At 40.9% G+C, this 512,720-nt stretch overlaps 2 protein-coding genes and 1 long non-coding RNA gene across 3 annotated transcripts; 2 read left to right on the forward strand and 1 right to left on the reverse strand.

Annotated features, from left to right (window-relative positions):
* Positions 1–39,460: 39,460 nt before the first annotated feature.
* ADGRV1 (adhesion G protein-coupled receptor V1) lies at positions 39,461–478,495 on the reverse strand. Its single transcript, XM_054032481.1, has 92 exons — positions 478,414–478,495; positions 464,544–464,728; positions 461,402–461,551; positions 460,105–460,200; positions 458,300–458,404; positions 456,133–456,246; positions 452,018–452,583; positions 449,957–450,227; positions 448,568–448,897; positions 442,932–443,108; positions 440,033–440,256; positions 431,074–431,106; positions 428,724–428,850; positions 428,455–428,640; positions 424,780–424,960; positions 423,892–424,055; positions 422,824–422,947; positions 422,079–422,345; positions 420,555–420,681; positions 417,624–417,841; positions 415,546–416,289; positions 413,023–413,396; positions 410,710–410,886; positions 400,744–400,924; positions 399,429–399,631; positions 397,855–397,984; positions 396,109–396,189; positions 392,880–393,019; positions 391,311–391,920; positions 390,111–390,326; positions 388,496–388,711; positions 386,868–387,112; positions 384,831–385,012; positions 383,254–384,065; positions 381,464–381,673; positions 376,526–376,656; positions 376,143–376,242; positions 375,088–375,267; positions 371,816–371,979; positions 370,982–371,075; positions 368,921–368,953; positions 366,041–366,119; positions 357,816–357,954; positions 353,569–353,710; positions 352,138–352,400; positions 349,182–349,357; positions 347,222–347,346; positions 346,039–346,205; positions 345,798–345,941; positions 345,240–345,347; positions 343,591–343,843; positions 342,749–342,871; positions 340,721–340,943; positions 339,281–339,485; positions 331,726–331,872; positions 327,264–327,519; positions 324,632–324,834; positions 323,819–323,995; positions 323,196–323,378; positions 321,499–321,678; positions 315,328–315,492; positions 313,778–313,895; positions 310,172–310,295; positions 308,843–308,981; positions 308,537–308,722; positions 307,919–308,151; positions 303,134–303,282; positions 301,500–301,701; positions 300,896–301,115; positions 298,798–299,037; positions 295,512–295,661; positions 293,883–294,356; positions 292,946–293,092; positions 291,441–291,612; positions 290,890–291,025; positions 287,068–287,915; positions 285,184–285,301; positions 284,124–284,295; positions 281,731–281,973; positions 277,790–278,197; positions 276,114–276,298; positions 274,886–275,135; positions 274,552–274,691; positions 272,391–272,551; positions 270,308–270,408; positions 168,026–168,142; positions 155,405–155,583; positions 112,577–112,734; positions 97,511–97,632; positions 49,101–49,292; positions 47,724–47,901; positions 39,461–40,188 (listed from the first exon to the last, which is right to left on the reverse strand). The coding sequence occupies exons 1-92, from the start codon at positions 478,493–478,495 to the stop codon at positions 40,070–40,072; spliced, it is 18,789 nt and encodes a 6,262-aa protein (XP_053888456.1). The 3' UTR covers positions 39,461–40,069.
* On the forward strand, positions 166,103–195,041 carry LOC128839454 (uncharacterized). Its single transcript, XR_008445433.1, has 2 exons — positions 166,103–166,499; positions 192,838–195,041. It is a non-coding gene; the product is annotated as an uncharacterized LOC128839454 (long non-coding RNA).
* A 24,638-nt stretch (positions 478,496–503,133) lies between the features above and the next one.
* On the forward strand, positions 503,134–510,761 carry LYSMD3 (LysM domain containing 3). Its single transcript, XM_054031338.1, has 3 exons — positions 503,134–503,227; positions 503,498–503,770; positions 506,436–510,761. The coding sequence occupies exons 1-3, from the start codon at positions 503,174–503,176 to the stop codon at positions 507,099–507,101; spliced, it is 993 nt and encodes a 330-aa protein (XP_053887313.1). The 5' UTR covers positions 503,134–503,173; the 3' UTR covers positions 507,102–510,761.
* Positions 510,762–512,720: the final 1,959 nt, after the last annotated feature.

Genomic DNA, 512,720 nt, shown 5'->3' on the forward strand with positions numbered 1-512,720 from the left:
GCAGTATATTGGGTACTTCTTCATATTAGTATGATGGGTAAATTGTCATAAAGCAGAGATATATATGCAGAAATGTATATGGAAGTCCTCCATTTGAGTGCCTGTGTAAGTTAATTGAATTTCAAGTGGGCAAATATGTAATTATTTTTTCACTTGTCCAGTTAATCAGGCTTTCAGATATCACAATGATTAACAGTATAAAAATTCAGATGATGGAAAAGCACACACAGTTGAAACTAGCTTTCGATTATAAGCCCAGTTTTCTACCCCCCTCATTAATTCTCCACTGGCATACAATTGACTGAACCTCAAAACTGATTGAAACTTAACTAAAAGTTATTCAGGAAACTTTAAATTGTTCGAATCACTTGCATGTGGATGTAGCGTGCAACAGAGACACATTACAATGGACAAGCCTGTTGTAAATTATGGGCTGTTTGTTTCCCACCACCTGCTGAAATAAAACTACCATTGGTTTGCCATTTTGCTGCATTTTATACTAGGCTAAAGAAAGTCCAGAGTCGGATTCCCAAATTCCCCACATATCAGGCCAGGATAGAGAAGCATTCTGCACAGAGCTGTAGGTGTCTGAAAGTATTAAGATGAAATATTATATTTCTTTTATCCTTTTTTCATGCCTTTTCCTGCTATGCATGTGTCATGGTTCACGGTGAGCTGTCCCTTTGACTCCTCACTTAGTCTCTCCATGGGCACCCCTTCCAAGTGACCACACCTGTACTTCTCTCAAGATGGAATCCTGCAATTTACTCCAATCTTAAACTTGATCTCCTGCTCACAGCACCCATGTGCTAACCATCTGTCTTTAGCAAGGTGAACTAACCCCTATTAGTGTCTTCCCTTCAGCAACCTGTGATCAGGATGAAAATGAGTGACACAGAACAACCTCTTTAAAACAAAGTATTTAAATTTACCACAGGACTGTAGCAGAGAGGGAAAGAGTTAAAACAAGAGAAGCCCTATGCACGTTATCTTACCTAAACTTTAGGCTTTCCTTGATAGTTTAGGTAGACCCCACTTGTACCAGCACACCCTTCCCTACCCCCAGCAATGGGTATGGGTGAGCCTGTCTGCAGCTTCTTTCTCAGTCAGTGTCTCCCCCTGAGTTCACAGCAGGCTTTTTATCCATTTTTTAGATTTCTTTGCCTGGACCTGAGACCCCTAAACTTGATCACTCCGGTTTATGTATGGCACCAACTGTATCGGAAGTAGACTTCCAGCAGTGAATTCACTGTACTGTCCATTGAGCATCGGTAATTGAGTTAGAGTCATCGCCTACCTTACTGGATATTTTTAAAACCATCCACAATTGAGTTAACTATTTACCCCCACATAGCAGACAGCATGATAATCATATAGATAGGGATACCTACAATATTTACAAAAAAACCCCAAATATCTAACATTGTTCACACCATGGCTAGAGCAAAATAGAGGTGATGCTGGTAGGCAGAAGAAAGTATTTTGAGGCGTTTGCAGCCAGGGTGCAGTCTTCTTTGGTTGAAAGTTCACTTCCACAATTGTTTAATTCAGTGCATAGGCTACGAGTACTCTTGGATTCCTCACTGACATTGAACTCTCACATCACAATGGCCATGTCCACAGACCACATCCAGGTTGCTAGGAGACTCTGTCCAATTCTGGTATATGAAGACGACTTGGAGCTTGGCTACACTTGCAGCTGTAGAGCGCTTTAAGTTAAACCAGCTTTCAGAGAGCGCACTAGGGAAAGCGCTCCAGTCTGTCCACACAGAGCTGAAAGCGCACTGGTGCAGCCACATTTGCAGCACTTGCAACTGCATTGGGAGCGGTGCATTATGGGCAGCTATCCCAGCATTCAAGTGGCTGCAATGTGCTTTTCAAATGGGGGGGGGGATGGGGTCTGGGTTTGCACGCTGTCTTGTAAGTTCAGACCCCCCCTCCCTCCCACTCACTCAAAACAAACATTAGCGGTTTGTTTTTTTCCTCGGAGCAGCCGGCACTCTGAAACGGAGCTTTGAAAGGGCACTTCCGCGTCCCGAGTTCACAACAAAGACAAGAGAGGCCACTTCAGTTAAGGGGATTATAGGACGTTTCCAGAGGTCAATTAGAGCGTTGTAACGCTACTTCTCGTTTACACTGGCACTGAAGCATCTCACCCAATATGCAACAGCTGTTAATCCTCTCTGGGAGGTGGAGAGTACCAGGAGCGCTCCAGCCAGGGAGTCAGAGCACTCTATGTGTCTTGCCAGTGTCTACAGGGAGTAAGGTAGAGCACTCCGAGAGGCTTTATTGCAGTATAACGTGCAAGTGTAGCTAAGGCCTTGGTATCAATTATTCATGTCTTTGTCCCCTCTCAGTTGGGCTATAGCAATGCAATATAACTGGGCATGAAGCCTTCAGCATTTAGGAAATTCCAAATGCTAGTACAAAATGCTGCAGTGCATCTCCTCAGCAACATAGGCTACCATGAGCACATCACACCTGTCCTTCACTCTCTACACTGGCTTCCCATAGAATTTCAAATATGTAAAAGATCATCTGAAGCTCTGGGACGAAGACTGTGGTCAGTGACTTTGCTCTGTTGTGCCAGAGGAGCAATCTAGAATAATAGTAACGCTACTTTGGGCAGGAGACAGAGCTTGCTCAAGGAGGGGGTGGTCAGAGATGGTGGAGTGAATTCCCACAGGACCATCACAAACCTCACCACTTTCTACTCCAAGTCCTAGGCACATTTCTTTTGACCTTGCCTTCTCGAATATATACACATAGCAACAGGTATAGTTTAAAAAATAAAAATAAAATAAATAAATTAAAAAAAAAAAAACACCCACCTTACCAAAACAAGTTACTCCACTGCAAATACTTCTCCCTCTGGGGAAAGGATAAGAGAACAAACAACATGTGACAAATGTTAGTCACATTGCTTAATGTATTCCTGGAAAGAGCTCAGATACTCTCATGATGAATGAGATATAAAAACCTATATAGAACAGAGGCCAGGCCACAAAGTAAATAGTCTTTCATCCAGCCATTTGTGGCTTCCATAAGACAGGCAGCTATGAATCACATGGATGTTGCAGCTCCATGGCCGCATCCCTTTCTATGGTCAGCTCCTTCCAGGGGCAGTGAGAGGGCCAGAATGCTGACTGAAGTTCTATACTACATTTAGACTTCCCAAAGGAAGCCACTTCAGTTACTTTAAACCTGCTTTGTGCCATCAGAGCAGCACCAAAATAGAGTCCAGAGTCCAGCCCGTCTCCTTGCTGCTCTGAATCTGTGATAATATACTCCTTAAGTTATTTTTAATGGAATAAAATAAGTGGTGGAAATCCTCTCATCCCAGTAGAAAGTTGTCAGGGAAGGATTGGTGTCCAGGAAACAATGACTGTTCCCCTCTCATCTCTCCCCTTCCCATGTAACTCAGACACATAGATCTTCCATGAGGAAGGGAAGATGCTGTCTTTTCTACCCACCATTCCTGGGAGAATGATCTCCCTCTCTTCAGAGTGGAGATTTAATTCTGAAAATGAAATCCTTGAAAACAAGAGGAATGTGTGTCATAGAAAAACTTTAATGCAACCAATTAAAATAAAATACAGGAAGAGTAATTTTTTCCTCAGTTCAGTCCCTCTTCATTCTATTGACTGTTTTCCAGCTGTGTTCATGTAGATTCAGTGTGAACACAGACTTTCCCTACTAATAATTTCTGCAAAGATTTCCACAAAGAATTTAATGGGCTGGTTTGGCCAAGAAGAAAACCAGCTTTTTTCATATAATAATAGTACATAGTTCTAATTGGGAATGCTACACTCTCATTTGCTGTTGAGTTGGACAAACTTTATCTATAAGCAGTACACGTAAAGCAAAACCTTTGCTAGCAGGAAGTGTCTTGAAGGTAACAAACTAAAGGAGGAGTGGGAAGATTGGTAAAAAAGGAGGCACCCCCCACTACAACTCAACAAAATAAACAGAAGTTCTCACAGCCATGTTGAGCATTCAAATTTCTTTAAAAAGAATGACTGAAATAAACAGTTTAAACAGCTGTTCGTAGAGATCAGAAGGGAATGAGGGGCAAGGAAGCACAGGGTGGCTCACAAATCTAAGGCAACTTTTTTCAGTTAAAAGATACCTGTGGTGACCCAAAAAGGGACACTTGGAGGATGGCATAGAATTTCATCACATCACCTGATTTTATTTATATTTGTAGAATAGTTCACAACCAACTTTTTGTAGGATGTCAGGAAAAATACATGGATTCTGCTCAACTAATGCAGCCAGTTAGCAAATAACTATTGTGTACCACAGCTAGAGATAAATAGCTCTATGTTATACTTTGTTTTCAGACTCCAGACACACCATCATGTTTTCAAAGTTACCATCGAGTCTTTGTTATGCAGGTTATGTTGAGTTGTTTGATATTTTGGTAACTACTCAGTATTATGAATCAGACATCTTCAAGACATGGAAATTTGAGTTTTTCCCTGCGCTACTCACTAAGTGTTCATTGACTTTCATGTGTCACAATCAGCACCCATTGAACCTGGGCAATCATTTCTCAGTTAAATTCTGCTCATTCTAATAGCATGAACTCCTCTCCCCACCCCCCACAAATAGAAATCTGTACTTTTCTACTGGTGAAAAGACTCCAGAAAACTCCTGTTTCTAGAACATCAAAAGCTAAAGAGAGCAGTTGACTATTTGGAGAACACAGGGGGCTGTTAGCATTGGTGAGCCATGCAACCTGCCATACTATGGCTCTGCTTTGTTCATTCAAGTCATATTTTTGGGAAACTTCTCTGGTAATAGTCTGAATAGGAGGAAGCGTTTGTTTCCATTCACTTGGACCACAGTATCCTCGGTCTGTCATCTCTATAGGGCCTGCTTAAGGCCCCGAACCTAGAACTTGTTGCACCTGGCAGCAGATCTCAGTGCCTGCATGGAGCGCCACTGACAAGGGTCTGCTCATGTGGAGATAACTGCAGGACTGGAGCCATAAAGATCAAAGTTTAATCACTAACACTGCTGCTAGACAGGCCTGTGTTAGGGAAGGTATGGAGTTGCACAACTCCAGAGAACCTCCAGAAAGGATGCCACAGGACTCAGTCTAACCCCAACCCATAGGAGTAATGTGCGCACTATCCCTTGGGACAAGCTAGATTGTGGGCCAATGCAGCTGAGGGATTTGGTGGGGGCTCTGTCTCCTTCCCATGCCCTTTGAGGGGTGCTTATGCACCTTTCAGCACAAGAAAGGAGCAATCCCTGAGCTTCCCAGAGTGCAGATACTATTATTGTGTCTATCCCTTATATAGGCCTTGCAGTAGTGGGAGTGGGACTTCTGACACAAACTGGCTCTTCACATTGTGAACTTACAAGATTGGTTTAAGGATTCCAGGTTCTCTTTTTGCCTCCCATTTCTAAAGAAATAAAGACAGACCAGGTTGGCAGAGAATTCAAACTTGAGGCCTTCATTGTGTATATGACAGAGGTTTATTGTATCATTATGTTTCATCCAGTGCTTTCAATACAAGTAAGTTACACATATAAAAAGTGGTTTGACTCTCATTCTTCTACAGGGATGGCTGCCAAGTCAACTCTTCCAAGAATAATCCCTGGCTGTGAATTGCAGGAATAGAACCTGTGTGATTTGTAAACAAGCTAAGGAAGTAAAAGATCTGCCAATCTAGGAGATGTCAGCTACACTAAGTTGAACACAAGCAAGCAGCAGTGCTGCAGCCTGCTTGTCTGCAGTTAATAGAGTTTGGGTGTCTGGTGGGGGCTTCCCTCTCTCCCAGGATATTCCATATTCTTACAAGCTCAAGGGAGGCAGGAGTTCCCCCAGGAATCACTGTAACACAGATCTATCCTAATATGAACAGAACCCCTGTGTCATTGCAAAGAAGCAAGCAGTGGGAAATTACATAAACCCCAGATGCCTGAAAGGAATTCTGTCTCCTCCTCTGCCCCTCCAGCCCTGGATCCTTAGGCCTGGTCTACACTGGGGGAGGGAAAAATCTAAGTTACACAACTTCAGCTACGTAAATAACGTAGCTGAAGTCGACGTACTTAGATCTACTCACCACGGTGTCTTCACTGTGGTGAGTCAACAACTGACACTCCCCCGTCGACTCTGCCTGCACCCCTCGCCCTGGTTGAGTACCTGAGTCAATGGGAGAGCGCTCAGGCGTCGATTTATCGCATCTAGTCTAGATGTGATAAAAATCAACCCCCGCTGGATCAATTGCTGCCCGCCAATCTAGTGGGTAGTATAGATATAACCTTAGTCCTCAATTAAGCCACCTCTTTCCTTTTGGCAGATTCTCACGTATGTGCAAGCTTATAAGGACACATGCTCAGGCTGCTCTCTGGGCCTGTTCCCCAGCCCCAAGCTCTGACTCTCTGCCTGCTGTAGCCCTCCTGTGGAACCAGGTGCCCTCTCCTTCCATATGTCTTGTCCCTTCTCCAATCGCAATTCTGTCCTTCAGTCAGAGGAGATACAGTAGCAGAACATGGGGCAGGATTTCCTGCCAAATCTCTAGCCAACAGAGGCTCTGTAGGGGTGAAAACTGAGGCCAGCTTTTCCATGCCCTAACCAATCAAAGCTCCAGGGCTAGAGCCAGCCCCAGATCACTGATCTGTGGCATGGGGGCTCCACAGATGTTAATAAATGAGAAAAATAATATACCTCAGGGGCATGGTAATGGGGAATAGAGCTTTTCATAGCTGTGTTGTGTATTAATGTGTGTATCTTTTTTTGAAAAAATTAAATCTAATTATTGTCTTCATCATCATTACTAGTTACCAGTTCAAGTAGCCAAATAAGATTGATGCAGAGAGTACATCCGGGCAAAATATTTGTAGCAATTTTTTTCCAGTCAAAATACGCTTTTTCCTCACAAGCCTAAAACATTTGCGAAACTGGAGCCATTTGACTGAGTCTTGATGAAATTCTGCACTTTATTATTAGATAACTTCTAAATTCTTTGCATTGCAGATCTGACATGCATTGGTTAGTTGTGCACTACTTGCTGCATAAGGAACATGGATATTGTTCAGGTCCCCTGGTTGGCTGAACAATGCCCCTGGTATCTGGAGAGTTAAAAGAAGCCGTTGCTCTAGGAGAGAGCAGCTTGTTTGCTTTATCTGAACCAGTCAGAAGAACAAAACAAAAACAAAACAAAAAACAGTCTGAAGGAGCAGCATGGTGGGCTCTGTACACCCTCTTTCAGTTTGTGGGATTCATTAGGGCACCAAAAAAACCCAATAGATTTCAGGTATAAGTGATGAAATAGGAAAGCAAGAGTGGAGCCCACTTTTGCTAAAGTTGTATACCCTCTTATTTCACAGTATATGGTGTTTAGTCTTAAATAAATACAATAGATTTACATGGGTGTTCCACTGTGTAGTGTTTCAGCTGTTAATTTTGTAAAGAGACATGGTAATTGAGCCAAGGGACCTCTTACCTTACTGAGGTCCTTTGGTTGAACAAGCTGGATTTCTTGCCCAACTATATGATAAATCACATCAGTTCTCATTCTTTAATGACTCTAATGGCAATTTAAAAAATAATTGCAAGGCTACACATCTTTGTTTGCTTGAAATTTGTTTAATGTTGCATGATTACAACAGACTCGTAGACTTAGCCTTTAGTATATTGATTTATCTTGTTAAGCTTTGTCCTTCAGAGTCAGCAAAACCTGGTTGCAAAACTCCAGAGCCTAAGTGAAAGGTGGGGAGTATACACAGTCTCCATTGACTTAAATGGGAGCTGAAAATGGACAACCCCTGTGGAAAACAAATTAGGCAACAGGTCCTCTTCAAGGTTCTAACAGACCATTTAAACTCCGTTCTGAAACATCAGTTGACATGACTGATCTTTTCAGTTCAACAAAACTACAGCTCTAACTTGAAATCCTCCAATATCTGGAGAGGGATTTCCTGCAAATGATTTGCAAATTACTAGGAAATGTGGGTAATGAACCTGACCACCTGAGATATAAGGGGGGGGGGTGGGTGTGGGTGTGTATTTTTTCTTCTTCATTTCTTTTTGTTTGGGTGAAGGTTACAGAAATTGGGTTTCATTATGCTGATTATTTCATGACAATATCTGAAGAGGAGTTTCTTTTTATATGACAAATCATGACTTATTGCAATATTAATGAATTCCTTATTAATATTGTATTCAATACTACAACCAGGAACATTTACTCATGCTAATTTGGATCATCCAAGCACGTGAATGGAACAATCTCAGATAAGTTTTAAAATCAGAATTACACTATAATTCAATATATACTGAAGGTATCATTTTATACTGTACCAAATATTTGGTCTTGAATATAATTTTTCATTTTTAAGCCCAAATCTATTGCTCAATTATAGTATTCAAGATAAATTGCAGTCTAGGCCTGATCCAAAGACCAGAGACCTCAATGGGCGTTTTCTCAATTATTTTGAAAACGTCTCACAGTATCCTGTTTACATGCAAGTCTGATTTTCCTTTGAATGATTTCTGGAGTTTGACAGTCAGTTTATGTACAAACAACCAATACAAGAGCTCTTTGAAGTAACTCAACTCTTCTCTGTGTCTTGGTTAGCTACACTGATTTCTAGAAAAGAAAACAGACACTGTCTGGACTCTGATAAGATACCTTAGTTCCAGTTTCTCCGTGATAGCTTGGATTAGTTTTTGGCCCTGTTTGGGGGGAAAATGGGTCCTTTCTTTGTCCCTCTACTTCCTGGCTGATATCCTGAATGTCTTCTCAATTCATGATGTATCAGTCTCTTTCATATTCTAGATCAGAATCATAGGCATCCAGCTGTCAAATAAGCTGGTAATGGGCCCATTTACATCAGCTGATAATCTGACCAATAATATATTGGTATGTTTACTGCAATAGAATTTTCTGTAGTTTCTAAACAAACACAAAGAGGATCTCTTCCAGTTTGAGGAGTTTTTAATGGGGGTCCGTAGATCGTGATGAGTCTGTTAATGTTACGTTGGTTTTCAAGACCATCTGCCATGACCAACGTTTCTAAATGCATCCACAGCTATGCAGTTGGCATGTGTACTTAAGTCTGTACACCCTAAATAGGTATGAGTATATTTGCATGTACCGTTTTAGTGGCCATTTGGAAAACCTGGCCAGAAGTATAAAACTTTCTCCCAATTCTGTTTTGTCTAATTTTAAATCTGACAGAGGCTACTGCCACCTCCACACAGCACTTTAGCAATAATTGCACTTGCCAAAGGCCCCAGTTCAGCAGGATGCTCAGGTATGTGCATAACTTTAACCACCTGAATACCACATTGATTTCAGTGGGACTGTGCATGTGACCAGGCACCTTACTGAATTGAGCCCCATGAGCCTTTATCTTAAGAGATTTATTAAACCTTCCAGCCTCTCTTTGAAATATTATCATACTGATTTTTTATGATGGGTAGACAAAGGTATAGAGAGGTTAAGACACTTGCTGAAAGTAAGTGACTGAGGCATGAACAAAATCCAGAAGGCTAGATCCTAGTCCTCTGCTCTAAACATCTTATCAGACACCCTCCCATTTTATATGCAGTCCTCTAGATTTAATGCAGTGTTTAATATAGTCTTTCCATGGGACTGAGTGCAAGATAGAGTCAGATGCCTGAGTTTTGGCAAGAAAAGAGTCACCATCTAAATGCAATCTTTCCCCCTTCTGGCAATTCTAGCAACATGTAGTAATATTCTTTTCCTTTTATCTAACAAATAAAAACAATAATACACTGATGTCTAGTAATCACCCACAAACTATGTTTTATAGTGTTACATTGCCAATACAGTTTCTGCTGGTCAACAACATTTTCTGACATAGTAGACTTCGAACAGTATGCCACTGACCTTCGCATTGGATTCCATGTTAAAAGGTTAATAACCTTCTTGGCTCAATCAAGCTGATCACAGGACATATGGGGACAAGCTCATGCTGTTATAGATGCCAACAATTGAAGGATATTAATCAAACATTTGTTGGGAGAAATAGGGCCACATTTTTATCTCCAAATGAAATACACTGGGTTAGATAGATATTTTGGCAGAACATGAAAAAAAGAAAAAGTTGTTTAATAGCCAAAATATGGACTGTCCAAGTTTGGTTATGCTACATTTTCTATTGCCTGTTCTTAACCATTCCATTCCTCTCTCCACTCCTCCCCATCCAAACATACACTGGGCACAATTTTAGCAAGCGTCCTGAAAATTAGATCATCCATTTTCTGAGCTCCTGGGACAGATTCTACTCTCGGTTACACTCATGTAAATACAGAGTGACTCAGCTGACTGCAATTCAGTTATTCCAGCTTTGCACCCACATAACTGAATAGAATTTTGCCCCTGCTGTTTTGCCTGTCAGAGAGGAGAATGTTTTGTGGATTTGTTTATGTGCTCTTATCACGTTTCATGAAAACTGAGGTTTGTTTCTAAAAGTTGTTCACAGAAGGGACAAATTATGCATGCAGCGCCCATAGAAAACAATGAGATCCTTGTGCAACTAATGGCAGAATTTGGCCCCAAATAATAGTACTGTATTACTTAACAGCGTGTTAGCTGGCAGTTAACCAAAGTGTTGCTGCTTTAATTAGTACCACATAAAAATACTTACGGTTCGATAGCTTATTCTAATTCAGCAAAAACAGATTAAGCTGTACTGGTCTAAAGTGCCTTACTCCAGTATAGCTGTGCCTACACTAGGCTTTTACTAACATAACTATGTTAGCAAAAGAATAATAAATTACACACATTTCTGACAGTTACACCAGTAAAAACTTAAGCCTAGACCAACCTTAGAGCACAACCCTGGAAGCCCCTAATCACAAACGGTCCCATGATTTCTATTTGTATACTCACATGAGTAAGGACTGCTCATTTTAAGAGGTTGCAGATCAAGCTCATAAAACGTAGAGTATATGGGACAGTGCCGTAAGCCAAAGTTCCTTCTATATTCCAGATTCCCCTGCCTCTGAACTGAGGGATGCATTCTGTCCTCTCACACAAGTCACATTTATCTTGTCTTAACGTGGGGAATCAGGGTTTGACAATACCATTAGAGCATGAAATTTTCATGGCAAAATTATTTTAATCCAAGAGTGTGGAGAAAATTCCCATTGCCAGTATGACAAACCCCACTCCTATCCTGCTCATTCATATCCCTCCTCAAGATTCACTTCTTCTACAAAGTGCCTACAAAACCTTGTCCACCCCAGCATTACACTAGAGGAGACAGTGAGCTGAACACACAAACATATAAGCTTGTACTCTTCTCTGGATTTGTCTGAGCACCTTGCCTTAACCATGTTTCTCTCCTAGATGGTAAGGGGGAAGTTTTCAAATCTGCTTGCTTAAAATTAAGCTCTCAAGTCTATTTAGGCACCTCAATAGAAAAGGGCTATTTTTCCAAATGTTCTGAGAAAATGCAGCTACCATTGACTTCAGTGGGTGGGCAAAGGTTCAATAGATGGGCAAATGGAATCTCAAAAATTTACTATTCATTGTATGTTCAGAATTGAACTTGTGCACAGTGATGTTCAGAACACAAATACAAAGACAGAACATTTCACCTCAAAGGAGATGTGTTAGTTCACTGGAATCTTATCAAAAACCCCATTGTCTGACACCTGGATAGTGGGACATGTATTTAAAGTCAGAAAATTTCCCTTAAAGCAGAAGTCATGAAAAAGAGTTTAATGTGTGGGTTCTGTCTATTCCTTCACAATAGTACTAGAAAGTCTCTCAGCAATCGACACAATGAAGTAAGAGGTGGGGAGAATGTGCAACTGTGGGCTCACCAGTAAGTTTTTAAACTGTGGGAGGCTCCAGTTAGCATCTTGAACAAAGTCTTGCTGTGCATTGACGTTTTTAAAGCACACGAGAACAAATTTCCAAAAATGGACATGGAATAAACACCTATTAGAGGAATGGTTCCAAAATATAGATAGTTAATTTGATTAGACTATCATGGCCTGTTGAGTGAAAACATAATGTAGGGTATAAACGTGTATGTAGGGAGCTTTAAAACATGGGTTAGTCCATTTGCTTTGATCAGTAGTCAGACCATTAAAGATTTGGGGAAGGAGGAGGAGTGGGCATTATTAGGGAACGTATATTTGTGTGTAGTCATGTATGTATGGAAATACAGTGGTTTCCATTAACAAGTCAATATTTACCTATCGTTAGCACATTAATAACAATACAGAATACAAAGTGTGCTAGACAGAAGATCACCACCTATTTTTAGACAATTATGTATCATGACTGTTGTAGTACTGGAGTTCTGTGTCATTTAACATTATAATGATAGTTCACTTTAACAATATATCACCAAAAAAAATATGAACTAGATTCTGACTCCTGCCCTAGGTCCTCTACACCATTCCAGCAGTCACTGAGATTTCACAGCCCCGGGGGGAAAATATCATGTAGTGCAGGAGCACCATATGGCCAGCATACACTATCCTGTGCACTCCTCCAGGTGCAGCCTCTGGTAGAGGAACATGCTGTGAGCAGCCCATAGGCAGACATTCAGAGATGCTGTAAGTTCAAGCAGCTTGTAGGGAGTGCTCTAATTTATGCCGGTTCCTGGAGCAGGCAGAATTTGGGAGGCTTAAAGCACCTTTCACATACCCACTCCTCCTCATAGGCCAGGCCTGTGTGCTGGGCCTCCTGAGAGTAACAGTACAAAATGTAGCCATATGGGACTAGAGGAACCATCTTAAGTCTCCAAAGAAAACTCTTAACATCAGTTGCTTGTGAGCAACTTTTACATGCATCTTATTTGAAGGTCTATTTTAAATTCCAGTTTTACTGTGATGATATGACACTGGATGACCGCATCCTGACATGATCTTAGACCAAAACATCATAATACGGTACTGCCAGCATAGCAGCACTCTAAACTCTTGAGGAGCAGATAACTGGCTGCTTTGCCGTAGCTGATCAAGAAGAGTCCTGAACTCTTGGCACACAAAAAGCTGGAAAGGGTCTGCTTTCTAAGAGAAGATTCCCTGTAGCTGGTCTACATTCCCTATAGCCTATGCTTCAGAGAAGAAATTCATTGCTAGCATAATCTGGCCCCATTCCATTGTAGACAATGAAACTGTGCTCGCTTATGGAGTGGAAAGTTTGGCCCCCCAAGAGCACAGGAGTCGCATAAGGTCCATTATTAGCTCATATGATCTCAGAATTCTAGGAATGCAGATTTCTGAAAAACTCTGTTTGCTTCCCAGCATCTGGCCCAGAGAATGTACATGCCATTGGAAGGAAAAGGTCAGCTACTTCTCTGCAGCGAACCCAGAAGAGTACAAGCTCTAGGATCCTGGTTTCAGAGGGGTGGCCAAATGCAAAAGCAGGCAGCCAATCTGATAGGCCACCTCTGGAGCACAAGAGGGAGGGGAGGGCCAACTGAGAAATACCAGGCAGGAAGAGTTCAGGTTCACGTTTGCCAAGTTTTGTCATCAACAGCAGAAGCCAAGTGTCCATAGGTTCACCCTCCGCTACAGAAAAAAGAGAAAGCAGTAATAAGAGCATGTAGTGGCTTGTGTTCCATCTGAGACACAGCCACACAAATACTCAACAGGATCTTGGAACTAATGTCTTGGCTAAGGATGCCAGAATGCCTAGGGGGCTGTTTCATGGCAATGCAGCTATAATGTCATGCAGCAACCACTTCTGTTAGCTCCAAGATCACAAAGAAAGGAACAGCCCACATAGTGTTCAATGTTACTGTATGCCCACGGATCAATGAAGGAATAAGTATCCCATAAAACCCAATGATCTGTCATTGAAAGTAAATCTGCTTTGATTGTGGACTGAATTACAGTAAAGATGTTTGTTCATTATGCTGCCCATGATGTTCTCTCAGGGGCAGTTTCTAATCTCAGACATGCACTGTACAAATACTTGTTTTAAAAACTCAAGTGCTGCACCTGTGCATAGATGTGCAATAACACTCACACAAACATTGTATAGACAGGCCCAAATCATCCCACAACATACATTTAGAGTTAGTTATCAATGCCATGACAGAGGTGGGTCTTTGGGAGTGTTTTGAATGAATGAAAGATAGCGGCTGTGTGGACAAGCTTAGGCAGGGCTTGCATTCATGGGGAGCATGGAAGAAGGTGCAGAGACATTTACTGGAAAAGCAAACAAAAGATGTGTTAATGCTGATATGGTTAGTGTGGTGAAATGGATAGGGAGGATGGACATGAAGAGAAACTTGAGAAAATAATTAGGGAAGGCCTGAGTTATGTAGGACTGTAGCAAAGCCATCTCACCAGCACAGCACCTCCTGCTGGTCATCCTGGGAATTAACTCTTTTCCAGCATCAGAGCACCCTGTTGGCCGGTGGCTCACCTGCCTCAGGCCCTGTGTCCCTCCCAGACCCTGGTGCCCTTTCCTCCAGGGGTGCTGCCCCAGCAGTACCCCCACACTCTGGGTCTCCCCTCCCAGGGGAACCCCCAACCCTAACCCCACCTTGCCTCAGTGGCTACTGCCCAGGGCCGGCTCCAGCATTTCTGCCGCCCCAAGCAAAAAAAGAAAAAAAAGCCGCGATCGGCGGCAGCAGTTCAGCAGCAGGTCCTTCACTCCTAGAGTGAGTGAGGGACCTATTGCCCCTGAATTGCTGCAAGTGCTGCCCCAAACACCTGCTTGTTAAGCTAGTGCCTGGAGCTGGCCTACTACTGACAGTCATCTAGCCCCCTTTCCCCAGGGAAGACTGCAGTCTCTAAGGGCCACTCATCAGCAAGGGGTTTAGACCAGCTGCCTCTGCCTAACCCCAGACTGCACCTCTACAGCCCCAATACTTTCTTTAGGCCTCGCACAAAGCCTGCAGAGTTACCAGGCTAGAGTACCCCAGCTCCTCTTGCCTTTCCCCAGCACTACTCTACCCCAGGTACCCTGGTCCTCTTCTTACTAGAGAGAAACTGACTCAGTTCCTGGTTCACAGCCCTTTTATAGGGCCACCTGTGGCCCGATTGGGGTGTGGCCCCAGCAGTGGCTGCTTCCCCAATCAGCCTAGCCTGGCTGCTTTTAACCCCTGTCTATGGGAGTGGGGCAGTTGCCCCACTACAATGACCTTGAAAGCAAAGTCAAGAAGCTTGAACCTCATGTGGTGAGGAACTAATGTAGGAATTTAAAGAGGAATCGCATGGTCAGAATTACAGGTAAGCTTCTTGTAAGCACTGAGAGGGGCAGCTTGGGTGTTAGGGGTATGTCTACACAGCAATTAAAAACCTGCATCTGGCCTGTTTCAGCTGACTTGGACTTGCAGGGCTTGGGCTGCAGCCTGAGCCCAAATGTCTACATCACAATTAAAACAGCTCCTTAGCTCGAGCCCAAGTCAGCTGGCACAGGCCAGCTGTGGGTGTCTAATTGCAGCATAGACATATCTTCTCTGGCCTCCTTGGGTAAGGTTGAAGTAATTCAAACAGATAAGGGCCTGAACAAGCATTTTAGCTATAGAAATAGAAAAGCAAAGATACCTTGGAACTGGTTTGCAGGAAGAAACAACTGGATGAAGAAGGTAAATGAAGACAGTAGTTGGTGAAATCAACAGCCTTTGAAGAGGTGAGAGCAGAGCTTTCATTTTTTTTAGGACACATTTATTAGAAATCCCATGCACAAAGTTAGTGTACAACATATCTAGTTCTTAAAGGAAACATGTACACAAAAAGTGTGTACATGTGTATCTCTGAGAACCTGGGAATGGAACAAATGCAGGGGAGTTATGATTTTGGTGGGTGAGGGATTACTCAAAGTGTATGCATTCCCTGCACAGTGGGAGGGAAGTGTGGGGATAAGCAGTGGGCATGCTAGAGAATCAAGTGCTATGCAGTGCCCCTGGTCTTCCCCTCTCCCCTGCAGGGGCCCATGTAAAGGGCAGAAGAGACTAGTCCAGGGATTAGCCCACAGAGAGTATCCATAACTGCTCCCTCCTCCAGTGTGTATTTGCTCAGGTCAACTGCTAGATCAGGATGACTTGCCCCTCAGTTAAGAGGGGTAACTGGCTCCTATGAAATATAGTCACTTTAGCCTATGGCCTACAGTGACATATTTCAAATTCAGATTCTGTTCTTTGCACAGGATAGTTTACTTAGATAGTTTAAAACGCCTCTAATACAGATCAGAGAGACTGACTCATGGGTCTTTATGGACCAGGACTCAAACTACAATGTTTCAAACACTGTTTAACGTGACTGAACAACTTGATTCAATTGCTTAACAGTAAGCCATGTGGGTCAAGCTTTTCTGCTCCTTTACAGTGTTCAAAGCCCAGTCTAGCACAGAGTAAAACAACAAACTGCAGTTTATTTTTGTAACCACATATTCTTAGTACTTTGAACCATTTTATATTGAGGCAATAAATGTTTTAGAACATTTTACAGCATACATTACGCACCTGCAATGCAAAGCAGAGAGAGATTCAGGGGTCTATACGGAACAAGGCTTAAAACTACAGTATTTGCCCCTATACTTCACCAATCCCAACCAGAACATTAGTGAGTGTCTAGAAATTACATCTGGGGAACAGTGGAGGGTTGTCCAGAAAGTTCAACACTGTGAAAACAGTTATCAATAACACTTCCTTTTGTGTATGGCTTACACTAGCATAATCTATTTCCATGGCCTTACAACAGCTTACTTTTCTATTGCAGCCAGTTTATCAAATTTTCCTTTGTTGGGTGAATAGCTTTTCTCTCCAGGTAACCAAAAGTCCACACCTTCCAGGGTAACAAGATTCCAAGACCCAACCTAACACGAGTTCCAACCCAGTCTAGTGCATGGACTCACAAGCTGTCATTTATCAATGAAACAACTCACCCTATCTCAGAATTCCTAACTTTCCCTACATGCCTCATAGGTCTCTTCTCCATCCGTCTAACAGTTCTTCCTACAGCCTCTCCTGTGCTCCTTTCCCAACGCTTTCCTCTGCTAAGAGCTTTATTATAGATCTTGCTCATGTACTTTCACACAGAGGAAAAAGAGGTTTCCTATAGGTTTGCTCCCTTTCCTCGTATGCCACATTGACAGGCTTACAGTTCCCATCAGCCCAAAGAGCTATGAGTCCCAGAACGCCTTGGAACATCAAACCCTGTAAACACACTGGGAAAAGACATTGAGACTGAGTTCCTGGAGATAAACCCAATTAACTCCTGGCAGGTTCACTACATATCTGCTAATTAGCAAGTTCGCAAGGCTGAATATGAGTACAAAGTAACAAGTCAAGTAGCCTATTAGACAATAATATTGATAATAATGTGTTTATATAATGAAAAAGGATATTGAATCATTCGGCATGGTTCCTTGGTACTTTATAAACTTTTTTGCAACAGGATACAGTTGATTGAACTGTTCATTGCAAATAATCATTGTGAATGTAGCCCTCTTTGTCTGGTAGTGAATTGTTTGCTAATTGATCCTTATGTCTACTCATGTTATTCAGAAGTATGCACCAAAAAGCTTATGTTAACAGATTTTAAAAGTTGTATATGAAGTCTTCACTTTGAGCTGTCACTATTTGTGGGTGTATAATTGGCTACCTAAAAATCACATGCTATGTATCTGTTCCCTAACTGGATGACTGCAATTTTTTAAATACAAGAACAAGAAATGAATGAATAAAAAACAAAAACAAAATAATGCACTATTAGGAATAATTTATAAGTAGTTAAACCTTTGAGTTTTGTAAATCTAAATAGGTCTTCCATCTAAATACATGAGTACAATTAATAATATGGCCCATACATACAACAGCAAGCTGAAGGTCATGTCTGTTTATCAGACAACAAATGAATCCCATTTTGTACTGTGACTAATTTTGCTGTTGAGTTTTTCTGGTGTCCTGCATTAAGTACAAGGCCTTGATTCTGATCTTTTTGAAGTCAGTGGGAAAAACTCCCACTGACTTCACTGGGAGTGGGATAAGGCCTTAAAATCCTGCACAGTTATATAATTTCTTTGTTTAGTAGACTGTAACTTTATGTGCTGCCTTCTGAGTATAATCAATGATGTTCTATTGCCTCCTAATCTCCTACCAAATAAGCAGGAACTAAACATGTGTGTAGTTAACCTTACAAATTAAGTTGTTTAATGTAGTTGGGGGTCATAGAACAAATGTGCCAGAAATAATAATACCAGGTGACTTCAATTTGTGCATTACCAGGCCCATGGCTGGCTCCAGCAACTGTGTCCTATTAGACTGTAAAGTCACTTTGTCACTGGGAATATTGGAAAATTTCTGGAAGATTTTATTTTGATTTCTCAATACTTCATAATAAATAGGAAGAAACAAATAAGATTTTTACTACAGCTACCCATGGAAAGATTTAAAGTCATGTTAGTCTCAGTACCTCAGTTTAAAGAAACACAACATTGGTGGTTATGAGTAAATTGTGTGTATAGCCAAGAGATCTGTCAAACTGTCGGTGAGCGAGAGAGGCGGCAAAGCAACCCCTATACACATCTTCATCACGTATGTCTTTTTATGTGTTCTCTTTGAAACATTCCCAGGATCATGTATTCAGTTACTTTAACAGAATCTGTGCATAGTGCTTTTAGATATAAGAGTTCTAAAACACACAACATACAGTTACCATCACTCTTAGCCCTGAGTGTCATGTTTGCATGTTAAGAATGGTTTAAAGATAGCCCTGAATTTTAGTCACTGTTCAGTCCTCTTGGAAACTCATTATTTGGATGTAAACTCTCTCTTGGGTATAGAGGGCAGCAATAGGGGCCAAGTTCAATAAGTCTTGGGGGCTGTTTCTGAAATGAATGGCTTAAGCCCCCCAACCTAGAGCCATTCTTCTATTTCCAGCTGTAGGAAAATTAATTTTAACCTCCCTGATCACCTCTCCAGGTGTTTCTTCCCTACTTACAAGCACATGGGAGTGTCCTCTATAATATTAAACCACCAACAACTTTTGTTTAGGAAAATACAGCATATACTTAGTGTTTAGGTTTTGCTAATTTTATTTCATGTATGTAGGGTGTGGTTAATTCCCCAGTCATCTACTTTGCTGGATCAAGGAACAAGAATCCATTTCCCCACCTATCTGAACCTCATTCATGAGGCTCTCCCTGCTTGTCTGCTGGACAGATTTCATTTGCTACTAGCTTCACTGGATTGGTCCTGCTCTACTTCACCACAACCAGTCTGGTCACACAGAGTTGAGTCTGTTCCATCAGTACCCATCTGGTCCTACAGAACCAACACTAGCCCAATCTGCAGAAAACACTCCTCACAGTGAAACCTAGAGCACAGCAGGATTCCAGATAGAGAACTTGCTCTCCAGGCAGAACCCATAACCCATTAGATAGACTCTTTTAGCTCTTGCTGCCTCCCTCAGTTTTGGGTGCTGAACTCATTAGCTTTAAGCGCAAAGTGACGTATTTTTCTTCAGGCTAAACCTCACACAATTCCACTTGCCTTACACAAATACACGTATATGCACCTTTTGAAGTAATTTCCAAAAACAGAATACAACCAAATAATACAATAAAAAGCAGCAGAAATGCTCTGAGGTGAATTACAATATGTATATTAAGCCTGCCAGAGCTGGCTTTTCTTCTTTCTACCATAGGGAGAAGTACAGAGTTACATCCCTTTAAGCCTTGTAGCTCTGTAGCTTACATGCATTTTCATTTCAAAAATAAGAATTTAGTGCTTGTGAACTGTGCATTGATTGAGACCTGTGGAAGCGCAAGTCATCTCTTTATCCAGAGAGCAATGATAGCATAGGCAGCGGCAGCTTCCTTTACATTTCCCACCAATGTGAGTTCCTCATAACCTGTTGTGATGGAGGAGGAAGAGAAGAATTCAGTTTCCCATTCCATTTCAGTAGGTGGATACTTGGGGTGGAGTTTGAGCACACCCATGGAGGTGGTGATGCAATATCATTGTTAGCCCCCATCCCGCCATCCTATATGGTCTAGCAGACCGACTGAATTGTGCATCGGCATGGAATCCCATTGACTTTAATGGTGTTCCGTGCAGGTACAGCAGTCCACCTGCATGCTACACAGCACAGGATTGGGGCTTAAATTTGGAATTATTAGACCCTCAAATAAGTTTAAGAAACAGCTGTTGCAGGGCAGCTACAAACTCTTCTATAGAGAAGTTGTCTCCCCCCTCCCCCCCGCAAAAGAGCACAGACTTAAGATAGCTTGTAGCCTCCAATCATCATTCTTAAAGTAGACTGTCATGGTGCACAATTCATATCATGCAAGACCACACAGAGAACCAGCACATAATACGCATGATACAGCTAGCCCCCCCCCCCCCCAGAAGTGTTCACACTTTTGGATGCTGCATTATTAAAAATAATGCGCTATCCATTAGTAAATATGGATGTTTTAATGGTCACCATCATGTGTGTATGTATATAGATAGATATTACACACATTTATGCTCCCACTAAATGTTTCCCCAATTATCCCCACTATCCACTCCTCCCCAAAACCTTCACTGGCTTCCTATCTGACCAAAGCTGTTCATATACACAACATAAAGCTTCCTACATACATATTTATAACCTAAAGCCTCAATGCTGCACCGGGAACTACACTGCACGTGGCCCATTGCACCCATAAAAGCTCCATTAACTTCAGTGGACAAGGAGACAGAATTGGCCCTGCAGGTATAGGGGCCTGCCAATGAGGCTGTGTAGCATGCAGGTGGACTGCTGTACCTGCACGGAACACCATTAAAGTCCAGCTTCAAGGTCTTATCAAAAGGATAAATAACTATGTAGAAAGTTTTAAAACTGTAGACTTACCTCTTTTCTCAGACAGGTAGCCAGACAATTAGGGTTCAATGAGGTTGTGGGTAGGTGCAGGGATCTGGCTGGCTGGGTCTCAGTGCAGGATTGAGGCCTAACTAAGTATGTTTTCCCTCAGACCACGTCAGTCTATAAAGTTAGCCAGCCATGTTTTGGCACCATTGTTCCAATAGCTGTTTACACAGGTCCAATTTTTGAAACTCCCTAGGTAAACTGAACTTTTGTTCTATCCTGCATGTGCTTTAAGAGCTTTATTGCACAGTGCAAGTTTGTTCACATGCCCAAGTGCCGTCTTTGACTATTCAAAATTTAATGGTGAACCCACAATTCATTTTATTTTCATTGTGAGGCTTAATGAGAAAATTTCTAATACCATTGTGAAGAAATAGATGGAAGCTCTACATGAAACCTTTAAATGACCTCTCCTTTAAGAGGAGGTTCAGGTATGTGTTGGCTTGTAGTTTCTAGATGTCAGATGGGAATTTTGATAAGGTTTATACTAGTTCGCTGGGTTGTTTTACTTGTTAATATGCAGTTGACAGCTGACCTTTTTCCTAATGTTTTTCTAGAATGAAATTCTAACCAGAAAAGCAGACCGTGTCCTGCAGCTATTACTGAAAGGAGGTACCCATGATTCAGTGAGAAAATAACTGTAATAAGCTACTCTTGACTCAGTGATCCAACAGAGAAAGTCATGAATAAAAATCTTATCCACTTTCAGGTTTGACATGCGAATTAATAGAGTTTCCTTTCTGTAAATCCCCCTTTTCCTCAGACTAATTTTCTCCCTTTTAATTTAATCTTTATTATGTACAATATATTTTAAAATGGAAGGTTGGTAATGAGGAGGGTTGGGAAAACACCAAAGCAGCCTATAAGCTGTAGTAGTTTTGTCCAGAAACGTTATTGGTCTCTCCCCTTGTCTAGGGCTTTAATTTTTTTCTTGATGTGTTTCTAAACACTCAAGTTAATAGAGGGTACTGGATTGATGGCCCTAGATGCGGATATCCTCTGTCTACTCAGAATGGTTAAAAGCAACAGAGGGTCCTGTGGCACCTTTGAGACTAACAGAAGTATTGGGAGCATAAGCTTTCGTGGGTAAGAACCTCACTTCTTCAGATGCAAGGTTCTTACCCACGAAAGCTTATGCTCCCAATACTTCTGTTAGTCTCAAAGGTGCCACAGGACCCTCTGTTGCTTTTTACAGATTCAGACTAACACGGCTACCCCTCTGATACTCAGAATGGTTAGTGCTGCATGGTAAGCGGCAAAGTAAGCATCTCCAGGATGCCTCAGTCCTGATGTGAAGGGATTATCCTTCTAGGTGACAGGGTAATTCAGCCTCATGCCCATTCCATCCTGGCCTGTTTAATCTGCCAACTAATACTACTGGCAACTGGACTGCCATTGATAGAAAGCCTGGACAAAGGGATACATCTTGTATTGCCCCATGAATGTGGCCCTGTCTAGAGTGGGGAGGGATCCTTGACATAGCCTCATCTCTGGAATTTGATCCAGCTGGAAATATGTCTGAGCGTTAGCAGGGCCATGTTCATGGGGCAATACAAGATGTATTCCTTTGTCCAGGCTTTCTATCAATGGCAGTCACTGGATTCTCATTTGCATTCCTCATCTTCTGGATGTTCTCTACTGGCTCAGAGCTCATCAAGGAGACAGATGCTCTTGTGGGCACTGGATTATGAGTTTCCTTCTCTTATGATTTGTTTCTTTTATCTGGTTTAACAGATACCTAAATATGGTGACAGGAGCCTCCAAAGTACTTGTAACAGAACAACCAACAACAACAACAACAGCAGCTAAATACTTTCCCCTTCCCATTGCTAGTAAAATGTGGTACAATAAAACAGCAATTGCCAGAAAGTTCTCAGAGTTCAAAGTTGAGGGGGAAAGCGGGGGTAGGAGGAATTGATCCAAACCACGACCTCTACTATTGAAAAGATAAACAATGGATAAGAATATCAATAATTATGGGTTCAGCAGGCAACACTCCTGGCTTGGAATCAGTTAGGACACATCTAGTTTAGGTGTAGTGGCTGAAATATGTAACACTTTAGCATGCATTGCCTGGTTTATTGGAATCCGAGAACTAATGCATCAGCAGGTTGAAACAATAGACAAAAATGTAAAAGTGAAGAGTGCTCTGTTTTAGCATCTTGTTAATGTTAACCTCATAATGAGATTCAGTGGGCCAAATTTATCCTGGATGTGATGCCACTGAAATCAAACTTACTTAAATCCCTCTGAAACTGTAGATGAATTATTATTGCCAACAAACCATTTAAAATTTTAAATTACTTAATTGTTTCTCAAAGTTCCTGAAGCATACATTCACCACTGTGATACTACTTTAAAGAGAAGGTCAAGGTACAGAGTGCAATTACGTTTTATTGATTTATACTGGTTATGGATATCAGTCTTCTTGGCAACACTTCATTTCTCTAGTGCCTTAAAACACTTATTATGCAATGACTAAGATTTGTATAGCCTTGATTTAACATGATTAAGTGGTTATATTGTACTTGGCAGTAGCTGGCACAGTTTTGAGAATCAAAGAACCACTTAATTATGTAGAGTCAAATAAAGTAAAAATCTTAAATAAATCAAGATGTACCATAGAATCTCTATGGATATATATTCCATTCTTGAATAAGAATATAGCAGACAAGATATACTACCAACCACCTGATTAGGAGGTGACAGTGATTGTAAAATGCGCAGGAATATCGAATCTACCAAGGCCTTAAAACATAATAGTAATGGGGGATTTCAACTATCCTCATAGTGACTGGGTATCTGTCACCTCAGGAAGGAATGCAGAGATAAAGTGTCTAGACACCAGAAGTGACTGCTTCTTGGAGTAGCTTGTTCTAGAACCCACAAGGAGAATGGCAATTCTTGATTTAATCCTCAATGGAGCACAGGTTCTGGCCCAAGAAGTGAATATAGCTGAGTTGCTCAGTAATAGCAACCATAATGTAATTAAAATTTAACAACCTTGTAGGGAGATTTAATTGTAGCATTTAATTTCAAAAGGGGGAACTACAGAAAATGAGGAAGCTAGTTAAACTGAAATTAAAAGGAACCGTCACATAGGTGAAATGCCTGCAAACTACATGGAGACTGTTTTAAAACACCATAACAGAGACTCAAACTAAATGCATACCCCCAAATAAATGTTTAAAAACAGAGTAAGAGGACTCCCCTCTCCACCCCCCCCCCCAAAAAAAAAAGCTACCATGGCTAAAGAGTAAAAGAGGCAGAGATAAAAAGGCATCCTTAATAACTGGAAGTCAAATCCTAGTGGGGAAAATAGGAAGGAGCATAAACTCTGTCAAGTCAACTGTAAAAGCATAGTAAGGCAGGCCAAAAGAGAATTTGAAGAGCAAGAAGCAAAAGACAAACTAAATGCAAGTTTTTAAGCACATCAGAAGCAGGAAGACAGACTAAGTATCAGTGGGTGATTGAGGTGCTAAAGGAGCACTCAATAAAGTGCTAATGAAGCACTCAGTGAAGACGAGACTGTTGTGGAGAAGCTAAATGAGTTCTTTGCATCAGTCTTCACTGCAGAAGATGAGGGGGAGAGCTCTACACATGCGCCATTCTTTTTATGGGATCAAATCTAAGGAACAGTCCCAGCTTGAGATGTCAGTAGAGGAAACTGATAAATTAAAAAGTAGTAAATCACCAGGCCAGATGGTATTCACTGAAGATTCTGAAGGCACTCAAATATGAAAGTGCAGAACTGTTGTCTGTGGTATGTAGCCTATTACTTAAAATCAGCCTCCATACCACTTGCTAGCAGATAGATAATGTAACATTAGTTTAAAAAAAAAAACAAAAAAAAAACCCGCACACACACCCCAGATGCGATCCTGGCAATTACAGGCCTGTATGTCCAACTACAGTACCAGGCATATTGGTTGAAACCGTAGGAAAAAAACAAAATAAATCAGACAGAGGAACACAATATGTTGGGGGAAGAAACAACATGACTTTTGTAAAGGAAAAATCATGCCTCACCAATCTGTTTGAATTCTTTGAGGGAAGGGTCAACAAACATGCGGACAAGGGTGAGCCAGTGGATATAATGTACTTGGCCTTTCAGGAAGCCTTTAACAAGGTCCTTCACTAAAGGCTCTTAAGCAAACTAGCAGTCATGGGATAAGACAGAAGGTCTTCTCACGGATCAGTAGCTGGTTAAAAGATAGGAAACAAAGGGTAGGAATAACTGGTCAGTTTTCACAGTGGTAAGAGTTAAACAGAGGTGTCCCACAAGGGTATGTACTGGGACCAGTGCTGTTCAACATGGTCATAAAGGATCTGGAAAAGGGATGAGTGGTGAGGTGGCAAAATTTACAGATAGACAATTCAAAATAGTTACGTCCAAAACTGACTATGAAGAATCACAAAGATCTCATTAAACTGGGTGACTGAGCAACAAAATGACAGATGACATTTAATGTTGATAAGCACAAAGTAATGCACATTGGAAAAAATAACCCCAACTATACATACAAAATGATGGGCTCTAACTTAGCTGTTACTACTCAAGAAAGATCTTGAAGTCATCGTGTAGAGTTCTCTGAGAACATCTGCTCCATGTGCAGCAGCAATCAAAAAAGCTAACAATGTTAGGAACTATTAGGAAAGGGTTAGATAATAAAATAGAAAATATTATAATGCCACTACATAAATCCATGATATGTCCACACCTTGAATACTGTGTACAGTTCTGGTAATCTCTCTCAAAAAAGGTTTATTAGAATTGGAAAAAGTGCAGAAAAGGGCAACAAAAATGATTAGGGGCATGGAACAGTTTCCATATGAGGAGCGATTAAAGAAACTGGGACTGTTCATCTTAGAAAAGAAATGACAAAGGAGTGGGAAGGATATGATAGAGGTCTATAAAATCATGAATGGTGTGGAGAAAGTGAATATGGAAGTGTTATTTACCCCATTGTTCAACACAAGAAGTAGGAGCCATGCGACAAAATTAATAGGCAGCAGGTTAAAACATCAGAAGTAGTATTTCTTCAAACAACTCAGTCAAGCTGTGGAATTCATTGCCAGGGGACGTTGTGAAGGCCAAGACTATAACTAGGTTCAAAAAAGAATTAGATAATTTCATGGATGATAGGTCCATCAATGGCTCTTAGCCAAGATAGTCAGGACAAAACCCCATGTCAGAAGCTGGGACAGGATGACAGGAAATGGATCACTCGATTGACCCAATCTGTTCATTCCCTAAAGCATCTGGCACTGGCCACTGTCAGAAGACAGGATACTGGGATACATGGATTATAAGTCTCCCCCAGCATAGCTGTTCTTATTACAATGATGGGTACTATGGAAAATCCTTAGATAGGAAATTTCACTAATTTTTGCTAGAGTCTGCGGCTATTAGTGGTGGAATGGTTCCATTTTCTCTCAGATTTGAAAAAGTCAGGGGTAATGCAGGTCCATATTTGATTGCTGAATATTGCAATCCAAAATGGAGTTCAAACCTGGTTTTGCTCACCATCTCAAATTAAGATGCATTTAGATTTCATACATTAATATTCCCATGCAATGTAGGCTGAAAACAGTATTATCCTGTATGGAAACTTCCCTCCTCCCCCTCCCCTCTTTCCACTGATGAAAAAAGTCTCCATGGAATCTTTGCAAAAAGGAGCTGTAACTTTAGGTGTTTTTACACCCCTGGGTCTCTTGAGTCTTATCATGGGAGAGTTGACGGTGACTATTGCAATTATCTGCCTACAATGTTAATGTATGTTTGAAGTCTCAGTAGAGATGTTAGTAGTGAAGGCTTCTACATTCCATTTCAATCACTTTATCTGGGTACTGTGCTTAAGTCATCATAGTATTTCTACAGGTTGTCCCGTCATATTGGGAAAACCTCTGGGGGGGTGGGGGCAGTGGTTTAAAATTTTCTAAATCTTGAAGGAACCACATTGCCCTAGGAAGCCACACCAAGATACTTGGTTATTGCACAGATAGCCCCTCTCTCTAGATGGCTAGCCTGAGATCTGTGTAGAGATTCAGGAGCCTCATGCATGATACCTTCCTATTGCTACATTGTCATAGTTCAATACTCGCATCCAGAACATTTCAAGTTCAAAGTGAAAAGTTTGCTAGTCAGATGGGAACTCAAGGGTACCTTCCTAGCAACTACATATCATTGATTTCCTGGCATATGTAGTTTAACTCTGATTAAATCCCACTAGATATACAGAGAAGCTGCAAGCCATGTTTTTTGGTGGGTTGTTTTGCAAATTATCGATAAAATATACAGACAATTTCCCAGGGGAAAAAATGTGCACTCTCAGCCTAATGCATGTGCCTGGATACCCTCCTCTTCCGTCCCATTCAGCCACTTGTACTGGAGTATCAAGTGATATGTTATACAATCTGTAATCAAAGTGTAACCTTTCCCCTCAGACCATGTGAAAATGTCTACAGCATTTGCTTAGGGTAAAATTCAGTTAGGTTAACACTTAAACTATAGTACATATATGAGATAAAACCCAGCATACAAAAAGAGGAACTCAGTACATTCTCTGGTAGAATAGGGGCACTTACTTTACCTTTCCCCTTAGGTTTGAAGGACACATTTTCCAACAGTTTCACATAGATATTTGGGTACACATTAGAACATGAATCAGCCCCAAAATGAACACTTGTCACAGCTAACTGTAGGAGTCAATTATATTCAAACTTTTGTATCTTAGTTTCTTTGCATCCAGCAGTAGCTCTTAGCAAACTTGGATATTTCAGTTCCCCATTTATTCAGAATCTCTCCAATTATTTTCCCTTTTGGGTTACCTGATATTTTGTACTGTCAGAAAAGCAACCAGAAGCCTTTTCCATCATGTTATTTTTGTGATGAGACAAACCTCAGCTTCTGTTTCCTTTGCAATACAAGATCATTTTCAGGAACACTCAAGTCTCATTTGCTGGTTTAGACAAGCAAGATGGTGTTGTTTTTCCATTTACTTTCTCCTTTGGAGCATGCTGCATTCAAAAACAAGGTCTGTATCCCTTGGGTGTGATGGCATAACAGTAACTGTGTATACTGGCTCAGAGGATTACTTGTCCATCTCCTGGGGGATTCTGTATAATTTTCTGATATTCAGAGGATTATCTTTAATATAAATCTCTGGAAGTTCTGCATTAGCTATTCTACTAAAAAAGTCAGTGGATCCTCTGGCAATTTATTAGCCTCCTCCATGCTACTTTCAAAGGTCTGAATTGATTTGATTTTCCAGCTACTCTGTCTACCAGCACTTTACCCTCCATACACAGATCCCTTCCTCATCTTTAGTCTGATTCCAACAGGGTACTCACCTCGGGTGCAACGACCGAGGCATTTAGGTTTTGATATAGCAATGTGCAGAGCACTTGAAGTTAAATACATGCATACTCCCAGTGGTTTAAGTATGTGCCTAAGGGCTAGATTCACAAAGCAACTTAGGTGTGTTGATACTGAGCATCACCATGCCTAACTTCTAGGTGCCTTTAAAGAAAAGAAAAAAAAAAAACAAAAAAACCCAACCACCACTGGGATTCACAAAGCCTGAGTTCAGCACCGAGGCTCCCTGTACAATGAATGGGAATAGATAGGCACCTGAGAATGGAATCCACAGAAGCCAGCATGGTAAGGTGACTCATCTCCTAAATTAGCCATTAGGAAATGCTGAGGAGAATGGTGTGTCCTAAGCCTCACCCCCTGTTCTTGGAATTCAGCACCTAAATCCAGGTTGGAGGAAGGTGCCTCCCTCTGCTTGGGATTCTCAGCTGCAAACCTATTAGCATTAGGTGCCTACCCTGTTTTTGTGGGTGGAGGCAGCAGCAGGAGGCAGAGCCCTCCCTCAGAACTTTTAGGCTTGTGATTAGGGTACTCACCTGGGATGCGCAGCTTCACAATTCAAAGCCCTCCTTCACCTGAGCACAGCTCTGCCTTCTCTCCAGTGAGGGCCCTAACCAATGGGCTACAATCTGATGCAGGGGCTCCCTTGCTCTCTCCTGCTGAAGCAATTTCACTGTGGCTAATTAGAGTCATTGGAGTGGGACTTAGGCCACACCATTCTCCTTAGCATTGCTTAATGGCTATTTTTAGGGAGCCCAACCATTTAGGGCTTTTCGGTGGCAGGAAAGGGCTCTTCTCAGCTTCAAGGTAGAGAATGCTGGGATTGTGGGCATAGCAAGAAGGTTGTGTGCTTGGATTGTGAGCAATGCTAGAATCACAGGCATGAGGAAGGGGGGAGAGTGGAGGGACAGCAGGTCAGGCAGGCAATACAGGTCAGTCAGCTAAGGTCTCTAGAATGGTGTAATTTTATATATCAAGTCTACCAGTGATACATGGTTTCCTGTTCCGTTTAGAAGCTTAGCACTAGCAAAATCTATTTATAATTAATATTCATATAATTCATTTGTGAGCATGTGATGACATGTTGAGCTGTCATTTCAGGTCCCCTTGAAGCAGGTGGAGTCTGAGCAATCCTTTTACATACCAGAGGGACAAATTTCATGTTACACAGTACAATGTAATAAGCACAGGGAATACAACTGAGCTGAGAGAAAGCATGCTGCACCTTTTTAATGACTGCTGTAGTTGCCCCTCCTGCCTGGGCTGTTCCAGTGACACTGGGGACATTCTGTGCGGCTCTTTGACCTGCCTTCAGCATTCTGTTAGAGGTTATGTTTGAATTAGAAAAGAATCTAAAATGAAGGATCCTTCACTCATTGAAGAAAACCCTCCCATGGGTGGAGTTGTAGTAATTACAAGGCTGGGTTAGGATTCTATTTACACACATTTCTGGCCCTGACAGTTGTCAGTCTAGATGAGGGTGGAAGAGAGATTGGTTTTAGATTGTTCAGAACCCTGGGTGTGTTTCATAACAAGTCCTGTGTGTTGTACCCAAAATCTAACTGCACTATTATTCACCAGCCTCCAAATCAGGCCTTGAGCTGATGGCCTGACTGAGTTCTAGTGCTTTAGTCCAGGACTTTAAAGCAGTGACTTACCAGAGAATGTTTAGTACTACTGTGTTTCATCGATAAACAGTCTAGCATGGTACACAACTCATGAATTTCTTACCCTCTGTGACAGAGCTTCTTCTCGGCCTCAGTGGGTCCTGCACTTCTGTATAGTGCTTCTTTCCCTCAGAGGTTTTTCCCCCCCCACACTCCTGGGCCTGCTGTCCACACTCTGCTGGAGCAGGGTTTCTCCCAGCCTCCTTGAAGGGAGCTCTCAGTCTTTGGTAACCCCTGCAGGTGCAGTGGCCACAGACCAGACACCTGGTTCAGACTCTCTCCTTGGGCAGGGTCTCTTCCCTCAGACCCTGCTTGGGCAGAGATTCACCCACCCTTCACTTCTGTATCTGCAGGGTTTCTTTCCTGGTTCTTGCTGGTATCAGCACCACCCACCTCTCCAGTAACATGCTTTCCTCTCCTAGCACATACTCATCTGGCTGGAGAAAAGGCTTTTAACAGGTTCTAGCAGGCCCTTGATTGGCCCCAGGTGTCCTAATTAACCAAAAGTAACCCTATTCAGCTACCAAGGAGAAAGGGACCTGCTCCTCCTGGCCCACATCCTGGCACTCAAAAGGACCACTCTCCTATAGCCATCTGGCCTGACCCCATCACACCTCCTATAAGTCTATAGGAGAATGGTGTTGGGAGTCCTTGTGAAGAATGTCCCTGCATTGTCCTTCCTGCAGATGCTGGGCACACACAGACTGTGACACTGATGCTACACCCCTTGGTGAAGTACAGCTCACTGTTCCCACCCATCCTGTGCAGCACAGAGGGGTTAAGCCAAGGGTCTGCCTTCCTCACTATCCCCTTTGGGGTACTGTGCGCCCTGAAGGCAGTAGGAGGGAGCTGTCTGCATGCTCCCTTATATGCATGAAGGGAAATTCTGTGTGGTCCTTGCACAGTGTGTAGGGAAACTCCTTCCACCCTCCTTGTCACTGTGCGGCCATCGAGGAAACACACAGCATTGCCCCCTGGAAGATGTAAATCAGTCAGGAGTTGGCACTACGGGGGTGTACTGCTATCATGACACAGGGCACTTGTTGAACAAGTATTGTTGGCAGAAAAAGCATCACGTTATTTTCTTGAAAAGAGATGACTATTTGTTCATACACTCGGTATCTGTAAAGCCATAGTGGCATGCTTTGTAGATGTATATATGGCCATCTATTAGTTAAGAGAAAAGACGTTGGAAGACACTGGAGGAAGAGTGGGGAAAGAACCACCCCCACACCTTTGGGGCACCTACTCCCACCTACAGTAGTGATAACTGTAAAGAGGCAGGGGAGAGAGAGACCAGAACACAAGAGAGGGAAAGGAGGACAGAGATGGAAGAATACACAGGAGCTCAACCCATATAAATCGGCCTAATACTAAAGGGTGCTATTGCTGATCACAAGTTTCCTAGCTCCAGATTTAGTGCCTAATTCTGCTCCCATGTACTAAAATACCCACTGAGTTCAATGGCAACAGATTCATAGTGTTTTGGCTGTGGTATGGGTGTTGAATTTGCTTTTGTTACTTAAAATTCACACATACCATAACTGTTTTGTTTTTGTGTCTGCATTGTAACATGTACTTGTCTCTCATCAGTACCTGGAGCTCATCACATGATATGCACCACATTTACTGTTTGTTTTACTCAAAGAGTGCAGTGGGGCCCCTTGATGATCGAGATACAAAAGGAGCGCTTAAAGACGATAAAGTCATTGCGGAGAATCTAAATGGTTCTTTGCTTCAGTCTTCACGGCTGAGGATGTTAGGGAGATTCCAAACCTGAGCTGGCTTTTGTAGGTGACAAATCTGAGGAACTGTCACGGATTGAAGTGTCGTGAGAGGAGGTTTTGGAATTAATTGATAAACTTAACATTAACAAGTCACCGGGACCAGATGGCATTTACCCAAGAGTTCTGAAAGAACTCAAATGTGAAGTTGTGGAACTGTTAACTAAGGTTTGTAACCTGTCCTTTAAATCGGCTTCTGTACCCAATAACTGGAAGTTAGCTAATGTAACGCCAATATTTAAAAAGGGCTCTAGAGGTGATCCCGGCAATTACAGACCGGTAAGTCTAACGTCTGTACTGAGCAAATTAGTTGAAACAATAGTTAAGAATAAAATTGTCCGACACATAGAAAAACAAACTGTTGAGCAATAGTCAACATGGTTTCTGTAAAGGGAAATCGTGTCTTACTAATCTATTAGAATTCTTTGAAGGGGTCAACAAACATGTGGACAAGGGGGATCCAGTGAACATAGTCTACTTAGATTTCCAGAAAGCCTTTGACAAGGTCCCTCACCAAAGGCTCTTATGTAAATTAAGCTGCCATGGGATAAAAGGGATGGTCCTTTCATGGATTGAGAACTGGTTAAAAGACAGGGAACAAAGGGTAGGAATTAATGGTAAATTCTCAGAATGGAGAGGGGTAACTAGTGGTGTTCCCCAAGGGTCAGTCCTCGGACCGATCCTATTCAACTTATTCATAAATGATCTGGAGAAAGGGGTAAACAGTGAGGTGGCAAAGTTTGCAGATGATACTAAACTGCTCAAGATAGTTAAGTCCAAAGCAGACTGTGAAGAACTTCAAAAAGATCTCACAAAACTGAGTGATTGGGCAACAAAATGGCAAATGAAATTTAATGTGGATAAATGTAAAGTAATGCACATTGGAAAAAATAACCCCAACTATACATACAATATGATGGGGGCTAATTTAGCTACAACAAGTCAGGAAAAAGATTTTGGAGTCATCGTGGATAGTTCTCTGAAAATGTCCACGCAGTGTGCAGAGGCGGTCAAAAAAGCAAACAGGATGTTAGGAATCATTAAAAAGGGGATAGAGAATAAGACTGAGAATATATTATTGTCCTTATATAAATCGATGGTACGCCCGCATCTTGAATACTGCGTACAGATGTAGTCTCCTCATCTCAAAAAAGATATACTGGCACTAGAAAAGGTTGAGAAAAGGGCAACTAAAATGATTAAGGGTTTGGAACGGGTCCCATATGAGGAGAGATTAAAGAGGCTAGGACTCTTCAGCTTGGAAAAGAGGAGACTAAGGGGGGATATGGTAGAGGTATATAAAATCATGAGTGATGTGGAGAAAGTAGATAAGGAAAAGTTATTTACTTATTCCCATAATACAAGAACTAGGGTCCACTAAATGAAATTAATGGGCAGCACGTTTAAAACAAATAAAAGGAAGTTCTTCTTCACACAGCGCACAGTCAACTTGTGGAACTCCTTACCTGAGGAGGTTGTGAAGGCTAGGACTATAATAGAGTTTAAAAGAGAACTGGATAAATTCATGGTGGTTAAGTCCATTAATGGCTATTAGCCAGGACGGGTAAGGAATGGTGTCCCTAGCCTCTGTCTGTCAGAGGGTGGAGATGGATGGCAGGAGAGAGATCACTTGATCATTGCCTGTTAGGTTCACTCCCTCTGGGGCACCTGGCATTGGCCACTATCAGTAGACAGGATACTGGGCTAGATAGACCTTCAGTCTGACCCGGTACGGCCTTTCTTATGTTCTTATATTGAAGGGCATGGCTTTTGGAAGTTGGAGGCTCTGGGGAGCATTTTTGAATACTCTGAACTGCGGTATCTACTTTCTCCACTTCATTGTCCTCATAGCTTAAAATGTTGAGCTGAAATCCATCCATCTTCTGGCAAAACCCTCCTTGGCACTTTTGACACCAAAGACTATTACAACACATTCATGGAGACCTTTCTAAGCTGCTACATTTCAGCCAGGAGTTGGGGTGAGTTGTTAAAGTCCCAGTCCCAACCTGGGTGCTGACAGTTCCCAGACTGCATTGTTCTCTTCTGGGTCTCTAGTCAGATCCCTCAGGCAGTCTTTAACAACAGACACTGACAAAATTATTCTATTAGCAACACCTTTCCCTATCAGTAAGACCAAGGCTTACTTCTAAAGTGTTCAGCCTTCCAGTCATTGCCAGATAGAAGGCAATAATTATGAAGATGCCTCACCAGTGGCTGTGTCTGCAGGGAGACCAGGGTAGAAGGCAGGGCCGCCTGGGGGGGGGGGGGGAAGGGCGAGTGGGGCAATTTGCCCTGGGCCCTGCAGGGGCCCCCACGAGAATGTTGGAGGCTCCCCCCCCACCTCCACCTTCCCACATCCCCCGGCACCTCAACCCGCTGCGTCCAGGAGCGGCCCAGGACAGAGCTAAAGTGGCAAGGCACCGCTGGGGCCTGAGCTCTTCCCACTTGAAGCTGCGTGGTAAGGGGGCGGGGCTGCGAGTTGCGGCTGAGTGGCGGGAGCTCAAGTCCCGTGGAGCCATGCTGCTTTAGCTCTGTCCAGGGCCGCTTCTGGATGCGGTGCGCTGAGGGTCCGGGAGAGGCGGGAGGAAGCAGCAAGGTAAGCCCCTCTGAGCCAGACATCCCCCTGACCCTCCGCTTCGAGCCCAGCCCCTCTGAGCCAGGCACCCTCCTGATCCCACCCGCCCACACAGCCCTGACCCCCAGCTCTGAGCCCAGCCCCTGTGAACCAGGCACCCACCGACCCAGAGCCCAGCTCCCCACCCAGAGCCCAGCTCCCCCCCCACCTGGGCAACAACAGCGCCACCCCCAGGCAGCAACAGCCCATTGGCTCCAACCATTACCATCACCCAGCGACAGCCCATTATATAATTGCAAATGTGTACATATCATTAAAGCATTTAATGTTTTTAAATAATATATTTTGTGTATTTTCAAATTATTAAAAATTAATTTTTGAATGTATTTCACTGGTTAGTATCATGTATTTGGAAATGTAAAAAATATAGTATTGAAACTTTTTTTTATGGAAGGGGCCCCCAAAATTGCTTTGTCCCAGGCTCCCTGAATCCTCTGGGTGGCCCTAGTAGAAGGTTGGTAGGTTACAATGTTTCCTGTCAAATGTACTTAATAGCTGTGTATTTGCATAAAGAAGATGCCTCTGTGTACAGTGAATGCATGTGTGTTTGTTAGAAAGCTTTCTTACCCAGAGGTTTTCAAGCTACCATGAAGATTGGGATACACATTTACTCCCTGATCTTCATAGAATAATAAGTCTCATTTAGTTGGTTCAATAACATTTGAAATGACGACTTATGTTTTGAGTATTAGAATGCAGATAGTTGCTTCAATATATTTAGTACACACATGATAAATCAACCATGAAATGACATATATACACTCTCTTAGTTCCCTACTGTGAAACCAAATAAAGAGGGAAACACATTGAGATTTGAAGATTAAACTTTTGGCTACAGCTAACTTGTACATGTGCATGCGCGCAAAACAATACCTTATAGTTAATTTAAGCAGCACAAGGGCAAATTCTGTTATGAGTAACATGGGTGTTGATTCAGAGTTGCTCCTAATTTATACCAGTGTTACTGAAAGCAAAATTTGCTGCAATAGCCCAACGTACACAACACTGATTATGATGGTTAAATCAATGGGAGCTACATGCATTATCTGATGGTAGAATCTGGCACTAAATCGACTCAGTCTTTCACTATAATCCCCGTTTATTGAATCAATTGTACAAAATTATGCTTTGTGTTAAGTCATTAGTAGACAGATGAGAAATGTCCAATACTCACCTTAAGTAACCCCATAAGAATACACTTTGGGGTAAAACTCTAGAATATGAAGTTTCTGGCTAAGAGTAACAGTTTGTAATACCAGCAATAATCCTCGAAGATCACATTTTTCAATGTGCAAATCTATGGACTTGCAGGATATAAGTCAGTGAAGAATCTGGTCCCAGGATGTTAGGGGGATCTAGGGCTTGTATGGCATGGACAGAATTTAACTAAGTTATCAATCTCTGAAAATTAAAAATAATATTCTGGACACTTTTAAATTGCTGTGGGAGAACATTCACTGAAATCAATGGAATTACTTTGGATTTACACCAGTGAAGGTGAGATCAGAATCTTGCTTAGTGACTTTCTTTAAGAAGTTTCCTAATAGGATTTTGTACCCTGTTTAGCAAAACAATAATACTTGCTTTATTTATTTACTTGTCTGCTCAGCAAGACTCTGATGCACCAGCCAATTCAAACATCCTTTAAAAAATATGAATACTCTATCAGGTCTATTATTATGCTCTTGATTCAACATGTAAATCACCATAAACGCCTAAAAAGCATCTATGCATTGTGTATGCTTATGTAGACTATGCCAATATATGGAAGCAGAATTTGGAGGAGGGATGAGATGCTTTTACATGAGTTAGCATGAAAATAGATGTTTTTCTTCCAGCTGCCTAGAAAATTTGTACCTGGGCATAAACTGCAGCTCCTCTTGCTCCTTCAAACCCAAAGGATAAGCTCCCAGGGGAACAACCAGGGGCTCTTTCTACATCTAAGAGAAGGGATGATCTAAACATGGGTCTCTCAGTTTTGTTCATGTACAACGATGGAGCAGATGGGTTGAAATCTAGTCCATTCATTTTACATGAGTAGCTGTCTAACTATGTATTCATTCATCTGGTAGAATCTAAGAGCTACTTATAGTCTGCATCAGGTTTTAAATACTGCCTGGGATCAGAGCGCCAGCAGAAGCAATGACTCTTGTCAATTTGAAGTCACTTCAGCTGTAAAGCTGCTCCTGTCAGAGTCTGGCTGTCTGACATATCTGAAGAGGAGCATGCAGCTGCAGTGCTTTGAGATGAATCTTCATTGTCTCTCGGGTACTCACCGAACAGCAGAAGTAAGCCAATAGAGTTTCATGCTATTAGAAAATAGGATTTCTCCCCGTTTGCATTTTCTCCCAAATCATTGAATGTGTGATGGCAAAATAGATTAGTCTTGTGACCATACACCCTACAAACATTGCCAGTGGCTACAAATCCAAATTATGCAACTAGCATCACCATACTAGCTTCTTCCAAAAATGCCGATGCATTTACAGTGAACTCATAACCAGGCCCATTGAGCAACATGTCAAAGTGACGCAAGATGTCAGCATTGATGGTCATGAGTCAAAAATCAAACAAGCATTCTTCTTTTATAAGCTTTCCACGTGTGTAGTAGCACGTACTGAAAGCCAGTAAAACATCTGTGACTGTACTAACTCCTTTGCAATTGAGCAATCCTTAGACAATAGTGTCACAATCATTCTCCAGAACTATATTTCAGGTTAAGGCATTAGTGGATAAATGCGAAATATCTGCATTGGCCAATACTCACCAAAAACTGACCCAGTAAGAACACAAAACTCCTTCAACTGCTGGTTTTCTTCCATAACAAAAAACATGTATATTATCATGGGGGGAAGAATAGGTCAGTGGTTTGAGCATTGGCCTGATAAACCCAGAGTTGTGAGCTCAATCCTTGAGGGGGCCACTTAGGGATCTGGGGCAAAAATCTGTCTAGGGATTAGTCCTGCTTTGAGTAGGGGATTGGACTAGATGACCTCCTGAGGTTCCTTCCAACCCTGATAGTCTATGATCATGACAAGCAAACTGTACACACTTGGTTATAATTGAATATGGGTGTATGAGAGTCTTAGTTTAATGGCATATTTAAGAGACACAAGCACATAGAATAGCAAGCTCCCCCCATTGGCAGTGTCTACATATATGCTAACAGTGAAGAAATATAAATCCCAAAATATGTATAGAGCATTCACTATTTTGTAGAGCATTATCCATTATGGCTGGTCTCCCAGCAAGTTGCCTGATGAATGTTTAGGTAGCATGCACCGAATTTTTAAAGACTGTCCCTACGGTACCTAATTTAGGAGCATGTGTTCAAGTCTCATTGACTTCAATAGCTCTTAATCAGGTGCTTAAGTTCTGTCCTAAATAAAGAGGCTTTCCTGAATTGGGGCCCAAATCCTAGAGGTTCAAATTCTCCATCTGCAGTATTGCCATTGACTTCAACAGTACCAGGATTTGGCCCTCAGTCAGTATTTGCTTTGCTGTGTGGAGAGCACAAGAGCAGTGGACAAAGGAACTGGTATCCAGAGAACTTAGGACATTGTTCAAGAAAATGCATGTTTAAATTTAGGCATGAGCTTAAATTCTATTAACTTCAGCTGAAGGGTTCACATTTGCTAGGCTGTATATTCACACTAAGGGCTTGTCTTCACTACCCGCCTGGATCGGTGGGTAGAAATCGATCTCTCAGGGATCAAATTATCGCGTCTCATTGGGACGCGACAATCGATCCCCGAATCGACGCGCATACTTCACCATAGCAGGTAGGAGTAAGCACCATCGATGGGGGAGCCGCGGCGGTCGATTTGCCGCCATCCTCACAGCGGGGTAAGTCGGCTCGGATACGTCGAATTCAGCTACACTATTCGCGTATATTTATATATAGCCTCTTCAGCTATTCGCGTAGCTGAATTTGCGTATCTTAAATCGATCCCGCCCCTGCCCCCCAGTGTAGACCTAGCCTAAGAGTAATTGGCTGCAGCAAAACAGGGAAACACACCTACTCCCTGCCCACGTACTACCAGATATGTGTGTCATTGATAAAGGACAGTATTTATATTTATTTAGTTATGAAAATCATAGAATAGATTCCTTTATTTCTGATCAATTGCAGAACCATAGTCAAGGTACACTTACTCTGGCCCTGTAATTACCTCTCTTCCACTCTGCTCACAGTCTCAGCCAGGGCTATTTCTCACATCTGAAAATTTGACTAAAAGTATGTATTTTTTCACTCTCACACTTCTCCAAGAATGATTGAGGTGATGGTACTCATACTTACCAAAATAATTTTCTTCTTGGAGGAGACCAAACATGCAAAAGTTCAGAAAGCAGAAGTTCAGAAAGTTTTAAGTGTATGCAAATATGGGATTATCATGGAAGCTGGACAACAATACCTGTTAACAACAGGATATACCAGACAAGCATTATAACAGCCAATTTATTTTTTTTATTTAGGAACAAACGATAAAGGTTACACTTTAGTAAAAGATCTCAGACAACTCTCTTAAAGACAGTTTGACTGGCAAGGTCTTTGATGTCACTCAGTTACATAAAATGCAATTATAAAATGCTCTATTTCAAATTAAAGTTCCCATAAGTGTTCTCATATTAAAGGTTTCTTTTAAAAAAAAGAGCGCTTGATGCTCAGAGCTTTCCCAATTTAAAGCCTTCAGGCAAGTCCCTACTATGTGAAAGCCTTGTTTAGAATTTACACTACTTCCACAATACACCATTTTAACAAAAAATGTTCTGTGGCGAACTACTTCAGCCTCCCTCTTTAATGTTTTTTTCAGCTTCTCTGTGCAGTAACACACAATTAATGATTCTTATAAGATTGTTCAGCTTCCCCTTCTGAATTCTCAGTTGCTTCCAGTGTGTCTTGTTCAGAGGAAAACACCAGCCGTCCCCCACTCCCCCGGCCACTTTTTTGTGTGCAGGTTTGTAATTCTAGATTACTTATGTGACCCTCTTGTAATGCAATTCTTAACCCTTAAACCAGCTAGAATATAGCCCTCTATACAGAGATGATTAGACAACTCCACTCATTGAAATCCCTCCTACAGATTTTCTGCTGGTGTATGAGAAGTAATTTAGTTTAAAAAAAAAAAAAAACTCCAACAACAGTGTAAGAGAACCATCAAGATATGTATACACCTACTGAGTGATCTTATAACTGTCCTCTATCTCTCCTTCCCTTCTATTTGTTTCTGACCCTCACATGTTGTCATGTCAGAATTTAAAGATCTTTGGAGCAAGCATTGTGTCTTTATTTGCTTCTGTGAATTCATAGTTGTTGGCTCTCAAACAACAAAGAACATGTTACAGGGAGGGACTGTGTTAATAAAATCCTCTCCTGCTCAACTATAATTGACCACCTCAACTTCCAGTTCCAGAAATATTATTTTTCACTTGGACAATGCTCAGACACAAATAATGACAGACGAGTTTATATCAAATGAACTCTATTGGGTTTATTAAATGGTCTTACACATACAGGTTAATTAAAAAAAATCTACACTTCATGGAATATGTGCATCCACTTAGAGGATACAAATCTGGGCCAACTTCCATTGAATCTGTTGATGGTCAGTCACTGTAAAAATGTACAGGTTATTTTCTGATATACAAAAAGAAAACCTACCATTCTTTGTTAATCATCCAGTACAGCTCACAGCACTCTACCACACAGCTGCATGTAGTGTTTTAGTGCAAAAGGAAATACAAATATAAAAATATGGAGATTTGAATTAAAAAAAAAACCCAATGGTGTTAGAGGTGAGTGTCTGCTATGGGTATTCTTCTAAGTTCTACAATCTGTGAGTTAGCCATGCTGCCTCCATCCTGGCTGCCATGGTAGGAATCATTATCACTGATATTGAGGCCTGCACCTGAAACACAAAGCCAAGAAAGCAATAATGAGAACTGAAGACTGAAACAGCAAGGATGAGATCATATCCTGTTAAACAGGGAAACCTGCCCTACTTCTCTATTCTTATTACAGCAGCTCTTCTCCTCCCCCACAAAAGTACAGCAGATTTTCTGATATGGTCTATAGCTTTGCACCCACAGACTGTAGGCTCATTTAACTGAGGACATATCTCTGCACCTACACTTGTTCATGCCTTTGCCTGCAACTTAGATCATTACAAACATTGAATCTATCTCCCCTTGTAAGTATTCTCACACTTCTTATCAAACTGTCTGTACTGGGCTATCTTGATTATCACGTCAAAAGTTTTTTTTCCTCTTACTTAATTGGCCTCTCAGAGTTGGTAAGACAACTCCCACCTGTTTATGCTCTCTGTATGTGTGTATATATATATCCTTAATATTTATTCCACTCTATATGCATCCGAAGAAGTGGGCTGTAGTCCACGAAAGCTTATGCTCTAATAAATTTGTTAGTCTCTAAGGTGCCACAAGTACTCCTGTTCTTTTTTTAAATGTCTCAGTACCTGATTTGATGGTGTGAACAGGTACTCAGATGTCTACCTGGCAGTCTGTTGTTTCCCTGACATCACATGCATAAATGGAAGCCTTGTTAAGGTTGCGCTCAAAATTTGACCCACAGGAGTTTCTTCTTAGGTGATTCATTTCTAGTGGTGGAATCTACCATATGATGCTAAAATGATAATTTCAGTTGTTTCAATAGGGTTCTACTTTCAACATGAGCAAAAGGGCAGGTTAAATATCCCTCCTTAACCCTCCCTGCTTAAATCTACAACTGGCATGGCTAATGCATTGTGCCTTTCTTCTAGTGCAAGATTACACTGTAGTAAACAAAGCATAAAAATGAACAGCTCTTATTTGGGCTTTTCGGGACTTGAGATTCAGATTTATTCAGAACTGCACATCAATGAAATTAAGTGTGGTAACTCCAAAACAGAATAACACCAGACATTACTTTCCAGTGAAATCAGTTACAAATAGCCAAGAGCTAAGGAAAATTATAGACTGGGCAAAATCCGGGGACTCCAGTGATTGCAAAGGAGTTACACCAGGAATGAAATTTGGCTCACTAGGTTCTGAAAATGTGCTCATGAAAGCCATAATTTCATTTTTTTCAGGCTAAAATACTTTAAGAAATATAAATCAGTTGTAAAGTTGACTTCTTGCTCTTCTCTCTCTAGCTGGCATCCTAGGCTTTAGAATGTTTAGGAATGGAAAGGTTGTGAGTCAATAGTTTTCCTTTTAAGTTTCAGAATGTGCCTCATATCTTTTTAGGTCACCAGATGCTCTCTCCTCTAGTAAGTTTCACCATGCACTTCCAAATAGGAAACTGGAGGGCAGGGGGAAATGGGGCACTGAATATAGGAAATGTGAAAGATCAGCTATAAGAGATCTGTGGCTGTGAGCTGGAGAAGGACTCAGAAGGAAGCAAAGTGACAGGTTAACTTCTGCAAGAAGGTATAACACTCTGGGTGTGTGATTCCTGAATGAATTCAGGTGAGAGATCACTATCAAGAGATCACTGATGGGGGCAAGATATACCATAATGCTAGCTGTGGAGGAGTTTAGACTCTGAATTAGCGAAATTCTTAAATTGAGGAGTAGGTCTATTGAAGCCAGTGTGCCTACTCTTACACTTAAAGTTAGACTTGCTTAATTACCTTAGTGATGAAACTGTTTTGAATTGGAAAAAGCACAACTATTTTTTTTCTTCTCTTAGACGGGGACTGTTTAGAAAGGAGACATACAACTTAACGAGTAATATAGAGAAGCTAGATCAGACACTCATTTTGGCCCTCTTGTTATGCAAGAACAAGATGGCATTCAATGAACTTGAAAGGCAACACATGTAAAATAAATGAAAATTATTTTTTTGCACAAAACAATTAGCCTGTGGAATTTATTGCCACAAGATATCTTTAAGACAAAGAGGTGAATGGCTTTCAAAAAGGATTAGACACTTAAATGGTTAATGAGGATTATTTTACAATATACATAAACCCTCATGCTTCAGGGCATTAGGTAACCACTAACTGATGGTGTTAGAAAGAAATTTCTCTTGCAGGCATATTATTCCAGCATTGTCCACTGTGGGGGTTTCTTGAAGCATCTGGCACTGGTCACTATCAGAGACAAGATACTGGACTACATTGACTAACCTGATATTGCAATACTTACATTCCTAAATGGAACATGGCTATGCAGCATCCTTTTAGGAAGGAGACAATAGTACCGTTGTGTTTAAAGTAGGTTAATTCCCTTTATAACAATCACTGTTCTGACAAAATGTTTAGGAATTGATCCTTTTTAGGAATTAGAGTTTCAATGCAACCAGGATACCAAACTACCAAACAGTTGGTCTACAGATTAGTAAGGCTAGGAGTGTTTACAAGACAAGGTTTGCAGAGTTCATTGAGCCAGCTTGTTCTCAGTTTAGGGCACATCTTGCTTCAGAAGAAGATGCAATAATTTCAGAGTGAGCATGTTTATCTTGCAAAACCAGCGAGGCCCCTTCAGTGACATCTACTGGTCAAAAGATTTATTCAGTGAATCCCAACACTCAACATACTTTAATAACTGTTCCATATGAAGGGCCCAAGTTTGATCTTACTTAGCTGCCTGCACACGTATCAAGCTTTCACTATAATGTTGATACAAAATGTTGGGTGTATTTTCAACTTGTTATTTTTATCTGTTGTACACATTTTCTAGGGGAATTTTTATCATATTATATACACATAGACTATATTCTGTATCCATCACACTTTTATAGTCAATGTGTGATATTAGACATTAAATATAAAAATCAGATGGTAGATATACACTTTACATCTTGTTTTATGGGATTGGCTGGCTATAGAGATTGGTAGAGTAATATGTCACTAATCGATATCCATACCTCTAGTGACAAATTTTAGGATTCAATGGAAATGAGTTCTTGGTCCTAGTGGAACCATGTCCCCCATCCACTATTTCAACTAGCACCTCTGTTGGCAGTGACAGAGGAGAAGCCAATTGAATGGGCAGGGAGATCACCTTCTCCCCCTTTTCTCACCTTTTGACTTGTTCCTTTCGACTGGATATGAGGTGCATTGGTGAGGCAAGGTGGGGGAGCTAACATTGCCATTGTCTGTACCATAGCTGTGGATAAAAAGGACTTTTCCCTACAAGGAGTTTATCCAGCACCTTTCAGAAATGCTAAACAACTGAACATTTCAGCCAATATTTTCAAAAGTGACTTCTAGTTTTGGGTTCCCAATCTGAGACATTGAGTCTCAAATTGAGCAAGCAAAATGACAGCAGCTAAAATTAGCAGACTCTTTTGAAAATGTTGACCTGGTCTATACTATACTCAACAAATTATCATGGGAAGCTTACATGCCATTATGTGTTGTATTTTAATAATAGATTTACTTTTCAAATTATTTTTGATTTTTGAGGTTTTTTTTTTAAATTATTAATGCAGAAGGGCCAAATTCAGGCTGGCAGTGAACAAAACTGCACTAAACATTGTAAATATGGATCATAAACCTCCCTACCGTGGTTCTGTCATCACTTGATAATCTCAGGTGTAGTGTGGTAGTGCTTATGAGCCAAAAGTATGGTCTGCTCTGACTTCTGAATGACCCCTATAAACAGCCCTGCTCCCCAAACAGCTTATTCATACCACAGGCAAGAGAAGGAGGAAGGAAGAAAACTGTGCATGAGGCCTGTTTTAGAGGCTTTTATGTTTTGAACCTTCATTGGGCCCAGAGGGAGTGACTTCAGTAGAATGTCTCCAAAAAGGAGGGATGGGAAAGTTTGTGATTGGTGGGAATACGGTTGGAACTGAAAGGTCAGTAAGGCTAGCATGCAGTTCCGGCATTAAAATTTATGCCTAAGGAGCAATGCTTAGGAGTAATTCCTAAGCTTGAGGCCAACATCCACTGATTTTTCCCTTCATCCTGTCCCTTTTTGACTACACTCCACCCTTACATAACATGTGGAGATCCAGCGGCTTACTGCTTTCTAGACAGGAGGACTGAAGTGTAGCTGTGCTTAAATGAGAGTCACTTTAAAATAGTTTTATTTCTTAATTACTCTAACCCCATGTATTAGAGTGAATCAGTCTGACAGAGGAGGGGCTCATTAAGCTGTCAAGATGAGCTTGAGCACTAAAAAAGGAATCAGAGGCAAAATGTGATCTAGCCCAAAATGAATGGGTATTATTAGATAATTAATGTAATTAGCAATAACTAATTATGGAATAATTATCCTTATTCAGTGGAAGCAGAGTCCTTTGATTTATTATGAGAGCCATAAAAGAAATGAAATAAAATAAACCATTTAAGCCAACCTAATTACTAGCAGGAAACAAACAAGGTTTTAGCATCAATCAACAGGCAGTACATTTTTTCATATTATTTTTCCTGGAGTAATCTTTCCTTAATCCCTTGCACAGAGCTGAAGCTCATGGAGTTATGCAAACTACATGATACTGTACCAAAATTTTCTGCTTCCCTGGCACAATGCTGCATTGGAGCCAGCTTAACTGGCCACTGGAGAATTCCCCGATAGTGGAATCCTTGGGTGACTTAGACTCACCATAGTGGCTCCTGTAATACAGGAGGCCTGGCTAATGGAAGGTGGATATAGCTGGGTTTTTTTATGTTCAGCAATTCCTGGCTGACAAACAACCCCTGAGCTCATTGGCAGCAAGCATAAATTAGAGAAACCCTCAGGTTGCCCTGAATTACTCTGGTATGAAGTACAGAGGTGTCAAAGACATCTTTGCACATTCTCATCTTGAGCAGTCGCTCAGGATCTGAGCCATTATTTCTAGCATGACTAGGGCTACCTGTAGAATTTTCTGGATTGACAATCTTGGGGAATGAAGTCTTCTACTTATCCTTAGACCAGGTAAAACAAAGGCAGCAGGAGTGCAAGCTTCCCCACCCCACTAAAATGCCTCAACCTTTTTCTAAAGGGGCTACCAGAATAGCACAGGGTAATATGAACACCATGTTCATGCAATCTTAGGTCATTCTCTTGAGTCTGCAGAAAGGTTGTCAGATAGAATTTAATAGGAACCAAATAGAAATGCTTTTCTTAATAACCTCAAATGTGCCATTTCTTAAGTCTCATTTGAAAATGTATCTTCTCCTTTGTCTGCATCTTTTAATTGCTCTCTCGTTGTTTATCCCCGTAATTGTATTATTTAACTCTGCCAAGGATTTTGGATTAAGTGTGATGGCCCACAGTCACAAAGTCTGGCTCCTCATTCAAACTCTTCTCTTCGGGGTTTTCCTTGGGTACATTAGACAGGTGGGGCCAGTTCAGATCTTGATTTGAATCTGGATCGGATTTATCTAGCTACTTTTATGATCTCCATTACTGGAGTTTTCTTAAAGCCTGGAACTGTTCAGAACCAAGGTCTTGGCTCAAACTCCCCTCTCATATAAAATAAAGTAGTGTTGAACTAAGGCAAACTATTCTTACTGCTGGTTAATAAACCACCATCACATTAAATCCCTGCTGGTCTCAAATTGGAACTGATGTTTTAAGACGCACTCCTGAACACTCTTTACTATTGAACATTGTGATTACTGCTGTGAATGGCCCCACTGACATCAATGCAGCTGCACAAAACAATAAGCACTATTATTGGTGGTAAGCATGTGCAACATCTAACCCATAATGATGAAAGACTCCATTATTATCAGGGATTGTAGTTTTCCGTGATAAAAAAAACAAAGTTCTCTGATTAAAAAAAAAAAAACATAAAATCCACAATTTTCCACAATTAAAATGAAATGCTTAACTTTAGTTTCCCTAGCCACAATATGTATAAGTATCAGTTGAACACGATGTTTTGTTGATATACAGTAGAACCCCATTTATTTGAGCCTCCGTTATCCAGCTCTCACTATTAACTGAACCACCAGCTGCCCGGAGTGGACAGTGACTGGGGCTTGGGCAGTCAACCCCAGGCGGCTGGGTAATGGAGGCTCAGATAAACATGGTTCTATTGTAGTTTTTACAATTTTGTGAAAAAATAAAAAAGATTCTCTGTAAAAATGCAAATTCCATGTTTTTCCATGGCAAATGGATTTCTAGGATCCTTGTTTATTACCAATCTTCTGTTTCATTCCGTTTCCCGTAAGATTATTTTAAAAGCATATAGAAGAAAAAAATAAAAGAAAAAAATAAAGGCCACACATTTTTTAAATGAATGCCTGAAGCCAGCGGGAGCTGCCAAGTGCTCAGAATTTTTGAAAATCAGGCAATTTATTTAGATGCCCAATTACAGATTTAGGAATCTAATTTCAGGCACCCAATTTTGAAAATCTTGGTCAAAAACTTTACTAAATGCAACAATAGTTAGCAGTAGACTGGGTGACAAAATAAAAATGTGCTGCAAAATGTCCAGTAGAAATTAACATGTTCAGGAAATGAACAGCAGAGTGGACAATGTAAAAAAATACCATTGAAAAATGCAAAGTTAGTGACAACTTATAAAAAAATAATTTGGTTGATTTGTGCCTAACCCCTAGAATCATCTTAGAATTCCCTTTTTCATAAAAAAAAATTGGTTTGCTACAGTTTTATAAAACAAAAACAAGTTAAGTGGCACCAGCAGACTGTATACCTTTGTGTATTTATTGTAACATTGGCTGTTTATTTGGAAGCTGTATTGAATTAAATGTGGAGGACTTTCTCAAGCACAGAGAGGAACATGAACACTTTTAAATGGTTAGCGTTTCACATACACAGGACTAAAGTAAAGGGTCCCCATTGTTGGGGTACACTTTTTAATTAAATCAGAAACGTGCAACTATTCAAGGGCAGTTCAGATTTAATGTACATATACTTTGAATATACTGCACCTAATATATTCCATATATTAGGAATTTAAATGAGAGAATACTATTTAAGCTTAACTTTTGAGGGATCAATCCAATCTACATTGACATTAATGAGAATCATTCCATAGAGTTTAATTGGAGTTGGATTGAGTCATAAGGCAGTATGAATATACTTAATAAAACAGATGAAACCATGAAGGGAGAGGGTCCCAGAGCCCCGCAAACCCAAGTCCATTGACTCCCTGCTGTGGGGTTTGTTTGTTTATTTATTTGGTTTTACTTTCCTATGTAGACTTACCCTAAAAGTACTTGGAGAAAAATGTTAAAAACTTTCAACCTTTCCTGGCTTCTGTTGGTTTGCATCACAAGCTTAATGTTATTCAAATGATGCTTTTGTAGGCCTATTTCCCTTTGTTATTTCAAATAATAAGGTCATTATTCTTAGTTCATAGAATAACAGTTCACACCAAAACAAAAATGTTGTTCTAGATTTGCACTGGCAATCAAGAATGTTTTAGCAGCAATTGGATCTTCCCTTTTAGTGGCTCCCTGGGAAACTGTTATGTTAGGACAAAGCATAGCACACAGGCTTCTAGAAACAAACAAACAAACAAAAAACTGCTACTCACCAGTTTTTAAAGCAAATATTAAGTCATCAAACTCCTGTGATTCCTCGTCAGCCACCAATGAGCCGTTACTAAATCCTCCAGAAGCGTTGAAGGCATTCCCATTTTGCGGGCTTTGCTTAAAAGCAGCACTGGCCTGACTAGCTGGCCTCAAGGATGCCCTCTCCCAGTCTGCTGGCACCTTAAATGAGTTAAAAAGTCTCAAAGCTGCAGTTATCATCAAAGCTATAGTACATGAATAGTTCTGTCTGTCTACATTCTTAATCAACCCCTCATCACCACAGTATCTGAATGGTTTGAACTCATGACTATGCAGGATCAGGGAAATTGTAAAGGGCTCTTTTGCGCCTCTTCCAGGGGAAAGTCTAGCTCAGAGTTTTTCTTTTTAAAATGACTAATTGATTACAAGTAATTTAGCTTTGTGTTCATTATGGATGGACTAGTTGGTTTAAAAAAGTAATCCAACGTTTCCCTATATCTGAACGGTCTCCTAAGATATAAAGAAGTTCCAGTTGAAGTACTCTAAAAATTCCATTCAAAATCTCTGTTTGTTCTTTCTTTGAATGTCAACATCGTTGCCATTCCCCGTCTCCTGAGACCCTCCAATACAGTCTGTCTTTCCTCTCCATACCATCGAAGATCCTCTATCTTTCCACTTCACACAGCCTTCATTGGCGCTCCACTCTTCCTCCCTCCCATCCCATGACAATCTTATTTATTTGTTTAAGTAATTCATCTTCACAATATTATGTGCCTTTGAAAATGCTGGGGCAGAGCTTAGTAGTACATCCCATCAGCCACCTAATTCAAAACTAGTGCTGGCCAGAAAACAGAATTTCTGTCCCAGAAAAAAAATTGAGTTGAATTGTTTTTGTTTTACATAACAACATGTAACAAATCCAATAGTGACATCCATAAAGATGAGAGGTGAAAACCTGGCCCTACTGAAGTCAACAGGAGTTTTGCCATGGACTTCAATGGGGCCAGGATTCACCCCAGAATTACAGTAACCTGGAAAGTATTTTATGTTGACTGTGACCTACTTTTCAAATACGCAATCCATGGCTTTATAACAAAGCTAACAAGCAATGTAAAAAAACAACAACAGGGAAGGTTGATCTATAGATCTGATGTTACCAGAGAGCTGTAATTCACAGGAGCACTACCATGCTTGAGAATAGCAACTTTTATTGTACAAGCTAATGTCATTATATATAATTATATAATTGAGACGAAGCATAAAAACAAAAATAATCCCACCCCGGCAATTCCCAGGTGGTCATTTCACATCTATGTATATCACTGTTTCCCCATTCAGCTATACAACTGGCCTCTTTACAGTAAGTATAATAATGATTATGAGGTATAGAATACAGGTACCTCTTCCATAGCACTGATCAGGTTCTGAGTAGACTTGCTGATCTCTCCTCCTGCTGGGGGCATCCCACTGCCATGTGTGAAAAAGGCAGAGCCTGGGCTTGTATGTCCATTCATATCTATGGTGTAACTTGCTTTCACGGGGCAACAAAGCTGGTTGTGTAGGATAAAATACACCACAAAAACATAAAGGCCCTAGGGAAAAATAAAGCAGCAGTGAAATGAAGCAATCCTAGATTGGGAACACAGAGTCATGACAAGATTCTACATGCCGTAGCAAATGCCTCCTATTACTCCAACAGCCAATGGTTCATATGATTGGGATATGATGCACTGAATCACAAGAGCAGGTGTCGTCGTAAAACACAGGTTTAGAAGTTAACAGTAAGTGTAATCTTATGTCCTGAGGCCTCCAGTAATGGGTCATTAAAAATGATTATCGGTTTAACCCACCCAGTTGTAAAGCCAAGATCACAGCAAAAAACAAGTATCAGGGGGTAGCTGAGTTAGTCTGTATCTACAAAAACAACAAGGAGTCTGGTGGCACCTTAAAGACTAACAGATTTATTTGGGCATGAGCTTTCGTGGGTAAAAACCTCACTTCTTCGGATGCTTATGCCCAAATAAATCTGTTAGTCTTTAAGGTGCCACCAGACTCCTTGTTGTTTTAGCAAAAAACAAGTTTCACAACCATCACAACTGTGAGAAATCAGGTTTAGGGACTGCTTTACAATAGAAATTGGTAACTGCTCACTGCTTATTTTATTCTGCCAGACACTATTTTTTGTTCTCTTATTGACCTGCTGGCTCCTTACATTCCTGCCCTAATATCAATCTCATGCAAACTGCATTGCTGCCATCATTGATATCAAGCTGCAGTTTTAAAAGAAATTCTCCAGTGGGTTTCATTTACGATTTTTACAAGAGCCCTTCTGTATGTCTCGGTGGCTCTTCTTTAAAACTTGCTAATTTTGACCTTTAAGTTGAGCCAACAAAAAGTGTTAAAACTGTGTCTTTTGTCTGCACAGAAATCATATCATTTAACTTTTGGGAATGAAATCTGACTCTCTCTTTCTGGTCTGATTGTTAAATTATATGAATACTGGGGGTGCAGGAGGGAACAACTTGTTAAATAAAGAAAAGATCTGCAGAAAGGAGAATTTAGGAAGGCTTCCTGGTATTGAATTTGCATTGTTTTAATGGCTCCTTCTGTCCTCAGGACTTATGAAAAAACTAAATAGGACAAGTCATTTGAAATGTACCCTGGAGGCATGATACTTGTAATTGAGATTATAAATAGTAAATGAGCTTTCATTTAGCCTCTTATTCTCAGGAATTTCTAACGTTTGCAACTTAAATATGAAATGAGACTAGGATCACCCAGTTTCTGCATGTATGCACACCCACATGACAGACTGATTGAAACCACACTTTATCAGAGTCACAGATTCATAGATTTGAAGGCCAGAAGAGATCCTTATGATTGTCAGGGCCATATTAAAGACTTTTGGAGCTCTATGCACTATGGAAATTTGGGGGTGGGGGTGGGGAAGGGGAGAGGCGCCACCTACCTTAGACTAGACAGAGAGGGTCCAAGCCTGTGGGGTTGCTGCCCTCCCCATAAGAATGGGGTAGGGGGACTCTATGCCCTGTATGCAGCCAGGGGCCTGCTCCCAGTCCCACCTATTCCTGAACTCAGGCTCTGTTGCCGGTAGTAATAGTATCCCCAGCCCTGCTTCTGCCTCTGGGCTCTTGTCTTGACTTGGGCCTGGAAGGGTCTGAGTCCAGCTGGGGTGGGCAAGTTGCTTCCTGCACTATTGATGGTGGTTGCAAAACCTAGTGGCATTATGACCCTGTGAGCCAGGTGACAACACCACTCCCTCACTCTAAAGTTTTGCATTGTTTTGTTTTGGGGTGCAGTTATGTAACAAAAACAAAAAATCTACATTTGTAAATTGCACTTTGACGATTAAGAGATTGCACTGTTTTTCTTTTATCATTTTTACAGTGCAAATATTTGTAATAAAAATAATACTATAAAGTGAGCAGTGTACACTTTGTATTCTGTGTAGCAATTGAAATCAATATATTTGAAAATACCGAAAAACATCCAAAAATACTTAATAAATTTCAATTGGTATACTACTGTTTAACAATGCAACTAAAACTGCGATTAATCGCGATTAATTTTATCATGATTAATTTTTTTAGTTAATCATGTGGGTTAACTGCGATTAATCAACAGCCTTAGTATAAAGCCTAAAAAGGTATGTTGAAGCAATTCTAAGAAGAACTGATGATAGTAAAATCATTGCACTCCAGAGTTCAGACAGTCTCTAGAAATTCAATCTCTAAGAACCCATTCATAAAAGTCACACATATATTTTATGTACTGTTTGCATTTTTCAAAAAGAATCTGCATATTGAAAATGACTCACGTGAAAACTGCGCACTTCCTTCCCATCGAATTGAAAGGATATAGGATTTTGCTGTGGAGGGCCAAATTCTGCCAGGCCCTGCCATGTGTCCTGCCAGTGAACACTCTGCCAGAAAAACCTGATATGATGCAGAGTGCCACTGAGGATCAGCAGTCAACTAGCGCTGCTGCAAAAGCAGACAGAGCTGGCCAATGCGGGGGCATGATTAGGTAACTAAAGCTGCATCCTATACAGAAATGTCAAGGGAAGACAGGTGGTGGCACTAGCCTGGGTAAATCATCTCAAATGAATTTGCTTGAAACATACTAGAGCAGGCAGGTGCAGAAAGGTGCCCTTTGCACTTCCTTCCCTCTTCCCTGTGCCAGCAAGAGTGAATCTGCCTTGAAACATTCTAAGCTTTCCCTGTGCACCTCAAAGGGAGTGTGCTCTTCCAACAAGAAAGGAAAGGTCAATTCAGAACAACTGCTATCCCTCAAGTAACTGGATGAATTAACTGGGGATCAGGGAGGCACAGGGAATCCCTGGTCACATCCCTGTTCTCCCATGCATGCTCCCATGCCAGCGTGGGATATGAGTTCTTGGAGTGGTTCCATACCACCAGAAGATTACCAATTTAGACTGGAATCTGCCAGTGATGAGAGATCAAGCTCAATTACCAAACCCAAGAATCTGGAACAGAGGTTGTCTCCCTGGGCAGTGCTGGTATATGGGAGGAAGGGTATCTTTAGAGGATTTAAGGCAGGAATACAGGCTGCAAACAGAAGGCAGTATGGTTGTTTTGTGCACAGAGCACTGCACTGCACAGCCCAATTCCAAAGGAGAGCAGTGACATAATTATGGGACTGTGGAACCCCAGAAGAGATTAAAGCCGCCCTCACCGATGTGGCAGGTGGTTGCTTGCTGCTCCTTGTCAGCCCAAGCTTTCAGCTCAACTTATTCCACTATATTAATTATATTTTTAAACACTTAAATTGCAGAAGTACCTGGAGGTCTTGATCTGGGATCAGCGCCCTGTTGTGCTAAGCACTGTATGAATGAATAGAACAAAGACAAGTCCCTTTTCCAGATATCTCATAGTTAAGGCTGGGTGCAACAGGTGGATGAACAAATAAATGGATGTGAAGGACAAGGCAAAAAGATGGGCATATATGCATAAGTAAGTAGGCTCAGTGGTCACAGTGGGACATTATCCTAACCAGATTAGTAGCTACTATGCAGGTCTAATTTTGAGTGTATTCCAAACACTTTTATCCAGAGGAACTGTTATTATATTAGTCGAGATTCACAGAGATTGAGAGACCAACCAGATTCATCTGTACAATTCAACTCTGAAAATAACCCTTCCTTGAGTTACACAGTAGTGGGGAACACACAGCGACAATTTACTAGCAGCAGCTAGGCTTCAACACCCCAGGCTTATGGCAACAAAGCATCATTATAGAAGATCCCCAGCTCTGCTACACTTAAGGTTAAGAATAACTGCTGTTGGCTGGATACATCTGCCTCATCTGCCTTTGTAAGTACACTCTTGGTCCAAAAGGGCTGATATTAATCATAAAATACTTTTAAGGTCAGTGACCTACAGTATGTATTCCCTAATTTAAAACAGTCAGTTATCTTGCAAGAGCAGACACAGAGACAAACAGCAGAGATACTTTTCTCAGGACCTGGAAGTCTCTCAGTGTTCTTATGAGAGCCACCAAGCAGCTGTTGCAATCATGATGGTTACTGTTGAAGGCTGGGATGGAATTTCATTATGTGAGGTTCAGAGCAGCTTCCACATTTTAATACACACTGGTGATGAAATTGCTCCTCTGTGTTTTTCCATAATGGGTACATAGACTACTCAGATAACCTTTCTGAGTCAAAGGGCAGAGTCAGGTATTAGAAACATGAATCCTGACTCTTAGGCCACTATCACTTATGTCAGCAAAACGTATGTTGCTCCGGGGTGTGAAAAAAACCCACCCGAGTAACATAAGTTTGGCCAGCATAAGTAGTAGTGTACACAGCACTATGCTGGTGGGAGAACTTCTCCTGTCAACATAGTTATGGCCACTCATTGGGAGTGGTTTAATTATGTCGACGACAGAGCTCTCTCCCATCAGCATAGAGCAGCTACACGAGGGATCTTACAGTGGCACAGCTGCCTTGGTACAGCTCTGCCGCTGTAAACTCACTAATGTAGACATAGCCTTAGTTCTCTCACCCCTGTGCTCTCACTATTACAACACTGCCATCCAAGCAGAAGCTCAGAAAGCAACTTAAATTATGACTAGGGGAAGCAACACTCCTTGCTATGCATCATTTACAAAAGCATTACTTTCAGAGACTCATATATTACAAGGCCAGAAAGGCCCATTGTGATCATAGGGTCTGAATAGGGTGACCAGATGTCCCGATTTTATAGGGACAGTCCCAATTTTTGGGTCTTTTTCTTATATAGGGGTCTTTTTCTCCTATTATCTCCCACCCCCGTCCCGATTTTTCACACTTGGTGTCTGGTCACCCTAAGTCTGAACTCCTGTATAACACAGGCCATAGAACTTTCCCAAAATAATTCCTAGAGCAGATTGTTTGGAAAAACATCCAATGTTGATTTAAAAATGGTCAGTGATGGAGAATCTACTCTGACTCTTGGTTGATCCTATGGCTAATTACCATATATACTTGTTCATAAGCTGAATATTTTTGGTAAAAAAGTGACGCATCAAAGAGCAGGGATCGGCTTATAAATGGGTCTACACCACTCCCCACAGCTCCCATTGGCTGGGAATGGCAAACCGCAGCCACAGGGAGCTGAGGCGCTCCATGCCTGTGAATGCTCCAGGTAAACAAAACGTCCCAACCCGCTAGCGGCTTATGCTGACGGGCCCGGAGCCAAAGTTTTCCAACCCCTGAAATATAGGGTCGGCTTATGAAAGGGTCATACAGTTTTTGCTATTTTTACCTATCCATTTGGTGGGGGGGGGCGTCTTATAAACGAACAGGCTAATGAACGAATATATACACTCTCACCATTAAAAATGTATGCTTTATTTTCATTCTGAAATTATCTAGTTTAAATTTCCAGCCCTTTGATTCCTAGCTTTTCTCTGCTAGATTGAAGAGTCCATTATTAAATATTTGTTCCCCATGTAGTGTGACAAAGTTCCTCCTCTATCTTGGTGGGTCCTGCGCTTATTGGCGGATTTTCTTGCCTCAGAGATTCACCATGTGGGTTGGGGAACAGCCCAGAGACCTTCCCCTCTGGAAGAGCCCACAGTCAGGTCAATTGAGAGGTTTGGGGGGAACCCGGGCCCGCCCTCTACTCCGGGTTCCAGCCCAGGGTCCTGTGAACTGCAGCTGTCTATAGTGCCTCCTGTAACAGCTGCATGACAGCTACAACTCCCTGGGCTACTTCCCCATGGCCTCCTCCAAACGCCTTCCTTATTCTCACCACAGGACCTTCCTCCTGGTGTCTGATAACGCTTGTGCTCCTCAGTCCTCCAGCAGCACACCCTCTCACTCTCAGCTTCTTGCGCCTCTTGCTCCCAGCTCCTCACACTCGCCCCACAAACTGAAGTGAGCTCCTTTTAAAACCCAGGTGCCCTGATTAGCCTGCCTTAATTGATTCTAGCAGCTTCTTCTTAGGTGCTAGAATCCTTAGGTGCTTTAAAACCCAGGTGTCCTAATTAGCCTGTCTGCCTTAACTGGTTCTAGCAGATTCCTGATTACTCTAGTGCAGTCCCTTCTCTGTTCACTCAGGGAACAGAAAACTACTCATCCAGTGACCAGTATATTTGCCCTCTACCAGACTCCTGTACCCCACTGGTCTGGGTCTGTTACAGTAGATACTTATATACTGCAATTCAGTCACCACTTAACCTTCTCTTTGTTAAGCTAGATCGAGCTCCTTGAGTCTATCACTATAGGGCATGCTTTCTAATCCTTTAATCATTCTTGTGGCTCTTCTCTGAACCCTCTCCAATTTACCAGCATCTTTCTTGAATTGTGGGCACCAGAACTGCACATGGTTCTGTACACTGGACCAGCAGTGGTCACATCACTGCCAAATATAGAGATAAAATAAACTCTCTCTAGTCCTACTCAAGATTCCCCTGTTTATCCATTCCAGGATAGCTCTTTTGGCCACAGCATTACACTGGGAGCTCATGTTCAGCTGATTATCCACCATAAGCCCCAAATCTTTTTCAGAGTCACTGCTTCCCAGGATAGAGTCCTCCATTCTGTAAGTATGGCCTATATTGGTTGTTCCCAGCTGTATACGTTTAGTCACATTAAAATGCCTATTGTTTGCTTGTGGCCAGTTTACTAAGCAATCTAAAAATTGCTCTGAATTAGTGACCTGTCCTCTTCATTATTTACCGCTCTCTCAATTTTTGGATCATCTGCAAACTTCATCAGTAATGATTTTAAGTTTTCTTCCAGATCATTCAGAGGTAACTAGTGTGTGTGTGGGAGGGGGGCATGGAGGGTCCAGTGGCCCTCCCAGCAGCCACCCAGGTGGAGAGAGGAAGGGGCGGGGACAGAGCCTTTCCGGCGGCTCAGCAGCAGCTGCCTGGGAGAGAGCCTGGCTGTGATGGTGGCTGGCTGCCCCCCACCCAGGCTTAGCTTCTGGGGACAGCAGCTGAGTGAGCCAGAGAGCCCCACCTGGGCACGTTTGGCCCATCTCCAGAAGCCGAGTCTGGGCAGGGAGCAGGCTGCTGCCCCTCCCCAGCCAGGCTCTCCCACAGGCAATTGGCTACGCTGCATGGAGCGGCGACCAGGAGTGGCTTTGTCCCACTCCTCACCTGGGTCTGGCTGCCAGGGAGGACAGCGGGCAGCCAAACATGCAAGGGGGAGCCAGAGCAGCAGCAGGTAATGTGCTGCGTGGGAGAGAGCCTGGGGGTCCCTGGCTGGGGGTGGGGTGGAAGGGAGACATGTGGGGAGGTCACGTATCCTCCGCTTTAGCTGGTGCCCCCCACTATGGGGAGGCACCAGTCATCTGGTCTTTGATAAAAAAGTTAAATAGCATAGGGCCAAGAACCAATCCATGTGGGACCCCAGTAGAAACAGACCCACTTGATGACAATTCCCCATTTTAAAACTTATTTTAAGACCTATTAATTATCTCATTTTAAACTATTTAAGGTGTGACATGTTAATTTTATATCAGTCTAGTTTTTTTAATCAAAATGTCCTGCGGTAATAAATCAAACCTTACAGAAGTCTAAGTACATTATGTCAACACTATTACCTTTATCAACCAAACTTGTAATCTTATAAAAAAAATCAATTTAGTCTGACAGAATCTATTTTCCATAATCCTATGTTGATTTGCATTAATTGTATTCTTCTTCTTTAGTTCTTTATCTTGCCGAAGATGGATGTCAGGCTGACAGGCCTATAATTACCCAGGTCATCCCGTTCACCCTTTTTATAAATTGGCACTACATTAGCTTTCTTCTAGTCTTCTGGAAATTCCCCAGTGCCCCAGGACTTATTGAAAATCAACATTAATGGTCCAGTAAGCTTCTCAGCCAGCTCTTTTAAAACTCTTGGAGGCAAGTTATCTGGACTTTTTGATTTAAAATGTCTAACTTAAGTAGCTTCTGTTAACATCCTCAAGAAATAATAGTGGAATGAAAAGAGCGATATCATCTCATCATATGTTGATAAAATCTGTTTTTTTCTCCATATATAAAACAAATATTTTTGAACACTTTTGTGGTTTTTTGAATTATTATTGACAATTCTTCCATTTCCATTTAGCAATGGACCAATACCATTATTAGGATTCTTTTTGTTCCTAATATATGTTTTAAAATTCCTTCTTATTGTCTTTAACTCTGTTGGCCAGAGATTTCGCTTTCTGCCCCTTGGCTTCCCTTATCAATTTTCTACAATTCCTATCTTTTGATATTCATTACTATCAACTTCCCCTTTCTTCCATTTGTTGTATTTTTTGTTTCATTCATTCATTCATTCATTTTATTTTTTACACTTTCCCTCTAAGCCAGTTTGCTTTTTCACCAGCATGGCCTTCTTCCGCAATTGTGGGATTATGGGTTTTGGGGCATCTAGCAGGGTGTTCCTAAATAATTCCCAGTTATCATTCAAAACTTTCTGATTAAATTCTTCCTTCCGGCTGATATGGCTCATATTTGTTTTCAGCTTTGTGAAACTTGCACTGTTAAAGCACCAAGTATATATATTACTGGTCTAGACTCTGTATCATAAATACGATCAATCCATGATCACTTGTATCTAAGCTACCTGTTTTTAATAGACAGAAGAGTCTTGCTAGCTGAAAAAAGGTGGATCCTTCTTTGACTCACTCCCCCAACTGACCCCAGTAAGTCTGGAGTATATGCACTACACAGATGAGTTGGCACAGTGATGCTATTTGCTCTCACTGGGGTTATGTATATATTCAAAGGGACCTTAAGTATTACCCTCACTACACTTATTGACTCTTGCAAAATCTAAGTGTACTCACTTTGCTTTTGTCAATCAGGTGGTTCTGAATATACAATGCTGAGTTCCAACAGCTGTGAAGACTGAAATGCACCAGAGAACATTGACCTATGCCTAATTTTAGCTATAAGTCAAATATTAGTAGCAGCTGATTGTTTGCTTTGATAGAGCATTAGAAAAGTGCACACACCAGTGTTGTGTGTAGTGGCAACTTTCACAGTGTTACGACTCTTTCTGAAAAACACTCCTCAATGACTATGTAAAGAAGGGGTAGCAAAGCAATGGATTTTGCTATTATGTTTGTTATTAATTGCTTTGACCAAGCTGGTACCATTCTCAGTGACAATGAAGTCAACTTCCAGAAGCCAGGTACCCACCTTCTAGCCGGATGCCTAGAATTTCTTGCATACTTTCAATCCAATATGTTTAGGGATATGTGGGGATATGGTCTTTGCTGAGGAGCTCACAGTGAACATGGAAAGGTTATGCTGCTGGCACTACCAGACCTGCAGCATGATGGGGAAGGAAGCAGCAAGTGAACCTGGTAACAAAAGCACAAGTTCAGTGAGGCCAGCCAACTACTTCAGTAGGGGATCAAAGATAAACACGCACAGGTAAACAAGGTATTTATGCTGCTCAGGTGTCAGCAGTGCACCTAATGCCATTTTTATCAGAAGTTTGAAAAAAATCTGTTAAATACAAGGCTGGCCTCACTGTTCTCGAGACCATTCTACATCTTGTGTTCAAAAAATCAGTAGTTGCCTAGAGCCAGTATCCTGTACAAACTTCAGAAATTCATGGCTGTGCCTCATAAGTTAGTTCTGTTATGTGTGGGGGTGAGGCTGAAACCACTTGAACTTAGAATGAAAAGATTACATGATGAGACTAGTACTAACACTGCTGCTCTGGGGTTGCTTTTTTCATACTGAGAGTGGCTGTGGCAGAGGAGAAGGGAGGACTAGAGGACAGAAGTGCTGGTGCTACTACTGGTACCTGAAACAGAAGAGCAGCACTACTACCAGCAGAAGAGTAAAATAATCTGAATGTGAGGAAGGACAGACAGTGTCAGCTGGCCTACTGCCACCACTTTTCTTCTGCATATATGGTGATTCACTGGAAATTGTGAGTGTGATATTGAACTCAGACTGCGCAGCCTGGGTTTTTTTTTTTTTTTTTTTGGCTCTATTGGAGCATACTCATCATACATTAAATAGAATGTTTCTTATTAAGATGAGGGTGGCCGTCCAATACAGGGGTGCCTGTCAGGTCTTGTGAATCTACCACAGCAACTACACTTGTACAACATGGGCCAGATCTTCATAGTCTTCCCACCTCAGCTGCTTTGCATTGCTTCAGCAGCTAAACAGCCAGAAACCCAGCAGATACAGCTACCTGAGGAATATTCAGGTGGCATAGAGATAGCATAGTCCATGGAAACCATTTCAACCCATGAACTTAGAATAGCTCTGAATCTGCTCTGAATTATGCCAGGGCCTGAACCTTCCTCCAGCAGCGTTATGAATCACAGATCTGCAAAAGTAACAAAAAAGTCACCCGTGTCCATTCTCTTGGGTCTTACACTGAGCACAACTCAGCTGGATAAGATGATCAGGGCCCATGTGCCAACATCTTGTGAATGTATGCAGCTGAAAATGCTACCTACTGGTGATGGATGCCCACAGTCATATGGAGGCATGCCTGCACTGCACCGGGCCTTTGTCTGTGTGCGTGTTGCTATGCTTGTCACTTTTCTCCTCAGTTTCTGCAATAGCCTACAGTTCCACAGTTTCCACTGAACAAGGGGTACCAATATTAACTTCTGGTTTTTGTCTTCTTGTTACTTCTGTTCTAGCAGCCAACAACTTCAGTACAGGCATTGCTTGGCTCTCAGCAGAAGCACAGAATACATGCGCATCCTCACACAAATGTATACAGATCTGGAGGGCTGACCCATTATATTGGTCTCCATTACACATCCAACACAAACTGGTTTTGTTTTCATGCCCTGAGACATTTGGTTCTGCTCTGTTCTGTGTCACTAGGTGGCTACTGCTATGAGCTCTGTTACAGTTGGGATTTAAGAAGAACTCTCAACTAATAACAATGTAAAGTAAGAGAACAGACCAGAATACAGATCAGCAACAACTCCCTTTTTTGCTGTTGTTTTTCCACAAACATAGCCCCAAGAAGGTTGCTCCCTTCCATAGTTTTAAGTTGGGCTTTTAAAGTGAACTATTGTTTTTATGGAAAGTGACACTTCCCACCATGACATTACAGCTTTCTTTAAGGCACACGTACAACACTACCGTCATATATACCACCATCCATAGCAGATATGCCCTGATATTTCAAAGCCTCTATTTATTTCCCAACAGTGAATTGGAAACAGGTGATGCCGGTTGAAAACTCTCCTTAGGCCTGAATTTCAAACCAGGTGATTTGTATTTGTATTTATAAAAGTAAAAGCAGTGGTGCAGAACTCCCATTTAAAAAAATATTACCTTAGCAAATCCTGGTCCTCATCCCCTTCCTGGATGTTAATCAGCTGCCACAAAAAAGCAACTCACCCTTCAGTGGCAGACCCTGGTCCATATTTTAATTGAACAGCACTCAGCTGCGTTACTACATCATTACACAAGTACAGATTTGCTAATGGACCTACTTTTAGTATTATAGATTTACAAGAAAGGGACCCATGCTCAGCAGCTGTCAATCTGTGCGGTCCCATTGAAGTCAATGGAGGCAGGCCCATTTACACCAGCTGGACTAGGAAAGTGTCATTCAGTTGTACTGACAATGCCATCACAATAGCTATGCCGTACGGATCTGTAGATAATTTTTTCCTGGGTATCTGCTGTATTGGGCAAATCTGCCCTTCCCACTGTGGCAGCAGAGGTCCTCAGATGTAGTGAAAGTGGTTTGTTTCTTCTGTACAGGGGAAGTGGACAGGATTTGGGGAGTTTATGCAGATTCTCCTTACACAGCAGGGTTTTGCAGCGATGAAGGAGCAGCCCAAGGGAGTGGGGATTGGCCTGATAAATGCACCACCACTGTGATAGTTTGGCCATTGCCTCCTGTCAGACAGGGGCGCAATGAGGCAATTGTAACTTCAGGACTTCAGTGTGACATTCATGCTAATACATTAAGTTCTGCTTCTTGACCCTAATATGAGCAAAAGAGTTTTGGCCATAGGGCTTTAAGCAGCTTCAACCCTCCACAGGGATTTAATTTGATTTGAGCAGTTTATTCAACATTGAGAGATTCAAAGGAATATGGCAGCATTCAATTATTGCAGAGGTCATGAGACCTAGATTAAGAACTGAAGAGTTTAGGGAGCCACAAGGTGAATACTTCCAGAGCAAGGAACTTGCAAGCCTAACTGCTACAGAAAGTACAGGTTCTGCAAGCCAAATAACTGGCAGATTCATGTTTGATCTGGATACAGAGGCACCCAGTACACACAGGTGACCAGGTAAATTGCCAAGCTGCATGAGTAAGCAAGGGGGGGGAAAACGCATCAGCAATAGGCAAATGTCAAAAAAAAATTAGAATTTGGAAAGCTCTAAAAAGTTGGATACTTATCAAAATGTGTTGAATTTGTAACACTGGGCTCTGATGAATTTTCTGGTACTTCTTGCTTCCAGTAAGGGCAAGAGAGTTAGGCAGTGCTCGGAGGCACTGGAAAGTTAAAATTATTAAAGATAAGCTTCAGTTCAAATTTCAGGCCAGTTGTTTTTCTCCTCCTGAACCAGCTCTCCCATCCCTAGTGGCAAATTCCTTCTTTATCTAGTGCACAAATTTGCCTTGGGCTGATTCTTCCTGTAGTGGAGCTGGTGGAACAACAAATAGTAGTAGTGTTTGTCGGCTGAGAACAGTGACCTGGCTTGGGAGGTTGGTCCGTTGGTAAGCAGCAAGAAGTCACAAAACAAAAAAGTCACCCCCAAACCCAGCAGCAGCTTGGACTGGATTTAGATCAGTTTCTTCATGTTAGCTGATGGAATTAGTACACCTCTACCCCAATATAATGCGATCCGATATAACACGAATTCGGATATAACACGGTAAAGTGCTCCAGGGGGTGGGGCTGCGCATTCCGGTGGATCAAGGCAAGTTCGATATAACGCGGTTTCACCTATAACACGGTAAGATTTTTTTTGGCTCCTGAGAACAGCGTTATATTGAGGTAGATATATTATTATATATATTAGCTTTATTAGTGTTAGGTTGCTAGTTTTATTTTTTAGAGGTTTGGGGGTGTATTGGTTAGTTTCATGTTTTTTCAGTTATTCCAATTTCAGATTCCATATAGCTTCTGGACACTGCTAGCTTGCCCTTGGCAGCCAGCCCTCTTCATTGCTTTGCTTGTCAGCCTCATGGTGGGTGTTTGTATTACTCACTGCTTACATTCAGGTGGTCTTTCTTCTCCGCTGCTTGTGGTTTCTTTGGTGGCTGTCTGTGGGCACATGTGCTGCTGCTGCTCTTCCTGGTGGTGTCTTCTCGGTTAATATACTTAGTGCCTTAGCTGACTCTTTTGTGAACTTCCCTGGGGATTTTCACTGATTTACTGCCAGTTCTCATGTTGCTGCCTTCTGCTTTCCCTGCAGTTTTCCATCACTGTCGGGCTACTGAAAGGCTGCTTTGGATAATCATTGCCTGTGTGTAGCAGGTACAGACTGCTCTTATGGCAATTACTATTCCAATGAAACCAGATCATTTGCATGTCTTACCATGTTCAGGAAGGTTGTAATCCACACAGGAACAAACAATCCACAATGAAAATGATAAAACTATTCAGAGAATCATCATCAGATGTAGTGTATAATGTTTTGATAATGATGTTTGATAATGACGTTTTGATAATGGATGTTGCTGGTTGAAAACTCTTTTTGAAAATATCAGCCATGAAACTGCACATACAAATGCACAACTACTCATGCTAATCAGCTATTTGTGCATACAGATGGATAGTCAGATGCACATCTGTCCAGTCAGCATGAATATTCAGGGTATCTGAAGGCACAACGTTTTTGGGCACAAATATTTTAACATCAGGGCCTTCACGCCCACTTTATTTTTCTGAAGATCTCTGAATCTTTCACTTTTTCTGTTTGCAAGGTGGTTGAGACTGAATAAAGATCCTGTAGAGGTGTAATCATGGCAAATGCAGGTAGGTTGCTATCACTTGTATTTCAGTCACATCATGTAACGATCCCACTCATGCTTCCACTGAAGTATTAACCTTTGAAATCTAAATCAGATCCTTCTATTTAAATACAGTTCTCTTCTTTAACATTCAGAGTCACTTTAATATATCCTTGAAAAGTGCAGTTTTGTTAATTGAGGATCTTAATTAATGGATTGACCTTGGATTTAGTTTACATCAAGACTTTGACGGTTTTGTCTTCATTAAGCAGCAGTTTTGGTCATGACCACTGCCTGAACATCTACACTGTTGGGGAGGGGGGGGAAGGATAGCTCAGTGCTAAACCCAGGGTTGTGAGTTCAATCCTTGAGGGCGGCCACTTAGGGAACTGGGGCGAAATCAGTACTTGGTCCTGCTAGTGAAGACAGGGGGCTGGACTTGATGACCTTTCAGGGTCCCTTCCAGTTCTAGGAGATATCCTATCTCCATATATTATTATTATTTTTAGCCCTGCATTGACCTGGGCTCTGAGACTGTTTTGTGAGCTTTTAAATGCAATATAGATGTGCCCTCCCTTGCTGACGCTGAGAGGGGGTAACAGAGTAACTCACAGTTCTGGGAACCTCAGCAGATGTTCATACAGCAACATGATTTGGAGGAAATATGGGACTAAGAGGGTATTGGGGCTACTGAAAAAGAAATTGGGAGCCAGGGTGTGGCCTGCATGCTGGTATGCTGGCTGTTGGTGTCAGGGCTGTGAGCCAGAGCAGCAGAGCATTTAAGGCGCCCACAGTTGCAGTGCAGGTGGTGACAAAACGCTTTGCTAGTCAAGGTTGAACCCCAAAACATCACACCATTGTAGCTGAACATTCTCTGTATGTTAGATTCAACCTTGTTGCTGAAGCAGTGTATGTTAGCAATGAGCCTCTATAACAGCACTGAGCATATCTGGCTGTAGTTAGTGCTGGATTTATATCTCACAACCTGACAAAGATCAGTTTTAATAAAATCATATTTCTCCTCATTAACATAAGAGAGTTTAATAGATTTTCACTTTTAGAGATTATTGTTCCACATCAGCTATTCAGAAGCTAGGTCCACTTTACAAATCTTCATCCTATTTTTTGAGATACATCTGCTTGAAACCAAGAGGATGTATTTCTACACCAGGAGAAATCCTGCCAAAATTAGCCTGCTTTCTTCCTGTTACCATAGTGCCATTGAGTTCATCAACCAGAACTATGCAAAATTCAGTAAATTCATTTTGCAAATTTGTTCATATAGGTTCAAATCCCCAGAATTTCACTTTGGGTTTTCAAGTTCGAACAAACCTGAAACTCAGTCAACACTGCCAAGTTTCTCTTTATGTTGTGTCAAACCATGCAAAACCATTCAACCTTGCATCGTTTCCACTCAAAATCATAAACTGCTCTCTGGCACCTAACACTGAGCTCAAATGAATTCAAAACTTGGCCAAGGCTTACTTGAAAGGTTCATAGACTTTGCCAAATCTTTAAGTAAATTTCTCCGAGGGTCAGATTTCATTATGAACATATGCATAGTTCTCCACATTGTCTCGTATTGACAACTGTCTCCATAGAACAGAATCTTTGTAGCTCTTGTGTTGCTATAGGAATTAGTTCAAAGGACTCTGAGGCACATCCAGGAAACAGAGGTGACAGATATACATGGCTGATCAGAATACAAAATCACTGTTTATGAAGGGCAATTAGTACAATAGAAGATCAGGTAAGTTCACAGGATGGGTGGTTATGCTAAAAGAGATCAATAATAATTGGGATCTACTGATGAAAAGGACTATATTAAAGAACATCAGTATAATCCCAATTTTATAGATAGGGAAACTGAGGCACAGGGAAGTGAAATGACTTGCCCATAACAACACATCAGCAGTCAGGACTAGAACCCATATCTCCTAAGTTCTATGCCAATGCCCTGTCCACTAAGACACAATGTCTCTTCTTAATATGACAAGGAGCCAAATAACAATAAACAAACCTGAACAGGTTCAGCAATCAATTTGGAGAAGTACAGAAAATCAAGATTTTTTTAAAAGACTTGTCAAATATGCAAAATTAGGCTATAAATCTTGTAATAACTGGAGCACTAATAAGATTTCTACTACTGCTCACTTCTGGTCATGTTGGAAACACAGAGAGACATCTTTTGGTGTTTCACCCTCCCTGGTTCCAGATAGAAATAAGTGGTGAGGCATATAGTATGGTACAGATGCTGGGATGTGAATGAGCTGCAGAGAGCAAAGTTCATGGGGATGATGTGCAAAAGTGGCTTAAAATTCACCTTTGCACACTCCTGATCTAGCAACTTTGCATAGGGCTAGTTGCCCTGCACTATATATAGCAGACTGAGGACTACTCTAACTCATGCCAATTGCAAATGGCCCTGGGGCTCAAACAGAACTGAGAGCTGGTGGAGCACAGTGAGTTCCCACCATGCCCCCTTTCCTCTGGCCACGAGCTCTTTTTTCTGTTCTGTTAGCAGGGAGCGACATAAAGGTCTCTACACCACTGGAGGATCATCTTTGCACTGGGTGATCCTCCTTCAGCTGCTTTTGCCATCATGAGGACCAGAATACAATGGTAGGGTGGCAGAAAGCAGCTAAACTGCCCATCAATGGAGAATCTGGCCCTATTTCTCTACTGGTCAGTCCTCAGAACATACTTTAAGAAAATATCAGACAGGCCCAAAGGCTGTTAGGTTATTTCCTAATACATATGTCAGCAATGTGTTTCTCTTATTTTTCCATTACTACACTGACTGCCTTTGTAGAGAGAAAAAATAATGGATTTCATGATTTTACACCTTGTATCCTATAAACATTCAGCAAAGCCTTACTCCTACCCTTACTTGCTGTAGGTAAACATTTATAACCCTATATTTCACATGATACCTTGCAATCCAAGGATGATGCTCTATTAACTTCTCCCTAATACAGATTGGAGACGACAGGTGCTAGAGCCATTGTCAGCTGTGCCTGCAGGCTAAGGAATTCCCTGACTAATAACAATAAATCAGTGAATTTTATAGCTATATTTGAAAGCAGGCTGAAAGCTGAAGTGAGCATCACACATTTATTTTTTTCTCAAGCAGTGCATTTGGATGCTTATCATCAAAAGTGCCTTTAAAAAGCAGATTGTATTGCACTATTGTAAAGGAAAGTACATGCCAAAGGGGCCTTCGAGCCAAACCACTCTAGGTTGGGTTCTCACACAACCCTATTCGTTCAGTGTAGAAACTCCCTACCATCCACAGAAACACTTCTCTCCCCATGCAACTGGTAAATTACAGCAACAACCTTGTGCAGCCACATGGCCAAGCAAAGATGATGCTCGAGAGTGGAGCCTTCCTGCTAGACCTTCAGATAGTTACTTTTGCTACAAACTGCAAAAACTACCTTCTGAGACCGTCCCAACCTGAGAAGGAACGTCAGATCAGCCTTTAACCATATCCCTAGTTTAAAAAGGCAAGAAAGAATACTAGATTATTCCCTTTTATGGAATGTTTTGTAGAAAGTATTTTCTCCTCCTGTATATTAATGACAACAATAAAAAAGGGCTAAAATTAAGAAATAGTGGCATGAAAAGCTTGTGTTGAAAGACAGAAAGCTTTTAAAGGGATAAAGTAAATTTGTGGTTAGGGTTGAAGTCTTTCTCGTTGTGATCGAGATAATCTTATAAAATTAAGAGCTATGTAACAGCTAAGAATCATTATTAGAATGGTGTGGACGTGAGGTTTCATCCTTAATTGTTTCCTTTTTTGTTAGTGTCCTTAAAAATTTTGATCACAAATCTCTCTTGCTCCACTTTACCTGTGTGTCACTTGTTATTCTGTGATACTGTAATAGCTGAGAATCTGGGTAGGCCATTGATTTAACAGCACTGCTTTGATCTGCCACAAAAGGAGCCAGATACTTGGCTACTTTGTGCTGTTTCCGTGGCACAATCCTTGGGGATAGTCAGGTGCAATTTAGAGCAGTCCTGAGGCTACTTTAAATTATACTGGGAATTGAATAAATCCTGGCCAGCTCCACAATACCATTAGCTACAGCTACTCCCATAAGGCATTAGTAAAGGGTGTAAGAAAGGCCCTGCCAATACTCTCAGGGTGAAGAGCAGGGTATAATATGTTAGGCTTTCTCATAATAGAGAGAAACTCTGCTCATAGGGCTTTATCTTGAGAGACATTGAGCATCTCCTCCTCCCATTGATTTTAATTGAAATTGTTGTGGGTGCTCGTTGCCTTTCTGCAGCATCAGAGGCAACAGAAGGCAAATCTTATGTATGAAGTAGGTGGCTCACACCTTCTTGGTTAGGAGTGTTCCCTTCAGTAGGTGATGTGTGGGCAAAAGGGGGACAAGGAACAGATGCCCTTCCATATCTGATGAGTAGGTGAATGTAAGCAGGTGGAGGTATAATATCATCTTTGGCTCCATCGCTGAAACCATAACTCTCTGGTTTGATGTGGTGAGCTGATCCCACAAATAAACAAAACCAAACACACACACACACAACCAACAGCAAAAGCAATGGAGCGCAGGATAAAAAAAGGAATAATCTAGGGAAAGGTTCGTGGAATTCTCTCATAGACAAGCTGTCACTCACAAACCTTGTTAAACATGAATATGACATCAAAGCCTTGTGTTAGAAAGTTTTTAGCTGGCTAGGTTAAACACCTGGAATTTTTAAAAGAAAATGCCATTTTAAGGCTCTCTAATTTTTTTCTTTCACAGTTTGCAACTTTTATTTTTTATTTCAAAATACATACATCAATGGCATCAAAAATTCACAACTTGCTTTTTTAAATACAAAACATAAGCATGTTTAAAGCCTGGTACCAGTAAACTCTAATGAGCCCAGCACCAGGAGATAAAGTGCTTATATACATTAAAAAGTGAATTAAACAAATATAATGATAATTCCATTGATTAACTCTAGACAGATGACCATGAATTGCTTCTGAGAGGATCAGAGCCCTTTTGTGCAATAACTGCCTTTTTGTACTTACATGTTTATCTGCTAAAAAAACCCTATAATATATACTGATGTAAGCAAGCACAAGCACAAATAAATATATTTCAAGGTTCAACAGTGGGAAAGTTTTGGTTTTAGTGCCTTGCTACACTCATTAAATTTACTGGAAATGCAGCTCACTCCAATGTCAACACCAGATACAGTAGGTCATGAAACACATATCAAACTGTTTGCTTGGTTTCTACTTGGAAAAACAGACAAAGTTACTTTTCTTCTTATTATTTTTCTCTGATGGATTAATGCCAAGAGTGACCTAAGAAATGCTTGCAGCATTGAACAGAAAAAGTCTAATATGATTTGTTCTGTGATCTGCTTCTGCCATCTGTGGAGCATTTCTTAGGGGAAGAAATCAATAGGAGATGTTCGAGAATGGATGGCTCTCATTTTAAAAAGCAAACAGCTTTTTATTGTGGTTCTTTCCCTTCTCTCCCTCCCCTCCCTCTCCCTCCCCCCCCCCCCCGTGCAATGAAACGGTGGCCTCTTGAGGTTTCACTCTTTGTGTGTGGGGCTGTGGATTGCTGTCCATTCTTTCCAGAAACGCTTGTCTGGCAATAACCCTTGGCTGGCTCTGCAGTATCATGCTTTCATATTACAAAACCACCCAAAGTGCTTGACAGAGCTGTCTTGGTTGCACAGTGAAGCCCAGTGTAAAGCAAATGCAGAGAGCTGCCAAGTCCCAGCCACAGAACGAGCTCGGCACGGTGGTGTGGAGAGATAGTACAAGCCAAGAAGCAGCGCTGCTTTGCTTTCTCCTTTTCAGAGCTGACCCTTATTCTCCCTGACCAGGTGCTGGTGTAGAATAGCAATTTGCCTACTTGTTCCTTTCTCTCAGTCAGACCAATCATCTGCCCTCCATGTTCTGCCTGAAAAGTTGGGCCAGTATGGGGAGCTGAGCAACACCAACCTGGGAGGTGCTCATGTTAACTAGAGCAAGAAACACTGCCCTGATTATGAGTGTACTCCTTTCTCTGGTCACATATTTCAGATGTGAGGGAGAAGAACAGACTGTTGAAGCAGAGCAGAATGGCCCAAGCATGCAATTGGGGGGCTGACACGATGTAAAAGAATCTGCCAAGAGAGCTGGAGTAAAGTCCCAAATGTGAGCTACCCCTCTTCTGGGCAGAAATGTTGGTAGGTCTACAGATGTTAAATTAATGTTAAACAAAATAACATTAGGGTTACAAGACCCAAATGCCCTGGGCAAGGTGGTTCCCATTCCTACACAGAAAATTACTTTCCTTGTGCCTTACTTTTCCTTGTGCCAGGGCTGGAGCCAGGGGTGAAAGTAACTTAAAGGACTTATTGGTAACCCGGACTCCTGAGCAGGGAGTGGGGCCTCAACCAGAAAGGGTGGGGCCTCAACAGGAAGAGGTGGGGCTTTTAAATCCCTGGGCCCTTTAAATCGCTACCCAAGCCCTGGGGCTCCCAGCGGCCGCTGCTACCCCAGGGCTCCAGCAGCGGGGCTCTGGCGGTGATTTAAAGGGCCTGCGGCTCCAGCCGCCGCTATCACAGTGGAGCCCCAGACCCTTTAAATCGCCAGCCTGGGGAAGCTGCCCCCTGCCAGTACAGTGGGCTGTGTACCGACTCTTGCCAGTACGCCGGACCGGACCAGCTTACTTTCACCTCCACTGAATGCAAAGACTCCCAGTGCTAGCCTGCAGTGCTAATTTCTCTGAGAGGATCCACTGGGGGAGTGGGTCCCTGCTCCAGACTGTAGCTTAAAGCCCCAATTTAGCCTTATATATAAATAAGTATAACAAAGCTGCTGAACTCGCTCATCTAGCCTTTTCCCTGAACATGAGCGCTGCCACGCCTCTCTCTTTAGGTATCTGCTTCTGCCCTGCTATATTTTTACTTCACTGGTAAACGAATTTGCCATTTTGGAAAGTACATCAAAAGCAAAAAAGCTGGCTTTTACATGAGGGGCTTAGCCAACTTTTCTTGAGCTGGTTTCATATTACTCTGGAATGTCTTAGAACTAATGTGCATTTTCTAGGTAACAAGCCTCAGCACATATTAGTTGGCAACATTCTGAGGAGTGTCTATCCTTAATATTTCCTATCAACACAATCACTAAATATCAGGAAAATCATCAGATAAGGCAACATTAACATCAAGAGCAACTTCCACTTTACACCAAACATCATAATTCCCAAACATACTCGGACACCTCAGATCCACAATCAACTATCCTTAAATTCAAACATAGAACCAACCAAAGCGCATGTATTTAGTTGCTTGTAATTCCACTTACAGTCTTAACTCAGTCTTTAGCTACAGTACAGTATCTTCCACTTAGTTATAATTTTAGTGGCAAGATTATAATATGTTCTTTCTCCATCAAGAGTAGAATTAAGGATGTACAGTATATTTGGTGAAGAGACAGAGCAATTGGATATGTGGACTGTAGGTCACATCTTTATTACCTGGTGTCAGAAATGAACTAAATCTTTTCAAAAACAGAGCAAATGGTTCCCTCAGTCTGGAAAAGAATTTAGCAGAGAACTGGCAGAGACAGTGGCAATGCTTCTGAACTTTCCTGGATGCAAGTGGAATAGAAGAGAAATCAGAGAAGGTGAAATCCGTCCAACTACTGTATGTGACAGGCACAAAGACATTACAGAGCTAAGACATGTCTACATGAGACAGTCACATTAATGTAACTTAACATGTTACTTTTTAAACCAATGAAAAGAGCTGTGGGGTCATTCTTATTTTGGTTTAAACCAGCCTTATTTCAGTTTAGTTTAAATCAAATCATAATCTACTTAAATTAAACTCAAATAAGAGTGTCTATACAGGGCTGTGCACCCATTTAACGAAATCAGTTTAAAGTCACACTTTAAGGTGAAACTGGTTCAACATCTGTATGCAGGCAAAGCCCAACAATAAAAATCCACTGTGAGGCTGAGGGGGACTGCAAACTGTTAGATAGATTCATTCAAAAATGCCTACAAGATTCCTGCAAGAATGTCACCTGGGAAAGGCAATTTCTGTTTTAAAGCAAAAGGTCACCTAGTAGGTAAGATCATTGACCATTATGTTACAAATCTATGTAACAAAGATGGCACATAAAAATGCCGGATTTTTTTTGCCATCTATCAGTTGATATGCTGACCTTAGCATTTTCATTATTCTTTACACTTATTATATGGTGTACTTAAGGTAAGTAGCCAGGGTATGTAATTTATTTTGATTACACTTTATGTTAAAGGTTCCATTTATAAATAGCTTATAAAGGGTTAATAAATTATTAAAAGGTATTACTCAAGCATGTTACAGATACGAGTAGTGTGTATTTTAGGTGGTTGTAAGCACATAAGTAGTGTTATAGATTATTGAAAGCAATAATTATAAACAACCTGCTGGATTCTAACAATCTATAATTGAGTAACCATTTATTAAAACGTCTACTAGTCATTTATTAAGTCTTAATACACTTTTGATAAATGAAACCTTAATATAAAATGTGACCCCATTTTTAAAGATGGTCATTGACAATGACACATTTCTAATGGCATACCAAAAATTGCAATCAAGCCTTGCTTTGAAAGCTGTCCTGAAATGTCTTTGTAGAAAATTTAATGCATTTTGTATATATGTGAAACACTAAACTTCAGGTACCACTTTTACATAAAGGATAGGTTTTCATACCTCTCTGGAAGGCAACTAAAGTGCAGGATTTAATTTGGCTCCTTAAGGAAATGGGCCAGATAGGCAGTGGAACCAGCCTAATTCCATTGTGCAAGGAAGGCAGGGTACAGAGAGCCTGCAAAGGGATGTTCACTGTGGTGATTCTTTATATGCTGCAAAGGAGAGGTGTTGGGGCAGCATGAGTCATGGCTGGGAGTTCAGATCTGTGAATGCACTGATTGAACCGCTGCTGCCACAGAAGGGGTGCAGCCAGGGCCGGCTCCAGGGTTTTGGCCGTCCCCAGCAGCCAAACAAAAAAAACCCAACCCAAACCAAACCAAAAAAAGCCGCGATCGCGATCTGCAGCGGCAATTCAGCGGGAGGTCCTTCGCTCCGAGCAGGAGTGAGGGACCGTCCGCCGAACAGCTGGATGTGCCGCCCCTCTCCGAAGTGGCCTCCCCAAGCACCTGCTTGGTAAGCTGGTGCCTGGAGCCGGCCCCGGGTGCAGCAACTGCTAAGGCTGCTGCTGCGGTAGTGGCTGCTATGGAAAGGCTCTATTACAATAGCATGGGAAGAAGCATTCTGTCTCAAATGCCCACACCCGATCCCCACAATTCCCTGCCCTACCACCCCACACAAAGTCTATGACCTTGGGCCTAATGCACAAAACAGGAATTTTTTTTCTTTAGAATTAAAAATGATTCATTTTTTGATGGGTTCTCAAGGTACTTTTTCACATAGTTACAGAGATACAGCAGACAGTACATCTAAATATGTATATGTGAGCAAATCCAATAAAAGCCTTTTAAAGTGCACTAAATGATTGAACCTGCACTTCAGAGAGGTGTAGAAATAACGTTCTATAGCACAGGCCACCAAGTATGGAACTGGGCCTTTTTATTTTTGCATTGTTGGTATTAGTGCTGTACAAGGGGAAATTTCATGACAAGTGAAATATCCAACCTACTTAGATGTCATTCAGGTTACATTTATACTATGAGCTAGGTGTGCTGAGAATCACACCCCGTCTTAGGCCAGGTCTACATGACCACTTACTTCTATATAACTTACGTCACTCTGGGGTGTGAATAAGCCACTCCCCTTAGTGACTTAAGTTACACTGTACTAAGCAATGGTCTGGATAGCGTTATGTCGGTAGGAGAGATTCTCCCGCCATCGCCGATGACACAGCTACCACCACTCATGGAGGTGGCTTTATTATGCTGACAGGAGAGCTCTCTCCTGGCATAGAGCATCTTCACCAGACACACTATAGTGCAGTGCAGCTGCGCCGATGTAGAGCTTCTGGTATAGACTAGCCCATATTCACTCTAGCTTTAATTGCACTAGAGTGTTGCCACAGCACAGGCAGCGGTGAATGGCAGCACAGGCTAGCTGCCCTGAGTATGTACCCACAGGGTCTAGGTGGTTTGTATTTGGGGCAGCTAGTCCATTCTGCCTCTAGCCATTGCCTGTGCTACTGTGGCTATGCTTCTATTTTGAGCTCACTGGCTCAATCTGAACTGGAGCGACATAGATGTAGCCTTAGTCTTAAACACTGCAGCCTTGTCAGGACTGCTAAGAGATGTATTTTCTACCTGGGGGTAACTAACATGCATTGAGCTGTCCCAAGGTAAAAATACAGTGAAGACCAGGCACTTTAGTTTTACTGAGAGGTAAATTCACTGAGGTCAGCCCCTGGAGGGGCATAGGGCTGTTTACCTCATGTAAAACCAAAGCGTCTGGTCTTCACTGTGGTTTTTATCTCAGGATAGCTTCTGCGTGTTAGTTACCTGAAGGTTAAAAAAATGCATCTTTTTTAGCAGTCAAGACAAGATCTGTGTTACTTCTTGGAAGGCAACACTGTGGCAGGGCAGTTCAGCAACTGCAGATTTGCCTGGCAAAGAACTAAGCCAAGCACATTAGAAAAGTGACTTAACAGAATGTGTTAATGCTGTTTGCCAAGGGACAGGATTCCCGAAGGCAATCAAGAAAGAGCTGTTTCAAGGAAGAGGAGCCTCTTTATTTAGATTTTGGAAATCACTGGTCCCACAACACAATAACATTCCTCCGTTAAAGGACATTAATGAACTATCAATTCTCTCTTTGGCTTTCATTATGAGAAGCCAATCCATTTTGGTGTGTAGTGGCAGTGCATGTTAATGGATTAGGCAGTGTGATTTAGCAGACTGAACACAGGACTGAGATAGAGCAGCTACTGAATTCTCACCCCAGATCTCTGTGCGCTGCATGGCCCTGTTCAAGTCACTTACCCTCTCTGTTTCTCAATCTGCCCATATGTAAAATGGAAATGATAGTACTCACTGTATCTACCTCAAAGGGGTACTTCTGAAGATTAACCAGTTCATGTTTATTCACCCTCTGGAGGTAAATTGCTATATAGGGATTTATATTGTTTATTTACAAGTCACATTGAATCATAGAAATGTAGGGATGGAAGGAACCATAAGAAGTCATCTAGTGAGTCCATCCCCCTACATTGTGAGAACTTGGGTGAGTCATTTAATCTTTCTGTGTCTCAGCCCCCATTTGTAAAATGGACATAATAGGCTGCTGGTGTGCTGAGACCACTGACTAACATACGGCTGGCGTTGCCTGATTGTTTCCTTTTCTGCCTGTCTGTAGCCATAAGCTCTTTGGGGCAGGGACCATCTGTAGGAATGTATGGCTCCCAAACTGTCAGCCCATGGTCACGGCATACTGTTTCCATGGCTACAAGGCAGGAGTGGCCTTCAATCCAGCGTTTGTGTTTGGGAAACTTATTTGGCTGATTTGATTGTTTCCTCGCAGCTGGTGTTCACGCGCTCAAGAGATGGGTTCGTTATCTTATGTGCATGTATACTGCCTGGCTTTTCTATGCGCAAGATTTGTACCAATGAGAAGCGTTGTAAGCAGGGAAGTGTAAAGAATAAAAGCCCCAGGAAAAGTTCCTGGAGGTAGAGGGGCTTTTCGGCTACCACAGACCTGGTGTTCTGTTTCCTTTCCTCCGTCGTCACCACAACCATCTGTTTATTCTGTGCCTGTGTGGCGCCTAGCACAATAGGGTCTTGTCTGTGACTAGTGCTCCTACGCGCTATAGCAATACCGATAATATATAATAAATAATTCCCTCCCCCCCACGGATATTTGTGAAGATAAATACATTAAAGATTGCAAAATGCTCAGACATTGCAGTGATGTGGCGTGATCAGTACCAGTGCAAGAACATTTCTTATAGATTTCAGTGATGTTCCTGTGCAAAAAGAACTGGACTGGACCCTCTGTTAACCAAACATGAAGCATTTCCCATTATTAAGGGGGTGTATGAAATGGTTCAACACCTAATATAAACGCTAATACTTTCATTATTAATTTTAAATACCCCCCCCACACACACACACTATTTTTAACATTACACTGCAGTACTATGGACTTAAACATTGCAATATTATGCTAATACATGAGAATCCAAAAGTGAAGCTGACAGCTATTTAAAATTAGTATAAACAAATATTCCATTGGTAAATTTAGTCCAAACCAGCCATTTTCCAAACTGAGTGAAATGTAAACATAAACAAACAGCATAAATGATGATGATAAGAAAACTAGAAATTCATTGTTTAATTAGTAACATGACTAAGGAAGAGCTGATGACTTTATGAACACCATTAGACTTTGAACACAGCTAGTCATTAATCCTCCAAAAATGTTCTGCACTACACTCATTATTAATATAACTTACAAATTAAAAAAGGGTATTAATATTTTTATGGATGATGATATAGTTTCAATTAGTAAGAGTATGGTAGTTCTTATAAATTATTGTGATATACATTAATGTCCCAGGATTACTTTGCCTCTCGCAGTATCACATTTATTGCATAATTATATTCACTTGTTCACTTTCCACGAAGATCAATGTACCCACTTTTCCCTAGATTCCACAAAATGAAAAATAATTAAGTCACTAGGAATGTACAGATATAGGTACCAGCATGCATGAAGCCATGGACTGGCCTCTTACTAGAGCTGGACGAAAAAACGGTTACTCACCTTCTCGTAACTGTTGTTCTTCGAGATGTCTTGTTCATGTCCATGCCAATCAGGTGTGTGCGCGCTGCGTGCACGCCAGCCGGAAGATTTTACTATAGCAGCATCTGGAGGGTCGGCTTCGGCACCCCCTGGAGTGGCGCCTTCATGGCGCTGTATATAGGGGCCAGCCGACCCTCCACCCCCTCAGTTCCTTCTTGCTGATACTCCGACAGAGGGGTAGGAGGGTGGGTATTGGAATGGACATGAACAACACATCTCGAAGAACAACAGTTATGAGAAGGTGAGTAACCGTTTTTTCTTCTTCGAGTGATTGTTCATGTCCATTCCAAGCAGGTGACTCACAAGCCTGAATCTAGGCAGTGGGGTCAGAGGTTACTGCAGACTGGAGGACTGCGCGGCCAAAGGCAGCATCATCTCTTGCCTGGTGTGTGATGGCGTAGTGCGTCATAAAGGTGTGGATTGAGGACCAGGTGGCCGCTCTACAAATTTCCTGCATCGGGACCTGGGCCAGGAACGCAGCGGAAGAGGCCTGCGCTCTTGTGGAGTGGGCCGTGATAGGCGGGGCTGGTATATTGGCCCGACTGTAGCACTCCCGGATGCAGGTTCTGATCCAAGCCGAAATTCGCTGTGACGTGACCAGGAGCCGTTTTATCCTGTCGGCCACAGCAACGAAAAGTTGGGTTGACTTCCTGAAGGACCTTGTCCTTTCGATATAGAAAGCGAGAGCCCTGTGAACGTCAAGGGAATGCAGCCTACGCTCCCTCGCAGAGGAGTGTGGTTTCGGATAAAAGACCGGGAAAAAAATGTCTTGACCCATGTGAAATGGGGAAACCACCTTAGGCAGGAATGTTGGGTGCGGCCTGAGTTGGACCTTGTCCTTGTGGAAGACGGTGTACGGGGGTTCAGATGTTAGAGCTCTGAGTTCTGACATCCTCCGGGCTGATGTGATAGCCACCAAGAACACGACCTTATATGAAAGATATAACAGCGAGCACGAAGCCAGCGGCTCGAAGGGGGGCCCTGTGAGGACGGACAGGACCAAATTGAGGTCCCAAGCCGTGACAGGTTGATGGATGTGTGGGAACAGTCTGTCAAGGCCCTTAAGGAACCGTGTAACGAGTGGGTTTGCAAACACTGAGATACCCCCCTCTCCCGGGTGGAACGCCGACATTGCAGCAAGGTGTACTCGAACCGTCGAGAGGGTCAGTCTCAGGTGTCTCAGATGCAGCAAATAGTCCAATATGAGGGGGACCGGGGTGAGCGAGAGAGCCTGGCCCCATTGTGTGGCCCAGAGAGAGAAGCGCTTCCACTTGGCCAAGTACGTGGTCCTTGTAGAGGGCTTCCTGCTACCCAGAAGGACCTGCCTGACCTGATGAGAGCATTGCAACTCCACCGGGTTTAGCCATGGAGCATCCAGGCTGTAAATCACTCCAGGTTCGGGTGAAGCAGGCGACCGCAATCCTGTGTGATCAAGTCCGGGAGTAGGGGCAACCTGAGTGGCACCCGCATAGACATGTGCAGGAGAGACGTGTACCAGTACTGGCGCGGCCACGCCGGCGCGATCAGGATGACCCGAGCGTGATCTCTGCGGGCATTGAGAATTACTCTGTGAATCATGGGAATCGGGGGAAAGGCGTAAAATATCCCGTCTGTCAAAGAGAGGAGAAAGGCATCCGTTAGGGACCCCGGACTGCGTCCCCTGAGGGAGCAGAATTGGTGACACTTCCTGTTCTCGGTGGAGGCAAACAAGTCCACCTGGGGATGACCCCAGAGCCGGAAAATTGAGAGAACTATATCCCAGCGGATAGACCACTCGTGACCCTGGAACGAGCGGCTGAGTGCGTCCGCGAGCCTGTTTTGCGCCCCCGGGAGGTAGGATGCTGTCAGATGAATTACGTTCTGTACACAAAAGTCCCATAACGCGAGGGTTTCCCGGCAAAGGGGAGAGGAGCGAGCACCACCCTGTTTGTTGATATAGAACATCGTTGGAGTATTGTCCGTGAGGACAGAAATGCATCTGCCTGCCAGCTGGGATTTGAAGGCTATGCATGCGAGGCGCACAGCTCGGAATTCCCTGACATTGATGTGAAGCGAAAAATCCTCTCATGACCAAAGGCCTTGGGTTCTGAGGTCACCCAGATGTGCACCCCATCCCCGATCCGATGCGTCCGTTACCGGGGAGAGGGAGGGCTTGGGGTCGAGGAAAGGAACTCCTGCGCAGACCATCCCCGGGTCGAGCCACCATTGAAGGGAGTCCAACACCTGCCGAGGTAACATCACCACCGATTCTAGGGAGTCCCTGACTGGCCGATAAACCCGTGCCAACCAAGACTGGAGTGAGCGCAGTCTGAGTCTGGCGTGTCTCACCACGTAGGTACATGCTGCCATGTGCCCTAGTAATTTGAGGCAGCTTCTTGCTGTGGTGGTGGGGTAACGTTGGAGGCCGAGGATAATGTTGGATATAGTCGGGAATCTGGCGTCTGGGAGATATGCTCTGGCATATGTCGAGTCCAGAACCGCTCCCATGAATTTGATTTTTTGGGTTGGAGATAGTGTGGACTTGGCCTCGTTGAGTAAGAGGCCGAGCTCGAGGAAGGTTTGCCTGGCAAAGACCACCTGAGCCTCCACTTGCGCCCTGGACCTGCCCTTGATGAGCCAATCGTCCAGGTAGGGAAACACCTGGATCCCGTGCCTGCGTAGGAAGGCAGCCACGACTGCCATGCACTTCGTGAAGACACCTTGGGGCTGCTGACAGACCAAAGGGCAGAACTGTAAGTTGTAGATGAGCGTTGCCCATGAGAAACCTGAGGTAACACCTGTGCCGAGGGATTATCGCAATCTGAAAGTATGCGTCCTTTAAGTCAAGGGCGGCATACCAGTCTCCTGGATCCATGGAAGGAATGATGAAGGACAGGGAGAGCATGTGGAACTTGAGCTTCTTCACAAACTTGTTGAGACCGCGCAAGTCTAGAATGGGTCTGAGGCCCCCTTTCGCTTTCAGTATTAGGAAATATCGAGAATAGAAGCCCTTGCCCCATAGCTCCTGAGGAACCTCCTCTACTGCCCCTGATGTGAGGAGGGACTGAACTTCTTGAAGTAGAAGTTGCTCGTGAGAAGGGTCCCTGAAGAGGGACGGGGAGGGGGGCTGGTGGGGCGGGAAGGAGGAAAACTGGATAGAATATCCCTCCTTTACCGTGCGAAGCACCCAAGCGTCGGACGTGATCCGGGCCCACGCACGATAGAAGGGGGACAGACGTGACGAAAAGGTAAGGCTGGTAGGATCCGGAGTTCTGACCGGTAGGTCGTCCTCGACCGGGCCATCAAAATGGTGGTCTAGGCCCTTGTGTAGGCCTTGGTTGGGTAGAAGACTGGCCGAAGGGCTGCTGTTGTTGCCTCCTCCTGCCCGTCCTTGACCTTCTGCGCAAGGCATCCCCTCGATTTTGAGGTTGGTACGGCCAAGGGGCCTGCGGTGGCCTAAACTGTCTACGCTGAGTGACAGGGGTGTGGAGGCCTAGTGAACGGAGAGTGGTCAGTGAGTCCTTTAGGCTATGAAGCCTCTTACCGGTTTTCTCCGAGAAGAGCGTGGGCCCTTTGAAAGGGATGTCCTGGACCGTTTGTTGGACCTCGTGAGGGAGGCCGGACACTTGAAGCCAGGCTCCACGCCTCATGACCAGACAAGTCGCCAACGTGCGTGAAGCTGAATCGGCCGCGTCCAGGGCCGCCTGTAGGGAAGCCCGGGTAATCAATCTTTCCTCCTCAACCAGGGCTGAAAACTCCATTCGCGACTCTTGCGGAAGGAGGTCCATGAACCTAGACAAAGCCGAGCATGTGTTGTGTCCATACCAGCTCACTATGGCTTGCTGATTGGCAATGCGCAACTGCAGGCCCGCCGTTGAATAAACTTTGCGCCCAAACAGGTCCAACTTTTGGCCTCTCTATTTTTAGGCGTAGCCCCCTGAAAACCCTGGCATTCCCTCTGGTTGGCGGCATCCACCACTAGGGAGTCCGGGGGAGGGTGCGTATAAAGATGTTCATAGCCCTTGGTTGGAACAAAATATCGCCTCTCAGTCCTTTTGGCCATAGGGGCCAGTGAGGCAGGGGTTTGCCACAAGGTGCGGGCTCTGTCCGTAATGGTCTTTATGAGAGGTAGGGCTACCCTGGATGGTAAGAGTAAGCAGTTGTTGGAGGATCCTATTGTCCTCCAGGGCCGGTGCCACTGAAGTTCCCACTACTGCCTCGTCCGGAGATGAGGAGGAAGAGATCCCTTGAAAAGGGCCTTCATCTAGCCCCTCTCCCTCTACGAGGGCCTGCAGCACACGGTACTCAGGCTGCGCAGCCGGTGCAGACTCGGGATGCGGCACCGCGGCCGGTACCGGGGTTGACACCGAGTGACGAGGCGTGCTAGGCGGTGTCTGCGGTGTTGGAAGGAAGTCCCCGTCAGTGCCGTTGTCTGGCTAGGCGGTGCCGTCTCCCTTTGTGGCACACTCCTGTTAGACAGCGGTGCCAGTGGTGACATTAGCGGCGGTACAGCGGACGTCGAAGAGACAGATGCGGCTCATGAGCGGGGTCCGTACGCCTGACCCACTGACTGGTGGTAGGCCCACGGTGCCCAGAACAGCCACTGGGGGGGCGGTTGCCACTGCTGCTGCTGCCACTGTGGTGGGTATGGCTGGGCACTCGTACGCGAGGACGATTGCCTACTTCTTGATCTGTTAGAGCGGTACGAGTCCACCTCCGAGTCCGAAGTTTCCGAGTAGGAGAACATAGGAGGCGCGGTACCCACTGTCGCCGTAGAGGGTGCTGTCTGCACCGGTGCCGCAAGAGAAGCGCGGCGCGGGGAGCGCGGCGAGAGCAATGCTGGTTTACCCCTAGATTGATAATGGGGCCGAGCAGTAGCCGGAGGTTCTCTGCACCAGTGCGGCGACGCCGGCACCGGGAGGTTCAAGAGGTCTCAGGTGGCCTCGAACGCCTCCAGCGTCGATGGGAGGCGCACTTCCTCCATCGTGTCTGGGGATCTAGGTTTTTCCAGACTCGACCGTACCCTCTCCGGGGCGGGAGTCAACAGGATGGCCGGATGGGTCTGTGGCACGAATTGTCCTGTAGTAAACTTGGATGGCGCAGGCCCTTTAGAGTCCCAGTGTGGAGAACGATCCCTCACCAGCCTGTTCTTTTTAACCGGCACTGGCAATGGGGAATGGTGTCTCATAGAGGATGGTTTCTTGTGCGCTGACTCTCTCCGGTGCCGGGGTTTGGTGGCCTTGGCCTCACGACTCATCTCCGGCGCCGGAGCACTGTGCACCGAGGATGAAGTGCTTGGTGCCGTCTCAGTAGGCCCGGGATCTGATTGCGGCTGCAGGGCCGCCTCCATTAGGAGGACTTTAAGTCTCTGCTCTCTATCTTTGAGAGTCCTGGGGCGAAAAGCCCTGCAGATACTGCACCTGTCTTTTTGGTGGCTCTCGCCTAGGCACCTCAAGCATGAAACATTTCATTTCAGGTTGTGTTTTATGCTTTTTTGTGTGTTTTGGGGTTAAATATAGCTATCAAAACAAAATGCTTTCAGTTTTCATAATTTGTTTTTCTCCATTGTTATTCAGTCAAAACTATTTGCAAATCATTTGATCTGAATTTGCCAAAAAAAAAAAAAAAAGGTGCCCAAAAGTCTCGGTGAGGGATTCTGAAAAGTCACATAATTATGAGCAGTCACATAACATTGCTGTTGTTAATGACACAGGCCCTTTACCCTGCCATCTGATCCATGAAAATGGGTCCCTGTACCCTCCTTATTGACTTCAATTGGGACTTTTTACAGGCTTACATGTCCACTGCCATGGATCACGCGGCAGGATCAGAGCTGGAGCCGTAGTGCATAGTTTATTTTGTTAAATGTTATTGTCTAACAGGATTTGGATAGTTAAATAAGTTTAATGAAAATATTAAAGTAGTACTAGAAGTCAGTAGGATCCAAAGAAAGAACCTTTACTTTCCTCCCATCTTTTCAAGTCTGCTAGGAATGGAAAAAAAGTCTTGTAAGAGCTTCTGGCTCCACATCATTCACTAGAAGCTCCAACTTACTAAAATGCCTAACTTTCTGTTCCCTGCTGAAACGCTAAGACCCCAATCCTGCAGGGTGTTGATGGCCTCTTGGGAACAACTAAACTATCTAACAGAAATTGAGGGTGGCTCAGCAACTTGCAAGATCAGTCCCATCATTTCCAGCTTGCCTTCCTGATTTTTTTTGAAACACAGTTACAATATTAGGAAGTCTCTCCTTCAACTACATGCACTCAAATACATTGCATATCTTATTTATTTATACATGCATGCATACATGTACACATGCAACAAAGAGGATACCCCAGTCAAAACTAAGTCATTTTCCTCATCCTCCTTCCTGAAGACATATAAAGAACAAAGAAAAAAATGTCAAGGTGGTTACCATGCTAACAATTTATGATCTAATATGTCTCTGTCACTAAAACTTTCCATGACTCTGTTGTAACAGCAAAGCACTTCTGAAGATTTAAACCAATAATAAGCCAATGGTACAAGCTGATGTGGTGCTTTTTTAAATCCAATTGACCTTTGTCAAGGCAAAAGAGGAATACTTGACATTTTGCTCAAAATAAAGAAAACATAATTTAGCAATTTTCATCCAGTTGTGGTTAGCTCCAGCTTCACAATTGCTCAGCTCTTTCCAGACACAAATGATTTGCAGCCTCGCATGTGTTGGAAAGACAGTTTCCTGAGAGACTTTTTATTAAGTGCTTCTATTCAGATCTCAAGTTTAATGGCTGACATTTTCTTCTTTGGGGGAAAAAATATTCCTTAAAAATGTCAACATGAATAGCCAACATTAGTGGCGTTAGACATTAAAGAACTGATTTTCAAACAAAAGAGCTATGTATGTTATATACCAAAATTCACTCACAATGCTATGTCTAATTGGTGCCCACTAAGGGCTCGATCCTAGGGTCATTGAGGACAATAGCAATGTTCCCAATTACTTTAATGATGCAAGAACAGGGTCTAAGTGAGCATTTCTGCACATGAACATTTAGGCTACAGAGCTATCTACTCATTTATGCATGTAAATACTGAATTTGAGAGTGCAATTTTGGTAAAGCATTAATTGTGTGCCTAACTTTGAAAATCAGGCCCTAATCTCTCCTCCCCCTCACTCTATAGCCTACCTGTTTGCACTGGAAAACTAAACTCTTTGTAACTGAACAGGTTGTATTGAATTAGTTTAAGATGAAGCAATTCAGCACATCCTCACTTATGCTAAAGTGGATAACGATTCTTGCAAGTTTGCCCCACATCCACACTAGCACTATTCTAAACAGCATCATTTGCAACCTCTCTGGGTACATATCCCATAGTTCCCAGCACATCTTTCAGGAACAGTATATTCTGGAAGATTTTGAAAGACCTCCGGTGCATTGTGGGATGGTAGTGGGAGGACCAATATTCATGCTGTCACGAAATCAGGTCAGATTGAATCAGCTTTGACTGGTTCTTAACCCTGCTGAATATGTAGTCTATTCCAAATGGTTCTTGGAGCTCTTTCCAGTGTGCTTGCGTAATGTTTTACAAGAGTTTAACCTGTTAAACTAGTTCTTAGGACGGCAAATTTTCCCAGTGTGAGCAAGGCCTACATGTCCTATTTGTCTTTTGTTATATAAGTGAGGCACTCACTGTCAAGTTTCTGATAATTTAAATTAAAAATAAAATTTATCAGCTATTTCCCCAGTTTAGTGCCTGATATTGATACTGTTGCTTCCAATTCCTTTGTGCCTGTATTTTTTTTTTTTTTTTTTTTTTTAGTAAATAAGTTTCTAGTCCTCATGGTTGCAAAAAGCCTGAAAATATAAATTCTAAAGGATCCAACCCCAATTTTTTTTTTAAATCTCATGATTTTTAAGCCAGCCTCATTATTTCTGATTCATGAGTTTTTGAATGCTTGACAATATTTATCTCCTAAGACAGTGGCTTTATAAAATTTACCCGGGAATTTTTAAATTGGAATTTTAGGACAAGCCACAGTCTGTTCTATGAAGTACACGTTTACTGAATTATTTCAGTCAGGGTGACTTAGGGTAGTTATCTGATCACCTGGGCTGTTAGTGTTTGTGGAAGTCATAATGCCTCCATGGTCCTATGGAGCTTACTGTACAGTGCTCAGTGATAGAGCTTGTCATCCTCTCACCCAGTACATGCCTGTTCTTCAACCAAATTATGGTTTGATCTCTAGGTTAGAGAAGGGTCCCTTTATAGCCATTCCCCTCTAATGCACCCATGGACACCCTGGCATAATTTAGGTCTTAGATCCTCTCAACATCCTGGTGAAATATGTATTATGTAAGTTCTATAGGTGAGAAATTGAGGCACAGAGCAGTCAAATGATTAAGTTCACACAGCAAGTCGGTGACATAGCTGGGGAAAAAAATTGAACACATGATCCCAAGTCATTTGAAGTGTAAATGTTCCCTTCCAATGTAATGACACACACTTTTGTTGTTGTTAACATACTGAACGATACTTATTATTGCTACTACTTCTCCAAAGCGATAGGGAATCCCTGTGCTCTTTTGCACCCCTCACTTTAAGGCAGCTTTCCTAATGATGTATTACTGTACAATGCGTCAAGAGGACTTAAAGGTAAATGCTCAAGGCTGAAAAGCTTAAAATATAATTTAACAGCTGGATTTTTAAAAAATGTATATTCCTTTTATTATTCACCCATTTGCTGAATTTCTATAAGCACATATCTCTTGAAATACTCAAAAGGTCTGGGTCTGTTTCCAACATTAAAAGAGAAAAGCAGAAAAGGACAGACATCATGGTATGTATGCACTGGTGAATTTAATATGGTGAAGATACCTAGTACCTTGGGCTCATTGTTGTATATGAGTGAACAAATTGGATTTTTTCCTCCAATGTTGCAGCCTTTGTTTTTTGGAAGGGAGTGATTTATTTTTAGGATCAGGAGGAGGACTGTAAAGTGTAAGTTAAGTTTTAGACTTGTCAGCCAGGATTCAGTCCCTATAAATACACATTCCTGTGTCCATTTTTTGGCAGGTGAATTATCTTTCACTAGTCTGTCTGTTTTTACCTGTGATGATTTCTGCAGCAGGGTTTCATATATGTAACACATCTGACATCAAGTGTTCCTGTTTGGGTTGCCTCTTTTTCGAATGAAATGGTTGTTTGATTTATATCATTGTGTAGCAGTCAACAAAAAAGACTGGTATGAGTGATAACAAAAAGTAATAAATCAAAATGTACTAAATGGGACCTTTAACCACTGAAGATTCCACTATTTATTCCAAAATAGTGATGCACTGGAGCAGGAAAGAGCAAGTCACAATGGGAGCTTTGCATGTACAATGTATTTAAAAAGTTAATACGCTCAACACTCCTCTCCTCATGTTCGAGAAAAAATAAATGGGTAATGGTATGTGCTCCAAGATTACTGTCTATAAAGGGTCTGTTCCTGTGTTTGAATGAGATATTGCACAGTGATTCTCAAGAAAATAGAACAAAACCTTTCTGAAGATAAACACGTGCATTTTATTGAATGCAACCGTCTATTAAATCTCAATAGTTAAATAAATGAATTCTCTAACTACTCAGTTATAGCTTAGAGGGCTCATATCTTTGTCAAAGACAAACATACTTGCCTGATGTCATGTCACATTTTCAATTTAAGAAGTTGCAAGGTTGATTGACAGACTGAGTCTGTCTCACTTCTTTATTTTTCCTCTCTCCATAAGTGCATAATGGACATAAGCAAGCCAATAGAAGCTTTTGACTGGGTAGAACTTAGTTCTTAGCCTGACATTTTGTCTTTAGTTGAAAGTTAAAAAAAAAAAAAAAAAAAAAAAACAGAGCATTTTAGTATTTCTTCCCCCACCCCAAGTGTTCAGAACTACAGTGTGTATTATTTTATGCATTTTCTTTATCATACAATCAGCCGCAATGGTTTCGCTCATAGATACAAGCCATTCCCTTCTGACTCAGGCTCCAATATAAAAATTCTAAATCACTAACACTACCATAGAAAAAGGCATAATCCTCCATGAACTTATCTAGTTCTTTTTTTAAAACCCAGTTATACGTTTGGCCATCACAACAACCCACTGTAATGAGTTCCACAGGAAATGGAACTTGTGTGAAAAAGTACTTCCTCCTATTTGCATTAAACCTGCTGCCTATTAATTCATTAGATGTCCCTGGTTTATGTACTGTGTAGAAAAGTATATAATACTTTCTATTCACTTTTTCCACATCATTCATGATTGTATAGACTTCTATCATATCCTCTCCTAGTCATCTCTTTTCTAAGAGGGACAGCCCTTATCATTTTCGTGTCTTCTCATATGGAAGCCACCCTTGATCATCTTTGATGCCCTTCTCTGAATACTGCATAACATATCTGTTTTGAGACTGGGTAATCAGAACTAGATGCAGTATTCAAAGTGTTCAAGGGCACACCATGGATTAATATAGAGGCATTATGATACTTCTCTTATTTTCTATGCCTTTCCTAATAGTTCATAACATTCTGTTATCCTTTTTGACCGCTGTTGCACATTGAACTGAAGTTTTCAGAGAACCATCCACGTTGACAAGATATTTTTCTTGAGTGGTAATAGCTAATTTAGAATCCATCATTGTATATGCCTAGAGATTATTTTTTCCAAGATGCATTACTTTGCACTTATCAACACTGAATTTCATCTGCCGTTTTGTCGCCCAGTCACTCAGTTTTGTGACTCTTTGCAGTCAGCTTTGGGCTTAACTATCTTGAACAATCTTGTATCATCTGCAGACTTTGCCACTTCACTGTTCACTCCCTTTTCCAGGTCATTAATTAATATGTTGAACAGCACAGGTCCCAGTACAGATCCTTGGGGAATCCCACTGTTTACCTCTCTCCATTGTGAAAATTGACCATTTATTCCCATCCTTTGTTTCCTATTTTTTAACCAGTTACTGATCCATGAGAGGACCTTCCCTCTTATCGCATGACAACTTAGTTTGCTTAAAAGCCTTTGCTGAGGGACCTTGTCAAAGCCCTTCTGAAAATCCAACTACACTATATCGACTGGATCACCCTTATCCACATGGCTGCTAACAAGCCTCAAAAAATTCTAATAGACTGGTGAGGCATAACTTCCCTTTACAAAAGCCATGTTGACTCTTCCCCAACAAATCACATTTATCTATGTGTCTGATAAATCTGTTCTTTATTAAAGTTTCTAATTTGCCCAGTACTGAAGTTAGGGTCACCAGCCTGTAACTGCCAGGATCACCTCTGGAGTCCTTTTTAAAAATCGGTGTTACATTAGCTACTCTGCAATCATTGAGTGCAGAAGCTTGTTTTAGCGATACATTACAAACTATAGTTAGTAATTCCGCAATTTCATATATGAGTTCCTTCAGAACTCCTGGGTAACTATTGTTAGTTTTCCAGTAGGGGATGGTATAGTATGATAGCATGCTTACGTACAGGGTAATGTCTAAGAATGTGGAGAACTCTCCTTTCAGGAAGTACTTGATAGGAGAAGACAGCATATGTGATGGAAGGAATAAAACCTGAACGTTTCACCAAACTATCTTTTCATGCTTCAACATTGAACATGGTGTTAGTAGTGGGACAGTTGGTCACTTTCTACTCAAGTGGTTCCCCATCCTTGAACATACTGGTTAAACTTTTCACATGCACACACTATTGAAAGACATTTCTTTTGAATTTGGATGCATCTTTGTTCCATTAGTGCTTGTGACCTTAATGCAAAAGCATGACTCTCCCTTTGATAGAAGTGAGGACCCATGCCCTGTCTCACTAGCACCTTTCTTTGTCCACATAGTAGTATTTCAGGATTGGATAGTTGGTCAGAAGCTCCTTGATGGCTGTATCATGCTGAAGTAAATATGTCCATACTGCATCCTTGTTCAGTAGTTACCTCAGGGGTTCATGCACATCTGAGAGGCTTAGAAGTAATTTTGTCAGATAGCTTACAAATCCTATTAGTCTATGAATTGATTTAATATCTTTAGATGTGAATACCTTCTGCACTGCTTTTAACTTTCTGGTATCAGACCACAGCCCTTAGGAGGTCAGCAAGTATCCCATTATTATTATTTGTATTACCACAGTGCCTAGGGACATAGACCAGAATCTCATTGTGTTAGCCACTGTACAAACAGAACGAAAAGACTGTCCCTATGCAGTAAAACACAATTTCATTTTGTTTTAATTCAATTTTAGATTTACTTATCTGGCTCTTTCAAGCAGATGGATAAGGTTGTGGTCATGATCTGTCCCAGCTTCTATCATACATGCATACATTACAATGTAATCAGCTATGATGCTAATCCCTATGACTCCTGTCAGTACCTCTTGCTGGTGGCACTGACATTCTTCCACTGCAAGTTTGACGCCAAATGGCAGTCTCAACTATCTGTATCTACCTGATGGTTTCCAAAATGTAGTATGGCAGCTGCTTATCAGTAACACTTGCCAATATCTGCCTTTGCAATCAAGTGCTGAGTATATTTTTGCTTTTGTCATGGCAGGTAATATTTCTCCAGTTGCAGGGATTTGGTTGTGAGATTTTTCTAGAGCTTTGTTTAAACTGCGTTGGTCTATGTAAATGAATAACTTGCCTGGCTTCTCAATGGCTACCCAACTTGTGGGCTCTGTCACTTTCACAATGATATCTTCTTTCTCCATTTGCTATATTGCTTCCATTACTTTTTTCCTTTAGTATAATGGGCACTGTGCAAAGCCCAGTGGCTAAATCATTTTATCTATTTTTTGGTGAAATGTTCTGGAAGACACCCCAGCCCTTCAAAAACATCCTGGTAACTTTTAGCAGCTTTGCTGCCGAAACGCCACAGTGCATTATCTGCTCTGGATATATTTACTGTTTTGCTTGTATGCCTATTGTGTACAACATTTGTCCTGGGTTTAATGTCACTGGATTCATGTATTCACTTGTTTTACCTGAGAGCAGTGGGTTTTTGATGTGGACACAGTGGCAAAATGAGGACAGACACATGCATGGAATTAAGCAGCAGGTCACAACTTATATTAAACTTTAACATAGGGAAGAGACACTACCTGCCCATCACCCAAACTCTCCTACATCTCCTTACCACATAACCCATAATGTGGAGCAGGCTCTCCTCAGCCTACCCACCAGGACTCAGCTCTCTTTGAGGGATAACACCACCCTCCTGTGAAGGGGACTGAGGGTGCAGCTTGGAGGGGACCTTTTCTGTGAGGATCTCAAGGTCTGACCTCAGCCCGCAAAGCCCAGAAGGTCTCACCCCATCCCATGAGCCCAAGGCCCATCAGCAAAATCCCAGATCTTTTACCTCTGGGAACTGTTCATTTTATTCTCTTAGCCACACTGGAAACTGCCCGCAAGTTGTGACAAATAAACAATTACATCCCAGTACCTCAGTTAGATACTAAGGGCATTCCTACTTAACCCACTGTGGCTTCAAGGTGCTGCAAGGAAGGCAAAAAGCTCCCTGGTCCCCTGAGAGAAAAAATTCCTGACTGACCCACTAAATGGGCGATTGGCTAGACCCACAGCATGTTAGGCTGGGTTCCCAATCCTAGTTCAGGTGGTGGTGGTGGGGCTGCTGGAACAGAGCCGAAAGAGCTCTACATGGCCCCCATGTCAGGTTAAATTCTGGGAGCTGGGGAATGCTGGCCAGTCAGCATCCCTATCCCTCACTGTGAAAGACTCCCAGAGGCAGGAGCTACCTATTGTCCTTTGATGAGTGTCTCTTCTGGTGCTGCTAGGACTGTTCCCCTTTTACCACTGGCCTCATCAAGTTCTCCTGCCTGTTAATGCAGGCAGGTGGCATTTTTCTGATCGTACTACCTGAAATTTTAGGCGGTATACTTTTCCTTGGTATTCTGCTTGTAACTTACATTGTCTTAGTGGTACAATGACCTCTGTTTTCAGGTATATTTCAAGTGACTACATGAACCCAATGACACTGTATAATTTTAGTTTGACTTTGCTTGGCTGGAACTTCACTTACTTCTCTTGCATAATGCTGAGGAAATCTTTGTAGCCTAGCAGTCACTGATACCTTACTGTCTATTTGGCATTTGACTTCCTGTTTGCTTGTGTGCTTCTGCCTTGTCTTTGTATCTGGTACTAGACTAGTCTGAGCTATAAAAACACATTTATTTCGGGGGTTAGGAGAGGCATTAAGTCACATATTGAAAAATCTCATTTTCTAATCATTCCTTGCTTCCTCAATATGGTGCTTTCTCCCCCCCCCCCCTCCGCCCCTTTGCTTTTCTTGTCTGCAAGCTTTGGAATAATGATTTCTCTTGGTACAATTATTGCATATGACTGCATGCACAGGGCATTTTCCATTATCATGTTTTTCTCCACAGTATTCACAGGTCTTCCTTTGTGTTTTGTTTGTCTCTTCCACTTCATGCATTTGCCTTTGCAAAATTTTCGTATATTTTTTTCTTATATTTTCATATTTTCCTTGTGCTGCTTAGTGAATTATTTTTTGTGTATGCTCCACTTATGCTCTGCATTTGGACATGAGCTTGCTCACTGGCTTTGCACATGTGTTTAGCTCTTGGTAGAGCTAGGAGTGGGTGCTCTGAGCATTCTCATTTGAGTTCTTGCATCTTTGTCCCTATTACTAATTTAACATGAATTACTTCATCTTTTATTATTTGATAATCGCATGATTTTGCACAATTTGGCAATAAACTGATTTCTCCAGGTTTTTCACTACACTTGTTGAAAAGACACCTTTTGCATATGACATTTTTTCTGGGTGGAAAGCTTGAACACTGAACTGGCAGAACCACTTAATCTGCAGTCTGTCTTCAGAGAAAACACCCATCATGGCTTAATATGTTCAAGTTGCCACATGACATTAGCTACAATGCTCACAAAAACAATGGGATAGTTCCCCAATCTTGACTTGATTTACCATACACAGACCCAATCCGTTGACTATAGTAGGAGTGGTATTGGGCCCAAAATGTTACAAGTAGACTGGTCTGGAATTTTCTGATGAAATGTATTTTCACTGAAATCTAAACTGTTTGCAGGAAAGGGTCAGTTTTGACAAATCCAATTCACACTACTGATTCATGTTGGTAACAAAAACCTAAATTAAAGAAAAGGCAACAGGATTCCTGAAAAATAAAAACCTGCTACAATAAATATTTGTTATGGTAAAGGACAGTTTCATTTAAGGAGACCCTTTATAAATAGTCCTGCTTCTTTCTTGCTCTGCAATCACTCAAGATATTGAAGGGTCCCTACCTTACAAGCAAACTGGGTGAGCAAGAAGCAACATTTTGTTTATTTTGTTTATTACAGTGAGATCTATCACTCTGAGGAAGCTAAAATTTACTGGCACTGGAGTGAATATTTATATCCATCCTAAAGTAGGATTAACCAGCTGTACCAGAAATATTAGCCAGGTGGCAACCTTAATTGAGCCCCATCTTTTAAGATTGGTTGCAGGATGCAGCCTGCCTGCTAGGTCCTATGCACCACCTCTGTGAAACTCACTCTCATGACTCATATAAAGCACTCTGTGGCATACCAAGGCCAGAATATACCTGAGCTCATGAGGTATGTCTACACTGCAATTAAAAACCTGTGGCTGGCCTATCAGCTGACTCGGGCTAAGAGGCTGTTTAATTGCAGTGTAGATGTTGCGGCTCTGGCTGCAGCCTGAGCTCTGGGACCTTCCCACCTTGCAAGATCCTAGAGCCCGAATGTCTACACTGCAATTAAACAGCCCTTTAGCCGAAGCCTGAGTCAGCCGGCATGGGCCAGCCCTGGGTTTTTAACTGCAGTGTAGACATACCCCTGGAATCCACCAGAGCCATCTGAATCCCCTAGCAGATTTTAAATGTGGCATGGGTGACAAAGGGTTTTCAAAGACTAGCTGGAAGGAAGGTGCCAATGGCAAATTCATGGAGAAAGGAGGAAGTCAGGGTCTGAGAAGTTGCACAGATAAAACAATGCACCTATTGGGAAGACATGAGGAGTTAGTCTCTAAATACATTAAGGACCTGATCCAAAGCCCATTGTAATAAATAAAAAGATTTCTACTGACTTCACTGAGCTTTGTATCAAACCCTATAACAGCACATACAAATATTAAAAGAACTAATTATTTATTCAAACAATCCCATTAATCATTTGAAAAATACAAGAATCATTTATATTACTGTAACTGTGCAGGACAGCCTGTGTGATCCCAATTCTTTCATTCAGTGACAAGCAATTTAAATACCAGCTTAATTTCCCCTTCCTGACCCTGATGAGCATATTGTGAATATTCTTCTTAGCCAATCAAATGCATAAAGAAAAGGCAAGTGTTCATTGCTGTGTTTTGCAACCAAAGAGAACAAGCAGCCAAGGCCTTTCACACGAGAATACAGGGATGTTTCTGTGTCACAGATGCCGCTCTAGTAACAATCAAGAACATACAGCCAAGGAACTCAAAACATCAGATATTGTAAATATGCTCTTATCCATTCCTCTTTAGCTTTTCATTTTTTTGGTTTCCCCCATTACATCAGCATGCAGGATGAGTAAAAGGATTAAATAAACCTTTTACAATTTTATTCTGGCCTTCATGCACAGAACTAATTTAGCTATATTCTGGGTTGTTGTTTATTCACTGACCATGTAAATCAGCAATTGTCCCCACAAACACGACTTTGCATGTTTATTCCAGCCAAAGGAGTAGCCTTTCTTTCCACTGTACATGAATAGTTCATACTGTATACTCATCTCCAATGGAATCATGACATTTCATATTACTGTCAGTTGCTGCAAAGGGAGAGCAAAGGAAGTGCATGGAAACAATTTGTCCTGTATAGCTGGTTATTTGTACCAAGTGTATTTCCCAAGAGCTGTTTATCATCAGAACAAATCAGCCAAGTTGGATAATATACAATACCTTACCAAACACCTACACTGAGCCCTTTTTGGAAGCCAAACAGGAAGAATTTTACAGAATAACTTATTTGTATGAGTGTTTCTAAATTCGCCGTTATGTTCTGTTTTTTTAACACTGTTTTGTTATGCACTCTGTATCTCTTCAACAACACAGAAGAAGGCCCTGTTTCTTCAGAGCCTTTGCATGCTTTTTTTCCTGTTGGGAAAAGGCTCTAAAAGAACAGTGAGTTTCTGTTTTAAGCTGAAATTAGGTATAATGTATAATAACAATGTGGCACAAATAAATGATAAAGCAACTTTTTATTTTAGAAATGCCTAACCTAAGTTTTAGTTGGTCAATTCACAGAGCAGTTGAATACAAAGAATTTATGGGAATGACTTGAAATGGCAAAAACTGGAAGGTAGCAAGTTCCTCTTGGATTTGTTCTGAAATAATGTGGTCCACTAAGTGCCATTTCATTTTTTTGACTCCTTGCTCTGAAATGGTGGGGCTATTGGTGGTGATAAAAGTTTCAAAAGATGCAGGTGAACCGTGGGCTCAGGGAGGCTAGCACCCGGCCTGCCCCAGAGGCCACCCCCCCCGACCTCCAGGCCCCTTCTGTTCCCCCCGAGTTCTGGAGCGCTGGTCCGCTGGCCGGGCTGTGCAACCCCCCCCCCCCCCGGTCCCGGAGTGCTGGGCGGACAGCACGCCCCACCCCGCAGCCTTGGAACGCTGGGAGGGTAGTGCAGCCCGCCCCCTCCCACCCCGGAGCACTGGGCAGCATGAGCACTGGCTCCAACCGCCCACAGTCCCTGGCTGCAGACCGGCCCCCATTATCCCTAGCCCCAGCCCAGGGCCCTGGCCATGGGGGATGAGCCGCAGTCTGCGCCGGCAGGAAGCAGGAGGGGTCTGGGGGTGGAGCATGGGCAGGGCCTCGCAGGGCTATTTGGGGAGGCTTAGACTCCCCCGGCCTTTGATACCTGCCGTCCATGACTGTTCATATCATGCATAAGCTCTGTGTTGTGGAATCTGCAGGCCAGAGGGAACTTTCTGACCGCCTCCATCTGGAGGCTAGGCCTCCCAGTTCATAATTAGTGAGATGTGTCAATGTTTTATAAAACAGTAGCTGTTTACAAGAAAGGCTTGAATTATTGTGAATAATATTTGTTATGAATTTAGCCTTTTTTTCTTATTCACAAAGAGTTTGTGAATAGATTCTCTTTTATTAACCTGATCATCATTCACAATTATTTGATAGCAGCATACACACACAAATTTCAGCCTATGGGTTGTTTACAAACTGTTCTTTTTGGCCATTCACTGTTCATTATTCATGCTCTGTGACTGGTCACCTAAGTCACAAGACATTTCTCCTTCCTGAATAGATCACTGAAACTTTTTAAATAGAAGAGTAGGAGAATAAATAGGAGAATAAAATAGAAAACAATGTATCATGATTACAAATCAAAAACATTTAAAACAAATCTCCATTAAATAAAAACAATAAACCTATTAAAGGGGAAGAAGAGCTTTTATAGTTCTAACTCCTCTCCCAATGCGGCCACCATTAGAAAATGTTTCTTCTGGTTTTGCTTTTAATATTTGATAGCTTTATATTTTAAAAGCCCTGTCTAAAGACTAACAGCAAAAAGTGTCATTCTGTTTTATTATATGTTTAAAATCTCCATCAAAGCATAAAACATGCTTTTAAAAACATGACATACGAAATTATTAAGCTCTTCAAGAGGCTCAAAGGAAATTTTTTATTTACTGTGCAGCTCCTCCAGGGCTACATGTTTTTATTTACTTTATCAAGCCAGAAAAACATTGTTTATTTACATTTGAAATTTTAGAGTTACTTTCAATCTAGAGAAAAAATGGATTTTACACTTGAGTAAGAGAGCTCCTCCAGGTCTAGAATCAAGGAAAACATAAAAATAATAAAAATTTGTAGAGCACTATCTTTCCTGCATAGCTTTTTGTGTGCTATAGGAGGTTGATATTTCTATACTTTAAACAGAAATGTGGTGGAGCATGTATCTACTGTCTAGCTATTGTAGTGCAGTCTGCAGGCTACAAGCAGCCCACAGTGGTTCTCCTGTAACTGCCCTTCAAACTTTCAGGCCAAATGTGAATCCCCTCTATTAGTGCATGAGATATAATTACCACTGCAGCACTAATTGTAGTTCTGCAGCAAACAAGGGGGCAAGTTGTTGGACCAGAAGTCTCTTGGATAATAGTAGGGACATTATCATGTGATGGATTTTTTTCTCATGGTTCTTGTACTTTTGTTCCTCCCAGAGCTTCCCAACTGATTAATGGGGGATGTTTTGGTAAGAATCCAGTTGCGGGAGTGAGAGTTCTTTGATTGTACTCTGTGTTTCATAGAAGACAGTAACATTTAGAGGAGGAATTTGGAAAAACAGGGAATTAGGAGATTCAGGGGAAAGGTTTATCTGACTGTTACCTTCTCGGCATGTGTTGCTCTGTTGTTTTGACATCCAAATGTTGGTGAGGGAGCAGGTGGTATGGTTTAAGCACCATGTCAGGGAGTGAAAGTTCCCTCTCCACACTAATATCTGTGGATGTTTGGTGTAGTGATTGGTTGTGATGGGAGAGGGTAGTTTAGTCAACTGTTTTGTGCAGATCAGCATTTAGAAGGGGTGAGGGAAGTTTGGCATCTCTAGGGGTCAGATCTAAAGTTGCAGTATATGATTGGTGGTGTATGGGAATTGTAATGGTAAGGCATGTGCCTATGGGTGAAGGAATAGAGAGTATGTACTATTAGGTAGTTTAACTTCTCTTCTTGTTTTTGCGGGTTTGCATGAAGTATGGTGTGTGTCTGTGTAGCAATGAGGACAGGACTGCCAAGTTAAAAATCTCAGCCACAGCCAAAATTCAAAGATTTTAGAATTTATGAACAGAAAACAAATAGAAAAGACAGAGAAAATTCAAAGGGAATAAAAACTAACATTTTCTGAAATTTCACATTGTTTGACCATCTACCGTGAGAAAACACAGTGATTTATGCCCAATTTTAAGGTCTTTTTAGAACACAATCCTAACTATGGAGTCACTAGCGGGTGCTTCTGTAATGTTGTTTACTATTTAAACAATTCTTGAGTCTTTAATGGCTTAGTCATGCTTTTGTATCCACCTTTTCCACATGGTTTCAAGATTTTATTGCAGCTACAATGTAACAAGTCCCGTAAGGATCTTGTAGGCTTCATGTGGGTAGATTTCTGGTATTGCTTGTATGCTTTTCAATATTTTGTGTCATGTATTGTAGTTTTTATATGAGTGAGTGTCTTGATCTTTGAAAAATTAATGACAAAAATATATTTCCCCTCCTTTAAAAGTTTCAAAAAAACTCTTCAATAACATATTTTAGGTTACGTAAAGCAGATTAATTTAGAGTATTTTCTGGCAGTCATATAGAAGCGTCAATGTTTTGAACATGAATGACCTTTTCTCAAAGATGCTTACAGAGTAATCATGTCCACCTTTGTGAAATATCCACATGCAGTGAAGTGAGTGTGTTTCACCAGCCATACATGGACACTTCTATGCTGATGCAAGTGAAACTTACTGGCACGACATCATTCTTTGGGATCTCTATAATGAGTTTAGTGTCTTGCTTAAGAAAAGGTCCATTTTTGAAAAGAATATGGTATTTGGGGGGGGGGGGAAATTCTCAAAAGAATCAGTTTGTGAAATCAGACTATTTTCATGAATTCACATACTATGAAGTTCAAAGATTTTGAATCTATATTCATAATGAGACAGATGTTTATCATATTGCTTAGCATACTACTAGAAAGCTCTCAGACACTACAGTGATGAGTACAATATAAATCTATACAGAATAGAATAGAATTCCTCTTTATTTCTCAACATTTTGTTGTTTTAAAGAATTACAGGCATTTTCTCAATCTTGAGTCTCAATTCTGCAACACTTACTCACATGAGTAACACTGAGTTCAATGGAACTATTGATAGGTGTGAAGGGTACACATGTGCATAAGTGTTTGTAGGATCAGGGCCACTGGTAGCATTAACAGTGTAGCACTATGTATCAAGATGAGAGTACTAGTATATCTCATATCTTTTTTTGTGTGTGGTTTTTGTAATTCAAACACAACTTCTAGTCTATATTGATCTTTCCGCTGAAAAGATCTTATTTTATCTGTATACACATAGCATGGGACAGGTTTCAATTGAAATACTAGCGTTTTGTTGCATATCATTTTAAATCTTTTCTATTTGATACTTACCATAGTTTTAAATGAAATTCTTCCCATTTTATTTTTGCAATTGCCTACATTACTTTGTTAGACTTATTGCCACAGGATTATATTGTGTACAGAACAGGTGCTGTTTTCTCACCAGTGTATTGATTATGAGATGAATTTCTGTATAATTATTATTGTTGCTGTTGTTTTGGAATAACATACCTATTATTTGAATATGCATCTAATATACTAATTCTAAAAATAACCACATTTCTAGTGACCATTGCATAGTGGTAACCTACTGAACCTTCTATTGCTTCTGGTTTCTACACAACTCTTACAACTTGAAATGTCAGATGTTATGCATAGTTGAGGCTTTCCCATTCTCCGTAATTGGACAGCAAGGAAAAGCTCTTACCTGCAGGCTGTTGAAGATAACAAAGAAGACTAACATCCAAAGGTGCCTGTAAGCCATGTGAAGTCCTCCCCAAAGCCATGTAATGGAAATCAGGGCAAACAGATATAAGACCAGTGGGATCTCTGGAAACCATAAACATAGTCTTTCAGTTGTTATGCCTTGTAAAAAATACTTTCAGCATTACCCATGTATAAAGAAGCTTTAGTTTTCAGATCTCTCTCACTACCCTTTGTGCACCTGAATATCTTGCTTTAAAGGACTAACATTGGAGTTCATGCTCCAGTGATGACCAGGCGCATTTCTGAGGTTGCCCACTCTTTGTATTGTGGTGGGGGCAGCGGGGGATGGTAGGGGTATAGATATGTCCTGTCCCTCACTTAGAGCACCACCTGCTGGCTGATTTACCAAACAGATTTGAAAGCTGTTTGTGAAGATGCACAACTGGTGGGGACGAGGTTCAGTGGGAGACAATCCAATTAAATGAGATAAATAAGGACTCTTGCTTTATGGGTGGGGAAGTGTACACATGGCCTTGGTAAATATGTAAACTAAGTGGAGGAGTTCTTGATAAATCCTGGAAATTTGGAGGAAAAATAAGGAAGATTTACTTCCTAGAATGGGGGGGGGGGGATCCTAAATATAAACATTACTAAAATCCTTTATGACTCTGACATTTTAAACTGAGAATATTGCTTTGTCACTGATTTGTTGTTACTTATGCTGCAAGTTAAACAAGAGTATGGTCCTGTAAAGACATGAGCATATAAGTAACTTTATTTAACTATTCCCATTGTCTTCAAAGGTAGTATTTGCATGTTGAGTTTACTCACATGCAAAAGTTCTTGCAGAATCTCACCTAAGCACAAAACCCAGACGATATAAAGAGATCTGTTTTCAAAAACTTAATCTATACACGTCTTTCTGGATTGCCTAATATCCAGATATATTTTATACATGTTTGTCTTCCTAGATTGTCTTATATCCAGATGTATTTCATATCTCTTATTGTATTTGTAGTCCACAGGATCTAAGTAATGTTGAGGAAATGATATGGCAGTACAGTGCAAAGTTCACAAAAAGGGGAAGCAGAATACAGCATAAATAAATAAAATTATTTTCTTAAAGTCATGTGACTCTGGATTGGCTTCTACTGTTGACAGTTCTCATGACAGATTTCAAAGTCCTTATTTGCCCAGTTTTGTAAATTTCACTTTGCAGAGGTGTTCTGCAAAGCATTGCCCCTTCTCCCTGTAATTAATGCTATGTCAGCAAATTTGACAGACAAGAGAGAGGGGAATTAAACAAGGTAAATGAGACTACACAGGAGCATGTACAGCCTTTCTTGCCTATGTTTCCTATTGTGTTGCAAGAAAAAAGTCACACGAACATAGCCATGGCATTGGTTGCCTATCTTCCAGCAAGGCAGGGAATAATTACTTCAGGGACTTCATTATTATTTTGGCAATTACTTTTGTTAAAGGAATGTTTAAACTTTCACCGTGGGGGGAACTACTTAGAAAAAAGCACAGCGTGAGCAGGTACTGTACTTTGCAGGTTTCCCCACATAAGACCTGATCCTGCTCTATGAGAACTTTGATATTGATTTCAACACGGACACGTCATTGTTTGACATTCATGATACCTCAATAATGACTTTCAAAGCACCTGCTGTACCTTTCCTGACTAGATTATGTCATGGTTTTGTGCTGCAGATGAAAATCTACACTGTGTATGACAAATGGAAACCTAGGACTCCTGAGGTGAAAAGCTAAAGCATTAAAATAAAGGAACACGTAGCCCTCCAGAACAGTTAACAGGATACATTCCTTATGAGTGGAAGATGCCACAACAAAGCCACTTCAGCCAATAGAGTCCTACGGCCTGAGCACAGAGCTGGGAGCCAGAAAACTCAATTCTAATCCTGGTCCAGGTATTGACTTTCTCCTCTATGGCCAAGGACAAGACATCAATCATCTCTTACTCTGTTTGACCATCTGCAAAATGAAGCTAATAACGTCTATTTCTCTCAGAGCGGTATTGTGAGGATAAGATAGGTCCCCGTGCTCCCCACTGCTGGATGGAGAGGAACACAATACTGCTAACTGAAGAAGGGAAATGTGACTATGCAACACATTGCTCTCATCACAGCTCTTCCATACCAAGGACCTGATCCAAAGCCCACTGAGGTAAATGGAAAGATTTCCATTATCTTCAATGGGCTTTGGAGCAGGCCTTAGCACAGTACATTTTGTTTAAGAGAAACCAGCATGCAAGGTTGTCCTGAGATGCTTTAGGTTTGATCATGATTTTTTCCATTGATGCTTCAGGGTCTTATGATCAGCTGTCTGCAGGCCCTACCCAGTTTTACTCCCACAGAACAAACCCCAGAGAGGAAAGCATGCAGCAAATTTGCACAGAAAATGAACCTGCAAATGTTTTAGGGTACTAGCAGACGTGGAAAGAAGAAGTTACTCACCTTGTGCAGTAACTATGGTTCTTCGAGATATGTCTCTCTGTGGGTGCTCCACAACTCCCCTTCCTCCCCTCTACTTCAGAGGTAGAAAGGGAACTCCTGGCAGAGCACACGTGGGGTGCAACATATGTGTGGGTCAAATGGACACTCCTAACAAAATTCTCCGATCAACAGCACAGGGATGCAGACACACTTACAGGGGAGCACCCACAGAGAAGGAACTATGGTGGAGCACCCATATGACACTACAGTGGAGCACCTACAGTGGAGCACCCACAGAGACACTACTCGAAGAATGGGAATATCCATGCCATTACAGTATCTGTAATTTTTACTCCTATTGACTTCATAATGCATTCAAGTGTTTTAAGATGTAGAACACTTTAAAGCACTAAGTATTATGCAGTGCTCTATTTCTTACTATAAGTGTTAAGTATTTCTTTTCACACTATGTTGTATGCATCACTGAACCAGATCTGACAAACACTGATTAGATATTTGCTTTTCATATTTTTGAAAAGATAAGATATAATTGGCAGTTCTATTTGCTAATATCTGAGACTACATAAACAGCTAATTCTTTTGTGAGAATTACCACATTTTTATTTTTAAACATAAAGTAAGGAATTGTGCTATTATCTAACTTAACACTTTTCTATAAATACGGAAATTCAGCAGTTACCAGTACAACTATTAATTTATCTGTGTTCAAATGTTAATGAATAGAAATGCCATTTCTTGTCTAAATCTCACAATCATTTATAGTATCTTTGTATTCCTTTAATTAACTTAGCTCACGGTACCACGTAAAATGGAATTAATGCAATGTAGTGAAGACAAAGAGCAGTAATGTACACACATTCTAAAACCCATAGTTGGGCCTAAGAAGTTAGCAGTGCAAAAAAAATTCAAAGTAAGTTCAAACAACTTCTTTCTTATAGTAGCTTTTTATTTTCTTTTGCAATGTAACTTTACTACTGGAAAACTCGAGTGCTGATGGAACAAAATGAATCTGCAGAGCATGCCAAAAGCAGCATTTCTCCACGTGCAAGCCAGATTTTTGCATGTGCAATATTAGCTTTAAGTAATTTTAGCCAAAAAAAAAAAAAAATCTGAAATCCATAATGACTTAACACATCTTAAGAGTAAAAGATGAAGAAAATGGATTGATAAACTATCTATCTCAATCTAAACTACTTTTGAAGTATGGGGAGCCTGATTCTAATGTCACTTTCCCACCAGCACATATCAAGAACAACACTGAACTCAACTGAGTTAAACCAATGTAAGACCAGTCCAAGTAAAATCAGAATCAAGCCCAGTAAATCTAACAAGATCTCACAGACATCATCTGAGATGGTGAACTATAACTCTATAATAAATATAATCACAAGCTCTGGGATCTGTACGTGTCAATTTAAAAAAGATACAAAGAGCGTCTCTGGCTTGCTGTGTGCCCAATGTTGTTATAAGAACAGCCTCAGCTTTATTATGCAGCCGTATGGTCAATAAGGAGATCATAGCCGAGTAATAGACTGCTGAAGCTCAGCCAGTCTTTATCGTTCAAAAGCTGTCTGAGCTCACCTCATTGACATTTCGTTCTGACAACTGGGTATATTTTGATCTAACAATGCCTCAAAAACTAGGACAAATAAACCTGCTAAGCAACTGTAAAATACCTGGTTTTAAATAGTTTGCAAAAATAGGTACAGGGTAAGAAAAGAGAGTATCAATAAATAGGTCTGAATTCAACAGAGCTTGGAGTTGAAGAGACTCTAAATGTCTGTGGTTTCTTTATGGAAAAAAAATGGTGCTTTTAGACAAATGTGTTTTCTCTTACGGTCGTTTAAGTCTAAAACCAAACCAGGATCAAATAAAGAGCAAGCACCCACCTACGTATTCCCTCAATAAACCACAAGTAATACAGAATAGAAAGCTGTGGTGGAACAGTAAAGTCAGTGGCAGTACAGTGTGGGTGGGACATGTTGCAACACAGCTTTGGTGTGCGTTATATACTGTAACTTGAACTATATTTGGTCCCTACCCATGGCAAAACTACATATCATCCATTGTTTAGCACTTTAGTAGGTGGAGGGTTTAATTTAAGTTACTGTCAGGCCATCCATTTCCTGAAAATATATATTACCACCCTGATTGGGCACGACTGTTTCTGTGAGACCCATTTATTTTCCATAGTTACAGGTCTTTTGCTCATTGTCTTAATTATGGAATTCCCTGCTCTCAAATCATTATTGTCCCAACCTTTGGATTAAATTTTTGTCCAGTTTTTACATATACTACTGGGTATGACTTAGGGAAAGAGTCACATCATGTCCAATGTGGTTGAATGGCTTTAACTGTGAGATTCAGACCAGATCATGACACTCCTGCATTCTGAAAAGCTCTCTGATTCCCATAAAGAAATGCTAAAATATGCAGCATTGAGGCATAACCATTACCTAATGAGTCACCAGACCTCTCAACTGTATTGTGTTACATGGTACTTCATGTTTTAGTGCCACTTCTCACCAGGGTTGGCTCTACCATTTTTGCCGCCCCAAGCAAAAAAAAAAAAAAAAAAAACGCCCGGACCGTGCTGCCCCAAAAATGGACGGAATGCCTCCCCTTAGCATGTGCCACCCCAGGCACATGCTTCCTTCGCTGGTGCCTGGAGCCGGCCCTGCTTCTCACTCCCTGAGGTGGGATACTGCATCTGCGATGTTCTGGGCAACAGATAGAGCAGTGCCTGTCAGGAGGGTAGAATGGAGGAAGGAGGGAGAGTGCCTGCATGTGGCAGACTCCTTGCATGTGTGTGGTGACACCTCACCATACACGGGCACTGACAGGCACAGGGAGGAGTTGTGAGGGCCTGCTGCCAACACCACCACTTTCTTCCTGGCAAAGCAAGGAGCCGCTGCCTCTGTACATTCCAAAGCAATTGAAAGGTCTGTAAATGAGAGGGCAAAAACAGGGAGAAAGCAAAGATAAAAGCAAATATGGGGAGAAGAGGAAAAGTAAACAACAGAAGAAAACTGAGGAGGGAACAAAGGGAGCAAACAAAGGGTGAGCAAAGTATGAGGAGCAAACCAGTGTTCCCCATTTTGGTCCTTGTCACAAGTTTTGATGACTTGTGTCCCATGTTGGCAAGTCTGAGTTAAAGTGAATCCGTAATTCCCAATTCACTTTAATATCGTGCAGTTTTGTCTATACATTTAATCTGTGTTAGCCTTGTAAGCAATATATTTACTACAATATGATGTTTGACATTGCCAGTCATAACCGACTTTGTAAGGGAGAACAGAAGTACTGGGTACTTGTTTGCACAATTTGAATCTACAACACATGAAATACTGTGTGGAGTGTACATTAATTAATCCCATCTTCAAAAATGCCATTTACATGAATGCCCCACACTTTGCAGTTGTTAAAACTAGTTAATATGAAGGTAAGCAATGAACATTAAAGAGAAGCACATTCCCAGACTAAGAGTTTAGGGAACCAGGAGCTCTTCTCTAACAATGAATTCATAATAATAATTAACATAGCCAGGGCCGGCTCCAGGCACCAGCCGAGCAAGCTGGTGCTTTGGGCGGCAATTTGAACGAGGTGTCATTCCGCCCAATCCTAGGGCGGCACAGCCGCTTTTTGTTTGTTTGTTCTGCTCCAGCCGCCCTGTAGGGGGCGGCGGCGCAGAGGACGGGAGCGCCCTGCAGCAAGCCCGGTAGGGCAGTCCTCGTCCTTCCCTCCCTGCCGACCACGGCGGGAGGGGCCACGTGGCAGCGCCCCGCTGTAGCCCTGGCCACCCCCTTCTCTCTCTCCCCCACCCGCTCCCTCCTCCTCCCCCCCGCTAGCCGGTCCCCCTGCACCCGCGCTCCGGCGCACAGATCACTGGGTTTTTTTTTTTTTTTTTGCTTTGCCGTTCTGGCCGCCCCGTTTTTTTTTTTTGCTTGGGGCGGCCAAAAAGCCAGAGCCGGCCCTGAACATAGCCTGAAGTCCATTTGTCGGTTAAGATTCAAGTTAGGGGAACAGAAGATTATAAAAATGTGTCAGAGTATCATCATAAGAAGTAATCTATGTGAATAGATTATTAGAAAAACATCCCACTGCTTCACAGAACGCCAACAGAGCAACCTCTGTCTAGAAGTAGTGTGATCAGCCATTCCAGAAGAGTTTTGAATAAGTTGCAACTTCAGGCAAAGCAGCAGGAAAACCTATAAAAGTATAAAATTACCATAATGCAGATGAAAAGTGGCAAAAGACACAAACAGGAAACAATTGCCTTGTTGGGCTGGTGATTTTTAGGAGATTATGCTGTAATAGTAAAACTGGATAATAAAAGTGTTGTTACAGCCTTAGCTGAGCTCCCCCTTTGCAGACAGTCACCAGGCTTCTGGACCCAAAGCCTTGGATCCCATGTGCTCTTAAGCTTACTGAGTCTGAGCAGCATCCAGACACTGACTCTATAGCCAGCCTTTCAGGCACACTCCTGGGATACAGACTCTAATGCTGGAACCCCTTTCTGGAATGTGGGGCCCTGCAGCTCAGCTGCCTTAGGCCCCCAAAACAAATATGGATCTCTTAAGTCTCCCCAGTAACTTTTGTATGCCCTCTCCATAGCTCCAACCTCATGGGCACTCTGGATTCAAATTTCACCCTTTGGGGACTTCGTGACAGTTATAGCAAGTAACCCAGAGACTTTGCAAAGGCACCTTTAAACCAATCCCACGTTACTGAAAGACAATGAACAAGAGAGAGACACAGATCTATGGAAAGATAAGCACTTGTCTCATTTTCCACATCCTTCCTCAGAGTTTTTTGTGTCTTAGAGTCTTCCAGGGAGTCCAGGATTCTTCTGCGCCCTCACTCCTCTTTCTGGTTTTGGTCTGTCCACCTTGAGAGTCTCCCTTTTATGAAGTTTGTTAGGTGAGCCCCACTGCATGGCTTCAAGTTTATTACCAGTTGATTTGTTGCTTAGCTCCAGCCCACCTGAAGTGCACATTGGGAAAACTGGTTCCTCCTAGGCTGCAGCAAGCTCATTTTCTTGGTGCTTCCATTTGAATGGAAGACCATTCAGGCTGACAGCTCTTGATTGCTCTCCATTATTAGCCCTCCCACATGCAAGGATTCCCCCTGACACCTCCAAGTGTGTCATCCCAAGATGGAGGCTATAGTGCCAAAGTGAAGGCTTAGTACAGTTTAACAATTAATATGCCCATTCAGCAAATAGAAGACATATAGAAACATATACTAATCTGTCTCAAGGGTATCAAGGGAAAGCCCTGCTGATAAATTCAGCTCTTACATAAGAAAAAACAATATATAAAATACAATGAATTTGGTAAACATAGTACCCTTGATTTTGAAACTGCTGGTTGCTAGAATGTTAATGGCCAATTTTCCTTTTCTTCTGTTTGTAAACACAATATATTATATTTAGAAGGTCCTTTGTTGTTTGTGCAACAAAAATAGCCTAACTGTATCTGATAACTGTTTCCTGAATTTATTATTTAAATCTGATTCATCACAAAGAAGAACTGTCAAAAGGATCAAGACCCTTTGGGACACTTACACCAAGGTTGAGCCAGAATAGAAGGAAAAATGTGAATTAAATTAAGAATTAATAAACTGGAAATGGTGTATGTGCCTTTTTATGCAGAATATGCTTTTTTTTTTTGCTTGTGGAACATAAGGAATATTCTGTTATGAAAAACAAATAAAAAAGAACTAGGTGCACACTCACAAGCACTCCTAAATGTTTGTATTTTTGCTATTATGTTGCCTATTTTTCCTATGCCTGGAGTGTTTACAGTTTTTATAAAAATGGAAAAGTCAATAAAAAGAATGATTAAAAATATTGCTTGTTGTGCTTTCCCCCCTTTAAGTTGTTGAACTGGCAGTGAGATTCTAATTTCTCTTAATTGTTCTTGGCTAGAGTTGAAGACCCACTGCAGAATCTGGATTAAATTTTCAGATACTCTATTCCTAGCTGGTCTGGCGGGACGTTGATATTCATGCACTGTGAATTTCATTGTCTAACTGGAGACCTAAGTTCAGTAAAAACTGCAAAGACTCTTGCTTAGCAAGCCATGAAGAGCTGTATGTTTAAAGTGAATATACAGAGCTGGGTGAATACTGAAAAACATTTTCTGATGGTAGAAATTCAAATGAATGAGCTTCAACTGTGCTCATACCATCTTTGTGTTCACTTTCCACAAATATTCTTGAAAACAAGTTTGTTGGCAGGAATTGTCACAGAAAAACAAGGAAATAAATGTATTGGGGAATATTTGTGGGAAGAGAATGTTAAATTTGTAATCAAGTCCAGTTTCAGTTTCCCTATAGCTAGTATATCCTAATTATGGACTCAGTTCTGTTCCCATGCCATATGACTTCAATGTCAGCAGGATCACACTCTCTAAACCTCAATATTAATTCTCCTGAGGGGTGTTTACCACTGTACACTTTCCATTTGGTTCCTGTCGGAGATGATTACTGAGATGCTCTGTATATATAAAAATTCTCATACTCAACAGAACATGTTTGCAGTAGGGCTGGGCAAACTGCCCCTCTGTCTCCTTGACCTGATGCCAGCTACCTCCAATGCAATGTGATACAACATATGGCAATGTAGATGCTATCATGCAGCGATGCAGCTTAGTGTTCATGTCTTCAGTTGGAAAGTAGAGGAGGACAATCAATTCCAGTCCTCCTTTGCCCCCTAGAAAAAGCATAAGGTCGGAAGAGAGCAATGATCTCTACATGTTGCTTTGTGCCTTTGAAAAAAGAAATGCCCCCAAAAATCAGTGAAATAGGAGTGTGAAACCATGTCTTGCCTTGCTTTCGTGACCTGTGATGCTGGCACAAGGATGTAGGAGAACTCAAACATGCCCAATGATTGCAGAATTTGTTTATACAGTCTACAGTAAAAAGAGACATTGAAGAAAAATAAATGGAAAGATAAAAGCCCGAATGTTTAATTTGAAAACAATCTGTTTATTTCCTATCACAGTTGAAAAATAGCCTAAAGAACTATTCCTATTTCTAACTGCCTAAGGAATTCATTCATGTGAAAATATGTCATCCCTGAAGCTGGCTTAGGGTGAAATTTTCCTCTGAGATCCATATGATAATATCCAATGTTGCTATTCTGTGCTCACTACCCAGAACACGTGGGAACCCCTTTCGGCATGGATAATAATCTATCCACACCGATAGTGAAGTACAATACTTCCATTCATATCCAAGGAGAGAATTTTGCCCTTTCAGGGAGACATGGGCTGATTTGCTGTGAAAGAGAAAGTTGTACAAGCTAAAGCTGCTTTAAAAGTTATGCTTCCAAATCGCTGGGAAAAGATACTTTTTTGGACTCACATTTCAAGCTTAGGTTAGCCACCTAGAGCGCTGATTATTTTGAAAGTTTCCAGTCGTGTAAATGGTATTTTGGGACAAATTGTGCCGTTCTGACTTCATTCAGCAAAACTCCTATTGAAGTTGATGAAAGTTCTGTTCAAGAAAAGACCATAGAATCCAGCACTTTAGGAGATAAACCCACTGTCGTTTAAAGAATAAAGTAGAATTTGTCTGAGCTTTTCCCATAAACTACACTAAGAACCAAAAAGAGTAGATAAGGCAAAAGTTAGACAAGAAGTGCTCTCAAAACAAATAAATAATTCAGCAAATTGTGTGAAAAATATTTAGCCTCTGGATTGTTTGTGAAACGATTTCTGTGAATATTCGTTTTTCACTATTCACATTGGTAACTGGTCTATATTGCATGTTATTTTTACAACTTTCTAACTGGAAGATTCCCAAACAGCTTTCATGATGACCACATAAACACTTCTGCGAGTGTATATTTGTATGAATATTTGTGTGCAAATGCATATATAAATGAGAATTTGTATGCTTTCTGCAAACATTCTTTGCTCACTGGAATCAACATGAAAAGAAAGAGTTCACAAATACCAGCAAACTGAATCATCAGGTTTTATATCCTAGTATATTTGCAAATACTTTTCTTCTATATTTGCACAGTTCGGTCCTTTAAACATGATCATGATGTCACTCGCACCACTTTCTACCCTCTTCATAGAGAGGACTACCCAGAGACATCAGACAGTTCTCTTCATAGAATCACAGAATATCAGAGTTGGAAGGGACCTCAGGAGGTTATCTAGTCCAACCCCCTGCTCAAAGCAGGACCAATCCCCAACTAAATCATCCCAGCCAGGGCTTTGTCAAGCCTGACCTTAAAAACCTCTAAGGAAGGAGATTCCACCACCTCCCTAAGTAACTCATTCCAGTGCTTCACCACCCTCCTAGTTAAAAAGTTTTTCCTAATATCCAACCTAAACCTCCCCAACTGCAACTTGAGACCATTACTCCTTGTTCTGTCATCTGCTACCACTGAGAACAATCTAGATCCATCCTCTTTGGAACCGCCTTCAGGTAGTTGAAAGCAGCTATCAAATCCCCCCTCATTCTTCTCTTCTGCAGTCTAAATAAGCCCAGTTCCCTTAGCCTCTTCTCATAAGTCATGTGCCCCAGCCCCCTAATCATTTTTGTTGCCCTCCGCTGGACTCTTTCCAATTTTTCCACATCTTCCTTGTAGTGTGGAGCCCAAAACTGGACATAGTACTCCAGATGAGGCCTCACCTATGCCAAATAGAGGGGAATGATCACGTCCCTCGATCTGCTGGCAATGCTCCTACTTATACAGCCCAAAATGCCGTTAACCTTCTTGGCAACAATGGCACACTGTTGACTCATATCCAGCTTCTCGTCCACTGTAACCCCTAAGTCCTTTACTGCAAAACTGCTGCCTAGCCACTCGGTCCCTGGTCTGTAGCAGTGCATGGGATTCTTCAGTCCTAAGTGCAGGACTCTGCACTTGTCCTTGTTGGACCTCATCAGATTTCTTTTGGCCCAATCCTCTAATTTGTCGAGGTCCCTCTGTATCCTATCCCTACCCTCCATCATATCTACCACTCCTCCTAGTTTAGTGTCATCTGCAAGCTTGCTGAGGGTGCAATCCATAGCATCCTCCAGATCATTAATGAAGATATTGAACAAAACCAGCCCCAGGACCGACCCCTTGGGGCACTCCACTTGATACCGGCTGCCACCTAGACATGGAGCCATTGATCACTACCCATTGAGCCTGATGATCTAGCCAGCTTTCTATCCACCTTATAGGCCAAATAATCAATTCCTTAATTCAATTTTTGATTATGCAAATGTAAAATAAAATATAGTGGAAAACCATACTTTAAATAAAAGTATAGTAAGTCTTAAAACAAAGGTTTCAGAGTAGCAGCCGTGTTAGTCTGTATCCGTAAAAAGAACAGGAGTACTTGTGGCACCTTAGAGACTAACAAATTTATTAGAGCATAAGCTTTCGTGGACTACAGCCCACTTCTTCGGATGCATACAGAGTGGAATAAATATTGAGCCATTACAAACATTGAATCTATCTCCCCTTGTAAGTATTCTCAGACTTCTTATCAAACTGTCTGTACTGGGCTAGCTTTGATTATCCCTTCAAAAGGTTTTTTTTTTTCTCTTACTTAATTGGCCTCTCAGAGTTGGTAAGACAACTCCCACCTGTTTTTGCTCTCTGTATGTGTGTATATATATCTCCTCAATATTTATTCCACTCTGTATGCATCCAAAGAAGTGGGCTGTAGTCCACGAAAGCTTATGCTCTAATAAATTTGTTAGTCTCTAAGGTGCCACAAGTACTCCTGTTCTTTAAAACACAGTATATATTCCCATGAGACGGTTCAGTGATCTAGCCACTTCTCATGTGACAGTAAAGAAATATTTGACAAGACAGTCAAAAAGACTATTATTTATTATGTATATGGTGCTGTATATGTTCAGTGCGTTTCACAGGCAAGTGAGATGACAGGCCCCCTATCTCGAGAAACTTACATTCTGAATATACTAATAATTAGATATTACCCTTGTAAAAGCTAAAAATATTGCCAACCATACCAGAAAGCAACTTGCGTGTAATATTTTCCTTGGGGAATGGATCTGCTTGCAGAAGTCCTAAGATAATTAAAGTCCAATTTCCCTTGATGATATATGACTACTGGAATGTTCACCCCTCTTCTCCTGATAAAAAAGCTCTTATTGACATTTCATTGTGCTTTCTTCACAACTTCATTTTCTCCAGACACCTCACAATGCCCTTTCCACTCTGCTTTTGTACTGGCTTACAACAAAGCCCTGACAACCCATACTAAGTTAACTAAGCCTTTGTTCATATCCACTAGTTCATGCCTTTGATTCACCCAGGCATGATTACTGTTAATATTTTCTGCAACCTCCTTGTTGACTTTATGTATGCTATTGCCTACGTATTGTCTTTCCTTAATGACACCTAGACATTGGATAGGATTGAATCCATTAGTTCTATGCAAACAGGTTAAGTAGGCCAGTGAATTTTACATATTTGCATTGATCTGATTTTCCCATCTTACATGAATGAACCAAATGTTTTACACCTCATTTCAAAATGCAACAGATTAGTAATTCTAATATTACAAATACAAAATTAAAATTCACAAGAACAGATAGAAAAAGATTAATGAACAGACTTTCATCTCAAAGCAGCAGAGCTGAATCCAGGCTCAGTACACAGTGACAAAGGCCCCAATCCCGCAATATGCTCTGCAAGGGTGAATCTTTGTGTCTGCACAGATTTTATTACAGGTCTGGACCTAAATGTTCACTTACTGGCTTTTTTCATGTCGTTGCCTACTCTGTCCCCATATCTACTCTGGCGACACCATCAGAGGACCCAACCACACCATCAAGGGCACATTCACCTGCACATCCACTAATGTTATATATGCCATCATGTGCCAGCAATGCCCCTCTGTCATGTACATTGGCCAAACCGGACAGTCCCTCCGCAAAAGAATAAATGGACACAAATCGGATATCAGGAATGGTAACATACATAATCCAGTAAGTGAACACTTCAATCTCCCTGGTCATTCTATTACAGAATTAAAAGTCACTATCATTGAACAAAAAAACTTCAGAAACGGACTTCAAAGAGAAACAGCAGAACTAAAATTCATTTACAAATTCAACACCATTAATCTGGACTTGAATAGGGACTGGGAGTGGCTGGCTCATTACAGAAGCAGCTTTTCCTCTCCTGGAATTGACACCTCCTCATCTATTATTGGGAGTGGACTACATCCACCCTGATTGAATTGGCCCTGTCAACACTGGTTCTCCACTTGCGAAGTAACTCCCTGCTCTCCATGTGTCAGTATATAATGCCTTGCATCTGTAACTTTCACTCTATGCATCCGAAGAAGTGAGGTTTTTACTCACAAAAGCTTATGCCCAAATAAATCTGTTAGTCTTTAAGGTGCCACCAGACTCCTTGTTGTGTTTATATAATGCTAAGTACATATGAAACAAACTGCTATGTTTTGTCATTTGAATCTTATACAAACGCATATTCCTGTTAGCTAATCTGGTACTTTACCAGTGAAGGACAAATAAACTTTGAGGAAATTACCAGACTCCATATACTTGATATTTTATTTTTGCACTGCAGAAGATATATTTCTAAAAGCTGGATGCCGTGACATGCCAGCACATATACAATACATATAATATTTGTCTAATTAGTAAATAGCTATTTAGTCAGTTAAGGTTTTAAAACTATATCACTGCAGCTTTTGGTACTGGAATCTAACAAAGGTATCTTTTCTATATTTGTATAATGTCATATCCTGGACTTGTGAAATGAATTTGGTAGTGATTCTCTTCTTCTCTTTTATTCAACTTATTTTTTCTGTAGATAGATGAAACTCTCTTTACATATAAAAACTGATTCAAGAACCATTTGAGAGTTTATAAAACCTAATAGCCAAATTCAGCCTTGGCCTATGGAATTGCACCTCTTTACACCATAGCTAAATTTGATCCAGACACTATGAAAAGAAAACAGTTCTCTTTACAAGTCATTCACACAGTGCCCTGTGATTAAAGTATTGGCCTAAATTGCTGAAGAGCACATTAGAACTTGGTTTAGTGAACACTATTTTATTAATAATCATTCTAACAGGAAAGACCAATCAACACCCATCCCTGCTGTGCCTGAGACAGTTTTTTTTTTTTAAACTAGCATGTTTCTCATCTACAGAACTTTTATTCATTTACTTGGGACTGGTACCCTGAAATTTCAAAACAAAAGGAGTAACTCTAAACCATAAATAAACATGATCAACTCCTTATTCCTGAAGGATGATGTTCACTTTAGTGCAGACACCCCACACAATATCCTATATTTTGCTCAAGACCATATTAAAAGTTTAAGTAGTGCAATGGCCTTTGTCTCCAATTCAGCAAGATACAAAGCATATGCATAACTTTAAACATGGAAATACAGTTCACTGACTTCAAAGGGACTACTAATGTGCCTAAACTTATGCATGTGCATAAGGACTTAACTGAATCGGGATTTCTATTCAGGCACTCTGCACTAGATTGAATTCCACTTTAAGTTAGAATTGCCTTCAATGTTTTTATTTGCCTTCATGGAATCCTCCCATGTGTCCTACCTGCAGCATTGGTTCTTCCTCTGAAAATATCATCATATGCTTTCCACTGGGGAGTCACCTGGTAGGCATGGATGAATACCACAAATACCACCACCAGGCACATTAATGGTAGGAGAGCAGCAGTGAAGAGGGCAGCATAGACATTTGGAATAAAGCATCTGGAAAAAAAACAAAAAAGCATCCGTCATTTATTACATTACAAACAACTTGGACAGTTACAGAAATGAACTTTCTAATACAAATACAGTAGAACCTCAGAGTTAAGAACACCTCAGGAATGGAGGTTGTTCATAACTCTGAAGTGTTCATAATTCTGAACAAAACGTTACCGTGCAGAAAAAAATGCTGTTTTTAACCATATGAATTCAAATGAAACAAGCACAGAGTTTCCTTACCTTGTCAAATCTTTTTTTTTAAACTTTCGCTTTATTTTTTTTTTGTTGTAGTTTACATTAACAAGTACTGTATTGTATTTGTTTGTTTGTTTGGCTATTGTTTTTTTCTCTGTTGCTGCCTGATTGTGTACTTCTCGTTACAAATGAGGTGTGCAGTTGACCGGTCAGTTCTTAATTCCAGTATTCGTAACCCCGAGGTTCTATTGTACTTTTGATTGATGATGTGTTTTACAAACCACAAATGCTTTCATTATCTACCTAAAGTAATATCACTTGACAGCACTGTTTTCAAATGGTTCTTAACTGTTTAACATACCTTAACCAAAATAATACATTGGCACATTAGTAATATCATATTCTTTTTTTTTTTTTTAGCCTAACTAGACACTGGGAAGAATTGAACCCCTGCACTGTAACAAATTATAGTTTTCCCTAAACAACCATGCATGCTATATTTAACATGATCTTCTCTTAGTTATACGAGTTTAAAAGTACACTATAACATTTTCCATACTTGGCCCAAGAAATGAAATTTTGAGAAACATGATTTTGAAATAAAACAGCTAGGCTTCAATGCAAGACAATCATTTTCCTTTGACTTATTGGAAATTACATGTCATTTGTATGCGAAATCAAATGTGCTCTCTCACTTCCATTTTTTTTTCTTTCTGCCACTCTTCTCCCTTTCCATGTACTTGAGTTATGACTCTTCAAATTGTACAAGATGTTCAAATGTGTTATTATGGAAAAAACAGTTAAGCCACGGATGCAGGACTGTGATTTAAAGTACTAACAGAATACCATATAAACACCTTATAGGTCATAGGGCTAGATTGTGCTTGATCCCCACTGACCTGCGCTGGGGATGACTGTGAAGTTGCACTGCCCCAGGGAGAACTCTGGGAGTGACTGTGCCTTCAGAGTGAGTGTGGAACTGGTACACCCTTTCAAAGGGTGCAGCATACTCACACCCACCCTGCTGCTTGTCAAGCCAGCTCTGCTAAACAAGGGCTTGCTGAGATGAACAGTTAATGCACAGGATAGGTCAATGTGCACTAGGGAAATTTTAATTCACGTGGATGCAGATTCACTGTTTACACCCCAGCATGCCGTGCACTGTTCATTCAGAGAAGCCCTAAAGGGAGTCTACATTGGTGTAATTGGAAGAATGTGTAAATTTCACCCACCCAGACTCTCTGTAAATGTAGCCCAACAAATTCTGCAGCGCCCTCTATCACCTGAGGCACCATGCTGGGGCACCACCCTGGTTCAATACTCACTCAGTGCCGAATGACCGCCACCACTTTCTGCAGCAACAAAACTGCTAAATTCCTCTCAGCCAAGTACTGGCTCAGCTACACATCTCATTGCTCATACCATCTGATAGGATCATTGCACAAAATAGGATGGCAGCAGCCCAATGCTATCTTTATATTGCACCTGAACATTTCTTTTAGAATAAGGGTGTTTATTTTATAGACAATTATCACACAGTAACTCCTCACTTAAAGTTGTCCTGGTTAACACTGTTTTGTTACTAGGTTGCTGATCTATTGGAGAACATACTTGTTTAAAGTCATGCAATGTTCCGTTATTAGGTTGTTTGGCTTGCCCCACTCCTGCCACCAGTGCTCCTGTTGGGGAGCGGGGTCGGAGCGTGGTGGCTTGCCCCACTCCGCCTGCCTGGCATTCTATTTGAGGAGTGCGATTCCACTATGCCCCCGCCTCAATCAAACTTCACAATCATCACTGGTGAGTACGGTATTAAATTGTTTAAAATTATTTAAAACTTATGCTGTATATGTATATAATGTCTTTTGTCTGGCAAAAAACATTTCCCTGGAACCTAACTCCCCCTATTTACATTAATTCTTATAGGGAAATTGGATTCACTTAACATCATTTCACTTAAAATAGCATTTTTCAGGAACATAACTACAACGTTAAGCGAGGAGATACTGTATTACCTGATCTGCTTAATCCTTCTAATAGGTGGTCCCTTCTGACCTTGGAATCTGTCATCTGTGAGTCCGTCTGTTCATCCCCTTCCTTCTTGGACTATGAGGAGAACAGGATGGCTTGCGTTCCTTTCAACATGCTCAAAACACTTGCCTATCTGCATTAAAATAACGACCATAATCTAACTGCTTGCTTCACGGCTTCAAATAGTCACCTACGGGGATCAGGAAGGATTTTTTCCCCCAGTGCAGAATTGGCCATATGTATTCTGGTTTGGTGGTGTTTTGTTTTCCACCTTCTTCTGAAGCATCAGAAATTGGCCTCAGCAGGAGATGGGACATCAGACAGGGAGGACCAGTGCTCTGAAGTAATACATAGAACCCTTTCTAGATGGCTGGTTGGTGTGCTTGCTCATTTGCTCGGTGTCTAACTGATCACCAGGTTTGAGGTCAAGAAGGAATTTTCTTCCAGGTCTGAAGCACAAGATATGGTTTGCCTCTGGGATCATCTGGCTCTCTCTCACCTAATCAATTCCCTGCCATTGCGTGGGCATCAGGCTCTGGTGACAGCTTGGTCTCCCTCCTGTTCTCTGCCTGTGGCTTCCTAAAGACTGAAATGTGGTCTAACTAAAGACTTTGGTCTTAATATAGAAGTATCTTGGTGAAGTTTAATGGCTTGTGATACACAGGAGATCAGATAGATAATCTAATAGCCCTTTCTGGCCTTAAACTCTGTGAACTGTGTTACACTCTGTGATTTTCCTTATGAATCAAATTAAAAGTAATTTTCCCTCCCAAAATGTTTTCCTGTTTAATTTAAATCCATGTTAAAAATACAGGCAGACTGCTATTATATATATATATTGCTTTTAGATTTTACTGAAAAGAAAAAATTTCTTGGTACAGGTATATTGTCTCCTGTGAAGTCATATTTATGCTCTGAAACCTCTACCCTTTTCTCTTCAATTACATGTCACACATACTCATAGCAGTCTAGAGGCTGAGAAAGGGGCACATTCCTCTGTGCTCTGTTAGTGGAAACCACGTAGGAAATGACAGTTCATGCAAGTGGATAATTCTTGCTAATATCCCTATGTGCTAGTTCTAAATTTACTCTATCAATTACATGGGCAAGGAATATACAGAAACATTTTTAATGAGGCTTAAAAGTTCAAAGCTCACTTCTGACTATTTTTTAAAGACTATACTCAATTAATGGGGTGAAAAAAGCCAGTATTTTCTATAAAATGTACAAGGTGGATCAAATAATATCTTTTATTGGATCAACTTCTGTTGGTGAAAGAGACAAGCTTTCAAGCTACACAGAGTTGAAAAGTTTGTGTAGCTTGGAAGCTTGTCTTACCAACAGAAATTGGTCCAATAAAAAGATATTACTTCACCCACATTGTCCCTCCCATATCCCAGGACCAATAAGGCTGCAACAATATTGCAAACAGTGTTTCCTGTGTATTTTATTGCAAACCCAGCCCTTTGTATGTATGGCATAGGATTTCAGGCAGCAATCAGAAAATATGTATATGCCAGATGCTCACATTTATTTATTAATGTTCCATTTGGCACCTTGAACTATGTTATGCTCCATCTTTTTACTGTTTGATGGGAATGGATGCAAAATATTCCTAATCCCCAAATAAACTGTGGTATAAAGAATAACTTTAGACTCTGTTCATGCGTTCTGGAATAAACTATATCCTGATTAGCATTCTAATCACCACCACATTTTAATCAACAATCCCCCCCCCACACACACACACACACAAACATTTTGTAAGTGAAGACTTTAATTCATGTGAGCGCAGAGCCAATCTGTGTAAATAAGGTGTTTTGTACTTATACCTCCTCCTGTCAGTTACTGATACTATAACTATAATCAAATGAGAGCAGAGTGCACTGTACTGATCCAGTAAGGATATTGGCAGGAAACACCCAACAGTTAAATCATCACAGATCTTCAGATTAATAATTAGGTTTTGCATTTGGCTTTGTTTTTAAATTAGGGTCCTGAATGACTTCCAAAAAGTACTGATCTTAGAGCATGCTCATCTCTAGTAGATTCGGGCAATGTTGTGGCAGTATTTTGTCTAGCAAAGAGAGTGGTAGGAAAGATCAATCATATTTCGCTTTTTCAGGCAACAATCTAGTCACACAGATTCTAGCACCATTTTAGACCTTCGAAGACTCACAAAGCTGCCTTTTTGCTCCTAATCTGTCTCCTTGAACAAACCTGCATTTCTGCAAGTCTGATATCTCTTAGATGTCTTGTTATTAGTTTAAATTTATATTTTGGCCATGTTAACTCCTTAACTTTCCTCTCAGGCCTTCCCCACTCTTGCCCTTCTCTGCCACTTTTGACACCACCGCCATCCTCCCAGTCACTCAGTCCCATAATCTGGAGGTCAACTTTGACCCTCTGCCCTCTCCTTTGCCCCACACATCCAGAACACTATCAAATCATACTGCTTCCTCCTCCATAACATTCCAAAGTCTGATCTGTTCTGTCGGTCCACACTGCTAAAAGACTCGGTGAGGCTCTTATCAGTTATGTTTGATTACTGTAACCTCCTCTTGTCTGCTCTCCTTGACACCAACTTTCCTCACTCTGATATTACCTCTCCCTTCACCAGCTCTCCTTTCTCCACCACATCAAGTTAAAATTGCTTCCTCTCACTTTCACGATTCTTCGTGACACCCTCCTATTGCTCCAGTCTATCCTTGATGCCAGCCTTCAACATCCATCTGCCTGATTTTTTCACAAACATCTCTACATCTGTGCTGCCCATAGTTCAGGGAATATGAAAGCTAATATGAAAGGACAACACCCGCCTTCTTTGTATCTCTTTAGAAGATCCATTTTTTCAGTGACACCTATGAGAAATCAGGGATACCTTTGGAAATACCTTTCTCAAATATTACATGATGATTTAAGTTCCATTTGGGGATAGCTAAAAAAAAATTTCAACTTTCCCTACTATGATAATTATTAGAGACTCTTTTCTTCTAACACCAAGCAGTCAATAAAGAAGGGTCTTTAAATAATCGGGCAACCAAGACTAGAAATGGCATAAAATATAGAAATGTTTGTCTACTATGGTAAAATCTATTACAGAAAGCCCATATCATCTTTGTCTAAAAAGACTGTTTTAACAGGACTAACAGCACATGGTGGCCTGTGTGATAAAGGTCAACAAGAGAAATGACTATTTTTCCTTTGAAAAAGAGGACATTATATTAGCTGTCTGTATTATATTTAAATTAAAATAACATCACCTACTGGTCAACTGGGACCAGGACTCTTATCGCCACACCCATTATTCCAACTTATATAAAACAAGGTTAGAACCCTTCCAGGGACAAGCAGACTTATGCATCCCTATGTTTTCTTAAACTCCTCTGTATTCTTAATATATATTTATGTCTTTTCTGGAAATCCCAGTGTGACTCAATATTCCCACCCCCAAAATCTAGAGACTTATTTAAATGAAATAAATAAGCCAAAGGAGGGAAACAATCTATACATGAAGCTAAACATTAGTACAATTACATAATTCGTTTTTAAAAGAAAAAAATAAGAACAAAAGGGCCTTCATTCAGTAATTTAATGAGGTATTACATAATAGGAGTGACACTCAAGTGATCCCTTCTAAGGAAAGGGCGTTCAATCAGCACATCTGGAAAGAGAGTTTTCTCCTCTCTGTTGTCACAACTAGATTTCCCAGGACAGTCTCTTAAGCGGAGCTTCCAAAAGTGAAAAGTTAGATTTTCTGAAAAACTGCAAGTCTTCTGGGTTATCAAACAATCAGAATCCTCTTTTAGGGACAAAGGGTTGGTCGGCAGGCAACCACACCCCTGGCTGACGTCATTTTTTTGTGACTGTCTCACTGAAGCTTTTCCCTTGTTATTGCGTCTGACTAAGTGGGTATTCACCCACGAAAGCTTATGCTCCAATATATCTGTTAGTCTATAAGGTGCCACAGGACTCTTTGTTCCCTTGTTATTGTTATTTCATCACCTCTAGAGAGATTTGGTTCTGTACCTTAGTATGGTATTACTAATAATGGCCTAATCTACACTAAAAGGTTAGGTCAACATTATTCAGGGAAGTGAAAAATCTACACCGCTGAGTGACAGAGTTAAGCCAATCTAACTCCAGCTGGTGACAGCGCCAGGTCAACTGAAAAATTCTTCCATTGACCTAGCTACCAACGATGAGAGGGGTTCTGCCATTGGCACAGGTACTGTCTATGGGGAAGCACTGCAATTGTACCACTGTGGCATTTCAAGCATAGACAAGCCCAATATAAGACCAAATCCTTACAGGCCCAAGGCAAATCAAATAATGGGAAAATTTGTTCACAAATAATTACTTGCTGAAAAAACTGTCAAAATTGTCAAATAGGATTTGCAACAAATTATGTGCCAGCTGTATCTAGGCAACATATTGTAAATTAAAATCGCATTTTTGCTATTTTAACTCATTTTGGATGATGATGTTTACTGCCAGCCTCTGATGTTCCAGGTTGTTTATCTGATGGTCTGAGGATTAGAATCTCTCCTGAAAATGTTCCAGTTTTCTTTATTTGTTGGGGATCCGAGCTTTTAACTGCAACCTGCTCTGCTAGTACAGTTTTCTGAGACTACTTGTTCTCACTAATAAACCTTCCCACATTTCTCCACAGGGTCAGTGACTTCTTCCTCTGCAAAATGATCATTCACAGCTTCAGTGGACATATTGTCCGAGTGTGAGGGTGCTCCTTTCCTGAGCCTTGTGAAAGCCTTTGGTTTGTTTAAGGTTGTTTGTCCTTGGTTTTCAAAAGCATTTCCGCCTGTTTTGGAATCCTGCAGGTGCTTTAATGGGCTTTATTTTTGCAGTTTATGGCAGTCACCAAAGCTAGCTGATTCTGTGCCATCTTGTTCCCACCCTTATGCACAGTAGCACTGTTGTGCAGAGTGGAGATATCACAATGCCTATCCACAGCAGTATGCCAGGCTTCAAACAAACCTACTTCCCTTAATTTTCATGAGCATTACTCTCAATTTCCAAAAGTTAGAAATACTGGAAAAAACCCACCCGCCACTCACAACAAAAACCCTAATAAAGAGACGAATTGGGCCGTCCGATAGCTAAGTCAATGCCACCTATTAAAATATTGGGCCCAATCCTGCATTCCTGACTCAGGCTAACCTCCCAATGAAATCTGAGAAGAGAATAATGACATTTTAAATAAAATGGGAAATTTTCATCAGTAAAGAGATATAGAGTTTCAGGCCAAGAAGGACCACCAGATCACCTAGTCTGACCTCCTGTTTATCACAAGCCACTAAATCCCACCCAGTTACCGGCACTGCACCCAATAACCGGGATCAGACTAAATTAAGGGTAGTCATAAGCAGACCACGGGCCAAATCCAGACTGCCAGATGCTTTTGAACAGAACCCGAAATCTTTTACTTAATTATTATCATTTAATTATTTTCTCTGGACTCTGGACCTTGACCATACCTTGACCAAGAAATTTGGCTCTTAACAAAAAAATAATTGACTCCCCCTGGACTAAAGCATCACAGCCCTCAGGAAACTAAATTATTGTGTGCCACAGGTTGAGAATAGGAGGAACTGAGGTGCATCAATGACCAACGCCTCTGCAATAGCAGAAAATTGATTTTGTGAGACATACCTAGATGAACCTAGCAAGTGCAAGTTCAGGCCCATTATGTGTGTCCAAACAGTAGGAAATACTTTTTCTTCACTTGCGAAACAAACCATCAGCTCTGGTTGAGCCAATGTTTTATCTTAAGAATTCATTTTTGTCAACAGGATGTTCCTGTCATTGTCAAGTCCTCTAATCTTAAAAACGACTTCATGGCAATGAATGCGAATCCAACATAAAACTATCTGTTCTTTGGGGATGCATGCAAATGAATGAAATAAGCCAAGTAATTCAGCCTTTGCTTTTATTTTGCACAGGGCAACACCCACACTGGCATTTTAAATCAATTCCCCATTTCTAGTGAACAAGGTAAAAAAAGCAACTATATTGGTTGGTTTTACATATAGTCATCTCCCTAGTTTTCTTTCTGTATTACCAGACACACCAATTACATGCAGACTTCCACTGTGCTTTACTCTTCTATTTCTTTTTAAGGAGAGAATCCACGTGGCACAGATTAAGATGTTTTTTCTTTCTAATATGTCAAGAAATTGATAATAATACATTGTGCCTGTGAGAGGACGTGACATGTCTTCACTTGATTGATAACATAATTCATTTTATTATAAGGATAATAAAATAAAATAAAAATAAAATAAAATAATAAAAACAGGGAAACTCATTAGCTTTCTTACAGCCACAGGACACATTTGTGGATTTACCTATAGCCCAGGCGCTGTGACTTATTGCTTTCGTGTCCAAGCCTGTATCCCTCCCAAGGTATTTTAGAAACACAAATCCAATATGAGCAGGGCGGGCACTTCCACTAGGCGACCCTAGGCGGTCGTCTAGGGCGACAGGATTTGGGGGGTGGCATTTTGCTGCTCTTGGAGGAAATTCGGCGGCGAGGGGTTCTTCCGCTCCGGGTCTTCGGCAGAAATTCGGCAGTGGGGGTCCTTCCGCTCCGGGACCCGCCGCTGAATTTCCATCAAAGACCCAGAGCGGAAGGACCCCCCGCCGCCGAATGCTCAGAGGAGGAGCGCTGCCACCTAGGGCGGCAAAAACCCTGGCGCCGCTCCTGAATATGAGGCCTACATCATCTGCATTATACCTTGATTCAGCAAGGTACTTTGATCTGTGAGTAACTTTAAGCATGAGTGGTTCTAACAGTGATATCAATGGGACTGTACATGTGCTTAAATTTATGCATACGCTCGAGTACATTGCTGAATTGAGGCACGAGCACAGTGCTGGATCCAGGAAAAGAAAAACAGGTCCTCTTGCTTACACTGATGCAACCTCTCTTCCTTACTTGTTTAAACAGGGGTAACAATCAGGTACTGTGAGGATTAGTCAATGTCTTTAAAGCACTTTGAACAACTATGCTAAGTGTTAATAATCATTATTACCCAGCAGGGTCTTTGATGTATCTCTGACAAATTCTAGCTTCAGCCTGGGTTAGATTCTGAGGGGATCCAGCACCCAGTTGGTACAGCTCCAAGAGTGGGCAGAACTGACTAGAAAAGGGCAAGACAAAGGCATTCCCTAGACAGCCTCTGCTATCACTGCTTTTGTACAATATGGCACCCAACACATACATTAAAAGAACCTCATTAAGGTTGCAGAATCAAGCACTGAAAAGTTAGAAAATGCCAGAAGCTTGCTTGTGTGTATTCATTGTGACACAGTCTTTAATAATACGATCAGATACTATTTTTTCCACGGGACCCTTGTCTTATACAGTGAATGGGAAGTTATTCCATATTTCTTTATATCCTTCTGATTCAATATGTAGCTCCTGATTTTATGTACTACAAACCATGCAAATCTGCATCAAATACAGAATTGTTAATTTCCATCTTGTTGTGCTCTCACCATTGTATCTAAGGGTTTCACAGACATAATTAATTTATCTTCACAACATCTCTGTGAGGTGAGTTGTTGTCATCCTCATTTTACAGTTGGGGAACTGAGGCACAGAGACCAAAATTGTCAGAAATGTCCACTAATTTTGTGTGCCCTCAGGCAGGATTTCTGAGAGTACTTAGTCATTTTACAGCACTTTATGTGTTCAAACACAGCTCCAGCCAACTTCAGTTGCAATTATGAGCTTTCAGCACTTCTGCAAGTCTGATCCCAGGTGTCTTAAAAACCGGTCACCATACTGACCACTAACTTGGGTCATCAGCAGAGTTCAGACCTTGATATCTACACATCAACTTCTACAAGTTGAACTAATGGAGTAACTGGTAGCAATAGTAGGCCATTATCTCTTACATGGCCCAGCCACTAGGGGAATGAGACACATATTGTGCTAGTGGCTTTCACAGCTTTTTGTGGACAGTAAAGGAATGTAAAGGTCAAGATTTCTTTTCAGTTCCAATTTCTGGAGGGGAATGTGCTCTGGTAGTTCTAAATTCTTCTTCCCCTGTGCTTCCAGCCTGTTTGTGTTCCCCTCTGCTCCTATCAACCACTCTGGCTCCTGACCCCTCCTCTCCTATCCAGTCTCTTGGCTCCTGCCCTCCATAGCTTCTATCTAACCTCTGCACTAGTTCTTGTGCCCTAGTCCCCGTCTCCCTCTGCTTCCTTTCATCTGATTCTCCCCACCCTCTGGCTCCTGCAACACTCCCATTTGTCCCCCTCTGTATTCCAGTCAAGCTATTTCTTCCTCCTTCTCTATGCTTCCTGGACACCAGCAAGCACTGCATATACAGGAGAGACAGTCTCTTTGCTTTCAGTTCCTGCATCTGGGTCCACAGCAGTGCCTGGCGATGAATAGGGCCAATATACACTGCTCATCCCCTACAGCTCCAGAATGGAGCATGCTCAGTATAGACAGAATATTTGGAGAATTTAGCTGCCAAACATGTCACCACTGAGCACGTGAATTGAGATATTTTGGCCAGTTTGCAGCAGATTCCCGTAATAACTGCAAAAGGCATAACCCTGACACTGGGCAAATCCCCCTGCCAAATTTCAAGACTCTGCTTCACCAATAGCTATTTTATATTTTAGCTGAAACTTCTCTTCGCTTTCCTTCCCCCCCCCTTAATTCCCCCCAAAATCAGCCTGGAGCAGAAATTTAGCACGGGAACTTACAAACAGTTAAAGTTTGGCAAAATCATACATAACTGAAAAAGGGGTTTTATATTGGAAGTGCTAAGCTACTTTAAGTATAGGCAGCGCGGTCAGCTCTGCTTACAGTACAGTGACTCTCTCTCAGTGGAACTGCTGAGGGAGGACAGTAGTATAGATATTGCTTGCTCTTCCTGTGAATGCTCCCCAGAATAATCTGCACATCTCGTATCCAGTCAGGAATCAAACCCAGAAACTGAAAATAAACAAACCAGTTCAATTTCCCACGTTTCTCTGAAGATCAGTTTTTATTCTCACTTAGGGTGACCAGATAGCAAATGTGAAAAATTGGGACGGGGGTAAGGGGTAATAGATGCCTATATAAGAAAAAGTCCCAAATATCGGGACTGTACCTATAAAATTGGGACATCTGGTCACCCTATTCTCACTCACTATCATGGATATGTCTGAGAACATACATTTTGTTCTACGGAGTCAGAGATGTGAAATGTAAGAACTGAACTGATGTACTAATTGGGACATTTTGAACTAAGATATAAATTGTAGCTCTATGGAAAATGACTTCACCACACAGAATATTTCCCTTAACTGCTACCTTTGTAATCTGTGGATAATTCCCAGTGCACATGCATAGAAAGATACATGTGCACAGAAAATACTCATGACACTTATTTACATCCTATTTCATATTAGACTGGAAAGTTGCCAGCCTATGCCCTTGAGCATAAGCAAATTTATCCCTAGCCTTGATCAAGAAACACAGTCTAAACTGTTTAATAAAGTTTCTTGGAAAAGTAAGATCCCAGACACAGAAGGGGGAAAAACACACTTACAGCTGCAGGCTGGGGTGGAAATGTTTACGTTAGCTTTCAGTCCTGAACAGCTTTTACCAAAAGCTTTAGTTTCAATGCTAATGTGTCTTGCACAAGTGATACGGGTTAGGAAGTCTTTATCTAAAGTTGTGCAGACCATGTGAAGATGAGATTGCAATTAAAATTATATTGGTTGCAGGGATTACATATATATTTTATTTTTAAATGTCAAAGCATATATATAGAAAAGGAGACTGTGCACACATGAACACACCCAAAGTGTTCAATTTATTCCAAGAGCTCAGAAAACATCTGCAAGCTTGAAGTGCATTCTGGGTACTAATGACATTCATCCCAGTTTTATGTTCAAAGCTCTTCACACGTATTGATGGTGTAAGTATCACCACCCCCAATTAACAGATAAAAAAGGAAAATGAGTCAGAGGGGACAGGCTCAAGGCTGCAGAGGGAATCAGTGTTGGATGTGGGATTAAATTTTAGGAGTTTCTGGCTACTGACCTCTGCTTACACAGTAAGACCTCCCTCTCGCTAAGGGCTTGTTTTCCTGTATATACACAAGTTTTGTGTGCTCAGTTTTAGCAGTCACTTTCAAAAACAGGGCTTCTCACCTTAAGCTGAAGCACAACATACTTGTCTAGTATGAAGGAAGATTAAAAAAGAATCTAGGGAGAAATCCTGCTCCACTGAAGTCAGTCACAGAACCCATAGACTTCAATGGAGCCAGTATTTGACCACTGAAATGTAAGATATCATATTACAGTCTTGTACAGTCTTGTAACTTTTGGGGAAACTTGAACATCCAGCTAAATACTATAGGCCAAGTTTTTCAAAAGTGACTAGTGATATTGGGTGCCTCAATTTGTGGAGGTCCAAATTAAGGCACCTTAAGGAAGTGCAATTTTTAGAAGCTGGGTACACAACAATTTTTGAATTATCAGGCCCCTGAATCTCAAGATAGGCCCTTAAAGGGGCCTGAAAGTTTTGAAATCACCTGAAAGTTTTGAAAATATCTGCTTAAATCAATAAGAGCAGCCACCACAGGGAAGGCATTATTAGGTCCTGAGATACAGCAGATAGCCTTTTAAAGATAAATATCTGTCAACCATTCCTTTTCACCACCCCAATACACATTTTAACGTAACAAATACAATAATCAGCTAGTTGACTTTTATAAGAGATATCCACTACAATATACTGAGGAGAAGAAATACTCTTATTTTATCAAGCACACATTAACCTTACAACAGTCATATTTGAGTGGCTGAAATAAGGAAAACAAAGGCAGATCTAAACACAAAGCTGAACTCTTGGCAAGTTTGGATCTGTCATCCATTCCAAACCAGTGATAATTAGTGCCTGTGCCTATGCTGTGTGCTCAGTGTTTGAGCATGTCTGTCTAAAATAGATAACATCAGCCACTGAAATATGACATGAGGTTAATATGCGAGTATAGCTTTGATTAAATGAAGCAAGATTTTTCTATCCTTCAGTATATTTTAGGGGATATCCCTTAAATAAAACTAATTTATTATTACATACTTATTTGATTTATTAAATATCAAGTATTGTCTCAAGAGAAACAAACTTTTTTTAATAAGATTAGTATCAACATCTGGATTTTACAACATCATGGGCCACACAAGGCCATGGATGCCTTGATTTAAAAAAAAATAATTAAAATCCCAATGCCACAGAAGCTTTCTTGAACCGGAGTGTTAATGCTCATATGCACTTTCCATTTCAAACAAGCCATCATGTACACTGACCCTGGTACCCACACTGAGATTTAGAACAGAGCAGCACAAAACTCATGTGTACTGGATACATTGGTGTATGACGCTTAGCACTGCAAAGTAAATGCAACAATACCAAGTCTCTGGTAAAGGTAGATTATGTGCCCTTCCATAATTAAAGGCTTTCAAAATCATTTAATGTCTTGATGTGATAGACATTCTGGGCTAGATCTTTCATTCCAGCCAAACTACTCTTGCTAAAGGACTGAGTTGGAGGGTGAGAAAGTGGCTCAAAGTCACCTTTATACTCCTTGGTTCTGAAACCAGCGAAGGCCTAGTCAGTCCCCAGGACAAATAAGAGCAGCCTCAAGGTTACTCTAAATTACACCTGACAGCCCACATCCTAAAGGAGCTATTCTGGCAATGGGGTGAAGGGATGTCTGCACCAGGACCTGGGGGCAGGGGTGGCACAGGAGCTGCTATGGAGTCTTTCCAATACCTGCGGATTTCTCCACACCAGGGAGAACTAATGCTCAGGGAACTAGATTCACCAATTTTCTGGCTGCTTAATACTACAGGAGTAGCACACAGCAGCCAGGGCAGGGGGCCATCTCATTTACCTGATGCAAGTAGACCTAACTCTGCTAAAGTCATTACACACTGTAAAACTAACGCAAGTTTGGAATCAGGGCCAAGGGAGTTTTCAAAGGGGGCCTAAGTAAGTTAGGCACCAAAGTGCCATTGACTTTCAGTGGGGTTGGGCATCCAACTCCCTTCAGCCCCTTTGAAAATCCCAGCCACTGTCTTTTTGAAAATAGCTTAACAGGCTGCAGTTGAACTGTATGATAAGCACAAGTTGGACAAGTAACATGAGCCATGCTAAATTACAGACTAAGCTCAAGTTCTCCCCAGTAAAAGTCAATCTACAAAAGTATCGTAAAATAGCTAAATTTTATGTATTATTGTTAAAAGGTTCTTTAAACTGTGTTCATTGCACAAAGATGGAAATTTGCATTTGGATCATTGGGGATTTCCACATGAATGTTAGAGATGTGTGTGTTTTAACTGTGAGTGTGTCTGGTCAATTTTATGAAGAAAGAGTCTGTTCTAAACCCCCTTGAAGTTAAAGGGTTTGGACCAGGTGCTAAATAAATGGGGTGAGACCCTGGCCCTACTGAAATCAGTGAGAATGTTCCCATTGACTTCAGTACGACCAAGATTTTACCCTAAATCTCTTGGTTCTAAAAAATTAAATACCTTGGCTTACATATTAAAAAATATATATTCTTTTATACCCTAGTGGATTTTTGACTCAAAGAATAATGTGTTATACAACAAGGTGATGCTTGTAAAATATAAAGAAGTTAGGTAATTACTGTGGCACATTGTGACAATTCTATCATCATCACATTATACTACTCTTTCTAAATGCTAAAAGAAGAACAGGAGTACTTGTGGCACCTTAGAGACTAACAAATTTATTAGAGCATAAGCTTTCGTGGACTACAGCCCACTTCTAGTCCACGAAAGCTTATGCTCTAATAAATTTGTTAGTCTCTAAGGTGCCACAAGTACTCCTGTTCTTCTTTTTGCGGATACAGACTAACACGGCTGTTACTCTGAAACCTTTCTAAATGCTGAAACTATCCATGTAAAAGTAGATAGATAATTCCAATTAGTATAGTATCTAGGTACTGAAACTATTTAATTACTTTTAAGAAAACCAATTAGCAAAATGAAGTAAATTTCTGGTGAAATAAGTTAGGAATAAAAAATAATTCAATAAAAACAGGAGCTATAAACTCTTTCTTTAAATTTCTTTGGACTTCAAACAAATGCAAAAGTTTGTTTGCTGAAGCTCCACCATCAACTTGTTTCAAGTGCAAATGTTCTTGCTGATAGTGTGAACAGGCTACTGTTCCTGACTTTAGGGTTGGGTTTTTTTTAAACTTTGTCTCCTAGATCTAACCTCTGAAGAATTCCTCAGGAGACCCCCAGCTTTTTAATACTCAGTTTCTGACAGTAGCTTTACACCGTATGTAGGATTCTTTGTTTTTAAACAGCTCACGTTATTTTCTGTACATGTAGGATACAGCATAGAACAGAAATCAACAGCACATTACAACACAGGAAGTACCAGTTTGTTCTGGTGCAAATATTCTGAATCTACATTTGAAAGACTGGAGCACATAGTTTGAACCTTCTTGCCTCTTATCAAAAGAGCTGCATCTGGCTTTCCCAGATGGTGAACAGGAAATTACAGATACACACTGAACTATATGTAAAACAACAGAACAAAGCTTTCCTATTGGCTTCTTGAGCCTCACGCTGTTGCTGAGCAAACATTAATACAAATGCTTGACGTTACCATTGGCTCAAACTATAGCTTCTTTGTTGGGAGAGAGACAGGCAACTAATGCAGTTTACTTTTAAGGTTCAACATACTGCACAGCATCAACATATGCAGCACAGTATCAGTCCCTTTCCATCCTCTGCAGTAGAAAGAAAACATTAAGAATGGTGCAAGTGATATGTAAAAGTGACTTTCATAAATATTTTATAGTCAAAATGACGAAGTGCAATTTGTTAAAGCCTGGATGGTTACTAATGTACACTGTACTAATGTATCAGCAGTTTATTACAATATTTTTTTTTACAAAACTGTGCTTTATTACCGAGCACTGGCATTCTGGAGAAATAATCATTCAATTTTGCTGAGCCTCCCAAAATATGTTGGACCAGATCATCAATTTTCTGAGACGAGGAGTGGCATTTGGCCCAGACCTGGGCTGGGTGGGAAGCCCTTAGTGAGCATTACTACAAAGAAGGAGTAGTACAGAAGAACTAAATCTCCACTGTGACTGCACCTCCATTAGTACTCTGAGATCCACCGGGTAGTCCCATACATCTTAGGATGTCGCAGGCTGAGAGAACTATGCTCTTTTGTGGTAAACCTCACTCACCACATGATAATGTATAATGATTTTCCACCAAATATTAGCTGTCACACAGGCTATTTTACATGATGGCACGATCCTAAATACAAAGCAACAGCAGCAGGACATGAACTGAGATGTGCAACTTGGTGTCTAAATTAACAAGCCCTAGCATTCAATTTATCCTAGTTAGCAAAAGAAAAATATTAAAGAAAAACAAAACCAGCATACAATATCCATATATATCATCCTATAATGCCACAAAATCAGTTCCTTTGTTCTAAAAAAGAACTTCCCATAAAACTGTCACATTAATTTTGTAAAAAGTTGGGACTTTCCCTAAATCCAACTTTTGCTTAGTACCTACTTGTTTTTTTGGTTTTCGCTTAACCACTTGTACTCAACAGCAAGTTCAACCAATATCTGTACAGTATGGACAGGGGATTTTCTCTGGAATGCAAACTGCTTGGGTGTGCCAACAGTTTATAGGTCAAAGTAAACAGATTTCAGATGAATCATAAAAGCTGCCCACAAATCTCCAGTCTAAAACAGCTGTGGAATATGTACCCCTCTTTACTCAACTACATTTCAAGACTTCTGTAATCTAACACTACTTCCCAGAATGCAACTCATTTACAGTTATCCAGGGGTGAGCTGGAACTGGTTCGCACCAGTTCGCAAGAACCGGTTGCTAAATTTAGAAGCCGGTGTAGAACCGGTTCCTAAAGGGGCGGGCGGGTGAGCAAACTCTGGTCTGCGGGCCACATCCAGCCCGCAGGACCATCCTGTCTCCCAGCTGGGGAGGCCAAGTCTCCCCCAGCCCCTCCCCCCCCCGAGCCGCTGGAGCCCTGGGGGAAGTGGCGGGCTCCAGCGGCTATTTAAAGGACTGGGGCGGCAGAGGCAGCAGGAGCCCCGGTCCTTTAAATAGCCCCAGGAGCGCCCCACTATCCCCTATCCATACTGGAGCGCCCCACTACCCCAGGGCTCTGGGGGCTATTTAAAGGGCCCAGGGCTCCCCTGCTTCTACCGCCCTGGCCCTTTAAATAGCTGCTGGAGCCCTGGAGTAAAGGGCCGGGGAAATAGAAGCAGCGGGAGCCCCAGACTTTTTAAATTGCCCCCAGAGCCCCGCTGCCACTACCCCAGGGCTCCAGCAGTGGGGATCTGGTGGCAATTTAAAGGGCATGGGGCTCTAGCCCCTGCTGGGAGCCCCAGGCCCTTTAAATTGCCCCCTGGGGAAGCCGGGCCACCCCGGTACAGCGCACCAGCTCTTGCCGGTACGCTGTACGGGGACATACCGGCTTACTTTCACCTCTGGGTAAGGGGGTGGAGCTGCAAGCTCCAGCGGCTGCGCGGCATCCTTACACAGCAGCATGGTAAGGGGGCCAGCTGGGACTGAGAGGAGCGGTTGGATAAGAGGTAGGGAGCAGTTGGAGGGGGCGGAGGTTATGGGGAGGCGGTCAGGGGACAGGGAAGGGGGAGTTGGGTAGGCGTGGGAATCCCGGGGTCTGTCGGGGTGGTGGTGGATGGGGTTGGGGCAGTCAGGGGACAGGGAGTGGGGCGAGTTGGGTGTGGGGGCACTAGGGGGCAATTAAGGTGGGGGGTCTTGGGATGGGGTGGTCAGGGGACAAGGAGGGGTGGGTTAATGGGTTGCAGGTTCTGAGGGGGGGCAGTCGGGGGCAGGACGTGGGTTGGGGTCGGATGGGTGGGTGGCGGGGGAGAGACAGGCAAGTGGGGCTTGTAGTCACCGCGCGGTTCCCTACCGGGTCTTCAGCGGCACTTCGGCAGCGGGTCCTTCACTCGCTCCAGGTGAAGGACCTGCCGCTGAAAACCCGGAGCGAGTGAAGACCCCCCTACCACCAAAGTGCCGCCGAGGTCCCGGTAGGGAACCGTTTCTTAGGATTTTGGGAGCTCATCACTGCAATTACCTCATTTGGTTCAGAACTGTAAGAATAATCTGGTTCAAGTAACTTTCCTCTAAGCACCATGATGATAACAATTGTGGCTATAAAAGAGCCCAATTCCTTTCTCATTTATATTTTACAAATTGCTATTACCTAAATTTTACTATTAATTACATTGGAAGTTACCCTGAAATTTGGTGGAGTTAGACCAGTTTAAAATGAGCATAAATGAGATCAGAGTCCAGCCCCCAAGAATTTTTTCACTATAATTTGCAAAGCAGCAGGGCAATTAACTCCTTAAGTATAATGATAGCAGACAACACTCTGAATCCAAGACTAAAGTGTGACCCTTAATTGTAAAGAGTTTTACAACTGCATTTTTTCCTGGACTACATGCAATGACAATAACCCACTTACACATTCAGTTTTATTTATTTTGGTTTCTTTTTATGAACAAAAAGAGTTAAGAAAAAAAAATCAAACAAAAAACAACAAAAAAAGTAAACACCCCTGGAGCAGTCTAAATGAAAAGGAAAGAACCAGAAAGGGATATCTTATCCCTTATCCACAGGTGGATCAAACCAAAGTCTCAGTTTAATAATCATACTTTTCAAAACTTTTTAAGCAAAAATTCCTATTTATGTCAATGGGGTTTTCTTCTAAAAACTGGATGGTGTGGTTTGGCCTATATCATGGGCTATATATTGCCACACTTACATTAAGTAGTGTATTACTCCCCAAGCCCCATGTTAATCAAGGGGGTTAACTCGCAGAGTAAATTACTACTCAATACTACCTGAAAAAGAGCTCTATGTAGCTCAAAAGCTTGTCTCTCTCACCAACAGAAGTTGGTCCAGTAAAAAAAAAATAACACCTCACCCACCTTGTCTACTCAATATGAGAAAGGGTAGAAAAATCTGAAGCACAGAAAATAGAAACAAACAAATGAAGTAAAGTGCAAGGATATTGCTTTGAAATGTTAAAGAATGTAGAAGATTCATTTTGAGTAAGTATTCACACCAACACCCTTGTCAATAAGTTAGACGTGCTATTGTTCAACAAGGGTAAAAGCAAATTTCCTTGTTTATCTCTACCATAGCTGCTGTTTATGTACAGAGCAACTGCAAGAGGGGGAAAAACCCCAACAACTTAACCATGCTCTGCTTTTCCCTAACGAGTCACATCCCAAATCCTCCGCTATGGTATTACAACTCAGCTCTCTGTATTTCAATCTTCTCATTATATCACCTACAAAATCTTTCACTAATGCATTTTACACTGAGTGTTTTCTTCTTTGAAACAAAATACCAAGAAGGCATCAACACAATATGGGTATTAGAGACCCACTGTACAAAGAAAGAAAGCAAAAGATTCTGTACTAACACACACACTCATGCACTTTAGTCCTGTACTGGGAAACTTTCCAGGGAGCAGCATTGAGGGAAGATATTACCTAAGGAAAAACGCAAACACAGAACAGTATTTTTGAAAGACTGCTGTTGGCATTTCCATTAATCTCTTTTGTACTGCCTTGGTCTCATTTTCAGAGTAATGAATGTATCTATCCACCTACCTTAGGGTTTTATACTTCTGCCCATCACTTCACTACCCAAATGCCTTTCACATAAAATAGACTGACATAAAATAGATTGACAGCTTTGTGAACAGGGGCTGCTAACATGGAGTTTCGAGAGGGAGTTCTCCAGGTGAAGGAGGAGCAAATACGGGACCCTTGGAGTAAGTGGCTGTCTGTAGTGTGTGTTTGTGTTTGGGGCTTACTTGCTGTGTGCTGAGCTTATGTTTGTTTGTTTGTCTGTCTGTTTGTTTTTTTGAAGGACCGTGTGCTGTGGCGGGCAGTTGGAAGCTGTGAGCTTCTAAACAAGGTTTGAAATCTAGAAGCTTCTGTTCATTGGCTGAGCCTTAGTCAGGGGGTGGGGCTATCAGGAAGGCCAAGTCTTTATAAAGCCTTGAGCAAGTGACCAGGGGCCGCTAACAGGGAGTTTCGAGAGGGAGTTTGGAAGGGGAGTGGGAAGGGGGCGAGGTAACTTGCCATTCTTTAAAACCTTTAAACTAAACTATAATCAAAGCTTCTTGATTTAAACAAAAACCCTGTCACTAACCTACATAGCTGTAGGGGAGAATGCAGGCAGAAGCCCAGCAGCAGAGTGGGGGCTATCCTGTTTATTGCACTCAGTGTAGCATGTATGATTACCTGCCCTGTGAGCATATGGCATATGTGTGCATTCGGTGCAAGGAGCTCCTGGCCCTCAGAGACTGTGTATGGGCTTTGGAGGCCGGGTGGTGGAACTGGAGGAGCTAAGGGAGGCAGAGAGGTATATTGATGAGGCTTTCCGGGAAACTGTAGATTTGTCCCACCTCCGGTCAGACAGCTCCTGCACTGTTAAGGAGGATGAAAGGCTCAGGGAAGGAGAGCAGTCAATGGGAGCAGAGGGAAACCTTCCCAAAGTTGGGACCCTCCTTCCAGATGATGTTGGGGTATCCTCTCGCACTCAGGTTACCTCTCCGCGGGAGGGAACTCCAGTCATTAGGAAAAGGCAGGTGTTAGTAATGGGAGATTCAATCATTAGAAACATAGATAGCTGGGTTTGTGATGACCGGGAGAACCGTATGGTGACTTGCCTGCCTGGTGCGAAGGTTGCGGCTCTCTTGAGGCATCTAGATAGACTTATAGGTAGTGCTGAGGAGGAGCCGGTTGTCGTGGTACATGTAGGTACCAATGACATAAGGAAGGGTAGGAGAGACATCCTGGAGACCAAATTTAGGCTGCTAGGAAAGAGAATGAAATCCAGGACCTCTATGGTAGCATTCTCAGAAATGCTTCCAGTTCCACACGCAAGGCCAGGTAGGATGAGATGATGGTGTAGAGAGTGTGACAGATTTATGTTATTAATTTGCCTGAGGCATTAGGTGATTAGGCTGAGGCCGCAGGATTGTTAGGGGAGGAGATGACGGAGCACACCAAGTGTCTAAGTTTTAAAGCTTTATTAATAAGATAACATCTGTGGAGGAAAAATTGTCTAAGGCCTAAACTTTGGTCAAGTGAACTGTCTGTGTGGCCTGGAGGAAGGAGAAAAGGGGGAGGGAGGTAGAAGGAGAAGGGTAGACAGAAATCATAAAGGCAGAACTGTAGAAATTATAAAAGTAGAATTAACCTTTGTAACAGACTATGATTAATAGATGTCAGGTAACAGAGCAAGAAACCGCAAGGGACAAAACTAAAAAAAACCAGAAAAACTTGTTTTGCTTCATCCCTTATATGGATGTAAAACTTTAAGGAAGTATATGTAATTTTTGTGGTTTTATCCTATATAATCTCTCGCATTTTATCTGTCGGGGGGATTCGGCTGCCTTGGCTGACTCCCCTATGCATACATGTTTGATTGATCAATAAAGGAGCCTCAGGCTGTCTGATCTAAAATCAACCGTGTGGTCAATTTTCCACAACAATTTGGGGGCTCGTCTGGGATCCACAGAAGACTCCCCCAGACCGGAGGACTGCGGGCAATCTCCCACCAAACCCAGGGCCCATCTGAAAGGTAAGAGATCTTTTGAAATCTCTATCGTGGGTTTCTGGTGGAGGATTTGCCCGTAGGCTCAGGGTTGGGTGAGTTGCACGCTGGATCTGAACCTTTTGCTGACAGACACGCCTGACGCCCTTTTGTTTTGTCTTGTTCTGGTAGTTTTGTGTCTGTCATAGGTTCGGGGCTGGAGCCCCCCAAGGTAGGGGCCACTATGGACCCCAGGGAAGTGAGTAAGATCAATTACTCTGGTGCCCCTGGAATGGCCCTAAGATTGGCCAGCGAAAGTTCCCACCAGCGGTAGGTTGCTGGTGAATGCCATAAAACTAGCCACCAGTAATTGGGGCTAAAAGCCAGTTTAGGGTAGGTTGGCCAGCGAAAGCTTCCTGCAGGCAATAGGCTGGTAGTGAAGTGCCGTAAAACTAGCCGCCAGTAATTGGGGCTAAAAGCCAGTTTAGAGGGTGTGCCGTATGTTAGTGAATGAGTGAGGGTCGCAGGGTCCCCTACCCTTGTTTCCCTCCTGGAGCCATAGGCTCCCTTCCCCGCTCGGAGAGCGAGAAAGCCCTGAGAAACCGTCCACGAACTCCTAGGCAGTAGGGTGACTGTCTCCACTCTCTCGAAGACAGACCGGTGCCTTTTGCTGGGGGAGGTGTGTGCGGGGACCACGCCTTTCCAGACCCTTTCTGGTATAGACGCCTGAATGTTGGGATTTGGGTCATGCCTCGCCGGTATAAAGAGGGGGCACACAGTGAATGGTGAATGTTAAATGTTATATGCTTTGGTGTTGTATGTTTTGTCCACTGTGCTAGCCTATCTGTTAAATTAGCCCTTTGTGGGTGCCTGTCCACTTGGTTGTGGTTGCCTGTCAGGTATCCATAATGGGGGCAGGGGAATCAGAGTGGATTCCCATGCCAGAAAAGGGCACTCGTGCCATGTATATATACTCCAGTTATGGTCCCTCAACCTGTAAATTTTTAAACAAGTGGAACTGGTACACTAGGAATAACCCTAGCCTGCAATTCCCCCCAGACGAAACTGGGCAGGAAGCTGCTGTTCAGCCCCCTCAGGCCCCAAGGGCAAGAAATATCAAGCGCCTTAAGTATCAAAAGCCCTTACATGTACCCCTCAGACAGTGTCTCCTTGTACTGAAGAAATGTTCCCTTTCCACCAATTCCCGGGCATTGGCGCTTCAGGTCAGGAGACCTTGGTGTCTGTGCATGCACCTTGGTTTCCCCCGGAATTGTATAATCTGTTGTACCCCAAATGGTGTGTATCTGGATGTGCCTGATCCTGCTCACAATGAGGTCCTGGCAGTTTTGCAGAAGGACACTCTGAAGGAGGAGACCGACCCCAGCTCTTCCTCATTGCAACAGGAACTGCTGGCTAAGGTTCCCCCCCCCTTATTGTGGGCTGATCATGCCAACTTGGTTGGGCACATTGAGTCTGCCCAACCAGCTGAAATTCACCTAAACCCAGCAAAACCCCTTCCCAAAGTGCAATAGAACCCTCTCTCAAACTAGACCGAGAAAGGGATTTAACCTGCAATTACCTCCTGCATTCAGCAAGGAGTCATTATTCCTATGGTCAGTAAGTGTAACTCCCCCATTTTATAGTGCTGTTAATGCGGCTGTTCTCCCTATTTTTCCCATTGTCCCTAACCCTGCTATTATCTTTTCCTATTATGTACCGATGCTGAGGGGTTGTTACCGCCTCAAGAAAAGATTGTATTAAGTTTGGACATAGAGAAAAGGTTATTATTAAATAAGATGCATCTAGATGTAATGTGTGTATGTAAATAGATAAAAGGGGGGTTAGTCAAAAGGCCCACCCTCCTTGCTAAATTGGTAGTGAAACAATGCCTGTGTCCATGGAAAGAAATAATGCAGCAAAGAAAAAAGGATCGGGCCCAAACAAGCAGGCAACCGCAGTTTGAGGAAGTTGAAAGAAAAAAAGTGAGAAGTTAACTCTGTAGTTATTGGAGGGAATTAAGCAGTGAAACTATGTACAAATGTTAAAAGAAAAATTCTTGGTATCTTTGCAGCCATTCCTGTGGGAATGTCTGTAAATAATCCAGGCAAGAGGTTATATAAGTGAAATCATTTGACTATGAAAAAGTTAGTCGAATTTGTTAAAGAACACTCCTGGTGTGTACAATCTTTGTTTTATAAGTTTAAAATAAATTGATGTTGTTTTGGGGTTATAAAACCAAAAAATACTTTTGCCAAACAAAAGAAATTAGTATTGTTTAATTTTGGTATTTAGCATTTAATCCTTAAGGTGACTTAATGCTTTATAAGATTTAAATTGTTTTAAATAAAGACCAAACTTGTGGCTGCAGCAGAGTAGTCAAAGCCAGGAGAATGGAAGATTTTAAATCTGTTTTGGTAACAAATAGCAAATAAAAGCTGGTATCAACTAAAAAGCCACAAAATTGGTCTTGAAGTGTTGCTGGGTACACCTTACACCCTGATCACCTTTGGCGCTCCCCGGACGGTTGCATCTCAGGTGCTCTGGCCCTATTTGCTCACGTGCATCACTGCGTGAGCAAAGGGGGGGTTGATTACTGCAGTTGAATAAGACTTTTCCTCTGTGGCCAAGCACTACTGCCAGCAACATAATGTTAGGCAGGCAGCACTTTCCCCTCTCTGGGGATCTTTTATAAATATTCAAATTGATTTAATTCAAATGTTTAAATGTTATAATTGTAAATATGTGTTAGTTTTAGTAATGTATTTTCTTGTAAAAAGGCAGATGCCAAAACTGTTGTAAAACTTTTGCTTAAGAATTCTGTATCATAATTTGGCATACCTGGACAGATTATAAAAGAGTTATGTACAGCTTCACAGATCCAGTATGGCCAAATGCTCTTTGAAGGCCACTCCGAATCGAAAGACCGGACTCAGCCCTCATAAAATTTCTATCAGGGCTCCCGATGCGACTACCGGCAGTGCCCTACTGGCCCTGGCTCAGATGAACATTCATTTAATGGATGATACAATGCTTGATTATCACCAGGCACTAATGAAATGTGTTAGGTCTTTTTATATATAGCAGCCCTGCCACTCGCTAAAACCAGGAGACTGGATCTACATAGAGGTCCATCAGTGAGGAACCACCCTGGCCCAACGCTGGAAAGGCCCATACCAAGTCCTGTCAACTATCAACACTGTGAAGTGCCAAGAACTGACTGGACCCTCGCTTCACACTGCAAAAAAGGCCCCTCCACTGTGAGAAGATTCTCCGACTGATGATCGGCTGTTTCTCCATCTGGTGCTGCTGTTTCTTCTGGACAGCAGGAGAAAAGGACAAGATAAAAAGCTGGTAACCTCTCCTTTGTCTGCTGACAGACCCACTGTGCCTTTGGATCTTGCTAAGAAAACAACCTCTCCACCTAAGGACATAATAAAGCCTCCAACCAAGCAAGGTGATTGTGCTAGTAACCTCTCCCTTGCTACCTCACTGCCAGACAGCTAAGTGAACTAAGACTACGAAATCTCGAAGAATAGCTTGCAAAAACTAGCCAAAACTACCTGAAAATGAAACTTTTAATATTCCTTAGCCTCTCCTTCTTAACGAACTGAGGGTGGGGATGGGGAAATAATATTTTTTTAAATCTTAGCCAATCAGTAGCCTCTGATTTAGCCTGTACCATATTGTAATATACCCCGTTTATATTATTGATATTAATGCCCTTCTGCCCTTTATAAAGGTGTTTAACCAACGGATGTGGTATAATACTTCACAAAGAAGCGATGTATTAGGACATTGGTGGACTGTAATTAATGCCACATTAGGGACCATTAAGTTCACGCTGTTCTTATCCAGTTTTCAAATTATCTTTATATATCCAAATTGCTCTAAAGGAGCTGCCATTTGGCTAGCACAGCAAAAGACCTGGGCTTCTCCCAAAAAGAAAAGAGATTTGACTGGATACTTGTGGGATGGGGCTAATGGCGCAGCTGCAATTTGAAATATTCACAAAAGCCAACACCATAAGGAAAAATTAGGTCAATTAGAAAAAAAGCCACTGGTCTTATTATTGAAACACAGCTAAGGCAGGTGCAGGCCGGGGTGGGCAAATTGTATGTTATTTCCGCCCTTAGTTCCATAACCCAGGAGTTGCTGACGAAGATGGTCTTAAATATCACTGGTGCTGGGAAGGCATTGCAGTGGGACTTGGCATGCTCAGAAGTTCAGGATTTCCTGAATGACCAGCTAATGGCCATTCAGAGTGATCTTGAGCACCAGGCCTGGCCCACTGCCCTTACAGACACTTCAGGAGTACCATCTGATCTATGGCCATGGAGGCATAGTTGGAGGTTCTCCGGATGGAGATGTGGATATTCACAGTGCTCCTTCCAAGCATACGGACCGGTTGGAGGGACATGGGCTCCCACATACCGAATCCTGCCGGATCCATGGGGAGGATGCATGTGGGATTGGGTGATTCACAGAGACATTTGGGAAATCAAGCCACCTGGTAAACATAGCCGATTCATAGTCAGTGCTCCTGAAATAACACCCAAATTGGATTGGGATAGGAAGCCAATGGACACTCTTGCCATTAGAACCCCCACAGCTCCAATGCATACGTAAACTCAAGCCAGGAAAAGTTGTCACTGTCCACAACAATGTTTGTTGGGAAGATAAGGGACTGGGAACCCTCCTGACTGGAGTAATGATCTTCCAGGCTAATAACAGTTGTGTATTTGTTAAGGCCCATATTGTACACAATGCCCATTTTAACCTTATTACGACCGCGGGCATCCATATTGTCTACTGGCCTGCGGATAAAAATTTGTAATCCACTCTCAGGTATCAAATGCCCTTTAGCTGGACGACCCTGGTGCCCAACCGTTTCCAGAATCTGCTTTCATTATTACCAGAGGTCCAAAGGATTTCTGATTTATAAGGGCAAATTCATATCCCTGAAAATGTATATCAGGTAGAAAAAGGTGCCTTTCAGACCACCTATAGACTGTCTTCTTTGTGTATTAGTTGGGATTTGCGGTGTGTGATAACCAAAATTATACACGAACCCCATCATATTGTTACATTGAGTGGGCTAACAGTTGTGGTGATGTTGCTTGGTTTGGGATTGTGCCTTTGTTGTTGCTGTTGCAAAAAACATTGCTGTGCATATAATTTTTCTGCTAGGCAAGGGAACAAGTGGCATTAATGATTAATAACATTTTTGAAAAAAGTTGGGATGAGATAAGGGAAAGGAAAAGGAAGGAAATCAATGGGTTCATGAATGTGGAAGTTTAGGCCAAAGGTGGCGCCAGAGAAGCGCCAAAGGGGGGAATTGTAGAGGAAAAATGGTCTAAGGCCTAAACTTTGGTCAAGTGAACTGTATGTGTGGCCTGGAGGAAGAAGAAAAAGGGGCGGGGGGGGGGTGTAAAAGGAGAAGGGTAGACAAATCATAAAAACAGAACTAACTGTAGAAATTATAAAAGTAGAATTAACCTTTGTAACAGACTATGATTAATAGATGTCAGGTGACAGAGGAAGAAACCGCAAAGGACAAAACTAAGAAAAAACAAGAAAACTTGTTTTGCTTCATCCCTTATATGGATGTAAAACTTTAAAGAAGTATATGTAATTTTTGTGGTTTTATCCTATATAATCTCTCGCATTTTATCTGTCAGGGGGGTTCGGCTGCCTTGGATGACTCCCCCATGCATGCATGTTTGATTGATCAATAAAGGAGCCTCAGGCTGTCTGATCTAAAATCAACCATGTGGTCAATTTTCCACAACATATCTAAGTAGTGCGGGGTGCTCCCCACATTACTTAGAGGAAGGGAGAAAGTGTTAGTGCCCGTGCCCTAAACCACTTTTATACTTACACATATGATAGAGGTATATAAAATCATGAGTGGTGTGGAGAAAGTGAATAAGGAAAAGTTATTTACTTGTTCCCATAATATAAGAACTAGGGGCCACTAAATGAAATTAATGGGCAGCAGGTTTAAAACAAATAAAAGGAAGTTATTCTTCACACAGTGCACAGTCAAGCTGTGGAACTCCTTGCCTGAGGAGGTTGTGAAGGCTAGGACTATAACAGGGTTTAAAAGAGAACTAGATAAATTCATGGAGGTTAAGTCCATTAATGGCTATTAGCCAGGATGGGTAAGGAATGGTGTCCCTAGCCTCTGTTTGTCAGAGGTTGGAGATGGATGGCAGGAGAGAGATCACTTGATCATTCCTGTTAGATTCACTTCCTCTGGGACACCTGGCATTGGTCACTGTTGGTAGACAGGATACTGGGCTGGATGGACCTTTGGTCTGACCCAGTATGGCCATTCTTATGTTAATAACAAAGTCCTTAGTAGATTTCATGGAATCCCTGACTCTTCTTAATGGTTTATAGAAAGCTGTGCTCGGGATAGGTTGGTGGTTTTTTTGTTTTTTTTTGTTTTTTTATTTTAGGACTGGGATGTGGAAAGCAGAGGAATGCACTTTATGCTCTGAATGCCAATTTGGTTATGGTGAAAGAGCAAGGTCTTACACCATTTCTTACAGCTGGGTCTTGTGAATTTGTTGCATTAATTCGCCAGCCACTTCTGAGTACAACTCAGGTACTGACTGATCTATAAATATGTGCTGGAAGTATAGCTCAGGGGAAGGGAATCCCCTTTCCTTTTGCTTCTATTTAGATAAGAAACAAACCTTGTATATACATTTTCCATTTGTGTCTGAAACATGTTAGAAAGGGAACGTTATAAAATTAATTAAATTAGAATGTTAATGAATGATACTACTGTTCTTTCCCCACCCATGCCATTAATTAGAAATACCTATGAAATGAAGAGCTATTATTTAAGGTTAACTTTGTGACATTTCTTAATTTTGTATTCCTTACATGGTCCCATGTTCAAGAAAATTGTTCCCTGCTGCTGTCTTTTATGACAGACACATTTGTCTCTTGATTACAGCACTGCTGTCTATCTGCTCTTCACATTTCAATATAAGCATAGGCTGGAAAAGGACACGTTTCCATATGCAAACTGTTAAACATTAAATCAAGCTCACCTTCACAGTCTGCAACCAGAAAGGAATTTAAATTAAAAAAAAAAAAAAAAGAAGAAGACTGATTAGGCCAGGGGGTTCTCATTGCTTTCCCCCCACCCAAACACTGAACTTAGCACCGTTGCTTCTGTTATTTGCATGTTTTGTCTCACTTGCTAAGATCTCTGTTGGCTGCTGTATTATAAATGCTAGAAAAGTGTGCTGAAAACTATTGCTTTGCAATCCTTATGTTGAACATGGTGACCCTGTCTATACTATCCTAACTCTTAAAACTGCTTGTTAAAGCCAGTTTGATAAAGCTGTGTTCCTTTTTTTACAGGTGTCATGACTGTGCTAGGTGAAATAGGGTTTTAAATGTCTGGTTTTGTTGCACAGACAGGGCATATAGGGGACTGTGTCTGAGCCCTTGGAATCAGGTTCCCAAAAGTGCAGCTAGCTGTAGTGATAAACAAAGCCTGTGCCCATATGCTTCCTGTAACTGAAGGACAAGGGCAAAACTGACCTGCTGTAGAATATGGTGATATGCTGTGACGATAGAGCTCAAGCACAAGCCATTTCTATGGCTTTCAGGGAGACACAAGTACAGGAAAAATATATATATTTATACACACTGCTCTGGCTCATAGCACGTTGCCAGTACAGATGTCAGAATCAAAGACTTTGAATATACCGTCCCTGTAGGTCAAGTTGACTGGATGGTTAGAACACTAAGGGAAAATCAGGTTCAACTACTTGCTTCACCACAGATCTCCTGTGTGATCTTCGGTAAGTCACACAGTAGCTCTGTGCCTCATCAGTTCCCAGCTGTAAAATGGGGACAATTGCACAGCAGAACCTCACAAGGGAGTTGTGAGGATAAATACATTAAAAAACATGAAGTGCTTCGAGATCTATTGAAAAGCATTATATAATTATTACTATTAGTCCACTTCACCGCACCAAGTGAGGACCATTCCTAAAGGGTTGGTTCTCTTTCAGAGACTAGGTTGGACTTTTGGAGTGCATCTATACAATCCTACTTCAACCCAGTTCAAGCCTGTGCAGACGCCCTATCATCTCAGGCATTGGTACTCTTACAGCAGGATTATCTGGCTATTTGAACTCTCTCCTCAGACCCTACGCTACCAGTACTTCTAGCCATCTTTGAGACACCAACTTCCTGAGGAAACTACAATGCATTGGTGATCTTCCTGAAAACATCATCCTGGCCACCATGGATGTAGAAGCTCTTTACACCAATATTTCAAACAAGGATGGACTATAAGCTGTCAGGAACAGTATCCCTGATGAGGCCACGGCACACCTGGTGGCTGAGCTTTGTAACTTTGTCCTCACCCACAACCATTTCAGATTTGGGGACAGCTTATACCTTCAAGCCAGTGGCACTGCTATGGGTACCTGCATGCCCCCACAGTATGGCAACATTTTTATGGCTGACTTAGAACAACACTTCCTCAGCTCTCGTCCCCTAGCGCCCTCTCCTCTATTTGCGCTACATTGAGGACATCTTCATCATATGGACCCACGGGAAGGAGGACCTGGAAGAATTCCACCTGGATTTCAACAATTTCCACCCCACCATCAACCTCAGCCTGGACCAGTCCACACAAGAGATCCACTTCCTGGACACTACAGTGCAAATAAGTGATGGTCACATAAACATCACCATATACCGGAAACCTATTGACCGCTATACTTACCTACATGCCTCCAGCTTCCATCCAGGACACATCACACAATTCATTGTCTACAGCCAAGCCTTAAGATACAACCACATTTGCTCCAATCCCTAAGACAGAGAGAAACACCTACAAGATTTCTATCAAGCAGTCTTAAAACTACAATATCCACCTGGGAAGTGAGGAAACAGATTGACAGAGCGAGATGGGTACCCAGAAGTCACCTACTACAGGACAGGCCCAATAAGGAAAATAACAGAACACTACTGGCCATCATGTACAATCTCGAGCTAAAACCACTTCAGCACATCAACAATCTACAACCTATCCTGGAAAACGATCCCTCACTCTCACAGACCTTGGGAGGCAGGCCAGTCTTCACTTATAGATAGCCCCGCAACCTGAAGCAAATACTCACCAGCAACTACACACCCACACCGCATCACAGAAACACTAACTCAGGTGTGACGTTGCACTCCATATTTAAAAAAAATGTGCATATAAGTGTGGATATGATGTAACTGGAATATGCTTTATGCTAAAGATCTCTTGTAAGGTATCATTAAAAAAGCTTATAATCTACTGAGTGTGGTCATCCTATTTGTATGAATGTATCATTCTTGTATCTGAAACTAGGAATATGAAATATAACTCTGAGGTCCTATTGTAATTATTATTGTAATTATGCAAAGTGTGTGTGGGCCATTAATGGTGGTTTGGAATCTTGATGGCTCCCATTAACCAGGATAATTGGTTGTAAATGGCTCTGTTTACTTGTAAGACTTCCCGTGTGTGCCAGCGAGTGGGAAATTAAGTCTCACAGGATATATGATCATGTCACCTGAGCTGGAATCCATCTTTAACCTAGTGCTTTTCCATTTAGAAGGAAGGGGGGGAACCCAGAGGGAGACAAAGGATTCCCAACTTGTGCCAAAGCTATAAAAGGGGGTAGAACAGAACAAAGGGGGCGGCAGTCATGAGAAATCCCCTAGATACCACCTGAGCTGGAACTAACAAGAACTGTACCGGGGAAAGGATTGGGCCCAGACTAGGAAGGCGTCTAGTCTGTGAAAGAAGCTTATTGGAACATCTCTGAGCGTGAGATTTACCTGTATTCAGTTTCTTATATGCATTAGGCTTAGAGTGGTGTGTTTTGTTTTATTTTACTTGGTGACTTACTTTGTTCTGTCTGTTATTACTTGAAACCACTTAACTCCTACTTTTATACTTAATCACTTTTGTTTATTATTAAACCCAGAGTAAGTGATTAATACTTGGGGGAGCAAACAGCTGTGCACATCTCTCTATCAGTGTTATAGAGGGTGGACAATTTATGAGTTTACCGTGTATAAGCTTTATACAGAGTAAAACGGATTTATTTGGGATTTGGATTCCATTGGGAGCTGGGTGTCTGGGTGCTGGAGATAGGAGTACCTGCTGAGTGGTTTTCAGTTAAAGCCTGCAGCTTTGGGGACGTGTTTCAGACCCTGGGTCTGTGTTGGAGTGGAGTAGCGTGTCTGGCTCAACAAAACAGGGTTCTGGAGTCCCAAGCTGGCAGGAAAAATGGGCTCAGAGGTAGTTTCATCACATCAGGTGACCGTCCCAAGGGGGTCTCTGTGGCCGAACCTGTCACACCAGGAACCAATCCCTGTAACAAACCCCACAGCCTACTCGGTCCCCATATCTACTCTACCGACACCATCAGAGGACCCAAACACATCAGCCATCAGGGGCTCATTCACCAGCACATCTACTAATGTGATATATGCCATCATGTGGCAGCAATTCCCCTCTGCCATGTACATTGGCCAAACCAGACAGTCTCTATGTAAAAGAATAAATGGACACAAATCAGACATCAGGAATGGTAACATACAAAAGCCAGTAGAACACTTCAATCTCCATGGACATTCAATAACAGATTTAAAAGTAGCCATCCTTCAACAAAAAAACGTCAAAAAACAGACTTCAAAGAGAAACTGCAGAGCTACAATTTATTTGCAAACTTAACACCATTAATTTGGGCTTGAATAGGGACTGGGAGTGGCTAGCTCACTACAAAAGCAATTTTCCCTCTCTTGGTTATTGACACCTCCTCAGTAGTTATTGGGAGTGGACCACATCCACCCTGACTGAATTGGCCCTGTCAACACTGGTTCTCCACTTGTAAGGTAACTCCCTCCTCTTTATGTGCCAGTATATTCATGCCTGTATCTGTAATTTTCACTCCGTGCATCTGAAGAAGTGGGTTTTTTTACCCACGAAAGCTTATGCCCAAATAAATCTGTTAGTCTTTAAGGTGCCACCGGACTCCTCGTTTGTGTGTGTGGTGGCAACAGGTTTTCTTCTGCTAATTATGGATCACAAGTTAGCAGAGACTATTCTGTTTATTTCTCTGGTCACTAGAATGGGAATTGAATATAAATTATATGTGAAACCAAAAGTGTATGTCTGCACTGCATTATAATTCCAGATTGTGGGACCTCGGCTTGGTGAATCAGTGTTCCCAAGCCTGCACTTGATCGTCCACACTGCATTGTGAACCTGCAGGGGTCTCATAGCCATGCTAACACATCCATACTGCACTATACAGACCTTCTGACTTGGGTCTACGCCTCGAGCAGTGCCCACGCTGCAAAATGACTGGACTTGGACCTGAGTTTCAGTGGAACTCGGGCACTGACTCACCTAGCAGGGCCCTAGGATCCCGTCCTGAGTGCTTTCTGATCCTAGTCAGACTGATTTGTGTGTGGATTGGAGTGGAGCTTGGGCTCAAACCTGAGTCAGAACCCAAGCTTAATGTGCAGTGAAGACATAACCTAAGAAGCCCCCCAATGTGTACAGGTCCCGGCTCCTGCAACATGTTCTATGAGGGTGGACCCCAGCAAAATCCCCAATGAAGTCAACGGGTCTCTGCATGGGTGCAGGGATCCATTCACATGGATTGATGCCAGAGAGAGGCTCAGTCAGATATGGAGTCATGATATAATTCAGGGTGAAACCACTCTCCATAAAGATCTTATATTACAACCTTTCAAAACTGAATGTTTTGTATTATTCAATATCTAAAACTAAGTGGGGCTTTCACCCTTTAAAAAATATCCTTTTCTCCATTTGCGCTCTTCAAAATTCCATTACCACAATAAACTAATTTTTTAAAAACACACTAGGCGCACAATCCACTGATTCATGCCTGTTTCTGATGTGCTAACATTTGCTTAGCATTAACAGTAAATATTTACAAAATTATAAAAAGCTCTCAGAAGCAACAGAGGGTCCTGTGGCCTTGCGTCTGATGAAGTGGGCATTCACCCACGAAAGCTTATGCTCCAATACTTCTGTTAGTCTTAAAGGTGCCACAGGACCCACTATTGCTTTTTACAGATTCAAACTAACACGGCTACCCCTCTGATCTCAGAAAGAATTATTTTTTCTTCATTGAAAACATACGCTAGTAATGAAGGGATAAATAAAAGGGAATTAAAATGGTCAAATTTAGCTGTTAGACATTTTTACATCAGCCTTAGCAATGGGTAGCAGAACATGCAGCTTTACTGAAAATACTGGAGGAATTAAGGCAATAGTATTCAAACAACTGTACACAGTTGGCAAGATTCTGCCCTCTGTTAACAGATGCTCTGAGGGGGAACATAGGGTAGAATTTGGCCCGGGAATATTAGACATTGACTGTCAAGAGTTAAACACACATTGATTCATGCAAATATAGCTGTTACATTTTGACATATATTTGGCACTATATAATTTATAGATGTGATGTCATATCTGTGAATTACAAGAAATCAAATAATAAGAATTATAGATTTCCTTTCACTACTCAGCAGCTCATCTGGCACTTGGCTTTGGAACCAGAAACTTGGGTGTCGCTCAGTTGTGTGAGTACCAGTTGCATGAGCAGCACTTCAGCTGCTTCAAGGCAATTTGAAGAGAAAGGAGAGCAACAATGGAAGTAGGTGGGACAAAAGGAGCAAAAGGAAGGGGGGGGAAAAGAGGGAATATGCTGTGGAGAAGGGTGCAGATGAATGTACCATATAAAATAATGGACAGACATTTTGAGTAGGGGAATAATAAGTCCATTTGTGGGTTTGGTGACTATATAAACCATAGAAGTTTTCCTCTTTATATGTCTGTCACCACAACACTGATGGGAATAGAGCCCTGGAACTGTTTCCTACTATGCATTCTACTGAACTCTACCAAGGTGTTCTGATGGTACCACAAGAACTAGATGGACTCACAGGCTCAGTGTACTTACATTCTGGAGCTATGCAGAATATAGTATGCAAACAAAACCATGCTTTCCCTGCTGTATTCTCCTCCACAGACCCCTTGCTATGCCAAGACTCTCTCCCCCTCACCTTTGCTTAGCCCTCCCCCAGCCATCAAAATCTTTCTAGTCTTGTTGCCGCCTTCCTTCTAGAATTATTTACATCTGAAACTGTATCATATCATCATTTTCTCATTACCAGGTTTGGGTAAAAAAACCAAAACATTTGCAAAAAGTGAGTCTTTCAGCAAAAATTTCCAATGTGGCAAAACTGAATCTTAGAAGCTTTGCCTTTCACCCTTGACCCACTGCTAAGGCAGTTGCTAGAACTTTGTTGAGGACGCTCTTCTTCACAGATAATAGCACAACTGGCCTTGCATGTAATACACTATGGGGGATACCCATTTCCTGTGCAAGGCCCAAGTATAGGGACTCAGATCAGAGGAAATCTCTGGAGGTTAAGAAGAGGAATTTTCCCCCTAGACCGATGTTTCTCAACCTTTTTGATGCCGGGGACAGGCTTGCTGCCTTCCTAACTATATCAGGGAAATCTCAGGGACCGACAAGGAGGTTGCCATGGACCGATGCCGGTCTAATGACCGGTCATTGTGAAACACTTCCCTAGACAACAGAACAGGACAGCCACTCTGTTCCTGCCCCTGCATGTTCAGGGCTCTCCAACCTCTGTACTGCTTGTTTCCTCCCCTGCCTGTGAAGGAAGAATAGCCATTGGGTCTGCAGAGTCATAGATCCATCAAACCTGCCCCCAAAATTTCTGCTGGGGGATGGGCCCTCAGTGACTGTGGGCGAGAGGGCAATACTCTCCCTTAAAAGAGGAATTTTAGTTGGCAATTTCGTATAGAGCTTACTTTTATCATTATTTATTATTTGTATTGTTGTAGTATCTAGGAACCCCATTCTTACACCACTGTACAAATACAAAACAGAAAGATGATCTCTGCTAACAAAACAGAAAGATGATCTCTGCTAACACATATTAGTAAAAAAAAAACCCCAAACTTTGCTCTTGAGGTCTTGCATTGTTCATTACCTCCTATGGTCAAAAATATAATAAAATAAATCCTTCACCACACATCAGTCTTTACATGCTTGGCTAAATCTCACCTAGACATAGCAATTCAATAGCTTGAAGTGAGGAGAGACTTCATGAAGGGAGGCAAACCCATGACAGAGTGCAAACCCAACAGCAGAAACAAGGAGTGAGTGTCATCTACAATGAGGAAGAAATATACTGTAATAACAAGGGAAGAGACAGATAGCTTCCCAGAGCAGGAGTGAACAGGTGAGAAGCTAAGGAATGTTGTGTGTGTAATTTGCTGTGTTAGCAGAAATGGCAGTTACGATGGAAGGTGAAAAAATGCAGAAATATTTTCATGTACTCCTGCTGAACTGGAAACAGACATTTCTTATTCCTAGCTCTTCTAAAATAATGCAGTCTAATAAACAAATAAGGCCATTTTGCATTTATATAGCAACTCTTCTCTGAGGATCTCAAAGCAATTAACAATTAAATACAAATATACATTTCTTAAACTTCAATAATGCTAGCTTGATTCAATGTGAAAAATGTAAGTATAATACAGCTATTTCTCATTGCTCAGACCCAGAAAGATTATAGCACTATCAGCCTTATATCTGAACCAGACTGGTATGGTGGATGCTTCACATACCTGGCACATGTTAACTTTTCACTGATTTCAAAACAAGGTGAAAACGGCTAGGTATCAATAAAGTTGTTGGTTCTAGCTCAAATTCTTCATGATTTGAGACCTGTGACTCTGAGACACGAACTCTCTCTTTGATATGGTCCATTCTATATGCATCCGAAGAAGTGGGCTGTAGTCCACGAAAGCTTATGCTCTAATAAATTTGTTAGTCTCTAAGGTGCCACAAGTACTCCTGTTCTTTTTGCGGATACAGACTAATACGGCTGCTACTCTGAAATCTCTCTTTGTGTTATACCATGACACCAAGATCACATGAACCACCCAGGCTGAAGTTGAAGTCAAAGAGATTTCTGTCATAAGTGCTCAGCAACATAAGAGTTGTACACTTGGACCCATACGGTCTCCTTCGAAAAACAACAACCCAAGTGTTGTCATCAGTTTTATTGAGGAAATGAGTGCACATGTAGTGTTGCAAGTTACTTCCACGTGTCTCCATTCTTTCAGGTATTCCATGCAAATATCCATTCTCCCTGACCTCATGAACATGTCAATAAGGCTTTTTATGTGAACTACATGAAAATGGGGCACTTGAGGAAATGAAAGGGATCAAACCCAGTTTAAAAAAAAGGTGATTCACTTGATTTATTTTTAAACGATTTCAGGATATGGGGTGTGTGTGTGTGTGTGTGTGTGTGTGTGTGTAAGTAAAAGGAATACTAATGGGTATATTTGCCAAATTTTAGCATATTGTGAATTAGAACTGATCCAAAAGCCAAAATGATAGTGACAATAGTTCCTGATGGAAAGGTATAACTTTTTTTTTTAAACACACCAGCTAGGAATCAGGTGAAAATATTTGTATTATTTTGCTAGCTTTTCCTCCTGCATGTACATTGTGGTAGAGGCTTGGGCCTGTTTTGTTTTTGTTTTTAATCTTATCATGAGCCCGCCATTCCCTGGAGGCTTGGAAGTCTGTGTTGATTTGCATTTTCTGCTGACCTACTGGCAAGCCATGCTGGCTTGTGTAATTATTGGGGTACCTCTATTTTCACGGGGGTGGCAGGAAAGGTTACAAATACCCTCAGTACAGAGGCTTAAACAGTTACAGTTCAAAGTAAGCAGTAATGGTTCCTGGGTCCCTGGCAGTCCAATTGAGACTATATATATTTGTGGAAAGTTCCAGTTGGGCCCTTTTCCTATATCAAGATTTTACCATTTTGCTATCACTGAAACTACCTTAAATGGTACTTGTGCTCCTAGCTCACTTTGGGAGTGTTTGAAAATCCCACCCATTATCTACAATGCTAGCAGCTAGTGTCACACACCAACTCTCTCTAGCAGCCGCACCCACTGGTCTAAAGGAAATCTTTAGAAAGAAATCTAGAGAATTTGGAAAGAAAAAAAGCCTTCAAGCCAGTTCTTATTCATAACGGTGTTACTTTGGGCACTGATCCTGTGAGCAGGTGGGTGAGTGCTGACCCCTGTGTCTGCATAGAGTTTCATTGACTTCACTGGGACCCTTTGCAGGACAAGGGCCCACAGTTTTGCAGCTACCTTCAGGAGTGGGGCCTTGGTTTTTATGTTTTACCATAAGAAATTACTAGAGAAGTTTATTGGCAGGGGAACAGCATTACAAATAGGGTTTATTTATTTATTTGTGTACAAGGGAGAGAGGTGGTGAGAAAATAGCTGCTTCACTCTCAGATGCCTTGTCTGAGAGCCGTGTGAACTCTTTTTGATGAGCTAATAGCTTTTTGGTTATTTCCTTTTTCAGTCAAAATGCCAAAACAGAACTTCCTATATAAATGACTGATTAGTTTCCAGTCCCAAGTCATTTGGCAGTTTGTGGTTTTATAACTGTACCTGTTGCGGTTTCCAAACTGAGAGCTGCTTGGAGCCAGTAAAATCCCGTAATGTAAACCCTGTAAATATAAACGCTGAGTAAGCATATCTGCCTTTATTCCTTGGAATAACCACTAGTGTATTTGGGATGAAACCGTTGAGGTATGGGTGCAGACAACCAGAATAAATTCTCTCTCCTGCTTAGTCTCTCTTCTCATCCCCTCCTCCATCTGTGATTTTGCGCCTCTCCTTGCCGTCCCTCTATTTAGATTGCATTGTTCTAAAGTGTCAAAAATGATAAAAGTTTTAAGCTGATCTATCGGGAAAGTTAAAAAAACTGGGCATGCTTAGCCTTGAGAAAAGAAGACAGAGGGGGGACCTGATAACAGTCTTCAAATATGTTGTAAAGAGGATGGTAAGCAATTGTTTCTCCATGTCCACTGAAGGTGGGACAAGTAATAGGCTTAATCTGCAGCAAAGGAGATTTATGATAGACATTAGGAAAAACTTACTAACCATACAGAAAGGTAAGCACTGGAATAGGCTTCAAAGAAGGTCATGGAATCTCTGATTTTAGAGGTTTTTAAGAAAAGGTTAGACAAACACCCCTCAGGGATGATCGAGGTACAGTTGGTCTTTTCTCAGCACAAGGGGGAGGACTGGATAACATCTCGAGGTCCCTTCCAGCCCCTACATTTATATGACTCCATGATACTTCTACACTCAGATTTCAGGACCATGATCAAGCCTCTGGTTACTACACACACAAATTATGCACAGATGCAATTGGGATCACTAGGACCTGACTTTTTTCAAATGCAAATAAGAAGCCTGAGAAATAATACTTGTTAGATATTTATTTTTGGGAAGGGGAGGGGAGCAAACCATATCTCTTGCCAAGGGACCTACTCTGATTTACTGCTAGATGATGAACCCTCCCCTCTTCTCTTCACAACCCTTCCAGCTTCTAAGCCAAGATGATATGCTCTTCCACTGCCTGAACCCCTTCCTGCTAAACTCCAGTACTGCTCCACAGATGTAAGCCTTCAATTTGACATACACCAGTAAACAAACCTTCCCTCTGCCTTCAACGAGCATACCAACCTCCTTCCCATTTGACCAATCTCCCTGCAAGTTCATCCATAAGACCCCCTCACATTGCCCTCACCAGCTATTAAAGCCTCCCTCTACCTCCTGACAGTACCAGATCTTCTGCTACACCACATTTCCCCTGTTTAAAAATAGAGAGGAGATCATATTTACTTATACTATAGTGAACACTGGCACACAACTAAGCATGTAACCATCTGCTTCTCTTTTCTTATCCATGGGAAGAGTTCAATATTGCACATCTGATCTATGAGATCATATACACAGAAAAGATCCTTTTGCCACCTTCTGCATGACATAGGTTACCATATCAAAAACCAATGTCTGTTACTATATGTGAAATAGTGTGTCATTTAAAATATACATATTTGTGTGTGTGTGTGTAGACTGTAATACAAGGAAGGGGCCACTCTTCTATTATCTCATATGAATTACTACGTCCATATATTAATGTTTGGGCATTAAACCTAGGTTCCCTCCATGTAATCATTCGACTGCTCATTAATCAACATTAATCAAACCAATGGCACTCTTGTTAAGAATAATGGAGCTCTTTAGTCATTGCAGTAACCAAGTTCCCTTTAGAGTTGAGGGTCCTGAAGGAGCAATCACTTAGAAGAGAGCTAAGATACAGGCTCTGTTACTTTTATTATTTTAACTAATCTTCTCTCTCTCATGGGAAATTAACTTATTTGAGCAGAGCACTGGAGCCATATTGTATTTCTGTCACTGATGCTGGAGTTATTATGTAATGACCCTGGCTTTGGAAATGTCATCATTTTCTCCTCTTCTACATTCTGGTTCAAAGTAAACAAATTAAATTACATATCTCATCCCAGCCCCCTTCCTTCTTTTGGCCTTGAGAGGCTTCTTTATATAAAGTAATAACAACCTTTAACATAATTTATGAGTGTAATATTTAACAAGTGCAGTATTTATGAAAAATCTTCTCAGATACCTCTCCACAACACTAACATTGGCTAAGCCAGAATACCCTTCATAGACACTTTAGGCTTAGACGGTTAGCAGAGAAATCCTTCAGACCTATCTTGACTCAGTGAGCTTCTAGGGTATTCACAAAACTACATATATTCTACCACAGAAAAATAAGAAGGGCTTCTTAAGAAACCTTGGGGTAATAATTCTGTCAGTATGACCTAGGTAAGGTCATAAAAGGCTAAAAACCCTTACTTTTCTTAAGTATCAGAGGGGTAGCCGTGTTAGTCTGGATCTGTAAAAAGCAATAAAGAGTCCTGTGGCACCTTATAGACTAACAGACGTATTGGAGCATAAGCATGAGTCTGACGAAGTGGGTATTCATGCACGAAAGCTTATGCTACAATACGTCTGTTAGTCTATAAGGTGCCACAGGACTCTTTGTTGCTTTTTACCTTTCTTAATGACGGTTTGCTCGTTGTAATTGCATCTATATGTGTGGCCTCTATTTGTGAAGGGTGCAATCAGAGCCTTGTCTGGCTCATTTAATTACTTCTCTGCTTGTATTCTGCCAGTGGGTTTGGGGAAATCTGTTAGTTTGCTATATTAAGAGTATCCCATCCCGTTACAGTGTCCAAGAGTTTCAAATTCATTTTCTGGAAGCATCTATATAGGGAAAACTAACTCCATTGAATGTTCATAGAACACCCCCCCCCAAAAAAATCCAAAATGGGTGTGGACATACTCCAAGTAAATTCATTTTTAAATTCTGATGAATACTTGCAGAACATCCTCTCCGGCATTTGCCCAGTTCTAGTAACATGCTGGAAAAGATCTTTAGGTTAAATTTGGAATAAACATGTGAGTAACTCAGCTTCATTTACTTATTCAGCCTTGGGTTTCTTCTTGTTTTTGAGGGAATTGTGACTGCTTACCTAAACACAGACACCATGAAACAATGTCTCACAGCCTGAGTTGCCACCACTCCATAGTCTGACCGCAATGAGCAGTAGAACTGCCCGGTTCTGATGCATAGTGGGCCGTCTGTGCCCACTGTAAAGGTGGAGCATTTGGCCATAAAGGAACAATTCTGTGCAATATTTATTATATTCCTAAACCACTTGTTACCTAAGTGCCAATACACACAATGGACTCTACTCTTTCAATGCTAACATCCAGTTAAATTTCTCACTGTAATCCACTTGTTTTCAAAATAAAGTCACTTTGAGAGATGCTCAATTATTACGAATGGCTACATTTCCAACCACCCTATGCATTTTGTTGCATTGCAACTGAGTGGAACGCAGTGTACGGTTAATATCTTTCTCTTGTACAGAAGATTGATGTGCTCTTGTGCTTTCTTTCCTCCTTTGATCTAGCCTCAAAACTGTACATGAAGAGTCTGCTTTTCAGTAACCCTGAATGGGATTATCACTCATATGTCAAGAAATGGCATTTGTACTTGAGACACTGTACCAAGAATTATGGTGGGTTACAGCAGAACAGAGAAACTAGCACATTCCTTGTATTATTCTAAGAAGCAGCTGTGTATTTATGCTTTCTTATGCAATAAGCATGCAATTATGGCATGTGGTGAGTAAGCACCTGAGGCGGGCCTGGTATTTCACAATAATCTCATATCCTGAAATAGCTTACTAAAAAATATGGTTTGGCTTCGAAAAAATAATGTTTCACCCTTCTGTCATCACCTTTGGGAGACAGACATTTTGAGTCTTATGAATAAGTGTTGTTTTAATTAAGATCATTTTGCTGAGGTTAAATACAGTTCTGAGACAGGCTATATTAGCTTAGTGTCCACAGCAGTGCTCAAACTGAGAATACTCCAGAGTTTAGAATACTTACCAGCATATCACAGACCCACAAATACAGACACTTTTATATTTGACACCCTGGTTATGATAATCTCACCCCCTGAAAAGGAATAGTTTTAGTAATCTGAGGAAGAAAAATATTTTAAAGGTGAAGGAGAAGAAATGTGCAGACCCCCTCTTCTCCTGCCCAGTAGACATCTATTACCACCACACCCTTCAGAGGCTCTGCTGATGAGGGAACTCCACAGCCATGTAAGTAACAGATTTATCCATAAGGTTATGAGACTGTCTATATTTAAAGAAAATACAGTAAGAATACACAACATCCAATCACCAGCTGACATTTTCTTGAGGAAAAAAAACTTACAGATCTCCGTAGATCAGGCCATATATCTGTGCCAGGCTCTGATGATAGACCCCTCGCAGGATAATTAACAGCAGAATCACAACGAAAGCTGGAAGACCCCAACTCAAAAGGAAGAAAAGCAGATAGCGCCGCTGAGTGTGTTCATCATTCATCACCAGGACATACCAGAAATTAATAGCCTAAGGAATAACACAGATCATTAAATCAGCAGGGTTTAGGGAATAATTAACCTTTCCATCAAATAAAAAATTCAGAAAGAGACTATACACTTTTGAATCCATATATATGTTTTCCCTAACATCAATATTTGTTCCCCTTTTCCTTCCTCAAATAACCAGAAGAGGTTGGTTGCCCAGGAAGTAGAGTTACTTTTGTGGTTCGGTTAAGCTTGAGATTAGCCTGCCAGAAGGAGATACATCCAAGTTAGCCCAACATAAATCCAGTTTCTGCACTGAAAAAACCTGGTTTTCTTGAGCTTCTACAGGCTCACCTGGAATTCTGACACATAATTTTGCAAACTCTGATCTCTCCTGAATGTCCTATAAACTAGCACTGAGCCGTCTGTCTGCATCTGTTTACAGGATATTCAGCAAGCTGCTTCTACAGTTCTGCTTATGAACTTGATAAGGAAGTGTCATTCAAACTGTAGTTTAATGTAATGTACATACTGACAGTGAAGAAATTCAGATCACAGATACTGCACAGATGACAGAAAGAGTGCCATGAAGCAAAACAGAGACATGTGATCTATTTGTAGAGTATTCTGGACTCTAGAAGAATCTTGATTTCTGCAAAGGTCTCAGTTGGTCTGAGGACTGAATAATTTTTCTTTGGTGGTAAACAGTTAACCTGGCCCATTCAGTTTTCAGATGAACTGGGAGGACACTTCATGAGGAGACTCTCACTGAGTTTTCTTTTCCTTTGGCTTACTCTGATGGTCTTCCCACATGCTGGGGTAATGTGGGTCAATGTTCTCTGTTTGGGGTAGAGAAGTATAGAAAGCATGCTTGGTATTTTTAAACAGATTCCTCTTTCCTCTGCTTCTTCACCAAACATAGTGGAGATGAATTTTTACTGTTTGAGAAAGCAAATGCTTGACCACTCTCTTCCAGTTGGATTAATGGGACTGGTGAAATCCACATACATCTATGCAGAAATATGGAAGGATTCTGGGTTATATGGACTATTGAGGAGAACTCATGGGAGGAAAACTCAAAAAAAAAAAAAAGGAGGAATCTAATTAGCATAAAAAGTAGAGAAACAGAATGCAAATAAATAAATTGAAGCACATGTTCACATCAGGGGGAACAGATAGCTCAGTGGTTTAAGCATTGGCCTGCTAAACCCAGGGTTGTGAGTTCAACCTTCAAGGGGCCCACTTAGGGATCTGGGGCAAAATCAGTAATTGGTCCTGCTAATGAAGGCAGGGGGTTAGACTCAATGACCTTTCAGGGTCCCTTCCAGCTCTATGAGATAGGTATATCATCTTATGCAAAGAAAGTTTCCTTGTTCTTAAAGGGAAAGAAGGACTTCCATGAAGTTAAAAGAGCAAACAGTAATAGAGAACCATTCTGTATACATTTTCGAATTGTGTGGTCTTCTGGTTTTACCTAAGCTATGCTTCAGTACTAGTACTCTGACAGTGGAACCACTGAACTGATTTATGCCATTATATTTAGTTAGGGATCACTGATCCTGTTAATTCTGACTATTAGCTTAATTGTTCTCAGTCATGCAATTCAGATTGTTTTCTAAGAAGTCCTACCATATGTCCTTGCCCTCCTTTGCTGTATTTATTTAGACATAGTTACCCATCTTATCTCATTTATCACATGGATGACACTAGTCCAATGGTCTTTAGGAGAGATTGGCCAATTCACCATTTCCTGTGCAGGGACATTTTTATCTTGATAATTATAAGCTTCTTGTCTTTGGTGTGCCAAAATTAAATCAATGAAGTACAAATAGTGGAGCTAATTTTAGCAGATCCTGTCCTGTTGCTATGTTATAACAATAACTAGTCCTGCAGAGGAATAAAAAAAATATACAGTCCATTTATCAGCTGCTCACATGAAGAAACTAATGCACAAGCTATGAATGTTCTGAGGTGAGGTGCAATACAAAACAATTATACATGAACAGAAAATCTTAACGAAACAATCCTAAAGCTACTGAGGTTTTTCTTTTGCAATGAAACAATCAATTGAAGCTACCTTTCAAGATGTAAGACATATTTTATGTATGGATTTTTTTAATGGGGTTACATGTGGGACTGTAGTCAGTAGGTATAGCTTATCAAGGAGGCGGCATTAGATAAAGGGCTTGTCAGTTCGGTTCACATAGCTTTATTTCCCTCAGCCCCCCTCTGTTTTGGAAGGGATGCATACATCTTTATGAATGACTTTAGGCTTATTCACATGCTTAAAAGTTAGGCATGTGCTTAAGTACATTACTGAATCAGGACCTTAATGAGACTGCAAGTGGATTTATGGAAAAACAACCAGGCACAAATATGGCCAAAAAAGTAAAAGGGAGAAATACAAATACTTGGGACCTGACATTCATCTCGCTCCCACTAGTTTTATTCCACTGCAACTGCATTCTGTGGAGTTACTCCAGATTTGCATTGGTTTAAATGTGATCAGAGTCAGGGCCTTGTATCATATTTTCCCACAATTCTCTAACTAGGAATTGGCTGTTATTTAGTTGATATAGATGAGAGTTACAACATCTTAAACGAGTTTTAAAAAGTGTCCAACTAAGGCAGCTTCTAATACATTATTGTTAATAAGATTTTTTTATGGTAAAGTTTGAACAGGCACACTTTTACTTGTATGTGTCTGTCATACAGGAACTGCTACCAAGGATTTGCCATAATCTATTGACTACCCTGGAACAAACAATACAGTACAGAACAGCATGTGTAATGTATGCTCATTGACGTACGCTGTGTCATCCCTAAGAACAAGCCACCCAACATGGTTGGCTTTTAAAATGGATGCTGGTGAGTGTCAGTGGGTGGTGGCAGGGTGCACTAGTAAGGCTTAAAACTTCTATATATTAAGGCAGCGATATGACTCAAAACACTTGGCCAAATTCACCCCCATTGATATATGGAGGAGGTTAGAGAGACATGGTGGGTGAGGTAATATCTTTTATTGGACTAACTTCTGTTGGTGAGAGAGATGAGCTTTCGAGCTACACAGAGCTCTTTCTCAGGTCTGGGGAGGAGGTGTAATTTGCATCTGTCACTCTACCTGGGCCCTTTGCACTCAAATGGGTCTCAACCCTAATGGCGGGCCAGTTATGTTTCCACCACCCTGTGACATATTTATGTTCTCCCAGGAACTCCAAAGAAGTCCTGAGAACAGAAGCTGCTGAGGGTGTATTCAATCAGAATCCCCAGCTGCCCTACCTATGATCCTTTTCTCAGGCCAGTATTGAAATATGAGGCTTTGCTTTGCAATATCAATAGTTTGGGGGAGTAACCATTTAAATCCGAAAGTCTAACTCCTTCATTCTGTATTTTCGAATGTTTTGAAACTGTAGATGCACAAATGTAGATTATGTGCCAGATCCTCAGTTGGTGTAAATTGGTGTAGTGCTTCATTAAAGTAGTGTGGATTATTAGCACAGCCTGCCTGGGCTACTGTCCATTAGATTCAACAATTCATGTCTGTATTTTAATGAATAGAAAAGTTTAGGGAAATATTCTTTTCTAAGATCTGAGCATTTGAATATATTGAATAATTATGTTTCAAAACTTAGCTCTTCTTTTACATTTCCCTAAACGCTGAACATTATTAATGGCAACTGGTTCACACCAAAATGAAAAATGTTTCAATATGTGCAAGAATTTATGACTTGTTGTGAGACAACAGATGGATAGAATTAAAAAAAAAATCTTCCTGCACAGTAAAATTGTTATATTTTATTCATTAAAGTGAAGACAACGTAAAAAAGATATCCCTCACAGATGTACAGGGAAGAACAATTGCTTTTCATTTCTATGACATATTTGATTTACTTACTACTGGTGGTAAGACTTCATGCTGAAGAATTTCTAACCTACTTGAACATAATGGGCAAATTTTCAAAAGTGGCTGTACCCATTGCACATGCAAAACTCTGCATTCGTGTGAAAGTGCTGTTTGCGCACACAGATGATGAGCACTGTGCATATAATTAGTACATAGTCTTATGTGGTCATGTTTTAAATTTGTAAAAATGAATTGCACAGGAGTTCCAATTCAGGAAGCAAGAAGAAGTCATGTGAGCCGAACAACAAGGCAGAGATGTAAAGGGACAGCTGTGCTCAGAACTAACATCTAGTATTCCACCTCCTTACCCACATAATAACGTATTACAAGTTGATTGGATTTCCAAAGTAATCAGCAAGACTTCAACAGGACACAAAATGGGTAGATCCCTTTGCAGGATCAGAGTCTTATATAATCATGCATCAAAAAGCAGATTACAGATATTAATGAATTATATACTTTGTGAATATTTTTTAAATTCCCCATGGAACTAAGACTTTTGAATTTAATTTACTGTTCTGTCCCTTTAAGACTTCCTGGAAAGAGTTTGTCACCCAAAAGGGGCAGTGCAGATGGGGAGAGAAAGACTGACTGACTGATTGCGCTAGAAGCATAAAAAAGAATATCTAGAAGAGTGACCTAAAGCCCGAAAAACAAGATCAAGGGCCTGAAGAGAAAGCTTCAAGTACAAAGAAAAAAATGGCAAGAGATAGAGCAGGGAATCCAGCCAGTCAGAAGGTCCTAAACCAGTGGTGGGCAATGGGTGCTGCAGGAAGCAGCAGCCAGCACATCCCTGCGGACCGCCGCTTCCCGCAGCTCCCATTAGCCAGGAACCGGGCCGCAGGTTGCCCATCACGGTCCTAAACCAAACAGTTATTTTATTTAGATGTATTATTTCATGCTGCATGATATAAAATAAACAATTCAGTAAGATAAATATAATTACAATAATAATTAATTTCCTCCTTTTGGAACTTTGCAGTAATTCTATGATTCAGTGGAAATGTATAATTATAATATATAATGGAATTTTATTTCCATTCATTAGGTATTGTAGCGGGGCAGTTACCCCACTCCCGAGATAAGAGGAGTGAGAACTGCTGAGGGAAGCTGGCTGAGTAGCTGACCACAGATGTGGCTAGCTCAATCAGGGCCCAGCTGGCCCTGATAAGAGGGCTAAGGGAGGAGCTGGGCAGAGTCTCACTCCAGCCTGGGAGTGGGAAGGACCTAGCTGCCTGGGAGCAAGGGTACCTGAAGCCAAGCAGTGCTGGGGGAAGGGCAAAGGGAGCTGGGGAGCTCCACCTTGGCATCTCCCCAAGGTGAGGCCTTGTTTAAGGCCTAAGGAGGTACTGGGGCAGCAGAGATGCAGCCTGGGGTTAGGCAGAGGCAGCTGGTCCAACCCCCTTGCCAATGATGAGGGGCCATTACAGACTGCAGTTTGCCCCAGTAGAGTGGGGGCTAGATGACGACTTGCAGTAACCACTGAGGCAAGGTGGGCTTAGAGGGTTGGGGGTTCCCCTGGGAAGGAAGCAGGGCCGGCGAAGGCTTTTTTGCTACCCCAAATAGCACGGGGCGGGGGAGATGCGTGATCGGCGGCAGCTCAACCACACCGATTCATTCATCGGAGGCAATTCGGAGGCGGATCCTTCGCTCCGAGAGGGACCGAGGGACCCGCTGCCGAATTGCCGCCAAAGACCCAGACGTGCCGCCCCCTCCCATTGGCCACCCCAAGCACCTGCTTCGTTCGCTGGTTCCTGGAGCTGGCCCTTGAGGGTAGACCCAGCGTGGGGTGGTACTGTTGGGGGGCAGAACACCCAGGTAAAGGACACTGGGGTCCAGGAGGGACACGGAGGCCTGAGGCAGGCAAGCCACCGGCCAGAAGGAGGCACTCCGAGGCTGGAATTTAGCTATTCCCAAGGCAACCAACAGGAAGTGCTGCAGCAGTGAGTCAGCGATCCGCTACAGGTATGATTGTGCACCAGCTACTAGATACTTTAATTCTCTCTTGTACTTGTGAGTTACTATACAATTAATTCATGTTTCCTGAAAATAAAAGCAGCTTAAACTTTCACCATTATGTACTTGATAGATATCGTGGACCATAGATACATGCACACAAAAGCATACACTGCTATGAGAAGCTAGAATAGTGCAAACTTATCTCACATTCTGCTTGGGGATGCACATCTCAAAGTGGTGTGTCCCCATTTCTCATTGGATATGATTTATGTAATATCTGCAGCTAGGCAGAAAGGGACAGAAACATGCCCGCATAAGTTCCATGTATGACGCCACTGCTTTCCACAAGACAATGGCATGCAGCAGCAGGAGTAAATCTCACTCTTCCCCAGAGACTTCAGCCTTAACTCATAGCAGGACAGTACAATCCCATCATGCTAACTGTTAGTTGAGTTTAGTTAGTACCCATTACGCCTTTTGGCATTTAGGGCAGCGATGAACTCCTGTCTGTTTCTGACAAGTTTTTCAGCTCAGTTTCCACAGCTCTTCGCCTTGTTGTTTTCAGGCAGCCTCATTTTCACTTGTTTTCAGGTGTCTATCTTATTGCTATTCTGGTGATGGAATCAGTTTTCATCCAAAGACTCATGGTCAATCCATCTCCAATGCTTCCTGGTAATGATGGTGCTCCTATCTTCTTGGCTGCACTGTATAAACAGGACTTGATTTGAGACTGTTCTGGGCCAAAAGATACAAAGGATTTTTCTGAGGAAGCTTGCATGAAATGAAAACAGTTTGGACATGTCATACCTTGTCATTCTCCAGCATTCTGCCCTATAAAGTAGTGTTGAAAGTATGCAGCTCTGATAAATCTTGTTTGGTTTTGGTGTTGTATTTTGGTGATTTCCAGACTGTATTTAAGCTCCGAAGGTGTTCCTGGCTTTACTGATTCTGTTCCGGATGTCCTGGCTTGTTCCACCATCCTACTAGGCTAACTATTGCATACACGCAAATGGGACATGGAAATCCGGCAAGTATATAAAGAAACAACCAAAATATCTAGGAAAATGATGTAATAAAGCACTTATACAGTAGCTTGCATTGCCTTCGGTGTGTTATGACAAGATACTGTAGCCTATGCTCATGTTAGGAATGAACAGGTCACAGAACAAATCTTAATCCCTGTAAGAGCAAACTAAATTGCACAAGAAAGGGCTATGTTTGTATATCTTGATGTGTGCAGTGGTCATACACTAGAGCTGACCAATTTTTTAAAAAATTATGATTTGGATTAAATTTGGATTTTAAACATTTTAATGGAAATTAAAAGAAACCTTTACATGTCTCTCCTCCCCATTTTTTTCAAACTAGCTCTAGTCTTCACACATTTATGCTTAAAGTATTAAGAGGACTGAGGCACATCATGACTACAGATGCAAAGTCCTATTCGCTACCATTTGGCTCCAGTTCTTTTTGTAGCCTTGTCCATTTTGTTGCACACAGGACCTGGCATTCACTGATATAAAAATAAGCTCATTTTCCATGCACAAAAGACCGTCAATAATACTAAGGTGCTTTGTATCCACTAAAGGATAAGACAGAAATTACAGCTGGATTTAAGAAGGGACAGGCTGAGATAAAAAAAGTTAATTCAGTTAAAACCAACAAAGTATTAAACTAAGAACTTAAATAAAAATACACATTATCTGCATATAAAGGCAAGAAGCTAAAAATACAGGTGAATTAGAATGGATGAGGATTTTGACATTATAGGCATTTACTGAACTTTGGTAGAATGATAAAAATCAACGTGATAGTATATTTGACTACAAACTATAGAAGACAAACAGATTAGATTGAAGAGGTGGGGAAGTAGTGCTGTATTTGCAAGATTCCACTGAGAAAGAGAGAGAAATTCGGAGTGGACTGGACTACGCAACTGAACTTGTAGGAAACAAGTATAGTATTAGGTTTATACTACAGGCCTCCAAATGAGGTAGCAGATATTGAGTATGTAACTATCAAGATAGATCAAAGAGCCAAAGTCTAATAAAATACATATACATCAGCAAAGGTTACAAATGTTTAGAGAGGTAAATGATTGCTTTTTGGAATGACTAGCCTGAGAACACACAAGAGGAGAAGCTAATTTCAATGTAGGTCTACACAAAGTCAGGAGTTTTCACATGAAGCGCTATAAGAGACTGAGATGTCAGAAGAAGAGGTGCTGAAACAAACTGGTAAATTTTAATAGCATGAATTCACCAGGCTCAGATGATAGACTCCTTCAGATCTCTTGGATGTCTAAGAATGAAGTGACTGAGCTACGGGGGGGGGCGGGGGGGGGGGGGAAGCAACCTCATTAAAATCAGCTTCTACATATACCAGAGGACTGGAAGGTAGCAAATGTAGGACCTACATTTAAAAAAGGGTGATCTGGGAATTACAAACCAGTAAGCCTTATTTCAGTACTTGGTCAAGCTGATAATTAAAAGTAAAACTATAAAACACCTAAAAGATAGTAACGTAACATGATCTAATGAGCATGGGCTTTTGCCAAGGAAAACTGTATCTAATGTATCAAAAATAGTGCCTAAAGAAGAACTGGATGATATATTTTTTATAAGATGAGTGAAACCTTGTCATGGGACAAGTTAAATCCTCGCTGAGACTGATGGGTGTGAATTCACCCTTCAATTAACATAACAGCGAGGATAAATTAATCACAAGCCCCTACCAAAGACAAAAGGGTTATTTAAACCCACATATGAGTTTTGGACTGAGTAGGCAGAGGGCTTTTGCCGAGTATTGTTTGTGCATTGTGTGTGAGAGTGCTTGAGGGAAGGCAGGACACAGAGAAACTGGGAAGAACCGAACAGAGAGAAAAGCAGAGGCAAAAAGCAAGAAAGCTAAGCAGTAGCCTCTTAGTACAGTATGACCCAGGGGAAAGCTAGGAAAAGAGTTTGCTGTCAAAAAAGGCTGTAAACTAAGAAACTGCTCCTGTTGCTCTTGGTTCCTCCAGCATTTGGAGAAGTGGAACTTTGTACATTCCTTGTCAAGAAACAAGATGTATCAAAGAAACACCTCCCACCAATTTCTCCTCCTAACAGAACACCCCTGAGGGCTCTGAACTTTAATTAGCTGGTTGGAACAAAAAAAGGTGCAAGAGTACTTTCCAAAAGTCTTTGACAACATTTTTCATAAAAAGCTACTGTAACAGTGGTGGGGAACCTGCGGCTCGCATGCAGCTCATCAGGGTAATCTGATTGCAGGCTGAGACACATTTTGCTGAAGTTGACCATCTGCAGGTAGGGCCCCCCAACAGCTCCCAGTGGCCATGGTTATAGGTGCCGACTTTGTGGGTGCTCCGGTGCTGCACCCACCAGCAGCCAAGCTCCCCACCCCACCCCCGCTCACCTCACCTCACCTCCACTTCCTCCCCTGAGCGCACTGCATCCCCACTTCTCCTCCCCACAGCTGTTTCAGGGCGTAACAAGCTCTGGGAGGAAGGGGGAGGAGCAGAAACATGGTGCGCTCAGGGGAGGAGGTGGGGAAGAGGCAGGCAATTTGGGGAAGTGGTTGGAATAGGGGCAGGGAGGGGCGGAGTTGGGGCAGGGAAGGGGTTGGAATGGGGGTGGGGCGGAGTTGGGGCAGGGGCGGGTTGAGCACCCACCGGCGCCAGCAGAAGCCAATACCTATGGCCACGGTTCTCTGTTCCTGACCAATGGGAGCTGTGGGAAGCAGCGGCCAGCATGTCCCTGCAGCCCACCACTTCCCACAGCTCCCATTGGCTGGGAACGGCGAACCATGACCACTGAGAGCTGCGGGGGATCATGCCTATGGACAGTCAACATCAGCAAAATGTCTCAGCCCGCAATCAGATTACCCTGATGAGCTGCATGCGGGCCACAGGCTGCCCACCACTGTACTATAGGAACTCAGTAGTTATGGCCTGAAAGGTACAGCCAGAAACTGGCTAAAAGACAGAAAACAAAGAGTAGGAATAAATGGCCAATTATCCAGGGAAGGGTTACCAGTGGGGTATCATAAAGTTCCATACCGGAATATGTGATGTTTAATATATTGATCAATTATCTGGAAATGAGGTAGACAGTGAGATGGTTAAATCTGAAAATGACAAAATTATTTAGGTTAGTCAAGACCAGTGAAAACTGCATGAAACTTCAGAGATTGCTAACCAAACCAGGTGAATGGGCGCCATATCAGCAGAAGTAGTTCAGTATTGACAAATGGAAAGTAATGCATATTCAAGGGAATAATTTGAATTACTCATACATTTTATTTAAAAAAAGAAGAACAGGGAGTACTTGTGGCACCTTAGAGACTAACAAATTTATTAGAGCATAAGCTTTCGTGGACTACAGCCCACTTCTTCGGATGCATATAGAATGGAACATATATTGAGGAGATATATATACACACATACAGAGAGCATAAACAGGTGGGAGTTGTCTTACCAACTCTGAGAGGCCAATTAATTAAGAGAAAAAAAAAAAAAAAAAACGTTTGAAGTGATAATCAAGCTAGATCTTGGGAGACAGACCTGTCCTCGCTTACAGACAACCCCCCAACCTAAAGCAAATACTCACCAGCAACCACACATCACTGAACAAAACCACTAACCCAGGAACCTATCCTTGTAACAAACCCCGATGCCAACTCTGTCCACATATCTATTCAAGTGACATCATCATAGGACCTAATCACATCAGCCATACCATCAGGGGCTCGTTCACCTGCACATCTACCAATGTGATGTATGCCATCATGTGCCAGCAATGCCCCTCTGCCATGTACATTGGCCAAACCGGACAGTCTCTACGCAAAAGAATTAATGGACACAAATCTGACATCAGGAATCAAAATACTCAAAAACCAGTGGGAGAACACTTTAACCTGTCTGGTCATTCAATGACAGACCTGCGGGTGGCTATATTACAACAGAAAAACTTCAAAAACAGACTCCAAAGAGAGACTGCAGAGCTAGAATTGATATGCAAACTAGACACAATCAACTCCGGTTTGAATAAGGACTGGGAATGGCTGAGCCATTACAAACATTGACTCTATCTCCCCTTGTAAGTACTCTCACACTTCTTATCAAACTGTCTGTACTCGGCTAGCTTGATTATCACTTCAAAAGTTTTTTTTTTTTCTCTTACTTAATTGGCCTCTCAGAGTTGGTAAGACAACTCCCACCTGTTTATGCTCTCTGTATGTGTGTATATATATCTCCTCAATATATGTTCCATTCTATATGCATCCGAAGAAGTGGGCTGTAGTCCACGAAAGCTTATGCTCTAATAAATTTGTAGTACTCCTGTTCTTTTTGCGGATACAGACTAACACGGCTGTTACTCTGAAACCTGTCATACATTTTATTGGGTTCTAATTGTATCAACTCAGGAAAAAAAAATAGGCATCACTATGTATAGCTCAAGGAAGATCTCTGTTGAATGTTCAGCAGTGGTCAAAAAAGGTGATTGTATGTTTTAGGCTGACTGTGTTTCTTTTCCTCAATTACTGCAATTTAAGGCTAACAGGCACAGAAGGCTTGGGACTCACAGTAGAGAGCTGCCTTTTGTTTTTGTTCCATGTTTATATTAGCCTCTTGACAAAGCACAAGGAAGTGGAGAAGAATTTTTTTTTTTTAAGTCTTTCCGTTACTAAGGTCAAAGCAGCACACAGTTACAGCATAATTTATCTCTGCTGAATTTTGTGCTTACATAGGGCCCAATCCTGTATGCTGGACAGGGTGTGAGACAAAATAAAGCAATTTAAGTGAAGGTGCTGCAAATATGATATTATATACTATAAACATGATGCACCCAAATCCTGTCAATACTGTAAGCACATATGTGCAGAGCTGCATGTGATGCTAAATGCAGATCTGCAGAGGATGCATGATGGACCCTTCCCTGATTTATCTCACGGTTGCTTTGACCAATTTACATCACACGTTTACACAACTAATAGATTTAGTCCAGAGATTTCCACAAGCGTTTTACTTGCTTATATCATGTCTGAATTAAGCCTTCTGTCTCAGACTCCTGGGCATGTCTGTGAATGTGTTTACTTTTTCAGTAGATCTGATGCAGCATTTTGGCCTTATAATAGCTTTTCTCTATGCCATACTTCTCAACTTAAATTAAGAAGTAGATTTTTCATTTTACATGGGTCTAAAGTACAAACTGACATTGACTATGATGACCAATATAACTTGTAACTAGTATTTCAACTTGAAGAGACTTTTTCAAAACAATGTAAGGAAGATGCATTTAGAAATTCCATTAGCTCTTACAAAAGCAGTTTCTTCAGTTTTGATAATGTACTTCCTACTGGGTACATTTTCAAACTGGGATTTAGTGCACAAGGGCCGTGGATGTTAATGGGACTTAGTGGTATACATCTCCAAACTGATTTGAAAATTTATTTCTAGATCTCTTTCACTCTAGGGTTAGTTAGTAGGGATTATTTAAGTTCTTTGCCTCATAAGTATCACTGGAATGTGATGACAGACACATTAAGAAATGACATAAATGCAGTACAAGTGTCAGTTGCCCTTAAGCAGATTTTGGTGAATGAGTAAGAGAAAGATACTAACCTGAATGAGCATCCAGCTGAACTGGCAAAGGTAAACGTAATGTGTAATAGATCCCAGGGCAGAGCAGCTTTCCTCTGAGAGCTCTTGACTTATGTAAGCTGAGGCAAGAAACGAAATCTGTAAGAGAGACGTGTATACATATTGGAACCAATCAACATTAATAATATTAAGTAATCAGCAAGTTTAATTTCAGTTGGGATGAAAGCCAGAATGATTTACAATGATTTACCACTCAATTCAGAAACTAATTAGTAATGGAATGTGATGCTTTGGGATAAATGTATTTAATGTTCATCCTGAGGTAAAATTTTAGCTCAATTGAAATCAATAGCAGAGCTCCCATTGACTCAGCATCATAAGTCTAACCTATTTTGTAAGCAGGTTAATGGACTTTTGTCATTTCTTGATTTGCATGTTATATCACATTTGTAGAAAACCCTGACAATGAAAAATGTCTCAAAGTGATTCTGTTTACAATGGATTTGAACTTCACATAGTTGGAACCCTGCCTGATTTCCTGCCAGCTCACCATATAAAGTTCAAATCCGTTGTAAACAGAACAATTTTGTGAAGTAACATGCATCAAATATATTTGCATTTCACTGCCCTGTTGAAAAATTTCTAGATAACATGATGAAATGTGCAGGATAGGTTCTCTTTTATATTCTCAAAACAGCACATGAAATATATTTATAAACCTAACTTATAGTACACCCACTCCTGCTTCTTGCCTCAAAAGCATGTTATGAAATCTGGACGCAAGGAAAAATCATGTCCTGTACTGTGCTGTTGCATTAGTGGGTGAAAGGGGTGTCAAGTAGGACAAGATTGCAACCTCGAACTCAAAACAGCAGTAGGTTGGGTACCAGCTATACCATCCTCCTACCAAGTGCACCAAGGCTCAAAGGAGTAGTCTGCTGGCCTGATAAATAATCAGTCCTTTGCCTATATGTTGCAGTGTGCAACAGGTCCTAGGGTGAAGTTATAAGATACTTTTACGGAACAGTAAGCTGTTCTCTACCATGCTGTTCTGAGGCATCCCATCCTAGACACCAGATGGCTATACTTCCTTTGCTATACTGGCATGACTCTTCTTAAGAGAGGCATTATTATCGTTAGAACTGTTATTTTCCATTATTTGTTTTTAACTACTAGCACCACAAAACAAAACAAAATCTAAAAGAAAAAAAATCATGTTAAAATGTGAGTTGGAGCTCAGTGAATTTCAGATCTGGCTTTTGTGAATTCTACTACAGATAAAATACTTCTACTAACACATTATCTAGAAGGATCTAATCATTCACATAAAGAATGCAGAATAGGCTAAATCTACCATTTTTGTAAATGAGAAAGGTATGGGTTTTTTTTCCCTTTCTCTTTAGGGATAAACCAGTTCTATTTCTCCATTTGGGAATAGGTTTTGCTTTTAGCCAATAGTTCGGAATTTCTTTTCGGTAACACACACTCCACTGTGGAGCAGTTCTGTTTGTGAATGGGACTTGGAACTCTAAGCTGCAGACTTTGTTCTATGAATATTAAAAACTGCAGCAGTATATGCTTCTCCATATGGTAGCTGTCCAGGCCACCGTGCCTTGTCATGGCCATCCCATTTGGCCTGAAACAGCTTCATTTAAGGTTAACTAGTGACTCAAAAGGAAAAGCTGCAAATTGCACCAATTTGTGTGAGAGATTTTTTGTGCCATACAGGGGATGAAGCAGAATGCTAGTAAGAACATATCACTGAGAAAGGGATCAGGACACTTACAAGGTTTTTCTGACATACTGACCAAATAAAAGTAAAAAATACATTGGAATCTTTACTTATTGATGTTGAAGAGAAACATATCTCTGTCACGATCCCTGCCTGACAGTTATTTACTTATGTAACAATTGTTTGAACTGATTAACCAAAAATGGTGATGAAATCATATTACGATATTAAGAAAAATTCACCTGGTGATTAAATAGAAGGAAATTAGAACCTACTCATTCCAGCTCAGAACCTTCATCAGTGTCAAAATACAAATGAATAAAATCAGACACTTCATACAATTGTTCATTTAAAGAGAGACAGACTATTTTTCCCCAATGAATGAGTTTTCCTGATGCATTATTCATACATTAAAAATAATTTTAAAAACAAATCTGAACATTCCATGAGTACAAAAAAGCACACACACATACACAGCCCATGTAAATTCAAATTTAATGTACAACTATAGTGTACCATTAATTGTTTCCAAAGCTGAATGGGGTGGGCGGGTTGATAATTTGAAACCATATCTCTAATGCCAAACACTGGGGGATGAAATACTGTCCCCTTTGAAGTCAACCAGGAATTCCCACTGTCTTCCATGGGACTAAGATTTCACCCCAGGATCCTGCTTTGAGATCTGTGTACATCTCTATGTGATTATTTAAAATCAAAAGAAAGTCTTACTGTGTGGGGAAAAAAAAAATTAAACAAATCCATCAGCATGTGTCTACAGCCCATAAAGTTTGCTTTTAGAACCTCTCTCTTCATGATCACAATGTTTCTGTTAGAGTTTGGTGAACCTCCCTTAAAGAAAATGAGGCCTGCAGACTTCTGTTTCAGTTAACCACAAGTTTCACTACAGCAGACATGCTCCTTGGTTTTTATTACTTCTAATAATAAAAAAAATACTCTTCAGAAACAGCTGGTGTTAATCATTTACTATTACTCAGAACAAGAATTAAAAGATGATAATTTATTCACACTGCAGTACATTTTTGTAGTTTTACAGTGTGCTACTTAAATTGAGCAATTTAAACACAAGCAGCAGCTAAAAAGAAGGAAAAAATTAAGTCAATTTGTTTTTTCCTTGTAGACCTTTTATAAGCAAGATAGCTACATTGGTTACATACTGTACACTGATAGGAATATCTAACACAAAGCCTTTGTATCTATGTTTGACCAAATGGATCTCTGAATTTACACTGAAAATATCTGCAGAGAGAGACATCTAAATCTTCATATGAGAATGCTGCACTAGTTCTCATGCAACGTGAATATCTGATTCCTTAAAATGTATTAGTATGTAGTATACATAATGTCAGAAAATAAGTGAAGGTGATACATACTCAAGATTTTCACATATTAAAATAACATTTATTTTATCCCACAGAACTAGTGGAGCAAAAGGTTCTGTAAACTTTGCCTTGGCAATTTCAGCTTCATTTGGACAAATTTGTCCAAATTTGAGTGAGTGGTGCGGTCACCCCAGGGTTGCAGCGCAGTGCCAGTCAGGTTCGGCACCAGCCCTAGGCAGATTCTGCTGTCGTAGGCAGCTGTTTCCTTGTCCAGATTCCTGAGTATTAACATTTTGTGAACCAACTCTAAACAGATTACTGTGATAGGAGACAAGAAAGTTGTTGGTAGGGTTATTTCTCTATGCTGCTGCCCTTTGGCTTTTTGATGGGAAAGCTTCCCCTTCAGCTTTAGCACTTTTTTACCCTCACAAGACTGGAGTCCGCCTTTTCTTGATCGGATTCTGCAGAGTTTATTTTACTCCTTTAACTTTCTCCATCATGTCCCCCAAACTGAAGCCACAATCTTTCAAGAAAAGAGGACTGGAAACTTTGGAAACTTATCAATGTCATTCACCAAGTGGCTAGAGGGTTCCCTGTTGTGCAATGCAAGGCATTCCCATCCACCCAGAGACTGAGATAATCTTCAGCCAATTCAGTATATTTCTCCTATATGACATTACCATTAGGTTGGTCACTCTTAGGATTTTTTGCAATAGTGGACTATTTTGTAGATTAATCTAGTATTTGTCTGGGAAAATGGAAGTTGTTTTAGCCAAGCTGCGTAGCATTTGACTTGTCCAAGATGCTAATGAAAAAGCTTACTTACAAGTCAGCATAAACTGCAGAGGATTGTATAATACAAGTAAAGGAGGCTACAATCAATAATTTAGCAATGGCACTTAATTTCATGCCCAGTCTGCTCTAGTACCTCTTTAAAGAAATCTGATGCAAGTGAAGATCAATGGATTACATTCAAAGAGCCAAAAACTAAATGTTATATCTTTGTTGCAAACTATGACTTGATCTAACCTTAAGAGACATGCATAGGACTGAACAAAGGGATGCTAGGAAGGAAACTGAGGGAAGATCATATGGTGGAATCTTCTGGGAGATATGCAGATTAATATTAAACAGTTGAATTGTTTTCAAAAGTTAACTGGAATTTTATATCTGCCTGTCACATTTTTTTTCTTACTTTTGATTACTTTAAAACAATTTTCAGACACATAAGTACCAGTGCACAATGACCTGCCTATTTATTTTCTAAAACTTCGGTTCTCCAGAACAAATCCTTGAAAACTATGTTGTCCAAAAAATGTGTGCATTAAAATGGAAGATCTGGTTAAAAGGGGGGAAAGCCTCTTAGCATGTTGAGCTGCTGAGTTTGCCTGTAGCTAGAGCAGCCCCTGAACGTACATACCTTTATGAAGTGCGAATGACCAAAAAAAAAAAAATCAAGATGTGCACACTATAGTTATATAAAATTAACTAATTTAAATAGCATGTTGGAAACAAATGAGAAGCTCCTCTAATTGAAAACTGATTAAACAAAAGGAACTGCAGGACCAAGGGTTACTTAGCAAAGTACTGAAACTGAGCGATTTTTTTCAAATCTAGTGGTAACTCATGTTGATGTTGCAGTGCAGGGAATGTCAAGTTTAGTCTGTGCCACTGAAAAGGCCCAGTACAGTCTAATGCAGAACAAGTTGTAAGGGCCCTCCTTATGCTCACCTACGTATGGCTGTAGCTGAGATGGAGATAAGCAATCTCACCTTACACAATATTGTTTCACAATCATCTTCATCGACAGATCCAGCCAAATGGCAGGTAGTTGATACTGTCCAAAAGTACAGGATTGAATCCAATTGCCAAAACCATTATGCAGATTTCAAAATATCTGAACAGCTGTACAAACACATGGGTGATCGGCCTTACAGTTATCATCTGTGTCCAGAGAGACACTCTCTCTTGAAAGCTGGTCAACAGAGAAACAGTCATGTGGGAATGGTTGCTGTAGTCGCTTCCATTTAGTGCTATGTTCTGTTTCATGTGCAAGCTTTTTTCAGACAAGAAGACTGCTTTTTGTGATGGATTCAGTGATTGGGCTCATTCTACTGCTTGAATTACAGAGCATGAGAGTAACCGTGACTATCAATTTGTCGTGATTTCTTATGTTAAGGTATCTAAAGTAAATCAGCATATTGATACTGAGCTGTCACTTCAGTTTCAAAGAGAGAAATGGTGTAAAAGAATCACTGAAATATAGGGCTGGAAGGGACCTAAGAGGTCATCAAGTCCTGCCCCCTACACTTATGTAGGACCAGTTATACTTAGACTGTCACTGACATGGTTTGTCCAACCTGTTCTTAAAAATCTCCAATGATGGGGATTCCACAACCTTCCTTGGAAACCTACTTAATTCTACTTATAGTTAGGAAAAACGTTCTAGTATCTAACCGAAATCTCTCTTCTCTCTTGCTGCAGATTAAGCCAATTACTTATTGTCCCACCTTCAGCGGACATAAAGAACAATTGATCTTTACAAAGAACTCTTAACCTATTTGGTACTCCCCCTACCAACCCATTTCTATTCTCCAGACTAAACATACCCAATTTTTTAACCTTTCCCAATCAGCCAGGTTTTCTAAATATTTGTTGCTCTCCTCTGGACTTGTTCCAATTTGTCTGCATCTTTCCTAAAGTGTAGTGCCCAGAATTGGACACAGTACTGTAGTTGAGGCCTCACCAGTGCCAAGTAGACTGGGACAATTACCTCTTGTGTCTAACATACAAGAATCCTGTTACTACAGCCCAGAATATTAGCCTTTCACAACTGCATCACACTGACTCATATTCAATTTGTGATCCACTAGAATATCCAGATCCTTTTCAAAAGTACTGCCACCTAGACAGTTATTCCCCATTTTATTTTGGCATTGTCCTTTGGATTTTTCCTTCCAAAATGAAATACTTTTCACTTGTCTTTACTGAATATCATCTTGTTGATTTCAGACCAAATCTCCAATTTGTCAAGATTGTTTTGAATTCCAATCCTGTCTTCTAAAGTGCTTGCAAACCACTCCCAGCTTGGTGTCACTGCAAATTTTATAAGCATACTTTCCATCAGGGCCGGCTTTAGCAAGAGCAGGGCCCGATTCCTGGGGGCGGGGCTTACTGCAAGCCCCGCCCCCAGGAATCGAGCCGCGCTCTGGCCAGGGTTGCCGGGCTTGGGTCCGACCCACAGCCGCGCCGCGCGGGCTGCGCCGAAGCCTCGCCGCGGGGGCCGCGTCGCGGGGACTGGGCCGGGCCGGAGCCGACCCGAGCCACGGGGACCGGGCCGGGTCGGAGCCGACCCGAGCCGCGGGGGCTGGGCCGGGTCAGACCCGGGCCGCGCCGCAGGGGCCGGGCTGGAGCCAAGCCGGGCCAGAGCCGCTGGGGCCTGCGTGCTCGGCGGGAACGGGCCGCGCCTCCCCGGAGCCCTTCTCGTGCCCCCACCACCTCAGCTTACCTGGTGCTGCCTGCCCGCCCCTGCTTCTTTTCAGACTTCCCGCGAATCTCTGATTCGCGGGAAGCAGGGGAGGGGGAGGAACAGGGGGCGGAGCATTCAGGGGAGGGGAGGAGGGGGAAGTGAGCTGAGGGCGGGGTAGAGAGCTGCAGCGCGGGGCCCTCTTGGCGCGGGGCCCAATTCAGCCGAATTGGCTGAATCGGCCTAAAGCCGGCCCTGCTCTCCATTCCATTATCTACATCACTAATGAAAATACTGTATAGTACCAGAACCAGGTACTCCCATGAGATCCCACTAGATAGGTCCTCCCAGTGTGACAGTGATCAATTAATAACTACTCAGAGTATACTCTTTAAACCAGTATTGCATCCACCTTATAGTAATTTCAGCTAGATCACATTTCCCTAGTTTGCTTATGAGAATGTCATGTGGGACTGTGTCAAAAGCCTTAGTAAAATCAAGATATATCATGTCTCCTACTACCCCCAATCCATTAGGCCAGTAACCCTGTCAAAAAAGGAAATCATTTTGGTTTAGCATCATTTGTTCTTGTCAAATCTATGCTGGCTACGCCTTATAACTCGATTATTCTCCTGGTGCTTACAAATTGATTGTTTAATAATTTGATCCAGTATCTTTCCAAGTATTAAAGTTAGGCTGACTGGCCTATAACTTCCCAGATCCTCTTTGTTCCCCCTTTTAAAAGACAGGTACTATGTTTGCCCTTCTCCAGTCCTCTGGAACCTCCATGAGTCATTGAACATAACCACTAATGTTTTCGAGATTGCGTCAGCTAGTTTCTTAAGTACTGAGCATAAATTTCATCAGGATTTCCCAACCTGAATACATCTAATTGATCTAAATATTCTTTAACCTGTTCTTTCCCTATATTGGCTTGTGTTCCTTCCCCTATGTTGTCAAAATTAATTGTATTGATTATCTGGTTACCATTAACTTTATTTAGTGAAGACTGAAGCAAAATCGGTATTAAACACCTCACCCTTTCTTGATATCATCAGTTATTAGCTCTCCCTCCCTGCTAAGCAGATAAACTGTCAGCGCTCCTGAACTCCTTTTCCCCTTAGATTTTCTTCCCATTTTTACTACCATTTCTCTGAATTTGTTACAGTCTACTTTTTTTGAAGTCCATTGTTCTTATGCTGCTTTCACGCCTTCCTTTCTTTAGAATAATAAAATGTATCATTTCATGATCACTTTCATGCAAATTGCCTTCCATCTTCAGATTCACAACCAATCCCTCCCTGTTGATCAGAATCAAATCTAAGAGGTGCTACAGCAAGTTGTGAAGGTAATGAAATTTCTTGCTGAAGGATGACTCCCATTTCACTGGGATGAGGAAAACACTGGATCTATTCACAGTGGAATTTTGGGGAGAATTTTGGAGCTAATTTCCAAATTTGGTAACTTCCTTGCAAGTCATATCAAGAAGTTTGGACATGGAAAACCATCATATTTCCTCCACTATCTGTGAAGAGATTTTTAACTGATGTGGAAGAAAGTTCTAAGAGCAATACAAGAGGAAATTTACACTGCCAAATATTACTCTCTTGCAGTTGACAGTACTCCTGATATTTCTCATGGATCAGCTAGCATTCATTGTTCATTTTTTTAACAAAAGTGGAAATCCTGTTGAACATTTTCTAAAATATGTGCCAAGCCTTGCAGAGAATGTGCTGTCTACTTTAAACAAACTTTGTATTAATATTTTGGATTATTGCTGTCAGACCTAATGTCAATGCTACCAACATGCCTTCAGACACGTATTAGGCATATTAAAACTGTAGGAGATTAGGTCCCTCGTGCAGCACATTCTCTGAATCTTTTTGGCAACCTGTGTCCAAGCAGTGAATTTTTTTGGCTTCCTCCAATGACTCTACACCCTCTCTGCTGTCTCAACGCATCGCTGGAAAATCCTTATTGAGGGATTTAAAGGAAAAGAAAATAATCCTATTTTGGTTCTAAAATCTCTGTCCAGCATCCTTTGATACTGCCATGCTGAATCCACAAAAGCCCTATGTCACAATTGTGTATGTATCACGAGAAGCTCCGGATAAAGTCAAAGACACCACTGCATATGGGATTACACAAACAAAAGCACAGTTTCTGCAAGACAAGATGGACCTTTCTTGAAACCACATTTATGGCAGAGCTATGGAATCATGTCCTTCGGTGATTTCAGCCATTTTAAAAAGCAGAAATCAATGTTGGTTCTGCTATCCAACTCCTGCAGTCACTTGGTGATTTTTTTTATTGCACCCAAGGGGTCAGTTTGAAACTGGAGCAGCATTTTGAAAGTCAAAGGCACCAACTGTATCTCAAGCCTATTACAGTGAAACTCCTCATGTCCCAAAATGGAAACAGGCATGTGAATCCAATACACTGAATGTGGAGCGGTGGGGGCCAGAAGAGTTTAGAATAGAAACTTTTAATATCATAACTGACAGTTTGAAAGTGTCTGCAAAATCTTTGGGAAGCCTATATAAGGATTTTGGCTTCCCAACCAACTTCAGCAATATGCTCCACACCAAGTTACATTTTGCAGCTGCAGCTTTGTTTGCAAACTATCCATCTGATCTCAAAGTAACTTGAAGAGGAGTTTGAACAGTATGAATCCTTTGCTAAAAATGAAGCTTGTAAATTGCCAATTAACCTAATAAAGCAGTTGAAGTCTTGCCACCTGGAATCCACTTTTCCAGATGTGGACATCGCTCATCGTATTTACCTCACATTGCCAGTTAGAAATGCTGAAGCAGAATGATTATTCTCCAGGATGAGCAGAACTAAAAGCTATGACTGCTCAACGATAGAGCAGTCCAGAATTGACACCTTTGCTTTAAGTGTCCATTGAGAGTGACTTGTCATAAAACCTGGACTACAGTGATATAATACATTCTACTAGCCTCCGATCTCAGAAGAAGCCCCTGTACCACTATAGTTAAGGCCATGTTTTTGTTGGGTATTTATATATCAGTCACTTTGTTTGGGGCTATATACGACTTTATTCTTATATTCAAATCCTGTTTGTGTTCTTATGCTACTGTATTTTGAGTATTAGAACACAAAGTCTTCTCTCTGTCAGTGATACTTCTGTATTTTCTGCTGAGAAAGATCTAACGCTGATGGTAACAATAATCTCATATTTACAGTCTGCATATCACATGCTCTGTCTAGTTTAAGGAAGAAGGGGAGGAGGGCCCAATTTCCATAATGCAGAGTGCTGCAAAATTCTTTAATCCGGTCCTACATAGCAGTCAAGCAGGAAGTAGATGGGTTAGAATTTAGAAGCAATAAGAATAGATATTTGGAAAACAGAAATAATAGGAGGAAAATGTAAAGTAAGTAGTAGGAGATGTAAGAGGGCATGGTCCATATAAGTGCTTAAATTCTATGATGTGGAGCATTATAAAAATAACCCAAAACAAGTGAACAAAGTGGTCAGGATGAAGCATAAAATGGACAGAAATCTCTGCAGGACCGAAGAACTTTTCCAAAAGTTGTTGAGATTTGAACCATATTTTTAAACTGAGACCCTAAACCTGCCTATAGTGAATACCACAAATAATGTCCAATAATGACCACCATAGGACGGTAAACTTTTCTTTTTTAATGGTGCACATTATACATGTCCAGATATATTTTTGTGAGCATTACCTGACGGCTGAGCTTTGAAAATCTGGCCCTTTATAGGTAAGAACATCAAGAACTGGTGAAGTTTGATCTGAGCTTTCACTTTGTGCTACTTCTGGACTAGACATATCTTCCTTTCAATTTTCTTATTAAATGGTGGATTTGTTTTAGCATTTATTATGACTGCTCATTCACATCTCCTCTGAACAGGGGGAAGCATTGTCCCATAATTACGCAGTGAAAATATTTTGAAACTACTGAATTTCCAACAGTTTGTTGTAAGAATCATTTATTCAAATATTTAATTTAAATTATATAATCTTCCTTACTTTGGATATAGAATATGAAGGATCTTATTAATGCTAGATTAGCTACATTTGGTCAAAGAAAATATGTAATAGCAATTGAGGATGATAGGCTCTGGCAGATTTAGATGTGTGTTATAGTTTGTAGGGAAACAGACTTACCCAAGTATCATGCCCTTGCCAGCTAGAACCAGCCAATCCTGAGAAGGTTCCAGCCAAACTTTTCAGCATGATGGGAGAATAAAAGCTGAAAAGGCCTTAGAGATGTAAGTATATTATATACTGTATTAGCTAAATTACATTGAGTTACTTCTTAAATATTTGATATTGGTAGCTTTCAGTGCCATTATGGGTAAATGCTAAAATAAGTTCACTATATAAGAAGATGTGTGAAAGTAAGATAAAGGGTTAACCTAGCAGTCTAAAAGTAACATGAAGTGCTACCACCTTGGGAAAACCAATCTGAGAATCATAATTTAGTCTTATTTCCAAGGAGTGCTAAGGAGGCAGTGATATATCTGCTAGAGAGGAACACTCTATCGAGACCCCTGTGCACGATTTGCAAGAAGTTTTAACAGGTTCTGGAGACACCCGTATCTCACAGGTCACAATCAAAGAGATGGTCATAACAGCACAGGGACATTCAGGGCCTGAGAGGAGAAATAAAATAAGATCTGTTCTTCTTTTGGAGTTAATGTAGCCCTGAACATAAATTCTGGATTAATTTGGTATCATTACAAGACCTTGTGGTTTCCTTATTGGTATGTGAGCTACACAAGCAGATGGAGTCCCTGGAACAACACAGGCACAAGTTTAACAAAACAATACGCATTTATTACAGGAAGAGAATACACAGATAGGTCCCCTCCTGCTGCTAGTACAAAATAGTTTAGCTTTCTCCTCCAGGCAGAGAGCATGGAGCAACACCCACATGCTGAATCTCCTTTCAGAATCACTTCCTGAGATAGGGCTCCTTCCTCCCTGGGAGAAGTCGCTCCCTTTAGGAACTGTTTGAGGATGTGCAACACACATACATACCCATGCAGCAAATTCTGACACAGTATTGATGATAGCAATGATTTTGGTGAAATACTGTACTTCACTATCGTTGTGACGTGGTATGCATTTTCTCAGGTGCTCAGTTCCTGCTCCACAAGTGCTCCAAAGGCTTAAACACAAACAACTTTAGTCGCAAAATTTTACTGACTTAATGGGTCTCCTCGCATAAGTAAAGTTACTCACGTAAATAAATCTTTGCAGGAACTGGCTCTAACACAAAATACTACTAGATTTTTCTGACAACAAAAGACAACTGCTTTTTCTTTTATTTCTTGGCTCCATATTGGGAAGGAGTCCTCCACCCTCCTCGTATTCATGTATTTCTGTAAAAATATATATTAACTGTTATTACACCAACATAGTGCAAACAGGGGAAGCAGCAGCAAAGACTGAATTGACTATGTGGTTTCTTTTGTTGTAATTAATTGCAATGAACAATAACATGCTAAGTGACCTATTAAAACCCACAATATCCTCATAGAGCAGCCCTCTTCTGCTTTGATCTTCTTTAAATAGATTAAAAAGCGTTACCCTCCTGGAATTTTTTAATAAATCATACCTATCACTGTTGCTCTGCAGATTAGACTAGCACTCATGTTCTTTTTCTGTTCTGATATTGACCGCCAGACCAAAAATACCCACAAAGGAATCAGTAAAAAAAAAAAAGTGTAGATTTTCTGATAGCAGCCTAAGTTCCAAATCAATCTTTCTGGTCAAAGCAACAATCCAATACACAACATGCATTGGAACACAGAGAAATATGACACAATTTAAAGCAAATATTTAAAATAATGTATAAAATAATTTACTTAGCTTTAAAGAAAAACAGCCAATATATAATCTGCATTATTAATACTGAATGGAGGTGAAACACTTGGGAACAAAGATCCATTGTGCATTTGCATGAATAATTTACTAAATTATTTCAATAGTCATAACCAAATTGGTGCATAATTAGTGGACACTTGAAAAACACTTTATAATAAGTAGGAATCAGCATCAGTTCCTTTGATTTTAGTTATAACATTAAACATATATATGGTTACTAAAAAAAGGCTTATAAATCCATGATGATGTTTGTCAAAAATCAACATTTTAAAAAAAGTTTCAATGGAAATTTCTGACTAGCTCTATTAAGAATAGAGCCATGGTTTACCTACTTATATCACCGCAGTTATGCTGCAAACAAGTGTTAACATGGATATGCCCAAAAATACCCAGCGGTTCAAATCTGCAAACAATGAATTATTACATGGTCTGCTAAGGATTTGTCTACATGGGGGTTTTAAACTGATCAAATGAGTTAATTGGATTTGAAAACCCCATCATTGTGCACTAACTCCCTATTTATCAGGCACTCTGGCGCTCTGTGGCAAAGTGGACTAAGTTTGCTTCTAATTGTATTAGTTCAGTCTTTTGTTCACATGCATGCAATTGCTGAGCACCACTTTTTGCGTCCTTCCAACAGCTACCCACAGTTCTTTGCAGGTTGACCATTACCAACCTGTTTACTTGTATGCCCTCCCTGCCCTGGTGTTAAGTTTCCAAGACAGACCTCCCTCCCTTTTAAAAGCTGATGCATAGCCAGATTTTGCCCATTTACTCCCGAATCCCACTGTATCATTATTCTGGTGATACAACTGCAATTGCAGTCCAGAAGGCCCACAACATGCCTCATACAGCTGCAAGGAGCAATCCTGAGATTTCATCGCCATCTGGGGAGAAGCACTGGTTCAGGAAGCTCCGTGGCCAGCCAGAGGAAAAAGGACCTTTCCGTGGATGTTGCAAAGCAGATATCCATGAAGGGTTATGACTAGTGCAGAACAAAGAGCAAGCAGCTCAGGAGAAAGTACGTTGAAATGAGGGGTAAAGAAAAACAATTCAGGAGGGGATATGTGACTTGTCCATTTTTTGATAATCAGGTTACAATTTAGGCACTATTTGGAGCCTGCTTCCCGCACTCTTCCCTCACACAAGGACGACTGGATAGGCACATCAGGGGATGAGCAGAAAGATGCTGGAGAGAAGCTGCTTCCCAGAGAACCAGGATCTTTTGGAGACTCAGGACCAGGGCCGGCTCCAGGCACCAGCTTAACAAGCAGGTGCTTGGGGCGGCCAAGGGAGAGGGGCGGCACCTGCGGCAATTTGGGGGCGGCAGGTCCCTCACTCCCTCAAGGAGCGAAGGACCTGCGCTGAACTGCCGCCGCCGATCGCGGCTTTTTTTTTCCCCCCAATTGCCGCCGCCGATCGCGATCACGGCTTTTTTTTTTTTTTTGCTTGGGGCGGCAGAAATGCTGGAGCCGGCCCTGCTCAGGACCCTGACGACAGCCACCTAGAAAGACAGCCCCAGTCTTGCCCTGCTACAACTGACCCTGATTCCTGCTTTGTATCAGCTGAGGCCAATTCCCAGCCAGAAACTCAGACCTGGACTGAAGAGTCAGATCCCTTGGAAAGAATATCAGCATATTAAGTACCTGTCTTGGCAATTTATTATTATCGTTGTTGATGGAGGTGAGCGAGGAGTTCCCCCCCCATTTTGCTGTTTCAAAATGGTGCCCCCACCTCCCTCCCCCAGCATGGCACAGTCACAGTCTGTACCCTGCTCCCGTCTGGCAGCAGATTTGAATACCAAAAGCATTCATTTGTGCAAAATTCAGCAGTTTACTGAGACAGTGCTGACAGAAAAAGGCATTTGGATAGTTTTTGTAGTTTACATGATGTCTGAGTGCACATTATATGCCCGGTGAAGGCACAACCAACACGGCTCCCCATTGAGGTACAAATGCCCTAACACTGGAGCTGACAATCAGCACAGAACCCTATTTTTTTCTGCATTTTCTGCACATGGAACCTAAGACTGAGAAACTGCCTGATTTTGTTATGCGCATTATAGGAAACAGCTGCACATCCATCCCCCCCATATAGCTTACAAGCCCCTTCTACTCCTGCAGAACTTCGGGGGGGGGGGGAGGGGAAGCATCCCAGTGAATAACTTCACAGCATATCTCATCGGTCTGCCCTTTGCCTATTTGAATAAAACCATTCTCGGCCTACTAGTCACCTGCCACAGCAAGTGAGAATCAGGACAGCCTGAAGGGGATGTATAAGGGATTACTATCCAGCTTGTCCGATGCCCCCCAACCTCCCCTTTACACCTCCAATCCCACAGATGGGCTTCCAGGGCACAAACAAAACTGCAAAACAAAACCAGGAGTATAAACTCTGGCTGACAGCAATATATACTGCTGACAGGCTAGCCATCGTAGCAAGGAGAAAAAGGAAAACTCGTGAGGACATGTTTGCAGAACTCATGGCTGAGTCACAGAGGAAAACCAGGCTGGCTGAGAGATGGAAACTGTGCATGAAGACCCATCAGGAGAAAGAAATGCAGCTCTCTCAGGAGATCGTGGCAGTGGTCAAGGAAAGTGTTGTGGCCACGGAAAGCATTGCTGTGGGTACAGACAACATCACCATGGTAAAGGAAAGCATGGAAAAAGAGAGAGCGGTAGCTAATGGAAGCTATCCTGAGCTCTGCTAGGCCTTACTGGCTGCTCAACCTCTAAGCAAGTTTCTGCAGTTCAGCCTCCTACCCAAGTGTAAGGCTTTCCCCCTTGTCCTCACAAATATTGTGCAAACAACAACATGCAGTTATTGTGGTTGGAACATTTTTTTTGAGCTGCTTCCAACCTATTCCATAAGCAGCACCATCTGCCTTTCAAACAGCCGAATGCACACGGGACTACCATTCGGCAGTTACTGAGGGGATAGTAAAAATGTTCCTTCCTTCTGTCCAAGCAGCCTGTGTATCGCTTCATTAGCCAGGGCATCAGGGATAAGCGGAGTCCCTCAGAAAAGCTACACACCTTTAATCTCTACAGTGGTCCTGGGGGCAAACAGTCCTTTCTGTGTTAATTAAAATAGTGAAACATCATGGACCCTTCAGTACTACAATGCATTCATATCTGTAAATCTGCTTGCTACAGTGGTCCACCAGTCCTTGAAACACCATGGAGAAATACCTCTGTTTATAAATTCTGCACCCTGCCAAGGAGGGCAAATGATAGGTACATGGGTTCCTTCAGTTGCACCTATACAGTTTGGGAACCCAATGTGTGCAAAGCCATCAATAATCTCCTGAGCATTACCCAGCTTCATGACCCAGCTAGACAGTGGCAAAGCAGACCTGCAGTTGCTCACCCCATGCCAAATTGATTGGCTACCGATGGGTAACATTCTGGGGTGGCCAGCTTCCCAATGGCAATAGTGACCCATTTCTCCATGGGTATGGGGCACCTGCATGTTGGTATGCTGTCACAGAAGCTCCAGGGCCAGTTCTGCACCGATCTCAAGCAAGATAATTTCAGGATGGGGAAGGCTCTCTCAACACAGCTGGTCATCCCAACACTGCAGAATGGTCCTCTCCCACCAATCCATGCTGGTTTCCTGGGCCCAGAAACAGCACTGAATGCTATGTAGGTGATCCAGGAACTAGTGTCCTCTTGTTGCAACATCTCAATGTTCCGTTATTCTTCCTTGTCCTGCTACCACTGCTGCATAGTATCCTTCTACTACTGCCACAGAATATTCTCTTGCTCCCAAATCATCTGCTCAGAGGTGCAATGGGCGAAGTCCAAGGCCAACATTTTCCAGCTCTGAGTGCTGTAATACAGCCCAAGCAACCAGTGCAGAGTCACATTTGTTACCATAATGTCACGGATTATTGCTGGGTCCATGCTGTCTGACAGCAATTCAAAAATGGCATGAGCCAGCCCAGAAAAGAAGCATAGTCTGGAGATAGTGGAAACACCCTTCATCGTTTCAGAAAATAAAGGAGAGGTAGAGGCTCAGAGTACAAGAGAGGTAGACACATATTATAACCTGGAAAAATGATCACATGCTCTACATTAAGGTCATTAAGACATCTCTGCTGACACACTGTTTTCATTCACACAAAACCTTTTGGGTGAAAACTTCTAAGGATTGGTCTAACCGCCCCCCCCCCCCAAATAATTAAAAGTAATATTGAATTAGGGAGTATACCTTTCCTGTTTAACAACATTTATAAGTTACTTTAATCCACAAAATTTAAAACATGCTATATTTTAAAACTCAATATTTCATAAATGGCCAGGACTCAATGAGGAATAATCATTCAGTAAATCTGAAACAAATATTCACCCACCTTGTCTCTCTATCACCAGTGAAATTTAACATTAACTGTTTAATTTAAATTGTGAACACTGACTGGCTTATGAAAATATGTCCATCCCTTCATTGTGAAGATATACTGTAGTATATTCTAAAGGACCTTGTCACCAGATCAGGATCTCACCAGTCAGCATCAAGTCACAATTCAAGGAGCTTTAATACCACACAAGTATCATATCACACAGAAACTGAGCAGTCTCCAGTCATTGTGCAGAGTTGCTGTGCATTGATTTCAAGATATAACACATCTTGTTTGTTCTTCTATACAAATAATATTTGCATTAATATTAGGGCTGTCAAGCAGTTATAATAATTAATAGTGATTAATTGCGATTAATCACACTGTTAATAGAATACCATTTATTTAAATATTTTTTGGATATTGTCTACATTTTCAAATATATTGATTTCAATTACAGAATACAAAGTGTACAGTGCTCACTTTATATTTATTTTGATTACAAGTATTTGCACTGTAAAAAAAACAAAAGAAATTGTATTTTTCAATTAACCTAATACAAGTACTGTAGTGCAGTCTCTTTATCATGAAAGTTGAACTTCCAATGTAGAATTATGTAAAAAAAAAAATGCATTCAAAAATAAAACAATGTAAAACTTTAGAGCCTGCAAGTTCACTCAGTCCTACTTCTTGTTCAGCCAATCGCTCAGACAACCAAGTTTGTTTACATTTGCAGGAGATAATGCTGCCCACTTCTTGTTTACAGTGTCACCAGAAAGTGAGAACAGGTATTCTCATGGTACTATTGTAGCTGGCGTCACAAGTTATTTATTTGCCAGATGCACTACAGATTCATATGTCTTCATGCTTCAATCACTATTCCAGGAGACATATTTCCATGCTGATGATGGGTTCTGCTCGAGAACAATCCAAAGCAGAGCAGACCGACGCATGTTCATTTTCATTATCTGAGACAGATGGCACCAGCAGAAGATTGATTTTCTTTTTTGGTGGTTCTGTTTCTGCATCGAAGTGTTGCTCTTTTAAGACTTCAAAAAGCATGCTCCACACCTCGTCCCTCTCAGATTTTGGAAGGCACTTCAGATTCTTAAACCTTAGGCGAGTGCTGTGGCTATCTTTAGAAATCTGACATTGGTACCTTCTTTGCGTTTTGTAAAATCTTTAGTGAAAGTGTTCTTAAAATGAACAACATGTGCTGGGTCATCATCCAAGACTGCTAGAAGATCAAATCTATGGCAGAATGCAAGTAAAACAGAGCAGGGGACATACAATTCTCCCTTAAGGAGTTCAGTCACAAATTTAATTAATGTATTATTTTTTTAACGAGCGTCATCAGTATGGAAGCATGTCGTCTGGAACATGTCCTCTGGTGGCCGAAGCATGAAGGAGCATATCTAGCACGTAAATACCTTGCAAAGCCGTCTACAAAAGTACAATGCAAATATCTGTTCTCACTTTCTGGTGACGTAAATAAGAAGAGGGCAGCATTATCTCCTGTAAATGTAAACAAACTTGTTTATCTTAGCGATTGGCTGAAGAAGAATTAGGACGGAGTGGACTTGTAGCCTCTGAATTTTTACATTGTTTTGTTTTTGAGTGCAGTTGTATAATAATAATAAAAAAATCTACATTTGTAAGTTGTACTTTCATGACAAAGAGATTGCACTACAGTACTTAGAATCATAGAAGATTAGGGTTGGAAGAGACCTCAGGAGCTCACCTAGTTCAACCCCCTGCTCAAAGCAGGTCCAACCTCAACTAAATCATATTTTATCAGGTGAACTGAAAAATACTACTTTTTATTTATAATTTTTATAGTGCAAATATTTGTAATAAAAATAATATACACTTTGATTTCTATTGCAACACAGAATACAATATATATGAAAATGTAGAAAAACATCCAAAATATTTAATAAATTCTAATTGGTAGTCTATTGTTTAACAGTGCAATTAAAACTGTGATTAATCGCAATGATTTTTTTTTAATTGCAATTAATTTTTTTAGTTAATTGCATGGGTTAATTGCAATTAATCGACAGGACTAATTAATATACAGTAGAACCTCAGAGTTACAACCAGCTTGGGAATGGAAGTTATTTGTAATTCTGAAAAAAATGTTATGGTTGTTCTTTCAAAAGTTTACAATGGAACATTGACTTAATACAGCTTTGAAACTTTAATATGCAGAAGAAAAATGCTGCTTTTAACATCTTAAATTTAAATGAAACAAGCATAGATACAGTTTCCTTACCGTGTCAAATCTTTTTTTTAAACTCGCCCTTTATTTTTTTTGTAGTTTACTTTAACAGAGTTCTGAACTGCCTTTGTGCTTTTTTTGTTTGTTTTGTTTTTTTGGATTTCTGCTGCTGCCTGATTGCATACTTCTGGTTCCAAATGAGGTGTGTGGCTGACCGGTCAGTTCGTAACTCTGAGGTTTTACTGTACCAAAAACTCATTTTCAAAAGAAAGAGTGAAGAAATTTACCAAATCCTTAGTTATTGAATAAAAGGGGCCAAATTCTGACATCACTGGTATAAGATGAGGTTCTGATCCAATGGCAACACTTACGTTCACTTTCTTGGGACCTTATTTTGGCTCTATTTTATTTGTTGATTAATATAAATAAGTATTTCTGTTACAACTCTTGTAATACAATACAATACTCTGTTAGCAGTGTTAGGAGAGACAACAAAGACAAGTTTGTAATAATGCTATATTCTTTCTTGCTGTTTTGTCATGAAGACTCAACTCAATAACAGTAGATGGGAAGTCATGAGCAGGGATACTAGAAAACCATTTGCCAAGGAAAAAAAGCAGAATTTGTGTTTTTACATTTTGTGAAAAAATAAACACGTATGCAGTAGAACCCCGTTTATCCAAGCCACCAATATTCGGCTCTCCATATTAACTGAACTGGGGCTGACAGCCAGAGCCCCAGGTGATGAGGCTCGGGCTGACAGCCCCAGGCAGCAAGACTCCCTATTTAAGGCTAGGGAAACGAAAATTAGCATTTCATTTTAACCCCAGAAAAATACATATATATTTTTTTAAATCAGAGCATTTGGGGTGTTTTTTTCATGGAAAACTAAGATCACTGGTCACGACTCAGAGAGTTAACTGAAGCATTGTGAGATTTTTATTTGTCAAATGTTTCACAACAGCAGTTTTACTTGCAGAGAGCCTCAAAGCATTTCTATTATTTTCATTGAAATGAGTTTAAAGTTATGTCAAAACCAATATGGCTTATCAAGATGATAGAAAATTTGAATTTTTAAACTATCAATGGGTGGAATTCACAATTAAGTTACATGCTATAATCACGTGAGTTTAGTGGAATGAATTCTGCTAAAGATAGAATGCACCCAATCTAAGTCAATTCCACTATTTTGCACAGTGCTGTCTCCCATTATGTGGCAACATTTAACTCTCCATTGTGCCCCCACGGGTTGTGCAGGCAGAAAAGGAATAAAGTCAGCTGCAAGAGAGTCCAGTTCAAAGAGGAAAAATAGAGCCATGCTTAGAAAGAGCAGTGAATAAATTGGAATAGCTTTATATTGTAATTTGGCTTTTTTAGATAACCATTCTTTGTAAAGTATTTAATATAAAATTATTAATAATTAGCTACAATTCTCTCTGAGGACAAACTAGGATGGAATTTACAGTTGATTGAGATACACACACACACACACAAAATATCTATTCAAACTTTAAGAGTCATAAGTTCTGCCAATGAGTATTTTTATATATATTGTTGAGAAACAATGCAGGACTATTTTTCACAGGAATTTTTTGGCAGAACCTCAACATGTGTGATATATCTGCAATGTGAAGAGAAAAATTCCATTCTTTAAGTAGAGATCGGACCAGAACTTGAAGACTTAACTCAGTCAGACTTTGCAAATGGTTCCCAAACTAAAGCCCTACAAACTTTAGGATATTGGGACCTAGATATCCCAAACATATTGCAGACCTCTCTTAAATAGGGGTAGAGTGGGGGTGGAGCAGAGGTTGGGCATCCCCGGCAACTTATAAAGACGGCACCTATGCAAAAAAGTGATGAATTTTTCATGGAATATTTTACAAAATACTTCCCCATTTTTGATCAGTTCAATTTAAATACTTCAATGAGAGTGGAGATCTTTTGAAAGTCTGTCCATTTCTGTAGGTATCTTAAATGAAAAATGTGTTAAACTCTTTTAAAAATTTGGCTGTAGACCTTTCCATTGCTGGGAGGGTAATAGCTGAAATATTGAGGACAGTGGGGTACAACTGAAAGTAAAATCTATAGTGCATACACAGGTTGAATTATGAGGTTGGCCTTAGGCCTAAAAGATGGACCTCCTGGGCCCTGTGATTCAGACTTCAGAAACAGAGAATCAAAGGAAGGCTAGAGATTATTTTGGAGGGTGAGGGAATGAAGAACTGTCCTGTTGGGGATGAAAGGGGAAGAGAACTTGCTAACTCTGTTGTAAGATGTAGAGGGGATATGGGTAGGGTTTCTTATCCAGTTCATCTGAAATTTAGATAAATTTGAAATTAATTATGAATGTTAAGATTAAGGGAAAGAGCATTGTCTAGTGGCTAGACCACAGGACGGGGAGTCAGAAGTTCCAGGTTTTATCTTCAGCTCTGCTACTGACTCAAAATCACTTGGTCTAAGTTTTTAAAAGTGGCCTCTACTTATGAATGCTTCACTCTTTGGGCACCCACCTTGCGCCTTTTGGGTCTGGATTTTTAGAAAAGTTGAGCACCCACAACTGTGACTGAAATCAGTGGGAGTTGTAGGTGCTCAGTGCCTCTGAAAAGCAGGCCCTAGATGGGTACCCAACCACTCAGACTTCAAAATTAAAGGTTATTTTTGAAAACTTAGGCACTAACTTCTCAGAGACTCAGTTTCCCCATCTCTAAACCAGGACAATGATGCTATCTTAACCTCACAAAGATGTTGACAGGTTTAATTACTAAGGGCTAGATATTGGTACAGCTCCATTCATACTCCACATCTAGCTTCCTGTGAGCCCCAAGGAGAATAATTAGGGAGGAGGGGCATATTGGCTAACCAGAATCTAGTTTTCAATGTCTGTAAAGCTCAGCCTGGCTGGATCCAGGTGCGGGGTGACAGTTCTGGGTGGGGCAATCTGGATGCAGGTAGCTCGTGCGGGGGTCCAGATACGGGGGAGGGGGATCTGGATGTGCAAGGGCTCATTTGGGGGTTCTGGATGCAGGGACAATGGGACTCTGCTGGAGGATCCAGGTGAAGGTGATTGGGGCTCAGCAGGGGGGTCTGGGTGTGGGGGGATGGGGTTTGACAAGGGGTGTCTAGGTATGGGAGGCTCAGCTGGGAAGTTTGGATGCTGGTGGAGTGGGACTCAATGGGGTGGAGGTCTGGGTGCAGTTGATTGGGGCTCAGTGGGGTGAGGGTCAAAGAACATAACAGCCATACTTGGTCAGACCAAAGGTCCATCTAGCCCAGTATACTGTCTTCCAACATGCCAATGTAACGTGCCCCAGAGGGAATGAACAGAACAAGTAATCATCAACTGATCCATCTTCTGTTGCCCATTCCCAACTTCTGGCAAACAGAGGCTAGGAACACCATCTCTGTCCATCCTGGCTAATAGCCATTGATGGACCTATTCTCCATGAACTTACCTTGTTCTTGTTTTAACCCTGTTATAGTCTTAACCTGTGGAACCTCTTGCCAGAGGATGTTGTGGACTGTGCATTGTGTGAAAAAAATACTTCCTTTTGTTTTAAAAGAAATTATAGGTATGATTTTCAAAGGTGCCAAAGGGAATGAGGTGCATAACTCCATTGGGATTTGGGCATTAACTCCTTTTGGCATTTTAAAAGCTGCATCCTATGTAAATTGCTTGAGGTTGGAGCATGTCTACAGCAGAACCAGAAGCAAAAAAACTCAGTTCTGACTCGCAGCACACATTCTAACTATAGGTCATGCTGTTTCAGTGCTAAGGGGCAGGTGCTATTAGATAGGAGTCTTTCAGACATCACGTTAACATAAGTCAGCATCTAGTTCTCCAGATAGAAATGAAAATCACCTATCATGTTTGAAGAACAGGGAATAATCCCAATGGTTTGGCCATTATGCCTCCTCATTAACAAAAATGTTTTAGTTTCCAAACATACAAACTACAGCCAGGCACACACTGGCTGCTATTTTTGCTTGGATTATCTATGCACATTACATGTAGACAACTTCAGTAACGCTCAAAGAAAGAGCAACACTAAATAAAAGCAAACTATTTCTCGCTAGTACTGTTTTGTAGACACCTGTCCCCAGACTCCTTCCTTGCAACATAATTGGTACTTCTCAAATGAGATACTGTATCCAGTACAACTGTTCATAAGCCCAATGCTGAGGTTTTCACCTACGAGGTCCCGGTATGGAGGACTCGTTGGGGTGGTCCAGGCATGGGGGAGAGGGGGTATTCAAGTGCGGAGGGCTCAGTGTGGGGTGGTTTGGGTGCAGGGGTAGAACTTTGCAGGGGGGAAAGGCTCGGTGGGATTAGGGTCTGGGTACAGAGGGAGGTGAAGCTCGGCCGGGGGGCTGTGAATGGGGGGGATCCAGATACACAGAGGTCATGTGGATGAGGGAGCAGGAAGTGGGGAGGGGTGTAGAGCTTCCTGCAGCCAGGAGCCACCAGTGGGGGCATCCCCAGTCCCGGCCCCCACCCCCACATTGATTTACCTCTCCACCGGCTGCTCCAGGCTCCCGAAATGACATGCCCGGGCTGCTGGAGAGGGGCGTGTGATCACATGTTACAGCTTCCCCATAAGAAAGTCATTTTTCTGTAGAGATGCAAAGAAATCTGTAGGGCACACACAATGGCATAGAATTCCCCCAGAAGTAACAAGTACAGAGTATTATTGGTAATTAAGAGTCAAAAGAAGTATGTCTTCCAATCCCTGACTTTCCCATTGAACATTTTACTTTTCCTATTGGAGATTTTTATGTACAATGTTCTCCTCACTGTATATTTGATGTTAGACTAATTATTAAAATTATTTTTGAAACTCACTTTGCAGAACTATCAAGTTTGTGTTTAAGTTCCACGACAGATGTGCTTTTTTGCTTTTCATTAATGTAAAGTGAGGACAATCTACCATGTGCTGCTACAGAGAGAAGAGAGACATATTACATTTAAATTAAAAAAAAAAAAATAATCAGTGTGACTAGTGAACTCTGCTGTATAAAAGAAACCATAAAGGAAATATTTAAGGCAAACATTTTGCCTTGCTTTGTGTATAAACAAAGACTAATTGGTCCCATACTTGACTTTTTGTCTCCAATTATGCTGCAATATCATAAATGACACACTTGACTTTTAAGACAAGATGCTAAAAGTGGTCAGGAAAATATTCTTGAATCCAGAGAATCCAGAATGAGCTTGCTGATAATTAGATGCAGTTCTAATCTGTTTGTGCACTCTACTTGATTTTAGTAGCTGAAGAGAGCACACTTTATATCGCATATTCCACCTTTCCTATAGACTCTTTTTAGTTAATTTCAAAACTTGGCGCACACAGTTTCAAAAACCATGGATAAGAACTGTTGCTACCAATACAGCACTGAAACTGAGAAATAGCAAACGGGGAAAATAACAAAAATACTCCCTCATCATCTGATATCCTGAGAAAATAAAAAGATAGCAAATGCTACGCATGTAAAAATAAAGTGGCCTGATGAAACAACCTCGCTGGTTCTTCTCATGTAAGGGCTAAAGGATCAGAACCTTGCGCATTATGCGTTTCAGCACAATTTCAATGGCAAAGACAATACCAAATGATTTGTACAAAATAATCTCAGTATAAGTCCCTTGTTTCAAATGTTCAGTACCCCGAGTATAAGAATGGTCCCATTTACACTCACAGTATGACCAAATTCAGTGGCACTATTCCATTGCCACGAAAAACTCTCGATCCCCATCTCTCCTCCAGCCCTACACAAACACACACAAGTATAACTCAGTTGAAAAGTCTCACTGACAAATGATTATTTTAACAATGTTTTGATTTGTGTTCTGCTCACCAGGTGATCCTGGCAGCTCTGCATACTGGACTACACTTCCTGCTTGGCAAACTGGACTCTGGCTCCCTGACCCCCTGCTTCCTAGCTCTATGGAACAGTGCAAGGAGCATGCACTGAAATCCAATTAACTCTCCTTCTGGGGAAACTGGAGAGTAGACTGCCATTGCAGGCAGCTCCCAACAGGGCAGGAAGACTGGAAACAAATCAGTGGATGTCTGGCTGCATCAAAACGGGAAATTCTGCAACAGAAATGCTGAATTCTGTGGCATCTTCCAAAAGAGCCAGACTCTGGCCTCAAATGAGATTAATAAGGTATTTTACATGTCAGATCTGTTGTTTCAGACTCCCTTCAGACAGGCATCAGATAACCTTGAAAATGTGAACTGACTAATCTCCACAATCATAAAAGCTAATTTTTTTTTTTTTTTTTTACTGAAAATTGAGAATTTGGAGTATAACTGCTGCAATAAGTCAATTCACAGAATACATAACATTTGTAAGGTCTCAATCCTGAGTGGCAGCTAAATTCTCCCTTTGGCTTTTTGCTTTTCTGTGCCAATCCAGTCCCTGGTGCCAGATAGAGCATCTTAACTTATGCCAGCTGTCATTGGCTTAAAGGGGACTTATGGCTGCTGAGGACCACAGAATGCAGGAATGCTTCAATTACACTCCCTATGCCTGCTGAAGAGAAGGGAGGTGGCTTAGAAGAGATATTCTGTGGGGCAGACAAACAGCTTTAAGGGAACCAAGAGTTGCCCTAACCCACAAGAGGATTTGTCCTAAAGTCTCCCTTATATAAAACGTTCACACTGTAACCTCAGCATTTCTTTGTCTCTGAAGAATAGCCTGAAATAGTGTACACATTTGTTTGTTATCCTAAAAAAGATGGCCTTAACTCTGATTTCACTTAAAGTGGTATAAATGAGGAGCAACTCCACTGAAATCAGTGGGGTAGTACAAGTATAAAAGCAGCATAAATGAGACCCCTTCTCCTTGAAGCTAGCCTTGGTTCTTTATACCAAACACTTTTTTCCAGCAAAGGTTTAACACTGAGGAGTTTGTATCACCTGCCCACCACAGAGCAAAAAATAAAGCATACCAAAATGTATCAGAAGTGTTTCAAAGGGCTGCATCACATAGCACACTGAGGAAGTACCAGGTCTCTTTCACAGAACCACATATTCAAATGAGATAATCTAAAGTGGCTTTAACAGTGAGTCTTTGAAAGGAGACATTCTGCTGGAATGAGATGCTTTTTTTCCTGAGTGCTTCCCCTTCCCCCATCCTGATTCCCACCCCTACACTCCCTGTCATTGCTAACTGGTGCCGGTTAAAACTGGCTAGTTCCAGCCCTAACAGCATCTTCTCTCTCAGAGCTTTTGTTCCCAGTTAGAGCACAGCACCACTTCTGCTTCCAGGCAGCTCATGTAATTAACCTACAAATTGCCAGATATTGCAGGATATCATTTAATAATATGACAGTGACCCAAAGCTAAACAATAGCATCTTTTTAATGCAAATACTTCAAACTGTTTTATTTTAGTTGCAGCACTAGTTATTTATACATTCTCTTGGCATTAGATGTGAAGTAGCTTTAACCCCATGGCCACTTGTATTTAATATAGTATAACTTGCATTTATTATTGCTAATTATGTGAGCTACTGAATCTGCCTTGTAAGAAAAACAAAGCTAATTTCTAATAGCAAAAGGATGCATACCAGTAATTTTAGGTGTCTTCGGTTTCATTAGATTAAATTAGAAATGTGACTGGAAACATTTCAGATCCATTTTAAAGTATATCTCATGGAGATTATGGTTAGAGGGGGAATGATTTCCAAACTGATTAAAGATGGATTTTTTTAGAATGATATGAAACATTTGGAATCTGAAGTATGCCTTTTATTGTATCTTGTAGCACAATATAAAACAAGCTAATTCTATGAAATTGCTTTATTCTTTGAAAAAAAATGCATTATGATGATGTTTAATTATTATACTCGGGTTAATACACTGGCCTTTATCATGCTGCCCACTGCCTAACTAACTAACTGATTGATAGAAGGCAAGTTACAACATCAGATAACATATTGCAACTTTGCTAGATGTTTAATGTACAATATATTGCAATGAAGACTCTTGACAAAAACCAACAAAGATACAGTGTTCAAACTCAGAGTGAGACAGATAAAATGTCTGCTGTAGTAGATTTTTTTTTTCTGGAATTGTTTAAAGCACTGAATATGATTGTGTCACTCCAGGTACAGACAAGAGACCACTTCTCTGTAGATAGGACCAGCCTCAAAGAGCCAGGCACAGATCTAAGTTTTTTTTAAAGAGAGCTATTTGTGGGCTGATGGATGCTTAGCTCTGTTTACATTCCTTCCCTGAGGTGATTGCAGCTCCTCTGCAGTCCTGCTACTCTGCAATACTGGGAGCTGTTTACATTTGACAGGCCTTAAAATGAGTATTTCTTGTGGATCTGTGGTAATTTTGCAAGGGGGGGGGGGGGGGGGATAAAGACACACACACACACACACAAAACCCCACCAGGAATGTGGAGAATCAGCTCTGGTAAACTTGCCCTTTCATCGAAATGCAAGGAAAATAGGCCAAACAGAACAATATCATGTACCTGTGTAACTATGTAAACACCCATCTACTTACTTTGATATAGCTAAAACTATTAAGCACTGTATCAACTTTCAAGAAACAGATAAAGGTACTTTTTCCTGTATCTCCCTTTCTTCAGTTTTCTAGAATAGGATATTATCCTCCTTATCTTTTATCGCACAAGTCAGAAACAAAGAATGCTCCCTTTTAACAGACACTTTTGCAATCATCCTCCTTTTAAAGATTGTTCAGTATTTAACTCCAACATTATTTCATAAATTTGCTGTTATATGAACATGAAATGTTTTTGCTGCGAGCTAAGCACTCCAATCTCATCTAATTCTCCCTACTCTCAACCATACTAATTACAGCAAATAAAAAACATATGGTACAGTAATGAACACAATTAACTTTAAAAGTGCTGAAAGTAGCATCCATACATAGATATGTCTGATAAATGAGGAGTCCTGCACCCCATGTCCTGTATTGTTTCATTTATTAATTTATTTTAAACATGGACCCATGCTCATATATTGAACAAAGCTGTTTGGGGCAGAGTCCATCTTTTTGTTCTGTATTTGTACAGTGCCTGGCACAATGGGATCCTGGTCCTTGACTCCGACTTCTAAATGCCATGGTAATACAAATAATAAAAAATAATATTGTATCTTTGAATTAATTTAGGAGGTCTCACTGCTGAATTGCTCTACCTCAGTTGGTTTCCAAGGCCTGGTGCAGAGGGTGAGATCATGCAAGCTTTGGCTCCTTCATTTTCTCTGTGCTTCACTCAACCGCTGGGATAGGGGAACAGGCGTTGTACATGGGGCTTCCCTGAACCTTGGCAATCCCCAGCTGTCATAATGACCCTTTCAGACTGTTCGCAGAATTTAGAACATCTTTTTAAATATGAATTTACAGAGTTTTTTAAAAATTGGTTGGACATAAAATAACCTGAGAATACAGAATGATAGAGTCAGAGAGAAGTGTTACTATCCTGTGCTATACACTCACACTAGCTGCATAGGCCCAGGTCCTTAGTTGTAGTTATCTTTGTGCCACACTGATTCTGGGCTAGCTGTGGGTCGAGCAGAAAATCTGGGCCTATTCAGTATCTTTTCTTCCCTTGCATAAATTTCCCTGATTTCTGTGTAGTATAACTGAAAAGAAATCAGTGGAGCTTCTCAGAGAATAAGGCAGGGCAAACTTTGACCCCAATCTTCATAGTTTAAATCAGATATTTTCTTTAACACATACACAGTAGTAGAGTTTCCATATATACACACACCTTCAAATGATCATTCATTTCATCTGTTCCTCATTACAGACCCAAATTTACCTATTACATAAACTTTATTTTATTTTACTATTTCATGCTAAGTTTCTTATGTAACAAATGCAAATTCATAATTCTGAGGTTATAGAAATTGGAATTTATGCTAAAGAAATTAATTTAACATTATGAGCTACTTTATATGTTTCTTTACAAACAGCCTAACCCTTTTTTACTTAATACATTGTGTTTTTTTCCTATTTGTAGTACATTTATAGGTATTAATGTCACTGTCAGGTTCAATATGTTCATTCAGAAATTTGGTAAAAAGTTTTTCATTTCATTCCTTTAGTTCACCTTAGAGAATAATCCAGTAGAATAGCTGCAAAAACATATGAATGAATGAGCAGACTACTTCAAACATTTCTCAGCATACAGATCAGAAGAATGTGTAAGAGTGCCTCTCAGTGGGCAGACAGGTTCAGTGTGAAAGTGAAAGTGTTATCTAATTAAGAGATTGTGAAAGTGGAAACTGTGGAAATCCCCTCTATCTTTGTGTGTTATGGTTTTGTCACTGAATAAATAAATTATCTCAGGGTAATTCCCAAGAAGAGTTTTCCAAGAAATGTAGCAATTCACATAATTTAATATACTGTAGACAATAATGTGGTACCACCAAAATCCCCACTCTGAATAGATCAGGGATTCTTTTGTATAGGGTAGGGGAATCTGTGCATCTGTGTGTAAGCAGCATATTAAAAATATCCTATTCTTCTTTTGAAAACAGCACAGTCAGCAAATGTTACAGCTTTTGCAGCTATTGTCATCCACATATTTTTCAGAACTGGTGCTGTTCATGTCTTGGCAAAGTTTTTAGATACATAGTTTTACCAGGTATGTCAGGTCAATCTCTACTTAATTAAAGCCATATGCAAGTAGTGCTATTCTGCCCAAAGTTCTGCTCTAAAGCTCTTTGCAATTTACCTCAAAATCTCAACATTTGCTTTGACCCCAAAACAGCAAATAAATTAAAAAGTAAAGTCAGCATTTAAACAAAGAGCATGCAGGCCAGTCAATTACTCTTGTAATATAATAATGATATTGGGCTGTGACTGGATGAGGAATCAGCACCACAGTGCAAGGAGGAGGGAATTATTGCAATATTCCTGCAATAAGCAGTTACCTGACTGGCAACCTTAATACATTTTTGTTTGGGACAAGTTCTGTATTGTACTGTCCTCGCTAGTGCTTTTTATGTAACCTGTTGTAAAACTAGTCAAATATCTAGATGAGTTGATGTAGCCCTTGGAAGACCTCTGTGTACCTCCAGAGGTACGTGTACCCCTGGTTGAGAACCACTGATCTATAGCACCTATGTTCAGTGGTCTGATCAAAATAGTATATTTAAATTGAAATAAGTCCATACAAAACCCCTACGTTGGAGAAAACCTGAGCTCTTGGAAAGCTCAAGTCCAGATCCAAACTGAATGTGGCCATTTGATTTTAACTTCACATTTAAATAATATGGCAAAACTTTACATTATCACAAATACACCGATGATTAAAAACATATTTGTTGGGGACCAGGACCACTTGCTTCCACTGAAGTCAATGGTAACAATGCCTTTTACTTCCACAGGAATGACAGGTCTATAAGTGAGGCTACGTTTTAGTCAAGGGTATTTTTAGTAAAAGTCATGGACAGGTCACAGGCAGTAAACAAAAATTCATGGCCCGGGACTTTTATTAAAAATACCATGAATAAAACTGGGGGGTGCTGGAGGAGGGCGGCCCGGCTACTTGGGGGGGGGGAGAAGGAGGGAGCAGGCAGCAGCCCATGGCCCAGGAGCCGTGTCAGGCTCCCTACCTGGCTCCATGCCTCCTCCCCCCCTCCCCCCAGCAGCAGCAGCAGAGTCCTAGGTGCCTCCACCTGCAGGCACTGCCCCCACAGCTCCCATTGGCTGCGGTTCCCAGCCAATGGCAGCTGCAAAGCTATCACTGGATGGAGGCAGCGTGCAGAGCTGCCTGGACATGCCTCTGCCTAGCAGCTGAGTGAGGGGTATGTCGTCCCTTCCGGGGAGCCCCCCAGGTAAGCACTGCCCAGAGCCTGCCTCACCCCATCCCGTGCCTCACCCCCTTGTCCCCTCCCACACCCAAACTCTGCTGCGGGGGGCGGCACTGAGACTGCCCCAGCAGTGGCTGGTGCACCTGGCACAGGGGCTGCCTGAGCTGCCCCTGAGCCAGGCGCACCATCCACTGCAGAAATCATGGGGTCACGGAAAGTCATTGAATCCGTGACTTCTATGACAAACTCACAGCCTTATCTATAAGCAATGCTCATATTGGAGATAAAATTAATATAGACAAAATGGACCAAATCTGATGTTGAATGAATGTAATTGATGGGGAAATAATACCCAGTGAAGGGGCCGAATGGAGATGAGAAATCTTGAGTTTACTGTGAACTGAACACCTGAATGAAATATTATATTGGTTAGTATTATTTACAAGTATGTATATTTTTAAAACTGCAGGTAACAAAGATAAGGTCATGTTTTTGTTTTTTAAAGTTAAGCAGAAAGACTGAGAAGACATAAAACATGCAGGTAGGTTCATGAAAGAGGGAGTAAATAACTCCTTCTCCCCTATTATTCTTGAGGGAAAAAAATTAATTCCTGGCACTCTGGCTTAATAAGGGCCAAACAACTGTTCACTGTCATTGGAAGCACATCTTATTGTCTGACAGACCAGTACAGTTTAAATATGTATTTCCTATGGAAAACAATGGTGTAATGCAGTAAATCTGAGAGAAAATTACCATGAGCTTTCAGAGATGCTCAGCACCCATAGCTTCCACTGAATTAATACCAGGCCAATAATTTATTCATCCTCAGATATTAAGGGAATTGGACATGATAACTTGCAACAAATACATGAGGCTATACTGACATAGGTAAAAAGGTGATGCTTCTTCCTACAACCCCCAATTAAAGTGTACCTATACTGTACACTGCAGGTGTCTCCTAAAAAGCCAACAATTCCTTTCTTCCCAAAATGTAGATGTGTTGTACATGTAAATTAAAACTTAATAAAAATAATTCTATTGCAACACTGTTAACCTATGTCTCTGTACCAGTACCATGCATTTACAGAGTTGCCAACCCTTACTATATCATGAGTCTTGTGACATTAAGTGCTCTTTAAAAGCTTGACAGGATCACATGCAGCAGTCTTCCAAATGTCTGCCCTTATTCAAAATACCCACTATTTCCCATTGCCTTTAAGCATAACCTAGGCTGCCACCATCCTCCAAGGGCAATATTTACCATATGGGCCAGCAGGAGGCAGTGCAGCAACAGAATGTGGGGGGAGAGGAAGGGGTGCAGAGACAGTCAAGAGAATGTAGAGACAGGGCAGAAAGGGTTCAGGGGAGATCAGAGGAGGATGACAGAGAGGGAAGTTGATGGGGGAATCAATGTATTATTCTGGGGGAGCCAAAATTTGGATATGTATGTACATGAAGAGAGAGAGAGAGAGAGAACGAACTCATGAGTGGTAGTTTTCCAGAACGGCTGTTCCCCTCCATTCAACCACGGCTAATTTTGCAGGGAACAATCCCATAGTCCATGAAATGTAATTATTCTCATGAAAGCTAACTCTTCTTAGGTTCCCTTATGGCTAAAAGATGACCCTATAGAAACGGAAGGTATCTGTATCCCTTGCACAGAAGAGTTGCATACAGATTTGGTAGCTTTGGGGAGCTTGGCATACAAGACATCTGACTGACTCAAACTATTTGAGAAGCCATTGTTGTACAACAAAACGTCTCTCCCTTTCTGCTGCAAGAGAAACAAAACAGGTTTCCATCTTTTCATTCTTCTGAATCCTCCTCCCTTTAGGAAAAGATCTGTCTTGATGGACCCTGATCACTGCCATTGAGTTGGATGTTTGAGGTTCAAGTCAGAGCGGAATTTGGCTCAATCTAATGTTCTCCATCCTTTTACCTTCCTTTTTTTCCTGTCAGTCTTCTCTAATTTAAAGTTCATTCTCCTTTTGAGAGTATCTACCATAAAAATTGACACAACATGTAATAAAATATATGAAGGAATGCAAAATAAATGAAATAAAAGCAAGGAGTAAAGAAGAATTGCTTAATCAGTTGTAAGTACAGAGAGGATTACAGAGGAAAATTAGGAAGGCAGACAGACTAAAATTTGTAAAGGACACCAAGTGTTATTAACATTATCATACTCTTGCAAAAACAAGCATTCAAAATAGTATGATGTAGCCTTAAAAGCTAAGATGCAGCACAGAAGCAGCACCGTGGCATACAAGGAGTTAATGCTCGCTTGGGAAACTCTGGGAATTGTGATAGAGCTACTTCCAATATCAAAGTTAGCTCATACCCAGGAACAGATTGTATTGTTAAACTAACTATTGTGTAAGGGAAAAAAGGGTGCTAGCAAGGTGTCAGAGCTTTAAAACTGGGTTAAAGCCTAGTAATAATTAACATTGGTTTAATCTTTAAGTTATTAGTGGTGTGAAAAGTTAAGAATTAAATTGCCACGAAAACGGTTTGCCATTTTGCCAGGGTGAAGAAAACATCAGCTAAATATAAACATTACTGTGCAGAGATGTGATTGCAGCAGCAGAATTGTCAGACGACACTTAAAAAAAAATAAAAATAAAAACAAAAACGTTCTTCAGAAACATCCCCTTTGTCCATTGCAGTCAGTGAAGGCTAATGATAGATTCTAAATTAAAACTACAGTGTTTTGCATGGGAATAAACTACTGCCGATGACCCAGATTTCAGTGTTTGTCACATCCTCAAAATACTGCTGATTTGGGTAATCATTCCCTTACCTAAAATTTATTTTCTTAAACCAAAATACAGGTGGAAACTATCAACCATACCTATGCAATAAAAAATATATTTAAAAAAATATCTTCTCCCAACATTATAGAGGCACAACTCCCACTAAGATTAACAAGAACATACACGTATTGAAAGAAAAATAAACTTCTACTGAAGTTGTTGCCATTGAAATCCACAGAAACTGATGTGTTGTTCTATCAAGCTGTCAACAATACCCATAGCTTTTAAAATTTTGTTAAACTGAAGTGAACATAGGTCACTTGGTTTTAAGCCAAATTGTGGCAATAAAATCACTAGAAACAAATTGCAATGGGTTCAAACTACAGCACAGCAGATTTAGATGAAATCTCAGGAAAAACTTCCTCACTGTAAAGCACAGTAGGACAATGGAACAAACTGCCTAGGGAAATCATGGCATCTCCTTCACTGAAGGTTTCCAAAAAGAGGCTGAATCACCATCTGTCTTGGATGGTTTAGACACAACAAAATCTGAAGGGGGTTAGACTAGATAACCCTTGCTGTCCCTTCTAACCCTATAGTTCTATGAGAGCGTATATGCGTACAGAATTAACCGTGTACAACATTAAACTCTCTCTATCCTTGCTCCCTCCTCCCCCTTGTACAGGGCGATTTAGGGAGTTGCTCTTTAAACAAATGTGCTTTGTTCTTTACAACAAGGAATTTTTTCAGAGTTGCATTCGTACCTGACATCCTAGGATGATTTCTGAATTTGGAAAAGGATTAGAATCTTAAGGGGACATAATTTTTACATAAGGCCAAACAAAGCTGCTCCTGTGTAGGTGTACTGGGAAAGGCACAGGGAGCCCCCAACCCCAGAGCATTATTGGGTGGGTTATGCAATATAAATGCAGAGGGTGGGAGCAGCTAGAAATGCAGGAAGTGCTGCACTTCTGGAAAAGGTTCAGAGTAACAGCCGTGTTAGTCTGTATCCGCAAAAAGAAGAACAGGAGTACTAGTACTTCTACATCCGAAGAAGTGGGCTGTAGTCCACGAAAGCTTATGCTCTAATAAATTTGTTAGTCTCTAAGGTGCCACAAGTACTCCTGTTCTTTTTTTTCTGGAAAAGGGTATGTCTAGGCAACTTGCGGACCATGGCCAGGGTCTTGCCCACCTGTCCACTGGCTTGTCCCTGAAGAGCACAAGAGCCCTTTTCTTATAGGCATGGAAAGGTTCTTACAAGTTAAAAATAAAGGTAATCTTTTTAAACCCAGGTAACAAGTGCCGTTGCACATGCTTCTCCCAGTCTCCTTGACGTTATTAAGCCTGCTTTTCTTCATGTAGGCATAGGAACTCCAACTGCCATCACTTGGGCACTCATTTCCATACCCTTATCACAACATACTGTTGAGTGCACCTGCCTCTAAGGGCTATAATATAGTCCTGAGTTTGTAGTTCTTCTAAGCAAACACGACTGCAATTCAAACAAATGGAGATTAGAGCAGGCCCTGACTACACAACTATAAAGCGATTTATTCCATGAATCATTTAGTAGATGTTTTGTACTGTTCAGTATACACAAGACTCTCCTGTAACTTTGGATAGTAAGCTCTGTAGGTCAGGGTCAGTTAATTGCTGAGCTTACAGCACCTTATTGCACAGTGCAATTATTTCAATAGCTGTATGTGGTTCAGATGCTGCTTTACTCACAAACTCCTACCTTTGATGCTATATGGCCATTGATATTACCACTGTTATACAATTATCAAACATCTTGTACAAAGTGTATCATGTAGGGTGCCAATGGAAAAGTTACAGTCTATCAAGTATGATTATCCTGGTTAAATCCATGAACCATTTTTGTATCTGAAGTTACGAATATTGGCTATGGATTTTATCTTAAACCTGTGTTGCATTCCGGGATGACACTCTCCAGTTGGATTTACATCAGGGCTAGACAACTGTGTGTTGATGGCCTATCAAGGACACTCCACTCTCACAATGGGCTATTGAAGAAACTCATCCTGTCCAGATAGCTTTTCCTGTGGATGCCTCAGCCAATAAGTAGCCAAAGGCCACCCCCTGTGAATCAGCAAATCATGGAAGAGCATGTGATACACTGATGTGACCCTGGACTCCATCTTGGCCAGTAACTTTTCACAGACAGGGGCTGTGGGCTTTGTTTGGGACAGTAAATTTCCATGCACATGGCAAAGGATATAAAAAGACACCTGAAACATCTCCATGTTGCCTCTTTCCTAGTTCCATTCTCTGGACTATGGATTTACAACTAAAAGGAGCATCATGAACTATGTACTGAGGACCTTCCAAGCATTTGGAAGTTACCAGAGAGACTTTACAAGCCAGCAGTCTATTAAGGTGAATTTGGGGGAAACTGTTAAAACTGGTTTGTATGTTGCAATAGCATAAAGCATTAAAATTCATGAGCTGATAGGGAACATGCCTGGGGAATCCTAAAAGACTCTACACTTAATGTGAGACATACTACAGTTTCTCTGAAAATAGAATGCAAGAAATAAAAAATGGCCTCAAAAAAGATTGCTCAAAAAGCTTAACAGAAACCTAAACTGGAGTTGGAAAACTGAGGAGACAGCCAAACAAGACTATTCATAGTCAGTTAATGGCAACTCGAGAATGGCTGAGATTCTGAACTCTATTTTTTAAAAAGGTCTTTAACAAGAACAATAAAGGAACGTAGTATGATAATTTAGTAGAGAAAGATGGCCTCATAAAATTATATATTACTGATCAGGAGAAGGTAAGAGAATACATAGAAATTTGAACATATACAAATTGGTTTCTTTGTATGTGATAATTAAGGGAGTTGAATACAACAACTGTGTACAAATATTTGAGCTGTTTAAGCACACTAAAAAGACAGTAACATTATTTAGTTAGGTACACATTGCAGGTATATCAATGAGAATAATGGAATAAATTGAAGAAACGAAAATGTAGACAGAAAATGTATCAGGAAAAACATCTTCAGAGTGAAATGTATGAATGTGGAATACTTTCCCAGAGGAAGTGGTGGATACTCCACTTTTAAAATAAGATCTAATAGTTTCCATCTCTAATGCCTGTAATATGCCACAACAATAAAAAGAAAGGGTTACTAGTTTTTTGTTTAAAAACTGATCATCCTTTCACCAATAGTACAGCAAAGGCCAGAGGGGAGGTCATGACTGGCTGTGTGAGCATGTAAGGGGGTTATGGTCAAAAGGAACTCTTTCCCCTCTGAACATCTGTGCATGGGACAATTATTATTCCACTCCTTTTGCTCCCTGAGTACAAGGATTGGGACACTATCCCTGAAGGGATAGGAGTAAGGGGTCAGTACTGCAGTTGGTGCAGGTAAAGTGCACACTACACCTCTGAGAAATAGAATCATAGAAGATTAAGATTGGAAGAGACCCGTGGAGGTCATTTAGTCCAAACCCCTGCTCAAAGCAGGTCCAAACCGAACTAATAGCTACAAGTACTGCGTCCATTATCCCCAGAGGTATTCTGCTTGCCAGTGTACTTTGCCTGTGCACTCCATTTAAGGCTGTGTTTTGACTACATCAATTTCTTCAAGCCCATAACACATAGGATGCAAGTTTTGTTAAAAGTTAGTTTAGAGGGCAGTAACTTTCCTAAGTCCTTTTAATTACAGTGCTTCATATTGTAGGTGAAAAATAACTATCAGGCCAATATTTTATAATCATGACAGTGAACAAATCAGGTCAATGTTTTTGAACTATGTTGTACTGACAGGCCTAAGGGAAGGCTCAACGGTAAAAGTTTCATAAGGCGAATTCCACATCACCTCCACCCTTTCCCAATATGGTAAACAATCGCTTAATTTTAATAAGGGAGACAGAGTCCTCTGAATTTCAGCCCTACTTGAGTGGTTGTATTTTCCAATGATGTGATTAACATGGGGAAATCCCATTAAAGACAACTAGGCTTTTTGTGCATAGGATTTACGTATTAGTAGAGGCTATCCCCCATTGTGAACTATTTCACACCTCCATTAGTAAACTTGAACATAAGATTCGTTCATTAATTCATGAGGTATAATTTTACTCCAATAGTTTAGATCTTTAAGCAGCATTCCTTTGCTGTTCCCTGCCCCCCAGCCCGTATACGAATAACAAATGAAAATAAAAAGATCACAAGGGAACATTTTCAAAAAAACAAAACAAAACAAAAAAAACCCACACAACCTATTTGTGAACAGAAAAGGGTTGTTTAAACATTTCCTCCTCCGCCCTCTTTTCCTTCTTTATACAATAGGAATCCTATACATGCAAGCACTGAAACTGATCTTGTGTGTTACTGTTCCAACTCTCAATCCAAAGGAAAAGTCCTCTTTCCTGAGGAAAAAGAATCGAAGCTCCAGGCTTCAGTTTAATAGTTTATGGCTCCCTAAGGTGTTCAACTACGCACTTCATTCCTTTGTAAATTTATACCTTAAAACAAAAGGAAAGATATTTATATGTAACTGTGGTATGTTTTTAGCACCACAAGGTCTACTATAGGAAGAACCTTTATGACTCATTAGCATTAAACTACTTCAACACTATACCCGAGGGAGATATTTTTCACAGAAATTCATTGTTTCATAACAGAGATGATGGCAGTGTGAGTTTATATAAAGGTATCATCTTTACCCAGTAGTTCAAGTACTTTTAGAACTTTATACTTACCATAGTTAAAGAGTAACAGGCAAAACCCATTATGAAGGGGCACCGTATAAGTGCCCCATCATAAACCTTGTATAAACTTCTGGGTGGCACATCGAAAATTACAAAGTGTCCCACCTGAAGTGAGACTTTAGTACCACTTAGCACCAGAAGAATTACAGCTAGTTATTGACCATAGGGTCTGCTTACAGTCAGACTGAATTTGTCCCTTTTGAGCAACTGGTAAACAAAACAAAACAAACAAACAAACTTGAGTTGTTTTTAAGGTTAAAAGGGTAATGATTTTTCATTCTTCTTGGCAAAGATGACTTGGGGAATTTCCCTTAAGCATTCCAAAAATATTCACCTCAAAGTCTTAAGAATTTTGTCAATAACAAGTGTCATCTTAAAAAAAATATTGTTCATCATTCATTTACCCACAAAAATAATCCCCCACAAAGCTGGGTTTAACTGAAGTTTATCGCTGGCAGCTGCAGCTGTTTTCTAAAAATTGGAGAGGTTAGGAGAAACTTTGGACTGTTTTGAGGTTGCAAGGAAACCTCACCTGGGACAACCTTCTCAGACAAATAATTAGGTAAAGTCAGAGTAAATAATTGTTCTACATTTCTGGATAGAATAATACAAAGTCATGCCATATAAATCCCTTTCTGCTTTTGGCCAAAGTTTCAATAGTCCACCTGGTTTTGGAGGGAAAAATAAACAGAATGACAACAAAAATATTTGAACCTACAACCATAGCCAAGAGTGAGAGACACTGTCTTCTCTTCACAGCACTGAAGCACCAAACAGACTCAGGAAACCTTGGTTCAATTTCCATCTCTGCCACTGACCCAGCTAGTGTGTCCTGGGGCAAATCACTTCATCTTGCTGTGTCTCCATTTCTCCATCTATAAAATGGGGATAGTGTATGGACTACCTTTGTAAAGTGCTTTGAGATGAAAAGCACTATACAAAAACCGGTATTATTATTATCATCTTGTTCTTTAAAATATCTTTTACCTGGGACTATGAAGGAACAAAAGATAAAACCATGTTGCCTGCCATGCACAGGTCATACAGTGGCTTCTCAGACTTCTCCTGACCAAAGGCTACAAAGATTAATAAGTAATACCATAGTTACAGTGGAGGTTAAACAGCAATCCTGATTCCACAGCCAAAATATACAGCCCTTTTCCATGTACACAAACTTACTCCATATTCAATATATTGACTTCAAAGGTCCACAGAACCAGAACTGAACTCTCATCTTTTGCAGATCACATTATTTGAGAACACTGTCCTTGATGTGTTAAAGTTCACTGGACTATATCCACACTGTTTGTTATTAAACATTACAGCTCATCTTATTCTGGGGAAAAACAACATTCTTTTTTTGGAATCTACAGTGTGTGCCAATAGCTCTCCATTTACAGCTCTATTGACAACCATTTCAGAGACCAGCCTACAAAGGCTGATATTTTCTAGTGCTGTTTTCACTTCTGTTTTCTCCACCATAGCAGTCAGAAAACACAGTGGCCCTTGTAAGTTACACGTGTTTCTCTTTTGCCAGCCATGGCTTCATCATATTATCTAACTCACCAGATGCTCATAGGTGGTATAAACCTGTTATTCCACACATCTGATAATCCTTTGCATGAAGGAGTTTGATTTTCTGAACTACTACATCCAACCTAGTCATTAATATAGACTCCCTCCCTGCTCTCACAATATCTACCTATACCTTGGTCTCAATTTAATAAAGCATGACACTATGACTCCTTAATGCTAAAGCACAGCAGCAGTGTAATCACACTCAGTAATGATTAACTAACATGCAATTCAAGAAAGAAGATTGTTATTGACATTTTTAGAGCTGCAGCTAACAAGATATGATTTTAAAAATATCTTAGGTATTTTCACAAATAGTTAGCTTTATTTATGAAAGATGTAATAGCATTAAATGGAGCAACCCCAGGACCTGCTTGTGTACAGTTGTCACTGTGCACTATAATACTTCCAGTTTTAGACATCCTTAAAGTTCTGATGAGCATACAAGAACAGTTGTAGATAAGCACTAGCCAATTCACAATCTCCGTGTAGATTCCTAGATAGATAGATTCCTATTTTTTCTTATTAGAAATCTGAAGTCCATCAATTAACAAAGCTGTCCAGGTCTGTTTATCTATCTTATGCTGAATACTGCTATGAACTCTTGGGGACAAATTTTCAAAAGCCTACACAATGGGTGAGCCACACAAATGTACAAGTAGCTAGGGGGCAAACAAAACTTTCCACTTGGTCACACAGACAAATAAGCCAAACTGCTCATGTAAATGGGAAGTTTGAGAGATGAATTCCAGGGAACAATATTATCCTCACTTTGCTGCAGCAGAAGAGATTCCAAACAGTTTTTTTGAAAGGGAAGATATCCAGGGTTTGGGTTTGAAAGAGGAGATGGAGGAAGAATGTTTTAAGATTTCTGGGTAGCAAGAAAAAGGAAAAGATCATTAACAGAAGTTGTGTGCTTAATATATGATGTAAATAAAAGTGGGTAAAAAGTCCCTGAAGATTTTTCCAGAGATTTAACAAATATGTCCACAGACTTACTTTGCTAAGGCTGCCTGTGGATTTCCAGGGGGTCATTTGGGGCAACGAACCAAAATGTTTCAATTTTCTCTAATGGAGCATTTTGCTGAAATCAATCTTTTCCCATGGGAAATTTCTACTTTGACAAAAACTCCACTTTCTGATGTGAAAATGTTTAATTTGGAAATTTTCAACCAGCCCTATAGCTAAGTGAGAGATGCCGTCCTGAGAATGAGATTTGAAATTCTTGTTCATTCTGCACAGAGGTTGTTGAAGTTGAACTTAAAAGACTGTGTAACATTTCGGAAAGAGAAACCTCAGTAACACTGCCAATATCCCCTCTTTAACAAGACCATTAAAAGCTGTTTATGCAGGTGAGAATGTGACATCCATCATGCACTCAGCAACAGCTCTGTCACTGCGTTGCCAGGATCTAATTACTCTGCAATATGTTCCAAGACATACTGAGTATAAATGCTTCTAAATAAAATCTGTAGTACTGTACTCTAGGTGGTTTTATCTCTTGCTTTGGTAAATCAAAGTGGATTCTTGGGACTTTGTCTTTATTCAGCCAGTGTTCCCAGCTGTTGTCTTCCACGTCTGTCTTTCAATATTTTTCCCTTTCTTTAATAGAACTGGTCCACAGGTGTGCACTGTGTTCCTGCAATAATTCTTCTACCAAGGAGAAGCTTTTCATACACTCAGTGGTTTGAGCATTGGCCTGTTAAACCCAGGGTTGTGAGTTCAATCCTTGAGGGGATCATTTAGGGATTTGGGGCAAAAAATCTGTCTGGGGATTGGTCCTGCTTTGAGTAGGGGCTTGGACTAGATGACCTCCTAAGGTCCCTTCCAACCCTGATATTCTATGATATACTGTAGCACCCTCTCATTAACTTATAATGCAGATTATTGCACTGCTGTAGTCAAGAGTGGTTTTACATAGATAACATGACTTGCCGATCCTGAAGATGGCCTGCAAGTAACTTGTAGTAGACATGTTAGTATATCCCAGGGAACAATATTACCCTCTCAAGTAAGTTTTGTTTCTCTAGTATACAGTACTACAAGCTTATACACTTAAAAAGTTTTGATTTGAGATACGTTACTGGTTCCACCGGTATTTTCAATTTGATACCTCTCAAATTCATAGATTCTTACAAAATGGTTGAAACTTTTCAAGTACAACCATAACAGATTACCTTTCATGTGTTTTCACTGAAAATCAAAGAATATTAAAATCTGAAATGTCTTAACCTTTTTATCCATAGAGGTAAATGATACATTAAGGGCAAAATTGTGCCTGGTCCTCCATGGGTGTGCAAGTAGGAGGAGAGCGCACAGAGCCACCAGTTATCTTTACAGGTCAAGTACAATCTGGTCCTTGCATTCACTTGAATGCTAGGATCACACAAGATACAGACATGAAAGTAAGCCTGTATGCCCCGGTACAGCATACTGGCAAGAGCCAATGTGCCGTACCAGGGAGGATCGTCTTCCCCTGGTGGCAATTTAAAGGGCCTGGGGCTCCGACAGCCGCTACCGCCCCGGCCCTTAAAATAGCCACTGGAGCTCCACCGCCACCTCCCTAGGGCTCTGGCAGCAGGGCTCCAGGGACAATTTAAAAGGCCCGGGGCAGTAGCAGCAGCTGGAGCCCTGGCCCTTTAAATCACCGCCGGAGCCCCCGGGTGCCGCTGCTATCCCGAGGCTCCTGCAGCAGGGCTCGGGTGGCGATTTAAAGGACCTGGGGCTCCCACTGCCGCTACCCTCTGGGGCCCTTTAAATCGCCACCTGAGTCCCGCTGCTGGAGCCCTGGGATAGCGGCGGCAGGGCTCTGGCAGTGATTTAAAGGGCCAGGGGTCCCGGCTGCCGCTACTGCAGTGGAGCCCTGGGCCCTTTAAAGCTCCGCCAGAGGCTGGGGCCCCGGTGTAGTGATGGCAGCCGGGAGCCCCATCCAATGGTGATTTAAAGTGCTCAGGGCTCCGCTGCGGTAGTGGCAGCTTTAAATCACTGCCAGAGCCCCGCCGCCACTATCCCAGGGCTCCAGCAGCGGGGCTCGGATGGCGATTTAAAGGGTAGCTGGTAGCTCCGGGGGTGATTTAAAGGGCCCAGGGCTCCCAGCCGCTGCTACCACAACCCCAGCCCTTTAAATCCTGATTTAAAGCACGGGGGGATTTAAAGGCCCTGCCTCTTCTGGTAGAGGCCATGCCTCTTCCGGTTGGGGCCCCACCCCCTCCTAAAGGACTTACCGGTACTTCAGAGTCCTTAAGTTACTTTCATCCCTGACAAGATATGTCAACCCTCCATGTCAACTTGAGCCTCATTTCCCTGCTTAGCTCTTTGTATCAGCCAGTGTAGCTGGCCAAGTCAAGAGGGGAACAAATCCTACAACCTCTTTAAGGTTAGAACATCTACCATACTCTGCCCAAGTTCCTTGAGACCAGCTGCTCTGAAGAAAATCTGTACTTTAAACAGATTTTCTGTTCTCAATTCCATCAGAAACAGCTATTCAACTCTATTCTATTTTACCAAAAAACTTTGGTCATGCTTGTAAAACAAAAACAAAAACCAGCAACTAGAGCACACGATGTACTTTGCTACCTAACATAATATTCCCAGCTGTTAAGTAAACTAATATTAACCTGCACTGTTTCAGTTTCCTTGGAAACACAAAGGGAACAAAAACAAATTAGACCTTAACATGAACTCTGCAAAGATACAAAGAAGACTTGTCCATACCCGCAACACATGATTAGAAAACAAGTATGTCAGAGTCTGGAGATGTTGGCACTTGTGTTTAACTGAGTAAAATAGTGAAATAAAATGCATTTATAACTATCAGAATAGGTGAAAGTGAGAACTCCACTTGAAAGTAAAACTCACAACCATGGCAATGGTCTTTTAAAGTAGATGGGTAGGTAGTTATACATACCTACCCATCTACTTTAAAAGACCATTGCCATGGTTGTGAGTTTTACTTTCAAGTGGAGTTCTCACTTTCACCCTATTCTCTTGATGCCTAAGAATCAGTATTGTGTTCCAAAGTATTTGTCATCTTAAACAAACAATTATATTCCTAATAAAGAGAAACCAACAACTTAATAGCATATAGCTTAACTACTGCAACGAAGTGCACCTCCTGGAAGATCTAAGAAGCCATATCTTTCCCTATGAACCCATGACAATGGCTGAGATTACCTGAGACACTCCTTTCAACAGTCTCTAAACTTGAATTCTTGAAAACTGGATGGTCTCTGATTGTAGAACTTACTTTAGCATTTTGCCTCATCTTGCCTTCAGCGTAAGATTTAAGGCTTAGCTTTTCAGCATTTGTTTGATCTGTCATAACATGATGATGGTTTCTTCCACCTGATGGATTAGATGATTGCTGCTGCCCAGTGTGGGAATTTTGGACAATATACTTTTCTTTGAATGTGCCTAGAGGCCACAGAAATGGGCACATAATAAATTTGATTAATTTCAGGGAAACCTTTTCACCTGACTAAAGACAGACATGAAATAACCTTAGAATTTCAGCTGTTGAACCTTATCAGTGAAAAAGTCATTGCCCAAAGATACTTAAAAAAAAAAAAAAAAAGCTTTGGAGCTGAAATTACAAATGTTTCAGTCACTGAATTTAGCTTTGTGTAGATGCTCATTTACGGCCAGATTGTGACCCTCTTACACTCATAGGGCAGCTACTTACCTAAATCATCCCTTTGACTTCAATGGGAATATTTATGTGAATAATTTCTTACCAATGTTGAGTATAGAGAGCACAATCTGTCCTTTATTCATTTTAACACCCATCCCATCAGCCTAGATTCTGCCACCATTCTATTTATTAGTCCATTGCTTTGTGAGTAGTTTCAATTAAATAAATAGGTCTACATGCAGAATCTAGTACTATTCAGTGTCAGCAAAGCTGGGATAATTTGGCCCATATGCTGAAAACAGAAAAGGAAATCTTGCACATTGTGTGCTGGAAACATGTTGCACAGCGCAGATACTAAATAATGCAGTATAGGCATGAGGAGCACAAGGGAACCCAATCCTACCTCCAAGTGTGACCATTAAGTTGCTAATACATACTACAAAGAAACATGTAGCCAAGCACTTCATTTACATGGTGAGGATCATACTACAGCCCATGTCTTCTCAAACATTTTCCAACAATTTTTCATCATTATGGTCTTGAGAGAGCTTAAACAAAGCAGGCTTGAAACTTATTTTTCTTTGACCAGAGTTCCACACGTAACACTTGGAGCTAGTTTGTTTCAGCTTTGTGCACTGTTCTGGCAGTGGAAAAGAGCCAGAAAGCTGGCTTAAAGAGCTAGCTGGGGCTTTCAGGGAATTCAAGAGACTAGCCAGCTCAACAGCCCCATGTCCTGGCTCACCACACATAGGGGGGCATTCCAGGGAAGGGAAGAGTTGTGGTCTGAGCAGGCTGAGCTGTCCCTGGCTGGAGTAACGGGCTGTAAGAGACAGTTATAAGCAAATTCTGAGACTGTTCTAATTCGCAACAGCAAATCTACCCCTGGCTGGCTGATCTGGCTCTGAGCACTGTTGTAGTATGGCAGAGGAGCCACACATACTTTGTTGGAACAAACAACCTTGAACTCCCAGCTATGCAAGTGTAAAAAGGACTAGTGAGATCAAGGATTAAGTGCCACATTTTTAAATCTCTTTTGTGCTGAAATAGTACACGCAGAATATCTGCACACAAATACATGTATTTGCACAGAATCCGAAGAAGTGGGCTGTAGTCCACGAAAGCTTATGCTCTAATAAATTTGTTAATCTCTGAGGTGCCACAAGTACTCCTGTTCTTTTTGCACAGAATGTAATTTTGAGAAAGCAGTAACTATACATGAAAGAGTATGTGCGTACGTGCTCGCTCATCTTCTGAAGCTGCAGTTTAAGCACAGAGTTTTGAAATTTCAGCCCTAAATGCCTTTTAAAAAACCTCTACAATATTTTAAAACATATTAACATCTTCAGGCTTATCAACCCTTAATCAAATACAATGCACGTATCTCCTCTTGATTAGCTGAGTGCTCAGCACTTTCAAAAATTAGGCCACTTACTTAGTCACCTAACTTTAGGCACCCATTTTAAAGAAATCTGGGCCAAGGTCTTGCTTTCTTGGACTGAGCAGAAATATATGGGTTTTGGATTTTTATGATGTTTGCAGAAAGAAAATCCATACAGGGGCATATTCTGTTTTTAATCTTTAGCCAAGACTACATTTCAAGCAATGGTAAAAACATCCTGCGTTCCTCTCATTCATTTAGATTCAAGAGTTATCAGTACTTACATTTTTTTCCAAAATCACTTGAGAATCAGATAAGGGTGATCTGCTTCATGTTAGGTAACATTACGAGATTATATTGGTCTTTGTTTAGATGGGTATTCATAATGGTGTATATAAAGTGTAATGAACCTGTTGGCTCATTACCGTTATCTCCCTCATCTTGGAAAGGAGGCAGAAGCTGACCTAGAGCAGGGCTGAGAAACGGAGAGTGCTCAAAAGGCAGGCTACTGTTGAGCCACATGGTGGGGCAGGAAGAGGTGCAGGGTAACTACTGAGGTTAGTGTAACCAGCAGTTAGTGCTGAGGATAAGGCGTGCCCTGGGCAGTGGCCTAGGGAGCCAGGCCAGCAGGAGGTGAGGAAGAGCAGGGAGGACAGAGAGACACTAGGATGGTTGTGTAGCTGGTCACTTGCAGAACTGGAAGCAGAAAACCAACACAGGGACAGAGTGCCCCACAATATGATCACCAGATGAAAGCAGGTATTACAGATGGGGACCAAAACCAGGAAGACCAAGGTCCTAAAAAACTTGGTGGATTTAAAGGCAGCTTGGGGACTAGGCTCCAACTAACCTTGAAGGACTAATCTTAAACCCCTCCTTTTGGACACTTTGGGGTGTAGTTTGAAAGTGTTCTATTTTCCTTCTGTCAAAAGTTGTACCTTAGGCATTTGCATGCTCTCTCTTCCAGCCAACCCTAGTAAAGTTTACGAGGTACATAGAAAGGGATAGATTCTAGTGCTAGGATCACGTTCAACACTTGCCTCCGTGTCTGAGGTACTTTCAGCATACTACTGGTCTATCAACATCCAGTGACAACATGAAGTGGTGGAGTTGGTTACAGTTTTACACATATGCACACACTACTCAACTTGCCAGTTTTGCCTTCTACAAATAGTTACCTCAGTATTTTCAAAATTCTATTTACTTCTGCTTACTTACAATAAGGAATTCTGCAAATACTGAAGAAACATTATTTAAAGTTATCCCCCTCTATAAATGGGCATACACAAACACATACATATATACACACAGATAATTTTCATCGGAGGGGAAGACTGGTGCAAAATAAAAAAGTCCTTCAGCTTCTCCACAATATCATTATCCTCCTTCATTGCTTGCTTATTACCTTGCAGTTTTCTCCCTAGTATTAACTGGTGGATTTAGAGAAAATTACTGCTTTTGGACTTGATAACTGGTTTCCAGTGGTAAATAATGTCTTTTCACTCTAGCTCTGGCCATTATATCCCTCTCTCTGTCACTTTTTCATCCAAAGGGTCCATAGTTTTTCACTATAATTTTCATCTCTCATAATATGTATATTCATAGACAACCTTACACTTATATTTATGTCTAAGTAAGGAATCTCTGTATGGGTAATATGTTTGTACATAAGTATAAAAATTAAAAAGACATTTTCTAAGTACAAAGAGTTAGAGAGCCAGACTGTCCCAGGGCACTTGCGAGTGGAAACCATCCCAGACGGTCAGATAAATCACCTATGTTTTTTTGTCTGGCTGGCCTAATTTTAATTGTGTCCAGTCAAACAAAAATACTTCAAGTGGAGGAAAGGCAGGAGGGCACATGTGTGCTGACTGATCACTGTGGTACTCCAATACCAAATATTTAAAAATATCATGAGTCAGTCCTACACCCTGCCAAAATCATGATCCTCCCCCCGGCCCCAAATAGTAATCTCTTTTTTCTTTGTTGTTGATGAGCTGTCAGGGTGCACTCATGTCACTTTTTCTAACTTGTCTCTGCAACCATGAAAGCTAATGTTATAAGGCAGCCCCCGTCCCCAGCAGGCCACAGCATGACATGCCCACCTCAGTTTCCCCTTCCGTAGTTCCCATAAATACTCCCAACAGTCTTTGAGACACTGGGTCTCATCCCAACCAGAATCAGCAGCAGAGAAGGGGGCTGTTAGGTAACATGGAAGGTGTGGGGGAAATCAGGAAAGACCTCCGTAAGTGGCAGGTGAGAAATCTAAACCGAGGAGATTGATCTGGAGAGTAGGATGTGCCCTAAGGTTGTGTGGGACTGGAGTTGGAGAATATACACTGAAGAACTATGGGTGGAGAATTTACTATAGAAAGGAGGCATATCTTCTGCGGCCTATGCTTATAACTAAGGCTACGATTTGACCGCAGACCTCCAAGACTTCAGCCCATAGCAGCTGGGAGCTGCCTGGTGGCCGGGAGCTACGGAGTACCCTTACCGCTCCCCAGCTGCTGCAGGTGCCCCGGAGCTCCCCAGTCCCTGTGAGATCCCTGGCAGCTCCTCAGCTGCCACTGCCAGAGGTGGGGGAATATCCCAGAGCTCCCCTGTCCCTACGAGTGGCAGAGGATCCCCCACAACTCCCCAGTCCACATGGGTGTGGGTGGGGGAAATTCTGCAGCAGCTCCTCAGTCTCCGCGGGCGGTGGGGGATCCCTCGCAGCTCCTCAGCTGCTGCGGATGAGGGGGACCCCTGCAGCTCCCTAGCCGCCGCAAGCAGTGGGGAAACCCTGCAGCTTCCCTGCCTGGTGGTGGTGGGGAATCCACCAGAGCTCCCCAGTCCCCAGACAGCGGGGAATCCCCCGCAGCGCCCCAGTCACCACAGGTGGGGCTCGGAGCAGAGGCCGCAGCTCCCAGCCACAGCAGGGCAGGGTGCTCAACCCTCCACGCTCCCTGTTTTGTCCTGGACATTTTTAGTAAAAGTCAGGGACAGGTCACGGCATCCGTAAATTTTTGTTAATTGCCTGTGACCTGTCCGTGACAAAATTCATAGCCTTACTTATAACATAGCATCCCAGCCTGTGACCCTACCCTTGCAAAGGGTATGTTTCTTAACTTGATAGCATTTCAACTGAGAATCCAAACAGCCTAAAGTTAGTATCTCTGCCAACATGAGGCTCATACATAGAAGCATTTTGGCTAGCCCTAGCATGTTCCTACATCCAGGTTTTATAATGTTTGGTCAACTTAGTTCAACAAATAGCAGTTCACTATAAGGTTATGCTCTATTCCAGTAATGTATTATTTCTGTTTGAAAATTTGTTTTATTTTGATATCTTCTGTAAACTTTTCTGTGAAATATTTATTTTATAAAAGCAAAAACAGTATGACACCCACTTAAAAGAAGAGAAGACCTGGCAAGAAATAAATGCATAAGAAACATGTATTTATTAAACCATCTAATTTGTTCTATTTTAGCCACTGTCATATAGTTTCCCCAGAGTGGATTGCAAAAGGCTGGAAAGACAATTTTCCCTTACAGAAACCTAATTTATCCCTATCAGACCTGTAGGAGTAGGTGCTACTCCCATCCTCCTTCTGAAGAGTCAACATGGGCCATATAGGTTCAGAACTTGGCCCCTTCCTGGGGTTTGGTCTGTTGACTGTTTAATATGAAACAAACTCCCCCCCCTCCCCAGGCTTGGCTGGTCCTATAGTTCCTCTTTTAGGACTCCTGAGCCCAAAACATAGATTCCGCTGACCAGAGGAGCCACACTGACTTTCCCTTATATCTGGAGTGGATTAATGGAGCTTCATGTGCCACAATGAGTCAACAGAGCTTAATCAGCATGTATCTGCAAGCTTTTTAGCATCCACTAACACGAAGGGTCAGGAAAAGAACTTAGCCACCCTGTTACAATCATGCTCATCTAGGTGTTTTCTAACTCCATATTTAATTACTTTTTAACTAGTTTACATGGTAGAAAAACAAAGCTCATTGATCTGTAGTTCTTAGGATCAGCCCTAGGGTCTTTGATAAAGATTTGTACATTTGCTACTATCCAGTAGTCATTTTTCTAAATGAGAGATTACACATATATATTTATAACTCACCCACTAAATTCCTTGGTACAAATACCATATGGTCCCAGTAACTTATTGCAATTTAAATAACCAGTTTGTTACAAGAGCTTTTTGATACCTCAGTGGCTGACAAGACTGCATCTTAATTATCCACAAAGAGTAACTCTGGGCAAAGTTTGATTAAAAGAAGTCCTTTAGTCTCTCGCTTCATCAGTTGCTCTCTTTACTCCCTAGTAGTTTAGCTGACCCACTGAATCTCTTGTAGGCCTCCTATTTCTGAGACTCTTAAGTAATTCTATGTACATCCTGTTAGATGCTTAGTGCCATATCCTCAGCCCCTACTTCAGATGTTCTATACCTCTCTCGTAGTGTAAAACAGCCAAGAAGCTTACTTAATCAGCCTCCTTTCAGAGAGCAATCCTCAGGAAGAGGAAAGGAGACAAAGGGGATTTTAAGCCTGGCATCATTGTAAATGGAGCAAAGAGTGAGAGGGATGTGTAATGAGACCACATACAAGATGTAAGTCAAGGGCCACATCATGTAGCATTTGAAAGTAAGGACAAATGTTTGGACACCCTGGGAAGTCAGTGACAGAGTGAAGTGACTAACAAGAAATAATATTTTGGCATCAGAATTTTGATCAGACTGGTATGGGGGAGGTAATGTCTTAAAGACCCAAGAAGAAGATATTGCAGTAGTCAAGACATAAGATGATATAGGTGTACATGAAAGACTCATCAGTTGATTCTTTGGAATGTTGTGGAGGAAGAGACAAGAATACTTGGCCAGGCCCTGGATGTGGACAAAGAAAAGGGAGGAGCTGAAGATAAACCCTTAGGGAACAGGTCTGAGGTGATGTTCCAGATGAAGTGAAGTCCAAACTTTTCAAGGCAGGTCAGGCTATGCCTGCTACTGTAAGTAACAGTGAACAGTACTACCTGCGACTCTTGACCAGAGTGGATAGCTACAGCTGGCTCCCTCTGCAAGGTCTTCTCTGGTGGATCAGGTGGTCAAACAGATATGCTTATCTCTTATCATCTACCTTCACAGTGGGAGAGCTGTGTGGACAGCCTAGGGCATCGTTTTGGGTGCAGTAGGACCTGATGGTCTTCCACTGCACCCAGACCTTGTCTCCAGATGTCTTGACATCATCTTGCCTCTGGATTCAGACAGGCCTGGTCGAGAAAGTGAGGGTGACTCTGCACAACTTTACCTCACTTAAATCCAATTCATGCTCTAGTCATGACATCAACTACTCATCCCCCCTCAAGTCCTGTGGCGATGGGTGAGCAGCAACTCAGCAGGTGTCAATACACTGGGATCTGTAGCTGCAGACCTGCACACAGGTAGCTCAGAGTATAGGGTCGCTTTTCACGGGACTGAAGCAGCAGTGGAATTTGGCAGCCCCCTGGGTGACTGAGCAGTCCTATTTAGGATCACACTGCTCACTTTCATAGTATGAGGAAGGGGCTACAAAAGGTGCCCTAAATATTGTCTGCTTCACCTTAACCCTGGTCAGCATACCATGGCTGATGGGGATCCCACTACAGCAGTAGAAAAATCACATGAAAAGACAAATAAAAAAAAAAGTGACACCACTCGCCATTGGTGCTGGGAATGGGCACACATTAATGGAATCCACAACAGGACAGACAGAGAGAACAGCTCTAGTTGGTAGACAGCTGTCCAGATGTAACATCCAGAGTGTGGCCCGGAGTGAAATTTGCCTAGCTGAAGAAGGACAACTTATTGAAAAAGCATCTGAGTTTGCCATCAAAACACAGCTAGTTAGCAAGCTTTTGAATTTCCCAAAGAGTGTGAATGATAGTGGGAGTCTCATTAGCATGAGTCTATTTGTGAAAAGATGTGGAACTATCATCAGTGCCTATGCACCCACCATGACCAACCCAGATGTGATCAAGGACAAATTTATGAAGACCTGGTGTCCCTTATCACAGAAGTGGCGAAGGCAGACAAGCTCATCATCCTTGGTGACTTCAATGCTAAAGTTGGTGCAGATTACCAGGCATGGCCACATGTTGATGGAAAAAATGGCCTTGGGAAACGCAATACAAATGGGCTCCTCCTGCTGAGGAAATGCGCCGAACATGACCTCCTCATTATCAACACAGTCTTCCCCCTGTCAAACCGTAACAAGAAGTCTTGGATGCATCTGCGCTCCAAGCACTGGCATCTTATTGACTATTTCATCATCAGGAGAAGAGACAAACAGGATGTTAGAGTGACAAAGCCATGAAAAGTACAGAATGCTGCACTGATCATAGGCTTATAGTCCCCAAGCTGAATATCCAGATACATCCTAGTAGACTACCACAAGGTAAAAAAAAAAAAAGCACCCAAAAAGCTCAGTATCTCCAAATTGAAACAGGAGAATGTAAAGCAGGCTTTTGCTGAAGAACTGTGCAACCAAATTGCAACAAGTGATGTGCACTCTAATAACATCGAGGAAAATTGGGCATGCTTTAGAGACTCTGTGTACTTGGTTGCATCCAATGCCCTCAGTTCCATCACAAATAAACACCAAGATTGGTTTGATGAAAATGATGCTGACATAGGGAGACTTGAATGACACGCATCAGCTTCATAAGGCCTGCTTAGGAGACAGCACTTCAACATCTAAGAAGGCAGCCTTCAACAAGATCAACAGGACTGTCCAACGCAAACTTAGGCTAGATCTACACTACCCGCCTGAATCGGCGGGTAGAAATCGACCTCTCGGGGATCGATTTATCGCGTCCTGTTGGGACGCGACAATCGATCCCCGAATCGACGCTCTTACTCCACCAGCGGAGGTGGGAGTAAGCGCCGTCGACAGGAAGCCGCAGAAGTCGATTTTGCCACCGTCCTCACAGCGGGGTAAGTCGGCTGCAATACGTCGAATTCAACTACGCTATTCACGTAGCTGAATTTGCGTATCTTAAATCGACTCCCCCCTGTAGTGTAGATGTACCCTTAGAGAGATGCAAAATTCATGGCTGAGAAACAAGGCAGATGAGATTCAGTCCTATGCAGACAAGAAAGATACGAAGAACTTCTATGATGCTCTGAAGACAATCTGTGGGCCTCGGTCATCAGGAACATCTCCAATACTGATTGATAAAGAAAAGATATTGCAAAGGTGGACAGAACACTTTAACAACATCCTCAAACAACAATAATCTATTAACAAGGTGGCAATTGATTGACTGTCTCAGATGGATATCAACATATCTCTTGCTGATCCCCCAATGCTGACTGACCTGCTGTCAAATGGTAAAGCACCTGGAGCAGATTACTAGCAGAAGTCTCTGAGGCTGGTGGCTTGCACATCGCTCTGAAACGGACTGAATTTTTCCAGTCAATGAGGACTCCAGGAACTATACTGCAGGAGTACAAAGATGCATCCATTGTCCACTAGTACAAGTGGAAAGGTAACACAAAATCCTGTAAAAACTAATAGGACATCTCCTTGTTGTCAATAGCTGGCAAAATTCTCATCAGAATTCTATTGAATCACCTTGTGCCACACACTGAACAATGGCTCCTGCCTGAGAGTCAGTGTGGCTTCAGGAAAGGACGCAGGACAACAGACATGGTGTTTGCAGCTCATCAACTTCAGGAGAAATGCTAGGAACAGAACTCCAACCTGTATGTGACTTTCATTGACCTGACAAAAGGATTTGATACAGTCAGTCGGGAGGGACTTTGGAAGATCATGGCAAAATTCAATTGCTCTGAGAAATTCATCGCAATTTGGCAATTCCACGATGGCATGCTCGCACGTGTTATTGACGAAGGTGAGTCATCTGAACCATTCCCAGTCACAACTGAAGTCAAGCAGGACTGTGTGTTTGGCCCCAACACTCTTCAGTATGGTGTTTTATGCTATGCTTACAGATGCCTTTCATGACTGACACCGGGATTGGTATCAGATCCTGGACTGACAGCAAGCTTTTCAATCTGAGGAGACTATAGGCAAAGACGAAGGTACAGGAAGTGACTGTTCATGATCTTCTGTTTGCTGATGACTGTTGCCTGAATGCCAAATCTGAGTCTGACTATTTCTCTTCAGCTAGTGACAATCTGGGTCTCACAATCAACACCAGGAAGCAGAAGTGATGTACCAGCCTTATGTAGAACCTTCTATCACAATGAATGGCCAAACCCTCCAGGCAGTGGACAAGTTCACCTACCTCACTAGTACACTGTCAAATGCAGTTCATATCAATGATGGAAATCAATGCCAGAATTGCCAAAGCAAGTGTGGCCTTTGGCAGCCTATGTGCAAATATGGTACAGAGGCATTAGTCAACAAACAAACCTGAAGGTCTAACAAAGCCATCATGTTGCCAATTTTGATGTATGCATGCAAAACCTGGATGGTGTACAGACGCCATGTTATGAAGCCGAATCACTTTCACATGGGCTGTCTGAGGAAACTGATGAGGATAAGATGGCAAGACAAGGTTCCAGATACTGAAGTTCTCATACAGGCAGGTATTCCAAGCATCGATACTCTGTTGATGAAATCACAGATGAGATGAGCAGGTCATGTCACCAGAATGTTAGATGAGCAACTACCAAAGAAAATCCTTTATAGTGAGCTAAAGGAGGGAAAGCTCTCTCAGGGAGGCCAGACAAAACGATTCAAAGACTTCCTCAAGTTATCCTTAAGGCATTTCAACACTGAGCCTGAGCTTTGGGAAGATCTCACTCATGACCATTCTACCTGGAGAAGTCTCATCCATAATAGAACTACAGTCTGTGAGCAGAGGAGAACTGCTGAGGCAGAGCAGAAGAGTCAGCAGCGTACATCTCACAACAGCAGCATGTCTACTGTTAATCAAGTAACCCATAGCGACATCTCTTGTTCAGTGTGCCACAGACAGGTCAGAGCTCAAACTGGCTTGATCAGCCACTCATGTGTTTACAGAAACCAAACTAATCAGGGATGTCATGGTCATCTTCGAACTCAAAGGACGAACAACATCCTAGCAAGAGACTGCCTAAGCAGGCCTGCTTACTTTCTCTTCAGGGGGTTAGCACTGTGATTGCCCACACTTATAAAGTACCACACAGCACTTCCTAAACAAGCCTATTTTATTCATAAGGTAAAGGGACTGTAGAGAAAACATTAAAATAAAAGAACCTACACACATACTAATAGCTTACTAGAGCTCAGTCCAACTGCCTTCAACAATGATTCTGGCAAGTGAGTCTTTCCAACTCCCCCCATCCCACCAAGGGGTCTCTTTTGTGGTCACAGATTCTTAACAGTCTCTGCTCAGAACTAGTACACTCATGAAAAGTTTAGTCCATACTTTATACAGTTCAAGGAGTCTTTGATCTGGAGTTTCCAGCAGTAAGTAATTAGTAGACAATGGGTCTCTCACCAGGGTGTAGTTTCAAAAGGCCTCCCAGGTGCCTCCTAGGAAATCCACTTCACACATATCCCAAATAATTCTTTGAATTTCCTCACAGTTACAGTAGTTGAGTTCTTAGAGAAGTCACATACAACCCTACCATAATACTCAAACAACTGCATTTTAAGATCATGGATCCCAAAGGTATTAAGCCTAATTCAATAAGGTTCAACTTAGTTCAATAAAGTTTATCTTAATTCCGTAAGGTTTGTGTAGGATATTGAAGGATATTGTCATTCTGTCCTACAAGCATCTTGGAAGGGTAGTATGCCATGTTATAGCTAGAGAAACAAATTTCTGTCCTAACATAAATGTCCCAGTACAAGTGAGGTTCAGGACACGTCATGTTTGCACTAAGTACAACAGACAAAATTCTAATCCATGTTAGTTCCTGGGAAACTAAACTCAGCAACTGTTTGATTTGAGCACAAAGGAAAGTAAGACCTGCTGACAGCACATTATTACAGTTGAGTTTTATTTAACTAGCTAAATTAGAAAATATTGCCATTTGGCAAGCACCAGTGTAAATCAAAACAAAATAATATTTGCCAGACCCAGACTCTGTGATGAGCTCATTTCTGACAATGTACCACAATATATACTTGAGATTGCAGAAGAGTGGGGATTTGTACATACAACAAGCAGCCTACATTAGCCATAGTCTAATACATTAGCCTAAAATATGCCCAAGTAGCTTAGCAAACATTAACCAGAGCTAATTATATACTGTTCAGTGTTAAAGTCAATATATATACCAACAGTCACCTAACTTATTTTTCAAACTCTAAACTTCAGCATAAATGATGGTATCTCAGATATCACTCTGTGGTACTGGTAACTGTATGCAAATTCTGACTATTTAATAGCAGCTAGTTAAATTGCCACAATACACCTGGGGAATTAGGACCTTAGGATCCTTTCCTAACAAATGCTAAGGAGTTTCAAGAAGGCTTAAATCTTTAATGAGCACAAAGAAAGTCTCTGATATCCAAGAGAGTAAATCACAATAAAGCTCGGGGTGAAGACAATGAAGTAACAGAAGTACTACCCTAGGATGAACTCTAACCCACTGAAGCCTTTTCTGAGAAAAAGCACCACAAACAATGCAAATGATACTGAGGCACCATTATTAGAAGTAGAACAGTCCCTTTCATGTGAAAAATTGACAGTAGAGTATTCAGATGAAATCCTAGGCACAAGGAGTACGCTTGTCAACAGAAATGCACATGCTGACAAGAAAATAACCTATTATGGATAAGGCTGCCAGTAAGGAAGATGATGTCTCTTGTGACAAAGTTCCTTCTCTATCTTGGTGGGTCCTGCGCTTATTGGCGGATTTTCTTGCCTCAGAGATTCACCATGTGGATTGGGGAACAGCCCAGAGACCTTCCCCTCTGGAAGAAGCCACAGTCCAGGTCAATTGGGAGGAACCCGGGCCCGTCCTCTACTCCGGGTTCCAGCCCAGGGTCCTGTGGACTGCAGCTGTCTATAGTGCCTCCTGTAACAGCTACATGACAGCTACAACTCCCTGGGCTACTTCCCCATGGCCTCCTCCAAACACCTTCCTTATTCTCACCACAGGACCTTCCTCCTGGTGTCTGATAACGCTTGTGCTCCTCAGTCCTCCAGCAGCACACCTTTTCACTCTCAGCTCCCTGCGCCTCTTGCACCCAGCTCCTCACACTCGCACCACAAACTGAAGTGAGCTCCTTTTAAAACCCAGGTGCCCTGATTAGACTGCCTTAATTGATTCTAGAAGCTTCTTCTTAATTGGCTCGAGGTGTCCTAATTAGCCCGCCTGCCTTAATTGGTTCTAGAGGGTTCCTGATTACTCTAGTGCAGCCCCTTCTCTGGTCACTCAGGGAACAGAAAACTACTCATCCAGTGACCAGTATATTTGCCCTCTACCAGACTCTTGCACCCCACTGGTCTGTGTCTGTCACATATCCCTCCCCCCTGCTCAATGCCAAGGGGTTGGGCAGCTTGGGATGCCAGACAGTGCACACGTGACAAGCCATCGGCGTTGCCATGACGGCTCCCTGCTCTGTGTTGCACACAGAACTGGAAAGGTTGAAGGGATAAGAACCAGCTGGTTCTTCTATTCTTGTATACCCTTGTATTCTTCTCCTTGTTCCGCTGCATCCATTGAAGAGGGGCATGGTCGGTCACGAGGACAAATCTGCGCCTGAGCAGGTAGTAGCGCAATGTTTCCATGGCCCATTTTACAGCGAGGCATTCTCTCTCCACCACTGCATGTTTTTGTTCCCTTGGAAGGAGTTTCCGACTGAGGTATAGAATTGGGTGTTCCTCCTCCCCGACCACCTGTGATAGAATGGCCCCCAACCCTACTTCCGATGCATCCGTCTGCAGGATAAACTCCTTGGTGAAATCAGGGGCTATCAGTACGGGGTTACTGCAGAGGGCAGTCCGTAGGTCTGTGAATGCTTCCTCTGCTGCGTCAGACCATCTCACCAGATCAGGCCCACGGGCTTTCACTAGGTCTGTCAGGGGGCTTGCCCTTGTGGCAAAGTGGGGGATAAATCGTCGGTAATACCCCACCACACCTAGGAACACCTGGACTTGTTTCTTGCAACTTGGTCGGGGCCAATTTTGGATGGCCTCTAACTTGTTCATGTGGGGTTTTACCAAACCTTTTTCCACAACGTAGCCAAGATATTTGGCCTCTGTAAACCCTACAGTGCACTTGGCAGGGTTTGCTGTAAGTCCAGCTCACCTGAAGGTATCGAGGACTGCCTCCACTTTCTCCAGGTGGGTTTCCCAGTCTGGGGTATGAATGACCACATCGTTTAAGTAGGCAGCAGCATAACTGTTATGCGGGTGTAATAGCTTGTCCATGAGGCGCTGGAAGGTAGCTGGGGCCCCATGTAGTCCAAAAGGGAGGACAGTATATTGAAAAAGACCCTCTGGTGTAGAGAACGCAGCCTTTTCCTTTGCGTCTTCTGCAAGGGGAATCTGCCAGTACCCCTTTGTCAAGTCTAGGGTAGTCAAGTACCGGGCATTACCCAGACGGTCCACTAGCTCATCTATAAAAAGAAGAACAGGAGTACTTGTGGCACCTTAGAGACTAACAAATTTATTAGAGCATAAGCTTTCGTGGACTACAGCCCACTTCTTCGGATGCATATAGAATGGAACATATATTGAGGAGATATATATACACACATACAGAGCTCATCTATGCGAGGTATGGGGTACGCGTCGAACTGGGATACTTCGTTTAGTCTCCGGAAGTCATTGCAAAATCTTGTGGTGCCATCGGGTTTGGGCACCAGCACGATTGGGCTGGACCACTGACTGTGGGATTCGTCGATGATCCCCAACTCCAGCATTTTTTTTTCTTCTGCTTTTATTTCCTCCCTTTTTGCCACTGGCACCCGATAGGGCCTCATTGTTACTCTGGCCCCAGGGTTCGTGACGATGTGGTGATATGTCTCGGTTGTTCGACCTGGTTTTGTCGAGAACACATCTTGGTTCTGGAAGATCATCTCAGACACCTCATTCTTCTGGTCTGGTGTTAAATTGGGAGACACTCTCACCTGTTTGGAAGGCTTGTTTTCCTGGGTTAGATCTTTTTGGACCGTTGTGCATGCCTCTTGTGTATGTCAGGGTTTCAGAAGGTTAACGTGATAAATCTGTTCTTGTTTTCTGCATCCTGACTGCCACACCTTGTAGGTTACTTCCCCCACGGGTTTAACCACCTCATAGGGCCCCTTCCATTGGGCCAGAAGCTTGCTTTCTGCCGTGGGTACCAACACCACAACCCGATCCCCTGGTTGGAACTGTCGCACTTTTGCCTGGCGATTGTAATAGGTTCACTGGGCCTCCTGTGCCTTCTCCAAATGTTCCCGTACAATAGGGGTAACCCGGGCTATCCGGTCTTGCATCAGCATTACATGTTCTATTATATTTCTCCCCTCATTGGGTTCCTCTTCCCAGATCTCTTTGGCAATATCTAGTATGCCACGGAGGTGACGCCCATATAATAACTCAAAGGGGGAAAACCCAGTTGAGGCCTGAGGTACCTCCTGGATAGCGAACATAAGATAGGGTAGTAGGGTGTCCCAATCCTTCCTGTCCCGATTTACCACCTTCCTTATCATAGCCTTGAGGGTTCGGTTAAACCTTTCTACTAACCCATCAGTCTGTGGATGGTAGACCGAAGTTCTCAGGGTATGTATATGGAGCAGCGTACAGAGGTCCTTCATTAGCTTCGACATAAATGGGGTTCCTTGGTCAGTTAATATTTCCTTCGGTAGCCCCATTCGGGCAAAGATCCCCACCAGCTCTTTGGCTATAGTTTTAGAGGCCGTGTTCCTCAGGGGGATGGCTTCTGGGTAGCAAGTACCATAGTCCAAAACAACAAGTATATATTGGTGGCCCCAAGCCATCTTCTCCAGGGGTCCCACTAGGTCCATGGCTATTTGCTCGAAGCGGACCTCTATGATGGGAAGGGGTACTGAAGGTGCCCTCAAGTGGGGACGGGGACTGTGCAGCTGACACTCCGGGCAGGAGGCACAGTACCTCCGCACTTCTTCATGTACTCCAGGCCAGAAGAACCGTCATAGGACTCATGCCAGGGTCTTCTCTACCTCCAAATGCCCCCCAAAAAGATGACTTGAGCAAGACTTAATACAGTGTTCTGGTGTTTTTGAGGTACTAGGATCTGCTGTACCTTCTGCCCCTGTACTGGTGCAACCCGGTATAAGAGATCCTTCTTCATTATGAAGTAGGGTCCTGGTCCTTGAGTTTTCCCTTCCACGGGGACCCCATCTATTTCAGTCACCTCCTTCCTAATGTTGTCATACCATGGGTCTTCTGCTTGGTCCCATCCAAAATTTCCTCTCCTGGGGCTAATCTGCCCAAGATCTAGGGGCCCAGTCTCTGTTGCCTCTACTGGTTCAGAACCATTAGGGTGGGGGTCAGACTCAGGTGCTTCTCCCTCCTGTGTGGCCTCCTTTTCAGCTGCGCGGGTCCGCCTATCTACAAGAACGACCCTCTGGCTTTGGGTCAGTATTCGGGTTCCCAAGGCCTTAGCTGCCCTTCTTTCCCTTTTTGTCTTTCTACCCTGTCTGGGAGTGGAGAACAAATCTGGGGATATTTCAGAGAAGATTGGGGGTTGACACTCTGCTATGGATGCCTCACCAATTTTAGGGTCCCCATCTTTCTCCAATCCCCCTACTGGGAGTAAGTTTCCAAACCTTGGGAAGTCCCTCCCTATGAGCACCAGGTATGGGAGTTTAGGGACTACACCTGCTGCTACCTCAGTAGTGTTCCCTTGGATCTCGATTTTTACTGGGATGGTGGGGTAGTAGCTAACTGTCCCATGGACACATGTTATCCCCGTACGTTTAGCCTGTAGCAGCTGACTACACTTCACAAGCTTCCCTGAGATAAGCGTGATAGCACTCCCCGAATCAACCAGTGCCGAGGTCCCTACCCCATGTAGTTTCACTGGTCTGGTATACATATGTGGGGTTAGTGAGACCCCCCACAAGGTGGATTAGGGAGCATGGATCTGCCCAGGTCCCCAGGTTACACTGCATAGGCTCCTCAGCATTGGGACACTGCAGCTATGTGTCCCCACTCCCCGCAGGCATAACATCTGTATGGAGTCCTAGGCGTTCCCCAGTCTCTTGGTTTGGGCAGTCTAACATCACGATCCTCTTCTCCCTCAGTGCTCCGACTCTTTGTGGCCTCTGATGGGCCTTCAGCCTCTCTCTTTTTCCACCTGGGCCCTCCAGGTGGCCCAGTCACCCGAACTTTAGGGCTTGGTGCTGCTAGTTTAACCAGGGGTGCCTCTTCCTTAACTGGTCGGGTCAGCTCCCTCGCTGTCCTACACCTCTCTACCAGGGTGACAACCTCGTCATAGGTGGAGGGTTCGTTCTGGCTTACCCAGGCATGAAGGTCTGGTGGTAGTCCCCTCATGTATCAGTCGATGACCAGAACTGCTAGTATCTCTTCTGGACTCCAGGACTCTGTTTGCAACCACTTTCGTGCGAAGTGGATGAGGTCATACAATTGGGATTGCGGGGTTTTGTCTTCCTGGTACCTCCAACCGTGATACTGCTGGGCCCGCACTGCTGTTGTTACCCCAGATCTGGCCAGGATCCCTGCTTTTAGCTGGGGGTAGTCTGCCGCAGCCTCTTCAGGCAGATCATAGTACGCTTTCTGGGCCTCCCCACACAGGAATGGGGCAAAGATGCCAGACCACTGATCTCGAGGCCAGGCCTCCAGTAGGGCTGTCCTCTCAAAGGCCAGAAGGTATGCCTCTACATCATCCTCCCGTGTCATTTTCTACAGCCAATGGCTGGCCGTATGAGCCACATCCCATCATGGCCGCAATTCAGCTCTGTAAGGGACTTTACCTGGTTTACCAGTTCCCGCAACATAGCTCGGTCTTGAGCAGCCTGGTCCATCAGCAGACGATTAGTCTCTTGCTGCAGCCGCACTGCCTCCTGTTGGGCGGCTGCCTGGACACAGGTAGCCTCCTGCTGGGCCACCATAGCTTGTATCAGTGCCTGCACTATGTTATCCATTGTAGTGAAAAAAAATAAACCCTCTCCCCCATTTTTTTTTTTTTAAATCACCCTTCTTCCGGCGCACTGTGCACCCCAAGATCCCACTCCTGACACCAGCGTGACAAAGTTCCTCCTCTATCTTGGTGGGTCCTGCGCTTATTGGCGGATTTTCTTGCCTCAGAGATTCACCATGTGGGTTGGGGAACAGCCCAGAGATGTTCCCCTCTGGAAGAACCCACAGTCCAGGTCAATTGGGAAGTTGGGGAGAACCCGGGCCCGCCCTCTACTCCGGGTTCCAGCCCAGGGCCCTGTGGACTGCAGCTGTCTATAGTGCCTCCTGTAACAGCTGCATGACAGCTACAACTCCCTGGGCTACTTCCCCATGGCCTCCTCCAAACACCTTCCTTATTCTCACCACAGGACCTTCCTCCTGGTGTCTGATAACGCTTGTGCTCCTCAGTCCTCCAGCAGCACACCTTCTCACTCTCAGCTCCTTGCGCCTCTTGCTCCCAGCTCCTCACACTCGCACCACAAACTGAAGTGAGCTCCTTTTAAAACCCAGGTGCCTGATTAGCCTGCCTTAATTGATTCTAGCAGCTTCTTCTTAATTGGCTCCAGGTGTCCTAATTAGCCTGCCTGCCTTAACTGGTTCTAGCAGGTTCCTGATTACTCTAGTGCAGCCCCTTCTCTGGTCACTCAGGGAACAGAAAACTACTCATCCAGTGACCAGTATATTTGCCCTCTACCAGACTCCTGTACCCCACTGGTCTGGGTCTGTCACAGTCTGAATAACCAAACCAAATATCAGAATTCCACATAAATGAAAGAAAATCTATTCAATCACGTTCAGTTCCTTCTTTTAGGCCTAGAATGCTGGACATGGTAAATTCCCTCCCCATAAATGTTCACTGGCAATTGATTCTGTTTTCTCAAGTTTCACTGTTTTCAGTTTCAGTGCCAAAGTCTATTCATCTATGTTCTACTAGGGTCAATGAAGTTACTTACAATTTATACTTGTTCAAATGAGAACAAAATGTAGACAATAAGAAGTCTCTTTTATAACATTCAGTTTGTAAAAATATCTTTTGTACACTATTTCATTTTCTATGAACTCCTGTCTCCTTGTAACAGAGGGTATATCTTTAAATAATGATTAGTGTTCCTCTGTGATTTTTATAAGTGACTGTCTTTTAGAAAAATTAATGCATTTTTTATTCATTCTCTCCTTAAGTGAGAGATTGGTCTTTAAACATACAAACAATACGGGCTGATCCTACATCCACTGAGGCCAGTAAGGATGATAAATTCTCTTCTCAACTGTCCTAGGGTAAATACTGATTAATTCTACGGAGAACTACAATTGACAGAAGAAGTAGGCCCATATCTACATTTGTGTCTGTATTTCTTTAATCCAAGTACTATTTATCAGCAGACATAAGTCCAACACTAAGGAAGAGTGATTGTGGAAGACCCCTCTGGACTAAGACCACTACAGATTGCTTTATTTACACAGGGATGAAACTAAGCACATGTTAACAGAAGTGGATATCTGAGAAAGGGGAAGAAAAGAAAACTAACAGGGATTTCCACTGCAGGAAACTGGGCTTTCTAGAGGACTTAGCTGCAACAGTAGCAGAGATCTAGCTTCAGTGTTTATCATTAAAATTGGTTTGATCAAAAACAATGAATACAGCAATGCTGACAAAGCTCAATACCACCTTTACTTGAAATATAAGGGGGAGATAAGTTGAGAACTGGCTCACTTTTTGTCTATGGCAAACATTGCTGAAATATTAGATCACATGATAGGTTAAATAAATAGAAACTGGTATGCTAAATATTAACTCTGTTGGTCTTGGCAAATGAATAGGGTTTGATGTTTAAGGTGTGCCAACCTTTCTTGAAACACTCACTGGCACAAACACACAGTGAGTCTTATTGTATCTCCTTGTCAGAAACTGGCACACCTTGTTGGGGGAAAAAAAGGAATCATAGGAGAACACAATTGGAAATGTCAAGTTTGAGGCAGTTAGGTTGTAGCTTGCAAAAAATAATAATAATAAAAAAAAATAGACCAAGCTGCTAGATTTCAGCAGCACAGATTTTGGAATAGTGAGAAAAATATTGGTCAAAAAAGAATTGGATATGGAAAAGGAGGGAAAGATCATATATATTGTGACAAAGTTCAGAGCCTGTATTGGTGGCCCCACGCTTCTGGGCAGATTCAGTGGCCTCAGAAACTCGTAAGGCTCCAATGTGACCTCCCTTTCTCAATGTAGTGGCAAGAGTCACAGCCTATTGAGTTACTTTCATCAGCAGCCAATATGGGAGATGGGAAGGGGGAATACCCCACAGTCTCTGTTGCTCCGTAGTGCTTAGTAGGCGCAGTTCGGCCTCCTGCCTGAACCGAGTCCTGCTTCCCTTCTCCAGGGGATCGCTGTAGAAGATGGGGGGGGGCGCGCAACCTGGGCCCAACCTCTACTCCGGGTTCCAGCCCAGGGACCCTAATGGTAGCAGCTGTCGGTGGCTTTCCCTTCACCACTGACGCTGCTTTGATTCCCTGGGCCATTTCCCCCGTGGTCCCCTTTTTCAAGTTTCACCCTTACCTCAGGATTCAGCAATGCTTCTTCTCTTCCAGCTCTTTTCACCTTGGCTCCCTGGAGAACACTGGAAGGAGAGCTTTTAAACTGTATAAGTGGGACCTTGATTGGTTCCATCTGTCTCCATTAGCCTAACAGCCTTAATTGGTTAATTGGCATCAGGTATCTTAATTGATCTGGAGTAGCCTTTGTTTGGCTATCCAGGGAACAGGGACCTGCTCATTCTGAAGGCTGATATAGCTGCCTTCCACCACTCTTATATTCTTCGGGTCTGAATCTGCCACAATATGCAGAAAATATTAAAGAATGTATTGCATGACCCCATGTACTTTTGAGAGCAGATACCTTTCCAAACCTCATCTCAAATTAAATCAATACATTATGTATAGTTTAAAACTCATCTGTGTGCTGGCATTTTGTTCTACTAACACAGAAATGAACAATGAGATAAAGTTCAGCTCAAGCCTTCTCCCCAGGATTATCTGCTTCTAGATTTCCTCCCTCTGCAATGTTAGCCTATACCCTAGATTATATTTCCCCAAAGAACCACTCCCATTCTCTTCATATATTGATGATAAGCCATTTTCAAATAGAGCGTCAGAAGACTGTACTTAGCATTCCCTAGCATGATTAACACTTCATAACAGTGTGAGAGTGTCAAACGAACATGAGTGAGACAAGGTGGATGAGGTAATATCTTTTATTGGATCAACTTCTATTGGTGAGCGAGACCATCAACAGAAGTTGGTCCAGTAAAAGATATTACCTCACCCACTTTGTGTCTCTCAGATCCTGGGACCAACACGCTACAACACTGCTCTCATTCAGAAGTAAAGTGGCTTTTGTTCACTCTATCTTGAATTAAGTCCACTTCTGAATGAGAGCATCTGCATGGGGTTTAATGTGCTTTAACTTAAGCACATTAATAGTTAATTCATCTTAACTTTCCTGAGTGTCCCCATGTAGACAAGCAGACAAGCCCTGAGTTGGAGCTTTCTGATTTCCTAACTATATAATTTAATCCAACACTAAAGTATTGCCAGAGATCACTTTCTCCGCTATTAGCAGCACTGAGGTGAAAACGTAGCAGCCATTCTGTGCAAGTCAATTATTCAACAGCTTCTTAGGGTGTGGGGAGGAGTGTTGATTTTGTTTTATTTTTAAGAAGGGATGAGGACTAATAACTTCTCCATTTGAAACTACTAAGAAATTAAATTATACTGTTGAAATTATGAGAACTAGAACTTGGCTAACAGGACACCGGCATTAATATTTCTACACTTGCAAAATGTGCTGTTGTATCTTTCATAACCACAACAGGCCAGAGTGTAGAGTGTGAAGTACCCTCAATAGCAGCCTAAGGCCATAATGAAGAACTGTGTAAGTGCACACAGTGCGGATCCAGACTAACACGGCTTGCTACTCTGAAACCTGACAAAAACAAAGAACACCATCTATACTGACTCTCTAACACCATGCCAACAACAATTGAGTTTTTTTATTCAGTACTAGTTCTATTTTTCAGGTCACTTTTATTTCTAAATGTCACAGTCTTATTACACAATTTGCCTCTGGATTGTATGGGGAAATAATGTTTGATATAGTATCAACACACTGCTAAATTAATGGTTGAGATTTTCAAAGCAGTGTAAGGGATATAGACTCACATCTTCAATTAACTGGCTTTAAAATCAGAGACTTAAGATAAAAATAGATTGATCTTTTTATCAAAGAGAATGTGAAGAGATGACTTGATCACAGTCTTGAAGAAGATTTCTCATAGTAGAGGGCTCTAAGTCTATCAGTCAAAGGTATAACAAGATCCAATGCCTGGAAGTTGAAACTAGATAAATACAAAACCAGAAGTAAGGCACATATTTTAAACAGGAAGGGTAAATGACTCAATGGAGTTCACTGATTTACACCAGATATGGTTCTGTCCCCATAATGTTTATTCTTCTATACTGATCAAGTACCATTTTTTTCTATATTTCTATAGAGGCCACACTCTTACAAGCTATCACATATTTGTCTGGAACATCATATCTAAATAGGATTATACTAACTATGAACAGGTCTGGCTGAAGCCCCACTGTTGATCTGCAGAACTACACAAAACAAAATTTGGATGTTTAATATGTTTACAATTTGCATATGTATTGTATCCACACGCAAAATGTAAGGGTGAAAGGAAGAGATGAAACTTTGATGATGAGATATTAAACTTAAAAAAAATACTTGAAATCGTACAGTTATTTGTGTCTGTTCTTCCAGCCTCCAGAGGGAAAAAAAAACATTGAATTTGTCAAACTATTTTTCTTTAATGCATACTTTGTAATATGACAATACACCAGAATTAAAAATGAGAATATCAGCAAATAAGGTGAAGTCTAAGCTACAAAATTAAGTCGACCTAAGTTAACACCATAATTAAATCACTTTTGCATATCCACACTACACTTCATGTGTCTGCGATGTGCATCCTCCTCAGAAGCGCTTGTACCAATTTAACTGTGAGTGTGGGGCATTGTGGGATCGCTTCTGAAAGGCAGCAACAGTCGATGCAAGCAACGCAGTGTCTTCCTCGGGGTGGCCAACCTGTGGCTCCGGAGCCACATGCGGCTCTTCAGAAGTTAATATGCGGCTCCTTGTATAGGCACCTACTCCAGGGCTGACGCTACAGGTACCAACTTTCCACTGTGCTGGGGGGTGCTCACTGCTCAACCCCTGGCTCTGCCACAGGCCCTGCCCCCACTCCACCCCTTCTCATCCCCTCCCCTGCATTTGCCATGCCCTCGCCAAACCTCATGCATGCCATGAAGCAGCAGATCAGGAGGTGGGGGACGGAGAGGGAAGCACTGATTGGCAGGGCTGCCGGGGGGGTGGGAGGCATTGGGAGCGGGGGTGGGGGGCTGATGACGTATTACTGTGGCTCTTTGGCAATGTATGTTGGTAAATTCTGGCTCCCTCTCAGGCTCAGGTTGGCCACCCCTGGTCTATAGTGACACTGAGTTGACCTAATTACATCGACTTAAGTGCTATGCCTCCCGTGGAGGTGGAGTTAAGTCAATGTAGTGGGTGAGTTACATCGGTGGGCACTACATTTTAGCATAGATACTTACAGAGAGCTAGGTTTCAGAGTGGCAACCGTGTTAGTCTGCAAAAACAGACTAAGTTGAATGTGAAGTGAACCAATGAAGTGGGTTTTAGCCCATGAAAGCTTATGCCCAAATAAATTTGTTAGTTTCTAACGTGCCATAAGGACTCCTCGTTGTTTTTACAGAGAGCTAGGTTGAGGTAAACTATCTTAAGTCAACCTAACTCTAATGTAGACCAGAACAAAGTTTCTCCTCTAGTTCTTAAGCTGGGGATTAGAATACTTTTGTCCTTCAGAGTAGTTTTAAGAGATATGCAATGATATATGGCCAACTATTATGAATTAATGCACTCTAACTGGCCAAGGGGAGGAGGAGATGGCTCAGTGGGGGGGAGGGATAGCTCAGTGGTTTGAGCCTTGGCCTGCTAAACCCAGGGTTGTGAGTTCAGTCCTCGAGGGGGCCAGCTAGGGCTCTGGGGCAAAAAAAATAGTTGAGGATTGGTTCCCCTTTGAGCAGGGGGTTGGACTAGATGACCTCCTGAGGTCCCTTCCAACCTTGATATTCTATGATTCATAAGATTGCTGATTAGTATAGAGACTAAGTAATTTTTTGGTAACTGTGCAGCACATAGATTTTTGCTCTCTGAATGGTTATTGCTCTGTGAATTCCACAACCACAAATCCATAATATAGTTGGCTTCAGCTCCTTTCACCCCTCAATCCTTCATCCCACTATTCTGACACAAGACCAACTTCACATTGCTTCTTTCCTCTAAGGAAACCTATGGGATGCAATGGCGTCACTGGATCAACTGGAGGGATTAGAGGAGGAAAGAAAACAAGACACTCATGCATCTATGATAGGAGAGAGTTAAAGGAAGGGAAGGGAAGAAAAGCTGAAGGGAGGACTAAGGTCCTTTGTCAATTTTCTCTTGGAAGAAATCAGTGAGGTCCTGTGCAAAGAAAGAACTGGAAGATTTGAGGAAAGAATTAAAGGTGACAAAAAGGCAGCTGCGATGTGAGAGTCTATTATATTGGAGAAGTAGAGTTGTTTAACTGGGAAAATGGCAGAACTGGAGTTGGAGAGAAAGAACTTGCAGTGGAGAAAGTCAGTCAGTTCATGGATTTCCATCAGAGACATTCCACAGCATGACAGCAGAAGTGGAGGAAGTGGATATTGGAGATGAGTCAGGACTGGTAGTTGATGGGTGAACCTTGTGATGAGGGGCGGGGATAAAAGTCAAAGCTGTGGGCCAGTGAAGTATGGAGCGACTCAATAACAATATCCATGGAAACAAGGGAAGAGAAGGCTGAGAGCAGACAAGTCATCAGTGCTGATGTCATGGAAAGGTGATGTCCTGGAAAGGCCGAGTAACAAGACTGAAGAGGGGACTGATGGGCAATGCTGAAAGAGATCAGACGATGGTCAACGAAGAACTGGATGATATTTTTTCAGTGAATAGTTAATTCATCAAAATACATTTTTTCAGGGCACAAACTATTCATGACATTGGATCACAAAAAAATTGAAAAAAAATCAGGAGTGTCAAAAGGTTTTGTTTCAACATTTTCTAAACAAACCATTTCAAAATGCTCATTCAAATCAACATTTAAAACATCATTTGACCTAAGATATTGTTGTTGTTTTTTTCATTTCAGCAAGGAAAAATAAGCAAAAAAATTAATAATAATTCAGTTTTGGTTCAAACCTAACCCAATTTTGGGGGCACTTTTCAGTCTGGTCACCAAAATGAAAAAAAAAAAAAAAAAAAGCTCAATTCTAGGTCAAAGAGGGGGAACCTAGCAACAGAGGTCAGAGAGACTAGTGGTTGGACCAAATCAACTGAACAGGCTTTACTGTGATTGGAAGTCAAACCATAGCTGCAGGCTAAAGAAAGAGATGAGAGAGGAATACTTCAGCAACATGGAAAGATGAATGAGGGAGAATGCCAGGAGAGGAAGACAAGGCAAGGAGTCAAAATCAGAAAGGCAGGCTGATGGGGAGGAGTTGGGGGAATGATAGGAGAGAAGCGTGGGATGCAATGCTGTTCAAAAGAAAGAGTGGGAAGTGGGAGGTTGGAGGGGCTCGAAGCAGCAGAAACAGGAGAGGTGAAATCCAGCACCCCCACCACGATTAATGGTGGGGAGTGAGAGAGAAGGAGCAGCCTCTGTAAGAGCTGCAGTGGCATTGTCAGGCAAAGGAATCCAGGTGTTTGTGAGAGCTAGAAGCTGGAGGGAACAAGATAAGAAGAGGTTGTGGATGGCTGAAATCTTTTAAGACATGGAATGGGCATTCAAGAGACAGCAAGAGAAGGGGAGGAGGGAGAGGGAAAGGGAGGGATGGGTGTGAGGTTAGGAATGTGGCATGAGGAGGGAAGAGGTGGTAGCAGATATGGGTGTGGGAGCTGGAGAGGGTGAGGATGGTGGGAGGGCCAAGAGGTTGGAGCAAATGTCACTAGAAGTAAGGAGGAGGCAGCATCTGCAATCTGGATTTGTGCTGGTGGAGAACTGGGGAAGAGGAGCAGGTAGAGCTGGTGGGAAGACAGAGGAGGACCTATTTTGTGATGAAGAAGATGGGTGTGGTGAGAGGCACTGATGATTGGCAGAGGGACAAGGTTACAAAAAACAAATAAGAGCAGAGTTGAAAAATGTTGCGCTGGTACAATTGCAGGTCCTGCAGTTAAGCAGCTAGAGTGCAGTGCTCCAGCCTGTGAAGGAAGGGAAAGAAGACATTTGGGCTTTAGATTCAGTCTAAATTTGGAGACCATATGTAAGAAGGTGAGGATTTAAGCCATACATTGTATATGGTCATGAATCTCAGGAAGGCTAAGTAAGGGTACAGGGGGTCTAATAAATAGGTGTAACCTAAATAGTGAGAAGGTCAGAAAGAGATGTAAATTAGGTAAACTTAAACTCACCTTTAAATCTGAGCCACAGAGAAGAGCAATACAATTAACACAAAGACAAACAATGGAGCATATGTAGGCCTCCAGGAACAGGTACGTTTTTTGAGGTAACTTGAAGGAGGATCATGAAAGCTGTTCCAAATGTAGGGAGTGGCATGGGAGAAGACACAAAGGCACAAAAATAAAAAAGGTCTGGTGCAACCATGTTGAATAATTTACAAAAGTTCTATGGCCTATCATGTCCTGTAGTCTCCCTCTGTTGTGTGGCATGCTAAAGCCCTAAATTATCAGAGTATTATATAAGCTTTTAGTTGTTTGACTCTCATTAGGAGTAAAAGAGGTCATACACCCAGTCCACCATCTTTAGGAGTAAAATCTGAGTTATTTATATGACTTACTTTTCTTACCATAAGAGTTTACTTCACTCTTAAAGAACAAAAGCAAAAATTACTGAGAGAAATCTACTATAGTTGGTGAACATTTCTTTAGTAGATGGTTGTAGTGCAAGGTCAAACTCTGATACAGTCCAGTAAACCTTTCCAGTTGTGGAGTCCCAACCTCCCACATGCAGGATTCTGCCACACGTGCTCATGTTGATCTACACTTCATTCCTTGAACAGTCTCCAAGAAATCAATAGAACTGTTCAAGGTGCAAAAAAGGGGACAGAATCTGACCCATAATCTGTCTATAAAAGTATAAAATATAAATGATGAAAGACACTTGCTAGCAGTCTCAATCTAGAGAGCTTATCAAAAATGACAAAAATGTAAAGCCTTGGTAAAGTTATCCTTGAGGAAGAGAATACTCATTATTTGAAAAAAGATTAGATAAAGGACTAGAAGAATAGTTAATATGAGACATAATAAAAGTCTAACAAGTGTTTGAAAGTTAAAAGGACCAAGAATACATTTTAAAGGGACATCACTACTGTCAACTCTTTGGCCTATGACATAATATCAGAACTTCCAAGTTCTTTATATATTCCTGATGATGTTTAGAAGCTTTGGGGTCAATCCTGTCAGACATCGAGTGCCTCAATTCCCAGTGAAGTCAATGAAAGTGTAAGGTGCACAGCACCTCCTATGAGGCACTCATCACCTAGTAGGATCTGCCAATGTTGAGATCATCACCATGGATTAACTTAATTACCAAGTGATCCTGTGAAGTATTGAGCCTGTCTGCTCCCACTGACTTCAACAGAAGTGAGTAGAATTGAAGGTAGGTGCTCAGCAACTTGCATGATTGGACCTTTACTGAGTAAGGACCTTTAGAGAGTTAAGAGGGTCCTAAAAATGTTCTATTGCCCACTTCCATTGTTCTCCCCAATTTCTTTTTCCCTGTTGATCTAACTGAAAGCATATCTGACTTGACAATAACTGTAGCGTTGTGGTGGTATTAGGCATTAGAGACCTTTACCTTCAGTCCTAGAACATTAAACTACCACTTATCCAGCAGGCAGGAAGTGTCATTTTTAACAGGTGGCCAGCGTTAGTCAATGGAATTGGATATGCAGGAAATTGCCTCCTGGGCACTACAGGACACACAGCATCATTCTTCAAGATGACAAATGGGACATACACAATAAAAATTAAGCAGATGAAGCTCTAACTATGCCCAATTTCTTAACATAACTTGGACCATTGCTGAGGGCCTGAAATCCAAAATTCACTATTCATATCAAAAGTTTCCTAATTCTTAGGACAATGGGAAATGTGACATGGACTGGATGGAAAAATACAATATTGCAAAACCTCCCACAGTAAACCCTTAATGAAGGTTTTAAACTAACATGAACCCATTAAATAATGTCACATTTAATGAGTGCTTAAATAATATAATTAATAATTCTGTAATTGGACCTATTTACAACAAGAAAATCTATTTAACACTGTCATCATTTCCGGCAATACAGGTTACTGAATAGTGCCTTATTCCTAGCTGTTGTTTAAAACAAAAAAAAAAAACTTAAATAAGCCAGAAATAATGAGCAAGTATAATTCTTCCAGGAACTGCAGCCCAAACTTTTAATTTCTTTTCTTATACAATATTGCTGCCTATATTTAATTACATCAGGGGATATAAAATTGCTATTGTCCTTGTGATGTCTTGGAACCTTCTGTAACTTCTTGGCCAACTTATTCAGGCAGGATCCAAACTGCATGCAATTTCACAGCAATTATCACCCCAAGGACACAATCTGCAATGAGCCTCTGTCACATATGCTTTCACTTTCAGAGCCAGCTTCATGGACCAAAAATTGGGCCCACAGACACTATCCACACGATGCAGATTAATTTTAACACGTACAATTTTATTAAACTGAGTTAAAATATTGAAAAATAAATAGTTTATCAAAGAACATTCATCTATTTACCCACTGGAAAGAGCTGCAGCATCTGCTACTACAGCACGTGTTTAGATTATCCTGGAACCCAAGTCATCTTTGTTACTTTAAAGATATGCACTTTAGCCGCCTAAGTGATCACAAAATCACTGTCCTCTTCCTTGTCCTTCCTTTTTTCCTGTTCCTCCCTGTCTGGTTATATCCTGCTGTTTGTTCCCTTCTTAATTTAAGATTGTAAACTCTTTTGGATAGAGAGAAAGAGGCTTTATTTGTATTTTAGTGACATGTACATTTACGGTGCTATCAATCATTAATAATAATTATTAAAACTAATTGGGAATGTCAAAATATTGTTTGATGGAAAATATAGCTTCTGCAAAACTAAAATTATCTCTGGTTAAATTTCCATTGTGCAATTTTCCACTGGAAAATTCAAAATAAAATACTTTATTTCAGATCAGGTTGACCAGAATCAAAATCATTTCAATCTGTTGAATTGAATCTCCCTTTTAGTTGAGAAGACAAGGTTAATCAAGGGAGTCACATGACCCTAGTCCATCATGGCCGATGCAGTCCACCCAGTATCAGAGGGGTAGCCGTGTTAGTGTGAATCTGTAAAAACCAACAGAGGGTCCTGTGGCACCTTAGAGACTAACAGAAGTACTGGGAGCATAAGCTTTCGTGGGTAAGAACCTCACTTCTTCAGATGCAAGTAATGGAAATCTCCAGAGGCAGGTATATATTAGTGTGGAGATAACGAGGTTAGTTCAATCAGGGAGGGTGAGGTGCTCTGCTAGCAGTTGAGGTGTGAACACCAAGGGAGGAGAAACTGTTTCTGTAGTTGGATAGCCATTCACAGTCTTTGTTTAATCCTGATCTGATGGTGTCAAATTTGCAAATGAACTGGAGCTCAGCAGTTTCTCTTTGGAGTCTGGTCCTGAAGTTTTTTTGCTGTAAGATGGCTACCTTTACATCTGCTATTGTGTGGCCAGGGAGGTTGAAGTGTTCTCCTACAGGTTTTTGTATATTGCCATTCCTGATATCTGACTTGTGTCCATTTATCCTCTTGCGTAGTGACTGTCCAGTTTGGCCAATGTACATAGCAGAGGGGCATTGCTGGCATATGATGGCATATACAACATTGGTGGACGTGCAGGTGAATGAGCCGGTGATGTTGTAGCTGATCTGGTTAGGTCCAGTGATGGTGTTGCTGGTGTAGATATGTGGGCAGAGTTGGCATCGAGGTTTGTTGCATGGGTTGGTTCCTGAGTTAGAGTAGTTATGGTGCGGTGCGTGGTTGCTGGTGAGAATATGCTTAAGATTGGCAGGTTGTCTGTGAGGAGGCCTCGCCCACAGAAACAGTTTCTCCTCCCTTGGTGTTCACACCTCAACTGCTAGCAGAGCACCTCACCCTCCCTGATTGAACTAACCTCGTTATCTCCACACTGATATATACCTGCCTCTGGAGATTTCCATTACTTGCATCTGAAGAAGTGAGATTCTTACCCACGAAAGCTTATGCTTCCAGTACTTCTGTTAGTCTCTAAGGTGCCACAGGACCCTCTGTTGCTTTTTACAGTCCACCCAGGCAGCCTGGCCCATAAAAGAGTATGGGAGCATGAGACAATTAAACTATCACTCCCATGAGGCACTGTGGCAGCTCCAGGGGACACAGATTAATGTTGAACCAACCCAAAATGAAACGTTTCAACCTAGTTCAACCAACTGGAAGGAAATGTTTTGACATTTCCAAACTGAAAATTTAAAAACTTTCATTACAATATTTGAAATTTTAAAATATTAGAATTTCCCAGGGGATGGAAATTCTAATTTTATACCATTCTAACTATTATTGGGTTTAACAGTGGACAGTTGAGACACACAAAGTTGCTAATGTAACTCTTGAAAATAGTTATTGATCAGACTGACTCTCTTATTAAAATATCTCCATTATCTGTAATTATAAAATCAGGTGTTCTGCCCAATGAATTTATATAAGAGGAAAATTATTTATTTAACATTAACTGACACACATACCTAAACTGTCTTTGCTTATTTAAGAAAAACTATTACTGGTTTGACTTCGGATACATTTGGAATCTATTCAAACAAAGATTTCTGCCACAGCTGCTGATCTACAAAAAGAACAGGAGTACTTGTGGCACCTTAGAGACTAACAAATTTATTTGAGCATAAGCTTTCGTGGGCTACAGCACTTCTTTGGATGCATCCCACGAAAGCTTATGCTCAAACAAATTTGTTAGTCACTAAGGTGCCACAAGTACTCCTGTTCTTTTTGCGGATACAGACTAACACGGCTGCTACTCTGAAACCTGATCTACAAAAGCTCTCTGGGGGCCTTCCATTGTACATAATTTTAAAAGCTGTGCTAACATCATCATCTTGTATTGTCTGTGGTACAGTTTACCTTTAAAAATTCACTTCTACTAATTCAGATGACACCATGACAGTAGCCCATATAAACCACCAGGGCACAACAAATAGCTCTCACCTAAACACAAAAGCAAGAGAGATTCCATGCTTGGTCAAGCTCCACCTAAGCACAGGAAGAAATCCCTAAAGTGAACTGGCTGAACCGCTCTCCAAGCAGGAAATCATTTGGAAAGTTCTCTGAACAGTTCCGTTTTCCAGGCCATTTCCAAGATCACTCAGACAAAGCCAGATGGACCTATCTGTATCCAGCAAGAGCGCCTAGGGAGTGTTACTAGAGAAAAGCCAAGAATTTTACAAGGGAGATTGACCCCCTATGACTGAGGATAGATCCAATATTGAAATACATATTTAATTAAATGAAAATTATTTTTGATCTAATCTAATATTGTCTGCAAAATTCTGGTATCTTAAGAGGAAGTTAGCATACACTGCTAATAGTAGATACAACTGAAATAAAACAGCCTAGGAGGAATCTAGGGTGAAAAAAGAGAATTTTTTCCACTGGAACAATGGTAAGCAAGTGGTTATATAACCCTATAACATTCTAGCATTGTTATTAATTTCTTGCAATTTTAACAACTCTTTTTGTTAACGACAAAGATTTGCAAAAATATTTCAGTTTAGTCTTCTCTTTCAGCCATTACTGATGTAGAATGTGAATAGAAAGGAAGCCTCTAAGGACTTCAACAGTGTGTATTGGATCTAACTTGGCAGACACACGTAAACTGAAACAGGGTGTAAATCAGACAGAACTGATCAACTGAAGGTTGGATTGCTTCCTTTTTTCTAGTTTCTCACAAAACTGTTTGGATTCTGCTTCCCCTTTAGTGCAGCACAGCAGCCAGTTCTGACGGAAGCTTCCATTCTCTCAGACTTGCTTGTATTTATCACAAGTCATTTATGTTGTTATTCTCGATCCTATTAATAACTCGACACAATGTGCAAACCACATTGTTTCATTTTAAAGAAAAGGAATATTTTCCCTGTGCCACGATGCATCATTTTTGCTTCAATCTTTTTCTATTTAATTTAAAGTGAGAGTTGTTAGGATCATAATAGGGTCACAAAAAGTTTGTGACAGAGAAGACTTACCAGAGTATCATGTCAATCCTCATGCAAATGCAAGATATGGAGACCCCTCAATAGGACGTATATCATGTACTACATTACTTGATCTTGGCCAGTAAAACTAAGTCAAGTTACACTTTGTAGGAACTGTGCAATCACATTTACCTAGTGAGAGAAAGAGTGGCTGAATAGAAAAGAAAAAGGTAAAGAGTCAAAAATTCAGTTCGAATTGGGGCTGGGCAATCTCACAAATGGATTTGGCAAGAAACATGCAAAATTCTTAATTCTGGTCAGGTCTGCTCTAGACTAGTATTTCAGCCTCCAGCAGGAGCCAGAAAGCATGTGTATACACACACAATGATTCACTATGGGTTCCATTAGAGTTTTGATATAACAATTGGTTTATGTTGGTTCTTATTTTACTTCAGTCAGTTAAAACTACCTGTCACAGGGTTACTGGCCTCTTTAAGAGGATCCCAGGCCCAGGCTACCTGCAATAAGCTAATTTAAGGGGAATGAGCCTCTCTAGGCAGTTAATGGAATAATGAGCACCTAGGTCTGATAAAAGGTCATCAGGGTGCAGTTGCATGGAGGTGCGTAAAGAGAGAGAAGTTCTCTCAAGAGAGAGGAGTTCCCAGAGATCACAGGCCCCAAGGAGAAGGGCTGTGCAACCCTTAGCTCAAGGGGAGAGACTACATTTCAATTTATTTGAATTTAATAAGGAATTAAAGCAGGAATTTTTTCTTTGACTCTTTTGGACTCTGTGGAGTATTTATGGGGCCCTGAGTGAAGGGAAACTGAGGCAGGGAGTGCCTGCAGCATCACACTAGGTCAGCAGGGAGTGCTACAGGGCAGGGAGGCCATGCAACACCATCTTTAACAAACAGTACCAAAAAATAATCAAACTAACAAATTAAAAGAACAAAATGACCGGCATAATTTTAAACGCGTTTTAAACTCTGGGTTTAATTTCGGGCCTGCCTACTCCCTTTTCCCACTAAGCCTTTAAGACCCAATGATGCAAGAGCTTGAAAGTTTACTTGGAGAATGGTAATGGCACCCATTCCAGATTCTTTCACTTGCAGGTCACCAGTGAAACCCAGCCTAAGGTGGTGCTGACCACAAGTAGTTTTACCTAATAATCACACAGTGGTTTATGTGAAATGCAGTTGTAACTTCAGTCCAGTTCCAAGGGGACAAGTGTCAATGGCATAACTGACATCATTTCTGTGGTGCATTAGTCTTTGCTACTTGTTATCCAGTGCAAAGACAAATAGAAACATCTTTTCAAGGAGTAAAATCTGCTTCTACAGACCTTCAAAGATTAGGTAACAATTCAAATTACATATTATCCTCCCCTGGCATACATGACACACAATACAATACTACAATATTACTATAGTACCACATGCTAAGAGACTAAGCACTGTGTTCTGTGAGCTAAACAACTTAGATTAATATTGTCAACTTCACTTGACACAACCCAATTAAACAAAATTAAGCTTTTTTTAAAAACATCTAGTAGGAAAAGGGGCTTAATATTTTATATGCCTATAATTAATAATGTATAGAGTGCCAGGGGCTCACCATCCTGGAGTGCCCTCTCCTGGCCAGTCATGATGCTACCTTAATCTCTCCTCTTACCCCAGGTTTGCTCTGTCTCCCCAAACTTCGAACTACAGACACCAAGACACAGGTCCAGTTGAGACCAGAGTTGTACTAACGTTGAGCTCTTGAAAATCCCACTCAAAATTTCTAAAGACACTTATATTCAATGCCTTTCCAAAAGAATAGTTAAAACCAATAATTTCTAAATGATGACACTGGTCCACGGAACTTCTTCAGAAAAATTCCCAACAATCCAAATATAACACTCCCTGCCCCCTACCAGAGACAAGTTAACAAGCCCTAAGCCTTTCCAAAAAAGGCCAAATTAACTCTGACAGTTTGCTGAGTGGAGATCATTAAAATATAAAACTATGATGTCAACAAAAATGATTTGTGTTCAGAATTACATTACTAAGTTGGATACAAAGATATTCATCAGTACGCAGTAATATGGGTATTGTATATGCCGAGAGGCATTTGAACATTTGTTGCCTATACATTTTTAGTTAAACCACAGTTATTTTCAACACCAGTTTTTGACCTGTACTCTACTTGGTTTTCTTCTTTCCCCACAGGAGCTGTATATATAGGGATATTTTGGTCATCCGGGCCTTGATTCACCTTCATGGGCACAAGGGGTGAAATCTGCACCCACATGTGGGGGAGTTCCAAAACTGGGATAGCATTTACACCTAAGGGAGGGCAGCTTTAAACTGAAGCTAGGGCTCCAACAGGCTATTCAGAAGATGTGTTGGTATCTTAGTCACTTCTTTTTCAAATGTAGACCGTTAAGCAGAATGGCAAGGGATTGTTGGTTACAGGAAGTGAGTTAAATCTGACTTTGGAAAGGGTAATATGAACTGGACAGTTTTCAAGGTAAACATTTTCTGCAACTAGGAAAAAGACAGAAGGAACTTGATCACTTTGACATATATCTTTTACTTTTCTGCAATGGCTGTTCTCCCATCTGTTTATATGCTTGTACTTTCCCAGTGGGAAAGTCTTATTTACTTGGACACAGTAAAATAGAAACTAATCAGTCCTTCCTTTTCATTCTGTCATTTGGGTTGAGGTTGAAGAAGAAGGGGTCAACTGATTATATTAATGGTAAGTTCATTCAGGTCATACCTAGCTAAAAACTATATTCACACTGAGCTCTGGCTCTGTTTCTCACGGATCAGGTAAAATAATCCTTTAATTTAGCAACAGAATATTGAACCAAAACAGGATAGCAGATGCATCCCTAGACACATTTCTGTTAAAAAACGAAAAACAAAAAAAACCCTAGCTCTTTAGATCAGCACAAAAACAAAAAACAACAAAAAACCAAACTCCTAGTGCTGATAAGAAACAAACTGGTGCCAGCAATCTTTATACACAAGCACCACTGAAACAGAAAAAAGGCAGCTTGGCAAGCAGACTTGAGGAAAAAATTACAACCTTCCCACAGTAATAAAAAAGAGTTTGAATTTTTCCATTCCTGTCCTGGAGGAGTCTGAGAATCAGAGAGTGCTAGTTCTATTAGCTAAACTAACAGAAGAAACTCAGCAGGAACATAAAAACAGGCTCCTGGTCCTGAGGATAAAAAAAAACAAAAACCCAAACCCTACAAATTGAAGAATGAGCAGACAGTGGTAAGGACAGATGTCACAAGAAAAAAATTATAGGATGAACCTGCCTAATGCTCTCATCTTTTTAATCATCTTCCAGCTTTTATTAAAAGGGCACTCACCCTTAAACTTAGAGATAGTGAGAGACTACAGTTTACACCCGTCAGTTCCACAGCTATAAAGGCAAGCAAGTTGTTTTATCTGCTTCAATTAAAACAGAATCCATTGGGCAGATCAGTAAGAACATCAACTTTTTTTCAAGATTTCTCTTTGTATTCCAGGGAAAACATGGAGGCTGTGACTCATGAGAAAGCACCTTAAAGATCACAGTTACAGATACGGTTGCCAACCATTTCGGATTGGCTGGGGGTCTACCGGAGTCAGCATCAATCTCCTGGTGACTATTGAAAGCAATTCGGGAGATTTTAATAGGCCACTAAACCTCTGGTTGGCAGCGCAGCAGGGCTAAGGCAGGCTCCCTACATGCCCTGGCTCAGCACAGCTCCCAGAAGCAACAGCTCCCAGAAGCAGCCAGCATGTCTGGTTCCTAGACGCAGGGGTGGCCAGGGGATCTCCATGCGCTGATCTTGCCCCGAGCACAGACTCCACAGCTCCCATTGGCTGGGAACCGCAGCCAATGGGAGCTGCGGGGGCAGTGCCTGCAGGCAGGGGCAGCACACAGAGCCACCTGGCCACCCATGAGCCCCGGAGCCTGAGGGACATGCTGGTCACTTCCAGGAGCCACCCAAGGTAAGCGTTGCCCGTCTGGAGCCTGCACCCTGAATACCCTCTCACACACCAACTCTCTGCTCCAAGTCTGAGCCCCGTCCTGCACTCCAAACCCTTTGGTCCCAGCCGGGAGCCCCCTCCCTGCACTCCCAAACTGCTCATCCCCAGCTCCACCCCAGAGTCCACACCCCTAGCCAGAGCCCTCACGCCCTCCTACACCCCAAAGCCCTCATCATTGGCCCCACTCCACAGCCCGCACCCACAGCCGGCGCCCTCAACCCTCCGCCCCAGCTCAGTGAAAGTGAGTGAGTGGGGGGAGAGTGAGTGATGGAGGGAGGGGGATGGAGTGAATGGGGGCGGGACCTCAGATAAGGGGCAGAGCACAGGCATGGCATCGGGGAAGGGGCAGGGATTGGGGTGGGGCAAGGGTGTTCAGTCTTGTGTGATTAGAAAGTTGGCAACCCTAGTTACAGATGCAGCACCATCTACTTTAAAAGTATTCACACAACCAGAAAAAACCCTGAAGTATGCGCAAGAACTACTTACACCATCAGTGCTGGATAAGCACTTCATTATATTATGCAGGGTTTATGTTTACAGGTCCAAATGCCTGGTTGAGCGGTGGAGGGGGGAGATATGTAAAATGATAAAATACATTAAACAACAATAAGGGACTGATCCAAAGACACTAAAGTTAATGGATAGACTCCCATTGACTTCAGTGGGCTTTGGAGAAAGCCCCAAAGGGAACGGGCCCAATCTGTTTGGGCCTAAAATCACTGAATCTAAATTTGAGTTCAGTTTATAATTAAACAGAAGGCTGACTAAGCAGCCCAAGTGAAAATTGAAAACTTTTCTTTGATATGAGTTTGTTTATTTTAAACTATCTTTTCAATGTTAAGTTGGTTAGGTTTTCTGAAGGTACCAGTTCATTCCCTCATTATATGGGGATCTACCGTATAAAGTGATTTTGGTACTTGTGAAAGTAACACATTTTATTAACATGGTAACCAGTTTAATTTCTGCTCTCAGAATGTCCAGGGCCTGCAGAATCCAATCAAAAAAGAAATACTCATTTCATTAAAGAAAAGAGTGGAAATTGTCCTGCTGCAAGAGAGAAAGCCAAAAGGAACTGAGAACAATGAATTAGGAGTGGACTGAGTAGGGCAAACATTTTACATATCAGTTTGCATTAAAAAAAGGCATGACTTTTAAAAAAAGTTTGCCCATTACAGTGGACAAAGCTTCAAAAGACACTGATAGTCAGCATATTTTAATATCAGGTCTCTTAGATGGCAATAGGATCAACATTGTCAATATATGCAGCTCCAGTAAAATCTTATTTCTAATACATAGCAAGATGCTAGGTTAAAGATTAGACACAGCACATGATCCAGCAACAGACAGGGTCTTGTATCTATACTGTAACTCTCCTTTGCAAGCAGAGAAAAATCAGCTAGATTCTTTCTTCCCTGACGACCATTCACACCAAATGCCTGAAGACATATAATGGCAGATCATTAGCTTTATTCCAATCAGTGGAGATATACTGATTGACACAAGCAAAATTTATGACCCTTCAACCCTAAGCTTCAATTTTTCTAAGGCTATATAAGGGGAATTTTCATCTGCCTCTGATGAATCAGATCTTGCCCACTGCTGGAAGCAGGATACCACTGTTCATGGCCCAGTGACCTGATGGCAAATACTACATTCCTATGATATAAGGTTAACCTGACATGAAATGTTTTTGTCATCACACAAGTGATGATAGGTCAGGCCATTTAGACTACTACTCTAATAATGCAACCAATCCAAGGGAAAGATCATTCAAACCTATCCAACTAAAAATCAGCACATTACTTGTAGCAGTGAGATTACATTTTGACCTAGATTTGCTATGCATCACAGCACCAAAATCTTCCTGACACTGCATTATGCACATTATACTATACTGGGCATAAAAGCTAAATAGCTGGTAACTGCACATTTATTCCAAAAGGAAAAGTCAAAAACATACACCTCTACCTTGATATAACGCTGTCCTCGTGAGCCAAAAAATCTTACTGTGTTATAGGTGAAACCACGTTATATCGAACTTGCTTTGATCCATCAGAGTGCGCAGCCCCCGCCTCCCCCCCTCGGAGCACTGCTTTACCACTTTATATCCAAATTCGTGTTATATCGGGTCGCGTTATATTGGGGTAGAGGTGTATTTACAATATCAACTGCAGAATGCCACAACTAAATCCAATGACAGAAGACTGGTAATATTTGAGAGTGTGACCATTAAAATTATTCTGGTGGGTTGTAAAAGACAGAACGAAGCAGCAGTGTGCTAACACACTAGGGTGACCAGATGTCCCAATATTAGGGGCTTTACTGGTATATGCAAGTATCCACTCCACCCTCTGCAAAAAAAAAAAAAAAGTGTCCCGATTTTTCACACTTGCTATCTGGTCACCCTATAACACACTGACTGCACAGCTGGACTCATGTTCTAACATAAGGAAAACATTTTGCTTAAGAATTCCATCTTTTGTGGGGGGAAAGAAGAAGAATGCAATTGACAGTCTGAGATGACTAATGCCACAGTTCTAATTTTATCATTGGTACTTGATTTACTGTACAATACTGTCTGCCTGTGAGACAACTATGCCACAAAGCTTTGCAAATCTCTTAGCCAAAAAGGATCAACTGTATTTAAAACTATATTCAGCAACGTGGCCTAGCAAATTAATTTAAATTGACCCTAGGTGCATATCACAATCCATCTGCAACTGGATCAATGAGTAAATGCCAGCTCATGGTGTACTAAATTCTACATCATGTTGTACTTATCAGATAAAAGACTATTGTTTAACTTTGCAAATGTTATTTCTTTTATATGATGAAAACTGTCCTACACTGCTTGGACAGAGATCTACATAACTTAACAAGGAGGCAGGAACACCAATTGGAAAGTAGAATTTTAGGTCACCAATTGAGAACACATCTGGTCTAGTCCTGTGCCCAGACAAGATTAGAAATACTGAAAAGAAAATTACAGGAACTAAATATGATAAATGGATTGAGTTAAGTAGATCTGTATTCTATATAAAAATAAAGATTTCCACTCTCAAATCAGAGAAAATTATAATAAATTTCTGTTACAAGAAGAACATAAGAATGGCCATACTGGGTCAGACCAATGGTCTGTCTAGCCCAGTATCCTGCCTTCCAACTGTGGCTGGTGCCAGATGTTTCAGAGAGAGTTAGTAGTTCCGCAATTTGATATTTGAATTCCTTCAGAACTCTTGGATGAATGCCATCTGGGCTTGGTTCCTTATTACTGTTTATTATTTTGATACCTCAGTCTGGGACAGTTCCTCAGATTTGGCATCTAAAAAGAATGGCTCAGATGTGGGAATCTCCCTCACACCCTCTGCAGTGAAAACCGATGCAAAGAATTAATTTAGCTTCTCTGCAATGGCCTTGTCTTCCTTGAATGCTACTTTAGCAAATTGATTATCCAGTGACCCCATTGGTAGTTTGGCAGGCTTCCTACTTCAGATGTACTTACCAAAAAATTGTTGTTAGTTTTTGTGTCTTTTGCTAGTTGCTCTTCAAATTCTTTTTTGGCCTGCCTAATTATACTTTTCAGTTGATTTGCCAGAGTTTATGCTCCTTTCTATTTTCCTCAGCAGGATTTGACTTCCACTTTTTAAAGGATGTCTTTTTGTCTGTAATCACCTCTTTTATTCTGTTTAGCCATGATGGCAGGTTTTTTTGGTCCTCTTGTTTTGTTTTTTCATTTGGGATATACATATAGTTTGAATCTCTATTATGGTGTTTTTAAAAAGTTTCCATACAGCTTGAAGGCATTTCACTCTTGTGACTGCTCCTTTCAATTTCCAGCCAATTCATTTTTGTGTAGTTCCCCTTTTAATCAAGTTAAATTCTACTGTGGTGAATTTCTTTGGGTCCCCCCGGGATGTTAAATGTAATTACATTCACCAAGCAGTTCAGCTATATTCACCTTTTGGACCGGATCTTGTGCCCCACTTAGGACTAAATCAAGAATTGCCTCTTCCCTTGTGGGTTCCAGGACTAGCTGCTCAAAGAAGCAGTCATTAATGATGTCTAGAAATTTTCTCTCTAAATCCCATCCTGAGGTGACATTTACCCAGTCAGTATGGGGATAGTTGAAATCCCCCATTGTTGTTGAGTTTTCTGTTCTTGTAGCCTCTCTAATCTCCCTGGGCATTACATAATCACATCATTATCCTAGTTGGATGGTCAGTAGTATCCAACTGCTACACTCTTACTATTGAAGCAAGGAATGTCTATCCATAAAGATTGTATGGTACTGTTTTATTTATTTAAGATGTTTTCTATGTTTGACTTTGCTTTCTTTCACATATGTACCATTCCCCCACCAGCATGACATACCTCGATATTACTGTGTCTCATTGATTATCATGGTTCCACTAAGTTTCTGTGATGGCTATTGCATCAATATCCTCATTTAATAACAGGGACTCAAATTCACCCATATTTGTATTTAGACTTCTTCATTTCTATACAAACACTTATAAAATTTGTCAATATTTAGGTGTCTGCCTTCATGTGATGTAATTGAATGGGACTCTTTTTCATTTGACTGTTTCTCTTCAGTTCATATCTTTATCAACTTCTATCCTTTCTTGTTTAGTAGGATATAGAATATCCCTTTTAATAAATCCTCCCCTAAGTCATGTCTCTGTCCAAAATGTGTGCTCCTCCACACCTGTCAGCTTTCCCCTCGTCCTTAGATTAAAAACTCCTTTATGACCTTTTTAATTTTACATGCCAGAAGTATGGTTCCATTTTGGTATAGATGGACCCCATCCTTCCTCTGTATGAGCCTCCTTTCCCAAAAGGTTGCTCAGTTCCTAATAGACCTAAATCTCTCCACTGAACACCATTGTCTCATCCATGCATTTAGACCCTGCAGTTCTGCCTGTCGAACTGGAAGTATTTCAGAGAATGCTACCATGGACTTTAATCTCTTTCCTATCAGCTAAATTTGGCCTCCAAGACCTCTCTCTTATCTTTCCCTATGTCATTGGTATCTACATGTACCATGACTACTGGCTCCTCTCAGCACTTCACATAAGTCTACCTAGATGTCTTAAGAGTCCTTCACAGGCAATTTACCATGGGTTCTCCTGGTCATCACAAATCCAACTATCTATGTTTCTAATAATCAAATCCCCATTTCTATTACCTGTCTCTTCCTAATAATGGGGTTCCCATTTCTAGAGGCGTATTCTCACTGGGAGAGGATACAATGACATCATCTGGAAGGAGGGTCCCAACTAGGGGATTGTTTCCTTCCACTCCATCCTGATGTTCTGCTTCCCTCAGCCTTTCATCCTGCCCAACTGCACTAAGGCTATCAGACTGGAGGAGGGACCACCCGAGTGTGTCCTGGAAAGTCACATCTATATACCTCTCTGTCTCCCTTAGCTCATCCAGTTCAGTCACTCTGGTCTCAAGAGCCTGTACGCGGTCTCTCACAGCCATGGGTTGCTTCCAGCAAATGCACACACACATGTGCCCACGAGGCAATTAAACAAATGCAATGCTAAAAGCAGAGGTGAAATTGAATACTATGGATAAATAAATTGGAATAGTAAAGAAAGCACAGCTAGACAAATGCAAAATTTATAGGCAAATATCAAAACTGACTACTACTTATAAACCAAAGACATTAGGGCGCATCCTTTTACATCATGTCAAAGGAATACCATGTGCAAACTTGGCGCTGGCTTTTACCTTTACATAGTCTCATTGTGAATGAAATAACAGAAACTGCATGGAGCACAGTGATATAAATTGCAAATGATCTTACATTTTTCTTTTTTAGCCTTCTTCCTATAATATCATTTCTTAATAGTACCTTCTTAGCAAGATTGGGGTCCCTCACTGTTTTTCATGAAACCAAAACCAGCAAATGGTTTTGTCTTTGGAAAAAACAAATTATGACAACTAAGGTTTTGCCCAATGCCTCAGCCTCTCTCTAATGCATATGCTGTATTTGCTATTAGCTAAGAAAGCCATGATCAGGATTGAAAATCTGCATATAGCTAAATCTTCCTATATAATTGCTTCTATTGACAAGGGGAAAACGCATGCACCCAGTCAGAATGACCTTTCCATTACAACAACAAAAATGGAAAAGACAAAAGTAAAGTCTCCAGAAGACACACCACCGTTCAAGTCACCACACTGTTCCTCTGGAGCTGACTGAATCTGATATTCCCAAAATGGCAGTTCCAAGGGTGATTCCTCACCCTGTAAAGGTTCCACACACAGAAGACAAACTAGAACAGATTCTATATAAACAAAAGGTAGAATCGGTGTTCTCATCTTGGAAATATGAAGAATTTAGATAAACTAGGCCTATTGCTACAACTAACTTACAGCTAATTTATGACCAAATTGTGCCTTGAGCCCTAGGAAAGCAAACTAGGGGAGAGGGTTGAGGGATCCAGATAAAGAGACAATCTTTGCACTCCCATTGGTACAAGGAGTATTCTTGGTTAATGCTGACTCCCAAGGGAAGAGGTTCAGGGTAGAAGCATGGAATCTCCCTGTCCTGCTCCTCACCAGTCAACAGCACTCACACGACTTAAAAGGGAGCACACGTGCTAGTGTGATATAGCACAGTGCTCTAATGGAGCTACCCAAGTCATTTGTCTCTGGCAGACACATATTTCCCACAGCTCCGGCTAGGGTAGTGCAACTTTGCACCTTCAAGGCACAACAGATCCCTGGCATTTAAACTGTTTTGGGGGAGCCACCTTGCCTTCAGATTTGTCTCTGAAGTGCTTAGCACATGGCAAACACCATATAAATAAAGTAATAATAATTGTTTCAGAATCTGATGAAGCAAACCTGCGTCAACCACCATCTGAGGATAAAATGTCAAAAAAATAGACATCCATCATTTCTTTGTTTTAAAAAAATGTTTAAAAGTATTGGAATTTTAATTGGGCAGATCATGCACTAAAATACCCCTTAGCATTAAGGTATAGTTAAATGTTTTCAGTGTTCTTGGAAGTATTTATAGGATGTTGAAGCTAAATTTACTATTGCCGTTTAAAAAAATAATTTCTACCTTTTCTCATTGAGAAATGGAGCTATTTACAGGAGTCTGCAGAGCAAAATCAGCCCCAATGCCAGCATGATTGGGCAGCTCAGTGTCTCCAGACATAATGAAATGGTTTCTGAAGCTTTATATGCTCTTGTAGTGAAGCTTTGTATTGGTACTCTCCATTGTGAAAGGCTGAAGAAAAGAATGATCCATTTATTTCAGGAAGCTATGCTGAACTGCCCAAGAGTGTTCTTTGGGTCTCAGCTTCCAAAGGTGAATGATCTGATAATGAAAATCTTAATTCTGAAAATGCTAGAATGCCCTTTTACTTACAACTGTGTGTGTGGGTCAGAGACTGCAGCTGGATTTTAAAAGCTCTGAGAACATTGGAAAATGTGTCTACTGGGCAAGATCTCTATCATTTCATATTATTATTATTTTAATACCCATACTTTCTAAGCTTCTGAGCCTCAAGGGAACTTAATGAAAGTCTGTGGAAAATTTTGTAGTGAAGGAAAATAATTAAAGCAGTAAGAAAAAACAAGTTTCTCAATTATATTGGGCAGTTTCTAATAAACCCCCCCCCCCCTTCTCCAAACGAAGCTAAATAGATCAGCTGACATGTGGTATGCTCTGCAGACTGATCCACTGTGATACTCAGAGAATAGGTATTTGATTTAGGTACTAATACTGCTTCTCCTTCCCCTGAGCCGCTCCCCTCCCCTGCACTTTCCCACTATCACTTTAGATGAGAACACTGGGCCTGATTCTCTTCTCACTTCCACTAACTGGACTTCAGTGGAGTTACTCGTGATTTGCACTGGTGTAAGAGGGCATTCAGACTCTCAGTTTTTAGACTGCAGCTGAATATGGACATGCAAACATATAGCAATGGACTTGCTTGGTATGTCAGTGATAATTAATGAATATTAATAATTACATCCAAATTCTGCCTTCAGTTACACCCCTCTGGCTCCACCAAAGTCAGTAGAGTTGCACGATATATAAATTAGCCTTAGACTTCGGAATACTCTCTCCAGAGAAGTTAATTGAATTTTTTTCCCCCCATGTTAAGTTCTCCTCACACCTTCTATGGGTCATCTTGATTATCACTTCAAAGATTTTTCTTCTGCTGCTACTGATAGCTCATCTCAATTGATTGGCTTCTTACAATTGGTATGTGTACTTCCACCTTTTCATGTTCTCTGTATGTATAAATATCTTCTGTCTGTGTGTTTCACTCTATGCATCTGAAGAAGTGAGCTGTAGCCCACGAAAGATTATGCTGAAATAAATTTGTTAGTCTCTAAGATGCCACAAGTACTCCTGTTCTTTTTGCAGTAGTACAGATTTTCCCTGTATTTCAGATGCATATAAGCCTCCTGAATATTGAAAAGGTATCTCAAATGGAAAGAAATAAAAATAAAATTATATTGAAAAACTGAAAAATAAATCAACATTTGGATAATGAACCTAAATTTTAAAAAAATATATACAATGACTTAGAATCATAAAATATCAGGGTTGGAAGGGACCTCAGGCGGTCATCTAGTCCAACCCCCTGCTCAATAAAAGACTTCCTACAATGCAAAGATGGCCTTAGACTTACTAATCTATCTGTTTCATTGTTAATAACCAAATAAAAATAAGCATTTTTTTTACCCAAAAGCAATTATAATGCCTTAGGCAATTTATATAATATGATGATTATTTATTAAACATAATGTTTCCGCCTTTTCTATCTTTATTTTAAGCTTACTATCTTTAAAAATCACATAAATGCTTCATATAGGTAATGTAATTTTAATAGTAAAGTCTAATTTTAATCATTTTTAATAAATTTAGACCCTAATTCTGCAATGTTTTGCATTCATGGTTAACTTTAAACACGTGAGTAGTACCAATAAATGGGATTATCATGTGCTTAAAATTAAATATGGGCATAAAACCTCGATGCCAACTCTGCCCACATATCTACACCAGCAACACCATCACAGGACCTAACCAGATCAGCTACAACATCACCAGCTCATTCACCTGCACGTCCACCAATATTATATATGCCATCATGTACATTGCTATGTACATTGGCCAAACTGGACAGTCACTACGCAAGAGGATAAATGGACACAAGTCAGATATCAGGAATGGCAATACACAAAAACCTGTAGGAGAACACTTCAACCTCCCTGGCCACACAGTAGCAGATGTAAAGGTAGCCATCTTACAGCAAAAAAACTTCAGGACCAGACTCCAAAGAGAAACTGCTGAGCTCCAGTTCATTTGCAAATTTGACACCATCAGATCAGGATTAAACAAAGACTGTGAATGTCTAGCCATCTACAGAAGCAGTTTCTCCTCCCTTGGTGTTCACACCTCAACTGCTAGCAGAGCACCTCACCCTCCCTGATTGAGCTAACCTCGTTATCTCTATACTGATTTATACCTGCCTCTGGAAATTTCCATTACTTGCATCTGAAGAAGTGAGGTTCTTCCCCACAAAAGCTTATGCTCCCAATACTTCTGTTAGTCTTAAAGGTGCCACAGGACCCTCTTTTACTTTCTACATGGAACTGTTAGAGCCAAAATAATCTACAGCAGCCCTTATGCTGGATGCTGTTTTAGTCCCCAACCAGTCTAGGATCAGGGGAGTTGAACAATGTCCACCTTCCCTTCCCCGCCCATATCACCTCAGCTACACCAAATGGCACAGCAAAGACTCTGACTCTAGATCTGCTTATAGAGATGACAAGAATTATAACAAGAATTTTGTTTGTTTGTTTTCTTTCTGCTTATAAAGAATACCCTAATGAATCTATATATATTGTATGTACTGAAAGAAAAAAAGCTATTGGGCCATACCCGGGTTCCACAAAGCCTGAATAAATGTGCTTGGTGAAGGGGACCTACGTAGGGCTGAAGAGATGAAGTCCTCTTTCTTGCACAAACCTAGCAGAAAACCAGTGCAGCTATTCCATTGCACAATCCATGGACTGCAGTAGTCTCCAGCCAATGATGAAGACTACTCAAGCTGTAGTATGCCTCCCCAACCTCTCCCCCCTATTTAGTAGCTTTGGCCATGGCCTCATGGACATGAATCAACTGGACAATCCCTAAGGCCCCAAACGTTCCAGGCTCAGTGCGTCACCTCAGAATGGGCTTACAAGTGCACAGGATATGCAGTCTTCTTTCAAGGCCTGCCTCCCACACAATAGTTGAACCTCAATGCTTTTGCAGTGTTTTGATCTTTGCATACTTGTGCAGAGGGTGATAGGCAGCAACAGGATTTAACTCATTGTGCTTTGAAATTCTGTTATGCAATATTCCTGTGCAAATTCCACTTGTAGCCATGTGCTCTATTTTTTCATGGTAAGTGGGTGTTTTTCCTTGTATATATTTACATTCCAGGCACAATCACATGCTGGCATTCATCCTGCAACTTCCTAGTTTGGCCCTGAGTTTCCAAGTCATCCAATACACAAACTGCTTGGAATAGAATGGTCTATAGGAAAATTGTATTAAAATGTAACTTTAGATCATAATCTGATCAACTGTACCATTTCATAAGACTTTTTCCAAGGTTAAATTATCAGTTTGGTTACTGGGTTTGTCTGTCATTTTTCTACTTAGGTTTTTTGGGGGCGTTTTTTGGAACCAGATTAAGTCAGTCTGGAGAAGCAACTAACATTCAACATATAGTATTCACTGATTATACTGCAAAATCCTTTAACCATTCATTACCTGTTGTTTCAAAACTCATAGTCTGATATAGTCATTCTTAAGGGTGTGTGTAGCATCTAGTATTTGTATTGGTCTCTGGAATGTTCATGTTTATATTCATTTAAATATTTTTCATGCAATTTTTGTTTGATTTCCTCTGGGGAGATAAAGCAGATATGTTATGTGCTCATATGAAATCAGACAAAAAAACATCAATCTTTCTCATGGCCTGTGCCTTATGTGACTTGTTTGCATTATTTCTTATTTACAAAATGAAATAAATGTAATGATTTTAAAATGGAAGTTTTCATTAATATCTCTTTTGCAAGATCAAGCAAAAAACAAAAACAAACAAAAAACAAAATTACAACCACCAAAAAAGTAAAACTCGACTGCTACCTGCAGATAGAACTGCTGTGGTCACAAAGTCATCTGCACAAACTTAATTACAGTAATGAGTAGTTTGGTCTTTATTTAGTGTCTCCGCCACTTCCGGCTGCAAATTGTAGCTCTCGTTTAGAACAGCATCTGCTATATCAAACATGCAGCATTCAATTCTGCCCTCAGTTGTACCCATTATCAAATTCCATGAAGTCAGATGGATGGTGTAGGTGTTGCCAGGCATAGAATTTATAGGTGAGAGAAGAGTAATCAAGGTGGGGATAGTGGGAGAGGGTCTTAATTTATTTCCGCCAAGGCACTGGGGAGGTGGTCAAGGAAAGTCTTCAGTGGACAAATGGGGAATGGGAAATTTGCCAAATGGAAGCAGCAATGGAGGCTCACACAAAGAGGGGGATGGCACAAGGCAGGGCTGCAGTGGCTAGCACAGAACGGAGGGAGAAGAGGGGAGGTAGGCTCCTGTGAATAGGAGAGAAAGGTGAGCAATGTGGGTGTGATGCTACTGGCAGAGTGATGCTGAAATAATGGGGTGTGATTGCAGCACACGTAGACATACACAAGCTAGCTTTCATCTAGCTAGCTCAGGTACTGGAGTAGTGAAGCTGCGTGGGCTTCAGCATGTGCTCAAGTAATTAATTACCCAGAGGCAGGCTGTACAGCATGCTCAGAAACCTGTGTTGCGTTGGCTTACCCACTCCTGTTCCAAAGCTAGCTAAATAAAAGCTAGCTCAGGTATGTCAACACCAGAGACGTACCCAACAAGTGGTTAGAGACAGCAGCACTCTGTGCTTTACAGTGAGGCAAAGTCAGACAACTTGGGAATGGCACTATGTCCTTCCATATGTGGCCCCCAAACGTTTATAACAGAAATGAGTTGCAAGGCAACAAATCTCAAGCATGTGGTTTGCAGTGATAAACAGACTATCCTTGACACCATCAAAGCAGTTTGCAATGAGCACAGGGTATTGTGAAAAAGCTAGAGATGTGGGAGTACATCATAAACATATGTTAGGGCATTGTTCGTACCACCAAAAGTTTTGGCAATCAGTAGGATACAAGCAGGAGATACCAACAGGTTCTGCACTGATGTTACATTATGTTTCATAACTGAAATAGGGACCAAACAAGGTAAGGGTGAGTAGTATCATTCCTAACAGTGGCAAAAGTAGTAATACGTAGGCATTACAAGGATGGCAAGTCATCAGGAATATAAATAAATAAATAAAGTTAGCCGATATACAAATAACATATTAGTTGATGAAAAAAAGTATATTGTAAAGGATAGTTTAGTTAGAATATTTGACACATTTCTCTTCATTATCAGCCAGATCACTCAGACAGAGTTAAGTGCATGGATTCCCCTTTCTTGCATGGAGTAAGGTAGAGGTAACAGAGATATTTCCACAGCACCATTTTTTCCTGGCCTAGACCGACTATCATAGACCTACAGCAGAGCCAGTCTCCAAGCTTTCTAAAAGGTACAGCTGGCATGTAGTTGGCTACAGCATCTGACTAGTGGGAAGAATCAGCTCTTAGGCACAGCAGCAGTTTGGTGGCTGCTCAAAATTTGCCCATGGGCTGTGATTGCTCCTACCTTGTTCCAGTTCTGTTCCTGCCTTGTTCCAGACTTGGGCCCAGCCCTGCCTCAGAGCCAATCTTGCCTCTCTCCAGATAACTAGGCTCTGACTCTCAGCTCCGATTCCTCACTTTGGCTCTGACATCTGGCCTCCTGTTCCTGGCTACTGACTCCTGCTCCAGCCACTAGGCATGACTGCTCACGACCCAGTCTCTGACAGTGACAGAGCTCCCTCCGTAATATGTAAGCTATCTGTTATTTAGGTTTGGGTCTTGTCCTTAAAAGTCCATAGCTCCAAAATGCTTCAGGTTTATGCTAAATCTCATAGTATAGTGCTGCCATTGAGAGCTTCATTTGCATAGACTACCTACCCATTATTTCTCTAGAAACATTTGGGAAGTCACCATAACTACACATGAATTTAGATTTAGGAGGGCAGTAAGCTCCCAGCGAGACTCAGAGAAGGTCAAGAAGTCTTACCTTGTGCCCAAAAGCTAATTTCTAAGCTCCAGGGTCTGCCTTAGTGCTCTTGGCTCCTCTCCTGTGGGACTTCACAGCAAGAGGCAATGCAAACTGAGAACTTTGTTGTAAGAGCCATCACAAAGAATTTCATGGCGAGAGACAGTGCAGAAGATAACAGCAGAGCTTAGTGACTTTGGAGAGGCCCAGTCTACCCAGCTCCTTAATAAATTTGAATGACTAAACTGGGTTAGGTGACAGTGCCTATAGACAGGACCATGCAAGAAGCTCCCTTGGGCAGGAAGACAGACCTGCAAAGACATCCTTGGGCTACTATTACTTTTTGATCCAAGCTATGATGGGGTTAGGTGGATGGATGAGACGGTATGACCAAGGGATTATTGTCTGAGTGCCATTCTAAGTGACAGGTGGGAAGGGAGTTAGATTACTGCCAAAGTTAAGGAAGAGGATAGGTATTTTACTCTTTACTTGCATTTATATTCTATTGCTGTGTTTACCCAATGTTATGACTGTGTTCTCTTCACCCTAATAAAGATTTCCTTGTTTGTACACAACCTCAGAATGCTTGCAAGTGGGGAAGGGTATCCACGGAGCGTGTGTTCAGTTTTCCCCAGTGTCTGGGTGGGTACTCTAATGGGTTTGGTTTCTCAAGACATACTGAATCCAGCTCTTTTTGCTACTGTTAACCATCTGGCAGAAAGGTTACATTTTGGTCTCAACCCCAAGAGAGATGAAAACACTATGGCCTTAACGAATGTAACAATGGAAAAATAGGTGCACTTCAATTTAACTGGTAAAATGGCAGCAGTGCTGGGATTGCATAACTGGGGATATCTACGTTTTTTAAGTGCAATATTAACTTTCAGTTTCCAAGCTAAACGTGTGTGTTCAGAAATCTTCAATATTTTTAAACATATTTACAACCATTTACTGGTAGATATTTACAACCATAATCAGATTAATGTGTTTTCGGTTGGGGGATGCAGGAGGATGAAGGGAAATGGAGAATTTCCTTAGGTTGTGATGTATTTATTTTCAAGATCAAAGATTGTTTAGTGGCAGGATTCCCTGTAGAACTTCAGGGTCACAAAAGGACAATGGTAAAGCTTTCTAGCTCTCCAGGATTGAACCCCAGCCTCATTATGTGACATCTTCCCTTCCACTCCCCAGTCCATATTCCCTCATTTCCTCTTTTGGCTCTCTCCCTCCTACTCACTCCCAGACTGTCCAGTGCGCCTCTTTCCCTCTCAGGAATCTCAGACAACTTCCCCTGCTTCCATGTGACTCCCTGCCACCCTGGTCATCCACATTAGGCTCCTGTATGCTTCTTAAAATTCACAGTGCAGCATTAAGAATTCTGTTAGATCTAGAGGAACTAATTCTTCCAGCACCCTCCAAAACTAGTCAAACCCTAAGAATAAATAAACAATTCTACCAAATCATGGATTAGAGACAAGGGGCATGAGGTAATATCATTTATTGGACCAAGTTCTGCTGGTGAGAAAAACAAGCTTTTAAGCTTACACAGACCTAAAGAAGAGCTCTGTGTGAGCTCAAAAACTTGTCTCACCAACAGAAGTTGGTCCAATAAAAGATATTACCTCACCCACCTTGTCTCTCTAATATTCTGGGACCAACACAACAAAAACAACAACAAGGCATACAAATCATGAATTGTAAGAAATCTTACAAATATTTTTCATCTTATCTTAAAGTAAAACATTGAACAATTCCATCTCTAACTAGGGTTATTTTAAAAAAGCAATTTAAGAAGAAAAATCACAAATAAATGACAAATCTAAGAAGAAACTTATTTCTGCTCAGATTTAACTTAAGAGTTTAACACAGTGGGCCTACCTCTTCCTGGTGTACCTCCAATGAAGTCAATGGAATTATATCAGGATGAATTTAGCCCAATGGTTTAAGTGACTATAATTACTATTATTGGTAAGACTAAGTGAATGATGCTGCTGCAATATGAATGGCTCTCTCCTAAAACAGTTGCTCCTTTACCTTTTCAAAGAGGTATTTTATTGATTAGGAGGAATGTACTGATAGAACAGGGGTCCCCAATCTTGTTCATATTTGGAACCACTTATCAAAATATGTACATCTTCTCCTAAACTATCTCCACTCCCAGCCCCCGCAATATAAATCCCACATCTTTACATCCTGTACATATATAGATTTGTTACATGAAATAATAACATTAGGACAATGTTAAGGAAACAAATGAAAATAAACTTATTAGTACAAACTAATGATTTAAGAAATAATGTGTTTCAGAGACTCTGCAATAGTGCTATTATACATCAGCCTGGATGCAAAAGAACAAGTATTAGAAAGATCTTGGTTTATATATCTTTCAACTGAGATGCACTAACTCCCATGAACTTGATCTGCTACATGCAGAAACATCACTGCTTAAAGACTTGCAGAGGCTCCATTATTACGATAGCAGAAGGCCACCTGGAAGAAATCTGTTGATCATAGTTTGAGAACCACTGTCCAAGACAATGAATTATTCTTTTCAACCATGAACTCGTACAGTGTTGGCAGTGCAAGTTTAATCAGCAACTTTGGTGAAAAGATTTGACTGCCACCTACAGTTTGCCATAGTTAATGCATCTCAATTGAAATATATACAAAGAAAGATCACTAGAATCCTAATTTTAACATCCGGGGTGATGTATTGCCACAGTACTGCAAAGTCCCAAAATATATTCTTTCCTGAATCATCAGTTTTGTTCCACAATAACTAGAATACTATATCTGGGTATGAATGCAAGATACCCAAAATATGAATGCATATACTTAAATAGTGCCAATTTCAATTCAGAGAGTTACACATGAAACTGGATTATAGAGGATACTGTTATGTAAAAATATAAAGTCCTTTTACCATTAATCTAAATCTTTCCTAAACATATGTGACCACAACACAAGCAACCTAAGACACTTCACCCTTGTCTCTCAAAGCTTGCACTCAGATACATAGTCTGAGATATGTTAGCCACTTTAAGCTTTTTTCTATTTAGTTGGCATTATGCAAGCTTTACTAGCTGTTCTCCTAAATTCCTCTATTGGTTAATGTTTCAAGGTTAAAAGGATAAAAATACCAGTGTTCTGATAAATGTCCAATACCAATACAAGGAAAATTTTAGCATTGACTTTTTACACAATACCTGCTCAAACATTCATTTGTTTCTTAAAATGAGATTCCATCATATAGGTTCATTAGTCAGCAAAAATCAAAGGTCTAGGTTACCTAATAAACTTCCAATGATATGTATACCATTTAAATATTTGTAGCTTATGTTACATCCCTCATTAGTTCTCACTTAGCTAAGGTATACATATATAGCTTTTAAAAATCTTTCCTCATAACTCTATTCCCCCACAACCAGGGCCAGTCCTACCCTATAGGCAGACCATGTGTCTGCTTATGGCAGCACAATTGAGTGGGTGTCAATATCCTTTCAGCTGCTCAACAGCTGAGAAATTCAGCTGGCTTCTACTCATCAGCTCCCTCCCTCTTTCCCAGTGCTCTGGAAAGCCACTTTTTCCTTCTGAATGGCTGCTCTCCAGCTGGCCCCTCCTTCCTGCCTAAGCAATAGCTAAATGGTTGAGTCAGCTGCCCCTGCAGAGCAGGCCTTTCTTCTAATGCTTACACCACACCCTTACTGGCAGCTTTACAGCTGATGACTCCCACCCACACAGAGCCCCCAACACAGCAGAAGGGGGGGGCAGCTGGAGACCCCATTATGGGTTGAGGGGGGTGAATAGGGAAAGGAGCTAGATACTTGTTAAATACATTTTAGAAAATTCCTGGATTTTCACATTTTAAAAATGACTCAAATTAGATAGTGAGGTTAACAGAATGTTAGCTTGTGTACACGGGAGGAAACAACCGCATATAGAAGTTAGTATCAAGCAGCAAAATGCCTTCGGCTGGCCCATCATTTTTTTGGCTCTTCTTTGTATTCCCTTAACTTCAAAGTTCTTCTGAAGTGGTGCCAAAAACTGAATACAATATTCCAGGCACCACAAAACTTTGAACACAGACTATTACCTCCCTACTCCACAAAGTTATGTCTTTACATTGACAGCACTGGACTTCTTACACTGTCATATGGTCCTGCAAACCTTCTAATTTGACATCCGCTATCTTCTGTAAGATCTATCTTTCCCCTATTATTGCTTCCCACCTTTCACCCTCCCACTGTCTATATGTGTTTCTTGTTATTTTTCCCTATATGTATTAACTTGCCTGTTCTAAAGCTGATTCCAGTTACATGGGGAAAGACCAAAAAAAAAATGAAAAAGAGAAGAAAACAAATGCAGTTCACAACCTCATCTTCCTCCCCAAAATGCTTAAATACATTAGAAGACAACAAAAATGTGAGAGAAGTTGAACTAACTCACAGGTACTGTCCATTGGCCGCAGACCTTCTGCTAAGAAGAGGAATATATGGGTCTTAATTTCTGAGATCTTTGTTAGCATAAGACCTGCCTCTGATCTTTATCCAGAGGAAAAGCTTAAAGAAGAGCTGGTCAGGAATTTTCTGAAAAATTTTTCAATAGAAAATGCAGATTTCTATGAACTGAAACCATCTTCAGAAGAGGAACAGTTTCAACAAATCTCCCGATTCAAAAAAAAAAAAAAAGATTTTTTTCCCCAGAATTGTGGAAACATCCCATTTTGACACTTTCCAACCAAAGTTGCATTTTGTGGATCAAAATGACTGTGTTTCAAAATTTTAGTTAATTTATATTTAAAACAATTATAATAAAAGGTCACAAGAGCATACGAACACAAGAATGGTCATACTGTATCAGATCAATGGCCTATCTAGCCCAAATCCTCTCTTCTGACAGTGGCTGGTGACAGATGCTTCAGAGAGAATGAAGAAAAGAGGGCAATGTATCGAGTGAGCTACCCAATCATCCAGCAGTCAGAGGTTTAGGAACACCCAGAGCATGCGGCTGCATTCATGACCATCTTGGCAAATAGCCATTGATGGACCTATCCTCCATAAATTTATCTAATGCTTTTTTGAAACCAGTTATATTTTTGGCCTTCACAACATCCTCTGGCAATGAGTTCCGCAGGTTGACTGTGTTGTGTGAAGTAGTGCTTCCTGATGGTTGCTTGAAACATTACTTTCATTAGCTGACCCCTGCTTCTTACGTTATGGGAAGGGGTAAATAAACACTTCCTTATTTATTTTCTCCACACCATTCATGATTTTAAAGACCTCTGTCATATCCTCCCTTAGTCATCTCTTTTCTAAACTGAACAGTATCATATGGAAGCTGTTCCATACCCCTATTCACTTTTGTTGTCCTTCTCTGTACTTTTGCCAATTCTAATATATCTTTTTTGAGATGGAGCAACCACAACTGTAGGCAGTATTCAAGGTGTGGGTGTACCACGCATTTATATAGTGGCATGATGATATTTTGTTTCTTACTATCTATCCCTTTCCAAATGGTTTTGACTGCTGCACATTAAGCAGAGAACTAGCCACAATTACTCCAATATCTTTCTTGAGCGGCAATAGCTAATGTAGTTGAAATTATGTTTTCCAATGTGCATTACTTTGCATTTATCAACATTGAATTTCATCTTGCCCAGATATCCAGTTTTTAAATCCCCTTATAACTCTTCACATTCAGCTTTGGACTTAACTATCTTGAATAATTTTGTATCATCTGCAAGCTTTGCCACCTCACTGTTTACCCCTTTTTCCAGATCATTTATGAATATGTTAAATGGCACTGGTCCCTATACTAATCCTTGGGGGATCCCACTATTTTCCTCTCTCCACTGTGAAAACTGACCATTTATTTCTACCCTTTGTTTCCTGTCATTAATCAGTTCCTGATCCATAACAGGCCAAAACAAACAAAATCTTTCAAAATTTTGAAAATGAAATGTTCCTGTTGACTTGATCCAAAAACATTTTTGGATTATGATTCTGTAAAAATGTGAGACTGATTTTTTGTCCTGATTTAAGACAGCTTTTTTTTTTTTTTTTTTTTTAAATTTCATGCCATTTCCCATCCAGCTCTCCCCATTAATGACAGACAAGTGGAGACGTTGTGACGAAACATCAGCAATTATCATCTGACATATAGTACTAGACTGAACACAGCACATAACAACTGTGGTATGTCAATATGATGTCACAGCAAGATTAAAAAAAAAAATTAAGATAGTACTTTCCCAAAACTCAAAAAAGGACAGAGCAAAAAGAAAAAATAATGCAGCAATTTTTTAAACTGAAATAATTCTATCTTAAAGAAAGAAAGAAAGAAAGAAAGAAAGAAAGAAAGAAAGAAAGCTGTTTGCTTTTTCCAACAGAAGTTTTGGAGGCAATGAGTGGGTCAGAATACCAAAAAATCTGTTTTTAAGTACTGGATATAACCATGCTTGAGTATTCCTGCTATATTGTCTTTTGACACAAGAAACCCCAATTTGTCTGCTAAAGGCATCTGAATAGTGTCTGCAATCTAAAGTTGCTAAAATTATGTCCTATGCAAATACTGCTGCCAAAGTCAGAGTGGTTGGTGAACATAGCCAAGTAAACTCTAATTATGGAAGATGGGTTTCTAAAGATGTTGTATGAAAATAGCTAAGCTAAATCAGAGAGTCAAGACAGGTCACAGACATAGTACAAACAGCATTATCAGGCTCAACACAATCCCATTTGGTGCTTCAGGTGACATGACTTCTTTCACAAGTGCCTCTGATTTGTTTTCTGGGAAACTCATATGGAATCTAGCCCTTAATGCCTCAACTATGGAACATAATTACAAAAGTTGTACTAATTCGCTTAATAAGCGCTCTCTTTGCTAGGTCAAACTGTTAAAAGTATTTATTGCCCAGTTGAAGCACCTGTTTGTTTGTTTTTATTTTAATTGCCCTTTCTTCTGTTCAACATGAAGGAATATGGAGCTGCTGAACCAGGCACTCTTAAGAGCAAAAGCCTGCCAACAGGCAATTAGAGAGATATATGTGGAAGCACTCTTTGGAAAATCCACCAAAAAGTAGAGACACAAGATGGTCAAGGAATATCCTTTATTGGACTGACTTCTGTTAAAAGAAGATAACTATTAATAGAAGTTGGTCCAATAAAAGTTTAAAACCTTTTATTAAGGCAAAGTTACAATAAAACATTAATGTATTATATCATATGTAACTTATTCAGGATCATGTTAATATTTAAAGAACTTGGCTAATGATTCTGGTTTGCTGGCTGAGGAGCCTGCCTCCTCTGAGTATACTAGAAAGAGTGACCACATTTCCAAATACCTGTCCTCTTTTCGATGCTTCTCTTGTGTACATACTTGGTAGGAAATGTTTTCCATTACAAAGACAGTCCATATTTGACTATTCCACAATTCCATAGGAGGAGGGATCACATTAGTTCAATAATTTTGTGCAATACACAGTCTAGTTGCTAACAATAAAGAAATTAATTCATCATTCTGTTTAAAATGTATATCCTTTACTGGGGCATTAGGTAAGCAGGTCTGGGGTTAACAATAGATCATTCAAACACTGAGTAAAACTCAAACAATACTAGAGACCAAATATAGCTATGCAATAGCAATTGTTGGGTAAAAAGAAATGTAGGTCACAAAAAATAAAACATCCCCATTCATCCAGACCACCTTAGCAACTTTGGACAAATTTTCTAAATCTGTGTCACCAGGGCCCTCTCCCTTAGATACTTTAATCAATCATCAGAAATGTATCTCTACAAAATATCAAAGTGACTGTTGTGGGTAAGAGCTAGGTTATTCAATTAGGACAGCTGTTCCTGTGTACTGATTTGAAATCATACCAAGAGATATGTAATAATCTTAATAATAAATAATATACCATATTCTCAATATTCTGCATTCTTATCTTGCATAATTACAGCTTCCTACAAGTTAGTGCGAGAGAAATATACATTTATATATATATATATACACACACACACACACACAAAAACATTTGTTCTTTTCCCATGTTCTTTCTGTCTCCTCTCCATTAATTTATTTCAATAAACTATGTTGTTAGCACAGATACTGTTTCATCTCAGCTAGTATTTTATGTTCCCACTCTCCCACCAAAAACTCTACTGTACCAGGTGTAGAACAGATACTCCAACGATCTTTTAGTTGTATTGCTTAACGTTGCTTGGAAGTGTATAATTTTGACTGAAGAGGGGGTGCAGAAGCTCACTGTGAATGGGGGGCGGGAGGATGAGGAAGGGGAGCAAGGGGAGCTAATGAGACTTGCAGGGAGGGTGGGAGTCCCCCTCAGAATCCTGCTCTTGCCTCTGCCCCCACCCTGGGGGCATGTGCGATTTTATGAAGAGGCAGAGCCCACACAGCATTTTCCAGTGTGGGGGTATTAGCCCCCACTGACCTTCTGGTTCCATCACCTCTAATTTTTCACTTAATTATCAATAAATTTTATTTATAAGTCATATAACACAATTTCTGATTTCACACACACACACACACACACACACACACGATATCTTGTGCTCTAGTCTGCCTTTCTCTCATTCTCTCTTTAAAAAACTAAAATCAAAAAACCTCTCCTGCTCTGCTCAGGAGCAACTATGGGGAGATGGGAGAAGAAAGAATGTCTGTACTTGATCAAAATTCAGAGACTTCAAAGTTTTTTTCCCCCTTACCTGAGAACCCAAACAGGCAACCATCATATGAGTAAGAAGTTTAGCTGCAAACATGGAACACCTGGCACAGAAAAGATGTGAAAGAATAGCCAAAGTGAAACCTGTGGGAACAGAAAAAACAGGATCATTCTAAGAATCACAGCCAAACATCATGTCGGATGGCAAAGTAGTTTTGGAACTATTAAATAACTAAGGCCCTGATCCTGTAAAGACCTTACGAATGTGCTTAACCTTTAGTTCCCATTGGGAATACTCAATTGCACTTATAATTAAGCACGTGCTTAAGTTTTCACAAGTTATGGGCCTAATGCACAATGTAGGGGATTTCTGTGCTTGCAATATTTTCACTTTATTTGTATTTCATTTCTTTAGTATCTGGAATGTTGGAACTAACCAATAGCCACAGATGTAGCAAAGGCGAATATTCAATGTTGAAATGAATGCACAGTGCTTCGTAAAGTGCAGCATTGCTTTATGACAAACAGCTGTACTAATCCTAATTCTGAATCCATCTGTATTGTGTATGGACCTTTTGGACATCAGTACTAGAATAGGGTGACAGAACTCTTCTCTTGACTGACTGTTAGTTGGTGCTACGGTCTGCTGACATACTGCAGCTGGTGTGGCTCATTAACTCCACTTTGCATATGAGGACGGTGGAGGTGGTTTTCAGAGGACATAGAGAACAAAAATATGGCTTTCCTCCATGATCTATTCTAGGAATAACCAAGCTCAGGGAGGAACCTTAGCCTGAAGCTCACATTGTATTATTGTAACTGAGTTCCCAGTAAAGCCACTCCGCAAGAAGAGGGCAAGTTCAGATGTTAACCCAGGATGTGTGTGCTCTGTTGAAGACAGGGTGGGGACTCAGTTCTCTCACAGGTATACATTCTGAAAGCATGAAGTGGTGAATTATGGCACAAATACTCAGCTGTGAATTACTGCGTCACTAGCTAATGATATCTACAATAGTAGTGATGAGTAAGGGAGGCAATGATAACATTTCAAGTGATTTTGAGAATACTTTTTTTATCAGAATGCAAGATTTTAACTACATTAATTGTGTGTAACAATATTTGTTTAAATGTTTAATTGCCAGGTGACTTGCCTCTTCATTTCCTGGCAGGTAGAGAAATAAAATGTATAGTTTTGTCTGTCCTTACACTCAGAATGGGAGAAGAGGAGCATACAACACATCTTTAAGGATTCGGCACATGCTTTTTTGAGGAACGGGAAGAAGGGAGTTTAGTTTTCATATTCTTAATTGGTCAATTGCAAAAAATTTCCTGAGGTAAATTATATCTTGAAACCCCATCTCTCTAAGGGATGATTTAAAGTATCCAAAGAGGGGGTGACTTCATCAGAACAAGAGGACTGCCTCAGCCCTCCTTTAAATTTGGTTCTGCAATTTCACACAGGGGGCATCCTTCAAGCCCACACAAACCTCCTTTTACCAGATCACTGCATTCAATATTTTTCACAGAATACTATATTCTTTTGATGTATTTATTATATTCAACTTCCACTGATGTCAATAGTAATTGAGAGTTCTTGAAGCATCAGGCTGTAATTACACCAAAATGTTCTTTGTGCAATGAGGCTTTCCTGTTCTCACTTAAGCTGTGAGAAGATACAACATTTTCAGCAAAGTGCTGTTAAAGGCTTATAAAAGTTACATGTATGGAAATGGAGTTTCACTCTATCAACATCAGAACTCACAGAATACAGCTACAAGACTTACTTCTCATATGGATTACTTGTTATAACATGCTGAACTGATTAACAACATTTGAAGACAAAAAAGTATGGCAGTCCTAATGGTGGCACATTTGGAAGCTCTGCCTCTTGAATCCAAGTCCAGCAGCGGACTGGAATTATTGTGCAGGCATTGAAGAAAGAAGTTCTTAGACAGTGATTCTCAGACAGATGCAGTGTTAGTGCATGCCCTATACTTTGCTGTTCAACTTCAGTGGAGACTAAGCAATCATTTTCACTCCTTTACAGTAAAGATGGTTCACTATAGTATTTTCTTCTTTAACAAGATCACACCAGTCAAACAAAAAATAAGGCTGTATCAACTGACCTGAAATACAGATGAATCCAGAAGAGAAAAAAGCTTCATTGTATGAGGACAAGTTGTCTGTCTGGGCATACACAGCGTAAATGGACATGTGAGAACAGGAGCATTGTATGTAGTCTGAAGTGTCATCAACCACTTTGCAGAACTGACTATCAGACAACCAGCTACAGCAAAAACAAAAGATTCACAAAATCCTCATTCATGAGTCTTCATGTTGAGACTGATTTCTTAAACTAATCAACAGCTGAAGCTAACGTGTCTTTCCTAATCCTGGAATAAACTGGTAACTGTTTAGTTTTACTTCTTACCACTGAAAGGCATTTATCCAAGACAAGAGACAACCAGCTACCTAAGCATCACTGTATATTATGCAAGTATTGAAGAAAGTGATCTTGTATATTTCTCATACTAATCAGACTCCAAAGTGACAGCACAAGTGTTACTGTAACATTCCCATAACAACTGAAAATACCCAGGTTACTTTGTGATTTTTTTAAATCTTCAGTGTCTTCCAGATGCAATCATCAAATGCATTGTCTATTTGGAATGAAATTTAAATATGGTTTCTTTTTACCCTATTCTAATTGGGAAAAAAAAGTGAATACATTATTTGGAAAATGCATTTTTCACTAATTGGCACATCCCTATCTTTCAAAGCTTCTGCAGCACTGATTGGGCCATGTAGCTTTCTAAAAGGTATTCTACATACTAGTTTCTATCATGCAAAATGGTTTATTGCATACTGATATTCGTGTTTCCAAATTATTTAACATTTGAGCTTTATGTGGTCTTGGACCAAGTTGCTTCAGAAGTTCTTAAAAGGAATTTAGGAGCTGTCAGGGAGGACACTATCCTATTACTGTATAAATGGCTCACTTTAGGTGCTATACTAACTGCAAGTACATAATATTATCTAGTGACTAGATAAAAGGCAAAGCCAATGGGTAAATCAATAGTCTGCTGCTGCCACTCCCTCACAAAAAGTAAAAGGGGAAGTGCTGATCTGCAGGGACCGCCAGCAGGCAGGAGGCGCTGGGGGGAGGGGGAGGTTCTGGTGGGGGGGGGGCTCCTCCTTTCCCACCACCTGCTGCTTGCTTCCCCATTCACCTCCTCACCCCACTCGCCCACCCACCTCCCACCCCTGCCACCTCCTGCATGGCCCCCCAAAGTGCAGGCCCTGGGGCAGTCGCCTCAATTCACCATACCCACGAGTCATCTCTACTCTTAGATGAAGAGAGTGTTCTGGGGAGTGCCTCCTCTCAGAGTCTATTGAAATCACGTAATCAATCCTTATGGGTGGTAAGAAGAACTGAGGAGGGCTGGGGATGGCTCCACCCTTTATACCTGCACACAGTGGCACGTGGCAGCAGAAGGTGTTCGAGCCACCCGACAGGTATCACTTAGGAAAAAAATCCCCAGCAACCATGTGCAAGACATGCACTCACCTACAGAGCACTGAACACGTACAACCACTCAAAGAACAGTACTGAGTTACGTATTCATTAATAGCTCCATTTTTATAAAATAACATAACCAAATATTTAGCTTTAGCAGATTCTTTCTGAGACAAAGTCTGGGTAAGAGACTTTGGGCCATACGAGAGATGTTGGCTGTATTCCCAATTTCTGTAGCTTCTCAGTGGGGTTTGAGCTCTTGTTCATTTACAGGAACTATAAAGGACACAGAGTAATTAATACTGGAGTAATAAAGAAACTGAAATGTATGGTCTCCCATAAGCTAACGGGCATTTTCCCGCAGAAAAGCAGGAGACAGGGGAGCCATTTTGTCTATGTCCCACCCACAACAATTCTTGGTGGCATGATGGAACAAGATATCAGGGTGTTGCATATGCAGTGCTAATGGAGTGGTCAGGATTTTTGACAGCAAGCTAGGAACAAATTATACTGAGCAAAATACAGATAGGAGTTGAAAATTTTGACCAAATTTGAATGGATTTTCATAAACCATCAAAAGATACTTCTCTGTCCCCTTGTCAAGTTTTAAGTTCTTGCAGCAAACCATAGAGTAGCTAGAAATATTAAGAAAATGAAAATTATTTTTTAATAGAAAGTGTAAGGCAATCTGAAAATAGTTACCCCATATATATGTGCACACAGATTTATTATGGAAATTGAAAAGCTAAATTGTGATTTATAAAATGTACCTTTCTGCAGCCTGATTCCAAAGGAGGCACAGAGATTTACGTGGAACAATCCGACTGTCTGCAGAATAAATCCGGTAGATAACTTCATTGTTGTCTTTCAATGGATATGAACTCTGACCCTTCAAACTCATTGAAAAAATCTGACAGCATAAACAAGGTAAATATGTATTCAAAATTAAAATTCAGTGGTCAATGCATAAATATAATTACACCACATCTACATGCACAGACACACACTATGATACACTACAGATATTAAATATCTTTTGATCAAAGATTAATAACTGAAACTTACATTCAAATCCCATAAACAGAAGCTGCTGCATTTTCATACCTTGTTTTTTAGGGCAGTTCTTTTATCACCAGTTATAAACCACTGTTGGCTGCTGTATTCTGTAAACTGTACAAATTTACAGTTCTGATCTCTAGGAGGGGAGGAGGCAATGGAGACCTCCAACAAGCGCTCAGGAAAACTGATTGAATCCCCATCTTTTCCATCAAATTTGTGTCCATTGATTTGCTGAGGGTACCAGTGGTGGGCCATTATTGCAATGTATGGGCAGCTGTCAAGGATGGTTTTGCCTCTGTTGAACAACAACAACAAAAAAAGAGAGAGAGAGAGATCCGGTAAGTGGAACAGTCATTTATCCATTCATTACAGGGAGTGCAGTGACTCCTGTAGTTAGGATACACTTTATAATGAAAGTTTTAAAATTTCATTCTTTTTCAATAAGAGCTCTATTGCCTCTGTGGTTTGTAGCAGGACTTTGATGTTTGACAGAAGGGAAGCCATGGGGCCAGTGAGGTGCTTTTTGATGTCCTCAGGAAAATCAAATTCAGAAAGGGATGGGTTATAAATTTCCCTTCTGTATTTTGCTCAATACAGCTTGCTGTTGAAACCCGTCCACATTCCACTGGCATTCCACATTCAGCTGAACCTACAGACGGGTCACAGACAAAATGGATGCTCCTGCTTTCACCCTTTAGCCTAGAACATGGTGCTCTGGGCTGGGAACAAGAAGCCCACGAGCTCTAAGCTCACTTATTCTACTAACTAGTATTAACAAGTCTGTGCCCTTCACAACCCTTTCATCAACAGGTCTCAACGCGCTTTACAAAGGAGGTCAGTATCACTAGCCCCATTTTACAGATGGTGAAATTGATCTATATATGGTAACATACTATTTTTTCCATAGGACTGTCCCTTTTTCAGTGCACAGCATAGATGAACCTGGTCCTACATGGTACTGCAGCTGAGGGGGCAAGGTATCTTGTAGAATTAGGCCACAAATCTCCTGACTCCTAGTCCCATGCCTTCCATATATAACAGTATCCTGTACAATGTATTCTATTCTGCAGTAATAGTCCAAAATTCCACGTCCTACTATTGTACCACTGCAGTGCTTTGAGGGAATACTGTAGAACGGTGTACATCTTTGTATACCAAGGCAAGTCCTCATCAGATTTACTCTGAATGTGCACTCCTGTCTAATATATGCTAGGTCTATGGCAGTCTATTGTCAGATATTTCTACCACATTCTGTAAATTAAAAATTATTTACTTTTCACCAGGTGATCCACATATTACTCCAGTCAAGAGGGAAAAGGCAAACTTCTCAGTAACTTCAGCAAGCAGACTGTAGCCCCGTGTATCCTTGCGCTTTGGGCTAGCAAGAGCACAGAGTATCTCATAGAAAAGATTTCGACTTTTATCAGTGAGCACCTGTTTTTCACCTTCAACCATTACCTAACATGGGAAAGTAAATGGTATCACTTACAGGATTATAAAAACAATCATTCCTTGATTTTCAAGAACTAGTATTTATGACAATACCAAAACTATGTCAGGAAGATAAATTAAATTAAATATTTAAATTACTTGACTACATTTATATACTGAGAAATGTTATCAAAAGTGGAAAGTTAATTGATAAAATCTTAGGCCCCAATCCTGATAAAATCTCAGGCCCCAATACTGATAAAATCTCAGGGATCTGACTGTATGGAGCTCATTATAAGACTGGAGCTGTAAACTGTCTGAGAATTATTTCTCAAGCCCAGCATTACAGAAATTTAGATACAGAAGGAGCACCTTAGAAACACACTTGAAATATAAACTCATTGGTTTTTAACAAATTATACAATTGTGTCTCATGTATTGTTTTGTTTTTAGTAACTTTCATTTGTTTTTGCAGTACAGCATTTTATTGCTTTGATATACTCAATTTTACATGTAATTTCATTAATTATAATAAAGGCAGATTTTCTACTTGCCAGTATGAATTAAAAAGCAAATGCTGCTAATTAGGTTCTCTCACTGTGAGCCCACTTTTAGTAAAATTTTCAATTTTCTCTTGTTTTAGTTCCGAAGTTTTCATTTTTCCCATTTTTGCCACCAAGATATAGGACATAGTCTAATGTCAAATGTATATAATAAAAACATGCTTAGTAAGAGGAGTTAGATTAGTAAGGAATTGTGTGGAATTTACAGTTCTTCTAAAAATTCTTAACAAAGCAAAACCTCATTTCAATAGCTCTCTACCCACTCCTATTCCCAAAATGCCACCATTATATGCAATTGAGTGTTGTCTTTAGTCAGTATTATTGTACTATTGTACTATTTTGAGCCTCGGAGCTAGATTCTCTGATACATTCTGGCCCCTATGCACTACTCTGGAGGTACCTCTTGAGAGAAACACTTAGCTAGTGCAGTGCCAAAATATTCAGCTCCTATGTCAACCTACAACTCCAAGACCTAGTGTAAAGAAGAGGGGCTTGCAGAGGCATGGTGCTCTCTGGCAATCCCCAGCTGGTTACTGTCCCTGGGGAACCATAGTGGTGGTTAGAGTAGCTCATAGGCCAGCACAGATCTACCCTGAGAATCAAGAAGCCATAGTAAGCTCTGTGATGCCACTGCACCAAGGGGGAAACTTGGCTTTGCAGAGTATCTGAGCTTTAATATGTAATTTAATTCTTAGGCTGCATTTTAGCCTTTGTGCTTGGTTTTTAATTCTTGGTAGCCATCATTATTAGTCTAATTGCAGACAGGCAGACTCTTTCCTGACCCCTGGAATCCTTTACCAAGGATTCCGCTAGTTCTGTTTTTAGAACTGCAGCACTGTGTGTCTCAAAGGATCACTACTGCTGATTATCATTTTGATATGTTCACAACCCATAAGAGTTATTACATCCTCATGGAAGTCGTTAGTCATTTTGGAGGAGGCACATGAATATTTACCTTATCTATTATGTGCATCACAGCAGTGAGCTGTTCTTCTGTAGTTTCTGTGGAAATTTTGACATTTAAGTTCTGGAGGACCCTGTTCAAAATGATATCATCAAGTGGCTGGTACAGTTGGTCAGCCAGCCCCCAGACTGATTGGGCGTCTGAATCTGAGACAATTGTGATGTTGGCAATACCATATGCATCATCTACTCTGGCACCCCCTGTGGGGTTAGAAAGCACAACCTGGAAACGCTTAGGAAATGGATTTAAGGATCCCGTCTCTGGAGTCAGCATTACATCCAATACAGCATTTCTCTTTCCAGGTTCAAAAGTCAGTATGCCCTCAGATCTGGCAAAATCCTGTCCTGAAATAGCTGGTGATATGAAGGTGCGACCAACAGCTTCAGGTCTTTTCAGCTCCTGGAAACCAAACAAGAGAATTCTAGGCAACATCATCATAATGCAGTGTGTTTAAAACTAAGTGCATTTAAATGGGTAAAATCCATTTTTTCTTTAAAATGTAAATATAACCTATTAAAATTAAATTCCTATTTGGTAATAATCTGGAATATCCTCCCCACATACTTTCTGTATTGAACCAAAATGCTTTAAGGTAAATGTGATGGGGTCTGCGATAAATTGGGAGGAGGCAGAAATAAAGTAAAACAGTCTCACAGACCTTTGTTATTAATCAAGGGAGTGAAAACTTGAATGCTGTTGAATACATCAGTGACCTGGGACAAAGAGCTTCAGATGTTATAGCTATTAGGAAAGACTAAGTAATGTAACATTTATGGTCAATGAGAAGAACAGGACTAATTCTACAGCTTCTGCTCACCAGCAGCTCCTGGTGACTTCAACAGGTGCTAATCATATTCAGTGGCTGCAGAACAAGGCCACTCAATTAAGGGGAGAGGTAGATATTGTAAATAGGTAAACACCAAAAAGCTTGCGGTACAATTGAGGTAAATGAAATTCTGAGAGCATACTAAAGAAGGATGATTCTAGACAACTGCCAGAGGGGATATCAGACTCCAAACCAAAAGGCACAAACTTAAATTATGGGCTAGTCACAAAAGGAATCTAGGAGACATTTTGAAGAAGGTAATTAAGGTGTCAAATGGATTTTTCTCAGGCAGAAACAGACACATTAACATATTCAATAAATTTTAGGCAAATCCTGGACCAGCTTGTGTATCATACACCAGGGCACTAGTGCAGCTTTCAGATCTATGCACTTCCCATTCCTCAGATCTAATGTTCCTGTCCCTGGCTCCTCCAACCCTCCATACCCAGTGTACACTGCCAGGCAGGAAGCAGAACTCTATGGTGCTCCAAGGGGTTTCCCCCACATTGTACAAGACACTCAATCCTGTCTTCTCGCCCTTCTTTCTACCACAGAAATCCACTAGGATCATAGCAGCCTCTTTGGCCATGAAGAAAGGAGTAGGATTTTTTTAATTTTAATTTATTTTATGTCAACAATGCCTAGCATGAGGAGGTCCTGGTCCTGACTGGAGCCTCTGGGTTTTCCTATAATAAAAATAATAATTCTCTATGGTGTTTATCCCTTCAGTACATGAGCCCCTTATAGACAATGTATTTATCTTCACAATGCCCCAGGGAGGAGGGAAGAATTATCCACATTTTACGAGGGCAAATAGATGCACAGACAACAGGAAGCTGTGTCAGAACCAGAAACTGAACCATGATCACCTGAGTCCCAGTTCAATGGTTTATCCACAAGACCATTCTTCTTTGACCTTTTATCATGGAAATATTACAGAATACAAATGCAAGTCAGATATGTATCCAGGTTTAGGAGATCTATACATGGACTCATTTCCTCTTGAAATATTACAGTTTACCTATCATCGGGTATACAGAATTTTTATTATTTTTTAATTTGCTTTTTTGCCACATGCCATAACCTTTATTTCTAGATCTGATACATAATAAGCGTTGCTTAAGTGGAAACTAGTTTTCTGGGCTACTATTCAAATTCATAACACAATACAGCTTTGGGATTATCTGTTGATCATCACACATAAGATTCCTTCAGGCAACCCTCAAAATGACTCCTATGCAAAAGAAAGGATTTTTAATGTCAACTATTAGAACCCTTCTGAATACTGCTAGTGCTGACTAATTAAATACTTTTACTAGGTAACCAGAACATTTTCATTTCACTAAACAGCTTATAGTAAATCAACGTGATTGCTTATGTGTGCAGACTTGCTCTGGAAACAAGTCATCATCTTTGCCAATTAGTGACAGAAGTGACTGTTTATTTGCCCCTTCCAACTGGGTTCCCAGAATCTGCAGGAAGCAGGGAAATAAGTGGTGATAAAAATTAATAGCGTCAAACAAAGGAAATATACAGAAATTGTGGGAATGAGACAAACATCTATTTCCAGTGAACTCCTTCTCCTCCCTGCCTCCCCCTTGACTTCCTCTCTCAGAGTTTTTTCCTCACACTTTGGTACTCTGTCCAGGGCCGGCTCCAGGCACCAGCTTCTCAAGCAGGTGCTTGGGGCGGCTGTTCCGGACAGGGGCGGCAGTTCCAGGTATTCGGCGGCAATTCGGCGGACGGTCCCTCACTCCGCCTGGGATCGTGGCTTTTTTTAGATCGCGACTTTTTTTTTTTTTTTTGGTTTTGGCTGCTTGGGGCAGCCAAAACCCTGGAGCCGGCCCTGACTCTGTCATGCTCAATACCGCAGATTGTACAGCAGTGGTGTTACCGTACATGCCAAAACAGGCAAGCTACCTGTATTAGCCTAAGCGTATTGTATGTGGTGAGAAGTGATGCTGCCATTCCTTCTCCATTTACCAGATTCATGATTAGGGATCCATGTTCTTTTTCCTAGCAAGAATCCAAAAACCTGCTACCATACACTTTAACTAAAGTACACTGAGCAGCTACTGTAGAACAAATCCATGGCAACACAGGGATACACAATTGCTATAGTTAAACCTGACACATATGCAGCATGAAATAAAACTCAAAGCCTTTTATTAAAGGAAAGGAAATTTCACCAGCCAATGCATAATAATACTTCAGTATCAGAACATTTCTTTACAATAATGCCTTTTGGCCCAATACTTGGCCCAAGTAGTCAGCCAAGTGCTAAGCAGATGCAACAGGAAAAAACTAGGGGAAATCCTCCCCCCAGCCCATGGGCTGGCTGTGGATCCACAGAGGAGCAGGAACTGTGCCTAGATAACTGTACAATGTTGTGCATAGTACCTGTCACTTGAGCTAAAGGAGACTCTCCATCAACTGTCAGCAGTAATAGGGTTATTATTATTTTTGAGACAACAGACCAGCAACTAGTATAAGGCTATATGATCAACACACCAACAAATGAATAGGACTGATATCATCTATTGGAGAAATAGACTAGCAGTATGTTTTTGCACTTCATAAAAAAATTGCTGCCCCAATAAAAAAAATAGATACTTACTTTCTAAGGCCAATGGCTCAAGAATATTGCCTGGACTTAAGTAACTGTAACCAACTAAGATATGGATTAGACTTCTATGAAAATGCCCTCTCTTTTAAATATTCTATGGACATAATAGAGGAAATCACAGAAGTTTGGTACGATACAAACGATTATACCTGCTGTGGCAGAATCCACATTGTAAAGGGAGGAGGCTAAAGCCTAGGAAAAGCTTTAACAGGGAGTGGAAGTGGTGATGACCTATTTAATACTTCAGGATGACCATAGTTCTTGAGGTTATTGGAAGTACCCTGCACAAAATTACTTTTGGTAAACTGATCAAAGTGAGATGATTTTAGTAATGGGAAACAAAATATGCTAGACTTATCTAAGGAATGACCGCTGCTATAAACATGTGTAACTTCAGCTTTTCCTAGATAAAGTAAACCAGGGCTAACCTTACTTGCTTATGCTTTAGAGAATAAATGAGGATATTATACACAGTCTTACCTGCATATTATAATTAACTGAGATGGTTAATGCTGTACTAGAGTCTCTAACCACCTGCAAGCTGATTAAAGTGGTCTTTTTATTAGCCACAGCCAGACGAGATCCCACAGCAAAATATAGTAGGCCATGAGGAGCATCACTTTCTGGAACAGTTATGTAGGCAAATCTGGCACTGCTGTTTAATGCTGCTCCTGAGCTTACTTCATACAACTCAACAAAAAAATAAGTTTCAAATTCAGGTACCTGTAAACAAGTGAGAATTCAAGATCATTATAATGTCCACTGATTCCAACAGGAGTAGGCAGTAAAGAACACATTCCATCCTTTTTGAAAAAGTTCTCCTGTTATTATACTGTTTCCCCATTGAATTACTCATTGGCTTCATAGATATTATAAGGCAGATAAAGTACTATCCAAAAAGGGATAACGTTTCAGCGAACACCAATATGGAACAAGTAGGCGAAGAGTCTTATGGTCTTTCACATATAATCTCACACAATAGCCTAACAACATATAGTATACATCTGATGTGCCTCCAGGATGCTGTGAGACATAAGTCAAATTTTCAAATTTATGGAATGACACAAGGTGTAGATTTGTGCAGAATTTGTCTCTTTAATTCCCTTTTGCACCTGCAAAAAATATGCACAAACATGTGCACAATGAATTCCAGGTGGAAAATTTGCATGCCTGTTTAAGTACAGGTTTTTGCCCCTGCCATTAATTGTGACTATTTTTTGAAGGTGGAACTCAGGTCTCAAGCGTTGAAAAAAATTGACATGTGTCTCTAGTGTTTGTATTAGTGTGACTGAACCTCAAAAGGTTCAAAAGTTTGGCTAAGCATTTTCACAACTCTTAAGTCTGCAAAAGTAGGCTGAAAATATCATGAGACAGGCTCTTCCATGAGACTTTTGGTACTTCCTAGTTCTAGTCAGTCTGGAAATACAGAATGCTGTATTTCAATGGTCATACACCAGAGAATTTGATCATGCAATTCCCAAATGATATTTTTCAACATTTTACTGAATACAGTATAGCAAGTAATTGATTTTCTAAACAAAATAAGAAATAGGTTAGGCTACATTTTCAATAGGACCTCCACCTGGTCTCTGATTTTTACCCAAAATCAAATGTGAGTACAAATGATATAATGAAGATGTCTAATTTCCTGATTTTGCATCCTCAAATCAGTGTGTTAGATATCTAAATATCATTTGTATCTGTTATTTTAGGCAGGCATGAAACTGCAGACATAAACATAGAGGATATTTTTGAAAATGTAGCCCTGGACAAGCGAAAACAAAGCAACTCGTTAAAAAACAAAACAAAAAAACGCTTATTTTCCAATTAATGAAGGGTGAGCACTGAAGACACTGTAACTTATCTTCTCTCTGTAAATCTGGCCTTGTTTTTAAATTCTGGCATTTTTGTAAATACTAGCTTATTTCTCAGCCAAAACGGGATCCAATTGTTAGCCGACAGAGTCAATACAGTTGAGGTTGAACTGGACACAGTAGCTGCCAGGTGTTGCAGAGTTCAAACTTCCCAGAAGATCTTGAAAGTGACAGTGTACCTGTATCATATTTATGTTCATTTATAATGTAACAAATATGCAGAAACAGTATGGAAAAAATCCTTTAGAATTTTTTTCCCACATGAAAGGGCAGGGCATATAATTGGGGCATTGTAATCAGGGCAGGTGATGGCTCTCTACACTACATGATCTTGTTATTGATATATAGCTCTTATTGCTTCCATTAACCAATCAGATCAATCTTTGAGACCAGGCAGGTTTAAGATCCCAATTTACTGAAATACTGCCTTAGTTATCACAGTCATGCACCGTATTAGGTCCTAATTCAGCAACACACTTTACCTGAAGCACTTGACTGATCCTATAATGTTCATTAAAGAACATGTTTCAGTCCCATTGGCTTCAATAAGACATACATTTGCTTATAGTTAAGAATGTGTTTACATGTTTTGCTGAATCAGATGGGATTACTCAGGTCACATGGTTAAAGTGAATCACATATTAAGTGCTTTGGTGAAACAAATATTTAATGTGCGAAGGGTAAAAGCGCATTTGTACTGAATACTTATTTCACTGAACTGACTGCAACCTACTTTACCTTATAATTCCTGTATGGCTTCAATAACTGCAGCCTTCTCTAGGGCCAAACACTCAGCCCCTTCCTCAGTTTTTAATTAGCCATTCTTGAGGCAAAGCAGGAATTAAAGAAAATGGGAATTTGTGTGAGGACTGAGAAGAAATTGAGTAAGGACCTGCAGACGTGGCCCCTGGATTTTATGTTCTCTCAATCAGGGCCTATGGGGTTTTTTATATTTGTAAGTAAGTCATGATGCTATATAAATATTAATAAACTACTCACATTATCAGGTTTTATTTCAACGGAGATGTTGCATATTGTTTGACCTGCCATGCAGGTGGTAACCCCTAATGCAGCTAACAGTTCATTTGCCAGGTTTACTCCATCCTTCCAAAGGACAACAGATGTTTTATTAAAGGTCACCCGCCAAAAGATCTTCACATCTTCAAAAGCCCTATGAGCAAAGCAAAGCAGTATAAATGTATTGAAGATGGCAGCTATTGCTTCAGGGAAGCTAAACCGCATAGATACATTCATTTTTTATTAATAATAAAAATTTACCACTGGAAAACAAAATGCTTTCAGAAGAAAAAATATTTTTCTTTTTGTTGTATGTTATTTCCTCTGAAATTAGCTATATTAATAAAAGTCACAAGAGCAATGTCAGCCAGTTATTGGAAAGCAAGCTAGATCCAGGTCTCAGCAAGTCACTTAAGTCAGCAAGTTACTTACGTATATGCTTAATTGAGGTCATGGGACTACCTATGTGGTTAAAGTTAAGCATATGTTTAAGTACTTTGCTGAACAGGGATCCTAGATTGTAAGCATTTTGATACAGGGACTTACTTTCCTATGTGTTTGAAAATCACCTAGCATATTTGAGAGTGTGTGTAGTATGTAAAAAGTATACATACAGTGTGTGGCAATACATAAATATATATTGGCACACATGTATCTTATTAAATACACATATTACTACTCAGACCTACTGTATAATAGCCAAGAAAATCATAAGTTTCAGAGACATTTTTAGCCAAGTAAGCAATTAATCTTAAGTGTGAGTACATATAGCAAGGAAATTAATTTCTCATCTTAGTTATTATGTATATTAGTTAAGTAGATATTTAATTCTTGTTTCTGTTTAGTACCAGTACACTAACAATCACATTTTAAATTTATGAAGCAAGTTTGCCAAATTACAATAAACTATTAGAGCAGCTGAAAGTCAAAGGTTTATTATAAAATTCCATGATAACCTCTTCTGCTAACAGCAGCATCCTTGATTTCAACACAGCACATTACAGCATGTGGGGACAGCACTTTTATCAGCCGTTGCCTGCACCTGTTTGGTTGCCTTGTGACTATCAGCTGCACCTCCCTGTTTTCAGAATCTTCATCAAGCACAAGGCCACTTTGTACCTCTGCACTGAATCCCAAAATGCCATTTTGAAGATCATTGCCTGTATGAGAAACAGTCCAACAAACTGATTAGGAAGCAAATAAAGTTGAGAATAAGTTGTACATATTTAATGAAGAAAGAATTGCTTAAAATGAAAAATGTACACAAGATATGATATAAAGTACACTAAGAGCCAAATTTTCAAAGGGAACAAAGGATGTACCCACAAAAGTCTCCTTCAAACATAAAAAAAACTCATGCGTTCCTACATTTATCTAGTAACCCAAGTGAAATCTTTACATTTTAATTTTGCGGATTGTCTTTTAACTGTGAAAATAGCTCATTTTGAAAGCCAATTTCTGGTCAGATGCCTAGCATCTTCTGTGCAGGTAAACTGAAATCTTCAGAAGCACTTGGGTTTTTCTAACTCTGCTCCCATTGACTTCAGTGGGTCCAGTGCCAGGCCAGCATTAATTACTCTTGAAAATCTCACCCATAAAGTCCTTATAGAATAGGCCCACTCCGAATAACTGCTGTCCATCACAATCATTTAAAAATGCATTAGCTCTAAAGGATCCCCCCATAATGATAGCATTACTCTACACTGGGGAAGAAAGAGCCTGTTCTTTTAATAAAGTCAGCTGGTAAGAGACTTCCAATCTGATTCAGACCCAGCACGTGTGTCATCTTTCTTCCCCTTAACATTGTTTCTTGACCTTATTACCTGTGCTCATTTAATTTAGACCATAAGCTTAGCACATCACACATACCAATGGCACTATATAATTAATTTCTTTAAAACAATCTACATGCATGCAATTATGTGACTAACTTGCACATGCATGCAAATTGTTATTTACATGTACAACTGTAGTAACTATGAATGTAAAAGAAGCATGTACTTGCACACACATTTGACATTCTTTTCCTGGATATGTTTTTCTGATAGCTGTGTACATTCTTTCAAGGACACAATTTGGTCGTTAATCCCTAAGAGCCATTTTGTAATATTAAAAGTATTTTGCTTGATTTGAATTTCCAAAGGACTTCTTATCACTGCTGTTATCCTGTCAAACCACCTACATTATATGCTCTATAAAAACAACTTGGAATCAGAGTGCTTTTAACTCAATAAACAATTCATAAGATTCATATTTCAAAAGATCTCTGTGCAAACTATATGGGAAAATGTTATGGTAGCTATTCACAAATTAAAGTAAACCAGAGTTCTGGTATTAACCTCTGGCATTAGGATGCACTCACTGAGAGAGAAAAGCTCTTAGCTAATTATCAGATTTAATCTACAATAATCATCATGGCCTATATGCTACCCTATGCTTCCAGAAGCAGAGAAGGACCAAAAGAAGGTGGGGAGTTCCCGCACCACAGATTCCCTCTTTGTTTAAACTGTGCAGAAACTACTTCAGAGATTAGGGAGGCAACGGGTCATTGGGAGGAAAGTCAAGGTCAGAGGATCAGACACTGTCTGCACTAATGCCTCCTCTCAGTGGGGACATAGTACATGCTAAGTAAAATACCCCAGGAATAGGGGTTGGGCAGCATCCAGTAGATGAGTCAATGAGAGTTTGGGTCATGAAAAATGCACATTGCCAAAGGAAGAAAAGTGGGATTTGACAGGCAGTACAGAGACATAAAGCCTCCGCACATCTGCAAACTCTCGAGGTTTAGGAGCAAAATACCCTGCATATCTCATGGAAAGAAATCTCAATCTTAATGGAATTTGCCAGAGGAACTCAGAGTTAGACAGCTTTATATGTTAAATTATATTGCATTTATGCACTGCATCTCTGAAAACAAGAATATTACCTGTGATAATTATTGTTGCAAAAGCTGCAAACCCATATTCATCCTTTCCCTCCACAATCTGAGCTCCACCTTGCGGGTCTGAGAGGAAAACATAGAAGAATTCTTCCCCTTCGGGCTCATCATCATCAAGAATTCTGATAGACACTTTGCTTTCTTTCTCTCTATCCAGCAGTGTCACAGATATAATCTGTTCCTCAAAGTCCATCCCTTCAGTCGCCCATGTCAGGTTAGAATTTCCATACACATTCTCAAAAAGAAATTCATCTACCCCACTCTGTGCACTCACTCCACCGAAGGTTTTAACAGTTACTTTGACATCACCAGCAAAGCCCTGGGTCCTTCTGATATTAAGTATCACTGTGTTGGGTGTACTATTGTTTGTGTCTTCCTCAGTATAAATAAATCCAGGCCCAAGACTGATGATTCCATGAACAATATCATTGGCCAATACCGTAATTGCTGCAACACTAAAATCTGGATTCAAACGTGGATTCCTATTAGGATTAAATTTTTCAATGGCCAAAACTTCAACTGAAGTTAACTTTACAAAAAATACTTCATCCATCTCAGAAATTGTGTCATTGATGATAGATATTTCAACTATAGCCTCTGCCTGAAAATGTCCAAACACAAGCTCTCCATTTTGAACAGGTCCAAAGTCTTCTAATGGTTTGGCACTTCCTGCAATAGTCTGATAGGTCAGTTTAGTGAGGTTGCTTTGGAAACCAAACAATCTTTGGACATGCAATCTGATCATCTGCACATCTTCTTCAACTGAAACATGTCTTGAGTTAGGGGAAAATTGGAAGACACCCATTGGCTCAATTTCAGCTACTGTGAAGCCTGATCTGAAATAGAAAACATAAAAGTTGGATTAAGAAATACAAGTCACCCATTAACAATGATGGAGTCTGATACTCTGTTGTCTTGCATTTTATGTAGTCATTTATGGATGCAAGAAGTTGGATGTAAAATGTTATCATACCAAAAAAAGTTCCCTGCTCAGAATAGTTTGGTGTGTGGAGGGAGAAGGGAGGAGATGTGACAGAGGAGGTAAAAAGGTTTCCTTCACAGGGAGTGTTCTTGCATAGGTTCTTGCACAGATCAGGCCAGAGAACTTCAAGCCTTTCAGCCTGGGCTGCAGGCTGAGGCAAGGAGAAACAATTATCATTATGGCCTGCATGCTATCTTCCACTTCCAGGAGCAGAGAAGGTGCAAAAGAAGGTAGGGTGCGTGGAAATGGGGAGTTCCAGCACCATAGATTTCCCCATTACTTTAAACCTTGCAGAAACTATTCCACAGATGCTAGAGAGGCAGTGGGGCAATGGGAGGAAAGTCAGGATCAGGCGAACAGACATTCTCTGCATTGTTTCCTCTCAATACCACGGGGATGCAGGGTGTGATGAGCCAGGAGCTGGGGCAGGAGAAAGAAAGAAAATGAATAAAGATGATCTGGTTTAGAGAAGTATTATTGTGGCATCTTTATAGTTTCTTAGTGAGATGTTGCAGAGGCAGCCTTGCACTAATGTAATTAATAAATAGGAAGAACAATACAAACAACTTACTGGATAAATATAGGAACACCTTGAAAGGAGCTCAGTTATTTAGTCAAATACCTTATAATTATTACTAATTAAAATAGTTATTTTAATTAACACTTTTTGTCCTTCTTTATTAATTCTCCAATTACTTTATTCTCCTTCTTTCCTGGTTCTATTCACTGATAGCTACTGATGGTACTGTAGGGAGGGGATGGAGAGGTCAAGAATAGCACCAGGTATGGAGCAAGATATTGGTCCCACTCTGTAGAGTCCAGCTGACTGGTCTGAGAGAGGTAAATGTGTATGACTACATGGCTGCACCCCTCCCCCAGCATGTAAGGCCTCTCCCCAGGCATGAGTGTCTGGGCAGCACCTACCCACCCTCTGAGTTACTGTCTTGAATGCATCAGAACTGACTTTCCTGGTATATTGGGGATGTAGACTCCCTGCAGGGGAGTGAGGAAGATTTTTCTCTCAGTGTCCAGCATGGGGTAGGGCAGTTGTCAGTGGGCCTGCTCATGGGGTAAACCTGAGCACAGGAGTCAGGAAGGCTTCTGGTGATGTTTGTTATTTCTTGGGAAAGGACAGGCATTGCAAATCTAGAGTAGATTGTTGTACACGTCTTCTTTATCCTCATTCCTCAAATGAGAAGGGGTGCTGGTCGGTGATTCCAGCAGCTGGCTGGATCCCATGGGTGATGTAACAATGTTAAGCAGAGGGTGTTCATGCACTCATGAGCACTCACACAGTCATGTCCTTCCACACTGGATCACTGTTTTCCCTGGTAGGATTTGGGGGTACTGTTCATCTCAGTGTTATGTCAATTAAATAAAAGTTGCAGCCTGCTGGCTTAAACCTATCCTTTGTGTGTGTGTGTTATGCCTTTATTCACTGCATACCCAGGACAAAGAGTAGGCGTTGCCTACCTTTCCCTCCTCTGTACCAGCCTCCTTTTCAGGTCTTACAGGCCTGAGCCTGAAAGAAATTATTGCTAGTAATTTTTTTTTAGGGAATCAAGCAGCACTTTACATCCTCACTGAGAGACTTGCAATAACTTCCACTCACTTTGAATGTCAAAATGGGGTTTCTTGCAGTATCCTAGCTAGTGGTTCCTGTGGGACAGAGCCTACAAATCAATGCACTGAAACTCACAGCAGCCATTGATTCCGCAGCCTCAAACTTAGTAGTTCTAATGGAGTCTAGTTTAATTTAGCAATTTTAATCCTTTTCAAAATTGGTTCCTTGGGGATACCACAATTTTATTTAAGGTAAGTGAATTCAGAGTAGGTGAAATTTGCCACATTTTTTTTCTCCTCTTACCTACCAGACAGGTAGTAGCAATGCAACCTTCCCCCCCACTGCACTGAAAAATATTCAAGTGTCGTCTAACACCTCTTTGGGTGATGGGATGACTCATTCTCTATACAAATTCAGTTTTTGACCTTTTGCAAAAATTGACTGGGTGCAGTTAAGAAAACACTGCCAATGATTAGACAGACCCACCAATGCTAGTATGGTGTTTTTTGCTCATGTTTCAGTGCTTCCCAGTATGGAGAAAGACATCCTTTGCAGAGAGGGAAAGCTCTGTGGTGATAATTGGTGCCCCCTAGGATATCAGGATGTATTTAATGCATTTCTCTATACAGTGGCCTTTGCAGAGGCAAATTATAGATTCCACTTCTCCTCCAGTTTTTCAGAAAGTCTTGGATCCTCTATTCCTGTAACTGCCTCCACAAACATATATACACATATCCCAGTTCTAGGCAAATCACCCATTCCCCTATTACATCCTACACTAGTGGCTCTCAAACTTTTTTACTGGTGACCCCTTTCACATAGCAAGCCTCTGAGTGCGACCCCCGCTTATAAATTAAAAACACTTAAATGTATTTAATACCATTATAAATGCTGGAGGCAAAGTGGGGTTTGGGATGGAGGTTGACAACTCGTGACCCCCCATGTAATAACCTCGCGACCCCCTGGGGGGTCCCGGCCCCCAGTTTGAGAACCCCTGCCCTACACACTACTGCCAAGGAATTGAACTGGTTTTGCAAGAGGTTCCAGATCTGATCAGAGCAGCTCTACCAATTGGTTCCATTTGGTCTGAAACCATGGGTTCACCAACAAAGTTACCAAATCTTTATGTTGCTGATTTTTCCTTTTTCTAACTCAATTGGGTTTTGCACAGTTTAAATGTTTGTAACCAGATTGGAATTTTTACTGTATATATCCATTTGTTGGGGTCCATGCAATTAACCAAGGGTCTAAGTAATACCCTTACCTCAAGTGAGCCCCACCAGACACATTGCTGTATACTGATGTTAGATGAATAGCAAATGCCTCAGGTCTACTTAAGCTTGGAATAACATGAAATGAAATTACTTTGTTTTGTTCACCATAAGAAAATGTAACATTACCTGGAAAAAGAGAGAAAAGCAACAATTCACAAATTGTTAAACAGGAATCCTCTTTTTACTTTTGAGCATAGAGAAATGTGAGTTATCATCAGACTCCTGCTCTGTCTAGAGAAGTGGAAATCTGCATGACAAAGTACAGCATCTTTTCTCCATAAAGCAGTTCTTCAGAAGTATAACAAGGTGCATATTGCACTAAGGAGTACATTATCTATGAAATGCAAGGTTGTCCTTATTCAAAAAAGAAACTTTACTACTCACAGATAAAAATCAGACCATATACTTTCATTTTAACAATGATGTCTTATTAAAAAGGGAACATGAAATGTACAAAAATATTAGAGCAACAACTAAAGTGGAGTTAGTCAGACATGGAAATTTTGTAGCTCTGAGAATACTGTAACAAGAAAGTGCTCACCAAATCCAGGTGTAATATTGCCTGGATGAACAAACTCTGGAATTAAATCAAGTGGGTATCCAGAAGTCCAGCTAACTGTTACAAAGCCGTACACGCCTTTTCTGGTTATCACAGCTTCGCCTGTCCCTTCTATAATGTTTGTAAGTTGTAAAATAAGAGACTCAAAGCCAACCTTCAGAAACACATAATACATCTTTGTTAGAACAATATGGGAATATCTAGTACTGCATGTATATACTGTATACAGGAGCGGCGCCAGGGTTTTTTCCGCCCTAGGCGGCAGCGCTCCTCCTCTGAGCATTTGGCGGCACAGGTCCTTCCACTCCGTGTCTTCGGGGCACTTTGGCGGCGGGTCCCGGAGCGAGTGAAGGACCCGCCGCCGAATTTCCGCCGAAGACCCGGAGCGGAAAGACCCCCCCGCCGCCAAAATGCCGCCCCCCAAATCCTGCCGCCCTAGGCAACCGCCTAGGGTCGCCTAGTGGAAGCATCAGCCCTGACTGTATATATATATTATATATATTACAGTAGCCATATACCTATTATACATGCATTTACCAAAGATTCTAAATTCCAGATTTCTGAGACTCACTCATAGTTTTGGAAATAGGTAATCAATGTGACTTAGATTTCTGTGTTAAAAGATGACAGGGTATAGCACAGCTGAAGTTGTTGCTAAAAGGGTTATTCTCACAGTCTGGAAGTGATGATATAAGTGGCATCCATGGGGTAGTAAACAATGGTAAAGGAAAGACCCATGTGAATAAAGTTAAATTATGAATTGCAGGAAGCAAGAGAGAAAAGGGGGTTCAAGTAAGAGATCTAAAAGCATTTAATATTAACATCAATAGAATTTAAGAGGTAAGACAGTGTAATGCTATTGTCTGTTTCCAGTATAATAAAAAAAGATAATTGAGGTAGACAGTACTTTATTATGGACCGATTCTGCCATTGTTTACTCCCATGTAATCCCACTGAAGTAAGTGAAAGCAGAATTTGGTTATATATAACTAACATAATACAACAGTGTCAAGCTTTATATTTTCAATGTTAAAGAATGAAAGGAAATCTACCTCTTTTGGTATATGCTGCTTTAAGACTCACTACTTAACCTAAAGAGAGAATATTATCTGGACTCAACATTTTTTTCTTAAAATTTTTAATACTTCAGATTTACGAAGACACAGGCATAGACTAACTGCAAACACATCTATTATGGTTCACCAGCTGTTTTCTAATTTCATATAGATAGATAAAACACTTTTTTTAAAAGTGTGTCAAAAGTTAATACATTTAGAAACTGTCTCTCTTGAATTTCTAAGACGGTACAAAATGTTTATCAGATCCTTGATGTGTACTGTACATGTAACAAGTGGGGACGACTGTCAACCATTAAGCTAACTTTGAACAAATGTTAGCATCACCTAAGTACCCAGGCCTCTAGTAACAGAAGTATTAGGATCTGCCCTCTAGTGGTAATCTTGTTTCACTGCAGCCAGTCTAGTTACCTGAGAATTGGCAGCTTCTTCCGGAATAGACAGAGTAGCTGATTTTGCTCTTCCTAATATTATTTTAGGCACATAATTGGCACTTCCATTGATCAGGCTTGCATTGGTCAGTTCCAGAGTGAAATTCAAGCCCAGTAAGAGAAACACCTTTAAAGATACAATTTAAATTTTAAAAGCTGCTAATTTTATTCAACTGAAAACAACAATATCAACTGAGTTAAGGAGTTAAGTAATAGAAACTGTCTGCAGCTCCTTGAACGGTACCATACACTGAGAATCATTAAAGTGGCAAGCAGTTTAACAAAGATCTTCCTCAAAATCATTACACAAAAGTCAATACTGTGAAGGAAGGCCAACAGCAGTTTTACACAATGTAAGCTCTTTGGGGCAAGGATTGTCACTTATTATAGGTTCACAGTATCTAGCACAATGGATCTCAGTAACAGAATGGGAAATGTAGAGAATAGAGTAGGTGAGGCTAGTGTATCTGCAGCTATGCATGTCAACCCACAGATAGGGGCATACAGCAGCTGTGGGGTAATTGCAGGTCTTGATGATTCAGTCTTCCAGAACTAAGCAGCCTTATCCAGTAAATAGCCCACTCCCAAAAACATACTTGGGAGAGGATTTGGGCCTACACAACAGAATCTAAAACTGAAAACATGAATGATACACAGAAAGGGATATAAGCAGAAGCTCAGGGATACACACAGCCTTGGTTTTATATTCCATTCTTATACTGAAAACCACATTTTCTTTGAACACAACTGTACATAAATAATACAAAATCCAGAGTATCAAAATTCGCTCTCTCCCCAACAGACACTATTTATCACCATTTAATGTCTTATTCAGTGACATTTGTAAATATGATGTAGACATAAATTTAAATAACAAAACACTAAAGAGGTCTATCCAGCTAAAGGACACTACAGACCTGGCTGCTTATTGGCACTCTCTTCAAACCAAAGCTGGCACCATCTTTCACCAGCAGACATCCCACTGTATTCTCAGGAGTGATTAGCGGTTCTCGATGATGAGATGAGATTCGGTACTCAATGCTCACATCTCCGAATGTCCCAGCATGTCGAGTTATATTCATCTGAATGTGTCGGCTCAAGTCTCTCTCTACCAATACTGACTGCCTATCAGAGTACAAGGCAAACACTCCATGGGGGTCATCGTTTGCTAACACAGTGAATCTCAAAACTCTCTTGTCCTGATCCAAATCTGCTCCTCCTTCCACTGAAAGCAGCTCTACCACATAATTCTCATCTACTTCCGGAACATCATCTGGTAACAGATGAATAATGATCTCTGCTGCACTCTGATTTTCAGCAATGGAGACAGTACCCCTTGTTGCAAGGAAGTCACCTGTAGTATCAGAATCACTACTCAGCTCCCAGTGAACCTGAAAAAAGTGAAAAAACATTGTTTACTAACTTGGAACTCTTATACACTCAGGTACACAGAGCATAAGATACAACATTTTACATAAAATAATTACTATTATCTTGTTAACATAAAAAATAAATAGGCATAGTAACCTAAAACAGGACCACGATCACCTTCCTTTCTCCCTCTGCTTACCCCCAATGATCTGAATATGGTGGTGGTTGTTTCTGAATATCTTTGTAGGTTCACTTTACAGAATTTCCAGGCCTAACTCCAGTTTGTTTTTATTGGTCAAAACTCCCCTGCTGTTCTCTCTCTCAAGAGTCCCCCAGAAATTTTTCTCTTAAGAATGACAAAGTACTTAAAAGTACAAAATATGGTCCCTTGAGTACTGCAGACATACAGCATACCAAGTGCACTCCAGGTACATACGAAGTGGGCCAAATGTTCTTTACTGTAGAGTGCACAATTTTTGTTTTGTTTTTTAAAAATCTTTCCCCTCTGTATAGCACTCCAGCCAAATGAGAACAATAGGAAAATCCTTACCTCTCCACCAACATCAGATAGATTTTTAAAAGTAATTTCCACAGATAGTGTTCATTATATAGGATAATGGATACTTTTTAAAATGAATACCAAAAAATGATTGCACGAGAAAGGGAGTCCACGATATTATGCTACAAATAGCTTGCTGAATTCTGAAGAACTTCAGGAGGCAATCCCCAACTGATTTAATAACCAGTGTTGATCACTTTTTAAAACACAAGGGCCCAATTCCCCTCTGTTGTATGGCATTCAGTTCTCTGAGAAGATTGGGTGTATGCTGCTCCCTTTCTAAAAAGGTATTTATTCAAAAATGCATTCTACACCATTCTCCTATCATAAGCATAGGAGAAGAGAGAGGGGAAGGAGAGTGTCAAAAAATGAGCATGGGTTGCCACATTTTGTCTTACAATATAGAAATTGGACATGACTTTCCAAAACATGAAATATTAGGGCCAAATCCCTTGTTCAATTATGCCAACTCCAAAGGAAAATACATGAACACTGTAAGCAATCAAAAGACTTTAAGACCGCTCTAAACTGCACCTGCTCTCCTATATGCATTCTAATGGATGAAGACTTCAGATTATATTGTTTTTAAGTAACCCCAAAATGAGAGTAAGAATACCATGATGTTCCCCAGAGTGCCTTGGACTCGTTTGATGAAAAGTGTAATATTCTCTGGCCCTTCCAAGACTGATGGCTCCTCATAGTTCTTACTAGATAATGATTCAGGAGCAAACTGCACAATTCCATTGGGATCACCAAATTTCTGTATCTAGAAAGCAGCAAATAAAATATGGGTCAAGAATATATAATGAACTATCTTATTTATAGACCACTAGGGAACTCAATGATGGATTCAACAACTCACAAATCCATTAACCCTCCTCCATCCTGATTTTCCCCCCAACAAGTCTGAGAGTACAGTAGCAGCTGAAATGGAGATTGTGTGAAAAGAAAAATAAATAGCAGATAGGACCACCATGGGACCAGAATAAAATGGTCTGGTGTCAAGAACAAACACGCAAAACAAACAGGTAGCTACACTAAATCCACATAAGACCAGTTGTTCAATGGAAAAATCCTATGAGTGTCACAAAGACGGATTAGTGTATTACAGTGGATTATAAATTGAATACAAGTCAGTAATATGATGCAGTCAGGAAAGAGGCAAAGCTCTTGGTTTGCAATAATGGGAGTATGTGTAAACAAAGTCAGGTAATTTACTCTGCTCTGCTCAGCACTGCTTAAAGCAGCACTGGTCAAGCCTCACTCAACTTCAAACAATACTTTTACAAAAATGACATAAATGATTTGGACAGACTGCAGAGAGCAAAGGAAATGATAAAAAGTTTGGAAAATAAATCCTGTGAAGAGAAGTTAAGGGATCTGAGCGAGTTCTCTTCTGTTGGGCTAGAGCATCAGAAAGAGGACGGGAAACTATTATCCTCTTTAGACCAGAAGGACAGAACAAACAGCTTACTGGACTTGCAGTGCAGCAGGCAATATTTAGATTAACTATTGTTGGACAGTATGGCATCTGTAGTGGGATACAGAACACTTCACCTTTAGGTTTCTGATTCTCACCTTTTAGTGTGATAATTGAAGTGAACTTATTTAATGGATTCAACCCAGCCCCTAGTGAATAGGAGACACGACACATACCAGAATCAAAATGGACACTAACTGGCACTGAGTTTACACTCACAGCAGAGGCGCCAGTGATTTAATGGTTTTGGAAACTGAACTTCCTCTTCCTACTGCTAGAGGTGGCCTCTCCAGATCACAGAGAAGGCTCACTGGTGGACAGAGCTAGACAAATATTAGAGCTAATTATTCACTGAATAACAACTGGATGAATAATATGTGTTGTATGCAAACACAAACACAATATTTAAACAGTTCTATTGACGGGACAGTGTGGAGAAGCTAGTTCGAACACTGCTTGTGCTATTCCTTTTCAGTGAATAAGCAGAGAATTTCAGTCTCTGGATATCAATATCACATTTTAAATCCCATCTCCCTGTGTCCCTCCCCCTTCCCCACACAATCAAATATGGGGAGGGGAATTATTACTATATTGGTCATTAGGCCCCAGATTGTAAAGGTATTTAAGCACCTGAAGATGAACATAGGTGCCTAGAGGAATTTTCTAAAGTGCCTAGGTGCCTAACAACCATCAAGTTCAGCTATGACGAAGATGAGAGTAGGACAAGAAATGGAATAAAATAGGTTAAGCACTGGCACATGCTACCATTACATTTTTAAAGATTCAAATTAAAAGTCCTTTTTCTCAGTCCTTGATATATTTCAATTAGCTTTTTGATTATATCATTGTAAGGCCCCTTGAGAGGTTTGTGGGATAAGGTGCCCACAACAATTGTACTGAATTATATATTCTGTTGGATTTGGGAAAAATTACTTACTGGGAATTCTGTTTATCACAGATTTCTCTTTGTACATCCTGCACCCCACCAGCAATTACAGACAGCATTAGGACTCCACCTACCAGAAGCAAGGAGGCAAGAGAACGGATAACAAAGGCTAATAAATAAGCACTAATCCATCCGCTATCTTTCCAGTTGGAGACTTCCAAAGCAAAGGAATAGATACTAAAACCAGAGGGAAAAAAACTCCAAGTGATACTCTCCAGAGAAAAGGGGGATAGATGTAGGAAGAAAGGACTATGATAAACAGAATTATCTGTGACTACTTTTCTCTTATCATATGTCCCTCTTCTTTCATCCTACTGAACAACAGCAATCAGGGACAGTGTATGTCACTTAAAGGGATGCTTGGTGCCCCTAATGACCAACAAATATCAGCCAACAGGGACAGGTACGATTAATAATGCCAGATGACAGTGTCAGGAGATGACCTAACAAATTCCAGAGCTAAATGCTTCCGAGTTCTGAGCCTGTGAAGTTGCCATACTTCAGATAGAATGGCCTGATCATATGCTAATGGACTCCAATATCTTATTGACTGAGCCACTGTGGTCTCAGTGGCATTCTGTCCTTTGTAGCAACCTTTAAAAAAAGACTTAATTCTTCTGAAACTGGAAGTACAAGATAGGTAAAACGTCAGAGCTTACTTGCCACCGAGGAAGAGAAGCTTCCTCTCCTGCAATGGAGAGATCAGGACACAGTGTAACTAAAACAATACATTCAGTGATATGAGTCTCCAGAATAAGCTTGGGGAGATTCAAAGAACTGTCCTATTTTGAAAAATAATGGCTAATAAGGAGAAAAACAGTCAGCAGGCACAGATCTTTAATTCAGTATGAGCAGGGATGAAGAAGGCATAGATCTTTAACTTCGTGTGAGCAGGGGTTGGGAAGCACACATAGAGGATGTGCATGTCCCTTAGGTAGACATTCCACGCAATCCTATAAATATGAGGGTAGGACTATATTAAGAGAGTAATTATCTATAGGTCCTGTTGAATGTTGTGCCATGGGAAACACAAGGAGGGGAGTAAACTTTCACGGCACTTCAGACTGGTGGGTAGAAGTTACTGTAAAACTGACAACAGACAAGGTTTTCTGGAGGTAGAGAAAACCATGTCATCCATATTCATCTGTCCACATTGGAAGGCAAAGTTGCAAAAGGAATTCACTATGGATTAACTTGCAAATATCAGAGGGGTAGCCGGGTTAGTCTGGATCTGTAAAAAGCAACAGAGAGTCCTGTGGCACCTTTAAGACTAACAGATGTATTGGAGCATAAACTTTCGTGGGTGAATACCCACTTTGTCAGACGCATGCGCATTTACCTCATTGCTTCTGTAACACTGTTGCTGGGTAGGACATGAGAAGAGGGAGTTGAATGATAAACTAGGCAATCTGTTAGATTAAATCCAAAAACTCTTCAGAAATAATCCTTAAGGGGAAAAAAGTAACAACAACTTACTATTAGGGTAATGTTGGTAGCCTGGGGGTCTATTTCTGTTTCACCTTTCACAAGGCTTAGCCTAATAATGAAGATCTCCTGAACTTCAACTTCTCCATGAGGGTAGATTTTCAGACTAATAGTTCTCAGACCTCCTTCTCCTTCTCTAAAATAGAATGATCCATTCACAGGGTCACCAATGTCACTGTTCAGGGGGGATAACACCTCTTCTGAATTGGGTCCTAAAATGTCCCAATTAACCTGTGGAAAATATTAGTTTCAAATGTAGAGTTGCATCAATATAATAATAGCCTCACAACAAAGGGAGAAAGTATCAGTGTAATCCAATTATACTATCATAAGAATTTGTGTATCTGGTATGTGATTATACAGTCCCACTATACTGTTAAGACAATAAATGGCACACAACATAACTGTAACATTGGACTCTTCTCTCTAATCATAATATTTTCTAAAAATTAACCTAAAGACAGAAAGAAGAGAAACAGCAAAGGGTTATTCTGAATATTACTTTAAAAACAAAACTTCAACATTATGGATGTTAATAAATAGGAAAGAATGGAAACTATTTTAAGGAGCACACACAGGAAAAAATATATACATTTTAGTATGCTTTATGAACTTTTATTACAATAGAACCCAAAAGCTCTAATCAAGATTAGAACTCTGCCCTGCAACACTTTGTACTAACACACCAGATAACAAAGTCTTTGCCCCAAAGAGCTTGTACTCAAAGCCCTCAAAATCCTGCAAAGACTCATGTACATACTTAATTTTACATTGCACATAATAAAGCACCTGTATAATTCTTCACAGGATTTGGGGGCTAATTTAACGCAAGACACAGGAAAATAGCATAATAAAAATTAGGAGGGAAAGAGAAAGGAGAACAAGGGTAATATTATTCAGCTATATAGCTACACTGCTTGATAGCTCCAAATCAGTTAGAAGTGGAGTTTTGTGGCTTTTTTTGGGTGGAGAACATTTGTTTGGGTTTTAATTATGTAAGTATAAGTAAGTAAATAAAATAGGTCATCCCCGGCAAACATCATGGTGCAATTGGGTCATGAGGTGGGATTTGAAGGAAGAGAGTGCAGACTAGTCATTGGAAAGCATTCCATGTGTAATAGGCAGCATAGAAAAAACGGATGTATTTAAGATAAAATCATATCTCATCATTTGCTGTGATTAAACCAATGCGCATTACTTTAAGAGTTTTATTAAGGTAAAGTTTAAATGATGGGATCTGAAATATTTAGAAGAAGACGTACACTCACAATTAGAGTAAGTTGTTGTTATAAACATGTATGCTGAAGTAGACAGGGCCTGATCATTCTGTTACACCAATGTAAATGAATGTAACTGAATGAAATGGAATTACACCAGTGTGAAACTGGTATGAGAGAAGAATCAGACACTCGCTATTTATAGTTCCAGAGAGAAGTCAACATTAAACCGTTATTCTGCCTCTCAAGAAATGGCAAGGAAAAACAATCTTGAAGTTATGGCATAGGACTGGGAATCAGAAGACATGGAGCCACTTACATGCCACTGCAGCTGCAAGGGGCTGGAGAGAATTCTCTGAACAGGAGCAGCAGGACTGATGTAAGTGGAACAATGCTGCCTCCCTTCACAAGCCCTGATGATTGGAGGCAAGAGGGGAAGTGCTTGGAGTGCTGGGCTATTGTGCAGCATGTAGGCAGTCCTGGGTAGGTTGCTGTAAATTTGGGGCTAGATTCTCTTCTAAGTTTTATTCTCAGCCCTTTAACACATTTCCTGTGTGACCTAGGACAAGTCACTTCATTTCTTGATATCTCAATTTTCTGGTCTTCAAGCAGAGGATAAATAAAGAGATAATATCTACTTTACAGTAGTTTTAGTGAGGTCTAAATTCATTCATGTGCATAAAGTGCTCTAAGATCCTCAAATGTAAAGTCCTATGGAAATGCAAAGTAGTAATACATTATTGCTATTATATTTTCAACCTATGAATTTAATGAATTACATACCTTCCTTTTCTCAACATGATTTTATAGCGTGAAATTATATCTTATTTTTATTGAAAACTACACAAAATGCTTTGAAAGACAAGGCCTACCTGAGTTTCTCCTATCAATCCTCCAGTTCTTTCCAGCACCAAGGACAGTGTCAGCGATGAACTGGGGTTTGGAAGAATAATTCGGCTTTGGTTGAGGAATCGGACAAGTCCATTAGGGGAGTCACTCTTAGCAATAGTGATTTGGCTCACTAGGTGGAGCCCAAGGACTGCTCCTCCAGTGGCTCCTATCAGCTGGATTTCAAACTGCTCTGCAAACTCCCTGGGTCAAAGAGATCAGAGTCTTTAAAACACTAAAAAACATGGAGTAAAACTAAAAGCTGAAAATCTAGTAAGTTGCCTTGTTGGTTGCATATATGCAATATTTTAAACGTACATGAAGCAATGAACGTATTGTTGATTATTCCTTTTTTTTTTTTTTTTTGCATAAAACTGAGATCTGAAATAAAGGTAATGCAGTGACGTGGCAACACCAGCATAGGGCTTTCCTAGCGTCCTGTACACTGGAAGCTTTCTGTACACAGAACATTAGTATGTTCTCTTCAAATCAAAATATAAGCACGTAGCATGCAATGGGCTAAGACTGGATTTCTAAACAATTATAGGTTAACACATGAATAACTAAACAAAGATCCAATACCATTACCTTTCATCATCATCTGTAATACAGACGGTGATAAAACTCCGGTTCTGGCCATGATGAAAGATGACTGAGTTATTATTGACACTGTAGTCAATACTGTTAGGAAGCGCAGAAATACTTCGAGAGAGAAAATCAGCTGTCACATAGCCATGAGTTCCACGCCTTCTCACTATAGGAATCATGATCATTCCAACATCCTCTTCCACTGCAAGAGTAATTCAAAATGAACTACTGCACAATAAGTGAGCATTTTTCAGAGTAGCTTCATAAACAGTACATGTAAATGACCACTTAGACACCCAAAATAGGTGATTATACACTTATGTGTCCATTGTACGCAGGAATTGCTCAGGCAATTGAGCCAGCTGCTTCTGAAAACTGGCCACAGAGTGACTAACAACATTATAATATACATAAATGGATTATCCCTGGTTTCCCATAACAGAATTATGTGCACTTTCTTTAATCAAATAGACAGAGAAGCTTTGAACAACATCCAGGTGTCTTATGTTTCTAGGTTATCTGTTTTTTTCCCTCTTAAGCTTTGACACTGATCAAAATACATGCACATTATTTTAAACTTTAATAACTGAATCAATAACAAAGAATACATTGCTACACTCATTTTGATTTGCCAGTTTACAGTTCCCTCAATAGAGGATTTGTAGATTACTTTGTAATGTATAGTATGGTAATTATAGCACTACTTATGATCATCAGAGAATATGTAATAGCAAATGCATGCCCAATTAATATGGTGAATGAATAAGATTCAAGGTAGTCTTAAGACACATCTTAAACAATATAAGACTTTACCAATTAACAACATCTTGAACTGAACTGGACCAATAAGCAGGCGGCTAGCCAGTGGAATGCACAAAAAACTCAGCTGTAATATACTTTAGACTACTTGCTCAACTAAGTAGGGAGGCTGCCACATTTCACACTAGCTGAAGCTTGCAAGGATCTCCAAGAGTAGTCTTAAGTAGAGCTTCATATTGCAGTAATCCAATGTGGTGGTGGCAGCAAAGGTATGGATATTTTCAGAGATTTTACTAATCACTGAAGATATTAAAGGTCAGATTCATCTGGTGTTCCTCTATTGATTTCTCTGAAGCCATAGCTAGGATTCATTTACCTCAGTATGTCATACAAAAGTACACTATAATGAAATACAAACATTTGACTGTAATACATAAGAAAATAAATAATCATCATAATGGTAATATTTTGCTCTTCTATAATACTTTCCATCTCAGGATCTCAAATGTTTTATAATTGCCACTGAAATAAACCTCACAACACCTGTTTTAAGTAGGTATTGCAAAATATACCAGTACAGGCACAAAATCTACTTGCCTTTCCTTTTCTATGATGACTGATAATCAAAAATATAATACTATTCCTTTCTCCTTAAAAAAAACACTTCCCCCAGGCAGGTGAGTGAATAGACTTTTGCAAAGCTGTATTCATCCTCGCTTACAAAGCCTGAGAGCGGGGAATGAAGTTAAATCATTTACCCAAGAACATACATGAATCTTGTGGCAAAGCCAAGAATAGAGCCTTGACTACCAATCCTGTGCTGTAGCTGTAAGCCTATCCTTTAAACTGCAGCATAAATTTAAACATTAACCTACCTTGCAGAGTGATATACCACGGATCAAACTCAATGATGCCCTCTGCATTGTCATTTTTCATTATAATGATGTGAACTGTGGAGATGTTTCCTATCCCAGGGGGCTGGTCCACTTGCAGTCCATTTTCTCTAACAGCAAAATCAAATCCACTTGCAAGAGAATGAGAAGAAAATAAAGTTATTGTCACAGCCCTCCCAGCCACCCCTTTCAAAAGCAGAACATGTGCAGGACAGGGTTGTTGTTTTTTCTTCCCTGAAAATGAAAGTCTCTCCATTGTCATGTCTTTCCAATTTTATTTGCAACGAACTTCACAAACCTTTGGGAAGTACAGAAACAATAACGTGATTGTTCTGTGAGAAGAAAAAGTTACTCACTTTGCAGTAACTGAGGTTCTTCAAGATGTGTGTCCCTGTGGATGCTCCACTCCAGGTGATGGTGCATCCCAGCGCCATTGATTGGAGATCTTCGGTACCAGTGCCTGGTCAGGACACATGCGCTCAGTTGGTGTCTCGCGGTCTCGTTAGAATCTGCCTGAGTGCGCGCGTCCCGCACCCCCCTCAGTTCCTTCTCTACCGTGGAGAAATCATACTATGACTCCAAAGTAGAGGGTAGGAGGGCGGGGAGTGGAGCACCCACAGGGACACACATCTTGAAGAACCTCAGTTACTGCAAGGTGAGTAACTTCCTCTTCTTTGAGTGCTGTCCCTCTGGGTGCTCCACTCTAGGTGAATGTGGAGCAATACCCACTATGGTTGGTGGGACTTTGGAGATCTGGCAGTGAGTACTGTAGAGAGTACTGTATGACCTACTATGGTGTCTGCCGTAGTATCCTGCGTGATAGTATAGTCTTTGGCAAATGTGTGTTCAGATGACCATGTAGCCACTTTACAGATGTCAGGAATAGGTACGTTATGTAGGAAGGCAACGGATGTCGACATGGCTCAAGTGGAATGAGTTCTAATGCCTTCGGGCAGTTGAATATTTTGGATGTGGTAACAGGATCTGATGCAGTCAGAGATCCACTTGGACAGGCATTGCCTAGAGATAGCCATACCTTTCGATCGTTCAGTAATGGAGACAAAGAGACGCAGGGACTTACAAAATGGTTTAGTCCTGTCTAAATAAAAGGCGATTGCTCGCCTGACATCGAGAGTATGCAGAGTTGCCTCGTGCAGAGTCTTGCGAGGTTTGGGATAGAAAGTAGGTAAGTATTTCAGTTGGTTAAGGTGGAAGGTGGACACCACCTGAGGGAGAAACTTAGGGTGTGGTTTCAGGGTGACTTTGTATTTGGAGAGGATTGTGTAGGGAGGATAGGCCATCAGGGCACTTATTTCTCCTACTCTCCTTGCTGACATTATTGCAACTAAGAAAGATACCTTCATGGACATATGAAGAAGAGAGGAGGTAGCCAAGGGCTCGAATGGAGATTTCATGAGACCGTGAAGAACAAGGTTAAGATTTCATGTAGCTGCCATTGGATAAATTTCCGGGTAGAGATTTTATAGGCCCATGAGAAAACATTTTATGGTGGGGTGGGTAAAGAGTGAGTAGCCTTCCAAGTCATGGAAGGTGGTAAGTGCCACCAGGTGTACTTTGATGGAGCTGAGCGAGAGTTCATCCTGTTTCAATTTTAGAAGATAGCCTAAGACGTTAGGGAGGGTTACCATATGGGGTGATAAGTATTATGTGAGCACCAGAGGGAGAAACGTTTCCACTTTTGCAGGTAAGTTTTATGAGTGGAGTCTTTTCTACTGTGCAGGAGGACGTATCGAACTTGCTCAGAACAAGCTAGTTTGTGGGTTTGGAACCATGAAGGAACCACACTGTCAGGTGGAGCTTCTGGACCTGAGGGTGAAGAACCTGTCCGTTGTCCTGGAAAAGCAGATCTGATCTGCTGGGGAGAGTCCATGGATGACAGAAGGACATGCAGAGTAGGTATGGATACCACATCTGTCTCGGCCAAGCCAGGGCAATAAGTATGAGGGATAGCTCAGTGGTTTGCGTATTGGCCTGCTAAACCCAGGGTTGTGAGTTCAATCCTCGGGGGGGGGGGGGGGCACTTAGGGATCTGGGCAAAATCAGTATTTGGTCCTGCTAGTGAAGGCAGGGGGCTGGACTCAATGACCTTCAAGGTCCCTTCCAGTTCTAGGAGATAGGATATCTCCATTAATTTTTATTTATTTTTTAAATTTAGGCACTTCACACCGTGTGAGTGTCCATCAGACCTTGGCATGGAGTACTGACAGGAAACACACTTCTTAAATCCTGAAGCCCCTGGCATTATGAATTAGAAATTGCAGAGGACAGTGTGTCAGCAGGGGACAAGCTTGAAGCAAAAAGTTTTTTGTTTTTTTTTAAACTAAGTAACGAAACAATGTAACTATTCTAAAGGAAGGGAAACGACTGGGATGTTACTAACAGCTATTCCTATGTTCTTTGCAACTGTTTCCTAGAGAGACCAGGGAAGAGAATCAGCACTGCCTCAAGTTCCATCTTCAACCGAGGATGGTTGAGAAGGAGCTCAGGGGGGCATGGGATGCGCGCGCTCAGGCAGATTCTAATGAGACCGCAAGACACCAGCTGAGTGCGTGCGTCCCTACCAGGTACTGCTACTGAAGATCTCCAATCAACGGCACCAGGACGCACCATCACCTAGAGTGGAACACCCACAGGGACAGCACTCGAAGAACAGACAGTGACAAAACTATCTATTAATGAGACTACACCCCATGAGATAAACCCTAAAGCCCTGAATCTACAAAGGCTCAAGTGTGGACTGTTGTTGCTTGTGCTGTCACCCATTGTTGGTGCATAGCTTCTATGAGACACTGTTGTCATAATGATCTGCACTTGTGGATCCCTTTTGGGATCAGGGCCTAAGATTAGCATGCCCAGTATGGACACCAGTAGTAGATATGATCAGCATTTTCCTGCAGAAGAATAAGATGAAAATTGTACAGTGCCAAAATTACAGAGTATTGACGAGACAAAATTTAGTTCTATATCAAGAAATTCAGTACAGTTGGCAGGTATGCACTGAGTGACAGAGGTCAAATTTAAATCAGAGGTTGGAGAGGCAAAGCTGTATGGAAAAAAATTATCAGTTACTGCAGGATTTGAAAGGAGTGATGAATGTGTGGGATTTGCCCACAGAGAAAGCATTCTTCACAGGCATTTTACGTTTCCATCAGCAAACTTCTTCCCAACTAGAAGAAAGGCTCTGAGGACTGAGCCGTGGAAACTCAGAGCTAAAGAAATTATGAAATCTATTCAAAAATTAAACTTGCTCCTTCCTAGGGTCATACTTAGGGCACTGTTACCAAATATATTACATTTTACTTATTTACAGGAAATAGACTAAGTTTTCAGATACTCATGATGGCTCATGTATTAGAGGGGTAGCCGTGTTAGTCTGAATCTGTAAAAAGCAACAGAGGGTGCTGTGGCACCTTTAAGACTAACAAAAGTATTGGGAGCATAAGCTTTCGTGGGTAAGAACCTCACTTCTTCAGATGCAAGAAACTGCTGAGCTCCAGTTCATTTGCAAATTTGACACCATCAGATCAGGATTAAACAAAGACTGTGAATGGCTATCCAACTACAGAAGCAGTTTCTCCTCCCTTGGTGTTCACACCTCAACTGCTAGCAGAGCATCTCACCCTCCCTGATTGAACTAACCTCGTTATCTCCATACTGATTTATACCTGCCTCTGGAGATTTCCATTACTTGCATCTGAAGAAGTGAGGTTCTTACCCATGAAAGCTTATGCTCCCAATACTTCTGTTAGTCTTAAAGGTGCCACAGGACCCTATGATGGCTCATGGGAATTTTAATGCAATCAGTCATTCAACAACAAGACATTCCATTAGTTCATTAGAGATCTGGGTGCTTTCAAAAGATAAGGGAGGACCCAGGTGGCTTAAGGACACTCACTGAAGTTTGATGGGGGTGTGGGTTGTATTTATTTTAGTCTTGGATTTCATCATTGTATCATTTTGTCAGCTGGGAGAGGAGTGTTGCAAGTCCACATGTCTTCGTGTATTGTTTTGTCATAAAAAGCTTAAAATTACAAAATAGTTTATTTCATAAGCTTTAATCTGAGGTTCTTATATAGTAATATAACATACCAAAAGTAGATTTGGTTCTTAGTTCTAGGCAGTATTGTATCTAATTTATTTATACTTTTTCAATCAACAGTAAAGAAATGATGGACTATTTCTGCTAAGATTATAAAGAAATCTTTTTTGCCATTTTCTCAAAAATATCCCCATATTATATTAGAGATGTTCATACTTCCCCAAGTTACAATTTTGTAGTTTACAAACTATTTTCTCCCTTTCAATATATTAGATTAAATTATTTCTTGCTTCTTCAGAGGTCTGCACCATTTATCACCCATTCTATAAACTTAACCCCAACTGAATAAGCACATTTCACCTTCCAACAGGATATTCCATTTCCCTCACTATGTAAATCTCTACACCATTTTCTTCTGCACCTCTCTGAAACATCCAAAAAAAAATAGCTATTAAATTTATGCCAATACCTACTGAGTCCTCACTTTAATCATCAATCAGTAATTTATTGATGTAATAAATGTTTGAAAAATGAGTGTGTCCCTCTATTTATATTTGATCCAAATCTCTATTATTACAGTACTAGAAAATCAGCTACTAAATCAGAGCAGGAATCCGGGACTTTACTGCAGTGAAGTAAGATCCATATACATAGTTCACTTTTGCCCTGTAACTAATCTTTTCCTCTGCAGTGAAATATATCATTACCTTCCCTGGAGCTCTACTTTGGTAATTGTTACTGAAAATTCTTCAGGACCTTCAGGAAGGTCATCATCATGGATTTCAACTGAAATCCTTTTAGTAGTCTCATTTGGTTCAAACACAAGCTCCCCTGACAAGGAAGTGAAATCCATGCTCTCGTCTGCAGTTCCATTTAATGTCCAATACCAGAGTTGCACTTGACCATAACACCCACTGGAACGGACAATAGTGATGTTAACCTGATGGAGACAAAAAGCTTAGTTTTAATTTTTTACCTTTATTTTTGTGTTATATATGCTTCTAAGTACACTATTCTATAGACATCACATCAATTAGTTTTACTAAATAAAACCATTTAATAAAATAAATACAGATTAAATACAGAAACTGATTTAATCCCACAACTCAGAAGATGCCAGCCACTTCAAAAATCTCTCAAAGCCCACCACACAGAATCACACATTACACAGTAATACACACATGCAGAAATAAAGTCTCAGCTATTTATTTTTAGGAAACTGTCATCCACTGTTCATAGATAACTACAGTTACCAAAAGCATTAAAAATTCACATTTCAGATTAATTCTTCCATTTTTAATGATTTTAGTCTTTTAACTCAATACCAATTTTTCTTCCTCTGCTGTCTGCAGATTTTCCTGGGAAAATGCAAACTGCCCATAGGGGAAGTCACTAGCAACCATGGTGATATTTGCTATGCTAGTAGACTCATTTATGACTCCTCCATCACTGACTCCAGATAGATGAAACTGGTAGTAACTCTTCTCTTCAGGAAGGTTATCATCTATAGCCTACAGAAAACAAACAAATAAAGCTGAAAGGATTTAAAACACTTACAATGTGAGATCTACCATTAATTGTTAACAAAAAGAGAGTACTGGAATAACCAATGCTATAGATCTCTCTCTCACCTGTATTAGTACACTAGCTGCAGACTGCCTATCTCGCATTATCAAGATCCCCGATATCTCAGCAAATTCCTTCTGTAGAGGGGGCGTTATATTCCAATACACAGTGACTTCCCCAAAAATCCCCGGGCCACGTACTAGGCTGTAAGTAAAAACATATACACACATTGATGGGTTTCCTATACATGTTTTATTTCATCGGTGCAAGAGATGGCTAGTACTCTGCCTAGGTTGTTATGAATGTGTGACTCAGCCAAGTATTATCAGCCTCACTGAAGCTTGAATTTAATATAGCAGGTCACTGTTACAATCCTGACAATTTTATCTCTGCAAGTAGATAACGTTATTGTAGTATTTGCAGCATTGCCTATACTCAGCTTCCCTGGTGTTGGGAAGGGATTGTTGGCTACCTTTTTAGGATAGCTCTTTACCTGCTTTGCAGTAGCACAAAGCAGGCAGAGTCAGGGCTGAAAATTGAGTTCTCTGGGTTCAGCTGTGACTTTTAGGAAGCTGAGAAGTACAATGAAAGGGGAAACAAGAGTGGGAGCAACTTGTAGGAATTTTGCCTTTGTAAGGGATTAAAGCCTCCAAGGTGCTGGAAGACTCTACAGAGAGTTAAGTTACTTACTGCTCCTTTAAAAACCTGGAGACAGCACTTCTCCCACTACAGTTAACCTGGCAAACTGCAGGGCAGGTTAAGATTATGGTTTTGTCAACATAACCTCTCTGGGACTGCCAATGCTACAGGCAGCACTAGCTTGCTCTTTGAGGGTTGCAGCAAAATACTCTTTCCTCATAAGTATTCTAGAAGGAGGGGGCAATGCCACCTGTGCCTTTCCCACCACCAGAACACCCACAGTGGAATGATCATAATTTGGCATTCTGTGTTCTGGTGCTTAGTTATAAAACTCAATGAAATCATTACACTTTGCTTCAATTCAAAACCCAGGTCACTCTGTCGCTGTAGACACAGCCAAAAACTGAGGCACAATTGTGGAGTGGATTTCTTCCAGTCCCTAAGAACCTTGCAGGGGCTTTGATTGCCATACAAGCTCTTCCTTTTAATGCATTTCATCACATGCATTCCCGAAAGACCCTCCTGAGCGCCAGGGGTTGATATCATTTGAAATTCACATATGTTTTGCAATTCCTTTGAAAATAAATGGCTATTGACCTGATTTTCAGAAGTGGTGAATACCAGCAGCTCCCAGACTTCTGTGGGAAATGTGGATGCTCAGCACCAGTGGAAGTCAGGCAATTGTAATCCACTCTTTTTGTACTAAAGGAAATGTGTACTCACAATATGCGCAGAGAAATCATTGATGCACCTACCTAATAAAAGCAGTTCCGTTATATTTTCCTGAGGGTTCCCCAATGAGAATATGGTTGGAAGATGGAGCTATCCCAACCACCCCAGAAGCTCCCTGATCCCCCAGAATAATGATGGTTGCCAGACCTATGAAGAGAGGCAGAAAGTACTTTCAAGTTAGTACACAAGATTATAGCAAGAACAGAAATATTAATGAAAATAACTTGCACATAATACTTAACCCTTTTAAACACTTTACAAATACTTTATTAACTAATATGTAAAACACCATGTTAGCAAAATCCTGTTTTATCTTTGTTTTGCAAATGGGAAAACTGATTCAGGTAGCCTGATTCTGATCTCACCTTACACTGGTTCTATACAGGTACACCTCCACTACCAGTGTTCTCTCTAAGCTGCGCACCTGCGTGGCTGTGCAGCACTACATCCAGTGCTGCACACTTGATTATTACAGCCACCCAGACGCACACATCCTCAGTGATGGCGGGAGGGCAGTGCCCAGGACTGGGGCGGAGCTGGAGAACAGTGGTGAGGGCACCTCTGGAGTGGGGAGTGAGGCAGCCAGGGCCGGGTAGCTGGAGGGGAACCAGGCAGTGGGGAGCCCCGGACACCCCTGCTTGTGGGGAGGGGCAGTGGGGGGGTACCTCTTCCCACAGCGCTGGGTGGGCCCCCATCCTCCCCATCTTCCTCCCCTGGGCCGTGCTGCGTTGCCGGGATGGGGATGATCTTCTCTCCTGGGCGCCCCGCTCCTCACTGGGAAGGAACTGGTGAGAGCAGAGGCTTGTGAATGGCTGCAAAGCGCTGGAAGTTCAAGGAGGTAACAAAGGGACCAGGAGACAAGTGACTGAGCTGCCCAGGCTGTGCTTAGCACACCTGCATCCCCAAGTGAATAGCACAAGCAACTTCTGGGTCTGCTTCAACACACTGGGCAGGCGTATGATTGGCACACAGGAGGGACTCCAAACTGGGAAACCTGGGCTCAGGGGTATTGAGACTGGGGAAAGAGTGGGTAACTTCTCTGGGCACAAGAACATGGGTCTGATTCTAGGCTACTGATGCTGTTTGCAGTCTGCAGAAGTTGAGAGAGGGCGCTGAAATAGCTAGGTATGATTTTTTTTAAAGTACAATTCTAATTGCACTTCAGCTCTGCACACCGCATTGTTCCCTCTACCCCCTTTCCTTCTTTCCTTCATTTTTTAAAGCTCATGCAATGCTTTAGAGAGACATCCCCGTTGTTATCAAGTACTTTTAAAAAATGTTTCTATAAATCTATCAGAAGTTCGGCTGCAAGGTAGTCCAAAAAAGAAATGATTAATCAACTGTTGCTTTTCCAAAAAAACAGCAGTTATTTTCTGTGTAGACTTTAGTGGCACAAGTCTGTGCTTTTTAAAATCATGTAATTCATTTGTTTTTTTTTAAAGATGAAGAATTAAAGGAAAAAAAACCCTGAAGATGTCCTTTGCTGTATAGTTGCAAGTTTCCACTTGGAAACTAATTAAGAAAGTGGTTTCTTATGAATTTTGCAGGGGAAGCCTGATCTTTGTTGGTGCGTACATTGTTTGATTTTGAATCTTTAAACTTTGCTCAAAACTTCCTAAATAAAGGGTTTGGTATTAATCTATTTGGGTCTATTTGTATGCTAACTCCTGCTCCCATTGCAAAAAACTCCCATGAACTTTGATGTGTTGGATAAGTTGGCAAATGTTGACCATCAGTTCAATATGTAGAGATAGCGACCCAGTGAGATAATGTAACAATCAATGCTGCATTTCTATAAGCTCCATGTAGTTTCACAATCCACTATGTTAGAATCAGGTAATTTTCTCTTTTTGAATATATATGTACTATGTATTTTTTAATATGAGGAGAACACTAATGCTGTATGTCAGGGATCAGCAACCTGTGGCCCCCGGCCCGCCAAGGTAAGCACCCCGGTGGGCCAGGCCGGTTTGTTTACCTGCCGCATCCACAGTTTCGGCCGCTCCAGGCCAATGCACACACAATCATTAGGTGGGAATAATGTGACAGAACTGGATGTAAATTCAACTAGACTTTAAAGCCAATAGATTCGCTCTCTTCCTGAATCAGGAGGGAAGCCAGCACATCCCTCAGCCCGCACCGCTTCCCACAGCCCCCATTGGCCTGGAGCAGCGAACCGCGGCCAGTGGGAGCCGCGATCGGCCGAACCTGCGGATGCGGCAGGTAAACAAACTGGCCCAGCCCACCAGGGTGCTTACCCTGGTAGGCCGCATGCCAAAGGTTGCCAATCCCTGGTGTATGTACTGCTGTTAATACTGGAGTAATTCCCTTTCAAAAATATGCTGTGTGTGTGTAACTCACTTTAAAGAAGATTAATAGGGATTCTAATTTTCGCATTGCATGCATTGCTAGCAGGTTTCAGCTATGAAGCTTGTACATAAAGCTTTGGATTTTGTTTGCAGATTTCACGTTAAAAGAATACTGTGTACAAATACTTCACTGCACAATTATACTCCAGATGTTTTGTTTTCAAAATGACAGATTGAACATTTGATGTTTCCAGACAGCATGTGGAGTGAATTTTTAAATTTGTTGAACTTGAAGGAGACAATCCAGGTTTAAATATGCTGGTAATTGTAGATTTTTTAAAGTATTCACCTCTAGGGCCAAATTCTGCTATTGTTAGTTAAGCAAAACTCCCATAGGCTTTCAAGTGACAAGCACAGACTTTTGCCCTTGTTTAAATTGCTGCCTTACCATTAATGAAAAAAAATGTTTGGGTTAAACTATACTATATAATATGTGAGGGTGATTTATATCTAGGTTTTTTGTTTCTACTGGTGGCGCACATCTGGTGCAGATTACATTGATAGTGGTGCACATAACAAAATTCATTCCACACATGAATGGAAAAAATTAGAGGGAACATTGTAACCGGGATCAGAAACAAACCCAAGGCATGAAATCAGTGAAATCAATGGAAGTTTTGCCATTAGCTTGCATGTGGCCAGGATTTCAAACAAATAGCTTAAGTGACTTTCCCAAGACACAGGATGAGTTAGAAAATTGCAAGATTCCATTACACGTAGTTACTACATGTAACTGAGTACCGGGGGAGAATGCTATATTTTAAATGAGTTTTCTACATCACACATTTAAAAAGTGTCACAATTGTGAATTATAAATCAGAATTTAGGACAAAATTCTGCCCTTGACTAGACAAAGCTATAGCCTTCATTAGGAGTTCAATGTGGAGACTATTTGGCTTACAGAACTTGTATTCCTTTACCTTGTACTTCTTAATATTTTCAATTTTTGATTTTCAAAAGCTTCCAGTTACTTAGGCACTTTTAACACTTAATTATTTTATATAGCCACAATTTTTATATGCCCACAATTAATTTAGGTAAAAAACTATGATCTCAAAAATGTCCCCTAATGATTTTTTTCCCAGTAAATCAAGAGCTAGTTAGTAAAACAATTTTCAGGAGGACTGAGAATTTCAAAATGTGATCAGCTAGCTATACACATTCATACAAAATAGATATTTCAAAACAAAAATCTAGCATAAAAAGGCCTCCTGGAATTATAATTGGAAGCTGCCTCATATGATGAAATTATTTCCTTACCATTTATCGGGGATATCTCTGCATCATCAGTAGACACCAGCTGAATGGTATACATTTCATTCCCCTCCAGTAGGCCATCTTGTATCGCTCGTAAAACAATTGTCTTCTGGGATTCAGTCTGAATCAGAAAGAGAAGGAAAATGAGTTAGGCTGATATTTTTCAAGTGAGATCAATCAGAGTGCCTGATGATGCAAGGAGCTGAGTGTCTTAATTTCTACTGACGTGAATGCGGGTTAAGAAGAGTACAGCACTTGGCACATTCGACAGAATTGACAAGTTCTGCAGAAGCATGTCGATTCCGATTAAACTTCCAATGGAAACCATGCAGGCTTGCTACCCCACCTGGTTTCCTGCCAGCCTGCCTAGCTCTCCAGGATCCTCAGCTCCCCTGCAGCCAACATGGTGGGCTGCCAGGATGCCTGGTTCTCTCGCTTCCCTACAGCCCACCTACTGTCCAGAACCCCAGACTGCCTCCCCTCATGGGCTGGCAGGTTGTGTCTTCCCCAGGTGGTTGCCTCCTCAGCTCCCCAGGCTACTGGACTCCCCACGCTGACTGGCTCTCTGGGCAGCCTGGCAGCCCAATCCTGACAGACCATTAGGTGGGCTGCCATGGAGCTAGAGATTATGTTTCATTTCAGAAATGCCAAAATGTTGTATCTGCAATGTTTTCAAAATGACATTTTGCAGTATTTAGGTTTCACTAAGAATTCCAAGATTTTGGCTTCCAAAAACAAACTTTTTCACAGGAGGGAAATTCTGTTTCACAACCAGCACAGTAGGCTAGTGAAATGTCCCCAAGTGTTTTTCTAGATAACAGTCTCCCAGAAAGGAGCTGTATTCCAGTTTGTTAGAATTCTCAGCAACTGCTGGTGCTGCCTGCAGCCTCAACAAACTTTCTTTATATGAATATTAAACAGTTGGCTAAACCTGAAAGTGAAAGTTGGTTGCATATCTGCAAAACCACTAAGAGACATTATTCCTTAAAGTTTCCAGTGGCAATATATCTGGATGATAAATATAATACTTGGTGCAATCAGTATAAAGTAGCAATGAACCAGAAGACAGTAAAACAGAAACTTTTAAATCCTACCCTCTTCTGCCATGAAGCTCTACAGCTTAGCCAACTAACACTAGGGTCACATGGTAATTGCTGTTATTTTTAAAAGTATACAACCTGGCAAGTTGCATGTCTGCTTAGACTGTCAGCTAATGCAATGGAATAACTGTTCTCCATGCTCATTATTAAATTTCTATAAAGTTTTTATTCTTTTTAAAAAGAAGACAATTTATAAAATTTTGAAATGCCACATTCCCTGGGAGACTTACCCTATACCAAGGTCCTCCAGGGAATGGGCCATCCTTTCTTTTCTGTTTGGAAAGCACGTGACATGTTGTCAACACTACCAGATATTTTTTTATTGTGTTATAACAGACTATGACTACCTACTAGCACCAGTGTGTAATGACAAGTATATAACTACGTATGAGAAAAAAGCAAATGTAAGCAAATGTAAGGGAAGCAAATGGGATGTTGAAATATTGGGAGTACCTCATTAAAGTAAAGAGTTCCATTCAGAGGAGTGAGATCATATCTAGCTGCCTCCTCCAAAATCCATATCATTCGGACTGTCCCCCGTCCTCCTTGACTCCGACTCACAGTCAGCAACACAGTTGCAGCAGAATCTCCAGGTGACTGGGGCTCCTTAACTGTCACCTGAAAAGAGGAGGAGGAGGAGGAGTTAGGGAAGAGCTAAGAAGCAGCATTGATATGTTATGTTTTTATAACTATTGCCTTGAAAAAATTATAAACATTGCTATCGACGTCTAAAATTATATTAGTCTCAACCGTGTCTCCAAGACACAAGACCAAAAAAATCAACAGAAGTTTATGCACTGTTGAATTCTGTTTGCAAAGATTAACCACTTAAATTATTTCTGTATCCACTATGATTCAACACAATTACATATGAGTCACCAGTGGACACAGCACTGGAAAATATACAGTAGAGAACAATGAAACACTAGCATATGAAAGGATTAGATAAATTTACAGGCCTTTTCTATCTTTAATTTTTATGAAAAACATTGTTGCAATATATCATTACTACATTCAACAGATGCTCAGGGAACTCACATGAAATCTCTGGAGTTATTATAATACTGAAATGGAATAGATTCAGTCATTCATAGGACAGATACAATATAAAGGCAATAACTCATAACTGTACATTTTCCACCCCCATGTATTCAGTTCCTTGCATGTTTATTTGTTTTCAGTGTCTGATCAGCATGACCACTATACTGTTATTTCTCAATAACCCTAATATAGGGGAATCTGACTGATTTCTTCACACCCATTATTGCAGAGTACAAGGATTTGCATAATCTCTATATGGTTATTTTTCAATAAATGCACTGTGAATATATAAATTTCTCTACTCAGATTGGCTGCTATAATCTCTTTGTTCTAATTAGTGTCTGTACTTAATTTTCAAGCTATCAGCCAGCCAGAAACAAAGATGTCACCCTTATCTTCTTATGACTTCAAGAGGAAGCCCCAAACTTCCCAGAGAGGAAGCATTTAGTGGAGAGAGAAAAATAAATAAATAATTGAAGAACACAAGGCTGCGAAAGAACTGAAAAGGAAAATGTTGATTTTAGGGTTTTTTTTCGGTGGAGAGGATAGGGAAAACATTTCAAATCGTTTATTTATTGTCCTCCTTCCAGGCGCAGTCTTGCTGCCATTGAAGTCAATGGATATTTTATAATGGATTTCAATACAGAAGAGGAACAGCTCCTCTTTTTCTCCCTCTTCTCTTACATCCTTTTCTCTCCCGTCCATAGAGGAAAGCTTGACTCTTGCCTTACACAATAAGGCCAATATTTTCAAACCTGAATGCCTAAAGCTAAGCTCCCAAATCCACATTTAAGCACATAAAAAAAAACAGGCTTGATTTTAAAAGGTTCTGAGCATGCCCCAGGATCAGGAGTGTCAGTACTGGGAAGACCTACCCATGTCTGTGAGAGCCCACTTCACAGAGGCTGCAGATATTGTCTGCAATCTGTGTGTGAAGTAGTTGAGACAAGGGGCCTAGGAAAACATGGCAACTCAGCACTGAGCTCTCACAAGCAGGCCTAGCACAGGTATTAATTCCTGGTCTTCCTAACCAGAATCCTACTGGAAAAGGGAGACCAGTGATTTAAAAAAAAAATTGTGACTACTAAATACAATAAGCAAATTATAGCATAACAAGACAGATCAAGGTATTTCTGAAAACTCCCTCTGCAGTTCAGACCACAGTACCTATTAACTTTGCTCCTGAGACCTTTGCTCGACATATATGCACACACAATCATTAGGTGGGAATAATGTGACAGAACTGCATGTAAATTCAACTAGACTGTAAAGCCAATAGATTCGCTCTCTTCCTGAATCAGGAGGGAAGCCAGCTTTTTTTAACATTGGCGTTCACATGTGTATCCAACACAATCTCTCACGTAAGCCATTTAATTATTTTTTTTCACAATTCCTTCTCTGTTCATTAACTGCTTCCTTTCACCTCCCTTCCAAAAACACCTCTCCCCCTAAAAAAATAATCAAAATTCCAATCGTTTCTTCAGGCCTGTCTCCTGCTTATGAAATTGTACTCAGCAATTGGGGAGAAGAAAAAACATCATGTCTCTTAATGACCAAATGCAAGAATAGAAAATTTCTTACTGAGAATTTCCTTTCTGCAATTTGCATCTCCCACAATTCTTGACGTCTAGGCTGCTCTGCTCACTCTTGTAGCTCATGAAGGTAGAGCAAAATTTTGGTGCCACTGCTCTGGCCAAACTCCATCTGCTCCCACTTGTGGCCAAATAAATTATTCCAAAGCTGTAAAAATGTGTATAACAATATTAACAAATACTTCAAAGGTAACTGACCAACTATGCACAGGGGATCGCAACTGGAAAAATACAGTCGCATGATACAGATCCCACTCAGCATCTGACCTTTTCGCTCTTGAGCCATTTAGGATGGATAGAATTGTGGGAGACGCTACTAGTGGAAAGGAAATTATCAATATGAAATTTTCCATTCTTCACCCTAGTGTCTCCCACAGTTCTTGACATCTGGGAAGTAGTGAGTAGTGAACAGATGTAGAAAGAGTTATAGAGAAGGTCAAAAGAAAAGGAAAAGCAGTATCCCTTTTTGCTTACAACATTTTCTCATGGGGCAAAAATCATTTCTGGACTACCACCTGCACCACCTTTCTGCCAAAGGACACCTCTAAGAGGACAGGAAGTCCAACTTGTCTTAATAAAGGTAGTAGCAGTTGATCAGGTGGCCACCTTACAAATTTCCGCTGTGGATGCAATAGTTCCTTCTGCCCACCAGGTCACCAGGGATTGTGTGGAGTGCACCCTGACCCCCATGCAGAACCAGAATCTCTAATGCCTTCTACACTTCCATGCTGCATAGTTTAATCCACCTAATAATGGAGGACTTGGAAGCTCTGCGTCTTTGGTATTTTCAGTGGAAAGATTCGCAAAGAGCATCTGATCTCCTCATGGGCTTTGTACGTTTGAGGCAAATTTTCAGGTTCCTTCTAGCATCTAAAGTATGCCACCTCTCCTTGCTGGGATGCTGTGGCCTTGGCCAAATGAAGGGAGATCCACCTTTTGGAAAACATGGAAGGAGGAGTTTACTTTCAGGATAAATGATTCCAGAATTCTGAGCACGTCAAAACCAGATTTTATTTTCTGGACCACCTTCTCTAACAGTAGAAAGGGTGAGAATGCAATGAGAAGGCCCTCTGGCCATCTCTGCAATAGGGCATCTGTCCCAATGAAACTGGGGGTCACTTCCGTGGTGAAGTACTTTGGTCTCTTCGCATTCATGTGGTTTGCAAATAGATCAGTTGAGGGCAGTTTTAATGACTGGACAATTAACTTGAAGACTTCCTGATTTACGCACCACTCAAAGTTGTTCGCCTTCCACCTGCTGAGCCAGTCCACCTTTTAGTTCAGGTTTCACTTTATGAGAACTGTCGTGAGGGAGAAAAAGTTCTGCCCACTTCATGATTTCCATCGCTTCGGCGTGTAGTGCTGGACTTCTTGTTCTCCTTTAGTTGTTCCTATATGTGACTATGGTTGTGTTGTCTGACTGAATGTGGCTCCCCTCTAGGCTGGAGTGGGACCTTAGTCACTCCAGTTTGACATCTCCTAGTTCTGGGAGGTTTCTGCTGTGGGTCCTTTCCTCCAGGTTGCTTTGGGCTGTTTGAGACCCAAGTGTGCTTCTCAGCCCTCCAGACTGGCATCAGTTGTAAGAATCAGGGGATCTTGTGGATACCGCCCTGGACTGACCACCATTTTAAGGAGTTGATCACCTGATGCCCCAGAACCTTCACTTGATCCTTCATGTGTTCCAGGGAGTGGTCCCATACCTTTAAGATAACGCCTTGAAGGTGCTTCATGTATCGTTGTGCCCATGGAGCTATCTCTATGCATGATACTGGGAGGCCTAGCAGTTCAAGGCTTAGTGCCATAGTGCCATGGAACCTTTCTAGAGAAGGCTATAGCCTCACTATCAAAGTGTCTATGTCCATTCCCAAATGAGTTATTTTGGTGGATGGAATCAAGGACCTTTTCTAAATGTTGATAATAAAGCCATGTGCCTGCAGGAGATTCAATGTCAGGGATGTAGCTCTGTGTGCTGTTGCTGGGGATAGCGCTCTGATTGAGACATCGACTAGGAAGAGATACAGGTGGATAACCTGTTATCTGAGTCTGACTCTGATTACCACCATTATCTTTGTAAAGCCCCACGGAGCCAAGGACAAGCGGAATGGGAGTGCCCAGTACTGATAACGCTTCCTGCCATAAGCAAACCTTAGGTATCTACTGATGCACAGTCTGATCGGGATGTGGAGGTATGCATCCACCAAATACAGTGATGTCAGAAAATCCCCCGGGACAGGGATGACGCCATAGAGGTTAAGGTCTCAATCTGGAACTTCATTTTGTTCATCCACTTGTTGGGCCTTTTGAGATGTTGAATAGCACAGGTTCCCCCTGCATGCTTCTGAACAATGAAGATGCAGTAGAACCCCGAGAAACTTTTTTCTGAAGGGACATTTGATATTACTTCAGTATCCAGGAGAGGAGATATCTTGTTCTGGATTAGGCCATGCTTATTGGAGTCATTCAATATGCGGGATTGGATGAAGAACAGATGAGGTGGAGCCCATAACTTGAAGGAGTATCCTGTGCTGACTATCTCACTGACCACTGGTCCATGGTCAATGCAACCCATTCCTCTAGGGATTAGGAAATCCTTCCCCCTAATTTCAGCTCAGGGCAGAGGCAGAGACTTATGTGGTCTGTGTCATAAACAGGCTAACAGGGTTCCCGCTGGAGCCAAGATTCCAGAGCTTTGTTTTGGAGAGCTTGCTGTCCCTTTGCTGGTATTTCTGTGAGGATGAAGGCTGAAAGGAGTGCCTTTGTCTGAAGGCCAGTCTGAATTCTGTCTTAGAGGCATGATGTGGCTTTGCTAAGTCTTTCCCCAGTCCTGATCGGAGTCAGAGCCTGACAATTCACCATCCTCGGTGGAGGAGTCATCACAGGATTCATACCTCCTACATCCTTTAGGCTTTTTCTTCCCCTTTTTTGTTTTTTTCACTTTTTTGCTCACTTAGAAACCATATGAGATCCAGTGTGGCTTTGGTAAGGCCTTTTGCAGCTAGCTTTCCTATAGGCCTGGAGACCTCTTCTGAGATCTCTTTCTGAGTCCTCACCTACTGAGGCCCATTCCTGCACGAAGAGGGGAAGGGAAACATTTCCACAGCTCTCTGGCCAAATTGGGAAGGGGGTGGGGCTGTCCCCTGGTTCTTTCTCCAGGACACTTGAGACCTATTTTAAGACTTGTGACCTCTACAAGTCTCCCCTCTCTGTTCTCCAAGGGCCTCTTAGGACTTACCCCTGAATCAGCTGACCGTGTCCTCCTCATCCTTGGAGCCTCTCCCAGTTCCTCACAGAGATTCCAGGTCAGTATCTTCCATTTTGGAGTTGCGGCTGCTCTGGTGGGTAGGAGACCCCACATGCCAGTCCAACTCATAGCCCCAAGACCTAATAGAGTTAGGAATGGAAGACTGAGTGTAGGCTTGGCACAACTCACCATCTGCTGAGCTCGGGAAGGCAGTTTCACAGATGGAGCTCCATTTGGATTTCTTTCACTGCTTTCTAGACAGCTCTCCTATACAAAAAAGATGTGGAGGAGCCAGCAGGGAGACACTGCAGAGGAGACTTCACCTGGATTCCAACAGCTGACTAAAAACTGGCCCAGGGGGAGGAGTAAGGGAGGGAGAACACTACTCAAATCTGCCCCAGAATTAGTCAAAAAATACCCTTTTAGGCAGATGAAAGAAAGGAGCACTGAAACTAACATCTGCATGCTGCTGTGGAGGCAGAGAATCTGACCACAAGCACAAGCAGAGGGGACATGAATAGAGCAGTGGCACCAAAACACTGATTCACCTCTGTGAGCTGCAAGGGTGAGCAGAGCAGCCCCGGTGGCAAGAATAGTGGGAGATGCTGGGCTGCAGAAATGACATTTTGTACAAAGCTACGTTCAGGAAAATCTGCACATTGATAGTTGACTCTAAGTGACTATGTGGTTGATGATACATAACGTTCTTCCTGTTTATACTTAAAACTGCACCATGTTGCTCACACTTACGTTCTTTTCTTCAAACCCAAATACTCCAACAGGAGAATCATTTGGTGGAATAGTGACAGTCAACATAGTGTCATCCCCAAGTCTGGCACCACCTGTCACCCTGATTAAAGTGATGTTGAACAGCTCTAAAAATTCTACTGCAGTATCATCTATGATTGTGATCTCTATCACCCCTGCAGCCTGCAAAAAAACAAGAACCAATAAAACATTACAGGACACAACAGTGAATTCAGTCTATTGTATTTTATGAATGAAACTCAGAAAATTTAAGTCTTAGATTTTGTAAGTTGCAAAAGATTGCTAAATTGTTTTAGTTTGGCTCCCAAACTTGCTTACTTATTTATATATTTGGCTTTTTAAAACAAAACCATACCAGAATGTTGGAAATATTTTTAAAACTCATTTATGCAAACTTTCTGGATTCCTATTAAAATTGTGAGGAATTTAACCTACTGAAATCCCAATATACTGCGAATTAAATAATCACATTTCCATATGGAAATTTTGGGCTTACTATTATTACAAGTAAAGATCACTATTACTGAAAGTCATTAGACAAAGAAAATAAACACTTTTTCCGTTTCTTCACATTGTATATTTGACAGCACTGTTTTGTTGATGGTCATTCACACTTTCTGCCTCATATACTGCTCTTGAGGAAACTCAGGTGCACACACTTTCCTAGGCCCTGCAAGAGAGTGTTGACTATTAACAGCAGCAGCAGCAGAGCTGAAAGTGAAACTGAGAAGGTGGCAGGGAAGCATTTTCACAGCAGAGAGAGGAAGGGGTAAGACTAAACATGTGTGGAATTATTGCAGTTCTTGGACCCATCCAAGGGGCACTTTTCAACAACAGGAAGGAAGCAGAAAAAACAATTATGAAAATTTGGATGGATTCTTTTAACTATTCCAAGGATGATCAGAAAACTGATTTTTGAAATTACTAAATTATGTAAACAATTTAATTTGACGGACCCTTTTTCACAGACTTTCACATTAATACAAAAAAACCACAATGGTGTACATTGCCAACTCCTTCTCTAATTTGTTATCCTTGGCCCTCATGCTGCAAATATGAAAAGGTATTTTCAGAAAATGTGTTCGGATTGAATGGCTCCTGCTTACCTCTTCTGCCGTACGCTTCTTTAGTATGTAGTAATACACAGAATGTATTATATTTGGCTCTAAACATGATTTTGTTCACAAAGAATACCTTTGTTTGCCAAGGTCCATTTTCCAACACATGAAATCAGCTGCCCCTAAAAGTGCACACTTTGTGTCTCCAAGTGTGATGTGAAATCTAACAATGCAGCTTAAGAAACATACACATTCATTGTGTAAGTCCACACAAAACATGGGCTAATTAAAAGTTTCCCATTTATCAGGCAAAAATACGGGTGGGTTTTTTGGTTGTTGTTTTTTTTACTGGTGGAGGTGTAAAGATATAGGCCCCAATGTGGCAAACACTTATGAACATGTTTCCCTTTAAGTACTTGAGTAGTGCCGTTAAAGTCAATGGAACTGACTATGCATGTGCTTCAAGTTAAGTACCTGTGTACATGTTCACAGGATTTGGACCATAAATAGTAAACATAAATGTCCTCTGAGACTTTATACTCATATCCTTTAAAGAAAACAAATGCAAAAGACCTGAGACTTCTTAACTCAGACATGTTTATATTTTCAGCAACAGCATACTTGTCCATCTGCAAATGTAAGGTTTCCAAATGATGGCGTAAAGTCTTCCATGCTAGCACTGGCAGGCATAGCTTCCCAGTATAGTTTTACTGACCCAAACCTCCCAGCCTTTCGAACAACTGGCAGCTTCAGTATATTCTGTGGTGGAGGCACCTCATAACCAGCAACTGCTCCACTAAAATCCTGAAAATTCAGAAAACATGTTGAGTGCCAAGGCAAATGTATTTCTCCTCTCATTCCGTGCAAAAAGGCTGATACCAAAATGTTCAAAAGTAGCCAAAGGTAAGTGGCTATGCATTAAAGTAATGAGTTAGTCCCTTTATATATAAATCTATAAAACAATAATTATTAATTATTATTACTATTAAAGAAAGATCAAATGGTTAATCTGACGTAGTTAGGGTAAAAATAACCCACTAGTGTTTTAACAATTCCAATGCTCTCATGAACTAAGTATCATTAGCAGCAAGAAAACTTTTGTATAGAAATTGCTTGTCCAGTATATGATCAGTGTAACTGATGTTTAGTGCTAGAAATCTTTTTAAGATCATTTTTAAATGCAGCCTAAAAATATAGAACCTACTGCTAGAATACAATAGTAAATGTTTAAAATTCAGTCTTACCTTTGTAACATTGAAACTAAATATTCCTCTGGGGTCATCATTCTCTTCAATTATTACCTCAGCTATTTCTAACCCAAGTCTCTTCACACTTGGCTGCCCTCCAGCAAGAGAGGAATCCAACAGATGCACATCAGTAATATTGATTACAAATCCTTCCTGTAATTCTGGAACGTTATCCTGTGAAAATGTTTTTAAAATGTCACCCCATTGTAAGTTCATGTTATAAGATGGATATTACGAAAGGAGGAAACTGACTGGCTGCTGACTGAGCAGAATCAGGTAAAACCATGGCAGTTAAGATTAAATAACTAATTCCCTGCCTCATGTCACATCACCTATGAAAAGGGGGGAAAGGATTTCTGAAAACACTGCTGACTAGGAGGACCTGAAGGACTTTGAACATCCTATAAAAACACATTTTTTTTGGTCATGATAAAGTCTAGTGGCCCCAATAAGTTGGTGTTTCTTGAATCTGAACAATAAATCTGTTAAAGGCATGTAAAGTGAAATAAATTATTTTACAGTTTGAAGTTGTGCCAAATTTACAACCCAACATGTTCCCGGGAGGGTTTAAAATTCAAAAACAAGTTTCCATAAAACTAAATTACTTATTTCACAGTAAACAAAGCAATTTGGATTGCTCACAAACTAGTTACCAGTGTCCAGATTCTACTGAAACAGATTTAATGAGCTAACTTTCCTCCTACAACACTTATAGAATGTTACACTTTTCCTTTTGCCCCGGACAGAACCTACAGTATAATAATCTTTCTTAAAATATAACAAAAATGTCTCTTCTTTTCAATTACTTACAGGCAAAATGGTGACTATAACGTAAGTCGTGATTGTGTTCTCTGCCATAATTATTGTTTCTTTTTCTATCACATAATCCTGATTCTCTGTGGCTTGGTTGAAGGGCTGAAGGGCAAAATTAGGTTTGGTGCTCAACTGTACTGCAATATCTCCAACAAATCCTTGTTCTCGAAGAATTTGTAAAGTAACAATAGTAGGATTCTCTGTAAGATGAATTGGGAAAGAAATCTATATTAGCTCTGGTAAAAACCCATCAACATATGATTGCTCTAACCCTTTCTCTGCTTGTTTTCCATTTCATCTCACTGTGCTAGAATTATCTGATTAATCACTCACTGAAATCAATGGAATGTTAGAGCATGAATTCATCTTCAACATCATAACCAGTGCACTCTATACCTAAAAATTTAGTAACTTAAGCTGCTTGAAAGCGCATGAGGGACATTTGAATCTCTGCACAGAATGCAGGGGCGGGTAGCAATTTGAGAGGAAAAATTTTTGAGAAACGTAAGAATTGAATTTTGTTATACAAAACCTTTACTTTAATATACATTTTCATTCAGTTCCCCCCTCCCTCCATCCCCCTGTTTCGAGTGCCCTTCATGCCTTTTAAATCATTCTGAAGTCACTATTGATATTGATATAGGAAACGACCTCTGTGGCAGTGACTCTGGTGGCAAGAGTCAGATTGCCCTTCATTCGTACGTGTCTATATCTCAAATTCCCCAGAAAAGGAAATGCACTCATACCAGTGATGACTCAGATCCCCTTTGGGAAACTAGATTTTTCCCAGAGTCCAAGAAATTGCAGAACACCTATCATGTGGCTTCAAGTCCTGTATCTAGGGCAGGAGGGGTGGGTAAAAGTAACAAACCAGGAAGGCTAAGGGTAAGACAAAAGGAGGGGAAAAGGCAACTAGTGTATGTTTTTGCTTGTAAATGTTGAACTACAATGCAGTGTCCATTTCCATTACTTTTCATCTGGAAAAGCCCTACATGCGACATGCTCTGAAATACTAAAAAAAAAAAAAATTTACAGATTAAACTCCAATAAATTATCAGCTGCCAAACAAAAATCATTGCAATGCAGTAGCATGGGGAATATGTTTTATACATATGTATAGAACACATAAGTTACTACAAAATTCAACTTGATTACATCTGCTGGGCACGCTACTCCTTTGACTGAGAACCTGTGGCAGGGAAGGAGGACAGGCCAGGGTCCTAAAAGCATATTTCATGCACAGAAAGAGCACACAACAGACTATTTTCTTCTGCCTTTGTAGAACTTCCAGGATGGACGTTGTGGGTGAATCCTGCTAGCCCTGCTGGTAGAGACAGGAGTCGGGGGAAAAAAACATGTCTTATGGGGAGATGGAAGCAGGTGGAACTCTCCTTCTAGAGGAAAAGACTGCAGGTGGGTGGCTGTTATTAGAGCTGGGTGGAGAACTGGGTGGGGTTTTTTTCAAAATGAATTTTTTCTTCAGATTTCTATTTTATGGAGAATTTCAAATGTATTTTTGTTTCAATTTGGAACAAAAACAACTTTAGAAATCTTGAAATCCTCCACAAAAATTTAAATCTGGAAAAAGTCATTTTGAAAAATCAAAATGTTTAGTCTTGATGTTTTCTAAACAAAATTCCACCTCGAGGACAGATGGGGAGCCAGAAGCCTGGGAGCCCTGGGAGCCCCAGCCAACTGAGGAGATGGGACCCTGGGACTCCCAGGGCTACCTGACCCCTGGGTCAGCCCAACTCTCAATTGGCTACCAAGAAGCAAGGTGGGCAAACTGGGGTCTGGATTCTGCCAGAGCTTCATTTCAATTTCAACATATCAGCAAGTTCCAATGAAATAATATTTTGCCAGAATTTTTCAGACCAGCTGCAGCTGCTAGTGCATAGAAGGAAGATTGGGAGGCTGGGCAAAGGGTTTCTGAAACCGTAGGAGATGAGGGGTGATGGGATGCCAATGTCAAAGAAGCAGGTGGAAGGAGAAAAGTCTGAGGCAGGAGAAGGATAGATTGGGAGCCTGATGGCATGGAAAGGAGAGGGGTAAACTAGTGGTGGAGCTAAGCTGTTGGTGGAAAGGATGTGAGCTCTACAGGAACAATAACTGCTGATGGACAATCTGGAGTAGGGAAAAGTCTTCAAGTAAAGACCACTGTGGCTCTGCATGCAGTCCAGACAGCCCTATAAGTCCAGCAAAGTTCCAGTATCTAGTATGACTGCACCAACATCACAGCAGAGGTTTCACTCCTTTACCTCCTACCTACATCCTGTTTGTCCCCACCGCAAGTCACAAAGAATGTGAATGGACAGTTAAATTCACTGCTTGGGAGCAGCAGCAGCCTTCTATGCCATCTCCCCTCCAAAGATTTTCTGATGTCTGGCAGCTACTGGCATAGCAGTGGGTGCCAGCAGGATCAGGCCATTTGCCTTTAATTAGTTAATACTTTATAGTTAACAAATTTGCGGCATACAGTTCATAATATTGAAAGGTGATGATGACATTGCAGAGCAGAAAGAGGAAATGTGTAACCAGTGAAGGCATCATTGATATCAGAACTTCTAAAGATGACAACTTTTGTATGCCATTATATTCGCTCCTTAGCAGGAACTTAAGACTGACTTACCTTCAGGCTCCGCTACTTTAGCGAAGAGAGACTCCGTATGCCAGCCAACTACACCATAGGGAGAATCATTAGGCAAAATGGTAAGCACAGCTCGTGCTCTCTTAGGGTCTATGATGGCTCCTCTCATGGGATCCTTAATGCCCACAGTAGTGACATGAGTGAGTGTGATAGCAACAGTTTCAGAAAGCTCTGCAATGTTGTCTGCAAGAACTGTCAGGCTGATTGTGGACAGGGCCTGACCTTCTGAAAATGTTATCTAAACAGTAAAAAAAAAAAAAAAAAATTGGTCAAACATTTTGCCATACTATTATTGTAAGCGCCTTCACCAAGATTTGCTTTTGTAAAAATCTATCAGCGAAAAAAGTGTGAACAGAGCATTAACAAAATATGCAAATGATACTGAACTGAGAGGTGATGTGACACCATTGAAGACAGAAAAATAATTGAAAGAGATCCAGAGAAGTTAGCAACACTGACAGCAAACAGCAAAAAGAGAGTCACTTTGGAAAAATGCAAGCTGTTTAGTTGGGGAAAACAATCAGAAACACAGGGAGGGAGGAATAATTCTTAACTAACACTGGCCTGAGTTTTGGCGATGCTGAGTACCCACAACTCTCAATGACTACAGCACATCTGAAAATCAAGCCATTTTTATTTGGATCTCTTAAAAACAGATTTAAGTGTCTAAAACACCCATTTTAAAAATCTGGACCTAGGGGCACAGTATCAATACTAGTGCTGGCTGAATAATATTTAATTGACAACTTAGTTGACTGTCATGATTTTTTCAAATAAACTATTTGCTAAACATGATATTTATTATTCACCCATCTATAATCCATTTTGACAATTATATTATTGTTTTAAGTTGTCACTATAATATTTTTAAATATATGTATAAATAAATGCATTGATCACATTTAAAATAACCATGTTAATTTAGGCTTCCTTAACATTCTGGGAGACTTCAGAAAAAACAGCTTCCACAAACAGCAGCATAGAGACTGAGGGAACTGAAACAGAGACTGTCTGCATCACTGTGCTCAAGACACAAAAACAGACAAAGGGGGTTGGGCCAGAGCCTGATGGGCCCACCCAGGTGACCAACTGCAGACCCCAGAGAGCTTGCACATGACTGGGACTGCTAGGAGATTGAGCTGAGCCTGGGTGGTGAAAGTCATTAAGGACTCGGAGACAGAGCTGATGCAGGGAGTCAGGTTCCAGTAGCAGGAGATGATGAAGTTTCTGAACTGCTCTGTGCAGCAGAGAACCAGAATCTGTCTTGACCTGAAAGGGCAGCCTGCCTGCTGAGACCTGTAGGCTTCCCCCTGCATTGGGATCCAAGGGACAGGACTTGAGTGACCAGGAGCACTCCACTCCCCAAGAGAGGCTGAGCTCCAAGACTCCACCTTGCAAGAAAGCACTGACTGGCAGCTGCACTCAGTAGACCTCCCCAGCACTAGAGCCAGAGAATGGCCAGGGCTTCTCAGTGAAGGACACCACACTCTTTTTCAAGGTCCAGCTCCACCAGCTAGCTAAAGCCTGCGGGGAGACCTCAGGGAGCATTCTCTTTACTTTCACTTTGTTGTGGGCTTTTGAGGGAGGAAGTGTTTATTTTGGCAGAGTGGTTGTCACTCATTTATTTGATATACTGGTACTTGACTCTCTGCCTGCCCCCTTTGACCCAATTCCCATTTTTTTTCTCTGACTTTATTTCTTTCCAGGAATAATTGTCGTATATCTTCATAATCTGTTGGCCCTTGATTCCTTGTATCTGTAATTTGTAATGTCCTAGACATCACAGGATTTATCTGTTAGTTTATGCAACCAAGCACTAGGTGGAGTTGGGCCCAAGGAACCCAGGGACCCCAGGTCCCATTGGTCTTAAGGTGGGTCACTATGTACTGAGGAGAGAGAAAAAACGGTTACTTGCCTTTCTGTAACTGTTGTTCTTTGAGATGTGTTGCTCATAGCTATTCCAGTTAGGTGTGTGCGTGCGCCGCGTGCACGGATGTCAGAAACTTTTACCCTAGCAGCTACCCATTGGACCGTCTGGGGAGCCCCCTGGAGTGGCACCGAAATGGTGATCTATATAAACCTCTGCCGGCCCGACCCCCCTTCAGTTCCTTCTTGCTGGCTACTCCGACAGAGGGGAAGGTGGGGAGGAATGGAATAAATATGAGCAACACATCTCGAAGAACAACAGTTACAGAAAGGCAAGTAACCGTTTTTTCTTCTTCGAGTGATTGCTCAATTCCAGTTAGGTGACTCCCAAGCCTTACCTCGGAGGTGGGGTCGGAGTCAAGGAACCGCAGATTGAAGGATCACTCTGCCAAAGACTGCATCATCCCATGAGTGCTGGACAATGGCATAGTGGGACGTGAAGGTATGAACCAAGGCCCACGTGGCAGTCCTGCAGATTTCCTGGAGAGGAATGTGTGCCAGAAAGGCAGCTGATGACACTTGAGCTCTTGTGGAGTGAGCTGTAACAGCAGGTGGAGGGACATTTGCCAGGTTATAGCAAGCACGAATGCACCCACTGATCCATGAAGATATTCGTTGAGAGGAAACCGGGGCGCCTTTCATCCGCTCCGCAATGGCGACAAACAACTAGGTTGTTTTACGAAAGGGCTTTGTCCAGTCTATATAGAAGGTGAGTGCCCTTCTAACGTCGAGAGAATGGATGCGTTGTTCACGTAGGTCAGTATGTGGTTTTGGGTAGAAAACCGGTAAGAAGATATCCTGACTCATGTGGAAGCGGGATACCACCTTTGGTAGAAAGGCCGGGTGAGGTCTTAGGTGCACTTTATCTTTAGGAAAGATGGTGTAGGGTGGCTCACAGGTGAGAGCGCGTAATTCGAAGACGCATCGTGCGGAAGTGATGGCCACTAGGAAGGTGACCTTCCAGGAGAGATAGAGAAGAGAACAGGTGGCCAGCGGCTCAAAAGGAGGACCCATAAGGCAGGAGAGGACCAGGTTGAGGTCCCATGCAGGCACGGGTGGCTTCGTTGGAGGATGGATTTTCTCCAAGCCTTTGAGAAAACGCTGCATGACCAGATGTACAAACACAGAATGCCCCGTTGCGCCTGAGTGGAAAGCAGAAATGGCCGCAAGGTGGACCTTCAGGGATACAAAGACTAGGTGCTGGTTCTTTAGGGACATCAGATAGTCCAAAACGTATGAAATGGAAGCCTGGGGTGGGCGTACCTGCCGCTAAGCGCACCAGCTGGAAAATCTCTTCCACTTCGCCTCGTAGGTAAGTCTAGTTGATGGCTTGTGACTTTCCAAAAGGACCCGCCTTACCGAGTCCGAACAGGCGCGTTCAGCCTGGTTCAACCACGGCTCCTCCAGGCCATGAGATGGAGCAACTGGAGGTCCGGGTGAAGGAGACGACCGTGGTTCTGGGATATGAAGTCGGGGTCGAGAGGAAGACATAAGGGAGCCTGAATTGACAGGTCGAGGAGAGTCGGGTACCAACACTGATGTGGCCAGGCAGGGTATATCAGTATTACATCTGCCTTGTCCTGATGGATCTTGAGGAGCACCTTGTGACCAGCGGGAACGGTGGGAAGGCATACAGCAACTGGCCTGACCATGTGATCTGAAAGGCATCCGCTAACGAGCCCGGGCTGTGATTCCAGAAGGAGCAGAAGGCTGGGCACTTTCTGTTGGTCCATGAAGTGAACAAGTCGATTCGGGGAAACCCCTACGTGCGGAAAACAGAATGAATGATATCCGGGCGTATGGACCATTCGTGAGTCAGAAAATGCCTGCTCAAAGTATCCGCCAGGACCTTCTGGACACCCGGCAGGTACGAGGCCTGAAGGTTGATGGAGTGGACTAAGCAGAAGTCCCACAGAGCGAGGGCTTCTTGGCAGAGTGGCGATGACCAGGCTCTGCCTTGCTTGTTCAGGTAGAACATGGCTGTGGTGGCTTAGACTGTCCTTGGCCTTGTCCAGAGGGAAGACAAGACGGCCTACGTCGGGAGTATCTGTTTCTCTGATGAGAAAAATCCTGTCTCGGTCTAGGCAGGAAGGAGCACTGCTGAGTGGTCTGGGGCTTAAGCGGCTTTAGTTGATTAGAAAAGATTTGCTAGAACGCTAGGGATAAGTGGAACACTTGAAAAGACAAGAGACCACTGTTCCAACAACCTTCACAGGCGTTAAGAAGGAACTGAAGGGGAGTCGGGCCAGCAGGGGCTTATATAGATCGCCATTTCGGCACCACTCCAGGGGGCTCCCCAGCCGGCCCGACTGGTAGCTGCCAGGGTAAAAGTTTCCGACATCCGTGCACGCGCAGCGCACACACTTAACTGGAATTGATATGAGCAATCACTCGAAGAAGAAATAAGGATTCTACTATACTTGGGCACTCCAAGAAGGGACAACAGTTAAGACTTGGTATATTTTATAAAGTATTTTTAAATCAATGCTTCACTAATTTCAGCAAAATTTTTACATACCATTCCTGATGCTGGAAATATATCATTAATGCTCCCATTGACTATCCACTGTACTGTAACTCGGCCATACGTTCCTATTAAACGTTCAATATTCAAGGTGATTAAGTTGTCTTGTTCCATTTCTTCAACTTGCTTAGATAAAGAATTCTGGAAAGGTAAAGATATAGTACAACAATACAAATTAATTATTTGAATGGCTAGAAAACACATGAAGAGATCCTATACAAAATACTCAAAATGATCTTGAGGCATTAGGAACAAAATTTTAAAACTTGTATCACCAATGCATATTTGCACACTTCTGTGGAAGTGACCTAATTTTCAGAGGTGGAAAGCCCGTAAAGCTCCCATGGACATATTTAAATAAATAAACAAACAAACAAACTAGACAGGTTTTTCTGGGGTGCCTAAATATGTATTTAAGCCTCATGCTAGGTACCCAAGTTTGAATTGTTTTGCTACATGATTTCATCCCCGGAGTAGTTTTAAAATGGATGAGAAACATGGGGAACTTCCAGGGCAGATTCAATTTACGTTAGAATTTTTTTTTCAAATTGCAGCATTTGATTTAGCGAGGACTTTGTATTTATACAACTTTCCAGCCAGGGCTTACTGTGTTCTTGCCAGTTGATTCTGTGGTACCTGAGGGTGCATTCTGCGTATATCTGCACCACAGCACTCTCACCAGATTTCCCATGGCTCCTATTTCCCTTTGCATGATAACTTTGCACAGCTTTGTACATGCCTGTCTTAGGTCAACCTGTCCCTTTAAGATGGGTTCTTAGTTCAGGTCTCCCTTGATCGTGATTTCTACCCAGAACAGAAGCATTACGGGGGTGGTCATTCTAAGGAATATGAATTTGATGTGGGCTCTATTAGCATTCCCAGGTCTATCCCACGAAGTGCCCATTAACTGCCATAGGTGCTCCTTTTCCATCTGCTGCTCTGCTTATTCCCCAGTCCTTTCCATTGCTGGTCCTGCTCCCTTCAGTCTCTTTCACACTGATGAAAAGTAGGTTGCTTATATCTCTGCCCTCTTTCATAGATTTATAGATTTTAAAGGAGGGACCATTATGATAATCTAGCACGAGCTACCGCATAACACAGCCCATTGAATTTCACCCACTAATTCCAAGTCCACAATTTCTGTTTGAACTAAAGTATATTTTTTAGAAAAACACTTCTAGTATGCTTTCCCAGAATGCTTTGTCCTAGTTCTACAGTTTCCATGCTATCAGAGAACTGCCACCCTCCTGAATATCTTTGTTCTCGGTGGTAGACAGGAGCATTCTGTAAGTGGCAAAATGATTCCTCTAACCAACAAAAACATGAGGCCTATCACCTGCTCAAAGCTGAAGTCCAAAGGAGGCTACGTGACATCAAAAACAAGTGGTGGCAAGGGAAGGCCTCTGAAATCCAGGGTTTGGTAGAACAGGATGACTTGAGAAGCTTCTTTCAAGCAACAAAAGCTATATACAGGGCCGGCTTTAGGAAGTGCAGGGCCCGATTCAAACAGGTTCAACGGGGCCCCGACAAGGATGACTAAAAAAAAAAAAACACGTAAAAAAAAACACACGGGACTTGTACTCACCAGGCCACGCTCCTAGTCTTTGGCAGTGGGTCCTTCACTCACTCTGGGTCTTCGGCAGCACTGAAGGACCCGCTCCCAAAGTGCTGCCAAAGACCCAGAGCGAGTGAAGGACCCACTGCCAAAGACCCGGAGCACCGCCAGGTGAGTAAAAATTGAAAAGGCGCCTCTAGCCAGGGAAGGGATTCTCTGCCACTTGCCCCCCACTCTGGGCGGCCCTGCCACTGGGCGTGGGGCCCAATTCGGGGGAATTGGTGGAATTGGCCTAAAGCCGGCCCTGGCTATATATATGGGCCAAGCTTCAAAGGCCCAACCCCCTTACACTCCCAGCTGGCTCCACCCTCCTCAAGGATAATGCAGACATTAAACAACGCTGGAAGAAGCACTTTAAGAGTCTTCTAAACCGCGACTCCACGGTCTCTGAAGACACCATCGAGCTCATTCCACAACACTCAGCAATGGAACACCTTGCTGATCCCCCCATCTTCTGAGGAAGTCCAGCATGCCATCACTGAGACAAATAATCACAATGCACCAGGCCCAGATGGCATCCCTGCTGAGGTTTTTAAAGCTGGTGGAATAATCCTTTGCTAACTCCTGGACCTGCGAAGAAATTCAACCTGACTTTAAGAATGCCAACATTGTTACAATATTCAAGAAAGAGGACAAATCTCTGTGCAGGAACTATAGAGGTATTGCCCTCCTCTCCATCGCAGGGAAGACCCTTGCCTGGATCCTATTAAACCACCTCCTTCCCCTTGCCGAGGAACTTTTCCCCAAATCACATTGTGGCTTCAGGCCGTCCCAAGGCACAACTGACATGATGTTTGTAGCCCGACAGATCCAGGAGAAATGCAGAGAGCAACACCACGAATTGTTCATGGCATTCATTAGCCTAACCAAGGCCTCTGACTCTATCAATCGTGGTGCCCTATGGAAGGTGCTGTGTAGGTTTGGCTGTCCACAGAAATTCATTTTCATCATCAGACTACTCTATGATGGGATGAGTGCCACCTTTCTGTGCAACGGCTCAGAGACTGAAGCATTCATCATTCTTACTGGTGTCAAGCAGGGTTGTGTCATTGGTCCAACACTCTTCTCCATTTACCTTGCCGTGATCCTGATCCTCATCCAGGACTGCTACCTTAGAATCATAGAATATCAGGGTTGGAAGGGACCTCAGGAGGTCATCTAGTCCAACCCCCTGCTCAAAGCAGGACCAATCCCCAACTAAATCATCCCAGCCAGGCTTTGTCAAGCCTGACCTTAAAAACCTCTAAGAAAGGAGATTCCACCATCTCCCTAGGTAACCCATTCCAGTGCTTCACCACCCTCCAAGTGAAAAAGTTTTTTCTAATATCCAACCTAAACCTCCCCCACTGCAACTTGAGACCATTACTCCCTGCTCTGTCATCTGTTACCACTGAGAACAGTCTAGATCCCCATAAGTCATGTGCGCCAGCCCCCCAATGATTTTTGTTGCCCTCCGCTGGACTCTTTCCAATTTTTCCACATCCTTCTTGTAGAGTGGGGCCCAAAACTGGACAAAGAACTCCAGATGAGGCCTCACCAATGCTGAATAGAGGGGAATGATCATGTCCCTCGATCTGCTGGCAATGCTCCTACTTATACAGCCCAAAATGCCATTAGCCTTCTTGGCAACAAAGGCACACTGTTGACTCATATCCAGCTTCTCATCCACTGTAACCCCTAGGTCCTTTTCTGCAGAACTGCTGCCTAGCCACTCGGTCCCTAGTCTGTAGCAGTGCATGGGATTCTTCCGTCCTAAGTGCAGGACTCTGCACTTGTCCTTGTTGAACCTCATCAGATTTCTTTTGGCCCAATTTTCTAATTTGTCTAGGTCCCTCTGTATCCTATCCCTACCCTCCAGAGTATCTACCACTCCTCCCAGTTTAGTGTCGTCTGCAAACTTGCTGAGGGTGCAATCCACGACATCCTCCAGATCATTAATGAAGATATTGAACAAAACCAGTCCCAGGACCGACCCTTGGGGTACTCCGCTTGATACCGGTTGCCAACTAGACACGGAGCCATTGATCACTACCCATCTAGCCCAATGGTCTAGCCAGCTTTCTATCCACCTTATAGTCCATTCATCCAGCCCATACTTCTTTAACTTGCTGGCAAGAATACTGTGGAAGACCGTATCAAAAGCTTTGCTAAAGTCAAGAAATAACACATTCATTGCTTTCCCCTCATCCACAGACCCAGTTATCGCATCATAGAAGGCAATTAGGTTAGTCAGGCATGACTTGACCTTGGTGAATCCATGGTGACTGTTCCTGATCACTTTCCTCTCCTCTAAGTGCTTCAGAATTGATTCCTTGAGGACCTGCTCCATGATTTTTCCAGGCACTAAGGTGAGGCTGACTGGCCTGTAGTTCCCCGGATCCTCCTCCTTCTCTTTTTTAAAGATGGGCATTACATTAGCCTTTTTCCAGTCATCCGGGACCTCCCCTGATCGCCATGAGTTTTCAAAGATAATGGCCAATGGCTCTGCAATCACATCCGCCAACTCCTTTAGCACCCTCGGATATAGTGCATCCAGCCCCATGGACTTGTGTTCGTACAGCTTTTCTAAGTAGTCCTAAACCACTTCTTACTCCAAAGAGGTCTGGTCACCTCCTCCCCATACTGTGCTGCCCAGTGCAGTAGTCTGGGAGTTGACCTTGTTCGTGAAGACAGAGGCAAAAAAAGCATTAAGTACATTAGCTTTTTCCAAATCTTCTGTCACTAGGTTGCCTCCCTCATTCAGTAAGGGGCCCACACTTTCCTTGACCTTCTTCTTGTTGCTAACATACCTGTATAAACCTTTCTTGTTACTCTTAACATCCCTTGCTAGCTACAACTCCAAGTGTGATTTGGCCTTCTTGATTTCACTCCTGCATGCCTGAGCAATATTTTTATACTCCTCCCTGGTCATTTGTCCAATCTTCCACCTCTTGTAAACTTCTTTTTTGTGTTTAAGATCAGCAAACATTTCACTATTAAGCCAAGCTGGTCGCCTGCCATATTTATTATTCTTTCTACACATCGGGATGGTTTGTTCCTGCAATCTCAATAAGGATTCTTTAAAATACAGCCAGCTCTCCGGGACTCCTTTCCCCCTCATGTTATTCTCCCAGGGGAGAATAAACATCAGTTCCCTGAGGGAGTCAAAGTCTGCTTTTCTGAAGTCCAGGGTCCGTATTTTGCTGCTCTCCTTTCTTCCTTGTGTCAGGATCCTGAACTCGACCATCTCATGGTCACTGCCTCCCAGGTTCCCATCCACTTTTGCTTCCCCTACTAATTCTTCCCTGTTTGTGAGCAGCAGGTCAAGAAGAGCTCTGCCCCTAGTTGGTTCCTCCAGCACATGCACCAGGAAATTGTCCCCTACACTTTCCAAAAACTTCCTGGATTGTCTGTGCACTGCTGTATTGCTCTCCCAGCAGATATCGGGGTGATTGAAGTCCCCCATGAGAACCAGCGCCTGCGATCTAGTAACTCCTGCTAATTGCCGGAAGAAAGCCTCGTCCACCTCGATCCCTCTGATCTGGTGGTCTATAGCAGACTCCCATCATAACATCATCCTTGTTGCTCACACTTCTAAACTTAATCCAGAGACTCTCAAGTTTTTCTGCAGTTTCATACTGGAGCTCTGAGCAGTCATACTGCTCTCTTACATACAGTGCAACTCCTCCACCTTTTCGCCTTGCCTGTCCTTCCTGAACAGTTTATATCCATCCATGACAGTACTCCAGTCATGTGAGTTATCCCACCAAGTCTCTGTTATTCCAATCACATCATAATTCCTTGACTGTACCAGGACTTCCAGTTCTTCCTGCTTGTTTCCCAGGCTTCTTGCATTTGTGTATAGGCAATTAAGAAAACTCACTGATCATCCTGCTCTCTCAGTATGAGGCAGGAGTCCTCCCCTCTTGCACTCTCCTGCTCGTGTTTCCTCCTGGTATCCCACTTACCTCAGGGCTTCGGTCTCCTTCCCCTGGTGAATCTAATTTAAAGCCCCCCTCACTAGGTTAGCCAGCCTGTTTGTGAAGATACTCTTCCCTCTCTTCGTTACGTGGAGCCCATCTCTGCCTAGCAATCCTTCTTGGAACACCATCCCATGGTCAAAGAATCCAAAGCCTTCTCTCCGACACCACCTGTGTAGCCATTCGTTGACTTCCACGATTCAACAGTCTCTACCCAGACTTTTTCCTTCCATGGGGAGGATGGACGAGAATACCACTTGCGCCTCAAACTCCTTTATCCTTCTTTCCAGAGCCACGTAGTCTGCAGTGATCCACTCAAGGTCATTCTTGGCAGTATCATTGGTGCCCACGTGGAGAAGCAGGAAGGGGTAGCGATCTGAGGGCTTGATGAGTCTCGGCAGTCTCTCCATCACATCGTGAATCCTAGCTTCTGGCAAGCAGCACACTTTTCAGTTTTCCTGGTCAGGACAGGACGGGAATATCTTACAGAATCAGGATTGAGTGGTCCAATTTCTCAATCTCTGATGTCTATAAACAAAATCTAAGATCATGTTAATTGCAACACTGACCTTCAGTATGCAGATGATTGGATCATCCTTGCACACATTGAGGCCGACCTGCAAAGTGCCCTAAAACTTTTTGCAGATGCCTCTCACAGCCTGAGTCTCTCTCTCTCAACATCCAGGAAGCCAAACTACTCTTTGTACTCCACAAATCACCATCAGCAGAGAACCCCTGGAAAATGTGGACCATTTTCCGTACCTTGGCAGCCACCTCTCCCAAACAGCCAGCATTGACACAGAAATCGATTACAGGATCCACTGTGCCAGCACATCCTTTGGAAGACTACTCAAACGAGTCTTCAATGATAGGGATCTGCAAACAGGCATCAAGATCTTGGTTTACAAGGCAGTTTTCATCCCCACCCTTCTCTATGGGTGTGAGACCTGGGTAACCTACAGACAACATCTCAAGCGGCTGGAGTGGTTCCAGCAGCACTGCCTCAGGAGGATTCTCAGGATCAGCTGAGAAGACTGATGCACTAACATCAGCCTTCTTTCTGCAGCCAATATCAGCAGTGTAGAAGCACAAGTCATGAAACATCAACTCTGTTGGGCTGGTCACTGTGTACGTAGGCCCGACACGCACCTCCCAAAGCAAGTACTCTTCTCTCAGTTAAGTCAGGGAAGAAGGGCTCGTGGAGGGCAGCAGAAGCATTTCAAGGACATGCTGAAAGTACATCTTAAACTTAAACATCAACCCAAAAACTGGGAGGACTTGGCGCAGAACAGAACACAGTGGCGCCACACTATGCACCAAGCCACAGCCCACTTTGCGGAGAACAGACATTCTCATGAGACAGAAAAGCGACAAAGGAGGAAAGAAAGGGCACAACAACTGTGTCTCCTCCAAGATTACACCTGTCACTTCTGTGGGAAAAATCTGCAGAGCATGAATTGGGCTCCTCAGCCACCTAAAAATCCACCAATAAACCCCTTTGATAGACATCATCCTCGCATCGATGGATAGCGGAAGAGACAGGAAGAGAGCAGAATTGAACCTGGAAATGATCTCAGCTTACTCCATGATATAGCCTAACAAGCTTGTTGTGATGCGGTAAAAGGTCCGACAGATTTCTGTAAATTCTCACCTCTCCAGCCATTCGAACACTGGACTCTGGAACAGATTTTTTTTTTTTAAGGTTAATGGATTTTATATTACTCAGACCAACACTTATTAAGAAATTAAAATCTCACACAAGGTACAGATACTGGGACTGTTTTGTACTACCTTGCACCCTGCTTAGCCACTTACATCTATGCTGAGTGGGTATAAAGCAACACTAAATTAGAATGAAAAAAGGCAATGGAGAATCAGGCCCATCACCTTTTCTGTTTTCAGTTTTTACATGTTAGCGTCCTTCGTTTTGGACAAAGTATATCTATATTCTCGTGACTTAATTTAGTATTGTTACCTGAGCAAATGCAATGACTCCATGAGCATTGTCATTAGATGGAATAATTATGTTAACATAACCACTAGCACCAATCTCTGCACCTCCTTTGGGATTTTTCAGCCACACTGTGAAGAACTCTTCTTCCTCTGGGATTATGTCATCAAGGATATTGACTGCCAGCACAACTTCCATGTCTCCAGGCTCAAATATCAATTCACCTGAACTAGCATAAAAACACACACAAAATAATTATAATTATTAATAATAATTATAAATATAATAGTAGTTTGTTGTGGCAAAATGGGGAATAATCATGGATTTTCCATGAAAGAAATACAGATGTCATAATTTCAGTTTAAAAAAAGGTAAAGACATGGCCCACAATATTTGTGGTAACGTTTAATTATTTTTTACAATAAATCATGAGCTATAACTTAAAATCTATTATTTGAAAGTTTAAAATCATATTCCATCCTGTATCACACTAGACAGTAAATACAGTAAATTTGTAAAAATTAATTTAAGAATCTTCCTTAGTTGAGGGATAGATTTGTCAGGGAAACAAATACTAAGACATTTTATTAAAAAAAACCTGTCACATTTTCTATCATGACAAACATCTAGCTTTATTTATAATGTATGAAAGAGAATTAAAGAGATGGATAAACCGATATGGGTGCATATAAATTAAAACATCAATCAAGAGACCAAAATTGGAACCCTGATCTTAAAAATGAAGGGAAAAACTAACCCAGGGGATAGAGAAAACAGCAAAAATTTGTAATACACAAAACATCCATAAATGTTATACAGTAAAAATTAATAAATTTAAACATTTGAGTTAAAAATTATAAAAAGTAAGTAGTACAACACGAATGTCATATGAAAACAGAAATATTAAGGTTCAAAATTAATAAATATGGAAGATTGGCCTTTGAAAGCTTTGGATTTTAAAACATCAAGGTTTTTTTTTTTTTTTTTTTTTTTTTTAAAGAGTTTGAATTAATGTTTTTATTCATCAAAGGGTAATTTTACTTGAAAGGGTTTTTTATAGAAAGGAAATAACCATTAATCATATTACCTCACCCACCTTGTCTTTCTCAATGAATCAATTAAATTAAATTAATTAAACAAGACCAAAAATACATGATGAATGGGATCTTCATTCAACCACAATAAATGCTTTTTTTATATATAAATGCAAGAGTAAGGAACATAATTGCAAGCACTACGTGGGCATGATCAACAGCCCACTAAGAGACACTCATTGACTTCAATGGATTTTGTAACAGCCCTTATGTTGAAATCTCTTAGGGATATCAATGAGAGTTCTACCCACAGAGTACTTACAGGGCTGGAGTCTAATATATCTAGTTGCTGTTTTAGAGAGTATCACAAGAAACATTTTAAAAAATGAAGAGGAGCTGCAAGATGAGAGGTATAAAATGAGAAACCTACCTAGGTATAAAATCTGACTCATTGGAGACTTTGGTCAGTTCATAAATCTGGGAGTAAGAATCCCCAGACAGAACAATTAGACTTTTGTTGGAGTTAAGTGATCTCATAATAACTGAAGTGATATGATTAGCAGGAGGTGCTTCCAGCACTAGAGAGAACTGGTTTACTTCTGAATTCCAGGAATACAGTGCTGATCGATCCTTACCAGCTAGCAGCACATGCACTGCATTTAAAAAAAGAAGGAAATAAAAGGAAAAGCTCAGAGACAAATGTAATTGTAATAAACAGTGCAATCCCAGAGATGCTTGCTCACAGGAACTCACTGACTAGTCTTGCTTTCAAGGTCTGAGACAAAAGAACATTTGTTCAGTATTTTTATTCACTTATTTATTTCAGCAACTACATTTCAAGTCCTAAATGAAGTTCTGCAGGGAAGCAACTGATGTTGATCCACTTACACCAGTTTTACATCAGTGTAACGACAGCAAGGGAATTCAGAATACAGTAACTCCTCACTTAAAGTCATCCCGGTTAAAGTAGTTTCATTATTAAGTCGCTGTTCTATTAGTGAACATGCTCATTTAAAGTTGCGCGATGTTCTAACACCCTCCACTCCCCCTCAGCGCCTCCCGCCCACCAGCGGGCCCCGTGGATCAGCGCCTCCCCCTCCTTCTTTGCAATCAGCTGTTTCACAGCATGCAGGGAGGCTGGGAGGGAGCAGGGAGGAGCGAGGACACGGTGCGCTCGTGGGAGGGGGCAGAACTGGGCTTAGAGGCGGGGCGGGAGTGGAGTGGGGACGGGAAGAGGTGGGGGGACTTGGGGGAAGGGGTGGAGTGGGGGAAGGGCCTGGGGCAGAGTTGGGGATCAAGCACCCCCCGGCAGTTTGAAAAGTCAGCACCCGGGGCCCCAGAAGCCCATGATGGTCTCCAGCTCTGCAGGGATCTAGAGGCCCAGTGCCTCTGAGTTGTGCGTCCTGAGCATACCATGTAATGGAACCTGGCAGATTGGTTCCCCTAGGAGACAACTGGTCTCTCCAGCACCTTGGGAGGTGACGGGGAATTCAGTGACTAACTGGTGCCGGCATTTATATGATCTGCTGCTCAGAGGCCAGCGGAGACATCCCCATAGGGTGCTGGGGAAGGATGCAGCACAGTGTCCCTTCCTATGTGCTGCCGCTTGCCTGCTCTGCCTGGCTCCCGTGTCTAGCCCAAACCCTCAGAGATTGCACGGGGAGGACTCTGAAGGCCTAGGAGTAGGGGTGCTGTTGGCCCACACCCTCACCAGAACTCTGGGGCCAGAGGATATTCACTTACCTAGTCACAGCTGAGAGTCAAACTGCACATAATGTCTTTTGTCTGGCGAAAAAAAATTCCCTGTAACCTAACCCCCCACCTCCAAATTTACATTAATTCTTATGGGGAAATTGGATTCGCTTAATATAATTTTGCTTAATGTCAGATTTTTCAGGAACATAACTACAATGTTAAGTGATGAGTTACTGTAGGCCCAAATAAGTTATTCCAGTGTGGAAAACCATATTTAAAAAAACTGAAACATGCTCTGGCCAGGAAAGGGCAGTCCCCATTATTATTTGTATAGTAGTCACATTTAGTACACTTCCCATCTGCTTCTGCCTGTTTCTTCCAGATCTCCTGTCAACATTACTCCATAAACCAGAGGTCAGCCTTTCTGTCTTTTGGAGGTCATCCGGCACCTTGGAGCTCTGTCAAATCAGGAACCCAATTAAGTGCACAGTCTCTCTCAAACGAAGACCTTAATTAAATCTGCTGCATCACCACCAGAGTAATGATGTTTATATATTTGCAACATTGCCTTACTTCTGGAGTATTTTTGCTATTTTGAGCTGTAAGGTCTTCCATCCTTTCTGTGTGTCGTTGTAATTTGTTTGGTGCGGATTCACATCACCAGAAGAATGATGGACTGACATGCAGCTACCACACTGTCTTAGCACTACCACTAGCGTAAAAGCTACTATTGGAACAAGGACTGTAGTCACCTAAAACTTACCTAAACCTGAAGGAGGCACGAAGGTGTGGATTTTGTTTATTGCGCTAGAAGAAAGGGACTGAAAATGCCTGAAGGAAGATTGTCCTGTCTCCCAGACAAAAACTTCACTTGAATTACTGGATTCTGCAAAGGGGAAAGGGAATAAATCTCAAGCTTGACTCCACAATGAATCTGACCAATAATTAAACACCTGCAATGCTGGTTCACATCAAAATGTCTGCGTTTACCAGATCTTACCATGTAGAGAGCCAGATTACCACATATTCCTCTATGCTTAGGACAAGAGATATCTCTGGTAACTGGGACAACGGTTGGCAAATGTTGATCATTTAATAGCTTCTATGTATGCACACCCACACACCTCGGAATGTTAAGGTTGTTGAGGCACAAAATGACAAATGCAAGACAATGCATAGTTAAGTGGGAAGTGTACCATAAGCCTTTTCACCAGACACAGAAGGGTGTGTTAGGAAAGCAGGACTGCCTAATGGATTACATTCTGGCATAACAATCATCTCCACTGCTGTTCCGTGAATTCTGCTCAGCACATATGTTGCAGAGGATGCTAACAGCAACCAATAGAAAGGATTTAATAACCCTCAATGTTCCTGGGAAAAGTGTATGTTGGAAATCAACACTTCACTTATTCTGCACATACTTGAAAACGGATGCAACACTTCTATCTGTCCAATAAATAAAACAGATTGTCCCGGATAAAATTTTCATGAAAAAGTGTGGCCTCTCTCCTCTCAAGCTTAAATCCCTGTATACACTGCTGAGCCAAGTGTCTCTCCCAGCAGACAGACCAGCATAAACTCACGTTCTTGTATCATGCAACATACCTTTTGCAACTAGTAAATAGATATCAGACCCAGAAGTCAAAGCCTCCATATGTGTTATTCCATTTACTGGCACTTGATGAAGTTTTTGAAACTTGTTATCTGACCATTGGTACAGAAGGGGGTGTTGGCTGGAATTCGACAGAGAAACTGCTAGGTACATAAAACCCCCTCTGGGAAATAGGGCCATGTGCAGAGCTCCATAAATTGGGAGTTGATGATGCAATACAAAAAGGCCATCATTCCACTGGAAAACCTATGAGAAATGATAAATAATTTTTTTTCTTTAGATCTAAGTACAGTCAGATTGTGCTAACAGAAATCAGATGTCATGCTGAAGACTTTAGATTATTTTAATTATCCTCTGAATCATTAACATCTAATGGCTGCTCAGTGAATTCAGTTGGTTTTCTCCTTCCAGTTCCTAGTAGACAAGCATCTGCATTGCAAAATCACCCCCACCCGGGGTCCTCTTGGTGGTCGCCTCAGCCAGAAGGTGAAAAATGGAATGGGCTTGGACACTGAGCTACCACTTACATCTAAAGATGGTTCCTCCACATGAAGGTTGAGGTACAGTGGTAGGGTGGTATAAAGAAGCTGCATGCAGGTTTATCTGTTCTGAAGATGAGAACTTCTGTCTCTAAGGCTGCCTACTTCCCCTTAGCACAAGTACTAAATGACATAACTTTCAAAGTAGGAGGATTTCTAATAATGATTCACATCTAGTATATTTGTATAAGTTCATGCAGACAATACTGGTAAACCCAAATCAGTCTGTAAACTTCATTTTTATTCAGCTTCCTGTAGAATTTAGGGTAGCAAGTTGTAGCGGGGTGGTCACCCCGCTCCAGCCCTGAAGGAGTTAAAAGCAGCCCTGGAGAGGGCTGCAGCAAGGAAAGGGAGTGAGAACAGCTGTGAGAAGCTGAGTGAGTCGCTGACTACAGCTTTGGGCAGCTTAATCAGGGCCCAGCTGGCCCTTATAAGAGGGCTGGGGCCAGAAGCTAAACAGAGAGAGACTCTCTCTAGCTATTGAGGGAGACGGGCCTGGCTGCTGGGGAGCTGAACAGAGTACCTAGAGTGGAGCAGGGCTGGGGAAAGGCCAGAGGAGCTGGGAAGCTCCAGCCTGGAAAACCCCCAGGCTGCAGGCCTTTTTAAAGGCCCAGAAAAGGTACTGGGGTTGCAGAGGGCAGCCCAAGGGTAGGCAGAGGCAGCAGGTCCAAACCTTCCTTGCCAGTGATGAGTGGCAATTATACTGCAGTCCACCCCAGTGAGCGGGGCCAGACGGTGACTGGCAGTAGCCAAAGACTGAGGCGAGGTGGGGATAGGGGGTTGGGCGTTCCCTGGGAGGGGAGACCCAGCGAGACCGCAGGATACTGCAGGGGGCAGAACCCCAAGAGAAGGGGCACCAGGGTCCGGGAGGGACACCAGGGCCAGCGGCAAGCGAGACACCAGCCTGCAGAGGGCGCTTCTGAGTGGACAGAGCTAATTCCCAGGACGACCAGCAGGAGGCACCGCAGCAGTGAGTCAACACCCCGCTACACAAGTCAATAGTACTTAAATACCATTATACTGATTGCCACTTAGGAATTTCTAATCAGAGCTAAATGTATACTGCACACATATTAAAAATGAAAAGGGGAGATCATTCCAACCTGTATGGATTTGGAGTCAGTTGTATGACTTGCAATAATTAAATAATCTTTTCTGTTGACAGTGAAGTGTTTTACATCTGTGGTTTCTGGAACTGAGAGAGTCTGTATCTGTAAAGAAGGCACAAGGACAGGAAAACTTTGGGAAGTGATTCAAGTTCTTCATATATAGCTAATTTGCCTAATGGAGGAATGTTATTTAACAAAACTTTGTTAAAACATCAAAAAAGTTCCATGATTACACAGATCTGACTGTTCAATAATTTCCACATGAAAATGTCATGAAAACATTATAGACAAGCTCTGGCATAAACAAGTAAAACTCCTTTTAAGTAAATAGTGCTGCACCAGCTGATTTTAATTCAATGTTACCAGAATTTAATTTCATTCATTAAATTCATAAAAAGTAAGATCCTGACACTAGAGTATATGAACATCTTATTATAAAAAGCCATATTTTATGTCATTGCAGAGCACAAGTACTGTGCTGGAGCTCAATACTAAATTGGCCTCCCAGGAATGTTTTTTTCTAAAGCCTCTAAAATAAGGTAGAAGTCTTACCAGTAGTACCCTGAGTCCAGGTGTGAATGTATACACATGATTGTTGGAAGATTCCTGTTTGGTTCCTCCATGAGTAATCACTAGAAAGGCAGCACCATTGATGTGAAATGTCACACAACTCTGAGGATTCCGTATACTGAAGTCCTGAGAGGAGAATCATAAAGAAAGTTGATGAGGTAACTGGACTTTACAAATCAATTAGTACCATCCATGCAAAATGGATTAAAATAAAAACATTTACCTCAATGGGAACAAAAACTCCTCTCCATTGGTAGACAGAAGAAAAGCTAGCTGGGGAGGTCCGCAACAGAACACCATATAAAGACTCTCCTGATGTAAAGAAACACCAGCTAGATACTGACTCTTCCACAAAACTTTGTAAGACAGACAGCACACTGATACCACCCTCTGCAATACATTAAAAATACTGGTTACTAGAGTATACATGAGGGGGTTTCCAATCTTATCTTTGATTTCACAAGCTAAATTCAGACCTAATGCCAGGAGGAATAACACTGCTGACATCACTCAGAGCTTGCATTTTATTAGCATAAATGCATCCAGAGGTTAAAACAATGAGAACTCAACAGATGAATGATTTTGGAATATGTATTCTCAACACACAAGTAAGTCATACAGGGAATCTTTGGTGGACAGAATGTAGTTCTTAATGGGTCATATTGGAATTCAGCTAGGATCAAAATAAAGCAAGCTAATGGAAAAGCCACACAAAAACATACAAAAGATTTTTTCCCCAATCACCACCAAGATGAGACAGAAGTCAGACTTGGAAAGACTTGCATAATGTACAGATCTGTTTAACTTGGATATTTTGAATGTGTTGTCAGAATTAAATTACAAAAACGAAAGCTTGGACCCCAATCCTGCCAACTGTTATGTGGGTATCTTTGCTCATATGAGTAGCCCCACTGAAGTTATTTAGGCCTCAATCCTGCAAAGATTTACATAAGTGCTTATCTTTAGGCACTGTGACTAGTCATATGGGACTCCAATGGATTTACTCACACTGCCTAAAATTGAGCATGTGCCAGGACTGAGGCTTTATAATATAAGCTCTTTCAGACACAGACAGGCATCTTAACTGTATGGACAGTACTTTTGCATATTGTGGGTGCTACAAGAATACTACTACGACCATGTCTTATTTAAGAGAAGTCTAGTGATAATACTGGTCCATATAAACTGATGTGAGGTAGGGGAGATTTCAGAAGTCTCTCAACTCTGACAGAAGTGACAGTCAGTGGACTTGCTCTACTGAATCTTAGAAATCTTTTAATGCAGGAGTTTATTTTATCAACTCTGAAAAACGGATTTACATTTCAAAACTAGCCTCTCTGCCTCCTTGGCCAGTTTATTGTTGTTAACTTTTAATAAAAGTAACATTCATTGAGAAAAGAACTTACTTATGCCAAATGCAGTATTGGACAGGGTCTCCCACGCCACACTCACAGACATATTGAGCCCATTACTTCGGGATACTTTCAAATAAACAGTACTGTTGGCTTCTTCAATTATCAGGGAACTTGTCCTAAATGTGAGAATTGCAAAAATAAAGAAAACAATGTATGAATTGGCGTTCTGAAAAACATAATTTACATGGTACAGCTTCAGTGGTAGAATAAACAATAGTGATGGAAAGAAATCGCTAGCAGCTGGGTTCCTTACAGGTGGGGCTGCTGGTAGCACCACTATCAAGGTTGTCCAATACTTCCCATTATAAGACCCTGGTTTCAGCTGCTTATAAGTTGGGCAAACTTTAATCATTTGGGATAAAGGTTTACATGTCTGTCAGGCTGAGTGTTTTGGAAAATTTCAGCTAAATTGTTCAGCCATTTCTAGGAATGAAATTAAACATATTTTACCCATGTTAAAAATTCTGGTGATCTTTTCTTTGACTCAATCACCTCTACACTTTGGCTCAAGGATTTGAAATTTGGCATACTGGTGGCATTTGTGTCAGGATGTGCCTTTTGCAATCCCCATAAAAATTGGCCCAAGTTTGACCAAATTATAAGCCTTTGAAAGACTGCAGTTCTCACATGATCATCAGAGACTTGGATTATCAGCTGAGTTCTCCAAAGATTCCATTTGTACTGGGCAAGCTCCATCCAGGAAAGAGCAGGACGTTTGATGCAACTGCAGTTCTGGGCTCTGGTGGGCTTTCTTGGGTCTGGGCACCTGCACTGAGAGCAGGGAGCCTGTCTCTCCTGTATGCTCAGTGACCACTCACTGCTTGGCTAGGGCAGCATGGAGGAGGAAGTTGCCTGATTCAAATGCAGAGGGGACAAGAGAAAAGGGAAGCTGATTGGGACAAGGAGCTTGGAGGAGTGGAAATTGGAACTGCGGCCTGGCTGGCATGGAGTGGGGAGACTGGGTCTGCAAGGGAGACTGAAATAAGATGAGGAGCCAGAGTAGGGGAAACTGGGACAGGCTGGACAAGGATATTTGGACTGAGAATCAGGAGGTGCAGGGTGAAGCAGGTGAGACAGTGGGGACGGAAAACATGGGTTAAGGGTACAGGAGGCCCAGGTAGGGCAGCAAGACAGATCGGATGAGTTTGGAGTGGTGGGAAAGGAACTTGACCAGACTGAGAAAAAAGACTGGGGGCTAGAAGGTGGAAATTAGAGAAAGAATGCAGAAGAGTAACTGAGACCCGATAGCGATGGAAAATGTGGGTGGGGATGGGTGCAACTGGAGGCCAGGGCAGCAGGGAGAGAGATCAAATGAGGACACGGGGATGGAGGGGCCTGGGATTGGCTGAGCCTGGAGACTGAGAGTTGGGGTGGAAGGGGAGAAGATCGAGACAGGGATTCTGAATAGGTGAGACTAAATCTTACATTTCTTAACTTTTTAGTTGTTCCTTTGACTTTGCAATTTGAATAATGTTCTTTTAACATAGTAATTTTGTGTATCTGATTATAAATATGCTGTTAAAGAACAGTTGAAAAGGAAGTTAATCTATATGCTGACTCTTTCTTCACATAACACACTCAAAGAACAATTTAGATACATAATAAAGATATGAGTTATATGGCTAAAACTATAAAGTAGCAGTAGCAAGAGGACAATCTGAATCTAAAAACTCAGTTAGGCCAGCTCTGGGTCCAATTTTTTTTTTAAGTGTCAATGCTCTATATTCTGGTGAAGAATAGTTTATTTTTAATCTTCTGTTCTCTGGTATAGAAGCATTGTTATTTAACAGACACCAGACATTTTAAAAGATTTTCAATTACCTAAAACTGTAGATTGCTCACATTACCTTGTTTTCTTTTAAACAGGTCCACCAAAGAAAGATACAGAGAATTATCTTGTCTACAGAATATGAATAATTACCTTCTTTATAACTGAATTAGTGTACTGTACCTATTTGTAACTGGATAGACACTAAAAAGCCCCAATGGTGCTTGGTTCTGTAACACCGTGATCATAGTTTCCACTCTTGTGCCAAGTCTGGCTCCTCCCATTGGGCTGAAGAGAGTGACAATAAAATGTTCATCCATTTCTGGTTCTTCATCTAGTATGGCAGAAATGTGCAGAGTCTGAGAGCAAAACAAGTACATGAAGTCACTAAGGGTATGTCTATACTACCCGCCAGATAAATCAACCCCTGAGTGGTCTCCCGTGGACTCCTGTACTCCGCCAGTGCAAGAGGCGCCGGCAGAGTCGACGGGGGAGCGTCAACAGTTGACTCACCACTATGAAGACACCGCGATAGTAAATCTAAGTATGTTGACTTCAACTACGTTATTCATGTACATAACATAGATTGACCCCCCGCCCCAGTGTAGACCAGGCCTCAGACATACCAACTTCACCAGCTGCTGATATTCCTGTGCTTTCAGTGCTTAAAGTGTACATCAGGATGTGAGTCAAATAGCAGTTCCTGAAACTGGACAATACAGAAACCGTGCCAGCAAGGAGAGGGGGCTGGGAATTAAACTAGAGTAGTGAATTCTAACCTTTTTCTTCCGGAGTGTCCCTTTGAAGGCTTAGCAGATGAACACACCTCTTCCCTTTCTATTTCTTTCTTTAAAGCAAACAAAACCCCCAACTTCTTTTATATTTATTTTCCTTTCTTGTTCTGTCTCCCCACCCCCCATCCCTCTTTCCCACTGACCAGACAGCTTTATACCCAGTGAATATAAAGATGGCTCTTTGGGGCAGGCACTGTCTTTTTGTTCTCTGTTTGTTACTGCAACAAGCACAATGGGGTCCTGGTCTGTGACTGGGCCTCCTCCTGGGCACTACGGTAATACAAATAAATAATATTATTGCAAGTGAGCTAAGGGCCAGAGGAACAGAGGGCATGAGTGGACTGCCTGAACCTACAGCCCTGTTTAGTACATGTTTGCTGATCTGATATCTACAGTATAGATCCCAAGAAGCAGAAAGAGAAAGCTGGCAATTAGCTGCTTCACTAAAAGTACAGGGGCATATTTGCACTGTGTGTTTACGAACTCAGAGAGTGGAGGGAAGGAATGTATCTGAAGTCATGAAACTTTCTCCACTCCTGCTGCTCTTTTCTGCTCCACCTGTCACTGGATTGAGTGGGACCCCTCCGAGGAAGGCCTGCCTTCCAGGTTGGTAAATGGTAACACAGAGGAACAGGAGAGTATTGTAGTACTTTTACCTTCAATTGTGCATAAGCACCATCCTTTTCCAATATCATATGCAAGCAATAGATATACAGATACATACAGTTTTGCTGCTTGCAGTTATACAGATAACAGCAATGTATCTACAGCTAACCAGGAGCCTGTGACCTTTCAGTTACAGACCTTGCCATAGGTATCCATGTCTTTGCTTGCTCCTGGTAAAATTTCTACAATATTTGGGGTGTACTTTTATGAGTCTCCAACTTCTGAGTAGGCTGGGTTAATGTTTCCACATAACATCTGTGCTACACTGGCTACTAATTCAATTCCAAATGCAATTCAAAGAGCTTGTGCTAAAGCTCTCCATGGTGTAGGACCCATTTAAGATTTATGTATTTTGACTTTCATTGCCCATATTCCAGGCTCTCCATCAGTTAAGCTCTACTAGTCCCTGAAAATCGTCCAAGAGTGGTGACAATTTTATTAAATAAAACCCCACTAGAGCTGGTCAAAATGTTTCATTCAAAATGCTTTTTCATTAGAACAGACATTTCAGCAATGTCTCATTTTAAAAATGAAAGCAATTTTTTCAGACAATAAAACAGTTTTGGGGTTTACAGGTTTTTGACAAAAAGCTGAAAACTTTAGAAGAACAATGTTGATGAATGAAACCTTTTTTTATCATTCACGGGAACAAAAAACATTTCCTGAATAGCTCTAAAACCCACACATCATACAAACTTGCTCCCCATGACTGAATCCACATAGAAAATTTCAGATTCACAAGACCTTTTCTCTTCCCTCAGCCAGGCTTTTGGTTGAACATTATTTTATTTTCTGTTCTTTTGAGGTTTTGTTTTGGTCAGTTGGATGTCTTAGGCCATGTGAATTTTTATGAAGGACCACTTTCATCTGAGTATATTTTTAGTACTTATTGCACAGTACATATGGGCTTTTATTATAGGTGTTTTATTTAGACAATAAAAGTGAAATCCTCACTTCATTGAGGGGAATGGCAAAATACCCATTGACTTCAATGGGGCCAGAATTTCACCCTAAATAAATAAAAATCAATAGAAAACTAGTTCAACAACAAGATCATCCATTTTCTAGGTTGACTTTTTTGAGTGGGGGCAACCTCCCCCGCCCCCGCCCCCAGGGACTAGGTCCTCTTCTACCCAGAATTTACATTTTTGTTGTTTGAGAAACATTAATTACTGCCACATTTTCTTGCACTCCCAGTAATGTATTCTGTACAACTGAGAGAAATTAAAGTATTCTCACTATAAAGAATGAAATATTGTATTATATTTTAGCTCTATTATTCAGGTAGATTGTATGTAAGATGCAAATTTCAGAATAGAAACATAGCCATGTGCCAAGTATATACATGGAAATTGTTCCTCAGTTTCTTTAAATGTATCCTATGCATTATATTGTTTGCTATTTATCTGAACTGCTGCAAAAAGGCATAAATATTCCAAAAGTAATGGGATTAAATGACTACATAGAAATTAGTGTTAGAATATTTCATTTCTCTACATTTTCACATAGTATATTGACATATTCACAATCTTTGATATCTCATTCCTACAATAACAAAAAATAAAACAAAATACAACAGGAAATCAGGTCTAACATAAAACATGGACATCTCTGTATGCTTCTCAGGTAGCTGAAACAAACCTACTTCTCTTACATTGAAATAACCACCTGCATATTACCTTGAATCTGACTCCCTCTTCCAGCATGATATATCCTTGTGAAGGGGTCAGATCCACTGATGCAGTTGAAGAATTTATTTCTCTCACAAGATACTGAACAGTCACAGTGCCAAATATACCCTGGGGAGGTTCTCTAATTATGTACAGTACAGCAACACTTTCCATCAAGTGGAGAGCTGACTGCTCCCTTAGGAAAAAGTGATCGCTGTTATTGAATGACAAAACTCCATGACCATCATCACTGGCAAGGATGGTAACTGTGGCTTTTGAAAAAGAAATAGTGGAAATATATTACTTTTAATGTCCACAATACAACTAGGGTAATAATAATAACAACAACAACAATAATAGAGAGAGAGAGAGAGAGAGAGAGAGAGACTTTTTATATGTCTATCCAAAAAAGACCATATTCTCCATTTTATATACACCAGTTTAACTTAATTTAATATGATATGTATATATTTAATTTTATCAATGCATATATATGCATGAGGAATGAGGAGAATGTGGCCCTTTTTCCTATAATATATGTATAATATGCATAGTCTCATTGAGATTTCAATTCAACAAAGTAATTAATTGCATGCCTAACTTTAAACATATGAATAGACTCCAGACCACCTTTAAGCAAAAAAGCTGTCCCCATTGTCTTCAATGGGACTGCTCACATGCTTAAACTCAGGCACATGCTTGAATACCTTGCTGCACCAGAGCTTTACATGAGAGCATGAGAGTTTCTGTACCATCAAAACTTGCAGAGAATATATAGCAAAGTACCTCTTCTATTCATACCACATATCATAAAGAGATTTAAAGAGACTGAATTTTGTACTAATATAAGACAGTTCCTGTAACTATTATTGATTTAGACAAAAGGAATTATGCCCATTCTGCAAATTTTTAATTTATTAAGCTTCCAAAATTTCTAGTAATGAAAAGCAAGATTCTTCTGCCTTTAGTCATAATTAGTAACACTTATGCGACTACACCCAGAATAAAGTATAGATTGCCAAAGGGGAAAAAAAAAATCAAGCCTATACCTATTCAATTGAAAAAGAATATTCTTTCTATGCTATTATCCTACATATCACATCTTACAACACTTAGAGAAGAGGCACATTAGTTACTCAAGAGGCAGGCATAAATGTAGCTCTAAATATTGCAAAAAATCATAACCACCATGTTGTACAAACAGCACGGTTCCTCACAAAACTCAATTTCTATGTAAGTCTTGCTTTATTTTAAATAGAATCTTAGCAGTTAGATAAATTTCATTACAGGTTTCAGAATCTTCATCAAAAATATGAAGTCATCCATAATAGGTAAATGATGGTTTCAAGAATACAATGATTCCTCAGGCATAAAGAAATGAAAACAGCTGTAGTACAACAATAACAAAGACCTAGAGTATCAAGAATAAGTCTGTTTTACCTGTTGTGTTCTCTCCTAGTTCCAGCCCCAAGGAGGGATTTGTTAAAATTAACTGGAATTTCTCATCACCTTCAGGAATATCATCATCAAAAATCATGACGTCAATGTATTTATACCTTTCTCCATCAGCAAAAGAGAGAGTCTGGTAGTGAAACATAAAAGACATTATCTTAACAAGTATGTAACATGAACAAGTATGTAAGATTTTGCAACTCTGGCCTACAGAGTTCTTAAAAAATGGAAGAAAAATGCAAACAAAGGACCAAATTCTGAGCGTCTATTGTAATTTGGCTAAAACAGGAATTGAGGACATTCAGCAGAATCAGGGCCAATAAGCACATTTCCCTGAAGCAACTTTTTAAAGGCGCCTGTTGTAAAGGATATTTTAAGAAAAATGGCTTCCAAATATGAATGACATAGATTTTGTATGTAACCTTTGTTTGGAAAAAATTAAGTATAAAATTTTAGAACTTGGATTATTTAGATGATTTATAAAAAAGGATATAATCCGGTTTTCCTATAATTTCTGGTTTAGAAAACATACTATTTAAGATGAATATCTAGTATCAGAGGGCTAGCAGTGTTAGTCTGTATACACAAAAACAACGAGGAGTCCGGTGGCACCTTAAAGACTAACAGATTTATTTGGGCATATATTTTCCTGTGTAAAAAAACCCACTTCTTCAGATGCATGGAGTGAAAATTACAGATAAAGGCATAAATATACTGGCACATGAAGAAAAGGGAGTTACCTTACAAGTGGAGAACCAGTGTTGACAAGGCCAATTCAGTCAGGGTGGATGTGATCCACTCCCAAATTGATGAGGAGGTGTCAATACCAAAAGAGGGAAAATTGCCAGGGGTATTCTATCTGATACCCAAGATCCATAAATTAGGAAATCTTGGAAACTCCATTATCTCAGGCATTGGCACTCTTACAGCAAGATTATCTGGCTATTTGGACTCTCTCCTCAGACCCTACGCTACCAGCACTCCTAGCTATCTTTGAGACACCACCGACTTCCTGAGGAAACTACAATGCATTGGTGATCTTCCTGAAAACACCATCCTGGCCACTATGGATGTAGAAGCTCTTTACACCAATATTCCACATGAGGATGGACTACAAGCTGCCAGGAACAGTATCCCTGGTGAGGCAACAGTACACCTGGTGGCTGAGCTTTGTGACTTTGTCCTCACCCACAACCATTTCAGATTTGGGGACAACTTATACCTTCAAGTCAGCAGCACTGCTATGGGAACCCGCAAGGCCCCACAGTATGCCAACATTTTTATGGCTGACTTAGAACAACGCTTCCTCAGCTCTCGTCCCCTAGCACCCCTCCTCTACTTGTGCTACATTGATGACATCTTCATCATATGGACCCATGGGAAGGAGGCCCTTGAGCAGTCCACACGAGAGATCCACTTCCTGGATACTACAGTGCAAATAAGTGATAGTCACATAAACACCACCCTACCGGAAACCTACCGACTGCTATACTTACCTACATGCCTCCAGCTTCCATCCAGGACACATCACACGATCCATTGTCTACCGCCAAGCCCTAAGATACAACCGCATTTGCTCCAATCCCTCAGACAGAGACAAACACCTACAAGGTCTTTATCAAGCATTCTTAAAACTATAATACACACCAGGAGAATTGAAGAAACAGATTAACAGAGCAAGCTGGGTACCCAGAAGTAACCTACTACAGGACGGGCCCAACACGGAAAATAACAGAACACTCCTGGCTATCACATACGGCCCCCAGCTAAAACCTCTCCAGCACATCATCAACAATCTGCAACCTATCCTGGAAAACGATCCCTCACTCTCACAGACCTTGGGAGGCAGGCCAGTCCTCGCTTACAGACACCCCCCAACCTGAAGCAAATACTCACCAGCAATTACACACCACACCACTAGGGTGACCAGACGTCCCGATTTTATCGGGACTGTCCCGATATTTGCTTCTTTGTCCCACGTCCCGACCAATGTTTGGTCGGGACACTGGACAAAGAAGAAATTTTCCCTTCCGCTCTGGCGCTCGGGCCCCCCTCGCCCCGGCTCCGCCCTCTCCTTCCCCCATTGGCTCCCTCCCCAAATCCCCGCCCTGGCCCTGCCTCTTCCCCAGCATTCCTCCTCCCTCCCAGGCTTGCAGCATGGCGGTGCAAGCCTGGAGGGAGGGGGTGGCGGCGGTGCCTGGATCCTGGAGCTGGTGAGTCAGCTCCAGCACATGGGCAAAGGGGGGCTGGCAAGGGAGGGAGACAGGGGGGCTCAGCTGTGAGCCCCCCCCCCCGCCGCGCCACAGGGCTTCTGCCCGGGCTGCTGCACCCGGGGCCGGGAGTGCAGCCTGGAGGCTGCTCCAGCCCTGCAGCCCGCGGGGCAGCGCGGTGGGTCCGGTCGGGGGCAGCGCGGAGCGGGCAGGGGCCAGGTGGGCGGTGCGGGGGCCTGGGCCGAATCCCTGCTGCTGCTGGGGAGCCCCGTGCCTCTCCCTGCCGCTCGCGGCTGCGGCTCCTTCCCGGCGGGACGCGCCCCCGGCCTGCCCCGCACACATGCGGCGCGCGTCCAGCTGCTCCTTCCCGGCTCCTCCCAATCCCTGTAACAAACCCCATTGTGTACTCTGTCCCCATATCTACTCTAGTGGCACCATCAGAGGACCCAACCACATCAGCCACGCCATCGGGGCTCATTCACCTGCACATCTACTAATGTGATATATGCTATCACGTGCTAGCAATTCCCCTCTGCCATGTACATTGACCAAACCAGATAGTCTCTATGTAAAAGAATAAATGGACACAAATCAGACATCAGGAATGGTAACATACAAAAGCCAGTAGGAGACACTTCAATCTCCCTGGACATTCAGTTACAGATTTAAAAGTAGCCATCCTTCAACAAAAAAACTTCAAAAACAGACTTCAAAGAGAAACTGCAGAGCTACAATTAATTTGCAAATTTAACACCATTAATTTGGGCTAGAACAGAGACTGAGAGTGGCTGGCTCACTACAAAAGCAATTTTCCTTCTCTTGGTATTGACACCTCCTTATCAATTATTGGGAGTGGACCACATCCACCCTGACTAAGGCCTTGGCTAGTCTTGAGAGTTACAGCGCAATAAAACCACCCCCAGCACTGTAACTCACTCCCCGTCCACACTGGCAAGGCATTTGCAACGCTGTATCTCCGTGGCTACAGCATTGCAGGTACTCAACCTCCCCGAGAGGAATAACAGCTGCTGCGGAGTGGCTGAGACACTGGTGCTCCAGTGTAAATGGGGAGTAACCTTATTCCGCAGTGATTGACCTCCAGAAACTCCCCATAATCCTTTTAAGTGAAGCTTCCTCTCCTTGTTTTGTTGTGATGCCTCTCTTTGTTTTGTTGTGAACTCCGGGCTCCCAGAGCTGCGTATCAAAAAAACAAACACAGCTACTATTTGCTGTGAATGAGTAGAGGCAGGCAGGGGGTCTCCCTTTGGAACACCCACAGCTCATGTTTGCTTGAAGAAGGAGGCGAGGAGCGGGGGGGAAGAGGAGGGGGACTGGGGTCCGTTTAGGCGAGTGGCTGCTTATCTGGTTTGTGAGGATAAAAACAAACAGCTCTGTTTGCTTTCAGTGAGTGAGAGAGGGGTGGAGGAGGGAGAGGGGTCGGAACTTGCAATGCAGGGTGCTGACACAGTGTCCGCACTCCAAAAATCCACTCTCTCTCCCCCCACGCTTCCTGTCACACTCCACCCCACCCCACCCCTTTTGAAAAGCACATTGCAGCCACTTGAATGCTGGGATAGCTGCCCATAATGCACCACTCCCAATGCCGCTGCAAATGCTGCAAATGTGGCCACGACAGTGTGCTGGCAGCTGGCAGTGTGGACAGACTGCAGCGCTTTCCCTACTCAGCTGTACGAAGACAGGTTTAACTCACAGCTCTGTACAGCTGCACGTGGCCTTGTCAACACTGGTTCTCCACTTGTAAGGTAACTCCCTTCTCTTCATGTGCCAGTATATTTATACCTGTATCTGTAATTTTCACTCCATGCATCTGAAGAAATGGTTTTTTTTTTAACTCATGAAAGCTTATGCCCAAATAAATCTGTTAGTCTTTAAGGTGCCACCGGACTCCTCAATGAATATCTAGTTCAGCACCTTGCATGACTGTGCCAATTGAGAATAATTGCATTTTCAATACTAAGGAGACTTGAGAAATGAATAGTACTGTACTTTGTGTTTGCTTCTTACCCTGGAAGTCACATTAAAATCCAGTCCCAGTTTTGCTTCTAGATTCTGGGCATAGAAAAACAAAGATACGTTGCCAGAAGAGCCTCTGTTCCGGTATGCTACTAATGTCAGACTCCCATGGATTTCATCTATTTCAAAACTAAAATAAAAAGCAAGAAGAATCCTCTCTTATATGGTAGTATGCAACAGCAGTGATCAGAAGAGAGCACCAAATTTAACATAGAGTGCACAATTCTTAGTCATTCAGATCAGTGATCACAACTTGCCTCCTTCCCACCCATTGTAAGTTTGCAGTTTTCAGTATGCATTAGATGCAGAGATGAGATTTGTCATTTGTCATTTTTACATTAAAAAGAGCAGCGACTAAGTTAGCTACATACCTCAGGTTCTTGGTAAATTGCTAATGCAATCCTCTACTAAGCAATGTTTGCCTGTTTCTGAATTATGTACACATATATATCCACTGCCATCCATATATTAAAAAATAAATGGTGTGTAATCATATAACTAAAGAATATCACAATGATTACACACAGGGGTGTGAACTAAGGTGGCACAGGCATTTTCTAAGTTTTGAGTCCTTGACTTTGCAACCTTAAGAATATTCTTTTAACATAGTTGTTTGGGTACAAAATATAAAGTCAGGTCACTGTAACAATCACATTTTGAAATGACTCAGTATATTTTCATATGAGAAAGACCGATTTATTCTTTAAATAGTATGTCTAACGTAACTTTTTATATTGTCTTTTACTTTAAAGGTGGAATTCAGCCCATTGTGGAGGGTCTTTTGCACAGTGACCAGCACAAGGACAGGAGGAGTGTCTACACAGAAGTTTCTGCCCCCCACCCCTCCCAATGGATGCAGTCTCAATGCTGGGTCTGTATGAGTCAGAAGAAAGAAGAATATTGGAGGTAGGAGGGGAAACGGCCATTGTCTTTGTTTCATTCACAAAGTAAAAAACTGAATGCAATTTAAATAGAACAAGTGAAACTTTATTAAACCTGTGGACTGCTCTGTCCATGTGACTGATTTGTTTCCAGCCTAACTCCATGTTTTCTGTTTCACTGGTGTCTCGTCAGTAACAATCCCTCTAGGACAATGGGACCTCTGACTCCAGTTATACTGATTATGTTACAGTCCTTGCTTACGTGTATACAGTGAAAGGAACACCTACGTAAGGGTGTGGAGATCCAGCAGATATTATGAGTGGAATAGTGACTACGGAAGAGTTGTGCTGGAACCAAACAGCCTGAATATAATTTGGAGAGGAAGATCATATTCCTCAAACCCCATTTATTCAAGTTGGTGCAGAAATGGGGTTAGCTGCACCAAAAAATATATATCTATATCTATATCTATATCTATATATATATATAGTAGCTTATAGGGCTAACTTACTTGTTAGTATATATACATCTTTTCTTATAGTTTAAGTATTTGGTTTATTGTAATAGGTTTATAAATTTATATTAAAGTAAGTTTGGCTGTAATGCAAAAAACCTACAGGCTATATCCTGTATGTTAAGCTAAGGCAAAGTTAGCATATCTATATTAAAACCTTTTACTTAAAAAGCAAAGTTAACCTATAGCGTGTTACCTAAATAAATGAGTACCCTTGCCTAAGTTTATGACCGTTTATCTAAATCAATAGACAATGGAAAATGGCATAGGGTTTTTTTTTCACAAACTTAATAAGTACACCACAAAAAACTGATGTGCATACATACCTGTCATTAATACGCACATATATACCAGCCTATTGGGTAAGTGTACCCTAACATTTCAGTGGGTGAGGAATAAAATTTGGGCATAAAAGAAAGGAGGTCTGGCATTTGCCCTATAAAAAAGGTAACCCACCTTAATAAAGTATCTCTGTTCTTACTTTACTCCATCTCCATTTTTCACCATCTCCATTCTCACTTTACTCTATTCTCATTTACTTCCTCCACTCTATCTATCTACAATAACTGCTACTATTTGTAGGCTATACTTGTTCTTTTTAAACTTCAAGGTAACTAGGCTAAGCCTGGTTTCCCTAAATTTTATTCTTAGTTTGTTTATTAGGTTTTAATTTAAGTTTAAGTTAGTCAATTAAACCCTAGACAGCTTTGATAGCGCTTAGCATTTTCTAAGCACTGCATCCCTCACTCAAAAATTAAAAAACCTAAACCGCAAGGCGGGTCCTGTGTCTCTTACTACCAGGTTATCAAAGAAGGGTGTAAGTATGTTAACCAAAGCTTTGTTGCATGTAATACTATATTATCACATGTATCTTTTAAATAGCAGTAATGCAATTGTAACTTTGTAACTCTAGGTATTTTACCATTTACTTACTATTATTAATTTTAATAAAAAGTCTTTAAAACTATATCTATCTCAGTGTAAGCTTCCTGTCATACCCGCGAGGGTTGTTTATAAATTCTGTAAAGCCTAATTCAGAACAAAAACTTTAATCTTCTAATCAAACAAATTGGCAAGCCTAAAACCCATATTAATATTAATAATAATTATTATCAATATTATTATTAAAATTGAATACAAATAAATTAATTAATTAAATTCCTATATTATCCAAATTAATATTATCAGTACACCCTAAATCAGGCTACAGGCTGGTGAGCCAGCCAGGAGTCTCGAGAAGTGTGCGACAGGAATTTTCAGAAATTCCAGGCATTCTTAAACCCCTGAAAATCTCATCTAAAACATTATAGTTACAGGGAGTTAGAGAGCAAGATTTGTGTCTCTTCCTAACTCACTCTTAAAAGCACAAAAACTTGATTTCCTGTGGCTGTGGCTTGGCAGCAAGCCCAGTATTTCCGTTCTGTATTGTGGTTTAACTTAAAGTTTTAACTTATAAGTCTTAAATTCAATCTTGCAAAATAAAGTAATAGTAATGTTATTTAATGTAATACGCGCGTTTAAGGGGCTTTGTTAAAGGTTAAAGTTGTAACAAATGGTACCAATAAAATATAAGCAGTAGCATCAGGCCCGATGACCCACACTAAGTGGTGGTGGGAAAGTTAGTAAATCTGTGTATTAATTGCCACCAAAAGGCCGCAATAACTCAGAACTTGTATAGTTCTTCAGTCCCGGGCTGCACCTCTAATCCATCTGCCTCAGTATCCCCAGCTGTTTGGAGGTCCCAACAGAAAAAAAAAACCTGTCGATCAGCTACAAGCCATCAAGGAAAAAGAGGGAAACGCCCCCACCCCTCTACTTGGGACTTATTAAACTAGGTAAAAAACCAGTTTAGAGTATTATTTCCTCTTGTTTCTGTGAAGGAACGCCCTCCGTATCAAAGTAAACCAACGAAGTATTTATTCTAGTTATTAAAAAGCTAGTAAAGTTGTAAAATTAAAATAAATTCTTTATTTTGTATTAAAAGTGTTAAAAGTAAAGTAAGGGAAAAAGTAAAGTCTGTTGGAGTTGCCAGCAGTATGGCTTTACAAAACTTTGCCAAAAAATACATTCAGGAACATGAAAAAGGTTTAAAACAGCTAAAAAATAGCAAAATACTATCTAAACATTGTAACCCATGGGGTTTTGTAAGTAATGTATTTAATATAAAAACAAAGCAAAAAAAAGGCTAAGCTGGTAAAAAAATAGCTGTTAAATGTCTGCTCGTAGCTTATAGTTCGCTAAAAAAAATTAAATAAAAAAATTAAAGTTACTCAAAAAAGCCCAGCAAACTTTAAATGCCAGTTTAAAATTGCTGAACGGCTATAAATCAAATTGTGGTCGGCTGTTAAAAAAAAAAAAAAAAGTTAAAAAGTTAAAAAATGTGTTAAAAAAATAAAAAAAAGGTTCCCACACTGTTGGCATGTGGAACCGACAAAAATAAAAAATCTGCAGGACCAATTACTAAAAGTAGGGCAAAAAAGTTAGCTCAGGCTAATACGGTACCTTTAGAAGCAAAGTTAAAAATTGGGTCTAAAAAGCCACAGAAAAAGTAAAAAAAAAAAAAAAAAAAATTAGCAGTGCAAAAGCTACCAGCAGTCTGCAGATAAAAAAGTAAGTCTCAGGGTGGCACCACAAAAGGCAAAGTTAAGTGTCATCATAAAAAAAGCAAGTAGTAAAGTAAAAAATAATAAACAAAGCAAAGGGGGGAAAATATCCTCTCCTTTATTAGTGACCACCCCTAATAGTAAAAACAAAATGCCTTTAAAAAAAACTGTAATTGTTCAAAAACTAAAAAATGCGGTGTCACAAGTAACATGGGTAGTTAGCGCCTGTGGTGTAGTAATCTCTAGGTTACAACAACAAAAAATACAACCACCAATGTTACATTGGCACCATATAAATCAAAAAATCCAGCCCCTTTGGGTGAACATTTATTAACATTTGGGCAATCATTAACATTGGCTAGGTCCCTAAAATGTTGTGAACCCTCTACACCCCCTTGGTGTATACTGGTATCACCTGGTGTACCAGTAAAACACCCTGCTACACCAAATTTTAACGGACTAAAAAAATGTCCTGTGTCAGTGTAAAAATGTTTTAAGTATAAAACATTAAGGTTTTATAAAAAGTTAACCCTGCTCATCCAAAATTATCTCCAATGCAATAGTTCAAAAACCACAAGCTAATGCCACTAAAAATTAAAAAAAAAAAAAAAAAAACAGGGTTAGGCCAAAATGTTCCTAAATTCCTTAGGTACCAGTATCCTATACCCATTAAAGTACAAATAAGTCACCTAAAAAAGGTTCAGACCTTTGTATTAATAAAATTAGCAAACCCATACATAAAAAAAACTATCAAGTCTTTATTAACACAAAAAGCCCTATTTGGCCTGTAAAAAAACCAAATGGTTCTTGGCATCTCAAAATTAAATTATAAATGCCTAAATCAGGTAACACCCATTTGTGCCCCTACGGTGGCCAAAATGCCAAATCTAATCAAGTTCTTTAATCCAAAGGCTGTGTAAGTTTACTGTCCTTAACATCAGTAAACAGCTTTTAAACATTATCATTGGCACACATTTCACAGTACCATTTTGCATTTAGTTTCCAAAAAGTCCAATATTCCTAAACACATTTACCCCAGGGATATAAAATTCTCCAGCTTTATTCCATACGCAAATAAGGCGGGTACTGTTGCAATTTTCCAAACCAATTGTTTTATTTTAATATATAAATAACCTGTGTTTAGCAACACAGACTAAAAAAAAGCTTTTAGAAAAGCTTAACAAGCTCCTACAAATCCTAAAAAAAGCAGGATTAAAGTGCAATCCGGTCAAGGCACAGCTAATGGCCAATCGTGTCTCTTTCTTGGACCTCACCCTAACAAAATGGGGTAAAACCCCAGTGCAACAAAAAGTAAATGCAATCCAAACATTGCCTTTACCACAAAGCCCTTTAAAATCCTTTTTTGGGTTTAACTGGGTACCACAAAAATTTCATCTTCAATTTTACTTCTATTGCAGGTCCCTTGTACCAGCTATTAAAAAAAAAAAAAAGGTGTCCAATAAAAATAAACTAAGCAACACACAAAAGCAGTATCGCAGCTAAAACAGGCCATTGTCAAGGCTCAAGTGTTAATCACTCCAAATCCTAAAATACCCTATCATCTTTTGGCCCTCAATGCCATTAAAATTAGAGGCATGAGAGTGTCCCAGTTACGTTATATAAGCCTTAATACATATATATAAGCCTTAATATATCAAACACATTCGGTTCAATATGCTGAATTAGCTGCAGTGGCTTGTGTGCTGGAGTACTGTGTGCAGTTCTCCATCACCACCACATGCCAAAATATCTGTCTGTTTTCAGACTCTGCATGGGTATGCAATTCTCTCACACAGTTTCTACCATGTTGGGAAACAAATGGGTTTACTTCTTCTGATGGCACACCTATTAGGTATGCATCGCTAATGAAATATATCATGGCCCTCATTGCCATTAAAGATTAAGGAGACATGTATAGTAGGGCAGTTGGTAATAAAGATGGTGTTTTAATAGATTTTACCTCAGTATTTTTTTTTTTTTGCAGCAATAGTGTTTAGTGAAGGGGGTTGTGCGATGAGTGTAATATGATTGGGCTGAAGCCCAATTAGAAAATAAAAGTATTGTATGGCTCAACTGGTTACCAATAGGTACTTTTTACAATTGTTATACTTAAGTTTAATTGGTGACATTAAATGTGAGGCATAGGCCACAGGTTTGATTTTTTTATGTTTTTTTTTTTGTGAAGTTACAGTTGCTAATGCATTAACACTTACTGCTACAAAAAGGGTGTGTAGCCTATAAGACTAACCTGCTTGCTTGTGTGTGTGTGTGTAGATGTATATATATCTTTTCTTATAGTTTAAGTATTTGGTTTATTGTAATAGGTTTATAAATTTATATTAAAGTAAGTTTGGCTGTAATGCAAAACACCTACAGGCTATATCCTGTATGTTAAGCTAAGGCAAAGTTAGCATATCTATATTAAAACCTTTTACTCAAAAAGCAAAGTTAACCTATAGCTTGTTACCTAAATAAATGAGTACCCACGCCTATGTCTATGACTTTTTATCTAAACCAATAGACAATGAAAATGGCATAGGGTTTTTTTCCCCACAAACTTAACAATTACACCACAAAAAACTGATGTGCGTACATACCTGTCATTAATACACACATACATACTAGCCTATGGGGTAAGTGTACCTTAACATTTCTGTAAGTAAAAAATAAAATGTAGGCATAATAAAAAAAAAAGGTCTAGCATTTGCGCTATAAAAAAGGTAACCCACCTCAATAAAGTATCTCCGTTCTTACTTTACTCCATCTCCATTTCTCACTATCTCCAGACTCACTTTACTCTATTCTCATTTACTTCCTCCACTCTATCTACAATAACTGCTACTATTTGTAAGCTATACTTGTTCTTCTTAAACTTTAAGTTTCAAAAAAACTAGGCTAAGACTAGTTTCCCTAAGTTTTATTCTTAGTTTATTTATTAAATTTTAATTTAAGTTTAAGTTAGTCAAGTACACCCTAGTCAGCTTTAATAGTGCTTAGCAGTTTCTAAGCACTGCATCCCTCACTCAAAAATTAAAAAACCTAAACCGCAAGGCTAGTCCTGTGTCTCTTACCACCAGGTTATCAAAAAAAAAGTGTAAGTATGTTAACCAAAGCTTTGTTGCATATAATACTATATTATCATATGTATCTTTTAAATAGCAGTAATACAATTGTAACTTTGTAACTCTGGGTATTTTACCATTTACTTACTATTATTAATTTTAATAAAAAGTCGTTAAAACTATATCTGTCTCAATGTAAGCTTCCTGTCATACCCCCAAGGGTCCTTTATAAATTCTATAAGGCCTAATTCAAAACAAAAAAATTTATCTTCTAATCAAACAAATTAGCAAGCCTAAAACCCATATTAATATTAATAATAATTATTATTAATAATATTATCATTAAAATCAAATAAAAATAAATTAATAAATTAAATTCCCATATTATCCAAATTAATATTAGCAGTACACCCTAAATCAAGCTACTATATATATATATATATATACACACACACACACACACACACAGAATGAGAGAGAGAGAGAGACCTCCACAATGGGCTGAATTTTATCTTTACAGCAGACTATATATATTATACACACCTCTACCCTGATATAACGCTGTCCTCGGGAGCCAAAAAAACTTACCGCATTATAGGTGAAACCGTGTTATATTGAACTTGCTTTGATCTGCTGGAGCGCGCAGCTCCGCCCCCACCGGAAGGCTGCTTTACCACGTTATATCCAAATTCATGTTATATCGGGACACGTTATATTGGGATAGAGGTGTACATACAAAAATACACACACATCCCCCACAAAATCTTGAGCTAACTCTGAGGTGTGTTCAGTGAAATTCAGTGTGATGGGGAAAGGGAAATTGGCTTGAACTACATTTACGTCCCTCTCCCCATTTCTGGGGCCACCTGATCACACAATTCATCCATGGTGTAAACAAAGCAGCTAAGGCCAAAACTAGGGATAGCAAAGGAACGAATTGCTGCACAAGCCCCAAACTACCTGATGATTCCCCAATGTAAGAGAAATCCTTCACTTGCCAATTCAGATGACTTTAAGGCTGCTTTGCCACACCAAAGGTTTGATCTTGCTTCCACTGAAATCAGTGGGAGTTTTGCCACTGATTTCCAAGGGAGAATGAATAGGTACTCAAGCAACTAATCACAGACTAGGTTCTTCATGGAAGAGGAGACTTACTTGGTATTCTGCCATTCAATTACTCCTCTCACTCCATCATTGGCATCAATAATAATCTGAGCAGTCAAGCCTTCTGCATCTAAAGACAAAATGCAAAAGACTAAAATAAATATCAAAAGAAAGAAGAAAATCTATTTATATTCTGTTTTTAGGGCTTGGTTAAAAATCTGTTACACAAACTCCAATAAGCTTTACGCACAGAATATGCAGCACTTTGTGTCTCCAAAGTGGGAAAGAGAGAGGAAGAGAGTGGGCAGATTAACTGGTAATGCACAGAGAAAATCTTGTCCCCACTGAATAAAATGAAGAACTATCTTCCACACAAATACTGACATATAAATAGACATCTCCGTCTTACCACAGGTATATACATTACAAACAAATAAAAAAGCAACATTACAAGAATATTAAGGTTGCAAAGCCCAGCACTGAAAAGTTAGGAAATACCAGAATTAATGTTGCCTGTGCAACCTTAATTTGGCCTCTTGGTGCACATGCATTATGATCACATGCTAGTTTTTCCATAGACCCTTCCCTCACTTAGTGCACAAGATGAATGGTAATCCCGAGTAAGCTGTTATCGAAAATTTTCTTTTATCCTCATCATTCAATGTGTGGTCCTAATCCTTATTTACTGTACACTACTTAAACCCCATTCTGAGTTCAGATTAACTAATTTTCTTATGAGCATTTCTATGGTGCTCATCACTCTTACACTTCGTGCTCAGCAAACATTAATACATTTATCTTCATGATACCCCTGGGACATGAGGAAGATGATTATAGTCACTTTACATACATGGAACTGAGGCATAGAGAAATAAATATCCAATGTGTCCAGTAATTTTGGATACCTAATATGAGATGCCTATGGTTTGATTTTTCAAAGAATGTAGCACTTTACTTGTTCAGAGCACAGCACTGCACGGGCAACCTTAATTCAGGCATTTCCTAATGTAAACACTTCTTTTTGAAACCTTATTTTTTTAAATATTTTGGTTTTTGTAATTTCCTATGTTTTATAATAATGAAAAAAAAATGGAAAAAACTAAAATTTCATCCTATGGAACCATATTTACTCTTCACATGTGTCATCAGTAGGGTTGTGATCTTTAGGTCCATGGCAGAGACCTCTATCACTTGAGCTAACTGAGTAACTGTTAGTAGTAGATGACTGTTACCCTAGACCTGCCACTAGAGGGGTGGGGACACACATTATCAGTGGGGTTCACAGTTATTTGATAGACAGGAAAAGATTGTTGAGGATGAGGAATAATGGGTTTAACTGCAGGTTCTGTAGAAATGTGTGCGGTGGGAGTGCAGACCTTTCTGCCCCTATGCCCCTCAGTTTCTCCTTGTTCCCTTCTCTTTCTATTGCCTATACTCTCTAACTCGACTCCCCTTACCAACTCTTTCCCTTATTCTCTCCACCCAGCTCCTGCCTTTTCTCATGTCCCTTCTCTTCTTCCCGGCTCTTCCCCTTCTCCCACCTTTGTTCCTATCCCCCTCAGCTCCTGCCCTTTTGCCCAGTCCAGGTTCCTGGTCCTCATTCTCCATCTCTACGTCTGTTCCCACTCCCCAGTCCTCATCCCTCTGCATTTGAATGAGGCTCTTTCCTCCTTTTCTTCTATGCTGCCTGAGTGTCAGGAGTGGGAGCACTGAGAGCACAGGTGAGGCAGTCTCCACAGCCGCTCCCTGTAGCCAGGTGGAGCAATCACAGGTAAACTCCTGCTCAACTCTGAAGCCCCAAGATGGAGCAGAGTGAAGCCGGAATCTTTCGAGAATTTAGCTGCCACGCTCTAACAAGCATCTACTAAGCATGTGGGAACTGAGAATTTTCTATGTGTTATCGCTTGGCAAAATTTTGGTGGATTTTAACAAGAACAGCAAAACAAACATTTCACCCGGGTGACACCCCTATGCAATTTCAAGTCCCTGCTTCACAGAATGGAAGCACTAGATCTTCTCTAGAAAATGTCAGACATTTAAAAGAGTAGAAACAATGAATTTTCCCCAACTTCATTCTCAGAAATGGTCGAATAACTTTTGCTGAAACTGAAAGATACAGCCTGAGTCAGACATCCAACATGGGGCATTTTAGCACAAATGCTTGAAGTTTGGCAAAGTTATAAGCAATTGAAGCTAATGAAAAATGTTGTGCAACTTTCCTCCTTCACTGCCTATAATATAATATTTCGTGGGTGAAATTCTGGTCCTGTTGACATCAATTGGGTTTTGCCACTCACTTCAATCGGGCCAGGATTCCAGCCTATTCCTAGCACTAACCCTTTATGACTTCCTAAATTGTGAAATTTAACAAGTAAAGTGAACAATAAAGCGAGCATGATGCATCTCAAAATATTCTTTAATCCCTTATTTTTACATCTGTATAGTACCTTAATTTATTTACATCATGATGAAGTAATATGAGATTTTATAATATTGACTTCTCTATTAAATCTTTGCTGGCAAATGAGGAAACTGATAATTTTGTGCAAATTATGAAATGTGTGGACAGGGAAATGTAGACTAGCAAGATTCTACTATAATATTTAGTGTCTAGAATTCAGGGTTATCAAGGAAAATCAGGGGTTAAAACTTATCCCTATATATAATGTGTGCATCTGCAAGCCCGTCCAATATTTGTCCTAGGTTTGCCACTATATCAGGGCTAAGTTACTGTAAGTCAAGAAGGTGTTCAAGTACCTCTAATAATGCACGGTAAGACTAAATAAATAGCCTGTCACCGAATTTAGTTCTGGAAGATAATTTGTCTCACCCATGTGTTACTCTTTCAATGAGCAATAAGTATTTATGGTTTGAATCTCTGAACTAATCACAGCTCAACCTGCATAAATCAGCACTGGATGTTGTGTTTACCTTTCAGTCTGTAATGAATCAACTCAGTCATTTCTACACGCATGCAAAGAAAAGGGAAAAGAGGTCAAAGAGAAACTATTAGAAGCACACAATAAACACATTTCTTTAACATTAGAGGTTAGATTCAGCTCTCTTTGAAATCAATGGGAATTTTGCCATTGGATCAGGACTCTAACCAAGCAAGAGGATAAATGAAGATCATTAAAAGATTAAGAAATTCATTGAAGTTTATCCCCAAAACCAATGTAATAAAAACAGTGATAAAAAGAGACCTTATGAAGTCTGTCATCTCACTGGCCAGTTACACAAAGTATTATTTTGGAACATATGTTTACACACTAAGTAAACAGTAACCAGGGTAAGAACAGAACTCTGGAGGAGGCATAAGGAGAATACCCTTTAATACTCTTTGCATACAGACCAGACACAATGGTAATCCTTGTGCTCATGGAATGCAAGGATTGTGTAAGGTTCGTGCTACTATGGGTGTTATTCTTTCAAAGGTCCTCTGGCCCTCCTGCCCTGCTCCTATCTGCAGAGGCCAGCAGAGCACACTGCACCTTGTATGTGAATGGCCATGATCCCCCTGCAACCTCGTAAGCTCCTAGAGGCACAATGACTGTCTGGTGTAGAATGTTTACTGGAACTTCTCCTGCTTTGCCTAAAAGGCACACCACAGCCCTAACATTTTCTCTGGTGAGATTCTGTTAATAGGCATTGCTACTTTTTGAGAAATAATCCCTGTTTACCAGCTTCTGTTTGAATGATCCCATCTGTTGACCTGTGCAATGCATCACAGGCACCATGCTGCATTAGACACCCAAAGACATTTGAATTAGTCCAGCAATAATTATTCACTGGTGAAATGTACAGCAGTAAGTTTTCTCATTGTCCAAACTATTTTCATATTAGAATACAAGAATCAAATTTCAACATGCAAGTTAACTTTTCCTCATGAGACACATTTTACTAAATGACAAAGGTGCTTTTTAAAATTGAGATTAATTAGGGTACCATATTGAACAAATAAAAAAAGAGGACCCTCCACGGGGGCCTGGCCCCACCCATTTACCACCCCAGCCCCGCCCCAACTCCGCCCTGACTCCGCCCCCTCCTCCCTCCCACTCCCAGCCACGCGAAAAGGGCTGCCTGAGCGCTACCAGCTTCACGGTTTGCCGGGCAGCCCCCAGACCCTGCGCCCCTGGCTGGCACTTCCCCAGCGCAGCTGGAGCCCGGGAGGGGAAGCGCCCAGCAGGGGGCGCAGGGTCTGGAGGCTGCCCGGCAAACCGTGAAGCCGGTAGCGCTTGGGCTTCGGGCAGCCCCTATGCCTCCGGACCCTGCGCCCCCAGCCGGGCACTTCCCCTCCCGGGCTCCGTCGGCGCAGGGTCCGGAGGCATGAGGGCTGCTCAAAGCCCGTAGCGCTCGGCTCTTAAACAGAGCCGAAGAGTCAGGGGAGGAGCAGAGCCGCCGCGGCCGGAGGCTCTGCTCCTCCCCTGACTCTTCGGCTCTGTTTAAGAGCCGAGCTGCCTGAGCGCTACCGGCTTCGGGCAGCCCCCATGCCTCCGGATCCTGCACCGCCGGAGCCCGGGAGGGGAAGTGCCCGGCCGGGAGCGCAGGGTCCGGAGGCAGGGGGCTGCCTGAAGCCCATAGCGCTCGGGCAGCTCGGCTCTTAAACAGAGCCGAAGAGTCAGGGGAGGAGCAGAGCAGCCGCAGGAGGGGAAGTGCCCGGCCGGCATTTTCCTGGACATGTTTGGCTTTTTGGCAATTCCCCCCGGACGGGGGTTTGATTGCCAAAAAGCCGGACATGTCCGGGAAAAACCGGACGTATGGTAACCCCTGGATTAATTGATAATATACATCCCATAAAATCACCCCACCATTTGTCTGAATCCCAAGAAATGCAAGCCTTATGATTGCATAAGCCTCCTTTTCAGTTATTTTTGACTTGACCGTGCCTTAAATCATTATACTACTGTAATAAAGATAAATACAATGTGTTATTACATATATACAATTCATATAAACTGTGAAGTAAATATGGTACTGATACAGATGTTGTACCCAGTCTGGGAGGGAATGACATCAAAGGATTCATGACGAGTTCAACTGACGTTAAATTAACCAGGAAGAATTCTTGCACTTCTGGTATATCATCCTGCAGAACAAAAGCACAGTAAATTGTCCTTTTATGATCCTTTAAGACGTGAGTCAACCAAAAACAACACTTACCTTATGCCCCAACAATTTTAAATTATGTTAGACTTTATTCATTTGTTCCTACCCTCTTAAAATACCATTACTAGGTCTGAAATTGATCCTCATGTAATATGTATGAAATAAAGTATTATATTTTTTAAAAGGACACTACCGTGACAAAAAAACTGAACATACTCCTGAACATAAATTTCATTGTGAATTTAAAAAGCACTAGAAGTACCCACTGAAAAAGAAAACTATGTAGCAATCAGTCCATATAAGTCTGTAGGCAATGAAGACTATTCTGAATTATAGGTAGAAATTGAAGCTTAATGAGAGTTTGATTCCATCCATGCATGTTTAGTTGTAGCCACTCTCTGTGTTTAACTATACCCTCTGGTTTCCATGTTTAAGATTAGGTCAAAAAGATCCTTCCATTATTTCTTCTGAGCAGCAATGAAACAGTATACAGCATGAAATGACAGACAAGTTGCGGGAGTTAAGACCCAGATTTTGCACCCATTGAAGTCAAAGACTGTGTATTAGGCTGACCAGATAGCAAGTGTGAAAAATCGGGATGGGGGGGGGGGGGGTAATAGGAGCCTATATAAGAAAAAGCCCCAAATATCGGGACTGTCCCTATAAAATCAGGACATCTGGTCACCCTACTGTGTATTGATGACAAGGATTAAGATTTACCTCTAGAATAGTAACATTTATAGAAGCTGATGTTTCTCCTTCCTCTAAAAGCAACCAACCAGACACAGGTATGTAATCAACTCCTGGTTCAGCCAAGGTCCCTTCTGTCTGATTCCTTACTCTGAGCAATCCTGGCAGTGTTGCATATGTAACATTGATAACACCTAGTAAATGTGGAACAAAACAAAAAAAGTTCTTATATTTTAATTCCTATTTAACTAAAATCCAAATAGACAAAACAGACACAGTGCAGGAAAGGGGAGCATTATCCTCATTTTACAGATAGGCAACTCCATCAGGCAGATTAAGGGCCTGATCCAAAGCCCATTGAAGACAATGGGAGTGACTTCATTGGCTTCAGTGTGCTTTGAATCAGGCATTTAGTGACTTGTAACAGGTCACCCAGGATGTCTGTAATGTAATCCAGAATTAAAACCCACATCTCGAGTCCCAGTCCAATGCCTTAACCTCAAGACCGTCTTTCTTCCCTCTTCCAAAGGAAAAAAAGGCTTCAAGACCTTGTTTTTTAAACACTTTACTAATTTAAAAGTGATTTGCAAAAGGGAGAAAATGTGGTTTTGTGGGTATTTTTGCTGAGATTTTTCTTTGCCTCCTCCCAGCAAAAAGGGGAGTACAATCTAATTAAGAAGTTTAGGGTTTGACACAGTAAAACTAAATGGACACATACACAAAGTAAAACCTATTTCCCCATGCTAATTTTCCCTCTACTGTTACTCACACCTTCTTGTTTGAAATGGGCCATCCTGATTATCACTACAAAAGTTTGTTTTCTCCTGCTGATATCCCACTTTAATTGATTAGTCTCGTTAGAGTTGGTATAGCAACACCCATTTTTTCATGTTCTCTGTATATATATCTTCCTACTGTATTTTCCACTGCATGCATCTGATGAAGTGGGTTTTAGCCCACGAAAGCTTATGCCCAAATAAATTTGTTAGTCTCTAAAATGCCACAATTACTCCTCGTTCTTTTTTCCAAAATGTTCTGTTTCAGCTTCTCTTGCACTAGAATAGTGGATGAGCACAGCCCTTTAACCACCCACCTTCCTACCCACACCTTCTATTCCTTATGCCATGTTCTGGAATAGGGGCCTTTCAAAGGGGCTTAAAGGAGTTAGGTACCCAACTACCATTGAAAGTGAGTCTTTGAAAATCCCAGCCAATCTCTCTACTTTATTCTTGCCACTCTCTGTCTCCTTTTCTTTTACATCTCTATTCTTTCCCCCCTTTTTCAACTTTTAATCTCTTTTTGTCCTGTTTTTATTCAATTCTTATTTCTTTTCCTAGTTGTTCCCCCTTCCTTCCCCTCAGCCAATACAAGGCAACAAACAAGGTATGATTCATTCTGAAACACAGTGTTGCAAATTGCATCCACCCTCAGAAGCCAAGTGCAGTATCACCAGTATCACCACTTATGATCTATACTAAGTGATAGACTAGCTAGTCCATTAGAACAAGAAGCTATCAATTTCCTGAGATTTGAAGATGGTGGGACTGAGTGGCTATTTTTGTTATGACCATCTGCCACCTGGCTACAATCTAATTTATAATATACCCAGGAGTGCTGCTAGCTTTTCCGCCGCCCTAGGTCCCGCCGCCGAAATACTGTCGCGGTCGCTGCCCCCCCAATCGCAGCGCTCTAGGCGACCGCCTAGGTCGCCTAATGGGTTGTGCCGGCCCTGAATATACCACTGCCAAAAATATCTGAGCAATCAGAGATTTACCTAAATGGACCTCTGCTAAAAGAGAAACGGAAAATAGCTGCATTCATCAAGGAATAATCATTTGAAAACTATTCATAATCCCTAACAATATTTTATGTTTGATGAGAAAACAAAAAATGATGGAAACCTACATGAACTTAAAAGGAAATTTGACTCTGGCTCATTCCTTCACTTCTTGTGCTAGAAGGAGTTGGGAATATTATACAGGTGATACCTGCAACTGCTCAGAAAGAGGGAGACTTTGTCCTAGTGTATAGTAATAATTATTTTTCACATCAGTTGCTCTCTATGGTGTGTCATAGCATAATGGTGAAGCAGGTGGTGAACTGTAATTACTACTTCTGATTAGCTAAAAATTGCACCCACATTTATTTTACCCTGCCTCTCCTACCCCACCTTTCCAAACCCTGCCTTGTTGTTCATCCTATCCAAATGTTATGTCTTCTCCTTTAGAGAATTAGCTCTCTGGGGCAGGAACAGTAATTTACTACATATAGGCTTAGAAGGATCAGATTTTTATCAGTAAATGTTGGTAAACATTGAGTTGCTCATACACACACAAACTGATGAAAAAATATTTTCACCCATAATAATCAAAATTTACTGAGAGGTGAAGTAAGAAAAATGCTTCCTAGGAACTTATCAGAGACTTATTTAAGGCTATTTATGTTGTATATTTTGACATGTGATGTTGACAATTTATGTTTTAACAGTTATAAAACTCACTTTTTGAATCTCAACATCTACTGTCATTAAATAATTATTGTATGACCATCCCATTGCCTGACCGTTACAATTTCTTGTCATTGTGAAATTTTAAATCAATAAAAATTAAAAACCACTTAAAATAAACATTGATATTATCCATTGAAATTATTTTAAAAAACTGAATTCTGCCAAGCCTAATAGTATATTTGTATAGTGATTGGCACTATGGGGCACCAACCTACCACAATACAGCTGATTATTATGTAATAATAAAATAAAATAAAATTAAATTAAAATATTAATAATAATTACAGCAACAGGGACACAAGTATCTCTCATAAACACCCAAACAGCTTTAGGAAATATCTCTTGAAGGACCAACACATTACCATACTGGGCAGTAAGGTTCTTCAAAAAGAGGCAGGAGAAGGGAATGACATTAAAAATAGCAGAGTTTCATGAAGACCTAGGTTTAAAGGCCCATTCTCCCCACTACTTGTGTGGTTTTTGCAGGAACTGGTGGATCACAAGGAAGCACTGTTATGCAGGTAGAAGTCCTTCCCTGCAGGCAGTTAGAGGTGACGGGATTTGGGTAAGTTTCTGGAGGGGACTGACTAAAATTGAAAGCAAGAATATTTGCTTACTGTCCTCTCTAACCTTTGGCTGTAACTACATTTTTGCAAGTAAGATTCTGAAAGTAAGAGAGCAGACATAGAGATGAACATTTGATTCATCTGACTCCCATTGACCTTTTCTGTCCAAACAAGAATGTGTTGCAGAAGACACATAAAACCTCTGAATCTAGAGAAATTACACAAACCTAAAGACCCAAATTCTCTGCTGATGAAAAGTTGAATAGTTTTGTTTGCCTCTTGGATCAAAACCATCCTGGATGAAGAAGCAAAGTTCAAAACTCCATGTGGTTCATCACTGGCCTCTATTGTCAAAACAGCTTCATACCCTTGGCTATCCAAGACAGCGGCACCCATTGAAGAAACGCCTGTAAAACAGTCAATGGAGTAACTACACAGAATGTTAAGCAGCTGAAGTATTTTTTTTTTAATATTAGCAATGGCAGTTTGTATTACTATTTCCTACAACATGCCATGCAGTCAATCATATTCCCAGTACAATGAATCAGGGAGAACATGATAGCATCTGTTGTGTTTTTATGGCCAGTGTGGATCCATATACGTTCTACAACAAAGATAGCACAATACAACACAATAAAGCTATATCTAATGAAAGGATAATATCAAATGAGAAGACAGAATATCATCCAAAGGACATTCATATGATGGGTAATTACAGGGTAAGCCAGCCTGGCTGGGGCACTGGAAGCAAGAACTCCTTTGCAAATCTAGCCCAGCTTTAGTAATGGATGTTTGTTTAATAGTGATTATGTACAGAGGAAATGCAGATCTAGATGCTTCTCCCACAGCATAATCTGAATGGCAGGAATAGAATCTACTGCTCTCCTTGTATGCAGAAATCAACAGTCAATGGGGAAGTCTGCTTGTGACTGTACAAGAAGAATTGTCTGAACAGATATAAATAGTGGCTTATTTCATAGCAACTATAACCAAAAGGCATTATTGGGTCCAATTCTGCTCCTATTTACAGGGGTGCAGCTCCCACAGAATTTGCGGGGCAGAGTTGAGCCCACTGTAAAACCAATCAAAACATACCAGTCAGAACACTTTAGAGCCAGTATGCACATAAAGAAGGACCACCTAACTTCAGTACACGGAAACAAAGTTTCACAACTTAAGAAATAAAGTACAGTGCTTTAAAAAGTCACAAATAAATTAAAACAATAATGCAGATTACATCCTTTTCCCCTTAGAGATTCACCATGCTACATTTTTGCATTACCTTGAGTTCTGATGTCATATAGGACTACTTGGTATTCTTCCTTTTCTTCAGGAATAGGGTCATCCAGCAGATGAACACAGAATGTTAGATTCAATGACTCCTGTTTATTTTAAGTGGCAAAATAGATTAGTTACCACTGTACAAAAACCAGGGCACTATCTGTCACAGATTTTGAATGATTCCTTCCAAGTAGTTTTAAATTTAAAATATCAAAAATTAAAAGCTACCTACAATTCAGACCTCTAAGATAGAGAGCTACAACTATCAAATAGGTCAGGAAACAATACTATTTGGAAAGGTGTTCACCCCTTTCCACTTCAGCCTTAATTTCAATATTATCTCTAGCTTTTGCTGCTGAACACAGTTACTCTGTATGGGGTTACCTCGGGAAAGAAAAGTATTCCAGAATAGTTTTCAAAGGTTTGATCTAGATGATGCCCAACAATTTTCCAATTAACAGTAACATTTCCCAGTCCAGGAGCAGTTCTTAGGATGTGGAACTGCAATTGTTCTCCTAAGAATAAAGAACATAAGAAAATGTTTGCTGTAGGGAAACTGCCTTGCTGTGTATCAGTCAGAATCAGAATCAGAAGCATGCATTCCATAATCATGGTAACTTTTCCAAAACCAAGAAATTCAAGTGCCCACTGATACTTTACAGTGAGGCTTACTATGTAACACATATTTGCTTTTAGTATAAAAGAAGAAGGGGAAATCCAAATTCTAAACCTTTCAGTTCTGTTTTTAGTTAAGTTTTGAAAAATATAATGGAAAGAGCTATCAAATGCATGCTAGGACTTATAAAGCAACTACTGTACGAAGACAAAAATGAATACCCACCAGAACATGCACAAACACCAGAACAATGGCAATCCATAGACTATGCAAGATAATAAATACTTTATGTACTAGCTATGACACAAGTAAATTCCTATAGCAGTTCACTGGCAAGAAATATACATGTTGCTAATATTGCACTGTAATGTAATTTTCCACAATGCATGCACAAAAATGCTTGCAATTACCTGTAAATTCCAGTTATGTGAGTTTTAACTTACATAATAGCATCAGTTATAGATTTTTAAAAATACAAAAGAAATTTTTCAGAAAAAGTTAATAGCTTCCTATGATTTCTCAAGACATACTAACTATATCGATCGACCGAAGTGTTGTCAATGTCAATTTATAAAATATACAATAATTATACTTTTCGTATTTCTAGCATTCAGTCTAATGGACAATTTAATACAAAACTAATGAACAGTATAGCAATCATCGAAAAATGTATGAAAAACAAAAAGATAAAAATAAGATCATGAATATAAAAAGATGGCTTGAGGCTTTATATATTGTATCAAAATAAAGATACATATTAGCATGTATAGTGGGGAGTGAACATATATATGTATACATACACATTATATGATAGATGTTTATTTCTAAAACATAAGCATACTGCATATGTATTTCTACAGTTTAAGCTTGCCAGTACATACAGTATTGCATTGGCTTCTGAAAGACAGGAAAATGAGCAGAAACCTACAGTATCAAGATATCTGGGTATGTTAATACAACACATCTCTTAGCTGACTGAAGGTTTTATGCTGCAACATTTTTATTCACTAAAATATAAGAAAATGCATGCAGCTAAGATTATATTTTTCCTCCTTAAACCATATTTTAGGGTTCAATATTTCTACTGCCAGAAAATGACTTTCTGACCAGTTTCTATTAGAGATATTCAAAGAAATGATTTAGAATTTTTCCCACTGTTGCTAATCCTGGGCACAATCAAACCCATGGACCTACATGGTTCAAGTTGCCTCTGAACAAACCCAGATGAAGGGCAAAAGAGGGGAGAAGGTAAGGCTGGCTGAGAAAGGACCAAATGCCTCTATATTTATGTGAAACTACCACTCACAGAAGAGGCAAGATTCTCCTCCTCTCCTTTTTTACCCTGCAATTACTTTTCTCTGGATAATAGTCCAGTGCAAAACCAGTCTATGTGGCCAGCTAGGACTTGTATCCCTTACTATTTCATAAAATGGGCATATGATTTGACTAGTTGGGTCTGTATCATGATATGACACCAATTGGTTTTTAACTGAACTCTTCCTGGATTATAGTGTGTGAGATCTGAGCCAGATCCAAAGATGCACCTGAGCTCAGCCTGGTGCAGCTAAGAAAGGGAAGGAAAGGTATGTGGCTAAGATGGCTTTACACCACATTGGCTCCTCATGATCATAGGGGCAGGGGGGCAGGTTCAGCCCCGTGTAATTTAGAGCAGCCTTGTGACAGAATACTTGTAAGTAGTATTATGCTGCTAAAATTGACAGGAAAGACATCATAAAATTATTCTAAGTATTTTCTGTTCTGTTGAAGAACCATTGTTATCCCATATTTGTCCATCACTGAAATGAGACGGAAATTAGTTATTACTGGTAATTTTAGGAGATCACAATAGAAATAATTTTTAAAGAAGCAGTATAAATAATTTTAAGAAAATATATAAATTATACAAACATAAAATTAAGCCCATTTACAATAAAGTAGAATAGTATATGTATTTAGGCATCAGCATTTCAAATGTTCAAAGTGAACTCCTAGAATTGTAGTACTTGTGGCACCTTAGGAAGGAAATGCTTTCCAAATGCAAGCAGATGGACATCATACCAAAAGGACTAAAGGTAAAAAATCCATTACAATCTACATATCACACAGACTATGCTGAGAGACTGTGTCACACACTCTCAAAGAAATGCGAAACCACCTGATCAGCATCCTATACAGCAAACAGGGAAAGATTAAGAATGAGCTCTCAAAACTGGATCCTCAATATATGTTTCACTCTATATGCATCCGAAGAAGTGGGTTGTAGCCCACGAAAGCTTATGCTCTAATAAATTTGTTAGTCTCTAAGGTGCCACAAGTACTCCTGTTCTTTTTGAGGATACAGACTAACACGGTTGCTACCCTGAATCCTAGAATTGTGCTGATGTTCACACCTCGCCTTACGCTGCTCCACTGCTGTTTCTGATAGAAAAGAAAGTTCAAAATCTATTGAATGTGACATCATTATGATTGTGTTCCTGAAGAGCAGTGAACCTGAGTATATATAACAGATCTATGGTTTCCAAAGAGGAACATCATCATATTGTTTAACACTGCACTGAAACACATTCTATCCTATTTGAGAATTTTGCACATCCATTTCAAAACAAAATCAATACTTAGTATATCACACTAGTTATTTTAGTACCTCAATTGCAAAATGCACAAATAAGACACAGCATATTTCAAAATTATACAATACAATACGATTTTTCATTGTTCACACAAAATGAATTATGATATGGGAATCAGTTACAATGTGCATTCATCTTGAGCACTTATCATTAATCAAAAATTAATTGGAATAAAAATTCAAATCTAAGTGAACACTTTTACTGATTCTGGGTAGTCCATTAGAGACCAGTATTACTAAGATCTTTGGTTGTCATATCCAGAAAGAACTCAGGTAAAAGTGAGCAATATGAATACAATTTCTGCCTTCAGTAGACTGGAACAAATATAAAAGGATCTCTTGAGACTGAAAATGTTTCATTAGGTCAATTTCACTTTTTTCCCCTATTTTAATTTTTAGTGTCTTACCCAAGTCTGAAGATTTATACATTGTGATTTGTATGTGGCTTAGGGACATTGAATACCTGCCTAAAAATTGTGTGAGATGTACAATATTTTTATCTTGAAAATAACTTTTTTAAACTGATGGATAGTCAAACTATTTAGTAATACAGTAAATTTTAAATAACATGGCGTTTGGAGTTGTATTGTCTGTATCAATAGTCATTGTTTCAGCACAAGAAAAAACAGGTATTAAAAGGCAAAATCAAGCTCTACATATGCCCCTATGAAGACCTAGTTCACTCTTTTTAACCAAAAGATTCTATAGGATTATTTTTTCTTGCTGCAAGCCAATGCATTCTTGTTCTTTAGTAGCTGGAGAATCAATGCTCAGTGGAGTTTCCAAATATAACAACAAAGCATTTCAGTTCCAAAGTACCAGTTTTGCTACTGTTTTGTAAATTAACTTTAACCAGTTGAAAAGACTCGTAAGGGTCACCATAATCTCTGGTACCAAGACAGTTTTTGTTAATTCCTTGTGCTCATTGATGGCTCTTCTTAGCTTGTCAGATTACAGCTGGTTTGACATGCTGATCAGAACCATTAATGCAGAGGAATAAAGATGAAAACTGAGGCACACACCAGCACAGAATCAACATAAACCACCTACATAAAATTTTCAAAGAGAATTATGATGTCCTTTCATGTATAGCAATTAACATATTTGGTTTACAAAGATAAATTGAGAATTTTTTTTTCAACAAAAAAGTACAGTATACATATTCTCTGGGAAATGAATGTCTGTTTTGTTTAGTTTGTCCTGACAGACTGCTCATCAAATTTTAGAGGAATATGATGCAGTAGCTCTTTTAGATTCAAGCAAAAGACAAACCAAGGCAATCACCATCATATCTGAAAATACAGCAAACCTTTAGACCAAACATGCAATGTGCCGCTTTAAGGCAATAGTAGAAAAACATTTTGTCCAATTCAAACTCTTATAGTTCTTCTTGAATGTCCACATGACACTATTTTAAGCCTGACAATGACAAGAAAGGACTAATATACCCCAAATTGGTGGCTACAATCAAAACACAACACCCACTAGCAGGGCAATGAGGGAGTGAAAAAAAGAGAAAAGATGTGCTAACCTTTAACAAGGTCCCCATATCTTTTTAGTAGTGTCTTTCAGAATATTTAAAGCAGGTGAGAATCATTAACAGATTCTATTCTATTTTATATGAAGTTATACATAAGACCACTGCTAGATATGCATAGGAACCTATATAATATGAAGTCAAAAGGAGTTATATCCATGTGCAGAATTTGGCACTAAATGAATATAAGGGGAAAAGTTAAAAAGGGGCTACTAGGTGTAAAAACTAGAGTGACAAGGTGTGAGCTTTAGAAAGCAAATGGGAAGTACTGCTGAAGTTATATAGAATGTTTTGAACCCAATCTCTCTCTATCCAGTCAATGGGTTTTCTGAGTCTTATATTTGAAAGACATCTAAACTACAATAGAACACATGAAGGGTAGCTAGATAGTCCTTTGTTTGCATATACCTAATGGTTCTCTGATTACTTTTACCAACACAATTAAATGGACAAACAATGTAAGTCCTCATTAAGAGAAAGTATGAATAAGGAAGTTGATCGAAAATGGAGCTAATGAGGTCAACATAAAGAGGAACCCACCTTCATGACCAATAACAGATCTTGAGGCGGTCTGAAAGCTAATAACTCCTGCCACATTGTCATTAGCCAGAATAACCACAGTGACAGTGTCTGAGCTAGGAAGAATACGACTTCCTCCTTCAGTATGGGTCAGGCTGATTATAATATTTTCATTATCCTCTGGCTCTGGATCATCTAAAATGGTCAATGTGACCATCTTTTTAGTTTCACCTGTAAGGAAAAATAGAAGAAAATATAGGTATCAAAGCCATAATAAATGACATACTGGATAGCCATCTGTCTTGGATGGTTTAGACACAACAAATTCTGTATCTTGGCAGAGGGGGTTGACTAGATGACCTTGCAGTCCCTTCTAACCCTATGATTCTACGCTTTCAAAAGGGGCTTAATCATCCTCTTTGTTAGGAAATACTTAAAAATATATAAATTATGTAAATCTATACCACTGCAACAGCTATTGAACGTACCATGTAAATTATAACAAACAGCCTTCAAACAGGAAATAATTAACTTTTGAGGGCTCCGAACACTTTAATCACTCAGCATTTACTTCAGCTTTTTAACTCTATTTGGAAAAGGGGAGAGCTGTTCTTGTAAAAGAAAACAACAGTGTATCCTTTTCTCTCTAATGAACTGAATTTGAATAGTCTTACCAAGTCTGAGAGTTTAAATAACAATCCAAATGCTGTATATATAGGGGTGTACACACACACTTGTATGAATTGAATTGGAATAGACTGACTCAGGGTTTGCATTCAACAATCCACTCATCCCACAACCCTTTCACTTGGACTTGGTATCTATCTTGCATGCTACCCAATCAGACCAATATAACTAGCAAACTGTACTAGTCAACCAGTTCCCAAAGGACCATTTAAATTTCCAATACAATCCTATTGTTCAATGTATGTGAAATACCTAAGTACGTTTTAGGGTTATGAACATACTTGGTTACAAAATACATATTTCTTACTAATCTGTCTTTTTAATTCTTTTTTAATCTGTTTAGTATGAAGCTTTTTTATAAAGTACCAACAAAATTATATCTCAGTGTCAGAATTACTGTTGCTGGTCATTAGTTGGAGTTTGATGACTCATCAACATAAACGGCATAGTAAAAAAGTGTATATTACACTCCCTTCAGTTGCTTGTAAACTAACTATCTCAATCGTTTCTCAAAATGATGTATGTGTCATGCTGTATTGCATATAAGCAACGTCTGCCAGTTACTCATTTGTCTCACTTGTAAATTCTTAGGTATACTTCGTTTGTTGTGAAATTAATAAAATCTTTTAAAATAAAAAAGATGCTTTCATTTCAAGAACACAGCTAATGGCGGAAGCGGGGGCAGCCATCTTAAAAGTTTGGCCTTATAAAGATTAGTTTTTTCACTGAAGGATGAAAAAACAACACTTTGTGCCTCATCCTGATCTCACTTACACTGGTACAACTACTCCCTTCAGTGGAGTTATTCAGTGTAAATGAGATGAGAACCAGACCCTTTACAGTGCAACATTCCCTGAAGGACCCAGTCATATTTAAAAAACTTACTATTACATTTATATATATTTTATTACAGGAGATTGGATCTTGAGGCTCATGCTGATGAGCTGCTAAATATCACAATATGCTTGAGAATGTACATCTATCAGACAACATAGTGTATTCCAGGAGACATAGCCGAGCAGTAAATTGACACCCAGGTTTAAAAGTCAAGAAATCTACTTATCTATGTCCCTCTACCTTTCTCCATCTAGAAAGGGAAAAAATGAATGTAAACCTTGCCTCACCTTCAGCAAACACCAGAATCTCACCATCACCTACAAAATCCAAGTTTTGGGTAGCTGTTCCACCAATCACACTCCATTCCACTGTCACCTGTCCCAGGCTGCCTTCTGTTCTGTGTATCATAAGCTGCACATTGGTATGAGGACGTTCTTCAACTTCCACATATAGACCTTTCTCTGTTGCATTGGGACTTACACTGTAGATCACAAACACTCCAAAGGCATCTCCATTCATCATTATGACAACTGTGGAGGTATTTGGCTTTCCTATCATTGGCTGGTTTTTTAAGCTGGCTGAGGTGTTCATCAGTTCAACCTTCGAAAGGGATACAGTAAACTTCTCATCCAATTCTGGCAAATTGTCAGGAAGTATGGTAACTGTGAGATTTGCAAACTGTTCCCCTTCCAACATTATGGCCCATCGACTTGTAACTGATTCGTAGTCACTGCCAGCAATGGCTTGTGCACCAAAAAGAGAGGACAAACTGGTGACATTTTTCTTGTAGATCCAGAATCCTGAGTTGTTGGTTACTGGGCTGATCCATGATGTCAGCCAAAAACACAAAGGAAACCCAGAGGCACTAGAGAATGTAAAGGCTAAACATGCTTGTTCTTTTAGGCACTGAATTGCACAGGTGTGCAATGGATCACTTGCTGTTGAGACATTCACTTCAGTCCTTGACAGCTGGTTAGAAATTCCTTGCACAGGAAATTCATAATAGGACAGCATATCCTGGCCTTGCTCTATTGCAAGAGCTACTACATCAACCTCAGAAGTACTGTAGAACACCTGCAGTTGACCAAATCTTCCCTCACTAAAAGATGTGGTGATAGAGAAGAGAGTCATGTTAATAAGTGAAGACAGTTTTTCTTATATCTGTAGGTCTCTACATTAAGAAGAGTGACCTGAACACAAGTTATCAGCCTTTTCAAAATTGTTCAATAGTTTCAAATAATCTAAACACCATTCAAAATCCATCCTCTCTGAAGCCGCTACTAGAATAATTTACCTGTGGAAGGCACATTTGATTATTTATAGAACATGTTATGGTTAATCATACATAGCAGAAACAATGCAGATTACTCCCCTTGCCACCTGCTAGCTCTGCTGAATGGCAAGGGAGAGAAGCCAGACCTGTCTTGCCCTGTCCTCTGTCTCCTTCCAGTTATTCATAGGAGGTCATATCACAGAAGTAATGCCTGCTCTCCCTCCCCCATGCTTGAGCCATGATATAGATAGCTTCTACACAGCCATATTGAGCCTTGCCCTCTTTTATCCTCCATCTAGACTCCTGGGAGCAGGGGACGCTCTTGCCCTAAATGTTTATAAGAATTAATAAGACAAATTTAAAAAGATGTTTCTTTATAGATGTTTCTGATAAAGAGACATACTTGGTTTAAGCTAAAAGAGCATAAATTTAGGAGCCAAAGACTACTCTGATTAGATGACAAGTTAAACGGTACAAGAAGGAAATCAGAACAAAATTTAAAATGAGAAAAAAACCATGGAGTTGTAATTTCGGTACAGAAACAGGAGAAGGACCACGAATGCTTACATAAAAAACAAACATTAAACAAACCTTCTCTTGACAGTTATGTTTACAAATGAACTTCTTTCCAGTGGCTCCTGAATTCGGTACAAGGTGTGATGAAAATAGACTGTTCCATAAGGATTATCATTGGCAGGTATTATAATATTTGCCATGCCATCTAACCCAATAGCACCTCCATTCGAGGCCTGGGTTAATTGCACACAGATAACCTAAAAAATATAATTAGACTTTCCTTAATAACATTATGTTGTGAAACCAAGATAAATCATTTAGGGCCAGCTAGGTCTGAACCATTGGCTCCCATTGGTGAGCATTAATAAGTAGTCCATTGACTGCAGTGGGACTACTCATGTGAGGAACAATCAATAACAACATCAATAACACCAAAGGGTTCATAATATAGCCCTTCATGTTTCTAAAATGTTTGGATTTAAAGGGCTGTTTAAGCGCTACGTGTTAAACAGAAAACAATACAGATTAAAAGACTTAGACAGAAGTGTTCTGGGTGGGCAGTGAGTTGCACAGCTTCAGTTATCACTGAATCAATTTAAGTCATGTTCCTATACTCCTATCTACCCATTAAAGTTTTGGGAATCCGATTTTTGGGATTCTGCTGGCTTCCCCCCATAGTCATTCCAGCATTCCATCATAGTAAGTGAAAAGTAAAAGGTAGAGTTATTACTATATAGTATCATAAATAGCATTGCTATAACTATAGAAGGTGTGTGCCATAGGTATATTATCAAGGGATATGAGGAGCTATAATCCCTGAAACACATGATAGACACTGCGTAAGACATAGTGAAGATTTCTTCTCCCCACTACTGCTAAGAAGTACAACTGTCAGGGATATACTCCCTGCCCATAACCAAAATTCATACTACCTGTAAAACATGATCTACACTAGTGGAAATCTCTACTATAACACCCCTTTTAATGTAGTCTGAACACCCATGGTCAGTTAGATTTTACATGCATGTAGAAATCCCATCAACTGGTCATGAATATTTTAGTGCATGAAAAATGTGCATGTATTTGTTTGCATGCAAAAAGTTTCATGTGCACAAAAAGCCCTAAAACTTATTCATTACATTCCTCATCATACACACTGTTGCATGACACAAACGATAGGCAATTTTGTAGAGCAAAAGGTTCTCTATCTAATTAAAAATAGGGAAGATACTCTGAAAGAGTCTAAACATAGCCACAGAGTCAAGAGAGTTTGTTTTAATTGGCTTAATCATTTATTTTAACATGATGCTGGTGTAAACCAAACCAGATAGAAAATTCTTTTTGGTCTCAGGATTATTTTCATTCCTTTATTTAAAAAAAATACTGAAATACTATATTTTCTTAGGCTCATGACCAGAATAGTTCAGAAGAACTAAAACTTATAACAAAGTAGGAAACGCTTTCAAAACTTCATACCAAGTCGGACACAAAACATAAATTACTCAAAAATGTGCACACTTAAATTTGAAATAATTTCCCCTCTTAGTTACACTGCACAATCTTTAGTAACATGTTTGATCATATTGTAATAATTTCTCTCCCATCCCCATAGCACTGTTTCTCTCTAGATTATATAATGGTCTATGTTCAGCCCTTGTGTAAACCGGTGCAACACCACTGATTTCAGTTTTGCCTTACCATGGGTCAGATTTAACCACTCCAATTAATCCATATTGTAACCAGGTGTTTAGTTTTATTTCCCATACATATTGCAATATAATTCTATGATGTTCAGCTAGATAGTGAATCAGGTTCAATGTATCTATCACTAGTAAACCAAACCTAAGAAAAAGATTACATTGCTTAGATATTCAATATATTTGTGAATAAATGAGAATCTTATAGAAGAAGATCAGCAGCAAGGATCAAAGAATAAATACTAATTAGTGTATCTGAAAATTGTTTTATAATTTTCCAGAACAGTATTTTCAGTTTGATTTCCCTTTGTTTTGAATAAAATCTCTCGGTTTCTAACCCATCACTATATAAAACAGAGATAATAAACATTTCTGGACAGTGTCATTCCAGATAGGGTCTAGATGTTCAACTCACCTCTTGGATTTCTGGATCATCATCAGCCAGGATCTCTAACAACAGCGTCTGAATGGCTTCCCCAGGGGCAAAGGTAACATTACCTGAGACAACACGCAAGTCACCAGTAGCAAGCTGTCCATTCATGGTGGCAACCCACTGAATGGTAACATTGCCGAGTGTCCCAGCATTGCGGATTATTGGCAAGTTTACCACCACCGAATTGAACTCTGGCTCTTCAACAGTGAGTTCATTGACCTGAAAAACTGAAGTACATGGTAGAGAGACTTAAATCCTCATCACTAGCATTGAGGCTTAAGGAATCAAAAATTCCTCATTAAAATTGTTTGTTCATTTTGCTGAAACCTTTTGCAGAATTAAACTACTTTTAATTTATTTTATTTGACATGAGATTATAATTGGTGTTTGTGAAATGGAGGTGCTAAATCTACTAGCTTTGTCTATATATGGTTCAGGTAAGTGATGGGTAAACTCCCAAACATGAAACAGGAACCTTTCACTACATGTTTACTAAGAAATGAAAGAGAGGGACATTAAGAGCCACTTTTGATCACCTTTCCCAGCAAGAGAACAGAAACAGCAATCAGATAGATCTAATCTAAATATTTCACACTAAAATGTTTTCTCAAAAATGTTTTTTTCCCCAAAATCAGAGATTTTTCACAAAAATTAGGGGTTTTACTATATCCTTTTTAAAAAAAGAAACAAAACTGGAAAAAAATAGCCATTTTTCATTATTTTAGATCACTATTTTTCTGTCTTTTCCTCTTTTGCAGTTACAAAATGGAAATAAAAAACAAAGAGGGAAAGAGGAAAAAAGGCAGAACACAAGGAAAAATCAAAATGCCAAAAATGAACATTTTTGTACCAAAACATTTAAAAACAAATTTTCATAAAAAATTTCAAATGAGCACAAACTTTGTTCTTTTTCAAAACCTGCAGAATGAAAATTACTCTGAATTTTTTCCCACACAATTTCCCCGTTTCTCTCAATCAATTCTACTGTAAAGATAGTGTGTGTAGGTGGGGAAAAATTCCATGGAAAATAGTAATATGCAACTTCCTCTATATATGTGATTTTTTTCAACTCCCAGTTGTTTAAACATGATATTGGTTTACTATTTAGTAACGCAGGAGACAGGATGGTTTATGGGGTTAGTGATGGCACACAGAGTTTTCATTTCTAGGTCACTGGTTTAAATCTACCCCAGTTTTGCAGATTTCTAACCTGCTGGAAATTCTGGACATTTGTTTTTGTCCCGAATGGGATAAAAACTAGAAATAGCAAAGTTTTTCCATGGAATTTCAAAAAAAATTCCATTAGGTTATATCGAAACATTCTCATTTTAACTGAAATGAAACGTTTCATTTTGTCTTGGTTCAACATTAAACAGTGTTCCACTGAGCCTCATGGGGCCTCGTGGGAGCTGTAATTAGGATTCCTCCTGCACCCATTCTCTCCTCAGAGCCGGGCTCCCTGGCCAGCATGTATTTCCCATAATACACAGCAATGGCTCAGCTAAGAGGGAGACCATGGCACATCCTGCAAGATACAGTACATCCACTACATGTCTAAACAGATTTGTTAAAGAAGAGAGAGTAAAGACATTCAAATGGGTCCAATTTACCAAAAGATCCAAATGGATCATCAGAGGCCTCAATGGTAATGACTGATTGAGTCAATGCTCCAAGCAAGGCTCCTCCTGTTGTTTGATTCAGCAGCTGCACATGAAAGGTTTCTTCAACCTCAGGGTTGATATCATTAATGATATAAATTGGCACAGCTTTACTGGTTTCCCCTTCTAGTAAGACAACATCTGATGAGGCTACACTGTAGTCTTCACCTGTGCATAGAAAAACTATGTTGTTACCTCAGGAAACGTTTTAAACACAATTCCTACATGCTGTTATTCCTATCTTCATTGCACACAGCACTCAATAAAACTCCTTTTTCTGCAAACCCAAACAATGCAGTAACTTTGCTTTTCTAGTGCCTGGCGGAGTCTGTGGCTTGGACAGCAGAGAAATGGTTGAGGCTCAGCTTGGACAAGATGGCAATTATACTGGTAAATGGGGGAAGCATTTGGAGACAGTGGCTGGTGTTGTCCAATCCCATTGTTGAATGGGATACGTCCATTCTATCAAAGTGGTTTCCAGTTTGGGGTTGTGTTTGTATTGCCAACTGCTCTTAGAGTTCCAGGTGGCACTAGTGACAAGAAGCACCTTTTTCCAAGTAGAGTTAGCTAACAAATTGCAACCATTTGCTCACTCTAGTAAGAGTGACCACACTGTGAAAACACCATTCAAGCTATACAGAGCGATTGGTTAGCAGAGTGATTACATTAGCAGCTGATGAGTTGCTGTAATTGGAGCTGCTGCATCCCCATTACCCACTGAATTATTAGCTTATGCTTCAGCAGCACTCTGTCCCCCCACACACACCCTCACCTCCGGATCAGCTAGCTCAAGCTTAAACCGCCACTTAACTTGAGCTAGAGACTTGTGTGTGTGGACCCCAGGTTACGAGCAACACTCGAGTTATAGCTTTGAGCTAAGACTGCAGTGAAGACAAGTCCTTAGCAATAATATAACTATAATGTTTATATAAAAGATGACAATCAACTTAAAAATCAGACATCTGCATGGTGTTATTTTCCCTATTACTGTTACAAGTAACATCAGAGTTTATGACAGCTGAAAGAGAGTAAAGAGAACATATTTCTCTGATGTTTCACTTTGTTTATCTTGTTTTCTTAGTTTAATGCCATTATTCATGTGCTTAAATGTTTGCAGGATCAAGGTCCAAGTTAAACAGTTTCCACTGTCTCTTTGGATTTTTCAGACAACATCAGGAGACACGTACCAGTTTTTTAAAATAGTAAAATGTGGATCTATAAAAGCCCCAAATGGGAAGCTGATCTTAATCCTGAAACTGCTTTTAACTCATTTATTTAAATTGGCTCGACTCTAAAATGACAATGCCCCTTTTAAAAAGCAGATGTGTATTACTCACAGTCATATAAACCATATATCCCTTAATAGTTTCTTTAATAATTGCTATTAACTAAAATTATATTTTTTTCTGCTGGCATACAGCACAGGACCTATGTTCTTTATTACTCATTTACTACTCAAGTGAACGTCTCATTACTCCTGTTGATTTTCCTTGCTAGAGAGTATATGCTATGTATTGGATTGCAACCTTGACACAGTATGTGTATTTTTACAGTTCTCTTTTCTTACCAGCTGTTGCAGTTATTGGCACAGCTTTAAACTTCACAGAAACATCTGCAAATATTCCCCCAGTTCTGGTCACATTGACGATCGGTCCAACATAGTTTTCAGCAACTTGCACAGCTGGAGCGGACAGCTGAAGTGTTCCAAAAGCATCATCATTGGCATTGATAATTATATGAGCTACTGTATCACCCTTAGGTCCAAGGCGAGGAGAATTCACAACTGAAATACAACAGGAACTTGGTAAGAGAGAGTCTGGGATCTTTATTGTATACCTACAGGAGACCTCAGAGACTTAGGTGAATTTCATGGTATCTTATCAGTTGCCACCAGTCATCAACAAAACTAGTTTACTGAAAGTAGTTATAGTTGCATAGAGAGTACACTTCACAACCTCACTCAAAGTTTGTAGACAGTTTATTGAAATTACAATACAACAACAAATCCTGAAGTGCACAGCTTGATATCGTACTGCAGGAGTTTTCTATCACAGCCTCTGAAGTGGTATATACATGAGCAGCCTATTTCTCAAAAAGGTGGGACAGTGCCAAATCATTAGTTATTCATTCATTTCTCTATCGGGTCTGTAGCAATCACACTACAGTCTCTATCAGAGTATTATTTCTGTGGTTCTTATGATGAAATATACATAACCATTCACTCTCCCCACAGAGAGAGATTTGAAGTTTTCCTGCTTATCAAGAATGGGTAGGAGAATTAATTAGACAAGCTTGGGAACTCTGAAGTGCAAATCAGTCTATAGTGTCCAAAACAGCACTGAATGGCTGATCAGCATGCATTTTGTGTATTTAAAAGAAACACATAAAAGTTCATGATATAGCAAAGTATAAGGTCAGCATGCAATATAATCTCGAATTGGTCATTTCACTATGCAATGCTTCTCAAGAATAATGAGACTGATCAACAGAACCTCATGCTCACAGTCAACCTTGTAATTTACATGGCCAGAGAAGCCTCAGTTAAAATAATACAAAAGGGACAAGAAATACAATCATATTGTTTTCAGTAACATCCTGACAAAGGAATATTTTAAGGTAATACATGGTCAGAACACCAAATATAACACAGAGACCTTTTAAATTAATACATTTTGAGGTAGGAAAGCTAACTATAATTTGATCAGTTAAATTCTACTGCAATTACCAAGTCTCTAAAATGCACGCAATTAATGTGTAAAGCACTTACTTGGTCTATCCTGCACCCTTTCCACCAAAGCAATATTGAGTAGCTCCACAAACACAGATTCTGATCTCTCTGGATCCTTATCATCTAAAATAGGAAGAGTTATGCTAGCCTCACTTGTATTGGCTCTGAAGATCACAAATCCAGAAATGGGTATATAGTCTCTTTCCTGTGTTGCTCTGGCAACATTTGATTTCAGATAGGGTGATTTTTCATCATCATCCATGGTTCTGTATGTTACCATGACTGTACCCAGGAGACCATTTAATCGTACTATTGTTAGGGTGATGTTTTTGGTTTCTTCCTCAACTTTGATTGGTCTGTTTTTCTCAGAAAAGATGAAAATTCCATATGGATCATCATTAGCTAGAACAGTTAATGCAGCATTAGTACGAATTCCAAGACGACCACTGGAAACATTGATGATCAAAACAGAAAACATCTTATCCAGTTCAGGATACTCATCAGGTGAAACTTGCACTGTTATATTTGCTCTTCTTTGCCCTATATCAAAAGTTATATTGCCATAGGTAGAGATCAGATCTTCAGTAGGATCACAGACTATGATCCAATGCAAAGTGACACAGGACAAAGCCCCCTGATTTCTGACAACCTAAAGTGCAAAATATGAAAAATTAAATATTTTTGTACTATAAAGGGGAGGAAAAAGGATATTTCTCAAAATCCCAATCTCAGTCTATTGAAAGAGTTGCAAAACTGTGACACAATGGGTTAAATATAAACACCTATTGCAATTGCAAATCTATAACCATTACTGCCTCAGCTAGGCTGCATTTCCATCTTCTGTATTTGTCACCCTCTCTTTTAATATTTATGTAAGAAAATAATTTATACCATCAACAATTCTGTTTCGTTAATAAGAAATTAATATAGTAGAACCTCAGAGATACAGACACCAAAGTTATGAACTGACCGGTCAACCACACACCTCATTTGGAACCGGAAGTATGCAATCAGCATACACACACACACAGCAAATATAGTACAGTATAGTGTTAAACATAAACTACTAAAAAAATAAAGGGAAAGTTAAAAAAAATTGACAAGGTAAGTAAACTGTTCTGTGCTTGTTTCATTTAAATTAAGGTGGTTAAAAGTAGCATTTTTCTTCTGCATAGTAAAGTTTCAAAGCTGTATTAAGTCAATGGTCAGTTGTAAACTTTTGAAAGAACAACCATAATGTTTTGTTCAGAGTTATGAACATTTCGGAGTTATGAACAACCTCCGTTCCCGAGGTATTTGTAACTCTGAGGTTCTAGTCTACCTAATATTTGAGTGGACGATGAAATATTTTTAAAATATCTGTTAACTGATATCATATTATTACATTACACTTGGATTATTATATTACATTACACTTGTTGGATTATAAATTTGACCTTATAAATTGGAGACAGTAATTATTAACTAAGCATTGTGAAAAGGATGTACAGTTTGTTCAAGTTACAATCACAAGTCTATAACCCTGTGATAAAGGATCACAGAAATCCTAATGAAAGAAATAATAGAAGAGGATTGTGTAGCAACAGATGAAAAGCAAAGTTTAGTGACCTGAAGCACAATTACACTGTCTCCATCTTCAGGTTCTGTCCCATTGACCAAGAGCGACTCAGCACTGAACTCAAACACACCATGAGCATCATCAGAGGCATCGATGGTCACTATGACGTGGGATGCTATTCCCAGGCTGGCTGTAGGTACAAATTCCAAGAAAGCTGAATTAGTTTTTCAGTAACTTCAGTTACACCAAAGCAAAAGCTAAAAGAAGAAGTTTACTATGGGAACGACGAACAGAATATTTTCTGCATGAAGGCTTACTAACTGAAGGTAAACTCTGTATCTAAGCAGTTTATGCACACAGAAGAGTTTGCTCAGTTTTATAACTCTACTCCTTCCATTAACAAATTGAGATTACTGGAAATGCACTACAAAATTCAATGCAATTAACTCTGAATGTGATCATGCATTTGTTTTAGTCAGGGTCTTATTTTTTCAATTACATTATAAAGGCAAAGAATGAGATTTTTCAGTCAGTTAGCAGATTTAGACACAAAACTCTCAGTAAAAATTAATCGAGTTGTGTCTAAATCACCTAGTCATCTTTGAAAATCTTTTATGGTGTTTTTGTGTGCATACTCAAAAATATTCTTGCTATTTTTTGGAAGACAATTTTTACAAAGAAAGTATTCTAGTTCTAAAATTACTGGAGACTATTAGGACCCAGTTACAAAACTGTATGTATAACATCACACAGCAACCTTGCACGCACAGTTATGACCACAGAACTCATATCTAAACATGCAAATGGCCATTTTTACATCTAACTGACCATATGTGTACACTAATGACCTAATGTGCATACCCAACTATGACAGTTACATGTGCAAGTTAGACATGCAATTGTATACATAATGATGGTTGCATTTTTAAAAAAATCATTCCTTTATTGGCCTGAATAGGAATGTTTAAAAAGTGCTGTTAAAAAAAATCAATATGGAATTATGATCTCTAGTTTCAATACAGCAGGGCTGGCCACCCATTCCACTTAGCGTGAGGGAGAAAGTGACAGAAAAGTACGGAGAAAACGTAGTGTGACTGAGAACTGAGGGGCCAGAGTTCTGAAGCACAGTTACTGAAAACACACAGTGCAAGTAGCAAAGAGTGAAAGGGAAGGTGTTATCACAGAGGGATTTAGGAGAGAAGGGGGGAAGAAAGAGAACTGCGATACAGTAGTTAGGTCATCTGAGAAACCGTTTCAGAAGCAAGGAAGGGAGCCCCATTAAGTATGTGTATACACACACACACTTATTTGAATATATCTGTGACGTTGTGCAGTCTATATGGTTTTATAGAAACATGATAATAAGTGAATATAATGTAACTGGAATATGCTTCATGCAAAAGGTCTCTTGTAAGGTATCATTACAAAGCTGATAATCTACTGGTTATGTTCATCCTAGTTGTATGCAGACACCATTTGTGTGTTCAAAGTTATGAACATTGGCTGTATAATTGCTTGATTTCTAAGTAGCCTTAGTTAGAACGTTTGGTCACTTCTTGGGAAAGGAATGTGCAAATTAGGTGCTCAGTCAGGAAGCACTTAACAGACAAAAGAGCTTGGAAGACTCCAATCCACATAAGAAGTCTACCTGAGGACGTTCAAGGTAGCATGTGGGTAATGGCTACTATCTGCAAGTCCTGAGTCATGCATGGGCATCTGACTTGCCCATGTGATTCCAAATCTCCATTTTGTGACTGGATTCTACACAGGGTAAGGAGAGGGTCTCCACTCACAAAAGAAAGTGTATTTAAACCCCTGGGAGACCTCTCCATTTGGTCTTCAGCTGGCTAAGGAAGGAGCCTCGCCACCCCTTCTCCCCCAGGATACTTGAAGGAAACTGGAACAAAGGACAGTAACTACGGGGGGGGGGGTGATTGCTGGACCCAGGCTAAAAGGAGATTAGCCTGTCAAAGGGAGCATTCTGGAACGGGTGAGGATCTTATCTGTATTTAGTTTGATTAAACACAGATTTGCGCATTTTATTTTATTTTGCTTGGTGACTTAACTTTGTTCTGTCTGTTACTACTTGGAACCACTTAAATCCTACTTTCTATACTTAATAAAATCACTTTTTACTTATTAATTAACTCAGAGTATGTATTAATACCTGGGGGAGCAAACAACTGTGCATATCTCTCTATCAGTGTTATAGAGGGTGAACAATTTATGAGTATATCCTGTATAAGCTTTATACAGGGTAAAACGGATTTATTTGGGTTTAGAACCCATTGGGAGTTGGGCATCTAAGTGTTAAAGACAAGCACACTTCTATGAACTGTTTTCAGGTAAGCCTGCAGCTTTGGGGCAAGTAATTCACACCCTGGGTCTTTGTTGGAGCAAACAGGAGTGTCTGGCTTAGCAAGACAGGGTACTGGAGTCCTGAGCTGGCAGGGAAAACAGGAGCAGAGGTAGTCTTTGCACATCGGGTGGCAGCTCCCAGGGGGGTTTCTGTGATCCAACCCATCACAATATCTGTATTTGAGGAAATTCAAAACCAGAGATGAATAAAGTGGTTTGCACTTTTTGGCTTGGATAAGTTTAGTATAGTTTGGATGCTTCTCTAAACTTCTTGGATCTGCAAAACAGGGTTGGAAGTCTCACACAAACAGGCTATTTTTGCCTCTAGGCGGCTGGAAATTCTCCAAGAATAGACCCTACTTATTTACTGTATTTCTACACTTCTGCTTCTGGCCTGAACTAGGCAACACAGACAAGCATACACATGAAAAATAGCGGGGAAAAGCAGTCAAAACTTTTTCAATCTTCAAACAAACAGACATCATTTTTCAGGTTTGGCTTTATTTTGTGGTTCAAATTAATTTTTTTTTTGTAAAGTTTGAACACAATTTACGTCAGGCATGAGTCAAAATATCAAAGCAGGGTATTTTTTTAATTGCCTGCAACTTAGCGGATTTTCTGCATGTTTTGCTTGTAGAGCAAATGCAGCAATATTCAGCCAAACCAATTTTCCAAGTCAAATTTATAAAGGAACAAAACAAAGGAATTTGGATGCAACCTTAACTATACAGAAGCTCCTACTTCCTACAGAATAAATAATTATGCTGATTGTCATTGAAATTCAGCTTATGTTGAAATGCAGAGAAAGAGAGAGAGAGAGAGAGAGAGAGAATTCAGTTATAACCAATCCAAATGAGTGAGGACTAGGGTGAGAAATTTCAGTAATCAATTAAGAAACAAAGGATAGACCATGATGCTTACCATGTTGATGGACAGCAGGAAGGAAGAACTCCAAGTCCCCGTCACCACTACCACTGCCATCATTTCTAAAGAGTTCAGCAACTTCAAGAGGACACACAATACACATATATACATTTATAACACAGAGAAGACAGAAAGCACTTTAAACATTTTTAGACAAAAAGGAAAAAATAGGGGAATATTCCTGCAAAGCATCCAATTTGACTTTGAAAGCATACGTGTTCTCTGATCAAAGCCAGAAACAGCATACACAGCACATTCGTTTTATTTATTTAAAATTATCACATTTAAGGTAATTATGAGGAAATCAATTTTGACAATTAGCCATTAGGGGTTTGATGATTGATAAGAAGAGCTACCGTGCAATGGTGCCCAGTATTTTAGGTGGTATAGCATGAAGGAAGTTGTAAGACAGGACTTCAAGCTGTAAACAAAAAGGAGATCACAAACTGTGGGTAGGTTTGTAACTGGGAGCTGAGAAGTAGAATTAAAAATGAATAGAATTAATGAGGAAATGACTGACTAGTTGCTACTGTTTCCTCAGAGAATATATTTATATTTTTTGTGCTGTTAACAAAGGGACAGAAGTGAGAGACTTTCCTCAGAAAGTTAAGGAAATGTCCAGGACATTCTTCAGAATCCAGTTTATTGGATGGTAGTAACTTTGGGTGTATGCACTCAGAGATATTGGAGGGGGAACAAGAAGGTGTGTACTAGAAGGTGTCTGTCTATTGGAGCTTTAAACTAAGGTTAGCTGCAAATCTTCTGTCAAAACTGTTTTTAGATCAAAAAAAGTTTGGTTGTCAACTACACAAATTTTTTCATGGTACATCATGGGAGATGTAGGTTCATACAGGGAGCTTTCTTCATAGAACAAAATGGGAGCATAAAGGTATCCGAACTACAACTCCCATAAAGCACTGCAGCAGCATTTTGAACAAACATTTTTGGGTTTTGACTTAAATTTTTTATTTTTTTGTGAGAAGTCAGTATTTTCTATACCAGTGCCACAAGCACCATCTGCAGAAAGCAAAGATGTGTAAGAAATGGAGGTCTGGGTGTGGTCTGGGTGTGTCAGGTGGAGGAAGTACAGGAACTTGGAGCTGATTGGGGCAAGCACCTTCTAGTATAAGTTTCCCTGAGCTTCTCACAGATCCTTCAGCTTATCAAACAACTGTCCATCAAATGGCTACAGCAGCCTAGCCCCTTAAGCCAACCATGTAGCCTTTTACTACTATAACCAATTTGAATAAACTATGGGCCAAATTAATCTCTTGTGTAATTTCTTTAACTTCAATTAAGTGTCAGAAGGGATTAATCTGGCTCTGTTTGATTAATGTTAATTATTATTTTAAATATATTTTTAAACTGTTGAACTGAGATAGATGATTTTTCAGGTACCTGTTAGTACTTTTACCATCATTCTAATTCTCATTATCAAGCAAAAAAAGCTATACTAAAAGAAAAGAAAAAGCACTTATTTAGATGACCTAATGCATGGCAATAATCCAGTTGCTTAACAGCATTCAACCAGTTCAAGTTTCTCTGAGGCATGGCTGTTTTCCGCAATTATTAATGAATTAACTGAAGATTTTTCTAAAAAAAAATTAAACCTAAGTCTCTCTTTTTGAAAAAATTTCCAACCATGGAAGATAAACCTTCTAAGCAGGATTTAAGTATTCTAAGCCCTCAGTGCCTAAAATAGGTTGTGCATATGTAGGCAACGAGTTGATGTGTGAGTCTTACCTCCTCCCTCTGGGTTCAGTAGCTCAACCTGAAAAGCTTTTTCCAGTTCAGGGACAGGATTATCTGTGATGTTAACAGTAATATACTTGTATCTTTCTCCTGGCTGAAATTCCAAGGTGCCTGCAATACTCTGAAAAATAAAAGGTTCTTTATGCTTTTGTTCAAGTCTATTCATTGTATCAGTACGAACTCACTGCAGCAAAAAATACTTCCATTCTGCTACTGGAAAAATTTGCTATTTATACAACCAATTATTTTTTCCTTTCTGTCTGAATCTTAAAGTGGCACAGAATTCTCTTGCACCTTCATTACAAGAAAGAGTTTGACTCAAATTCATAGTTGTGAGCATCTAAGTGCACTTCTGTGTGTTCAACTTAGTCAAATCAATCCAAACATATTCACATAAATTAGGTTTCAACATGGGCATGCTTACCTGTGTAAATGAAAGTTGGGCAAAATGCAGTTTCAGCTGACCTGAAATTATCTGCAAATTTGTGTCAAGTATACCAAATTTTTCAACCAAACCAAAAATTGAAATGTTTCAGAAGTGTCGAAATGAAAACTTTTGTTTCAACGTGATTCAATTTTTCATTTAAATTTTGAGAATTTTAACAAAAGCAAAAGAAGACTAGATTCACAAAACAGCTCAAGGAAGAGAAATAGGTAATGGTACTGCCTTCCTTATAACTTTTAATTGACTAGTTAGGGCACACAGATGAGAGGTGGAAAATCTGGGTTCAATTACACCCTGTCCCTGTTGTGGGGAATGGATTTGAACTTAGGTTTCCCACATTTCATGAAAGTGCCGTAGCCACCGGGCACTCGGATATTATTGTATGGGTCTCTCTCCTTTTTATAAATAATTAAACAATCATTGAATCAGGGACTTGAACTTGGGTTTCCCACCTTCTAGGTGAATACTCTAACTACCAGGCAAAGAAAGAGAGCTCTAGTGTAAATGCAGAGCAAACCTGTATGTGAGCATCAGTGGGTTTGTATTCCTCCACTAAGTATGTACAGGCATGCACACCCTCGTAGGCTTGCATCTCTAATTATTCACACCTTAGAGTGACACTCAATGATTATCAAATATAACCTTAATCTGCTCCATTAGGGTAACTCAAATGTGTGTTAACCTCAAATTATCACTCCGGGGGCAGCAGGAGCTGGGAGCATCCTGGAGGTAATTAGCCTCTCTACAACAGTAACCAACACCCACTATGGAGAAATACACACCCCGCTGACCCAAGACAACGGAAGTCATAAAATTAGAGGGTTTTGGCAAAAGTTCTAGGAAAATCTAAGCTCCATATACAGAAACAAACTAATGACCACATGAACATGACGACACCGGAATATTTGTTGCTGTTTTTGTACAAAACACATTCTAACTTGAACATTCACCTTGCTCATGGTATGATCAATGGGAGAACTGTGAAGTGGTTTGTTTAGTAAGACTCTCTGAACATTTAAAAAAAACGCAGATGGAAAGAAAGCTCTAATACCTGAGACACCCAAGTCTAACTGAATTCGCAAATAAGCATCAGTCATGTATATCAGTCTGTTCCACATACCTGATAGTCTCCAGGACTGAATGCTGTCAGTGACACTGTTTTGTATTCCACCATAACTGTTCCAAGAAGGCCCTGTGCACGAACTACCAGTAACCTAATATGTCCAATTTCCTCCTTAACAGTAATATGGGGCACCGTGGTTGCTGGGAGAACCATTTTATCACTGGGTCCAGGAGGCAACCCCGTAGAGAACTGCAGCAAGCCTGAGAGATGCAAGAAACAACAATTTACAGTTTTACCTGTACTAGGAAAAATCCTTCTATAATGTAATGTGTTTCACGATGTTTAACATTATTATGCAGCGTCTGAAATTAAACACCTGAATATAAACAAAATGGGCGCCAATCATGCAGTTTTAAGCATCTTCCAGGAAGTGCTGTGTACCCTCATCTCCCATTGACATGGATAAGCAATATACGCAAGTGAATCTTAACAAAGTACCTGCGCCTCAATGGGAACAGAATGCACTTGGCTCCTCCCAGGAGGAGCACTGCATATTACAAGTTCAATGACTTGATTTGATTGACAATTTTTTTTTTCAGAAACAGCTTGCTTGCTCAGGCATCTCAACAAAACAACTGCTACACTGTTTTATTTATGTACTAGCAAAATAATTACTCAGTCCTTTACGATACTCTACAAATGTGGACATTTCTGAGCAAGGCTTTTGTCATCAATCCACTTGCTTAATAGTCACTATTCTTTTGGGCACTGCTAACTTCGTCTGCTGAATACAACTTTACAATTTTATATGTAAAAGCATCAGGCTAAATTCTCAGCTGTGCAGGAGTTCAGAGGGGGTGAGGCAAAAGTGACTAATCCATCTTCTTTCTTTCCAACTCCAGGCTCACAGGGAGCTGAACTGGCCTCGATGCTAGTCAAAATAGTTCAAGTGCTACTCTAATTTGGATCAGCTTCTAATGTCTCTATAGGGGCCCTTAAGCCAGTGAAGCTCACTGGAGTACAGTGTGCTCTGGCCACATCCCCTTCTTTCCCAAAACATCCCCTATACTGGCTGATGTAATTTTACTCAGGAAAAAAATGATACTGGCTCAGATTTGCCCATTCAAAGGAATCCTCAGTTGCCTGCCTAGGGTATCTGAAAGGTCACATGTTCCATGGGGCTAAACATGGCCCATTGTTTAAAAATAGTCAGTTTGGGTACCTTAAATAATGAATTATTGTTTTGGTAAGTGACAAACTTGACAAAGGCGTACTGCATCCTCAGCTGTCAAGGTTGAGCAACTTCTTCATCTCCTGAGATTAAAGCCAACAAAACTATTTGAAATAAAAATGCGATTTCCATCACTGTTACCATATGGATGGTCACTGGCTTTGATGCTGATATCTGTAGTTTCCCGCTCTGGATCTATGCTTGCTCCACTGGTTGGAGTTGAACCTAATTTTCCATCTCCAGAAACTGCAGACACTAATGTTACACGGAAATATTCATTAAGCTCAGGAATGTCATCATCAAGAACATGCAAGTTTAAGACCTATAGAAGGAAGAATCCACACAGAAATTAAACAAATATAATAACATAACATAAAAAAGTGCAAAAGTGTAGCATGAGATTTTTCAGTAAGTGTTATTCAAACCCCACCAAATGCTTACATTTATCTAGTTTTATCTGCTATGCAGTTTTTAAAAAGATGTATGCAATATTTTTGATGTTTAGGTAAATCAACCTAATATTTTATAGTAAAACTATTAACTGCAAACATAAAGACACTAGCATCTCAGAAATAATATGGGGTAAAATTTTTTGAAGTGCCCAACTGACTTAGTAGCCTAAATCCCATTTTCAAAATTGACTTAGGACCAGATTTTTAAAAAATATTTTACACACAGAGCAACAATAGTCAGTCAGATTGGCTGTATAGGATTTAATTGTTTAAAAATATCACTAGAGGCTGGTTTCAATCTACATATACTTATATGGCCTTAGTATTATGTGGTCCCAGCAGAAGACTATGATTTTGTTGGTGTCCTGAATTTTAATTCTCTTGCACAAAATACTTAGATCAGCTGATATTATATGTTTATGACCACAATATTAGAAGGCAAAAAATTAGGGTTACCATTCGTCTGGATTCCCCCGGACATGTCCGGCTTTTTTGAGCTAAAAAATAGCGTCCGGGGGAAATTTGTAAATGTCCAGACTTCCCCCCCCCATGCAGAGCGCGCGCAGCTAACAGGGCAGCCGGCCGGATGGTGCCACTTACATGGGGCTCCGACAGCCAGAGAGAGCCTCTCCTCCGCTTCCCCTGCAGCAGAGATCCCTCCCTCCCTGCATTTGCAGATCACAACCGGCAGTCTGGAGCTCCTTCCCCGCTCCTCCTCCCCTGCTGCCCAGCGTGCCGGGACGAGCGGCAGGGTAAGGGGGCCAGAGGGTCGGAGAAAGGGAAGGGAGGTTCTGGAGGGGGCAGTCAAGAGACGGGGGGGGGGGTCGGGCGTTCGGGGGGCTTTCTGGGAGGGGGTGAATAAGGTTTTGGGCAGTCAGGGTACAGGTAGGGTCCTGGGGGGGCAGTTAGGGTGGGGGGGCCTTAGGAGGGGGAAGTTAGGGGACAAGGAACAGGGAGGCTTACTAAATTTTAGCTATTTTGGTTTCCATGCTCTAAATTTTCAAATTTTTAATATTGTTTTGAACATTAACATATTTAGTGTTATTTAATATCTGTCCTTCAATAGAATGGTTTTAACTATATAATAAATACTTATTAATGGATGAAATTCCAATTTAAATTATTAGTTTATAATTTTTTTTTTAACTACTGGATGTGGATGCGGACTGGCCGCGTATAGTAACCAGGAAAGGGCAGGTTGTCACGCCTGTACATAAATAGGGGGTGGGGTTCTGGAGGGCAGTTAGGAGCAGGGCTCCCAGGAGGGGGCAGTTAGGGGACAAGGAGCGGGGGGGGGGAGGTTGGGAGTTCTGGGGGCAGGGCTGTCAGGGGGCAGGGGTGAGGAGAGGGATCAGAGCAGCCAGGGGACAAGGAGCATAGGGGTTTAGATGGGTCAGGAGTTCGGGGGGGGGGGGCTGTCAGGGGGTGGGGAGTGGTTGGATGGGTTGTGGGAGTCCCAGGGGTCTGTCTGGGGGTGGGGGTGTGGATAAGGGTTGGGGCAGTCAGAGTACAGGTAGGGTTCTAGGGGGCCAGTTAGGATGGGGGGAGGGTCTCAGGAGGGGGCAGTCAGGGGACAAGAGGCAGGGAGGCTTAGGTAGGGGGTAGAGTCCTGGGGGGCAGTTAGTGGCAGGGGTCCCAGGAGGGGGCAGTCAGGGGACAAGGAGCGGGGGGGAGGGTTGGGGATTCTGAGGGGAGCGGGAAGTGGGAGGGAGTGGAAGGGGGAGGGGCAGGGCTAGGGCAGGATGAAGGCGGGGCTAGGGCGGGGCTCCTCCCATCCTCTTTTTTGCTTGCTAAAATATGGTAACCCTAAAAAAATGCCAAATTTAGTAATTTTAAGATGCTATAGCAGAGTATATTTCTGAATCCTTTACTACAAACCTGACTACTCAGTTTATAAAAATATACTTTATAAGAGGCAAAACCTATGCCACCAGAGAAGGGGGAAGTTATATCACATGAGGTTTTGTAATTAAATTTTTAAAACTAATTATTGTAAAAGTGATGCATTGGGAGCAAATTGTCCCATGTTTTCTGTCTTCCCCCGCCAATCAGTACTGGCGGATCCTACTGATGGCTGGATCCCTGCTCACCAGCCGCCCACCCACCAGGGTGAGTGTAGGATCCAGTGGCCGATGATGGGGGAGGGTTTGCAAGGCTAGTAGCGGGATGAATATGCAGCGAGCAGGGACAGACGCTCCCCCTGCTGGTCCGTCATTGCAGCCCCTACTGCATGTGGGCTCTCAGCTAGCAGTACCCTGCCCCCTGTCCCATTTGTGGCCGGCGCTGACTGCGCGCTGAGGTGGCTGGTGGGTGCAGACAGGCGCCAGCCAGCGGCTGATTATGTGTCGTCTCTGCTACCCACCCATCACCCTTTATGTGCATCCCCTCTCGCTGTCCTCTCCCTGCTTTGCCCCTTCACCTCCCCCAATTCCCGCTGCTCCTCCATAGACCCACCGGTGGGGCGTGTCCCGCTCCCAGCACTGTGCAGAGAACCAGTCCCTAGTCGGAGCGCTCAGTTGACCAACAGCCTGGCCAACAGGCTCCTTCCTTCCCCCACTGCCTCTGGCTGGACCGGCACCCTGGCCAGGAGGAGCAGAGTCCTGAATGTGCCAAAGTCCCGCACAGTGCTGGTATGGGGAAGCCTCTCCGCCCCTCAGCTAAGCTCTGGAGTTGGGGCGGAAATGATTTCCAGCCTTTTCACACCCGAACCTGCAGGCTCCATAGCAGCCCCAGGGCAGGGACGTAGTACCCTCTTCACCTGCCCCGCCCCCAGCCCTGGATCCAGCCCCCAGGAAGCAGAGGGCTGCTCCATTCCCTAGGCACCCTCTCCTGCTGAGTCATCTCTTTGGCTGCTGAAGCCCTGCAGTCAGGTTCCCTGGGCCCTGGTGCACAGTGCATCCTTAGGGATTAACCTTTTGCTGCCCATGCTGTAGCCAAGGGACAGGAGGCAGCTGGATTATGTCTGTGGCCAGCTGCAGCCTGGAGGCATTAGCTACCTTTTGACACTGTGCAAGCAGGAAGGGACAAGCTACTTCCAGCCACAAGGGGGGGAGGGACGAAGAGATATGAGCTCTGCAAAGACACAGGCCAGGTCATCCCTTCCCCACCTCATCCTCCCCTACAACTGGAAGCAGCTTCCATCCCTTTCCTCCCCCACAGTGCTGAAAGGCTGCTGCTGGCCACATGCTGGTGGGAACCCTGGTAGAAATATTGGGAGGGGAACATGTGACCCTGCATGCCCCTTCCCCCTCACCATGTGTTGCCTTAGGAAGACATGACGCCAGGTACCAAGAGAGGCGGGTCCATCCCGGGAACCCAGCCAGGCATGGAGGATGGAGACTGCTGGGTAGGGAGGGTCGGGTCAATCACCCACCCTGCGTGAGAGAGGTATACAGTAGAGTGTGTGTGTGTGTCTGCTCCCCGTGGGGGGGTGAGGGAGCTAGGGGTCTGTGTGTCACCCCTCCCTGTGTGCAGCCTTAAAGATAAGAAGGTAAATAAAAAGAATCCAACTACGCAGTATTTCTTTTTAACAGAGGTTCAGTCACCTTGATGTTAATTTGAACCTTTGCACTGAATAGTTCTGACTGATTGCCGTTGAACTCGCTTGAATACGAGTAATTTTACTAGGTGTCCCGTATTCAGCATAGTGAAATATGGTCACCCTATGCAAAAGGGGACAAGGGACCAGCCTGGCGATGTTGACTCATTCCCCTGGGAACCAGATTGGCGGAAGGGTTTAAAAGTGGCAGCCTTGGGCATGAAGCCCCCTTTCACATAGAGCAGGCTGAGGCAGCACTCACCCTCTCTCTGCTTTAGGTGGTGAAATACGAAGTTTGGGCAGGAGCCGCTGTGGGCATTGCGCTAGCCTCCCCTTGTTTAGGGGCGCTGGGAAGGAATTTTTCCCTTACCACAAAACTGGGCTAGGTGGAGCTGGGGTTTTTACGCCTTCCCCACAGCAGGTTCAGGAAGGGCTCTGTTCATGCATGGCATGAAGGGCAGTAGGCTATATGTTGCAACTCATTATATATGTGTGGGGTGGATGTCCAGTGCAGGTACTCCACAGGGAGGGTATACAGGGACCAGATAAATGGCTGGGAAAAGACCTAAAAAGGACACGTTCATTAAAAGAATGGAATAGGAGGAGATTCCTATGATTGGTATGGCACAAAGCCAACACCTCTTCCCCCCTATAGCCCACCTTAACCTGGTGTGTGCTCTGTGTCCCCAGGTGCTGTGGGCAGAGACTGCAGCAGCCATGAGCCAAGCAGCAGCAGCAGACAGAATGCAGATGGCTGCATGTGGGAGCTGTGGTATGTATATAGTCCTAGCAGGAGACCCGGAACAAAGGTATGTTTGTATGAAGTGTCGCCTTATAGTGTTACTGGAGGAAAAGATTAAGGGGCTGGAGATGCAGGTAGAGACCCTGGTGGAGTTTAGGCGGGGGTTCGAGCAGCTGATGGAGGATGGGCAAGGCGGGGCTGAAGGGGAAGGCTCTAGGGTGCAGGAGGAGGCAGTAGTAGATGACAGCGAGAGGGGAATGGAAGGAGGAGATCCAGGGAAGTGGAAGCATGTGACTGTGAGAAGTAGGCCAAGGAAAAGGAGGGCCAGTGAGGGGGGAATAGAACTCAGGAATAGGTTTGAGTGTTTGGATAACGAGGTAGAGGGGCAGCAGGTGGTGACTGAAGGTGGGAGGGTGAGGAAGAAGAGAAGAGCTGCTAGTCCGAGAGAGAGGGGGGAGGAGTTGATGGAGACAGCACCAATTATGGGCCACCAGAGGATACAGGAAGGCATAAGGGGGAGCATAAGGGAAAATAGGAGCAGACACAGGTCTGGACTAGAGGGATCGGAGACTAGATTACTAGATCGCACTGTTGCCAGGCGACGGCAGGTGTATGTAATTGGAGACTCTTTACTGAGGAGATTGGACAGGCCTGTGACCAGGGCGGACCCGGAGAACAGAAGGGTGTGCTGTCTACCGGGTGCAAAGATACGCGATGTGGACCTGCGGTTGAAAAGGATCCTAAAAGGAGCAGGTAAGAACCCCTTGATAATCCTTCATGTAGGAACGAATGACACGGCTAGGTTCTCGTTAGAGAGAATCAAGGGAGATTATGCCAGGCTGGGGAAGACTCTCAAGGAGATAGAGGCTCAGGTTATCTTTAGTGGGATTCTGCCTGTTCCGAGGGAAGGGCAGCAAAGGGCTGATAGGATTGTGAGGATAAATAGTTGGCTAAGGGAGTGGTGCTATAAGGAGGGCTTTGGGATGTATGGCCACTGGGAGGCTTTCGGGGACAGACACCTGTTCTCGCGGGATGGGCTTCACCTGAGTAGGGAAGGAAATAGACTTCTGGGAGGGAGGCTGGCTCATCTTATCAAAAGAGCTTTAAACTAGGAAGTTTGGGGAGATGGTTGGGAGATGCACAGTTAATCTCCACGCCAGTTTCCGGTATTGAAAAGCTGAGTGTAATAAGAGGAGACATAGCCGGGGAGATGAGATTGGACATAGGAGGGACAGGGGGGACGAACACAAAGAGGCCTGCAACATACAGTGCTAGTAATGGGAGACAGGCTAAACGACATACATTAGGCTGTTTGTACACCAATGCGAGAAGCCTAGGTAATAAAATGGAGGAATTGGAGCTCTTGGTCCGAGAATTGAAACCGGATATCGTAGGAATAACTGAAACGTGGTGGAATGGCGGTCACGACTGGAACGCAGGTATGGAGGGGTATGCGCTGTTTAGGAAAGACCGGGATAAAGGTAAAGGTGGGGGGGTGGCATTGTATGTCAATAGTGAAATAAGCTGTAAAGAAATAATAGTGGATGGAATAGATAACACGGAGTCCGTCTGGGCGATACTCAAGCTGGGTAAAAGTACTACTAGAGCCTCTCCGGGGATAGTGCTTGGGGTGTGCTATAGACCGCCGGGATCGACCCAGGATATGGATAAGGAATTGTTTAATGTATTAAGGGAGGTAAATACTAATAGAAACTGTGTAATTATGGGGGACTTTAACTTCCCGGATATAGATTGGGGAACAAACGCTAGTAGCAATAATAGGGCTCAGATGTTCCTAGATGTGCTTGCGGATCAATTCCTTTATCAAGTGGTAGCTGAGCCGACGAGGGGGGAGGCCATTTTAGATTTGATTCTGGTAAGTAGTGAGGACCTTGTTGAGGAAGTGGTAGTGGGGGACAACTTGGGCTCCAGTGATCATGAGCTAATTCACTTTAAACTAAATGGAAAGAGTACCAGAATTAAGTCAAAGACTAGGGTTTATAATTTTAAAAAGGCCAATTTTAACAAATTAAGGGGACTGGTAAGGGAAGTGGATTGGGCAAACGTATTAAGGGACCTAAAGGCAGAAGAAGCCTGGGATTACTTTAAGTTAAAGATGCAAGAGCTGTCAGAGGCCTGTATCCCCAAAAAGGGAAAAAGATTACTAAGCAAGAGACTTAGACCGAGCTGGATGAGCGACCGGCTGAAAGGGGCGATTAGGAAAAAACAGAAAGCGTACAAAGAGTGGAAGAGGGGAGGGATCAGTAAGGAAACTTACCTTAGTGAAGTCAGAGAATGTAGGGATAGAGTGAGAAAGGCCAAAGCCCGGGAAGAGTTAGACTTAGCGAGGGGAATTAAAAGTAATAGTAAGAGGTTTTACAGCCATATAAATAGGAAGAAAGCAAAGAAAGAAGAAGTGGGACCGCTGAAGACTATAGCCGGAGAGGAGATTAAAGATAATCTAGGCATGGCGCAATATCTCAATGAATATTTTGCATCGGTGTTTAATGAGGCCAATGAAGGTATTAGGGATACTAGCACCGTTACAGAGGGGCATACGGGATGGGGGATTACCGCATCCGAGGTAGAAACAAAACTAGAACGCCTTAATGGGACTAAGTCGGGTGGTCCGGACGATCTTCATCCGAGAATATTGAAGGAATTGGCGCGGGAAATAGCAGGCCCATTAGCGACTATATTTAATGAATCTGTAAACTCGGGGGTAGTCCCGTTAGACTGGAGAATAGCCAATGTGGTTCCTATTTTCAAGAAAGGGAAAAAAAGTGACCCGGGTAACTATAGGCCTGTTAGTTTAACATCAGTAGTGTGCAAGGTGCTGGAGAAGATTCTGAAAGAGAAACTAGTTGAGGACCTTGAAGTTAATGGCAAATGCGATAAATTACAGCATGGTTTTACGAAGGGCAGATCGTGCCAAACGAATCTGATCTCCTTCTTTGAGAAAGTAACGGACTTATTAGATAAGGGAAAAGCGGTGGACCTAATATACCTGGATTTCAGTAAAGCGTTTGATACAGTACCCCATGAGGAACTATTGGTTAAAATGAAAAACATGGGGATCGATATGAAAATCCAGAGGTGGATAGGGAATTGGTTAATGGGGAGAATGCAGCGGGTCGTATTAAAGGGTGAATTGTCGGGTTGGAGGGAGGTTACTAGTGGAGTGCCTCAAGGTTCGGTTTTGGGACCCATCTTATTTAATCTATTTATAACTGACCTCGGGACCGATTGCAAGAGTGGGCTGATAAAGTTTGCGGATGATACGAAGGTGGGAGGAGTTGCAAACTCGGAGGAGGATAGGGATACTCTGCAGGGAGACTTGAATGAGCTTGTGAATTGGAGTATCAGAAATAGGATGAAATTTAATAGTAAAAAGTGTAAGGTGATGCACTTGGGGACGAATAATAACAATTTTAGTTACAAGATGGGGACGCATTGGTTAGAAGTAACGGAAGAGGAGAAGGACCTAGGGGTCCTTGTGGACCGCAGGATGACTATGAGTCGGCAATGTGACGTGGCGGTGAAAAAAGCCAATGCGGTCTTGGGATGTATTAGGCGAGGTATATCTAGTAGAGATAGGGAGGTCCTGCTTCCGTTGTATAAGGCGCTGGTGAGACCTCATTTGGAGTACTGTGTGCAGTTCTGGTCTCCAATGTTTAAAAAAGATGAACTCAAACTGGAACGGGTGCAGAGAAGGGCGACTAAGATGATCAGAGGAATGGAAAACCTGTCGTATGAAAAGAGATTAGAGGAGCTTGGGTTGTTTAGTCTGACAAAGCGAAGGCTGAGGGGGGATATGATTGCTATCTTTAAATATATCAGAGGGGTTAATACAAGGGAGGGAGAGGAATTATTCCAGTTTAGTACGAATGTGGACACGAGAACGAATGGATACAAACTGGCCGGGGGGAAGTTTAGGCTTGAAATTAGACGAAGGTTTCTGACCATCAGAGGGGTGAAATATTGGAACGGCCTTCCGAGGGAAACGGTGGGGGCGACGGACCTGTCTGGTTTTAAGATTAAGTTGGATAAGTTTATGGAGGGAATGGTTTAATGATAAAACATAGTAGCCAAGGAAAACCAAGCAATGGTACATGAACAGCATAATGGCCAACAAGGGTCAGGCTAGAGACTCTTGCCTATATGCTCGGGGTATTACTGATCGCCATATTTGGGGTCGGGAAGGAATTTTCCTCCAGGGTAGATTGGCTGAGCCTCTGGAGGTTTTTCGCCTTCCTCCGCAGCATGGGGCAGGGATCACTAGCAAGAGGGTCTCAGCTGATTGAAGTCACTAAAACACAGGATTGGGGACTTCAACGGTAGAGTCCAGGGAAGGGTCTTGCGGCCTGCAGCATGCAGGGGGTCAGACCAGATGATCATAATGGTCCCTTCTGACCTTAATGTCTATGAGTCTATGAGTCTATGAGTCTATGGTAAGGTCCCAGTAATGGATTGGCTGGGGGGACCTAAATAGAAAAAGATGGGGAGCTGGCAGAAGCCCCCTGGGTAATTATGGAATGAACATGGGGTTACCTGCACTGTACACTTCTATCTGCCAGCTAGTCCCAGACACCTAATAATAAAGTTGTGGCCTGATTAAAACCATAGCAAATGTCTCCTGTCCTTTTGGTATAGCCGGACAAAAAAAGCCACTGAGACTCTCCATCGGCTTCAATGGGTATGGCTCAGTCCCTTCCACAGACTTCAGTGGAGCTGCATGGGTGAAGTTGACAGCAAAATTTCCAACAATGTTTATCATTGTATTTACCAGCATTCAAGCAACACAAGAAAAAACAATATAAACTTTCTAAACCATCCCCAAAAGCCATACCCTATCTTAGTCCTTTACCTGTTCTTCAAATGTATGTACGATTTCCCACAACACAATCCACAATTAAAAACTCACAGGAAAAGAACTGAGCAATAGGAGACACAAAACTCTTGATCTGAGAAATTGTGCAAAGGTTTGACTGCTACTAATTTTTAAAAATAAATTGATCTTTGATTGCTTTTTATATAGAGATAAGTTTGAGTCAAAGTTCAGACTTGAATCCAAACTTCCTCCAAGTTCAACGGTGTTTAGAGCCAATGTTTCAGTTCATGTTCACCTATACTTTAATTTTTGTAAACATATACATATTATATATATTTATAAATATGTATATAGAGATATACATACACATTCATACATCTGTCATCGCTTTTAGTTATAAGGAGTGACAGATTCAATAAAGCTCCATAACAGTTGCCTGAAGGAAACATTTCCAAGTATGAAAATCAGTAAAGTACACTGGAAAGGTATTTTCCAGGAGGCTTGCACAGAACCAGATGATTAACTTTAATAAGATCAGGTTTACCTCTGATCGCTGCCAAGGAAGGAATGTGATAGTTCCACTGGTATTTGCAAAATCAGCAACAGAGTAATTAATGCTGGTGGAATCGATCTGAGAGATAACGTAAAATATATACACATAGTCCAGGGCTCCCCGTGTACGCTCCACAACACACGATATAGTGGAACCTTCATCAGAAGTCTGTGAGCAAATAAGATTGACAACAATGTACAAGTTTCAAGTGAATCAATACAATAGAAGTGATCCTTTAAAATTATTGTTCAGGAATGTAAAGTAGTAATTTTTTCCTAAATTTCGAGAAAGAACTTGAATTGCAGTAACATGGGAACAATTTTCCTGAAGACCTGATAATTTTTAGTTTCCTTTAACAATTCAATCTTTAAAATAGATAGGGCTTTCTCCATTCGCAACATTACTTAAACTAAACAGAGAGCATTTTTCTTACTTTCAGTTTTCAATCATCGTACAGAAAAAATTGTGAAAAAATCAAGTGGTCTGTACACAGTATTCTTTGTATGAAGAAAATATGAAATATGTTGTGTATCTGCCATATAATCATTAGCTATTGCTTCACTGCTGAAATAGATGTAAGATGAGTACTGGACAATTAACTTTTCCTATTAATTTTTAATTTTGCTTCATGCTTGGGTGATGATCGGTGGTATCAGACTGTATCAATGACACTTGGACCTGAAGGAATCTATTATCACAGCATATGGCAGGCACTTAAAAAACAAACAGAGTCCAAATTGAAAACTGCTTTCATTCAAACCAAGAAGATTGAAGTCTTTATGATGTGTTTGGAGGACAAATAGGGATGATGTAACAAAAAAGGTCATAGAAGATTCCAAACATAGAGCCATTATGATTTTAGTTTCCCATTTATTTGTGCTTTACAAACCACTGAAAACAAAGAGATTTTATTTAAAATAGTGAAAGCACTAATGCTTAAAATATTAAAACAAAGTGGATGTTCATAAGGATAGTTATATTTTTTAATGGATGGCAAAGCTTTTCTATTTAATTACTGGTTAATAGTCCACATTTTCAACAGAATATGGGCTAAGTTCTTCCCTTCTTTGAGGATTTAACAATGTTGTACAGACCTAATATTTCAGTTGTTTGGTAAATTCTTTGAAGCTAGGCTTGGGAAAGAGCACTAAAGGCCTGATTCAATGGAACTACTGGGAATATGGTACTTTTCAAAGCAAGTAATGATATCACAATCTGGACCACCAATGTTTAGAAAATAGGATAATACATCTGTGGTTTGATGTAGTTGGTTCATTGTCCTCAAATGGGAACAGGCATTTAGAAAACAATGAAGACCTTGTCAGTAAGCTGGGGGTAAACAGGATGTAAAGCAAATATTTACAAAAGGTTCAAGACAAGAGAGACAAATGAAAACCACATTTCCATCTGAAAATGTACTTACTATTGTGGCATGTAACTCCTAAACTACTCGAACTGAAAGAGATTGCAGGAAAAAACCCTATCATATCTGTTTTTTATTTTGTGAATTTGAAAGCACTTGGTCAATTTCGGTTTTGTAGATGCTCAGTTGTACTTCCTCCCTCATGTCCTAGAAAGATAACATCACTCTCCTGAGCAATCCTTGGGGAGCTCATGCTCTTCTCCAGGCCCTGCTGGAGGATGTTTACTTGTAATAGGAGAAGGAACATAGATACATGCACAGAAAGGGAAGGGAAGTGTTCAACAATTTTGAGCCCCCCCCCCCCCCCCCCCCCCCGGAAAAAAAGTCATAAGATTGGATTACAAATTATAAGATTTTTTTTTTTTATAATAAATTTTACTTCACTCCAGGAGCTGGGTTTTTAAGAAAAACACCTCATATCATGACACTGCAATTAAACTATAAAAGTTGGCAACACTGTCTGACATACTGGATTCCACGTAGAGAAATAAGTAAAGGATTACAATACTCGTGACCCAAGAAAGGAGGAGGTAGAGGGGGGAAACTTACCACAAATTTAATCTCAGATATTAGACATGAGTGAAGAATGAGTTATTTTCAAAATTAGTCTGCTAAATAGGGGCTGATTTATTTTCTAAACAAAAATCTTTTATGGGTTTTTAAGAACAGTTACTAAAAAATTCACAGGTGTCAATTTCATTCTCCAGTATGAAAGAATATGGTGCTATATTAGATAACAAATGTGTTGTCCGCAAGATTTTAAACCCAAGTGATTTTTCTTCCCATCCTTTGAAAGCAATAAAGTGAAATCTTGGCCCCACTGAAGTCACTTGACTTCACTGGGCCCAGAATTTCACCCAACTTTTTGATAGTCATCTTACCTCTGGAATACATGCTCCTGTGAAGCCAAACAGCCCATTGGCGTTGTCACTTTTTTGTACTCTTAATCTTGCTATGGTGTTTTCTTCTGGAATTCGAGCTCCCCCATGCACAGAGACAAGCTTTAGTATGAATAACTCCTCTCCTTCCTCCTCCTCGTCATCTCTTGCAGACACAATGAATGACTTATTAGTTTCTCCCTGTCGGTATTCTAAATATCCAGAGATGGGGTGCACATCAGTCCTTGCTGGGGTGGCATGAAGTTCATAGATCTCTGTTCGTGTCAATTTACGCTCATAAAGCCTCACATCCTGCATCAATCCTGTATACCTGCTGCTGCCATTCATCCCTGCACCAACTCTTACTATTCCTGGACCTGGAAGAGAAATGAACATTTATACTACTTTGATACTTTTGCCCCGAAATAATAAAAAGTGTGTAAATGAAAAGCTGTCATGGTGGTTTCTTTTGGCTTATTAGCTCTTATAATCTCATTAATAATGTAAGTGTCATACCCTGGCTGAGCTTCCACACGTAAAACAACAAGCTTATGTTGAACAGTATGGATACCATCTTAACATATTTTCCCCAAAATACATCTAAGGACCACAAAATGTTTAGAAGATGTGCCAAGCCAGCTAAAAATAAGTAAGTTAAATCATGAGTTCTACTACTATGAAACTAGAGAATAGATAATAATGTTGAATGCAAGAGGAGAAGACAGAGCTGGATCAAACCCTTGAGGAACCACAGAATGGTACAAAGTCCAACATTACAAGCAACTGTACAGATCACCCCAAATATCTGAGAGCTCCTCCAAAGGCTTGGCTCACATTAGAGCATTCAATCATTTGTAATTCAAATGACTGATCTACATCAACTGAAGTGCAAATGTTGAGCATCTCTATGATAGCCACCCAGAATCATGTGTAAGGTTTGTCCTTGCATTTACACTAGGGCTGCCTTAAACCAACTGAGATGCAATGGCTCTCATATGACAACTATCAAAGATTATATTAGTGTGGCAGGGAAAAGTGAGTATAATATCCCCATGAACAGCCTTCCCTTTAAGGTGACCATATTTTCCAAAGGGAAACCGGACACCACATAGGGCTAGCGCAAGCCCTCCCCATCCCCCCACGTGGGGCTGGTCCGAGCCATTCACCCAAACCCGCCCCATGCACCAGCCTGTCACCCAAGCCGCCCCCTACCACTGTATGGGGCTGGCATCGCTCCCCCAAGGCCCACTCCTTGCACAGGGCTGGCGTTGAAACCATGTGTGCCCTAGCCCTGTGTAAGCCCTACCCCTCCACACATGGAGTTGGCATCGCTGCTCACCCCCCCACACCCACGTTCCTCTGCACCCCACTTTTTTGACAAATGTGGGCATTTGTCCTGTTTCTTCTTGCCAACTTGATCAGCTGGCAAGAGCAAATGGGACAAATGCCCACTTCTGCCAAAAAAGTTGAGACAGTCGGGACGGGGCTTAAAAAAGGGACTGTCCCGGCCAAAACGGGATGTATGGTCATCCTACCTCCCAGTCACGCACCTGGCTACTACTCACCAGCCAGTGAACCATCTGTGGCTAACTAACAGATAGTCTCTCTCTAACAAGTCACAGTCAGCGATGCAGAGATGGATCGCCAGCTGGAGCTGCAGAGGAGAAGCAGAGCTGTGTTTCTCACAGCTACTCAGGAATCACCTCTCCCCCTTCTTTTGCCATGTCCAGGCCTCTCCACTACAGACAGGGAGAAAGAAGACAACAGCCCCGTCTACTATGATAGTGGCATCATAAAAATCTTCCTATCGTAAGACTTCATCATTTTTCCCCTTTTCTAAAGAAGAAAAATCATTTATTTTCTAGTTGTTTGTAGTAGTGGTGTCATTCATGCTGTTTTAAAGATGCATTTCTATTGCAGTTCTTTTCATTTCCTCAGATGTTTATTTCTGAATTTGACTCTCTCTGAACCCCTTTCCAGTATCTTCTGTGCATCTTAAGCATTTCACAAAGGCTAAATATATCAGACACATCCAGAAAACATAATCCTTCTGTGTGCCTGACACATACCTGGAACACCCTAACACCTAACAATATGATATGCACATGCTTATGTGTTCTTGTGAGTGTTTTCAGGAGCAGAGCCTATATTTCTCAGCAGAATTTTAAAAATATTATGCATACACATGTTCAAGTAAATCTAAATCCTGAAAAAAACAAACATTCTATTAAATCCATAAGGTGTTTCAGGCAAGTTAATAGACATGATAAAATTCTATTTTCAAAATGTTGCAGTTTCAGCTGCATAACTTTATTTGACTTTAATGAAAGTTGTACTACTATAACTCCAAGAAATCTATTTTCTGAAAATCTATCAAGAAGTTTTCTTCTAGATAAAAAAGAAAACTTTCACATATAGTAGCTTTATTTCAATATTATGAATATACTTTTCAATGGGATTGGACTTGCTGCTTAGTGCAGAATTTTACTTTTACAGAAAAAGAAAAAATGAAGATTGTTTTCTCACCATTAGCAATTGCTGCACCTTTGAGGCTCTTCATTCCTCCAAACACTGGATTTCCATCAATGTAAAACTCAATTGTGCCATCCTCCACAGTAATCAGAAGATGAAGCCAAGTATTTTCTTTCATATATTTCATGATAGTTGTCTTAGCCACATATGTAATATTGGACATCAGTATTGTGTAATGAAGCATGACAGAAACATGGGATTCATTTGTTTGGATTTTCACACCATAATACACGGTCCCATTGTAATTGTCCTTTGCTACTATAAACCCATCACTATTGGGGTTAGGAATCACCCAAGCTGAAAATGTAAAGCTGGAAAGCATGTTATCCCAACTGAAGTGGAAGTCAGGGTCAACAGTCCCAAATGCATCCTCTTTTCCACTGAAGTACAAAGCATCTGTTCCACTGTGATGACGCCTCCTGTGAGGTTGAGACCATACAGAACTTGAGAATGATCCAAGCAATAAGAAATCTATCATTGGTGGTAGTCCTGCTGGGAACACACTGGATAATATTTCCCAGCCTACCCGGACATCTCCAAAGGTACCCTGTTGCCTCCAAATTGTAAAGTTTGTAATGTAGGAGATATCATCTTCAGAGAGAACATCTTCCACTATCTCCCGGTCCTGGCTCTCTGGGTCTATGACAAAGACTCCAAAAGGGTCATCATTGAATGGGATCATCACAATTACAGCAAGATTGGTTTCAGCTAACTGGCCACCAGGGCCTGGAGACCCACCTGTGTGATGAAAATTAAAACAAAAGTTAATAGGATTCCTTAAGAACCCACCTCAGATACCACTGTCTGAAATAAGATCCATTCATGCAACCAAAAAATGCTTTTAATAATAAAATGCTCTTTTAAAGGAACTAAAATTGTGTGATAAAGGAAGTGTTCAAAATGTTCTACCATGAATCAAATGTCACTTCAACATTATTAATTAAAAACTTGCATGAATGATTTCTGTTTAAAAGTGTGTTGTGATGCATGTGTTATCCATTGTTAGGTATAAAGTATGCAGAGAGTGTGACTTTCTGCTGAGACTTGATTCACCCCATTTCTGTTGAATTAGCCATAGAGATGGCCTACGTTTGAGTCATCTGATAGAGATACCGGGCCAAATTTATTTTCATTAATATTGAAGTTACTACACATACATACTACTGTAAATGAGGACAGAATTTGTGCTGTGAATAGCCTCTGGATTGCAAAGAGCTATTCGCAGCAAGTCCAGTCCATAGTTGGATCCATAGATTTATGGTGAAAGATCTATGGATTTCTCACACTAATAATTTGCTGAGCTGCATGAAATACTGAGTCATTAGGAGCTGACTGGGGTAGGGTCAGAGTTATTTTCATTTCTTTCTGGGCACGAAAGTCCCTAGCAAGTAAAGGAAACTTTGGCCATGGTCCTGGAATCTATAAAAAAGCAGCAGATGGGTCTCATGGTAATTAAAGTAGGCACACTCACCCACATTTGCACTTCTCTGCAGGACAAGACACATTATGGCAGGATTATGTAGCCACGGCACTGTACTAGCACCAATAGCATTCAGCTGCCCAAAGGGACTGTGCTTTAAACACATAGGCCAACATTTTTACGAGCCATTAGCAGTTTGGGGAGAATCCATTTTGGGATGCTCAGCCCCAGAAACTTTAGAGAGGCTTCATTTTCAGAAAACGCTGAGCACCCTCCCTTTGAAAATCAGACCCCTCTAAATTAGGTACCCAAAATACTGATGCACACCAAATCACTAGTCACTTTGGAAAATCTTGGCCATAATGTAGCCTCACCCAAATGAGAAACCCCTAAATGGCCGCCACACTGTTTCAAATTTACCATAAGAACAATAATTCAGGAATAGAATATCTGTACAGTACTCATGCATCTGTGTTGGATCAAGCTGTGACTAAAATAAAAAAAGATGTAAAAATAGAACTTCCTGCTGGAAAGTTATAGGATAGAAATAGAAAATTCAAATGACAGAGACAGAGCTACTTCTGTGAAACTTTCTATAATTAAGGTATAAAATTCTCCTGGTTTTAGAAGGTGTGGGGTGGGGGAACAGTACCTGAGGCATTCACCAACTTTAAGGTATAAAATTCATTGAATTCAGGAATTTTATCAGAAATGGCATGAAGAGTTACTGGCTTTGATCCTTCACCATCCATGAACCACACAGTCCCATAGATTTCATAAAACTCTTGTCCTGGCTCCAAAGCAGAATTGTTCTCAAAGAGTTGCCAGGTCAAAGAAACATTGCCAAAGTGTCCTCTCTGTCTCAGAATCCTAGGCAATGAATTAGACAGTGAGTTTTCTGCGTATCAACAGTCAGCAAGAGCAAAAAAAATCTGGATACAAGCCAGTACTATACAAATACAATTTACAGTTCTCTAAATAATCCACAGCCATTTTAAGTATGAGGAATACCTTTCCGTACCCCGTTGAAGATCTGCACCTTCATGACTCAATTCCGCTCTCAGCTTCACGACTCTACATTACATACCTTCCAAAAAAATCTAGTATGGCCTATAAGAGTGCCTGCAGTGCAATACTTGTAAGCTGCATGGAAACATGCACTTGCATATCTAAATATAGAAAGGAGCTCTGTATCTCATAAATCTGACGTTCCAAGCCTATAAGAAGCAACCAAATTCACTGTTCTCACCCATTCTGTGTAACTGGTTTTTGAGGTCTAGTTTCTCACCAACATGTGAGTTAGTTTTAATTTGATAAGACCCACATGTGCATACACCACAAATCTCAGCTGAGATATATAAACACCATGATAATCAGTACAGACTGAACCCAGGATCCACAGCTCCAAAACACAGGCCTCTACCACCTGAGCTAATGCAGAATGCTGTAGGTTACACAGTCACTGGGGCAAGATACTGGATGGAGTTGTGCCACATGGAGTAGGCCACTGTATTATATTTAATCTTTTTTAAAGACTTTTTCATGCTGCTTTCTATGTTTGGAACAGAGTTCTATTACATGTGTACCAAGTGACCTCCAAAAATCAAATCCCTCCTTACAACCCAAGCCCAACCTTGTCTGATGGGCCACAATTTTATCTACTCCCACCCTTCTGCCTCTTTCATCAATTTTATTTAGATTATGACTTCTTCAAGATAGTGACCTGTGTAAACTGTGTTTTTCATGCATCAGACGCAGAAGGCCGGGGGTTTCTATTTAAAAAGAATATACATGTGGCAATGGAAAGTAGCTGGATGACTGTAATTTTATTCATCAAAATATTTTTCCCCACATTCAGTCACCCCATGCTAATTCTGCCCTGTTAAACTGGTGTTATCACCACTGAAATCAAGAGTTACTCCAGGTTTACACTGGTGCACCTGAAAACAGAATTTGGCTCTTTTACATATTTACCTGGTGACAACATATTTTACTAAAAGGCACTGCACAACACCACAAATGAAAGAAAGCAAAGCAGCTTCTCATAGTACCATCATCAACTAAGTGCACAAGTAATATAATTAACACATTGACAATGTGCTAGCTAAACAGAGCCTCATCAAAAACTGGTGTGCTCTGCTTCCCCCCCACCCTCACTCTTAATTTAAATCAACTCTCTCACACATGGCCAAATCCAGCCCACTCATTCTGCAAATAGGATTACAAAGAGGAGATAATCAGAACAGATGCAAGGTTCCCCCACCACAAAAGAATTCCAAACACCAGGCTGCTTAATATCCAAGTGTTGCCTTTTCCTGGGATGCTATATTTATTAGGCCTTTAACAAAGCAATACATCATAAGGACCTTTCCACTGAGGGTCCCAGCCACGTGCTTCTGTCAAAAAATGGATCAAGTCTAAGAAAACAAAAAGTAGTATGAAAAAAATCTCCTTTCCAGATACTTAGGCTGGAGCCCTTAGTATAACCTCTTTGATTGATCTCTATGACCTGCCAGTTTTATTCTTGGGGGACATCAGCAGCTTATATACCTCATACTGAGCTAATTAGCAGGATAACTAGGGCCACCTGCCAAGCAAACCCAACTTCTTAAGCAAACCCCTGCTGCTTCTGGATACATACATCCCTTGTGTGGGTACAAGAGTAATGGGTTTTATTGTCAGCTCAGGAGAGGATGCTTTCAGCCTAAAGAGTGTCCTATCTGAAGGGCAATGTCATCCTGTAAGAGGCAAGTAAAACAAAACAAAAAATGGGGGGTAACTTTTGAAAGCAAGATGCAGGGAATCAGCTAGGTAACTCCCCATGACATCAGCATCAGTTGCACAATGAAATACTGTTGGGTTAGGGCAGTGTTTCTCAAACTGGGTTCGCTGCTTGTGTAGGAAAAGCCCCTGGCGGGCCGGGCCGCTTTGTTTACCTGCCCAGTCTGCAGGTCCGGCCAATCATGGCTCCCACTGGCCACAGTTCGCTGCTGCAGGCCAATGGGAGCTGCTGGAAGAGGTGGCCAGTATGTCTCTCGGCCCGCAACGCTTCCAGCAGCCCCCATTGGTCCAGAGCAGCGAACCGCAGCCATTGGGAGCCGTGATCAGACGGACCTGCGGATGGGGCAGGTAAACAAACCAGCCCAGCCCGCCAGGGGCTTTCCCTACACAAGCGGTGACCCCAGTTTGAGAATCACTGGGTTAGGGGGAAGGGTTGTTGGGTTCTTTAGTGTTTACTTTACTATTCTAGGTCATGTCTGCTTGATCATTCAGCTATTTCATATCTTCAGTACATGAAAAATATATCATCAGTCAACCATATCATGGTTACTGACATACACACTTCATCTATCAAATGTCTGAGTGGTTTCTGCATGCATTTTTGTTATATAAACATACTTTATAACATCATATTTGTTCCCCTAAATATTCTAATTGATTTTTATTCAGATTTTGTTTAATTCAAAAGTCCCCTTTATGTAACTATTGTACATGTAAACTTGGTATGTGGCTTAGACTGAAATACTTTCAGTGAAGCATCACGAAGTATTTCTTGGAAGGTATTCTTTTAAATACTACTTACAAAAAAACATTAGTCTTGCCTTCTTCCACCGACTTGTCAACAGGTTCCAAAGAGAAAATGCCATTCGGGTCATCATTCGCTTCAATGACAACGGTAGCCATCCCAGCCCTGTAGACTACAGTGTCACCTAAAAGCCAAGGATTTATATGGTTTCATATAAAAAGCGAAAAGCTAATGTAATGTGATTATCAATGGAGTTGTTTTCTCATCCAACTATTTTCATGCATACAAACAAAAAAATTAAAGGTTCAACTCTTTACCCATATAAGCAATATTTGAGATATTTTAGTGCAATAGGAAATATAGAGGTAATAAATTACAATGGGCTTTATCCTGCACAGTGCAAGTGTAAAGTGTTGTGTGTACAAGTGCAAGATAAAAGTAATGAGCCAGGTAGGGGAGCATGGCCCTGAACTAGGGAGAACACTAGTACTTGACTGCCAAGTTATTCCTGGCTAGTAGCAGGACTAATGCCAAAAAGAGGAGTGTGAGGCTGTGTCTCGTTTACATGCCAAGAATCCCACTCATTCTCACCCATCCCCAGGCATGTACATATTCTGTCCATTTCCTCCCTTTTTTTCCACCCTGTAACCAAACAATTAAGAGACTTCAGACTAACTTCTACTATGCTTGGTACTTAATTTTATTCACACCTTCTAAAGAGTCCTCCCACACTTCCACTGGAGTGGAAGTCTTATTGTGCCTTTCAGAATCAAGGCCAATATGTGTAATATTTCATAGAAACAAAACACAGTATTTTTCCATCAGGAATAAACACAGAAACATCGTATTTACTTATAAATTCCATGTTCTGTCAAGCTTTAACTCCCTGCCTCCAGAATCACTTATAGTACTTCAGAAGTTGTGGCATATTTTTCTTTGTTTGGTTTTGTGAGTATGTGAATGAAGATTCCCACAACATCATCTTCTTTTTAGAACAGATGGTGCAATGGGAATTTTTTTAAACATATAAGCATTTTTATCTGAAATGAGTGCACAAGGAATATCAATGAAAGGAATAATCAATTTCAAACCATTTTATCTTGCCAAGAATTCCAGGGTTTTTTTTAAGTCTTATTATTATTTCTTATGCCTGGCACCATTGCAGCTCATGATTTCAGAAAAATCCTCATTTATATAAATTTATAAAATAAAGAAAAATTTTAACACAATGTTTTGGTGGCCAGTTCAATGGCATTTCTGATTTTCCAAATGTTAACTTTAAAGGGTTAAAAAACCCATTGAGAATTACAGCATACAGGTTTCTGCAGAAATGACATCAACAATATTAGCTGGTTTGCGAGCCTTCAATCAAGCAATTCAATACAAGAGAGAATATAGGCATAAATCCAATATACACTGTTCATGTTCACTTTACAGATCTGTTGACAGTCATTTTTCTATTGTGAAACTCAGCAATGAGAATGTACTATTTTATCAACTCTTTATAAGATATGGGATTTCAGCAAAAACAAAATGAGAGAGGCAACAACTACTGTATTTAGAGCAAGTAAGTATTTTCACCTGTAGAATTAAAGAGGATGATGTAAAAAGTTTCATCTGTTTCAGGGGTATCATCTTCACTAATAAATACTGATATTTTGTGTTCTCTTTCCCCAACATCAAACACAAGAGCTTCACTCCTTCCACTGGAAGTGAAATCTCCGTCTTCCACTGTGGCTCCTCCATCAACTGTGGCATATAAGACGGTAATGGCTACATCAGCAGATCCATTCCTTAGGACTGTAAAGTGAGCAAAATCTCCTTCTTGAACCTTCACAACAACAGGATCTGAAATAGATAAATTACAAATTCAGCAGCATCCTTCAAACCATCAGCTTCCTATGCTAGACATCACTGTTTAATCCTACAAAGTTAAACTGCAGAACGATTCCTCAGGGAGACAAAAGAAAAATCTGGAAAAGTTTGAGGAAACATTTTCAGCATGAGAGGATATTGACCTGGCCACCATCAGAAATGCCCCACGTCAGCAAAATGGAACAGTGAGACACATGAAGAAAAGCCTCTGGCTAAATCAAAAAGAAACAGACCAAAAATAAAGCATCCTGGGGAAGAAAGCTAGCAAAAACTTTATCAAAATATAAAGCACTTGGGTGAAATCCTGGTTCCATTCAAATCAATGGGAGTTTTGACATTGGCTTCAATGGGACCAGGATTTCACCTTTAACATTTATCTTGTATCAATAATAAGAACACTAACATTAGTAAATGTATTTGTAACTGCACTTCCAAAGGAATGGGATCTAACCTGAAAAGTATATGGGGTCATCATTCCTTGTGATTTGTAAAACTGCACTGCTTGTGTTTCCAACTCTGGCTCCCCCAGTGGTATTGACGAGGCTGATGGTGAACACTTCCATTTCTTCAGGTAGCTAAAGGAAGAGGAAATATGAAGTAAATCTGTTTCATGCAAACAGAAAGAAATTAAAATGAGATAATCAAAAGCAGAGGAAGCTCTAAGGGCCAGTCCTGATTCACTCATCCTTAGATATGTGTATTATCCATATGCTTTTACAGAAAGGGACCAGAGATCACCACAGGTCTGCAGCTTTGGAGCCCGAAATCAGGAAAGCACTCAAACCTATGTTTAAATCTCAATGCAGTTAATGGGACTTAAATCCATACTTAAGTACTTTGCTGAACTTGGGTCTTAATGCCTCACTCTAACTATTATTTGAAAAGAGTAGGTCTGGGATAGATTTCTAGTTTCCTCCCTGGTGAATACTGATACAGAGAAGCAATTTAGCTTCTCTGAAATATCCTACTTTTTCTCCTTAATTGTTCCCTTTATTTCCTTTGTAGTCCAGCAGACCCTAAAATTCTCTTTCAGTTTCCTGCTTCCAATACTCTTAAAAGAATTTCATGTTGCTTTGTGTCTCTTTGGCTATGTGCTACTTACTATTCAAATTCCCTCTTAACCCTCCTGATTTCTATCTTATATATTCTACTATACATAGATTCATAGATTCTAGGACTGGAAGGGACCTCGAGAGGTCAACATCTATAATTTGTTTCTTTCATTGGCTTCCTAGGGCTGGACATCTGTTTTTTAAGGACCCAAACAGCCTCTTGTAACTTTCAATTTCACTATACTGGTATTTTTTGTTTAAGGGTATGTTCATCTTCTGTGACTCTGTTATGGTCTAGCTCCATGCTGTTTGAGGATTTTGATTTCCTCTTCTATGAACCTGTTCTTTTAAATAGCTTCTTTTAAAACAAAAATTACTGCTTTGTAAGGTTTAAAGTCATAGCACATGTCTCTCAATGTTCTCACACTAAAGTAAAGTAACAAACTATATTTGTCTAAAATATTTACCTCATCTGGCAGTGAGTAAATGGTGATCGTTTTTGAAAACTCCTGGTTTCCAAAGAAAACTGTCCCTTGCACTGGGTAGATGTCATTGGTAGAGACTGGTTCAACAACCCAAGACACACTGACATTTCCATAGTTTCCTTGGTTTCTTACAATTCTGTAAGCAGCTGTGAAATGCAAACATACAATATGATAAGTGTGCATCCACAAAACAATAAAAATTAAAGAGAGGCAGATTGACAAAGCCAATTCAATGAAAAAGAAGAGGGGGGGAACTAATCATTCTGGGATTCCTTTTTGGTAGAACCGTTGAAAACACAACTACATAAAAAACATAAAAAATGTCACATGAATATAAGAAATAGGTACATGGAGGCATTTCCAATTTGGATATAATTGGAAACTGCTGAAGAGCCAGGCAGCCAAATGATATGCCACTCCTGGTGAAATAAAACCTTATCTGCAAAACACTGGCCATATTCTGCAAAATGCTGAGCACCCTCAGTTCTTGTGACATCATTGGAACTTGATGCCAGTCAGACCCTTGCAGAAAGTACTTCTTAGCAACTTGCAGAACTGAGCCCTAAACGTAGAGATATGAATCTGCTCAACCTGTTTCCAGGATCTGCACAGCTAGACCTCTGCACTTTAAGCAGATGCAGAAAACAAAAGAATAAAAGATCAAGATCACAAGTCTCACAGTGAAAAGATCGAAAGAAAGCAAAAAAAATCTATGTTTAGTATAGGCAGATAGATGTAACAGAAGCCTCCTTCAGCACACCAATAAGTGATCTCTTTGACTGGGAAAGCAATCGCTGTTCCTATAACCTCATGGTTTTAAGGGTGTTAGTATGAGTTAAACTATAATATCTTGAACAAAACAGGAATTACCAGCATAGACTGCTTCTCCTTTACTTTCATTTATTGATACAGCTAGTTCATCAGGGAGGAACTGAATTACTCCATGTGGATCATCATTCTTCAGAATGGTTATATTAACCCTTGTGGCAGTTCCCAACTTGCTTGGCAGTTCACTGTGGCTACTGAGTACCACAGAATAGAATTCATCCAGCTAGAATAGGAAAACTAAGTCAAAAAAATCATATAGACTCATAACATTCACAGCATGAAAAGAATGGACCACAGTCCACCATTACCAACCTGGCAAGAAAAGTTACAGCTTTAAAAAGCAAATCAATGAGCATGTGTTTCCTGTGCTAACTTCTGAATAATGAGCAGCACCCCATTTCCATCCCTGAAAGTAGGGAATGTCAACAGCTTATATGATGTAATAAGGTCACTTAGCACATCACACGTACTACATCACAGTGTACAAAGGTATGAAATGATTATGTGGCAATATTCCATCAGCTATTCATTTATGGAAATATGAGTAAATAGCATGGATCTAAAGAACCTACTTCTAGGGCAAGTACATAATTAAGATCTTCATTCATTACTAGGCATAAAAGAACAAAATACCACATTTGTAAAAATGATCAAACATTCATGCATTTGTGTCCACAGAATTGTACTCAAGGATCATCCAGGTACTAATCACCTTACAAATATTTGCCTTGTTGCCACCAAACTAGTTAGCAAGGCAGCTGATTTCAATTTTATCCCCCAGCAAGCTAACAACAGGAGAGTTGAAAATGAGGGGAAGCAGTTGCCCAACAACCTTTGATGATCCCAGAAAGAGGGGAAAGCCACCTGCTCCTGACCCAATGCACTGGAGAATGAGGTGTTGCAGGCCATCTGGATACCTCCCCAGGTGACATTTTAGGTAAAGGAAGTCCTATAGTCTTTTGGAGAAAGGGAGTTGCCACTGTAAACCCAGTTTCTGTGGGGAGGAGGTGATATTTGGATTCAGGGACCCAGATGTCATCTCAATAAATCATCTGGAAAAAGGGGTAAACAATGAGATGGCAAAATTTGCAGATGATACAAAACTACTCAGGATAGTTAAGTCCCAAGCAGACTGCGAAGAACTACAAAAGGATCTCTCAAAACTGGGTGACTGGGGTCTAAATTGGCTGTTACCACTCAAGAAAGAGATCTTGGAGACATTGTGGATAATTCTCCGAAAACATCCATTCAATGTATGTGGCAGTCAAAAAAGAGAACAGAATGTTGGGAAACATTAAGAAAGGGATAGATAATAAGACAGAAAATATCATACTGCCTCTATATAAATCCATGGTATGCCCACATCTTGAATACTGTGTGCAGATGCGGTCACCCCATCTCAAAAAATTGATTGGAATTGGAAAAGGTTCAGAAAAGGGCAACAAAAATTATTAGGGATACGGAACGGCTGCCGTATGAGGAGAAATTAATAAGACTGGGACTTTTCAGCTTGGAAAAGAGACGACTAAGGGGGCATATGATTGAGGTCTATAAAATCATGACTGGTGTGGAGAAAGTAAATAAGGAAGTGTTATTTACTCCTCCTCATAACACAAGAACTAGAGGTCACCAAATGAAATTAATAGGCAGCAGGTTTAAAACAAACAAAAGGAAGTATTTCTTCACACAACGCTCAGTCAACCTGTGGAATTCTTTGCCAGAAGATGTTGTGAAGGCCAAGACTATAACAGGGTTCAAAAAAGAACTAGATAAATTCATGGAGGATAGGTCCATCAATGGCTATTAGCCAAGATGGGCAGGGATGGAGTCCCTAGCCTCTGTTTGCCAGAAGCTGGGAATGGATGACAGGGAATGGATCACTTGATGATTACCTGTTCCGTTCATTCCCTCTGGGGCACCTGGCATTGGCCACTGTCGGAAGACAGGATACTGGGATAGATGAACTTTTGGTCTCACCCAGTATGGCTGTTTTTATGTTCAATATTAGGACCAAAACCTGATCATCATTCAAACCCAAATATCAGCCTAATTTGCCAATTCCCTACTCAGCACTTTAGGTTAGAAAAAAAAAGTTGCTCTTCTTTCAAATGGGTCGGGGAGAAAGAGGAAAGCATAAGGGTAACATTTCAAATCATCATCCCATCATGTAACATGTACATGGCACCTTTCATCCAAAGCTCTACAAATACTATATGCTCAGCATCACTGAGATGCAGCTACTTTTGGTGTGAAAGGCGTAGTCAGGTGGACAACAGAATTTCAGCATGCTGTATAATAATGGCGGAAGAGGAAACTTTGATCAAAGACATCAGGACAAACCCTACCCTTTCAACCAGTGTCACAGAAACTTTAATACCCATGCAAAGTGCACAGGACCCCAATTACTACAATCTCATGCAAAACAAATTCAGGTATATGTGTGTAACATGAAGGTGGGGGGAGTAGCTCCCTTTGATGGACACCCAGACATCCAATTAGCTGTAAAATCCCTCTTGGTCTGTTCTCTGCTTGCAGGAAGCTGATGAGAGACTCAAGGGAGCTTGGACAATGGCACGGAGTGACCCACCACCACTCAGCTCTTCTAATAGGTCCAGGTTTGTTATAGAAGGAGGACTCTTATACAAGGAGACCCTTTCTGGTAGGCACAAGGAGGACTGGCATCCTCAGAGACAGTTGGTAGTTCCAACTAAGTATAGGGAAAAGCACTTGAGCTTAGCCCATGATCACCCTAGTGGCCATGCTGAAGTGAACAGGACCAAGGACCATTTGGGGAAGTCATTCCACTGGGAGGGAATGGGCAAGGACATTTCAACCTATGTCCGGTCTTGTGAGGTGTGCCAGAGGGTGGGAAAGACCCAAGACCAGGTCAAGGCCCCTCTCCAGCCACTCCCCATCATTGAGGTTCCATTTCAGCATGTAGCTGTGGATATTTTGGGTCCTTTCCCTAAGAAGATACCCAGAGGAAAGCTGTACATACTGACTTTCATGGATGGCTTTCATGCCACCCGATGGCCAGAAGTAGTAGCTCTAAGCAACACCAGGGCTAAAAGCGTGATTAAGGTATTGGCAGACATTTTTGCCAGGGTAGGTTGGCCCTCCAACATCCTTACAGATTCGGGAACTAACTTCCTGGCAGGGACCATGAAACATCTTTGGGAAGTTCAGAGGGTAAACCACTTGGTTGCCACCCCTTACCGCCATCAAACAAATGGCCTAGTGGAAGAGTTTAATGAGACTTTGGGGGCCATGATACGTAAATTTGTGAATGAGCACTCCAATGATTGGGACCTAGTGTTGCAGCAGTTGCTCTTTGCCTACAGAGCTGTACCGCATCCCCGTTTGGGATTTTCACCTTTTGAAGTCGTTTATGGCCACGAAGTTAAGGGGCCATTACAGTTGGTGAAGCAAGCAGAGAACAGACCAAGAGGGATTTTACAGCTAACTGGCTGGCTGGGTGTCCATCAAAGGGAGCCACTCCCCCCTCCCTTCATGATCACAATATGTGATAGTTTTATAGCTCAGTCAGTTTCTCTCTATTTCTGTGTCCCTTGATAAGGAAAAGAAAGACTGAAAAGAACCAACAGAAACCCATCGAAAATGTCACTAACATCTACAAGCTAAAGCATCTGTGTCATAAAAAATTGTTAAAACCACAGAATTTGTGAACACAATTTAAGTGTACAAAAATACTTTTACCTCTGGAACCCCATCCATCCTTGTTAGCAGAGTAATTACAATCTCCCTTTCACCAGGCTTAAATTCCAGAATTCCTGTGTTTCCATAGAACTCATTGCTGTCTCTAGGCTCTACAGTGTAGCGCAGAAACTGTTTGATAAGTGTCCCCTTGGAGCGGACAATTTGTAGTTCAACAGACTCCCCTTCCTTTAAAAAGAGAATGGAAGATCAAGCGGTTTCCCAGTACACAAATATACTCTTAAGGTCAGGTGTCTACCATGAAAACTTACTTTTATAGTGTAGGGTCCTCTGGAAGAGGAAGAAAATTCAAATACTCCCCCAGGATCATCATTTTCCATAATGATCAGTTCACAACTAGTAAACCCAGATTTAAGGATCTCATTTTCCACACTGACCCTGAGAAAGGAAGATAAAGAGCTATTTTGAAGTGGCAGTATTGTTTGGAAAACAAATACAGTACTATGCAAAGTATATAAACGTATCAGAGCAATGGTAAACTCTGATGGGTTTGTTTTGCATGTCCCAACCATGAAAGAGTATCAATAATTAACTGCAATGGTGACATTGACTAAACAAAGAAATCACAATTATATGAGAATGTTTTCATGTATATGTTTTTGGTTTGATTTTTATATTTGGGTTTTTTTGTTTGTTTGTTTTGGGGTTTTTTTGCTTCTAAAATATCTTCACTTTTTGTTGAGTGTATTGTGGCTGGTTGGTCTGAATTTAACAAGGTCACATGTGCCCAGAACACTCAGAGAAAGAAATGAAAATACGTTTGTACAGATAAATACTTAAAGATCAGATTTAGTGCTATGTTGTACTTTATTCCATGTGTAATAAATATTCCCACATCACCAAGATAGCCATACTTAATTTAATAGTCACACATTTGGGACCCTACCCTGCTCTCATTAAAGTTAATACAAGTTTTGCCATTGACTTCAATGGGAGTAGGACTGGACTCTTGATATTATTAACTTGATTCTCCCCTATGGCTTACCACTGGTTGGTGCAGGATGTGTGGGGTGGTATCAGGGAGATAGCTAGGGTGACCAGATGTCACGATTTTAGAGGGACAGTCCCGATTTTTGGATCTTTTTCTTATATAGGCTCCTATTAACCCCCACCCCGTCCCGATTTTTCACATTTGCTGTCTGGTCACCCTAGAAATTGCCCTGGACCCAGTAGGAGTTTGTGCTTCTTCCTAGCAGCTATAACTTTTGTCATGGGTGAAAGATCCTTTATGGCCCCTACGCCAGTGTAGCACAGGCATAGGGTAGCATTGCTCTGCCATGCCCACTTCTGACATACCTCCTATTCCAAGACAGGTGGTGACTGATGCATGATGGGAACTGGCACGCTTGTGCCAGCAGAGTGTTCCCTGTGATGGGAGATTTCACTGCAGGCAATTTGTGACCAGTTACTGGCCTCTTTGCACTTTATTAGTGGCACAAACAGGCCAGATCTGATTACAGAATCCAGTCCTACATATTTAAGTAAAAACAGAGGAGTTCGAGGTTATATATATATATATATTAATAAGAGCTAATGGAAAAGTTGGTCCATGAAGTGCAAAGAAACTGAAGGAAGAATTATGCTTCCACACGTGATTCTGACCTCTTCTGCTACAAACATTGCCTGTCCTCTAATAAATCAATCATCTTGTCTCCACTGAGCTTTCTTGTACTTTTTCCCCCTCACATCAGACTCTTTACAGATAACACTTTAAGCCTGATGGCATAAAAGACACCAGAGAAGCTAGCATTGAAGGATGCACTGAAAAGCCCTTTTGAATTTGGATAATATATAGGTCCATATACTTTCATATAATTGGATCCTTTCAGATTATTTGTTTCCAATGAAAATTAGGATCTATGTACAGCACATGATTGTCTGCATTTGTTCTACCTCTTACCCACCCTTGAACTGTATTTCACATTAAAATAAGAAAATAAACCTTCACTTGGGACCAAAATTTATCAAATATTTGGAATTTACTGAATCACAAATTCCCAAAGGCAATTCTGGAAATCACTAAAGAATAATGCTCCTGGTTCCTGATTATTACCTATCACAGCCCATTCTAAACAAAAGATACAGGACAATGAGTCCTTTATTATTCAATAGGTGTAACTTGTTTGTGTTGGTTAATTATGAAAATTATTGATGTGTCAGTGGAAGAAGTTGTACTACAAAATATATGCAGGTTATTTAAAGAAGAAAATAACTCTGCTCATAAGTTGTTTTAGGATATTTATAGAACACTTGTTTTGGTCAATTGTACTCAGTTCAGTGATTTAACTGAGGCGAGTTGTACTTGTGGCGATTTTAAACAACTAATCCACTGTTTCATCAAATGCTGAAACATCAAACGCTGAGCCATGCATTCATAACATCCATCATTCACAGACCCTAAATAAAGAAGCATTTTCAAGCTGGCACCCCATGTCACCAAACGAAACTGCAAAGGAAACATGCATTGCCTGAGGAGATGCAGAAGGTACACTTTTTCGGAGAGAAAGAAATGATAAAGAGGACAGAGTCTTGTCCAACCCAACCGCTTTCAAAACAAAGTGTTGATTCACTGAAGACAAAGACACAGCTCGCTGCACTTACCCAAAGTACACGACAAACCTTTCTGTCTCTACCCTGTCAATACAGAGAGAAAGAAAGGGGGAGAGGGATAAAAGTGCCATTTGCCAGAATTTCAATAATACCAATCTTAGAAGAGAAGGATAAAAAAAACTAAAGCTTTTTTTTTTCTTTTCCAATAGCTAATAATGTCTGTTTTATGGGAACACTACTTGCTTGGCACTTCCCTGTTTACAAATGCCAGCAAGAGGTTCAGCAGTTTCCACTTAGGAGAGATGACCCCATGACCAATCAGCATGTCAAGACCCATTCAAGACATTCCTTACCAAGCCTCCCCTAAGAGCTCGATGGCTGCCAAGCACTGTACATACTCACAAACCGCAGCAACTGAGTAAATTTTATTCAGCTCTGTTTGTAATTACTTTGTGCCTTTAATTAGACAAAAAAAACTTTATTCTCAGGTCTACATGCCTTTAGGATCTGTTTTTTCATCAATCTGCCAAAATAAGTATATTGGCAGATAAACATAGGGAGAGTTTGAATGAGAACACATAAAAACCCCTGCTCAACAGGAAGTTACATGAAGTCTCATTTATGACAATTTTTTGATTAATCAAAGTACAAAAGTACAATATATAAAAGGAAAGTATTTTTCTACTCTCTTAATTCCCTCAATTTTAGTCACACATTTGTAACCAAATTATAATGATTAGCCAAGAACAGAGTGGAAATGAGGTTGAGTATGTCTCGGCTTGGCAATTTTTAACACCATATTTTTACTATGTGTTAATAGCCCCATCTTTTTATATATCATCATGCATCACAACGGTACAAACAGGCGACAGTTAGGTTTAGGGGGAGAAATTCTACTGAAGTCAATGGGGAGTTTTGTTATTGACTTCAGTGAGGTCAGGATTTGCTCCTTCCTTCACAAAATATACTGCAAAAGTGTTCCAGAGCCAAGTATTAATATAATGAAAATACTAGGAAAAATATTCCAAGTTTGCTAAACCAAAAAAAGTTAATTAACTTTTAATCTGAACAAATATAACCCACATACTTAGAAATGGCATTGTAACATCAATAGCCAAGCTGTTGGTAGTATATAAACACAGGACACAAAGGACTACCAGGTGGGTTTTTAATATGTATGTTCAAGCTTTTGTTAGGATTTAAATTATAATAATTTCTTAATGAGTGAATGGTCAAGCCAGACACAATATCCCTTTCAGCTGCATGGAGATACATTGAATGAATCCACATATAACTGAGACAAAAATCTCTGTTAAGAAGATGGACTGAGGAAGCTTGTCAGCATCTAGTAGCAAGTTGTAATGAACTATATGGCTAACAGCATAAAATTTGAAGAGGGCGACTACAATGAAAGAGGCAAAGAATACCACGAGGCTTACAACCTGAAATAAAAAACTGGGTGTTCTTACAAATTAATATCAGAGAGGTTGCTTCTGGTCCCATTGAAGTCAAAGAAAGTTTTGGCATCGACTTCAATCAAAGCAAGACTGGGTCCTTTTAAAAAATATATGTACTCTATCCAGGCTAATGAGGATAAAACAGCTGCTTTGACATGATGTATTTTCCTAGATTTATTTGTATATTCTTTCTGAAAAAATAAACACCTATGAAAAAAATAAAATATTAAATAGAAACAATGAGGATTAGATTTCATAACTTCTGCTCACACAGAGCACTGAAGTAAATGGGATCACTCACAGAGTAAGTATGCTGGTCCTGAATATTTACAACCTGTGTTATGCTGATATTAAAAGAATTATCAAATACATTACTCACTAAGAGACTAAAAAAAAAGAAATTAGTGTTGTGAATTTGAAATTTAGATCCAAACATTCACATTAGAGAACTCATGTGGCTTTACTTTTATGCTATATTTTCTTGGGAAAATGAGCCCGATCCTGCTAATTTTCATTTTCTAGTACTGCATATTAATGAATATACTTTACTGATTTAGGCCCCAATTTTGCAAACTTGTGTGTGTGTGCTTAACTTTAATCACAAAAGTAGTTCTTTTGATTCAATGGGACTGTTCACTTGTAGCAGTGAACTAAGGACCTAATCCAGAACAGCAAATACCATGCCTATGCCCAGGCATATGCCTGTAACAGCCTGTTTCCTTGCGCTCTCTGGTGCACATTGAGGATTTGCATTATGGAAGCAGATATTCCAACTGCTGCAGTGAGTTGCACATGACCTTAGTCCTTCCCCATTCCCTATGCATATTGGGCCGAATCCTCAACTGCACTTGAGCAGTTCTCAGGAAACCTGGGGGTGGAACAAAGGTTGCTTTTTATTATCTGATCATGGTGACAAACACTGATTTATCCCCTGGTGAGCAGATTCATTTTACACTTCCCCTACTGTGCCCACAACTAAAGGCATACACTGGCAGCACTGTAATGATGCCTATGTCAGAACGTATTTATGCATATGTCAAAGATTTTAAGTTTTGTTTTCTCCAAGCAAAAGTTATGGGGAAAAAGCTGTCAAACTTAAAATTTCACTATAAAATGAGTGATTATTAGGAAGATCACATCTGATCTGATCTCAATTAAGTTTTTTAACAGAAACCATCAGAGAAGTGAAGTTCTGAAACAGCCTCCCAAGGGGAGCAGTGTGGGCAAAAATCCTAACTCGCTTCAAGACTGAGCTTGATAAATTTATGGAGCGGATGGTATGATGACACTGCCTACAATGGTATGTAGCCATCTGCGACTGCTAGTAGCAAATATCTCCAATGGCCGGTGATGGAACACTGGATGGGGAGGGCTCTGAGTAACTGCAGATAATTCTTTCCTGGTATCTGTCTGTTGGGTCTAGCTGAAATGCTCAGGGTCCAACTGACCACCATATTTGGGGTCAGGAAGAAATTTTCCCCAGGTCATATCGGCAGAGACCCTGGGGGGATTTTGCCTTCCTCTGCAACATGGGGCCTGGGTCACTTGCAGGTTTAAACTAGCATAAAATGGTGGATTCGCTGTAACTTGAAGTCTTTAAATCACGATTTAAGGCTTCAATAATTCAGCCAGAGGTTATGGGTCTATTACAGTAGTGGATGGGCGAAGGTCTGCACTTGCAATGTGCAGGACATCAGACTAGACAACTATGATGGTGCCTTCTCACCTTGATATCTATAAGTCTATGAGAAAAAGTATAAAATGCTTCCTTCTTGAAAACCAAATATGCAATCTCTGATACTTTTGTAACAAACAGACTTAAAAAATATTGTCCCCTAAATGCCTCTTACAGTTTACACCAGATTCACAAGGTTTCTTGTGCATTCTTTTCAATTAGCTGGTATTGAACACTGTCAGAAAGGATGCTGGACTAAATGGACCTTGGATTTGATCCAATATGGCAATTTCTATGTATATATAAACTATTTCCATTTTAAATTAAAAAAAGAAAAAACTAATGGAGAAACTTAACATAGTTGAGGTTCAAAGATCTTGAATAGCAAATAAGACTTTCAGCAAAAACTTGAGTTCCATGCTTTGAAATTTGCCTGGAAAACAGAACTGTCAGTGAATTTGTTTAATTTTTCATTAAAATCATGCTTCATTAAACACATTTAGTTCAGAGCAAGGGATTCAGGCAAGGTAAACTTCAAATTGCTATGGAATGTTGTTTGATCACTCTGCTTCCTAGGTTTGTATTCAATGCTCATCCCTCTTTAATTTTTTGGGGATTATCCACTGATTTAATTAGTGCCAAGACCTAGTTTTAAAGAAAAGTATTAAAGTAGGATTTGCCACAGTACAAATTCCACAGAGTTTCTCATCAGAGGGGATACCTCTGCCTAGGGTTTAATCCAAAAATATATTTGATTCTCTGGAGATTATTTTAGTTTTCACTTATTTTTCTATTAATGACAGATGAAATTCAGTGTTGTCTTGAATGGTAATCAAAATTAGCAGTAGCAGTCGGAATTAGCACTCACTCCAATATTCTATTCCTTATTTTCAAGAAGTCTGATAAATCTCTGAAGACAAGACCAGCTAAATTTTTACAGTGAAAGTTGGGTGAGTTTAACATGAAAAGCTTTTGAACAATTCACATCCCTGTATTAGAACACCAGCTCTTTTGGAAGAGAAGTTGAAAGCATAGTAAAGCCAAAACATTGAGTAAGGAGAAAATATTATAGTATGTGCTGGTATTTCTTTGAACCTCAGTGCAGAGGGCATCTCACAACATATAAGCCACAACTGAGCACTGCAATTAAGGAACTTAATCAGCCTGAGAGGCCTTCAATGGGCTCTGTGCAATTAGCTGAATTTCCACCATTGACTAATTTCTACTGCACTGAAAACCATCAGACACTTCACACTGAAAGGTCACAAACTTACATTCTGTAACTGCAATGTTTAAACCTCTTCCTTATAACTCAAAATGTAAACATTTTCTGAATATACTTACAGCCAGATTTGTAGCAGATGTAAATTGAGATAGCTCCACCGAAGTCAATGGAACTATGGAGATTTACACCAGCTGAAGATCTGGGCCATTGTACATCCACAACCTTGTTCTAGTTTCCCAAATTACATCAGATATGATTTCAAAAAAATGTGTGAACAAATACTCTAAGCACTCTATTTTCCATCTGTAGTTGGCAAGAAGACAAGGGTCTTTTCTTCCTCATGTAGCTCTCACCACAGTGATCTGGTGTTATTTATGTTTTGGTCTGGATTCTGGCTGAATTACTGCCTGGCACTCAACATGAGGCTACACCCAAAATAACCCACTCAGAGTCTTCACCAGGAGCAGTATATGGTTGCCTCCTCATCAATCAGTTCTTCTCTTAAGGTGCACAATATAACAGTCCTTCATAATTTGTATTGGTCTCCAATTTGTTTCTGGATGAAATTTGGGGTGTTATTTTTTTCCTATGAAGTGACTGCTTCATGCTTTATACATCGCTTCCTATAATATTGTCCCAATATTGTCTCTTCCAAACTGTGGTAGTTACAATCAGCTGAAATGCGTAAACTAGCAGCGCCACAATTTAAACTGGAAGGGCCTGGAGGAAAGGTTCTCACAGAGAAGGATCCCCAACACTGAAGCTGAATTCTGCCCCACTTGATTTCACAGAGCCCAGATTTGTTTAACTCAGGGAATACAGTCAGGCCTACCTATTAACTGAGGCTTCTCCTGAAGGGTGGTGGTTTTTAATAGAGAACAGGAGAGCAAGGAGAGGGAAAATGTATTTATGATGGCCTGAGAGTTTCTTTGTAAATATGGATGTATTTTAAATCTTTAATGTCTTGTAAAAATGTAACCTAAATAGAGTTAGGCACATTAACTAAATTTCAATAAGTAACATACAATCTTCATTAGAGCTCATATAATAAGAGCATATTTTATCTACGATGTTACTAAATGCATGTATGTGTGTGTGGGTATAGATATATTAGGGTTACCATACGTCCTCTTTTTCCCGGACATGTCCGGCTTTTCAGCAATCAAACCCCCGTCCGGGGGGAATTGCTGAAAAGCCACACATGTCCGGGAAAATGGCCGGCACTTCCTCTCCCCCTGTGGCTCTGCTCCACTCCTCCTCTCTCAGATTTACAGAGCCAAGCTGCCCGAGCAAGCGCTACTGGCTTCAGGCAGCACCCCCCCCCCCCCCGCCTCCGGACCCCGAGCCCCCAGCCAGGCACTTCTCCTACCCGGCTCCAGCTGAGCTGCTCCCACGGTGCAAGGTCCCGAGGCAGGGGGGGTGCTGCCTGAAGCCGGTAACGCTGGCTCCTGCAGCTCTGCTCTGTAAGTCTGAGGGGGCGGAGCCGAGCAGCTCAGTTGGAGCCGGGGGAAGGGACGTGTCCAGCCAGCTCTGGGTCCTGAGGTAGGGGAGGGCTGCCAGAAGCCAGCAGCTCGGCTCTTACAGTCTGAGCTGGGAGGAGCAGCTCAGGTGGAGCCCAGGTAGGAGAAGTGCCTGAAGCCGGTAGCACTAGGGCAGCTTGGCTCTTAAACAGAGCCGAAGAGTCAGGGAGCAGCAAAGCTGGGAGTACCATGCGCCGCTGATTGCACAGGTGGGGGGCAGCGCTGGGGGAGCTGCTCCGGGGAGTCGCCAAAAAGCACTGACTGTGGTGGGGGAGGAGGGGAGGGCAGTGTGAGAAAGGCAGGAGTGTGCAGAGGGATCAAAGCTCTGGCTGCGATGGGCATCGGGCTGCCTTGCCTGCAAGTGGATCAGAGCTCCTGGGGCTGGGGTGTGCTGTATGGCACTCAGCTCCCCATTTGTGATGAGACACAGCAGTGTGGTGGATCACTGCGAAATACCTGCCCAATCAGAGCTGCGGGGGCAGGGCTTGCAGGGGCTGGCTCCGACAGCTCCCATTGGAGCTTTTCCCAGACAATGGGAGCCTCTGAGCTTGGCTTGTGGCGGGCCAAGCACGTGGAGACCCTGGCTGCCCCTGATCCTAGGAGCAAACACAATGCCAAAACGAAAATACAAAGTTCACTACATATAAAGAATTACGTTTTAGAATTAAAGAATTAAATAGCTCAAAATGTCCGGGATTTTACCGGGCAGGGAGGAGAACTGGGTGCTCCAAGGCATCTGGGGAGCTGGGAAACAGAACAGTGTGAGCTGCGTGTCCTGACCGCTCCCAAAAACTGAGGGCCGGGGCAGATCCTCCACTGAGCAGCTTCATTAAAGTCATGGGAGTCTATACTAGTGGAGTGCCTGACTTTAGAATTGGTGCAGCTGTTTCGTGTGGCTGGGAGGGAGGAGGGGGAATGTGGGGTGCTCAGGGGAGGGGGCGGAGACTTTGGGGAAGGGGTTGGAATGGGGACAGGGAAGGGGCGGAGTTGGGCGGGGCCGGGGGTGGGGAAAGGGGTGGGACCGGGGGAGGGGAAGGGGCGGAGTTGGGGCGGGGCCGGGGCCCCATGGAGTGTCCTCTTTTTTCAATGTTCAAATATGGTAACCCTAAGATATATAGATTTACTAAAGCTACCATAGCCTACACATTTGATTTTCACCTTGATTGATGCTGCAGTATATAGTACAGCACAAACACTTATCCAGCATGCAGTCTCTTTGTGTTGATTCTAATTCATTACTGCTGAGAGGTGCTGGGTTGCCAGCCCTGGAAACTGAAGTCTTCTGTTCCCCATGCAGACAGCAGCAGTGCAAGCTTTCACACATCACCCTGCCATTATCCTTCACCCATGATTTGGAAGAGCCATTTCTAACAGAGAGAGGTGGTCTCCATGTTCATTCCATTCTTGGCTTTGGCTAGCACCAGAACTGCCAAATTTCAGCCATAGGCCTGAGGGAGATTAACTCGCTGCTAGACAGAGACTGTATAGGTCCACAGAAAAATTTGGATTTTGTCTCCTGCTTGGTTTCCTCTGCTTCTTCACCTCTGACCTTGCCAACAGCAGCTTGGGAAATCTGCTTACTGTTGGCATACACTTTACCCCATCACTGTCCATATCAGTATTCCTGCTGCATTTTGTATTTTCATCCCTACAATTATGTTAAATTTAATTATATTAATTTAATTATACTATGGTTGCTATTACCGAGCAGTTCAGCTTCACTGACCTCTTGGACCAGATCCTGTGCACCACTTATGACTAAACCAGTCCCATCTAGAGCCACCCACAGAAAGAAAAGCAGAGAAGCGAGGGAAATATTCCTCCTGTATTTGTCTCTTCAGTGGGTCTAGGACTTTTATGTAATCAGTAGCTGGTGGAGAACACAAGGAGCTCTCACAGAAGCATCCAGCAAAGTTTCTGCAAGGCAGGCCTAACAATGATTTATTTTGTGATGAAGTAGCATATGATAAACTGTCTTCCTGAATGCTGACCTTGTATAGATCAGTAGGAACTTGAGGTTCTGGTGTTTCTCTTCACCTGTTGTATGCTTGTGTGAAATGATTGCATTTGATTGGCTATGGGTGTCTAGTGTTCAGCTTTCTGGGAGCTTGTGTGCATTCCTTGCAAGTGTTTCTTCCAGATAAGACACTGATTGGGGAGGGCAAATGTCGGGTGCTAGCTGCAGCTGTCCTTGATGAAGATCTCGGGGGAGGGGGTGCACCAGATGCCCAACTTACAGCAAGTATGCTCATCTGTTGTGCTGGAAGGAGGAGCACAGCTGGAAAGTTCTGCCCCAGAGTACTGGGAGGTGGAGTAGCAAATGGGAGGCATTATATATATGTTTAGGGGCTCTTATTAGGCTGTTTGGGAGCAGGGAAGGGGGTATAAACCATGTTCTAAGGTGCTGCTAAGAGCTAAGAGCAATACTCTTCCTCCTATAGTCTGTCTAGTGTATTCTGCACTAACTGAAGCATGCATGCATGTGACAGCAAGATGCATTACAAGCTCCAAACCAGATGATTGTGAAAAAAGGGACTCCAGGCCACTGCTGTCACCTGAGAATCCATGAGCTGTGATGGAGTTAGTCAAATACCCAAGAATGAGAACTATCATAAAAGAGAGTGACCACATATTTTCAATGGGAGCAGCAAACATAACCCCCATCAAAGAAAATAGCATTATGTGGACTGTAGCAAGTATTGTATGATTTACAATTCTAATTTCTTTTTTGTGTTAGCTCATAGAGTGTTGACCTTCCAGTGGAAATCATCATTAAGAGCTAGAACCAAAAGTTTCATGAACTGTGAAACTGTACACGCTACATGTCTATAGCACTTCTGGATACCTTGGCATTTTTAGAAGTGGATTAGTACATGCATATTTTCACAGAAATATAATGAGAGATCAGAGTTGAAATGTGAACTTAGTAGTCTAACAAGGTCTTCAAAACCATATTTCTGCCATAGCAAATATGAAATCAACTCATTAGATAGCAAGGAGAACATACATCCCCACGTTACCCTCCAGGGAAAACAGAAATCATCCACAACACTGGTCTAGGGTACAATGTTCCATCAGGCTTCTCCCAACACACTGCATGAATTGTGCTCTTTATAGTATTAGGATGCAATACCTGTCCAAGGTTAATGTCACAGTTTCGTTCATTTCAGGGATATCATCAGCTTTGACAGTAATGTTGATTGTAGTGTCACTTTGTCCAGATAAAAACAAAACAGAGCCGTTAAAAGGACTTAGATCATCATATGTTACTGCTTTTGGATTGAGGCCAGAAGGTTTCAAACTCCAAAACACAGTGGCTTGTCCATCAGTCCCATCTCGATGCAGAGCAATGGAAACCTAGAAAACAATATGGCAATCTGTGACTTTAAAACCAACAGATTAATTTTTTTACAAATCAACTACCCCCTAACAAACTACTAACTGGACAGTGTGCATGTTGGTATGGACAGGCTGATTCTTCTTTCAATTACATCAGTGAATATCAGAATTAACACCATGGAAATCAATGAAGTTACAACAATGAAATACTGTGAAAATATGTATTTCATGTATTCATTTGACTCATTTATACAATCATATATGTTTAGATTAATAAAGAGATAAAGCAAGCTGTTTACAACTTAATTCATATGACAATTTAGTAAGAAGCCACAAGTATAATAAGCTTTGTGTGACTGAATTGCCAATGCTCATCTCTTCAAGAAGAGAAATTGGTTTTAAATATAATTACCACATATTTACTTTCATTATTTTAGCACCATCTCATCAACTAATTGTTTAAACTAATTAGCAGAGTTTTAATTGGAGTTTGAAAAAGAGAGCCTGCCAATGAAGCTGTCCAAATTCAGGAACCGTGGGAAGACTGGCTTTAAGATAATGGTGAAAGAAAATGAGAGTGTGAAAAAAAAAGAAATAGTGTTTCCTGGTTGATATTAGAACACACAGAAGAATCTTAGTGCACTTGAAAATGATTCTGTTGGGCTCACAAACTTTAAAAATATAATGTTTGGAAAATACTATGCCTGGGTGACAAAATGACATGTTTTATTTATCAGTGGGTCAACGGAATAACCAGCATAATCACGTCCATGAGGTTGATAGTTCTCGCTCTCTCATTTGGGAACAACATTTTTAAAATCCCTGAAAAGTGCACTTTACTAGCTCAAACAGGTCATCAGAGTAATTATGTAATCTTGTGACAAAATGAGGAGCAGTGGTAAATACATACTCCACTTTTCCCCTCAATTTCCTCTCTCTCTGTCATTCTCAAAAACCAATAAAAACCAGTAACATGTATGCAGCATTCACAACAAGATGATTGGTGTGTATAACTGTATCTTTATTTCTAGCATTCATTTCTAACTTCTTATCTTAGACCTTGATCCTGCAAACACTTGCACATGTGCTTTACTTTAAGCCTATGAGTAGTTCCATTGTTTTCAATGGACTACCAATATCTTCAGATCAAAGTTTGTGGGACAGCATAGGAAACTAACTGCTCTGTAGATAAATAAAGAACTCAAGCTCCAGGATTGTCAGTCTTCCACCTAATAAGTTAAATTTATGGGGAAAAAACAATAAAATAACAGTGATTCTGAGTATTTCTTGATTATTTTTCACATTTGCAGTAACGTTAAAACTTCAGGGATTGAATGCTAGTCTTTGAAAGCTAAACGGGAAGAAATGTTTTTAATTGCACATTTGTAAGCTGATCAGAAATATAAGTACAAACTTTGATAGCAACCAGGATTTATTTTCTGCACCTTTTTTATTCAGTTCAAAATGAAAAAAAAAATGTTCTACTATATTTTGAGCCTTTAATACCTGACCTCGAAGCAGACACTTTATCCCTTTAGCCAGAGGACAATTTTTTAAAAGGTAACAAAATATCATTAGCACTTTGTGACAGCTGTTTAGAGCTGGGATCCCCCTTTCTAGTCCAGGGCTCCTTTCAATGAACCCTAGGATTGGGGTCTTGCTAACCCTTTAAGTATGGCCAGCAGGCTGAATGTGTCTTGAACTTTTAAATGGGTACCTTTTCTAACATGGCTTTAAAACAGGCTTTGGCAGGGTGAGGGTTAAAACCCAACTCCAAACAGTTAGCTGCTTCTGCATTTTGCTAACAAGGATATGAAGATGGCAAGGTGTTTGCCAGGAAAACAAAAGGCAGAGTTCAGGTGGACTGCTCAGCCTTAACTTTAGAAACATTCTGACTTTGGAGTGCTTGATTTCTCAGTCTTCACATTGAATCGCTGCTAGTATTTTACATGGAAGACTATAGTAAATCTTATTTGCATACAAATTGAACTTGATAGCAGGCAGGAGCATAATTTATTTTTAAAATTTTAGTCATTATATTCAAAAATGTTGTAAATATTTTCCCCTTGTGTTCTCAATATTTTAAATGCAACAAACTTAGAGATGGAAACCAACCAAAATCTTGAACTTGAACACACTCAAGCTTTTGGGAAATTAATATCCTGATCCACAGCTCAAGCCCATCCCTGAATATTATAAATGTTGCATTAGGAAAAGGTTAGCCCATTTACATGGTTACCTCAAATAAGACACAACTAAGGCAAATTTGATCCCTGCCTCTCCTCCAATTCTGAGTTCCTATGTGTGGGTCTAACTTTACCTCTTAGTGTACAGGACCCTCAATCATGGATCTGTATCAGAGAAAAGGGACCAAAATATCCCTCAGTATATTTTGTTTAGTGTGACTATATGAAAGATTAACCCTTTGCGGATGTGTTTATAGATATCACAGGCCAAATTCACCTCTGTTATAATGCCATAAAAGTATTAGATAATTTTGGCCTTTATGAAAAAAACTCTTCTTTTCCTAATGTGGCTTTTATTTTTAAGATGGGAAATGTTTTAGATCAGGTGTGATTTACAGAAAGGTTTCTCTCCCATTAACTTTTGAAAGGCTACACTAAGTAAAATAGATTAAACTTCCTCCAAATAACTTGCAACAGTGAAGGACAATATGAAAAGGGCTTACTTACCATGGTAGCAGTGGAGTCCTCTGGCTCATGAAGAATAATTGGAAGATTACTAGTAAAACCAATTTCCCCATTTGCGATGTCAGGAGTAATCCTCAGGGAAATATTTCGAATCTCACCTAGTCTAGGACTTATAGATGGGATTGGAGGAATGATATTTACCAGCTCAACTCTTTCCATCTACAAAAGAAACAAAAAAACCCCAAATTCTTTACTATCAAATGGGCACAACTCTGTTGTTTCGAAGTGGGAAATATGTGGCGATATATTGTCATTTTGTATCTTTAGCAATATCCTTGCAATTTTTCTCTTATTTTTTCATTTGTGTTTTATCTTATGTGAACTGTAAGTCTCCTTCCTGTGGTACAAGGCTGAAAATACATGACTTGAAGAGAAGGAGAGGGCTCCATCAGATATCTAGGTGTCTCAAGTCAAGCCTTGTTCATGTTGAATACACTGGTCTGAACTTACTGGGAAGTGACAAAGCACTCAGTGGAGAGGGGTGGGAAGCAAGTCTACTCTCATAGATAAAGCCCCCATGCCTGTCCAAGGGGCCCCAACTTCTGAAGGATTTTCCCTGCAAAGGAGGAGGTTCTAGTGAAGTAAAGCCATCACAGTGGCTCCTTTCCCAACATATTTTCTGAATATCGATATATGGGATGTGATATGAGGAAAGAGGTGTGGCTAAAACTCATCTGTCTCTCAGTTGCTGTAATAGCCTCATGGAGCTGGTGCAGGCTAAAGCAGCCTTCACTATATGTCAATATGAAGGAAAGTCAGTCATGACATTTGTTGAGCAAGGAAGCAAATTTACAGCCATGTGGTGGAGACAGACATGAACAATTCCTTTTTGGACATGAGATAGTAAAACTTTCAGGGATCTATTTTTCAAAATGTTAAGCATTCAAATAGTGAACTCAACTGGACATTTGCATGTATAAATACACATATAACTGCAGAAATTGTGCAGATAAATTAGTCATCCAATTAGGCTTGCATTTTTGTAGGCTGAAAGACATGAGTGCATTTTTGAAAAGCATGCCCTTATTGGCTTGTCTCCCTTTTATTTTCTCCATTGTCAATGCCCTTCATTAAATAAACCTTCCTTGTGGAAATATCGAGAACTGCTCTAATAAGTGTTTGTGGGAAATACTGACAGGAAATACTGTCAAAAAGGCATGATTTTCTGTCTATTACTGAAGTGAGTATAGAGGGCACTATATGTGACCCTTCTTAACTGATGTTAATAAGACTTGGAAGTATATGTGCCAACTTCAGGGTATCTAAGCAAACTGATGTAGAAACATCTTGAGCTGTGTCTTCAAAAATAAAAAGAGCCACCTCAAAGAAAGATGTGATTGGGGTTCAGAATTAAACATGTAAAAGCAGAGATCCAGATAGTGAGGGAAATTTAAAGCATATGCTCTCCTATATCAGTTTTATCCTTTAGGCCTGTTGAACAACAATAGTGACTTGTGCCAGGGTAGACTAAGAACACTGTCATAACTTGTCTAACTTGACAGGTAATCTAGGCTATTGTCCTAACAATACCAAGTATAAGAACTTAATTTTTGATTGTGTAAATTGGCAGATCTGCTGAAATCATTGGAGCTGTACCAATTTACACCAGTAGAGATATTTGGCCTGGAAATATTTTTAAAAGTACTCTATTTATTGAGAAATATATAGCTAAAATATAAGCCACACTTTTCCTTTCCACATATTTGTATTCACTTACGTATTCATTTATAATGACCAACAGGCAATGGAACTTCATTTTTTTGTATTTGTTTTTGAACATACAAAAATATCTAGTGGCACCCTACTTATGGATTAATTCAGAGTTAAAATACAATCAAACCTTAATTTATAAAACATTCCTCTCTTTCCTATTATTTTAATCATGTCTATGCAGATTCATTAGTGAGGCAACCAGAAGTGAATACGGTATTCCAGGGAAGGTTATGCCATTACCCTGTAATATTTCATCATAACGTTTTCTGTATTGTTCAGTTTTCCACAGGACATCATGCCATTTTGTTTTCCATATTTCCCCTAATCCATCCAATCATATTTATTTTGTTTTTAAATTCCTGACACATTCACTCTATGTTCAAACATGTCAGTTATCACTAGAACTGTGTGGGAATTCCAATTCGCAATCCATGGAAAATTTCACATTTAAAAAAAAATAGCATTCAGATTTGTAATGAAAAGTCAGATGTGTGAAATTTACCACGAAATAGATATTTCTGAAAAAAAAAATCCATTTGAGAACAAACTGGAATTTTTCAAAAATTTCCAGCAGTGGCTCTCCATGTGGCTGGCTGCCAGAGAGCCAGGGTGGTTGGGAGCCTGAGAGCTCCAGCTCTTCAGCAACTGGCCAAGAGGGCTGTGAAGGAGCTGGGAAGCCCTTGCTCTCTGGCAACTAGCCAGGCAGGAGCTCAGGGAAGCAAGCAGGTAGGCTGGCAGAAAACTAGGAAGGGTGCCTGCCCTCTAATCTCTGTCAAAAGTTTTGACATAAATTGACATATTTCTGCAGAACAATTCAATTCCATCAACTCAGCACCTTTTCAACAGAAAGCTGTTCCACTGGGAATTTTCAACGAGCAACAATTACCACTCTTGCAATCACTATTGTATTAAGCTGTAATTAATACTATAAACTAATTCTGCATTCGAGCCTCTACTCCATCCTCATCAACATTTTTTACAGCCTTCACCACCTCTGATTACTTGTTCCAGAGATAAGAACTATAGTCAATATATGATTTTATAAAGAAAGTACCCCCCAACACTCTTCCTTTTTCTCAAAAAATAGCCATTCACCAAATCCCATTTATTACTATCTTATTTTATTATTTTCCAGGAGTTTAATTTGGGGGAGGCAGAACGAGTAAGTAGTAAAATATTTACTTTATTTTACATAGTATCTGAGCTAGTGTTTAGTTGTCACGGCTTTTATCACTGGATGTCTTAAGCATCTGTGCTTGGCCTGACTGAATCACTCAAAGAATTATTCAATACTTTGGGATCCTTTGGATTTGGGAAAGCCCATTAGTCTTCCTTAACATGCCAAAAGTTGTATCTCTGACTACAGTAGGTTATTTAATTGGGTATGTCACTGAAAAATTTTCAACTCACGTCTCTGATTCTTCTAGCCATTCTTTAGCTTCATTCAAGCTTCATTTCCTCCTCTTCTTCCCTCTCCCCATTCTTGAGTTACTCATCTATTGTGTACAGTACAAGCTCTGTAATCTTCTCATTCTAACCATGCTCCCTGAGCTTATAGCTCATTCACAACTTGAAGGAATTGTCTTCATGACAAATAGTGCTGTTTTCCAAATGAGTTTTTAAATGAATTGTCCACTATAGGAGGCCCCTTCTTGTTTTATTTATCTAAACACAAAGATCCTTCTGCTTCATAGAGAATGTACAGCACTCAAGTCTGGGATCTAAAGTTTGAAAAGCTGTGCAGTGTACATAGGATCACTGACCATGAGGAATTCTACAATATCTATCCTGCACTAGTTTGTTTGTTTGTTTTCTTACATCCCACACTTTTACTGCATTTCAATACCTCTTAAAATCTCCTTTGTATTTAAGTGTGGTAGATTAATATGTTTCACATCTGCAGCAGCTATAGCAGATGAATCTGTTCTAGGGCTCCAGGAGGAATATCAAAGTTTAAATTTAAAGAATGGCACATGGTCATCATGGCTATCAGCAGTGCAGCTAGTCAGAAAATGTCTCCCTTTCCGCAATGAAAATGTTGATGAAAATGCAAACAAAAAAACAAACAAACAATTTTTTTTGATTGAGAAGTATTCCATGGGAAATTTCAAGCTTCTTGGCAAAAAAAATCAAAAACTGAAAAAGAAAAAAAAAATGTCCAAAACCTAAAAAAAATCAGCCAGAAACTTTCATCTGAAAACCCAATAGAAACATGGCTGAAACCTAAAACTTCTGTATTCAGAAATGCTGCCGTGGCATCTCACAGGAGTTGTAGTTTGGATGCCTCATGCCCCAGTTCTCTTCTATGTGCCAGGCTCCCTGGATGGACTACGTCTCTCATGATGCCCCAAAGTCTCCCTTCTTGGTGAGCCAGGTGATGCATCATGAGTAGTCTGGCTGGGGAACTTGGCCCACAGGAGACTGAGGCCATAAGGCATCCAAACTACAACTCCCATGAGTCACCATGCGAGCATTTCTGAATCAAAAACATTCTGGCATTGCAGGTGAAATTTTTTGTTTTCAGATGTTCTGTCAAAAAATAATTTAGATGGAAAATTTTCGACCTGCTCTAATCAGCAATGAAAGAAGTTGCCTGCTTCCAGAAACAAAATTAGAAAGAAGAAAAAATAAAGGGCAGGAGACAACCTGGAAAGAAAACTGGAAGAAACTACAAAGCTAAATTCAGAAGCAAGTCCAATGTGGTGTATGTTTCACCAGCTTAGACTCTTTTATATTCATACAGACTTACTGACATTTAACTTACATTCCCTTACTTATCCTCTTTGGATTTGGCTTGCTGAGTTTAGTTTAGTCTAAAGGAATGTAAATTGGTGTTGGTCAAGGGTATGGAAGAAAAGAGTGTATCTTGAAAAGTAACAAAAGTAGACCACTCCCCTATTCCCATTTGCTGTCACAACAGCTTTTCATACTGAACAGTTTTGTCTCACTATATTACTATAGTTACTATATGTTCCCCTTTTCTCTTTATTGTATCCCTCTGTCTTTTCTTGTTTTATACTTATATTGTAAGTTCCTCAGGTCAAGGACTGTCTTTTTTGTTAGTTGTACATACAGCACTTCGCAAAATTGGCTGTTGGTCCACGACTGGGGCCCCTATGCCCTACCTCAATACAAAGAGTAATTCTTATACCTTCTCCTGGCTCCTCAAAAAGATAAGTTATATCAACTTAGCCTTCCACACACTTCCCTAGAATAATCAATATTCACACTCCAGTAAGTAGGTGTATCTCCCACAACCTTACATTACATCAGCATGTCTGACTTTGGCTCACAGTATTGACTTAGGGCCTGACTGATGAGCTAAACTGGATCTCTTGCAAGAGTGTGGACTAAGAGCCAGATCTAAGGCCCACTGAAGTCAGTGGGAACCTTTCATTTGAATTCAATGGGCTTTAGATCAGGCCCTAAATGCAAAAAATGAAAAAGAAGGAACAAATATCATTCTTGTAACACTGTCATGAAAATTTACCACCCCAGACACAAAACCTACTCAACTGTCCTTTTCCATAATAATGACAATGATAAAAAAACTTAAATATATTTTTGTCATCTCTTTAAAAGTCTTATTGCCCTGGAGTGAAGGAAGAGCAGTAAAATTTTGCAACAATTAATTTATTCTATGTTGCTGAATTTTACAATTAATTCATTTATTATGTTATAATAGAGGGCTTACAGAAAAGACTTGTGTGCTAGTAAAATAATTATTTAAGAACAGGGTTCTACAAGATATATTTCTTGAAAAAACCTCTTCACACCTGAGAGAGGTTTCCTAGCTACATACAGTATCAGTCATTCTCAGTGAATACAAAAGTAAGGAACTACTAGTAACACTGTACCCTTGTTTTTTGAAAAGCAGTTGATAAATATTTTAACATATGAAGTACCTGTATGAGGAAATGGGCACCATTTTGAAGAAATGCATCATTTCTTATTGGTAGATTTAAGCTGTCCTGGCGTTTCCCTTCTGGAAAGATGAGGATGCCTCTTCCTGAAACATTTAGGATGCCATCTTTTGCTTGCTCAAGATCCACAGTTCCAGCAGGAACATACAGGACAATATAAACCAACCTCACAACTCCGACTGTTCCTCTTTGCCTTGCAAAACTCAAGGACAAAAAACGTCCTGTTGGGTTGCTTTCAATCCTCTGGTTCTCCAAAGGGTAAAACTCCATTAGACCATAAATATCATCACTGTCCTGAATGTAGAACAAAAGCTACAAGAACAGAAAAATATCCTTAGTATTCTATCTCACCATTAGCACACACCATACAGTATTATTCATTCTTCTACTGGTGGTTGCTCTGATTGTTACCATGAGATTTTCTGCACCCGTTTTTCTGTGAATTTATAGTGTTCATGAAAGGGGCCTGAAGTCTCCTTTGTACAGAACATGTATAATGGTAGCTGTGTGAACTTACTCACAGTGTACCATCAACGTGTGTCAACTATGACTCAATGAGCCCACTTCTAGAGAACAAAGGATAGTTTAGTTCCTGTGCCCATTCTATACTTGGCCTCTCTGTTGAAATTACCAACCAAGATAGCAATTAATTAAAATTGTGAGAACGGTTTGTGCCCTGTAGACAAAGTGCTTAGAGACACCCAAATAAGAGCTAAATGGTTGCATACCCCCTAGCCAGGGACTCTTCTTTACCCTCCCTGGCCATTGGGATGTAACTGCAAAATCATTTACAGTGTCTTCCTGACCGGATCTCACAGAGATCCTTGAAATGTCCAGGCACCCATTGAATGGTATTGCTTTGTAAGGGATAGCGTCTAGGGGTGAAGGTAGCTAAGAGGGAGGAGAACATCCCCCAGTCTGTTAACAGTTTGAATATTATGCCCATCTCCCTATGCTTCCTAAACAAAAATGTCCTGGGATTACAGCCCAGAGTTGCAGTAAACTCCATGCCCCTATATGGGAGAAATGGGGCCTGGATACATATATGGCCACTTGGGGCTCGTGGGGAACTCATTAACATTTGTTTTCTGTCCCCCGAGTGGCTTCACATAACCCATCCACTGAGCACCTGTAGAATTCCCCTTCTGAACCAGGCCTAACCTGCAGAATATTATTACAGCCATATGGAGACATTTTACGATCAACTAGGGTCTCTGGGGGCTACTGCAATACAAATAGATACAAATAATTTTGTTCCATGGCTTAAGTACAAATCCTTAGCCTTTCTAAATGATCAACTTTATCTAAATTAGAAAGTCTTTTTACTTCCCTGCCCCGCTTCTCTGAAAGACAACATAAAATCAGACTTACCTCAGCAGGTTCACTCACTTCTGCACCCCCCTGTAGTGTATCAGCTAGAATTCTAAGCAGATAGGGCTCTGCCTCTTCAGGGAAATCATCACTGATAATGTTCAGAGGAAGTGATGCCAACATCTGCCCTTGAGCAAAATGTAACACCCCTGAGGCAGGAGTGATATCTGCAGTCACGGGTGAAGGATCACTGCTATTACGAGTTATAATCCATGTAACTGAAACATTTCCATGTGTTCCACCATTTCTTGCAACTGTAATTCCTTCAAACCTATGGTTGTGAAGAAAAGTAAACATACACTGGCTTTTCCTAAATATGAGATGTTTTTCTTAGTTATCCATCTTCTGAATGTTGTAGGCTTATACACTATTTGTCCTCTTTCAAAGGGCTTGATTCGGATCTCTCTTAACTGGTTTATACTAGTATAATTCCACTGACTTCAGTGGAATTAGTCTTGATTTAATTGGTTCACATGAGATCAGAGTCCGACACTACGGTTTGGTCTGATTGATAGTTTGGAAAATGCCATCATAACTTAGATTTAGACTTTTCTTAAATACAAAGACTGTTTATTAATGAACCATATATAATATGAGCCTGAACTCCCTTTTTTAAATAAGAAAGATATTGAGAAACAAACATTTATAAAATATGAGCTTTAAATTTGTCTAGTGAAACCTATTAGTCTGATTTACTCAAAAGGAAGTAATTTTCGTCTCTTCTAGCCTTGTTTTTTTTTTTATCAGTTTACAAGTTACATCGGATTACAACTATTAGATATGAATGCTTAATTCATTCAAACTCATCATTGTGTCTTCTATATTGAAATATTAAACCACCACTATTTCTGGGTCTGGACATAATGTCTTGGTATCAATGAGGTACGTTCAGTATTTATAAAGTTATGCTTCTTGCTATTAAATTAACTAACTTTGAAAAAGTCCAGTATTATTCAAGAGGTATTTTAAATTAAGGTGACCATATATTATTGTGTTTTAATTGTAGTTCTATAAATTTAGCATGATAAGCAAATTAGTGAAACAAATTAATGTAGTTACAACACCTATATCTTTTCCATATGAAGCTTCTTATCCCACAAAATGTTATATCCAGAGGTGAGTACACTTATGATCCAAGATGCCATGGTTTTTTAACACAAAATTATGTAAATTGTATCTAGTTCACTCTGTTTCTAACAAAATTTGTATTCACTTAGACCAGTGGTTCTCAACCAGAAGTATGCATACACCTGGGGTACACAGAGGTCTTCCAGTGGGTACATCAACTTATCTAGATATTTGCCTAGTTTTACAACAGGCTACATAAAAAGCACTAGCAAAGTCAGTAAAAACTAAAATTTCATACAAACAAGAACTTGTTTATACTGCTCTATATACTATACACTGAAATGTAAGTATGATATTTATATTCCAATTGATTTATTTTATGATTATATGGTAAAATGAGAAAGTAAGTAATTTTTCAGTAGTAGTGTGCTGTGACACTTTTGTATTTTTATGTATGATTTTGTAATCAAGTAGTTTTTAAGTGGGGTGAAACTTATGGGTAGTCAGGAAAGGTTGAGAGCCACTGACTTACAGCAGCTAAGAATGCAGGACTAGTTTAATGACTGTGTAATTAAAATGTGCTAGTCCTGCATCATTACTAAAAAATAAAAAGTACCCCTTTCCAGAGAGGCTTTTTCCTTGGATTATTAATAATATGGTAGATAAATACACCTCTTGCTATTTTGGAGGTTAACACAGAACAATGGCAGGTAGTGAGTACTGCTACAGAGCCCATGTCTATTTTCTAAACACAGCTATTTCATCAATAGTAAACATTTGTACAGAACTTTAATCTTAATGTATAAAACCCTAAAAATGATGTTATTTCAATGTTAAAATTTGAAGAACTGCAAATTTATAAATTCTGTATTGTGAACACAGATACTTAACAGTGGCTACATTTTCCCCTTACCTAAGAAAACCACCCCCAAAGCAGCTGTTTCATACATCCAAAAGATAACACTTTAGCTACAGTTGGAAAATCTATAATACCTTGAAGTTTGGTCTTCATCAATGATAACCACCTGAGCAAACAATACACTGTTGATTGACAGTACTCCATAGGGTTTGTCATTAGGTTTAATGGTGACATGGACAATAGAAGGGCTTATTAAAACAGCATCTCCTTGCAGAGTGTCTTTAAGGAGCATAATCTGAAAGGTCTCCGCAATTTCTGGTATGGCATCATCGAAGATTTTAAATTTCATGTCAGATTCATGCACTTGAGATGGGAAAACAATAGTCATATTTGGTTGCAGATCTAGGAAGTCTAAATTAAGCTGTGCATGTGCTGTTGAATTCCCAGTTATGATGATGTAACAGACAGAGACTTCATATTCATCAGATCCAATCAATTTTCCGCTGTCATCCTTACCACGAACCACTTGAATTGTTAGCACATCAGCCTCCTCAGGCACCATATAAGCACTCTGAGAGAATCGCACAGGGCTGTCATTTTTCTTAATAGTAATCAGAACAGTGTTTCTTGTTGTGTTGATTTCAGCCCCTCCTTCCACACTTCTCAGATGAACATTAAATATTTCATCATTTTCTGGTATCTGGAAAAATAATATTGACAGCTAAGAATAACTCATGTTCTAAATATATGCAGAGCAGTCTGACTGTCAAAACTGCCTTTATTTATTCTTCAGCACAAGCAAATTTGCCCAAACCAACAAATCATTCAATAGCACAAATAGGGGAACACGCCTATAACTTAGTATATGTGCTGCCGAAGCAAGCACACCTTGACTCAAAATACTTTCCCAAAACAGAAGATTTCCATTTTCCAGAACATATTGCTGTACTTTAGAAATATGACTAAAACACAGATATACTGAAACTAGAGATGGGTCTGAACCAAAACACTGGCTCTCGCCACTTCAAGATTTTTAGGAGACTGAAACTTTGCATCATGGGACCATCGCTATCTACTGCTTGGAGCATTTTACAAACTGCTTCTCTATGAGATAATCTCTGCTCTCAGTTATCCAGGTTTAAATCCTGAGTAACCCTACTGATTTCACCACTGGTTTTCGTGAGAGTGCCTGAGATATGGCCCTATGAGCATAGCAAATGGACATGACCTGGTTCAGTCTCTCACCATTTATGTAGGATTACATGAAAGAAATTGCACACATTCTGCTCTCAGATGGACCTACACAATTCCCAGTGAAGTCAATGGGAATGCACTCATGTAGGTGAGGAAAGAATTGGGTCCTGTATCTGTTCCTTGTTTCTGACACTCAAAATAAAGTAGTATTTACTTCTGAAAGAAATCCCAGTGCAAAATTAATTACAGTTATTACTGGTAAATATGCCGTTATAAAGTGGACAAATCCTTTCTAAGCACTGTTACTGCCTTCGGCTCTTTAAAAAGGTTCTAATTCCCTGCTGTCCAGTATTTCTTCTCTTTCATAAACATTTGCTAATTGGCCACCCTTGGATCCTTTTCTAGGACTATGAGAGTGAGTGTGCAGCTGTCTTTAAAGCCAGTGCCAATTTTACTCCTTGTTTGGCTTGCGGCACTAAAACTTGCATAGTGTTGTTGACTGACACAGCCTTTTACAGACCTGGAACCTGAAAGATCTAAGTCACGGCTCTCCCATACTGAGGTACAACAGTTATTCTGTCTGACCAACATGGATATTAGTTTATTCATTTATGTTTCTTTTAGCCCACCCGTGATCATACTCTCCTGCAAAGCCAAATCCATCCATTTAAAAGACAGTGAAAATATATAAGACTTTTTAACTACAAATGATGTTTCTGCAACTCGGAGCTATTGGCCAGTTAATTGGATCATGACTGGCAGACAAAAGCATCAATCAAACTTCACCAAACAATCTGGCACAAAGTTTTCTCAGTCCTGCTTGTCTATTATTTTCCCCAGACAAACTTCCATACCACTCAATAATAAAGAGGAATTTTGTCAGCAGAATAACAAAGACATATTAAAGTGTAGTTCTACATTGAAAAAATATTTTAAACGTACCATTTTGGGGGCCCATGTCTGTGGTTTCTCATTGATAACCATATAAAAGATGCTGCTCAGTTTACAAATATAAAGATGTCTTTCCTAACTACCAGCCCAGCACATTCAGCATAGGTTCTCATAGTAAGATTGGGTTCTTTCCATCATCAGCATCATCATAAGTGAGATTTCTGCAGGCCAAAATAAGCCCTCACGTGCATCTGTGCAACCTTATCAGCAACACTATAGCTTTCAGTCACAGAGTTCTGAGAACACTTTTCTAAATAATCACATCTTCATGATCTCCACAAAGGATTACTAGGCAAAACCCAACAGTTCCAAGTTGGTATTACAGACTACAGAAATATTGATTTTTACCTGGACGAAATGTTTCTGCATCTCAGACATACCAGTCTGGAAGAAACTTTTCTGATACTATAAATATCATTAGAGTTGGTTGAAAATGGTAGAGTTTTTGAAAAAAAATTCAAAACAATTTTTGTTTTTGCAGGTTTCAAAAGTGAATGATTTCTTATTTGTTCAATTTTTTGTGAATTTATTGAATATTAAGTTATTCAGTTTTTGTTTTCTCCCCACTTTTTCTGCCTTTTTTTTCAGTCCCTCACCTACACTTCTTCCTTTCGTATTGTCTTATGGACTGATAAGGAGGCATAGTCTGGACTCTTAGAAGTAAGGCTTTATTGGAACTAAAACAGAGTTACATAAGACAAAGGAGAGCCACATGCTCCTCACTGTGTATCTGGTGAAGCTGACTCTGGACTGCTTCCAATCCTTTCTTCCTAGCCCAATGCCATTCTCTCTAACATGTGCTCTGCTCTGAAAGACACTGGACATACTCCTAACACTTTTTTTCATTTTGTCATTGAAAAGGGGGGAAAAAAGGAAGGGGGAAAAGGAGGAGAAAAACAAACTGGAAAATTTTTGATTTGGGGTTTCCCTCAAAAAAAATTAAAATGTCAAACCAATGAAAAAATTGTGAACATACCTATTTTAAGAAAAGGCCATTTTGGGATGAAATAATTTTTAATTAAAAAAATGTTGATCAGCTCTAGTTATTATGTAGTGTTCATACTGTTTAGAAGGCTTTTGGCCACCATGGGCCTTTTGTTTTATTATTATAAGGAGGAGCTATCTATTTTCAAAGTGTTGCTCTATTCTTAAAAGTGTCTGTGTAAAAACTGAATCATCTCTTTCAACAGATGTGCTCCTTATGACCACTCAAAGTAATGTCATCTTATTCTAGTGACAAACATAAGATTTACTTGCTTTTCACACCTGTTAGCTATGTAGAGCCACCACAGCTAAGAGAGACTGCTGGATTCTATTCCATCTTATGCATCATTAACTGAAGGTAATGAAATTGCACAGGCATCACTGAGGGTATAACTATAAATAAGGGCTTAATAAGAGCTATACCTTCATAGTTGGTAATGTAAAATAAGGAAAGAGCCCAAGTTAATTATCTAACTACAGGTTGAGTTTGAAAGAGAGCCAGTTAGTAAAAATATATTTTTTTTTGGAAACAGAGAACATTTGCTACGGAAGATTTGACAAATCATTGTAGGAGGGGTTTAATAATGGATAAGCACTATACTTTGAGACCGGGGTTCAATGCCTAGCTCAGTCATAGACTTCGTATGTGACCCTAGGCAAGTCACTTAACCTGCCCTATGCCTCAGTTTCTCATTTGTAAAATAGGGATAATATTTTCCTTAAATAAATATGTATTTATTTTATTTGTATTTGTATTTTAGTAGTAGGTAGGAGCCCCAATCATGGACTAGGACCCCATTGTGCTGCATGCTGTACAAACACAGAGCAAAAAGAGGGTCTCCACCTCAAAAAACTTACCATCTAAGTCTCACAGGAGTGTTGTGAAGTTAAATTAATTAAATATGCAGATGCTACTGTGATGAGGTGCCAGACAAGTAGGTAGAAACAACAAATGTGGATTCCTGCAATGCTGATATTTACAAAGTCACTTTTCTGAGCAGAACCACACTAAAGCCTTAGCTAAGCCAAGCAGTTTTGTGCATTTATTCAAAGCCATGATGCATACAACTTCACCTTCTGCATATCAAAACCTTCTAAAATGAATCCAACTTGTTCCTACCTGGTCATCAAGCACTGTTAAATTATAAATCAGTACTGCTCTCCCAGGAGGAAAGGTAATATTGCCCTTAGCTGGGCTCAAGTCTTCTTCAGCTGGGTTTGGGCCACCTTCTACCTGCAAAAAATTCATTTTTCTGATCAACAAATATCCAAGACATTTTCAAGGCTTAAGTAACTGCAGATAAACAGGTTTCAGAGTAACAGCCGTGTTAGTCTGTATCCGCAAAAAGAAGAACAGGAGTACTTGTGGCACCTTAGAGACTAACAAATTTATTAGAGCATAAGCTTTCGTGGACTACAGCCCACTTCTTCGGATATCCGAAGAAGTGGGCTGTAGTCCACGAAAGCTTATGCTCTAATAAATTTGTTAGTCTCTAAGGTGCCACAAGTACTCCTGTTCTTCTTTTTGCAGATAAACAGGAAGACAAGTCTAATATGGTTGTGTCGGTCTGATATTCAAAATAACTTGTGTGGGCTACACAAAGATTCACTGAATATTCAATGGTCCCAATTCTAAATATTAGATATAGCAGAGGAAATTTTGATTTCACAAGCCGTGTTGCAATAGTTGCAGCAAAAGAGCTATTTTGGGGAATGTGCCTATCTAGCTGAATGTCCAATGGAACAAATCAGAGTAATCATGATGGAGGGATGGATGGCCAAAAGAATAACTAGAAGAAATTTGCTTCAATACAGGTCCATGAGCACTCTTCAGTGTCCACTGATTCATAACTGGTTCTTTTAAATAGTTGAAAGAATGGTGGCTATAATTTATTATGCATAATTAGCTATCTGGAACTAAATTCTGAGATAGAATTCTAATGGGAATTGCTTTTGTGGCATTTTTTTCTGGTTTTGACATTGAAGTTATTTATGACACTATAGACTTTTGACATTGAAGTTATTTGCTCAAGACCTGAATGCTTGTATAGGAGGAACTCTTTGAGTTGGCTTCTTAAATATCTTCATGCTGTTTCACATCTGATATTCCTTGATGAAACATAGGAACCTTGTCTTATAATAGGCTTATTCAAAGTGATACAAGCTACGAAAGTGAGATCTTGGAAGAATGTTGCCATTTTCATAATGTAATAAAAATACTACAATGATAAATAATAATTAATAATAGTGTGTAATAAGCATGTCATAAAAACAAATTTTATATTTCCAAGTTCACTGCTTTTATAATTTATACTCAGGTAAAGGAGAAAATACCTGGAGATTTCATTTTAGGAGGGGTTCGCGAGACTTGACATTTTATTGAAAGGGGTTCACAGGTTGTTAAAGTTTGGGAACCACTGGTCTAGCTAATACTTAGTCTTGCTTTGAGTGCTGGGGACTGGACCAGAAGACCTCTCAAGATCCCTTACACTCCTATGTTTCTATAATTACGCTTTCCCATAGACAAGCAAAACTGAACCAGAGATCCACATGAAAGAAGTTTTACTGTATATGAGATGCAGAAACTAAAGTATAGAAGAAAAAATAAATGAGAAATTCAACATTTCAAATGTTGCTAGATTTGAATGTTATACAAGGTACAGTATGGCCTAAATAATCTAAAGTAACTAATAATTTTGCATGCCTCTCTTCTTGGGTACCAAGCTTGAGATATCTTAAAGGTGCCAGATTTTCAGAAAACCTTGAGCCAACATTTTAAAGTGCTCAAAAGTTAAGTCAAATGGTGGAGTTCTACTGTAACATTTATTTGTAAATATCACTTCAGAACTTTTTTTGACCCACCTCCAAGGAAACTTACCCTTTCTATTTTTAAAAAAACTTTTATTAAACAATTTTTATTTCTTGCTGACTTATTTTCCACTGGTGCAAGTTAACATAACATTGTTTATCTTCCTACTTTTTTTTTCAAACCTTATAACTGAAATACAAATATTGTATAATTATTTACCAAGATTAAATATATAAATTATAAAGAATATCTACTATTTTCTAGTGTCAACAACACAATTGTCCCTCAAATTATAACTGGTTTATCTAATTACAGTGTTTTTCAGGTGGCAAGTAAACCACTCCTGTTTAACAAGATTTAGACATCAGCAATTAGTCCTTTGTATACATTCATATATATATATATAGCAGGACTATGATTCTAACCATCCAGTTCTAAGAAGGTATGCTGAGGTGTAAAGTTGTTTTAATAAACTTACCTCAAAAGTCACAGTCACAGTCCCATAGGTTCCCTTCTCCCTAATTAGAGTCAGAGGCACAAATTCATTTCTACCTCTGGGCTCATTCACTGTGATTAAGGCAGACTAGTGGGGAAGAGAAGGGACAGGCAATCAGGCATTGATCAAGTATCTCAACAGAGAGTGAAGAAAAAACTGTTACCATAGAAATACCAATCTGTAAACTGGTCCACTGATGGTATTACATTTCCTAGCAACCAATTAGTTCAACTAATAAAAAGCTTGAAAGACTTCAGATAAAAAAAAAAGCAGTGGTTACTTGAGTGCTTTTTTCTTTTTTTCCCCCTTTTTGCTATAAACAAACATGGCTACCTTATACAAGCTACTTGGTTTGTATCATTAATATTTATAGAAGTTCCTAAGCCAATTAAAAACAGATTTTCTTCCTTCTAAAATCATTTATTAGATAGTTAGATATTTACATTGATTTTAAAATTACAGGACATAATTTATCTCATGATACTGATTTTCATAAGTAGTCCAATTATATTCTTTTACAAATGTGAGTTTTTAAATCTATTTTAGCTACAAAGATTTGTTCAGTCAATAAAGTTTAATTCATCCAGAAAACAAGTTTTGGCTATTTCTAAGGTTCTTGTGCTTTATTAGTAAAATGCCTCCTTGTACAAGAGCCAGCCACATTCAAGGCGGAGAGCATAGGCATGGAACTGCTTATGCTCCAGTCCACTATTAATGGACTGGAGAGCTAGCATGGCCATGGTCCAGCCCTCACCACCACACAAGCCAACAGATCTAGCTTAGCATTGTAAGGAGAAGCATGCATTGCAAGTTTTAACGGGTGGAGTACCACCTCTAGAACACTGCCAGGAATTCTGCCTGAGTCAGCTAGAATTCTTTAAGGGGCTCCAACTACCATTCAGCCCAATCTTATCTCCACAATGCAGCATGTGACACACTGTCTGAAGCACTGCAAAGGGCACTCCCAAGCACTGTATTCCAGAAGTATTGACTAATTTATAACATGTTGGTGCCCGTGTGGGATTCTGAGATGTAAGTATAAAAATACTGATAACAGATTAGTAAGGACCACAGTAGTTTCAGATATCCACAATATCTCTGGGCCAAATTCACCAATGGCATAAGTGAGTGTATATCCACGTAAGGCAAGAGAGTAGTCCTCACCTTAATTTCACACCAGCAGTGAAATGTGCTCTCTAAAATGCACATAGCAACATTACACGTCGTTATTGCTTTGAAGGAGACAGGGCCTTATTCTGCACCCAGTGAAGTAAATGGGAGCTCTGTTACTGACTTCAATGGGAGTAAAATTGGTCCCAGAGTTAATACAGTATATTACCAATTTGCACAAAGAGAACACTGTCTCATTTCACTTGCAAAGTGATGAAACCACTAAATAAAGTGAATTCCACTATAGGTACTAACCTACAGTTCTTTAAACTTTTGTACGGAGTTCCTAACTTGCTTAAAACCACCAAGGCCCCACCTTCCCCTGGGCTGCAAGTTCTATGCTGCACTTCTAGGAAGACTAGCACACAAGCTTGCCCAGTGTGAGAGCAACCCAATGAAAGCATGTCTGATAGTGTACAGTAGCATTTCAGTCAGATATATTTAACCATATTACAGAAATCTGTAAGTGGGTTCATTTCAAAAGTCACAAATGGGAGTTAGGTGCCTAACTGACAAAGACTTCTAAGGAAATTAGATGCATAAATGCCCTTTGGTGACTGGAAAATCACCCCTTTACACTATTTAAAATTTTTAATGTATAGAACATAAAAACATACCATATTAAAGGAAATAATTCCAAAGGCATTGTCATTTGATAAGACTGTTACAGTGACAGACCTTGGTGACCCAAGCTTTATTCCTGCAGATGGTTTCTAAAATTAATAAGACATATGGTAAGTGAACCAGCGATGCAGACAGTTAAAAAAATGCAGTTTTCAGTAAGAACTTGTTTTTAAATAAATATGTTTTCATTCAAAGTGTGAGTATGTCTTTCCTTTTGTTGTTGTTGGAACTTTTTTATTTTTATGATTGGTTCGTTGTATTTTTGTGTCTGGTTACAAGTTCCAAGAAAAAGGTATTCAAGTCAACAGAATGCACATAAATCACTCTTACTGCTTATGGAAACACATTCTAAAGAGTCTCAGTCTGGTTAAACAACAAACTGCTCAAAAGAAACTTTGAAGACATAAATCATAGTCTGACAATCTATTAATGATACCATAGCAATAAGGAATTAGATATGAAGCATGCAGTCATGCTAGAAACTAAAGAGCTTTTTTTAGCATTATGTATAGGCTGAAATTTTTGAGCTAAGTTTTATATGAATCTACAGGTCATGAGCATATTGTTTACAGCAGTTTACTATATATGTGTGTGTAAACTCAGTTTCTGACTTTTCTATTATATTTCTGAGTTAAATACTGATAGGCAGAGGAAGGGAAGAAGGAAATGGAAAGGAGGAGGAAACGTATTTACATTTACTATCAATCATTTGTGCTAACTATGAAACACAGCGGTAAAATGAAGATTCACTTTTATTGCAGTGACTTTAAACTTTACCATGGACTGTTAAGTTTAAAAAAAAGAGAGAAAACAAGCTTCTTCGTAGTTGCCTCATTCTAACATGGATTAGCAATATACACTGATTTACCTACATGCTCTTTAAGGTATATTTTCCAGGGAGGTCTTTTTCTGAAGCAATGAGGATCATCCTGTTTCCCTACTACTTTTCACCCTCCCCCTTGAAGCAATGTCTTTCTGGGAAAGAACGAAAGATTCTCTTCAGAACCTCATAGTTTTGCTTCTTAATGAACTGGAAACAGTCCCTGTTAAAGTCTCCAAAGCTGAATATATTGCCTCTGCAGAAAGTCTCAAGCACGGTAAACAAGCTCATGTCTTGTGCATGGAACTGCTAAGAAATAGCACAAGGCTATCAGGTTGCCTGCTGTCCAAACTTTAAGCTTTAGACATGGGGAGCCAAATTCACCACTGAAGTAAGTAAGTAAGCTGCAGCCACATATGCCAAAGTCTTTTTTCTAGTGAAATAGATAAACAAAAAAAACTAGCACTTACCTGTAATGTCAAGTAAAATATGAACATCTCATCAGCCTCTGGAAGATCATCATCACAGACCGATATATACACAGTTCTGTTTGTTTCTGTATCGGGTATGTATGTTGCTGCGTATGTGTCAAAAAAGTCACCTGTGTTTTCCCCATAAATCTACAATAAATACACACATGAATATAACCTACTCCCCACTTTCTATAATTTTCTTCTGACTTTGCTTCATATATTACATATGATGTTTTCTATACATTACTCCTCCTTCACTACCGTCAGCTCAAGTGTTTCTGGACAGATGGCACAGGACAATAACATAGTAAGAAACTTCCTATACCCATGCCGAGAAACTAAGCATGTCATTTGTTCACAGCTAGTTATGATTTCATCAGGGAGCCTTAATCCATTCCAGCATGTAACTATCTTGCACATAGTGCACCACAGTGTCATATTTTAAATAGGAACACTATTTTTAAATACAATTTACAAGAACATGCACACCATACATTATTAGTATAACAAATACTAGTATAGATGCTAGTTGCATTATACAATGAATGCTCTGTATTGTGATGTGATGATCATGGGTCCAGAAGGAACCTCTGCTTCTCCCTTTCTCCACAGTAATGGAAATTATATGCATCATAGAGAATTCTGGCAGATGAAGCAGGCCATACTCTCTGGCACCCACTACTAGAGTAACATCAATGCCTTCTAAATAGGGACTGCCTGTTGGTCATTCCATTTGTGTGGAATAATAATATATATTCAGTTATGGGAAATATTATACATTATTCATTTCAACACTTACTAGCTATGAATAAATAAAGATTTTAACATAACCTGCTTTAAACACACATTTATTAAATTATTATGTTCTTGCTAAACTGCAATCAGTCAACACTGAGCAATACACACTGCCCAATCCTGCTCCCACTGAAGTCAATGGCAAAAATCTCCCATTGACTCACTTGAAAGCGGGACTGTCACTTGACAAATTACACACCTATTGCTTTGAACCATCAAAGCTATCCAGGCGAGGTGTGCAGGTGCACTGAAGCACTGAGCTGGGAAAGCCAACTGAACCAGTGTGGCTGCAATGCCTCAAGTTACCATCCAAACTAGCACTGAAAGTTTGAACTGAACAATGCAGATGGAGCTGTTTGTAAGTGTTGACGGGGAACAGTGAAATCCGATTAGTGCTGAGAATGCTTGTGAGAAAGTTCAAACATTTTGGTATGTGTACACAAAGACCAACATTATCAAACTTGGTTGCCTAAAGTTAGGTGCCTAAGTATGGATTTAGGTGCCCAACTTTAGGCAACCAAGTTTGATTAGAAAATTTTGGAAAGAGTATTGCCTGAAGCAGTATTGAAAAGACCAAAAATCTCTAGTGTGGACAGACCACACACACATCTTCCTACAAGAGCTGTTCAAAATTTTCACTTTTCTGAAATTGCAGCACAGTTTGCTTATTTTAATTTGTTGTTTTTCAGCCAGTTTCTAGAATGGTCACACTTTTTCAAAATTTAAAAAAAGTCTGAATTTTTTAATGTTCACTACTTACATTTATTGCACTATTCTGTTGCTTCTTAATATATATTAACGCTTAGCCACAAAGATGCATGTCTGCACATAATATAATCTATGCACATACTAAATTAAGCTTATTGCCACTCTTGATATTTACAGTGTTTATTAACTTTCTTCAACTTTTTATTTAAAATGCAATAAAGTCAAGCAATTAACTAATACACTGTCAATATATAGGGCTATATTTTATTTTTTAATCTCTTAGTTTTCTGTTTTTTTTCAAAACTGTTTTCCACTTGTTCTAGCCAAGGGATATATACCAAGGTATTGATGCAGTAATGAATGAAATATGTTTATCCACTTTAACTGGAATCAGAGGGTTTTCACTCAACTTTTCCTTCAGTATTTTGTCATCTATGCAGGACCAAACCCAAAGCAGAAACTTCTGGGTGCCAAAATCCAGTCTCTCTCCCCACAAGTGTAATGCTCTTCCTCAGAGCAACCACAATAGCCATACAGTACTTCTATAAAACTAACAATAGCTATATTAAAGTATAAGCTTTATTAAAACAATGTGAAAATATCTGTAATAGCCTCCTGGCCCCTTTCAATATAAAAACTAAAGAACTCTGCCATTTTACATGTTTTACAAGAGCACCAATTTTCAAAGACATTCATGCCTTCTCTAGATTTTATACCCACTGTACTGTCTTCTGGAACATCAATTTCTAACCCTTTGAACTCAAATAACATGCATCTTCCATTGTTTAAGCTCAGAAGAGTACAATGTTTGGTGACCATGTACAAATATGGCACATTTCTCTGGATCTGCACAAAATAAAAAGTAGCAGACTCTGCACATATCTTCCCTCATATGGTACTCTATTCTATCATTCTCACTCATGTTGAGTAGAAACTTACTCTGCAAAGTTTCATATTGATTTCAATATGACTATATTGAAAGTATGGTACTTCTCAATGTGAGTAAGGGATGCAGAATCAGCCCCGTGGTTAACAATAGCTAAGAGATAAAGAAAACTATGTAAACACAATCTAATCTCTCAGATCATGGTGTCCTGACTTCTACACAGCAGGTGCCTCTCAGGATAGGTCTTCCTGTTTCCCTTCTGAATGGGAAAATCTCTTCTCTATCTTCCTTTAAATGGCCTTTTTTGAAATAATAAAGCCACATGCCTAATAAATGAAATCAATAAAGAAGTATAGCTGTTCTCCCTCGGCCCAGAAAAACTGGAGAAGGAAAAATTCTTTTCTCCCCACTCTTCGGGAGTGGACTTTCAAGTACCAGCTAGATTCCAAATCAGACTGCCCTATAAACTCACAGAGCTCCACCAGGAGTAGCAGTTTGCTTTCTGAGTAGCTATCAGAAGCCTGAAAACATTTCTATTGGCACAGTCAATGGAAATTTCCTCGCTTGTAGCAACTGGGTATTTCTGACTCAAAACAGTTCCCCCAGTGAGCCCCAAGGGTACCTAGCTATACAGTCCATTGCACTGACCCAGTTAAAAAAAAAAGAAAAAGAAAACATACCAGCAGCAATCAACATTTCATACAGATATCCAAATTTCATTTTAAAAGAGGGGAACTGGCAGTTTCTTACCGATACAATTGCTGTGATGTTAGCTGGTTCTCCTGTCCTTTCAATAACAAGACGTATAACTGTTGTACTAGTTTCATGAACTACAAATTCTGTTTGCCCAGTAAACTTTACTTCTGTTTCTCCAGATGTGAAGTTGATGAATAATGCTAAAAGAAGGTTAACTAATAAACAAGCAGAGGGCATACCTACCAAAAAAAAAAAAAAGTTTAAGAATAAAAGAAGTTGATGTATTTAGTATGTAGGAAACAATTTCTATGAATCACTGACTTATAGCCAACACTTTATATTCTACTCATTTCTTTTTTTAATTAAATTTGTTTTATTTTATTATAATTTGATGTATAATTGGATATTTTCTCCTTTCAGGAAGGAATATGATACAAACCTAAGGACCATATTTTCAGTAATATTCACATAATTACCAAATGCAGGGTTTTGTATTCACACCTGATCCACTCAATGCCAGAGTCTGACAAAATTACTCGTATCCATTGGGCCCAATCCTGTAATCTCTATTAAATCTTCCAAATATCAGCCTGAGTATGGATTGCAAAGAGCAAGCCCAAAACATGCATAGGCCATAATTCTGAGCAAACTGGATGGCATATTTCAGTGGTGCAGGGCTGGGTCTATATTTTGTAGGTACAGATAACACTGCCTGCTAAAAACTGACTCCAAGTGTTTAAAATATATTCCACTTCCTATTGTATATTTTTGAATTCGCCTTCCAGATCTCGGATACTCTAAACTATTTAGTGTGTATATATATGACCTATATTTTTATTACTGTTTCTCTCAGCATCTCTCCCAGATTCCTTTCAGATTTTATTTTTATTACACTCAGTTGTGGCATCATGTTTTAATGAGACTGTGAACTCTTCATGATTGGGACTCTCCCTTACTATGTGGATGTATACTTTTCTCTTAGGATAGACTCAGCTGGATTTGAGTCCCCTTACTAAGGGCCAAGTCCAGTGGCAAGTTGAGCATCCCTCAAGTGCCAGTAAATTCAATGGAAGTTGAGAGTGCTCAGCATTTCCCAGAGATACAACGCATGTTGCAAGATTGGTTCCCAACGGAGACAATTTTCTTTAGATAGAGTTCCTTCAGCTGATGAAAACAGTGTTATAAATTTATTTTTAGATCTCTCTCCACAAAGTACCAAAGATTTTCTTGTAAAATGGCAATTCACACATGTTCTAATAAATAAATGTTCTGACAAGAATGGTCATTGGCACAGAGAGCGCATTTTGAATGTTTGTGAAACGTGAGTGTCAAATTTTTAATCAGGATGTATTCAAAGAATGCCTGTGATTCTAAAAACTATACGCATCCAGTAAAGTAAAAGAAACATGTAATTGATTGCCCTAATCTTGCAATGAACTCTGCACAGGCAGATCTCTGAAAATATGAAGCTTCACACAGACTCAGGGCTCTGCCCATACAGAACTTATTGCAAGATCAATGTGACTGGTGTCCAGTCAAAACAGGATGAATATTGCACTGTGTATATTCACAATGAACTGTAAACAAGCTACAGGCCAAGAATAATTCACAGAAATCATGTATTGAATAATCTTGAACAATAAATAAACCCAAGAAAATTACAATCTCATCACAGACAATTTACAAACAGGGGAAAAAAGACAATATTGTTTGTTTAAATTATTAGTAATAAGTTATTCACTCAGCTGTACTGAACACCATCTTGGAAACAGCTAGGTAATGAAAACCTACAGGCAGACATTATCCAAAAGACAAAATCAGTAACGGAACAGCCATCATCCCAGTGAAACAAATGATTAATTTTACAACCCATTTGAAATGTTTCATTATTTCTGATAAGAATATCACCCAATAAAATATTTTTTGCTTGAGGAATTTCACCCCACCATAAACTGAATCTTAATTATCATGAGTACAATCCCACAAGCCTTCCAACTGCAGATCTCCCATGGATTTAAAATGAGAGTTCTGCATATAAAAGGCTTTCAGGATCAGTCCCCCCAAGTTTCAATATTATCTACAATACGGACTGGCCAGCGACCTCAACTGCTCCACCCCACTCCTCCTCAACCTCTTTCAAGTATGTACACCGCCATGTCTGCATGAAGAGAGCAGTGAATGAATTCCCCTCAAGCTTGAGGTCTACAATTGTTACAACCCTTGCATAGGGCATACAACAAGAAGGGAGGTTCTTCACACACTCCCTTCTCCCTGCACACCTGTACAAGGGCCTGTCACAATCTGCCCTTACGAGGTAACTTTCCAAGCACAGGAAAATGGTATCAAGGAAAAAGAGCCACAACACTCATTGAACAAACAACTCACACTTACAGGGTCCAGAGTTACAGCAATATGATTTCAAACTAAATTAAAACTTTAAAAGTTTTGGAAGGGATATAAAAACAAATCTCTAACCAATGGGAATTAGGATAAAACTTCCCCTATGGACAGGTTACCCCATACCTGCCTAGTACAGGGTTTCTTGCATCTTTGCCTGAAGCATCAGGTATTGAACACAGTCAGGGACAGAATGCTGGACTAGATAGACAACTGGTCAGATGAAGTAAGGCAATTCCTTTATTACTGTGACTCTGTAGGAAGGTGACCCACATTACCTATTAATACCTATCAATTTAACTATGAGATGGTCTGATGCAAAAAAACAAAAACAAAATAATTGAGGACAGAGCAAAAAAATAAAGATTATGAATGAAAACCCAATTCTGCCATTTCAATTGGAATGGAAGGCTCTAGGCACCTCATAGGACTGAGACATAAAAAAAGCTTACTACGACTAACCTACAAATGATGTGTATTGGTCTCTACCCTAAATTGCTCTCCAGAGTATAAATGTTATTTTGAGCACCTATATTACAGCTTGAATGTGAATAGTCGCTGTAACCTTTGTAAACTTTGAGACAATTACACAGTCTGCAAATGCAGGCATCATCTATATGCAACTGAAGAGTTTGTTGACCTTTTCGCTTCAGCTGTTACCTTGTCATAGACTTAGCAAGTTGCTTCCCACGGTGTGTGCTGCAAGTAAATAATACTGAAAATATGATCCTTGGGGGCAAGGTTATAAAGTTTAGAATTACTTGAATTCTATTACCTCTACTAGGGGACATTCAAAAACTATAGGATTACTCCGGTGGAACAAGAGAGGTTTCATAATCATGTCATCAATTATTCAGCAGGTGAGAATTCTTCCTCATTACATTATTTGAACTATGATTTACTATGTGCAACCTGCCAAAAATGACCTTTATCTCTGTGCATATTAAACCAACTTTAAAATATTACAGTTAGTAAAAGTAATGTAAATCAAGACTTGAAGAGTTCAGCTCATGGGAATCAAAATATTATCCAAGGAGCCAGTATAGCTCACAATATTTTACCTTATAAAATACTGGTCATGATTTATATACTGACTTCTCCGATCCTGCAAAGATTTACACATGTGCTGAACTACACACACTGTGCGTGGTCCCATACTACTCATATTGCATCAAGTTCAACAAGTATCTTTGCAGGATTTGGCCTAAATTATTTTTTTCTGAGACAAAAATTATACATCTTTTTTACCTATTGTACCATATTAATATTGGTAATTTTATCTTTGACTTTTCGTATTTATATTGAAACTACAGTAGTTTTTTCACAGTAAAAATACTAAACTTTTAGTATATAATACATTCCATCCTGCAATGCTGCTAAATTACTAATGTTTATTGGGTCCAATTCTGCCACCTCGAATCCTTTAATAGGAATATTGCTTTTGAGAGGACTGAGGGAGAAGAAATTTCAAGACAAGATTCAAATCACACAAAAATGTAACATATGTTGCCACAACTGCTACTGAGTGTGGGAGGGCGGAGGAATATAACAAATCTTTAAGAAAAGGGGGTCTAAAACAGCCTTTGTGACTCTGTAGCCTAGGAAGTCAAATAGAACCTCAATGGGCCAACAGCTGTGAAGGTCAATTTGGGCTGGATAGAGCTATAGCAAATAGAGATTTAGAGTGTCAATAGTAGCTTCAAATGATGTTACACATTGTAATTCTGGATACTCAAAATGAATGGGTTTATTCTAAGGATTTATATAATCAAGAACATAAAAAACTAGCTCCCAAAAGAAAATAACAGACTTTTAAAGACAGTGAGGGATGCTGTAAATCCCAAAATTACACCCTTGTTAGACATTTAATTTAAAAATCAAAGGATTTTTTAAAAAGTAATGCTACTTAGCAGGTAACACACAGTTTCTTAGCTAAATATAGCATTTTCTGGAGCACATTTATATTTCTACAGAAAGAGCAAACTCCCAGTGTAAGACAGGTAAGATTACTTACTGATCCTATACAATATTTTCTAAAACATCATCAATCACAAATAAGTCAGAGACCATATCACCTCTGTTCTGCTCCCTCTGTCAAGTCTTGTTTACTGTCACCAAACAGCATGTTACAAAAAAAGCATTAATGCAGTCTGTGGTATGCATTTCATTCATTAAACTGAAAGAATGTCACACACTGGTTTTAAACTACCATACTTCACAATGTCCGTGCTGCCTTAGGAGATGCCATAGTTGAATAGCAGGTAGATGACGTGGTTTTCACTTCAAAGACATGCAAGCCAGATGCCCCAAAAGCATACAAGCTTTTCTGATACTTTGTACCATTATTTTCTCTGTGGTTTCTTTTTCTCACACATTATTCATAACCTTTCAAAAGAAAATATTGCCCATTTTTGCACCTAAGTTTCTAAGATCACATCAAATTATTCTAAGATTGGACTTCAGTTACGCTGCATTTTGCTTCTGGGTCCTGATACCGCAAAGACTTACTTGAGTAGACTTATTTCTACACATTGTGAGTAATTCCACTAAAGTAAACGGTGCAGATCAAGGGGTGAGGGTGGTGAAGATTGCTTTATGCTCAGCAAATTATGATGCTGAATTTCTGCCAACCACCAAATCAACAAAATAAATTTAGTTTTTTTTTTATTTTATTTTAGATGGTCTTTTCCACAGATTTTTATAGTCTGACTTTTACATTTGATAACCAAAAGCCTATAAAATGGAAGGCACCACCCACTTTCTCTGGGCTCGGGTCTCTGGAGGATGGTGGCACACACTCAGTCTGCAAGTCAGGATCAACCTGGGATGGGAACCAGCAGTGAAGGGATCTGAACTTGAAAAGGCAGTAGCCAGGTCATGATCCAATATTAAAGGAGAAGGACAGTGCAGGATAGCAAGGTAGGAAGAGAGAAGGGCAAGAGGAGAGAAGAGATCACTAATCAGGGAAGCAAAAGGAGATAAGCATCTGGAGCCAAGACTAACTGTCAGACCCAGCATGGCTGATGGTGAGGGGAAGATGGTGGGGGAAATGGGCAAATGTTTTAGAGTGATCTCTTCAGATCTGTGGCTATTTTGTATTGCTTACCTTCACATAGTACTCAGAGTTACTAAGGTGTATAGGTATAGCACATCAAGGTAAGTATAGCATCTACCACATTCCTTCCTATCTGTCCCCATTAACTCCCCTCAATTACTATACACCCAGCCAAGCAGAACCTCAAAGGAATGGCATGTCTGCTACTCTGCAGTGCGAGCAGCATGATGGCCATCTCGGGCTGCCAGACAGTACCCCATTCTCAACTTGGTTTGTTCTACTGTGCACCCTGCAGGATCTTTTCCTGAATCAGCATCGAGTCAGAACTGCTCTTTAATCCTTAAAGGCAGTTTCTCCAGAGCATGGCTGAAGCACACTAGGTTGGAACAGTGCAGGAAGGCTTACAATGTCACCACCTTTGCTGTACATGTTGTGGAGATACAAAAGGAACTCCTGGTTTCCAGCGCTGAACTTTACAAACATTATGAAGCATATTATAAAATCATATGAGTTGTAATAATATCAGTTCATTAAGATTCAGAGTTTCCTATGTTGCCAGTAATGATCACAAAATAAGAGTAAAGGAGTTTCTGTATTTAAGGCTTATTGGAACGTTTCTTTTTTTCACCTCACAGCTTCAGTAGCTTAGCTGTCAATATTAAGGACCGCATTTTCAAAGGATACAATGTGTGTGCCAGCAAAACCTAGCATTTGAATAGTGTGTATTGCCTCAGCCCCTTTCCCCTGTGGTGTTGGGGGGGATGGAGGGTGGAGAAATAAATCCCTTACTTTGATGGGAGAAGGCTGACCAGACACTGCTTCCATGTCACTACTTCAGAATGATAGCCTACTCCAGCGAGAGAAGCCTGATGCCTCTACCTGCTGCAAAACACAGGAAGCAGGAGAGTTATAAAAGACCAAGCAGCCAGGTTGGTTGCTTCTCTCTTTGCTCCCCTCTGCCCCATTCTGGACTACTCTGGTGGATGTAACATTTTGTGGGAGACTGTTAGTATCCCATTTTTTCCATGCATATTATTTGGGGGCCCTGCCCCCTAGCTTCTATCTCAGAGTGCCAACCCTTCTTCCCTCTTTGCTGCAGGGAGCATCACTCACAGGTGCCCATTCTCCCCTTTTTAATGCAAAATATTGGGAAACACTTGACCTGGCCCCCACATATACACACACGTTGCCTGGTGCAGGGAGCTCTCAACTGGCTTTCACTGTCCCAAAACTCCAACTCAGTAGCTTCATGCTGCCTACCAAGTACTGCTGCCATGATGGAGCACTAGCAGGCTCTCATCTCAGTTTCCAGGAGGGCTTATTTTCATTTGAAGGAGATTATTTTTAACTACACAAATATTAGGCAATTACTCTCATGAACAACAGCTTTTTACCACAACTGCAGGCCTCTTTAAAACTTTACGAAAACTCACTAACTTGACATGTAGCACTGAGAATGGAGCGACAGCTAGTTTAATGTACCTGAAAGTATCTCTATATGAAAAACCTCTTTCTCTCAATTAAGTCCCCTTGACGAGAACACCCATCCTTCATTGTATAAATATTGTCAAGAGGAAAGAAGTTCGAGCAACTTTTCATCACATTCATACCTACTAGCCAGAAAGTTAACCCTCTTAGACAGCGAACTAAATCTATTGTACCAGCCAGGCACCTACACTAAAGATGGTGAGGTCTCCCAGCTGAATCTAAAGGTAGAACCCTGATGGGAAGCCCAAAGCATCCCAGCCTCTTCCTTGAAGCTAATGGGAGAGCGGTGAATGCCATCTTCTCTTCCCTCTGCTCCATTGTCCAAGTGAGGGAAGTGGGACCATTGCAATTCATATTCTCCTTCTGTACTTTCTAGTGGCTTTTCTCTTCATCCTCTCAAAAGGTAATGGATGTTCCTTTCATGTGCTCTTAGTATTCCTTAAGCTTATAACGATCTCAGGAGAAATGAGCTTTGTCTTATAAGTCAGGTAGAGCTCAGGGTTTTGTGAGGTTCAACTTTCCTGCCCTGCCTACTTTCTTCAGGCAGAGCACACAACGAAGTGCCAAATTATCAGGCAGTGCTAAACTCACTTATTGAGCTCTTTGCCTTGCCAATGGCAAGCAGGCAAGAAAATTGTTCATATAGAGTACAGAGTATACAAATGTTAATTACAGACATTTGTGGATACCTTATAACCTATTCTGAATAGACTTCCTAATCATAGCCTTACTGGGCATCCCACTGAACCATATAATAATTAAGGGCCAGATTCTGATCTCGATTATTCAAAGTAATCCAGAGTAATTCCAATGGAACTTACCCACCTGAGTTACTCCATATTTACAGCACAGATCAGAATCTGATCCTGTGTGATAAACAATCAAACTTTGGCTGAAATCTGCTAAGACAACATTCTTTTACCAAGAAATAACATACTATGGGGTTTGATTCTGATTCATTTACACTAAGTTTACACCAGTACAACTCCAATGATTTCAACTGATCTACTTCTGATCTACACTGAAGCAAGTGAGATCAAAATCTGTCCATGTGTAGCTATAGCCAAAGCCCAGTAATACCATATACTGTAACAGATAAATATGCTATAGTATTGCAACAATTGGCAATATAGCTTGTACTATTTTTGGCATGTACATAACTATCACTGAAGCGAAAGGAAAGTCCCATAGAAGGATCCCATTCTAGCAAACCCTTACTCTCATGCAAATAATCCTGTTTCACACAAGTATTCACATTGAAGTCAGTGGTCATCTCACATTTGTAAGAATTACTTACACAAGGGTTTGCAAGGTCAGGGCCACCCAGGCATGACACGACATATGTGGCATTCTACCTCTCAAAAGAAGTGGGATGGATATGCTTTTCACTTAACTATGTTTACACTGCAATTAACAACCACTGGCTGGCCCATGCCAACTGACTCGGGCTTGCAGGGCTCAGGAGAAGGGGCTATTTAACCGTGGTGTAGACATTCGGGCTTGGGCTGGAGCGCGGGCTCTAAGACCCTATGAGGTGGGAGGGTCACAGAGCTTGGGCTGCAGCCCAAGCCCTAACATCTACACCACAGTTAAACAGCACTAGCCCAAGCTCTGCTGGCATGGGCCAGCCGTGGGTGTCTAACTGCACTATAGACATACCCTGAGAGGCCTCCTATCTCCCACAAAACATGCAGCCCCCACCTCTCACACTTTCCCAGTTTCTATTCTGTTGTATCTCTCTCACATGGCTTCTTACACAGTTGACCAAAAAGATACTTGTCATTACAGATGCTGACCCACAGCTGTCATCAATTATAGAAAAAATTGCAGATGCTCAGCACATCCCAGAATCAGGCCCTTAAATACTGGGACCAAAAACTAAGATGGTGTAAACTGATATCGTTCCATTGGATTCAATGGAGTTATGCCATTTTACATGAGCTGAAGATCTGGCCTTTGGACTTAAGAATAATTTCCATTTGTACCTTGAATTTGGAGGTATCTGTCACCCTCTCAAAAGTTAAACTTGCCACATTTTTAAAATATGAAGTGTGAATGTGAGGACAAAATTTATCCCTCTAATTACTGTTTGCCTGGCTGAGCCCATATATCGCATGCATAACATATTACTGGATACTTTAGTGCATATTCATTAATTTATCTCTCATGCTGGAATGCTTTGAAAAATAAAAATAAACAACCTTGACTATTGCTTCTTACATAATAAGTTTATAAAAAAAATGATTTGCAAGGTGAACAGATGTGAATTATAGCCTCTTGACAGGGATTAAAGAGTATTATTTCAAGTGAATTGACAAAAGAATTATTGCTATGTATTGTGGTTCCTTGCAAGGGAATAAGCATGTATGAGCTACGCAGCAAATTAATGTGTTACCTAATCATAAAAATAAATCACTCATAACAAAAAATATATTCTTAAATATTAAAACTTGTATTGAATATTTATACTAAATTACAGAAATATATCAATATGTGCAATTATTTGATTAAATATATTTCATTTGTTATTACAGGGAAGCAAAGAAGAGGATTTTTTCTATAGATCTGTCTTTAACAAAGGCCCCAAAACAATACCTCTCCATAGAAGAAAAAAATACATTTGCATCATTTTGGAATTGATGTGATACAAGGCCTCCTCTCCAATCTATACCATGAATTAATCATTTACATCTCTGCAATCTGTTTTTAAATCATACAAATGATAAAGTGCTGTGTACTGAAGGGAGCTCTGAAAGCAAAAGCTGTCTGGGTTCAAAGACGCCTCACATTATCTTTGTTAAGTGGTTTGGGGTTTTTTAAAATCTTTTCTAAAGCTTTTAACCTGTGCCACAATTTAATAATGACTATTTAATAATTATAATAATTCCCTTATTAGCTGGGTATTTAATTTTCCTTGCCCGATAGCACCCTGTAGCTCAAGACAAGGAAATCTCTTTGTTGAGTAGTTATTTAAGACCAGCAACAATAACTATGCTGGAAAGAAAGGTACTTTGAGAGGATTACACAGGGCTAGTTCTCAACAGCACCAAGCCGAGAGCAGCAAATTACAAACCCAAGTACTTCATTGCATGTAACCAAATTGGCTGGTTGAAATGCTAATTGCTTTTCAGCAAAGCTAAAGACAGACAGAGGACCTTGTGCTTCAGAGAATGACACACATTTTTTACCCCACTTCTGCGCCATTGTCTTGCTGAGAATTATTCAAAATCTATTCATAAAGGTAGCTCTTTCCCTAACCTTTAAAAATGTGGGAAATTTCTACAGCTTGCCTCTGCCCAGTACCTCAGATCCATTGGTGTGCCAAACCCATAACAGATGGCTGAATTAAATCCATGTTAAATCCCTAATAAAGTAAAGCTTGAAACAGTTCAAAGCCCAAAATATATAGGATGAGGCCTGGAGAAGTGACGGGGGAAAGGAATAGCTTCTTGTTCTAGCAAATGAAGAATGCAAACCGTGATTTACATAACTGTATTTTAACTTGGAAAAATATAACTGACACAATATCAAAATATCTTAACATTTAAAGAGATCATACTATGGCATTTTAGAGGGAATTTTCTTGTCAACATATTGAAAAATCCACTATCACAAAATTCAAAATGTGTACAGACCATGCCTTTCATTGTATTTCATTTTGCCAGATAAATTCAAGAATTCAAACAACTTCTTGCCTGGTTAAATCAACAGCAATATTCTATCCTAAAGAACACCCTTGTTATTTATAACAAATTGCAACATTTGGTGAGTTATACAACAATTTTAACAGTTTTCAAGAAAATACTAATCAGTCAAGCAATGAGTCAGTATTTAGAGTTGTGGGTTTGTTTTGTTTTTTTAAGATTTGAAACACTGCAGCATCTCTAGTTCTCAGCCTCTTGCTATAGCCATTTAACAATTCCTACTAACCCCTTGAGCCCAATCCTGCAAAATCTCATTCATGCACAAAGTCTTTACTCAAGTTCAATAGAACTACTTACTTGAGTCAGGACTTCTTGCGTAAGTCTTTACAGGAAGAAACTCATTCATTAGTCAACTGCAGTTTTCAAAGTGAAAAGTTAACAATGTCCCACCTGGATTAGGCTGTATGACCTACCAGTTATTCACCATGTCAATCTCTTTTCCTCAAAAAACTAACATACTTCTCTTGATAAAATGCAAACTTTCTCTGAATTGCTGGAACTCTGCTAATGTCTGAAATTCACAGCATCAGATCTATAAATGAGGGTGTTATGCATAGCAAGCAATGCTTAACTAGTATACTGTGCTTTTTTTGATGGGAGAAGTATTCTGTCCAACAGCGGTTATAATCTAAGGCTCTGATCCTGCAAAGACTTAAGTACATGTGTAATTTTATGCAAGTAAATAGTACCACTGCAGTCAATAGGAATACTCGTGTGTGTAACATGATGCATGTGCTTAAGTCTATGTGGGTTCAGGGCCTCGTATAAAGCATATGAAGCGTTTTCACATAATAATTCATACTTGCTCCTTCCTAATTATATTTAGGATGTAATATTCTTTATATTTCTTAAAGGGCAATTTATACAATGACAGTAATACTAAGAACATATTGTAAAAGGGCACTCAGGAAGAGCAAATAAGAAGGAGAAGTGTTATCCAGCAATAAAATGAAGTTAAATTATCATAGACATTCTATTTCATATAATACCAAGAATCCAATGTACAGCACACAGTTTATTAATACCTATAAAACCACCTTAGCCTAAGAGATCTTCAAAAGTACTCAAGACAAGTTTAGTAGGTTCATCTCTATTGAACTTTGAACCATGAAGACATTTTCAAGTTTTCATTTTAAAATATAAAATATTGTATTGACATTATATTCATGTTAGGTATCAAATATTTCAAAATACATAAGCAATAATAATACAGTATTAATCTCTTCTTTACCCATGTTCTAATTTCTGACAATTGTGGAAATAGAGTACCACTCCAAAAGGTGATTTTTTGGTTATCAATACATTTTCTCAAAATTACCATACTTGGTTTACAGCTTATGCCCCAGATCCTATAGAAATATACATATGTCAGTAACTTTACTCATATTAGTAATTCCATTAACATCTGTGAGCCAGATTCTGCAGCACTTCTGTACTTGATTAACTTTACTCATGCAAGTTGCTCCATTGAAGTCACTCAGACTACTCACATGAGTACATGTGTGTTTGCAAGATCAATCCCTCTGTAACTACACGTGTGAGAAAAGTTACTCAAGTGTGTAAGCATTTACAGGATTGAGTCCTATATCTGAGAGGGTTTTTAATGGAAGTCTCTCAAGCAAATAAACTAGACCCTCACTATTTTAAATAAAATGATGCTATGCATGTGATATGGCTTTAAACCTTTCCTATATTTGTCTGACTTCTAATTTAAAAAAAAGCACAAAATGTTAATAACAAAAGGACACATTTTAGGCCCAATTTTGAAACCTTTATTCTGCTAAAGCTCCCATCTATTTCCATGGCTGTTTTAGAATTTCAGGACCAAGTTCATACATTTGCTTGAAGTTCTTCAATATCCAAAATATATTATTTTTAAGCCCTCATAATTTTCCTAGCCCAGATAAGAAGCCCAGCCCAAATCCCAGAAAGCTAATGGCAGTTTTCCCATTGATTTCAGTATGACCAGGATCCAACTCCCATAACCATAAGGTGATAACCCTGCACTTTTGATGCCGGTATGCTCATTCAGATGTAAACTAACTATGATGTCATTGATTTCTTCCATTTAAAAATGTAAGAACACAATGACTTTGTGTTTAAATAGCATTAAGATTAAGAAACAAATGTCTTAATTTTCCTAGCTTTTGACTAATACTTCATCCTTAATTCATGAAGTGGTTTAAAAAATACTTGTATGGAACGTTAGTTTTGTCTTTAAATTTTCTGAAAGCTGGACATTTTCAGTTGCATCCTTAATATTATTTAAACCATACTGATCCCCCTTCCCCACAAATGGCTCTCAGTTTGCATGTAAACACTGTACATTTTTGTGGGATAGGCTGTTTTAATTGAAAAGATGAGTAATCTATTTTCTGGATGTATATATTTTGGTTATTATACTGTACTAATATATAAGTTTTCTTCTAAATTTAACTGATAGAATAGTTCCAAGTAGATATGTATTTATAACGTGTGCACAATATATATTAGAAGCACAAAGCACACTTTTGGATGTTCAAATAGTGTATCAAAATAATAATTTGCATGCCACACCAAATCTATCTATATTGTAAATCTACTGGAGACACATTTAGTTCCCACTAAATTTAAAATACAGTTTGTTTATCTGGGTTAGCCAGAGTGGGTTCTGCAACAATTCATACAAAATCAACACATCAAAAAGCTGTAGAACTGTAAACCCTTAAGGTATTCCATTTTCATTTATTTTAATTGTTATTATTTGCAAATTAATTCTATCATGGGATGCTGGTTGGCCAAGCTTTATTTTTTCCCCGCTTTGTTTTGCTGAGTTATACACAGTGCAAACAAATATAGGAGAAGTTCCCTCAGTCTGTTTTGATTGTATTGTCACTCCTTTGAAAACTCAAACGGATGTTTTGTTGTGTGGTTTTTAGAATATTAAATACCAATCGTTCCCGGGCTTGGGACCTATCAGGCTGAGTTTCTTCTGCCTGTTCTGATCTCCCAGGAACAGAGGTCTCCCTTGGAAGCGCTGCTATCTCCAGCTGCTCTAGCCCAGAGAAGAGAAAGAGGAGCCGCCAGGACACTTACGCACCTCAGCAGACTATATTCTCCAGCAGTCATGCAGGGCGAGCTCCATGCCCAGCTCTGTCCACAGCCAAAAAGCCTCTCCCTGAGGCAACAGGTGCTGCTGCCACAACTCTAGAGCTAGCAGGAGGGAGCTTTGCAGCTGAGGAAGGATGCTCCAAATGCAAGGCCCGCCCTCGCCCTAGGAAGAGACGGGCAACAAACCTACCTAGACCGGAGGACATGGACATCCGCGTCCTGTGGACTCCGCCAGCCGCCCGCGCACTCACTGTCACTCGCACATTATGCATGGCGCGGCTCCTACTCCTCCCTCCTCTCCGCGCTGGTCCGGCACTCCCCGCCCTCCCGCTGCCTCCCCACCCTCTAGGAGGAGAGAGGGAGGGGAGGGCGGAGCCCTGTACCCTCCAACAGCCCTTGCCGTGTTCCAGCTTCAGCGGAACCAGCCCCTTCCAGCGCCCGGCGTAGCTGCCCACAGGGATGCAAGGGAGTGGGCCAGGGCAGGCCATCCTTCCACATAGGTAAACAGGAACTCGGTTGTTTTCCCTGGAGGCGGCAAGGGCAACGCGGGGTCTACCTGTGTCCAGTGAGGTTTGGTCTCCAAGCCCTCAAATTGTACCATCAGTGAGTACAGCGGCTGCTCGTGCACCCACATAAATAAATCTGCACTTTGATGCTTCCGGGTGCATCAGCGCCCCACAAACCTGAATCCTGCTAGGTCCCACAATTTTTGGCTGCATCACACATAAGCCACTGCCTAAATAGAGAACAAGCATAGCTATCTTTACATCACCAAAAGCTTCCTGACCAAAAGCATGTCTGACACAGGAGTGGAGCAGAAAAAAAGGATCTTGCCAAAGTCCCAAACTGTGCACTCTAAATAGTATAGCAGTTCCTACTTCACTAGAAAAAACTCTGGACTCTAATGCATTTCAGACCCATAGCACTAGGAAAGAAAACATTTGGTACCTACCTCCTGATAGATCCTAAAAATTTTAACCCCATTAACTCCAATTTTACTGTCTAATTCAAGAAAAAAGTAGCAGCTCCTATTTCACTAAAAAGTCCAAGCCCCCTGTTGCAAACTAGGACAGAGTACCACAAAAACATGTATCCAACATATGAATCCTGCTGTGTCCAAACTAGTTTTTTTTCCCCCCAACCTGAAAACTTCTACCAACTAAACAGAGAAGTACAGTTGCTCTAATACCAGTGCAAAAATCCAGACCCACAATGCATCCTTACTCTACTGCACTGCAAAAACACATATCCATCACCTGGGAGCTGCTGGATTCTGCCATTTTTTGGCCTGAAGTCCCCAAATTGCATCAGCAAAATAGACATATTACCACTCCTAACAGACTAGAAAAATCTAGATTCTGACACATTCTGGTGTAAAAGCAATGCAAAAACACATAACTGACATAGGCTTTTCCAGATAATTTTTTAATTTGTAAACTGCTAAATTGATAGAGACCTTCTCCTAGTCTATATACACAGGTAAGGTCTACCAAATTCATTGTCCATTTGGTCAATTTCATGGTCATAGGATTTTAAAAATTGTAATTTTCATGATTTTAACTATTTAAATCTGAAGTTTCACAGTGTCGTAATTGTAGGGGTCCTGACCCAAAAAAGGAGTTGGGGGTTGCAAGTTTATTGTAGAGGGGGTTGTGGTGCTGCTACCCTTACTTCTGTGCTGCTGCTGGCAGCAACACTGCCTTCAGAGCTGAGCAGCTGGAGACCGGCGGTTGCAGGCTGGGAGCCCAGCTCTGAAGGTAGAACCGCCACCAGCAGCAGCGCAGAAGTAAGGATGGCACCCTTACTTCTGCGTTGCTGCCTTCAGAGCTGGGCCCTCAGTCAGCAGCCGCCACTCTCTGGCTGCCCAGCTCTGAAGGCAGCAACACAGAAGTAAGGGTGGCATGGTATGGTATTGCCACCCTTATTTCTGTGCTGCTGCTGGCAGAGCGCTGCCTTCAGAGCTGGGCAGCCAGAGAGTGTCGGTTGTTGGTGGGACACCCAGCTCTGAAGGCAGCACCCTGCCAAGAGCAGGGCATAAGTAAGGGTGGCAATACTGCGACCCCCCCAAAAAAATAACCTTGTGACTCCCCTGCAACTCCCTTTTGGGTCAGGACCCCCAATTTGAAAAACGCTGGTCTCCCCTGTGAAATCTGTATAGTCTAGGGTAAACATGCACAAAAGACCAGATTTCACTTGGGGAGACCAGATTTCGTGGTCCATGATGCGTTTTTCATGGCCGTGAATTTGGTAGGACCCTATACATAGGCACACAAGCACTTGGAGGGAAAATCCAAATATGTCTCTGGATCCAGCAATATCTAGGCCTTTTGGGGTTTTTTTTTGCCTAGATCCTCTCAGTTTTACTTTATAGATAGCTATCCTTTTAGATCAGAAAGAGGGCTGAAAGAAGTTTTAAGGGCCAAATCCTGAAGTTAATGAGAGTCTGGATTGAGTGAAAACTAGAGAGGGACTTTAGCCTCAACATCAAGATCCAAATTTCAAACATCCCAAGCTCCAAGAGAGTTCAGATCTGGTTGGGGTTTTTTGCTAGGGTGTGGTTTTTTGTTTGTTTGTGTAAGCAGAGTCTGAATGAGCTCTCCCCTGACATCTAGTGGTGACCTGTGGAAAAGGACTTCAGGAGCTGATACCTTTGCAGGACACACCCACCCTGCCTAGGTGCTCAGCATGATGGAATTGCTTGCCCAAATGATCACTTGTGGCTGGTGTTGGATTCCCCAGTCTCCTTGTTATTGGGGCAGGAGTAATAAAAGGTTGTTATCCTTGTTGTGTGGACTGAGGGCAGCATAACTGTACCTGGCATGTACCCCGATGGAGGAACTCACCTTCAACTGAACAGCACTCACTAGGCAGAGGACATGGGTTCCAAAGCCCAGTGAGTTGAGAAACGGTGGTGTGAACTGTGTTTAAGGGTCCTAGGCACAATTTGACCTTTTTTCTCTCTATGGTATAATAAAAAAGATAATTTAGACTTAATTGAGAATCTTATTACATGCTGCAGAGCTGAAATCACTGATGTTGAGGTATTAAACCTACTTTGGGACAGTGTCTCTATTGAAAGAGACTGCCCAATATGCACCAGGACTGAGGCTCCCCCACTAACAGCTGAAATCACTGAGAGCTGTGTTAACTGGTGGGTCCTGAAGACATCTTGGCGAGTGGCCAGCTGGGTGGCTGGTGGAGAGGTGCAGCCGGCAGGGTGGCTGGCAGAGGGGCACAGAAAGCGGCCAGCAGGGCGGCTGGCAGAGATGTAAGGCAAGCGGCTAGCAGAGAAGCTGGTGGAGAGGGCCAGAGCAGAGCCCCGCAGAGGCGCAGCAATTGGACGGTGGGGCGACGAGTGAGTGCCTGAGCAGTGGAGCATGTAAAGTGCCTCCTTACCCCCCCTTCCACCCAGGGTGGGAGGTGAAGTCTGTGGATGAACCTCTGAACTCTGGGGCTGCACTGGCCAAGGACAGCAACTATTAGTGGGGTGCAGAGAAGGGATGGGCCCGGTAAAGAGACTTCTGGGTTGCTGGACTTAAGAATATAGACCATATTTATTGACGGGTGATTCTATCCTGGGCAGCAGTAAACCTAAAAGGAACTTGGGGGGGCCTGGCAGATAATCAGCTGAACACAAGCTCCCGGTAAGATGCCGTGGCCAAAGTATGATCCTTGGATGCATAAACGGGAAAATCGAGTAGAAGCAGAGAGACTGTATTTGTCACTAGTGCAATCACTGGAATAAGGTGTCCAATCTGGTGTCCACAATTCAAGAAAGATGTTGAAAAATTGGAGAGGATTCAGAGAATGATTAAAGGAATGGAAAACAATGTCTTATAGTTAAGGCTAGGATTTATTCATAGGTATTTTAAATAAAAGTCATGGATGGGTCATAGGCAATAAACAAAAATTCACAGCTCATGAATCTGTCCATGACTTGTACTATATATACACCTGACTAAATCTTAGCTGGGGGGGGGCGCTGCTCTGGGGGCCCTGTGGAGGAGCTGCTGCTCTGCAGGGGCCCTAGGAGAGCCACTGCTGAGGGTGCTGCTGCTGGGGAAGGGGCCAGAAGCCACCGCTTGGGGGTGCCCCTGGGAGGCTGCTGCTAGGGGGCGGGGCCATTGGCATCAACTGCCAGGGGCTGCCGAGCAGCGGCTGCTCCGGCAATCCCCGGGACTACCCCCTGCCGCTGCTCCGGCCGCCCCCGGGACCGCTGCCAGGGGCCGTTGCACTGCGAGTGCTCCCACCACCCCCAGGACCAATAAAACTACATCCAGATCCACAATGGTTGTACCTTTTCTTCCCACCCCTAAGGGCTGCAGTCCTCTATATCTTTTTTCAGAGCTCTGAGAATTTCTGTTATTTCCCACGTTAGCCATAACACCATCAACACCCTGCATTGCGACTCCTTTGTTGCTGACGACTGGACAGAGCTCCTGTTGGAGCCTGACAGCTTGCTCCTTAACCAGTCAGAAGGATTATTGTTGTGTGACATGAAGGACTTGGTCCCCCTCTTAAGGACGCAGCCTGCTCCCCACACAGCACTCCAAACCCTTACAAGCTTTAGGAACAAACAATCAGGTCTGGAACTGGATCTATAACAGATCTGGCATTGCACAGAACTATGCCTCCAGATCAGCTTTAAACTTTCTCTGTTCATTAAAAGCACTAAATAAGGTACATTAAGTAGATCCCCCAATTCTTTGTTTGATTGGATTTTCTTTGTTTTGATTTTACTAAACTGTGCAGGTTTAAAACTGGCTCAGTTGCAGATAAACCAGTATTGAAAGCAACAGCCACCACAGCATCAATGGCCTCTAGTTTGTTTGTTTTGAAATCTTGCCTTTTCCCTTTACTGGCATCATCTGAAAGAAGGGGGAGGACAAGAGGGAGTTGGGAGACAGAGGGGGAAAAAAGGGAGTTCAGAAAAGGGACTAAGGGAGAAACAGCAGAAAGGCAATGGGACAAAGTGACGAGAGGTGATATAAGACCACGCAGAAAGTCTAAGAAAAGAGTCAGAAAGGAACATTTTCTCTTTTGTACACTTTGTTTTTATTTATAAGCAGGTCTCTGTATTATATAAACAATAAGGCTCTTTTTTTTCAGTCTTGCATGCTTTAAAGTTAGGCATCCTTTTAGGTATCAAAATAAAAGTATCCTGACTTTCAGAAGTGCCGAGCTTCAACAAAGTCCATTAGAGTCAATAGGAACCAAAATCGGGAGCTTTTATTTCAGTGTCTAATAAGGATTTATTTTAATTTTTGGCATCCAACTTTTAAGATTGGCCTAAATATTTTTATAGAAATAACAAACAAGCAAGAATCTTAAATTTTTAGGTCCTAAGCCTGCAAAGAACTATTCATGAGCTTACATTTTGAGTACTTCCTTTGAACTCAGCAGAACTACACACCATGAGTAAAGTAAAGCACATGAGTCCTCCAGACCTAGATTTACTGTCTATGCTCCATATTTATTAATGTGTCACTTCCACTTAAAAAAGTAATGTAGGCACTACCTCAGCCTTATATATATCAACATCTCTGACAATGTTTTGTTCAGCTCACTTAGGAACAGGATTGCAGGATCCCCAAGTAAGTCTTGATCCTAGATTAAGTGGTTGCACATAAAGGATTTTGTTCCAAGGGAACGCCTCCTGCACAATGGAAAGTCCCAATGAAAATAGAATGGTTTGTCATCTTTATTTCTAGATCTGACCTGCAATGTCTTTCAGCCATGTGTCTAAGGATGCCTGCTCTGCAGTTAAAAACCCATGGCTGGTCCATACCAGCTGACTCATGCTCACAGGTCTCAGGCTAAGGGACTATTTAATTTTGGTGTAGATGTTCGGGGTCGCCTGCAGCCTGAGCTCTGGGACCCTCCCACCTTGCAGGGTCCTAGAGCCCAGGCTGAATCCTGAGCCCGAATGTCTACACCACAATTAAACAGCCCCTTAGCCTGAGCCCTGCAAGCATGAGTCATCTGGTACGGACCAGAAGTAGGTTTTTAATTGCAGCATACACATATCCTTTAAGGCAGACGAAGCTAGTATCTTGTCACAGATAGTGGAGAGCTTATTGACTCTGATCTTGTGTTGATGAACATGTGGTTGAGGTCCTGGTGTTTGTCGTATTTGCCCTATGTGATGTGGCTGTTAGGTGTTTGCACCAGGTTGATTAGGTCTAGCAATTCTTCTAATTATTTCTTCCTGCTGTAACTTGTACTGGAGGAATGAGATGTGGGAAGGAAGGGTTAGGCTTAACTGGCAGTGGTGGTTTGTATCAGGACCAATGGTTAGAAGGCCCATGGTCCCTGGACGGGTTATTATTTTGGGGACATTGGGGAAGAGGAAACAGGGAGAGTTAGGCTGGAAGCACATCAGCCACACAGAGCAGTGCACAGAATTTAATAAAGTCCCACTTGTTCAACTTAACGTGCATTCAGCTTCAGTCTTCGCTAATGAAACACAGTGGCAGCACTGGAGCTGTGAGTTCTCTGCAGGGCAGCAGCTGGCAGCATGAGCCACAGAACTCGGTCGGAAGCCCTCCTGCATCTCTGGATTTTGCAGATGCAAACCTAGCCCAGTGATGGACCCGGAGGCATAAGGATTTCAAGCTGTACACAGATCTGGCCACACAGGAGGAGGACAACAACAGGAAAGTAAAACTTATTTTATCTTATTGGGGAACACGGAGAAACGCCTGCACCTCTCTGAAAACTCACTACTGGCTCAAGCCTCACAGCAGTCCCTGGAGCCCTGAGGATAAACATGACAAAGCCACTTTTTAATGCTCCAGAGAGATTGCTGCTCGTGTTGATGCACCTCAAGCCCTACTAGACAGAGATCAGATATTGTCCAGAATGACTGCTGGTATTAGCTGACACCCTGAGCAGGGGATATCTACCCAGCCTCAGCGAGTTGGGGAAAGGGAATCAGGACATTGATTTCCATCAGTTTCACTGTTGAAACTCGGAGAGAGTGCAGCATATTAATGGAGTTAAAGAGTCTAACAGAAAAGGACATCCAACAACAGGCAGTCAAGAGAGCAATAAGAGGGACGCCAGAAGACAAAAGCCAAGTACTGGTAGGAGCAGGACCATATTTTCACGGTAAAGATGAGCTGAATGCTCAGGATAGAATATTATGAGGACAGAGCTGTTGTCCCCACTTTATTATGTAAGGACATTGTGCAAAAATTACATGCCTCACACGTGAGCATTGACAGCTATCTTAAGCTTGAGAGTGTGTTTACTGGCTAAGAACAAATACACAACTCTGCTCCTTGTTAGAAGGGCATTACACTTACCCAACATATGATTACCACCAGCAGAAATACTTTCTTACCACATGAGCTGCCCACCTGACCATGGGGAAAGGGGAGAGCGGACATATTGACCTTCAATGAAAAGCAGTCCTTAATTAGAGTAGACTACAAATTTTTGAGAGGTCAATGCCATGCCTGATACAAGAAGCAAGACAGTATTGGCAAACTGAAGTGCCATTTTATGAGATACAGTATTCCAAACACCGAATTCACTGACAACAGACTCCAATTTGCCTCAGAAAAATTCAAAGAAGTTGCATGCAAGTTGGTGTTTGACCATCACACCTCTTCCCCAGCATACCCCAGAGTAATGGTAAGGTGGAATCAGCTGTGAAAACAGCTAAGAGACTGTTACAGAAGGCCCTTATAAGCCTTTTCTAAGATTGAGATCCTTATCAGCATTTTTGGCACACAGGAATACCCCATCAGAGGGATGCCGAAACAGTCCAGTGTAGGATGAAGGACAAAAACCCTATTACCAGTGACAGGAGACTTGCTAAAGCCAGAAGGCTGGGGACACTGCCAAGAGAAGACGGCCAGCAACCAGAGAAAAAAGGCAATGGAGTATGACAGGTCAGCCAAGGACCTAACAGCCCTGGAGACAGAGATTCCTGTGGAGATCCAGTCATTGGAGAAATGCGAAAAGGAGTGGACTAAAGGAGCCATGAAGGGTTCAGTGGCGTCCAGGTCATATGGGGTGACTATGCAAGAGGGACAAGTGATCAGGGCTGGCACAACCAATTAGGCGACCTAGGCGGTCGCCTAGGGCACTGCAATTTGGGGGGCAGCCACCACAGCGGTATTTCCGTGGCTGGACCTTCCGCCACCTCTGTGGGGGGGCGGCATTTCGGGACGGGACCTTCCACCGCCCTAGGGCGGCGGAAACCTGGTGGCGCTCCTGCAAGTGATCCAAAGGAACCAGAGGCATGTATGAGCCGGCAGACACAAAGAGAGAGAACCTATAGTAATACAAAAATCACCACAGAACAGAGAGACAAAGAACCATCCAGAAGCAAACCATACAGGGAGAAAGGAAACTCCATAGAGAGACAGGGATGTCTGTTGTAAAGGTGAGATTCCAACTCAGCTATATGCTATCAACCTCTGGCCAAAGGGATTTAGGTATCAATTATTTGTTTTTAATGTTTATATTAAAATGTTTGTAAAATAGGGAAGATGTATCATTGAAACTGGAATCAGAAGGCCCATGGTCCCAGGAGGGGCTGTTATTGAGGGGACAAGTCACTAGGGGAACAGGAAACAGGTAGAGTTAGGCTGGAAGCAACTCAGCCACATGGACAGAGTAGCCCACAGGGTTTAATAAAGTTCCACTTGTTCAACTTAACTTTCATTCAGCTTCATTCTTTGCAAATGAAACAGTGGTGAGAAAAATACATAGAGAATGGAAAGACTGCTGAATTCTTCATGGAACTGAGTTAAGGTCATGCTATGGGAAAGGGCAAAAATGACCAAATCTTGTATCAGAGAATGGTTAGCATCTCTTTCATCTCAACATGTTTACTTGCTGAATGCTTTCCTGATGGACAAACATATGTGTGAGAGAGAACAAAGGAAAGAGTTAATTGTCTTTGTAGCCCTTCCAAAATGTGAGAGGATTTCAGTGCACACGCAGGGAGAACAGTAATATCTACAGAGTACAGCTTTATATCTACCTGGTTGCTTTGGCAATAAGTTAAACCCATGGAATCCTCTGGTTCCCAGAGAGGACCAGGATACATTGTAGGAGGAACTTAATAAAATGACAGGTTTCAGAGTAGCAGCCGTGTTAGTCTGTATCCGCAAAAAGAACAGGAGTACTTGTGGCACCTTAGAGACTAACAAATTTATTAGAGCATAAGCTTTCGTATATGCATCCGAAGAAGTAGGCAGTAGCCCACGAAAGCTTATGCTCTAATAAATTTGTTAGTCTCTAAGGTGCCACAAGTACTCCTGTTCTTTTTAATAAAATGAGGACTTCAACATAGAAGGTCATTCGCTAGTTCTCTGCATTCACTTGTCTGCTCATACTATCTCCCCAGCTCAGACTAGAGGATAAGCATTACTATTGATTGCCACATTCTAGCAGTAGCATGGTCTATAGCTAGAGCTGGTTGAAACTTTTCAAATGGCCTTTTATCAAAAATGGCATTTCTCATGGAAAGTTGTTGACATTGTCAAAATGTTTCATTCGTTTGTGGGAAATGTGTCTTCATAATAGTTTGTCAAAACCATTAATGAAATATTATGAAAATGGTTATCAACAATTTTCTGCTGATTGGTAAATTAAAAATTCTCATAATGTACTTGACAAAAATTTCACACACAAAAAAAAAATCACAAAAAGACTTTTGAAAAAAATTTCAGTTTCAAATACTTTGAAATAAAAACTACATATTTATTTATTTGCAAAAATAAGTTTCCAAGTTTTTTACTAGCTCCATTTACAACTTGGATTCAGTTGTTCCATCTGCCATGCTGCAGCTGTTGGAGGCATAGTGTATCATTATACTGGCACATAATTAGATTGCCATCTCTGCAGAGATGGTTTGGTCTTATAATGAGGCCTAATGGCTTCTGTTCAAACCACAGTGGGAGCTTACTGGCTTTCCTGGTCACACAGAGAAATATCAAGATGAGAACTTGGCAAGAACTCCCTGTCTTCCCTTTATGTGTGGTTATTGTTAAATAAACTTGCAGCCTTGTTTTTTCCAGTCAAGTGTGTCCATCTCTTAATTTGCAGTATGTCATTGACAATGTAGATACTAGATGGCAACTCAGAATGCTTTCTTATAAAACGCCCACTAAATTACTGAAAAAACTCATGTAAGCCTTGGTAACAGACATGGGACACTCAAAGCACTTCAGACATTAGGTAGCAAATCCAATATGAATGCTTTCCAGAAAACTTATATCTGAATTGTATTCTTCCGAAGGCAAACTCGTATACAGTTCAAATCTGTGTCCAAGCATCTTATCAATAATTTTTTACTTTACATAATGTAAGTGTAAGTCTTGTATCCTCTCTCCCACATACATCACTTTTACTTTCTGTTTTCTCAGAAGATATTTCAGACCAATTAAGAAAAGTGTTAAGCAGCTCCATCAGCCCCATACAAACTTTTATGTAGTTTGCCTTAGATCATCGATAAGTATTTTGTTTGCCTTCCAGGGGAAAAAAAAGTGCTCAGCAGCACTAAAAAATAGTTTAAAAGAGTTTCTAATCTTCTACATAAGTTAATCATATAAAGTCTCTTCATTTCTCCTCTTAAAGTTTACAAGCCAAAATCTGAGATACTACTCATTTCTTTATTTTTTCCCCTCTGAAGTCAATGGGAGTTTTGACATTGACCTTCATCAGGTCAGGATTTCATCCTCCAAATGTAACTATACATCATGAAAGTGAAGTCCTATTCATGAGCCAAATCATGGTGTTCATGTTTGCAGTTAAAATGGGTCCTTAAGGCAGCAGCCAATATTGTGGTCATGTCGGGGGGGACCCATTCCCAGTGAGAGATCTACAAGGCATTGTACTTCAGGGAAGCAAAACACTTTCTGGAGCTTTCAAGGTTGTAGAAGGCACATGCTTGCTGCTCCACCTGTTAAGGGAGTAAAGTGTATGCTTTCCCCTGGACTGGATGGCATGAAAGGAGGATGTGAATACTCTCACCTCCAAACTGTCCTCTTTGGTTTCAGTTACAGTTCTGGCCTGAGTAAAATCCATCTAAGGAGTTCAGGATTTCATCCTCTACTTGTAATGCTGGCCTTAGTGCAGCTTTATAAAAACTAGGGAAACATCTGTTTGTCAGCTTATTTTTAAAATGTGTAAGATCTGTGGGCTAGATTCTTCACCAGCTCATGCAGCCTTTGAAATTCATGCGAGTGTGAGGTGAGGGTAAGAACAATACTGAGTACACGGGGTGCAAGGCAAACCCTTTAGTCATCTTTTACTGTAAAACAGCCTACAACACCTCTGTAAAAGGATACTCTCTAAATGCCTTTTGTTATTAATGAAATATATATTAAAGGTGTTTTTTGGTGAGGAGTTGCAGGCAATCCTGATGCAAGAAAACTGCCTGATGTAAAAGTAAACTTGAGAATATTTCCTAGAAAAACATGATAAATCGTGTAGCTTTCTCTATTTCACAAAGTGTTCCCATACAGCCTTTTATATTTATGGCATATCAAATCAGGGTGTGGGATTGTTCGCACAAATGATAAAAATATTCTCTTCAACAAAAAGCAACATGTGCCTCCATATTCTTCCCTTTATATATTTAGAATAGTTACTGCATAAATCAGGAGAAAATATACTGTTTAAAATCTGTGTAAGACCAGCTAGCTTGATCTTTTAGAGCTGCTCCCAGTTTATACCCACCATGTGTGGTGCTTCCCTGCGGTTTGTTATTTTACTTCAATGGAAGCGGGATGAAGCCAACAAAGCTCAGTAACCACACTGCATAGCACAATGTAACCATGGAAGCATTTGTCCACTTGGCAGAGCCCCTCCAGAATGATTCAGCCATTCATTTCATTGAATCAATATTGAAAGCTTTTAAGATTTATTACTTGAGGGTTAGAGGGAAACTAATAAAATAAATTCCTTGTTTCTTCCCATTAAATTCATCTTGTCATGCTAGGCATATTAGAACCTTGTAGACATTTTACTAATGTGAGCTGGATGTATTTCTGTTTCTCCTTATGGAGGGATTATTCATAATCTATTTGCATTAACATACCTAATACTCAGTGAAAGAGAATGTAAAGGTTTTTGAAGCATTCTGATGTCCGTAAAAAAAAAAAAGCCAAGTAGAACAGAAAGACAAAAAGTTGTATAAGAATAGGGGAGGAAGGAATCTGCTTTAAAATTCATGAAAGAGCTATTACGTTTACTGAAATCCCATGTCTTATTTAGATATAAAATATAAACTGGAAACTTTATAACTTGTTACAAAATACTTAAAACATTTTTAATGGAGCAGTGATTTGGAGTGAATAGCTATATCTTTGTTAAAGTACAATTATGCTAAATGAAATTGTTATTAATTTATAGAAAGCCACTGATACAAAAGATAAATGCAAATATAAAATTAGCTTGTTCTGCAAGAAAATGTAACCAACACCTAAAAAATCTGTCCTGGTGCAAATATTCCAGTTTCTAATTAGTTGAAGCACAGAATTTTTTGTAAATTTTGCTTCCCCACCCTGAAAAAAGCTCTGAAGCAAATTCAATTGAGTAAGCAAGACATTTAATAAAAATGATTACTACTAACATCATGACAGAAAAATGCTAGTGTAAAAGTCTATTGTTTTTTGCAACTAATAGAAATTGTGAATGTGCCCTCAATGCCTTGTCCAAAGGTACCATCAACATAGCAGGCTGTGAAGGCAGTAACACTTAAGATATTTGGATTTATCAGGAGACCAAATCCTAGAGTGAGGCAAAATTGCACAAGATGCAAATCAGTGTGTGAGAAAAGGTGGCTTAAAATTCACTTCTGCTCTTTCCTGATCCTGCTGCTGAACTATGCTGACTAGATTGTTCCACTGTGAGAGAGTGAGGCAGAGAGAGAGAGAAAGTGACCTTATAGTCCACCCTCTCTGTAATTCCACACAACACACCCGAAAGATGCTACACAAGGATTATCTCAGCATAACAGATCCCCAAATCATCACAAAAGTATCTGTCTGTGAAATTTATTAATTCAGGCTCATATGAGGAAATTACTATGAAAACTGTTGTATCATGAAGGCTCCCATCCGTTTGTGCGTATCTGCCATGAACTTGCAAGATTGCATCATGTCTCTGCCAGTGTGGGAACAGTGGTGGGTTGTTAGAACTCAGCAACCACCCATAAGGTGGAAACAATTTGGAATAAAAATTGGCTCCTGCCCAGAGAACCCAGTTTGCAGGGTGCTGGAGTTTGGAGAGTGGAAAATTACCAAACACAGAACAAAGAAACCAAGGTGGGGATAATATAAACTCACTCACAGAACAATGCAAGGGAGCTCAGGGTGAGACACAGAAAGTTCAGACAGGAGGAAGGAAGGAGTCAGACAGGCCAAGGTCAAAGGAAGCAAGCTGATCTAAGGAGAACACAAGCCAAGCACTAAAGCAGGACTTGGGACAGGCCCAAAGGTCACTGACCCAAGGCCAAAGATTGCTCTAGAGTAAAAATTATTCTTGTATTAATGTATGTAGAATTTATAAGAACTACAGATTTACTCTTAATCATATTTTTGTATAATGTGTTAGACTTCAGTGTACACAGTTGTTCTCAGACTTTTGTACTGGTGACCCCTTTCACATAACTAGCCCCTGAGTGCAACCTCACCTTATAAATTAAAAATATTTTTTTATATATTTAACACCATTATAAATGCTGGAGGCAAAGCAGAGTTTGGGGTGGAGACTGACAGCTCGCGACCCCCCCATGTAATAATCTCGTGACCCCCTGCCAGAGGGGTCCCAACCTCCAGTTTGAGCACGCTGGTATACAGCATCAGCATATTATAATTAAGGCTACGTTTATGTCACTGAAGTTGTGACATTTTCTGCTTCAGCCCCTGGGGCTGCAGGACTGGAGCTGGCAGCCAGCAGGACACCGGGAGGGTTCCAGCAACAGGGGACAGCCTCCTCATGGTCCCCCTGCAGGGTTCCAATGAGGGCAACAGCTTCATGGGGGGGGGACCCCCATAGCTCCCAGCTACCACAGTGACAGTGGAAACCATGGAGCTGCAGCTGCAAAAGTCACAGACAAGTCACAGCTTCTGTGATTTTGTTTATTGCCCATGACCTATCCATGACTTTAACTAAAAATAACCATGACAAAAATCTTAACCTTAGTTATGATACATCTACCTCTTGGCCCCTGGAAGAAGTAAACCAGAAGGCTTGCACCTCTAGGTGGCATTCTAGGAGAGGGCAGCTATAGGGGAGTCTGAGACTGGGCAGAGGCACCACATGGTCTAAGCCAGATCTGGCCCATCTAACACTTCTGTCTGGCCTCCTCTGCCCCATTGCAATTTCCAAGTTTGGGCCACTAAGAGTCCCACAGCGCAGGAGGAGCGCTCAGATAGGCTGCCTGCCTACCATGGCCCCACGCCACTCTCAGAAGCGGCTGCGGCCAGCTGCTGCTGGCAGGTCTCTGACGGGGGAAGGGAGGCGGCTTCACACACTGCCCCACCCCCAGCACCGTCCTCATAACTCCCATTGTCTGGAAATCGGCCAATGGAAGCTGCAGAGGTGGGTGCTTGCAGGTGCGGGCAGTGTATGGAGACCCACTGCCCCCCTTCCCTCAAGGGGTGTGCAGAGACATGCCAGCAGCAGCTGGCCACAGCCGCTTCCGGGAGCAGCATGGGGCCATGGTCTGCAGGCAGCCTGCCTGAGTCCTGCTGCACGGTCAGTCAGGAGCTACCTGTGGTAAGGACCTCCTGGCCAGAGCCTGGACCTCGCACCTCAACCTCCGGTCCCAGGTCAGAACCCCCTCCTCCACCCAAACTCCCTCCCAGACTCTACACTGCAATCTCCTGCCCCAGCCTGGAGCCCCTGCCTGCACCAAACTCCCTCCCAGAGCCCACACCCATCACCCTCTCCTGCACCCCAACACTCTGCACGAGCCTGGAGCTCCCTCCCGCACCCCCTCCATTAATATAGTAGAAATGTGCGGCCCGTGATCACTTACCAAAATTCGTGGAGTGCCCCCCCCCGCTAAAAATTATTGCTCACCCCTGGTCTAAGTGCTCACAACAGGGTCCTAGAGAATCTGCACCCCCAACAGTGTGCCTAGCGACCCTGTGTGACATTCTCCTAGTGTCATCTGGACTGGTGATCTGCTAGGTCACTCCAATCCTCAACTCTGGGAGCCAGCCTTACCCTGTGCCGCTGTGAGAACCCCGATTCTCAGGCTGTTCACACATAGCGTCTAGCATATAAGCTGTTCCCAGCTATCTGAGTGAGCACTTTTGGCCATCCGCTGCTTGGATTGTGCAACTGAATGACACTAGCCAATATCTCCGGTCCCAGACACAACCCTAGGAACCTCCATCTTGCAGTTTCCAGTTATGCCCGCTGGATGCTGCAAGCTTATATGAGTTCATCAATTTAATAAAAAAATTTGATATGTACCAGGCTTGTTATCCCAAGGGGAGTTTCTGACACGCTTCAAACCAAACGCACTGCTTCAGGTAGGATAAACAAACGGATTTATTAACTACAAAAGATAAATTTTAAGTGACTATAAGCCAAAGCACAAGAAGTCAGATTTGGTCAAACGAAATAAAAGCAAAAACACATTCTAAGCTGATTTTAACACTTTCAGTGCCCTTACAAACTTAGATGCTTATTACCACAGGCTGGCTGGTTGCCCTTCAGCCACGCTCTCCCCTTTGATCAGCGCTTCAGTCGCTTGGTGGTGGTGTCTGTAGATGGAGGTGGAAGAGAGAGAGAGCATAGCAAGTGTCTCTCCCTTTTATCATGTTCTTTCTTCCCTCTTGGCTTTGCGCCCCCAGCTTCAGAGTCAGGTAAGCATTACCTCATCGTAGTCCCAAACTGACCAAGGGAAGGGGGTGACTCACTCGAGAGTCCAACAGATCCTTTGTTGCTGGGTAGGCCAGTGTCCTTTGTTCCTGTAAGGCTGGGCTGGGTTTGTCCCATACATACCCTGATGAGGTGTGAACGGCCCTTCTGCCACTGGAGAGTTTTGCCTGGGCTTGTTTTAAGCCATGAGGACACATTTTCAGCCTCATAACTATATACATGAAATTACAACCTATAACATTACTATAACAACAATGTTCAGTGCATCATGAGTCTCACAAAGATACCCGACATGACCAACTTTGCACTGGATACCACACAATCATATTATAAGGATGAACATGGGAGGGCAGGGTGTTCCCCCATGATACAGAGCATCCCACCCTGAAATGGGGCAGAACTCACCATCACAGAACCCCTCAAGCCAGGACATGGTGTTGCAGGAGCTCTTATAATCAGGACTGCTATTTGCCATGCTGATTTTACAGCAGCTTCCATGCCCCAGTCCTCCAGTCAAGTCACCTTCCAAATTTAGTCCCCTTTCAGTGTAACAAAAGTCTAAAGAAAACATCTAAACAGTTATTATGCCCCTTGTTGGCTACAGCAGCTTGTCTTCTGGAATTGGTTCTCAGCCCCTTCTAGGCTACCTTTATGTCCTTCCCTGCTCTATTACAGAGCATTGACTCCAGGCTATTTTCCCTAGAGCCCCTCTCACAGTCTACAACTCACTGAAGTCCCCTCACAGCAATCTGCCAGCAGGGGGAGCCCAAGTAGCTCTGTAACATCTTAGGACCTAATCATTCACTTCTGTATAAAAATATTCACTTCCCATGTAGAAAATGGGGGAGGCAGCTAACTGTATGACAGTGTTTCCCACTTCCCTGAGATCCTGCCGAAGACTCTCTTTAGGTCTGGGGATCTGGTGGGAGAGCACGTGCTAAGCAAGCCAAGGAAGAAATGGAAAGCAGAGGAAAGACTTGCCTTATCCCACACTGATTCCCCCCAGGAATGTATTACAAACTGAAGCTGTATTATGTTTTTGCAGCCTTCCTCTCTTTAAGTCCAGTAAGCAGACATTGACTGGACAGCTTGGTTCCACTGGAGCTATCCTATCAGGGACTTCACATCGTTGCATCTGTCTCCTCTAACTCCCTTAAATGGTAATCCCAAATGTGGAGCGGAAGGAGATGCACCACTGTAAGATGGCCTCTGGGTGTACATATCTGAGTGAATCTCTTAATTACCCATATTCTAACATGCCCTTTCATTCAGGGGATTATAATATGTATTTAGATGCCTAACTTTAAATACCAAATTTGAAATCTTGGCCTATGTCTTTAACTATAAAATTCTAGTAATTTACAAGATAGTAAGGGATAGTAACATGCATGTATGTCAGAAAGACTAAATGTGATTATTTACTGAAGATGACTCAGAAAAGGTATCAGCTTTCCCCCATCTCAAGTCCTTACCTCCTTTCCTTCTTGACTACTTTCTTAAAATACTTTTGTTCCCAGCGGGACTGTATTTCCTAGCTTCTTCTCCATTCAAGCAACGTTGGACACAACATGTCCAAAGGAAAGGGAATGGAGAGCCTGCTGCAGTTGTACTTGGAATGCCATGTAGTGATTAACACTGACCTTGTTGCTCATTGAGTATGCTCTATTACGATATGCAAAGTAACTTACAGAGGGATGGAGAAAGGCTGTTTTCCCATTAGCATTCATAGTAGCTGTGCAGCTACCATCCTGCTCATCAAGTTGGGAATATACCCTTTTGTATATTGATGGGAAAATGTCACTAGTTACAAATGGTTACAGACAGGGGGTGTAGTAGGGTCAAAGCAAACTCCAATACTTTGTTTTTTTCCGAGGGAAAGTGCTTCGGCAGTTCTCTTTCACCCTGATGGTGCACCTCTAGATAAAAGAAGTGGTGGAATTCCCTGTCCTGAGCTTCCTTGTAGCCACACCACCAAAAGACTAAAGAAAAATGTGCCATTTTCAATACAATATGCCATCAGTAGTGTATGTTGGAACAATCATGAAACTCGGCTGTAGGTGTTACTGAGTATGAAGTGTGTCCTCTCATGGTCTACCCACTACTCTGACTAGTCTTATAAAACAGTCTTTCAGCAACGTGAATGGAGTCTGAATCGCCAGTTTCCCAGCTACCGACAATAACAGTTGCTTCATTTCTATTGCTGAAAGCTTCCTTTTTAAAGACAAGTCGGTGTTTCAGACACTCCTTGCCAAGAATCCAGTGACACTTCTTAATAGCTGAAATTCCCACTCCCTTGTTACTACTATTTTCTGTCATCTGGAGAGACCATGAGAAAATCTTGATTTGTAAATAATTAACCCAATATTGTCAGCTTGCATAAGGCTTCCTACACTCTCTATTAATGTAGTTGGAGAACGATTTAATCACCCCACCATTTGCTGTTGCTTGTATTACAGAAGAGCATGTTGGGGCAGAAACAAGTTCATTTAGGTAATCTGGCTAGCAATTGAAACTGGTGCATGAAAGCTGCTTATACACAGAGGGACTCTGATGGAGCTATGATAGCTTACACCAGTTAGAGATCTGGTCCATAACAAGAAATAGCTCTTAAAACAACTAATCTAATGATCTGGCTAAGTATTGGGAAGATGCTACCAAATACACTCTGCAAGGAAGAAAAAGGACCATGTGGAAACATAACATTGTTAAGCTCCCTAAGTTCATTTAAGGGGTTATAGTAGTTTAAAGATGGATCTGGGTAGCTAGAGCTATCTTAGGGCTGGTCTACCCTGGGGGGAGGGGGGGGAGGGATTGATCTAAGATAAGCAACTTCAGCTATGAGAATAGCGTAGCTGAAGTCGACGTATCTTAGATCGATTTACCTCGGGTCCTCACGGCGCAGGATCGATGGCCGTGGCTCCTCCATCGACTCCGCTTCCGCCTCTCACTCTGGTGGAGTTCCGGGATCAATTTATCACATCTAGACAAGATGTGATAAATCGATCCCCGATAGATCGATTATTACCCGCCAATCCGGCGGGTAGTGAAGACGTACCCTTACACCTAATGCTAAGATGAAGATGCCCATAAATTAGCTTATTTTGATAATTCCCAATTTTGTACTGGACATACACAATTATCCATTAACACTGCTAGCAAATGAGCTCTGCAGTGTGCCACTATGCTTACTTTAAAATGGTGCAGAATCACTCCTGCACTGCCTGTGCCCTTCCTTGGACCCAACACATATTTTGGTCCTATCATACACTTCCACAGTGCACCTGAGAATATGGCCCATTATAGTTATGTTCTTTTCCACAATCTCTCTCTTCCTAGGTACTGCACCTTTACTGCTCTGGATAGAAAATCTCTGTTGATGCTTGCTACTTCTGATTTTCTTATTGGCATAATTTCTCTTAAGAGTTTCTAAAAGGCTTAGGTTTCAGAGTAGCAGCCGTGTTAGTCTGTATCCGCAAAAAGAACAGGAGTACTTGTGGCACCTTAGAGACTAACAAATGTATTAGAGCATAAGCTTTTGTGGGCTACAGCCCACTTCTTCGGATGCATATAGAGTGGAACATATATTGAGGAGATATATATACACACACATACAGAGAGCATGAACAGGTGGGAGTTGTCTTACCAACTCTGAGAGGCCAATTAAGAGAAAAAAAAAACTTTTGAAGTGATAATCAAGCTAACCCAGTACAGACAGTTTGATAAGAAGTGTGAGAATACTTACAAGGGGAGATAGATTCAATGTTTGTAATGGCTCAGCCATTCCCAGTCCTTATTCAATCCTGAGTTGATTATATCTAGTTTCAGAGTAACAGCCGTGTTAGTCTGTATCCGCAAAAAGAAGAACAGGAGTACTTGTGGCACCTTAGAGACTAACAAATTTATTAGAGCATAAGCTTTCGTGGACTACAGCCCACTTCTTCGGATGCATATAGAATGGAACATATAATGAGGAGATATATATACACACATACAGAGAGCATAAACAGGTGGGAGTTGTCTTACCAACTCTGAGAGGCCAATTAATTAAGAGAAAAAAAAAAAAAAAAAAAAAAAAAAAACTTTTGAAGTGATAATCAAGCTAGCCGAGTACAGACAGTGTGATAAGAAGTGTGAGAGTACTTACAAGGGGAGATAGTCAACGTTTGTAATGGCTCAGCCATTCCCAGTCCTTATTCAAACCGGAGTTGATTGTATCTAGTTTGCATATCAATTCTAGCTCTGCAGTCTCTCTTTGGAGTCTGTTTTTGAAGTTTTTCTGTTGTAATATAGCCACCCGCAGGTCTGTCACTGAATGACCAGACAGGTTAAAGTGTTCTCCCACTGGTTTTTGAGTATTTTGATTCCTGATGTCAGATTTGTGTCCATTAATTCACTTGAATAGATATGTGGACAGAGTTGGCATCGGGCTTTGTTACAAGGATAGGTTCCTGGGTCAGTGTTTTTGTTCAGTGATGTGTGGTTGCTGGTGAGTATTTGCTTTAGGTTGGGGGGTTGTCTGTAAGCGAGGACAGGTCTGTCTCCCAAGATCTGTGAGAGTAAAGGATCATCTTTCAGGATAGGTTGTAGATCTCTGATGATGCGCTGGAGAGGTTTTAGTTGGGGGCTGAAGGTGACAGCTAGTGGTGTTCTGTTATTTTCTTTGTTGGGCCTGTCTTGTAGGAGGTGACTTCTGGGTACTCGTCTGGCTCTGTCAATAAGGCTTAGGATTACTATAGAGTATCCAGAATTTTGTCTGAGACATCCCCAGTTTCCTGAGGCAATTTCACATCCTTCAAGCAATGCTTCCTGGAAAAATCTATTGTCAAAACATCATTACATTGTTGTGATTTAAACATCACACTGCAGCACGACCTTATTTTACAATTGTGATGGTGCCCCACATAAGGCTTTATGGAAATATGCTTATGAATATATATGACATAACAGGAATATGTTCTGTGCTACATATGCATGTAACATATCTATGTAAAGGTTATGATCTATTTAATCTATTAATCCTATTTGCATACATGTATCATTTTTGTATTCAAAGTTATGAATATTGGCAGTGTACTGGCTTGATTTCTAAATAACCTTAGTAGAGCATTTGGTCAGTTCCTGGAGAAAGGAATTCGCAAAGTTAAGTGCCCAATCAAGAAGCACTTAAGGAACAATAGCCCTGTTAGTCTGTATCCGCAAAAAGAAGAACAGGAGTACTTGTGGCACCTTAGAGACTTACAAATTTATTAGAGCATAAGCTTTCGTGGACTACAGCCCACTTCTTCGGATGCATATAGAATGGAACATATAATGAGGAGATATATATTCATGAGGTTGATGGATTTCCATTCCATACGGCTAAATGCAGTGCCTTGCATAATGACAAGTTTCAGAGTAACAGCCGTGTTAGTCTGTATCCGCAAAAAGAAGAACAGGAGTACTTGTGGCACCTTAGAGACTAACAAATTGCATTTAGCCGTATGGAATGGAAATCCATCAACCTCATGAATATATATCTCCTCATTATATGTTCCATTCTATATGCATCCGAAGAAGTGGGCTGTAGTCCACGAAAGCTTATGCTCTAATAAATTTGTTAGTCTCTAAGGTGCCACAAGTACTCCTGTTCTTCTTTTTTTAAGGAACAATGACAGGTTTCAGAGTAGCAGCCGTGTTAGTCTGTATCCGCAAAAAGAACAGGAGTACTTGTGGCACCTTAGAGACTAACAAATGTATTAGAGCATAAGCTTTCGTGGACTACAGCCCACTATGCATCCGAAGAAGTGGGCTGTAGTTCACGAAAGCTTATGCTCTAATACATTTGTTAGTCTCTAAGGTGCCACAAGTACTCCTGTTCTTTTTAAGGAACAATGCATTTTGGAATGCTCCAATCCACATAAGAAGTCTTCTTGGAGACATTCAAGATACCATGTGGGCAATGGCTTCTGCCTGTAAAAACTGTGACTCATGCATGGACATGTGACTTGCCCAGGTGACTCCAGAACTCCATCTTAGGACTTTGCATAGGAGAGAGGAGGGGGGTCTCTACCCACAAGAGAAAGTCTATTTAAGCCCGTGGGAGACCCCTCCATTTTGGTCCTCAGTTGGCTAAAGAGAAAGCCTCCCCACCCCCAAGGATACCTGAAAGAAACTGGAACAAAGGAGTGTGAGTGATTGCTGGACCCAGACTAGCAGGAGACTAGTCTGTAAAAGGAAGCTTACTGGAACTGGTGTGGTGTTATTTGTATTCAGTTTTCTTAGACATAGACTTGTGTGTTTTATTTTATTTTACTGGTTAATTCGCTCTGTTCTGTCTGTTACTACTTGAAACCACTTAAATCCTACTTTCAGTATTTAATAAAATCACTTTTTACTTATTAACTCTGAGTATATGTTAATACCCTGGGGGGTAGTATCTCTTTATCACTGTTATAGAGGGCAAACAATTTATGAGTTTACCCTGTATAAGCTTTATACAGGGTAAAACGGATTTATTTGGGTTTAGACCCCATTGGGAGTTGGGCATCTGAGAGTTAAAGACAAGAACACTTCTGTAAGCTGCTTTCAGTTAAGTCTGCAGCTTTGGGGAAAGTAATTCAGACCCTGGGTCTGTGTTGGAGCAGACAGGCGTGTCTGGCTCAGCAAGACAGGGTGCTGGGGTCCCGAGCTGGGAGGGAAAGCAGGGGCAGTAGTCTTGGCACATCAGTTGGCAGCCCCAAGGGGTTTTTTGTGATTCAACCCGTCACAACAATGTTACCACAACTGCAATGTATTTTATTTATATTTAAATAATTAAGACACCTATACAAGGCTCTAGATGACCTAATATATCATTAGTATTCTAATAAAATAATGAAAATGACTATTTTAACAGGAACTCTGTTAATCAGCCACCTACAAAACCTCCTTTCCGACCCTTAACTGAGACCCTCAGCCCATGCACAGCTGGATTGGGGCACTGGGCAGCAGCGCCCTAACAAGGGCAAGGCGAGTGAGGCACTTGCCTTGGGCGCACAAAGCCGAGGGGCGCAAAAAGTGGTGGAGAAAAAAAAAAGCCGCTGGCATAGAGATATTTATAACCGCATGATCTCCCCTCGGCCCCACCTGCCGCCCCCCTCCCCCCGCGCCTCCCCCCCGAGTGTCCCCCAGCCCTGACTTGCTTCCTCCCCCCCCCCTTCCCAGACCAGAGCAGAGCAGCTCCATGTGGCCTCCATGCAGCAACTGCTGCCGCAGGGTCCTAGTGCCCCCCCATCTCACTTTGAGAGTTCAGACGGACTCTGAGCCTGCCCTTCCCCCTCAGACCCTTTCATTTTTCAATGGGACCCTCCAGCAGCACAGCCCCCTCGCCCACAGTCACCACTCCTGCCCCATGCTGGGCAAGGAGACAGCCTCATCCCTCACCCCCAGTGAGGCTACAGTCAGGGGCAACAGCAGGGGAGGAGACACACACAGTGCCCCCCAGCACCACCACGCGGGAGGCGAGGGAGATTCCTGGATCTGAGAGGGGCCCTAGGAGCACATGCAGTGACAGTGTGCAGCTGGGGGGCAGGCAGGAAAGGGGAGCTCTTCCCCCAGAGCTTGCTGCTGCCAGCAGAGAAAAGGCTGGGGGGGAGTCCTCCTCTCTAGCCCCTGTCCTGGAGCAGCCTGGCTGTACCCCAAACTCATCCCCAGCCCTGTCCCACCCCAGAGCCCACACCCCCAGTCAGAGCTTTCTCTCTGCCCCCCCACTGCACCCTCAACCCTCTGCCTGAGCCCCTCTAGCACCCCAAACACCTCATCCCCAGTCCCAGCCAGAGCCCTCACCCTCCACACCCTAACCTTCTGCCCCAGCCCTGAGCCCCTCCCACACCCCAAACCTTCCATTCCCAGCCCCCGACAGAGCCCTCACCCCAACTCTCACCAAGCCCCCCCACACTCCAAACCCCTCATCTGCAGCCACAACCCACAGCCCTCACTCCTGCACCTCCTCTGCACCCCTCCCATCCTCAAACTCCCTCCCAGAGCCTGCACCCAATTCCCTGCCCCAGCCTAGGGCCTGCACCCCAATTCCCTGCCCCAGCCTGGGGCCTGCATACCAGGCTGCCTCCCTCACCCAAACTCCCTCCCAGAGCTTTGGGCAGGTGGGGGGTGGCACAGAGTTTGGGTGGGGGCGGGTTCTGGGCACCACCAAAATTTCTACAAACCTGCCACCCCTGATCCTGCCCTGCAAACCTGAACTCCCAGCATTCTCAGGACACATGCTGATCCCTAGTGGCCACTGCTGATATCCAGCACCTCCCTCCTCTCTTAACCCCGCTCTGGATTAGAACTGGACTGGAACCAAAGAACATCTTAGAAGCAACATTACCAGCCCAAGCAGTCAAAAATCATGAGTTGACCTCCCCAAAATCACAGGCTCTACCACCACCCCTTCATTCATTCTTCGGCGGCAAGCCCTTCCCTCCGAGAGGGACTGAGGGACCCACCGCTGAATTGTCACGGAAGAGCTGGCCCTGGGGAAGGGCAAATTTTTATATTCTTGCCTCAGGCGCAAAAATACCTAGTTACAGTTCTGCTGGGCAGACCTGGGACACCAAGTTAACTCACTCGAATTGTTTAGGGCCGGGTTGAGGCTGGAGACTCCGCACCATCCAGCAGCACTTTATAACGTGGGCATAACTTTGCAGTTTGATCTCGGGTCCAGCCACCGTGCCTGCTTTGGGGTCAAAATCACCCCACCCCGACTGGTATCTCTTGCAATCCCCCCAGGATCCTGGGGTCAGTCTCGTGATCTCTAGACGCTCGGAGTGGGCACCGCTGCCAGCCGCCCTGCCCCAGCGCTTGGCTAGGAGAACCCAGGCACCCCACCCCCTCGGCCCCCGGGGACACGCCTGCTCTAGCCCTGGGGCAGCTGCGCTAGCTGTACGGCCCTCGGCGAGCAACTCCCGCCCCCGGAGCCCAGGGAACAGTCGACTCCCGTTCTACAGCGTCCCTTATTCAATGCGCATGCGCGGCTGGGCCCGACGCGCAGGCCCCTTTAAGAGCGCTGGGGGCGGGGCTGCTTTGCCGACGTGGCGGCCGCGACAGGCCGCCCCGCGCGGAAGGCGCTGATGAAGGCGGCCGCCCGGCGCCATTGCCATGAAGAGTTCCTGGGGGAGCGGCAGGTAAGTGTTGCCCCCCGCGGGCCGCCCTCTGTCCCCCCGCGGAGAGGGGTCGGCACGGCCGCCCTGAGTCCCGCGACCCCTGGCATCGGGGGGGCAGATTCTAGCCCGCGGCGGCAGAGTCCCCGCCCCGCCCCCAGTGTAGCGCCACATGAGCAGCGCCGTGCGGAGGCCCCGGCTGGGCGCCCGAGGCAGCGCAGCGGGTGGGCGAGGGGCGCTGGGCGCGGTGGAAGGCTTTGTCCGGGGTGGCAGGTGTTTCTCTGCTCTCGTTAGAGGCTTCCCGAGAGAATGGCCGGGAGGAGCCAGCCCCCAGCCGGAGCCCTGCCCGCCGCGGGCAGCAGCCGAGCCTACCCGTTTGGAAACGGTCTCCAGGCGGACAGCGAGGCGCAGGAGGAGGACGGGGAGGTGTCCGAGCTGCGCCCAAGAGGGAGGGAGAAGGTCCGACGAAGTACCTCGCGAGACCGGCTGGATGATATTGTGCTGCTAACGAAGGACATCCAGGAAGGCGAGACTTTAAACGCGATAGCGCTGCAGTATTGTTGCTCGGTGAGTCTCGTGTACAGAGCGGTTCCCAGCGCGGTTTGTATCTTTGCCCACGAGCCGCTCAGGTCCAGCGGGACACGCAGAGTGTTTCCTACAGAAACTACACAACATGAATGCGTAAGTTGCGTGATATTTAAGCCCCAGAAATCAAGAAATGTCCAAGTTAAGGCTGACAAGGTGTGCGAGGTAATACGTTTATTGGACAGCTTCTGTTGGTGAGAGAGACAAGCTTTTGAGCCATACAGAGCGCCTCTTCGGACCTGGAAAAGGTACTGGGAATGAATGACTTAAAGAAATGCTACAAAATATTAGTATATGTCTTACAATATAAAAAAAAGGTTTTAGTGTTTTAAACTATTGGCTTGGCTATAATGATCTTGAATGTATATACAGTAGCACCTTTCATCCAAATGGAACCTAGAATGTTTAAAAACTTTACTGTGTGTAAAATATGCTGACATTGCACATCTTTGAACTATAGCTCCCTCTGGGGTGATATGTGACAACTCTTCAACAGCACATAAGAACACAACAAAAGGACTTAATGTTGTAAGTCATGTATTGCAGTCACATTTTCATTCCAAATCTTCATACCACATTTTACAGATTATATTCTTGAAAGCATTTCCTGGATGTTATGCATTTTGGAAAAAAGTGTGGCGTGTCTGAGAGAGAAGGTGGGGCTGCATCTGAAGTCTGTACCACAGTGCATAGCCACAAGTGGGCAGACTTGAAATAGAGCAACCTGTATGGAGACTTTTCTTGATTTGGATGCCTAACAGTATAACAGCAGTGCTCACTAAAAGTTTTCATATGGTACTTACATTTTTTAAAAAGAAAAATAAGTAACTTTGCTCTCCAGGACTCTGAAATTTTGAAGACTAGCCATAAATGGGTATTAGCTGATGTTATTTACATGTGCTATTTGTCCAGACACCACTTACCTCCCTCCCTATGCACTTTAGGAAGGCCAAGAGAACACTCTTCTTACATGAGCCTTAGGGTGCTGCCAACTTTGCAACATCTCCAGTTTTAGGATTTTAACTTGCATGAGTAGTGTTTAGCTTCTTGGCACTCTTGCATAGTCTACCAGTATTGAGCCAAGGGCTTCTGCAGAGCTTTTACCTCCGCTAAAGGGAACCTTCAGTACACTTCTCACTTGGTAGTTAAACTACCTGTACGTGTGTGGTAGTATAGCCTTCTTGACCAGAGTAGTGAGAAACTTGTACAAAATCTGAGCTACATTTGCTCATGCAGCTTTCAAAAGCTCGTAACTTGGTCAATTAAAAAAAAATTTTCTAGGGAATGGTCAGAGGTGTTCTTATATGGCTTTTTTTCATGCAAAATGTAAACTTTCAACTCTCTAGCCATTTTGATTGTAAAGCAGTTATTTAAAAACAAAACAAAAAAAAACTTGGTGAGTGAAGCAGAAACCTTATTTACTTGTTCTCAGATGTTTTGCTCCTATTCTCGGGGTGGGATTGGTGGGGAGGGAAGAGCCTGTCTACAGAGACCAAGCCTGAGGAACCTTCATCTTGTAAGATGAAAAGCTTTAAAAAGTTAAGTATCTGAACACTTGGTTTAACTGAAAAATAATTTTTTTTTTAAACTACCCCTTCTTTAATCATTTTCTCTCCTCCCCCTCTTCTCTGTATCCTTCACAAGCTTACTTTTTGTAGCTGTTTGCAATATAACCTGTGCTGAAATATTTTTTGCGAGAGTTAGTAAATGGAGCTCTTAAATCTGTAGGAAACCCTGCCCTTTCTCAAAGAAAGAGGGGGCAAAGGAAGACTTAATGGCCTGAGTTATGCCTATTGTTGCACTTGGCAATACAGGGGCAGAGAAGAAAGAACTAAACTAGATGAATGAGGGTAATTTTGTAAAGTAGGAGAACTTCTATCTACCTAGATGTTCCCGAATGGGGTCGGCAACCTTTCAGAAGTTGTGTTCCGAGTCTTCATTTATTCATTCCAATTTAAGGTTTTGTGTGCCAGTAATACATATTAACGTTTTTAGAAGGTCTCTTATATATTATAGACTTATAAAACTAAACTATTGTTATATGTAAAGTAAATAAGGTTTTTAAAATGTTTAAGAAGCTTCATTTAAAATTAAATTAAAATGCAGAGCCCCTGAACCAGTGGCCAGGACCCGGGCCGTGTGAGTGCCACTGAAAATCAGCTCACGTACCGCCTTTGGCACGCATGCCATAAGTTGCCTACCCCTGGTCTAGAATGACCAAACCACATTTGACAGTAATAGTATGTCTGTTTGCAAAGCACTTCATAAACTAATGGTCATCATTTCTTTGAAAGGGAGGGAGGAGTATTATTTCCATTTTCATAAATAGTTATTGAGACACAGGTTGAGTGACCTTTTCCCCCCAAGTTCAGAGGGAGTCAGGGTGATTATTTGCGTTAGAATACAGTTCTTGACTTCCAGTCTGTACTTCAGTTCTTGTCTGTTTCAAAAATTTTGTTTGTATTTGGAACTCTTTGATTCCATGTTTTGCATCAAAATATTTTCGATTGGGTTCCATTTATAATTTGGGATTTCCTTTTTTAGGGATGTACTCTATCCCTCAGGGAGGCTAACACTCTTCTTCAGGTTTAATAAACCTTTCATATTGTTTAAACTACGTTGCTTTTAATTAATTTTTTTTTTTCAGGTTGCAGACATCAAGAGGGTTAATAATCTTATCACTGACCAGGATTTTTTTGCACTGAGATCTATCAAAATTCCAGTGAAGAAGTTCAGTGTATTGACTGAAACGCATTGCTCTCCAAAAAGCAAGCAAGTTTCAAGACCTTTATCATCTACTCAGTTTTCCCCAGAATTCCAAGGAACATCACCAGCTTCTGATTCATTTTCCTGTAATGAGACTATAGGCAGCTTCTTGAAAGAAGTGGATCGCGATATAGAACAAATAGTAAAGTGCAATGATACAAAAAGAGAGAATCTTAATGAAGTTGTTTCTGCCTTATCCGCACAGCAGATATGCTTTGAACCTGATGCTAAAACCAAAAAGCGGAAAGATCCCTATTACGGAGCAGACTGGGGCATAGGATGGTGGACAGCAGTGGTGATAATGTTGGTGATTGGCATAATAACTCCAGTTTTTTATCTCTTATATTATGAGGTTTTAGTGAAAGTTGACGTTAGTCACCATTCTACAATGGAATCTGCCCACTCACTAGTCACAGCACCATCACAACAAAAACAAATTGAAAATGGAATAAATCCAGCAAACATCATGAACGTTGAGAGTGAGGAGGAACTTCAGCATTACAATGGAAAGTCCCAGGAGACTGTTGTTCATAGACATCTAACATAACTTTCACATGAAGAGGAAAAACAGTATAGAATGCGAAATGCATCTGGAATGCAAAGAATAGATATTACTGATGTATACATTCCTTCTTTTTGGGCAGTATTAAAGTACAAGGATGCTTTGCTTCCTTTATTTAAATAGTTGTGGGAACCTGCCATATTTACATAGGAGATAATCCTTCTGTGGGTCATTTAAACTGTCAAGCATGTTGACAGATGACATTACGAGATTGTCATGGTATAAATGTGTATGTAAACAGGTATTTTTGAAAGGCTTTGCACTTTTTTCTATTTAAATATAACCTGTTTTTTTTTTTTTTTTTAATTAACGATTGCTGTTAAGGTGCAGTTCTGACAAACATGAGATAAATGAGTACAGTTGATTATAATTTGCTATGTGAAAGCATCTGCTTCAGCATGTTTAATTTTAAAAATAAATATTGTTTCATGCTTTATTTATAATATATTTAATGGTACATGCTACATGGGCTATCAACTGAAGAGATCTACTTCCCACTTCATAATATATACCACTGAATACATATTTAATGTATGGCTGGTGTAAATTCTGTGTGTAAAACCTTTTCCATATATAAAGTTCAAACTACTTTTTTCCTTAGATCAGTGTGAGACTTTCTGAAAGGAAAATGAATATATAGGGCTGAGAGCTACTGTTGACTAAGTAGAAAGATGTACTAAATTAAGCTTCGTTGACTGATAGGGCAGTGCTTATGTTGAACTTTTTTTGCACTATAACTACTGCCTTATATAATAGACATCAAGTGGTGAGATTGCAAAAACATTTAATAGAAGTTTGTGACCTTTTCACAATCAGTGCACAACCAAACAGTTTATTAAATTCCTCCTTTTTTGAGTATAAGCAAATTTACGTTACTACAAGTAAGGCCCAAAGTTCAGACTGGGTCTCATTTTCTGCTGCAATCCAGTCAATAGGCTCATAAGCCATCTTTTTAAATGTACTTCAAAAGCTTGCTTGAGGTCACGTTGTGTATAAGTGAGCTATGCTCTGATGCCTAAACACAATCCAGTTGTTGAAACAGAAGTCCTTGTCCTGTGTAGTAATTAGCTGCTTAAATTTGAATAATTAGAAATTGGCTAAATAACATGCCTTTTTCTGTTCAAATACTTGTATGAGAAAACAATCCAAGGGATGTAGCATTTCCTTCCATACCTTTTTTGTATTATTAAGGAAATGTCACTCTCCTAGTTACATCTTACAGTGCAGAAAACTGGTTTTCCTCAGTTGAAACAGCTGGTGTTTTCAGGTGTCTGAGTGGATGCATATGGTAATATGTAGGAGGGCTTCAGAAGCACCACTCTTTTTCAACTCACTCCCACAACACTTCAGAGGGAAACCCTGTGACATCTAGAAGAGAAATTTGGCCTGCAGTGAGGGTGCAGCTACTGGCAGTACCTTACTGCCCCCATGATCCTTGTCAGCCTCTTAAATTTCTTCCCCTGAAGAAGGCTGGTCCCTGCATTTAAGCAGTCACCTAAATTTTTCCTAAGAAAGTTACAGCTAGAGAAGAGGGAAATTAGTTTTGAACTTACTAATTTTTGTTTAAAGAGGAAAGTGGAGGTAGTTATGTATTCCTTTATAGGGATTTATTAAGATAGTGCCTATAACTTACACTAAATCCCATCATATTTGCCCCCTGAAGCAAGGTTCTCACTGTTATCCTCCACTCATAATTATTTCACCATATGAGTAAATGGATAGGCTTTGGCAGCAAAAGAGACTTGAGTGAAAAATACTTCTCTTCAATGTTATATTTTGTATTTAAACAGCATCTTGTCCAAGTGTACAGTATAAAAAAGTGATTCTGAGAAATTGACATATTTTTAAAAGATGCAGTACTTACAAACACTTTCTCAATTTAGAAATTCTGATGTCCTGCAGATTTTAAGGAGGGCAAATGCAGTTCATTGTTAAATGATGCAAACATGGTTAATTGGCTGTATTTTTATTTAAAAAATGTAAAACTTGACAATACAAAAATTGCATTTTAAGGCTCAACTGGTCTAAAATTTGGCAGATGGAAGTACGCTTTGATCCTGTGAATTTTTATTTTGGAGCTATTCTGAATTGTTTGATAAAGTAGCTGCGCTCAGAAGAATTTGATCATGCAATATTTCTTCCAGAGAAGACCAAACTAGCTATACAAGTAGGAATTATTTAACATTTGTTTTAGAAATAGTTATATAAACTTTTACAAACATAATGGGTCAAAACATTAAACAGTTGAAGTTTAGAAACAGTTGAGATTGCTTTAATCTATGATTTCAACATTACTTTGAAGGTACCTTAATAGAAATCGTATCTGTGTAGGATCTGGAACTCTTTAAGCATAGAATACAATTCTGTGCTCTGAACGAACTTAGGCTTGCTCTTTTTGCTTGCCTTAACTAACCTCTTGTCCCCTATGTCAATGATTAGTTTTGGAATTACAAAATGTTAATACTTTATAATGTCAGAGATTGGTCCTTTCATCACAATAAAAAACTCAAGAGAATTATTAACAAGCTGAATAACATGAAATGAGCTTGTTTGGGATTTTCAAAAGATACGTTGCATACTAGTTATTTTCAGTAAGTGTGACTAATTGCATACACACATGAGCAGACAAAAGAAAATATTAAATTGCTAATATTTTGGTAATAGATTATAATCAGATTTGGTCATATCTTGAATTAGAATCTGAAAGGGTTCTATACTGTTAAAATACAAGTAAAGAGACATTGCTACTTATGTTGCTCTGTGGCATTATATACTGAGAGCTTTTGTTTAGTTACATCTCATACAAGTCAAATTTGTGTGTTTTATTTTAAGGTCTGAGAAGACTTGTGACTTATTGTCAATGAGTACTTCCTAAAAAAATGTGTACTGCAGCAAAGGCATAAAGTTTATCTTTTAAAGTCGTTTTTGAAATAATACTTAAGAAAAAACTGTTGTTCTTTTGAACAACATTCCATTACCTTATATAACAACGTTTTTAAGAGCAGAAAGTTAATTTTATCGGCGTCTGACATAGGTTTCCCTTGAATATAGGACTCCTGTCAGTACTAAAGGGAGTTGCTTGCATGAATTTCACTTTGCTTCTCTGTGGGCAGCCTTGTTCTGTTGCAATTGTACTATCTTTTCCAAACTACGATGACCGATACTGCAGTATCAGTTATTTACCTGTAGCAGTAAATAACTGGCTGATTGCTCTTTATGATACAGATTTACATTTAATAGTTAGAAGTGAAGTGGTAAAGCCAGACTCCTGTCAAAACTGTTTTAACAGTGAAGTTGGAATTGTAAAGAAATTTATTACATGGTGCATTCAAGTGAAGAATCATGCTTTAGATTAAATACAAAACATGGTTTGCTCAGGAAGTCAATTTTTAATCTAAGTGCATATTGCACTGTTGGCACATATGTAAATGTTTTATTTAAATCTGATATATTTTGGAGTACACTACCACAAATGGTCTTTGTATAACGAAGTATTTTATACAGGATCAAAATGTAATTAGATGTGAAATAATGCAGTGCTGAAGATGTAAGCCTCTTATTAAATCTTTTTTGTTCCTTTTACTTGCTTCATAGTTTTGGGAGAGCTCTGAGCATTCTAATAAAAAAAATTTGTGTGCAGCAAAATGTGAACTTGAGAGCATGTTCTTGTCCCTGCATCTGCTTTCCTGAGGAAGTTGCACACTTGTCTCTCAAGCTGATATTTATTAGCCTATGTACAACCTCAAACTAAACTCCTAGGTTGGTGAATATCTCTGTTTGTATGTTGTGTAGAGCTCAGTACAATAGTCACATCTATTATGTATTATATTACAGTATGGTTATTCACCCCCTATTGAATGAGTAGACTCTCGATTTCAGATAAATGACTGCCTTTGATCTACCTAAAAAACATGAGGTGCATGAGGCAGCTTTAAAAAACAGGCCCAAGAAAAGTAACCCCAGTTATTAGTGAGGCTAATTTTCAGATGCCAACATTTTCACAGGCTCACAAAACTACCTTTTTGGTGGTATATTATACTACTTTCACCTGCCACTGTCCTAGGAATTTGTAGCTGAAATCCTATTTTACTTTGTAAAATAGTTATCCGGAGTCAGAAATTTTCTTAAACCCAAGTAAACAATGTTTTGTTCACTCTGCTAACATTGGGGAATATTAATCATATTCTAAATAGTTAAAGGGACACTGCCAATTTGGAATGCTATCTGAAAAGTAGTTCAAGGTTTCATGTAGACTCTGAACAGTATAGTTTAACTCTCATATCTTCATCTTTCCCTATAAGAGGTAGACATTCACAGGCATGCTGCTAAGTTCAATTCTTGTATCAGATCCTGTTCAACAGAGTGAACAATCAATATAATTTTACCAAGCTTTATTCTTCAAGCATGACCATACCTTAGCATAGCCCTTTAAGTGGTTTGCTGCATGGTTATCTGTATTCACCACCAGCCATGGTAGCTGTTATAGCCCTAATAGCCACATTTCTCTACCTGTAGAGGGGGGAGGGGAATGCAACATCTCCCCCCTCCCCACCAGTTGTACAGGGATGGAATGGAAGGAGGCCTGTCCAAAGGGAAAGCCATAAATGGCTCCAGGATCATCTGAGTACATGTGGTACAATGCACAGATGGCAAAAAGCTACCAGTAAGTTATTGGTGCCTTGAGACTGATCACTGAAAGGCAGCTTTGGGTTCAAGGCTTGACTACAGACAAAAAATGGCAGGAAGGGTATCCTCATACTTAAATTGGCTAACAAAATATCCTTGATCAGCACAACCATATTGTTTTCAGTAAACTACATAAGCAAATTCTCCAAGTCACTGGGACCTGAGCAGTGTGTGTGTATGGGAGATATTTGCCTGTAACATTACACCTCATCTTTCTCCACATTCTGAAAACACACTTTTATAAATGCAGTTTAAAGTACTATTTCCTATGTGTCTTCATGTTGGTTGACACTGGTATGATTCCTGGTTGCTGGCAGAGTCGAATTGTTAGGAAATAACTTCAGTCTTCATGGTGCTGTGCAGGAGACAATGGTGTTGTAGAGTACATCAGTGACCTCTACTGATGACCCCATTCCTGTACACCCAGGCCCTCAAGTACCCTCCTATTCTGCTGCTGGTACCGAAAACTCCAAGAACAAGACAACTTACCCTGAGCTGGGTTCAGCTAAAGTCTATAAACCAAGACACTGTCTTTTTAGAAGATACATGACAGCTCAAACAAAACTTATGAGCTTGATCTGGTAATTAGTGGATTAGATTCCATGGCCTATGCGGGAGCTCAGACTAAATCATAACAGTCCCTTCTGGTCTTAACTGTTCATGGAGATGGGGGAACCTACCTGCAGAAAGGATTATCGGGACAAGTATGAATTTTTCAGTCTTCCCTCATAGGTCATTTTTGTTTCTCTTCTCTGGACTTTCTCCAGTTTGTTCACATCTTTCCTGAAATGTGACACCTAGAACTGGACACACTACTCCAGTTGAGGCCTAATCAGCGGAGTAGAGCGGAAGAATTATTTCTTGTGTCTTGCTTACAACACTCCTGCTAATACATTCCAGAATGATGTTTGCTTTTTT

Source organism: Malaclemys terrapin, chromosome 6 (assembly GCF_027887155.1).
Source record: "Malaclemys terrapin pileata isolate rMalTer1 chromosome 6, rMalTer1.hap1, whole genome shotgun sequence".
In the NCBI taxonomy this organism is placed as follows: Eukaryota; Metazoa; Chordata; order Testudines; family Emydidae; genus Malaclemys; species Malaclemys terrapin.

Excerpts from the sequence above, each read along its gene's own strand:
- LYSMD3 (XM_054031338.1), top strand. The coding sequence starts at position 503,174 with ATGAAGGCGGCCGCCCGGCGCCATTGCCATGAAGAGTTCCTGGGGGAG. Across the intron at positions 503,228-503,497 it reads AGTTCCTGGGGGAGCGGCAG|AGGCTTCCCGAGAGAATGGC; the intron begins GTAAGTGTTGCC and ends TGCTCTCGTTAG. Across the intron at positions 503,771-506,435 it reads CGCTGCAGTATTGTTGCTCG|GTTGCAGACATCAAGAGGGT; the intron begins GTGAGTCTCGTG and ends TTTTTTTTTCAG.
- ADGRV1 (XM_054032481.1), bottom strand. The coding sequence starts at position 478,495 with ATGCATAATGTGCGAGTGACAGTGAGTGCGCGGGCGGCTGGCGGAGTC. Across the intron at positions 339,486-340,720 it reads GAGTCAGATTTTATACCTAG|TTCAGGTGAATTGATATTTG; the intron begins GTAGGTTTCTCA and ends TTTTTATGCTAG. Across the intron at positions 313,896-315,327 it reads GAACTCTTTACTTTAATGAG|ACTGAATCCCAGAAGACAAT; the intron begins GTACTCCCAATA and ends TTTCTGATTCAG.